Source organism: Ranitomeya imitator, chromosome 1 (assembly GCF_032444005.1).
Source record: "Ranitomeya imitator isolate aRanImi1 chromosome 1, aRanImi1.pri, whole genome shotgun sequence".
Classification (NCBI taxonomy): Eukaryota; Metazoa; Chordata; class Amphibia; order Anura; family Dendrobatidae; genus Ranitomeya; species Ranitomeya imitator.
Genome location: NC_091282.1, coordinates 912,295,791 through 912,872,506, shown reverse-complemented (window position 1 = coordinate 912,872,506; position 576,716 = coordinate 912,295,791). Strand labels below are relative to the sequence as shown.

The 576,716-nt window shown below is 43.5% G+C and overlaps 1 protein-coding gene across 1 annotated transcript; it reads left to right on the top strand.

The window, feature by feature from the left end:
• The first annotated feature begins 119,415 nt into the window (after positions 1-119,415).
• Positions 119,416-501,177, top strand: GC (GC vitamin D binding protein). Its single transcript, XM_069745727.1, has 13 exons — positions 119,416-119,579; positions 296,261-296,330; positions 308,695-308,827; positions 317,679-317,890; positions 318,680-318,812; positions 329,877-329,971; positions 330,103-330,232; positions 333,171-333,367; positions 371,052-371,184; positions 380,389-380,486; positions 413,104-413,236; positions 438,680-438,733; positions 501,016-501,177. Exons 1-12 carry the CDS (start codon positions 119,522-119,524, stop codon positions 438,731-438,733), a joined length of 1,446 nt encoding a protein of 481 aa, XP_069601828.1. The 5' UTR covers positions 119,416-119,521; the 3' UTR covers positions 501,016-501,177.
• Positions 501,178-576,716: the final 75,539 nt, after the last annotated feature.

The following is a 576,716-nucleotide window of genomic DNA, read 5'->3' as shown; positions in this document are numbered from 1 at the left end:
AAAATCTTCTCCACCACATACTCCAACTCCCCCTCGACCAACATCGGGGCAGGAGGATCAACGGAGGGAACCATAGGCGCTAGGTATCTTGGCAATAACTACCTATGGAACACATTATGGATGGCAAAAGAAGCTGGAAGGGCCAAACGAAATGACACAGGATTGAGAACTTCAGAAATCTTATACGGACCAATGAAACGAGGCTTAAACTTAGGAGAGGAAACCTTCATAGGAACAAAACGAGACGACAACCAAACGAAATCCCCAACACAAAGTCGGGACCAACACAGCGCCGGCGGTTAGCGAAACGTTGAGCCTTCTCCTGGGACAATGTCAAATTGTCCACCACATGAGTCCAAATCTGCTGCAACCTGTCCGCCACAGTATCCACACCAGGACAGTCCGAAGGCTCAACCTGCCCTGAAGAGAAATGAGGATGGAAACCAGAATTACAGAAAAAAGGCGAAACCAAAGTAGCCGAGCTGGCCCGATTATTAAGGGCGAACTCAGCCAAAGGCAAGAAGGACTCCCAATCATCCTGATCAGCAGAAACAAAGCATCTCAGATATGTTTCCAAAGTCTGATTAGTTCGTTCGGTTCGTCCATTTGTCTGAGGATGGAAAGCCGAAGAAAAAGACAAATCAATGCCGATCTTAGCACAAAAGGACCGCCAAAACCTCGAAACAAGCTGGGAACCTCTGTCCGAGACGATGTTCTCCGGAATGCCATGCAAACGAACCACATGCTGGAAAAACAATGGCACCAAATCTGAGGAGGAAGGCAATTTAGACAAGGGTACCAAATGGACCATCTTAGAAAAGCCATCACAAACCACCCAAATGACCGACATCCTTTGAGAGACAGGGAGATCTGAAATAAAATCCATGGAAATATGCGTCCAGGGCCTCTTCGGGACCGGCAAGGGCAAAAGCAACCCAATGGCACGAGAACAGCAGGGCTTAGCCCGAGCACAAGTCCCACAGGACTGCACAAAAGAACGCACATCCCGTGACAAAGAAGGCCACCAAAAGGATCTAGCCACCAAATCTCTGGTACCAAAGATTCCAGGATGACCAGCCAACACCGAACAATGAACCTCAGAGATAACTCTACTAGTCCATCTATCAGGGACAAACAGTTTCTCCGCTGGACAACGGTCAGGTCTATCAGCCTGAAACTTCTGCAGCATCCGCCGCAAATCAGGGGAGATGGCAGACAAAATTACCCCCTCTTTGAGAATACCCGCCGGCTCAGGAACACCCGGAGAGTCAGACACAAAACTCCTTGACAGGGCATCAGTCTTCACATTCTTCGAGCCAGGAAGGTACGAAACCACAAAATCAAAATGGGAGAAAAACAGCGACCATCGAGCCTGTCTAGGATTCAACCGTTTGGCAGACTCGAGATAAGTCAAATTCTTGTGATCCGTCAAGACCACCACGTGATGCTTGGCTCCTTCCAGCCAATGTCGCCACTCCACGAATGCCCACTTCATGGCCAACAACTCTCGATTGCCAACATCATAATTGCGCTCAGCAGGCGAGAACTTTCTAGAAAAGAAGGCACATGGTTTCATCACCGAGCCATCAGAACTTCTTTGCGACAAAACAGCCCCTGCTCCAATTTCAGAAGCATCAACCTCGACCTGAAACGGGAGCGAAACATCCGGCTGGCACAACACAGGGGCAGAAGAAAAACGACGCTTCAACTCCTGAAAAGCCTCTACAGCCGCAGAGGACCAATTGACCACATCAGCACCTTTCTTGGTCAAATCAGTCAACGGTTTAGCAACACTAGAAAAATTAGCGATGAAGCGACGGTAAAAATTAGCAAAGCCCAGGAACTTCTGCAGGCTCTTCACAGATGTCGGCTGAGTCCAATCATAAATGGCCTGAACTTTAACAGGGTCCATCTCGATAGTAGAAGGGGAAAAAATGAAACCCAAAAATGAAACCTTCTGAACTCCAAAGAGACATTTTGACCCCTTCACAAACAAGGAATTTGCGCGAAGGACCTGGAACACCATTCTGACCTGCTTCACATGAGACTCCAAATCATCCGAAAATACCAAAATATCATCCAAATATACAATCATGAATCTATCCAGGTACTCTCGGGAAGATGTCATGCATAAAGGACTGAAACACAGATGGAGCATTAGAAAGCCCGAATGGCATAACCAGGTACTCAAAATGGCCCTCGGGCGTATTAAATGCTGTTTTCCATTCATCGCCCTGTTTAATTCGCACAAGATTATACGCCCCTCAAAGATCTATCTTGGTGAACCAACTAGCCCCATTAATCCGAGCAAACAAATCAGACAGCAGCGGCAAAGGGTACTGAAATTTGACTGTGATCTTATTAAGAAGGCGGTAATCAATACAAGGTCTCAAAGAACCATCCTTCTTGGCCACAAAAAAGAACCCTGCTCCCAACGGTGATGACGACGGGCGAATATGACCTTTCTCCAAGGATTCCTTTATATAACTCCGCATAGCGGCGTGCTCTGGCACAGATAAATTGAACAGTCGGCCCTTAGGAAACTTACTACTAGGAATCAAATTAATAGCACAATCGCATTCCCTATGAGGAGGTAGGGCACTGGGTTTGGGCTCATCAAATACATCCTGGTAATCCGACAAAAACTCAGGGACTTCAGAAGGAGTGGAAGGCGAAATTGACAGCAATGGAACATCACCATGTACCCCTTGACAACCTCAGCTGGACACAGACATAGATTTCCAATCTAATACTGGATTATGGACCTGTAGCCATGGCAACCCCAAAACGACCACATCATGCAAATTATGCAACACCAAAAAGCGAATATCCTCCTGATGTGCAGGAGCCATGCACATGGTCAATTGAGTCCAGTACTGAGGTTTATTCTTGGCCAAAGGCGTAGCATCAATTCCTCTCAATGGAATAGGATACTGCAAGGGCTCCAAGAAAAAACAACAGTGCCTGGCAAACTCCAAGTCCATCAAATTCAGGGCAGCGCCTGAATCCACTAATGCCATAACAGAATAGGACGACAAAGAGCAAATCAGAGTAACGGACAAAAGAAATTTAGACTGTACCGTACCAATGGTGGCAGACCTAGCGAACCGCTTAGTGCGCTTAGGACAATCGGAGATAGCATGAGTGGAATCACCACAGTAAAAACACAGCCCATTCTGATGTCTGTGTTCTTGCTGTTCAGCTCTGGTCAAAGTCCTATCACATTGCATAGGCTCAGGCCTATGCTCAGAAAATACCGCCAAATGGTGCACATCTTTGCGCTCACGAAAGCGCCGATCGACCTGAATGGCTAAGGACATAGACTCATTCAGACCAGCAGGCGTGGGAAATCCCACCATGACATCCTTAAGGGCTTCAGAAAGACCCTTTCTGAAAATTGCCACCAGGGCACACTCATTCCAGTGAGTAAGCACAGACCACTTTCTAAACTTCTGACAATATACCTCCGCTTCATCCTGACCCTGACACAAAGCCAGCAAGATTTTCTCTGCCTGATCCACTGAATTTGGTTCATCATAAAGCAATCCAAGTGCCAGAAAAAACGCATCTACATCACGCAAAGCATGATCTCCTGGCGCAAGGGAAAATGCCCAGTCTTGAGGGTCGCCACGTAACAAAGAAATAATGGTTTTCACTTGTTGAACAGGGTCACCTGAGGAGCGAGGTTTCAAAGCAAGAAACAATTTACAATTATTTTTGAAATTCAGAAACTTAGATCTATCCCCAAAAAGCAAATCAGGAATTGGAATCCTAGGCTCTGACATCGGATTCTGAACCACAAAATCTTGAATGTTTTGTACCCTTGCAGTGAGATTATCCATTCAAGAGGACAGACCTTGAATGTCCATATCTACACCTGTATCCTGAACCACCCAGAGGTAAAGGGGAAAAGAGAGACAAAACACTCTGCAAAGAAAAAAAAATGGTCTCAGAACTTCTCTTATCCCCCTATTGAGATGCATTAATACTTTGGGCCACCTGTACTGTTATGACCTGGTGGAAAGGACAATAATGGACCTAGTGGTTAAGAGCACACGGAATGACCTCATAGTTACTAATAATATAGGACGAGCTTTGAGATGTGGGAACTCTGCTGACCGCAATCCCTAATCCTATCACACACACTAGAAATAGCCGTGGATTGCTCTTAACGCTCCCTATGCAACTCGACACAGCCTAAGAAACTAGCTAGCCCTAGAGATAGAAAAATAAAGCCTACCTTGCCTCAGAGAAATTCCCCAAAGGAAAAGGCAGCCCCCCACATATAATGACTGTGAGTAAAGATGAAAATTACACACACAGAGATGAAATAGATTTAGCACAGTGAGGCCCGACTTACTGAACAGACAGAGGATAGGAAAGGTAACTTTGCGGTCAGCACAAAAACCTACAAAAAGACCACGCAGCGGGCGCAAAAGACCCTCCGCACCGACTCACGGTGCGGAGGCGCTCCCTCTGCGTCCCAGAGCTTCCAGCAAGCAAGACAAAATCAAAATTGCAAGCTGGACAGAAAAATAGCAAACCAGAGAAAAACAAGCAGGAACTTAGCTTCAGTTGGGAAGACAGGTCACAAGAACAATCCAGGAGAGAACTAGACCAATACTGGAACATTGACAGGTGGCATGGAGCAAAGATCTAAGTGGAGTTAAATAGAGCAGTGTTATGAAAGGCAATTCAGAATCACAATGGACATGGAGGTCAGAGCACATACAGTGAACTGACAATAACCCAAAATAATAGAACGAGCTCTGAGACGTGGGAACTCTGCAGACCGCAATCCCTAAGCCTATCAAACCACACTAAAGGTAGCCGTGGAGCGCTCCTGACCAGAACCTAGGCGCCTCGTCACAGCCTGAGAAACTAGCTAATCCTGAAGATAGAAAAATAAGCCTACCTTGCCTCAGAGAAATTCCCCAAAGGAAAAGGCAGCCCCCCACATATAATGACTGTGAGTAAGATGAAAACACAAACATAGAGATGAAAACAGATTTAGCAAAGTGAGGCCCGACTAGCTGAACAGAACGAGGATAGGGAAGATAACTTTGCGGTCAGCACAAAAACCTATAAAAAACCACGCAGAGGGGACAAAAAGACCCTCCGCACCGACTAACGGTACGGAGGTGGTCCCTCTGCGTCTCAGAGCTTCCAGCAGGCGAGAAAAACCAATAAAGCAAGCTGGACAGCAAAATAGCAACAAAATAACATAAGCAAAACTTAGCTTTGCAGAGCAGCAGGCCACAGGAATGATCCAGGGAAAAAACAAGTCCCACACTGAAACATTGACAGGAAGCATAGATCAAAGCATCAGGTGGAGTTAAGTAGAGAAGAAGCTAACGAGCTCACCAGATCACCTGAGGGAGGAAACTCAGAAGCTGCAGTACCACTTTCCTCCACAAACGGAAGATCCCAGAGAGAATCAGCCGAAGTACCACTTGTGACCACAGGAGTGAACTCTGCCACAGAATTAACAACAGTACCCCCCCCCTTGAGGAGGGGTCACTGAACCCTCACCAGAGCCCCCAGGCCGACCAGGATGAGCCACATGAAAGGCACGAACAAGATCGGGAGCATGGACATCAGAGGCAAAAACCAAGGAATTATCCTCCTGAGCATAACCCTTCCATTTAACCAGATACTGGAGTTTCCGTCTTGTAACACGAGAATCCAAAATCTTCTCCACAATATACTCCAATTCCCCCTCCACCAAAACCGGGGCAGGAGGCTCAACAGATGGAACCATAGGTGCCACGTATCTCCGCAACAATGACCTATGGAATACATTATGTATGGAAAAAGAATCTGGAAGGGTCAGACGAAAAGACACAGGATTAAGAACCTCAGAAATCCTATACGGACCAATAAAACGAGGTTTAAACTTAGGAGAGGAAACCTTCATAGGAATATGACGAGAAGATAACCAAACCAGATCCCCAACACGAAGTCGGGGACCCACACGGCGTCTGCGATTAGCGAAAAGTTGAGCCTTCTCCTGGGACAAGGTCAAATTGTCCACTACCTGAGTCCAAATCTGCTGCAACCTGTCCACCACAGTATCCACACCAGGACAGTCCGAAGACTCAACCTGTCCAGAAGAGAAACGAGGATGGAACCCAGAATTGCAGAAAAACGGTGAAACCAAGGTAGCCGAGCTGGCCCGATTATTAAGGGCGAACTCAGCCAAAGGCAAAGAGGACACCCAGTCATCCTGATCAGCAGAAACAAAGCACCTCAGATATGTTTCCAAGGTCTGATTGGTTCGCTCGGTCTGGCCATTAGTCTGAGGATGGAAAGCCGAGGAAAAAGACAAGTCAATGCACATCCTACCACAAAAGGCTCGCCAAAATCTCGAAACAAACTGGGAACCTCTGTCAGAAACAATATTCTCTGGAATGCCATGCAAACGAACCACATGCTGGAAGAACAAAGGCACCAAATCAGAGGAGAAAGGCAATTTAGACAAGGGTACCAGATGGACCATCTTAGAAAAGCGATCACAGACCACCCAAATGACTGACATCTTTTGAGAAACGGGAAGGTCAGAAATAAAATCCATAGAGATATGTGTCCAAGGCCTCTTCGGGACCGGCAAGGGCAAAAGCAACCCACTGGCACGAGAACAGCAGGGCTTAGCCCGAGTACAAATCCCACAGGACTGAACAAGAGCACGCACATCCCGCGACAGAGAGGGCCACCAAAAGGATCTAGCCACCAACTCTCTGGTACCAAAGATTCCAGGATGACCAGCCAACACCGAACAATGAAGTTCAGAGATAACTCTATTCGTCCACCTATCAGGGACAAACAGTTTCTCCGCTGGGCAACGATCAGGTTTATTAGCCTGAAATTTTTCCAGCACCCGCCGCAAATCAGGGGAGATGGCAGACACAATTACTCCTTCCTTGAGGATACCCGCCGGCTCAGATAAACCCGGAGAGTCGGGTACAAAACTCCTAGACAGAGCATCCGCCTTCACATTTTTAGAGCCCGGAAGGTACGAAATCACAAAGTCAAAACGGGCAAAAAACAACGACCAACGAGCTTGTCTAGGATTCAAGCGCTTGGTAGACTCGAGATAAGTCAAGTTCTTATGATCAGTCAATACCACCACGCGATGCTTAGCTCCTTCAAGCCAATGACGCCACTCTTCGAATGCCCACTTCATGGCCAGCAACTCTCGGTTGCCCACATCATAATTACGCTCAGCAGGCGAAAACTTCCTGGAAAAGAAAGCGCATGGTTTCATCACTGAGCAACCAGAATCTCTCTGCGACAAAACAGCCCCTGCTCCAATCTCAGAAGCATCAACGTCGACCCGGAACGGAAGAGAAACATCTGGTTGACACAACACAGGGGCAGAAGAAAAACGACGCTTCAACTCTTGAAAAGCTTCCACAGCAGCAGAAGACCAATTGACCACATCAGCACCCTTCTTGGTCAAATCGGTCAATGGTTTAGCAATACTAGAAAAATTGCAGATGAAGCGACGATAAAAATTAGCAAAGCCCAGGAACTTTTGCAGACTTTTCAGAGATGTCGGCTGAGTCCAATCATGGATGGCTTGGACCTTAACAGGATCCATCTCGATAGTAGAAGGGGAAAAGATGAACCCCAAAAATGAAACCTTCTGCACACCAAAGAGACACTTTGATCCCTTCACAAACAAAGAATTAGCACGCAGGACCTGAAAAACCGTTCTGACCTGCTTCACATGAGACTCCCAATCATCCGAGAAGATCAAAATGTCATCCAAGTACACAATCAGGAATTTATCCAGGTACTCTCGGAAGATGTCATGCATAAAGGACTGAAACACTGATGGAGCATTGGCAAGTCCGAACGGCATCACAAGATACTCAAAATGACCCTCGGGCGTATTAAATGCAGTTTTCCATTCATCACCTTGCTTAATTCGCACCAGATTATACGCACCACGAAGATCTATCTTTGTGAACCAACTAGCCCCCTTAATCCGAGCAAACAGATCAGATAACAATGGCAAGGGGTACTGAAATTTAACCGTGATCTTATTAAGAAGGTGGTAATCTATACAAGGTCTCAGCGAACCATCCTTCTTGGCTACAAAAAAGAACCCTGTTCCTAATGGCGACGATGACGGGCGAACATGCCCCTTCTCCAGGGATTCCTTCACATAACTGCGCATAGCGGTGTGCTCAGGCACGGACAAATTAAACAATCGACCCTTTGGGAATTTACTACCAGGAATCAAATTGATAGCACAATCACAATCCCTATGCGGAGGTAGGGTACTGGACTTGGGCTCATCAAATACATCCCGGTAATCAGACAAGAACTCTGGGACCTCAGAAGGAGTGGATGACGAAATTGACAGAAATGGAACATCACCATGTACCCCCTGACAACCCCAGCTGGACACCGACATGGATTTCCAATCTAATACTGGATTATGGGCTTGTAGCCACGGCAACCCCAACACGACCACATCATGCAGATTATGCAACACCAGAAAGCGAATAACCTCCTGATGTGCAGGAGCCATGCACATGGTCAGCTGGGTCCAGTATTGAGGCTTATTCTTGGCCAAAGGCATAGCATCAATTCCTATCAATGGAATAGGACACTGCAAGGGCTCCAAGAAAAACCCACAATGCTTAGCATATTCCAAGTCCATCAAATTCAGGGCAGCGCCTGAATCCACAAATGCCATGACAGAATATGATGACAAAGAGCAGATCAAGGTAACGGACAGAAGAAATTTTGACTGTACAGTACCAATGGTGGCAGACCTAGCGAACCGCTTAGTGCGCTTAGGACAATCAGAGATAGCATGAGTGGAATCACCACAGTAGAAACACAGACCATTCAGACGTCTATGTTCTTGCCGTTCAACTCTGGTCAAGGTCCTATCACACTGCATAGGCTCAGGTTTAAGCTCAGGTAATACCGCCAAATGGTGCACAGGTTTACGCTCACGCAAGCGTCGACCGATCTGAATGGCCAAAGACATAGACTCATTCAAACCAGCAGGCATAGGAAATCCCACCATGACATCCTTAAGGGCTTCAGAGAGACCCTTTCTGAATATTGCTGCCAGCGCAGATTCATTCCATTGAGTGAGCACTGACCACTTTCTAAATTTCTGACAATATACCTCTATCTCATCCTGAGCCTGACAAAGAGCGAGCAAATTTTTTTCTGCCTGATCCACTGAATTAGGCTCATCGTACAGCAACCCAAGCGCCAGGAAAAACGCATTGATATTACTCAATGCAGGATCTCCTGACGCAAGAGAAAACGCCCAGTCCTGAGGATCGCCGCGCAAAAAAGAAATGACGATCCTAACCTGTTGAATTGGGTCACCAGAAGAGTGAGGTTTCAAAGCCAGAAATAGTTTACAATTATTTTTGAAACTCAGAAATTTAGTTCTATCTCCAAAAAACAAATCTGGAATAGGAATTCTCGGTTCAAGCAAAGAATTCTGGACCACAAAATCTTGAATATTTTGAACTCTTGCCGTGAGCTGATCCACACATGAAGACAGACCTTTAATGTCCATTGCTACACCTGTGTCCTGAACCACCCAAATGTCTAGGGAAAAAAAAAAGGCAAAACACAGTGCAAAGAAAAAAAAATGGTCTCAGAACTTCTTTTTTCCCTCTATTGAGAATCATTAGCACTTTGGGCTTCAGGCAATTCAGAATCACAATGGACATGGAGGTCAGAGCACATACAGTGAACTGACAATAACCCAAAATAATAGAACGAGCTCTGAGACGTGGGAACTCTGCAGACCGCAATCCCTAAGCCTATCAAACCACACTAAAGGTAGCCGTGGAGCGCTCCTGACCAGAACCTAGGCGCCTCGTCACAGCCTGAGAAACTAGCTAATCCTGAAGATAGAAAAATAAGCCTACCTTGCCTCAGACAAATTCCCCAAAGGAAAAGGCAGCCCCCCACATATAATGACTGTGAGTAAGATGAAAACACAAACATAGAGATGAAAACAGATTTAGCAAAGTGAGGCCCGACTAGCTGAACAGAACGAGGATAGGGAAGATAACTTTGCGGTCAGCACAAAAACCTATAAAAAACCACGCAGAGGGGACAAAAAGACCCTCCGCACCGACTAACGGTACGGAGGTGGTCCCTCTGCGTCTCAGAGCTTCGAGCAGGCGAGAAAAACCAATAAAGCAAGCTGGACAGAAAAATAGCAACAAAATAACATAAGCAAAACTTAGCTTTGCAGAGCAGCAGGCCACAGGAATGATCCAGGGAAAAAACAAGTCCCACACTGAAACATTGACAGGAAGCATAGATCAAAGCATCAGGTGGAGTTAAGTAGAGAAGAAGCTAACGAGCTCACCAGATCACCTGAGGGAGGAAACTCAGAAGCTGGAGTACCACTTTCCTCCACAAACGGAAGATCCCAGAGAGAATCAGCCGAAGTACCACTTGTGACCATAGGAGTGAACTCTGCCACAGAATTCACAACAGAGCAGCGAGCTAACGAATTAACCTCGTCACCTGTAGAAGGAAACTCAGAAGCCGCAGCTCCACTCACAACCACCAGAGGAAGCCCATGGACAGAACCAGCCGAAGTACCATTCATGACCACAGGAGGGAGCCTGACAACAGAATTCACAACAGGTTACGCTGACACCCCATTAGTGGTGTCGAGTGCAAGTAGTCTAGTCAGACTCGGATCCCAAGTCTTGGGACTGAGCTTGGTGACTCCTTGCTTGCGCTCTTGCGTGCGGTACCGCGGCCCTGTGACTTAACAGGGTTCGCTTCCTTCACACAGGGTGAAGTTAACCCGTGTGTGTATTCACATTGTACCACCATATAGTCCGTCATTACTTGGCAGCAGGTTCCATCTCTGCACGGTGAACCCCGGGCTGCGAACGCACCTTAATCTATCTTATTATTTGGTGCGTTCTGCTAGCCCTAACATTACACTAGCGCCAGGGTGTGGCTAGTAATGACGGACATACAGCAATCCTTGCGGTATATAAAGCAGCTGGAGGGTAGGTTGGTGGCTCTCGAGAGCTCAACCTCAGCTGTGGATGTTACCGCAGTTGCTGTACAGGCTGCTAGCGTGGCTGCAGCAAACTTGTCCACTGCCACCCCTGTTCCGACATTATCTCGCCTCCCGCTGCCAGAAAAATTTTCTGGAGATAGCAAATCTTGTAGGGGATTCGTGAGTCTGTGCTCTATTCACCTCGAGCTCCTGGCTGCACGTTTTCCCACAGAGCGGGCTAAGGTGGGATTTATTGTGTCTCTCTTGTCGGACAGGGCATTGGAATGGGCTATGCCACTGTTGGAGCGTGGCGATCATGTGGTGCAGAGTGCTCAGCTGTTTCTGAGCACTCTGAAACAGGTCTTCTTAGGACCTTAAGTCACCCATGATACTGTACTCCCACTGCTGGCATTAACTTAGGGTGAGTCCTCGGTCAGCCATTTAGCCGTCCACTTCCGCACTTTAGCTTCTGAGCTGGAGTGGTCGGATAAAGCCCTTATCCCCATATTTTGGAAGGGGTTGGCTGATCACGTGAAGGACGCTCTGGCCACTAGGGAGATTCCTGCCACACTGGAAGAGTTAATAACTATCTCTACTCGTATTGACCTCCGTTTTAACGAGCGGAGGTTAGAACGAGCCCAGTGTAGGCAGAGGTTTCGGCTGGCTCCTACCTTCGCCAAACCTCTGGAATCTCCGGTCCTGGTTCCTGAGTCACATGAGGCCATGAAAGTGTCACGAGCGGGATCTAAGTCCCGGATCGCTTATGCACTCAAGGTCTGTCATGTTTGCCAGCAGTCAGGACATCTTGCCACCAGATGTCCCCAGCGGTCGATGAAACGTCAGCGTCTAGTGGTAGTGGGTGGAGGTACACTAGACACGGTGACGTTTGCCTCCAAATTGTCCTTTAAGGGGACAATTATTATAGGCTCATCCTCCCACTCGGTAGAGCTCTGCGTGGATTCTGGGGCGGGGTGCAATTTTATGTCTTCTGCCTTCGCCCAACGTCACGCAATACCCCTGGTTATGCTAGCTCAACCAGTATCGGTACGAGTGGTGAATGGGTCAACACTGCCCTCACAGATAACACACCAGACCATCCCTTTTACTCTGTCCATGTCGCCATCCCATCAGGAGATTATATCTCTGCTCATCATTCCTGAGGGAATTGATGAGGTCCTGTTGGGAATACCTTGGCTACGGTACCACTCTCCTCATATCGAGTGGTCCTCAGGCAGAATTCTGGGATGGGGTGAATCTTGTGGGGGTAGGTGTCAGAGGGAGTGCATTCAGGTTGCTACTACAGAGGCACCCGCAGATCTTTCCTCTCTCCCCAAGCAATACTGGTCTTATGCAGACGTGTTCTCCAAAAAGGCGGCGGAGACCCTTCTGCCCCATCGCCCCTATGACTGTCCTATTGATCTCTTGCCTGGTGCTGAGCCTCCCCGGGGTCAAGTCTATCCATTATCTCTCCCGGAGATGAAGGCAATGTCACAGTACATCCCGGAAAATCTGGCAAGAGGATTCATTAGGAAGTCAGTGTCACCTGCTGGGGCAGGGTTCTTCTTCGTGCAGAAGAAGAATGGGGAATTGCGTCCATGCATAGACTACAGGGGTCTTAATGCCATCACCGTTAAGAATAAGTATCCTTTGCCCTTGATATCTGAGCTCTTCGATAGGCTTCGGGGAGCAAGGGTATTTACTAAATTAGATCTGCGGGGTGCTTACAACCTGATTCGCATCCGTGAGGGGGACGAATGGAAGACGGCTTTTAATACCAGGGATGGGCACTATGAATATCTGGTTATGCCCTTCGGGCTCTGTAATGCCCCAGCCGTCTTCCAAGACTTTGTGAACGACATCTTCCGGGATATGCTCTCCACCTCGGTCGTAGTCTATCTGGATGATATTCTCATCTACTCTCCAGATATTGACTCCCACCGGAGAGATGTTTGCAAATTCTTCGACCTCCTACGGGCAAACTCCCTCTATGCCAAGTTGGAGAAGTGTATGTTCGAGCAGGAGTCCTTACCTTTCCTGGGCTATATCATCTCCACCCAGGGATTGGCTATTGATCCTGCCAAACTACAGGTTGTGATGGACTGGCAGGAACCCCATTCTCTTAAAGCGGTGCAGCGCTTTATGAGGTTCATTAATTATTATCGCCAGTTCATTCTGCACTTCTCAACTTTGGTAGCTCCCTTGGTTGCCCTCACCAAGAAGGGGGCAAATCCCAAATTGTGGTCTGAGGAGGTCTCCAAGGCCTCCACGTGACTGCCGACAGCTACAGGAAGCAGGCGGCTGACAGTGTGCGCCACTGAAGAGCAATGGATACCAAGCATTAATCAGCTGCTGGCACCGGAGCAGGACATGGTGACTGCAAGGGAGCAGAGGATGGTACGATTAAAGGTTTGTTTTTTTATCTTTTCTGATAGGGCCATGAATACCAGGACTGGGATGGGACCAATCATACCAGCAAGAGGATGGGGCAAATCAATCATACCAGCAAGGGGATGGGGCCAATCAATCATACCAGGAACTGGATGGGGCCAATCAATCATACCAAGAACTGGATGGGGCCAATCAATCATACCAGGAACAGGTTGGGGTCAATCAGTCATGCCAGATAAATAATGGTACCAAGCATACCAGGACCGAGATGAGACCAATCATACCAGAATAAGGATGGGGCCATGCATACTAGAATAAGAATGGGGCCATGCACACCAGGGTGGGGATGAGGGTACCATATTTACCAGGGTGGTTGATCTTAAGTACAGAATTTACCACATGTTTTGCTTCAGTTTAAGGTGCCTCTTATGGTCCAGTGCGTCTTATAGTCCGAAAAATGCGGTAGATACATTTCTGTTGTTTGGTACTGTAAAGTCTTGAGGAAGGTCCTGGTCCAATGACGAAACAAATAGCCTGTTTTATCCTGAATAACCTATGGAAGCAAAGAGCAGAGAGAGCACACCATGTAAAGGACAGCCCAGATAAATGAAGGGAGGAGGGGGAGGTTTCACACTCTCATCCAATGGTTGCACAGACCAGGCACAACACTGTGAACACAAATAGAAGCCATCAGTCTTGCAACACCTTCTGCCCATCCCAGGTGTGTAACATAGGAGCCACATCAGAGAAGAAATAATAGGAACAGTGGGTGCAAAACTCAGATGCAGGACACCAGCGGGATCAGGAAACATGAAGATATATTAGGCACAAAGCGTTTCTGGGATGATTCCAGGTGAGTATGGAATAAACACGTATCTCAGTTCTTTAATTAAAACAGCACTGGTGTGATTGGTTGATTAATCAAATATTTAAAGGGACACTGTCACCTGAATTTGGAGGGAACAATCTTCAGCCATGGAGGCGGGGTTTTGGGGTTTTTGATTCACCCTTTCCTTACCCGCTGGCTGCATGCTGGCTGCAATATTGGATTGAAGTTCATTCTCTGTCCTCCATAGTACACACCTGCGCAAGGGAAGATTACCTTGTGTAGGCATGTACTATGGAGGACAGAGAATGAACTTCAATCCAATATTGCAGCCAGCATGCAGCCAGCGGGTAAGGAAAGGGTGAATCAAAAACCCCAAAACCCCGCCTCCATGGCTGAAGATAGTTAAAACATGCATTAAATGACATGGATCAAATAAAAGAAAAAATACAAACCTAAACATAAACAAATACCCAATGTAATCACATCCCTCTGGGGGCCCCCTTTAGCCAGAGCACAAGATATAGTATTTGTTTCTAATGTATTACTGAACAAAACCACATGTATTATTATTATTATTTATATGATTCCTAATACTTATACTAATGTGTATGTTCAATACTGATAATTAAACCTTCTGGATGTAAAGTAAGCAGTCTGAATATCCAGAAGTATTCTTTATTGTTTAGCCTCTATAAATGATTTGGACTGTTCTTATGTAAATGCTCCAGAATAGTGAGGTGCAAATCCTCTAGATTTCAAAATAAATATCTAGTTAGACTGTGGTCAGTTACCCCATTTTTTATATTATGCCTGTGGCTATTCATTCTATTGTAAATGGGATGCGTTGTCCGTCACACATGTTAGAGACCACAATCACATTTGAATAGGTTAACGACAAAGGGATTGCACAGAGGTCAGATATTGGTTGACATTAAAACCTTCCCCTGTCACACTCGATTGGAAAGTTTTACTACCATGCCTTAGCATGGTGCAACAAAGGCATAACTATTCTCGTCCATCTCCCCACTGCCATTTTTGGAGATGGTTAGATATCCAGCAATTCAATATGGTCTTCCCCAAATGTGGATGCAATTTCTTGAATCTCCCATATTGGGAAGTGTAAAGAAAACACACAAGAGGAGAGCCGAGGGATACGGATTTTCCCCCGCCGTCACCAATCTGTGACGGAGGTTACACAGTCATAGCTCTCTGGTGCCCACCTTACCTTCAGATCAATCAGGAAACTGCACTTAGGATAAGTAGTCACTGGAGAGGCTACCCTGTCACGTACTGGTTATCGGGGCACTTTGCAGTGAGGGCGGTATATATACCACCAGTTCCAGGCCGGGAATATATATATATAAATCTCCAATCCATCACTTCCAGGATCCTCCAATAACACCAGAATGGTATGCTGCAACTAGTTCCTCATTAGATGTAAGCCTGGTCCATTAACAAGCTTATATCGGGTCAGAAACCAACCCCAGGTAGCGTATAAGTTCAAGCAGGACTCATACACGTGGGAAATCGGGTTTCTAGGTAAGAGTAGCCCAAAATTAATTGATATTTTAATTGCTTAAAGGCGCACTAGATATTACAAATATATGCAGAGTAATATACAGATATTACAGCCAGAAGTACAGATAAAAGTAGGGTAAAGATTGGGGATAGCAGTTAGCTGTATGTGTCACATTGCCATTCCATATTACTCATGGATGGAGGGAAGCTCTCATATCCACAGGCACCTTCAGAGTTTCTAGTCCATCTCCACACGTGACGTGACGTGGCTTTAATGGCAGAAAAATGAAAAAGGCTAAGGGTGTGTAGCTAGCTTTTATCCCCTAGCTCACTCCCTCCCATATTTGCAACCTCCCCTCTGGGTTGGACTGAATTCTCCTCCCTTGACCTCCTAGCTGAAATAAGTCCCAATATCTAGAATGGGTCATAACTTCCTAGTGGGAGGTCCAAATGAGACTGACATATTCCCTTCCGATCCCTGTGGTGCACCCAAACAGTGATTTTCCTTCATATATGGGGTATCTGCATGATCAGGAGAAATTGCACAACAAATTGTATGGTGAAATTTCTCCAGCTAACCCTTCAAAATAAAAAAAAAAATTGGGTTAAAATAATTATTTGGTGAAAATAAGCTATGTGTTTATTTTTTCCTTACATATCCCATAAGTTCCTGTGAAGCAACTGAAGGGTTATTAAACTTCTTGTGAATGTGGTTTTGAGTACCTTCAGGGGTAAAGTTTTTAGAATGGTGTCAATTTGGGTATTTTCTGTTGTATGGGCCCACAAAGTCACTTCAAATGGGAGGTGGTCACTAAAAAAATTATTTTGTACATTTTGTTGAAAAAATGAGAAATGAATGGTCAATTTTAACTCTTATAACTTACTAATAACAAAATTATGTTTCAAAAATTGTGCTTATGTAAAGTAGACATGTGGGAAATTTTATTTATTAACTATTTTGTGTGACATGACTGATTTAAGGGCATAAAAATTACAAGTTTGAAAATTGCTAAGTTTTATACATTTTTGCCAAATTTCTGATTTTTTCAGAAACAAACGCAAGTCATAGTGTAGAAATTTTACCACTATTATGAAGTATAATATGTCACAAAAAACAGTCTCGGAATCAGTAGAATTGGCTTGGTCAGGAAGGTCAAAACTGGATGCAGGGTGAAGGGGTTAACACTATTTTTTAACCCCTTAAGGACCGCCAATACGTCTTTTAACTGACCTGAGATATAAGAGAATAGCATCCCCAGACAGGTGACAATCCAGCAGCTGTCGGCTGTCCACTATAGCTGACAACTTGCTGCATCAGCCACAATCAGTGTTTGCACCGTCCAAATTTGTTTAACCCCTTAGATGCTGCTGTCAATAGTGACTACATCATATAAATGGTTAACAGAGTGTGTCTGCTTCTTCTTTATCCAACCTGGTGCCCTCAGATCATGAATTGCCAAGGCAAACATCAGGACCACACAATCATGACCAAATAGAGGCCTTAAGGTACCTTCACACTGAGCAACTTTACAATGAGAACGGCAACGATCCGTAACGTTGCAGCGTCCTGGATAGCGATCTCGTTGTGTTTGACACGCAGCAGCGATCAGGATCCTGCTGTGACATCGCTGGTCGTAGCTGAAAGTCCAGAACTTTATTTGGTCGTCAGGTCGGCGTGATTCGTCATGTTTGACAGCAAAAGCAACGATGCCTGCAATGTTTTTTCACAGAGCTAACAACCAGCGAGAACGATAAGTACGTCACTGGATCGCTCCTGCATCGTTCTGGAGTTGCTGTGTTTGACATCTCTACAGCGACCTAACAGCGATGCTCCAGCGATCTAGTTTAGGTCGGATCGTTGTCTATATCCCTGGAGCAACGCTAAATGTGACGGTACCTTTTGAGTCTGACGGCTGTAATCTGTTCAGAAGTTCGCGGCATTTAGGTGGCAAAAATACACATTTTCATTTCTGTCATGCCACTTTGAATTGATTCCTGAAAAGCACCTTAAGGGTTAATAAACTACCTGACAGCAGTTTTCAATATATCAGGGGGTGCTGTTTTTAAAATGGTATAACGTTTGGGGTTTTTCCAAAATCTAGGACCCACAAAAGACACTTGAATCATGGATAGGCCACTAAAAAATACATTTTGTAAATTTCCTTGAAAAAAAATGAAAAATTACTGCTACATTGTTAAACCTCCTAAAATGCTAGCAAAATAAAATAACATTTTACAAATGGTGCTGATAAAGCAGACATGTGGGAATTGTTATTTATTAATGTCTTGCCCTGGTATGACTATATGGATTAAAGATATAATCATTCAAAGTTAGAAAATTGCTAATGTTTAATATTTTTCCCAAATTTTTGATATTTTTTATAAATAAACACAAAACATATCGACCTAAATTTACCATTATAATAAAGTATAATGTGTCATGAAAAAAACAGTCTCAAAATCACTGGAATTTGTTGAAGTGTGCCAGAGTTCTTACCACATAAATTGACAGTGCTCAGATTTAAAAAATTTGGCTATGTCACTAAGGGGTTAATATTGTGTTGCATTACTACTGTATACAGTACAGACCAAAAGTTTGGACACACCTTCTCATTTAAAGATTTTTCTGTATTTTCATGACTATGAAAATTGTACATTCACACTGAAGGCATCAAAACTATGAATTAACACATGTGAAATTATATACTTAACAAAAAAGTGTGAAACAACTGAAATTATGCCTTATATTCTAGGTTCTTCAAAGTAGCCACCTTTTGCTTAGATGACTGATTTGCACACTCTTGGCATTCAAAATCATTCAAAAAGGATGATAAAAATAAGAACTGACACTTAAAAAAGAGCAGCCAGGAATAAGAATAGACTACTTCTACTCAAAATTTTGGATGTCCAAAGTTTTTCATAAAATAGTTATAAAAAGTCTTTGAAGCTTGATGCTTGACAGGTATAGCCAATCGACCAAATATCAACCGAGGTCCTCATAGAACTCCCATCCAGACTGTAGACATCTTTTTGCACAAAGTAATTCACAGTAAATTTGAAGTTTCATCACAGGATCAAAGGTCACAGGTATAATCAACCGGAGGGGTCACACTAACGGGCATGAAGCAAAGATATGTAAATATGGAGAATAAAAACAGAATAAAAAATAAAAACAATCTAAAAACAAAAACATAACAAAATAAAGATGCCGAAAAGAGATCTAGAACACCAGGTCCGGGTGTCAGACGAATGGAGCAAAGCTAAGTGATTCATTGAGTCCATCTGGCTGCATAGTGCGGAGGGTCCAAATCCACTTGGCTTCTTTTTGGGCATGGAGGTAGCACAAAATGGATTCACACGTGGGTTAACTTAATCCTGTATGAAGAAAGCGAACCCTGTTGCATCACAGGGCCGCGGTACTGCACAAAAGAGCACAAGCAAGGAGTCACACAACTCAATCCTAAGACTCTGGATTAGAATCCATCTAGACCTCTTGCATTCGACACCGCAACTGAGGTGTCAGAATGAATGAAATAATTATAAATAATTAGATGCACGAGAGTGCATGCGGTGACGCTCTGGCGGATGCCACAAACCACCCAGGCTTGGGTAAGGAAAGTGCTGTGAAAGCGCACGGTGCCGCACTGGCGGTCACAGCAATTTGACGCTGTTTTGTGTGTCACGTGCTGATAGCTAAGTCGGGCGCTAGATAGCAATTATCCACCTTACACGAGCAGTCATACACAAGGGAGGGGATAATTAATGAACGACTTTCACACGTCAACACACACACTTTTACAAGTGTACACTAGCGCATAGCCGAGCGGCCATGTGAACCTTTTATAGTGGCAGTGCTACAAAACCTTCCAGATGGTCCAATAGGAGCCACAACAGGAACTGAGCATGTGACAGCCAATCTTGCGCTCAAAAAGTCAAATGGTGCTCCCTCCCTTCCGAGCTCTGCCGTGCGCCCAAACAGTGGTTTACCCCAACATATGGGGCATCAGCATACTCAGGATAAATTGGAAAACTTTTGGGGTCCAATTTCTCCTGTTACCCTTGTGAAAATAAAAACTTTGGGGCTAAAAAATCTTTTTTTGTGGAAAAAAAAAATATTTTTTATTTTAACGAAACTGCATTATAAACTTCTGTGAAGCACTTGGGCATTCAAAGTTCTCACCACACATCTAGATAAGTTTGTAGGGGGGTCTAGTTTCCAAAATAGGGTCACTTGTGATGGGTTTCTACTGTTTAGGTACATCAGGGGCTCTGCAAACGCAACATAATGCTCGCAGACCATTCTATCAAAGTCTGCATTCCAAAACGGCGCTCCTTCCCTTCCGAGCTCTGCCATGCACCCAAACAGTGGTTTACCCCCACATATCGGGTACCAGCATACTCAGGACAAATTGGACAACAATTTTTGGGATCCAATTTCTCTTGTTACCCTTGTGAAAATAAAAACTTGGGGGCTAAAAAATCTTTTTTGTGGAAAAAAAATATTTTTTATTTTCACGACTCTGCATTATAAACTTCTGTGAAGCACTTGGGCATTCAAAGTTCTCACCACACATCTAGATAAGTTCCTTGGGGGGTCTAGTTTCCAAAATGGGGTCACTTGTGGGGGGTTTCTACTGTTTAGGTACATCAGAGGCTCTGCAAACACAACATAACGCCCACAGACCATTCTATCGAAGTCTACATTCTAAAACGGCACTCCTTCCCTTCCGAGCTCTGCCATGTGCCCAAACAGTGGTCCCCTCCCACATATGGGGTATCAGCCTACTCCGCATAAATTGCACAGTAAATTTTGGGGTCCAATTTCTCCTGTTTCCCTTGTGAAAGTAAAAATTTGGGGGTGAAAATATCATTTTTGTGAAAAAATGATTTTTTTTTATTTTCATGGCTCTACATTATAAACTTCTGTGAAGCAGTTGGGGGTTCATAGTGCTCACCACACATCTAGATAAGCTCACTGGGGGTCTAGTTTCCAAAATGGGGTCATTTGAGGGGGGTTTCTACTGTTTAAGTACATCAGGAGCTCTGCAAATGCAACATGACGCCCGCAGACCATCCCATCAAAGTCTGTATTCCAAGCGGTGCTCCTTCCATTCCGAGCCCCAATGGGTGCCCAAACAGTGCCCCCCCACATATGGGGTATCAGCATACTCAGGACAAACTGGTCAACAGATTTTGGGATCCAATGTCTCCTGCTACCCTTGAGAAAATAAAAAATTGCAGGCTAAAAAAATCAATTTTGAGGGAAAAAAAAGGGATTTTTTATTTTCACGGCTCTACTTTATAAATTTCTGTGAAGCACTTGGGGGTTTAAAGTGCTCACCACACATCTAGATAAGTTCTCTAAGGGGTCTAGTTTCCAAAATGGGGTCACTTATTGGGGGTTTCTATTGTTTAGGCACATCAGGGGCTCTCCAAACGCGACATGACGTCCGATCACAATTCCAGCCAATTCTACATTGAAAAAGTAAAACGGCACTCCTTCTCTTCCAAGATCTGCGGTGCGCCCAAACAGTGGTTTACCCCCACATATTGGGTATCGACGAACTCAGAAGAAATTCCACAACAACTTTTATGGTCTAATTTGTCCTGTTACCCTTGTGAAAATAAAAATTTGGCGGCAAAAAAATCATTTTTGCAGAAAAAATGCGATTTTTTATTTTCTCGGCTCTACTTTGTAAACTTGTGTGAAGCACTTGGGGGTTTAAAGTGCTCATCACACATCTAGATAAGTTCCTTATGGGGTCTAGTTTCCAAAATGGTGTCACTTGTAGGGGGTTTCCACTGTTTAGGCACATCAGGGGCTCTCCAATTGCGACATGGCATCCGATCTTAATTCCAGCCAATTCTACATTGAAAAAGTAAAACTGCACTCCTTCTCTTCCAAGTGCTGCGGTGCGCCCAAACAGTGGTTTACCCCCACATATGGGGTATTGACGTACTCAGGAGAAATTTCACAACAACTATTGTGGTCTAATTTCTACTTTTACCCTTGTGAAAATAAAAATTTGGGGGCAAAAAGATCATTTTTGTAGACAAAAATGTGATTTTTTTATTTTCACGGCTCTACTTTATAAACTTCTGTGAAGCACTTGGGGGTTTAAAGTGCTCACCACACATCTAGATAAGTTCCTTCAGGGGTCTAGTTTCCAAAATGGTGTTACTTGTGGGGGGTTTCTACTGTTTAGGCACATCAGGGGCTCTCTAAACGTGACATGGCACTCAATCTCAATTCTAGCCAATTCTGCATTGAAAAAGTCAAACGGCGTTCCTTCTCTTCCAAGCTCTGCGGTGCGCCCAAACAGTGGTTTACCCCCACATATGGGGTATCGGTGTATTCAGTAGAAATTTCACAACAAAATTTATGGTTACATTTCTGTTTTTACACTTGTGAAAATGAAAAAAATGGTTCTGAAGTAAAATGTTTGCAAAAAAGTTAAATGTTCATTTTTTCTTCACATATGGGGTATCAGCATACTCAGGACAAACTGGTCAACAGATTTTGGGGTCCAATGTCTCCTGCTACCCTTGACAAAATAAAAAATTGCAGGCTAAGAAATCATTTTTGATGGAAAAAAAGGATTTTTTATTTTCAGGCTCTAAGTTATAAACTTGTGTGAAGCACCTGGGGGTTTAAAGTTCTCACCACACATCTAGATAAGTTCCATAAGGGGTCTAGTTTCCAAAATGGTGTCACTTGTGGGGGGTTTTCACTGTTTAGGCACATCAGGGCTCTCCAAACGTGACATGGCGTCCGATCTCAATTCCAGCCAATTCTGCATAGAAAAAGTCAAACGACGCTCCTTCCGTTCCAAGCTCTGCGGTGCGCCCAAACAGTGGTTTACCCCCACATATAGGGCATCGGCGTATTCAGGAGAAATTTCACAACAAAATTTATGGTTACATTTCTGTTTTTACACTTGTGAAAATAAAAAAAATGGTTCTGAAATAAAATGTTTGCAAAAAAAGTTAAATGTTCATTTTTTCCTTCCACATTGTTTCAGTTCCTGTGAAGCACGTAAAGGGTTAATAAACTTCTTGAATGTGGTTTTGAGCACCTTGAGGGGTGCAGTTTTTAGAATGGTGTCACACTTGGTTATTTTCTATCATATAGACCCCTCAAAATGACTTCAAATGTGATGTGGTCCCTAAAAAAATGGTGGTGTAAAAATGAGAAATTGCTGGTCAACTTTTAACCCTTATAGCTCCCTAACAAAAAAAAAAAATTGTTTCCAAAATTGTGCTGATGTAAAGTAGACGTGTGGGAAATGTTATTTATTAACTATTTTGTGTGACATATCTCTCTGATTTAAGGGCATAAAAATACAAAGTTTGAAAATTGCAAAATTTTAAAAATTTTCACCACATTTCCGTTTTTTTCATAAATAATCACAAGTAATATCGAAGAAATGTTACCACTATCATGAAGTACAATATGTCACGAAAAAACAATCTCTGAATCAGCGAGATCTGTTAAAGCGTTCCTGAGTTATAACCTCATAAATTGACAGTGGTCAGAATTGTAAAAATTGGCTTGGTCATTAAGTACCAAATTGGCTCTGTCACTAAGGGGTTAAACAATATATTTTATTTAATTGCACATTATCTTTCAGAAAGTGATTTTTATATTTTTTTTCTTAGGAAAGGGGCATTTTTGGTCATCATTCTGATAACGCTTTGATACTTTAAAATTTTTAGATAAGAGCAAAGACATCATAGTTGTCAGCAGAAGCCATAAATGTAAGGAACTGGAGTTTAATAGAAATAATCAGACTATCCAAGAAGCCAAGAAATAATTATGATTCTTTGTGCTCAAAAAGCAAATCATCAGTTAATTACTCCAAGGAAAAGGTAATATGCAATTAGGTTCACAGTAATTCCCAACACTGCATTATGAATGACTCAAACTTCATTGCTGAAGTATTAATTGAAGCTCTTGCTAAATTAAGTATGTGCAAAAAAATTGAATTTTAGGTTACTGTTATGTAGAGTATTCTTCTAAGGTTTGATACTTGATTATTTTAGGAATTTCAATGTGAAGTCATAGAGCAGACAAAGCTTACACTTCATTGAGAAAATCTGTAATAATTAATTAATTGTGCTTTGAGCATGTAAGAATGAGTGAAATAAGCATAGCTTTTCATTCAACTTGTATGCAGGCCTTTTCATTCTCATCCTACTATCAATAATCAAACTGATGTAGTGAATGGAAAAAGTTAACAATAAGCGATTGTTGTATGCACTGGAAGATAATACTAATTTTGTTTTATTTTGACAACTATATTTATATATGATTATAGCAAACTGTTATTTATTGAGTATAACCCTATGCAAAGAATATGACATAGTTTAGGGGAGAATGATTAAAACCTCTAGAGACGTTGCTAATAGAGATGAGTGAATTTGCTCGGGTTCGCTCTTGGTCAGCAAGCTATAGTTATTGCCAAATAAGCTGCAGAGGGAACCCGGCTTCCTGGATCGCGCCAGTCGATGAGCTGATCGGCGCCGCCGCTGCATGTGTCACGGCTGTGTCACAGTCTCGACACATGTATGGAGAGCCTGTTTGTTTGTCTCCATACATGTGTCATGACTGTCACACAGCCGTGACACATGCAGCTGCGGGGCCGATCAGCTAATCGGCCGGTGCCGATCAGCTGATCAACCGGCGCAATCCAGGAAGCCGGGTTCCCTCTGTAGCTTATTCGGCAAGCGCTATAGCTTGCCGAATAAGAGGGAACCCAAGCAAATTCGCTCATTTCTAGTTGCTAATAAGAATCAGCAAAGTTGCCGTTTGAAAACTGAGAGGTAAAATGTTATTGAAATTTGTCGGGAGCCAGAGCAAAGGCAAGAAATCAATGGCATTTAAAACGAGAATGCAAGAGGTAAAGTACATATCAGAATATAAGCAGAATGAGCTGCCAAGAAAAGGTACAACAATGTTATGATTGTTTCATAGCTACAGATTTAAAAAAGGCGTAGGCCCATCAAGTTCAACATTTCTTTATTAACATATATTATCTATCATAAGATTATTTTTTAACTCAAAATGCCATTTTCTATACAAAAAAAAAACATCTAGAATCTTTTAGAAATGCTGATACAGTATCTGCCATTGTTACCTCTTAAGATAGGGCATGCCACAGTCTGGCTACTCCTGAAAAGAACTCTTACTTATGTAGATAGCATAATTACTTTTCCTCTATTTATAGTGAATGCCACACTGTCCTTTGAAAGGTCCTTGGAAGGAAAAAATAATGTGCCAGCTCCTTGTATTGACCACTCTCCCCTGTTACCTGCCCAGCACAGCCTCATCCCTATTGGTTATCTGCCTCTAAGCTTTGTGACTTCATACAAAGGAGTCATCAGTCAAGCAGGAGGAGGCTGCGCTGGTAGGGGAATAGAGCTGGAATGACAGACTTAAAATCTGAGATAGCTCTTCAGCCTCATTTGCATATCAGTTCAAATGCTGATTTCCTGGTAATGGTAAAACAGACTAGCAATGTACATATATTTCTGGCCTTGTCTTTGAAAGAATTACAAGTGCATATCAATAGTTTGGGGGTGAAATCAAACTGACAAATTCCTTTTAAGTAAGTAAAAAGTTTTTTTTCATGCCATCTAAAAATTCTCTTTTTTCAGGCAGCAATAACAAGCTAGCCAGCTGTTTTAATAGTGAAAAAGCAATGGCATGTCAACAAAACTTTTAAAGATTAGTGCTCTTTCATGAGCTGGTTAATGTTTGCGTGTGGGTACCCTCAATAGATTGTGTTTCCCAGCATTAGTGTTATGAAACACTAAAACACACAGTGGGCTGTCAGGAGATTTTTGTTGCTTGGTTGTCCGGTGGATACATAGTAGAGAATTAAGATGGGGCAGGCAAAGAGATGACTGCCAAAAATGGCAGTCCCAGCAGTAGTAGTACAGTCTAGCGCTGGAAAATAAAATGTGCAGCCAGGGGATATTTGTCTATTATGACTTTCAATAGTATTGACAGATGCTGCATGGTGGAAAAAGAGGACTGAGTAGGCAAGGAGAGGTCTCATAGTCTAGAGTGCTGACAGCAGCAGTAATACAGCATAGATTACATGATTTACAAGGGGTAGATGCCCTGCTGAGCATGGGTGATCTGCACTGGTAGCAATAGAATGCTGTAGAAGACAGACAATGAACAGTCAGGCAGGCAGATGGTATCACCGAATTAATCAATCACATCAGATGTAGGTGCAAGAAAGTTGGCAATTATCCACTTTGACAAATGTAAGTTTTCCAATGCTTGCGGTGGATGACTGGGTCATCCTCCATCTAAATATAGAATGTCTTTGCAATCAGCTCAAGCACCTTTTTGATTTTTGCATCTCTGTTATGGAGTGATAGCCTTCTCCCTCTAGGACCCAACCATTACCTCCACCTTCTGCTTATAATTGCACACCTGTGCTGTTGGTTTAAATACCTTCAATTGCTGCAGTATGGTGCTAGTGTTAGCTCTTACTTGTCTCTGTCTAGTTGGAAGTACAAACAGTCATTCAGTTCCTTCTCAGAGGACTCTTGGAGGATTGCTGGCGTGACATGTCGTTTGTCTTCACTAGCTACGTGTTCCCCTCGTTCGTCTACCCTCTCTGTCTTTAGTAGTAGTGGTGACTGACTAGTGTACACGCCATCTTCTTCCAAACCAGGGCCTAATGCTAGGGTCAGGCAGGGATTTGGTTCCTGCTTGGCTATAGGTGCTGAACCTATATAGGGACAGTTAGGGCAGACAGGGTGATCAAAGATCTGCCTAGGGGTCTCCACTCCCCACTTGTCTAGTGTTTGGGCTCCCCCTCCCTCTACTTGTTGTTGTGCACTTATCTTTCACCCAGTGTGACAATAACCTTTCTGACAGTACACTAGAGGCTGAAGATAACAGCATGCCCACAGCAAACTGGGCAAATTGTTGCCATTGAATCAATCTGCCCTCCCAGAATTCCATGAGATTGGGGATCAGAGAAATGAGATAGTGTAGATGTGACTGAACCTGGATTTTAAGACAATTAAACTTAGTTTGCTGATATGCATCAGGCTTGTGCAGCAGAAGATAAACATCTGTTCATTCTTGTGGTATATACTGTAATGACTGCTATCTTGGTTATCTGTTTTAGATGTAATGCTTGCACATACAGGAAAATCCCCCCCCCCCCCCCAAAATAATAATTTTGCCCCAAATGTATAATAAAATTAAATTAAATTTGCAGAATTTCAAAAAATTTTGTTTAACAATTTACAACAATTTGTCCTCTATTTCAATGCCATGCACTTGGGCAGCACAAACAGGGAACTATTGAATAGCAAGGGAGCACAGAGGGTTTTTTTCTCCTCTGGTCAGACATGGGGCAGCAGCCATTAGCAAATATTGAGCTGAAACAGATTAACCCCTTTCTGACCTTGGACGGGATAGTGTGTCCGAGGTCAGATCCCCTGCTTTGATGTGGGCTTCGCCGGTGAGCCCACATCAAATCCGGGACATGTTAGCTGTTTTGAACAGCTGACATGTGCCCGCTAGGGTTGAGCGAAACGGGTCGAACATTTTCAAAAGTCGCCGACTTTTGACAAAGTCGGGTTTCATGAAAGCCGATCCGACCCCTGTGCGGGGTCGGCCATGCGGTACGCGACTTTCGCGCCAAAGTCGCGTTTCAATGACGCGAAAAGCGCCATTTCTCAGCCAATGAAGGTAAACGCAGAGTGTGGGCAGCGTGATGACATAGGTCCTGGTCCCCACCATCTTAGAGAAGGGCATTGCAGTGATTGGCTTGCTGTCCGCGGCGTCACAGGGGCTATAAAGGGGCGTTCCCGCCGACCGCCATGTTACTGCTGCTGATCTGAGCTTAGGGAGAGGTTGCTGCCGCTTCGTCAGAAGCAGGGATAGCGTTAGGCAGGGTCCATTAACCACCAAACCGCTTGTGCTGTAGCGATTTCCACAGCCCAACACCACCTTCGGTGTGCAGGGACAGTGGAAGCTACATTTTTTTTTTCCTCAGCGCTGTAGCTCATTGGGCTGCCCTAGAAGGCTCCCTGATAGCTGCATTGCTGTGTGTACGCCGCTGTGCAAACCAACTGCTTTTTTCAAAGCACAAATCCTCTTGTTCCTTCCTTTCTGCACAGCTATCTTGTTTGTTTGTCCACACTTTTTATTTAATTTGTACATCAGTCCACTCCTTATTGCTGCCTGCCATACCTGGCTGAGATTACTGCAGGGAGATAGTAATTGAAGGACAGTTCCTTTTTTTTTTCTTTTTGTGGGAGATTAAGATTGGCATTTCTGCTAGAGTGCCATCCCTGTCTGTGTCATCTCTCACTCATTGGGCCATAGAAAGCCTATTTATTTTTTTGCTTGATTTGGGTTATAAAATCTACCTGAAAAAATCACTACATCAATCAGTGGGAGAAAAATATTGGCCTCAGGGCTTGTGTGCCACTCCTTACTCCTGTGTGTGCCATCTCTCACTCAGTGGGCCATAGAAAGCCTATTTATTTTTTTGCTTGATTTGGGTTCCAAAATCTACCTGAAAAAATCACAACATCAATCAGTGGGAGAAAAATATTGGCCTCAGGGCTTGTGTGCCACTCCTGACTCCTGTGTGTGCCATCTCTCACTCAGTGGGCCATAGAAAGCCTATTAATTTTTTTGCTTGATTTGGGTTCTAAATTCTACCTGAAAAAATCAATAAATCAATCAGTGGGAGATTAATATTGGCCTTTGGGCTTGTGTGCCAGTCCTAAGCGTGCCATCTCTCTCTCTCAGATAGTGGGCCATAGAAAGCCTATTTATTATTTTTTTTATTGGGTTTATAAATTTTCCCTGGAAAAAAAAAAAAAAAGTGGGAGATTAATATTGGCCTCTGGGCTTGTGTGCCAGTCCTGAGCGTGCCATCTCTCTCACAAATAGTGGGCCATAGAAAGCCTATTTATTTTTTTGGTTGATTTGGGATCTAAATTCTACCTGAAAAAATCAATAAATCAATCAGTGGGAGATTACTATTGGCCTTTGGGCTTGTGTGCCAGTCCTAAGCGTGCCATCTCTCTCTCTCTCAGATAGTGGGCCATAGAAAGCCTATTTATTATTTTTTTTATTGGGTTTATAAATTTTCCCTGGAAAAAAAAAAAAAAGTGGGAGATTAATATTGGCCGCTGGGCTTGTGTGCCAGTCCTGAGCGTGCCATCTCTCTCACAAATAGTAGGCCATAGAAAGCCTATTTATTTTTTTGGTTGATTTGGGTTCTAAATTCTACCTGAAAAAATCAATAAATCAATCAGTGGGAGATAAATATTGGCATCTGGGCTTGTGTGCCACTCCTGACTCCTGTGTGCGTCCTCTCTCACTCAGTGGGCCCTACAAAGCCTATTTTTATTTTATTTGTTTTCTAAATTCTCCCTGAAACAATCATTTTATTTTATATTTGGTTTCTAAATTATTCCTGAAAAAATCATTTTTTTTTTTTTTTTCTAAAGTCTCCCTGAAAAAAAAAAAAAAAATCAAATCAGTGGGAGATTAATATTGCCCTTTCTGCTTGTGTGCCAGTCTTGACTCCTGGGTGTGCCATCTCTCTCTCTCCAATTGTGGGCCATAGAAAGCCTATTAATTTTTTTGCTTGATTTGGGTTCCAAAATCTACCTGAAAAAATCACTAAATCAATCAGTGGGAGAAAAATATTGGCCTCTGGGCTTGTGTGCCACTCCTGACTCCTGTGTGCGTCCTCTCTCACTCAGTGGGCCCTACAAAGCCTATTTTTATTTTATTTGTTTTCTAAATTCTCCCTGAAACAATCATTTTATTTTATTTGGTTTCTAAATTATTCCTGAAAAAATCATTTTTTTTTTTTTTTCTAAAGTCTCCCTGAAAAAAAAAAAAAAAATCAAATCAGTGGGAGATTAATATTGCCCTTTCTGCTTGTGTGCCAGTCTTGACTCCTGGGTGTGCCATCTCTCTCTCTCCAATTGTGGGCCATAGAAAGCCTATTAATTTTTTTGCTTGATTTGGGTTCCAAAATCTACCTGAAAAAATCACTAAATCAATCAGTGGGAGAAAAATATTGGCCTCTGGGCTTGTGTGCCACTCCTGACTCCTGTGTGCGTCCTCTCTCACTCAGTGGGCCCTACAAAGCCTATTTTTATTTTATTTGTTTTCTAAATTCTCCCTGAAACAATCATTTTATTTTATTTGGTTTCTAAATTCTTCCAGAAAAATTCATTTTTTTGTATTTTTTTTTTCTAAAGTCTCCCTGAAAAAAAAAAAAAATCAAATCAGTGGGAGATTAATATTGCCCTTTCTGCTTGTGTGCCAGTCTTGACTCCTGGGTGTGCCATCTCTCTCTCTCCAATTGTGGGCCATAGAAAGCCTATTCATTTTTTTGCTTGATTTGGGTTCCAAAATCTACCTGAAAAAATCACTAAATCAATCAGTGGGAGATAAATATTGGCCTCTGGGCTTGTGTGCCACTCCTGACTCCTGTGTGCGTCCTCTCTCACTCAGTGGGCCCTACAAAGCCTATTTTTTTTTATTTGTTTTCTAAATTCTCCCTGAAACAATCATTTTATTTTATTTGGTTTCTAAATTCTTCCTGAAAAATTCATTTTTTTGTATTTTTTTTTTCTAAAGTCTCCCTGAAAAAAAAAAAAGATCAAATCAGTGGGAGATTAATATTGCCCTTTCTGCTTGTGTGCCAGTCTTGACTCCTGGGTGTGCCATCTCTCTCTCTCCAATTGTGGGCCATAGAAAGCCTATTAATTTTTTTGCTTGATTTGGGTTCCAAAATCTACCTGAAAAAGTCACTAAATCAATCAGTGGGAGAAAAATATTGGCCTCTGGGCTTGTGTGCCACTCCTGACTCCTGTGTGCGTCCTCTCTCACTCAGTGGGCCCTACAAAGCCTATTTTTATTTTATTTGTTTTCTAAATTCTCCCTGAAACAATCATTTTATTTTATTTGGTTTCTAAATTCTTCCTGAAAAATTCATTTTTTTGTATTTTTTTTTTCTAAAGTCTCCCTGAAAAAAAAAAAAAATCAAATCAGTGGGAGATTAATATTGCCCTTTCTGCTTGTGTGCCAGTCTTGACTCCTGGGTGTGCCATCTCTCTCTCTCCAATTGTGGGCCATAGAAAGCCTATTAATTTTTTTGCTTGATTTGGGTTCCAAAATCTACCTGAAAAAAATCACTAAATCAATCAGTGGGAGATAAATATTGGCCTCTGGGCTTGTGTGCCACTCCTGACTCCTGTGTGCGTCCTCTCTCACTCAGTGGGCCATAGAAAGCCTATTTTTTTTTATTTGTTTTCTAAATTCTCCCTGAAACAATCATTTCATTTTATTTGGTTTATAAATTCTTCCTTAAAAAATCATTTTTTTTTATTATTTTTTTTTTTCTAAAGTCTCCCTTTTAAAAAAAAAAAACAAATCAGTGGGAGATTAATATTTACATTTGTGCTTCAGTGACAGTCCTGCGTGTGTGGCATCTCTCTCATTTGTTGCCACCAACAACAGAGTGTGTAACATTGTGCCTGATTTTCGTTGTGGTCTCACCCACCTGTAAAGGGGTAGCTAAATCATACTGAATTTATAGCTCACCGTGTAAGTTGTGTGACAGCAACAAATACCGTTAGTTTGGTAACGTTTTTAAAACAATGAGGAAGTCTGGTGGAAGAGGTCGTGGCCGGGGGCGTTCATTGTCAGCTGGTAATGAGGGTAGTGGTAGTGGTGGAGCATCAGGTGGTCGTGGGAAAAAAAATATTGCACCTAAGTCTGGAGCTGTGGAGCCAGGTTCGTAGTCTGGCTACACAAGGCTTCGAAAGCTCCCTTTTCTGGGAGTAGGAAAACCGCTTTTAAAGCCGGAGCAGCAAGAGCAAGTTTTGGCTTATCTTGCTGACTCAGCCTCTAGCTCTTTTGCCTCCTCTCGTGAAACTGGTAAAAGTAAAAGCAGCGTGTCGTTAGTGGATGTTCACGGTCAGGGACAAGTCGCTTCCTTGTCCTCTTCAGCAAAAACAACAACAGAGAAGAATGCAGCAGGCGACACAACGGGTTACTCCATGGAGCTCTTTACACATACCGTCCCTGGCTTAGAAAGTGAAGCAGTTAACAGTCCATGCCCATTACAAGTTGAATCTGACATGGAGTGCACTGATGCACAGCCACAGCCAGACTACTATGCTGGTCCTTTGACTCAGACCACAACATTGCCCTCGCAGGGTGCTGATCAAGAATCAGACCCTGATGAGACTATGTTGCCCCATCACGAACGCTATACCACCGACCGACATGGTGACACAGACGAAGTTGCACACGAGCTACAAGAAGAGGTAATAGATGACCCAGTTCTTGACCCCGATTGGCAGCCATTGGGGGAACAGGGTGCAGGCGGCAGCAGTTCTGAAGCGGAGGAGGAGGGGCCGCAGCAGGCATCAACATCGCAACAGGTTCCATCTGCCGGGCCCGTATCTTGCCCAAAACGCGTGGCAAAGTCAAAACCTGTTGGAGGACAGCGTGGCCATCCGGTTAAAGCTCAGTCTGCAATGCCTGAAAAGGTATCCGATGCTAGAAAGAGTGCAGTCTGGCATTTTTTTAAACAACATCCAATTGATCAGCGCAAAGTCATCTGTGAAAAATGGTCAACTACCTTAAGCAGAGGGCAGAATCTGAAAAGTCTCAATACAAGTTGCATGCATAGACATTTAACCACCATGCATTTGCAAGCTTGGACTAACTACCAAACGTCCCTTAAGGTTGTAGCACCCTCGGCCAATGAAGCTAGTCATCAACACAACATCCCTTCCGGCAGTGTAGGGCCACCATTTTCTGCACCACCTGCAGTATCTGTGCAGGTTTCTTTGCCAGGCCAAAGCAGTCAGGGTCAGGGAATCACCAGTTTCGTAGTAGGAAACACTGCATCTAGGGCACCGGCGGCAACAATACCATCTCCCACCGTCTCTCAGTCTGCCATGTCCACCGGCACCCCCGCTAGTTCCACGATCTCCAGCTCTCCAGTCCAGCTCACCCTACATGAGACTATGGTTAGAAAAAGGAAGTACTTAGCCTCGCATCCGCGTACACAGGGTTTGAACGCCCACATAGCTAGACTAATCTCGTTAGAGATGATGCCCTACCGGTTAGTTGAAAGCGAAGCTTTCAAAGCCCTGATGGACTACGCTGTACCACGCTACGAGCTACCCAGTCGACACTTTTTTTCCAGAAAAGCCATCCCAGCCCTCCACCAGCATGTTAAAGAGTGCATCGTCCATTCACTCAGGCAATCTGTGAGCACAAAGGTGCACCTGACAACAGATGCATGGACCAGTAGGCATGGCCAGGGACGTTACGTGTCCATCACGGCACACTGGGTAAATGTGGTGGATGCAGGGTCCACAGGGGACAGCAAGTTTGGGACAGTTCTGCCTAGCCCACGGTCTAGGAAACAGTTGGCTGTAGCCGTTCGCACCCCCTCCTCCTCCTCCTCGTCCTCCTGCAGAAGCGAGACCTCGTCCACAGACCGCAGTCGCACAACCACTCCATCCGCAGCTGCCACTGTTGCACACCAGGTCTCCCATTATGGGGCAGCTACTGGCAAACATCAGCAGGCTGTATTGGCTATGAAGTGTTTGGGCGACAACAGACACACCGCTGAAGTTCTGTCCGAGTTCTTGCAGAAAGAAACGCAGTCGTGGCTGGGCACTGTAGATCTTGAGGCAGGCAAGGTAGTGAGTGATAACGGAAGGAATTTCATGGCTGCCATCTCCCTTTCCCAACTGAAACACATTCCTTGCCTGGCTCACACCTTAAACCTGGTGGTGCAGTGCTTCCTGAAAAGTTATCCGGGGTTATCCGACCTGCTCCTCAAAGTGCGTGGACTTTGCTCACATATCCGCCGTTCGCCCGTACACTCCAGCCGTATGCAGACCTATCAGCGTTCTTTGAACCTTCCCCAGCATCGCCTAATCATAGACGTTGCAACAAGGTGGAACTCAACACTGCACATGCTTCAGAGACTGTGTGAACAGAGGCGGGCTGTTATGTTTTTGTGGGAGGATACACATACACGGGCAGGCAGTAGGATGGCAGACATGGAGTTGTTAGGTGTGCAGTGGTCGAAGATTCAAGACATGTGTCAAGTCCTTCAGTGTTTTGAGGAATGCACACGGCTGGTTACTGCAGACAACGCCATAATAAGCATGAGCATCCCCCTAATGCGTCTGCTGATGCAAAGTTTGACGCACATAATGGATCAGGCGTCTGCAGCTGAGGAAGAGGAAAGCCTTGATGACAGTCAGCCATTGTCTGGCCAGGGCAGTGTACAGGACGAGGTAGCGGGCGAAGAGGAGGAGGAGGGCGAGGAGGATGATGGGGATGAGTATATTTTTAATGAGGAAGCTTTTCCGGGGCCAGTGGAAATTGTTGGCGCGGCAAGGCCGGGTTCTGGTTTTTGGAGGGACACAAGTGACGTGGATTTGCCTGAAACTGCCCCTCAACCAAGCACAACCACAGATTTGAGAACTGGAACTTTGGGCCACATGGCGGATTATGCCTTACGTATCCTCAAAAGGGACACACGCATAACAAAAATGATGAACAATAACGATTACTGGTTGGCCTGCCTCCTTGATCCTCGCTATAAAGGCAAATTGCAAAATATAATGCCACATGAGAACTTGGAACTAATATTAGCAACCAAACAATCAACTCTTGTTGACCGTTTGCTTCTGGCATTCCCTGCACACAGCGCCCGTGATCGTTCTAACACGAGCTGCAGGGGCCAGCAGACCAGAGGTGTTAGAGGGGCAGAAATCAGAAGTGGCGTTGGCCAGAGGGGTTTTCTGACCAGGTTGTGGAGTGATTTTGCTATGACCGCAGACAGGACAGGTACTGCAGCATCAATTCAAAGTGACAGGAGACAACATTTGTCCAGTATGGTTACTAACTATTTTTCATCCCTTATCGACGTTCTCCCTCAACCGTCATTCCCATTTGATTACTGGGCATCAAAATTAGACACCTGGCCAGAATTGGCAGAATATGCATTGCAGGAGCTTGCTTGCCCGGCAGCTAGTGTCCTATCAGAAAGAGTATTCAGTGCTGCAGGTTCAATACTAACAGAAAAAAGGACTCGTCTGGCTACCCAAAATGTAGATGATCTAACCTTCATTAAAATGAACCACAACTGGATTTCGAAATCTTTTGCCCCACCTTGCCCGGCTGACACCTAGCTTTCCTATGTAAAGGTCTTGCCTGTGGACTATTCTGAACGACTTTTCCAATCTCGTAATTTGCAGCACCTGATTGTCCAGCATCCGACATGTTAACACCTCCCTAAATGGCCAAACTCCCCACACGGGGCCGTGGTATCGCCACTTGGCCCCAGCACCCGTGAGAGTACTGTTTGTCTGAAGAGGTGGGTGTGCCCGCTTTTGGTCGACGGCACTGCCACTAGGTCCCTCATAGTACAATAAAGTGTCTGGCGGTGGTGGTGCGCACCCAACGTCAGACACACCGTTGTAATATGAGGGGCCCTGGGCCTGTACCGCCGGCCACAAGACAGTCCCCCCCCCAGGTCAAACAGTGCTCTACCACTTGCAAAATTTTCTCTCACAGCTCCACCAATGTTTAGTCTATGCGCTGACATCCTTCAATGCCTGGCACTGTCAATACCATTGTATTGACATTTTTCTTATGTTAGGCCTTCGAAGCCTGTCTGCGGTCACTCCTTCCACTAGGCCTCCACTGACCTGTCTACTGCTGCCTGTGTTCCCCTGGAACCAATTTTAAATTGCCTACAGCCAGCCCAATTTATTATGTTAGGGCTTCGAAGCCTGTCTGCGGTCCCTCCTTCCACTAGGCCTCCACTGACCTGTCTACTGCCGCCCGTGTTCCCCTGGAACCAATTTTAAATTGCCTACAGACCAATTTTTGTTATGTTAGGCCTTCGAAGCCTGTCTGCGGCCCGTTCTTTCCACTACTACTACACTGACCTGGCTACTGCCGCCCGTGTTCCCCTGGAACCAATTTTAAATTGCCTACAGCCAGCCCAATTTATTATGTTAGGGCTTCGAAGCCTGTCTGCGGTCCCTCCTTTCACTAGGCCTCCACTGACCTGTCTACTGCTGCCCATGTTCCCCTGGAACCAATTTTAAATTGCCTACAGCCAGCCCAATTTATTATGTTAGGGCTTCGAAGCCTGTCTGCGGTCCCTCCTTCCACTAGGCCTCCACTGACCTGTCTACTGCCGCCCGTGTTCCCCTGGAACCAATTTTAAATTGCCTACAGCCAGCCCAATTTATTATGTTAGGGCTTTGAAGCCTGTCTGCGGTCCCTCCTTCCACTAGGCCTCCACTGACCTGTCTACTGCTGCCCGTGTTCCCCTGGAACCAATTTTAAATTGCCTACAGCCAGCCCAATTTATTATGTTAGGGCTTCGAAGCCTGTCTGCGGTCCCTCCTTCCACTAGGCCTCCACTGACCTGTCTACTGCTGCCCGTGTTCCCCTGGAACTAACATCAGAAAATATAAAAATAAGTATTTTGCTTATAAAAAAGAAAATACTGGAGAGATATCAAATGCAGACATTTTAACATTAAAAACAAACACATACAACAAAAATCTGGTACAGTACTAAAAATGGCCACCAGCTACAATAACTTTTTCCTGCAAGTAGTTAACTGAAAGTTTTTTTCAATTTAAAACACAGATATGGCATCCACCGAGTGTTGTCCTGTCGCGTCTTCTTTATATTATTGCCAAGAAGATGCAAAACAATGAAAATAATAAAATCATTATTTACCAAAAAAATAGAGTAAGTCAAAACCACATTGCAAATAAACATTCATTACAAATAAAGAAGCAGGGCGCGTCCGAGGGTGAGTATATACCTAATAAGAATATAATCACCCTCGGACGCGCCCTGCTTCTTTCCGACAGCCTTCCTTCCTAAGAATCAGCCCTTCCGTGGTGTAGAGAGAGGGTGTGTTACACTCCAAGGTGTTCCCCAGGTTGCCATTCCTGAGCTTCGATCTTCATGCTCTCGTTTAGTAGTTGTCGGAAAGTAGGCTGCATTAGGCCTACAAATTGGGTATGGGGTGGAGAGAGATGGTGTGTTACACTCCAAGGTGTTCCCCAGGTTTCCTTGCCATTGCTTCGGTCTTCCGACTCTCGTTTAGTAGTTGTAGAAAACTACACTGCATTAGGCCTACAACATGGGTATAGGGTGGAGAGAGATGGTGTGTTCCACTCCAAGGTGTTCTCCAGGTTGCCTTTCCAGAGTTTCGATCTTAATGCTCTCGTTTAGTAGTTGTTGGAAACTACACTGCATTAGGCCTCCAAATTGGCTATGGGGTGGAGAGAGATGGTGTGTTACACTCCAAGGTGTTCTCCAGGTTTCCTCGCCATTGCTTCGATCTTCAGACTCTCGTTTAGTAGTTGTAGAAAACTACACTGCATTAGGCCTACAAAATGGGTATCGGGTGGAGAGAGATGGTGTGTTACACTCCAAGGTGTTCCCCAGGTTTCCTTGCCATTGCTTCGGTCTTCCGACTCTCGTTTAGTAGTTGTAGAAAACTACACTGCATTAGGCCTACAAAATGGGTATAGGGTGGAGAGAGATGGTGTGTTCCACTCCAAGGTGTTCTCCAGGTTGCCTTTCCAGAGCTTCGATCTTAATGCTCTCGTTTAGTAGTTGTTGGAAACTACACTGCATTAGGCCTCCAAATTGGCTATGGGGTGGAGAGAGATGGTGTGTTACACTCCAAGGTGTTCTCCAGGTTTCCTCGCCATTGCTTCGATCTTCAGACTCTTGTTTAGTAGTTGTAGAAAACTACACTGCATTAGGCCTACAAAATGGGTATCGGGTGGAGAGAGATGGTGTGTTACACTCCAAGGTGTTCCCCAGGTTTCCTTGCCATTGCTTCGGTCTTCCGACTCTCGTTTAGTAGTTGTAGAAAACTACACTGCATTAGGCCTACAAAATGGGTATAGGGTGGAGAGAGATGGTGTGTTCCACTCCAAGGTGTTCTCCAGGTTGCCTTTCCAGAGCTTCGATCTTAATGCTCTCGTTTAGTAGTTGTTGGAAACTACACTGCATTAGGCCTCCAAATTGGCTATGGGGTGGAGAGAGATGGTGTGTTACACTCCAAGGTGTTCTCCAGGTTTCCGCGCCATTGCTTCGATCTTCAGACTTTCGTTTAGTAGTTGTAGAAAACTACACTGCATTAGGCCTACAAAATGGGTATCGGGTGGAGAGAGATGGTGTGTTACACTCCAAGGTGTTCCCCAGGTTTCCTTGCCATTGCTTCGGTCTTCCGACTCTCGTTTAGTAGTTGTAGAAAACTACACTGCATTAGGCCTACAAAATGGGTATAGGGTGGAGAGAGATGGTGTGTTCCACTCCAAGGTGTTCTCCAGGTTGCCTTTCCAGAGCTTCGATCTTAATGCTCTCGTTTAGTAGTTGTTGGAAACTACACTGCATTAGGCCTCCAAATTGGCTATGGGGTGGAGAGAGATGGTGTGTTACACTCCAAGGTGTTCTCCAGGTTTCCTCGCCATTGCTTCGATCTTCAGACTCTCGTTTAGTAGTTGTAGAAAACTACACTGCATTAGGCCTACAAAATGGGTATCGGGTGGAGAGAGATGGTGTGTTACACTCCAAGGTGTTCCCCAGGTTTCCTTGCCATTGCTTCGGTCTTCCGACTCTCGTTTAGTAGTTGTAGAAAACTACACTGCATTAGGCCTACAAAATGGGTATGGGGTGGAGAGAGATGGTGTGTTCCACTCCAAGGTGTTCTCCAGGTTGCCTTTCCTGAGCTTCTATCTTCAGGCTCTCGTTAAATTGTGGTTAAATGGAACAACTGCATTTGGCGTACTAGTTGGTTTGGGGCCTACTATCGGTGTCTGCCACTCCTTGCTGTTCTCCTGGTTTCCTGTCCTGAAATTCCGTTTTCAGGCGCTCGTTAAGTAGTTGTTAATGTTAGACTGCATTTGGCCTACTAGTTGGGTTGGGGCCTACTATCGGTGTCTGCCACTCCTTGCTGTTCTCCTCCACTGAACAAAGCTGTGCCGCCTGTTTACTACGGTTGCCAATTTTGAACTGCATTTCGACTACTTACTGATTTGGGCCTACTCTCTGTGTCAGCCTCTCATTCCAGTTGTCCTCCACTGCAATGCCCCCTGGTTATTCCTGTGTTACCAATTTTGAACTGCATTTAGCCAACTTTATTCTTTGGGCCTATATCTGTGTTTCCTCCTCATCCTGCCCATTGCCCAGCCAGTGATAGATGAGTCTGCTGGTACATTGACCCATAACGCAACATTCCCCGTGCACGCTACACAACAACATTGTGACCCTGCTGAAAGTCAGGTTGCTCTTCCCGCATACCATACCACCTTACACGGGGACAAAGAGGAAGGTGCAGATGAAAGTGCAGGTTCCTTCATCAGGTGGGGGGAGGAATACTAGTTGGCGACGTCACTGGCACAGGGCCTCTCATAGTACGCAAAAGTGTTGCTGCCGGTGGGAGGCGCCCCCGCCGTGCAAACACACCGCTGTACTTTGAGGGACCCTGTGCCAGTGCCAATGCCAACGAGTGGGCCCCCCCTGCTTGCTCAGGTTCACAGCACTTGCAAAGTTGAAATACTTACCTCTCCCTGCTCCACTGCCGTGACGTGGTCCAGATATCCTGGGCCCACTAATTACTTGAACCAGCCCTACCCACCACAACTTTAGCCAAATGACCCCCAATTTCAAATGCCTTCCAATTATTATAAGGTAAATTACGCTTGACAAGCTTCATTAAGAAGAATGGATGGTTTTGACATTAAAATGGGCACTCTAGGTGTTTTCCTGGCCCCCACTCACTGCCGACTATGCTGCCCCATTGACTTGCATTGGGTTTCGTGTTTCGGTCGATCCCGACTTTACGTCATAATCAGCCGATTTCACTCGACCCCACTTTTGAGATAGTCGGGTTTCGCGAAACCCGGCTCGACTCTAAAAAGGTCAAGGTCGCTCAACTCTAGTGCCCGCAATAGCGGTGGGTGGAATCGCGATCCGCTCGCTACTAATTAGTCAAACGCTGACATTGGCATTAACCTACCGCTTCCAGCCATTGGGCCGGAAATGAGTGCATCACTGACCCCCGTCACGTGATTAGGGGTCAGAGATGTATCGGCATGACAACCAGAGGTCTCCTTGAGACCTCTATGGTTGTTGATGCCGGATTGCTGTGAGCGCCACACTGTGGTCGGCGCTCATTACAATGCAGTAAATCTACTACATTGGAGCGATCTATGCATCGCTCCTATGTAGCAGAGCCAATCGAGTTCTGCCAGCTTCTAGCCTCCCATGGAAGCTATTGAAGCAGGGCAAAAGTAAAAAAAAAATGTTTTAAAAAATATGAAAACAATTAAAAAAATAAAAGTTTAAATCATCCCCTTTCGCCTCATTCAAAATAAAATAAAACAAAAAAACATCAAACCTACATATTTGGTATTGCCGTGTTCAGAATTGCCCGATCTATCGCTAAAAAAAAAATAGGATTAACCTGATCGCTAAACGGCGTTTTTTGGGTCACCGCGACATTGAATTAAAATGCAATAACGGGCGATCAAAAGAACGTATCTGCACCAGAATGGTATCATTAAAAACATCAGCTCGGCATGCCAAAAATAAGCCCTCAATTGACCCTAGATCATGAAAAATGGAGACGCTACAGGTATCGGAAAATGGCTCAATTTTTTTTTTAAGCAAATTTTGGAATTTTTTTTCACCACTTCGATAATAATAATCTTTATTTTTATATAGCGCTAACATATTCCGCAGCGCTTTACAGTTTGCACACATTATCATCACTGTCCCCAATGGGGCTCACAATCTAAATTCCCTATCAGTATGTCTTTGGAATGTGGGAGGAAACCGGAGTGCCCGGAGGAAACCCACGCAAACACGGGGAGAACATACAAACTCTTTACAGATGTTGTCCTTGGTGGGGTTTGAACCCAGGACTCCAGCGCTGCAAGGCTAACCACTGCGCCACCGTGCCGCCCCAAATTAACCTAGACATGTTTGGTGTCTATGCACTCGTAATGACCTGGAGAATCATAATGGCAGGTCAGTTTTAGCATTTAGTGAACCTAGCAAAAAAAAACAGACAAAAAAAAAAAAGTGTGGGATTGCACTTTTTTTGCAATTTCTCTGCACTTGGAATTTTTTTTCCCATTTTCTAGTACATTATATGCCAAAACCAATGATGTCGTTCAAAAGTACAACTCGGCCCGCAAAAATAAACCCTCACATGTCCATATTGATGGAAAAATAAAAAAGTTATGGCTCTGGGAAGGAGGGGAGCGAAAAATAAAAACAAAAATACCCCGAGTCATGAAGGGGATAATTCCCCAATGCACAAAATTGACCATGTAACAACAGAAGCCAGGAGACAAGAACATGGCCTAAAATTGCTGTTTGCTGTTACAATCCACAGTATAATTCTAACCGCATTTGGAATTTTTTTCCCGCTTTCTTGTACATGACATGTTAAAACCAATGATGTCGTTCAAAAGGACAGCTCGTCCCGCAAAAAATAAACCCTCACATGGCCATATTGATAGAAAAATAAAAAAGTTATGGCTCTGGGAAGGAGGGGAGCGAAAAACAAAAACGAAAATACCCCGGGTCATGAAGGGGTTTACCCCTTTTTGCCAGCTGAAAGGATAGTACATCAGCTGGCAGACTCCCTCGCTTTGAGGTGGGCTCTTGCGGTGAGCCCACCTCAATGCCGCGACATGTCAGCTGTTTTCAACAGCTGACATGTCCCCGCAATGGGCGTGAGCAGAATCGAGATCTGCACAAAAGTGGTATCATTAAAAAGGTCAGCTCGGTATGCAAAAAATAAGCCCTCACTCAACCCCTAGATCACGAAAAATGGAGACGCTACGGGTATCGGAAAATTGAACCATTTTTCTTTCTTTTTTTTAGCAAAGTTTAGATTTTGCTTTCACCGCCTAGATAAAAATAGAACCTAGACATGTTTGGTGTCTATGAACTCGTAATGACCTGGAGAATCATAATGGCAGGTTCAAAAGTACAACTCGTCCCACAAAAAATAGGCCCTCATATGGCCATATTGACAGAAGAATAAAAAAGTTATGGCTCTGAGAAGAAGGGGAGCGAAAAACGAAAATGAAAAAATGAAAAAAGCTCCTGAGGTTAAGGGGTTAATTCCCCATCGCACAAAATGAGGAGAGAACATGGCCTAAAATTGCTGTTTGCTGTTACAGTCCACTGTATAATTGTGCATGTACAGCGGCAAAATTAGAACATTAAAACAGGTATGAAAAAAGTAAAATGTATTTATAATGTTTTCCAATTTTTTCTTCTGTTTTTTATGTCTGTGTGTAATCCATATGTCTTTTATCCATCCCTGTCGCATCCATTTTTTATGTGTATAGCTTAATAAATAAAAGGTCAAATACTGTTTCCTATCTTTATAATTGTATTGGAACTGTGAAAAATGCTTGACATACATATGGTAACCTGCATGTAATCCATTTATACACACCCATTGACTTTTATAAGCAAGTAGTGCATGCTTCAATTTGACAAATTAGACTAGTAAACAATTGCAAAACCTTAACCTTTTTTTTTTTTGGTTACCACACTCTTGACCAAAAATGTGATGTAACTTATATAACCCTAAAATGCTATACACATAAGTTAACAAATAAAAATCCACCTGTGGCAATGGCATAAAGTATGATTATTGAATGTACGGTTGCTAAATTAGACATTGGAAAATGAATTGCAGTAGAATAAAAAGGTTTCCTAATGCTACAGTGGGGGAAATAAGTATTTGATCCCTTGCTGATTTTGTAAGTTTGCCCACTGACAAAGACATAAACAGTCTATAATTTTAAGGGTAGGTTAATTTTAACATTGAGAGATAGAATATCAAAAAAAAAATCCATAAAATCACATTGTATAAATTACATTTACTTGCATTTTGCAGTGAGAAATAAGTGTTTGATCCCCTACCAAACCAATAAGAGTTCTGGCTCCTACAGACCAGTTAGATGCTCCTAATCAACTCGTTACCTGCATTAAAGACAGCTGCCTTACATAGTCACCTTTATGAACGACTCCTGTCCACAGAATCAATTATTATCAGTCAGACTCTAACCTTTACAACATGGGCAAGACAAAGAGCTTTATAAGGATGTCAAGGACAAGATCATAGACCTGTAGAAAGCTGGAATGGACAACAAAACCATATGTAAGACGTTGGGTGAGAAGGAGACAACTGTTGGTGCAATAGTAAGAAAATGGAAGAAATACAAAATGACTGTCAATCGACATCGATCTGGGGCACCATGCAAAGTCTCACCTCGTGGGGTATCCTTGATCATGAGGAACATGAGTGATCAGCCTAAAACTACACCGGGGAAACTTGTTAATTAATTCAAGGCAGCAGTGACCACAGTCACCAAGAAAACCATTGGTAACACATTACACCCTAAAGGTTTAAAATCCTGCAGGTCCTGCAAGGTCCCCCTGCTCAAGAAGGCACATGTGCAGGCCCATCTGAAGTTTGCCAATGAACACCTGGATGATTCTGTGAGTGACTGGGAGAAGGTACTGTGGTCAGATAAGACAAAAATTGAGGTCTTTGGCATTAACTCAACACACTGTTTTTAGAGGAAGAAAATTGCTTCTTATGAACCAAAGAACACCATTTCCACTGTCAAGCATAGAGACGGAAACATTATGTTTTGTGGGTGTTTCTCTGCTATTGGCACAGGACTACTTCACTACACCAATGCTAGAATAGATGGAGCCACGTGCCCTAAAATCCTGAGTGACAACTTCCTTACCTCCGCCAGGACATTAGAAATGAGTCATGGGTGGGTCTTCCAGCAAAACAATAAACCAAAACAAACAGCAAAGGCAATAAAAGAGTGGCTCAAAAAGAAGCACATTAAGGTCATGGAGTGGCATAGCCAGTCTCCAGACCTTAATTACATAGAAAACTTAAGGAGGGAGTTGAACCTCTGAGTTGTCAAGTGACAGCCTCAAAATCTTAAGGATTTAGAGATGATCTGCAAAGAGGAGGGAACAAAAATTCCTCCTGACATGTGTGCAAACCTTATCATCAACTAAAAAAAGTGCCTGACTTCTATGCTTGTAAACAAGGGTTTTATCACCAAGTATTAAGTCTTGTTTGCCAGAGGGATCAAATAGTTATTTCTCACTGCAAAATGCAAAAAATTCTGTGTAATTTATACAATGTGATTTTCTGAATTTTATTTTTGATATTCTATTTCTCAATGTTAAAATTAACCTATCCTTAACCCCTTTCTGGCATTGGACGTATTATTCCATCCATGTGACCTAGGTCTTAAGTCCCATGGATGGAATAGTGCGTCATAGGTGATCAGCTGCGCTGACGGGGTGAGCAGGGCTGATCGTGGCCAGGTGCCAGCTGATTCTCACAGCTAACACCCGGCACTAAGTGCCAGGAGCGGTCATGGAGCCAGCAGAGGGGCTGGATCGGAGACACCGCAGCATGACACAGGGACCCGATAGCTGCCATGGAGACCCGATGTCCACCGTGATGACATCTGGGTCTCTAGACCTGAAATACTTCCTGTCATGTGCAGTGATGATCAGGAAGTCTCTCAGGTCAGTGTAATAGAAACTGCATTGCTGACAGCTTCTATAGCATGCAGCTCTGCATGCTATAGAAGTGATCAACCTGCACAAAATGATTGTCCCATAGTGGGACAAAGTGTAAAAGTAAGAATTTAAAAAAATAATAATAATGGTAAAGATATTTAAAAAATAATAAAAAATAATAATTAAAAAAACTATATTTATTCTATCATTAAATAAATATTTGAATTAAAAAAATCTAAACAGTAAAAGTACACATATTTAATATTGTCGCTTCCATAACAACTTGACCTATAAAACTGTCCCACTAGTTAACCCATTTAGTGAACACCATTAAAAGAAAAATAACAAGGCAAAAAAACAATGCTTTATCATCATACTGCCAAACAAAAAGTGGAATAACACGCGATCAAAGAGATGGATATAAATAACCGTGGTATCACTGAAAACATCATCTTGTCCTGTAAAAAACAAGCCAACATATAGCTCTATCACCACAAAAATAAAAAAAGTTATAGCTCTCAGAATAAAGCGATGCAAAAATAATTATTTTTTATAAAAAAAATTTTTTATTGTATAAAAGCGCCAAAGCATAAAAAAGATATAAGTGAGGTATCACTGTCATCGTACTGACCCGAAGAATAAAACTGCTTTATCAATTTACTACACGCAGAAGATATAAGTATAAAAGACCCCCAAAAGAAATTCATGAATTGCTATTCTTTGTTCATTCTGCCTCACAAAAATTGGAATAAAAAGCGATCAAAAAAGTCATGTGCCCGAAAATGGTACCAATGAAAACGTCAACTCATCCTGAAAAAAACAAGACCTCACATGACTCTGTGGGCCAAAATATGGAAAAATTATAGCTCTCAATATATGGTGATGCAAAAACTTTTTTTTGCAATAAAAAGCATCTTTTATTGTGTGACAGCTGCCAAACATAAAAAACAGCTTTTAAAACCCTGTGTAAGTAGTAAATCAAACCTGCCTTCATCACCTCCTTAGTGAAAAATAATAAAATAAAAAAATTGTATTTATTTTCATTTTTCCATTAGGATTAGGGTTAGGGCTAAAGATAGGGTTAGGGTTGGGGCTAAACTTAGGGTAAGGTTTGGGGTTAATCTAAATGTTAGGGTTGGGGCTAAAGTTAGGATTAGGGTTAGGGTTGGGATTAGGGTTAGGGATGTGTTAGGGTTAGGTTTGTTGTTATGGTTAAGGTTGGGATTAAGGTAAGGGCTGCGTAGAGGTTAGGGTTGGAGTTAGAATTGGGGGGTTTGCAATGTTTAAGCACATCAGGGGTTCTCCAAACGTGACATGGCATCCGATATCAATCCCAGCCACTTTTGCATTGAAAAGTCAAATGTCGCTCCTTCCCTTCTGAGCTCTGCCATGCGCCCAAACAGTGATTTACTCCCACATATGGGGTATTAGCGTACTCAGGACAAATTGCAAAACAACTGTTGTGGTCCAATTTCTCCTGTTATCCTAGGGAAAGTAAAAAATTGGGGGCGAAAAGATCATTTTTGTGAAAAAATATGATTTTTTATTTTTACGGTTCTACATTATAAACGTCTGTGAAGCACTTGGGGGTAAAAAGTGCTCACCACACATTTAGATAAGTTCCTTAGGGGGTCTACTTTCCAAAATGGTGTCACTTGTGGGGGGTTTCCACTGTTTAGGCACATCAGGGGCTCTCCAAATGCGACATGGCGTCCGATCTCAATTCCAGTCAATTTTGCATTGAAAAGTCAAACAGCGCCCAAACAGTGATTTACCTACAGATATGGGGTATCGGCATACTCAGGACAAATTGTGCAATAAATTTTGATGTCTAGTTTCTCCTGTTACCCTTGGTAAAATAAAACAAATTGGACCTGAAGTAAATTTTTTGTGAAACAAAGTTAAATGTTAATTTTTTTAAACATTTCAAAAATTCCTGGGAAGTTAATAAACTTCTTGAATGTGATTATGAGCACCTTGAGGGGTGCAGTTTTTAGAATGGTGTCACTTTTGGGTATTTTCTATCATATAGACCCCTAAAAGTGACTTCAAATGTGATGTGGTCCCTAAAAAAAAAATGGTGTTGTTAAAACGAGAAATCGCTGGTTTTAATCCTTCCTAACAAAAAAAATGTGGTTCCAAATTTGTGCTCATATAAAGTAGATATGTGGGAAATGTTACTTATTAAGTATTTTGTGACATACAGTCATGGCCAAAAGTATTGACACCCCTGCAATTCTGTCAGATAATACTCATTTTCTTCCTGAAAATGATTGCAAACACAAATTCTTTGGTATTATTATCTTCATTTAATTTGTCTTAAATGAAAAAAAACACAAAAGAGAATGAAGCAAAAAGCAAAACATTGATCATTTCACACAAAACTCCAAAAATGGGCCAGACAAAAGTATTGGCACCCTCAGCCTAATACTTGGTTGCACAACCTTTAGCCAAAATAACTGCGACCAACTGCTTCCGGTAACCATCAATGAGTTTCTTACAATGTTCTGCTGGAATATTAGACCATTATTCTTTGGCAAACAGCTCCAGGTCTCTGATATTTGAAGGGTGCCATCTCCAAACTGCCATTTTTAGATCTCTCCACAGGTGTTCTATGGGATTCAGGTCTGGACTCATTGCTGGCCACTTTAGAAGTCTCCAGTGCTTTCTCTCAAACCATTTTCTAGTGCTTTTTGAAGTGTGTTTTGGGTCATTGTCCTGCTGGAAGACCCATGACCTCTGTGGGAGACACAGCTTTCTCACACTGGGCCCTACATTATGCTGGTAGTCTTCAAACTTCATAATGCCATGCACACGGTCAAGCAGTCCAGTGCCAGAGGCAGCAAAGCAACCCCAAAACATCAGGGAACCTCTGCCATGTTTGACTGTAGGGACTGTGTTCTTTTCTTTGAATGCCTCTTTTTTTCTCCTGTAAACTCTGTGTTGATGACTTTGCCCAAAAAGCTCTACTTTTGTCTCATCTGACCAGAGAGCATTCTTCCAAAACATTTTAGGCTTTTTCAAGTAAGTTTTTGCAAACACCAGCCTTTCTTTTTCATGCTTCTGGGTAAGAAGTGGGGTCTTCCTGGGTCTCCTACCATACAGTTCCTTTTCATTCAGACGCCGACGGATAGTACGGGTTGACACTGTTGTACCCTCGGACTGCAGAGCAGCTTGAACTTGTTTGGATGTTAGTCGAGGTTCTTTATCCAACATTTGCACAATCTTGCGTTGAAATCTCTTGTCAATATTTCTTTTCCGTCCACATCTAGGGAGGTTAGCCACAGTGCCATGGGCTTTAAACTTCTTGATGACACTGCGCACGGTAGACACAGGAACATTCAGGTCTTTGGAGATAGACTTGTAGCCTTGAGATTGCTCATGCTTCCTCACAATTTGGTTTCTCAAGTCCTCAGACAGTTCTTTGGTCTTCTTTCTTTTCTCCATGCTCAATGTGGTACACACAAGGACACAGGACAGAGGTTGAGTCAACTTTAATCCATGTCAACTGGCTGCAAGTGTGATTTAGTTATTGCCAACACCTGTTAGGTGCCACAGGTAATTTACAGGTGCTGATAATTACACAAATTAGAGAACCATTACATCATTTTTTGAACAGTGCCAATACTTTTGTCCACCCCCTTTTTTATGTTTGGTGTGGAATTATATCCAATTTGGCTTTAGGACAATTCTTTTTGTCTTTTTTCATTTAAAACAAATTAAATGAAGATAATAATACCAAAGAATTTGTGTTTGCAATCATTTTCAGGAAGAAAATGAGTATTATCTGACAGAATTGCAGGGGTGTCAATACTTTTGGCCTTGACTGTATCTCTGTGATTTAAAGGCATTAAAATTCAAATTTGGAAAATTGCTAAATTTTCTAAATTTTCGCCAAATTTCCATTTTTTTCACAAATAAACACAAGTCATATGAAAGAAATTTTACCTCTATCATGAAGTACAATATTTCACGTGAAAACCTTGTCAGAATTACCGGGATCCATGGAAGCGTTCCAGAGTTATTACCTCATAAAGGGACAGAAGTCAGAATTGTAAACATTTGTGTAGTCATTAACATGCAAACCACCCTTGGGGTAGAGGGGTTAAAATTATTGACTGTTCATGTCTTTGTTAATGGGCAAACTTACAAAATCAGCAAGGGATCAACTACTTATTTCCCCCACTGTATGTGTAAATGCTCTAATGTGACAACATCTTTTACGATAATTGAAAAAATAAATAGATGGTAAAATGTTAAAAATTCTGATTGCCATTGTAATAACTGTTGCTCAAAAACCCCTTTCTGCCCTTGGACGGGATAGTACGTCTGAGGTCAGATCCCCTGCTTTGATGTGGGTTCCGGCGGTGACCCTGCATCATAGCCGTGACATGTTAGCTGTTTTGAACAGCTGACATGTGTGTAAAATAGCGGTGAGTGGAATCGCGATCCACCCACCACTATTAACTAGTTAAATGCCACTGTCAAACGCTGAGAGGAGCATTTAACTATCGCTTCCGGCTGCGCGGCTGGATATGCGCTCATCACCGACCCCCGTTACATGATCGGGGTCAGCGATGCGTCAGGATAGTACCCATAGAGGTCCTTGAGACCTCTATGGTTACTGATGCCGGCTTGCTGTGAGCGCCACCCTGTGGACGGTGCTCGTAGCAAGCCTGTAATTAAGCTACATAGGAGCGATCTGATGATCGCTGCTATGCAGCAGAGCCGATCAGGCTATGCCAGCTTCTAGCCTCCCATGGAGGCTATTGAAGCATGGCAAAAGAAAAAAAAATGTTAAAAAATATGAAATAAATGAAAAAAATTTAAAAGTTTAAATCACCCCCCTTTCGCAACATTCAAAATAAAACAATAAAAATAAAATCAAATATACACATATTTGGTGTCCCCGCGTTCAAAATCGCCTAATCTATCAATTAAAAAAAATTATTAACCTGATCGCTAAATGGCGTTTTGAGAAAAAAATTCAAAACGCCAAAATTAATTTTTTTTGGTCGCCGCGACATTGCATTAAAATGCAATAACGAGTGATCAAAAGAACTTATCCACACCAAAAGTGGTATCATTAAAAAACGTCAGCTCAGCCCGCAAAAAATAAGCCTTCACCCGACCCCAGATCATGAAAAATGGAGACGATGTGGGTATCGGAAAATGGAGCAATTTTTTTTGCAAAGTTTAGAATTTTTTTCACCACTTAGATAAAAAATAACCTAGACATGTTTGGTGTCTATGAACTCATAATGACCTGGAGAATCATAGTGGCAGGTCAGTTTTAGCATTTAGTGAACCTAGCAAAAAAACAAAAAACACGCATGGGATTGCACATTTTTTTTTTGCAATTTCACCGCACTTGGAATTTTTTTCTCATTTTCTAGTAGACGTCATGATAAAACCAATGATGTTGTGCAAAAGTACAACTCTTCCTGCAAAACACAAGCCCTCACATGGCCATATTGACGGAAAAATAAAAAAGTTATGGCTCAGGGAAGGAGGGGAGCGAAAAACGAACACGGAATAACGGAAAATCCCAAGGTCATGAAGGGGTTAAGGCTCTTTTGCACGTCAGTTTCTTTTCAAGTATGAAAAAACTGACCAAGTTTCATCAGTGATTTTGGTCAGAGTTTGGTTTGAGATTCCTTAGCTTTTATTGTATGTGAAAAACAACATCTTGATCTTTACAGCTGATGAAAAAGCCTTCGGATTGTGGTCCGATTTTTTTTCATGGATCCATAGACTTGCATTGTCAATTTTGATCTGTATTGGACAAGTTTACTAGACTTTGCGTGAACTGCTCAGTCCAATAAAAATCACAGACATGTGAACAGCCCTATTCTCTGTTGTAAGTATGAATGCTACCTGTGAAAACCACGGATAGAACTTGTACACAAAAAAATAGACATCTGAATCCAGACCACACCGCAAAAAGAAAGAAAATCGCTCTACACAGACAGATTACGTAAATTATGTAATTTTCTCTTATGAACATGTAGATCTGTCAGTGAGTTTTGCTGAAGTAAGGCAGACATTTCCCCAGCCCATGGTATTCCCTGTTCTACTTTAAGGCCGGCGTCACACTTGCGAGTTTTACGGACGTAAGAGCGCAGAATCTACGTCCGTAAAACTCGCAAAAAATACGGCACAATTATTCTCTATGCCCCTGCTCCTATTTGCCGTATTTTACTGATCAGTATTATACGGCTTTCTACGGCCGTACAAAATCGCAGCATGCTGCGTTTGTCACCGTACTGCGCAAGAAATACGCCAATGAAAGTCTATGGAAGTGTGAAAAATACGGATTACACACGGACAAGCAGTGTGACTTGCGAGAAATACGCAGCGCTGTTAGAGAGAAAAGCCGGCAATTCAGTGCGGTGTACAGTAAAATCACACTGACAGCTTACAGTCCAATAGGTAGAATAAATGTGTACACATAGAATAGGTATATATATATATATATATGTCAGTGAGACACATATATGTATATATATTAATATTTATTCCAGCGCTATACAGCTTGAAAGCCGGTAATTCCAATACCGGCTTTTTCTTTCTCCTTCCTAAAACCCGACATGATTTGAGACATGGTTTACATACAGTAAACCATGTCTTCTCTCCATTTTTTTTGCAGATTCCACACTACTAATGTCAGTAGTGTGTATCTGCAAAATTTGGCCGTTCTAGCTCTTAAAATAAAGGGTTAAATGGCGGAAAAAATTGGCGTGGGCTCCCGCGCAATTTTCTCTGCCAGAGTAGTAAAGCCAGTGACTGAGGGCAGATATTAATAGCCTGGAGAGGGTCCACGGTTATTGGCCCCCCCCTGGCTAAAAATATCTGCCCCCAGCCACCCCAGAACAGGCACATCTGGAAGATGCGCCTATTCTGGCACTTGGCCACTCTCTTCCCATTCCCGTGTAGCGGTGGGATATGGGGTAATGAAGGGTTAATGCCACCTTGCTATTGTAAGGTGACATTAAGCCTAATTAATAATGGAGAGGCGTCAATTATGACACCTATCCATTATTAATCCAATTGTAGTGAAGGGTTAAATAAAACACAAACACATTATTTAAAATTATTTTAATGAAATAAAAACAATGGTTGTTGCAGTATTTTATTCAACGCCCAATCCAGTCACTGAAGACCCTCGTTCTGTGAGTAAAAAAACATAATAAACCAACAATATACTTACCCTCCGCAGATCTGTAACGTCCAACGATGTAAATCCTTCTGAAGGGGTTAAAACATTTTGCAGCAAGGAGCTGTGCTAATGCAGGCTGCTCCTCGCTGCAAAACCCCAGGGAATGAGGCTAAAAATAGATCAATGATCTATATTTAGCTTTATTTGCGGTGAGGCGCCCTCTGCTGGCTGTTCATAGATCGTGGGAAATTACCTAGAAAGCCAGGGAGCTATATATATATATATATAGACAGTATATATATATTTTCTTTTCTTTTTGGGACACATGGATCACTTCTATAGCGGTATGTTGGTTTTGCTAGCCTGCGAGAAAACCACGCAGTACGGATGCCATACGGATTACATACGGAGGATGCCATGCGCAAAAAACGCTGACACACCCTGCCTACGGAGGAGCTACGGACCACTTTTTTCGGGACTTTTCAGCGTATTACGGCCGTAATATACGGACCGTATTGTTTTACGCTGTGTGTGACGCCGGCCTAATAATAATCGTTCTCTGGGTTTTTACATTTTAAATGAACACTTTCATACATTTGCAGGCGCTTATTGGATTTTAGAAACAGTGTTGAGGATAATGAATTTGAACTTTCCTATGAGGATTTAATGAATTTCCATTCATAACAACATGGCTTAAGGCCCCTTCACATTAAGCGACGCTGCAGCGATACCGACAACGATCCGGATCGCTGCAGCGTCGCTGTTTGGTCGCTGGAGAGCTGTCACACAGACAGCTCTCCAGCGACCAACGATCCCGAGGTCCCCAGTAACCAGGGTAAACATCGGGTTACTAAGCGCAGAGCCGCGCTTAGTAACCCGATGTTTACCCTGGTTACCAGCGTAAAAGTAAAAAAAAAAACACTACATACTTACCTACCGCTGTCTGTCCCCGGCACTCTGCTTCTCTGTACTCCTCCTGCACTGACTGAGCACAGCGGCCGGAAAGCAGAGCGGTGACGTCACCGCTCTGCTTTCCGGCTGACCGACGCTCACAGCCAGTGCAGGAGGAGTGCAGAGAAGGAGAGCGCCGGGGACAGACAGCGGTAGGTAAGTATGTAGTGTTTATTTTTTTTACTTTTACGCTGGTAACCAGGGTAAACATCGGGTTACTAAGTGCGGCCCTGCGCTTAGTAACCTGATGTTTACCCTGGTTACCAGTGAAGACATCGCTGGATCGGTGTCACACACGCCGATCCAGCGATGTCAGCGGGAAGTCCAGCGACGAAATAAAGTTCTGGACTTTCCTCAGCGACCAACGATCTCCCAGCAGGGGCCTGATCGTTGGTCGCTGTCACACAGAACGATTTCATTAACTATATCGTTGCTACGTCACAAAAAGCAACGATATCGTTAACGATATCGTTATGTGTGAAGGTACCTTTACAAGCAGGAATTGTCAAGAAATAGTTTCTTTGTTTACTTGCATTGCTGATAATTAGTGTTGAGCGATACCGTCCGATACTTGAAAGTATCGGTATCGGATAGTATCGGCCGATACCCGAAAAATATCGGATATCGCCGATACCGATATCCGATACCAATACAAGTCAATGGGACATCAAGTATCGGAATGTATCCTCATGGATCCCAGGGTCTGAAGGAGAGGAAACTCTCCTTCAGGCCCTGGGATCCATATTAAAGTGTAAAATAAAGAATTAAAATAAAAAATATTGTTATATTCACCTCTCCGGCGGCCCCTGGACATCAGCGGGAGGATCCGGCGTCCGGCACGGCTTCTTTCTTCAAAATGCGCGCCTTCAGGACCTGTGGAATGACGTCCCGGCTTCTGATTGGTCGCGTGCCGCCCATGTGACCGCCACGCGACCAATCAGAAGCCGCGACGTCATTCCTCAGGTCCTAGAAGGCGCTCATTCTAGGACTTTAGCTGAGGAATGACGTCGCGGCTTCTGATTGGTCGCGTGGCGGTCACATGGGCGGCACGCGACCAATCAGAAGCCGGGACGTCATTCCACAGGTCCTGAAGGCGCGCATTTTGAAGAAAGAAGCCGTGCCGGACGCCGGATCCTCCCGCTGATGTCCAGGGGCCGCCGGAGAGGTGAATATAACAATATTTTTTATTTTAATTCTTTATTTTACACTTCCGATACCGATACCCGATATCACAAAAATATCGGATCTCGGTATCGGAATTCCGATACCGCAAGTATCGGCCGATACCCGATACTTGCGGTATCGGAATGCTCAACACTACTGATAATCCTTCATTTTGTTTGCTGTGATAATGAAAACAAATGATCTCTACACAATGAAGGCAAGATTTGGTTATTTGCACCCTGGTAACTTAATAGGTCCTTTAGAATTACTCCTAAGGACATAAAAAGTCACCGAGAACATGATGTATAAGAACATAAGAATAATTCCCTTCACTTTTCATACTGATCAATTCAGTATCTGTAAAGAAAATAAGAAATTACACTCTGATTAATTTAAAGTAATATAATGCTTGACCTTTTCCGAAAATAGTTGTTTGATATATGTAGCTTTTATCTGTATTGTGTCCTGTCAGTACTATGAACAAAAGAAACTGAGTAGGTGATTTCATTTGTCACAAAAAAATATATGTGGAAATGAATTATCTCTTAATAAATGCAAATACAGATTGTAGAGCATTCATTAAGGAATGGGTTTCATATCAGAATTGTATACAGCTGTATACAATAGGCAGCTAGAGGGCCAGGGAGAGTTAGGAGCAATTTCTTACCCCTTTGCTCTCAATACAGAAATCAAAGAACAATCCTCTAATTTGAGAAACATTATTTTCAACAAGGACATTTCCCTGCAACTATAAAAACCCTGACCATAAATACCGACCTGCCTACAGTATTTAGTTTAGATTAACCATTCTTCATTACATCGCTTCCCTTACATGTCACTTTACTATTTTATAGATATATGGTTTTCTGTGTACAAATATGTGAATATAAGATGTTATCTTAAACCATGCCATGTTTTCTCTACTGACTAAGGCCTGTCCCACACGTCCAGATAATTCCGGTACCCGAAAAATCGGTACCGGAGTTATCCGTGTCCGTGTGTCTGTGTGCTCACATGGCACATCAGTGTGGCACACGTGCGGCAGCCGTGTGCGGTCCGTGTGCCGACTGGGTACCACATGCACCGTGCAGGAGACAGCGCTAGAGTTAAGCGCTGTCCCCTGCTTTGGGTGCTGAATCCAGAATCCATTCCTTCTTCCCAGCAGCGTTCGCTGGAACAAAGGAATGAAAAATCTTTTTTTTTTGTTGCTAAAATAAAGTTCCCGGTAATCAAACCCCCTCCCACCCCCTGTGCGCCCACCCACTGGCATTAAAATACTTACCCAGCTCCCTCGATGCTTCCTCTTAGCGTCGCAGCTCTTCCTGTATGAGCGGTCATGTGGTGCCGCACATTACAATGATGAATATGCGGCTCCATCTCCTATAGGGGTGGAGCCACATATTCATCACTGTAATAAGCGGCACCACGTGACCGCTCATACAGGAAGAGCTGCGACGCTGAGAGGAAGCATCGAGGGAGCTGGGTAAGTATTTTAATGGGAAAAAAAAGGGGGTTGAGTTCCAGCTCCTTAAATAATTCTTTTATTGATGCCTTTAAAAACATATTGTACATGGTGTACATTCTCCCTCCAGTATGTGCCGATGGACAGCAGAGACACGGCAACGGCTTTCGATCAAACGATCTTTGTCAAAGCCATACTATGATCTAACTGATCACATTAGTTATAGGAAACATTATCCAATCAGATCCCATCTACTAGTCACATGATCTTTAGACAGGTCCTTCAATAAAATCAGTGCAAACATATAAACAATGCATAAGAATTAATCTCATAATTAACAATAATGCAGCATTACTTCATTGCGCTTATTTAATCCTGTGGGGAAACGTGTATTTAAATGAAAAATCCAAAATGCTTCTCTTGTTAGGAGACGCCGCCTGATGTCTCCACCCCGCGGTGATGCATTAACATGTTCAATCCCCTGGACCTGGAGGTACATAGTACTATGGGCATGATGCATAATAAAGTGCTTCGCTGCTGCTGATATATTTCTATTTGTATTTTGATTATTTTTATATCATATAAGTGTTCTCTTATTTGTGTTTTTAGCTTTCTGGCCGTGCATGCCACGTATGATAGATTACATTTTTTGCAGTCAATTTTGTATACAATGTTGGTGGAATTACAATTAATATATTGTTTTATGTCAAATTTTACTGTTCCATCCGCATTGTAAAAACTTTTTGAGACACCAGCATGTTGACAAGTCATACAATTATTTGTTCCACATCTAAAAAAAAACAAATAATTTAACCAGGTTCTAGTACATTTGTTCCCTTCAGTGGAAAACATGCTGGGGGCTATTTTGTTTCCAATTGTTGGTGCTCTTCTTGAGACTACGTTTATTCCTGTATCCAGTATGTCACAGAGTTGTTGGTCCTCATATAGAATGGGCAGGTATTTATGTATAATATTTCTGATTTTGATAAATTGTGGGCTATATTGAAAACATATATATGTTCTTTTTTTCCATTTCTGGGTTACTATTATTTTTCTAACCAAATTCAGTGACTACTCTCTGAGGATTTAATACAGTACCTTTTGTCGGTAATACATTTTTTGCAAACCAATAATTTTTTTCTATTCAATAAGGAATATTATTTACAAAGGGCGGTGGTAGCTATGGGTGCTAAGTTCTCACCTTCCTTCGCAAATTTGGTAATGGCCTATTGGGAGATGGAATTTATTTTTTCTGTGGCCAACCCATTTTTGGAGGATGTGGTGTGGTATGGCAGATACATAGACGACACCCTCATTATATGGGGGGGGGGGGCTGTGTGTCTGCCATTCCACACTTCATCAATTATCTTAATTCCAATGAATACAATATTAGATTCAAATACAAGCATAGTTCGACTAGTGTTTCTTTTTTGGATCTAGAAATTATGGCACAGGTGGGCAAAAATATAATAACCAAGACATATCATAAACCTTTGATAGGTAACACCATCTTGCATGCTCAAAGCAGTCATTGTAAACACACTATCAAATCTATCCCAGTAGGTGAGCTCACAAGAATTAAATGAAATTGTATTCTAGAAACAGATCTAAAGGGTGAATTTGGACGAGTAACCAACAAATTAAGAGATAGAAAATATCCTCAATGGACAATAAATCGGGCCAGGGGAATTGTGGACAAAAAAAATAGAAAAGAACTAGTAATGTCTAACAAGAAAAATAATAGTAGCTCAGAAATGGGAAAAAACCCCATATATATGTTTTCAATATAGCCCACAATTTATCAAAATCAGAAATATTATACATAAATACCTCCCCATTCTATATGAGGACCAACAACTCTGTGACATACTGGATACAGGGATAAACGTAGTCTCAAGAAGAGCACCAACAATTGGAAACAAAATAGCCCCCAGCATGTTTTCCACTGAAGGGAACAAATGTACTAGAACCTGGTTAAATTATTTGGGTTTTTTTAGATGTGGAACAAATAATTGTATGACTTGTCAAAATGCTGGTGTCTCAAAAAGTTTTTACAATGCGGATGGAACAGTAAAATTTGACATAAAACAATATATTAATTGTAATTCCACCAACATTGTATACAAAATTGACTGCAAAAAATGTAATCTATCATACGTGGGATGCACGGCCAGAAAGCTAAAAACACAAATAAGAGAACACTTATATGATATAAAAAATAATCAAAATACAAATAGAAATATATCAGCAGCAGCAAAGCACTTTATTATGCATCATGCCCGTAGCACTATGTACCTCCAGGTCCAGGGGATTGAACATGTTAATGCATCACTGCGGGGTGGAGACATCAGGCGGCGTCTCCTAACAAGAGAAGCATTTTGGATTTTTCATTTAAATACACGTTTCCCCACAGGATTAAATAAGCGCAATGAAGTAATGCTGCATTATTGTTAATTATGAGATTAATTCTTATGCATTGTTTATATGTTTGCACTGATTTTATTGAAGGACCTGTCTAAAGATCATGTGACTAGTAGATGGGATCTGATTGGATAATGTTTCCTATAACTAATGTGATCAGTTAGATCATAGTATGGCTTTGACAAAGATCGTTTGATCGAAACGCGTTGCCGTGTCTCTGCTGTCCATCGGCACATACTGGAGGGAGAATGTACACCATGTACAATATGTTTTTAAAGGCATCAATAAAAGAATTATTTTAAGGAGCTGGAACTCAACCCCCTTTCTTTTTTTTCCTATGGAATACTACGCTTGTCGGCAGCGGAGTTCCGAGCATCTGTGGTGAAGACTGGTGAGCTGGCTTATGTTTTATTTTTTGTAAGTATTTTAATGCCAGCGGGCGGGCGCACAGGGGGCGGGAGGGGGGAGATTAACGGGAACTTTATTTACACCGCAAAAAAAAAACGATTTTTCATTCCTTTGCTCCAGCGAACGCTGCTGGAGAGAAGAAACAAATGGGGCTTCAGCACCACAAGCTGGGGGGACAGCACTTACTGTAGCGCTGTCTCCTGCACGGCACACGGACTGCACACAGACAGCTGTTGTGAATTCTGCTTTGGGGCTCCCTCCGGTGGTTGTAGGTGGTAATGCAGTTGTCCCAGAGCTGCAGTCATGGTCAGGTGTTTCTACTGATTGCAATTCTGACTCTGGTATTTAGGTTTGCAGGATTCATTAGTCCTTGCCAGTTGTCAATGGTTCTTGGGAGGTGTTGGACCTCTGTCTGGTTTCTCCTGCTTATCTGCCAATTCAGCAAAGATAAGTGTCTGGGTTTTTTTCTATGGCACACATGCTGTGTGCTGGATTTTTGATTGTATTTCTGCTCTGTGTGTAGGATTCTCTGGACTTGCAGATATACATTCCACGTCTTTAGTTAGATGGAGGAATTTTTTGTATAATCTGCTGTGGATATTTTTGGAAGGGTTTTAATACTGACCGCACAGAACTCTGTCCTATCCTTTCCTTTTTTAGCTAGAGTGGCCTCTTTTCCTAAATCCTGTTTTTTGCCTACGTGTGTCTTTCCTCTCCTACTCACAGTCAATATTTGTGGGGGCTGCCTATCCTTTGGGGTTCTGCTCTGAGGCAAGATAGTATTCCTATTTCCATCTATAGGGGTAATTAGTTCTCTGGCTGTGACAAGGTGTCTAGGGTTTGTTAGGCACACCCCACGGATACTTCTAGTTGCGGTGTCAGATCAGGATTTGCGGTCAGTACAGTTACCACCTACTCCAGTGAAAGTTATTCATGCGGCTCCAAGGTCACCGGATCATAACAGACAGCATGAGAACTAATTTGGCTAGGTGAGAGGCTCTGGACTGGAGTCTAAGGGGTATCATTTCTCCTTATGGAGAGTGACATACCATCTCTTGCTTGTCAAGGTAGGGAGGCTTATCCACCGTGCAATGCTCCTCTGGGAAATATAATATGCAAATTGCCTCTTACCTTGACAAACCAGAGATGGTATGTCACTCTCCATAAGGAGAAATGATACCCCTTAGACCCCAGTCCAGAGCCTCTCACCTAGCCAAATTAGTTCTCATGCTTCACACTGACGAGGGCCAACAGCCTGAAACACCGTGTCTGCGAATTGGGATACTGATTTGGCTTTTATCCTAAGTCATATTGCATAACTCGTTGAAAGGGTTGATTGTGACTTGTAGGATCGCTACTTCCAACAGGTGGCGCTATAGAGTTTAAGTCCTCTTTTTCTCAAAAGAGGCAATTTGCATATTATAGTCCAGACGAGAATGAATAAGTGAAACAGTAAGATTTTTTGCAGAGTCAAAAGTAAGAAAAGGGCAAATTCTAGAAATGTTTTTGAGATGCAGATAAGAAGAGCGAGTCAGTGATTGGATGTGGGGGGTGAATGAAAGCTCGGAATCAAGTATGACCTAAAGGCAATGGGTATGTTGCTTGGGAGTAATGGTGGAACCACACACGGAGATGGCAATGTCAGGCAAAGGTAAGTTAGTAGAGGGAGAGAGCACGAGGAGTTCAGTTTTTGACAGGTTCAGTTTCAGATAGAGGGAGGACATGATGTTAGAAACAGCGGTAAGACAATCACTGGTGTTTTCTTAAAAGGTAGGCGTGATATCAGGAGAAGAAGTGTATAATTGGGTGTCATCAGTATAGAGATGGTGCTGGAACCCAAATCTACTGATTGTTTGTCCAAATGCGGGCAGTATACAAAGAGAAGAGGAGGGGGCCTAGGACTGATCCTTGAGGGACCCCAACAGTAAGGGGAAGGTGAGAGGAAGAGGAACCAGCAACAGATACAGTAAAAAAGCGGTCAGACAGATAAGAGGAGAACCAGGAGAGAATGGTGTCCTTGAGGCCGATGGAGTATAGCATAGTGAGGAGGAGCTGATGATCCACAGTATCGAATGCTGCAGAGAGATCCAAGAGAATTAGCATGGAGTAGTGACCATTAGATTTAGCAGTTCATAGATCATTAGAGACTTTAGTGAGGGCAGTTTCAGTAGAGTGTAGAGAGCGGAACACAGATTGAAGAGGGTCGAGAAGAAGGTTATCTGATAGATAGTGGATAAGATGTGAGTGGATCAGGCATTCGAGGAGTTTAGAGATGAAGGGAAGATTAGAGACAGGTCTATAATTAGAAGCACAGTTTTGGTCGAGGGATGGTTTTTAAGTAATGGATGCTTGATGGCATGCTTAAATGAGGAGGGAAAGATACCGGAAGAGAGAGAGGTTGAATATTTTTGTTAGGTGAGAGATGATAGCAGGGGAAAGGGACTGGAGGAGATGTGATGGAATGGGGTCACTGGTGCAAGTGGTCGAGCGAGAAGATGCAAGGAGCCTGATTACTACTTCTTCTGTAACTGGTTCAAAGTCAGAGAGTGAACTAGATGCAATGGGGGAGGGAGGACAGTGCATGGTATGAAGGAATTGGGAGATAATTTCCTATCGGATGTGGTCAATTTTTTCTTTAAAGTAATTGGCCAGATCGTCAGCATGGAGATCCGTGGTTGGGGCCTGCACTCTTGGGTTGAGTAGGGAATGAAAAGTGTCAAAGAGATGTTTAGGGTTATTGGACAGTGAGGTGATGAGGGTGTTAAAATAGGTTTGTTTGGAGAAGTGAAGGGCAGAGTTGTATGTTTTAAGCATGAACTTATAATGGATGGAATCTTTGGGTAGATTAGATTTTCTCCACAGACGTTTGGCACACCTGGAGCACTGCTGCAGGAAACGTGTTTGCAGCATGTGCCACGGTTGTTGCCATCTGTGCTGAGTTGTTCTATGTATTGGAGGTGCAATTTTATCCAGGGCACTTTGCAGGGTTTCATTGTAATGCTTTAGTGCAGAATCAGGACATGAGATGGAGGAGATAGGGGCCAATGAGGACTGCAACTTCTTTATAAGTTTCTGGGTGTTAATAGCCTGTATGTTTCTATAAGTGTGGAAAGTGGGAGTGACCTGAGCGGGATGGCAGTCCTTGATAGAGAATGAAAGAAGGTTGTGGTCAGAGAGTGGGAGAGGAGAGTTTGTGAAATCATCCACTGATCAAAGCCAGGAGAAGACCAAGTCGAGGGAGTTTATGTCATCATGCATTGGAGAGTTAGTATGCTGCGAGAGGTCGAAAGAGGAAGTTAGAGATAAAAGATGAGTAGCAGATAGGGAGAGGGGAAAAGCAATGGAAAAGTCCGTGCCGATATTTTTATATTGGTAAGACAATTAGACCTTTAATTGTGCGTTTTAAAGAGCATTACAATTCTATTAAGACGGGCAAAGGTTGCTTAAGATTAATCCAACACATGACAGAAAAACATGATGCTAATCCCGATTTGCTTAGTTTTGCTGGCATAGAAATTGTGCCATACCCCCCTCAGGGAGGTGATCAGAATAGAATTCTTTTACAAAAAGAAGCCAAATGGATCTTAAAGCTAATGCACAGGGGCCGATTGGCTTAAATGACCGGCTCGACATGTCTGTATTTTTATAATACTGTCCAAAGGTTATAATACTGATGTGAATTAATTTGTCTTGTAATACTAATATAGGAAATAATACCTTGTAGAAAATAATACCTTGTGGTATATATCTAAAAATTTTGAAGTACCCTTTAGGTAGTGTCAGTCTGTATGTAGATTATTATTTTGTATGTCACATTTATGCACTAATCACAATCATTTAGTTTGTTATATTTATGTTTCCAATTGTGTGTACACGTCAGAAATCCTTTAAGAGGAAATTACGTGCTGTAATCTACTATTCGGACCCGTCGAAGCACCTGTGTGTGCGAAACGGCCGTCGTCCGTGCTCCTATACCGCACCCTCATGTCTGACCTGATGTCCTGACGGATGTATTTTTGAGTTGTTCTCCAATAAAGTCCACGATCTTCACAGCTCTATCGGGGTGACTGCCGCATATTGTTCTCCTTCTTTTTACTTTTGGACTTGTTACTGAATACTTCGTATGCAGAGCACCAATACCCGGAGCTTTCGTGACGCCTGACATATCGCTGCCCATTAAGAGTCCTGTCTTTAGAACACGTTACTACTCTAGTGCCGTCCTGCTCTTCATTTGTCGATATTGTTCATCTATTACTGTTTTTTGGACTGAGCACAGAGTGTTGATACGTGTAGAGATTATTTACTGATTTAATCTCATTAATTGAGTACTATTTCCCATTGCTATGGATGACAATATGGATGCCGCTGATTATGCAGGTTTGGAGAAGCAAAGTATTTTAGCAGGTCGAGAGGGTGCGGTGGAGTTTTTTGCAGATTGCAACCTAAAGGATGAATTGCAAGTAATCAGTACTAAAACCTTGGAAGCCAAAATATATACGCTTGCCGAAAAGGAGATGCGATTGTTTTGGACTATAAAATCACTTAAATCTTATATAGACTGCAACCGAGTCCCGAGAGGCTTATGTGTGTTTAAGGAAATTTCCCAATTTCAAAATGACATCTCGTTTCAAGAAGAGTGGGAAAAAATACATTTGGAATGCTCTCGCAACTTATTGCTCCTGGTGACTGCTCAAAACGAAAAAGAATATGCACAGCTCTGTCAAGAACTGGAAAAAGCTAAAAAAGAATTGTCATCGCGAGTAACAGACATGCAGAATAAAAGCTTTACTAATAAAATAGAAAGAAAATTAACTTTAATGCAAATAGATATTAAACAACAAAAGAAAGAAAAATTCTTAAGAGATAAAACCGATTACGATATGGGATTAGTTTTTAAGTGGAACAAGAATAAAAGACATCCTTTATTTTTTAAAAATCGTTCTTATAAAGGCAATAAAACCTATAAGAAAAAGAAACAGGATGGCTGGATCACTGATTCTGATTCCAGTGCAGCAGAGGACTCAGGTGAAAATAATCCCTCTACTTCGCGGAAAATTAGTGGATCATCCCCTTTAGAGGAAAGATCAGACGAGGGAGAGGAAAGCGCAACTGCCAAGAAAAAGCGCAAGCAAGTCTCATGGAGGAAATAGACATAACGGACACAGAATTTGGGTCAACTAAAGATGAACTACAAGTAGTGAACTTATCTAAAAGAACATTAAATGCTGATCACATTTCTTTACTATCAAAAGGATTAAATTACTGTCTTCAAGAGTCATTTGATCTTACAAACTTTAAGATAGATTTATATAAGAGTGTTAGGAAACTTCATCTTCATAAATACTTTCAGAAAGACAAAAAATCAGGCGTGAATACTTACAGTCCTCAAATGGTACCGAGCACCTCAGCGTTATTGGAAAATAACATAGGCTCACTAGGTTTCATGGTTTATCCACCAGAAGCGGATGCAGATGAAAAAGACGGCCTTATAGCTTAGTCTGAATGATCCTTTGACAACGCAGCCTACTGAAGCTACCCATTTTGTTCCAATGAACAGAAAACCATTTTTGGGGGCATTAAGTCTCGCTTTATGCCCCCTGTCTCTCCTGGTAACGTCATCGACCTTTTCCAAGATTTGGTTGTTAAGGATGTTGAAACCATTCTTTATAAAACTCCTGTTAATAATCTCAGTAATAGAGAAATGTCAGCTTTAAAAGATTTATGTAGTTGGGACGATGTCGTTATCAGGAGAGCGGATAAGGGTGGCAATATTGTTGTTTTAGATAGAGAGTACTATATAAAAGAAGCTCTTATGCAGTTAAATGATCGGAATACTTATAGTGTACTTTCTAATAATCCTACCCATAAATATATAAGTAAATTAAGATCATTATTGAGAAAATATGTGGAGAAGGGAGTTCTGCCTAAAAATCGTGCAGAAAGTCTGTTGCCTGAACACCCACAATTCCCGTACTGGTATAGTATACCTAAAATTCATAAAGACATAAAAGAACCTCCAGGGCGCCCTATAATCTCAGGGATCAATTCTGTCACCGAAGCTTTGTCCTAATATATTGATTATTATTAAAACCATTATTATATTCTATCCCTTCATATATTAAAGACTCAGGAGATTTAGTGGCAGCCCTAAAGGAAATTGAATGGCAACCTACGTTTGCGTTAACATCTATCGATGTAGTAAATTTATATACCCGCATCCCTAAAGATAAAGGTATACAGGCAATCCAGACCATCTTACAAAAAAGGGAGCTAGACCCAGAAATCATTCTATTTATAGTAGAAAGTTTAGATTTCATTTTGTCCAATAATTCCTTTAAATTTATGAATAAATGGTATACCCAATTAATCGGAACTGCAATGGGTACGCCCACTTCATGTACATATGCCAACCTCTTTTTAGCGGTCTTTGAGGAAATATATGTTAATAACATCAATAATCCGTTTATCAAGCACATTCACTTTTATACCAGATTCGTGGATGACATCATGATAATTTGGAACGGCAGTGTAACAGAATTTGATGAATTTGTTAAATATCTTAATATTTACAACAATTGCAATATGAAATTTACGTCTTGCTATGGGCATGATAGTCTTGAGTATTTAGACGTTAAAATAGAAATCGTCGAAGGTGATATAATGACAAAAATCTTTAGAAAGCAAACTGCAACAAATAACATTTTGCATTTTGAGAGCGCTCACCCACTCCACACAAAAAGAGGGCTACCTTCTAGCCAAATGATCAGATTACGTAAAATTAATAACAGTAATACAGTATTTAATGAGCAAATTAGTGAACTAAAATCTCACCTTATAAAAAGAGGTTATCCCACACAGATATTAAGGGAAGCCGAAGATCGTATTAATAAGTTCACACAGCAAGATTTTCTAAAAAGAAAAAGAACTAACGAATCTGTACTGGAAAAAACAGCAGAGAATAAGAATTTTTCGTTCTGTTTTAAGCACAGCAATTTAGATAAAGTGATCCATGCCTCCATTCGGAAGATGGCACGTGTTACAAACCGATAGAGATCTGTCATCGATCTATAAACATCCCCCAAAATTTGCATACAAACGCGCTCATAATTTGTCAGATTTACTGATACACAATAGAATGACTACCCCTAGAAATAGTTGGCTTACCAGTAACACACCAGCCGGTAATCATAGATGCGGGAATTGCAGGTTTTGCCATCTCCATATAACTAAAAATCCACTCCAAATAGGTTCCATCACCCATACCGTGAGAGATTTTATTTTTTGCAAGAGCAAATTTGTGATCTATGTGCTGTTCTGCCCGTGCCGATATTTTTATATCGGTAAGACAATTAGACCTTTAATTGTGCGTTTTAAAGAGCATTACAATTCTATTAAGACGGGCAAAGGTTGCTTAAGATTAATCCAACACATGACAGAAAAACATGATGCTAATCCCGATTTGCTTAGTTTTGCTGGCATAGAAATTGTGCCGTACCCCCCGCAGGGAGGTGATCAGAATAGAATTCTTTTACAAAAAGAAGCCAAGTGAATCTTATACGCTAATGCACAGGGTCCGATTGGCTTAAATGACCGGCTCGACATGTCTGTATTTTTATAATACTGTCCAAAGGTTATAATACTGATGTGAATTAATTTGTCTTGTAATACTAATATAGGAAATAATACCTTGTAGAAAATAATACCTTGTGGTATATATGTAAAAATGTTGAAGTACCCTTTAGGTAGTGTCAGTCTGTATGTAGATTATTATTTTATATGTCACATTTATGCACTAATAACAATCATTTAGTTTGTTATATTTATGTTTCCAATTGTGTGTACACGTCAGAAATCCTTTAACCCCTTCCCGACCCATGACGCCACGTAGGCGTCATGAAAGTCGGTGCCATTCCGACCCATGACGCCTATGCGGCGTCATGGAAAGATCGCGTCCCTGCAGATCGGGTGAAAGGGTTAACTCCCATTTCACCCGATCTGCAGGGACAGGGGGAGTGGTAGTTTAGCCCAGGGGGGGTGGCTTCACCCCCTCGTGGCTACGATCGCTCTGATTGGCTGTTGAAAGTGAAACTGCCAATCAGAGCGATTTGTAATATTTCACCCATTATAACGGGTGAAATATTACAATCCAGCCATGGCCGATGCTGCAATATCATCGGCCATGGCTGGAAATACTAGTGTGCCCCCACCCCACCCCACCGATTGCCCCCCCAGCCCCCGATCTGGCCGGTACACTGCTCCGGCTCCCCTCCGTCCAGTGCTCCGCTCCCCCCGTGCTCTTGTCCGCTCCCCCCGTGCTCCAATCACCCCCCCGTGCTCCAATCACCCCCCCTGCACTCCGATCCACCCCCCCCGGTGCTCCGTTCCACCCCCCGTGCTCCATTCCAGCCCCCCCGTGCTCCGTTCCACGCCCCCCGTGCTCCGTTCCACCCCTCCCGCACTCCGATTCCCCCCCCGTGCTCCGATCCCCCCCCCGTGGTCCCCCCCCACCCCATCATACTTACCGATCCAGCCGGGGTCCCGTCCGTCTTCTCCCTGGGCGCCACCATCTTCCAAAATGGCGGGCGCATGCGCAGTGCGCCCGCCGAATCTGCCGGCCGGCAGATTCGTTCCAAAGTGCATTTTGATCACTGAGATAGATTATATCTCAGTGATCAAAATAAAAAAAATAATAAATGACCCCCCCCCCCTTTGTCACCCCCATAGGTAGGGACAATAAAAAAATAAAGATATTTTTTTTTTTCCACTAATGTTAGAATAGGGTTAGGGTTAGGGTTAGGGGTAGGGTTAGGGGTAGGGTTAGGGTTAGGGCTAGGGGTAAGGGTAGGGTTAGGGGTAGGGTTAGGGTTAGGGTTAGGGCTAGGGGTAGGGTTAGGGTTAGGGCTAGGGTTAGGGTTTCGGTATGTGCACACGTATTCTGGTCCTCTGCGGATTTTTCCGCTGCGGATTTGATAAATCCGCAGTGCTAAACCGCTGCGGATTTATGGCGGATTTACCGCGGTTTTTCTGCGCATTTCACTGCGGTTTTACAACTGCGATTTTCTATTTGAGCAGTTGTAAAACCGCTGCGGAATCCGCACAAAGAAGTGACATGCTGCGGAATGTAAACCGCTGCGTTTCCGTGCAGTTTTTCCGCAGCATGGGCACAGCGATTTTTGTTTCCCGTAGGTTTACATTGAACTGTAAACTCATGGGAAACTGCTGCGGATCCGCAGCGTTTTCCGCAGCGTGTGCACATACCTTTAGAATTAGGCTATGTGCACACGGTGCGGATTTGGCTGCGGATCCGCAGCAGTGTTCAATCAGGTTTACAGTACCATGTAAACATATGAAAAACCAAATCCGCTGTGCCCATGGTGCGGAAAATACCGCGCGGAAACGCTGCGTTGTATTTTCCGCAGCATGTCAATTCTTTGTGCGGATTCCGCAGCGTTTTACACCTGTTCCTCAATAGGAATCCGCAGGTGAAATCCGCACAAAAAACACTGGAAATCCGCGGAAAATCCGCAGGTAAAACGCAGTGCCTTTTACCCGCGGATTTTTCAAAAATGGTGCGAAAATATCTCACACGAATCCGCAACGTGGGCACATAGCCTTAGGGTTAGGGTTGGAATTAGGGTTGTGGTTATGGTTAGGGGTGTGTTGGGGTTAGGGTTGTGGTTAGGGGTGTGTTGCGGTTAGGGTTGTGTTTAGGGTTATGGCTACAGTTGGGATTAGGGTTAGGGGTGTGTTGGGGTTAGTGTTGGAGGTAGAATTGAGGGGTTACCACTGTTTAGGCACATCAGGGGTCTCCAAACGCAACATGGCGCCACCATTGATTCCAGCCAATCTCGTATTCAAAAAGTCAAATGGTGCTCCCTCACTTCCGAGCCCTGACGTGTGCCCAAACAGTGGTTTACCCCCACATATGGGGTACCAGCATACTCAGGACAAACTGCGCAACAATTACTGGGGTCCAATTTCTCCTGTTACCCTTGCGAATCAAAAAAAATGCTTGCTAAAACATAATTTTTGAGGAAAGAAAAATGATTTTTTATTTTCACGGCTCTGCGTTGTAAACGTCTGTGAAGCACTTGGGGGTTCAAAGTGCTCACCACATATCTAGATAAGTTCCTTGGGGGGTCTAATTTCTAAAATGGGGTCACTTGTGGGGGTTTCTACTGTTTAGGCACACCAGGGGCTCTGCAAACGCAACGTGACACCCGCAGACCATTCCATCAAAGTCTGCATTTCAAAAGTCACTACTTCCCTTCTGAGCCCCGACGTGTGCCCAAACAGTGGTTTACCCCCACTCATGGGGTATCAGCGTACTCAGGAGAAACTGGACAACAACTTTTGGGGTCCAATTTCTCCTGTAACCCTTGGGAAAATAAATAATTCTGGGCTAAATAATTATTTTTGAGGAAAGAAAACGTATTTATTATTTTCACGGCTCTGCATTATAAACTTCTATGAAGCACTTGGGGGTTGAAAGTGCTCACCACACATCTAGATAAGTTCCTTTCGGGGTCTAGTTTCCAAAATGGGGTCACTTGTGGGGGGTTTCTACTGTTTAGGCACATCAGGGGCTCTGCAAACGCAACGTGACGCCCGCAGAGCATTCCATCAAAGTCTGCATTTCAAAACGTCACTACTTCAATTCCAAGCCCCGGCATGTGCCCAAACAGTAGTTTACCCCCACATATGGGGTATCACCGTACTCAGGAGAAACTGGACAACAAATATTGGGGTCAAATTTCTCCTGTTACCCTTGGGAAAATTAAAAAATTCTGGGCTAAATAATTATTTTTGAGGAAAGAAAACGTATTTATTATTTTCACGGCTCTGCATTATAAACTTCTATGAAGCGCTTGGGGGTTCAAAGTGCTCACCACACATCTAGATAAGTTCCTTTCGGGGTCTAGTTTCCAAAATGCGGTCACTTGTGGGGGGTTTCTACTGTTAAGCCACATCAGGGGCTCTGCAAACGCAACGTGACGCCCACAGAGCATTCCATCAAAGTCTGCATTTCAAAACGTCACTACTTCACTTCCGAGCCTCGGCATGTGCCCAAACAGTGGTTTACCCCCACATATGGGGTATCAGCGTACTCAGGAGAAACTGGACAACAACTTTTGGGGTCCAGTTTCTTCTGTAACCCTTGGGAAAATAAAAAATTCTGGGCTAAATAATTATTTTTGAGGAAAGAAAACGTATTTATTATTTTCACGGCTCTGCATTATAAACTTCTATGAAGCACTTGGGGGTTCAAAGTGCTCACCACACATCTAGATAAGTTCCTTTGGGGGTCTAGTTTCCAAAATGGGGTCACTTGTGGGGGGTTTCTACTGTTAAGCCACATCAGGGGCTCTGCAAACGCAACGTGACGCCCACAGAGCATTCCATCAAAGTCTGCATTTCAAAACGTCACTACTTCACTTCCGAGCCCCGGCATGTGCCCAAACAGTGATTTACCCCCACATATGGGGTATCATCGTACTCAGGAGAAACTGGACAACAACTTTTGGGGTCAAATTTCTCCTGTTACCCTTGGGAAAATAAAAAATTGCAGGCTAAAATATCATTTTTGAGAAAATATATATATATTTTTTTCATGGCTCTGCGTTATAAACTTCTGTGAAGCACTTGGGGGTTCAAAGTCCTCACCACACATCTAGATTAGTTCCTTTGGGGGTCTAGTTTCCAAAATGGTGTCATTTCTGGGGGATCTCCAATGTTTAGGCACACAGGGGCTCCCTTCCATCCCTTCCGAGCTCTGCCGTGCGCCCAAACAGTGGTTTACCCCCACATATTGGGTATCTGCGTACTCAGGACAAACAGGACAACAATATTTGGGGTCCAATTTCTCCTATTATCCTTGGCAAAATAGGAAATTCCAGGCTAAAAAATCATTTTTGAGGAAAGAAAAATTATTTTTTATTTTCATGGCTCTGCGTTATAAACTTCTGTGAAGCACCTGGGGGTTTAAAGTGCTCAATATGCATCTAGATAAGTTCCTTGGGGGGTCTAGTTTCCAAAATGGGGTCACTTGTGGGGGAGCTCCAATGTTTAGGCACACAGGGGCTCTCCAAACGCGACATGGTGTCCGCTAACAATTGGAGCTAATTTTCCATTCAAAAAGTCAAATGGCGCGCCTTCCCTTCCGAGCCCTGCCGAGTGCCCAAACAGTGGTTTACCCCCACATATGAGGTATCGACGTACTCGGGAGAAATTGCCCAACAAATTTTATGATCCATTTTACCCTACTGCCCATGTGAAAATGAAAAAATTGAGGCGAAAAGAATTTTTTTGTGAAAAAAAAGTACTTTTTCATTTTTACAGATCAATTTGTGAAGCACCTGAGGGTTTAAAGTGCTCACTAGGCATCTAAATAAGTTCCTTGGGGGGTCTAGTTTCCAAAATGGGGTCACTTGTGGGGGAGCGCCAATGTTTAGGCACACAGGAGCTCTCCAAACGCGACATGGTGTCCGCTAACGATGGAAATAATTTTTCATTCAAAAAGTCAAATGGCGCTCCTTCCCTTCCGAGCCTTACCATGTGCCCAAACAGTGGTTTACCCCCACATGTGAGGTATTGGTGTACTCAGGAGAAATTGCCCAACACATTTTAGGATCCATTTTATCCTTTTGCCCATGTGAAAATGAAAAAATTGAGGCTAAAAGAATTTTTTTGTGAAAAAAAAGTACTTTTTCATTTTTACGGATTAATTTGTGAAGCACCTGGGGGTTCAAAGTGCTCACTATGCATCTAGATAAGTTCCTTGGGGCGTCTAGTTTCCAAAATGGGGTCACTTGTGGGGGAGCTCCAATTTTTAGGCACACGGGGGCTCTCCAAACGTGACATGGTGTCCGCTAAAGAGTGGAGCCAATTTTTGATTCAAAAAGTCAAATGGCGCTCCTTCCCTTCCAAGCCCTGCCGTGCGCCCAAACAGTGGTTTACCCCCACATATGAGGTATCAGCGTACTCAGGACAAATTGGACAACAACTTTCGTGGTTCAGTTTCTCCTTTTACCATTGGGAAAATAAAAAAATTGTTGCTAAAAGATAATTTTTGTGACTAAAAAGTTAAATGTTCATTTTTTCCTTCCATGTTGCTTCTGCTGCTGTGAAGCACCTGAAGGGTTAATAAACTTCTTGAATGTGGTTTTGAGTACCTTGAGGGGTGCAGTTTTTAGAATGGTGTCACTTTTGGGTATTTTCAGCCATATAGACCCCTCAAACTGACTTCAAATGTGAGGTGGTCCCTAAAAAAAATGGTTTTGTAAATTTCGTTGTAAAAATGACAAATCGCTGGTCAAATTTTAACCCTTATAACTTCCTAACAAAAAAAAATTTTGTTTCCAAAATTGTGCTGATGTAAAGTAAACATGTGGGAAATGTTATTTATTAACTATTTTGTGTCACATATCTCTCTGGTTTAACAGAATAAAAATTCAAAATGTGAAAATTGCGAAATTTTCAAAATTTTCACCAAATTTCCGTTTTTATCACAAATAAACGCAGAATTTATTGACCTAAATTTACCACTAACATGAAGCCCAATATGTCACGAAAAAACAGTCTCAGAACCGCTAGGATCCGTTGAAGCGTTCCTGAGTTATTACCTCATAAAGGGACACTGGTCAGAATTGCAAAAAACGGCAAGGTCTTTAAGGTCAAAATAGGCTGGGTCATGAAGGGGTTAAGAGGAAATGACGTGCTGTAATCTACTATTCGGACCCGTCGAAGCACCTGTGTGTGCGAAACGGCCGTCGTCCGTGCTCCTATACCGCACCCTCATGTCTGACCTGATGTCCTGACGGATGTATTTTTGAGTTGTTCTCCAATAAAGTCCACGATCTTCACAGCTATATCGGGGTGAGTGCCGCATATTGTTCTCCTTCTTTTTACTTTTGAAAGCAATGGGGATGTTGAAATCACCTATGATGAGGGTGGGGATGTTACAGGAGAGAAAGTGTGGAAGCCTGGTTGCCATGGCAAATGTTAAATAGCCCTTCCTCACTGCCTCCCACTAGCCATTCTACTTAGCTAAAACAATTTTGTTCCCGCGTGAATTCATCAAGTTTATTGACAATGCACTGTGGTGGACCCGGACACTACTCACTCACCTGGTTATATTAGTATTACTTAATATTCTCCATAGCACTCTTTTACAGTTGATCGAAATTTTCTGACTAATCCCTGCTGGTTTAAGGTCTAATTGTACCCGTCCTCCTCAGACGAAGGACTTGTATTCAGAAATTTCTACTTCGACCACTATCTCCCCTCCGGTACCTTTCCCCCCCACCCCCATCCCTTTTTTACAGTTTTTGTTGCTCTCGGTTCACATATTTAAGTGTTTTCCATTTTCTTTTGAGCGTTTTGGGTTGCACAACCCGAACATTGTGACCTAAATTTGCCACCAGCATTTTATGCAAATAACCAAAGCTATGGTCACCTTCGACGAACAATATGCATCTGTATGGTACAACTAATCACATTAGAAGTTTGTAATACTATGGCTCAGATTCATGTGTACCACTTTGCTGTTCATGCATTTTGAAAATTTGAAAATAAACAATTTAAAAAAAAAAAAAAAAAAAAAAAAGAAAGTGTGGAAGCCAGGTGGCAAAGTGATCCAGGAACTGATGAGAGGGGCCGGGAGGATGATACACCACCGCCACTCGCATGGAGAAGGGGATGTAGAGTCTGACAGCATGGACTTCAAAAGAAGGGAAGACAAGTGAGGGTACTTGGGGGATAACTTGGAAGGTACATTTGGTTGATAGGAGCAGGCCAACGCCTCCACCTGCTCTGTGGTCCGATCTTTGGGTATGAGAAAAGAGTAGTCCACCATATGAAAGAGCAGCAGCAGCGGTGGTGTCTGGCTGCTGGATCCAGGTTTTAGTAAGAGCCAGGAGGTTATGAGAATTAGAAAGGAAAAAGTCATGGATGAAGGGGAGTTTATTACACACTGAGTGAAAATTCCAAAGGGTACAATTGAAAGAGGCAGAAGGCATGCATGGGATATTAATAAGGTTACAGGGGTTTCTGAGTGTAACAGTTGGATGGTTAGACTTGCTATAACATGGGGGCCGGGGTTGGGAGAGATGTCTCCAGTGACAAGGAGAAGGAGGATAGAAAGAGTGAGCAGATGGTTAAGTGATTTGTGAGAGCTTCTCTTGTGTTGGATGGTGTTGGATAATGGGACTGAATGGATCAGCGCTGTTAAGCAATGTGAACAGAGCGTGAGTTCTATGCATAGGAGAGGAAAGGATAGAGGGGCCGATATGAAAGGAGTGTAAAGAGTTAATGCAAGGTCGGTGAATGTGAGTGAATGCAGCAGCCAGGATATAGATTATACAAATGCATATGGTGAATATTTGCTCTGTTCCAAATGAACATGGAATAGATGTATTTAATTGACTTAACTGTCTCCTGCCCTGTCTAATTGCCATGTTGTAACTGCCAGTACTTTGACAAATGTACTTTGATTAAATGTGCACAAATTAAAGTGCACGAATGCTCCCCTTCATGAATGCTTCCCCAAACTATGTCTAAATTTATAGGAGGCTAGCTCTGAGATCTTACCTTTTTTTTCTCTCATTAGCAATCAATCAAACTAAGTTGAGACAGCAGGACACAATAAATGTAGTGAACAGATAAACAAATGTCCAGGCCTACATGGATCATAAACCACTTTGAAAACAGTTATATACCTCTCTACATAAGGGACAAGCAGAAGTAAGTTCAACAGCAATATACAAAAACAAATGCTTGCTAAGATGGCTTACAAATCTAAATACATGCAGGATTCAATGCCGGAGATAGAATGAGTTAGATACCATTCAGGTTGCTTGCTGACATTGAACGGAGTGAAAAGACATGCAAAGTAGTTCAGTTCAGAGATTGAATGATATGATTACCATTCAGGTTGCTTGCTGACATTGAATGGAGTGAAAAGACATGCAAGGTAGTTCAGTTCAGAGGTTGAAAGATATGATTACCTGTATGAAGAGAATAGAGATGTGTGTTAGATTCATCCATGTTGTAACTGCCAGTACTTTGATAAATGTACTTTGATTAAATGTGCATGAATAAAAGTGCACAAATGCTCCCCTGCAAAGATAGACCTTTTTGGTGATAATTCTAAGCGGTATGTGTGGAGAAAACCAGGCACTGCTCATCACCTGCCCAATACAATCCCAACAGTGAAACATGGTAGTGGCAGCATTATGCTATGGGGGTGTTTTTCAGCTGCAGGGACAGGATGACTAGTTGCCATTGAAGGAAACATAAATGTGGTCAAGTACAGAGAAATCCTGGATGAAAACCTCTTCCCGAGTGCTCTGGACCTCAGACTTGGCCGAAGGTTCACCTTCCAACAAGACAATGACCCTAAGCACACAGCTAAAATAACAAAGGAGTGGCTTCAGAACAACTCTGCAACCATTATTGACTGGCCCAGCCAGAGCCCTGACCTAAACCCAATTGAGGATCTCTGGAGAGACCTGAAAATGGTTGTCCACCAACGTTCACCAGTCAACTTGACGGAACTGGAGAGGATCTGCAAGGAATAATGGCAGAGGATCCCCAAATCCAGGTGTGAAAAACTTGTTGCATCATTCTCAATAAGACTCATGGCTGTACTAGCTCAAAGGGGTGTTTCTACTCAATACTGAGCAAAGGGTCTGAAAACTTATGACCATGTGATATTTCAGCTTTTCTTTTTTAATAAATTTGCAAACATTTCTACATTTCTGTTTCTTTTCAGTCAAAATGGAGTGCAGAGTGTTCGTTAGTGAGAAAAAAATGAACTTTTTTTGAATTTACCAAATGGCTCCAATGAAACAAAGAGTGAAAAATTTAAAGGGGTCTGAATACTTTCTGTATCCACTGTACACTATATAAAAAGACAAATATGTATGCTTTTCTCAATGTCTGACATGATTGTGTCAATTTGCACTGTGAAATGAGTACTCTATCCACAAGGCCACTCAGCCAGGAAGAAGCCATTACTACAAAAGAAACATTGAAAAAAAAAAACAGATTAATGTTTGCAAATGCACACAGGAACAGGACTTAGATTTTTGAAGACATGTCTTGTGGTCTGATAAAACTAAAATTGAACTTTTTCGGCATAGTGACCGTCGTTCCGATTGGAGGAAAAAGAGAGAAGCTTGGAAGCTTAAGAACACCATCTCAACTATGAAACACGGGGGTGGCAGCATCATGTTGTGGGGTGGTTTTGCTGCAGGGAAAAGTGGCACACCTCTTAAAATAGATGGCATCTTGAGAAAATAAGATTGTGTGTCAAAACTGAATCAACATCTCAAGCCATCTGCCAGGAAGTTAAAGCTTTGGGAGGAAATGGGTCTTCCAAATGGACACTGACACGACGCAGACTGCCAAAATGGTAACAAAGTGGCTTGAGGATAACAAAGTCAATATTTTGGAGTGGCCATCACAAAGCCCTGATCTCAATACTACTGAAAATATATGGGCAAAGCTGAAAAGACAGGGGCGAGCAATGTGACCTCCAAACCTGGATCAGTTACACAAGTTTTCTCAGGAGGAATTGGACCCATTTTTTTGTTATTTTGACAATTTCTCATTTTCAGAAAATAAATACAAAATTTATTGCTTGGAACTTCGGAGACATGTTGTCAGTAGTTTATAGAATAAAAGAACAATTTAGATTTTACTCAAAAATATACCTATAAAGAGAAAATTTTTTGCAGTGGTCTCTTCATTTTTGCCAGGGCTGAATACTACAACTATTTGAGGAACAAAAATAAGATCTGCATTAGAAAAGTTAAGCTCTGACTGCTTAAAAATCGTATTGTAAGTTTAGCATTAAAGAAATTGGGACTTAAAATTATTTGTTGTTTTAAAGTGGAAATTAACTTTAAAATTTGGATTATGGCTTTATGATATCTAAAATCTTAAAACAATATTCATCAGCAGTGACTATCTTTTTAATATAGGGCAGCACGGTGGCTGAGTGGTTAGCACAGCAGCCTTGCAGCGCTGGAGTCTTGGGTTCTAATCCCACCTTGGACAACATCTGGAAAGAGTTTGTATGTTCTCCCCGTATTTGCATGGATTTCCTCCGGGCACTCCAGTTTCCTCCCACACTCCAAAGACATACTGATAGGGAATTTAGATTGTGAGCACCATCGGGGACAGCGATGATAATGTGTGAAAAACTCTAAAGCGCTGTGGAATATGTTAGCGCTATATAAAAAGATTATATTATTATTTAATATGCTCATATTATCGTAAATTCTCAATTGCGTGAGAATCAGGCCAAATATGCTAATGACACTTGTGTCAAACTCCATTAGGTGTGGAGAAGACGAAAAACGTTAATTTCTCCATTGACTCTGTGCAAGTACATTGGACTGCACTCAGATAACATAAGAGTGCAGTCCGATGTTTCACACCTACCCATAGACTTGTATGAGTTCATGTGATCTACATATTAAAGTTACATGCAGCATGCTGTGATTGTTTTCTTATGCCGAATTGGCATGACAAAATGGTTGCAGGTCTGCACTGCCCCATAGTATAACATCTGATAAAACATCGCTCTCGGCCATGTTATAAGTCAGTGTGACTGTACTTTTAAAATGTGAATAGTTGAAACAGTCCAATCACACAGAACTAAGAATGAATGATAACTAAAATTACTTTTTGACTATGACATGCAACAATGTGTAAGCTATCAAAATAGTTTTCTGATGCAAAAAATAGGAATTATTAATTAAGACACGTGCACTTTATAATTAATTTGGCATATTTTACCAGACTAGACATTAATAGTATGCAATATTATATACCTCGAGCAGGTCAGATCACACTCAGTTCAAAGAGATCTGAGCTGTAGTAAATTAGAATGGCAGCTACATAGTGTGTGGAGCATGATGTTGTAGTTCTGTGCCCTGTGTCTGAGACCAGGACTGCCACTAGGAATTTCAGGGCCAATACTGGCAAAATTTTCAGGGCCCCCCCAGGCTCCACACAAGCCACGCCTCCACCCCTCAAACTGTCCACAGCCCCACCGCTCTCTTGGAAAAACTCCACTTCTCACCACACATTAACATTTCCCATCACCAGAGCACACATATAGCCAGCAGCTTTTGTTTTGGCCAAAAGATTTTTTAAGTCGCCACTATGACAAGGTAGACTCTATTGGCCGAGCTCTACTCTACTCTAACCTAATAATCATTTGTTAAAATATCCAATACAATTTAGATATATTTTTCGTTGGTTTTTTTAAAATTTTTAAAATGACCAAAAATATCATATGAAAGGGACAAATACCACCGCACCATGACCAGACACCATATTACCACCACATGGAGACCTATATTACCACATACAAGGAACAAATACTGCCAGACCATGTCCAGATGAAATATTACCACCACAGTGACCGATTAGTATCACATACAAGGGACAAATACCACCGCACCATGTCAAGATCACATATTACCACCACATAGAGACTGAATAATACCACATACAAGGAACAAATACCACCACAGCATGACTAGACCACATATTACCACCACATAGTGACCAAATAATAGCACATACAAGGAAAAAATACAGCCACACCATGGCCGGACAACATATTACCACCACATAGTGACTGGGTACTACAATACTGATCATTAATAAATAAAACACAGTACTAATATCACCATAAGTGCCATTATACACAGGAGTACTTAGTATGCAGTGTCTGTGTAGAGGTAATAATGTAATTACTGGTGACATTATACACACGAGAACTGTATATCTGTGATCCAGGTGACATTATACACAGGAGCTCTTCTATATACAGTATTAGTGTACAGGTAATACAATGATCAATAGTGACATTATACACACGAGAACTGTATACATTGCACAGGTTATACTGTGATCAATGACATTACACACAGGAGCTCTTTATATAGTGTCAGTGTAAAGGTAATACAGTGATCACTGGTGATATTATACACAGGACCGCTGTATATAGTAAACAGTATATAGTGTCAGTGTACAGTTAACACACTGACTCACCAGTGATGTCTCTAGGTGAAGTCCTTCATCTTTGCTTTTCATCTTCATCCAGCACAGACTGCCATCACTACCAGCCAGGGCTCATCTGCAGAAAATAACACAGTTAGCTAGAGCACCGCTTGCAGAACACATTACTTAATTTTTTCCTAACTTCTAAACTACACGAGATGAAGAAAAAAAGGTGACATAGTGTCGCTCCGCACAGCAACAGGACCACCTCCCGCATTTAAAACCGTATCCTCCAAAAATGAAATAAATGCATCACTGCAGTAATAATCTCCCTTAATTAGCCCTTATGGTGATAATATCCCCCATCCTGGCCCCTGTGTGTCTCATTCCTGGCTCCAGACATATGTTCTCCCATCCTGGCCCCATATATTCTTCCATCCTGCCCTCATGAGTATCCATTCTGCCCCATGTGATGTCCAATCCAGCCCAATCTGTCCCATGATCCTGCCCCAAATGTCCCATGATCGTGCCCCATCTGCCCGTGTGATCTTGCCCATCTGTCTCCATTGTTTACATCCTGCCCATGATCCTGCACCATGTGTCTCCATCCTGCCCCATGTTTCCCAATCCTGCCCCATGATCCTGCTCCATCTGTCTTCATCCTGCCCCATGATCCTGCCCCATCTGTCTCCATCTTGCCCCATCATCCTGCCCCATCTGTCTCCATCCTGCCCCATGATTGTGCCGCATCTGTCTCCATCTTGCCCCATGATCCTGCCCCATCTGCCTCCATCCTGCCCCATGATCCTGCTCCAGCTGTCTCCATCCTGCCCCATGATGCTGCCCCACTGTCTCCACCCTGCCCCATGATCCTGCTCCATTTGTCTCCATCTTGCCTCATGATCCTGCCCCATGATCCTGCTCCATTTGTCTCCATCTTGCGTCATGATCCTGCCCCATCTGTCTCCATCCTGCCCTTGATCCTGCACCATGTCTCCATCCTGCACCCTGTGTGTCCCATCCTGCCCACTGTGTGTCCCATCCTGCTCCCTGAGTCTCCCATCCTGCCCCCTGTGACTCCCATCCTGCCTCAGTGTCTCCATCCTGCCCCAGTGTCTCCATCCTGCCCCCTGTGTCTCCATTCTTCCCCCTGTGTCTCCATTCTATCCCCTGTGTCTCCATTCTTCCTTTGTATCTCCATTCTTCCTCCTGTGTCTCCATACTTCCCCCTGTGTCTCCATACTTCCCCCTGTGTCTCCATTCATCCCCTGTATCTCCATTCTTCCCCCTGTTTCTCCATACTTCTCCCTGTATCTCCATACCCCCTGTGTCTCCATTCTTCACCGTATCTCCATTCTTCCCCCCAGTGTCTCCATTCTTACCCCGGTGTCTCCATACTTCCCTCTGTGTCTCCATACTTCCCCCTGTATCTCCATTCTTCCCTGTTTCCATTCTGCCCCCTGTATCTCTATTCTGCTCCTGTGTCTCTATATTTCCCTGTGTCTCCATTCTTCCGTGTATATCTCCATCGTTCCCCCGTGTCTTCCATCCTGCCCCCGTCTCCCATCCTGCCCCGGGCTTGCCACCTTCCATTAAAAAAAAGTTCTACTTACCTGGCCATGCTCCTGCAGCGAAGTTCCATCAACACAGTCCAGGCGCGCACTCGCCGGCAAATAACATTGACCTGGGACGCAGGTTCAGTTACTGCCTCGGCAGAATCCTGCTGCTGGGGCCTGGTGAACAGAAGAGATGGGGCCCGATGCAGGCCCCCTGTGGTCATCGGTCCCTATATGCCAGTCAGGGCAAGTAATGCCCTGGCGGCTGCCCTGTCTAGAACTGGTTGTGGGTGATGGAGGAATTTTATTGACACAACAGTCTGCAGAAAAACTAATTTATCAATATGTCCTTCAATTTTATGTAACCTTGTGTCAATATTGAGGCAGCTCAGCACATTCTCCCAGTGCTTGTCTGTGCCTCCCTGTCATGTCTCTTGACATCATTGTTTTACAATCACTTGCAGAACTTTGTGCCAGCGCAACAGTCCCTCATACAAGGGGAACAGTCTCCAGCTGTATTTGGCCTAGCAGTTCTCTTCAGTCTAAGCTCACACTAGGCTTTTTTTCGGTAGCAAAACCTGCACTCTTGGCAGAAAAGCAGAGCGTCAAAACCCAAGTTTTGGTGCGTTTTTTGCTATGTTTTTTACTGTATTTTTCAGGATCCCAAAGTTCAGCTTTGCTTGTATCACAGAAGCATGAACAAAGGTCACCAATATAAGACATATGTTCATGAAAAATACACATACAAATGTAACCGTTGAGGGAGGTTAATTGGTCTCAAATAATTTACCAAAGACACCAGCAGTGCATAGAGTTATGAGGACACTGTTTAACTTTCACACTTTGATCAGCCATTGATTTGTTCAGGCATGCTCTTCAATCTCACATCTTTGTTGGCCAATGTTTACTTTTTAAAATATAAAATTGAAATGCCAGAATTATGTTTTTTTGGTTGCTGTAACTCCATGAAAAGTATAATAAGCTATGAAAATGTCTTATCTACCCCCAAAAATATGCCCTTGTACAGCTCTATCCAAAATATGAAAAAGTTACAGTTTTATGAAAATGACGATATAAGCAATTTTTTTAAATACATTTCTAAATTATTTTTTTTACCACAGAAAAGAAAGCTATACATGTCTGATATCTCCATAATTGCAGTGGTCTTGGATACTGACATGTCATTCTTACCAATCAATAAATACCATAAAAACAAAACACAAAAAGCAATTGCAGGATTGCATTTTTTCTCTATTTCACCTCACTTGGATTTTTTCCCCGTTTTTCGGTACAATGAATAGTAAAATGGATGGTGCCATTCAAAAGTACCTTTGTATGGCAATATTGAAAGAAAGGTAACAAAAAGATAAGGCTTTTAGAAGTAAGGGAGGAAAAAAGAAAATGGAAAATAGCCCAGTGGGGAAAAAAAATTCTATGCCCATCTACAAAATGTGGAGACCTCTTTGCTCTGTACAGTGGCCATTGAAGGTTTCCTAGCTTCTTCTTCTTCCTGTGAGAGGATCACGTGACCACTGCAGCCAATTACCAGCTCTGATCAGCTCCAGCCTTGACATTTTGTAGGAGCAAAAAATGTAAAAAAAATGCTGTTCTAGCTTTGACACAATGTGAAATCTGCAGTAAATCGATGCTGAAGTCATGAGAATGCCATCCATTGGGTCAAGAAGCCAGAAGACACAGTGCTGAGTATGGAGAAACAGCCTGGACTGGTAAGAGAGTTTTGTTTGGGACAACTCATTTAAAAAACATGAAAGGGTTAAAAGCAATTAAAGTTTATTGCAGTGATGAGCCATAATTTGTTCTTCATAATCTGTGCGTTCAATTATTTATGCTGTACAATGTGAGGGTGGCAATGAAACACAGGGATCCACAGTGGGATAGACTTACAATTGTAAAACAACTATTTTTTCCACCTTAGTAAATAATTAATCTAATATATAATTGCCTAGAATACTACTTCCTGCAATTTGTGCCAACTTCCGTGGCTTTGTCCGGAGCTAATGTCCGGAGCTAATGTTCGGAGCTAATGTGCGGAGATAAGTGACGTCAACAGTGTCCAGTGTCTGATTGGTTGCCGCCTGCTGCGAGCGACCAATCAGAAACGTGCCGTACTGTGACACACTCCGCCCGCCATTTTGGTGTGATTTTTGAATTTTTACCTCACAGCAGGTTACTACTGCGTGGAGGCGGGCCCAGTGACGTTGCTCTTCAAGCTCCTGCCGAATTTCGTCAAAAAAATGATAATACCATTTACCAAAACTATATATATTTAGTTGTGAAGTGGTTCAGTGACATTTTCACACCAATTTTGAACTTTTGTTTGGTGTTTTCTCCATATACTGCCTATTATTTTTGTTCTTTCTTACTATTATTTATTAATTGTATTATTCTTACATTTGAATAAATAAAGTATATATGGATTCTAGACTCCCGATTCTTTAGAATCGGGCTGCCATCTAGTTGTTATATATTTTGCTTGGAAAAACAAAAGGATTTTCTCATGAATGATATTATTATTTTACCCGTGAGGTCTTGCCTAAGCGCAATTAAGTTCATAAATGATAATCCTAGAAAATCATGGCGAAATAGCAATCTCTTTAGGTAAACTCTTGATCTCTAGTGATAAAATAGGAAACTGTGACATGTTCAGAGAGCAGTTCACTCTGAAATGTCATTAAACCATGTTGCCTCAACTTTCACCCTTTATCAGAGATCAATGTAGTAACAGTACTGGTACAGAGGCTGGACCTTACTTGTCTTAACCCTATGGCATTAGTGGTGGCCTTTTTACATTTATTGAGTTTGACAGCAAAAAAAAAGACCGGTAATGGCTTGTTAATGAGATATGGAACTAGACATTGTTATCTAAGTCTGAAGTTACTGAGATATTAACAAAGCATTGATGCAATGAAGCCCAAGAAGGTGGGGATTTGATTTACAGATATTATAGATCTGCAACAAGTGAGATCAAAATGTTCTCAGCATAATATTCCAAGTCATGTTGATTAAGTATGTCAAGACTTGTAGAAAAATTGGAGAGTTTGCATAATATAAAAGAAACGAACAATCTTTTTACTTGACGTATTGATCTATTTATAACAATGTACATGTCTTGCAGTTAGACTAAATAATTGCTAGAGTAAAAAGACACTTTTGGGTTATGGTTTTTAATGTTCTATTCTTCTGTTCTCAATCTTATAGTGTTTCATCCACATTAACCTCTATACTTAAATATTTTCTTGTTATCACTGAATAGAAACTAAAAGGTAAAATGAGGTTTCATCTGAAGTTACTGTGCCATCCATACTGCAAATGGTCTGGGTCAATCTTGGTGAACTGTTGAAGCATATCAGTTTTGTACACGTGCCATTTATAAGTTGACAATATTAACAGAATTGAGGTGTATGGATAATCCCATATTCCAGAGACTGAAAACATTCTGTTATCAATTTTCTCCAAAACTGTGGTTGCTGTTGCTACTAGAGATGTGCGAACCTTTCAAGGTTCGGTTCGGATTTGGCGAATGGACCGATGTTCGCCGAACCGTTTGCCAAATGGTTTCTTCAAACATATCCGAACCTTATTAAATTCAATGGGAGGCAGAATCAAACGCATAGACAACATCTTCAGGGTGGCAAAAAGATCCCATAAAGCTCAAATTAGGGGCAAACACCATGAAAACTGGCATCAATTTACACACAGTAGAAATTTTATAATGGCTCAGCAGTCAGGCATGGGCCATGCATGAAATACAATCTGAGCCAGCATTTACAGCTTGGAATGGAAGTTTCAATGAGGACCTTGTGGTTAAGGGAGCAGTGTAAGCCTTCTAAGCTGGGAGACCTGATACGTCATGCAACACCTCCATTTTTTTTTTATTCCAGCCACACTCAGATGGCACAAACATTGGTTTCATAAATTACCATTGGTAGAAAAATGTAAGGAAAGTAACACAGGTTGTTGACTGATCAATTGACCCACAGTACAGGTTGGGCCATGTATATGGATACACCTAAATAAAATGGGAATGGTTGGTGATATCAACTTCCTGTTTGAGGCACATTAGTATATGGGACGAGGCAAACTTTTCAGAATGGGTGGTGACCATGGCGGCTATTTTGAAGTCAGCCATTTTGGATCCAACTTTATTTTTTTTTCAATGGGAAGCGGGACATGTGACACATCAAACTTATTGAGAATTTCACAAGAAAAACAATGGTGTGCTTGGTTTTAATGTAACTTTATTCTTTCATTAGTTACTTACAAGTTTATGACCACGTATAAAATATGTTCAAAGTGCTGCCCATTGTGTTGGATTGTCAACGCAACCGTATTCTCCCACTCTTGACATGCTGATAGCAATACCGCAGAAGAAATTTTAGCACGGTGGCGCAGTGGTTAGCACTGCAGCCTTGCAGCGCTGGCGTCCTGGGTTCAAACCCCACCAAGGACAACATCTGCAAAGAGTTTGTATGTTCTCTCCGTGTTTGTATGGGTTTCCTCCGGGTTCCCTGGTTTCCTCCAACATTCCAAAGACATACTGATAGGGAATTTAGATTGTGAGCCCCAACGGGTACAGTGTTGATAATGTGTGCAAAATGTAAAGCGTTGCGGAATATCTTAGTGCTGTATAAAAATAAAGATTAATAAATAATAATAATAATATCCGTTGTTTCAGATGCTGCGCATCTCGCATCTTCACAGCATAGACAATTGCCTTCAGATGACCCCAGCATCTGAAACAATGGATACTGGAATGCCAGCTGATTTTCCCATGCCAGCAGGGAGCACAGCTTCGGTGTTTTGACTGCTAGACACTGAAGCTCTGGTCCCAACATTTCATTCATTCCCCAGTAGTTTACAACCGGGACAGTCACATTAGCACCACTCCCAGTTGTAAACTTTATATACCCCAGATATGGAGCATGGCGTGGGACTGACTGTACACTGGACTGGTATGGGTATATTGTTGATTTGTTTTTTTTTCATTTATTACAGGAGATCAAGGGATTCGTTTGGAATGTCAGAAAAATGTAGATGGCAAAACTGTGTGGTCTTTCATTTCATTAAAATACTTTATTCTGCATGTGTGTGTTTATTTAACCCTTTACAAACTTTAGGATTAGTAATTGATAGGTGTCTTATTGACACCTCTCTATTACTATGGGCTTAATGTCACCTTACAATACAAAGGTGACTTACCACGTAGGACGAGCTGGGCTAAGTGCCAGAATTGGCGCATCTTAAAGATGTGCCTTTTCTGGGTGGCTGGGGGCAGATATTTTTACAGGGGGGGCAATAACCATGGTCTCTCTCTGGGCTATTAATATCTGCCCCCAATTACTGGCTTTCCCTCTCTAGCACAGAAAATTGCACGGAAGCCCACGCCAGTTTTTTCCATGAATATATTCTTTTATTAAACACATAAAGGTCCCAATCTTTATAAACATATACTACTAACAGTATTAGACACTGACATATATAAATGTAACTGTTCTGCAATGGTTTACTGTATGTAAACCATGTCTCCTATCCTGTCAGCCTCTGCAATGATTTCACAGAAGCCGACAAATGAATGACCTTACCAGCTTTTCTGCTATCTATCGTTCTATGAAATGTAAAGATATATATATATATATATATATATATATATATATATATACAGTTATATGAAAAAGTTTAGGCACCCCTATTAATCTTAATCTTAATGTTTTATAAAAATTGTTTTTTTGGCAACAGCTATTTCACTTTCATATATCTAATAACTGTTGGACACAGTAATGTTTCTGCCTTGAAATGAGGTTTATTGTACTAACAGAAAATGTGCAATCTGCATTCAAACAAAATTTGACAGGTGCATAAGTATGGGCACCCCACCAGAAAAGTAACATTAATATTTAGTAGATCCTCCTTTTGCAAAAATAACAGCCTCTAGGCGCTTCCTGTAGCTTTTAATGAGTTCCTGGATCCTGGATGAAGGTATTTTTGACCATTCCTCTTTACAAAACAATTCCAGTTCAGTTAAGTTTGATGGTCGCCGAGCATGGACAGCCCTCTTCAAATGATCCCACAGATGTTCAGTGATATTCAGGTCTGGGGACTGGGATGGCCATTCCAGAACAGTGTAATTGTTCCACTGCATGAATGCCTGAGTAGATTTGGAGCGGTGTTTTGGATAATTGTCTTGCTGAAAGATCCATCCCCTGCGTAACTTCAACTTTGTCACTGATTCATGAACATTATTGTCAATAATTTGCTGATACTGAGAGGAATCCATGCGTCCCTCAACTTTAACAAGATTCCCGGTTCCGGCATTGGCCACACAGCCCCAAACCATGATGGAATCTCCACTAAATTTTACTGTGGGTAGCAAATGTTTTTCTTGGAATTCTGTGTTTTTTCGCCGCCATGCTTAACGCCTTTTTGTATGACCAAACAACTCAGTCTTGGTTTCATCAGTCCACAGGACCTTCTTCCAAAAAAAAAATTGGCTTCTCAAAAAGTGCTTTTGCTTACCTCAGCCGACTCTGTATGTGGTGTGCTTGCAGAAATGGCTTCTTTCGCATCACTTTCCCATACAGCTTCTCCTTGTGCAAAGTGCGTTGTATAGTTGACCGATGCACAGTGACACCATCTGCAGCAAGTTGATGCTGCAGCTCTCTGGAGGTGGTCTGAGGATTGTCCTTGACTGATCTCACTAGTCTTCTTCTCTGCCTTTCTGATGTTTTTCTTGGCCTGCCACTTCTGGCCTTAACAAGAACTGTACCTGTGTTCTTCCATTTCCTTACTATGTTCCTCACAGTGGAAATTGACAGGTTAAATCTCTGAGACAGCTTTTTGTATCCTTCCCCTGAACAACTATGTTGAATAATCTTTGTTTTCAGATCATTTGACAGTTGTTTTGAGGAGCCCATGATGCCACTCTTCAGATGAGATTCAAACAGGAGAACAACTTGCAAGTGGCCACTTTAAGTAGCTTTTCTCATGATTGCATACACCTGGCTATGAAGTTCAAAGCTCAATGAGGTTAGAAAACCAAAAAAAGTGCTTTAGTAAGTCAGTAAAAAGTAGGTAGGAGTATTTAAAACAAAAAAATTATAAGGGTGCCCATACTTATGCACCTGTCAAATTTTGTTTGGATGCAGATTGCACATTTTCTGTTAGTACAATAAACCTCATTTCAAGGCAGAAACATTACTGTATCCAACAGTTATTAGATATATGAAACTGAAATAGCTGTTGCAAAAAAAAAAATTTTTATAAAATATTAAGCTTAAGATTAATAGGGATTCCCAAACTTTTTCATATAACTGCATATATATATATATATATATATATATATAATAATTTTTTTTTTATTTATATAGCGCCAACATATTCCGCAGCGCTTTACAAATTATAGAGGGGACTTGTACAGACAATAGACATTACAGCATAACAGAAATACAGTTCAAAACAGATACCAGGAGGAATGAGGGCCCTGCTCGCAAGCTTACAAACTATGAGGAAAAGGGGAGACACGAGAGGTGGATGGTAACAATTGCTTTAGTTATTCGGACCGGCCATAGTGTAAGGCTCGGGTGTTCATGTAAAGCTGCATGAACCAGTTAACTGCCTAAGTATGTAGCAGTACAGACACAGAGGGCTATTAACTGCATAAAGTGAATTAGAACATGATGCGAGGAACCTGTTTTTTTTTTTTTTTTTTTTATATAAATAGGCCACACAGGGATCGTTAGGTTAATGCATTGAGGCGGTAGGCCAGTCTGAACAAGTGAGTTTTTAGGGTACGCTTAAAACTGTGGGGATTTAAGCGTATATATATGTGTGTCACTGCTCTGGCAAAAATTAAGAGACCACTGCAAAATGTTCAGTTTGTCTGATTCTTCTCTTTATAGGTATATTTTTGAGTAAAATGTATATTGTTCTTTTATTTTCTAAACTTCTGACAACATGTCTCTGAATTTGCAAGCAATACATTTTGTATTTCTTTCTCAGAAAGAAAAATGTTCAAAATTAAAAAAACAGTGCTTTCAGACCTCAAATAATGCAAAGAAAACAAGTTAATAATCATTTTGAAACAACAATACTAATGTTTTAACTTAGGAAGAGATCAGAAATCAATATTATGTGGAATAATCACAATTTTTAATCACAGTTTTGATGTGGTGGCCTCTTAATTTTAGAGTCATTACAAATAGAGTGATGTATTTCAAGTGTTTTTTTTCTGTTAATGTTGATGATTTTGGCTTACAGCCAATGAAAACCCAAAAGTCATTAACTCAGTAAATTAGATTACTTTATAACACCAGCTTGAAAAATGATTTTAACATCCGAAATGTTCACCTACTGGAATGTATGTTCAGTAAATGCGCTCAATACTTGGTCAGCCTCCTTTTGCATCAATTACTGCATCAATGCGGCGTGGCATGGAGGCGCTCAGCCTGTGGCACTGCTGAGGTGTTATGGAAGCCCAGGTTACTTTGATAGCAGCCTTCAGCTCGTCTGCATTGTTGGGTCTGGTGTTTCTTATCTTCCTCTTGACAATATCCCATAGATTCTCTATGGGGTTAAGGTCAGATGAGTTTGCTGTCCAATCAAGCACAGTGATATGATACTGTTGCTTTTCAACCAAGTATTGGGACTTTTGGCAGTGTGGACAGGTACAAAGTCCTGCTGGAGAATTAAATTTCCATCTCCAAAATGCTTGTTGACAGAGGGAATCATGAAGTGCTCTAAAATTTCCTGGTAGATGGCTCCACTGACTTTGGTCTTGATAAAACACAGTGCACCTACACCAGCAAATGACATGGCTGCCCAGATGACATCACCACTAGTCACTGAGGCTGAGCTCGCAGCTCTTTTGACACCATCCAGGTTGAAAATTGTTTTTCCCCAGACATGGATTAAGGCATGGGAAAAAATGACAGACAGGTAAAGGATATGACTGTTTTTTATTATCTATTTATTACAGTAGATGAGGGCTTCTATGGAATGGACTGGAGGCTGTTGGTGGTTGATATTGGAGAAGGCATTTGGTGGATTTATCTGTGACTGTTGCTTGGTTTTGTGTGTGATAATTCTTTCTTCTCCTACTTTGATTTAACCGCATCCTCCACTCCCCAGTGTTTACCTCTTGTTTATGAGGGTATATTTGTATGATTGGGGGCCTTATTCATATTTCTTTGTTAGTCTAGTTGGTGTATTACAGTACACTACTACTCCCCATAGCTGTGGAGCATTTTGGGGAAGCCAATGCAAAATGAAGTAAGACCACGCTCTAATTCATCAGGAGCTTGAGCAGTGTGGGAAATAGAGCTGTGCAATTTTTTGTTTTTTGCAGAGAATTGCATCTCAAAATGTTCGAATTTTCCTATTTCAGGAAATTAGGTTCAAACTTAGTCCTTCATGAATTGATCTTCTCATCTCTATGAGCCATCGTTATTTCAACTTATTGTGTTGATTAAAACACTTGTACAAATATTTTTCTTTGAAAAAAAGAACAAACTTTGTATAAGAAAATATTTTTATACATTTAACATATATGAAATCCGTTATTGTACTGTAAGTTTGTAATTTAGTACATACTGTAAGCAAATATAAAGGAAATAATTCACATTGTAGCATAGTAACTACTCAGAAATGTTTTTGCTGAATCTACTGTTATCTTAACCTTGACAATTTAAAAGTATTATTCATACTATACAATATCTTGAAGTCTATTTGTCTTGGTATTTCTTTGTGAAATCGCTGCTTTTATGTAAAACAACACAGTATTTACCAAGTATCCACATAATTTGGTATTTATTTCATGGAAGATTTACAGTATCTACAATATTATTTCAATGATAGGTAGTAGCCTTAATTGACCGTAAAGTTTCGGCAATGTGGATGGGATTCATAGAGATCTCATGCCCACCGTGCTTTTTATTCCTCAGAATAAATTGACTTGCGGTGAGGCTGGTTTCACACTTGCGTTTTTATCTGCAGCGTTTGTACCGCAAAAAAATGAAACAAAGCGAGTTTAGGGCGCACAGCTGTATAAAATATATAGAAAATCCTGAGGGTGCAAAAAAACAGTAATAGAAAACTGAACAAGTAGACCAAAAGAAAAAGTATTACTGTACAAAAATGCACACCATCCAATAAGTAAATACAAAAATAATAAACATAGGCTGATTTTATTGACAGATCAAAACACACAACATTGACCATAAAAACATAGTTAAAAACATGAAAACAACATCAAGAACACACAGGAAACACATATAATGACTCAGTATAATCAGCTAACCCAAAGAAAACCAATGGCTCATGGGGTGTTGCGCAAAGATATAATACCAGAGGGACAGTGCAAGGAATAGCTCGTATGGCCGCAGCTACAAAACAGAGCAAGCAAGCAATAGCAAGCGCACAAAAATGTCCAAGGCAGTAAAAAACAGCAACGTGCCAAAACGGCATATAGACGGGTTACCTATACATAATAGTATAACTGAGACACGACATATAAGCAGGAGAAACCTCCCATAGAAATACCACCTGGTGACGTGATGCATCATGTCACCAGGTGGTATTTCTATGAGAGGTTTCTCCTGCTTATATGTCGTGTCTCAGTTGTACTATTATGTATAGGTAACCCGTCTATATGCCGTTTTGGCTCGTTGCTGTTTTTTACTGCCTTGGACATTTTTGTGCGCTTGCTATTGCTTGCTTGCTCTGTTTTGTAGCTGCGTCCATACGAGCTATTCCTTGCACTGTCCCTCTGGTATTATATCTTTGCGCAACACCCCATGAGCCATTGGTTTTCTTTGGGTTAGCTGATTATACTGAGTCATTATATGTGTTTCCTGTGTGTTCTTGATGTTGTTTTCATGTTTTTAACTATGTTTTTATGGTCAATGTTGTGTGTTTTGATCTGTCAATAAAATCAGCCTATGTTTATTATTTTTGTATTTAATTATTGGATGGTGTGCATTTTTGTACAGTAATATTTTTTCTTTTGGTCTACTTGTACCGCAAAAAAACGCATGCGTTTTTTTCTTCCTATGTTTAACATTAAAAACGCATGCGTTTTTTTTATACGCGTTTGGTCGCGTTTTTGAACGCATGCGTTTTTTTGCTGCATTCGTTCTTTTGCAGAAATTCAACATGTAGTAATTTTCAGAGGCGTTTTTTTTAATGCAAAAAAACGCATGTGTTCGTTACCCAAAAGTAACACCATTCTAAAAACTGCACCCCTCAAGGTGCTCAAAACCACATTCAAGAAGTTTATTTACCCTTCAGGTGTTTCACAGCAGCAGAAGCTACATAGAATGAAAAAATGAACATTTAACATTTAGTCATAATAATCTTTTAGCAACAATTTTTTTATTTTCCCAAGGGTAAAAGGAGAAACTGGACCCCGAAAGTTGTTGTACAATTTGTCCTGAGATCGCTGATACCCCATATGTGGGGGTAATCACGGTTTGGGAACATGGCAAGGCTCGAAAGGGAAGGAGCGCCATTTGACTTTTTGAATGAAACATTAACTCCAATTGTTAGCGGACACCATGTCGCGTTTGGATAGCCACTGTGTGCCTAAACATTGGAGCTTCCCCACAAGTGACCCCATTTTGGAAACTAGACCCCCCAAGGAACTTATCTAGATACATAGTGAGCACTTTTAACCGCCAGGTGCTTTACAAATTGATCTGTAAAAATTAAAAAGTACTTTTTTCACAAAAAAATTACTTTTAGCCTAAATTTTTTTCATTTTCACATGGGCTACAGGATAAAATGGATTTTAAAATATGTTGGGCAATTATTTCTGAGTACACCGATACCTCACATGTGGGAGTAAACCACTGTTTGGGCATATGGCAAGGCTCGGAAGGCGACGGAGCGCCATTTGACTTTTTGAATGAAAAATTAACTCCAATCTTTAGCGGACGCCATGTCGCGTTTGGAGAGCCCCTGTGTGCCTAAACATTGGAGCTCCCCCACAAGTGACCCCATTTTGGAAACTAGACCCCCCAGTGGTAAGCACTTTGAACCCCCAAGTGCTGACAGAAGTTTATAACGCTGAGCTGTGAAAATAAAAAATCATTTTTCTTTTCTCAAAAATGATATTTTAGCCCACAATTTTTATTTTCACAAGGGTAACAGGAAAAATTGGACCCCAGAAGTTGTCCAGTTTGTCCTGAGTAGGCTGATACCCCATATGTGGGGGGAACCACTGTTTTGGCACATGTCGGGGCTCGGAAGGGAAGTAGTGATGTTTTGGAATGCAGACTTTGATGGCATGGTCTGCAGGCGTTATGTTACATTTGCAGAGACCATGATGTGCCTAAATAGTAGAAACCCCCCACAATTGACCCCATTTGGAAACTAGACCCCCCAAGGAACTTACCTAGATGTGTGGTGAGCACTTTAAACCCCCAAATGCTTCACAGAAGCCGTGAAAATAAAAAAATCTTTTTTTTTCCCACGAAAATAATTTTTAGCCCCCATTTTTTAATTTTTCCAAGTGTAACAAGAGAAATTAGACCCCCAAAGTTTTTGTGCCATTTTCCTGAGTACGCTTATGCCCCATTTATTTGGGTAAACCACTGTTTGGGCGCACATTGGGGCTCGGAAGGGAGGGAGCACCATTTGACTTTTTGAATGCAAGATTGGCTGGAATCAATGGTGGCGCCATGTCGCGCTTGGAGACCCCTCGATGTGCTTAAATAGTAGAAACCCCTCAATTCTAACTCCAACACTAACCCCAACAAACCCCTAACCCTAATCTCAACTCTAACCAAAACCGTAACCACAACCCTAACCCCAACACATCCCTAACCACAACCCTAACCCCAACACACCCATAACCCTAATCCCAACCCTAACCCTAACCAGAACCCTAACCCCAACACACCCCCAACCCTAATCCCAACCCTAACCATAAACCTAGCCACAAACCTAACCCCAACACACCCCTAACCCTAATCTTAACCCTAATTCCAACCCTAACTCTAGTTCCAACCCTAACCCTAAGGCTATGTGCCCACGTTGCAATATCGTGTGCAGATTTTTCTGCACCATTTTTGAAAAATCCGCAGGTAAAACGTACTGCATTTTACTTGCAGATTTACCGTGGATTTCCAGTGTTTTTTGAGCGGATTTCACCTGCGGATTCCTATTGAGGAACAGGTGTAAAACACTGCAGAATCCGCACAAAGAATTGACATGCTGCGGAAAATACAATGCAGCGTTTTCACGCTGTATTTTCCGCACCATGGGCACAGCAGATTTAGTTTTCCATAGGTTTACATGGTACTGTAAACGTGATGGAAAACTGCCACAAATCTGCAGCAGCCAATCCACATCGTGTGCACATAGCCTAATTCTAACCCTAATTCTAACCCTAATTCTAACCCTAACGCTAATTATAACCCTAACTGCAACCCTAACTCTAACCCTAATTACAACCCTAACCCTAATTGCAACCCTAACCCTAATTCTAACCCTAACTCTAATTTCAACCATAACTCTAATTGCAACTCTAACTCTAATTCTAACCCTAACCCCAATTGCAACCCTAATTCTAACTTTAACCCTATTTGCAACCCTAACCCTAACCCTAGTGGAAAAATAAAAATAAAAATATTTTCTTTATTTCATTATTTTCCCTAACTATGGGGGTGATAAAGGGGGGTGGTTTATATACTATTTTTTTTTTTATTTTGATCACTGTAATAGGTATTATCACAATGATCAAACCTGGAATGAATCTACCGGTAGGCAGATTCGGCGGGCACACTGCCCATGTCCCCGCCATTTTGGAAGATGGCGGCACCCATCGCTGAAGATGGACGGACACCTGGAGGGACACCGGGACTTGGGAGGTACGGGGGTGGGATCGGACAGCAGGGGGGCGGAGGACAGGACGGAGGGGAGAGAAGGGCAGCGGAGGACAGGACAGAGGGGAGGAAAGACTGACGGCGGCGGCAGATCACCGCTGTCAGTCGGTCACGGGGGCAGATCACAGTCTCCAGCCATGGCCGATGATCTTGCAGCATCGGCCAAGGCTGGATTGTAATATTTCACCAATTTTCATTGGTGAAATATTACAATTGCTCTGATTGGCTGTTTCACTTTCAACAGCCAATCAGAGCGATCGTAGCCATGGGGGGCAAAGCCACCCTCTCTGGACTCAAGTACAACTCCTCCTGTACCTGCAGGTCGGGTGAAATTTTAGTTAACCCTTTCACCCGATCTGCAGGAATGCGATCCTGCCATGACGTCACATAGGTGTCACAGATTGGATTGGCACCGACTTTCATGACTCCTACATGGCGTCACAGGTCGGGAAGGGGTTAAGGTTGTGAGGTTGAACCCAATCACTTATAGCTTGCACCTTACCAGGATCCATCTTAAACCATTCAGGAGATATAAAGAACCCAAGAAATTATATTTCCTGAACAAAGAATGTACATTTTTCTAATTTGGCAAACTAAAATTTTTCCTTGAGTCTTTGTAAAACATAACAAACATGCTTAGAGTGCAAATCCAGATCAGATGAAAAAATTAGAATGTCATCAAGGTATACCACAATAAACCTTCCAGTGATATCAGAAAAAAATGTCATTCATATACTTCTGAAAGACAGCAGGTGCTAGTTCAGGGCCGCCATCAGGGCATTAATGCCCTGATTGGCAAATGGGGCCCAATGATCAGAGGGGGCCCGCATCGGGTCCTGTCTCTTCTGGTCATTGGGCCCTAGCAGCAGTACTCTGCTGAGGCAGTAACTGAACCTGGGTCCCAAGTCAATGTCATTCGCAGGCGAGAGCGCGCCTGGACTGCGTTGATGGATAGTGTTGAGCATTCCGATACTGCAAGTATCGGGTATCGGACGATATTTGCGGTATCGGAATTCCGATACCGAGTTCCGATACTTTTGTGGTATCGGGAATCGGTATTGGATCCATAGTGATGTGTAAAATAAAGAATTAAAATAAAAAATATTGATATATTCACCTCTCCGGCGGCCCCTGGACATCACCGCTGGTAACAGGCAGGCTTCTTTGTTTAAAATGAGCGCGTTTAGGACCTGAGAATGACGTCGCGGCTTCTGATTGGTCGCGTGCCGCTCATGTGACCGCCACGCGACCAATCACAAGCCGCAACGTCATTCTCAGGCACTAAACTCCTCATTCTAGGAATTTAGGACCTGCGAATGACGTCGCGGCTTCTGATTGGTCGCACGGCGGTCACATGAGCGGCACGCGACCAATCAGAAGCCGCGATGTCATTCTCAGGTCCTAAACGCGCTCATTTTAAACAAAGAAGCCTGCCGGTTACCCGCGGTGATGTCCAGGGGCCGCCGGAGAGGTGAATATATCAATATTTTTTATTTTAATTCTTTATTTTACACATTAATATGGATCCCAAGGCCTGAAGGAGAGTTTCCTCTCCTTCAGACCCTGGGAACCATCAGGATACCTTCCGATACTTGGTGTCCCATTGACTTGTATTGGTATCGGATATCGGTATCGGCGATATCCGATACTTTTCGGGTATCGGCCGATACTATCCGATACCGATACTTTCAAGTATCGGACGGTATCGCTCAACACTATTGATGGAACTTCGCCGCAGGAGCATGGCCAGATAAGAAAAAAGTTTTTTTATTTTTATTGAAAGCGGCAAGCCCTGGGCAGGATGGGATACACGGGGGCAGGATGGGAGACACGGGTGGAACAATGGTGATACAGGGGGAAGAATGGAGACACGGGAAAATATGGAGACACAGGGGGCAGAATAGAGACACAGGGGGCAGAATGGAGATACAGAGGGAAGAATGGAGCAACGGGGGAAGAATGGAGATACAGTGGGAAGTATGGAGACACAGGAGGAAGAATGGAAACATGGGGAAGAATGGAGATACAGGGGGAAGAATGGAGACACGAGGAAGAATGGAGACACAGGAGGAAGGATGGAGACACAGGGGGAAGAATGGAGACACGGGGGAGAATGGAGATACAGGAGGAAGTATGGAGATACAGAGGGGGAAGAATGGAGGCACAGGGGGAAGAATGGAGAAAGCGGGGGAAGACTGGAGACCCAGGGGGGCAGGATGGAGACACTGGGGGACAGGATGGGAGACACAGGGGGCAGGATGGAGACACTGGGGGACAGGAAGGGAGACACAGGGGGCAGGATGGGAGACACGGGGCAGGATGAGAGAAACAGGGAGCAGGATAGGAGACACAGGGAGCAGGATGGGAGACACAGGGGCAGGATGGAGACACAGGGGCAGGATGGAGACACAGGGTGCAGGATGGAGACATGGTGCAGGATGGAGACAGATGGGGCAGGATTATGGGGCAGGATGGAGACAGATGGGGCAGGATCATGGGGCAGGAAGGAAATAGATGTGGCAGGACCATGGAGCAGGATGGAGACAGATAGGGCAGGATCATGGGGCAGGATGGAGACAGATGGACTGCGTTCATGGAACTTCACAGCAGGAGCACGGCCACATAAGAAGAACGTTTTTTTTTTTTTATTGAAAGCGGCAAGCCCAGGGCAGGATGGGAGACACGGGGGCAGGATGGAGACACAGGGTGCAGGATGGAGACTTGGTGCAGGATGGAGAAAGATGGGGCAGGATTATGGGGCAGGATGGAGACAATTGGGCAGGATGGAGACAGATCAGGCAGGATCATGGGGCAGGATGGAGATAGATGGGGCAGGCTCATGGGCAGGATGGAGACAGATGGGGCAGGATCATGGGGCAGGAAGGAAATAGATGTGGCAGGACCATGGAGCAGGATGGAGACAGATAGGGCAGGATCATGGGGCTGCATGGAGACAGATGGACTGCGTTCATGGAACTTCGCCACAGGAGCACGGCCAGATAAGAAGAAAGTTTTTTTATTTTTATTGAAAGCGGCAAGCCCAGGGCAGGATGGGAGATACGGGGGCAGGATGGGAGACACGGGGGCAGGATGAGAGACACAGGGGGAATAATAGAGATACAATGGGAAGAATGGAGACACTTGGAAATATGGAGACACAGGGGTCATAACAGAGATACAGGGGGCAGACTGGAGATACAGAGGGAATAATGGAGACATGGGGAAGAATGGAGATACAAGGGGAAGAATGGAGACACGGGGAAGAATGGAGATACAGTGAAAAGTATGGAGGTATGGAGACACAGGGGGAAGTATGGAGACACAGGAGGAAGAATGGAGAGATGGGGAAGAATGGAGATACAGAGGGAAGAAAGGAGACACAGGAAGAAGGATGGAGATACAGGGGGAAGAAGGGACATACGAGGAAGAATGGATACACAGGGGGAAGAATGGAGACACCGGGAGAATGGAGATACAGGGGGAAGTATGGAGATTGTTGTGAATTCTCTGGCAGAGCTCCCTCCTGTGGTCACAAGTGGTACTTCGGCTGGTTCTCTCTGTGAGCTTCCGTTGGTGTAGGAAAGTGGTACTGCGGCTTCTGAGTTTCCTTCCTCAGGTGATATGGTGAAGTTGTTAGGTGCTGCTCTATTTAACTCCACCTAGTGCTTTGATCCTGGCCTCCAGTCAATGTTCTATTACTGGACCTGTTTCCTCCTGGATCGTTCCTGTGGCCTGCTGCTCTGCATAGCTAAGTTCCTCTTTGCTATTTGTTTGCTATTTTTTTTCTGTCCAGCTTGTCAATTTGTTTTTTACTACTTGCTGGAAGCTCTGGGACGCAGAGGGTGTACCTCCGTGCCGTTAGTTCGGTACGGAGGGTCTTTTTGCCCCCTTTGCGTGGTTTTTGTAGGGTTTTGTGTTGACCGCAAAGTTACCTTTCCTATCCTCGCTCTGTTTAGAAAGTTGGGCCTCACTTTGCTAAATCTATTTCATCTCTACGTTTGTCTTTTCATCTTAACTCACAGTCATTATATGTGGGGGCTGCCTTTTCCTTTGGGGTATTTCTCTGAGGCAAGGTAGGCTTATTTTCTATCTTCAGGCTAGCTAGTTTCTCAGGCCGTGCCGAGTTGCATAGGGAGCGTTAGGCGCAATCCACGGCTGCCTTTAGTGTGGTTGGAGAGGATTAGGGATTGCGGTCAACAGAGTTCCCACGTCTCAGAGCTCGTTCTTGTTTTTTGGGTTATTGCCAGGTCACTGTATGTGCGCTGACCTCTATGTCCATTGTGGTACTGAATTACCTTTCATAACAGTACTGGAGGCCAAAAGTACTAATGATTCCCAATAGAGGGAAAAAAGAAGTTCTGAGACCATTTTTTTTTCTTTGCACTGTGTTTTGCCTTTTTTTTTTCCCCTAGACACTTGGGTGGTTCAGGACACAGGTGTAGCAATGGACATTAAAGGTCTGAATTTAAATGTGTGGATCAGCTCACGGCAAGAGTACAAAATATTCAAGACTTTGTGGTTCAGAATTCTATGTTAGAACCGAGAATTCCTATTCCTGATTTGTTTTTTGGAGATAGAACTAAATTTCTGAGTTTCAAAAATAATTGTAAACTATTTCTGGCTTTGAAACCTCGCTCCTCTGGTGACCCAGTTCAACAAGTTAGGATCGTTATTTCTTTTTTGCGTGGCGACCCTCAGGACTGGGCATTTTCTCTTGCGTCAGGAGATCCTGCATTAAGTAATATCGATGCATTTTTCCTGGCGCTCGGATTGCTGTACGATGAGCCTAATTCTGTGGATCAGGCAGAGAAGAATTTGCTGGCTCTGTGTCAGGGTCAGGATGAAATAGAGGTATATTGTCAGAAATTTAGAAAGTGGTCCGTACTCACTCAGTGGAACGAAGGTGCGTTCGCAGCTATTTTCAGAAAAGGTCTCTCTGAAGCCCTTAAGGATGTCATGGTGGGATTTCCTATGCCTGCTGGTCTGAATGAGTCTATGTCTTTGGCCATTCAGATCGGTCGACGCTTGCGCGAGCGTAAATCTGTGCACCATTTGGCGGTATTACCTGAGCTTAAACCTGGGCCTATGCAGTGCGATAGGACTTTGACCAGAGTTGAACGGCAAGAACACAGACGTCTGAATGGGCTGTGTTTCTACTGTGGTGATTCCACTCATGCTATCTCTGATTGTCCTAAGCGCACTAAGCGGTTCGCTAGGTCTGCCACCATTGGTACGGTACAGTCAAAATTTCTTCTGTCTGTTACCTTGATCTGCTCTTTGTCATCATATTCTGTCATGGCATTTGTGGACTCAGGCGCTGCTCTGAATTTGATGGACTTGGAGTATGCTAGGCGTTGTGGGTTTTTCTTGGAGCCCTTGCAGTGTCCTATTCCATTGAGAGGAATTGATGCTACGCCTTTGGCCAAGAATAAGCCTCAGTACTGGACCCAGCTGACCATGTGCATGGCTCCTGCACATCAGGAGGTTATTCGCTTTCTGGTGTTGCATAATCTGCATGATGTGGTCGTGTTGGGGTTGCCATGGCTACAAGTCCATAATCCAGTATTAGATTGGAAATCCATGTCTGTGTCCAGCTGGGGTTGTCAGGGGGTACATGGTGATGTCCCATTTCTGACTATTTCGTCATCCACCCCTTCTGAGGTTCCTGAGTTCTTGTCTGATTACCGGGATTTATTTGATGAGCCCAAGTCCGATACCCTACCTCCGCATAGGGATTGTGATTGTGCTATCGATTTGATTCCTGGTAGTAAATTCCCAAAAGGTCGACTGTTTAATTTATCTGTGCCTGAGCACGCCGCTATGCGGAGTTATGTGAAGGAGTCTTTGGAGAAGGGGCATATTCGCCCGTCATCGTCGCCATTAGGAGCAGGGTTCTTTTTTGTAGCCAAGAAGGATGGTTCACTGAGACCTTGTATAGATTACCGCCTTCTAAATAAGATCACGGTTAAATTTCAGTACCCCTTGCCATTGTTATCTGATCTGTTTGCTCGGATTAAGGGGGCTAGTTGGTTCACCAAGATAGATCTTCGTGGTGCGTATAATCTTGTGCGTAATATGCGAGGCGATGAGTGGAAAACTGCATTTAATAGACCGAGGGCCATTTTGAGTATCTAGTAATGCCATTCGGACTTGCCAATGCTCCATCAGTGTTTCAGTCCTTTATGCATGACATCTTCCGAGAGTACCTGGATAAATTCCTGTTTGTGTACTTAGATGACATTTTGATCTTCTCGGATGATTGGGAGTCTCATGTGAAGCAGGTCAGAACGGTGTTTCAGGTTCTGCGTGCTAATTCTTTGTTTGTGAAGGGATCAAAGTGTCTCTTTGGTGTTCAGAAGGTTTCATTTTTGGGGTTCATCTTTTCCCCTTCTACTATCGAGATGGACCCTGTTAAGGTCCAAGCCATCCATAATTGGACTCAGCCGACATCTCTGAAAAGTCTGCAAAAGTTCCTGGGCTTTGCTAATTTTTATCGTCGCTTCATCTGCAATTTTTCTAGTATTGCTAAACCATTGACCGATTTGACCAAGAAAGGTGCTGATTTGGTCAATTGGTCTTCTGCTGCGGTGGAAGCTTTTCAAGAGTTGAAGCGTCGTTTTTCTTCTGCCCCTGTGTTGTGTCAACCAGATGTTTCGCTTCCGTTCCAGGTCGAGGTTGATGCTTTTGAGATTGGAGCAGGGGCTGTTTTGTCGCAGAGAAGTTCTGATTGCTCGGTGATGAAACCATGCGCCTTCTTTTCCAGGAAGTTTTCGCCTGCTGAGCGAAATTATGATGTGGGCAATCGAGAGTTGCTGGCCATGAAGTGGGCATTCGAGGAGTGGCGTCATTGGCTTGAAGGAGCTTAGCATCGCGTGGTGGTCTTGACTGATCATAAGAACTTGACTTATCTCGAGTCCGCCAAGCGTTTGAATCCTAGACAAGCTCGTTGGTCGTTGTTTTTTGCCCGTTTTAACTTTGTGATTTCATACCTTCCGGGCTCTAAAAATGTGAAGGCGGATGCTCTGTCTAGGAGTTTTGTGCCCGACTCTCCGGGTGTATCTGAGCCGGCGGGTATCCTCAAAAAGGGAGTAATTGTGTCTGCCCTGATTTGCGGCGGGTGCTGCAAAAATTTCAGGCTAATAAACCTGATCGTTGCCCAGCGGAGAAACTGTTTGTCCCTGATAGGTGGACGAATAAAGTTATCTCTGAGGTTCATTGTTCGGTGTTGGCTGGTCATCCTGGAATCTTTGGTACCAGAGAGTTAGTGGCTAGATCCTTTTGGTGGCCATCTCTGTCGCGGGATGTGCGTACTTTTGTGCAGTCCTGTGGGATTTATGTTCGGGCTAAGCCCTGCTGTTCTCGTGCCAGTGGGTTGCTTTTGCCCTTGCCGGTCCCGAAGAGACCTTGGACACATATCTCTATGGATTTTATTTCAGATCTTCCCGTCTCTCAAAAGATGTCAGTCATTTGGGTGGTCTGTGATCGCTTCTCTAAGATGGTCCATTTGGTACCCTTGTCTAAATTGCCTTCCTCCTCTGATTTGGTGCCATTGTTTTTCCAGCATGTGGTTCGTTTACATGGCATTCCAGAGAATATCGTTTCTGACAGAGGTTTCCAGTTTGTTTCGAGGTTTTGGCGAGGCTTTTGTGGTAGGATGGGCATTGACTTGTCTTTTTCCTCGGCTTTCCATCCTCAGACTAATGGCCAGACAGAACGAACCAATCAGACCTTGGAAACATATCTGAGATGCTTTGTTTCTGCTGATCAGGATGACTGGGTGTCCTTTTTGCCTTTGCCTGAGTTCCCCTTAATAATCGGGCCAGCTCGGCTACCTTGGTTTCACCGTTTTTCTGCAACTCTGGGTTCCATCCTCGTTTCTCTTCAGGGCAGGTTGAGTCTTCGGACTGTCCTGGTGTGGATACTGTGGTGGACAGGTTGCAGTAGATTTGGACTCATGTAGTGGACAATTTGACTTTGTCCCAGGAGAAGGCTCAACGTTTCGCTAATCGCAGACGCCGTGTGGGTCCCCGACTTCGGGTTGGGGACTTGGTTTGGTTATCTTCTCGTCATATTCCTATGAAGGTTTCCTCTCCTAAGTCTAAACCTCGTTTTATTGGTCCGTAAAGGATTTCTGAGGTTCTTAATCCTGTGTCTTTTCGTCTGACCCTTCCAGATTCTTTTTCCATACATAATGTATTCCATAGGTCATTGTTGCGGAGATACGTGGCACCTATGGTTCCATCTGTTGATCCTCCTGCCCCGGTTTTGGTGGAGGGGGAGTTGGAGCATATTGTGGAGAAGAATTTGGATTCTCGTGTTTCAAGGCGGAAACTCCAGTATCTGGTTAAGTGGAAGGGTTATGCTCAGGAAGATAATTCCTGGGTCTTTGCCTCTGATGTCCATGCTTCCGATCTTGTTCGTGCCTTTCATATGGCTCATCCTGGTCGTCCTGGGAGCTCTGGTGAGGGTTCGGTGACCCCTCCTCAAGGGGGGGTACTGTTGTGAATTCTGTGGCAGAGCTCCCTCCTGTGGTCACAAGTGGTACTTCGGCTGGTTCTCTCTGTGAGCTTCCGTTGGTGGAGGAAAGTGGTACTGCGGCTTCTGAGTTTCCTTCCTCAGGTGATATGGTGAAGTCGTTAGGTGCTGCTCTATTTAACTCCACCTAGTGCTTTGATCCTGGCCTCCAGTCAATGTTCTATTATTGGACCTGTTTCCTCCTGGATCGTTCCTGTGGCCTGCTGCTCTGCATAGCTAAGTTCCTCTTTGCTATTTTTTTGCTGTTTTTTTTCTGTCCAGCTTGTCAATTTGTTTTATTACTACTTGCTGGAAGCTCTGGGACGCAGAGGGTGTACCTCCGTGCCGTTAGTTAGTTCGGTACGGAGGGTCTTTTTGCCCCCTTTGCGTGGTTTTTGTAGGGTTTTGTGTTGACCGCAAAGTTACCTTTCCTATCCTCGCTCTGTTTAGAAAGTTGGGCCTCACTTTGCTAAATCTATTTCATCTCTACGTTTGTCTTTTCATCTTAACTCACAGTCATTATATGTGGGGGCTGCCTTTTCCTTTGGGGTATTTCTCTGAGGCAAGGTAGGCTTATTTTCTATCTTCAGGCTAGCTAGTTTCTCAGGCCGTGCCGAGTTGCATAGGGAGCGTTAGGCGCAATCCACGGCTGCCTTTAGTGTGGTTGGAGAGGATTAGGGATTGCGGTCAACAGAGTTCCCACGTCTCAGAGCTCGTTCTTGTTTTTTGGGTTATTGCCAGGTCACTGTATGTGCGCTGACCTCTATGTCCATTGTGGTACTGAAATACCTTTCATAACAGGAGATACAAGGGGAAGAATGGAGACACAGGGGGAAGAATGGAGACAGCAGGGGAAGAATGGAGACACAGGGGGCAGGATGGAGACACTGGGGGGGCAGGTTTGGAGACACAGGGGGCAGGATGGGAGAAACGGGGCAGTATGGGAGACACAGGGAGCAGGATGGGAGACACAGGGGGAAGGATGGGAGACACATGGGCAGGATGGAGACACAGGGTGCAGGATAAAGACATGGTGCAGAATGGAGACAGATGGGGAAGAATCATGGTGCAAGATGGAGACAGATGGGGCAGGATCATGGGGCAGGATGGAGACAGATTGGGCAGGATGGAGACAGATAGGGCAGAATCATGGGGCAAGAGATAGATAGATGGGGCAGGATCATAGGGCAGGATAGAGACAGATTGGGCAGGATCATGGGGCAGGATGGAAACAGATGGGGCAGGATCATGGGGCAGGATGGAGACAGAGAGGGCAGGATCATGGGGCAGGATGAAGACAGATCTGGCAGGAACATGGGGCAGGATAGAGACAGGTGGGGCAGGATCATGGGTCAGGATTGAGATAGATGGAGCAGGATGGAGACAGATGAGGCAGGATCATTGGGCAGGATGGAGACAGATGGGGTAAGATCATGGGGCAGGATGGAGACAGATGGGGCAGGATCATGGGGCAGAATGGAGACATATGGGGCAGGATGGAGACAGATTGGGCAGGATCATGGGGCAGGATTGAGACAGATGGGGCAGGATCATGGTGCAGGATGGAGACAGATGGAGCAGGATCATGGGGCAGGATGGAGACAGATGGGGCAGGATCATGGGGCAGCATTGAGACAGACAGATGGGGCAGGATGGTGACAGATGAGGCAGGATCATGGGGCAGAATGGAGACAGATGGTAAAGGACCATGGGGCAGAATGTTAACAGATGGGATACGATCATGGGGCAGGATGGGGCATGTGGGGCAGGATCATGGGGCAGGATGGAGACAGATGGTAAAGGATCATGGGCAGGATGGAGACAAATGGGGCAGGATCATGGGACAGGATGGAGACAGATGGGGCAAGATCATGGGGCAGGATGGAAAAAAATGGGGCAGTATCATAGGGCAGGATGGAGACAGATGGGGCAGGAACATGGAGCAGTATGGAGCAGATGGGGTAGGATCATGGGGCAGGATGGAGACAGATGGGGCAGAATCATGGGGCAGGATGGAGACAGATGGGGCAGGATTATGGGGTAGGATGGAGACAGATGGGGCAGGATCATGGTGCAGGATGGAGACAGATTGGGCAGGATCATGGGACAGGATGGAGACAGATGGGGCAGGATCATGGGCAAGATGGAGAACGATGTGGCAGGATCATGGGGCAGGATTGAGACAGATGGGGCATTATCATGGTGCAGGATGGAGACAGATGGGGCAGGATCATGGGGCAGGATGGAGACAGATGGGGCAGGATCATGGGGCAGGAATGAGACAAACAGACGGGGCAGGATGGTGACAGATGAGGCAGGATCATGGGGCAGAATGGAGACAGATGGTAAAGGATCATGGGGCAGAATGTTAACAGATGGGGAAGGATCATGGGGCAGGATGGAGACACATAGGGCAGGATCATGGGGCAGGATGGAGACAGATGGTAAAGGATCATGGGGCAGGATGGAGACAGATGGGGCAGGATCATGGGACAGGATGGAGACAGATTGGGCAGGATCATGGGACAGGATGGAGACAGATGGGGCAGGATCATGGGCAAGATGGAGAACGATGGGGCAGGATCATGGGGCAGGATTGAGACAGATGGGGCATTATCATGGTGCAGGATGGAGACAGATGGGGCAGGATCATGGGGCAGGATGGAGACAGATGGGGCAGGATCATGGGGCAGGAATGAGACAAACAGACGGGGCAGGATGGTGACAGATGAGGCAGGATCATGGGGCAGAATGGAGACAGATGGTAAAGGATCATGGGGCAGAATGTTAACAGATGGGGTAGGATCATGGGGCAGGATGGAGACACATGGGGCAGGATCATGGGGCAGGATGGAGACAGATGGTAAAGGATCATGGGGCAGGATGGAGACAGATGGGGCAGGATCATGGGACAGGATGGAGACAGATGGGGCAGGATCATGGGGCAGGATGGAAACAAATGGGGAAGTATCATAGGACAGGAAGGAGACAGATGGGGCAGGAACATGGGGCAGTACGGAGACAGATGTGGCAGGATCATGGGACAGGATGGAGACAGATGGGGCAGGATCATGGGCAAGATGGAGAACGATGGGGCAGGATCATGGGGCAGGATTGAGACAGATGGGGCATTATCATGGTGCAGGATGGAGACAGATGGGGCAGGATCATGGGACAGGATGGAGACAGATGAGGCAGGATCATGGGGCAGGATGGAGACAGATGGGGAAGGATCATGGGGCAGGATGGAGACAGATAGGCAAGGATCATGGGCAGGATGGAGACAGATGGGGCGGGATCATGGGGCAGGATGGAGACAGATAGGGTAGGACCATGGGGCAGGATGTAAACACTGTATTAACTGTACACTGATACTATATACAGAGCTCCTGTGTATAATGTCATCGATTACAGCATAACCTTTGCATTATATATACAGTTCTCATGTGTACAATGTCACCCGTAAACAATGTATTACCTCTACACAGACACTACATACCAAGTACAGATCTCCTGTGTATAATGGCACTTATGGTGATATTAGTATTGTGTTTTTTTTTATTAATGATCAATATTGTAGTGCTCAGTCCCTATGTGGTGGTAATATGTTGTCCGACCATGGTGTGGCGGTGTTTGTTCCTTGTTATTGCTATTATTTGATCACTATGTGGTGGTAATATGTGGTCTAGTCATGCTGTGGTTGTATTTTTTCCTTGTATGTGGTACTATTCAGTCACTATGTGGTGGTAATATGTGATCTGGACATGGTGTGGCAGTATTTGCTCCTTGTATGTGGCAATATAGGTCTCTATGTGGTGGTAATATTGTGTCTGGTCATGGTGCAGTGGTATTTGTCCATTTGGATGTGATATTATTGGTCATTTTAAAAATTGAAAAATAAAATATACATAAATTGCATTGAATATTTTAACAAATGTTTAATAGGTTAATAGGTTAGAGTACAGTAAAGCTCAGCCAAAAGAGTCTACCTTGTCATGGTGGCGACTTAAAAATCTTTTGGCCAAAACAAAAACTACTGGCTATATGTGTGATCTGGTGATGGGAACTGTTAATGTGTGGTGAGAAGTAAAGTTTTTCCAAGAGAGAGCAGTGGGGCTGTGGACAGTTGGAGGAGTGGAGGCGGGGCCGGGGCGGAGCCTGGGAGGAGCCTCGGGCGGGCCTGAAAATTTTGCCAGTATGGGGCCCCCAAATTCTTAATGGCAGCCCTGGCATTGTTAAACCAAAAGGCATGACCAGATTCTCAAATATATCCTCAGATGTTAAAAACGTTGTCTTCCACTCATTACCTTCCCGGATCCGTATCAGATTATATGTCTCTCTAAGGTCAAGCTTAGGAAACCATTTGGCCCCAGTAAGCTGATTATATAGGTCAGGAATGAGTGGATGTGGGTACGTTTTTTTAACTGTAACTTTGTTTAGTTCACGGAAATCGAGGCAAAGGTGGAGCCTGCTATCATTCTTTTTCACAAAGAAGAATCCAGCCACAACAGGCTAGGAGGAGGGATGGATATGACCATTCCGTAAACTTTCATTGACATATAGTTAGGTCCATATATATTTGGACAGAGGCAACATTTTTCTAATTTTGGTTATAGACATTACCACAATGAATTTGAAACAAAATAATTCAGATGCAGTTGAAGTTCAGACTTTCAGCTTTCATTTGAGGGTATCCACATTAAAATTGGATGAAGGGTTTAGGAGTTTCAGCTCCTTAACATGTGCAACCCCGTTTTTAAAGGGACCAAAAGTAATTGGACAGATTAAATAATTTTAAATAAAATGTTCATTTTTAGTACTTGGTTGAAACCCCTTTGTTGGCAATGACTGCCTGAAGTCTTGAACTCATGGACATCACTAGACGCTGTGTTTCCTCCTTTTTGATGCTCTGCCAGGCCTTCACTGCAGTGTTTTTCAGATGCTGTTTGTTTGTGGGCCTTTCTGTCTGAAGTTTAGTCTTTAACAAAGTGAAATGCATGCTCAATTGGGTTGAGATCAGGTGACTGACTTGGCCATTCTAGAATATTCCACTTCTTTGCTTTAATAAACTCCTGGTTGCTTTGGCATTATGTTTTGGTCATTATCCATCTGTAGTATGAAATGACGACCAATCAGTTTTGCTGCATTTGGCTGGATCTGAGCACACAGTATGGCTCTGAATACCTCAGAATTCATGCAGCTGCTTCTGTCCTGTGTCACATCATCAATAAACACTAGTGACCCAGTGCCACTGGCAGCCATGCATGCCCAAGCCATCACACTGCCTCCACATTGTTTTACAGATGATGTGGTATGCTTTGGATCATGAGCTGTACCACGCCTTCGCCATACTTTTCTCTTTCCATCATTCTGGTAGAGGTTGATCTTGGTTTCATCTGTCCAAAGAATGTTCTTCCAAAACTGTGTTGGCTTTTTTAGATGTTTTTTAGCAAAACCAGTCTAGCCTTTTTATTCTTGATGCTTATGAGTGACTTGTAGCGTGCAGTGAACCCTCTGTATTTACTTTCATGCAGTCTTCTTTTTATGGTAGATTTGGATATTGATACGCCAACCTCCTGGGGAGTGTTGTTCACTTGGTTGGCTGTTGTGAAGGGGTTTCTCTTCACCATGGAGATTATTCTGCCATCATCCACTACTGTTGTCTTCCGTGGGCGCCCAGGTCTTTTTGCATTGATGAGTTCACCAGTGCTTTCTTTCTTTCTCAGGATGTACCAAACTGTAGATTTTGCCACTCCTAATATTGTAGCAATTTCTCGGATGGGTTTTTTCTGTTTTCGCAGCTTAAGGATGGCTTGTTTCACCTGCATGGAGAGCTCCTTTGACTGCATGTTTACTTCACAGCAAAACCTTCCAAATGCAAGCACTACACTTCAAATCAACTCCAGGCCTTTTATCTGCTTAATTGAGAATGACATAACGAAGAGATTGCCTACACCTGTCCATGAAATAGCCTTGGAGTCAATTGTCCAATTACTTTTGGTCTCTTTAAAAACAGGGTGGCACATGTTAAGGAGCTGAAACTCCTAAACCCTTCATCCAATTTTAATGTGGATACCCTCAAATGAAAGCTGAAAGTCTGATCTTCAACTGCATCTGAACTGTTTTGTTTAAAATTCATTGTGGTAATGTCTATAACCAAAATTAGAAAAATGTTGTCTCTGTCCAAATATATATGGACCTAACTGTATTCTTTCATTGCAGTCCATTTCGGTCCTGACAAGTTGTAGAGGTGAGCTTTAGGCAATTTGGCATTAGGAATAAGATCAATAATACAACCATAGGGATGATGGGGAGGTAGTATCTCTGCTTTTTTTCCAAGAACACATCTCCAAAGTCTTGCAAGTATGCCGGCAGACCCTCTAGACTAGCGGAGAACACTTTCACAGAATGTGGACACTTTTTAAGAGAGGTGGGGGCCCACTTAGCAATATGCTTTTGCCACCAATCAATTATTGGATTATGAACATGCAGCCAAGGAAACCCCTACACCAACTCAGCAGGTAAATTACCCAAGTCATAACAGGAGATGGACTCAGATGGGAGTGTTCCCACTTTTAGTGTGAATTCCACCATTATCAGCTGGACAAAGTTCTGGAGTAACAGTGTTTTGTCAATAGCATCAATCCGAATAGGTCTTTCCAATCTAACTGTCCCTAATCCTAATTTAAGAACTAGTCCAGAATCAATAAAGTTCGCTGCAGACCCACAGTCAATGAAAGCAAGAGCAGATAACCACAGGTTTTGAAAACATAGTTCCACATTTAACAACACATTATCTGAGGAGTAAAAGGGTAGCTGGATGTCTGAATGATCTCCTCGAATATCACCTAGACTTAGACGTTTTTCCGATGGCTCGTTTGCTTGACGGTGAATAGAGCAGTCCTTGAGATAATGTCCAGCATGACCACAGTAGAAGCAGAGTCCCAGATAATGGGGAATAAGGAAGGGAGTTTCCAGCACGTCCATCCAATTTGAATAAAATTTCAATTTTATTTGAGCATTTTAAAAAAACTATTTTGAAAAAGAGAGAAAGAGACTCTCTGCCTGACGTGTTTCTGTCGCACCACGGTGCCCTTATTCATAGGATCTAATACAAAATAAATGGACAGGTATATATATAGCAAGGAACCAATCACAGCATAGCAATTAATGACATTGGAAAAACAACAGCTGGACACAAATAGCATAAATGTCTCCTTTCAAAGCATATCAAAATTGCATAAATTTGTAATTTAGCTTACCACAAAGTTTTAATAGATGAATTTCAGTTTAATAGATATAAAAAAGTGTGGATGTTTAGTGTCTAAGGTCAAAATCCAAAAGGCTTCCCGCAGTGCTAATTGTTTCTTCCAGCCACCACCTCTTGGTGACTGATTAACTCCAGTCACGCGACCAATCAGAAGCCGCGACGTCATTCGCAGGTCCTAAATTCCTAGAATTAGGAATGTAGTGAATGAGAATGACGTCGCGGCTTCTGATTGGTCGCGTGGCGGTCACATGAGCGGCACGCGACCAATCAGAAGCCGCGACGTCATTCGCAGGTCCTAAACGCGCTCATTTTAAACAAAGAAGCCGGCCGGTTACCAGCGTGATGTCCAGGGGCCGCCGGAGAGGTGAGCATATCAATATTTTTTATTTTAATTCTTTATTTTACACCTCACTATGGATCCCAGGGCCTGAAGGAGAGTTTCCTCTCCTTCAGACCCTGGGAACCATCAGGATACATTCCGATACTTGATGTCCCATTGACTTGTATTGGTATCGGATATCGGTATCGGCGATATCCGATATTTTTCGGGTATCGGCCGATACTATCCGATACCGATACTTTCAAGTATCGGACGGTATCGCTCAACACTAAGTATAACCTATTTAACGAATATTGGCAATATGCCTGGCACTCTATACAATATATTACATGGTCAGAATCACAATTGATAAATGATTTTATTTTATAAGTAATGTTGTGATTGGAGAAAAAGTAGTTATTTTAATGTCTGCAAATTGGCAGACATTACATCTGTTACTGGAGCATTTGTAAAAGCCTTTTATTGATAGCCATGATGTGGGAGTTTTTTCTTTACGCACCATGCTGGGAGACAGTATATTACCCAGTGTGCAGCCTCTCCTAGCCACTACTCAGCATCCATTCTGGAGGATCGTGTATAAGGATTTGTCCTGATTGACTACAGGGAGATATTTGAGTATTATCTGCCTAATTTTATTGCACTGACTACTATAAGTGGTGGAAAACGTAACCTGTGTTTCAGAAATGTCATTTCGATTTGTGTTATCAGAATATAATAAATCAGCGCGTGGGATTTTGGAAACATTTCTGAGTGCATGTTTTATGTTAGGTTTTTTATATCCCCTGTCAAGCAGCCTGTTAGTAATAGCACTGCTCTCCTTGTGAAAACTTTCCTCCCTGGAGCAGATTCTTCTCGCTCTAGTGAGCTTGACCCTAGGAATAGCATGAATGGTGTGTCAGGGATGTGGGCTTGAAGACATCAAGATCATATTACCAGAATTGTTTTTTCTTTAAAGAGAGGTATTAACCCTGTGTGTTATGTTGCTGCTGTGAGAAGCACGTCTAGAAAGGGGACCTCATTTGATGGAATACCACAAGTAAAACACAAGTTACATTTGTTATTATTCAAGTAAGATGAAATTAGAAAATTTAATCACATCACCCTGCCAAATTAGCAAAATCTCATCCACATATCTCCCATTCCAATTAAGGTATGGAAGAAAAGGAGTATCCTCTGTAAATATGTAAATTTCTTCCCACCCGCCATGAATAAAACGGCAAGAGGTAGGGAGAATTTAGAGCCCATAGGAGCGCCTAGGGTCTGAATGAAGTATTGATTTTGAAACATGAAAAAATTGTGTTTTAATAAATAATGTAAAGACGCTGTTAGGACTGGCGGAACGCACCAAGAAAGATGTAATAGATGCGTTCGCAGTCCGGGGTCCACCGTGCAGGTGAAAACCTGCTGCTAGTAAATGGCAGTGTAATATGGCGGTGGAAGCGAACCCGGTAAAGCCACAGGTCCGCAATACCGCACTAAAGAGTGCAAGCAAGGAGTCAGCGGACACAACCCCAAGACTCAGGATTGAAGTCCGATTAGACCACTTGCTGACACAACACCGCAACAGGGTGTGTTAGGAAACTATTATGATTAGAGCACCGAAGTGCGAACTGTGCCGTGCTGGCAAACACCACTAAGCACCCAGACGTGGGTCAGGAAGCGCACTACTGGCGCGTGTCGCCGCACTGGCGGACACAGCAATAGACGCTGATACGTGTGTGACACGTTGAGTGGTTAGTCGGGTGCTAGATAGCAGCCATACTCCATACGCGAACAGTCATACAATAGGGTAGGGGTATTTAATGAACGACTTGCACTCACAACAAACACACGTATACAATTGTACACTAGCGCATGGCCGTGCGGTCATGCGCAGTTTATATAGTTGCAGCACAGGAAGTAGCTACAGAAGTTTTGCCCTTTCAGGACCTGCCAAGAGGACCAATGGGATGTGCTGCAGTGCCTGAGCATGTGACCCTCGATCTCCAATGGGAGATCCTGCCCTGGGCATGCTCAGTGTGTGCAAATAAGGACTTAGTCCCAGAGAAGCCCGCTCACTGCTGCCCAGCACTGGCTTTAATGGCAAAAGCTGGAGAAGCAACAGCAAGCCTAAGCACTGAGTGAGACTGAGCCAGACGCAAGGACCGTCGTCTCTGCTGAGCAGGTTTACCTGCGGCAGGAGAGGAATGGGAGACCGCAGCAGAAGCGGCCCGAGATTCCCCCTGTGCAGAAGCGGGAACTCGACCCCTAACAGACGCAAGAATAAATTGTTTCAATGAATCTGAATAACCGCTATATTTGTTTAGATGATATTCAATAGCTGTCATGGCCAAGGAGTGTGAAATGCACGAATATAGATTTATGACATCACAGGTGACAAAGAAATTATTGTGACACCATTGAAGTGTGTCAAAAACCTCCAAAACTGTTGAGGTATCCTTGAGATAACCAGAAATTCTTGGAATAAGAGGTTGAAGATATTCATCAATTAAAGGGACACTGTCACCTGAATTTGGAGGGAACAATCTTCAGCCATGGAGGCGGGGTTTTCGGTTGTTTGATTCACCCTTTCCTTACCTGCTGGCTGCATGCTGGCTGCAATATTGGATTGAAGTTCATTCTCTGTCCTCCGTAGTACGGTATATGCCTGCACTAGGTGCAATCTTGCCATGTGCAGGCATGCACTATGGAGGACAGAGAATGAACTTCAATCCAATATTGCAGCCAGCATGCAGCCAGTGGGTAAGGAAAGGGTGAATCAAACACCCGAAAACCCCGCCTCCATGGCTGAAGATTGTTCCCTCCAAATTCAGGTGACAGTGTCCCTTTAAGTGACTAAGTTTTTCATTGAGAGAACCTATCCCAAAAATTTTAGGTCATAAGGGTGGAAGAAAAATGTCTTTGTGCATTTTTGGAAGCCCATGAAAAATGGGGGTGATTGGATGTTCAGGCAGTAACCATTTGTAAATTTTACTGTGGATAACCCCTAATCTCTGTGGTTCAGTGAGTATTTCAGTCATGTCATGTCTAAATGATAAGGTAGGATCAAATCTTAACCATTTTACCCCCAAGGGTGGTTTGCACGTTAATGACCAGGCCAATTTTTACAATTCTGAACAGTGTCACTCTATGAGGTTATAACTCTGGAACGCTTCAACGGATCCCAATGATTCTGACAATGTTTTCTTGGAACATATTGTACTTCATTATAGTGATAAAATTTCTTTGATATTACCTGCGTTTATTTGTGAAAGAAATGGAAATTTGGCGAAAATTTTGAAAATTTCACAATTTTCCAAATTTGAATTTTTGTGCAATTAAATCACAGAGATATGTTACACAAAATACTTAAAAAGTAACATTTCCCACATGTCTACTTTACAGCAGCACAATTTTGGAACCAAAATTTTTTTTTGTTAGGGAGTTATAAGGGATAAAAGTTGACCAGCAATTTCTCATTTTTACAACACCATTTTTTTTAGGGACCACATCTCATTTGAAGTCATTTTGAGGGGTCTATATGATAGAAAATACCCAAGTGTGACACCATTCTATAACTGCACCCCTCAAGGTGCTCAAAACCACATTCAAGAAGTTTATTAACCCTTCAGGTGTTTCACAGGAATTTTTGGAATGTTTTAATAAAAATGAACATTTAAAATTTCAGCAGCTGCTCCACCTAATGTTTAAAAATGGAAATACCAAACCTTTTAAAATTATTTTTCATATTTTACTTCATTAACCCCTTAATGACATCAGACGTACTATCCCATCGAGGTGACACTGGCCCATATGACCATCGGTGGGATAGTACGTCATATGCGATCAGCCATGCTCACTGGCAGAGCACGGCCAAGTGTAAGCTGATTATCACAGCCGACATACGGCACTATGTGCCAGGAGCTGTCACGGACTACTCCCAGCACATTAACACCCGGAACACTGCGATCAAACAAGATCGCAGCATTCCGGTGGCATAGGGAAGCATCGTGCAGGGAGGGGGCTCCCTGCGTGCTTCCCTGAGACCCTCAGAATAACGTGATGTGATCGCATTGTTCGGAGGGCCTCCCCCACGCAGCCCACCAAATCCAAGATGGCCACGGGGTCCTTCTGGGTCCTGCAGGGAGGTGGCTTGTCAGTGACTGCTGAGAGCAGGCCCTGAGAAGCCTCCAGCACTGCCTGTCAGATCGCTGATCTGACACAGTACTGTGCAAAGTGTCAGATCAGCGATCTGTCAATATAAAGTGATGTCCCACCCTGGGACAAAGTAAAAAAGTTAAAAAAAAAAATTAACATGTGTAAAAATATTTTTTTAAAAATTCCTAAATAAAGAAATATATATATATATTGTTCTAATAAATAAATTTCTTTATGTAAATGAAAAATACAATAAAATAACATATTTGGTATCCCCGTGTCCGTAAAGTGAACACCGTAAAAAATAAATAAAAAATGAAGCAAAGAACACTGCTTTATCATCATACCGCCAAACAAAAAGTGGAATAACACGAGATCAAAAAGACAGATATAAATAAACATGGTACCACTGAAAACATCATCTTGTCCTGCAAAAAATGAGCTGCCATACAGCGCCATCAGTGAACAAAAAGTTATAGCTCTCAGAATAAAGCGATGAAAAAACAATTATTTTTTATATTAAATAGTTTTTATTGCATAAAAGCGCCAAAACATAAAAACTGATATAAATGAGGCATCGCTGCAATCGTACTGACCCAAAAATAAAACTGCCTTATCAATTTTTGAGCTCTGCAATCCACCTCACCTCATTAAACTTTTTCCAAGCATTCATGATGCACCACCAGAATGTTGTTAAAGTGCTGAAAATACTTTTCTGGCAATGCAAATATTTCCCCACAATTTTTACCGAATGTTAGCAACTTTTACAAATGTTATAAAATGTTGCTTGTGTTTCCAATCACGAATCCGAATGTGCCATATTCGTGCCCAATTTATGCTTGGTAATCGTTTTCCGAAAAAATTTGATCATCAATAGTGCCTACACAGTGGAAACCACTCACAAGTGACACCAATTTGGAAACTAGTCCCTTCAGGGAACTTATCTAGATGTGTAGTGAGCACCATGAACCCGCAGGTGTTTCACAGAAATGTATTAAGTTGAGCTGTAAAAATAAAAAAAAATCCAACTTTTCACACAAAATTGTTTTTTCGCCTCAAATTTTACATTTAACAGGAGAAATTGCACCATACATTTATTGTGCAATTTCTCCTAAGTTTGGCGATACCCAATATATATAGGAAAACTACTGTATGGGCATTCAGTAGTGCTCGGAATGGAAGGAGGGCCATTTGACTTTCAAAAAACAAAATTCATAGAAATTTATAACGTTGGGGGGTGAAAATAAAAAAAACACATTTTCCACACAAAAATGTTTTTTAGCCATATTTTTTTTTGTTTTAACAAAGGTAACAAGAGAAAAAGGACCCCAAAATTTGTTGTGTAATTTCTTCCGAATATGCAGATGCCCCATATGTGAGGAGAAACTACTGTTTGGGCACACGGTAAGGCTCAGAAACGACAAAGTGACATTTTGGAACACAAATTTTGATGGAATGTGCTGCAGGTGTCATGTCATGTTTGGACAGCCCCTGATCTGCCTAAACAGTGGAAACCCCCCATACACACAAGTGATCCCATTTTGTAAACTAGACACTTCAAGGAATTTATCTAGATGTGTGGTGAGCAACTTGAACCCCCAAGGTGCTTAACAAAAGTTTATAATGTTGAGACATGAAAATAAAAAAAATCATATTTTTTTCTCACAATAATGTTCTTTTGGCCCCAATTTTTTTCATTTTCATAACATTAACATGGGAAAATGGACCAGAAAAATAATTTCTCCTGAGTACACAAATAACCTATATGTGGTTAAAACTTCTTTTGAGGCACAGTTCAAAAGCTCATATTGGAATTCTGTTTTTGCTGGACTGGTTTGAAGGTGCCATTTTGCATTGGTAGAGCCCCTGAGGTGCCAGAACAGCAGAGCCCCCCATTAGTGACTCCATCTTACATTTTTCAATGATGTTATCTATGGGTGCAGTGATCATATTGACACCACAGGTGTGTCCCAGAATTGTATACCTTTGGGCAGTGGTGAAAAAAATAAAACATTTTTACCACAAGAAAAGCCAAATTTTACATTTTCACACTGTGAAATGGGTAAAAATGGCACCAAAATGTGTCCCACAATTTCTGCTGAATGTGGCTATAACCCATATATGGCTGTGCAGTACTGCTTAGCCATACGGCGAGACTTGAGGGACAGAGTGCTATTTTCCTCCTGACAGATAATGCTAAAATAGTTTGTGGACTCTATATACAGAGCCCCTAAGTGCTTTCAAAGCAGAATCCCCCCTCAAATTACCCCATTTTAGAAACTGTACCTCTTTAGTAATTTATCTACAGGTGTAGTGACGATTTTGACTCCATGAGTGCAGGATAAATGTGTGCAAAGCCATACTGCAATCTTTGGGAAACAGAAAGAACAAATCAACAGCAGGTGAAGTATTGGTTTTATTTATTTTTTACGCCATTCCTCATGCGGTATAAGTGATTAAGTGACTTTATTATTCGGGTCAGTGTGATTACAGCAATATTAGATTTATATCACGTTGTTATGTTTGGCAGCTTTCACACACTAAGGGTGGTTTCACATTTGCGTTTTTTTTTTGCGTTTTTGCGGTAAAAAGCGCAAAAAAAGCATGCGTTTTTTTCCCTATATTTAACATTAAAAACGCATGCGTTTTTTTCTATGCGTTTTGACGTGTTTTTGCAACGCATGCGTTTTTTCTCCATGCATTGTGTTGCAGAAATGCAACATGTAGTATTTTTAGCAGCGTTTTTTTTTGCCGCAATGTAAACGCATGCGTTTTTAACCACATGTGTTTGCATGCGTTAAAAACGCATGCGTTAAAAAAAAAAACCACACTGATAAACCACCCCACACCATAAAATTGATAAAGGGATCCTACCCCTAACCCTAACTCTACCCCTAACCCTAACCCTACCACTAACCCTAACCCTAACCCTAACCCTACCCCTAACCCTAACCCTAACCCTACCCCTAACCCTACCCCTACCCCTAACCCTAATCCCTTTAAGGGTAGGGTTAGGGTTAGGATCCCTTTAGGGTTAGGGTTAGGGTTAGGGGTAGGGTTAGGGTTAGGGGTAAGGTTAGGATCCCTACCTCTAACCCTACCCCTAACCCTAACACTAGCTCTTTCTGTTTATAGTGGGTTTTTTACTTTATTTTGATGATTGGCAGCTGTCACACATTTATCTGCATGCGTTTAAAAAACACAAACGCATAAAAAAATGCATGTAAACGCATCAAAACGCCGCGTTTTTTTCACCACATGCAAAAACGCATGCGTCAAAAAAACGCAGCGTTTGCACGCGTTTACATGCATTTTTTCACCATGCGTTTTTTTTTTAAAATGCATGCGTTTTGAAACGCAAGTGTGAAACCAGCCTAAAAAGTGCTTTTTTTTGCAAAACAAGTTTTTGATTTGCCATATTTTGATAGCTATAATTTTTCCAGATTTCGGCTGACAGCTTGTTTTTTGTTGACATTTTTATTGGTACACCTTTTTTGGATACGTTTCATTTTTATGGCTTTCTGATTTTTAGAAGGCAGAATGAAAAAAAAAACATCAATTCAGTAAAAAAAATTTGAGTGGAGGTTTATGCCGTTCTGCATGTGGTAAAATTGATAAGGCAGCCGTATTCTTCAGATCAGTATGATTATTGCGATACCACAATTAGGCTACGTTTACATTTGCGTTCAGGAGGGCTGCGGATGGCTATGTACTTCCTCCCTTCTTCCTCCGTGAAGCTCTGCCTATGCTCCGCCTACTTCTGTATGCATCCTGCGTTTTCCTGCGAACCTATCTTTAACATTGGGTACGCAGGGCCATGCGTTGTATGCGGATGCGTCCGCATGCAGCGATTTGACATGTGTGGCGTCCGCACAGAAACACAAAACATGTCAAGTACACAAAACATACCTACTACTTCACCCTCTCCAATGCTCACTGTCCGCTGTCTAGTCCTCAGAGCCACTTCTGTTCCTCATCGTCCGCATCTCCTGACCTGTTCACTTTTACCTGGGACCTCTGGCTGTGACCATAAATTGGAGGTCATGAGGCGTCGCATATCATAAAGTTTAATGGACATTGACCTCAAAAGCCTTGTAGGGGCATTCATTTTTGAGAGTGAATAGGCTGGGAGTTCCAGTATGAGACATGAATTTGCAAATCATACTTTAAAAATTCTGCACAATGTGCATTTAATTTCTTGCTAAAAAATAGCTGTAAGGGCTCATGCAGACGAGCGTATAAATCGTCCATGTGCTGTCCTATTTTAAATCTGGTAACACACAGACAGCACAATGACCCATGTTATTTAATATGGCTGTTCAGATTAATGATTTTTCCCTTGGTCCATATAGTTGCATATATTGGATGAAACTCACCCAGCTTAAATATATGGATGCGTTTAAAATTCAGATGCCATATGGAACATCCGACTGAAATCTTATTTTTATGGATACATTTCTATATAAGCCTGTACTTGATCATGCACATATCTTAATATAGATATACGAAAACAGATCATACAAGGACATCACTCGAATATCAAGTGAACGTAAAAAACAGACACACGGATGGCACGCGGATGAAAATCGTCCAAATGTTCTGCATGAAACTCAGATAATTTTTCACGTGTGTCTACAACTGGCCTAAAGAAATCAGCATTATAACCTGCAGTTCTTCCCTCGTGCTTTTTCAAGGCCTTCCCCTTTTGCCACTTAAAGGGAACCTATCACCAGGTTAGGCCGATATGAAATAAGGCCACCACCTTTCAGGGCTGATATACAGCATTCAAATGCTGTATATCTGCCCCCAACCTGACCTATAAGAGAAGAAAAATAACTTTTATTATACTCACCTGCGGGGCGGTCCAGTCAGAGAGGTGTCGCTCTTCTTGGTCTGGCACCTCCCATCTGCTTGTGATGTCACCCTGCTGCTTGCTTCATGCAGATGACACCTCCCTGCATCATCAACACATTCTGCTCAGCATTGCGCTCCTGCACAGCCATACTTATTTAACCTGTTGAGGGCAGAGCAAAATGCTGCAGTGCGCAGATGCTGGGCAGATCAGTACGCCTGTGCAGGAGCGCGATGCCGAGGAGACTGTGTGGAAGATGCAGGGAGGTGTCATCCATATCAACCAAGAAAGAGGACGGAATCGCAAGAAGATGGGAGACTCTGGACCAAGAAGAAACACACCCTCCAGACCAGACCACCCCGCAGGTGAGTTATTTTTCTTCTCTTACAGGTATGGTTGTGGGAAGATATACAGCATTCCTGTTTATCAGCCCTGAAAGTTGGTGGCCTTCATATCTGGCAAACCTGGTGACAAGTTCCCTTTAAGAAACCATCAAGTTTCTATGTACCACCAGAGAGGGTGGGTTCCCTGTTACAAATTTGGGATTGGGTTCCAGAAGCTTTATGCTTACCTTTTGGTTGGTTTCAGCCATTGTAATATTTAAACCAATTTGGCTTCTTATAGACATTACATTTTTTACCATTTCTTCTTTGTTAATAAGTAAATAAAGACATTAATTAGAGCATTTGTTTTCTGATAAGGTTAATGATTGATTTTGATTGCAAAATTTGACAACAGCATACCTCTGCCTGTTTGTCTTTCACTAGGCTCTTCTTGTTGATGCTAAATCTAAAGGTCAGGGCTGAACGGACCCCTCTCTGTAGCCTTAAAATTAATCATTCATCTACTTTGAGCTGTGCAAAATATATAAATCTGGAGTGAAGGTGTAAGGTGTAAAACGTGTCCTCACACTGTTTGGAAGTAAGGCAGTAAAATGAAGAGACTGATTTTTGTGATTTTCATCATATCTCTCAGCCATGGAGACCCCAGAGGTAAGGGAAGCATATTTAATTGATGGGTTTGACTGGAAATATATTCATTTAATGAACATGTCTCAAATGAATCACAGTGTGCAGTAAAGTCTGTAGATGTGGGTCACATCGCTGTGGCATGTCAGATAAGTAAAGTTGCTATTTCAAAATATAATTAATTGACATTCAAGAGAGAGAAATTATTTACCTTTTAGATTTCAACTTTTTTTTAATATATTTTATTTAAACGGTAAATAACTGTTTTAAATACAGATTAAATGCAAAATAAATCTTTATTTTTTTTTGCAAATCTTCTAAAATATATCTTTTCCTTTTTTGTTTTTAAGAATTTACACTTTTGATTAGCTGTGGTTAATTTAATCCAGGTCAGCAATGCATTTTGAACAGGGAATAGTGCGTGACATCCTGTTTCTTAAGAATTATATTTCAATAATTTAACGTATTGATCATTTTTGCACAAAGTATTATCACCCAAATACTGGAAGAAAAAGAAAAGGGATTATGGATCTAAAACAAAATTTTCTGTAACAAATCACTCCCGCCGTCTTCTGTCTGTTATGACGATGCATTATAGAAGCAGGCACAATAAAATCTTACATAGATGAACGACACATTTATCCCTTTAACAATGTGAATAAATTAATTATAGTAAAATAGTTTTGACATGGAAATTGCCCTTAATGATCTCCAAAATATTCATATTCGCATTATGAAAAAGTTTTTCTTATCTCTTGATATGCTGTAATATCAAGAGTAGGGTTGAGCGACTTTTACTTTTTTAGGGTCTAGTCGGGTTTCGCGAAACCCGACTATCTCAAAAGTCGGGTCGAGTGAAATCGGCCGATTATAGCGAAAAGTCGGGGATCGACCGAAACACGAAACCCAATGCAAAGTCAATGAGAAATCTAACTTTCTCTCTCTCTCTCTCTCTCTCTCTCTCCCCTCCGTCCCTGAACAGAAAAGCTTGTGTTACACACTGCAAATCGCTACAGCGCACAAGCGACAAGATGACAATACTCATCCACGCCCCTAAGACCTATGTCATCACTCTGCCCACGCTCCTTCATTTGCTGAAAAAATGGCGCCAAGCGCGTCATACGACATGCGACTTTGGCGCGAAAGTCGCGTACCGCATGGCCGACCCCACACAGGGATCGGGTCGGGTTTCATGAAACCCGACTTTGTCAAAAGTCGGCGACTTTTGAAAATGAACGATCCATTTCGCTCAACCCTAATCAAGAGTATGTAACATCACTTTCGGATAAGTGGAGATCTGACTTAAGCAACTTCCGTGACTCTGAGAATGATAAGAAGTCACTTAGTATTGTTTCCTCTTTAGTTAATCCATCCTGCCGCTGACCATCAACCTTGAATGAGGGTGCACTTTGCCCAGTTCGAGATACTTTCTGATTAAGTAAAGAAAGATATACAGCCGCTTGGAAATAAACCTTCACCAATTTATTACTAAAGCTTAAAAATATTGCATCAGGGCAAAACCGATCAGCTGAGGTCATCCCCACCGATGAGAAAGCATGCCATCCCTTTATATGATATGAAAACCACCATATGGACCCTTTTTTCTATTTGCTAGTATTCATGAATATCTTTTGCAATTTCCAGGAACCACTTTATTATTCAAAGCAATCATTCAATTAGCATATATTCACACTCGGCAAATACATTGGATATATCTCTGAAAATAAAAATCATCTAGATTTCACATTTATAGAATGTTAATTTATGCTGCAGATATTAGCTATATATCAACAAATAGGGACCAATAAGTCGTCAGTGTAATGAAAAAAGCCTGTGAAATTTAGTGCACATTTAGCTATTCTCTGTGTATGATCCCAAATGGAAATTCGTCACGTTTAGAAGTACCCTGCCCAATGTAATGCAATATAGAACTAGTCATCTTCTGGTATCGCTAGGCTTCACATGTCTCACTTCTGTGCTCGCTTTACCAGGCTTTGCAGCTGACGAGCGGTATGAAAAGTATTTCCGCAGCTTATCATAATTTACAAAAATAAAAAAAAAGAAATCTCATTACACCATGTAGCCATGATTTTAGTCACCGCATTTTTGTTGTTTGTGAAATCTTTATTGCTATTGCTTTGCCTCCCATTGCCGGCTGTATACTGTGTTCAGTATATTACTTTTTGTGCCAAATGTTGAAGAAAAATCTCAAGCAATGAATTGACTTTTGTGTAATGTAAAACTAGCCTTGAGAATAAATGAATAATTCTGTTTTTATACTTTTTAACAAGTTTTACTGATGATAAATTGTCTCTCTATCATATTGTGCAGAAAAGTCAGATTATGCCATGTAGCCTTAAAACCTTGCTTTTAGTTATAGCATACCTGACGTCTGTAAATTCTATATTGTAATTATTTTGCCACTTATTTCCTTCTCTGCGAAGCTGTTAACGTCTGCACTCCAAGTGCCGGTTATTACTTGTCAGTTGTCATACCGATAGTTAAGCGAAACATGGAGGGAAGAAAACTAAAGCCTCAGTGTATGCGTAATATGCAAATATAGCCTTGAGAATAAATAAATTATAGTCATTGAGTGAGCTACTTACCGAGAGACAAGTATAGTGCTATAACTTTATATCGCTCAATCTCTTTTTAAATCCACTGAGCAACAAAGAAGGCACAAGTCCTTCAGCATCCATTATGTAACATTGGAGTCTTTTGCGTTCCCCAATTTTTACTTGTTAGGAGAGTTAATTGATAATAAGCAGATCACATGGTGTTCCTGTGCTGGGACCTCCAGTGATCAGCAATTATCTGCTAGGAAACCTGAACATGAGCGCAAAGTTTCCCTTCATTATCATCACTAGGGTAAGCATTACATACTGTAGTTCAAACCGCTGGGTCAGGAGGGAACACAGACAGCAGAAGAAAACAGTATGTGGGCCCTTTTTTTGTCCAATAGCCATCATAATGCACAATTCAACCTGCTTTGGAAGTAGAAGTGGCCCCCTTACCTCCCGGGCCCCTGTGCAGCTGCCCTTGGTGCACCACTGGAATGTCCGCCCCTGCTTTTGGTTCTCTACTTAATTCCAGACAGGACAGATCTCCCAGAGCGAAAAATGCTTTTTTGCAGTCACTCTCTACTCTGCCTCTGACTTCAATCGTGATCAATGGATCTTCATTTATAAATACAGAATTCTGAAATATAGTATGTCAAAATACGTTTCCTAAGTTTAAATTACTGAACGTCTTTGTTACTTCAGAACTGCGTGTTCATCCCTTTATAATTTATGGTTAATATTTAAAGTTACGCTGAGTAAATATGTTTGAAACTAAAGTCCAGGAAAAAGTAATATGTTGCTGTAGAGTTCTCGTTATGCCCCCTAATATTATTTACTCAAATAATTTTATTTGCGTTTAAAACAGAACTAAAAATCATTATTGGGATAACGTTTCATATATAAAAAATTATTAAAATTCATTTAACAATTCATATTGTATATCAGTCAAAAGTGTAACTTAAAGGGAATCTGTCACCCTTTTGAGCTATTTTAGTTATGAATATGGGCATACAGTTTTGGTCTTTCATATTATCTAGGAGTATACAAATATTGTCCAGATTTGATTACATGGGGAAACACAAATGCTTGATGAAGCCAATATATTCCCAATTATGTATTGGTTCTCGCCACCTGCTTACATAGCCATACAGGTTGTATAGAGGCAAAATTAGTCATACCTGTATGCCTCCTAGATGTGGCTTTGTTTTGTAAAAATTATTTGAGGCCGCAATTCCAACGCCTGCACATTCTGCCGGCCTTCACTCCTCTGCACTGTGTAGAATTCACCTACTGCCGGAGATCACTGGGATCAGAAGTTAAGGTGACTCTCTGGCACCGGCGCACATCAAAATTGAAGACATTGTCCACAGAGGGGTGGAACAGAGCAGAGCAGAGTGGGCAGGCAGAATGCGCAGGAAAAGGATTTTTGGTCATGCTTATGAGATGACTGCCTCGTAGCCTGGAAATTCCAAGCTATAAAATATTATTGTCACTTAACAAGGCCATAGTTATACAGGTATGACAAATTTCACCTGTATACAACCTCTATACACATATTCATAACTAAAAAAGCTCAAAGGGGTGACAGATTCCCTTTAAGCTGTGGCTCCAATGCCTAAAGTGTATGATTGTTTAAATCAGACTAGTGCTATCCATGGTTTTGATGAATAGCACTCGTACCTATGTACGATATTCATAGAGGATCAGCGGTGAAATCATCCCTGCCAAAGAGCTGCAGTTCCCATGCTTAGCTGTGATTGGAGGTATAAATTTTACCTCTGGTCACTGGTGTCAGCTGATGGGACTACTGATCACATCATCCGACACCTGCTACCGCTAATAACAGCGAGAGCAGGAGCAGCAGATGAGGGTATTTATCTGCCGCTCCTACGCTATAAATAAATAATTTTAAAAAATAACTGACATGGGTTCCCCCTTATTTTTGATAACCAGCCAAACTCACAGTTGGGGGCTGCAATCCTCAGCTGTCACTTTCAGCAAGGTTGGTTATCAAAAATAGAGGGGTCCCCACGCTCTTTTTTAATTATTTAAATAAATAATTTTAAAAAACGGCATGGGGTCCCCCTATTTTTTACAACCAGCCTTGCTAAAGCTCACAGTTGGGGGCTGGTATTCTCAGGCTGGTAAGAGGCCATGGATATTGCCCCCCCGCCTAAATATAGCAGCCCGCAGCTGCCCAGAAAAGGCACATCTAATTATATGCACCAATTCTGGTGCTTTGCCCGACTCTTCCCACTTGCCCTGTAGTGGTGGCAAGTGGGGTAATATTTGTAGAGTAGATGTCACCTTTCAGGTGACATCAAGCCTATGGCTTAGTTATGGAGAGGCATCTATAAGACACCCATCCATTACTAATCCTATAGTTATATGTTAAATAGAGACACAGTCAGAATAAAATCCTTTATTTGAAATAAGGCTAAACACGGTTTCCCATCTTTATTTAAACACATAATCCCAGTGAAGCCCTCGATCTCCTGTAATAAAAGTAAAATAACAAACGAATAATGTACCATACCTGTCCTTCATTGTGTCTCACGCAGTAATCCATATCTCGAGGGATATACAGTTTTCAACCTGGACGGTGCTTAGATGCGAATGTCCCGGTTGAAAACCACTGGTGGTGAATGAGGTGCTGCGAGAGCAGCTTCAGTGACTAGCGGTGACTGCGCTCCCTCTCAGCCTGAACTGCATTGACCTCTGGACCGTGGGAAGAATGCACTGCATTTAATTTAATAAAGGACTTTATTCTGGCTGTGTCTTTATTCACTGTGCAAATATAGGATTAGTAATGGGGGTGTCTAATTGACACCTCTCTTACTAACCTGATGGTGACATCAACCCCCCAACTATTACCCCACTTGCCACCGCTACAGGGCAAGTGGGAAGAGCAAAGCTAAGTGCCAGAATTGGCACATCTTAATGAGATCTGATGTTTTTAGCCGGGGGGGGGGGGGGAAGGGGGCAATATCCATGGTCCTTTCCTAGGCTATTAATATCAGCTCGCAGTTGTCTGCATAGTGTTTGCTTGTTATTAATTATAGGGGGATCCCTCGTCATTTGCCACATGTCTGCTTCACATCAAGATAAGTTTTAAAACATACCGTATATACTCGAGTATAAGCCGACCCGAGTATAAGCCGACCCCCCTAATTTTGCCACAAAAAACTGGGAAAACTTATTGACTCGAGTATAAGCCTAGGGTGGAAATGCAGCATTTACCGGTGAATTTCAAAAATAAAAATAGATCATTATTTCCCCATAGCTGTGCCATATAGTGCTCTGCAACGTTCATATTTCCCCATAGCTGTGCCCCATATAGTGCTCTGCACCGTTCATTTTGTCCCATAGCTGTGTCCCGTATAGTGCTCTGCACCGTTCATTTTGTCCCATAGCTGTGCCCCATACTGTGCTCGGCACTGTTCATTATTGCCCCATATCTGTGCCCCATATACAATGCTCTGCACCGTTCATTATTGTCCCATAGCTGTGCCCCATACTGTGCTCGGCACCGTTCATTTTGTCCCATATCTGTGCCCCATACTGTGCTCGGCACCATTCATTATTGCCCCATATCTGTGCCCCATATACAATGCTCTGCACCGTTCATTTTGTCCCATAGCTGTGCCCCATACAGTGCTCTGCACCGTTCATTGTGCCCCATATCTGTGCCCCATATAGTGCTCTGCACCGTTCACTGTGCCCCATAGCTGTGCCCCATATACAGTGCTCTGCACCGTTCATTGTGCCCCATAGCTGTGCCCCATATACAGTGCTCTGCACCGTTCATTGTGCCCCATAGCTGTGCCCCATATACAGTGCTCTGCACCGTTCATTGTGCCCCATAGCTGTGCCCCATATACAGTGCTCTGCACCGTTCATTGTGCCCCATAGCTGTGCCCCATATACAGTGCTCTGCACCGTTCATTGTGCCCCATATCTGTGCCCCATATAGTGCTCTGCACCGTTCACTGTGCCCCATAGCTGTGCCCCATATACAGTGCTCTGCACCGTTCATTGTGCCCCATAGCTGTGCCCCATATACAGTGCTCTGCACCGTTCATTATGCCCCATAGCTGTGCCCCATATATAGTGCTCTGCACCGTTCATTGTGCCCCATAGCTGTGCCCCATATAGTGCTCTGCACCGTTCATATTTCCCCATAGATGCTCTGCCATTGTCGCTGCTGCTGCAATAAAAAAAAAAAAACACATACTCACCTCTCTTGCTTGCAGCTCCCAGCGTCCGGTCCCGGCGCCTCCATCTTCCCGGCGTCTCTGCTCTGACTGATCAGGCAGAGGGCGCCGCGCACACTATATGTGTCATCGCGCCCTCTGACCTGCACAGTCAGAGCGCAGACGCCGGGAAGATGGAGGCGCCGGGAAGATGGAGCGGCGCCCGGCGGCTGGAACGCGGACAGGTGAATATAAAATACTTACCTAGTCCCAGCGATCCTGACGCTCCCTCTGCCTGGTCTTCGGTGCCGCAGCCTCTTTCTCTATCAGCGGTCACTGGCACCGCTGATTAGAGAAATGAATACGCGGCTCCACCCCTATGGGAGGTGGAGCCGCCTATTCATTTTTTTAATGAGCGGTCCCACGTGACCGCTGAAGAGGGGAAGACGCTGCAGCACAGAAGACCGTGGGACTGCAGGGGGAGCGCCAGGATCGCCAGGACTAGGTAAATATGCCTCAGCACCCTCACCCCCTCACCCGCCGACCCTGCCACCCACCTTGACTCGAGTATAAGCCGAGAGGGGCACTTTCAGCCCAAAAATTTGGGCTGAAAATCTCGGCTTATACTCGAGTATATACGGTAATCTGATTTTGTTAGGAAGTTAGAAGGGTTAAAAATTTATCAGCAATTTATCAATTCTCCACCATTTTGAAAACCTTTTTTTAGAGACCACATCCCATTTGAAGTGACTTTGAGGGGTCAATATAACAGAAAGTAACCTAAAGTAACACCATTTTATAAAACGCATCCCTTAAAGTGCTCAAAACCACATGCAAGATGTTTATTAACCCTTTACATGCTTCACAGGAATTAAAGCAATATGAAGGGAAAAAATGAAATATTACATCTTTCAATAAAAATGTTGTTTTAGCCTCAATTCTTTAATTTTCCCTAGGGTAACAGGGGAAAATTGACCATTCAATTTGTTGTGAAATTTCTCCTGAGTGCGTCGATATCCCACATATAGTGGAAAACTATTATTTGGGTAAACTGCAGGGCTCACAAGGAAGGAGCACTATTTGATTTTGGAGCAAATGTCTCCTCCATTTTGCAAACTACACCCATTGTTTATGTTTTGTTTTTGCATTAAAATATGTATTTATTGGTATCATTTAAAAAAAAAAAATTGTTCTTTATTTTCTGATTTTTAAAAAAAAAATATTTTTACAATTTTTTAAAACTTTGTTTTACTTTTTTACCTTGTCTCAATATAGGACTTCAGCTTTCCATTGTCTATTTGCTGATCTGATACTCTGCAATGCTTTTGCATTGCACTGCATTAGATCAGGCAATCGTATGAGACAGAGAACCCTATAGACATGAATATGCACTTGTCATAAGTAGAAGGAACATGGCTTTGCTTTTTTACTTCTTTTTATTGTTAGTAGGCAAATAAATATTTTCCCTAGGGAAATCAACTGTATGACTAAACAGCAACACAATTGACAAATAAGGGTATGTTTCCACGTTCAGGAAACGCTGCGTGTTTGACGCTGCATAGAGACGCAGCGTCAAACACGCAGTGTCCAGATGTTACAGCATAGTGGATTTCATGAAATCTTATCTCCACTATGCGTGGTAACACGCATCCGGTGGCCCTGTGATTCCGGACATGCAGCGCGTCTTTTTAGATCGCAGCATGTCTGTTTACCTTTTGGCGACGCTGCGCCGCCGCAAGGTATAACACAGGGCCCTATGTGTGGGGTGCGATGATTCCGGATGTGTGCAATTTACACATCCGGCATCATCGCATCTCCAGAAGGGGGTGGAGCTTTGGGCGGAGCGAGTTTGCCGCTCCGTCAAAACCGCCGGCCATCCTGAACGTGGACACGTAGCCTGAATATTTATGTTACCATGACTGCATAGAGCTCCAAGGTCTAATTTCAGGACAGCTAAAAAAAATGAACATTGTCCAGCTCTTTTTTAACACGACTAGCTAGTACTGACATTGGATTGTGTTGATCTGCATTATTTGTGATTCAGAACTAGGATAAAGCTTGAATCAATTAATAAGGGAGTTTAATTCAGAAATATATATATATATAGAGAGAGAGAGAGAGAGAGAGATTCACACACAGTGGGAAAAATGAGTATTTGATTCCTTGCTGATTTATTAAGTTTGCCCACTGACAAAGACATGAACAGTCTATAATTTTAAGGTGAGGTTAATTGTAATATTGAGAGATAGAATATCAAAAATAAAATCCAGAAAATCACATTGTATAAATTATATAAATGTATTTGCACTTTGCAGTGAGAAATAAGTATGTGATCCCCTACCAAACATTAAGAGTTCTGGCTCCTACATGCTAGTTAGACGCTCCTAATCAACTCGTTACCTGCATAATTAAATACATGTACATTAAGCTGCACAAACACTGTACTAATTATATAATGTATGTGTCACTGGCATCTGTATATATGTGTTTATACTCTATGAAATCCATCTACTCTATCCTGTCAGGTCCTGGTGTACATGGCTGCTAAATTGCCGGCTTTCTATCTATCTATCTATCTATCTATCTATCTATCTATCTATCTATCTATCTATCTATCTATCTATCTATCCATCTATCTATCTATTATCTACTTTAAAATATTTTAGTGGCAATGCAATTATTTTCCCGCACTTTTACTGAATTTTACCGACTTTTTTCAATTTTAAGAAAAAATGCTCGTGTTTCCGATCGCAAATCCGAATGTGATCTATTTGTGCCAAATTTATGTTTGAGCAGTGCATGTATGTATGTATCATTGTATAAGTACCGTGTATACTATCTCTGTGTGTGTATGTGCTTGTATATATATATATATATATATATATATATATATATATATACGATATACACACTGTTAAACTAAAAAAAAACTAAAACTAAAGGGAACGCTTAAACAACAGAATGTAACTCCAAGTAAATCAAACTTCTGTGAAATCAAACTGTCCACTTTGGAAGCAACACTGATTAACAATAATCAATTTCACATGATGATGTGCAAATTAAATAGACAACAGATGGAAATTATTGGCATTATTTACACCCTCAATAAAGGAGTGGTTCTGGGGGTGGGGGCCACAGACCACATCTCAGTACCAATGCTTTCTAGCTTATGTTTTGGTCACTTTTGAATGTTGGTTGTGCTTTCACACTCATGGTAGCATGTTCAGACTCTAGAATCCACACAAGTAGCTTAGGTAGTGCAGCTCATCCAGGATGGCACATCAATGCGAGCTGTGGCAAGAAGGTTTGCTGTGTCTGTCAGTGTAGTGTCCAGAGGCTGGAGGCGCTACCAGGAGACAGGCCAGTACACCAGGAGACATGGAGGGGCAATAGGAGGGAAACAACCCGGCAACAGGACCGCTACTTCCGTCTTTTTGCATAGATGAACAGGAGGAGCACTACCAGAGCCCTGCAAAATGACTTCCAGCAGGACACAAATGTTCATGTGTCTGCACAAATGGTTAGAAACTAACTCCATGAGGATGGTCTGAGTGCCCAACGTCCACAGATGGGGGTTGTGCCCACAGCCCAGCACCGTGTAGGAGGCTTGGCATTTGCCACAGAACATCAGGATTGGCAAATTCACCACTGGCGCCCTGTGCTCTTCACAGATGAAACAGGTTCACACTGAGCACATGTGACAGACGTGACAGAGTCTGGAGATTTCGTAGAGAGCGATCTGCTGCCTGCAACATCCTTCAGTGTGACCTCTTTGGAAGTGAGTCAGTATTGGTGTGGGGTGGCATTTCTTTGGAGGGCCGCACAGCCCTCCATGTGCTCGCCAGAGATAGCCTGATTGCCATTAGGTACCCAGATGAGATTCTCAGACCCCTTGTAAGACCATATGCTTGTGCGGTTGGCCTTGGGTTCCTCCTAATGCAGGACAATGCGAGACCTCATGTGACTGGAGTGTGTCAGCAGTTCCTGCAAGATGAAGGCAGAGAAGCTATGGACTGGCCCACCCTTTCCCCAGACCTGAATCCGATTAAGCACAACTGGGATATCATGTCTCACTCCATTCACCAATGTCATGTTGCATCACAGACTGTCCAGGAGTTGGCAGATGCTTTAGTCCAGGTCTGGGGGAAGGTACCTCAGGTGACCATCCGCCATGTCATCAAGAGCATGCCCAGGCGATGTACAGTAGGGAGGTCATACAGGCACGTGGAGACCACACACAATACTGAGCATCTTTTCCTTGTCATGAGGCATTTCCACTGAAGTTGGATCAGCCTGCAGTTTGATTTTCCATTTTCATCTTGAGTATCGTTCCAAATCCAGTCCTCCAAGGGATACTCGTTTTGATTTGCATTGATAATTGTTATGTTTTATTGTTTTGAACACCTTCCACAATGCAATGAATAAAAATTTGCAACTGGAATATTTCATTCAGAGATATCAAGGATGTAGTATTTTACAACCCCTGGCAAAAATTATGGAATCACGGGCCTTGGAGGATGTTCATTCAGTTGTTTAATTTTGTAGAAAAAAAGCAGATCACAGACATGGCACAAAACTAAATTCATTTCAAATGGCAACTTTCTGGCTTTAAGAAACACTAAAACAAATCAAGAACAAAAAATGTGGTAGTCATTAATGGTTAATTTTTTAATGACTTTAGTTTTGTGCCATGTCTGTGATCTGCTTTTTCTCTACAAAATTAAACAACTGAATGAACATCCTCCAAGGCCAGTGATTACATAATTTTTGCCAGGGGTTGTAGTGTTCCTTTTTTTTCTTGAGCAGTATATATATATATATATATATATATATATACATATATATATATTTACACACAGTATATGTATATACAGTCATGGCCAAAAGTATTGACACCCCTGCAATTCTGTCAGATAATGCTCAGTTTCTTCTTGAAAATGGTTGCAAACACAAATTATTTGGCATTATTATCTTCATTTATTTTGTCTTAAATGAAAAAACAAAAAAATAATTGTCCTAAAGCCAAATTGGATATAATTCCACACCAAACATAAAAAAGGGGGTGGACAAAAGTATTGGCACTGTTCGAAAAATCATGTGATGCTTCTCTAATTTGTGTAATTAACAGCACCTGTAACTTACCTGTGGCACCTAACAGGTGTTGGCAATAACTAAATCACACTTGCATCCAGTTGACATGGATTAAAGTTGACTCAACCTCTGTCCTGTGTCCTTGTGTGTACCACATTGAGCATGGAGAAAAGAAAGAAGACCAAAGAACTGTCTGAGGACTTGAGAAACCAAATTGTGAGGAAGCATGAGCAATCTCAAGGCTACAAGTCCATCTCCAAATACCTGAATGTTCCTGTGTCTACCGTGCGCAGTGTCATCAAGTTTAAAGCCCATGGCACTGTGGCTAACCTCCCTAGATGTGGACGGAAAAGAAACATTGACAAGAGATTTCAACGCAAGATTGTGCGGATGTTGGATAAAGAACCTCGACTAACATCCAGACATGTTCAAGCTGCCCTGCAGTCCGAGGGTACAACAGTGTCAACCCGTATTATCCATTGGCGTCTGAATGAAAAGGGACTGTATGGTAGGAGACCCAGGAATACCCCACTTCTTAACCCGAGACATAAAAAGCCAGGCTGGAGTTTGCCAAAACTTACCTGATAAAGCCTGAAACGTTTTGGAAGAATGTTTTATGGTTAGATGAGACAAAAGTAGAGCTTTTTGGGCAAAGACATCAACATAGAGTTTACAGGAGAAAAAAGAGAGGAATTCAAAGAAAAGAACACGGTCCCTACAGTCAAACAATGTGGAGGTTCCCTGATGTTTTGGGGTTGCTTTGCTGCCTCTGGCACTGGACTGCTTGACAGTGTGCATGGCATTATGAAGTCTGAAGACTACCAACAAATTTTGCAGCATAATGTAGGGTCCAGTGTGAGAAAGCTGGGTGTCCCTCAGAAGTCATGGGTCTTCCAGCAGGACAATGACCCAAAACACATTTCAAAAAGCACTAGAAAATGGTTTGAGAGAAAGCACTGGAGACTTCTAAGGTGGCCAGCAATGAGTCCAGACCTGAATCCCATAGAACACCTGTGGAGAGATCTAAAAATGGCAGTTTGGAGAAGGCACTCATCAAATATCAGGGACCTGGAGCAGTTTGCCAAAGAAGAATGGTCTAAAATTCCAGCAGAGCATTGTAACAAACTCATTGATGGTTACCGGAAGCGGTTGGTTGCAGTTATTTCGGCTAAATGTTGTGCAACCAAGTATTAGGCTGAGGGTGCCAATACTTTTGTCTGGCCCATTTTTGGAGTTTTGTGTGAAATGATCAAAGTTTTTCTTTTTGCTTCATTCTCTTTTGTGTTTTTAAATAAGACAAATTAAATGAAGATAATTATAGCAAATAATTTGTGTTTGCAATCATTTTCAGGAAGAAACTGAGTATTATCTAACAGAATTGCAGGGGTGTCAATACTTTTGGCCATGACTGTATATATACAGTCATGGCCAAAAGTGAACTGAGATAAAGAATTTATTTTCTCTGATGAAGTCCCCTTCAGACTAGTCAGGAAAATTGTAAGTAGGATAGGTGAGCGCTATAAGGGTATGTGCACACGTTGCTGATTCTCTGCGGATCCGCAGTGTTTTTTGCAGTGCAGAAACACTGCAGATCCACAATTGATTTACAGTACAATGTAAATCAATGAGAAAAAAAAATGCTGTGCACACTTTGCGGAAAATCCGCTGCAGAAGCGGAGGGGGGGGGGTAAAAAACGCAGCAAATCCGCAAGAAAACCGCAGCAAAAATGCACAAACAACGCTGTGGAACCGCACAAAAAACGCGACAAATCCGCAGGTGCGTTTTCTGCCAGGAGAGGCAGAATCCGCACCAGAAATTCCTAAACCTAATCCGCAATGTGTGCACATAGCCTAATAAGTGCCATGCAAACACCAAAGCAAAGTTCTGAAATGGCCAACAATGAGTCTACATCTAAATCCCATTAAACACCTTTGAAGAGAGCGTAAAATTGGTTGTGGGAGAAGGCACTCTTCAATTATGAGAGACCTGGAGCTGTTTGCAAAAAAAGAGTGGCCTAAAATTCCAGTTGAGAGGTGTATGAACTTGTTGATGGTTATAGGAAGTGATTGATTGCAGTTATTTATTCCAAATGGTGTGAAACCAAATATTAAGTTGAGGATGCTAACAATTTTGTCTGGGACATTTTGGGGTTTTTGTGTGAAATTATGTCCAATATGTCATTTTTTTCTCCGCTTTTTATGTTGATTCAATACACACAAAGAAAATAAACATGTGTATAACAAAACATGTGTAATTGAAATAATTTTATGGAAGAAATACTGTAATTGCAATAATTTTCTGGAACAATTTCAGGGTATGTTTCCACGTTCAAGAAACGTTGCGTGTTTGACGCTGCATAGAGATGCAGCATCAAACACGCAGTGTCCAGATGTTACAGCATAGTGGAGGGGATTTCATGAAATCCCGTCTCCACTATGCGTGGTAACACGCATCCGGCGGCCCTGCAATTCCGGACATGTGGCGCGTCTTTTTAGATCGCAGCATGTTTGTTTACCTTGCGGCGATGCTGCGCCGCCGCAAGGTATAACACAGGGCCCTATGTGTGGGGTGCGATGATTCCGGATGTGTGCATTGAACACATCCGGCATCATCGCGTCTTTAAAAGGGGGAGGAGCTTTGGGCAGAGCGAGTTTTCCGCTTCGTCCTAAGCGTCGGCCATCCTGAACATGGACATGTACCCTCAAGGGTGCCAACACGTTTTGGCCATGACTGTATGTATAGTAAGTATATTATGTGTTTTTTTAGCTTGCAGATCTTTTTTGACAAATACACCTAGCTTATGCAAAGACTCAATATTTACAGTGTTGACCAATAAATTTCAAGATTTCTGCGCTTATCCCTGGCAGCTGGATATCAGCTTCTGGGAAAATTAACTCACTTGACTAATCATTGGACTTTATTAAAATCTCTGTGTTTGTATTTGTTGAGGCACTTTTTGCAATTTGATCACATCACAGGTTGAAAATAGATTGAGATCTGCCAATTTTCCTGGCTATGAACCCAAAATTTTAATATTTTGTTCACCCTGTCACTTAACCCCTTCATGACCGGGGGATTTTTTGTTTTTCCGTGTTCGTTTTTCGCTCCCCTCCTTCCCAGAGCCATAACTTTAGTTTTCTGTCAATTTGGCCATGTGAGGGCTTATTTTTTGCGGGACGAGTTGTACTTTTGAACGACGTCATTGGTTTTAGCATATCGTGTACTAGAAAACGGGAAAAAAATTCCAAGTGCGGTGAAATTGCAAAAAAAGTGCAATCCCACATTGTTTTTTTGTTTGGCTTTTTTGCTAGGTTCACTAAATGCTAAAAATGACCTGCCATTATGATTCTCCAGGTCATTACGAGTTCATAAAAAAAAAAATGCTTTAAACCGCACCTTACACCCATACGGCCTTAACAGGCTTAGTGGCGCATGTCACTGCCAGGGGGTCAGCCCAGCTACAAAGTCCAATCCATAACAAAGAAGAAGACAGCGCCACACCGGTCAGTGAAAAATGACTTACAGATTTAATCTGCCATCTGCGGCGACGTTTTGGTACAATGACCTTTATCAAGCAAGTGCTTGATAAAGGTCATTGTACCGAAACGTCGCCGCAGATGGCAGATTAAATCTGTAAGTCATTTTTCACTGACCGGTGTGGCGCTGTCTTCTTCTTTGTTATGGATTACGAGTTCATAGACACCAAACATGACTAGGTTATTTTTTATCTAAGTGGTGAAAAAAAATTCCAAACTTTGCTAAAAAAAAAAAAAAAAATTGCGCCATTTTCCGATACTCGTAGCGTCTCCATTTTTCATCATCTGGGGTCGGTTGAGGGCTTATTTTTTGCGTGCCGAGATGACGTTTTTAATGATAGCATTTCGGTGCAGATACGTTCCTTTGATCGCCCGTTATTGCATTTTAATGCAATGTCACGGCGACCAAAAAAACGTAATTCTGGCGTTTCGAATTTTTTTCCCGCTACGCTGTTTAGTGATCAGGTTAATACTTTTTTTTAATTGATAGATCTGGCGATTCTGAGCGCGGCGATACCAAATATGCGTAGATTTGATATTTTTTTATTGATTTATTTTGATTGGGGCGAAAGGGGGGTGATTTAAACTTTTATGTTTTTTTTATTTTTTTCACATTTTTTTAAACTTTTTTTTTAACTTTTGCCATGCTTCAATAGCCTCCATGAGAGGCTAGAAGCAGGCATAGCACGATCGGCTCTGCTACATAGCAGCAATCTGCTGATCGCTGCTATGTAGCAGAATTGCACGTGTGCTGTGAGCGCCGACCACAGGGTGGCGCTCACAGCGACGGGCAATCAGTAACCATAGAGGTCTCAAGGACCTCTATGGTTACCATTCACAAGCATCGCCGACCCCCGATCATGTGACGGGGGTCGGCGATGACGTCATTTCCGGCCGCCCGGCCGGAAGCGGTAGTTAAATGCCGCTGTCTACGTTTGACAGCGGCATTTAACTAGTTAATAGGTGCGGGCAGATCGCGATTCTGCCCGCGCCTATTACGGGCACATGTCAGCTGTTCAAAACAGCTGACATGTCCCGGCTTTGGTGCGGGCTCACCGCGGAGCCCTGCATCAAAGCAGGGGAGTCGGCATCGGACGGTATAGTACGTCCGATGCCGGTAAGGGGTTAATTATCACTTGTGCCCTGTGACTTGGTGTTCCATCATAATGGATTGTTCATCACCAAATTGCTCCTCGTTCATTGGAAGAAATTGCTCTTGGAAAATTTTTATTTTCCTTTCTTTATTCATGGCTAGGGTTGAGCGAAACGGGTCGGCCATTTTCAGAAGTCGCCGACTTTTGGCAAAGTCGGGTTTCATGAAACCCGACCCCTGTGTGGGGTCGGCCATGAGGTCGGCGATCTTCTGAATCTGGTATCGGAATTCCGATACCGAGTTCCGATATGTTTGCAATATCGGAAATCGGTATCGGAATCCATATTTAAGTGGAAAATAAAGAATTAAAATAAAAAATATTGCTATACTCACCCTCTGACGCGCCCTGGTACTAACCGGCAGCCTTCCTTCCTTAGAATCAGCATGTGAAGGGCCTTAGATGACGTCGCGGCTTGTGATTGGTTGCGCGACCGCCCATGTGACCGCTCGCGCGACCAATCACAAGCCGCGACGTCACCGAAGGTCCTTTAAGCGCTGATTCTTAGGAAGGAAGGCTGCCGGAAAGAAGCAGGGCGCGTCCGAGGGTGAGTATATACCTAATAGGAATTAGGTACCTAATAGGAATATACTCACCCTCGGACGCGCCCTGCTTCTTTCCGGCAGCCTTCCTTCCTAAGAATCAGCGCTTGAAGGACCTTCGGTGACGTCGCGGCTTGTGATTGGTCGCGCAAGCGGTCACATGGGCGGTCGTGCGACCAGTCACAAGCCGCGACGTCATCTAAGGCCCTTCATGTGCTGATTCTAAGGAAGGAAGGCTGCCGGTTAGCACCAGGGCGCGTCAGAGGGTGAGTATAGCAATATTTTTTATTTTAATTCTTTATTTTACACTTAAATATGGATCCCAGGGCCTGAAGGAGAGTTTCCTCTCCTTCAGACCCTGGGAACCATTGGAAACCCAATGCACTGCATTGGGTTTCGTGTTTCGGCCGACCCCGACCCCGACTTTTTATAGGATCGGCCGATTTCACTCGACCCGACTTTTGAAAACATCGGGTTTCGTGAAACCCGACCCGATCCTATAAAAGTAAAAGTCGCTCAACCCTATTCATGGCAGTGTTCTTAGGCAAAATTGTGAGTGAATCCCACTCCCTTGGATGAAAAGGTCCCAGCGTCTTGCTCAAGCTGATGCTGTACGTCTGGTTACTGCTGCCATCCCAGGTCTAGCTATTGTAACCAGCATTAATCAGCAGTGAGCAGACGCTCCTGGGAATAAGTCCTGCTTGTGTCTACTGAGCATGCCCGTGGGATGACCTCTCATTGGAAGTCGGAGGTCACATGCTCAGGTCCTCTGATTGGACCACTGGCAAGGGATACTCATTTTGATTTGCATTGATAATTGTTATTGCACTGGCAAGGTCTCAGAAGGCTGCCACTATAAAAGGTTTGCGTTAGTATAAACAGAAATCGTGTGTGGATGCGTGTATGTTATATTGTGAAAGCTCCTAATTATCCCCTTCCCTTGCGTTGTTGCATGTGGTTGGATGTTTGGAGTATGTATAGCGCCAGATAGTGCAATCCTGCACAGAGCACGAGTACAGCATCACTTGAGCAGCAGTCGTCGGTGCAGCACCGTGCGCAACCAGTGTGCTTTCCAGTCCCTAGTTAGAGTGGTTAGTGGCATTCGCCAGAGCGGCGCTGCACACACCCAGTGCACTAAATCTATTAATTAATTTTCCCCAGGCACCGCAGGTGCGGCGCCAAGCGCCAGTGGGTCTAGGGGGACTCTAACCCTGTGTCCTTGGGGCAGAGTCCTGTGACCGAACACTAGCGTTCATTCTGCGGTATTGCAGCTCGGTGACACAACAGGGTCCGTCTCTATTCATACCAGGTGACGTTATCCCGTGTGTGTTCTTATTATACTGCCATATACTATCCGTCATTATCGAGCAGCAGGTAATATCTCTGCGCGGTGGACCCGAGCCGCCAACGCACCTTATAGCTTTCTTCATATTATTTGGTGCATTCCGCCAGCCCTAACATGTGGAGGCTTCAAGTTGGGTCACCACCTTGTTGGTTGCGTGTGGTGGAGGGTGTTTCAGAGGCCCATTATACTGTCTCTACTCTGTAGAAATGGATGCCAGTTTAGTGGTGTGTGAATAATTTTTTAAAATGTGGAGAACCCAAGCTGGATCTCCTTCATGTGTTACCTGTAGCAGTAGGGATTCCAGACTTGTAGGCCTGTACTTACGTTCACTCATCTACCTGTGTTACTATCCTTACATTTTTTAACAATAATCTAATATATAAAGGTGAATGTGTGTGTATGTGTGTGTGTGTGTGTGTGTATGTATGTATGTCCGGGATTGGCATCTGCACCGTCGCAGCTACAGCCATAAAATTTTGCACAGTCACACGTCTGGACCCTGAGAGCGTCATAGGCTATGTTGTGAGGTGAAATTTTAACCCCATGCTTTCCAATTCACCAAACAATTTTGCCCCTATCAACTGTTATGGCTGGCAATCAGGCAACACAACGTGCAGTAATCAGCGCACATACAGAGATCTGGCAATAACCAAAAACAATAGGACGAGCTCTGAGACGTGGAATCTCTGTAGACTGCAGTACCTGATCTATCCTCACACAACTATAAGCAGCAGTGGATTGCGCCTAACAACTACCTATGCAACTCGGCACTGCCTGAGGAGCTGACTAGCCTGAAGATAGAAATACAAGCCTGACTTACCTCAGAGAAATACCCCAAAGGAATAGGCAGCCCCCCACATATAATGACTGTTAGCAAGATGAAAAGACAAACGTAGGAATGAAATAGATTCAGCAAAGTGAGGCCCGATATTCTAGACAGAGCGAGGATAGCAAAGAGAACTATGCAGTCTACAAAAAACCCTAAAACGAAAACCACGCAAAGGGGCAAAAAGACCCACCGTGCCGAACTAACAGCACGGCGGTGCACCCCTCTGCTTCTCAGAGCTTCCAGCAAAAGACAATAGCAAGCTGGACAGAAAAAAACAGAAAACAAACTAGAAGCACTTATCTAGCAGAGCAGCAGGCCCAAGGAAAGATGCAGTAGCTCAGATCCAACACTGGAACATTGACAAGGAGCAAGGAAGACAGACTCAGGTGGAGCTAAATAGCAAGGCAGCCAACGAGCTCACCAAAACACCTGAGGGAGGAAGCCCAGAGACTGCAATACCACTTGTGACCACAGAAGTGAACTCAGCCACAGAATTCACAACAGTACCCCCCCCTTGAGGAGGGGTCACCGAACCCTCACCAGAACCCCCAGGCCGACCAGGAAGAGCCACATGAAAGGCACGAACAAGATCTGGGGCATGGACATCAGAGGCAAAAACCCAGGAATTATCTTCCTGAGCATAACCCTTCCATTTGACCAGATACTGGAGTTTCCGTCTAGAGACACGAGAATCCAAAATCTTCTCCACAATATACTCCAATTCCCCCTCCACCAAAACAGGGGCAGGAGGCTCCACAGATGGAACCATAGGTGCCACGTATCTCCTCAACAACGACCTATGGAATACATTATGTATGGAAAAGGAGTCTGGGAGGGTCAGACGAAAAGACACCGGATTGAGAATCTCAGAAATCCTATACGGACCAATAAAACGAGGTTTAAATTTAGGAGAGGAAACCTTCATAGGAATATGACGAGAAGATAACCAAACCAAATCCCCAACACGAAGTCGGGGTCCCACACGGCGTCTGCGATTAGCGAAAAGCTGAGCCTTCTCCTGGGACAAGGTCAAATTGTCCACTACCTGAGTCCAGATCTGCTGCAACCTGTCCACCACAGAATCCACACCAGGACAGTCCAAAGACTCAACCTGTCCTGATGAGAAACGAGGATGGAACCCAGAATTGCAGAAAAATGGAGAGACCAAGGTAGCCGAGCTGGCCCGATTATTAAGGGCGAACTCAGCCAACGGCAAAAATTACACCCAATCATCCTGGTCAGCGGAAACAAAACATCTCAGATATGTTTCCAAGGTCTGATTGGTTCGTTCGGTCTGGCCATTAGTCTGAGGATGGAAGGCCGAGGAGAAAGATAGGTCAATGCCCATCCTACCACAAAAGGCTCGCCAGAACCTCGAGACAAACTGGGAACCTCTGTCAGAAACAATATTCTCAGGAATGCCATGTAAACGAACCACATGCTGGAAGAACAAAGGCACCAAATCAGAGGAGGAAGGCAATTTAACCAAGGGCACCAGATGGACCATTTTAGAAAAGCGATCACAGACCACCCAAATGACCGACATTTTTTGAGAAACGGGAAGGTCAGAAATGAAATCCATCGAAATATGTGTCCAAGGCCTCTTCGGGACCGGCAAGGGCAAAAGCAACCCACTGGCACGTGAACAGCAGGGCTTAGCCCTAGCACAAATTCCACAGGACTGCACAAAAGCACGCACATCCCGTGACAGAGATGGCCACCAGAAGGATCTAGCAACCAACTCCCTGGTACCAAAGATTCCTGGATGACCGGCCAGCACCGAACAATGAAGTTCAGAGATAACTTTACTAGTCCACCTATCAGGGACGAACAGTTTCTCGGCCGGACAACGATCAGGTTTATTAGCCTGAAATTTCTGCAACACTCTCCGCAAATCAGGGGAGATGGCAGACACAATGACTCCTTCCTTGAGGATACTCGCCGGCTCAGATAACCCCGGAGAGTCGGGCACAAAACTCCTAGACAGAGCATCCGCCTTCACATTTTTAGAGCCCGGAAGGTATGAAATCACAAAATCAAAACGAGCAAAAAAATAACGACCAACGGGCCTGTCTAGGATTCAAGCGCTTGGCAGACTCGAGATAAGTCAAGTTCTTATGATCAGTCAATACCACCACGCGATGCTTAGCACCCTCAAGCCAATGACGCCACTCCTCGAATGCCCACTTCATGGCCAGCAACTCTCGGTTGCCCACATCATAATTACGCTCAGCAGCAGAAAATTTCCTGGAAAAGAAAGCACATGGTTTGAACACTGAGCAACCAGAACCTCTCTGTGACAAAACCGCCCCTGCACCAATCTCAGAAGCATCAACCTCGACCTGGAACGGAAGAGAAACATCAGGTTGACACAACACAGGGGCACAGCAAAAACGACGCTTCAACTCCTGAAAAGCTTCCACGGCAGCAGAAGACCAATTAACCAAATCAGCACCCTTCTTGGTCAAATCGGTCAATGGTCTGGCAATGCTAGAAAAATTACAGATGAAGCGACGATAAAAATTAGCAAAGCCCAGGAATTTCTGCAGACTTTTTAGAGATGTCGGCTGAGTCCAATCCTGGATGGCCTGAACCTTAACCGGATCCATCTCGATAGTAGAAGGGGAAAAGATGAACCCCAAAAATGAAACTTTCTGCACACCGAAGAGACACTTTGATCCCTTCACGAACAAGGAATTAGCACGCAGTACCTGGAAAACCATTCTGACTTGCTTCACATGAGACTCCCAATCATCTGAGAAGATCAAAATGTCATCCAAGTAAACAATCAAGAATTTATCCAGATACTCACGGAAAATGTCATGCATAAAAGACTGAAAAACAGATGGAGCATTGGCAAGTCCGAACGGCATCACCAGATACTCAAAATGACCCTCGGGCGTATTAAATGCCGTTTTCCATTCATCTCCCTGCCTGATTCTCACCAGATTATACGCACCACGAAGATCAATCTTAGTAAACCAACTAGCCCCCTTAATCCGAGCAAACAAGTCAGAAATCAATGGCAAGGGATACTGAAACTTAACAGTGATCTTATTAAGAAGGCGGTAATCAATACACGGTCTTAGCGAACCATCCTTCTTGGCTACAAAAAAGAACCCTGCTCCCAATGGTGACGACGATGGGCGAATATGTCCCTTCTCCAGGGACTCCTTCACATAACTGCGCATAGCGGTGTGTTCAGGTACGGACAAATTAAATAAACGACCCTTAGGGAATTTACTACCAGGAATCAAATCGATAGCACAATCACAATTCCTATGCGGAGGTAGGGCATCAGACTTGGACTCTTCAAATACATCCTGAAAGTCCGACAAGAACTCTGGGATGTCAGAAGGAATGGATGACGAAATAGACAAAAATGGAACATCACCATGTACTCCCTGACAACCCCAGCTGGTTACCGACATAGAGTTCCAATCCAATACTGGATTATGGGTTTGTAGCCATGGCAACCCCAACACGACCACATCATGCAAATTATGCAGTACCAGAAAGCGAATAACTTCCTGATGTGCAGGAGCCATGCACATGGTCAGCTGGGCCCAGTACTGAGGCTTATTCTTGGCCAAAGGTGTAGCATCAATTCCTCTCAACGGAATAGGACACCGCAAAGGCTCCAAGAAAAATCCACAACGTTTAGCATAATCCAAATCCATCAGATTCAGGGCAGCGCCTGAATCCACAAACGCCATGACAGAATACGATGACAAAGAGCACATTAAGGTAATGGACAAAAGGAATTTGGACTGTACAGTACCAATAACGGCAGAGCTATCGAACCGCCTAGTGCGTTTAGGACAATTAGAAATAGCATGAGTAGAATCACCACAATAGAAACACAGTCTGTTCAGACGTCTGTGTTCTTGCCGTTCTACTTTAGTCATAGTCCTGTCGCACTGCATAGGCTCAGGTTTACTCTCAGGCAGTACCGCCAGATGGTGCACAGATTTACGCTCGCGCAAGCGACGACCGATCTGAATGGCCAAGGACATAGACTCATTCAAACCAGCAGGCATAGGAAATCCCACCATTACATCCTTAAGAGCTTCAAAGAGACCCTTTCTGAACAAAGCCGCTAGTGCAGATTCATTCCACAGAGTGAGTACTGACCATTTCCTAAATTTCTGACAATATACTTCTACATCATCCTGACCCTGGCATAAAGCCAGCAGATTTTGCTCAGCCTGATCCACTGAATTAGGCTCATCGTAAAGCAATCCCAGCGCCTGGAAAAATGCATCAACATTACTCAATGCAGAATCTCCTGGTGCAAGAGAAAACGCCCAGTCCTGTGGGTCGCCGCGCAAAAAAGAAATAATAATCAAAACCTGTTGAATAGGATTACCAGAAGAATGAGGTTTCAAGGCCAAAAATAGCTTACAATTATTTCTGAAGCTCAGGAACTTAGTTCTGTCACCAAAAAACAAATCAGGAATCGGAATTCTTGGTTCTAGCATCGATTTCTGATCAATAGTATCTTGAATCTTTTGTACATTTACAACGAGATTATCCATTGAGGAGCACAGAGCCTGAATATCCATGTCCACAGCTGTGTCCTGAAGCACTCTAATGTCTAGGGGAAAAAAAAGACTGAAGACAGAGCTAAGAAAAAAAAATGATGTCAGGATTTCTTTTTTCCCTCTATTGGAATCATTGGTGTGGCTCCTTGTACTGTTATGGCTGGCAATCAGGCAACACAGCGTGCAGTAATCAGCGCACATACAGAGATCTGGCAATAACCAAAAACAATAGGACGAGCTCTGAGACGTGGAATCTCTGTAGACTGCAGTACCTGATCTATCCTCACACAACTATAAGCAGCAGTGGATTGCGCCTAACAACTACCTATGCAACTCGGCACTGCCTGAGGAGCTGACTAGCCTGAAGATAGAAATACAAGCCTGACTTACCTCAGAGAAATACCCCAAAGGAATAGGCAGCCCCCCACATATAATGACTGTTAGCAAGATGAAAAGACAAACGTAGGAATGAAATAGATTCAGCAAAGTGAGGCCCGATATTCTAGACAGAGCGAGGATAGCAAAGAGAACTATGCAGTCTACAAAAAACCCTAAAACGAAAACCACGCAAAGGAGCAAAAAGACCCACCGTGCCGAACTAACAGCACGGCGGTGCACCCCTCTGCTTCTCAGAGCTTCCAGCAAAAGACAATAGCAAGCTGGACAGAAAAAAACAGAAAACAAACTAGAAGCACTTATCTAGCAGAGCAGCAGGCCCAAGGAAAGATGCAGTAGCTCAGATCCAACACTGGAACATTGACAAGGAGCAAGGAAGACAGACTCAGGTGGAGCTAAATAGCAAGGCAGCCAACGAGCTCACCAAAACACCTGAGGGAGGAAGCCCAGAGACTGCAATACCACTTGTGACCACAGAAGTGAACTCAGCCACAGAATTCACAACAATCAACATAATGGGGAAAAAGTGAAAGGAAAAGTGTTGGAGGCGTCGCAGCTACAGCCACAAAATTTTGCACAGTCACACATCTGGACCCCGAGAGCGTCATAGGCTATGTTGTGAGCTGAAATTTTAACCCTGCGCTTTCCAATTCACCAAACAATTTTGCCCCTATCTACATAATGGGAAAAAATGAAAGGAAAAGTGTAGGAGGCAAATTGACAGCTGCCAGATGTGAACAAGGGGGACTTAAAGAATGAGAGTGATGGCGCCAAAGAGTATATACCGTACAGTTGCTAAGGTGGGGCCCCGACATGGAATACTCACCACACACGGGGATATGAACACACACACAAAATGTGCCACACACTACCACGTGCTTGAACACATATTACCCTCAGCACACATTTCACCACAAATACACCAACCTCGCCACATAAAAGTCGAAACACAAATGTCGCCGCTCAAATCTCGCCATGTGCAGAGCTCGCCACATGCAAAAACTAGGCTCTTGCAAAACTCGCCACAAGTGCAAAACTCACCTCATGGAAAACTCGCCACACGCAAAACTTGCACACGTGGAAAAATTGCCACATGCACAAAAGTTGCAACACATGCAAAACTTGCCTCACACAAAACTTGCACATACTCAAAAGGCACCACACATAAAACTCACCACGCGCAAAACTCGCCATGCGCAAAACTTGCTGCACACAACTTGCTACACTAACCTGTCACATGTAACTCGACACACAAAAAGTTGCTACACGCATGTTGCCACACAAAACTCATCTCACAAAAGTCACTACATGCATGTCGCCACACGCAACTCAACACACACAACTTGACAAACGAAACTCGCCCTAAAACACACACAAGTCTGGTATTATCCTTCAAAAATAAAAATCTGATTAATAAGCAGACAAACTACTAGGGTTGAGTGACCTTTACTTTTATAGGATCGGGTCGTGTTTCACGAAACCCGACTTTTTCAAAAGTCGGGTCGAGTGAAATCGGCCGATCCTATAAAAAAGTCGGGGTCGGGGTCGGACGAAACTCGAAACCCAATGCAGTGCATTGGGTTTCCAAGGTTCCCAGGGTCTGAAGGAGCGGAAACTCTCCTTCAGGCCCTGCGATCCATATTTTAGTGTAAAATAAAGAATTAAAATAAAAAATATCGCAATACTTCCCCTCTGACGCGCCCTGGTACTAATCGGGAACCTTCCTTCCTTAGAATCAGCCTTCCAGGACCTTGCGGTGACGTTGCGGTGACGTCGCGGCTTGTGATTGGCCGCGCGGCCGCCCATGTGACCGCTCACGCGACCAATCACAAGCCGCGACATCACCGCTGACGTCACCGAAGGTCCTGGAAGGGCTGATTCTTAGGAAGGAAGGCTGTCGGAAAGAAGCAGGGCGCGTCCGAGGGTGAGTATATTGGTATTAGGTATATACTCACCCTCGGACGCGCCCTGCTTCTTTATTTGTAATGAATGTTTATTTGCAATGTGGTTTTGACTTACTCTATTTTTTTGGTAAATAATGATTTTATTATTTTCATTGTTTTGAAGCTTCTTGGCAATAATATAAAGAAGACGCGACAGGACAACACTCGGTGGATGCCATATCTGTGTTTTCAGTTGAAAAAAAACTTTCAGTTAACTACTTGCAGGAGAAAGTTTTTGTAGCTGGTGGCCAATTTTTGTACTGTACCAGATTTTTGTTGTATGTGTTTGTTTTTAATGTTAAAATGTCTGCATTTGATATCTCTCCAGTATTTTCTTTTTTATAAGCAAAATACTTATTTTTATATTTTCTGATGTTTTATACCGGAGTGTTCCTCGGGGCACGCTTATAAAGTGTCTTATATATGTGTTTCTAATGAGTCACATTTGTCATGTCTCACGACTTGAGAAATCATTTAATATTTGCATTGCTTGTGTTCGTTCCTTCTTTCTAGGCAGAAGTTTGCCTTTCCCTGTATTTTGTCCCAACTCTCTCACTGTAGTCTTGTGATGTATGTTTGTTCTCGCCCTTATTCTCCATTTTGTTATCATTCCTCCATCTGTATGCATCCTACTACATGTCCTCTGTTGAATATTCCTTTTTACCTGCTACTTTCATCATAATACAAGAATTTCAGTTAAAGCAACTCTCTTTTCCTGGAGTCTTCTTACATGAGATCGTGGCTGAGTTAAGCTGTCTGAATAATCGGTATGAACGTGAGTACAGGTGAATACGGAAGCGCCTAAAAAGAAGGGTCTATCCAGGCACCACTACGTTCTACATATCCATGAGTCAGAATAACATTATATTTTTTTTCTAATTGTTGCTCTAAGAGATCTCAAAGATTTCATGGTTTGGAAATGATTGTTATGCCTTTACTGTCTTATATAAAAAAAACTGAATGGACACTTGTCAGCTCTTCTCAGGTGAAATGTTAGCAAGTTCCGTCTGTTGGGCCATTATTCTAGGTCATACCCCCAGATCTGTGAACTGAGCAGTAAGGAAAATTAGCTGGTCTAAGAAGTATATCCATCTTTCCTACTTAAACACTTTCTTCATTGCTACTTAATGTTTTATATTTTAAAGCCATTGTAAGATTTTATAGAAGGAACTGATTGTAATTAGCACCATAGATATCATCAGATTTTAAGGACAGTGGGCAATCATTCAGCACTTTTTTGTAGGCATACATCCTCTCCCCAGCAACCTGTATGCATTTGACATGACATTATTTGTTCCTGTTATTGCATTACTTTCTTCATTGATTCCTTTTGCATAATTTATATGTAGTTTTAGTGCTGGTTTTGTACTCTGAGCTTGTTGCCCTGTGCACAATATTTTAAGACAGACTGAAATGTCAAGTTTGTTCTGTCAAAAGCAGTAGTGTTTCAAAATAGATAAAAAACAACATAAAGACTACATTCTAGAGCTGCTGTTATACTTATAAAGACAGTAAAATGTGATAACAACTATTAGCAGGTCATCTTTAGTATGTAGGTTTGATGAATCGGTGAGTGGTTGTATTGTATTGTGTGTGGTATTGTTATTAGTATTGTGAACTTTATTAAAATGTTTGCCTCCTGATTCAGTGTTTACTTTTCTTAATTTCCAAAATGCTTGATTTCTTTGAAGGTTGTGTCTTCTGTCTTTACACACTTCTTTCTTAACCCCTTCCCAACATGCGCCATATATGCACAGTGCTGTGGGATCACATGAGCTCACACCAAGCACCGTCACGATCAAATGTGGGTGTCAACTCAATATGAGAGGTGACGCCCTGCTAGCATTGATCGTGGGCGTTTAGCCCCTCTGATGCTGCTGTCAATAGTGACAGTGACAACAATGGGCATCGCAGAGGGTGGGAGCTCCCTCTCTGCTCCCATGATCACAATGCGTTTGCCATTGCTTTGTGCCGACGGTCTCCATGGTGACCCCGGGATGAAAGATGGCTGCAAGGTCACCCAGGGACTATGGCCTTGGCCTTTTAGCTCTTTGAGAGTAGGAGCTGAAATGCCTCCTCCATGCCTGCAAGACGCTGATCTGATGCCCTGCAATTTAAATGCATTGCAAAGTATGAGATCAGGAAACATAGATGTCCCATACTGGGACAAGGTAAAAATGTATAGGCTCGTCCAAGGTTGCCTCCCCCTGTTTGATGCGGCGATGAGCCTGCAACTTTTCTCCGATCCACCCATGGCTGTTAACATCTTAAATGCTGTTGTCAATCTCTGACAGCAGCATTTAACATACCTGTGCCGGAAGCGCATCATAAACCCCCGCCCATTGGCATACACGGGCAGCAGTGGTCTGGTCAGTGGAGGTCTAGTGGAAGGAGTGACCGCAAACAGGCCTCAAAGGCCTAACACCAAAAAATTGGCCTTGCTTTAGGCAATTAGAAATTGGTTCCAGGGGTACACGGGCAGCAGTGGTCTGGTCAGCGGAGGTCTAGTGGAAGGAGTGACCGCAGACAGGCCTCAAAGGCCTAACATAAAAAAATTGGCCTTGCTGTAGGCAATTTGAAATTGGTTCCATGGGTTACACGGGCAGCAGTGGTCTGGTCAGTGGAGGTCTAGTGGAAGGAGTGACCGCAGACAGGCCTCAAAGGCCTAACACCAAAAAATTGGCCTTGCTTTAGGCAATTAGAAATTGGTTCCAGGGGTACACGGGCAGCAGTGGTCTGGTCAGTGGAGGTCTAGTGGAAGGAGTGACCGCAGACAGGCCTCAAAGGCCTAACATAAAAAAATTGGCCTTGCTGTAGGCAATTTGAAATTGGTTCCATGGGTTACACGGGCAGCAGTGGCCTGGTCAGTGGAGGTCAAGTGGAAGGAGTGACCGCAGACAGGCCTCAAAGGCCTAACATAAAAAAATTGGCCTTGCTGTAGGCAATTTGAAATTGGTTCCATGGGTTACACGGGCAGCAGTAGTCTGGTCAGTGGAGGTCTAGTGGAAGGAGGGACCGCAGACAGGCTTCGAAGGCCCAACATAACAAAAATGTCAATACAATGGTATTGTCAGTGCCAGGCATTGAAGGATGTCAGCGCATAGACTAAACATTGGTGGAGCTGTGAGAGATAATTTTGCAAGTGGTAGAGCACTGTTTGAGCTGGGGGGGGGAACTGTCTGTGGCCGGCGGTACAGGCCCAGGGCCCCTCATATTACAACGGTGTGTCTGACGTTGGGTGCGCACCACCACCGCCAGACACACTTTATTGTACTATGAGGGACCCAGTGGCAGTGCCGTCGACCAAAAGCGGGCACACCCACCTCTTCAGACAAACAGCACTCTCACGGGTGCTGGCGCCAAGTGGCGATACCACGGCCCCGTGTGGGGAGTTTGGCCATTTAGTGAGGTGTAAACATGTCGTATGCTGGACAATCAGGTGCAGAAAATTACGAGATTGGAAAAGTCATTCAGAATAGTCCACAGGCAAGACCTTTTCATAGGAAAGCTAGGTGTCAGCCGGGCAAGGTGGGGCAAAAGATTTCGAAATCCAGTTGTGGTTCATTTTAATGAAGGTTAGATCATCTACATTTTGGGTAGCCAGACGAGTCCTTTTTTCTGTTAGTATTGAACCTGCAGCACTGAATACTCTTTCTGATAGGACACTAGCTGCCGGGCAAGCAAGCTCCTGCAATGCATATTATGCCAATTCTGGCCAGGTGTCTAATTTGGATGCCCAGTAATCAAATGGGAATGACGGTTGAGGGAGAACGTCGATAAGGGATGAAAAATAGTTTGTAACCATACTGGACAAATGTTGTCTCCTGTCACTTTGAATTGATGCTGCAGTACCTGTCCTGTCTGCGGTCATAGCAAAATCACTCCACAACCTGGTCAGAAAACCCCTCTGGCCAACGCCACTTCTGATTTCTGCCCCTCTAACACCTCTGGTCTGCTGGCCCCTGCAGCTCGTGTGAGAACGATCACGGGCGCTGTGTGCAGGGAATGCCAGAAGCAAACGGTCAACAAGAGTTGATTGTTTGGTTGCTAATATTATTTCCAAGTTGTCATGTGGCATTATATTTTGCAATTTGCCTTTATAGCGAGGATCAAGGAGGCAGGCCAACCAGTAATCGTCATCGTTCATCATTTTAGTAATGCGTGTGTCCCTTTTGAGGATACGTAAGGCATAATCCGCCATGTGGGCCAAAGTTCCAGTTGTCAAATCTGCGGTTGTGCTTGGTTGAGGGGCAGTTTCAGGCAAATCCACGTCACTTGTGTCCCTCCAAAAACCAGAACCCGGCCTTGCCGCGCCAACAATTTCCGTTGGCCCCGGAAAAGCTTCCTCATTAAAAATATAATCATCCCCATCATCCTCCTCGTCCTCCTCCTCCTCTTCACCCGCTACCTCGTCCTGTACACTGCCCTGACCAGACAATGGCTGACTGTCATCAAGGCTTTCCTCTTCCTCAGCTGCAGACGCCTGATCCTTTATGTGCGTCAAACTTTGCATCAGCAGACGCATTAGGGGGATGCTCATGCTTATTATGGCGTTGTCTGCACTAACCAGCCGTGTGCATTCCTCAAAACACTGAAGGACTTGACACATGTCTTGAATCTTCGACCACTGCACACCTGACAACTCCATGTCTGCCATCCTACTGCCTGCCCGTGTATGTGTATCCTCCCACAAAAACATAACAGCCCGCCTCTGTTCGCACAGTCTCTGAAGCATGTGCAGTGATGAGTTCCACCTTGTTGCAACGTCTATGATTAGGCGATGCTGGGGAAGGTTCAAAGAACGCTGATAGGTCTGCATACGGCTGGAGTGTACGGGCGAACGGCGGATATGTGAGCAAAGTCCACGCACTTTGAGGAGCAGGTCGGATAACCCCGGATAACTTTTCAGGAAGCACTGCACCACCAGGTTTAAGGTGTGAGCCAGGAGAGGAATGTGTTTCAGTTGGGAAAGGGAGATGGCAGCCATGCAATTCCTTCCGTTATCACTCACTACCTTGCCTGCCTCAAGATCTACAGTGCCCAGCCACGACTGCGTTTCTTTCTGCAAGAACTCGGACAGAACTTCCGCGGTGTGTCTGTTGTCGCCCAAACACTTCATAGCCAATACAGCCTGCTGACGTTTGCCAGTAGCTGCCCCATAATGGGAGACCTGGTGTGCAACAGTGGCAGCTGCGGATGGAGTGGTTGTGCGACTGCAGTCTGTGGACGAGCTCTCGCTTCTGCAGGAGGACGAGGAGGAGGAGGAGGGGGTGCGAACGGCTACAGCCAACTGTTTCCTAGACCGTGGGCTAGGCAGAACTGTCCCAAACTTGCTGTCCCCTGTGGACCCTGCATCCACAACATTCACCCAGTGTGCCGTGATGGACACGTAACGTCCCTGGCCATGCCTACTGGTCTATGCATCTGTTGTCAGGTGCACCTTTGTGCTCACAGATTGCCTGAGTGAATGGACGATGCGCTCTTTAACATGCTGGTGGAGGGCTGGGATGGCTTTTCTGGAAAAAAAGTGTCGACTGGGTAGCTCGTAGCGTGGTACAGCGTAGTCCATCAGGGCTTTGAAAGCTTCGCTTTCAACTAACCGGTAGGGCATCATCTCTAACGAGATTAGTCTAGCTATGTGGGCGTTCAAACCCTGTGTACGCGGATGCGAGGCTAAGTACTTCCTTTTTCTAACCATAGTCTCATGTAGGGTGAGCTGGACTGGAGAGCTGGAGATCGTGGAACTAGCGGGGGTGCCGGTGGACATGGCAGACTGAGAGACGGTGGGAGATGGTATTGTTGCCGCCGGTGCCCAAGATGCAGTGTTTCCTACTACGAAACTGGTGATTCCCTGACCCTGACTGCTTTGGCCTGGCAAAGAAACCTGCACAGATACTGCAGGTGGTGCGCAAAATGGTGGCCCTACACTGCCGGAAGGGATGTTGCGTTGATGACTAGCTTCATTGGCCGAGGGTGCTACAAACTTAAGGGACGTTTGGTAGTTAGTCCAAGCTTGCAAATGCATGGTGGTTAAATGTCTATGCATGCAACTTGTATTGAGACTTTTCAGATTCTGCCCTCTGCTTAAGGTAGTTGAACATTTTTGACAGATGACTTTGCGCTCATCAATTGGATGTTGTTTAAAAAAATGCCAGACTGCACTCTTTCTAGCATCGGATACCTTTTCAGGCATTGCAGACTGAGCTTTAACCGGATGGCCACGCTGTCCTCCAACAGGTTTTGGCTTTGCCACGCGTTTTGGGCAAGATACGGGCCCGGCAGATGGAACCTGTTGCGATGTTGATGCCTGCTGCGGCCCCTCCTCCTCCGCTTCAGAACTGCTGCCGCCTGCACCCTGTTCCCCCAATGGCTGCCAATCGGGGTCAAGAACTGGGTCATCTATTACCTCTTCTTGTAGCTCGTGTGCAACTTCGTCTGTGTCACCGTGTCGGTCGGTGGTATAGCGTTCGTGATGGGGCAACATAGTCTCATCAGGGTCTGATTCTTGATCATTACCCTGCGAGGGCAATGTTGTGGTCTGAGTCAAAGGACCAGCATAGTAGTCTGGCTGTGGCTGTGCATCAGTGCACTCCATGTCAGATTCAACTTGTAATGGGCATGGACTGTTAACTGCTTCACTTTCTAAGCCAGGGACGGTATGTGTAAAGAGCTCCATGGAGTAACCCGTTGTGTCGCCTGCTGCATTCTTCTCTGTTGTTGTTTTTGCTGAGGAGGACAAGGAAGCGACTTGTCCCTGACCATGAACATCCACTAACGACGCGCTGCTTTTACATTTACCAGTTTCACGAGAGGAGGCAAAAGAGCTAGAGGCTGAGTCAGCAAGATAAGCCAAAACTTGCTCTTGCAGCTCCGGCTTTAAAAGCGGTTTTCCTACTCCCAGAAAAGGGAGCGTTCGAGGCCTTGTGTAGCCAGACGACGAACCTGGCTCCACAGCTCCAGACTTAGGTGCAATATTTTTTTTCCCACGACCACCTGATGCTCCACCACTACCACTACCCTCATTACCAGCTGACAATGAACGCCCCCGGCCATGACCTCTTCCACCAGACTTCCTCATTGTTTTAAAAACGTAAACAAACTAACGGTATTTGTTGCTGTCACACAACTTACACGGTGAGCTATAACTTCAGTACGATTTAGCTACCCCTTTACAGGTGGGAGAGACCACAACGAAAATCAGGCACAATGTTACACACTCTGTTTTTGGTGGCAACAAATTATAGAGATACCACACACGCAGGACTGTCACTGAAGCACAAATGTAAATATTAATCTCCCACTGTTTTTTTTTTTTTTTTTCAGGGAGACTTTAGAAACAAAATAAAATAAAATGATTTTTTCAGGAAGAATTTAGAAACCAAATAAAATAAAATGATTTTTTCAGGGAGAATTTAGAAAACAAATAAAACAAAAAATAGGCTTTCTATGGCCCACTGAGTGAGAGATGTCGCACACAGGAGTCAGGAGTGGCACACAAGCCCAGAGGCCAATATTGTTCTCCCAATGATTGATGTAGTGATTTTTTCAGGTAGATTTTGGAACCCAAATCAAGGAAAAAAAATAATAGGCTTTCTATGGCCCACAATTGGAGAGAGAGAGAGAGATGGCACACCCAGGAGTCAAGACTGGCGCACAAGCAGAAAGGGCAATATTAATCTCCCACTGATTTTTTTTTTTTTTTTTTTTCAGGGAGACTTTAGAAAAAAAAAATAATTAAAAAAAATGATTTTTTCAGGAAGAATTTAGAAACCAAATAAAATAAAATGATTGTTTCAGGGAGAATTTAGAAAACAAATAAAACAAAAAATAGGCTTTCTATGGCCCACTGAGTGAGAGATGACGCACACAGGAGTCAGGAGTGGCACACAAGCCCAGAGGCCAATATTGTTCTCCCAATGATTGTTGTAGTGATTTTTTCAGGTAGATTTTGGAACCCAAATCAAGGAAAAAAAATAATAGGCTTTCTATGGCCCACAATTGGAGAGAGAGAGAGAGATGGCACACCCAGGAGTCAAGACTGGCACACAAGCAGAAAGGGCAATATTAATCTCCCACTGATTTTTTTTTTTTTTTTTTTCAGGGAGACTTTAGAAAAAAAAAATTATAAAAAAAAATGATTTTTTCAGGAAGAATTTAGAAACCAAATAAAATAAAATGATTTTTTCAGGGAGAATTTAGAAAACAAATAAAACAAAAAATAGGCTTTCTATGGCCCACTGAGTGAGAGATGACGCACACAGGAGTCAGGAGTGGCACACAAGCCCAGAGGCCAATATTGTTCTCCCAATGATTGATGTAGTGATTTTTTCAGGTAGATTTTGGAACCCAAATCAAGGAAAAAAAATAATAGGCTTTCTATGGCCCACAATTGGAGAGAGAGAGAGAGATGGCACACCCAGGAGTCAAGACTGGCACACAAGCAGAAAGGGCAATATTAATCTCCCACTGATTTTTTTTTTTTTTTCAGGGAGACTTTAGAAAAAAAAAATAATAAAAAAAAAATGATTTTTTCAGGAAGAATTTAGAAACCAAATAAAATAAAATGATTTTTTCAGGGAGAATTTAGAAAACAAATAAAACAAAAAATAGGCTTTCTATGGCCCACTGAGTGAGAGATGACGCACACAGGAGTCAGGAGTGGCACACAAGCCCAGAGGCCAATATTGTTCTCCCACTTTTTTTTTTTTTTTTCAGGGAAAATTTATAAACCCAATAAAAAAAATTATAAATAGGCTTTCTATGGCCCACTATCTGAGAGAGAGAGAGATGACACGCTTAGGACTGGCACACAAACCCAAAGGCCAATATTAATCTCCCTTTTTTTCAGGGAGAATTTATAAAACCAAAAAAAATAAATAAATTGGCTTTCTATGGCCCACTATTTGTGAGAGAGATGGCACGCTCAGGACTGGCACACAAGCCCAAAGGCCAATATTAATCTCCCACTTTTTTTTTTTTTTTCAGGGAAAATTTATAAACCCAATAAAAAAAATAATAAATAGGCTTTCTATGGCCCACTATCTGAGAGAGAGAGAGAGAGATGGCACGCTTAGGACTGGCACACAAGCCCAAAGGCCAATATTAATCTCCCTTTTTTTTTTCAGGGAGAATTTATAAAACAAAAAATAAAAAATAAATAGGCTTTCTATGGCCCACTATTTGTGAGAGAGATGGCACGCTCAGGACTGGCACACAAGCCCAGAGGCCAATATTAATCTCCCAATTTTTTTTTTTTTTTTTCAGGGAAAATTTATAAACCCAATAAAAAAAATAATAAATAGGCTTTCTATGTCCCACTATTTGTGAGAGAGATGGCACGCTCAGGACTGGCACACAAGCCCAGAGGCCAATATTAATCTCCCACTTTTTTTTTTTTTTTCAGGGAAAATTTATAAACCCAATAAAAAAAATAATAAATAGGCTTTCTATGGCCCACTATCTGAGAGAGAGAGATGGCACGCTTAGGACTGGCACACAAGCCCAAAGGCCAATATTAATCTCCCTTTTTTTTTCAGGGAGAATTTATAAAACCAAAAAAAAAAATAAATAGGCTTTCTATGGCCCACTATTTGTGAGAGAGATGGCACGCTCAGGACTGGCACACAAGCCCAAAGGCCAATATTAATCTCCCACTGATTGATTTATTGATTTTTCAGGTAGAATTTAGAACCCAAATAAAGCAAAAAAAAAAAAAGGCTTTCTATGGCCCACTGAGTGAGTGATGATACACACAGGAGTCAGGAGTGGCACACAAGCCCTGAGGCCAATATTTTTCTCACACTGATTGATGTAGTGATTTTTTCAGGTAGATTTTGGAACCCAAATCAAGCAAAAAAATAAATAGGCTTTCTATGGCCCACTGACTGAGAGATGGCACACACAGGAGTCAGGAGTGGCACACAAGCCCTGAGGCCAATATTTTTCTCCCACTGATTGATGTAGTGATTTTTTCAGGTAGATTTTAGAACCCAAATCAAGCAAAAAAATAAATAGGCTTTCTATGGCCCACTGAGTGAGAGATGGCACAGACAGGGATGGCACTCTAGCAGAAATGCCAATCTTAATCTCCCACAAAAAAAAAAAAAAAGGAACTGTCCTTCAATTACTATCTCCCTGCAGTAATCTCAGCCAGGTATGGCAGGCAGCAATAAGGAGTGGACTGATGCACAAATTAAATAAAAAGTGTGGACAAACAAAAAAGATAGCTGTGCAGAAAGGAAGGAACAAGAGGATTTGTGCTTTGAAAAAAGCAGTTGGTTTGCACAGCGGCGTACACACAGCAATGCAGCTATCAGGGAGCCTTCTAGGGCAGCCCAATGAGCTACAGCGCTGAGGAAAAAAAAAATGTAGCTTCCACTGTCCCTGCACACCGAAGGTGGTGTTGGACAGTGCAAATCGCTGCAGCACAAGCGGTTTGGTGGTTAATGGACCCTGCCTAACGCTATCCCTGCTTCTGACGAAGCGGCAGCAACCTCTCCCTAAGCTCAGATCAGCAGCAGTAACATGGCGGTCGGCGGGAACGCTCCTTTATAGCACCTGTGACGCCGCAGACAGCAAGCCAATCACTGCAATGCCCTTCTCTAAGATGGTGGGGACCAGGACCTATGTCATCACGCTGCCCACACTCTGCGTTTACCTTCATTGGCTGAGAAATGGCACTTTTCGCGTCATTGAAACGCGACTTTGGCGCGAAAGTCGCGTACCGCATGGCCGACCCCGCACAGGGGTCGGATCGGGTTTCATGAAACCCGACTTTGCCAAAAGTCGGCGACTTTTGAAAATGAACGACCCGTTTCGCTCAACCCTACAAACTACAAGAGCAACAAATGTACCATATAGGTAATACGGCAGCTTTCAGTCACATGACCTGTCTATTATGTGTATGTGTGAGCTAATATATACTGCCAGGGGGAGGGCTTCCAGTTGGCTGGGGATTTATCAGGCTGCCAATTTAGCTTACAAATACTGAGGTAAAAATACTGAGCAAATAACGTGTGAACAAGGTCTAATACAGGAGGAGATGACACACAGGTATATACTATATACAGGGGAGATGACATACAAGTATATATTATATAGAGGAGGAGATGACATACAGGTATATACTATATACAGGAGGAGATGACATACAGGTATATACTATATACAGGAGGAGATGACACATAGGTATATACTATATACAGGAGCAGATGACCTACAGGTATATACTATATACAGGAGGAGATGACATACAGGTATATGCTATATATAGAAGATGACATACAGGTATATACTATATACAGGAGGAGATTACACACAGATATATACTATATACAGGAGGAGATGACATACAGGTATATACTATATATAGAAGGAGATGACATACAGGCATATACTATATATAGGAGGAGATGACATACAGGTATATACTATATACAGGGGAGGTGACACACAGCAGGTATATACAATATACAGGGGAGATTACATACAGGTATATACTATATACAGGAGATGACATACAAGTGTATACTATATATATAAGGGAGATGACAAACATGTATATACTGAGGTGAAAATGAGAGGTGTGAGGTGAAAATGAAAAGGTGTGAGTGCAAAATGAGAGGAGTGAGGGAAAATAGTGGAGTGATCGGAAAATGACAGATGTGAGGTCGAAATGACAAGTGTTAGGGGGGAATGAGAGGAGTGAGGGAGAAAATGAGAGGTGTGAGGGAGAAAATGAGAGATGTGAGGGGGAAAATGAAAGATGTGATTGGGAAAATGAGAGGTGTGATGGGAAAATAAGAGAAGTGAGGTGCTATAACTAACCACAGATATTTACTATGCCCAGGCAACGCCGGGCTCTTCAGCTAGTAGTCTTTAAAATTGATGCTTATGCCACCTGAGTGTGGCTGGGAAAAAAAATAAATTGAGCAGCTGCATGAGTTATTAGGGCTCCCATCATCGAAGGCTTAAGGTACCGTCACACTCAGCAACGCTGCAGCGATATAGACAACGAGCCGATCGCTGGAGCGTCGCTGTTTAGGTTGCTGTACAGACGTCAAACACAGCAACTCCAGAACGATGCAGAAGCGATCCAGTGACATAACGGCGACTCTCTTATCGTTCTCGCCGGTTGTTAGCTCCATGTAAAACGTTGCTGGCATCGTTGCTTTTGATGCCAAACATGACGATACACGCCGACCTGACGAAATAAAGTTCTGGATTTCTAGAACCGACCAGCGATGTCACAGCGGGATCCAGATCGCTGCTGCATGTCAAACACAACGAGATCGCTATCCAGGACGCTGCAACGTTACGGATCATTGTCGTTCTCGTTGCAAAGTTGCTCAGTGTGACGGTACCTTTACACTGCTCCCTTAACTGCCATGTTTTAGTTGCAACCTTCATTTCAAAGCTCTAAATGCTGGCTTACACCCTGACATCTAATGTGCGGCCCATGGATAACTGCTTCCGTGCCATTATAAAATGTTCTACTGTGGGTCAATTGATCATTCAACTACCTGTGTTAACTTTGCTTACATTTTTCTACCAGTAGTACTCTATAAAACTGATGTTTGTGCCACCTGAGTGTGGCTGTGAAAAAAATATTTGAGCTGTTGCATGAGTTATCAGGGCTTCGAGCAAAGAATGCTTTCACCGCTCCCATAACCACCAAGTCTCAGCCGAAACTTCAATTCAGCTCTAAATGCTGAACCAGAACCTGATACCTCATGCATGACGCATGGCTGACTGCTAATTTTTATTATATGCAGCAATAATGTGGTATTGCTTTAAAAATCAAAAGCTATCGGATGAAAACAGATTTAAGTCTCATACATTGATTCTGACGTGTTTCTGTTATACATTTCCTCTGATTGTCATGCTTTTGGCTTACAAATACTAATGCAAAAACTGACCAAATGCTAAAAATGTGAACGTGGCCACCTAAACACAATACCCACACTTTACCTTGTAGCATTTGCACAAAGTGTGTGTATTTTAACCCCTTCATGACCCAGCCTATATTGACCTTAAAGACCTTGCCGTTTTTTGCAATTCTGACCAGTGTCCCTTTATGAGGTAATAACTCAGGAACGCTTCAACAGATCCTAGCGGTTCTGAGACTGTTTTTTCGTGACATATTGGGCTTCATGATAGTGGTAAATTTAGGTCAATAAATTCTGCGTTTATTTGTGATAAAAACGGAAATTTGGCGAAAATTTAGAAAATTTCGCAATTTTCACATTTTTAATTTTTATTCTGTTAAACCAGAGAGGTATGTGACACAAAATAGTGAATAAATAACATTTCCCACATGTATACTTTACATCAGCACAATTTTGGAAAGAAAATTTTTTTTTTGCTAGGAAGTTATAAGAGTTAAAATTTGACCAGCGATTTCTCATTTTTACAACGAAATTTACAAAACCATTTTTTTTAGGGACCACCTCACATTTGAAGTCAGTTTGAGGGGTCTATATGGCTGAAAATACCCAAAAGTGACACCATTCAAAAAATGCACCCCTCAAGTTACTTAAAACCACATTCAAGAAGTTTATTAACCCTTCAGGTACTTCACAGCAGCAGAAGCAACATGGAAGGAAAAAATGAACATTTAACTTTTTAGTCACAAAAATTATCTTTTAGCAACAATTTTTTTATTTTCCCAATGGTAAAAGGAGAAACTGAACCACGAAAGTTGTTGTCCAATTTGTCCTGAGTACACTGATACCTCATATGTTGGGGTAAACCACTGTTTGGGCGCACGGCAGGGCTTGGAAGGGAAGGAGCGCCATTTGACTTTTTGAATGAAAAATTGGCTCCACTCTTTAGCGGACACCATGTCACGTTTGGAGAGCCCCCGTGTACCTAAAAATTGGAGCTCCCCCACAAGTGACCCCATTTTGGAAACTAGACGCCCCAAGGAACTTATCTAGATGCATAGTGAGCACTTTGAACCCCCAGGTGCTTCACAAATTGATCCATAAAAATGAAAAAGTACTTTTTTTTCACAAAAAAATTTTTTTAGCCTCAATTTTTTCATTTTCACATGGGCAACAGGATAAAATGGATCCTAAAATTTGTTGGGCAATTTCTCCTGAGTACACCAATACCTCACATGTGGGGGTAAACCACTGTTTGGGCACATGGTAAGGCTCGGAAGGGAAGGAGCGCCATTTGACTTTTTGAATGAAAAATTATCTCCATCGTTAGCGGACACCATGTCGCGTTTGGAGAGCCCCTGTGTGCCTAAACATTGGAGCTCCCCCACAAGTGACCCCATTTTGGAAACTAGACCCCCCAAGGTACTTATCTAGATGCCTAGTGAGCACTTTAAACCCCCAGGTGCTTCACAAATTGATCTGTAAAAATGAAAAAGTACTTTTTTTTCACAAAAAAATTGTTTTCGCCTCAATTTTTTCATTTTCACATGGGCAATAGGATAAAATGGATCATAAAATTTGTTGGGCAATTTCTCCCGAGTACGCCGATACCTCATATGTGGGGGTAAACCACTGTTTGGGCACACGGCAGGGCTCGGAAGGGAAGGCGCGCCATTTGACTTTTTGAATGGAAAATTAGCTCCAATTGTTAGCGGACACCATGTCGCGTTTGGAGAGCCCCTGTGTGCCTAAACATTGGAGCTCCCCCACACGTGACCCCATTTTGGAAACTAGACCCCCCAAGGAACTTATCTAGATGCATATTGAGCACTTTAAACCCCCAGGTGCTTCACAGAAGTTTATAACGCAGAGCCATGAAAATAAAAAATAATTTTTCTTTCCTCAAAAATTATTTTTTAGCCTGGAATTTCCTATTTTGCCAAGGGTAATAGGAGAAATTGGACCCCAAATGTTCTTGTCCAGTTTATCTGAGTATGCTGATACCCCATATGTGGGGGTAAACCACTGTTTGGGCGCACGGCAGGGCTCGGAAGGGAAGGCACGCCATTTGGCTTTTTAAATGGAAAATTAGCTCCAATCATTAGCGGACACCATGTCACATTTGGAGAGCCCCTGTATGCCTAAACATTGGAGATCCCCCACAAATGACCCCATTTTGGAAACTAGACCCCCAAAGGAACTAATCTAGATGTGTGGTGAGGACTTTGAACCCCCAAGTGCTTCACAGAAGTTTATAACGCAGAGCCATGAAAAAAAATAAAAAATTATTTTCTCAAAAATGATCTTTTAGCCTGCAATTTTTTATTTTCCCAAGGGTAACAGGAGAAATTTGACCCCAAAAGTTGTTGTCCAGTTTCTCCTGAGTACGCTGATAGCCCATATGTGGGGGTAAACCACTGTTTGGGCACATGCCGGGGCTCGGAAGTGAAGTAGTGACGTTTTGAAATGCAGACTTTGATGGAATGCTCTGTGGGCGTCACGTTGCATTTGCAGAGCCCCTGATGTGGCTAAACAGTAGAAACCCCCCACAAGTGACCCCATTTTGGAAACTAGACCCCGAAAGGAACTTATCTAGATGTGTGGTGAGGACTTTGAACCCCCAAGTGCTTCACAGAAGTTTATAACGCAGAGCCATGAAAATAAAAAATAAAAATTATTTTCTCAAAAATGATTTTTTAGCCTGCAATTTTTTATTTTCCCAAGGGTAACAGGAGAAATTTCACCCCAAAAGTTGTTGTCCAGTTACTCTTGAGTACACCGATACCCCAAGTGTGGGGGTAAACCACTGTTTGGGCACACGCCGGGGCTTGGAAGTGAAGTAGTGACGTTTTGAAATGCAGACTTTGATGGAATGCTCTGCGGGCGTCACGTTGCGTTTGCAGAGCCCCTGATGTGGCTAAACAGTAGAAGCCCCCCACAAGTGACCCCATTTTGGAAACTAGACCCCGAAAGGAACTTATCTAGATGTGTGGTGAGCACTTTGAACCCCCAAGTGCTTCACAGAAGTTTGTAAGGCAGAGCCGTGAAAATAATAAATACGTTTTCTTTCCTCAAAAATAATTTTTTAGCCCAGAATTTTTTATTTTCCCAAGGGTAACAGGAGAAATTGGACCCCAGTAATTGTTGCGCAGTTTATCCTGAGTATGCTGGTACCCCATATGTGGGGGTAAACCACTGTTTACACACGTCGGGGCTCAGAATTGAGGGAGCACCATTTGACTTTTTGAATACAAGATTGGCTGGAATCAATGGTGGCGCCATGTTGCGTTTGGAGACCCCTGATGTGCCTAAACAGTGGAAACCCCTCAATTCTAACTCCAACACTAACCCCCCACACCCGTAACCCTAATCCCAACTGTAGCCATAACCCTAATCACAACCCTAACCCCAACCCTAACCCTAAGGCTATGTGCCCACGTTGCGGATTCGTGTGAGATTTTTCAGCATCATTTTTGAAAAATCCGCGGGTAAAAGGCACTTTTCCAGTGTTTTTTGTGCGGATTTCATCTGCGGATTCTGCACGGTATTTTCCGCACCATGGGCACAGCGGATTTGGTTTTCCATAGGTTTACTTGGTACTGTAAACCTGATGGAACACTGCTGCGAATCCGCAGCGGCCAATCCGCTGCGGATCCGCAGCCAAATCCGCACCCTGTGCACATGGCCTAATTCTAAAGGTATGTGCACACGCTGCGGAAAACGCTACAGATCCGCAGCAGTTTCCCATGAGTTTACAGTTCAATGTAAACCTATGGGAAACAAAAATCGCAGTGCACATGCTGCAGAAAAACTGCACGGAAACGCAGCGGTTTACATTCCGCAGCATGTCACTTCTTTCTGCGGATTCCGCAGCGGTTTTACAACTGCTCCAATAGAAAACCGCAGTTGTAAAACCGCAGTGAAATGCGCAGAAAAAGCATGGTAAATCCGCCATAAATCCGCAGCGGTTTAGCACTGCGGATTTATCAAATCCGCAGTGGAAAAATCCGCAGAGGACCAGAATACGTGTGCACATACCAAAACCCTAACCCTAGCCCTAACCCTAGCTCTAACCCTAACCCTAGCCCTAACCCTAACCCTAGCTCTAACCATAACCCTAGCCCTAACCCTAACCCTAGCCCTAACCCTAGCCCTAGCCCTAACCCTAACCCTAGCCCTAACCCTACCCCTAACCCTACCCCTAGCCCTAACCCTAACCCTAACCCTAGCCCTAACCCTAGCCCTAACCCTAGCCCTAACCCTATTCTAACATTAGTGGGAAAAAAAAATTCAATATTTTTTTATTGTCCCTACCTATGGGGGTGACAAAGGGGGGGGGTCATTTATCATTTTTTTATTTTGATCACTGGGATAGATTATATCTCAGTGATCAAAGTGCACTTTGAACGAATCTGCCGGCCGGCAGATTCGGCGGGCGCACTGCGTATGCGCCCGCCATTTTGGAAGATGGCGGCGCCCAGGGAGAAGACGGACGGACCCCGGCAGGATCGGTAAGTATGATGGGGTGGGGGGGAGCATGGGGGGGTGGATCGGAACGCGGGAGGGGTGGAACGGAGCACGGGGGGTGGAACGGAGCACGGGGGGGTGGAACGGAGTGCGGGGGTGTGATTGAAGCACGGGGGTGTGATTGGAGCACGGGGGTGAATGGACAAGAGCATGGAGGGGAGCGGAGCACAGGACGGAGGGGAGCGGGGCAGTGTACCGGGCAGATCGGAGGGCTGGGGGGGCGATCGGTGGGGTGGGGTGCGGGCACATTAGTATTTCCAGCCATGGCCGATGATATTGCAGCATCGGCCATGGCTGGATTGTAATATTTCACCCGTTATAATAGGTGAAATATTACAAATCGCTCTGATTGGCAGTTTCACTTTCAACAGCCAATCAGAGCGATCGTAGCCACGGGGGGGTGAAGCCACCCCCCCTGGGCTAAACTACCACTCCCCCTGTCCCTGCAGATCGGGTGAAATTGGAGTTAACCCTTTCACCCGATCTGCAGGGACGCGATCTTTCCATGACGCCACATAGGCGTCATGGGTCGGATTGGCACCGACTTTCATGACGCCTACGTGGCGTCATGGGTCGGGAAGGGGTTAAGTTTCTACCTATTTTTTTCTGATATATCACCAAGGAGGAAGAGTTTGAAATCATTTTTTGCTCAGGAATCCTTTGCTGTCAATGATTGCACCTGCAGCCTAATACAGTTATATTGACTTGATATAAATACTATAGTTGCTAGACTGTTTCTGCGGATAAATAAATAGATATCAGTGTATTTTGACTGGATTTAGATTGATATATTTGTTTTCCATTATAGCTTGCTGGAATGTGTCCACATTTATAATTTAGATTTTCTGTAAAGTAAAATAAAGTCATCTTTGTAAGTTTTGGTAAGTATATTTTGAAATAAGGTAGAAAACTAAACTATTTTCTGTTCTGAAACTTAAGACATTTCAAATGCAAGATAATAATACATTATCATTACATTACAAGGCCAAATCAGACAAAAGCTGTACTTTTTGAAGTGTAATTTAGTAGTTCAGTGTTGTGGGTTATTTAAGAGTGAAAAAGGGAAAGCTTTTATATGTTGCCATGTCTTCTATCTAATTATATTTTATAATACTAGGTGTACTCTTTTACTGTCATGTGAAATATATTACTATACTTAATAATCTCATCTCATCCTTACCTTCAAAAAAGATTCAGTTTTAGTTCCGTAATTTTGAAGTTTTAAATAATCACATATTTCTTCGCATCACTCTTAGTAATAAATTACCATAATACCTTCTCAGTCCAAATGTCACATGGGGTTGTTGCGTCAAGCTAGTGCTGCCTTCACTGTTTTCGCCTTCAGACAAATCGAACAGCGAAATGAAGTTGGAGAGCAGCCACACTCCTGAATTACTGCTGATGTTTCATTCATCTGAAGGAGGGGACAGTGAAGATGGTGGCAATTGGGTGCACGGCTTGTATGTCATAGTAACCTCGCGTGAGCTCTGGGAACGCGAGTGTCGACACCGCTGGAATGGAGATGACTCGGGAGATGAGTATAATTGTTCTTATTTTAACAGAGGCAAAGGTTCAGATTGAGAAGTGGTTATCCCAGTAGTGGACAACCCCTTTATGTATTTGGTGTATATAGTCATTTGATTACTATATATTGTATATCTTTCACTATAACATGTTATATACTGTATATATTATGTTGTAATGTTTTCGTTTTTCTCAGTAGATTCCCCAGTTGTAGCAAGGACTGGAGGAGATGTAAGAGGCGGCTGAACAGGAAATGGAGTCTTTTATGTGTTGTGATGCTGGGGCTGCAAAGGACACATAATATTCTGAAAGGCAGTCGCAGTGGTGGTGGGAGTGGTGGGAGTACTGGCTAGGTGGAGTCTTGTTCAAGCTGGGAGATGAAGTGTGGTGAAGACAATTTGCTACATCATGAGAGTGTTAGATGGATTAGAGAAGAGTCTGATGGAGAGTTTTGACTTTTGTGCTGATGCCTGCCACTTCTTCGATCATCGACCTATGAATGGGGACTATTCAGTAGCCATGTTTTACTCCTGAGACTTGTGGCTCTGGCCAGTCCAGAAGCTTTGTGGTAAAAAACTAGTTTGTTTTTCTTCTTACAATAAACCCTAAGTGGGGCTGCTTACTATTGAAACCACTGAAAATTAGTTCCCACTGCCAGATATAGCCTAAGTAGTTCTGGTTTTGTATGTATCACAAATCACTTATCTTAGTGAATGTTTCTGATTTTGATTTCAGCTTGTTTATTGATTTTTCTACTAACTGATGATTTTGTACCTACCTGTACATCCTGGTCATGACTCGACTCTCCGCTACCTGACTAATCTTCTTTTCAGCTTGCACCACTTATCAGAAGCCAACAGTATGAACAGTATAAGCCCAGATCCCTGTAAAGAGGTTAAAAGTGAAAGCTAGGGCAACCCTTGGGATCTGGTAATTGGAGTGGCTAGGGCCAAGCAAGATCATGGTGTTAATCTTTAGAGCTGCCAGGTAATCACAAACAGTGCCCATATGGCAGGGTAATGCTGGTTATTGTGTGAACAGGAAAGACGGATTTTGCAAGTGTAAGCAAAATGTTAGACTAGGACTTGGTCATTGGAAAACTAATTTGTGCAATTAGAAAAATAAAGAGTTGAAGCAGAAAGAAAAAAATCTCTGCCTCCTCAAGGTCAAAATAGGCAGTAGAAATTGTCAATAATCACTCATTACTAGGGTTGAGCGAAACGGGTCGAACATTTTCAAAAGTCGCCGACTTTTGGCGAAGTCGAGTTTCATGAAACCCGATCCGACCCCTGTGCGTGGTCGGCCATGCGGTACGCGACTTTCGCGCCAAAGTCGCGTTTCAATGACGCGAAAAGCGCCATTTCTCAGCCAATGAAGGTAAACGCAGAGTGTGGGCAGCGTGATGACATAGGTCCTGGTCCCCACCATCTTAGAGAAGGGCATTGCAGTGATTGGCTTGCTGTCTGCGGCGTCACAGGGGCTGTAAAGGGGAGTTCCCGCCGACCGCCATGTTACTGCTGCTGATCTGAGCTTAGGGAGAGGTTGCTGCCGCTTCGTCAGAAGCAGGGATAGCGTTAGGCAGGGTCCATTAACCACAAAACCGCTTGTGCTGTAGCGATTTCCACTGCCCAACACCACCTTCGCTGTGCAGGGACTGTGGAAGCTCCTTTTTTTTTTTTTTTCCTCAGCGCTGTAGCTCATTGGGCTGCCCTAGAAGGCTCCCTGATAGCTGCATTGCTGTGTGTACGCCGCTGTGCAAACCAACTGCTTTTTTCAAAGCACAAATCCTCTTGTTCCTTCCTTTCTGCACAGCTATCTTGTTTGTTTGTCCACACTTTTTATTTAATTTGTGCATCAGTCCACTCCTTATTGCTGCCTGCCATACCTGGCTGAGATTTTTTTTTGTGGGAGATTAAGATTGACATTTCTGCTAGAGTGCCATCTCTGTCTGTGTCATCTCTCACTCAGTGGGCCATAGAAAGCCTATTTATTTTTTTGCTTGATTTGGGTTCCAAAATCTACCAGAAAAAATCACAACATCAATCAGTGGGAGAAAAATATTGGCCTCAGGGCTTGTGTGCCACTCCTTACTCCTGTGTGTGCCATCTCTCACTCAGTGGGCCATAGAAAGCCTATTAATTTTTTTGCTTGATTTGGGTTCTAAATTCTACCTGAAAAAATCAATAAATCAATCAGTGGGAGATTAATATTGGCCTTTGGGCTTGTGTGCCAGTCCTAAGCGTGCCATCTCTGTCTCTCTCAGATAGTGGGCCATAGAAAGCCTATTTTTTTATTATTTTATTGGGTTTATAAATTTTCCCTGGAAAAAAAAAAAAAGTGGGAGATTAATATTGGCCTCTGGGCTTGTGTGCCAGTCCTGAGCGTGCCATCTCTCTCACAAATAGTGGGCCATAGAAAGCCTATTTATTTTTTTGGTTGATTTGGGTTCATAATTCTACCTGAAAAAATCAATCAATCAATTAGTGGGATATTAATATTGGCCTTTGGGCTTGTGTGCCAGTCCTAAGCGTGCCATCTCTCTCTCTCAGATAGTGGGCCATAGAAAGCCTATTTATTATTATTTTTTTTATTGGGTTTATAAATTTTCCCTGGAAAAAAAAAAAATGGGAGATTAATATTGGCCTCTGGGCTTGTGTGCCAGTCCTGAGCGTGCCATCTCTCTCACAAATAGTGGGCCATAGAAAGCCTATTAATTTTTTTGCTTGATTTGGGTTCCAAAATCTACCAAAAAAAATCACTAAATCAATCAGTGGGAGATTAATATTGGCCTCTGGGCTTGTGTGCCACTCCTGACTCCTGTGAGCGTCATCTGTCACTCAGTGGGCCCTAGAAAGCCTATTTTTTGTTTTATTTGTTTTCTAAATTCTCCCTGAAAAAATCATTTTATTTTCTTTGGTTTCTAAATTATTCCTGAAAAAAATCATTTTTTTTGTATTTTTTTTTCTCTAAAGTCTCCCTGAAAAAAAAAAAAAAAATCTGTGGGAGATTCATATTGCCCCTTCTGCTTGTGTGCCAGTCTTGACTCCTGGGTGTGCCATCTCTCTCTCTCTCCCCAATTGTGGGCCATAGAAAGCCTATTAATTTTTTTGCTTGATTTGGGTTCCAAAATCTACCAAAAAAAATCACTAAATCAATCAGTGGGAGATTAATATTGGCCTCTGGGCTTGTGTGCCACTCCTGACTCCTGTGTGCGTCATCTGTCACTCAGTGGGCCCTAGAAAGCCTATTTTTTGTTTTATTTGTTTTCTAAATTCTCCCTGAAACAATCATTTTATTTTCTTTGGTTTCTAAATTATTCCTGAAAAAAATCATTTTTTTTGTATTTTTTTTTCTCTCAAGTCTCCCTGAAAAAAAAAAAAAAAAAAAAAAAATCTGTGGGAGATTCATATTGCCCCTTCTGCTTGTGTGCCAGTCTTGACTCCTGGGTGTGCCATCTCTCTCTCTCTCCCCAATTGTGGGCCATAGAAAGCCTATTAATTTTTTTGCTTGATTTGGGTTCCAAAATCTACCAAAAAAAATAACTAAATCAATCGGTGGAAGATTAATATTGGCCTCTGGGCTTGTGTGCCACTCCTGACTCCTGTGTGCGTCCTCTCTCACTCAGTGGGCCCTACAAAGCCTTTTTTTTTTTTTTTTCCTAAATTCTCCCTGAAACAATCATTTCATTTTATTTGTTTTATAAATTCTTCTGTAAAAAATAATTTTTTTTTAATTTTTTTTTTCTGAAGTCTCCCTTTTAAAAAAAACAAACACAAATCAGTGGGAGATAAATATTTACATTTGCGCTTCAGTGACAGTCCTGCGTGTGTGCCATCTCATTTGTTGCCAACAACAACAGAGTGTGTAACATTGTGGCTGATTTTCGTTGTGGTCTCACCCACCTGTAAAGGGGTAGCTAAATCATACTGAAGTTATAGCTCACCGTGTAAGTTGTGTGACAGCAACAAATACCGTTCGTTTGGTAACGTTTTTAAAACAATGAGGAAGTCTGGTGGAAGAGGTCGTGGCCGGGGGCGTTCATTGTCAGCTGGTAATGAGGGTAGTGGTAGTGGTGGAGCATCAGGTGGTCGTGGGAAAAAAAATATTGCACCTAAGTCTGGAGCTGTGGAGCCAGGTTCGTCGTCTGGCTACACAAGGCCTCGAACCCTCCCTTTTCTGGGAGTAGGAAAACCGCTTTTAAAGCCGGAGCATCAAGAGCAAGTTTTGGCTTATCTTGCTGACTCAGCCTCTAGCTCTTTTGCCTCCTCTCGTGAAACTGGTAAAAGTAAAAGCAGCGCGTCGTTAGTGGATGTTCACGGTCAGGGACAAGTCGCTTCCTTGTCCTCTTCAGCAAAAACAACAACAGAGAAGAATGCAGCAGGCGACACAACGGGTTACTCCATGGAGCTCTTTACACATACCGTCCCTGGCTTAGAAAGTGAAGCAGTTAACAGTCCATGCCCATTACAAGTTGAATCTGACATGGAGTGCACTGATGCACAGCCACAGCCAGACTACTATGCTGGTCCTTTGACTCAGACCACAACATTGCCCTCGCAGGGTGCTGATCAAGAATCAGACCCTGATGAGACTATGTTGCCCCATCACGAACGCTATACCACCGACCGACACGGTGACACAGACGAAGTTGCACACGAGCTACAAAAAGAGGTAATAGAGGACCCAGTTCTTGACCCCGATTGGCAGCCATTGGGGGAACAGGGTGCAGGCGGCAGCAGTTCTGAAGCGGAGGAGGAGGGGCCGCAGCAGGCATCAACATCGCAACAGGTTCCATCTGCCGGGCCCGTATCTTGGCCAAAACGCGTGGCAAAGTCAAAACCTGTTGGAGGACAGCGTGGCCATCCGGTTAAAGCTCAGTCTGCAATGCCTGAAAAGGTATCCGATGTTAGAAAGAGTGCAGTCTGGCATTTTTTTAAACAACATCCAATTGATCAGCACAAAGTAATCTGTCAAAAATGTTCAACTACCTTAAGCAGAGGGCAGAATCTGAAAAGTCTCAATACAAGTTGCATGCATAGACATTTAACCACCATGCATTTGCAAGCTTGGACTAACTACCAAACGTCCCTTAAGGTTGTAGCACCCTCGGCCAATGAAGCTACTCATCAACGCAACATCCCTTCCGGCAGTGTAGGGCCACCATTTTCTGCACCACCTGCAGTATCTGTGCAGGTTTCTTTGCCAGGCCAAAGCAGTCAGGGTCAGGGAATCTCCAGTTTCGTAGTAGGAAACACTGCATCTAGGGCACCGGCGGCAACAATACCATCTCCCACCGTCTCTCAGTCTGCCATGTCCACCGGCACCCCCGCTAGTTCCACGATCTCCAGCTCTCCAGTCCAGCTCACCCTACATGAGACTATGGTTAGAAAAAGGAAGTACTTAGCCTCGCATCCGCGTACACAGGGTTTGAACGCCCACATAGCTAGACTAATCTCGTTAGAGATGATACCCTACCGGTTAGTTGAAAGCGAAGCTTTCAAAGACCTGATGGACTACGCTGTACCACGCTACGAGCTACCCAATCGACACTTTTTTTCCAGAAAAGCCATCCCAGCCCTCCACCAGCATGTTAAAGAGCGCATCGTCCATGCACTCAGGCAATCTGTGAGCACAAAGGTGCACCTGACAACAGATGCATGGACCAGTAGGCATGGCCAGGGACGTTACGTGTCCATCATGGCACACTGGGTAAATGTGGTGGATTCAGGGTCCACAGGGGACAGCAAGTTTGGGACAGTTCTGCCTAGCCCACGGTCTAGGAAACAGTTGGCCGTAGCCGTTCGCACCCCCTCCTCCTCCTCCTCCTCCTCGTCCTCCTGCAGAAGCGAGAGCTCGTCCACAGACCGCAGTCGCACAACCACTCCATCCGCAGCTGCCACTGTTGCACACCAGGTCTCCCATTATGGGGCAGCTACTGGCAAACGTCAGCAGGCTGTATTGGCTATGAAGTGTTTGGGCGACAACAGACACACCGCCTAAGTTCTGTCCGAGTTCTTGCAGCAAGAAACGCAGTCGTGGCTGGGCACTGTAGATCTTGAGGCAGGCAAGGTAGTGAGTGATAACGGAAGGAATTTCATGGCTGCCATCTCCCTTTCCCAACTGAAACACATTCCTTGCCTGGCTCACACCTTAAACCTGGTGGTGCAGTGCTTCCTGAAAAGTTATCCGGGGTTATCCGACCTGCTCCTCAAAGTGCGTGGACTTTGCGCACATATCCGCCGTTCGCCTGTACACTCCAGCCGTATGCAGACCTATCAGCGTTCTTTGAACCTTCCCCAGCATCGCCTAATCATAGATGTTGTTACAAGGTGGAACTCAACACTGCACATGCTTCAGAGACTGTGCGAACAGAGGCGGGCTGTTATGTTTTTGTGGGAGGATACACATACACGGGCAGGCAGTAGGATGGCAGACATGGAGTTGTCAGGTGTGCAGTGGTCGAAGATTCAAGACATGTGTCAAGTCCTTCAGTGTTTTGAGGAATGCACACGGCTGGTTAGTGCAGACAACGCCATAATAAGCATGAGCATCCCCCTAATGTGTCTGCTGATGCAAAGTTTGACGCACATAAAGGATCAGGCGTCTGCACCAGAGGAAGAGGAAAGCCTTGATGACAGTCAGCCATTGTCTGGTCAGGGCAGTGTACAGGACGAGGTAGCGGGCGAAGAGGAGGTGGAGGATGAGGAGGATGATGGGGATGATTATATTTTTAATGAGGAAGCTTTCCCGGGGTCATTGGAAATTGGTGGCGTGGCAAGGGCGGGTTCTGGTTTTTTGAGGGACACAAGTGACGTAGATTTGCCTGCAACTGCCCCTCAACCAAGCACAACCGCAGATTTGACAACTGGAACTTTGGCCCACATGGCGGATTATGCCTTGCGTATCCTCAAAAGGGACACACGCATTACAAAAATGATGAACGATGACGATTACTGGTTGGCCTGCCTCCTTGATCCTCGCTATAAAGGCAAATTGCAAAATATAATGCCACATGAGAACTTGGAACTAATATTAGCAACCAAACAATCAACTCTTGTTGACCGTTTGCTTCTGGCATTCCCTGCACACAGCGCCCGTGATCGTTCTCACACGAGCTCCAGGGACCAGCAGACCAGAGGTGTTAGAGGGGCAGAAATCAGAAGTGGCGTTGGCCAGAGGGGTTTTCTGACCAGGTTGTGGAGTGATTTTGCTATGACCGCAGACAGGACAGGTACTGCAGCATCAATTCAAAGTGAAAGGAGACAACATTTGTCCAGTATGGTTACAAACTATTTTTCATCCCTTATCGACGTTCTCCCTCAACCGTCATTCCCATTTGATTACTGGGCATCCAAATTAGACACCTGGCCAGAATTGGCAGAATATGCATTGCAGGAGCTTGCTTGCCCGGCAGCTAGTGTCCTATCAGAAAGAGTATTCAGTGCTGCAGGTTCAATACTAACTGAAAAAAGGACTCGTCTGGCTACCCAAAATGTAGATGATCTAACCTTCATTAAAATGAACCACAACTGGATTTCGAAATCTTTTGCCCCACCTTGCCCGGCTGACACCTAACTTTCCTATGAAAAGGTCTTGCCTGTGGACTCTTCTGAATGACTTTTCCAATCTCGTAATTTTCTGCACCTGATTGTCCAGCATACGACATGTTTACTCCTAACAAAATGGCCAAACTCCCCACACGGGGCCGTGGTATCGCCACTTTGCGCCAGCACCCGTGAGAGTGCTGTTTGTCTGAAGAGGTGGGTGTGCCCGCTTTTGGTCGACGGCACTGCCACTGGGTCCCTCATAGTACAATAAAGTGTCTCTGGCGGTGGTGGTGCGCACCCAACGTCAGACACACCATTGTAATATGAGGGGCCCTGGGCCTGTACCGCCGGCCACAAGACAGTTCCCCCCCAGCTCAAACAGTGCTCTACCACTAGCAAAATTATCTCTCACAGCTTCACCAATGTTTAGTCTATGCGCTGACATCCTTCAATGCCGGGCACTGACAATACCATTGTTTTGACATTTTTGTTATGTTAGGCCTTCGAAGCCTGTCTGCGGTCCGTTCTTTCTACAACTACTACACTGACCAGGCCACTGCTGGCCGTGTTCCCCTGGAACCAATTTAAACTTGCCTACAGCCAGCCCAATTTTGTTATGTTAGGCCTTCTTAGCCTGTCTGCCGTCACTCCTTCCACTAGACTTCCACTGACCAGACCACTGTTGCCCGTGTACCCCTGGAACCAATTTTAAATTGCCAACAGCCCAATGTTATGATGTTAGGCCTTTGATGCCTGTCTGCCGTCACTCCTTCCACTAGGCCTCCACTGACCTGTCTACTGCTGCCCGTGTTCCCATGGAACCAATTGTAAATTGCCTACAGCCAGCCCATTTTATTACGTTAGGCCTTCGAAGCCTGTCTGCGGTCCCTCCTTCCACTAGGCCTCCACTTACCTGTCTACTGCTGCCCGTGTTCCCCTGGAACCAATTTTAAATTGCCTACAGGCAGCCCAATTTATTATGTTAGGCCTTCGAAGCCTGTCTGCGGTCCCTCCTTCCACTAGGCCTCCACTTACCTGTCTACTGCTGCCCGTGTTCCCCTGGAACCAATTTTAAATTGCCTACAGCCAGCACATTTTATTATGTTAGGCCTTCGAAGCCTGTCTGCGGTCCCTCCTTCCACTAGGCCTCCACTGACCTGTCTACTGCTGCCCGTGTTCCCCTGGAACCAATTTTAAATTGCCTACAGCCAGCCCATTTTATTATGTTAGGCCTTCTAAGCCTGTCTGCGGTCCCTCCTTCCACTAGGCCTCCACTTACCTGTCTACTGCTGCCCGTGTTCCCCTGGAACCAATTTTAAATTGCCTACAGGCAGCCCAATTTATTATGTTAGGCCTTCGAAGCCAGTCTGCGGTCCCTCCTTCCACTAGGCCTCCACTTACCTGTCTACTGCTGCCCGTGTTCCCCTGGAACCAATTTTAAATTGCCTACAGCCAGCCCATTTTATTATGTTAGGCCTTCGAAGCCTGTCTGCGGTCCCTCCTTCCACTAGGCCTCCACTGACCTGTCTACTGCTGCCCGTGTTCCCCTGGAACCAATTTTAAATTGCCTACAGCCAGCCCATTTTATTATGTTAGGCCTTCGAAGCCTGTCTGCGGTCCCTCCTTCCACTAGGCCTCCACTTACCTGTCTACTGCTGCCCGTGTTCCCCTGGAACCAATTTTAAATTGCCTACAGGCAGCCCAATTTATTATGTTAGGGCTTCGAAGCCTGTCTGCGGTCCCTCCTTCCACTAGGCCTCCACTTACCTGTCTACTGCTGCCCGTGTTCCCCTGGAACCAATTTTAAATTGCCTACAGCCAGCCCATTTTATTATGTTAGGCCTTCGAAGCCTGTCTGCGGTCCCTCCTTCCACTAGGCCTCCACTGACCTGTCTACTGCTGCCCATGTTCCCCTGGAACCAATTTTAAATTGCCTACAGCCAGCCCATTTTATTATGTTAGGCCTTCGAAGCCTGTCTGCGGTCCCTCCTTCCACTAGGCCTCCACTTACCTGTCTACTGCTGCCCGTGTTCCCCTGGAACCAATTTTAAATTGCCTACAGGCAGCCCAATTTATTATGTTAGGCCTTCGAAGCCTGTCTGCGGTCCCTCCTTCCACTAGGCCTCCACTTACCTGTCTACTGCTGCCCGTGTTCCCCTGGAACCAATTTTAAATTGCCTACAGCCAGCCCATTTTATTATGTTAGGCCTTCGAAGCCTGTCTGCGGTCCCTCCTTCCACTAGGCCTCCACTGACCTGTCTACTGCTGCCCGTGTTCCCCTGGAACCAATTTTAAATTGCCTACAGCCAGCCCATTTTATTATGTTAGGCCTTCGAAGCCTGTCTGCGGTCCCTCCTTCCACTAGGCCTCCACTTACCTGTCTACTGCTGCCCGTGTTCCCCTGGAACCAATTTTAAATTGCCTACAGGCAGCCCAATTTATTATGTTAGGGCTTCGAAGCCTGTCTGCGGTCCCTCCTTCCACTAGGCCTCCACTGACCTGTCTACTGCTGCCCGTGTTCCCCTGGAACCAATTTTAAACTGCCTACAGGCAGCCCAATTTATTATGTTAGGGCTTCGAAGCCTGTCTGCGGTCCCTCCTTCCACTAGGCCTCCACTGACCTGTCTACTGCTGCCCGTGTACCCCTTGAACCAACATCATAAAATAAAAAAAAAAGTATTTTGCTTATAAAAAAGAAAATACTGGTGAGATATCAAATGCAGACATTTTAACATTAAAAACAAACACACAACTAAAATCTGGTACAGTACTAAAAATGGCCACCAGCTACAATTACTTTATCCTGCAAGTATTTAACTGAAAGGTTTTTTAAATTGAAAACACAGATATGGCATCCACCGAGTGTTGTCCTGTCGCGTCTTCTTTATATTATTGTCGAGAAGATGCAAAACAATGAAAATAATAAAATCATTAATTACCAAAATAATAGAGAAAGTCAACACCACATTGCAAATAAACATTCATTCCAAATAAAGAAGCAGGGCGCGTCCGAAGGTGAGTATATACCTAATAAGAATATAATCACCCTCGGACGCGCAATGCTTATTTCCAACAGCCTTCCTTCCTAAGAATCAGCCCTTCCGTGGTGTAGAGAGACGTTGTGTTACACTTCAAGGTGTTCCCCAGGTTGTCTTTCCTGAGCTTCGATCTTCCGGCTCTCGTTTAGTAGTTCTTGGAAACTACACTGCATTAGGCCTTCAAATTGGGTATGGGGTGTAGAGAGAGGGTGTGTTACACTCCAAGGTGTTCCCCAGGTTGCCTTTCCTGAGCTTCGATCTTCCGGCTCTCGTTTAGTAGTTGTTGGAAACTACGCTGCATTAGGCCTTCAAATTGGGTATGGGGTGTAGAGAGAGGGTGTGTTACACTCCAAGGTGTTCCCCAGGTTGCCTTTCCTGAGCTTCGATCTTCCGGCTCTCGTTTAGTAGTTCTTGGAAACTACGCTGCATTAGGCCTTCAAATTGGGTATGGGGTGTAGAGAGAGGGTGTGTTACACTCCAAGGTGTTCCCCAGGTTGCCTTTCCTGAGCTTCGATCTTCATGCTCTCGTTTAGTAGTTGTCGGAAACTACGCTGCATTAGGCCTACAAATTGGGTATGGGGTGTAGAGAGAGGGTTTGTTACACTCCAAGGTGTTCCCCAGGTTGCCTTTCCTGAGCTTCGATCTTCCGGCTCTCGTTTAGTAGTTGTTGGAAACTACGCTGCATTAGGCCTTCAAATTGGGTATGGGGTGTAGAGAGAGGGTGTGTTACACTCCAAGGTGTTCCCCAGGTTGCCTTTCCTGAGCTTCGATCTTCCGGCTCTCGTTTAGTAGTTCTTGGAAACTACACTGCATTAGGCCTTCAAATTGGGTATGGGGTGTAGAGAGAGGGTGTGTTACACTCCAAGGTGTTCCCCAGGTTGCCTTTCCTGAGCTTCGATATTCCGGCTCTCGTTTAGTAGTTGTTGGAAACTACACTGCATTAGGCCTACAAATTTGGTATGGGGGAAACATTGGCGCATCTGCGGTCCCTCCTTCCTCTAGGCCGTGTCCACTGACCTGTCTACTGCTGCCCGTGTTCCCCTGGAACCAATTTTAATTTGCCTACAGGCAGCCCAATTTATTATGTTAGGGCTTCGAAGCCTGTCTGCGTTCCCTCCTTCCACTAGGCCTCCACTGACCTGTCTACTGCTGCCCGTGTACCCCTTGAACCAACATCATAAAATAAAAAAAAAAGTATTTTGCTTATAAAAAAGAAAATACTGGTGAGATATCAAATGCAGACATTTTAACATTAAAAACAAACACACAACTAAAATCTGGTACAGTACTAAAAATGTCCACCAGCTACAATTACTTTCTCCTGCAAGTAGTTAACTGAAAGGTTTTTTAAATTGAAAACACAGATATGGCATCCACCGAGTGTTGTCCTGTCGCGTCTTCTTTATATTATTGCCGAGAAGATGCAAAACAATGAAAATAATAAAATCATTAATTACCAAAATAATAGAGAAAGTCAACACCACATTGCAAATAAACATTCATTCCAAATAAAGAAGCAGGGCGCGTCCGAGGGTGAGTATATACCTAACAAGAATATAATCACCCTCGAACGCGCAATGCTTATTTCCAACAGCCTTCCTTCCTAAGAATCAGCCCTTCCGTGGTGTAGAGAGACGTTGTGTTACACTTCAAGGTGTTCCCCAGGTTGTCTTTCCTGAGCTTCGATCTTCCGGCTCTCGTTTAGTAGTTCTTGGAAACTACACTGCATTAGGCCTTCAAACTGGGTATGGGGTGTAGAGAGAGGGTGTGTTACACTCCAAGGTGTTCCCCAAGTTGCCTTTCCTGAGCTTCGATCTTCCGGCTCTCGTTTAGTAGTTGTTGGAAACTACGCTGCATTAGGCCTTCAAATTGGGTATGGGGTGTAGAGAGAGGGTGTGTTACACTCCAAGGTGTTCCCCAGGTTGCCTTTCCTGAGCTTCGATCTTCCGGCTCTCGTTTAGTAGTTCTTGGAAACTACACTGCATTAGGCCTTCAAATTGGGTATGGGGTGTAGAGAGAGGGTGTGTTACACTCCAAGGTGTTCCCCAGGTTGCCTTTCCTGAGCTTCGATCTTCATGCTCTCGTTTAGTAGTCGTCGGAAACTACGCTGCATTAGGCCTACAAATTGGGTATGTGGTGTAGAGAGAGGGTTTGTTACACTCCAAGGTGTTCCCCAGGTTGCCTTTCCTGAGCTTCGATCTTCCGGCTCTCGTTTAGTAGTTGTTGGAAACTACGCTGCATTAGGCCTTCAAATTGGGTATGGGGTGTAGAGAGAGGGTGTGTTACACTCCAAGGTGTTCCCCAGGTTGCCTTTCCTGAGCTTCGATCTTCCGGCTCTCGTTTAGTAGTTCTTGGAAACTACACTGCATTAGGCCTTCAAATTGGGTATGGGGTGTAGAGAGAGGGTGTGTTACACTCCAAGGTGTTCCCCAGGTGGCCTTTCCTGAGCTTCGATCTTCCGGCTCTCGTTTAGTAGTTCTTGGAAACTACACTGCATTAGGCCTACAAATTGGGTATGGGGTGGAGAGAGATGGTGTGTTACACTCCAAGGTGTTCCCCAGGTTGCCTTTCCTGAGCTTCTATCTTCAGGCTCTCATTAAATTGTGGTTAAATGGAACAACTGCATTTGGCGTACTAGTTGGTTTGGGGCCTACTATCGGTGTCTGCCACTCCTTGCTGTTCTCCTGGTTTCCTGTCCTGATATTCCATTTTCAGGCTCTCGTTAAGTAGTTGTTAATGTTAGACTGCATTTGGCCTACTAGTTGGGTTGGGGCCTACTATCGGTGTCTGCCACTCCTTGCTGTTCTCCTCCACTGAACAAAGCTGTGCCGCCTGTTTACTACGGTTGCCAATTTTGAACTGCATTTCGACTACTTACTGATTTGGCCCTACTCGCTGTGTCAGCCTCTCATTCCAGTTGTCCTCCACTGCAATGCCCCCTGGTTATTCCTGTGTTACCAATTTTGAACTGCATTTAGCCCACTTTATTCTTTGGGCCTATATCTGTGTTTCCACTTCATCGTGCCCATTGCCCAGCCAGTGATAGATGAGTCTGCTGGTACATTGACCCATAACGCAACATTCCCCGTGCATGCTACACAACAACATTGTGACCCTGCTGAAAGTCAGGTTGCTCTTCCCGCATACCATACCACCTTACAAGGGGACAAAGAGAAAGGTGCAGATGAAAGTGCAGGTTCCTTCATCAGGTGGGGGGAGGAATACTAGTTGGCGACGTCACTGGCACAGGGCCTCTCATAGTACGCAAAAGTGTTGCTGCCGGTGGGAGGCGCCCCCGCCGTGCAAACACACCGCTGTACTTTGAGGGGCCCTGTGCCAGTGCCAATGCCAACTAGTGGGCCCCCCCTGCTTGTTCAGGATCACAGCACTTGCAAAGTTGAAATACTTACCTCTCCCTTCTCCACTGCCGTGACGTGGTCCAGATTTCCTGGGCCCACTAATTACTTGAACCAGCCCTACCCCACACAACTTTAGCCAAATGACCCCCAATTTCAAATGCCTTCCAATTATTATAAGGTAAATTACGCTTGACAAGCTTCATTAAGAAGAATGGATGGTTTTGACATTAAAATGGGCACTCTAGGTGTTTTCCTGGCCCCCACTCACTGCCGACTATGCTGCCCCATTGACTTGCATTGGGTTTCGTGTTTCGGTCGATCCCGACTTTTCGCCATAATCGGCCGATTTCACTCGACCCGACTTTTGAGATAGTCGGGTTTCGCGAAACCCGGCTCGACTCTAAAAAGGTCAAGGTCGCTCAACTCTACTCATTACCACTTTAAAAGCCAGACAAAAGAGGAGGCTATTGTCAAGCATATACTGTAGATATTAGGTTAGGACTATGGTAACCACAAATTGAAATGAATACACATTACATTCTCAGCTAATACAGATTTGAAGGGAACCTGTTATTTGATTAGGTTTGGGCAGCATGAATCAGAGTCTGGTTGTATGATTGCAGGCAAGTACACTATGTTCACTCTGAAATGCTACACAGTTCCAGAGAAAATATAGTTTTGATAGCTGGACGAGAACTACAGGGAAATATCTAATTAGTCCAATGACGTCCCTGGCTAACTTTTCTAAGTGCAAATGTAGTTAATTTACAAGTTCCCCCCTCTGCAAATCTCTTCACTGGCTCCCATTCCCTCAGCGTATCCAGTTCAAATTACTATTACTAACCTAATTATGCAAATTGTCTCTTCAGAGAGGAAGAGAGCTAGAACTCTAGTGCCACCTATTGGAAGGTAGCAATCCTACACGTCAATGTTGACCCTTTAACGTGCCTTGCCACATGACTTAGGATAGTAGCCAAACCAGAATCTCAATTTGTAGACATTGTGTTTCGGGGTACTACTCTTCGTCAGTGCAAAGCGGAGATCTGTTTTGGCTGTGTGAGAGGCGTCAGACCGTTATCCAAAAAGTATTGTTTCTCCTTGCAGAAATCGACATGCTAAGCATGCAGAGATGAGGAGACTTAAAGCTGCAATGCTCCTCTGGGTAATATGCTAATTCTGCAAATTGTCTCTTCAGAGAGGATGAGAGCTAGAACTCTAGTGCCACCTATTGGAAGGTAGCAATCCTGCAAGTCAATGTTGACCCTGTAACGAGCCTTGCCACATGACTTAGGATAATAGCCAAACCAGAATCTCAATTTGCAGCCACTGTGTTTCGGGGTACTGCACCTCGTCAGTGCAAAGTGGAGATCTGGTTTGGCTGTGTAAGAGGCATCAGACTGTTGTCCAAGAAGTATCGTTTCTCCTTGCGGACATCGACATGCTAAGCATGCTGAGATGAGGATGGATAACGGTCTGTTGCCTCTCACACAGCCAAACCAGATCTCTGCTTTGTACTGACGAGGGGCAGTACCCAGGAATCACAGTGTCTGCAAATTGAGATTCTGGTTTGGCTATTATCCTAAGTCATGTGACAAGGCTCGTTAAAGGGTCAACATTGACTTGTAGGATTGCTACCTTCCAATAGGTGGCACTAGAGTTCTATATAAATAAATAATAATAATAAGTCTCTCCAATGTGAGTACATAGGGAGAGACCTGTCAGTCAACTAGAAATGGGGAAGAGGAAAGCTGACCAAGGACCGCAGGAGATTAGTCAGGTCTCTCCCTTTTGTGCACGGACAATTTTCCAAACTATAGTTTCTCTGAAATGCCACAGTGTGAAACACACCTACCTAAAAGCAACCCAACAGCCAGGCTCTGATTCATGCTGCCCAATGTTCGGGCAGCATGAATCTAATGAGAGGTTCCCTTTTAGGTAACTTTATTACACTTATTTTAACAAATTTTTTTATAAAATTGATTGAATACTGATTCATGATTTCAAGGAATTTGCAGAATAGTTTTCTTTTTGCTATATGAATATTGTATTCTACATCATAAACACAGTAGAAATGTCTTTAAATATATCAAAAATTCCTCAGTACTCGCTGTTAATGCATAGAACAGTAGGCAGAGAATAACACCCCCACTTGAAGAGATTTTTTTGTAACCAATGGAAAATAATTAAGCTTTTTACTCAGTCCAATATCTTCTGATAATACGTCTTACATCTTACCGTTATTTAGCAATAATTCCTTATGTAGGTGTAATAATAAAGCAATGCCACTGTCCGGGTATTAATGTGTTACATAATGTATAGAACCAATAAAAGGAAACAATTATGCTATCAACTCACAAGTCACTATGTACAATATACACAAAAGGAAAAACAACATATTACACAACACTTTAAAATTGAGACGGTGCATGAGCAAATGTTACCAAACTTTACAGGGCAACAAACTATGAGGTAAAGTGTGCTTGTTGTGAGTGGTCAAATCACCTTTTATAATAAGTATGGTTATACACTTGTAGGGTTGAATGAGCCTGTCATTATCCAGTATCTTGTTAGTATACATATAGTACAGACCAAAAGTTTGGACACACCTTCTCATTTAAAGATTTTTCTGTATTTTCATGACTATGAAAATTGTACATTCACACTGAAGGCATCAAAACTATGAAGTAACACATATGGAATTATATACTTAACAAAAAAGTGTGAAACAACTGAAATTATATCTTATATTCTAGGTTCTTCAAAGTAGCCACCTTTTGCTTTGATGACTGCTTTGCATACTCTTGGCATTCTCTTGATGAGCTTCAAGAGGTAGTCACCGGGAATGGTCTTCCAACAATCTTGAAGGCGTTCCCAGATATGCCTAGCACTCGTTGGCCCTTTTGCCTTCACTCTGCAGTCCAGCTCACCCCAAACCATCTTGATTGGGTTCAGGTCTGGTGACTGTGGAGGCCAGGTCATCTGGCATAGCAACTCATCACTCTCCTTCTTGGTCAATAGCCCTTAGGCTACTTTCACACATCAGGTTTTTTGTTTCAGGCTAAATCCGGCTCTTTGGAGAAAAACCAGAAAATAAAAACAGGAACCTGTTTTTCCCCCATTGACTTGTATTAGTGCCGGATTGCGCCGGATGGCCCAGCGTTTCTTCCATTTTTTTCCGGATCCGCCGAACATTCAATTCCGGCATCTGGAAAAAATGTCTACTGTAACATTTTTTATCTGCGGCGAAAAAGCCGAAAGTGCCGGATCCGGCCTTTCCAGCTTTTCACAACAATGCATGTCTAGGGACGCCCGATAGCGCCTCATCCGGAAAAAGGTGGATACAGCGGCCTGATCTGCCTTTTTACACTGAGCATGCTCAGAAACAATGGGCCTACCCCCAGGACACATGGGGCGGGCGTTTTTAAAAACCAGATCCGTCAAAAAATGGATGGAAAAATGGACGAAACGGATGAAAACTGGAAGGAACGGATCCGGTTTATCACCGGATCTGGCCATCGGATCAGGCAGAAAACCGGATCCATTCCTTCCGGTCTTCACTTCGGCATGGCGCATGGCGCCAAAAGACGGATGTGTGAAAATAGCCTTACACAGCCTAGAGGTGTGTTTGGGGTCATTGTCCTGTTGAAAAATAAATGATCCAACTAAATGCAAACCGGATAAAATAGCATGCCGCTGCAAGATGCTGTAGTAGCCATGCTGGTTCAGTATGCCTTCAATTTTGTATAAATCCCCAACAGTGTCACCAGCAAAGCTCCTCCACACCATCACACCTCCTCCGCCATGCTTCACGGTGGGAACCAGGCATGTAGAATCCATCCATTCACCTTTTTCTGCATCACACAAACACACCGTGTTTGGAACCAAAGATCTCAAATTTGGACTCCTCAGACCAAAGCACAGATTTCCACTGGTCTAATGTCCATTCCTTGTGTTCTTTAGCCCAAACAAGTCTCTTCTGCTTGTTGCCTGTCCTAGCAGCTATTTTACCATGAAGGCCTGCTGTACAAAGTCTCCTCTTAACAGTTGTTGTAGAGATGTGTCTGCTGCTAGAACTCTGTGTGGCATTGACCTGGTCTCTAATCTGAGCTACTGTTAACCTGCGATTTCTGAGGCTGGTGATTTGGATAAACCTATCCTTAGAAGCAGAGGTGACTCTTGGTCTCCATTTCCTGGGGCTGTCCTCATGAGAGCCAGTTTCTTTGTAACGCTTGATGGTTTTTGCCACTGCACTTGGGGACACTTTCAAAGTTTGCCCAATTTTTTGGACTGACTGACCTTCATTTCTTAAAGTAACAATGACCACTCGTTTTTCTTTACTTAGCTGCTTTTTTCTTGCCATAATACAAATTCTAACAGTCTATTCATTAGGACTATCAGCTGGGTATCCACCAGACTTCTGCACAACACAACTGATGGTCCCAACCCCATTTATAAGGCAAGAAATCCCACTTATTAAACCTGACAGGGCACACCTGTGAAGTGAAAACCATTCCCAGTGACTACCTCTTGAAGCTCATTAAGAGAATGCCAAGAGTGTGCAAAGCAGTCATCAAAGCAAAAGGTGGCTACTTTGAAGAACCTAGAATATAAGACATATTTTCAGCTGTTTCACACATTTTTGTTAAGTATATAATTCCACATGTGTTAATTCATAGCTTTGATGCCTTCAGTGTGAATGTACAATTTTCATAGTCATGAAAGTACAGAAAAATCTTTAAATGAGAAGGTGTGTCCAATCTTTTTGTCTGTTCTGTACATATGTAGAAAAGGACAAAATCCTAATGAAAAAATTGATTAAAAAAAATCCAGAAAAATTACATTAGTTAGGTGATGCTCAGGACAAGTTCTAGCTTTTCTAGTGCCTGAGTTGAAAATTGAAATGTCCCCCCTCTTCTCAATACAATACACACCTACAGTAAATAAACTTAATTTTGGCATTTTGTTTAGATTTCTGATGTCTTGTCAACAGAGTGGTAGCCAATCTGTGAGCTCTGTCAGTATAGACAAAACACCCCATTCAGAACTGATGAGCTCAGCGATTGGCTTCTGCACTGTTTGCATAGCATCACTGTCTTCCTCACACTGCCCCATCTTCACACTGTCCACCACAAGCTTCCCCATTTCCATAGTGTCATCACAATCTGCTCCACTCCATATTGTCCCCCATATGCTGCCCCTTTCTATACCACTTCTCACAAGCTGCCCCTCCATTCTGTCCCTCAAAAGCTATACCTCTCCTTACTGTCATTTAGAAGCTGCCCAATCCATTTTCTTCACCAGACAAGCTGTCCCTCTCCATACTGTCACCCACAAGCTTCCCCCTCTTCATACCATTCACACAATACCTCCATATGTCACTCTCTTGCACATGTCTCCCCCTTCTTGCGCCTTGTTTAATACATCTCTCTCATACTAAGACCCCCATCCTCCACTATACAAAACATTCTTGTGTGCCTTCAGCTCCTAAGTGCTTACTTTACTGCTATCTTCAGCGCCTGTGGGGCGTAGTCATGTATTCATCATCACGCTTCCTGAGAAAGGTTAATCCGAAACGCACGTTGGGGTGGGCGGGAGACGGCGTGGCACACTCTGCAAATCTCACTGGGTATGTTGCTTTAATTGCAAAGTATGTATCTTGCTGATTAGTGTATATTTATACATAGGGACTTTCCTATAACAGCACAGCAATGTTTTTTGTTAGCATATAATGTGTTTCGTATACAGCATCTCAGTTGTTATTAGCATTATGTTTTGCTTGATTCCATTGGAGCATACTTTGTCGCACTGTTCTCCTGCCATGCAGTGTGCATTTGATTGATGATTTTAGCCTCTTTTTACTGCTAGAGACTCCTTGTAATTACTAATAAATTTTGCAATACTTATTTAAATTATGGACTATTGCACTGTTCTTTTCTTGTGGTTTTCTGTAGTTAAGTTCCAGTGTGTCTCACACTTCCATTTATTAAGGCTCTATAATTAAGATTCTCTATACTATCATGATTTTATATTGTCTTAGGAGCCTTTTTTGTTTTCCGTGTTTCTATCATCATCATGATATACATTACCTAATCACGCCAATGAACGGCGTGAACATCAGCATGTTGTGGCTGGGGCGAATGAGTGCTCCTCTTTCACAGTGCCAGTGCCTCTGGTATGTTTAATACACAGTACAGTAAGAGGCTTTCTCCCTGTTGCGCTTACAGTCAGTCAACTCAAAGAGCTGGCTAAGTTGCACTCCTAGGAGACGGTTAAGTCAGCAGCCTGAGGCGAAATGCTTGTCTTGCCTCATGACAGAATCACCCCTCTGCCTCATTAAAAAAAATGAGTTTTAAGGGCATGTTAATAATCAAAATCTTCCACTACCATCCCCAAGACTTTTCTTGTGCTGCATTTACTCTTTGGAATGAACTTCCGAAAACAGTCAGGTTAAAGGAATTGTCTAGTCAAATGATATTTATGAACTCCCACCAGGATATCCACAGAAGGAATTAAATAGAGCACTCCTTAGGAAGTTTCATATATAAGTTATTTATTCTTCTATATAATAACAACAGCAACATCTCGACTTGTATGGTCTTTTTCAAGCAATGAAGCATGAGGAGAGCTGTCTTCAACTGGTTCTGTGTATTTTACATCGAATGGATCCCTCGGGTATATTTGACTGTGCCTCAAGTGTGCTCCAGCCCAGGATATGTAATAAAATTCAGATTCCTGGGCACCTAACACTCAGCATGCCTACTGATCAGCTGGTATTTGCAGTCAAATATCAACATTGAATGGATCTGCCCTGCACTACACAAATCTGTATAAAATGTCAATGTGAGGCAGTCACTGCCAAGAACAGCACATACACTTACATCAGAGCTGAGCAAAGCAGCTCCGTTCAATGTTTGCATCTTGTCACCATCAGAGCCAACAGCTGAACAGTGCGTTTTCTGAGTTTTAGATTTGTAATGATCTGATATTGATAACCTATTCCAAGGATGGATCATCAATAGAGATGAGAGCATCTGTCAAGATTCAAATTCAGTAGATTTGACAGGTATTTGATGATAATTGAATGCTCTTTATTATTATTCTCTAGACACCCTAGAGAAGGGATGTCAAACTCAAATACACAGAGGGCCAAAATTAAATACTTGGAAAAAGTTGCAGGCCAACCTTGACATTTTTAAAAACAATGTCTACAATTGAGCACGTTTTTCTTATCAATAAATATAGGGGCATGTGTTATGAATGGGTTAAAGGTGTTGTTTGTTTTAAAATGACAAGTCTGTAGTCATTCTGTGTGACTACAGACTTGTGAATCCTCCCAGTGCATGCACTTAGCGCTCTGAGGATTCTCCGGTGTCAGCGCCAGAAAAACGAGTCATGTGACCGCAAGGATGTGATATGCAAATGGCCAGAACCTGACTACACTGTTTTTAGCAGGCTCAATATTAGCATTTTGCATGAGGTCTTATCTATCCTTACACAGAAGCATCTCTTGTCTGGTCACCTTCTGGGACTTCTCTTCTCCAAATGTACACAGGGCATTTGCTTGTTTCTGATGCAGCTTCTTCAGACTGCAGGATGAGGGTGGGGGGGCTGCATTTTTTGACGGCTAGATATTGTCAGCTCCAGGGACATGTTTGGCAAACGGGCCAGAGTTTGACACGTGTGCCCTAGAGCATGACTAAAGAATAACTACATTCTGTAAAAAAAAAAGTTAAAAATACTCAATTTGCTTCTCACTTGTCTTGTCACTTCTCTACCCTCTATCTGGTCCTCTGCTCATTATTGCCTCTTCTTTCTGATGCGACCATTGTGCATCATCCTCCTCAAACTTTTTCACTTGATGCCTGTGCCAACTAGGACACGGACTTCATTTTACAAGCATGAATTCACACATAATGACACGATGTGCGCCACAACATCTGAGTTAGGTTGCTGTCACACTAGCAGTATTGTTCAGTATTTTACCTCAGTATTTGAAAGCCAAAACCAGGAGTGGGTGATAAATACAGAAGTGGTGCATATGTTTCTATTATACTTTTCCTCCAATTGTTCCACTCCTGGTTTTGGCTTACAAATACTGAGGTAAAATACTGACCAAATACTCCTAGTGTGACGGCAGCCTTATAGTTGGCACAGGAAGCACAGGCATTGAGTTAGGAAGAATGAGGAGGATGACATTGATAATGTGTATCAGAAACGAGCAAGACGATGCAGAGGAATGGAAGGCAGGACAGGTGGGAGTCAAGGTTTTATTTTTCATTTTTATCAGTTTCCGGGTCCTTTATAATTTTGTTAAATTCACACAAAAATCCCCAAATTTTTGTAACATTTTATTACAATTTAGTTGTACTTGAAAAAAATATGTTGATCTCTAGCCATCAATTTTGGATAATTGGACAACACCTATACCTGATTTATCTTGGTTAGTAAATTTTAGAGAGCTGATGCAGTATGAGACAATTATTGAGGACAAGAGTTGAGGCTTCAAGTTATGGAAAATGTTAATCTTAAATCATTAGTAGTGTGATGAGCACAATTAGGGGTGCAAAGAGATTAAGGGAAGATTTACGGTCAGTGTAACGACTTATTAGAAATATAAGTCTGAATGCTGTATTCAAGATGAACTAAAAAGGTGAGTTAGGGTAAATCCTATTATTAGTGAGCTGTGGTAATCAAAAACAAGAGCAATGTCATAACAGTAAGAGTTTCTAAGATTTTTATGATTTGAATAGAGCAATTTGGAGATGTTTTGAAGTTCAGATTAAAGATTGTGCAAGTAAATGGGAAAATGGGTGAAAGAAGAATCTCAGTCAGCTATAACCAAGACAGTGGAGTTGTGGTAGTACCACTACTAAATTCAAAGGAGTGGTCCTCTTTTTTTTTTTTCTAAATTCAGACTTGTCTTGGGTTTCTTATGAGAAAGAGGAGGCAAGGAAACCAGGATAGGACCTAAGAAGCTCTACTAGTGATGAGGAGTGTGCTCGGATATTGTGTTACTTGACCATGCTCGGGTGTTATCTGAGTATCTTGGGCATGCTCAAGTAATATGTTTGGGTCCCAGCAACTGCATGCTTTGCATCTGTTAGACTGCTGCAACACATGCGGGGATTGCCTAACGAGCAAGCAATCCCTGCATGTGTTGCTGCTAACTAACAGCCGTGAATCATGCAGCTGCGGGGGACTCGAGCATATTACTCTAGCATGCCCCAGATACTCAAATAACATCTAAGCATGCTCAGATAACACTGTGTCTGAGCACGCTCGCCCCTCACTAATCTCTACAAAGGACTCAAAGTAGATCAGAGGTTAAATATATATATTTTTTAAAACCACACTGGCCCAATATTACAGAAAAAGAGCATTATTGTATTCTTTCTTGTGTCTTTTCATTTATTGAGACAATCATGTGTATTTATTTCTTTACCTTTTTTAGTGATTTACCCTAAAACACATCCTTTTAAGTGATTTTACAAATATGGTGTGAGCCTTGGACTAAAAAATATTGGAGCACAGCATGTGGAGCAGAATCCAAGGCTCTAAATGTTTCCAGCACGGATTGAATGATTCGATCTTATCGTTGTGCTTAATTAGAGATTTGCTTGCTGTGTTTTATGAAAGATTTGCTTGCTCACAAGTTTTTGGTCACAAATCTCTCCTGGACAGTGTTCAGCATCAGGAATCAATGTTTCCACTCACTGACATTAAGCAGAGGGAGACGTGCAGGCTGGATCTTATGCATACATAAGGCCAGGCACAAGATTGATAATCAGGTAAAGCAATGATTGCATTACTCTTGTTAAGGTACCGTCACACATAATGATATCGTTAACGATATCGTTGCTTTTTGTGACGTAGCAACGATATCGTTAAGGAAATCGTTATGTGTGACAGCGACGAACGATCAGGCCCCTGCTGGGAGATCGTTGGTCGCTGAGGAAAGTCCAGAACTTTATTTCGTCGCTGGACTTCCCGCTGACATCGCTGGATCGGCGTGTGTGACACCGATCCAGCGATGTCTTCACTGGTAACCAGGGTAAACATCGGGTTACTAAGCGCAGGGCCACGCTTAGTAACCCGATGTTTACCCTGGTTACCAGCGTAAACGTTAAAAAAACAAACACTACATACTTACCTTCAGCTGTCTGTCCCCGGCGCTCTGCTTCTCTGCACTCCGCCTGCATCCTGTGTCAGCGCCAGCCAGCCGGAAAGCACAGCGGTGACGTCACCGCTCTGCTTTCCGGCTGACCGGTGCTGACAGTGCAGAGGAAAGCACAGCGCCGGAGGACAGACACGGAATGTAAGTATGTAGTGTTTGTTTTTTTAACATTTACGCTGGTAACCAGGGTAAACATCGGGTTTCTAAGCGCGGCCCTGCGCTTAGTAACCCGATGTTTACCCTGGTTACCGGGGACCTCGGGATCGTTGGTCGCTGGAGAGCTGTCTGTGTGACAGCTCTCCAGCGACCAAACAGCGACGCTGCAGCGATCGACATCGTTGTCGGTATCGCTGCAGCGTCGCTTAGTGTGACGGTACCTTAAGTGTCTCAGGGGCCTCAAGCCATTATTCTTCCTGCTACTATTCCTATTATGTGGATGGAGATAGTAGAACCAGTGGAGCCATCACCACATGGGGGTCTCACATGCAGTCCCAGGTGATAGGCAGGGCATTAGGAAAATACCTCCACCAATGAACAGTTAGCTATGAGGGGAGTGTTTCCCAAAGGCCAGGCTTATTTCTGGGAGGGCTGTTTGGGGGTATTTAGGACACTGATGAGGGAATGAGGGGTGTTGCTGGCTCGAGTTGGATATATGCTACGTTCGTAGTATCTCTCGTCTGGATTTGAGGAACTATCTTAAGGATTGTTGATGCTGGCTGAAGCTGGATACATGTGCTATGGTCATGGTATCTGTCATCTGGATATATATACTAAAGTTGTGGTATCAATCATCTGTAGGAACATGGGATGTGACTGTAGACTATACTTGTTTGAGATACAAAAGCTGTAGGCCAACTAAAAGTTTGGAGACAGTGGGTAACACCTAGTACAGGGGCAGTGTAAATACTGGCCCCTGGTTGGGGTCTTGTGGAATGGGGACATTGCATTGTGGCCATCTTCCCGTGAGTTGATGTAAGACATAAGGAATAAAAAATAGTTGCATTGTAACCTACCTAGGTGATTATTGCAAGCCACAATCTCAGAACGTCACATATAATTTTATTTCCAGGGGAGAATATAACAAATTAATTTGGGATGTGGATGTAAGGATTTGCCTGTTGTGATTGGGGCATGAGCTGACCAAGTTATTGATCATAGCTCAGTCAGATATGTTCTGAAGTAACCATTAGTCGCTGATGAGGTATGTTTGTTAATATGCCTGGTAAGCAATTAAATAGAATGTACGGTCACATATTATGTTTTGTTATTGTTTAACCATGAACAAAAATTGATGTTAATAACGTGTCATAGCTATAGCATGTACAGTATAAGATGTATTGCAAAGTTTATTAAGTTTGCAGAAATTACAGTTCAATTTTAAAGTCTAAAAAAAGTAATTTTTATTAAATACTGTTCCTATAACTATTATATAAACCTACTATAAAGAAAACAGATTAATTAAAACTGTGAAAATAGCGAGAAAGAAAAAAAAATGAGACCGTTGTAACTATATATATATATATATATATATATATATATATATCATTAAAAGATTATATACTTCCTAAAGAACAAAGCTCCTGACAGTCTCTAAGATCTGTGCAACCAGGTCTTCCCAGAACTAAAAGGGCAGTGAAAGGCCAGGAGAAGAGAGACTGCATAATTGCCAGAATCACCTCATGTCATCCCCGAGGCACAAAAACCTGTCAGACAGATGGTTTTATATCCAGGTTATGTCATTTATAAAATAAAACCATTATATTATTTTCTAGGTTGAATGTTACTTGGGCAGTTGTATTATTTTTACCGCAGACTTAAGAATTATGAGGTAATTTGTGTAGCGCTTAACAGCTTGGATCAATATAAAACGAACAAACAACATGAACAAGGAAGAATTCTGATGAGCTTACTTTTCATACTGGTGCATATATGCAGACAATTTAGTTATAAATTTATTACATTTTGGTTACTCCATGTAAAGCTTATGTGCTTTTTTAACGCCTTTAATGGCTCAAGGGGAAGTGCATGGTACAGGTATTCAAAGATCATCAAGCTGTATAGAGCACGGCCACCTACATTCCTCAGGCCCTGCAATGTAATACCATGTGTCTATTTTACATGTAGTAATCGTTTATCACTAGTGTTGAGCGATACCGTCCGATACTTGAAAGTATCGGTATCGGATAGTATCGGCCGATACCCGAAAAATATCAGATATCGCCGATACCGATATCCGATACCAATACAAGTCAATGGGACATCAAGTATCGGAAGGTATTCTCATGGTTCCCAGGGTCTGAAGGAGAGGAAACTCTCCTTCAGGCCCTGGGATCCATAGGGATGTGTAAAATAAAGAATTAAAATAAAAAATATTGATATATTTACCTCTCCGGCGGCCCCTGAACTCAGCGCGGGTAACCGGCAGGCTTCTTTGTTCAAAATCAGCGCTTTTAGGACCTGAGAATCACGTCCCGGCTTCTGATTGGTCGCGGGCCACCCATGTGACCGCCACGCGACCAATCACAAGCCGTGACGTCATTCGCAGGTCCTTAACGCGCTCATTTTTTAAAAATGAGCGCGGTAATGACTTTCAAAGACGTAGCTGCTTGTGATTGGTCGCGGCCACGCGACCAATCACAAGCCGCGACGTCACCGCAAGCTATTAACGCGCTCATTTTTAAAAATGAGCGCGTTAATGACTTTCAAAGATGTAGCGGCTTGTGATTGGTCGCGTGGCCGCGACCAATCACAAGCCGCTACGTCTTTGAAAGCCATTAACGCGCTCATTTTTAAAAATGAGCGCGTTAATAGCTTGCGGTGACGTCGCGGCTTGTGATTGGTCGCGTGGCCGCGACCAATCACAAGCCGCTACGTCTTTGAAAGTCATTAACGCGCTCATTTTTAAAAATGAGCGCGTTAATAGCTTGCGGTGACGTCGCGGCTTGTGATTGGTCGCGTGGCGGTCACATGGGCGGCCCGCGACCAATCAGAAGCCGGGACGTGATTCTCAGGTCCTAAAAGCGCTGATTTTGAACAACGAAGCCTGCCGGTTACCCGCGCTGAGTCCAGGGGCCGCCGGAGAGGTAAATATATCAATATTTTTTATTTTAATTCTTTATTTTACACATCTCTATGTATCCGATACCGATACCCGATACCACAAAAGTATCGGATCTCGGTATCGGAATTCCGATACCGCAAGTATCGGCCGATACCCGATACTTGCGGTATCGGAATGCTCAACACTATTTATCACGTTTATCTCTTCAGAACATCCTATTAGGTCGTGGGAAGGTGCGGGTATTCATACTATTACAGCAGCTTCATAGTGCACTCTGACAGGGTCATATAGCTGACGTGCTGCTGCAAAAGTCAGGTATACTAGCATCGATCCTGACTATTTATCTCACTGGATGCCATGGTCAGCAGCATCTAGGTAGTTTTTCACATTAGTTGTAACACGCTCAAATATTTGATTGAGAGATTCAAGTAGAGGGGGCTATGTGAACCCTTGGGCAAAACATTGAAGAATGAACTGTAAATACTGTGATCAATTGCAAAATTGACAAACCAGTATATTCCTCCCAGTTTTTATTGTTAGGTATCTCTATGAAAGAAATATAGCAACAATAAAGAGCCGTAGAGTAGAAGACGCTAATATACATACATAAGTAAATAGTACTAGATACATACAATATATTCAAAATTACAAAGATTACATAATCACAGAGTATAAAAGTATAATACAACAATGTATTATATGCAGTTAATACAAGAGAAGATAGTATTCTGCTACAGATGGATCTGGATAAGTTGGAAACTTGGGCTGAAAGGTGGCAGATAAGGTTTAACAATGATAAATGTAAGGTTATACACATGGGAAGAAGGAATCAATATCACCATTATACACTGAACGGGAAACCACTGGGTAAATCTGACAGGGAGAAGGACTTCGGGATCCTAATTAATGATAAACTTACCTGGAGCAGCCAGTGCCAGGCAGCAGTTGCCAAGGCAAACAGGATCATGGGGTGCATTAAAAGAGGTCTGGATACACATGATGAGAGCATTATACTGCCTCTGTACAAATCCCTAGTTAGACCGCACATGGAGTACTGTGTCCAGTTTTGGGCACCGGTGCTCAGGAAGGATATAATGGAACTAGAGAGAGTACAAAGGAGGGCAACAAAATTAATAAAGGGGATGGGAGAACTACAACACCCAGATAGATTAGCGAAATTAGGATTATTTAGTCTAGAAAAAAGACGACTGAGGGGCGATCTAATAACCATGTATAAGTATATAAGGGGACAATACAAATATCTCGCTGAGGATCTGTTTATACCAAGGAAGGTGACGGGCACAAGGGGGCATTCTTTGAGTCTGGAGGAGAGAAGGTTTTTCCACCAACATAGAAGAGGATTCTTTACTGTTAGGGCAGTGAGAATCTGGAATTGCTTGCCTGAGGAGGTGGTGATGGCGAACTCAGTCGAGGGGTTCAAGAGAGGCCTGGATGTCTTCCTGGAGCAGAACAATATTGTATCATACAATTATTAGGTTCTGTAGAAGGACGTAGATCTGGGGATTTATTATGATGGAATATAGGCTGAACTGGATGGACAAATGTCTTTTTTCGGCCTTACTAACTATGTTACTATGTAATGAGAACTGTGTCTCTGGAATAGAAAAAAACAGCCAGGTGAGAGTCCATGAAAAAGAAAAAATGTTGTGGTATTATAAAGCATATATCATTAGACAAGAAGTAGAGTTTAGCAAATATATTAGAGTCTACTTAAAAAGTCTACTTCCCTTACTGCTCACATTTCCAGCCTCTCTGCTTCTCACTGCTATCAGTTCGGTCCTTGTTCCAACTTCTGATTGCAATTGCAAACACTGAATCTCTGGGCTTCTTCACACTAGGCCAGAGCTTCTGGCTCTGATAAAACCTAGGATGGTTCAGCACTATCTGACACAAGGTCACAGCACATGCCATGTCATCATGATGTTGTGACCTTCCAGATGCTTGCGCAGAACAGTTCCAGTCCTCCTCAGATCTGTAAGTGCTGGTCTATGTTGTGAATTCTGTTATCGAACTCCCTCCTGTGGTCATGAATGGTACTTCGGCGAGTTCTGTCCATGGACTCCCTCTGGTGGCTGTGAGGGGAGCTGCTGCTTCTGAGGTTCCTTCCACAGGTGACGTAGTTTATTTTTTGGCTGGCTGTTCTATTTAACTCCACTCAGATCGTTACTCCATGCCAGCTGTCAATGTTCTAGTACTGGTTCAGTTCGCTCTTGGATCTTACTGGTGACCTGTCTATTCCAGCAGAAGCTAAGTCCCTGCTAGTTATTTATTCGTTCATTGTTTCCTTGTCCAGCTGGCTATCATGATCTTGCCCTGCTAGCTGGAAGCTCTGGGATGCAGAGTGGCACCTCCGCACCGTGAGTCGGTGCGGAGGTCTTTTTGCACACTGCATGGTCTTTTTGTAGGGTTTTGTGCTGACCGCAAAGATACCTTTCCTATCCTCAGTCTGTTTAGTAAGTCTGGCCTCCCTTTGCTAAAACCTGTTTCATTTCTGTGTTTGTGACTTTCATCTTATCTCACAATCAATATATGTGGGGGGCTGCCTTTTACTTTGGGGAATTTCTCTGAGGCAAGGTAGGCTTTATTTTCTATCTTTAGGGCTAGTTAGCTCTTAGGCTGTGAAGAGGCATCTAGGTCGTGTTAGGTACGCTCCACGGCTATTTCTAGTTGTGTGATAGGATTAGGGATTGCGGTCGGCAGAGCTCCCACTTCCCAGAGCTTGTCCTGTGTGAGTTTAACCATCAGGTCGTTCCGGGTGCTCCTAACCACCAGGTCCATAACAGTACAGCTGGCCAAAAGTATTAATGCATCTCAATAGAGGGATTAGAGAAGATCTGAGACCATTTTTTTTCTCTGCAGTGTTTTTTGCCTTTCTTGTCCCCTAAGCCTCTGGGTGGTTCAGGACACAGGTGTAGATATGGACATTCAAGGTCTGTCCTCTTGTGTGGATCATCTCACTGCAAGGGTACAAAACATTCAAGATTTTGTGGTTCAGAATCCGATGTTAGAGCCTAGAATTCCAATTCCTGATTTGTTTTCTGGGGATAGATCTAAGTTCCTGAATTTCAAAAATAATTGTAAACTGTTTCTAGCTTTGAAACCCCGCTCCTCTGGTGACCCCGTTCAACAAGTAAAAATCATTATTTCTTTGTTGCGTGGTGACCCTCAAGACTGGGCATTTTCCCTTGCACCAGGAGATCCTGCATTGCGTGATGTAGATGCGTTTTTTCTGGCGCTTGGATTGCTTTATGATGAACCAAATTCAGTGGATCAGGCAGAGAAAATCTTGCTGGCTTTGTGTCAGGGTCAGGATGAAGCGGAGGTGTACTGTCGGAAGTTTAGAAAGTGGTCTGTGCTTACTCAGTGGAATGAGTGTGCCCTGGCGGCAATTTTCAGAAAGGGTCTTTCTGAAGCCCTTAAGGATGTCATGGTGGGATTTCCCACGCCTGCTGGTCTGAATGAGTCTATGTCCTTGGCCATTCAGATCGATCGGCGCTTGCGTGAGCGCAAAGCTGTGCACTATTTGGCGGTATTTTCTAAGCATAGGCCTGAGCTTATGCAGTGTGATAGGACTTTGACTAGAGCTGAACGGCAAGAACAAAGACGTCGGAATGGGCTGTGTTTTTACTGTGGTGATTCCACTCATGCTATCTCTGATTGTCCTAAGCGCACTAGCGGTCCGCTAGGTCTGCCACCATTAGTACTGTACAGTCTAAATTTCTTTTGTCCGTTACTCTGATTTGCTCTCTGTCGTCCTATTCTGTTATGGCATTTGTGGATTCAGGCGCTGCCCTGAATTTGATGGACTTGGAGTTTGCCAGGTGCTGTGGTTTTTTTCTTGGAGCCCTTGCAGTATCCTATTCCATTGAGAGGAATTGATGCTATGCCTTTGGCCAAGAATAAGCCTCAGTACTGGACTCAATTGACCATGTGCATGGCTCCTGCACATCAGGAGGATATTCGCTTTTTGGTGTTGCATAATCTGCATGATGTGGTCGTTTTGGGGTTGCCATGGCTACAGGTCCATAATCCAGTATTGGATTGGAAATCTATGTCTGTGTCCGGCTGGGGTTGTCAGGGGGTACATGGTGATGTTCCATTGCTGTCAATTTCGCCTTCCACTCCTTCTGAAGTCCCTGAGTTTTTGTCAGATTACCGGGATGTATTTGAAGAGCCCAAATCCGGTGCCTTACCTCCTCATAGGGATTGCGATTGTGCTATTAATTTGATTCCTGGTAGTAAGTTTACTAAGGGCCGACTGTTTAATTTATCTGTGCCAGAGCACGCCGCTATGCGGAGTTATATAAAGGAATCCTTGGAGAAAGGTCATATTCGCCCGTCGTCATCGCCGTTGGGAGCAGGGTTCTTTTTTGTGGCCAAGAAGGATGGCTCTTTGAGACCTTGTATTGATTACCGCCTTCTTAATAAGATCACAGTCAAATTTCAGTACCCTTTGCCGCTGCTATCTGATTTGTTTGCTCGGATTAAGGGGGCTAGTTGGTTCACCAAGATAGATCTTCGAGGGGCGTATAATCTTGTGCGAATTAAACAGGGCGATGAATGGAAAACAGCATTTAATACGCCCAAGGGCCATTTTGAGTACCTGGTTATGCCATTTGGGCTTTCTAATGCTCCATCTGTGTTTCAGTCCTTTATGCATGACATCTTCCGAGAGTACCTGGATAGATTCATGATTGTATATTTGGATGATATTTTGGTCTTTTCAGATGATTGGGAGTCTCATGTGAAGCAGGTCAGAATGGTGTTCCAGGTCCTTCGTGCGAATTCCTTGTTTGTGAAGGGGTCGAAATGTCTCTTTGGGGTTCAGAAGGTTTCATCTTTGGGTTTCATTTTTTCCCCTTCTACTATCGAGATGGACCCTGTTAAAGTTCAGGCCATTTATGATTGGACTCAGCCGACATCTGTGAAGAGCCTGCAGAAGTTCCTGGGCTTTGCTAATTTTTACCGTCGCTTCATCGCTAATTTTTCTAGTGTTGCTAAACCGTTGACTGATTTGACCAAGAAAGGTGCTGATGTGGTCAATTGGTCCTCTGCGGCTGTAGAGGCTTTTCAGGAGTTGAAGCGTCGTTTTTCTTCTGCCCCTGTGTTGTGCCAGCCAGATGTTTCGCTCCCGTTTCAGGTCGAGGTTGATGCTTCTAAGATTGGAGCAGGGGCTGTTTTGTCGCAAAGAAGTTCTGATGGCTCGGTGATGAAACCATGTGCCTTCTTTTCTAGAAAATTCTCGCCTGCTGAGCGCAATTATGATGTTGGCAATCGAGAGTTGTTGGCCATGAAATGGGCGTTCGAGGAGTGGCGACATTGGCTTGAAGGAGCCAAGCATCGCGTGGTGGTCTTGACGGATCACAAGAATTTGACTTATCTCGAGTCTGCCAAACGGTTGAATCCTAGACAGTCTCGATGGTCGCTGTTTTTCTCCCGTTTTGATTTTGTGGTTTCGTACCTTCCGGGCTCTAAGAATGTGAAGGCTGATGCCCTGTCAAGGAGTTTTGTGCCTGACTCTCCGGGTGTTCCTGAGCCGGCGGGTATTCTCAAAGAGGGGGTAATTTTGTCTGCCATCTCCCCTGATTTGCGGCGCGTGCTGCAGAAGTTTCAGGCTGATAGACCTGACCGTTGTCCAGCGGAGAAACTGTTTGTCCCTGATAGATGGACTAGTAGAGTTATCTCTGAGGTTCATTGATCGGTGTTGGCGGGTCATCCTGAAATCTTTGCTACCAGAGATTTGGTGGCTAGATCCTTTTGGTGGCCTTCTTTGTCACGGGATGTGCGTTCTTTTGTGCAGTCCTGTGGGACTTGTGCTCGGGCTAAGCCCTGCTGTTCTCATGCCAGTGGGTTGCTTTTACCCTTGCCGGTCCCGAAGAGGCCCTGGACGCATATTTCCATGGATTTTATTTCAGATCTCCCTGTCTCTCAAAGGATGTCGGTCATTTGGGTGGTTTGTGATCGCTTCTCTAAGATAGTTCATTTGGTACCCTTGTCTAAATTGCCTTCCTCCTCTGATTTGGTGCCATTGTTTTTCCAGCATGTGGTTCGTTTGCATGGCATTCTGGAGAACATCGTCTTGGAAAGAGGTTCCCAGTTTGTTTCGAGGTTTTGGCGGTCCTTTTGTGCTAAGATGGGCATTGATTTGTCTTTTTCTTCGGCTTTCCATCCTCAGACAAATGGCCAAACCGAACGAACTAATCAGACTTTGGAAACATATCTGAGATGCTTTGTTTCTGCTGATCAGGATGATTGGGTGTCCTTCTTGCCTTTGGCTGAGTTCGCCCTTAATAATCGGGCCATCTCAGCTACTTTGGTTTCTCCTTTTTTCTGTAATTCTGGTTTCCATCCTCGTCTCTCTTCAGGGCAGGTTGAGCCTTCGGACTGTCCTGGTGTTGATACGGTGGTGGACAGGTTGCAGCAGATTTAGACTCATGTGGTAGACAATTTGTCATTGTCCCAGGAGAAGGCTCAACGTTTCGCTAACCGCCGGCGCTGTGTTGGTCCCCGACTTCGTGTTGGGGATTTGGTTTGGTTGTCATCTCGTCATGTTCCTATGAAGGTTTCCTCTCCTAAGTTTAAGCCTCAATTCATTGGTCCGTATAAGATTTCTGAAGTTCTCAATCCTGTGTCATTTCGTTTGGCCCTTCCAGCTTATTTTGCCATCCATAATGTGTTCCATAGGTCGTTATTGCGGAGATACGTGGCGCCTATGGTTCCCTCCGTTGATCCTCCTGCCCCGGTGTTGGTCGAGGGGGAGTTGGAGTATGTGGTGGAGAAGATTTTGGATTCTCGTATTTCGAGACGGAAACTCCAGTACCTGGTCAAGTGGAAGGGTTATGGTCAGGAATATAATTCCTGGGTTTTTGCCTCTGATGTTCATGCTGCCGATCTAGTTCGTGCCTTTCATTTGGCTCGTCCTGATCGGCCTGGGGGCTCTGGTGAGGGTTCGGTGACCCCTCCTCAAGGGGGGGGTACTGTTGTGAATTCTGTTATCGAACTGCCTTTTCCTTTGGGTAATTTCTCTGAGGCAAGGTAGGATTTATTTTCTATCTTTAGGGCTAGTTAGCTCTTAGGCTGTGAAGAGGCGTCTAGGTCGTGTTAGGTACGCTCCACGGCTATTTCTAGTTGTGTGATAGGATTAGGGATTGCGGTCGGCAGAGCTCCCACTTCCCAGAGCTTGTCCTGTGTGAGTTTAACCATCAGGTCGTTCCGGGTGCTCCTAACCACCAGGTCCATAACAGGTCTAGCATTAAGAGGTCAGGGAATTTAGTGCTTGTGGTGGTGATAAGAAGGTGCAATGAGGATAAGATGGGTGAAGATGAGAAGAGGAGGTGTTGGAGAGATGCATGGTAAGGTGAGTATGACAATTTTTTTGTATTCAGCATCTCATGATTATTATGCTTTGGGGTCTGGAAATTGAATTTTGCATGCTCCATTCATCTCTAATAGCAACATAATATTCTTGGCATTTGTAAGATGCAAACTGGAATAGATACTTGAGAGGGCATAGTGCAATAATATAGGAAAAATAAAGGTAGTTAATAAAATCCGAGTGATACAAAACAAAGCAGAGCAAAGTAAAACATGCTATTACATAGCAATAGTATACAGGCAATAATAAAAACAGTAGAAATGAATAGGGCTTACCACATTGCTATTCTCAGATAACGTTGATAGTCCCTCACATGAGGACACCAAAACCATTGCCAACTATCGACTATTAAAACATATTTGCAAAGATGAAAGTGGTAAAACCACTTGTAAAAAAAATAAATGTAATTTCTTTATTTAAATTCCATTAAAATTATGTGAAAAGAACATCATCATTATGAGATACAGACTGATGCTTTTCTCATTTGCCAAGCGCCCTTAGTCGTAGTCTTATTTAGAAATAATCATTGGACAACATTTGGAATCCAAATTATCTAATCTCAGGGGAACAAAATTTTGACTTTTAAGTAACATAAAGTTTACATACACTATATAAAAAGACACATATGCATGTTTTTCTCAATATCTGACATGAAATCAGAATAAACCTTTTCCATTTTAGGTCAATTAGGATTACCATAATTATTAATATTTGTCAATGACAAACTAGTGAGAAAAAGAGAATGTTGTAAGGCATTTTTATTGCTTATTGCATAGTCAAAAGTTTACATACACTAAGAATACTATGCCTTTAAACAATTCTGGACTGCCCATGTGATGATGTCATGTGTTTGGAAGTTTCTGGTTTTCTGTCAATTTATGAGTTAATTAGAGACAAACCTGTGGATATATTTTAATGCACACTTGAAACACACAGCTTATTTTTGTAGCTTCATGCGAAAGTCTCAAGAAATCAGCCAAGATATAAGGAAGAAAATTGTGGACTTGCACAAGTCTGGCTCATCCTTGGGTACAATTTCAAGATACCTGAACGAAGAAGGGAATGTCCAGCCATCATACCGCTCTGGAAAGAGACAGCTTTTGTGTTCCAGAAATGAACATGCTTTGGTCCGACATGTGCATATCAACCCAGGACCAAAAGCAAAAGAGCTTGTGAAGATGATGGAGAAAGCTGATAAGATTGTGTCAATATCCACAGTGAAACACGTACTGTATCAACATGGGCTGAAAGGCCACTCTGCCCGTAAGATGCCATTACTCCAAAAGAAACATAAAAAAACATATTAATGTTTGCAAATGTGCACAGGTACAAATACCTTAATTTCTGGAGAAATGTCCTGTGGTCTGATGAAACTAAAATTTAACTTTTTTGGGCATAATGACCATCATTCCGTTTGGAGTAAAAAAGGCAATACTGAAGCAACATCTCAAGACATCAGCCATAAAGTTGGACCTTGGGCCTTCCAAATGGACAATGACCCAAAGCATACTGCCAAAATGGTAATAAATTGATGTAAGGATAACAAAGTCAAATGTTTTCGAGTGGCCATCAAAAAGCCCCGATCTCAATAGTATTGAAAACTTATGAGCAAAGCTGAAAAGGCAGGTGCGAACAAAGTGAACTACAAACCTGTGTCAATTACACCAGTTTTGTCAGGAGGAATGAGTCCAAATTCTGACCAAGTATTGAGAGAAGTTTGTGTAAGGATATGCCAAAGGTTTGACCAAAGGCATTCAGTTTAAGGGTAATGGCACCAAATACTAACGAAATGTATGTAAACTTTTGTTTTTGTAGTAAGTAATAAAAATGCCTTAAAACATTTTCTCTCTCTCTCATTATTCTGGCATTTGGCAAATATTAATAACTAGATGGAGGCAATGGTAATGTCACGATGGGGGCAGGCATGCGGCGCTGTTGTTGCCTAATGGCATCCTGTGATAATCTAATGACTTTTGCATCAGGGGACTCAAGTGCTTGATGCCTACGCTTATATGCATTCTTTTTGTCCCAGCGATGCAGTTGCTCTTCAAGACTCTCATTCGCCCTTTGATGTCTTCGATGTTGTGCCTTTGCTGCTTTCCTTTCATTGTCATTGGCGTACTTTTTAGGAGAAGCCATGTTGACGTTGATATTTGCTTTTTAAAGGGGTTTTCCCAGGCACAAAAGTTCATTTTAAAAATTGTCTGTGTCTGACCGTGTGCCGAACATACCACAGCTCCTGGACAGGGGAGGAAGCAAAACACAATACTGACATTACAGCAGGATATTGCAGAGGATACATTTTGTGAGGTAAAATATTTTTAAAAAACAGTCAGTGAAATATTTTACCTCACAAAATGAATCCTATCAGGATGTCTTTGGAATGTGGGAGGAAACCGGAGAAAAACCACGCAAACAAGGGGAGAACTCCTTGCAGATGTTGTCCATCATGGGATTAGAACCCAGGACTCCACTGCTGCAAGGCTGCAGTGCTATCCACTGCGCCACCGTGCTGATTCCCTGCACCTGCATGTAATTCACAGTGGTGTGCACCTCTGTGTCCGCCTCACCACAAATCCTATTCAGCTCTTGGTGGAACTTGGCCTCAGGAAAATGGCCGCCGCAATGTCCATCTGCGCACGCGCGGCATCCCGCGGCCATTTTCCTGAAGCCCCGGGAAGCAGGAGACTCCATCTGCGCACGCGTGGCCTCAGGAAGATGGTCGCGCCCACCGAGAAACCGCTGAATAGCGGCGAGCGCGCTCTTTTTCTACAGCTGCGCAGTGCATTCGGCACTTGCGCATGCGAGAAGCACTACGCCACCAACGGGAACATAAGCAAGATGTGGGGGAGAAACAACGCTCTGACCTGACCAGCCTGATTGACAGGCGAAAAAGGACACTTTTGTAAGGTATTTCGGCAGCATAGGTAGCGAATCACGGGACAAAAAATACCCTATTGTAAAGCACAGCTCAGGCCCTATTTAACGGTATTTTTATCTCCTACTGAAAAAACGAGGTGACAGGTTCCCTTTAAATGTTTCAGATCACCAAACAAATTTAATTCTTAGACAAAGATAACACAAGTAAATACAGAATGTACAAAAAGAAAATTTGGAAAAAGCCTCACTGTATGGTAAATGCAGTGTTGCTCCTTGTTAACACAGTGTGTGTAGGTTACGATGCACAATCCTGCTGACAGGTTCCCTTTAATAGTACAGACTTTCATTTAAAAACTGCATTTTGTGTTTGACAAAAAAAAGATCCACATGGCCGTATGAAAAAAAAAAATGTAACTTAATTTAAAAAAAGTTGTCCAGACAATAAAAAAACATTGCCCCTTCTGGTGTACTTTTCTGGCCAAAAGCCCTTATTCATAGAATGTAAGAAAAGGCTTCTGCCAGAAACGTGTGTCAGAATGGGGAATGTTTTTTAATTGTCTGAACAACAAATCCGTCATCAGGATTGTGCATAGTAACCTACACACATTGTCAAGTTGGCGCCGTTATACTGAATAAAATGATACATTGATTGATTAAATCCATCTTGTGGTTGTTTCTTAATCTTTATTTTCGGTTTTGTGTTAATGAGATTCTCGTGCCCTAAAGCAGGGTTGGTGTATGTTGTGCTCTGATTAGATATTCATAATGCAGACTGATGACAGGTTACTGATCCCTCACTGACCTGCCCCCTAGTTTGCATAATGAATATATGTACAAAGTGAAGAAAAAAAGGCTTCTGCAGGCAGGTACTCACTGTGACACCTGCTCTGTAGCATAATCGCATGTTTACTGTGCAATTAATCCCTTTTGCTTATTTAATTGAGCTTGCATGTTTCCTTCAAGGAAAAAATAAATCCAAACCTACAAGGCCCTGTGTGATACAGTGATTCTCCCCCTTAAAACATTTATTAACTGTGGTTTATCATATCTTTAGGAAGCTGAGTTCAAATTCCTTAGCCACATGCAGGCCTGATTACTGCCACACCCGTTCTTAATCAAGAAATCACTTAAATAGGACCTACCCAAAAAAGTGAAGTAGACTAATGGTTCTTCAAAAGATAGACATCATGTCATGATCCAAAGAAAACATCATGCCATGATCCAAAGACATTCTGGAACAAATGAGAAACAAAGTAATTGAGATATATCAGTCTGGAAAAGTCATTTCTCAAGCTGTGGCACACCAGACAACCACAGTGAGAGTCATTATCCACAAATGGTGAAAACATGGAACAGTGGTGAACCTTCCCAAGACTGGCTGGGCAACCAAAATTACCCCAAGAGCACAGTGACAACTCATTCAAGAGGTCACATGACCCCATCACTGTTCATGACTCCATGATAAGAAAGAGACTGTGCAAAAATGGTCTGCATGGCAGAGTTCGAAGACAAAAACCACTGCTTAGCGATAACAAAATAAAGGCTCATCTCAGATTTGACAGAAAACATCTAGACTTAGACTTTTGGGAGAATACTCTGTGGACTGATGAGTAGTGTTGAGCATTCCGATACCGCAAGTATCGGGTATCGGCCGATACTTGCGGTATCGGAATTCCGATACCGAGTTCCGATACTTTTGTGGTATCGGGAATCGGTATCGGATCCATAGTGATGTGTAAAATAAAGAATTAAAATAAAAAATATTGATATATTCACCTTTCCGGCGGCTCCTGGACATAACCGCTGGTAACCGGCAGGCTTCTTTGTTTAAAATGAGCGCGTTTAGGACCTGAGAATGACGTCGCGGCTTCTGATTGGTCACGTGCCGCTCATGTGACTGCCACGCGACCAATCACAAGCCGCGACGTCATTCTCAGGCACTAAACTCCTCATTCTAGGAATTTAGGACCTGCGAATGACGTCGCAGCTTCTGATTGGTCAAGTGGCGGTCACATGAGCGGCACGCGACCAATCAGAAGCCACGACGTCATTCTCAGGTCCTAAACGCGCTCATTTTAAACAAAGAAGCCTGCCGGTTACCCGCGGTGATGTCCAGGGGCCGCCGGAGAGGTGAATATATCAATATTTTTTATTTTAATTCTTTATTTTACACATTAATATGGATCCCAGGGCCTGAAGGAGAGTTTCCTCTCCTTCAGACCCTGGGAACCATCAGGATACCTTCCGATACTTGGTGTCCCATTGACTTGTATTGGTATCGGGTATCGGTATCGGCGATATCCGATACTTTTCGGGTATCGGCCGATACTATCCGATACCGATACTTTCAAGTATCGGACGGTATCGCTCAACACTAATCAACAGTAAAAAATGGTGGTGGTAGTTTGTTGGTCTGGGGCTGTTTTTGCTGATTCAGGACCTGGAAAACTAGATGTAGTAAATGTAACCATTAATTTTGCTGTCTACCAAAAAATCTTCTAGGACAGTGTCTGCCCATCTGTTTGTAGCCTCAAGCTTAAGTGCACTTGGGTTACGCAGCAGGACAATGATCCAAAACACACCAGCAAGTCCACCTCTGAATGGCTTAGAAAAAACTTTGGAGTGGCCTAGTCTAAGTCCTGACCTTAATCCGATTGAGATGCAGTACCATAATCTTAAAAAGGTGGTTCATGCTGGTAAATCCTAAATTTTGGCTGAATTACAACAATTCTGCATAGCAGGGCCAAAATTCCTACAGAGCAAATGCTTGATTGCATTTGTTCTTGCTCTAAGGGTGGCCCAACTGATAATTAGGTTTAGGGGGCAATCACATTTTCAAACAGGGCCCTGTAAGTTTGGATTAATTTTTTCCTTAATAATAAAAATCTTCATTAAAAAACTGCATTTTGAGTTTACTTGTGTTATCTTAGTCTAATATTTACATTTGTTTTGAGATCTGAAACATTTATAGTGGCTTGCAGAAGAATAGGAAATCAGGAAGGGGCAAACACTTTTTCACACAACTGTATATTAACGACATATTAGAAAAAATACCCATTACAAAACCGCATTCATAAATTAAATATACCGTAAATAATATCTAAAATTAGTTCCATAGTGTTTATTGTTTAATTTAAGGATCCATGCTCCCTTAACAAAAAGGTTCTGAAGAAATGTTCCCCACTAGTGGAATAATTAACCCTCTCTATTGCAAAAAATTTAAAGTCATAAGTATTTCCTTTATGCAATTCTGCAAAGTGTTAATGACATCAAAATAAGATGTGCATTTTTACTGATATAAAAGAGCTATTCCGTAATTCTATTCTTTAATTTTCTGATGGTACACTCTACATAGCACACATTAGCTGACAAGCACTCTTCACAACATGCCACATGATGCATATCATATTTGATTAAAGTTTCAATGATGTGAACGCACCATCTATATATATAATTGTCTAAGGGTTTTTCCGTCTGTCTGTCTGTCTGTCTGTCTGTCTGTCCTGGAAATCCCGGCTCTCTGATTGGTCGAAGCCGCCAGGCCTCGACCAATCAGAGACCGGCACAGCATCGACGTAGAAATCCCACGTCTCTGATTGGTCGAGGCCGCCAGGCCTCGACCAATCAGCAACGGACACAGCGACGATGATGTCATAAAGGACGTAGAAATCCCGCGTCTGATTGGTCGAGGCCGCCAGGCCTCGACCAATCAGCAACCGGCACAGCGACGATGATGTCATAAAGGACGTAGACATCTCACGTTTCTGATTCAGCGATGGGCACAGTATCGACGTAGATGTCATAATGGTTGCCATGGCGACGATGATGTCATAAAGGTTGCCTCGACCAATCAGCGACGGGCACAGTGTGCCGCGAATTCTGGAATCATCATTGTCCATATACTACGGGGACATGCATATTCTAGAATACCCGATGCGTTAGAATCGGGCCACAATCTAGTGAAGTATATAAATGTATATATACTTATTCTAATTAAATTCCTCTAATTAAATTCCAAGTGTATGTTATGCAAAAAAATCACTGAAGCAGTATCTTTTTGAGATGGACATAATTTATCCTCAATCAAAGATTTTTCTGACACTTTTATCCACTTTTTTAAAGCTGTATTTATATTTGATTTTGGATTTCTTTATTTGATTACTTCTAGACATATTTTTCTTATTTTTGCTTCCACATTATGTGAACAGAGCTCTCGTTAGTTTGCCAATTGGAATGGCTCTTTTTACGTTTCATATATGACATGAATCCGTTCTTAGAATTGTGTTTTTCAAGATTTTTGGGGGCTATATTACAGAAAAAAATAATCCTGTTGGGGCATTTCCTTCAATTTGAAAATTCATAAAATACACTTTAAAATTCAGAATTTTAAAAGTAAGCTTTAGATAAAGGGGATTGACATTTAAAGGGAACCTGTCAGCAGGTTTGTGCTGAGTAACTTACAGACAGTGTCAGGTTGGCGCTGTTATACTGATTAAAATTATATCTTGGTTGATGAAATCCATCTTGTGGTTGTTGTTTAATCTTTATTTTCAGTTTTGAGTTAATGATATGCTCATTCTCTGGGGCGGCCTGTGGGGGGTCTTCATGTGGTGCTCTGCTTAGGTATTCATGTGTATGGGAAAGAGAAGGAGATCCAGCTCAACAAAATAGTGAAAAATCCATAATTTATTTCACTCAAAATACAGTGAAAGGACAAAACATCAGCATACAGAAAGAATTATAAAAACAAGGTCAACACGTTTCCGGTGACTAAGCACCCTTAATCATGATGCTTAGTCACCGGAAACGCATTGACCTTGTTTTTATAATTTTTTCTGTATGCTGATGTTTTGTCCTTTCACTGTATTTTGAGTGAAATAAATTATGGATTTTTCACTATTTCGTTGAGGTGGATCTCCTTCTCTTTCCTGTTCGTCCACGCCCTGACACAGCGGTTCCGTGCTCCGAGCTCCTGGGAATGTCGGTATGGTGAGCTGGATTTTGTTTTTCCTGTATTCATGTGTATGGCTTCTGACAGGTCACTGATCTCTCTCTGACCTGCCCCCTATTTTACATAATGAATATTATATACACTGCTCAAAAAAATAAAGGGAACACTAAAATCCCATATCCTAGATATCAATGAAAGAAATATTCCAGTTGTAAATCTTTATTCAATAAATACTGGAATGTGTTGAGAACAATAAAACTTAAAAATGATCAATGTAAATCACAACTAATATCCCACGGAAGTCTGGAGTTGGAATTATTCTCAAAATCAAAGTGGAAAAGGAAGTTACAGGCTGATCCAACTTCAGTGAAAATGCCTTAAGACAAGGAAATGATGCTCAGTAGTGTGTGTGGCCTCCACATGCCTGTATGACCTCCCTACAACACCTGGGCATGCTCCTGATGAGGCGGTGGATGGTCTCCTGAGGGATCTCCTCCAAGACCTGGACTAAAGCTTCCGCCAACTCCTGGACACTCTGTGGTGCAACGTGACATTGGGGGATGGTGCAAGACATGATATCCCAGATGTATTTAATCAGATTCAGGTCTGGAGAATGGGCGGGCCAGTCCATAGCTTCAATGCCTTCATCTTGCAGGAACTGCTGACACACTTCAGCCACATGAGGTCTGGCATTGTCCTGCATTTGGAGTAATCAGGGCCAACTGCACCAGCATATGGTCTCACAAGGGGTCTGAGTATCTCATCTCTGTATCTAATGCAGTCAGGCTACCTCTGGCGAGCACATGGAGGGCTGTGCGACCCTCCAAAGAAATGCCGCCCCACACCATTACTGACCCACTGCCAAACCGGTCATGCTGAAGGATGTTTCAGGCAGCAGATCGCTCTCCACAGCGACTTTGTAACGTCTGTCACATGTGCTCAGTGTGAACCTGCTTTCATTTGTGAAGAGCACAGGGCACCAGTGGCAAATTTGCCAATTCTGGTGTTCTGTGGCAAATACCAATCATCCTTCATGGTGTTCGGCTGTGAGCACAACCCCATCAGTGGACATTGGGCAAGCAGACATCCTCATGGAGTTGATTTCTAACTGCAGACACTTGCACATTTGTGGCCTGCTGGAGGTCATTTTGCAGGGCTCTGGCAGTGCTCCTCCTGTTCCAACTTGTACAAGGGCTGGGGTAGCAGTCCTGCTGCTGGGTTTTTTCCCTCTTATGGCCCCCTCCACTTCTCCTGGTGTACTGGCCTGTCTCCTGGGAGCACTTCCAGTCTCTGGACACTATGCTGACCGACACAGCAAACCTTTTTGCCACAGCTCTCATTGATGTGCCATCCTGGATGAGCTGTACTACCTGAGCCACTTGTGTGGGTTGTAAAGTCTATCTCATGCTGCCATGAGTGTGGAAGCAGAACCAACATTCAAGAGTAACAAAAACATCAGCCAAAAAGCATTGGTACTGAGATGTGGTCTGTGGTCTCCACCTGCAGAACCGCTCCTTTATTGAGACTTGATAATTGCCAATAATTTCCATCCGTTGTCTATTCCATTTGCACAACAGCATGTGAAATTGATTATCAAACAGTGTTGCTTCCTAAGTGGATGGTTTGATTTCACAGAAGTTCGATTTACCTGGAGTTATATTCTGTTCTTTACGTGTTCCCTTTATTTTTTTGAGCAGTGTATATAATGAAAGAAATTAATTCCTAGCTTTGAAATGCTATTCCTACTGGTGGAGACAGACAGCGTTCAAAACCTGATGGCAGCGGCTGTCTCACAGTCCATTGTACCCAGACACTGCTACCTTCTGGGCTGGTAATCCCCTGCACACACATGTTGCGGACCAAATCAAGTGTGCACTGTGCAATGCCATCAGTGGCAGGGTCCACATAACAACTGATATGTGAACCAGTAGGCACGGCCAGGAAAGTTACATCTCCCTCACTACCCACTGAGTTAATATAGCTGGTACAGAGATGGAAGGCATACTAGCACATGTCATACCACCACCGAGGATTGCTGGACGTTTCTCTATCCAAGTTACCTCCTACTCCGCTTGCTCCACCACCTCCTCCAGTCACAGTAAGACCTGCATCACCATTTTCAGCACAGCCAGGGGCAAATAAAAGCAGACTATTATGAAACTCATCTGTTTGGGGATCTGTTTGGGGGACAAATTCCAAACCATGCAGAAGTTGTGGACTGGGATCAAACAGTAGACAGATGTGTGGTTGGTGTCGGTGAACCTCAAGCCTGGCCTGGTGGTGTGCAAAATATCATAGCAGCTCTGGGTCTACTCATGTTGTGCACTTCCCTTGCCTGGCACATGTATTGAATTAGGTGGAGCAGAGCTTCCTGGAAAATTATGCACATATGTCAGAGCTGCTGCTGAAAGTGAGGGCAGTGTATGGATGCTTTGGGCATTCTCACCCTGCTGCCACTTCCCCATCTGCGCTGCCTTCTTGCTCACTGCCTCATATGTACCAACATGGTGGAACTCCACCTTGCATATGCTGGAGAGACTGTGTGAGCAGCAGCAGACAATAGTGGAGTTTCAGCTGCAGCATGCATGGCTGAGTTGCTCTGCGGAACAACACCACTTCACCACCAATAAGTGGGCCTCCATGTGGGATGTGTGTGCTGTGTTGCGCTGCTTTGAATACTCCACCAATGTGGCCAGCACTGATGATGCCATGATGAGCGTTACTATTCCACTTCTATGCCTGCTGGAAAAAAAACACTTCAGGCGATGACGGATGAGATGGTGGCACAGGAGGAAGAGTTGCAGGAGCAACAGGAACCATTCACACTGCTATCAGACCTGTTGTCCTCACATGACTTGGTGCATGGGTTTCTGTACATACAGCAGTTTGATTATTTATTATTATTATATCACCATTTATTCCATGGCACTTTACCTGTGTGGAGGGGTATACATAATAAAAAACAAGTACAAGAATCTTGAACAATACAAGTCACAACTGGTACAAGAGGAGAGAGGACCCTGCCCGTGAGGGCTCCAGGTCTACAAGGGATGGGTGAGGATACAATAGGTGAGGATAGATCTGGTCATGCAGTGGTTTGGTCAATCGGTGGTTACTGCAGGTTGTATGCTTGTCGGTAGATGTGGATCTTCAGGTTCTTTTTGATGGTTTTGATGGTAGGTGGGAGTCTGATATTTTGTGGTAGAGAGTTCCAGAGTAGGGGTGATGCACTAGAGAAATCTTGTATGCGATTGTGGGAAGAGGAGATAAGAGGGGAGTAGAGAAGGAGATCTTGTGAGGATCGGAGGTTGCGTGCAGGAAAGTACCGGGAGATGAGTTCACAGATGTATGGAGACAGGTTGTGGATAGCTTTGTATGTCATGGTTAGGCTTTTGTACTGGAGTCTCTGGGTAATGGGGAGCCAGTGATGGGATTGTTAGAGGAGAGAGGCCAGGGAATAGCGTAGGGACAGGTGGATTAATCGGGCAGCTGAGTTTAGAATAGATTGGAGGGGTGGGATAGTGTTAGAGGGGAGGCCACAGAGCAGGAAGTAACAGTAGTCGAGGCGGGAGATGATGAGGGCATGGACTAGGGTTTTTGCAGATTCTTGCTTTAGGAATGTACAGATCCATGAAATATTTTTGAGTTGAAGGTGGCAGGAAGTGGAAGGGGCTTGGATATGTGGTTTGAAGGAGAGATCAGTGTCAAGTATTACCCCGAGACAGCGAGCTTGTGGGACTGGGGAGAGTGGGCAGCCATTTACTGTAATGGATAGGTTCGTTGGGGGGGTCGCGTGAGAAGGGGAAAGACAATGAATTCTGTTTTGTCCATGTTAAGTTTTAGAAATCTAGTAGGGTGGTGATATCTGGTCCAGAACAGTAGATCTGTGTGTCGTCAGCATAGAGATGATATTGAAAACCGTGAGATTCTATGAGCTGTCCTTGGCCAAAAGTGTAAGTGGAGAAGAGCATGGGCCCTAGAACTGAACCTTGCAGGACTCCGACAGATAGGGGGTGAGTTGAGGAGGTGGTGTGTGAGTGGGAGACGCTGAATGTCCGGTCAGTTAGGTATGACGAGGGCCAAGTCTGTGGTGCCAAGGGATGAGAGGGTCGGTAGCAACAGGGAATGGTCCACTGTGTCAAAGGCAGAGGACAGGTCCAGGAGGAGGAGGATAGAGTAGTGTCGCTTACTCTTGGCGTTCAATAGGTCATTGGTGACCTTAGTTAGGGCAGTTTCAGTGAAGTTGCGTGACCGGAAATCTGATTGTAAGCAGTCAAAGAGGAAGCAGGAAGATAGATGGGAGGACAGTTCAAGATGGACATGTTGTTCCAGTAGTTTTGAGGCATAGGGGAGAAGTGATATAGGGCGATAGCTAGATACAGAGGATGGGTCAAGAGAGGGCTTTATAAGGATAGGTATGAGGGCTCTGTGGGTTGTCGACTAAAACTGTGTCTGATGTTATCAATCTTCTGCTTGAAAATGAGGCAAAGTCTTCAGCTGAGATGAGTGGGGAGGGAGGAAGTGCTGGGTGACGGAGGAGAGAATTGAAGGTGTTGAATAACTGTTTAGGGTTGTGAGACAGGGAGGATATCAGAGATGAGAAGTAGGTTTGTTTTGCTGTGGCGAGTGTGGTCTCGAAAGTACTGAGGGACTGTTTGAATGCGATGAAGTGCTCGCTGGAGTGGGATCTTTTTCATCTCCGCTCTGCAGCCCTGGAAGCTCACCTCAGTTCTTTGGTCAGACTGGTGTGCCAGGGCTGTCTGTTGATTTTGCAAGCTTTGGTATGTGTGAAAGGGGCAAGAGATTCCAAAGCTACAGCTATTGTGGTGTTATATAGAGCAGCAGCATCATCCACATTGTGTAGGGAACTTATGTCTGTCAGAGGGAGGAGCGATTCAGAGTGAGTGTAGATCAAGGTGTTTAACATTTCTGCGAGGGTGTGCAAGTTTGTGGGGTGGGAATTGTAGACAAGGAGTGGAGAGCAAAGAAAATGTGAGTAGATTGTGGTCAGAAAGAGGAAGAGGTGAGTTTGAGAGGTTAGATAAGGAGCAGGGGAGGGTGAAGATGAGGTCCAGTGTGTGACCATCTTTGTGAGTGGCTGCAGAAGACCATTGAGTGAGGCAGAAGGAGAGAAGTTTAGTGGCAGCTGAGAGGGAAGTGTCAATGGGTATGTTGAAGTCGCCCATGATGATAGAGGGGATGTCCACAGAAAGGAAATGAAGTAGCCAGGTGGTGAAGTGGTCAAAGAAGATGGTGGCTGGCCCTGAGGGGCAGTAAATGACAGCCAGTTGGAGGTTGGAGGGGGAGTAGCTGTGCACAGAGTGCACCTCAAAGGAAGGGAGGGTAACAGAGTGTGGCAGTGGGATGTGGGTGAAGGAGCAGTTATCTGACAGGAGAAAACCAACTCCTCCACCATGCTTGCTGCAGGGGCGGGGTGTGTGAGAAAGGTGGAAGCCACCACACAAAAGTGCTGCAGGCTGTATCAGAAGGGGTGAGCCAGGTTTCGGTGATGGCGAGGAAGGAACGTTTGTTAGAAATAAAAAGATCATGGATGTAGGAAAGCTTGTTGCAGACAGAGCGAGCGTTCCATAGAGCTCCTGTTAGTGGGACTGGGGAAGTGGGATCGGGCAACTGGGTATAAGGTTAGAGAGGTTACAAAAATTTGTGATAGAGCGTGGATGGGAGGTAGAACTGACTGTGGGGATGAGGTGAGGAGGACCAGGATTTGGAGAGATATCACCAGTAGTGAGAAGGAGCAGAGAAAGTGTTAGCAAGTGGGAGCATGAGAGGGCATGAGGTGGAGGTGGCTGTCTGTGCTTTGAGACAGAGGATTGTATGTTGAGGAACAGTTCTGAGGAGGAGGTGAGATGGATGGGGAGGACTGAAGATGAGATAAACAGTTCCTTACTAGGTGTAGGGATTAGAGGAGTTAGCAGAAAGTGAGGAATTATAGGGGTGAAAGTGAATGTAAACAGAAACATTGTTTATAGTGACTGGCCAGTTTCCTTCAGTTCCCTTCTGGTTCAATTGTGGTTTAAATTCTACATTAATCTTCACACTTCTAGGACACACTTATTGGAATCACACTGCAGACTAAAGTCTTTGCAGACTTGTGCTATGCAATATATGTACTACTTAGTGCATTCGGGTGTGAAGCAGAGAGGAGTAGTCTCTGTTCATCTTGGTCAGAGAATTAAGAGTGGACCAGATGCATATAATCAAGCCAGAGTAAACAAGGTCATAAATAACACTGGTGGGGGGGTAAAGCTGGGGTTAGTTGAAAGACATACCAAGTGGAAGCTAGGAACAGAGGTAAGTCTGAGTGGAAAGTTGGATACACAACTCTTCATCAAGGGGACCGTTTAGGAGGAGGAACCATGTTTACAGCAGGGTGGCACTAAAAGCAGTATCACTGGAGCATGGCTGGGGAGTGACAGAGAACAAGGACATACACCTCTCACTGAGCACAGCTTTTCATTTCCTCTGGGCATCTTGCCACACATGAGCCAATACATTCAGTTGTGCCTGCACAACGAATTGCCAGGATTGCTACCACTGCTTATTACTGGGTGGCCACCCTGCTGGAACCTCACTACAAGAAAAACGTACCATCCTTACATTACTGGAGCGGGATGGCAATATTCTTGAATATAATCACACTATAGTAGAGGCAATTACACTTGACAGAGTGGGCTCAGTGGAAAAACAAGGCAGAGTAGAAGGAGGTCACCAACACAGCTGGGGCACTGCCACCACCTTGGAAGAGATGGACAAAATGTGGCAAAACTTTCTCAGCACACCACATTTGGCACTACCATCCGATGCGATCAGTATTAAAAGGAAGTTGGAAGTGTATGTGTCCACACATCTCTATGTACTAAGTGATGAGTTTGCACCATTTAACTTCTGGGTCTCCAAATTGGACACATGATCTGAGCTTGGCGCTTATCCCCACTAGAAAGTTTATGATCAGAAAATACACATGGGGAGAGGAAAAAGTGAGAGAGAAAACCCTGCTGACCATAAGAGCTTACATTTTGTAGGAGAGAGAGAGGAACCCGCTGTCCATAAGAGCTTATACACTACAAGAGAGAGAGACCCAAAGAGAGAACCCCACTGATCATAAGAGCTTTACACTCTAAAGGAGAGAAAGAAAGTGAAAGAGAGAGACTACAGATGACCATAAGAGCTTACACACTACAAAAGAGAGATACTTACCCAATTATGTGGAGATGGAAAATGACTCTGCCATTCAAACTGTGCCTGCTGGGAGCCGCTGATCTATGATGGCACAAGTACTGACCACTACGGTACAAGGCATGATAATCTGCTACATGTCATAGGTGCAGGGCATAAGAGGAAAGCCCACATGGCCACACAAAAATACATTTGCCCACTCTGTAAAGCTTCAGCACTGTGGGTGTTAGGTGTTGAGTTCCCACAGCTGCACAGGGGCATCTCAAACCATGTCCGCTGCGGTCTCCCAATCTCCTCCAGCCACAGTGGAGCCTGCTCAGCGGAGACGTCGGTCCCAGCATCTGGCTCAAGCTGATATTGTGCGCTTGGTTACTATTGCCTTTCCAGGTCCTGCGTTTGTATCCAGTACTAATCAACAGCAAGCAGGCGTCCTGCTTTTCCCATACTGAGCACACCCACTGGTCGACCTCACATTGGAGGTCGGGGGTCACATGCTCAGGTCCTGTTGCGACTCCTATTGGACCATCGGAAGGTCCTGGAGTGCTACTACTATAAAACGTTCGCATGGCCGCTCGGCCATGTGCTAGTATAAACTTGCAAACGTGTGTGTGTGGATGTATGCCTGTCGATGGATGGAAGCTCCGAATCATTCCCATCTCTAGAGATGTTGACTGCTCGCGAATGGTGGAAGCTACCTAGCGCCTAACAGTGCTTTCCCACACATCTAGCACATGATACTGTGCCTGTTAGCAGTGACCGCCAGTGCGCTTTCCTTGCCCTGGTTATGGTGGTTAGTGGAGTCCGCCAGAGAGGTGCTGTACGCACTCTGTGCGGTAATCTTTAATCTGTCCTGACTTCCGGTCAGTGTAGGGTGGAAACTCCCGCTTGACCTCAGTATCTGACTCAGGGCGTCCTCAGGCGTGGGCTCAAGAGCCTCCGAGGGTCAGAGTGAGATCAATCACCAGCATAGTGGGGGTGAGTTTCAAGGATCCTACTAGCGTCCATCTGCTGCACCATGATGTGATTGCTAACAGGGCACAGAATTTTCTTTGTTTCCTTGTGACTCTGACGCAAGAGAATTCGCATCAGTTCATACCGGGTGACGGAACCCATGTCTATTCTGGTGTAGTACCGCCATATAGTGCTGCCATTACCTAGCAGCAGGTTCCATCTCTGCACGGTGGACTCCGAGCTGCAAACGCACCTTATTACTATCTTTATATTTATTTGGTGCATTCCGCCAGCCCTAACAGTGGGAAATAATGAAGGGCAAGTTTGTTTTTTTTGTTTGCAAACTGCAAATCAATTCTCAAAATGTTCAAATTTGCATGAAACCTTGACCCCATTTTCCACGGATTGATCCTCACATCTTTATATACAGTAATACAGTATATTGTCATGAAATATCAATGATGAAAAACCGGAATAAAACAGAATAACATATAATATAACACATAATATAAGTTGTAGTTTTATGCTTTTTTGCATACAAGTCTTTTATTGTATTGGTAGCAAAGCAACAATTCATGTTGGAAAGAGCAGATGGGTTGTCAAAGAGACAGACATTTGCACATTAAATACATGATTTAAAATGTCAACCTGATGATTTTGTCTGTCACATTAGATGCAGAAAGAACAGCTACATTTTGGAATTATTACACATCTGTCATATCAGTATGGCAATATCTCGATGTATATTTAAATTCTAATTATTTCTTTTATTTACTAAAAAAAAAATAAAACTGCAAAGTTAAGCAATTTTGTTTGACTAAATATAAATAAGATTATACCTAAACGGGAAAAAAAATGATTTAAGAATGTGGCCTCGGTTTAGATCTGGTTTCACTGTGATGCAGCGAAAATAACAACGGCATGCAGATTTGTGTGATGTGTCACTTTCTACTTGATGGCAATTAAAAGCAGTTTGTTAGTGGGTACATGGTAAAGTGTAATTTAGTTGCAAAAACACTGCTAATAAACATCACTATGATTATAGATGTTCTGAATTTGAAAACCACACAAGCAATTTTGACTGCATAACAGAAGCAGCCAATGAAATTAATTTCTGGTGTATCATGTACCAAAAAATTACTTGGCTGTGCAGGATCAATGAGAAGGATTTGAGATAATTATCTATTAAAGGGAATCTATCACAAGCTTCTTGTTATGTAATCTAAGAGCAGCATAATATAGGAACAGAGACCCTGATTCCAGTGATGTGTCACTTATTGGTCACCTTTTTGTAAAACTGATAAAATCACTCTTTTCTATGGTGCAGATCTACCAGTTGAGCTTTGTATTACCCCGCCCAGCATTCTGTGTACATTTTGCCTAATCAGAAAACTGCTAATCAGCGGTAGGGGTGGGATTACACAGAGTAGAAGGACTACATGGCATGGGACTACTAGTCCTTTCTAAATAATCCCCCATTTTGAAAAAAAAATATTTTATTGAAACTGCAACTAATAAGTCAGTAAGTGACAATGGAATCAGGGTCTCTGCCACTGCATTATGCTGTATATACCACAGGAGCAGGGGGAGCAAAAATACACACTAGGGTCTTATCCAAATAGCAGCAGGTACATTACTGGGGAGTACTTGCTCACCTGATGTGGTTGTGTAGCTGACAAAAATTTTAAAGCTTTGGTAGAACAGCTACTGAAGAACCACGGGTCACAAAACCAAGAGAATTCTGTGGAGAAAAATTGAGTGCTTTTTCTGCTCTGCTGGTGAAGTCCCACAGGGACGATCCAGGAAACACAAAGGTTGAAAACATGCAGTTTTGTTATCGATGCATTTCAAAGTCATTAAACTTCTTCCTCAGGATCAAACCATGCAGTGCATAAGACCTACGATACAAGTATAAATTGTACATGACCCGCAGGGGAACTAAGTGAAAAGTAAAATAAATACATAAAATGTGCAAAAAAAGTTAAAAACACGCAGAAAAAGACACACACAAGGGTCTATGGATTACTGGACAAAACTCCTCATAATTTTTTCCTGGCTTTGTACTTTGATGTACTACCACACTCATAAAGGCTTTATACAAAATACAAAGCCAGGAAAAAAATATAAGGAGGGTCATCCAGTCATCCATAGACCATTGGAGGCGAAAACTTTCGGGCCTCATTTAAATATTTTGAAAGTGTAGTTGATGTGCTACCACACTCATAAAGGCATTGCACAAAGTGCAAAGCATGGAGAAAATGATTAGGAGAGTAATAGAGTAATCCATAGACTCTTGAAGGCAACAACTTGCGGGCCTCATTCAAATATTTTGAAAGTGTAGTTGATGTACTAATACACTCATAAAGGCATTGCACAACTACATTTTCAAAATATTTGAATGAAGCCCACCAGCTGTTGCCTGCAAGGGTCTATGGATGACTAAATAACCCTCCTTTTTTTTTTTTCTGGCTTTGCATGTTCTTAATATTTGAATGAGGAACTAAAGTTGGTGCCTTCAAGGGTGTATGGATGGCCCTGCTTGCATTTTTGGCAGGCATTGCATTGTGTACAGAGCTTTTATAAGAGTAGGAGTGCCACAACTACACTTTGACCACAATATTTTAATGAGGCACTAAAGTAGGTGCCTTTAAGGGTGTCTGGATGACCGTGTTTGAAATTTTTGGGAGGCTTTGCACTTACTGCATAGCCTTTATAAATCTAGGAGTACCACTACATGACAATTTGAACCTGTTGTGTTTGTGACCCTCCTTTATGTCTAATACATTATGTATTTGAGTCCCTCTTTCATTTAATTTTTGGCAGTACTTGCTTCCTTCATAAATTGCACTGAAATTTCCAATTTTTTATTAAAGTATTAAATTTTGGTGTACTTAAAGGGGGCCTGTCAGCAGTATTTTGCTCAGTAAACTACAGATACTGTCAGTTTGCCATTATACTAATTGAAAGGATACTTTGATTGATTAAATCCATCTGTGGCTGTTGTTTAATCTGTATTTGTAGTTTTCAGTTATGGAGATTCTCGTGCTTCGAGGCGGACATGTGGGTGGGGCTTTAGGTCGTGCTCTGCTTACATATTCATTTTTATTGGCATATGACAGGTCACTAATCCTTTAGTGATTTTCCCCCTATTTTACATACTACATATACTATGGTTGGTTAAGAAAAAAAAATTAATGTTGAGCAAAGTGGCGACAGATGCACTGCACAGGCACTTCCGCCGGCACGATTTTACAGCAGCCAATTTTTTTTTTCTAGCAAAATGGCACTATGTTGCTACAGAGAAAAATATTGGCTGCAGTAAAAAAGCACCGCCGGATATTTTTCTAAATCCACCATAGTTAATGCAGTGTGTAAAACAGGAGGCAAATCACTGGAGGATCAGTGACCTGTCATAAGACAACAAAGAGGAATATTTAAGCAGAGCACCACATAAAACCCTACTCAGAGGCCTGCATTGAAGCATGAAAATCTCATTAACTGAAAACTACAAATACAGATTTAACAGCCACAAGATGGATTTCATAAACCAAGGTATCATTTTAATCAGTATAACAGCACCAACCTGACAGTGTCTGTAGTTCATTGAGCAAAATCCTGCTGACAGGTTCACATGAACCCCTTAACGACCAGAGGTAGTTTTGGTTTTGCATTTTCATTTTTTGCTCCCCTTCTTCCCAGAGCCATAACTTTTTTATTTTTTTATCAAAATTTCCATGTAAGGGCTTGTTTTTCTTGCAGGACGAGTTGTACGTTTGAACAAAACCATAGTTTTTTGTCATATCATGTACTGGAAAACGGGAAAAAAATTTGAAGTGCGGTGAAATTGAAAAAAAGTGCAATTCCACAATTTTTTTTACTATGTTCTCTAAATGCTAAAACTGACCTGCTTTATGATTCTCCAGGTCGATACAAGTTCATAGTCACCAAACATGTCTAGGTTCTTTTTTATTTAAATGATGAAAAAAATTCAAAATTTTGTTAGGAAAAAGAATTGCGCCATTTTCGGATACCCATAGCGTCTCCATTTTTCATGATGTCAGGTTGAGTGAGGGCTTATTTTTTTGCAGAGTTGACGTTTTTAATTATACCATTTTGATGCAGATACGATGTTTTGATCACCCGTTATTGCATTTTAATGTAATGTTGCGGTGACCAAAAAACCTAATTCCAGTGATTTAACTTTTTTTCTTGTTACGTCGTGATCGGGTTAAATCTTTTTTTATATTGATAGATCGGGCGATCCTGAATGGGGCGATAACAAATATGTATATGTTTGTTTTTTTATTGTTTTATTTTGAATTGGGCAAAGTGGGGTAATTTGAACTTTTATATATATATATATATATATATATATATATATATACTACCATTCTAAATTTTATGGTCACCACCCAGACAATTTGTTGTTTTCCATGATAACTCATACTTGTATTAGTCAAATGAGTTGCAAAGTGAATTAAAAATGTAGTCCAGACATTGACAAGTTTTGAAAAACAGATTTTTATTTGAAATTATAATTTTCTCCTTCCAACTTTGCTGTCGTCAAAGAATGCTCCTTTGCAGCAATTACAGCATTGCAGACCTTTGGCATTCTAGCAATTAATTTGCTGAGGTAATCTGGAGTAATTTCACCCCATGCTTCCAGAAGCCCCTTCCACAAGTTGGTTTGGCTTGTTGGGCTCTTTTTGCATAACAGATGGTTAAGCTGCTCCCACAACAGCTCAATGGGGTTGAGATCTAATGGGGTTGAGATCTGGTGACTGCGCTGGCCACTCCATTACAGATAGAGTGCCAGTTACCTGCTTCTTCCCTAAATAGTTGGAGGTGCATACTTTGAAGGTGTGCTTTGGGTCATTGTCCTGTTGTAGGATGAAATTTGATCCAATCAAGCGCTGTCCACAGGGTTTGGCACGGCATTGCAAAATGGAGTGATAGCTTTTCTTATTCAAAATCCCTTTTACTTTGTACAAATCTCTCACTTTACCAGCACCAAAGTAACCCCAGACCATCACATTACCTCCACCATGCTTGACAGATGGCGTCAGGCACTCATCCAGCATCCTTTCAGTTGTTCTGCATCTCACAAATGTTCTTCTGTGTGATCCACACACCTCAAACTTGGATTTGTCTGTCCATAACACTTTTCTTCCACTGTTCAATGTCTGTGTTCTTTTTCCCATATTAATCTTTTCCTTTTATTAACCAGTCTCAGATATGGCTTTTTCTTTGCCACTCTGTCCTAAAGGCCAGCATCCCGGAGTCGCCTCTTCACTGTAGACTTTGACACTGGCGTTTTGCATGTACTATTTAATGAAGCTGCCAGTTGAGGACCTGTGAGGCGTCAATTTCTCAAATTACAGACTCTAATGTACTTGTCTTGTTGTTCAGTTGTGCAGCGGGGCCTCCCACTTCTCTTTCTACTCTGGTTAGAGCCTGTTTGTGCTCTCCTCTGAAGGAAGTAGCACACACTGTTGTAGGAAATAATCGTTTTTTTGGCAATTTCTCACATAGAATAGCCTTAATTTCTAAGAACAAGAATAGACTGTCGAGTTTCACATGAAAGTTCTTTTTTTCTGGCCATTTTGAGAGTTTAATGGAACCAACAAATGTAATGCTCCAGATTGTCAACTAGCTCAAAGGAAGGTCAGGTTTATAGGTTCTCTAATCAGAAAAACGGTTCTCAGCTGTGCTAACATACTTGCACAAGGGTTTTCAAGGGTATTCTAACCATCCATTAGCCTTCTTACACAGTTGGCAAACACAAAGTACCATAAGAACAGTGGACAGATGGTTGTTGGAAATGGACCTCTATACACCTATGAATATATATCATTAAAAACCAGACGTTTGCAGCTAGAATAGTCATTTACCACATTAACAATGAATAGAGTGTATTTCTGAATCATTTAATGCTAGCTTCATTGGAAAAAAAACTGTGCTTTTCTTTCAAAAATAAGGAAATTCCTACGTGACCCTAAATTTTTGAACTATAGTGCATATATACATTTTTTTTTATAAAACCGTCTTTATTGAACAATAAACAAAGGGTGCCCATAGATGAAGAATACTTTTGTGGGTGGCTGCCGCCCAGATCAATAGAATGCTGTGTGGCTGAACTGAAAGCCTCACCAACTGATCTTGTGGGAGAATGTTGAATATGGCCCACTCCAGAGAAAGAGAAATAGATACACCAAAAGTATTAGTGAGATATTGCAAGAGTGTATCCCAAATCTCCCATATTTTTGGACAGTCCTAGAGACAATAAAAAATATCAGCTGGAGAATGTACGCATTTAGGGCAGGGAAAATCACCTGAATGGGACATTTAGATTTAATGTAATGTAAAGAAACATACCTGCTGCCTTGGGGTCATACTTGATTCCGAGCTTTCATTCACCCCCCTGGCTCGCTCTTCTTATCTGCATCTCAAAAACATTTCTAGAATTCGCCCTTTTCTTACTTTAGACTCTGCTAAAACTCTTACTGTTTCACTCATTCATTCTCGTCTGGACAATTGTAACTCTTTACTATTCGGCCTCCCTCTTACCAAACTCTCCCCGCCCAATCTATCCTAAATGCTGCTGCCAGGATCATATTCCCCACCAACCGTTACACCGATGCCTCTATCTTGTGCCAGTCATTACACTGGTTACCCATCCACTCCAGAATTCAGTACAAAACTTTTACTCTCATCCACAAAGCACTCCATGGCTCAGCACCACCCTACATCTCCTCCCTGGTCTCAGTTTTTCCACCCTACCCATGCTCACCATTCTGCTAATGACCTGAGGTTAGCATCCTCAATAATCAGAACCTTCCACTCCCGTCTCCAAGACTTTTCACGTGCTTCGCCAATTCCCAATCCCCACAGTTTTAAGCGTGTCCTAAAAACGCATTTGTTCAGACTGGCCTACCGCCTCAACGCATTAACCTAACTATCCCTGTGTGGCCCATTCAAAAAACTTAAACCATAATCGGGTTCCTCGCATCATGTTCTCATACACTTTATACAGTTAATAGCCCTCTATGTCTGTACTGTTACATAATTGGGATGTTAACTGGTTCATGCAGATTTACATGAACACCTGAGCCTTACACTATGGCTGGTCCGAACAACGAAAGCAATTTTTATTATCCACCTCTCGTGTCTCCCCCTTTTTCCTCATAGATTGTCAGCTTGCGAGCAGGGCCCTCTCTCCTCTTGGTATCTATTTTGAACTGTGATTTTTGTTATGCTGTAATGTCTATTGTCTGTACAAATCCCCTCAAAGCGCTGCGGAATATGTTGTCGCTATATAAATAAAATTATTATTATTATTATTATTATTATTATTAATCTCTGGGTAGATATACGCTCTATGGAATATCATGAGAGTCATGGTTATGCAACGATCATACGGTAACATAGAGTTAATGCGTAATGTGGCTTTGAAGAGGTCTTTTACCTGACAGTCAGTTGGTTGAGATACCTATCTCCCGGGGCCCAATGAAGAGTCTGACGACTGTATGGAAGGTTTCAATGACTTGTATATAAAGCTCAGAGAATAATTCCCCAAGTGAGCTTTAAAGGAGATTAATTTTAGAGGGTGCGCTCTAGTGTCATCCGGTATATCCCACAGTATGGAGCCCACATAATGTCTAATTTGAGTAATAGTAAAGCTATCTCTCCCACCAGGTTTGGGTATTTAAAGCCAGTTTCTTCCAAAGTAAAAGGACACTGATTGGCCGCCAACATGTCACAAACCAGTCTACTGTAGATCCATTATTCCCAAACACACGATAGATGGGAGACGGACTGCCCTGTAGAAAGGAGGGACTGCCTCAGAAGGGAAGAAACACCAAGATATAGGGGTCAAGTCCACCAATTCGTCTAGCATGGCACTATCCCAAGATTACTGAACATAGTAGGGGGTTATCCCTAACCTCCACAGGGACCTCGACTTATCGTAGGTGAAGCAGAGCATGGAGACTAAAAGGTCTACACATCGCCTCATCTAGTGGAGTATTGGTGAAGCGGGTGAAGGCATAGATCCAGTCCAGGGAGTGGCGGAAGAAAGCTGCTATACTATATAGATGTATATTAGGGAGATTAAGGCCACCTTAGCATTCAGTTTGTTGCAGCTTAAAAATACTAATTCTAGAGCCCCAATTTGAGCCCCAAAAGGAAAGAGGATATTTAAGATATTTAAGGACAGTTTAAGAGATTTCCAGGATTGTATTTCCTGTACAACCGCAGAGAGGAGGGGTCGAACATTCAGTTTATAAATGTCATAGGTGTTTGAGGGTAAGTAGACGCCAAATATAATGCAGGGAGTCTCTCCTCCACCAAAAGAGGAAAGGGTACTACCACCGCTTCTGAGCAGCTTTGAAGATAGCTAAAGCAAAATATTTGTCATAAGTTATGTAAAATCCCAAAACTCTTTTACATTTTTAAAATATTTTTAAGCACTTTTTTTTGTACTTTTGGCATGCTTCAATAGTCTCCATGTGAGAATAGAAGCTGCCATAACTGACAGAACCAACAGAATTGCTCACTTGCTATGAGCGCTAACCACTGGGCGGTGCTCATAGGAATCCAGCAGTGACAACCATAGAGGTCTGAGGGAGTCCTCTGGTTGCCATGCCAACTCATCAGCGACCCGCAGTCATATATACAAGTCATTATATAATAAAGAATGTTTCTTAACATTTTTTTCCTATAAACTCCAATTTCTCTTCGATTTTGAATGTAATATTGTCAGTCCTTTAAGTGCAGTAAAAGTGTGACACCATTGTTCTTAGCAGCGATCAGGGAGTCAGAAATGCTTCCAGGGGTCTTCCCCATGCTATTCTCCTTCCACTCAGTACTTTTTTCCATCCATTTCATCATTTTCACTGCCCCACAGACATTTTTGTATGGTTTGCCAGAGAAATGCTTGGATTTCCCGTTGACTCCCATTTTACTCGTTATTCAAAACGAGCATCTTAGCATTAGGGATTGTTCAGCTCCAGTAATGAGTAGTGTTGAGCGATACCTTCCGATATCGGAAAGTATCGGTATCGGATAGGATCGGCCGATATTCAAAAAATATCGGATATTTGCCGATACCGATACCCGATCCCAATGCAAGTCAATGGGACCAAAATATCGGAATTAAAATAAACCCTTTCTTTCCTTGTAGGTTCATTCTACATGAAGGAAAACAACAAAGAATAATGCAGGATGTATTTGGGGAGGTGGCGGAGACATTAAAGTCATAGAGGTTTAGCGCAATCAAATAGAATAGCCTTTTTTTTTTTAAAGACGTTCGTAGTGACTAAGATATTGACTATGTAACTTTTTTTTTATTTTGTCAGATATTGATGTTTCACTATTCCACGCCCTTCCCTTTTTTTTTTTACTTTTCCCACACTTTCATCTTCATCATCATCATCAGCATCTTTGACATCAACTTCTTCACCTTATTCATCTTCTTCTTCATCTTCTACCTATTTTTTTTAATTACATTCTTCATATTCATTTTATTCAACTATTATTATTCTTCCTATTCTACATATTCATTTTCTTTAACTATTATTATTCTTCCTATTCTACTTCTTCATCATATTCTCATTTGTGACAGGCATTCCCGTAGTTGTTATCTATAAAAGTTTGAAGATTACACCTTCCGTTCTGCCAGTCACAAAAGTTACATTTGTCCGCGTTCAGTTTGGCCTGCAGCATCAGGCTTTATCCAGGGGCACGAAGAGGAGGAACGTACTCACCCCCATACACTGCTTAGTCTTCTTCTGCATATAATTTAGATGATATCTTTTGCTCTGATATTAAGTGTTATGCTTAATGTTCTTCTGCTCTTTGTTCTGCAGCCTCTTGTTCTTCTGCTTCTCGGTCTTCCATGTCGTCGTCTCCAGGGTCGTCGTCTCCAGGGTCGTCGTCTACGCCTTCGTCATCTCCGCCGTCGTCGTCGTCATCGGGGTGGTCTTCTGGGTCGTCGACTTTAGGGTCTTCAACTTGGAAATGTAGCAGAAGGTACAAGAAGGCTGAGAAAATTCCAAGAACCAGCTGATGGAACTGGAACTCGGATGGCTACCCGAAGGTTCAAGAGCCTATGGAACTACCGAGGACCAGCTGACGTTACTGGAACCCGGTTACTAAGCAGGAGGTACCCGTGCTAAAAAGCACTACCAAGGACCGCCTGACGTTGGCGGAACTCGGATACCCAGAAGGAGGCACCTAAGCCAAAGGCTCTGCCCGGAACCAGCTGACGTTACTGGAACCAGGATGGGGAGCAGAAGGTACAAGAGCAAAAGACACTGCCGAGAACCAGCTGACGGTACTGGAACCCGGATGGGTAGCCGAAGGTCCAAGAGCCAATGGAACTACCGAGGACCAGCTGACGTTACTGGAACCCGGTTACTAAGCAGGAGGTACCCATGCTAAAAAGCACTACCAAGGACCACCTGACGTTGGTGGAACTTGGATACCCAGAAGGAGGCACCTAAGCCAAAGGCTCTGCCTGGAACCAGCTGACGGTACTGGAACCAGGATGGGGAGCAGAAGGTACAAGAGCAAAAGACACTGCCGAGAACCAGCTGATGGTGCTGGAACCAGGTGGTGGACCCGAAGGTCCACAGGAGAGGAGAGAACAGCTAGGCCGCGAGGCAGCCGCAGTTACCGAACCCCAACAGTCCTACAACAGGAGCTTGGCCTACTGGCACTACAGAACCAGCCTTGACTGCCAATTCACGCAGCCCACATAGGAAGCTCCTAAACTGGAGGCACCCTGGAGTTGGCTAACCCGACCGCAACACGACGGGGCAAGCATAGGCGTCTCAGTGAGCTTGACACAACCCGGAAACAGCTGTTGGTGCTGGAACCAGGCTGGGCACGAGGGAGTACCCATGACAAAAACACTGCCGAGAACCAGCTGGCGGTGCTGGAACCCAGATGCGTTGCCCCACTGTGCAAGTGCCAATGGCACGACCGAGGACCAGCTGACGGTGCTGGAACCCGGTTACTAAGCTGTGGGTGCCTGCGCTTAAAAGCACTACCAAGGACCGCCTGACGTTGGCGGAACTCGGATACCCAGGAGGAGGCACCTAAGCCAAAGGCTCGGCCCGGAACCAGCTGACGGTGCTGGAACCAGGTGGTGGACCCGAAGGTCCACAGGAGAGGAGAGAACAGCTAGGCCGCGAGGCAGCCGCAGTTACCGAACCCCAACAGTCCTACAGGGGGAGCTTGGCCTACTGGCACTACAGAACCAGCCTTGACTACCAATTCATGCAGCCCACATAGGAAGCTCCTAAACTGGAGGCACCCTGGAGTTGGCTAACTCGACCGCAACACGACGGGGCAACGCATAGGTGTCTCAGTGAGTTTGACAGTACCCGGAAACAGCTGACGGTGCTGGAACCAGGCTGGGCACGAGGGAGTACCCGTGACAAAAACACTGCCGAGAACCAGCTGGCGGTGCTGGAACCCAGATGCGTTGCCCCACTGTGCAAGAGCCAATGGCACGACCGAGGACCAGCTGACGGTGCTGGAACCCGGTTACTAAGCTGTAGGTGCCTGCGCTTAAAAGCAGTACCAAGGACCGCCTGACGTTGGCGGAACTCGGATACCCAGGAGGAGGCACCTAAGCCAAAGGCTCGGCCCGGAACCAGCTGACGGTGCTGGAACCAGGTGGTGGACCCGAAGGTCCACAGGAGAGGAGAGAACAGCTAGGCCGCGAGGCAGCCGCAGTTACCGAACCCCAACAGTCCTACAGGGGGAGCTTGGCCTACTGGCACTACAGAACCAGCCTTGACTACCAATTCATGCAGCTCACATAGGAAGCTCCTAAACTGGAGCCACCCTGGAGTTGGCTAACCTGACCGCAACACGACGGGGCAAGCATAGGCGTCTCAGTGAGCTTGACACTACCCAGAAACAGCTGACGGTGCTGGAACCAGGCTGGGCACGAGGGAGTACCCGTGACAAAAACACTGGCGAGAACCAGCTGGCGGTGCTGGAACCTGGATGCGTTGCCTATTAAAGATTGTCTTCCTAGAGCCCCAACTAGCGGTGTTGGAGCAAAGGGTAAGCAGGGGGAGCAGAGTGTAGGCCGAAGCCTGCACTGGAGGCAGCTTTGTGTCTGCGTTGCGTTTGCAGGACACTTTGCCGGCTACACAGTGGGGGAACAGCTGGCGTTGCTGAACCCCACTGACACAATGGCGGGTGTTTTTCTCTGTGCAGCTAGCACTTCCGGGCAAAAACTAGCGGTGTTAGAGCCCGGGGGCAGCAGGAGGATGGAGAGGAGCAGAGTGTAGGCCGAAGCCTAGTTGAACCAATTTCAAAGGAAACCTTTAACCCCCCCTCAGGTGTTACAAAGTGCAAGAGACACACCTTGTGCAGTATTAATGCTGCACAAGTGAAAGGTTGCTCTATTAATTTGTCTACTTGCACACGCTGAGTGAAAGACGTACACAATTTAGCCCATTCTATAGTCAAACTGTAGTGGAGGCGTGACTTGGCTTTTTAAGGAGACGCAGCACAGGTGTCCCAAATAACGCCTTGGTGCTTGGCGCAGCTTCCTGAGCGTTGTCATTTGCTGTACAGGAGTCTGCGCTCTTGTGTTATCCCTTGGCAATGCCCTGTTAGCGCTGCCCGTCTTATGACCTCATTTCATGTTGGCCGGTGCAGTTAACGATGGCCATAAATCCCAGACCCACAGTGCCTTTTCATAAAGTCACACTGCGGTGCTGGGATTCGTGGCCTTTAGCAGTAAATATTTTCGCCGCTCACACACGTCCTTACACCTGCTTCAGACTGGGCGGCCTCTGCTGATCCCTTCTCGCATGCCGCGGCCATGAGGCTGCACAGTCTGAAGAAGGCGGAAGGAGATGAGTGACAACAGGCGAACATATGCACTGCTCGTGCCCATAAACCACACCCTCGCTGACAAAATAAATAAGAAACCGAGGGGCGTTGTTTCGAGCAGGGCGGACGCACAGGCGCAGCCAGCTAACCAATGATGTCAAGACGGGAAGCGCTACCAAGGGTGGTGCTGCGTATCATTAGAAAGGAAAGTCACACCTCAGGGACAGTGGAATGGTCTCAATGAGACACATTTTGTACGTGTTGAGTTCCACGTGGGCAAGTAGAAAAAGTCAGCCACCTTGTACAAATGCAGCAGTACTGCTGTACAAGGTGGCTGTTATACATAGAAACACCTGGGGGTGGGGGGCAGGCTTCCTTCAATTTCAGTTCATGTGCCTGCATGGCGTTTGCAGGTCACGTTGCCGGCTACACAGCAGGGGAACAGCTGGCGGTGCTGAACCCCACTAACACATTGGCTGGTGTTCTTCTCTGTGCAGCTAGCATGTCCGGGCAAAAACTGGCGGTGTTTGAGCCCAGGGTCAGCAGGAGGAGGAGAGGAGCAGAGTGTAGGCCGAAGCCTAGTTGAACCAATTTCAAAAGTTACCTTTAACCCCCCCTCAGGTGTTGCAAGGTACAAGAGCCACACCTTGTGCAGCATTAATGCTGCACAAGTAAAAGGTTGCTCTATTAATTTTGCTCCTTGCACACGCTGAATAAAACACGTACACTATTTAGCCCATTATACTGTCAAACAGTAGTGGAGGCGTGACTTGTCTTTTTAAGGAGACTCAGCACAGGTGTCAAAATTTACACCTAGGTGCTGGGCGCAGATTCCTGAGCGTTGTTATTTGCTGTACAGGAGTCTGCGCTCTTGTTATCCCTTGGCCATGCGCTGTGAGCACTGCCTGTCTTCTGACCTCATTTCATGTTGGCCGGTGCGGTTAGCGATGGCCATGAAACCCAGACCCGCAGTGTCTTTTCTTTAAGTCACACTACGGGGCTGGGATTCGTGACCTTGCGCAGTAAATATTTTCGCCTGTCACTCATGTCCTTACACCTGCATCAGACTGGGCGGCCACAGCTGATCCCTTCTCGCATGCTGCGGCCATGAGGCCGCACAGTCTGAAGAAGGCGGAAGGAGATGAGTTAAGACAGGCGAAGATATGCACTGCTCGTGCCCATCAATCACACCCTCGCAGTCAAAATAAGTAAGACAACGAGGAGCATTGTTTCAGGCAGGGCGGACGCACAGGCGCAGCCAGCCAACCAATGATGTCAGAAGACGGGAAGCGCTACCAAGGGTGGTGCTGCATATCATTAGAAAGGAAAGTCACACCTCAGGGACAGTGGAATGGTCTCAATGAGACACATTTTGTACGTGTTGAGTTCCACGTGGGCAAGTAGAAAAAGTCAGCCACCTTGTACAAATGCAGCAGTACTGCTGTACAAGGTGGCTGTTATACATAGAAACACCTGGGGGTGGGGGGCAGGCTCACTTCAATTTCAGTTCATGTGCCTGCGTGGCGTTTGCAGGTCACGTTGCCGGCTACACAGCAGGGGAACAGCTGGCGGTGCTGAACCCCACTAACACATTGGCTGGTGTACTTCTCTGTGCAGCTAGCATGTCCGGGCAAAAACTGGCGGTGTTTGAGCCCAGGGTCAGCAGGAGGAGGAGAGTGTTGTGAATTCTGTGGCAGAGTTCACTCCTGTGGTCACAAGTGGTACTTCGGCTGATTGGTCGTTGTTTTTTGCCCGTTTTGACTTTGTGATTTCGTACCTTCCGGGCTCTAAAAATGTGAAGGTGGATGCTCTGTCTAGGAGTTTTGTACCCGACTCTCCGGGTTTATCTGAGCCGGCGGGTATCCTCAAGGAAGGAGTAATTGTGTCTGCCATCTCCCCTGATTTGCGGCGGGTGCTGCAAAAATTTCAGGCTAATAAACCTGATCGTTGCCCAGCGGAGAAGCTGTTTCTCCCTGATAGGTGGACTCTATTCGAGTTATCTCTGAACTTCATTGTTCGGTGTTGGCTGGTCATCCTGGAATCTTTGGTACCAGAGATTTGGTGGCTAGATCCTTTTGGTGGCCCTCTCTGTCGCGGGATGTGCGTGCTTTTGTGCAGTCCTGTGGGATTTGTGCTCGGGCTAAGCCCTGCTGTTCTCGTGCCAGTGGGTTGCTTTTGCCCTTGCCGGTCCCGAAGAGGCCTTGGACACATATCTCTATGGATTTTATTTCTGACCTTCCCGTTTCTCAAAAGATGTCAGTCATTTGGGTGGTCTGTGATCGCTTTTCTAAGATGGTCCATCTGGTACCCTTGTCTAAATTGCCTTCCTCCTCTGATTTGGTGCCTTTGTTCTTCCAGCATGTGGTTCGTTTGCATGGCATTCCAGAGAATATTGTTTCTGACAGAGGTTCCCAGTTTGTTTCGAGGTTTTGGCGAGCCTTTTGTGGTAGGATGGGCATTGACTTGTCTTTTTCCTCGGCTTTCCATCCTCAGACTAATGGCCAGACCGAGCGAACCAATCAGACCTTGGAAACATATCTGAGGTGCTTTGTTTCTGCTGATCAGGATGACTGGGTGTCCTTTTTGCCTTTGGCTCAGTTCGCCCTTAATAATCGGGCCAGCTCGGCTACCTTGGTTTCACCGTTTTTCTGCAATTCTGGGTTCCATCCTCGTTTCTCTTCTGGACAGGTTGAGTCTTCGGACTGTCCTGGTGTGGATACTGTGGTGGACAGGTTGCAGCAGATTTGGATTCAGGTAGTGGACAATTTGACCTTGTCCCAGGAGAAGGCTCAACTTTTCGCTAATCGCAGACGCCGTGTGGGTCCCCGACTTCGTGTTGGGGATCTGGTTTGGTTATCTTCTCGTCATATTCCTATGAAGGTTTCCTCTCCTAAGTTTAAACCTCGTTTTATTGGTCCGTATAGGATTTCTGAGGTTCTTAATCCTGTGTCTTTTCGTCTGACCCTTCCTCAAGGGGGGGGTACTGTTGTGAATTCTGTGGCAGAGTTCACTCCTGTGGTCACAAGTGGTACTTCGGCTGATTCTCTCTGGGATCTTCCGTTTGTGGAGAAAAGTGGTACTGCAGCTTCTGAGTTTCCTCCCTCAGGTGATCTGGTGAGCTCGTTAGCTTCTTTTCTACTTAACTCCACCTCATGCTTTGATTTATGCTTCCTGTCAATGTTTCAGTGTGGGACTTGTTTTTTCCCTGGATCATTCCTGTGGCCTGCTGCTCTGCAAAGCTAAGTTTTGCTTATGTTATTTTGTTGCTATTTTTCTGTCCAGCTTGCTTAATTGGTTTTTCTCGCCTGCTGGAAGTTCTGAGACGCAGAGGGACCACCTCCGTACCGTTAGTCGGTGCGGAGGGTCTTTTTGTCCCCTCTGTGTGGTTTTTTATAGGTTTTTGTGCTGACCGCAAAGTTATCTTCCCTATCCTCGTTCTGTTCAGCTAGTCGGGCCTCACTTTGCTAAATCTGTTTCATCTCTATGTTTGTGTTTTCATCTTACTCACAGTCATTATATGTGGGGGGCTGCCTTTTCCTTTGGGGAATTTCTCTGAGGCAAGGTAGGCTTATTTTTCTATCTTCAGGATTAGCTAGTTTCTCAGGCTGTGACGAGGCGCCTAGGTTCTGGTCAGGAGCGCTCCACGGCTACCTTTAGTGTGGTTTGATAGGCTTAGGGATTGCGGTCTGCAGAGTTCCCACGTCTCAGAGCTCGTTCTATTATTTTGGGTTATTGTCAGTTCACTGTACAGTCATGGCCAAAATTATTAACACCCCTGCAATTCTGTCAGATAATACTCAGTTTCTTCCTGAAAATGATTGCAAACACAAATTATTTGGTATTATTATCTTCATTTAATTTGTCTTAAATGAAAAAAAACACAAAAAGAATTGTCCTAAAGCCAAATTGGATATAATTCCACACCAAGCATAATAAAGGGGGTGGACAAAAGTATTGGCACTGTGCGAAAAATCATGTGATGATTCTCTAATTTGTGTAATTAACAGCACCTGTAACTTACCTGTGGCACCTAACAGGTGTTGGCAATAACTAAATCACACTTGCAGCCAGTTGACATGGACACAAGTTGACTCAACTGCTGTCCTGTGTCCTTGTGTGTACCACATTGAGCATGGAGAAAAGAAAGAAGACCAAAGAACTGTCTGAGGACTTGAGAAACCAAATTGTGAGGAATCATGAGCAATCTCAAGGCTACAAGTCCATCTCCAAAGACCTGAATGTTCCTGTGTCTACCGTGCGCAGTGTCATCAAGAAGTTTAAAGCCCATGGCCCTGTGGCTAACCTCCTTAGATGTGGACGGAAAAGAAACATTGACAAGCGATTTCAACGCAAGATTGTGCCGATGTTGGATACAGAACGTCGACTAACATCCAAACAAGTTCAAGCTGCCCTGTAGTCCGAGGGTACAACGGTGTCAACCCATACTATCCGTCGGCGTCTGAATGAAAAGGGACTGTATGGTAGGAGACCCAGGAAGACCCCACTTCTTACCCCGAGACATAAAAAAGCCAGGCTGGAGTTTGCCAAAACTTACCTGAAAAAGCCTAAAATGTTTTGGAAGAATGTTCTCTGGTCAGATGAGACAAAAGTAGAGCTTTTTAGGCAAAGGCATCAACATAGAGTTTACAGGAGAAAAAAAAGAGGCATTCATAGAAAAGAACATGGTCCCCACAGTCAAAGATGGCGGAGGTTCCCTGATGTTTTGGGGTTGCTTTGCTGCCTCTGGCAGTGGACTGCTTGACCGTGTGCATGGCATTATGAAGTCTGAAGACTACCAACAAATTTTGCAGCATAATGTAGGGCCCAGTGTGAGAAAGCTGGGTCTCCCTCAGAAGTCATGGGTCTTCCAGCAGGACAATGACCCAAAACACACTTCAAAAAGCACTAGAAAAAGGTTTGAGAGAAAGCACTGGAGAGTGGAGACTTCTAAGGTGGCCAGCAATGAGTCCAGACCTGAATCCCATAGAACACCTGTGGAGAGATCTAAAAATGGCAGTTTGGAGAAGGCACCCTTCAAATATCAGGGACCTGGAGCCGTTTGCCAAAGAAGAATGGTCTAAAATTCCAGCAGAGCATTGTAAGAAACTCATTGATGGTTAACTGAAGCGGTTGGTCGCAGTTATTTTGGCTAAAGGTTGTGCAACCAAGTATTAGGCTGAGGGTGCCAATACTTTTGTCTGGCCCATTTTTGGAGTTTTGTGTGAAATGATCAACGTTTTGCTTTTTGCTTCATTCTCTTTTGTGTTTTTTCATTTATGACAAATTAAATGAAGATAATAATACCAAAGAATTTGTGATTGCAATCATTTTCAGGAAGAAACTGAGTATTATCTGACAGAATTGCAGGGGTGTCAATACTTTTGGCCATGACTGTATGTGCTCTGACCTCCATGTCCATTGTGATTCTGAATTGCCTTTCATAACAGTACAGGAAGCCAAAAGTGCTAATGATTCTCAATAGAGGGAAAAAAGAAGTTCTGAGACCATTTTTTTTTTCTTTACACTGTGTTTTGTCTTTTTTTTCCCCTAGACATTTGGGTGGTTCAGGACACAGGTGTAGCAATGGACATTAAAGGTCTGTCTTCATGTGTGGATCAGCTCACGGCAAGAGTTCAAAATATTCAAGATTTTGTGGTCCAGAATTCTTTGCTTGAACCGAGAATTCCTATTCCAGATTTGTTTTTTGGAGATAGAACTAAATTTCTGAGTTTCAAAAATAATTGTAAACTATTTCTGGCTTTGAAACCTCGCTCTTCTGGTGACCCAATTCAACAGGTTAGGATCGTCATTTCTTTTTTGCGCGGCGACCCTCAGGACTGGGCGTTTTCTCTTGCGTCAGGAGATCCTGCATTGAGTAATATCGATGCGTTTTTCCTGGCGCTTGGGTTGCTGTACGATGAGCCTAATTCAGTGGATCAGGCAGAAAAAAATTTGCTGGCTCTTTGTCAGGCTCAGGATGAGATAGAGGTATATTGTCAGAAATTTAGAAAGTGGTCAGTGCTCACTCAATGGAATGAATCTGCGCTGGCAGCAATATTCAGAAAGGGTCTCTCTGAAGCCCTTAAGGATGTCATGGTGGGATTTCCTATGCCTGCTGGTTTGAATGAGTCTATGTCTTTGGCCATTCAGATTGGTCGACGCTTGCGTGAGCGTAAACCTGTGCACCATTTGGCGGTATTACCTGAGCTTAAACCTGAGCCTATGCAGTGTGATAGGACCTTGACCAGAGTTGAACGGCAAGAACATAGACGTCTGAATGGTCTGTGTTTCTACTGTGGTGATTCCACTCATGCTATCTCTGATTGTCCTAAGCGCACTAAGCGGTTCGCTAGGTCTGCCACCATTGGTACTGTACAGTCAAAATTTCTTCTGTCCGTTACCTTGATCTGCTCTTTGTCATCATATTCTGTCATGGCATTTGTGGATTCAGGCGCTGCCCTGAATTTGATGGACTTGGAATATGCTAAGCGTTGTGGGTTTTTCTTGGAGCCCTTGCAGTGTCCTATTCCATTGAGAGGAATTGATGCTACGCCTTTTGCCAAGAATAAGCCTCAATACTGGACCCAGCTGACCATGTGCATGGCTCCTGCACATCAGGAGGTTATTCGCTTTCTGGTGTTGCATAATCTGCATGATGTGGTCGTGTTGGGGTTGCCATGGCTACAAGCCCATAATCCAGTATTAGATTGGAAATCCATGTCGGTGTCCATCTGGGGTTGTCAGGGGGTACATGGTGATGTTCCATTTCTGTCAATTCGTCATCCACTACTTCTGAGGTCCCAGAGTTCTTGTCTGATTACCGGGATGTATTTGATGAGCCCAAGTCCAATACCCTACCTCCGCATAGGGATTGTGATTGTGCTATCAATTTGATTCCTGGTAGTAAATTCCCAAAAGGTCGATTTTTTAATTTGTCCGTGGATGAGCACACCACTATGCGCAGTTAAGTGAAGGAATCCCTCGAGAAGGGGCATATTCGCCCGTCATCGTCGCCATTAGGAGCAGGGTTCTTTTCTGTAGCCAAGAAGGATGGTTCGCTGAGACCTTGTATAGATTACCGCCTTCTTAATAAGATCACGGTGAAATTTCAGTACCCCTTGCCATTGTTATCTGATCTGTTTGCTCGGATTAAGGGGGCTAGTTGGTTCACAAAGATAGATCTTCGTGGTGCGTATAATCTGGTGCGAATTAAGCAAGGTGATGAATGGAAAACTGCATTTAATACGCCCGAGGGTCATTTTGAGTATCTCGTGATGCCGTTCGGACTTGCCAATGCTCCATCAGTGTTTCAGTCCTTTATGCATGACATCTTACGAGAGTACCTGGATAAATTCCTGATTGTGTACTTGGATGACATTTTGATCTTCTCGGATGATTGGGAGTCTCATGTGAAGCAGGTCAGAACGGTTTTTCAGGTCCTGCGTGCTAATTCTTTGTTTGTGAAGGGATCAAAGTGTCTCTTTGGTGTGCAGAAGGTTTCATTTTTGGGGTTCATCTTTTCCCCTTCTACTATCGAGATGGATCCTGTTAAGGTCCAAGCCATCCATGATTGGACTCATCCGACATGTCTGAAAAGTCTGCAAAAGTTCCTGGGCTTTGCTAATTTTTATCGTCGCTTCATCTGCAATTTTTCTAGTGTTGCCAAACCATTGACCGATTTGACCAAGAAGGGTGCTGATGTGGTCAATTGGTCTTCTGCTGCTGTGGAAGCTTTTCAAGAGTTGAAGCATCGTTTTTCTTCTGCCCCTGTGTTGTGTCAACCAGATGTTTCTCTTCCGTTCCAGGTCGAGGTTGATGCTTCTGAGATTGGAGCAGGGGCTGTTTTGTCGCAGAGAGGTTCTGGTTGCTCAGTGATGAAACCATGCGCTTTCTTTTCCAGGAAGTTTTCGCCTGCTGAGCGTAATTATGATATGGGCAACCGAGAGTTGCTGGCCATGAAGTGGGCATTTGAGGAGTGGCGTCATTGGCTTGAAGGAGCTAAGCATCGCGTGGTGGTATTGACTGATCATAAGAACTTGACTTATCTCGAGTCTACCAAGCGCTTGAATCCTAGACAAGCTCGTTGGTCATTGTTTTTTGCCCGTTTTGACTTTGTGATTTCGTACCTTCCGGGCTCTAAAAATGTGAAGGCGGATGCTCTGTCTAGGAGTTTTGTACCCGACTCTCCGGGTTTATCTGAGCCGGCGGGTATCCTCAAGGAAGGAGTAATTGTGTCTGCCATCTGATTTGCGGCGGGTGCTGCAAAAATTTCAGGCTAATAAACCTGATCGTTGCCCAGCGGAGAAGCTGTTTCTCCCTGATAGGTGGACGAATAGAGTTATCTCTGAACTTCATTGTTCGGTGTTGGCTGGTCATCCTGGAATCTTTGGTACCAGAGATTTGGTGGCTAGATCCTTTTGGTGGCCCTCTCTGTCGCGGGATGTGCGTGCTTTTGTGCAGTCCTGTGGGATTTGTGCTCGGGCTAAGCCCTGCTGTTCTCGTGCCAGTGGGTTGCTTTTGCCCTTGCCGGTCCCGAAGAGGCCTTGGACACATATCTCTATGGATTTTATTTCTGACCTTCCCGTTTCTCAAAAGATGTCAGTCATTTGGGTGGTCTGTGATCGCTTTTCTAAGATGGTCCATCTGGTACCCTTGTCTAAATTGCCTTCCTCCTCTGATTTGGTGCCTTTGTTCTTCCAGCATGTGGTTCGTTTGCATGGCATTCCAGAGAATATTGTTTCTGACAGAGGTTCCCAGTTTGTTTCGAGGTTTTGGCGAGCCTTTTGTGGTAGGATGGGCATTGACTTGTCTTTTTCCTCGGCTTTCCATCCTCAGACTAATGGCCAGACCTTGCGAACCAATCAGACATTGGAAACATATCTGAGGTGCTTTGTTTCTGCTGATCAGGATGACTGGGTGTCCTTTTTGCCTTTGGCTGAGTTCGCCCTTTATAATCGGGCCAGCTCGGCTACCTTGGTTTCACCGTTTTTCTGCAATTCTGGGTTCCATCCTCGTTTCTCTTCTGGACAGGTTGAGTCTTCGGACTGTCCTGGTGTGGATACTGTGGTGGACAGGTTGCAGCAGATTTGGACTCAGGTAGTGGACAATTTGACCTTGTCCCAGGAGAAGGCTCAACTTTTCGCTAATCGCAGACGCCGTGTGGGTCCCCAACTTCGTGTTGGGGATCTGGTTTGGTTTTCTTCTCGTCATATTCCTATGAAGGTTTCCTCTCCTAAGTTTAACCCTCCGTCACATACAATATTCGGACTAACGAGTTCACATACAATGTGCCTGTCAGGCGCCTGCTGGAAAAATACCTATAATATCTAATGTTTGCAATTTCAATGCTCTAAAAGTGATCAGTGACCTTCATAGGGATGTAATAAAAGAGACTACACATAATCAGTTGCAAAAAAAAACATTTACTTAACATAAAACTAATAACTATGAAATACAAACTTTTCAAAACTCCCGCCAAATAGTCCCCAGTTCGACTCTCTCAAAAAAATGTACAAAGAAAATTTTTGAACACAAACTTAATTTTAAGGTACCTTAAGTACTATTAAAAACATATTCAATCAGAAGTAGATGCTGAGGTTTCCCCAGAAAAGTCACACCTGCAGAGCAAATAGCAAGAATTACACACCATTTCTGCATGTGTCCATTTAGTATTTTTATCTTTTCCAATATAATATGATCCAACTTCTTCATCCTCACCACTGTCACCATCTTGCTCTGTTTCAGAATCCAGGACACATTCTTCCACCTCATCATGAGAATCAATCTCACTTTCCTCTCCTAAATCCTCATTCAGTGTGAGGTCTCTATCATCTAACAGCATGTTTGTTACTTCCTCAACATCAAGTTGTTTGGATAAATTGTACATTTTCCTCTCCATTTCAGCAGATAATTTGAAGCAAGAGAAGGAATATGTTAGGGAACTACTGTATATGCCTGAGCAGCACACTTTCTTTTATAAAATCTCCCTTATTTCTATGAAATATCCTCACATTTTGTGCTATACATTCATAAAACAAGCTAACTAAACTATTGTGATGAATAAAAACATAAAATACCAACCTTACAGAATGTGACGTATTCACATACAATGAGCCTGAGAGATCTGTGCAGCTATACCCTCTCCCCTGAAGCTCTGAAATCCAACTGTGATATCAGGTTTCACAGACCTTCAAGAGACAGGAGACTACCTGGAGGGAGGGGGTTTCCTCACAATCTGGTGAGGAAGGAGAAATGAAAGTAAAAGAGAAGCGCCTGTCAGATCAGTTGTATGTGACGGAGGGTTAAACCTCGTTTTATTGGTCCGTATAGGATTTCTGAGGTTCTTAATCCTGTGTCTTTTCGTCTGACCCTTCCTCAAGGGAGGGGGTACTGTTGTGAATTCTGTGGCAGAGTTCACTCCTGTGGTCACAAGTGGTACTTCGGCTGATTCTCTCTGGGATCTTCCGTTTGTGGAGAAAAGTGGTACTGCAGCTTCTGAGTTTCCTCCCTCAGGTGATCTGGTGAGCTCGTTAGCTTCTTTTCTACTTAACTCCACCGGATGCTTTGATCTATGCTTCCTGTCAATGTTTCAGTGTGGGACTTGTTTTTTCCCTGGATCATTCCTGTGGCCTGCTGCTCTGCAAAGCTAAGTTTTGCTTATGTTATTTTGTTGCTATTTTTCTGTCCAGCTTGCTTAATTGGTTTTTCTCGCCTGCTGGAAGTTCTGAGACGCAGAGGGACCACCTCCGTACCGTTAGTCGGTGCGGAGGGTCTTTTTGTCCCCTCTGTGTGGTTTTTTATAGGTTTTTGTGCTGACCGCAAAGTTATCTTCCCTATCCTCGTTCTGTTCAGCTAGTCGGGCCTCACTTTGCTAAATCTGTTTCATCTCTATGTTTGTGTTTTCATCTTACTCACAGTCATTATATGTGGGGGCCTGCCTTTTCCTTTGGGGAATTTCTCTGAGGCAAGGTAGGCTTATTTTTCTATCTTCAGGATTAGCTAGTTTCTCAGGCTGTGACGAGGCGCCTAGGTTCTGGTCAGGAGCGCTCCACGGCTACCTTTAGTGTGGTTTGATAGGCTTAGGGATTGCGGTCTGCAGAGTTCCCACGTCTCAGAGCTCGTTCTATTATTTTGGGTTATTGTCAGTTCACTGTATGTGCTCTGACCTCCATGTCCATTGTGATTCTGAATTGCCTTTCATAACAGGAGAGGAGCAGAGTGTAGGCCGAAGCCTAGTTGAACCAATTTCAAAAGTTACCTTTAACCCCCCCTCAGGTGTTGCAAGGTACAAGAGCCACACCTTGTGCAGCATTAATGCTGCACAAGTAAAAGGTTGCTCTATTAATTTTGCTCCTTGCACACGCTGAATAAAACACGTACACTATTTAGCCCATTATACTGTCAAACAGTAGTGGAGGCGTGACTTGTCTTTTTAAGGAGACGCAGCACAGGTGTCAAAATTTACACCTAGGTGCTGGGCGCAGATTCCTGAGCGTTGTTATTTGCTGTACAGGAGTCTGCGCTCTTGTTATCCTTTGGCCATGCGCTGTGAGCGCTGCCTGTCTTCTGACCTCATTTCATGTTGGCCGGTGCGGTTAGCGATGGCCATGAAACCCAGACCCGCAGTGTCTTTTCTTTAAGTCACACTACGGGGCTGGGATTCGTGACCTTGCGCAGTAAATATTTTCGCCTGTCACTCATGTCCTTACACCTGCATCAGACTGGGCGGCCACAGCTGATCCCTTCTCGCATGCTGCGGCCATGAGGCCGCACAGTCTGAAGAAGGCGGAAGGAGATGAGTTAAGACAGGCGAAGATATGCACTGCTCGTGCCCATCAATCACACCCTCGCAGTCAAAATTAGTAAGACAACGAGGAGCATTGTTTCAGGCAGGGCGGACGCACAGGCGCAGCCAGCCAACCAATGATGTCAGAAGACGGGAAGCGCTACCAATGGTGGTGCTACGTATCATTAGAAAGGAAAGTCACACCTCAGGGACAGTGGAATGGTCTCAATGAGACACATTTTGTACGTGTTGAGTTCCACGTGGGCAAGTAGAAAAAGTCAGCCACCTTGTAGAAATGCAGCATTACTGCTGTACAAGGTGGCTGTTATACATAGAAACACCTGGGGGTGGGGGGCAGGCTCCCTTCAATTTCAGTTCATGTGCCTGCGTGGCATTTGCAGGTCACGTTGCCGGCTACACAGCAGGGGAACAGCTGGCGGTGCTGAACCCCACTAACACATTGGCTGGTGTTCTTCTCTGTGCAGCTAGCATGTCTGCGCAAAAACTGGCGGTGTTTGAGCCCAGGGTCAGCAGGAGGAGGAGAGTAGCAGAGTGTAGGCCGAAGCCTGCACTGGTGGCAGCTTTTGGTCAGTTGTGCCAGCGTGGCTTGTGCTGGACACGATGCCGGCTACACAGCAGGGGAACAGCTGGTGGTGCTGAACCCCACTAACACATTGGCTGGTGTTTTTCTCTGTGCAGCTAGCACTTCAGGGCAAAAACTAGCGGTGTTAGAGCCCAGGGTCAGCAGGAGGAGGAGAGGAGCAGAGTGTAGGCCGAAGCCTAGTTGAACCAATTTCAAAGGTAACCTTTAACCTCCGCCTCAGGTGTTGCAAGGTACAAGAGCCACACCTTGTGCAGCATTAATGCTGCACAAGTAAAAGGTTGCTCTATTAATTTTGCTCGTTGCACACGCTGAATAAAACACGTACACTATTTAGCCCATTATACTGTCAAACAGTAGTGGAGGCGTGACTTGTCTTTTTAAGGAGACGCAGCACAGGTGTCCAAAATAACACCTTGGTGCATGGGCGCAGCTTCCTGAGCGTTGTTATTTGCTGTACAGGAGACTGCGCTATTGTTATCCCTTGGCCATGCGCTGTGAGCGCTTCCTGTCTTCTGACCTCATTTCATGTCGGCCGTTGCGGTTAGCGATGGACATGAATCCCAGACCCACAGTGTGTTTTCAAAAAATCACACTGCGTGGCTGGGATTCGTGGCCTTGTGCAGTAAATATGTTTGCCGCTCACACATGTCCTTACACCTGCTTCAGACTGGGCGGCCTCATCTGATCCCTTATCGCATGCCGCGGCCATGAGGCCACCCAGTCTGAAGAAGGCGGAAGGAGATGAGTGAACACAGGCAAACATATGCACTGCACATGCCCATCAATCACACCCTCGCTGTCCAAAAAAAATAAGACACCGAGGGGCGTTGTTTCGAGCAGGGCAGACGCACAGGCGCAGCCAGCTAACCAATGATGTCAAAAGACGGGAAGCGCTACCAAGGGTGGTGCTGCGTATCATTAGAATGGAAAGTCACACCTCAGGGACAGTGGAATAGTCTCAATGAGACACATTTAGTACTTGTTTAATTAAACGTTGGCAAGGAGAAAAAGTCAGCCACCTTGTACAAATGCAGCAGTACTGCTGTACAAGGTGGCTGTTATACATAGAAACACCTGGGGGGGTGGGGGCTGGTTCCCTTTAATTTCAGTTCAGGTGCCTGCATGGCATTTGCAGGACACGTTGCCAGCTACACAGCAGGGGAGCAGCTGGCGGTGCTGAACCCCACTGACACATTGACTGGTGTTTTTCTCTGTGCAGCTAGCACGTCCGGGCAAAAACTGGCGGTGTTAGAGCCCAGGGTCAGCAGGAGGAGGAGAGTAGCAGAGTGTAGGCCGAAGCCTGCACTGGTGGCAGCATTTGGTCTGTTGTGCCAGCGTGGCTTGTGCTGGACACGATGCCGGCTACACAGCAGGGGAACAGCTGGCGGTGCTGAACCCCACTAACACATTGGCTGGTGTTTTTCTCTGTGCAGCTAGCACTTCAGGGCAAAAACTAGCGGTGTTAGAGCCCAGGGTCAGCAGGAGGAGGAGAGGAGCAGAGTGTAGGCCGAAGCCTAGTTGAACCAATTTCAAAAGTTACCTTTAACCCCCCCTCAGGTGTTGCAAGGTACAAGAGCCACACCTTGTGCAGCATTAATGCTGCACAAGTCAAAGGTTGCTCTATTAATTTTGCTCCTTGCACACGCTGAATAAAACACGTACACTATTTAGCCCATTATACTGTCAAACAGTAGTGGAGGCATGACTTGTCTTTTTAAGGAGACGCAGCACAGGTGTCAAAATTTACACCTAGGTGCTGGGCGCAGATTCCTGAGCATTGTTATTTGCTGCACAGGAGTCTGCGCTATTGTGATCCCTTGGCCATGCGCTGTCAGCGCTGCCTGTCTTCTCACCTCATTTCATGTTGGCCGGTGCGGTTAGCAATGGCCATGAATCCCAGGCCCGCAGTGGGTTTTCAAAAAATCACACTGCGTGGCTGGGATTCGTGGGCTTGTGCGGTAAATATGTTTGCCACTCACACATGTCCTTACACCTGCTTCAGACTGGGCGGCCTCAGCTGATGTCTTATCGCCTACCACGGCCATGAGGCCGCACAGTCTGAATAAGGCGGAAGGAGATGAGTTAAGACAGGCGAACATATGCACTGCACATGCCCATCAGTCACACCCTCGCAGCCAAAATATATGAGACAACGAGGGGGGTTGTGTCGGGCATGGCGGACGCACAGGCACAGGCAGCCAACCAATGATGTCAGAAGACGGGCAGCGCTACCAAGGGGGGTGGTGCGTGTCATTAAAAAGGAAAGTCACACCTCAGGGACATTGTAATGGTCTGTAATGAGACACATATTTTACGTGTTTAATTCAACGTGGGCAATGAGAAAAAATCATCCACCTTGTACAAATGCAGCAGTACTGCTGTACTAGGTGGCTGTTATACATAGAAAGACCTGGGGGGGTGGGGCCAGGTTCCCTTTAATTTCAGTTCAGGTGCCTGCATGGCGTTTGCAGGACACGTTGCCAGCTACACAGCAGGGGAACAGCTGGCGTTGCTGAACCCCACTAACACATTGGCTGGTGTTTTTCTCTGTGCAGCTAGCACTTCCGGGCAAAAACTAGCGGTGTTTGAGCCCAGGGGCAGCAGGAGGAGGAGAGGAGCAGCGTGTAGGCCGAAGCCTGCACTGGTGGCAGCTTTTGGTCTGTTGTGCCAGCGTGGCTTGTGCTGGACACGATGCCGGCTACACAGCAGGGGAACAGCTGGCGCTGCTGAACCCAACTAACACATTGGCGGGTGTTTTTCTCTGTGCAGCTAGCACTTCCAGGCTACAACTGGCGGTGTTATAGCCCAGGGTCAGCAGGAGGGGGAGAGGAGCAGAGTGTAGGCCGAAGCCTGCACTGGTGGCAGCTTTTGGTCTGTTGTGCCAGCGTGGCTTGTGCTGGACACGATGCCGGCTACACAGCAGGGGAACAGCTGGCGGTGCTGAACCCCACTGACACAATGGTGGGTGTTTTTCTCTGTGCAGCCAGCACTTCCGGGCCCCAACTGGCGTAGTTAGAGCCCAGGGTCTGCAGGAGGAGCAGAGTGTAGGCGGAAGGCTACTTGAACCAATTTCAAAGGTAACCTTTAACCCACCCTCAGGTGTTACAATGTTGAAGAGCCACACCTTGTGCAGCAGTAAAGCTCCACAAGTTAAAGGTTGCCCTTTAAGTTTTGCTCATTGCACACGCAGAATGAAAGACGTACACAATTTAGCCCATTGAACAGAAGTTCAGTTCTGTATTGGAGGCGTGACTTGTCTTTTTAAGGAGACGCAGCACAGGTGCACATAAATAACGCCTTGGTGCTGGGCGCAGCCTCCTGAGCGTTGTTATTTGCTGTACAGGAGTCTACGCTATTGTGATCCCTTGGCCATGCGCTGTGAGCGCTGCCTGTCTTCTGACCTCATTTCATGTTGGCCGGTGCGGTTAGCGATGGCCATGAATCCCAGACCCGCAGTGTCTTTCTTTAAGTTACACTACGGGGCTGGGATTCGTGACCTTGCGCAGTAAATTTTTTCGCCTGTCACTCATGTCCTTACACCTGCATCAGACTGGGCGGCTACAGCTGATCCCTTCTCGCATGCCGCGGCCATGAGGCCGCACAGTCTGAAGAAGGCGGAAGGAGATGAGTTAAGACAGGCGAAGATATGCACTGCTCGTGCCCATCAATCACACCCTCGCAGTCAAAATAAGTAAGACAACGAGGAGCATTGTTTCAGGCAGGGCGGACGCACAGGCGCAGGGGAACAGCTGGCGTTGCTGAACCCCACTAACACATTGGCTGGTGTTTTTCTCTGTGCAGCTAGCACTTCCGTGCAAAAACTAGCAGTGTTTGAGCCCAGGGGCAGCAGGAGGAGGAGAGGAGCAGAGTGTAGGCCGAAGCCTGCACTGGTGGCAGCTTTTGTTCTGTTGTGCCAGCGTGGCTTGTGCTGGACACGTTGCCGACTACACAGCAGGGGAACAGCTGGCGGTGCTGAACCCCACTGACACATCAGCTAGTGTTTTTTCTGTGTAGACAACACTTCCAGGTGGCAACTGACAGTGTTGAAACCCAGGGAATCAAAGAGGAGCAGAGTGTAGGCCGAAGCCTGCAGTGGAGCAAGTTGAAAGGGAACCTTTAACCCCCCCCCCCCAGGCATTTGTTGCTGAAAGAGCCATCTTGTACAGCAGTAATACTGCACATGGAAAATGGTGGCTCCGAAAATTATGCTCCTTGCAAACGCTGAAGTACACACTCATATAATGTGTCCCCTCACACCGTCAAACCGTCCCGGAAGTGGGACTTTCCTTTGTAATGTGACACAGCACAGCCGTCATTCCAACCCCCTTGGTGCCGTGCGCCACCTCCTCAACGTTGTTTGGTTCTGTCACGGAGCCCGCGCTGTAATGTTATCCCTTGGCCATGCACAGTTAGCTGTGCCCATCTTCTGACATCATTTAGGTGTCAGGCTGGCAGTGCCTGTGCGTCCAAGCTGCCCGAGATCCAACCTCGCAGTGTCATCTAATGTAATCCCACTGCAGGCCAGGGATCCATGGGCATGCGCAGTGCATATCATCGCCTCTCACTCACCTCCTTCCTGCTTCTTCAGACTGTGTGGCGTCACGGCCGTGGCATGCTATTAGGGATCAGCTGACGCCGCCTAGTCTGAAGAAGCGTGAAGAAGGGGATTGAGAGGCTAGTATATGCACTGCGCATGGCCATGGATACCAGGCCCACTGTGGGATCACATTAGACGACACTGCGAGGTGGCATTTCGGGCAGCGTGGACGCACAGGCGCAGCCAGGACGACAACAAATGATGTCAGAGGACGGGCAGCGCAAACTGTGCATGGCCAAGGGATAACATAACAGCGCAGGGTCCATGACGGAATCAAACAACGCTAAGGAGGCAGCGCACGGTGCCAAGGGGGTAGCAATGACGGCTGTGCTGCGTCACATTTCAAAGGAAAGTACCACCTCCGGGACGGTTGGACGGTGTGAGGGGACACATTACATGAGTGTGTAGTTCAGCGTTTGCAAGGAGCATAATTTCAAGAGCGACCTTTTCCTTGTTCAGTATTAGTGCTGCACAAGGTGGCTCTTTCAGTAACAAACGCCTAGGGGGGGGGGACAGGTCCCCTTACATTTTAGTTGTGCCAGCGTGGCGGTCGCATGACACGTTGCCGGATACACAGCTGGGGATCAGCTGACGTTACTGAACCCCAATAACAGAGGAACGACTGTTGACTGTGCAGACAGCACTTCCAGGCACCAACTGGCGGTGTTAGAGCCCAGGGACAGCAGGAGGAGCAGATTGGAGGTATTGCCGCACACACAGCTGGGGATCAGCTGACGTTACTGAACCCCAATAACAGAGGAGCGACTGTTGACTGTGCAGACAGCACTTCCAGGCACCAACTGGCGGTGTTAGAGCCCAGGGACAGCAGGAGGAGCAGATTGGAGGTATTGCCGCACACACAGCTGGGGATCAGCTGACGTTACTGAACCCCAATAACAGAGGAGCGACTGTTGACTGTGCAGACAGCACTTCCAGGCACCAACTGGCGGTGTTAGAGCCCAGGGACAGCAGGAGGAGCAGAGGAACATAGTGTAGGCCGAAGCCTGATTGGAGCAAGTTGAAAGGGAACCTTTAACCCCCCCCCAAGACGTTTGTAGCTGAAAGAGCCATCTTGTGCAGCACTAAGGATGCAAAAGGAAAAGGTTGCTGTTTTAATTATGCTCCTTGCAAACACAGAAGTAAACACTAAAAATGTGTCCCCTTATACCGTAAAACCGTCCCGGAGGTGCAAATTTCCTTCGTAATGGGACACAGCACAGCTGTCATTCCTATCCCCTTGGTGCCGTGCGCTGCCTCCTCAGCGTTGTTTTAAGCTGTCACGGAGCCTGCGCTGTTCTGTTATCCCTTGGCCATGCCCAATTAGCGCTGCCTGTCTTCTGACATAATTTGGTGTCAGGCTGTCAGTACCTGTGCGTCCACGCTGCTCCAGATCCCACCTCGCAGTGTCGTCTAACGTAATCCCACTGCGGGCCTTGGATCCATGGGCATGCACAGTGCATATCCTCGATTCTCACTCCCCTCCTTCCCTCTTCTTCAGACTGTGCGGTGTCACGGCCGTGGCATGCTATTAGTGATCAGCTGATGGCGCACAGTCTAAAGAAGGCGGAGGGAGATGAGCGAGAGCCCGAGGGGAAGATATGCACTGCGCATGCCCATGGATCCCAGGCCCGCAGTGTGATTCAATCAGAAGACACTGCGAGGCGGGATCTCGGGCAGCGCGGCCGCACAGGCGCAGCCAGCCTGACACCAAATTATGTCATAAGACAGGCAGCGCAAATAGGGCATGGCCAAGGGATAACAGAACAGCGCAGGCTCTGTGACAGCTTAAAACAACGCTGAGGAGGCAGCGCATGGCACCAAGGGGGTAGGAATGACGGCTGTGCTGTGTCACATTACGAAGGAAAGTCCCAGCTCCGGGACGGTAGAACGGTATCAGTGAACACATTTTATAAGTGTTAAGTTCTGCGTGTGCAAGGAGCTAAGCTAAAAGAGCTACCTTTTCCTTGTGCAGCATTACTGCTGCACAAGATGGCTCTTTCAGTAACAAACGACGGGGGGGGGGAACAGGTTCCCTTACATTTAGGTTGTTGTGCCAGCGTGGCGGTCGCAGGACACATTGCCGGCTACACAGCTGGGGATCAGCTGACGTTACTGAAACCCAATAACACTGGGTCGTATGTTCTTACTGTGCAGCCTGCACTTCTGAGCCGCAACTGGCGGTGTTGGAGCCCAGGAATAGCAGTTCAGGTGGTAGAAAGATGAACACAGCAGGAGACCTGGATGACACCCAATTACTTAATCAGGCAGAGGAGTGGCAAATTCCTGCGAGATCCAGGCCGGGTTCATTTTCGGGAAAGTAAGCCGGTCAACGTTATCGGAGGATAGTCGCATGCGACGGTCTGTTAGTACACCACCTGCAGCACTAAAGACACGGTCCGATAAGACACTAGCCGCAGGGCAAGCCAGCACCTCCAATGCATACTGGCTTAGCTCTGGCCATGTATCCAGCTTAGAGACCCAAAACTTGAACGGGGAAGAGCCGTCTGGGAGTACAGTAAGAGGGCAAGCCATGTAGTCTGTCACCATCTGACGGAACCGTTGCCTCCTGCTGACTGGAGCCGCCGGTGATGGTGTAGACATTTGGGGCGGGCACACAAAAGTGTGCCAGAGTTGTGCTATACTGGACTTTCCTTGGGCAGAGGCACTGCTTCTGCTCCCTCTTTGGGCAGAGCCTCCCCCACTGCCTCGACGCACTGAGCTGCTTTGTAAAGCACTAGCAGCACTCCTCTCAGTTGGACTGGAGAAGATGATGGAATTCACCAGTGTGTCGTGGTACTCCCGCAATTTACGCTCCCGGGTCAACGCTGGGATGAGATTTTGGACGTTGTCCCGGTAGCGAGGATCGAGGAGGGTGAACACCCAATAATCAGGCAGGTTGAGAATGTGGTCAATGCGGCGGTCGTTTCTCAGGCACTGCAGCATGAAATCCACCATGTGCTGCAGACTGCCAACTGGCCCAGAAACGCTGTCCCCTGCTTGAGACATGATCTCTGCCCGCTCGTCATCACCCCACCCTCGCTGTACACACTGACCACTGGACAATTGTGTCGCTCCCTCCTCTGGACGGAGCTCTTCCTCCTCCATTGACTCCTCCTCATCCTCCTCACAAAGTGGCCCCTGCGTACCCCTTTGTGAGGAACCACGTGGCGCTGACTCTCCAGAAGCTGATGGAAAAGGTGACTCCTCATCCTCCACCTCTTCCACAACATCATCCCTTAACCCTTGCAAAGTTTGCTGAAGCAGGCAGATAAGGGGGACAGTCATGCTGACTAGTGCATCATCTGCACTTGCCATCCGCGTTGAATAATCAAAAGGACGCAAAACCTGGCAGACGTCCTTCATAGTGGACCACTCTGTGGTTGTGAAGTCTGATCGGCGCTGACTGCGACTTCTTTGCGCCTGATGCAGCTGGTACTCCATAACTGCTTGCTGCTGCTCACACAACCGCTCCAACATATGTAACGTGGAATTCCACCGGGTAGGTAGGTCACATATGATGCGGTGTTCCGGAAGGCGGAATCGGCGCTGCAGAGCAGCAATGCGGGATCTTGCCAAGCTGGAACGCCGCAAGTGAGCACACTCTAGGCGGACCTCAGAAAACTCTGCACAACCAAATTGAGCACATGTGCCAGACATGGGATGTGAGTGAGGTTGCCAAGGGACAAAGCTGCCACCAGATTTCGGCCATTGTCACACACTACCATGCTTGGCTGGAGATTCGCTGGCAGTAACCACACATCGCTCTCCTGCTTGATGGCATTCCAGAGCTCCTGCGCTGTGTGGCTTCGATTCCCCAATGAAACTAGTTTCAAGACGGCCTGCTGACGTTTGGCCACGGCTGTGCTCATGTCGGTCGTAGGTAAACGTTCACGGGTCCATGTGGAGGTGGACTGTGACGGCTCCTGCAGAGATGATTCTGAGGAACTTGTGTAAGAGGAGGAGTCAATGTGTACTGTCATGATCCCAATGGCAAGGGATCACAAAAGGACAAGCACAAAAAACAAAACAAGCTCTAGGGTGATGGAAACTGAGCTGACCGCGATCCTGAACCTAAACACACAACTAGCTGTAGCCGGGGAACGTGCCTACGATGATTCCTAGACGTCTCGCGCCAGCCGAAGGACTAACTTCCCCTATTAGAAGAAACACAGACCTCTCTTGCCTCCAGAGAAACACCCCACAGAAATAGCAGCCCCCCACATGTAATGATGGTGAAATGAGAGGAAAGCACATACGTAGTTATGAAAACAGATTCAGCAAAATGAGGCCCCCTAAAGCTAGATAGCAGAGGATACAAAAGTGAACTGCGCGGTCAGCGAAAAACCCTACAAAAAAACCATCCTGAAATTACTTGAACTCATGTGCCAACTCATGGAACATGAGGAGTAATATCAGCCCACTAGAGCAACCAGCAAAAAGGAATCACATATCTGGAAGCTGGACTAAGACAAAAATTAAGCAAAACGTGGAACAGGAAAATCAAAAACTTAGCTTGTCCTGAAGATTACAGAAGCGGGAAGCAGAGGTAACAAGACACACTGATTACATAGATAGCCGGCGAGGAAATGACAAGAAAGCCAGGTTAAATAGGAAACTCCCATATCCTGATAGAACAGGTGGACACCAGAGACCGCAGAAAACACAAGTCACCCAGTACCATCTGTAACCACCAGAGGGAGCCCAAAAACAGAATCCACAACAGTACCCCCCCTTGAGGAGGGGTCACCGAACCCTCACGAGAACCACCAGGGCGACCAGGATGAGCCCTATGAAATGCACGGACCAAATCAGCAGCATGAACATCAGAGGCAACCACCCAAGAATTATCCTCCTGACCATAACCCTTCCACTTGACCAAATATTGGAGTTTCCGTCTGGAAACACGAGAATCCAAGATCTTCTCCACAACATACTCCAATTCTCCCTCCACCAGCACCGGAGCAGGAGGTTCAAGCGAAGGAACAACAGGTACCTCATACTTCCGCAACAACGACCGATGGAACACATTATGAATAGCAAACGATGCCGGGAGATCCAAACGAAACGACACAGGGTTAAGAATTTCCAAGATCCTATAGGGACCGATGAACCGAGGCTTGAACTTAGGAGAAGAGACCTTCATAGGAACAAAACGAGAAGACAACCACACCAAATCCCCAACACGAAGTCGAGGACCCACGCGGCGACGGCGATTAGCAAACTGCTGAGCCCTCTCCTGGGACAACTTCAAATTGTCCACCACATGACTCCAAATCTGATGCAACCTATCCACCACCATGTCCACTCCAGGACAATCAGAAGGCTCCACCTGACCAGAGGAAAAACGAGGATGAAACCCCGAATTACAAAAGAAAGGAGAAACCAAGGTAGCAGAACTAGCCCGATTATTAAGGGCAAATTCGGCAAGCGGCAAAAAGGTAACCCAGTCATCTTGATCAGCAGAAACAAAACACCTTAAATAAGTTTCCAAGGTCTGATTAGTTCGTTCCGTCTGGCCATTCGTCTGAGGATGGAATGCAGACGAAAAGGACAAATCAATGCCCATCTTAGCACAGAACGTCCGCCAAAATCTAGACACAAACTGGGATCCCCTGTCAGAAACGAAGTTCTCCGGAATCCCATGCAAACGAACCACGTTCTGAAAAAACAGAGGGACCAACTCAGAGGAGGAAGGTAACTTAGGCAAGGGTACCAGATGAACCATCTTAGAAAAGCGGTCACACACAACCCAGATGACGGACATTTTTGGAGAGACAGGGAGATCCGAAATAAAGTCCATGGAAATGTGCGTCCAAGGCCTCTTCGGGATAGGCAAAGGTGACAACAATCCACTGGCCCGAGAACAGCAAGGCTTAGCCCGAGCGCAAACTTCACAAGACTGCACAAAAGAACGCACATCCCTCGACAAGGAAGGCCACCAAAAAGACCTGGCCACCAAGTCTCTAGTACCAAATATTCCAGGATGACCTGCCAACGCAGAAGAATGGACCTCGGAGATGACTCTACTGGTCCAATTATCCGGGACAAACAGTCTTTCAGGCGGACAACGATCAGGTTTATCCGCCTGAAACTCCTGCAAAGCACGTCGCAAGTCTGGGGAGACAGCCGACAAAATCACCCCATCCCTAAGGATACCAGTGGGCTCAGAATTTCCAGGGGAGTCAGGCACAAAACTCCTAGAAAGAGCATCCGCCTTCACATTCTTTGAACCTGGCAGGTATGAAACCACAAAATCGAAACGGGCGATAAACAGTGACCAACGAGCCTGTCTAGGATTCAGACGCTTGGCAGACTCAAGGTAAATCAGATTTTTGTGATCAGTCAAGACCACCACACGACGTCTAGCACCCTCAAGCCAATGACGCCACTCCTCAAATGCCCACTTCATGGCCAAAAGCTCCCGATTACCAACATCATAATTCCGCTCAGTGGGCGAAAACTTTCTAGAAAAGAACGCACATGGCTTCATCACTGAGCAATCGGAGCTTCTCTGCGACAAAACCGCCCCCGCTCCAATCTCGGAAGCATCAACCTCAACCTGAAAAGGAAGCGAAACATCTGGCTGACGCAACACAGGAGCAGAAGAAAACCGGCGCTTAAGTTCCTGAAAGGCCTCCACAGCCGCAGGAGACCAATCAGCAACATCAGCACCCTTCTTAGTCAAATCCGTCAAAGGCTTAACAACACTAGAAAAATTAGTTATGAAACGACGATAAAAATTAGCAAAGCCCAAGAACTTCTGTAGACTCTTAAGATATGTAGGCTGCGTCCAGTCACAAATAGCCTGAACCTTGACGGGATCCATCTTAATAGTAGAAGGGGAAAAAATATACCCCAAAAAGAAATCTTCTGGACTCCAAAGAGACACTTTGAACCTTTTACAAACAAAGAATTGGCCCGCAGGACCTGAAACACCTTCCTGACCTGCTGAACATGGGACTCCCAGTCATCAGAAAAAACCAAAACATCATCCAAATACACAATCATTAATTTATCCAGATATTCACGGAAAATATCGTGCATAAAGGACTGGAAGACAGAAGGAGCATTAGAAAGTCCAAAAGGCATCACCAAATACTCAAAATGGCCCTCAGGCGTATTAAATGCGGTTTTCCACTCATCACCCTGCTTTATCCGCACAAGATTATACGCACCCCGAAGATCAATCTTAGTGAACCATTTAGCCCCCTTAATGCGAGCGAACAAATCAGTCAACAATGGCAAAGGATACTGATATTTGACTGTAATCTTATTCAAAAGACGGTAATCTATACAAGGTCTCAAGGAACCATCTTTTTTGGCCACGAAAAAAAAACCTGCTCCCAAAGGGGACGAAGATGGACGGATATGTCCCTTTTCCATGGACTCCTTAACATAATCCCGCATAGCAGTATGCTCTGGCACTGACAGATTGAACAAACGTCCTTTAGGAAATTTACTGCCAGGAATCAAATCTATAGCACAATCGCAATCCCTGTGAGGAGGAAGCGAATTGAGCTTAGACTCCTCAAAAACATCCCGATAATCAGACAAAAATACAGGAACCTCAGAAGGAGTAGATGAAGCGATAGAAATCGGAGGTGCATCATCATGAACCCCCTGACATCCCCAGCTTAACACAGACGTCGTTTTCCAGTCCAAGACTGGGATATGAGTTTGTAACCATGGCAGACCAAGCACTAAGACATCATGTAAATTATACAGTACCAGGAAGCGAATCACCTCCTGATGAACGGGAGTCATACGCATGGTCACTTGTGTCCAGTACTGAGGTTTGTTCATAGCCAAAGGTGTAGAGTCAATTCCTTTCAAAGGAATAGGGACTTCCAGAGGCTCCAGACTAAACCCACAGCGGTTGGCAAATGACCAATCCATAAGACTAAGGGCAGCGCCTGAATCCACATAGGCATCGACGGAAATGGCTGATAATGAACAAATCAGAGTCACAGACAGAATGAACTTAGACTGTAAAGTACTAATGGCAACAGACTTATCAACCTTTTTTGTGCGTTTAGAGCATGCTGATATAACATGAGCTGAATCACCACAATAAAAACACAACCCATTTTTCCTCCTATAGTTTTGCCGTTCACTTCTGGACTGAATTCTATCACATTGCATTGTCTCAGGTGCCTGTTCAGAAGACACCACCAAATGGTGCACAGGTTTGCGCTCCCGTAAACGCCGATCAATCTGAATAGCCATAGTCATAGACTCATTCAGACCTGTAGGCGCAGGGAACCCCACCATAACATCTTTCATGGCCTCAGAAAGGCCATCTCTGAATCTTGCAGCCAGGGCGCACTCATTCCACTGAGTAAGCACCGACCATTTCCAAAATTTCTGACAATATATTTCTGCTTCATCTTGCCCCTGAGAGAGAGCCAATAAAGCTTTTTCAGCCTGAATCTCTAGGTTAGGTTCCTCATAGAGCAAACCCAATGCCAGAAAAAACGCATCCACATTGAGCAACGCAGGATCCCCTGGTGCCAATGCAAATGCCCAATTCTGAGGGTCACCCCGCAGGAAAGATATAACAATTTTGACTTGCTGAGCAGGGTCTCCAGAGGAGCGAGATTTCAAAGAAAGAAACAACTTGCAATTGTTCCTAAAATTCAGAAAACTAGATCTATCTCCAGAAAAAAACTCTGGGATAGGAATTCTAGGTTCAGACATAGGAGCATGTACAACAAAATCTTGTATATTTTGAACCTTAGCAGCAAGATTATTCAGGCTGGAAGCCAAACTCTGGACGTCCATGATAAACAGCTGAGGTCAGAGCCATTCAAGGATTTAGAGGAGGTAAGACGCAGCCAGGCTGCAATTAAGGCTAGGCAGCAAACTCTGAGGGGGAAAAAAAACTTCCTCAGACTACTTTTCCTCCTACTTCAGCCAATGCGATTACCACTTTTGGGCCGGCTATACTGTCATGATCCCAATGGCAGGGGATCACAAAAGGACAAGCACAAAAAACAAAACAAGCTCTAGGGTGATGGAAACTGAGCTGACCGCGATCCTGAACCTAAACACACAACTAGCTGTAGCCGGGGAACGTGCCTACGATGATTCCTAGACGTCTCGCGCCAGCCGAAGGACTAACTTCCCCTATTAGAAGAAACACAGACCTCTCTTGCCTCCAGAGAAACACCCCACAGAAATAGCAGCCCCCCACATGTAATGATTGTGAAATGAGAGGAAAGCACATACGTAGTTATGAAAACAGATTCAGCAAAATGAGGCCCGCTAAAGCTAGATAGCAGAGGATACAAAAGTGAACTGCGCGGTCAGCGAAAAACCCTACAAAAAAACCATCCTGAAATTACTTGAACTCATGTGCCAACTCATGGAACATGAGGAGTAATATCAGCCCACTAGAGCAACCAGCAAAAAGGAATCACATATCTGCAAGCTGGACTAAGACAAAAATTAAGCAAAACGTGGAACAGGAAAATCAAAAACTTAGCTTGTCCTGAAGATTACAGAAGCGGGAAGCAGAGGTAACAAGACACACTGATTACATAGATAGCCGGCGAGGAAATGACAAGAAAGCCAGGTTAAATAGGAAACTCCCATATCCTGATAGAACAGGTGGACACCAGAGACCGCAGAAAACACAAGTCACCCAGTACCATCTGTAACCACCAGAGGGAGCCCAAAAACAGAATCCACAACAGTGTACAGACTGGATTCCTGCAATCCTTGGAGTGGGCAGGACACGTCCTGCGCCACTCGCACGATCTGTACCTGGCTCAACAACATTAACCCAATGGGCAGTGAGGGAAACGTATCGCCCCTGTCCATGCTGACTGGTCCACGCATCGGTGGTGAGGTGGACCTTGCTACTGACGGCGTTCAGTAGCGCATGTTTTATGTTTCCCTCAACATGCCTGTGCAGGGCAGGGACAGCTTGCCTGCTGAAGTAAAAGCGGCTGGGCACCTTGTACTGTGGGACTGCCAATGCCATCAAGTCACGGAAGCTGTCAGTCTCCACCAGCCTGAATGAGAGCATTTCCAGGGACAACAGTTTGGCAATGCCTGCATTCAGAGCCTGTGCTCGGGGGCGGTTGGCCGAGAATGCCCGCCTTTTCTCCCATGCCTGTACTACCGATGGCTGTAGAGTAGACTGGGAGTGTGAGGATGACTGGGAAGGTGGTGCTGTGGGTGGAATTACACAAGGTCTCTGGACAACAGTGCCAGAGGTTCTTCCATGGCGATCCTGGGAGGAAGCCAAACCAGCTGTGCGTGAGCTGGAGGAAGACGCAACACGAGCTGAAGAGGTGGTAGCTGCCGCTGTTGGTTGGCCTACATCTTCAGTGTGTTTCTGTAACTCCACCGCGTGCCTGGTCCGCACATGTTTCCACATATTTGTGGTATTGAGGTTGCTGACATTTTTCCCTCTTTTGACTTTCTGATGACACAGCTTGCATTTGACAAAACAAATGTCATCTGCAACTGTGTCAAAAAAGGACCAGGCACTGCAAGTCTTGGGAGCGCCCTTTTTGGCTTTGGAAAGAGACAGGCTCCTAACGGGTGCCAAAGTGGAGGCTACAGGCTCCGCAGTCTTCCCCCTCCCTCTCCCTCTTTGGCCCGTAAGGGGAATCTCTTCCTCAGAGCTGCTCCCACCACCTTCCTGTTCCTCACGCCACGATGGGTCAACGACCTCATCATCTCCACTACCCTCTGCCACCAACTGCTCCTCCTGGGTAGTCTCGGCAGCACAGTACGCACCAGAAAGCGGCACCTGAGTTTCATCATCAGATGCGTACTGCGCTGTGGTCACCGCAGGCACTGGCCCACCCGCCTCTTCAGAGTCAGAGAGACAAAGTTGTTGGGCATCACTGCACACTACCTCTTCTTCCATTTCTCCAATGCTGCTTGGCTGGCCCCCTGTTTCCAAGCCAAGAGATTCAGAGAACAGAAGTAGAGACGGCTCCTGTCCTGGGCTCTCTGACTGCCTGGCCAATTTGGCAGGTGGTGAAGAGACAGATGGCTGCTCTCCAGTGCTCTGTGCCTGAGAGGATGTGGCACTAACTGAAGTCGATGCCGAGGCGTTAGCTGCCATCCACCCGACAACAGCTTCAATTTGATCTTCACGCAGCAGCGGTGCACGGCGCTCTCCGACAAAGCTGCGCATGAAGGACTGTTCCCTGCTGAAACTGAGTGACGACGAGTCACCGGTGCCCTCAGCAGGCACAGAATCACCACGTCCTCTCCCTGCTCCTCTCCCTGCTCCGCGCCCACGCCCACGTGCCTTACTCCCTGCCCTCTTCATCTTGGTTGACAGATAAAGATAAGCAGAAAAGTACTAAGGCCTTAGTGTGCTTATTCCTGAAATGCTCCTCCTAACAGGTGTAAGAAACACTAATGTTGTAAAGTGTGGACTAAACTTTATTATTTTTCAAATGTGGCCTACACAAGTGTTAAGTGGTGTTTGGTGAACTTTACTTTTTTTTTTTTCTGCAGATCGGACTACAGAGCAAGTTTAAAGGGACTCTGTCACCTGAATTTGGCGGGACTGGTTTTGGGTCATATGGGCGGAGTTTTCAGGTGTTTGATTCACCCTTTCCTTATCCGCTGGCTGCAATATTGGATTGAAGTTCATTCTCTGTCCTCCATAGTACACGCCTGCGCAAAGCAATCTTGCCTTGTGCAGGCGTGTACTATGGAGGACAGAGAATGAACTTCAATCCAATATTGCAGCCAGCATGCAGCCAGCGGGTAAGGAAAGGGTGAATCAAACACCCGAAAACTCCGCCCATATGACCCAAAACCAGTCCCGCCAAATTCAGGTGACAGGTTCCCTTTAACTCACACTGGGACCGTGCAGACAGCCGTAAACGGCGCTGCAAGGCCCAAAAACCCTCCTCTAGGTTATCCTATGTAGTGTTTTTCCACTATTTAGCTGGAGACGGGTGGAAAGACACTAATAGGAAATTTTTTTAAAAATTTTAAACAGGCTGCACTATTTGAAAAAAAGGAAATTTTTTTTCAAGGTATGAGGCAGTAACGCACCCTGAGCTGAATCCAACCGGCTATGGCTGCACACAGACTACAGGGCGAGCTGTGCTCACACGGAGACCGTGCAGACAGCCGTAAACGGCACTGCAAGGCCCAAAAACCCTCCTCTAGGTTATCCTATGTAGTGTTTTTCCACTATTTAGCTGGAGACGGGTGGAAAGACACTAATAGGACATTTTTTTTTTAATTTTAAACAGGCTGCACTATTTGAAAAAAAGGAAATTTTTTTTCAAGGTATGAGGCAGTAACGAACCCTGAGCTGAATCCAACCGGCTATGGCTGCACACAGACTACAGGGCGAGCTGCGCTCACACGGAGACCGTGCAGACAGCCGTAAACGGCGCTGCAAGGCCCAAAAAAAACCCTCTAGGTTATCCTATGTAGTGTTTTTCCACAATTTAGCTGGAGACGGGTGGAAAAACACTAATAGGAAATTTTTTTTAAAATTTTAAACAGGCTGCACTATTTGAAAAAAAGGAAATTTTTTTTCAAGGTATGAGGCAGTAACGAACCCTGAGCTGAATCCAACCGGCTATGGCTGCACACAGACTACAGGGCGAGCTGCGCTCACACGGAGACCGTGCAGACAGCCGTAAACGGCGCTGCAAGGCCCAAAAAACCCCCTCTAGGTTATCCTATGTAGTGTTTTTCCACAATTTAGCTGGAGACGGGTGGAAAAACATTAATAGGAAATTTGAGAAAAAATGTGCAGCAGGCTGCACTATGAGCAAAAAAGGACAACTGTGTGAGGCAGTGTGAACCCCCCCTGAGCTGAATACAACCGGGTATATGGCTGCACACAGACTACAGAGTGAGCTGCACACACACACACACACACACACAGAGACCTTGCAGAACGCTGTTAAAACAGCGCTGCAAGGCAAGAGCAAGGTGAACAGTGAAGAACACACAGCGTTTTGCTAAATTAGCCTTGGGAAAGGAAAATAAAGCAATTAGCTATCTCAACTGGCCCTCAGTTAGAACACAGCGTCCTGTCCCTAACTGAAATCACAGCAGAGTGAGCGCAAAATGGCGGCAGCTTTTTTTATAGTGCAGAGTGACATCATTTCAGCAGCCAATCACAGCCTTGCCAGTACTTACATGCCCACCATGCTAAACAGGATGTGCCCACACTTCCAATCATTCCTCATTGGCTGCTGCGTTCAGTTTGAATTCTGGGAACTTCCGATTCCGGTATCCGATACGCGGGAAGTATCGGAATTCGGTATCGGAATTCCGATACCGCAAGTATCGGCCGATACTCGATACTTGCGGTATCGGAATGCTCAACACTAGTAATGAGCATCCGAGCATTTTAATGCTCTTTCATCCCTAAAATCGATCAAAATTACATATGTAAAAATAAATGGTACCAATGAAAATGCCAATCTATCCCACAAAACAAGCCCTAATTTTGCTCATTCTGCAAAAAAGTTAAAAAGTTACGGCTTTCAAAATATGATAATGCAAAAGATAGATTTTTGAAAATTATTGTTTTTAGTTGTATAATCTTTGATACAGTTGTTTGCCAAAACATGAAAGTTTCATCTCTGAGTATATGGCAGTGAAAAAACTATTTTCATAGAAAAGGTTACCTCGAACTTATCAAATTCTGTGTAGTACCTGTGAGTTCAAAATGCTCACTATATGTCACGCTTGGTGCAGGTAAGTCCGGCCGATGGCAGAACCTACAGTACATAAATAACGGGATGGAATAAGGAGAGGAAGGCTTTAACAGTAGGGAACGAGGGATGAGGCATCTCCTAACTCCAACCTGTGCCTATCTCTAAGCTCCCCTAACGCCCTATGCAGGTCCTTTACCCCACTGCCATCACATGCCTAGTCTCTAGCTGTCACCTCACTATACCCTGGCTAATGTACTGGCTGGCAAGGATGCTAGCCTCACCACTGCAGATGGTTTCAACACAGGGGAAGTGACAATTAGGAAACAGATAGGAAAGGGAAAATGATATTTAGCTATTGTCTCTGCTGCCTTGTTCCAAACAGCAGAGGAAATGGCACCTGAACCCAAACTCCACAGAAGCTGCAGATACACTATGTTCACCAGAGAGCAACAAACTCCAGGCTGGTCTTCATAGAAAAACTCTATTACCAAAAGTCAGCTGATGCATCATGTGATTATTTAAAGCATGTGGGAGAGGTCATCATCCACATCAGCTGACCAGCAACAAAGCAAATGCCAGCAAGGAAACTGACATTAACTCTTGCTGGCCCAAAAGGAAAAAAGCAACATTTAAATTATAGCAGAACCATAGCTGTCACGAATCCAAAAATGAATCGTGACTGTACCCCACTTTCAACGAGGAGCCTCTGGACTCTTAACACTAGACATCACCAGAACTGATGTACGGTAAGGATGCCTTAACCCACTAGGATTTACTTCCATTGTCATCTGATCCTCAGGTTTATGTCAAATGCAGCCCGATGGTGACGGAAATAACTTAGGCTCTGGAGGTGCAACAAACCTCAGGAGCGACGACCTGTGGAATATATTATGTTCCTGCATTACTGGGGGTAACTCCAACTGGAAGTTCCTTGGGCTGAGACCGGCAGACACCTGATAACCCTAGAACTCCAGATCCCACATGCATACTTCCACTTGATGTTTTTAGTGGACACCCACACGTAGTCATTCACACACAGGTCCACACCTAAAAGTTTATTTCAACACATATGTTTCCCAACAGATGGTAATCTCATCAACAGAGTCATCCCGTGTCACCAAACTCATACCTTCAGTATATTCAGAGGGAACCACCTTCTTCCATTGATCCCTCCTCCTGAGAGGACACAAAGACTCAGGGTTTACTTGTGGTGAGGGCTGAGTCTTGCCCCTACTCCCTGGTAGCACCTTAGCTGCCTCCACTGGAGAAGAAGGGATAGATTTGAAAAGGATGGCAGAGACTGTAGCTCCCAGGCAACAGTCTTTACAAGACTAGTCCCAACTAATTACTTAACTGGACTGACAATCTATGACGGGAATGTGTCTCTGCCAGAGAAGGCCTAAGACGATAGTAATTGGTATAGCCTTCAAGACATAGCACACAAGGGACTCTTCATAAATAGTCGTTATGCGCAAGTTGGGTCAAACTGGGTGAGAGCGATATAGTCAATTGCATGAATGGAAATGGGTCCTGTTAGTGTCCTATTAATCAAATCATGAGTCTGAACAAAGCAAGAACCCACCAAATTTACTCCATCTCCAATATCCACAAGAACCAGTACAGTCTCAGTTTCCCCAACAACCACCACTTCAGCAGAAAATGGTAAACTGAGATGTGAATGTTGAGGAAATGTACACACCGTTGTCATCTCCCTCCACATGATCAGGGGAATGTGGCTTTTGTGATGGAGCTTTTTTTGGCGCGAGATGGGCAGACATTGATGTAATGATCAGTCAGACCACAGAAAAAACATGCCCTTCTCCCACGGTGAACCACAGGCAACTTAGTTTGAGGGGAGACTACTCCCACCTGCATGGGTTTGTCATCTGCACCAGTGTGTCCTCCTCCCTAGAAAGAACAACAGGGGGTAGATTCAGTGTACGTCTCTCCCTGAGGGGTCTATTCAGCCAAATAGCAAGGGCTGGACACCCTAGGGGCTGTGCAAATGAGACATGGTGACTGCAATCTATTCTAGCCAAAGTTGTGTTCCAAAACTCAAATGGAGCTCCTTCACTGCCGTTTTGGACAAGCTTTCTGACCATGTTGGGTATCTGCGCAGAAGAAACTGAGTAAAAGATTGTGGGGGTCCATTTTCTTGTGCTACTTCTTGTAAAAGTGAAAAAATGGGGTTAACCCCTTTCTGCCATCAGATGTACTATCCCTTCCATTTGACCTGGGACTTAATTCTCATGGACGGAATAGTATGTCATTAGCGATCGGCCGCACACACGGGTGCTGTACGGCCGATCGCGGCTGGGTGTCAGTTGATTCTCACAGCTGACACCCGGCAATAAGTGCCAGGAGCTGTTATGGACCGCTCTTGGCACTTTAACCCCAAGAATACTGCGATCGAACATGATCGCAGCACAGCATTCCAGGAGCAGGCAGAAGGCTGACAGCCCCTCTGCCTTTGGATCGGAGACCCCGCGGAGTGACACAGGGTCCCGATCGCTGCTATGGTAACCCGATGTTATCATGACAACATCCAGGTTACCAGAGCTGAGAAACTTCCTGTCATGCGCAGAGTATGTTGGGAAGTCTCTCAGGTCAGTGCGCAGGAACTGCAGCGCTCACAGCTTCTGTAGCATGCAGATACTGTTTCATCTGCATGCTGTAGAAGCGATGATGAAATTCGGAAAACAGAAACATATAAATAAAAAGATACTTTAATAATAGGTATACAAAAGTAAATAATAAATATAGATAATAAAAACACAGGGTAAAGTGAACAAGGATAATGCTGAAGGATCACCGATGCTGTGCACCCGCAAAAGGTAAACAAGGAGTGTTTATCTATTAAGATCAATAGTAGCAGTAATCGTGACCAAATAGTCCAAAAATAGTAAAAATAGATGCGGATAAATAACGCTTACCAGTATATAAGTTGGAAGGTTAGCAGCACCGGACAGGACCCGGAAAAAACGCCAACATAGGTTTCGCTTTTTGTATAGATGCTTTCTTAAGGGATCTAATGAAAAACAATATATATATATATATCTAGAGTGGCTGGTCACATGGTCGGATCTGGCCAATAACATCAATTCAGTTGGCACATGTGCATTAGCATCAACAGGTCCTGCACTGACACAAGTATCAGGCACAACTGCACATTAGTGGTTACTTGGGTAACTGGTCACATGATTTAATCTGGCCAATACTGTCAGTTCAGTCGGCACAGTTCCCCTCATGGGCAGGGAAGAGTGATTTCCCACTAGTTAACCCCTTTAGTGAACCCCATAAAAAAATAAATAAAAAACGAGGTACAAAACAATGCTTTATCATCATACTGCCTAAAAAAACGTCGAATAACACGCGATCAAAAAGACGAGTATAAATAAACATGGTACCATGAAAACTTCATCTTGTCTCGCAAAACATTAGCGGCCATACAGCATCATCAGTGAAAAAATAAAAAGGTTATAGCTGTCAGAATAAAGAGATGCAAAAATAATTATTTTTATTTAAAATTGTTTTTATTGTATATAAGCGCCAAAACATAAAAAAAATTATATAAATGAGGTATCACTATAATTGTACTAACCCGAAGAATATAACTGCTTTATCAATTATGCCACACATGGAACAGTATAAACGCCTCCCCCCAAAAGAAATTCATGAATTGCTGGTTTTTGCTCATTTTGTCTCCCAAACATCGGAATAAAAAGAGATAAAAAAGTAATGTGCCTAAAAACGGTAGCAATAAAAACGTCAAACTCGTCCCGCAAAAACAAGACCTCACATGACTCTGTGGGCCAAAATATGGAATATCATAGCTCTCAAAACATGGTGATGCAAAAACTATAAAAGCGTCTTTTAGTTTGTCACAGCAGCCAAACATAAAAACCCGCTACAATGCCTCTTTCACGTGTTCTGATATTTCCAATTCTAGAGATGTCAGTGTCCATGTGTGTAATTCTTGTGGAACATGTGTGGCATGCGTGTGCCGCTTGGGTACCACAAGGATGGGCACCAGGGAAGAAGCGTTACAGTAAACGCTGTTCCCCGATACTGGGTGCTGAACATGGCTCTCATCATTCTCCTCTGCTCTGTCGCGATCAGCACAAGCAGGGGAGAGTGATTAGAGCCGTGTTCAGAATCTGGCGCTGGGGAACAGCGCTTACTGTAATGCTTCTTCGCCGACTCCGATGCTGGTCACATGGATGACATCATTGTGTGTTATGCGTATGCACGTGTGCTGGATGTTTTGTGGCCATGCTGACATTAAAAAACGGACATGAAAGCTTGTTTTGCCAATGGACACAAGGTCCGTGGAAACACACTGACATGTGCACAGAATCATTTACTTGAATAAGCAAATAGCGCTCCTTTCCGCATGGCTGCCCAAAAGTTTAAAATTCTGTGACACACCCATGGTGTCAATATTACCACTGCATTCCTAGATGAACTCTTTGAGAGGTGAAATTCGTAAAATGGGGTCACTTATGGGGAATTCTGCTGTTTTGGCAAATCATGGGCTCTCCCAATGGGTCATGGCACCTGCAAACCATAACAGAAAAATCTCGTACCCCTTGCCTTCTGAGCTCTACAATGTGCTTAAACAGTGGTTTACCCCCACATTTGGGGTATCAGTGTACTCAGGACAAATTGCACAATACATCTTGAGGTCCAATTTCTTCTGTTACCCTTGGGAAAATAAAATATTTGGGGGTAAAAAGATCATGTTTGTGGAAAAAATATGATTTTTATTTTCACTCCCTGGCGTTATAAACTTTAGTGAAACACCTGGGGGTTCAAAGTTCTCACCACACACCTAGATAAGTTCCTTGGGGGTCTAGTTTCCAAAATGGGTTCACCTGTGGTGGGTTTCCATGGTTTAGGCACATCAGGGGCTCTCCAAACGCAACATGATGCCAGCAGACCATTCCATCAAAGTCTGCAAACCAAAACGTCACTACTTCCCTTCCGAGCCCCGACGTGTGCCCATACAGTAGTTTTCTCCCACATGGGCTAATATACTCAAGACAAATTGGACATCAACTTTTGGGGTTCAATTTCTCCTGTTATCCTTGGGAAAATAAAAAAATGGGGACTAAAAATCATGTTTGTGGAAAAAATATGATTTTTTTATTTTCACGCCCGGGCGTTATAAACTTTAATGAAACACCTGGAGGGTCAAAGTTCTCAACACACATCTTGATACGTTCATTTGGGGGTTTAGTTTCCAAAATGGGGTCACTTGTGGGGAGTTTCAATGTTTAGGCACATCAGGGGCTCTCCAAACGCAACATGGTGTCCGATCTCAATTCCAGCCAATTTTGCCTTGCGCTCAAACAGTGGTTTACCCACACATATCGGATATCAGCGTACTCAGGACAAATTTCACAATAGCTTTTGGGGTCCTGTTACCCTTGGGAAAATAAAAATTGAGGGTGAAAAGATAATTTTTGTGGAAAAAATATGATTTAATTTTACGGCTCTATGTTATAAACTTCTGTGAAGGCCTTGGGGGTTCAAAATGCTCACCACACATCTAGATAAGTTCCTTTTGGGGTCTAGTTTCCAACGTGTTGTCTCTTGTGGGGGTTTCCACTGTTTAGGCAAATGAGGGGCTCTCCAAACGCGACATGGCGTCTGATCTCAATTCCAGCCAATTTTGCATTGATAAAGTCAAACGGCGCTCCTTCCCCTCCGAGCTCTGCCATGCGCCCAGACAGTGGTTCCCTCCTCTTATGGGGTATCAGCGTACTCAGGACAAATTGCACAATAACTTTTGGGGTCCAATTTCTCTTGTTACCCTTGGGAAATTAAAAAAAATTGGATCTGAAGTAATTTTTTTGTGAAAAAAGTTAAATGTTAATTTTTTTTAAACATTCCAAAAATTCCCGTGAAGCACTAGAAGGATTAATAAACTTCTTGAATGTGGTTTTGAGCACCTTGAGGGGTGCAGTTTTTAGAATGGTGTCAATTTTGGGTATTTTCTATCACATAGACCCCTCAAAGTGACTTCAAATGTGATGTGGTCCCTAAAAAAATGGTGTAAAAATGAGATATCGCTGTTTAGCTTTAAACCCTTATAACTTCCTAACAAAATAAAAATTTGGTTCCAAAATTGTGCTAATGTAAAGTAGATATGTGGGAAATGTTACTTATTAAGTATTTTGTGTGACATAGCTCTGTGATTTAAAGGCCTGAAAATTCAAAATTTGAAAATTGCAAAAATTTCTAAATTTTTGCCAAATTTCCATTTTTTTCACAAATAAATACAAGCCCTATCAAAGAAATTTTACCACTATTATGAAGTAAAATATGTTTTGAGAAAACATTGTCAGAATCACCGGGATTCATGGAAGCATTCCAAAGTTATTACCTCATAAAGAAACAGAAGCCAGAATTGTAAAAATTGGCCCGGTCATTAACGTGCAAACGACCCTCGGGGAAAAGGTTTAAAGCAACATTTAGGAGTAAAACTTAAAAAAAATTTCACTCAAAACTGTCCCCATTGAGGCTCACAATCTAGCTTCCCTACCAGAATGTCTTTGGCGTGTGGGAAGAAACAACACACGCAAAGAAAGGAGAAAACTCCTTGCAGATGTTGTCCTTGGTGGCATTTGAACCCAGGACCCAAGCGCTGCAATGCTAACTACTGAGCCACCATGCTTCCCACAATACAGCAATGATAACTTTTTATGCAATTTACTTCCAGACTAAAAAGCACCTAGAACCTAAAAATGCTAATGTTATAAAATTAGAAAGCGGGAATATAAACTATGATTAAACAGAATAGATAGAAATGAAATCAGTTTGAAGCATACATGGTTGATTAGCCATAATGAATGTCTTCTGTTCCTGAAGATGAGTAATGCGAGTTGTCTTGGGCCCTCTAGCATTGAATTGATGTTCTTTCATTTATTAGCTTTCTACTATAAGACATTGCATTCACATGCAGTGGTCATAATCCACTGTCTACAACTGTAGCAGCACTTTGTAGCTATGGTCTTTGCATTGTTTCCTGAATAATCACTTAATCTTGCAGGGAAAGAGCTATTTCATCTGCAAGATCTCACGGCCCACTGTAATTGCCATGAGGTTTTGCAGGTGACAGAGCTATTTCCTTGTAAGATTAAGTGGTTGGGTAGGAAAATAGTGGAAAGAAGATAGCAGCCGAAAGGTTTTAGCCGCACATAAACACAGCATGAGAGAGATGGTAACAATAGCAGAAAACATTGTTGATACCGTTACATATTACTATTTTTGTTTCTTATTGTAGAGCTTAGTATTCGGTGTATAACAACAGCTCAGTTTAAGATTACCTCTTCCTCTAACGTAAGTTAGGTGTTACATACTAAACTAGCTTTGCCTTTGCAGTCTTATGCCACTGCTCTGATAATGAGTGGTACTGATAACGGAGGAGTCAGAACTGATACCATTGCTGGGTATTGCGCCAACCACTCATCATGTTGTTTAATAATCAAAAGGTTAGTTCGCCTGCTTGACAGTATGACGGCTGTCCGGTTTTATTCCATTTTTACAGCTGATGTAAATTAAGTTGCTCTTCTGCTGATTTTGTCTTATAACACTATAATTAACTTTGGATAATCTCGTCAACCCAATTATTTAAGACTTGCCAAAAAGGAAAAAAAGGACATTAGGTAGATAAGTAAGTACACATACAGTCAAATTCTTCATGACTGTTATCCTCTGCCAAGGCAGTGAATGATATAGCAAACACTGCACTGTGCTTTCCCACGGCTCCCTACTTCTCATATATTTTGTTATTTTGAGAGAGGAGTGACAAACACTTGCTAGGTAAAATGTTCCAAATTTTAAAAATTGTCCCCAATTGAAAAAAACTGACTGAAAAAAACAAACACTAAAGTAAACTTTAGGCTTTTACATAGTTGTTCTAACCTTAACAAGATTAAGGGGTAGGATTAGATTTATGATTAGTGATAGAGTTAGCACTAGATTTACTGACTGTGGTTGAAGTTAGGACTAAGGTTAAAGTTAGCACTAGAGATAGGGTTAGTGCTTGCATTAGGTATAGGGTTAGGTGCGTGGCTAGGATAATAAAATAGCTACACTAAAAGAAAAAGTAAAACAAAAATTATGGTACCTAGGTTAGAGATTGCACAATACTTGCCTTGCCAAAGACCGATCCAATACTTCTCTACTGGTTTATGTACTAAATAAGTAGCAGCTACTGCTGTGACTTAAAGGAAACCTGTCACCAGATTTTTCCCATATGAGGTAAGGACAGTACCTGTAATCCCTCATACACAGCATTCTATTATGCTGTATACATGCCAACAATTCGGCCTGCAAGACAAAAAAAGACCTTTTATAAGTACTCATATAGGAGGCGGTCCAGTCCGATAGACTTGATCTAGGTCGGGTGCCACTTCTCTTCTTGCGATCTTTGTCCTCCTTGTCTGCTTCATGTGGATGACACATCTGTCGAGGGCAGAGCAAAAGTGCTTAGTACTACAGTGTGCCAAAGAGAGCTGGCACTTGCGGACTGCAGTGCTAGGGCAGAGAGAAGTATGCCTCTGCAAGTGCTGGACATTGTGTGCATGATGTAGGATGCGTCATCCACACGAGGCAGAAAAAGAGGATGATGATTTCAAGAAGGTAGGATGGGCCAGACATAGACATTGGACTGGACAGGTGAATATAATAAAAGGTCTTTTTCTTGTCTTGCAGGCCAGATTGGGGGTATATATTCAGCATATTATAATGTTGTATATGGGGGGCTTGCAGGTACTGGCCTTACCTGATATGGGACAATTTTGGTGACAGGTTTAACTGCAGAGGAAAAATGAAAACTACAATTCTCTTTGAGGTAGTAGTCGCTGTGATTTTGAAGAAAGTGAGGCTCTTACTCTTTAAATGTTCAACTAGTCTATTGTATGCTCCTGTGAGAGAATGAGGGCTATCATGGCTCCTGGGGAAGCAAGCATTCTATAGAATTTGTCTAGAAACCAGCACTTAGAAGGTGATGGGCTGCTTTGAGTACTAGAGAGCATTGGCACCTGCCTGGGCTACTAGGGAATACAGGAAGTACCTGCTATGACTACTGGTGAAGCAGGGGGGCAACTTTAATGACAAGCAAAGTAAAGGGTGCATACTACTAGGAATATGCCAGTCATGGTTGTAATTTCTAAGGGACTTTCTACTATGACTACTAGGGGAAGCGGTTCAAAAAGAATTTAGCACAATAATGTCAATGCATAACATAAGTAAAAAAAGGTATTTAGAAAACCTACCAATTATGAATTTGGCCCATAGTTTGAGGCTATTTCACTAGTACAGTTTTAACCCTTTTCTGACATTTGTCATAAATGTGCCTGTGCCCTGGGCCTATTTTACCAGGGATGGATTATTACAGCTGACACTAGGTGCCAGAAGCGGTCATGCACTGCTCCCGACACTGTAACCCCCTAAATTCTGCGATTGAATGAGATTGCAGCATTCTGGGAGCTGGAAGAGGGATGACAGCCCCTCTGGTCTTGGATCAGAGACCCTGTGGCATGACGAGGCATCCCGATCCTTGCCAAGGTGACCTGGCACCATGACAACATCCAGGTCACCAGAGCTAGTAAAGTTGCTTGATCATGTGCAGTGCATGATCAGCTACTTTCTATGACACTGCAGAGCATTGCTGTGTCCACAACGACCTGATTTATAAAACTGTCCCACTTGTTAACCTCTTCAGTAAACACCAAAAATAAATAAAAATGAAGTAAAAACAATGCTTTATAATCATATTGCCAAACAAAATATAGAATAAAACACAATCAAAAAGATGGATATAAGTAAACATGGTGCACTGAAAACGTCATCCTGTCCTGCAAAAAACAAGATGCCATATAGCGCCATAAGCTGTAAAATAGAAAAGTTATAGCTTTCAGAATAAAGAGATGCAAAAATATATATTTTTTCTCTAAAATAGTTTTTATTGTGTAAAAGTGGCAAAACATAAATTAAAAATATATACACGTGATACCGCTGTAATAGTACTGAACCGATGAATAAAGCTGCCTTACCAATTTTGCCGCACACGGAACGGCATAAACCTCCCCCCCAAAAAAAATCCAGAATTGCTTGTTTTTGCTCATTTTGCCTCATGTGCCCAAAAATGGTACCAATAAAAAGGTTAACTCGTCCCTCAAAAAACAAGCCCTCACTTGACTCTGTGGGCCAAAATATGGAAAAATTATAACTCTCAAAATATGGTGATGCAAAAACTATTTTTTTTTGCAAAAAATGATTAATAGCGGGTCAGGAGCCAACCCAATCAGTAGCAATGGCTTAGGTCAGAGGACTTAGGGTACAATTAGAGCAAGGAAAGCGACAATAGTAAATATTATAGCTGTTACTCCAAAAAGGCTAAGGAGTGTTTACAAAAAGTATAAAAAAGATATTACAAAAATGAGACAAATATAGTATGTACAGACAATTATAAATAAAAAGGTATTATAGTTGAAAAAATATTTACAGTTATCTCATATCATGGTTGCCATGCGGTGTGGGGTCAGGGAGTGACATCCTAATGCAACATGCTGGTTGCACAGCCTCCTGTAGCAGGCTTCCTGGGCAAAAGACCCACTCATAACTCAGCAGGTTAAAGATATACCCTCTGATCGTGACATCACTGGGTGGGCTGAGTTATGAAATGCACTCCTCTTATCTCAGAGGGACTGAAACTTACTGAAAACTCATAACCCTCGTAGCGCTGGGATGGCACCCCGCATAGCAACGATGGAACTACCATTCTTCCAAGCATGAGCTAGGTGTTAATTTGAGCCCAAACATGAAGTATCTGTATGACCCGGTTAAGTAGTAATCCATTTCTCGGATTCTGCTGGTACGGGAAATTAGAAAACGCACTGGTGTGTAGCTCTATCATTGCACATTCCAAATACGTAACTTTAACCCTTATATCACTACTTGGGGTCGAGTTATTTCATCTTGAATAACACTATCCTACAACAAAGGGACACATGTTTCCAGAACTGCTTTCAGCCAGTTTCACAGTTGCCAGGAGGGAGGAGGGATGATTGGTTTAGAATTACACAGACATGGTGAGAGGCCATGCAGCTGTTTGTCTGCCGAAGTACTTTGTGTTTAGAACAGCAACCCTAATGGATGTAGCCAAGCTCAGTGTGCGTGATAATTAAGAACTGTGAGAACTGGCAGTGTCTGTCTTTTTAGGATTGCTTGAAAGTGCCGTCAGCCACAGTTTTGTGCACTTCTGAAAAAGAAAGACAATGCTGAACAGAGGTCAGAAGGAGTCCAGAGTAACTCTGTGGCCTCATTATAGTGAATGGATCCCTCGGGGGTTTCATCTGAATCACATCACTCAGAGATTTAGATGGAAACCCCAAAGTAAGCGCTCAGCGTAAAGTGCCTGATAAATGTCATCCCAAATGTTTTGTAAAATGGTCCCAATAAAAGCTACACCTCAATCCACAAAAAAGCAATCCTTGCTCAGGTCTGTTACCTGCTAATGGAAATATAAGGGGTTTTCAAATTACTGGTAGCACAAAGGCTCTGGAAAAGTGAATTGGCTCCTCACCCATCAAAAGAATTTCAGCAAACTCTCCGCTCCCAAATCCAAATGCCCCCTTCCTTCTAAGCCTCCAAATGCCCCCTTCCACAGTGTACCTAAACCACATATAGTGTCCACTTTTGGCATTTCTGAAGCCTGCCTAACTTACGGGTGCATGCCCTCAGAAGCACAGGCTGGGCATAACATACTGGTGACTGCAACATACTGGAGACTGAAACGTACTGGTCAATACAGCATACTGGTCACTACTAGAGTTGAGCGAAACGGGTCGAAATTTTTCAAAAGTCGCCGACTTTTGGCAAGGTCGGGTTTCATGAAACCCGACCCGACCCTAGTGTGGGGTCGGCCATGAAGTCGGCGATCTTTTGAATCTAGAATCGGAATTCCGATACCGATTCCCGATATGTTTAAGATATCGGGAATTGGTATAGGAATTCAGATTTAAGTGTAAAATAAAGAATGAAAATAAAAAATATCGCAATACTTACCCTCTGACGCGCCCTGGTACTAACCGGGAACCTTCCTTCCTTAGAATCAGCCTTCCAGGACCCTGCGGTGACGTCGCGGTGACGTCGCAGCTTGTGATTGGCCGCGCGGCCGCCCATGTGACCGCTTGCGCGACCAATCACAAGCCGCGACGTCACCGAAGGTCCTGGAAGGGCTGATTCTTAGGAAGGAAGGCTGCCGGAAAGAAGCAGGGCGCGTCCGAGGGTGAGTATATTCCTATTAGGGATATACTCACCCTCGGACGCGCCCTGCTTCTTTCTGGCAGCCTTCCTTCCTAAGAATCAGCCCTTCCAGGACCTTTTGTGACGTCGCGGTGACGTCGCGGCTTGTGATTGGTCGCGTGAGCGGTCACATGGGCGGCCGCGCGGCCAATCACAAGCCGCGACGTCACCGCGACGTCACCGCAGGGTCCTGGAAGGCTGATTCTAAGGAAGGAAGGTTCCCGGTTAGTACCAGGGCGCGTCAGAGGGTAAGTATTGCGATATTTTTTATTTTAATTCTTTATTTTACACTAAAATATGGATCGCAGGGGCTGAAGGAGAGTTTATGCTCCTTCAGACCCTGGGAACCATGGAAACCCAATGCACTGCATTGGGTTTCGGGTTTCGGCCGACCCCGACCCCGACTTTTTTATAGGATCGGCCGATTTCACTCGACCCGACTTTTGAAAAAGTCGGGTTTCGTGAAACCCGACCCGATCCTATAAAAGTAAAGGTCGCTCAACCCTAGTCACTACAATGGCAGTTTGCAATTTTCATTTGGCAACATTCATTGCTGCTTGTTTCTGGAAAATACCTATGAGTCAAAATCATCACTACACCTGTAGATAAATTCAACAAGGGGTATAATTTCCAAAATGGGGTCACTTTAGGGGGGATTCTGCTCTTCTAGCAATTAGGCGCTCTGTATATAGAGCCTGCAAACTGTTCTAGGAACATCTGTGCTCCAGGAGGCAAAATGTAGAACAACAAATGGCATTTTATAGAAGAAGCGCTAGCGGCCGTCCCAATATCCACCTGAAGAAGACGGCGCACGCTGTTGAAACGCGTTGTGGTTTTACCCTAACTGGTGTCTGTGTTCTCCTACTGCACTCCTGAGACTGTCTATTCTGTTTCTGTTGCCAGGAGGCAAAATAGCACTTTGTTTCTCCCAAGTCATTCTACATATGGCTAAGTAGTACTGTACAGCCACATATGGGGTATTGCCACATTTAGTAGAAATTGTGTGACAAATTTTTGGTGCCCTTTTTACCCACTTCTTGTGTGAAAATGTAAAATCTGGGACTAAAACTAAATTTTGGTGGTAAAAATGTAGTTATTTTTTCTTCACTGCCCAATGGTATAAAATTCTTTGACACATCCGTGGTGTTACTATGATCACTGCACAACTAGATAAATTCATTCAGAGGTGTGATTTGTAAAATGGGGTCACTTATGGGGGGTTCTGCTGTGTTGGCACCTCATGGGCTCTCCCAGTGGGTTATGGCACCTGCAAACCATAACAGTAAAATCTGGTTCTCCTTGCCTTCTGAGCTTTGCCTGTGCCTGAAAAATATTTCCAGATTAAATGTAGGGTATTGGCGCACGCAGAAAAAAATGGACCTCACTTTGTTTTCCAAAAAATTCCTATTAGCCCTTAGAAAAATTAAACATTTTGGGCTGAAACAACATTTTAGTGTTAAAAATCTCATTTATTCTTTCTTCACCGCTTAATGGTATAAAATTCTGTGAGGCACATGTAGTGTCAATATGATCACTGCACCCTAGATTATTTTATTTGGAAGTGTAGTTTGTAAAATGAGTTCACATATAGGGGGGTTTCTGTTGTTCTGGCACCTCAGGGGCTCTTCCAATGTGACATGGTACCCTCAAACCATTACAGCAAAATTTGAACTCCAATATGGCTCCTTTTCCCTTCTGAGCTTTGCACTGTGCCTCAAAAGTAACATTCCCTCACAAATGGGTTACCGGCGTACTCAGAAATCTTCTTTGAAGCCCTTGGGGTCTAGTTTCCAAAATGTTGTCACTTGTAGGGGGTTTCCACTGTTTAAGTACATCAGGGGCTCTCCAAATGGGACATGACGTCCAGTAACGATTCCAGGAAATTTTACATGCAAAAAGTCAAATGACGCTCCTTCCATTCTGAGTGCTGTCATGCACCCAAACAGTAGTTTTCTTCCTCATATGGGATATTGATGTACTCAGGAGAAATTCTCCTGTTACCCTTATGAAAATGCAAAATTTGGTTCTAAAATAACATTTTTGTGAGGAAAATGTGATTTTATTAATTTCACGGCTCAACATTATAAACTTCTGTGAAGCACCTGGGAGTTCAAGGTGCTCACCAAACATCTAAATACATTCCTTGAGGGGTCTAGTTTCCAAAATTGGGTCACTTGTGGGGTGTTTCCATTTTTTAGGCACATCAGGGTCTCTACAAATGGGACACGACGTCTGCTAATGATTCCAGGAAAAGTTACATTCAAAAAGTCAAATGATGCAAACTTGAAACAGCGGAGTAAGCCGAAATCCACCAAAGGATAATTTAAATCAAGTCAGTTTTATTATAACATCACATTAAAAACGTGTCAAGCAGAAAATACATGACAATGATTAGAGAACTGTGGAGGAGACATGAAGGTTGGATAAGGAGAGGGTAGAGGTCAGAGTAAGACTTGGTGAAGCAGGACCACAAGATCACTGCAGCATAAGTATAGGTAACACCGAATGTTTAGACAATGCAATTAATTAAAGAGTGTACCTTGTATACCAATAATATACGCTGTCATAACAGATAAAGCCTTCTTGCCCACTGTGCGTCTGGACCGCTGATGCCCTCCTTGCAGCCCCGGACATGCATTTTGCATACCTGCTTTATCGAAGGGGTTCTGTTTGACATTTTTTTTAATGTGATGTTCTAATAACATTTACTTGATTTATATTATCCTTTGGTGCATTTCGTCTTACTCCAAACTATTATGAAGTACAATATGTCATGAAAAAATAGTCTCAGAATCAGTGGGATCCGTAGAAGCGTTCCAAAGTTTTTACTTCATAAATTGACAGTGGTCATAATTGTAAAAATTGGTCTGGTCAGTAACGTACAAGCCACCTTTGGGGGTAAAGAGGTTAATATACTTTATAACTTAAATTGTACAAGGCTAAGCATGGTTAATTTAAGACATGGAAAATACAGATATCAATCATTTTCTCATATTAGTCCACTCTCGCCTTTACTGACTCAACACCAATGAAAGTGGAAATTTTAAGCATCAGAAAGATGTTAGTTTAATAAACCATTTTTTTCCAGCTGCTGCTCTGTGGATCATTATGGAACTTGTTTACTGCATAACCTATAATGAAAATAATAAAGTAAGTCCTTAGAGACGTTCACACTCTTTCAAGTTCAATATTGAAGAGCATAAGAATTAATATTACTGTAATATGAAGGGATAAACACAGATCTTGTGTCCTCTGCACTATGGCTACTAACTAAACAATAAAAGAAAACCCATTTTCTCATGGATTATACAATTGCTTATTCTCCAAGTTCTTTAATGTCATATATTTTGCTTGTCTTTCTACTTTATATGTACTCTAAACATATTTGTATATGTAATAGATCCTGTAAAACTAAAATTATAGACAGTACATTAAACAAAGGATCATATAAGTCAATGCTAATGTCAGTAAGGCTACTTTCACACTTCCTTCTTTATAAAGACGTTGCAATGCGTCGTTCTGTGCAAAAAACGCATCCTGCAAAGTTGCCCGCAGGATACGTTTTTTTGCACATAGACTTGAATTACCGACGCATCGCAACGTATGGACACATGTTCCATACGTCGTGCACTGGATGCATTGGTAATTGGCAGACCGTCGTCGCAAAAAAAGTTCAATGTAACATTTTTTTGTGCGACGCATCCGCCATTTTCGACCGGGCATGCGCGGCCGAAACTCCGCCCCCTCCTCCCCAGATCTCATAATGGGCAGTGGATGCGTCTGAAAACAGCATCCGCTGCCCACATTGTGCACGATTTGCACAACGTCCGTCGGTACGTCGGGCCGACAGTTTGCGACGGCCCCATACCGACAAAGTGTGAAAGTAGCCTAACCAGTTTAAAGCTACGTTCACACATTCAATGTTTTAAATCAATATTTCTAAGCCAAAACCAGGAGTGGGTGATAAATACAAAAGTGGTGACGTGTTTCGATTATACTTTTCCTCTGATTGGTACACTCCTGTTTTTTTCTTCCAAAACTGATGTAAAATAATTACCAAATACTGAACGTGTGAATGTGGCCTAGCTTCTTCTTGCATACAGTGCGTACATACTATACTGGTCATCAAGGTCTTTCCCACACTCACCCATGCAAGGTCCTTCTCATGATCTCATAGGCAAAGCAGTTGTATCCACCTGCAAAAGATAAAGAGGTTACCTTTTTTATTAAAATACAGTGATTAGATAAAAAGGAAAGGTGAAGTTAGGGATGTGGCTTTATCCTTACGGTATTTTTACCCTGGTCAACAGTGGCCATTCAATAGCCAATTTGCTACATGCAAGCTGATCAGCAGTCATTTAGTAACCTGTGTACTCATAACAACGACACACTTCATGCACACAGAACAATTGCTGATAGTTCACATAGAGTAATATTCTTCTTGGCAGCACATGTCCTGTTTATACAAGACGATATACGCCAAGAACTATCATTTTTAAGCTAGCATAACCCCTTAATAATTAAGCCAAGTTTACCTTAATGACCAAGCCAAATTTTTGAATTCTGATAAGTTTCACTTTATGATTGTTTTTTCATGACATACTGTACTTCATGATAGTGTTAAAATTTGTCCTTTATGACTTGCATTTACTTAAAATTTTACATTAAATATTCAGCAATTTTAAAACTTTTAATTCTTATGCTCTTAAACCAAAGCGTTATATCGCATAAAATCGTTAATAACCTTTACCACATGTCTACTTTACATCTGCATCATTTTTCGAACATAGTTTATTTTTGTTAGGAAGTTAGAAGGGTTAAAAGTATTTTCTCAGTTTTCCAACAAAACCATTTTTTAGGGACCACATCAAAAAGACTTTGTGGGGCCTATATAACAGAAAATATCAGAAAGTGACAACAATCAAAAACAACACAACTCAAAGTCCTCAAAATCACATTCAAGAATGTATTTACCCTTCAGGTGCTTCACATAAATTTTAATCTAGCCCCATGTATTTTATTTTCATAAGGGTTACTGGAGAAAATGGACCCCAAAATTTGTTGTGCAATTTCTCCTGAGTACGCCAGTACAGGGATGTGGGGGAAAACTATTGTTTCTGTGCATGGCAGGGATTGGAAGGGAAGGAGCACTGTTTGACTTTTTGAACATAAAATACATGGAATTGTGATTAGAGAGCCCCTGATATTTCTAAACAGTTGAAGTGTCACCACAAGTAACCTCTTTTTGTAAACTAGACCCCTCAAGGATTGTATCTAGATGTGCGCTGAGCACCTTGTGCACCAAGGAGCTTCACAGAAGTTTATAACAGAGAGTCGCGACATTAAAAAAAATAGAAATTCTCCCACAAAAATTTAAGTTTATATTTACATTTTTGACTTTAACAAGGTTAACCCCAAAATTTGTTGAGCAATTTCTCCTGGGTATGCCGATACCCAATATATGTGGGAAAACTACTGTTTGAGCTCGTGGCTGGGCTTGGAAGGAGTACAGTTTGATTTTTAATGCAAAAATGTCTGAAAATTGAAAAAAGAAAAAAGATTCCTTTTGAATAGATTGTGGGCTTCATTAGTTGAGCCCTTGGGGTGCCAGAACAGCAGAAACCTTCCCAGTTGTCCCCATATTGGAAACTTCACTACCTAAGGAATTCATCTAGGGGTGTAGTGAGTATTTTGAACCCATAAGTGTCCCACATTGAGATGTGGAAATAGGACATTTTAGTGGTAAAAATGTAATTTTTGTATTTGCCATTTTATTGCGCATTGGCGGTCGTTAAAGGGTTAAAAATGATTTTACCTGAACAATGATTATTTTGCATGTTTACTGGGTGTCTGGCAGCCTGCTTAAACAAGCCAATTATCAGGAAACAAGCATTCCTGATAACTGGTTACTGTAAATGTACCCTTTTGCATATTTTTCACAATCTAATAATAATGATGTCTAGGCTAGTAAAAAAGTAAATATAGCATTTCTAGATAAATATGAATGTTTCAGTGATACTTTTTATTTTGAGGTTCATGAGCATTTTCAGAAGTTTGTTTCCTATGGGTCTTGGGTCAAGTAATACTGATTCACAGACATCATAGAAAAATAACTTAAAATGTACAAACACGATTTCCCATGTGAGAGCACACGGAGTGTACAAAGTGAAGTAAAATAGTATTTGCCTATGAGCAAATTTGAGGTGAAAGTTAAAAAGCAGACAAGATGAACATGATCTTTAAAATTCCCACTATAGGGACTAAGGTCATAGAATATCTAAAGATACACTAAAATATATTTTTCATGAAGAAGTAACATTGAAATAACTGTATATTTGCAAAAACATTTCTCATCATAACATATGTAGTTTTCTTGACACAAATATATTATATTAGGCATGCATTTTTCTCTGCCTTTGTATTCATATTATCTCTGTTTGGAAATATTTGATTTAAATATAGTCTTTTGATATGACTGTTTATAATAAAATCTTAATAAAAGTCCACACATTTAATGTCCAAATCGTCTGCATTTGCCAGAAATAGTTTTCTATTCAAATATGCTAGTGAGGTGTTCTTGCTGCTGAGTTGCCAGAGCCTCTCTTGCTGTCTCTCGTTTCAGCCACCCAGTGCCTTCATCTGCTACTTAAATCCATACTATCCAACAACCTGACTGTTGTTCCTGTTGTGAATTCTGCTTTTGGGTTCCCTCCAGTGGTTGTAGGTGGGAATGCAGTTGTCTCTGAGTCGCAGTCCTGGCCAGGTGTATCTGCTGATTGCAGTTCTGACTGGGATATTTAGGTGTGCAGGATTCATTAGTCCTTGCCAGTTGTCAATGTTTCTTGTGAAGTGTTGGATCTATTTCTGGCTTCTCCTGCTTAGCTGCCAATTCAGCAAAGACAAGTGTCTGTTTCTTTTTCTGTGGCACACATGCAGTGTGCTTATATTCTGTGCTATTCATTTGTTTTCTCTTGTCCAGCTTAGACTGTGTCAGTGTTTTCCCAGTCTTGTTGGATTCTCTGGAGTTGCAGATATACGCTCCACATCTTTAGTTAGATGGTGGAGTTTTTGTATTTTCTGCTGTGGATATTTCTGGAAGGATTTTAATACTGACCGCTTAGTATCCTGTCCTCTCCTTTCCTATTTTAGCTAGTGTGGCCTCTTTTGCTAAATCCTATTTCCTGCCTACGTGTGTCTTTTCCTCTACTACTCACAGTCATTATTTGTGGGGGGCTGCCTATCCTTTGGGGTTCTGCTCTGAGGCAAGGTAGAATTCCTATTTCCATCTATAGGGGTATTTAGTCCTCCGGCTGTGTCGAGGTGTCTAGGTTTTGTTAGGCACACCCCACGGCTACTTCTAGTTGCGGTGTTAAGATCAGGGTTTGCGGTCAGTATAGTTACCACCTACTCCAGTGAAAGTTTTTATGCTGCTCCAAGGTCACCTGATCATAACATGTTCCCCAATACTTTTACATTGCATTTTATAAAGTGGCATGAACAAAAGTGAAATAAAAAGGATAACAACCTTGTGTATACTGTTTACCCTGTAAAAGCAAGTCCTCTAAAGAGTTTCATTGATGGAAAAAAAAGAAAATAAGCGGTCTCAGATTTTGAAAACATTTTTTGTAAACAATTACTTAATTGTGAATACCACCCAAAGAAAATTAGGTGCATATAGTCTCTTTAAAAATATTTCTTTAAAATGTATTGAAAAATTAAACAATTTAAAATACATATAGGTTAAACAGAGAAATGCAATGGAGAACCAAATGTTGCATTCGTATAGTTATATCCGATCAATATGGAATTATACAAAGCATATAATGAAAATATGGCTTTCTTTGTATATGCAAACTTAACCTCATTAGCTATCATAAATATTTGCATAGTGCACAGGTACTACCATATCCACGCTGATGGCACTAATTGCCTTTATTGAAAACCCATTAACAGCAAGATAACTCACTTATTTTTGCAAATTAATGTGGACTGTGGCCTTGGTGCCCCGACGTACGTTTCACCCTTTGCTTCATCCGGCAGCGCAAAAGGGATTCTGGCATTTGCGCTGACATGGTCATACATCATAATGGTGCTGACAGCGTGAGCGTGAACGCTGTCGTGCACCATTTTCGGGCAAGTATGCCTACTGGAGACAGACAAATAGATGCAGTCTATACTTCTCCCTTTTTCCCAGGCATTTTGGGAAATTCAAGCATTGACTCGATTGCTTTATTTGCATTGTAAATGCGGTAAATTTTCAGCAGAAGAAGCAATAGAATAAATTCACAGCTGTTAATAGCAATGCAGATTGCATTGCATAAAGGGTATAGATATTATTCTACTTATTTTCCTCCTTGATTTGTAAGGATTTTAATACTCAAGGATATCTGGTACCAACATAAATTGACATGCAGAGGATTTCAAATCTGAAGCACTGGAGATTTCATACAGTGGGTTTTTTCTCAGTGTGGGAAGGAGATTTTGTTAAATCTTATTTACAATGCTGGTACTTTAAAACTCATATGACTTTAATCAATCATATCTTCAGTGGGCGATCTTCAGGATTTACTCTACATGGTAACTTACCCTTATGTTTCGGTCTACTAGAACACAACAGATCGAATTATCCATAGCACATTCTTATTACATCTTGGGTTCAGGCTGTTCAAATGTTAAAAGCCAGAAAGCTGAACCTGACAAGTCAGGACCTCGTCTACATGCATAACTGACCGCAGCAAATCTGACTCCATAATGCTACTTTTTGAAGTATAAAACTACTTTCTATAGTGCTGCAGTTAAGCTATGTTTGATTGTGATCTATTTGGTCTTTCTGTCTTCTGTCAGCATTTTTCTTTCATTTACTTACAATGCAAAACTTCTAAAACCCAACAGCTAAAGTTATTAGATAAAAAGGAAAAAGGAAAACATTTTTATTCTTTATCTTTTATGCTTTTGGCTTGTCCAAGCAATATGTGGGTGAGATACATCTCCGGTACAAAAGGAAGAATTTCTCTCTATTCATTGGAGTAGTAATTGTAGAAAATGTTCCAGAATTCAAGAGCATGCTTTTTAAGCAAAATTATTATCATCCAGTAAGTGATAGAATTATTTTGCACTTATTTCCTTTTTTTATTTCTACTTTTTTTACGTGAAATGCGTTGAACACTCCTAAAATTTTAGAAACTACTCTTCCATATGTAGCAATACTATTTCAATAACTGCTCATTTTTGTTGTTGCTTTTTTCATTTTTTTAGGTAAAGTAAACTAAAGCACATACAAAGTAGATAAATTCAACTAAACAAACCTAAGATGTTAAATAAGGTCCAAAAGTGCAGGTACAGAACATGAAAATGTTCATTATATTTCTGATACTGTTCATTCAGTAAATTTGTTTTATGATCGCTGTTCGGGTTTGCCCTGCACAATAATGATAGTTTCAGGGTCATGTCGAAAACTGCAAACTAATAAAAAGTGGGGACAAATAAAATGTCCTTTACTTTTATTTGTATTTTATATGTATAATGTTGATGAATGGTAGGGTCACAGCAAGAGACTTCATGGGTAAAGTACTGTAAGTGGCAAATTATTTCCATGCTTCATCATGTTGCGGATTATTTTATTATCATTATCATCATCCACCATTCCCCATTCTCCATATTCCTCCATTTCTATTTGAATCATCCAAATTTTCCAGACATTGGACGTACATGTGAAAATGTGCACCTTCAGAGCCTTTACAGAGTACAAGTGTCTTCACGGAACACAGATTTTAACTCAGAATTAAGAATTGTGGCAGAGAAAGAAGCAGGTGTCTATGATAAGATCCATCAAAAGATGCTTATTTTCATGCTTACTATTAATTTATAAAATAAATATTAAAACAACGGTTATGCTTTAAGTGCTTTTATAAACCTTTGCTGACACAATCACTAGATGCTGATGGGTTGCACTTGCCGTGTCCAGCAGGACCTAATGAATGCCCGTCATCTTTGTACAACTTTTATACCCAGCTGCAGGCCATGACCATAAAAGCTCTAAGAAAATGTAAAATCAATTACCCTTATGGTAAAGAAAAAAAATCAGACTGCAAGAAATGTTTTCAATAAGTATACCTTCTTAAAAAAATCTATAAAAGCATTTTAAAAACGCTATGTAAATTACTTCAAACAGCAAGCCCTCACACAGCTTCTTTGACAGAAACATAAGTTATGCAACATAAACCTATTTTTTTTTACAAAGCTTACAATTTTTTAACCACTAAAATAAAAAAAATTATAAGCTTAGTATCGCTGTAATCATACTAACCTGAAGAATTGTGTAGATAGGTAATTTTAACAAAAAAAACAGGGTCTCTTAGTTTACATACACTATGGAAAAAGACACATATGCATGCTTTTCTCAATATCTGAACTGAAATCAGAATAAACCTTTCCCATTTTAGATCAATTAGGATTACCTTAATTATTAATGTTTGCCAAATTCCTTCCACAAACTTCTCAATATAGTTGGTCGGAATTTGGGCCCATTCCTTCTGAGAAAACTAGAGTAACTAATCCAGGTTTGTAGGTCGCCTTGCTCGCACCTGCCGTTTCAACTTTGCCTATCCATTTCAATAGGATTGAGATCAGGGCTTTGTGATGACCACTCCAAAACATTGACTTGTTATGATTAACCCCTTAGTGATTGGGCCATTTTTTTTTTAAATCTGACCAGTCTCAATTTATGTAGTAATAACTCTGGAATGCTTCAACATATCCCATTGATTTTAAGACACATCATACTTTATGATAATAGTAAAGTTAGGTTGATATGTTTTGTGTTATTTATGTAAATATCAAAAATTTGTCAAAAATGTTAATAATTTGCAATTTTCAAACTTTTAATGATTATCCCTTTAATCCAGATACAGTTGTGCTCAAACGTTTACATACCCAGCAACTTTCGGGCACAACTGTAGTTATATCACACAAAAAGATTAGTAAATAATATTTCCCTCATGCTTTACATCAGCACAATTTGTAAAATGTTGTTTTATTTTGATAGCATTTTAGAAGTTTTAAAAATGTAGCAGTAACTTTTCATTTTTGTTATGGAAACTTACAAAACTCATTTTTTATAGGGACCTGATCAGTTTTGAAGTGACTTTGGGAGTCCTATATATTGGAAACCCCAAAAGTGATACCTTTTTAAAAACCACAACCCTCATCATATTCAAAATTGCTTTCAATTATTCCATTAACCCTTCAGGAGCTTTTCAGGAATTAATGAAAAGTGGCATAACAAGAATGAAGAATTTAATTTTTACCACCTATCTTCTGAACAGGCCACTGTAGTCAGCAGAATCTAAGGCCGTTATATGGTCATGAACTGCCATGGCAAACATCATGACCATCTGATCATGATCTTAGAGTGCTAATAGGGTTAGAGAGGGAGCTTGGACATTCTGTTAACCATTTAGATGCTGTAGTCACTATTGACAGCAGCATCTGAGGAGTTAAATGGCCATGGTCGATGCCAACACTGATCGTGACTGATGAAGCAAGTTATCAGATTTTGTGTATAGCTCTTAGCTGCAGGATTGTCACCCATTGGGGAATGCTAGTCTTTATATCGCAGGTCAGTAAAAATACATATTGGTGGTCATTAAGGGGTTAAGTGTTATGATCCAGTGACCTTGGAGCTGCATGAGAACTTTCACTGGAGAAAGTGGCCACTATACTGACCGCAACCCTGAACTTAACACCGCAACTAGAAGTAGCCGTGGAGTGTACCTAACACACCTAGACACCTCGTCACAGCCGGAGGACTAAATACCCCTAAAGATGGAAATCGGAATACTATCTTGCCTCAGAGAAAATCCCCAAAGGATAGACAGCCCCCCACAAATATTGGCAGTGAGTCGGAGAGGAAAAAACATACACAGGCAGAAAAAACAGGATTCAGCACAGGAGGCCACTCTAGCTAGATAGGACAGAATAGGACAGAGTTCTGTGCGGTCAGTATTAAAACCATTCAAAAAATCCACAGCAGAATATACAAAAAACTTCCTACATCCAACTAAAGATGTAGGAGCATATATCTGCAACTCCAGTGAAACCAACCAGACTGAGAAAACACAGACACAGTCTAATCTGGACAAAAGAAAAACAAACGAACAGTACTGAAAATAAGCACACTGCATGTGTGCCACAGGAAAAGAAACAGACACTTATCTTTGCTGAACTGGCAGATAAGCAGGAGAGGCCAGGCAGAGATCCAACACTTCCAAAGAAACATTGACAACTGGAAAGGGCTAAAGGATACTGCACACCTAAACATACCAGTCAGAATTGTAATTATCCGATACACCTGGCCAGGACTGCGAGTCAGAGACAACTGCATTCCCACCAACAACCACTGGAGGGAACCCAAAAGCAGAATTCACAACAGTTAAGCCACTTTGTTACTATTTTGGCAGTATGCTTCGGGTCATTGTCCATTTGGGAGACCCATTTCCACCCAAGCTTTAACTTCCTGGCTGATGTCTTGGGATGTTGCTTAATAATTACCACAATCTTCTTTTCTCATGATGCCACATACTTTGTGAAATGCATCAGTCCCTCCTGCAGCAAAACAACCCCACAACATGATGCTGCCACCTCCATGTTTAACAGTTGGGATGGTGTTCTTAGGCTTCTAAGCTTCTAAGCTTCTCCCTTTTCCTCTTTTCCTCCAAATGTAATGATGGCCATTATGCCCAAATAGATCAATTTTAGTTTCATCAGACCACAGGACATGTCTCCAAAGATTAAAGTCTTTATTCCTGTGTGCATTTATAGATATATCTGGCCTTTTTATGTTTCTTTTGGAGTAATGGCTTTTTCCTTGCGGAGTGGCCTTTCATCCCATGTTGATACAGTACTCGTTTCACTGTGGATATTGACACAATTTTTCTAGCTTCTGCCATCATCTTCACAAGGTCTTTTGATATGCACATGTCGGACCAAAACACTTTCATCTCTGGGACACAGAACCCATCTCCTTCCTGAGTTGCATGACCGCTGAATGTTCTCATCTAGTTTGTACTTGGTTATAATTGTTTGTACAGATCAACGAGGCACCTTCAAGTTCCTTGAAATTGTACCCAAGTATGAGCCAGACTTGTGCAAGTCCACAATTCTCTTCCTGATATCATGGCTGATTTCTTGAGACTTTCTCATCATGCTATACAAAGAAGCATTGTGTTTCAGTTGTGTATTAATATATATCCACAGGTGTGTTTTGAATTAACTCAGATGTTGCAAAAAAAAAAAAACTATCAGAATCTTCCAAACACATGACATCATCATTTGGGCAGTTCAGAATTGTTTAAAGGCATAGTAATCTTAGTGTTTAAAAACTTTTGACTTTGCAGTAAGTAATAAAAATGCCTTAAACATTCTCTCTCCCTCATCATTCTGGTATTTGGCAAATATTAATAATTATGGTAATCCTAATTGATGTAAAATAATTATGGTAATCCTAATTGATGTAAAATAGGAAAGGTTTATTGTGATTTCATGTCAGATATTGAGAAAAACATGCACATGTGTCTTTTTATTTAGTTTATGTAAACTTATGGTTTCAACTGTATGTATAGATAATTTCTTACCCTGATGCCATGGTTGCATTTTTTGTGGGGATTTGTTGATTTTGAGTCTTTTTTTATTTTAAATAGATTAATAAAACATAAGTTTAAAAGGTTTAGTTTTCTCTCTATTTCTTAGGTAATATTAACCCCTTCACGCCATGGCCATTTTCTTTTTTTTGTTTTCATTTTCTCCTTCTCTTCCTCCAAGATCCATAAGTTTTTATTTTTCCTTCAATTCAGCAATATAAAGGCTTGTTTTTTGTGGGACCAGTTGTACTTTTGAATCACACCATTTATGTGTACAGCCTACTGGAAAAGTGGAAAACAAATTTGAAGTGCGGTGCAATTAAAAAAAGTGCAATTCCAAAATAGTTTTTTGGGTTCTTTATTTACCATATTCACTATATGGTAAAGCTGACCTGCTATTATGATTATCCAGGTCAGTGCGAGTATGCAAACACCAAACATGCATAGTTTATTTTTTACTTAAGTAATGAAAAAGAAAATTACGAAATTTGAATGAAAAAAAGATTTTGCATTTGTCTACATTTTCCGAGACCCATAGTATTTGAATTTTTCTGGATTTGGGGTAAAGTGATGGTTTATTCTTTGTGTCCTAAGCTAATGTTTTAATTGATATCATTTTGGAGTAGATATGATGTTTTGATCGTCTCGTATTGCATTTTATTGCAATGCTGTGGTAGACAAAAAAAAATTGGTATTTCCATTATTTCTTCTTACGTTGTTTACTGATCTGATTCATTTATTTTATATTTTGGTAGATCTGACATTTCTGAAAGCAGCGATTTGTATTTTTTTATTTTATTTTCAATTGAACAAAATGTTTGGAGTTTTTTAATTTTTTTCAGCTTTTTAAAAATTTATTTTTCACTGTCTTCAATAATCTCCTTAAGAGACATGAAGCTGTGATCGTTCTATTGCCTGTGCTATACACAGCAGTGCTTCATCACAGCAGGTATGAAATGATTAACAGCTGCGAGTGGGTCTCTGACCCACCCACAGGGATGAAATGATTAACAGCTGCGAGTGGGTCTCTGATCCACCCGCAGGGATGAAATGAGTAAAGGTACCATTACACTTAACGATTTACCAATGATCACGACCAGCAAAACGACCTGGCCGTGATCATTGGTAAGTCGTTGTGTGGTCGCTGGAGAGCTATCACACAGACAACTCTCCAGCGACCAACGATGCCGAAGTCCCCGCGTAACCACGGTAAACATCGGGTTACTAAGCGCAGGGCCGTGCTTAGTAACCCGATGTTTACCCTGGTTACCATTGTAAAAGTAAAAAAAAAAAAACACTACATACTTACATTCCTGGCGCGTCCCCCAGCGTCAGCTTCCCTGCACTGTGGAAGCGCTGGCCGGAAAGCAGAGCGGTGACATCACCGCTGTGCTCTGCTTTACGGCCGGCCGGTGCTGACACTGGGGGATGCAGGGAAGCTGATGCTGGGGAACGTGACAGAAATGTAAGTATGTAGTGTTTTTTTTTACTTTTACAATGGTAACCAGGGTAAACATCGGGTTACTAAGCGAGGCCCTGCGCTTAGTAACCCGATGTTTACCCTGGTTACCAGTGAAGACATCGCTGAATCGGCGTCACACACGCCGATTCAGCGATGTCAGCGGTTGATCCAGCGACGAAATAAAGTCCTGATCATTCCCCAGCGACCAACGATCTCCCAGCAGGGGCCTGATCGTTGGTTGCTGTCACGCATAACAATTTCGTTAATGATATCGTTGCTACATTACAAAAAGCAACGATATCGTTTACAAAATCGTTATGTGTGACGGTACCTTAACAGCTGCGGGCGGGTCTCTGATCCACCCGCACTGATGAAATGATTAACAGTAGTGATGGGCTAGCACTAAAATGCTCGGGTGCTCGTTGCTCAGGTCAAGCAAATTGGAATACTCGGGTACTCGGCCAGAACAACGAGCCCACTGTAAGTCTATGGGAGACCCAAGTATTTTTACCGCAATCCCCCATGGGAGTCCTTTTAAGGTCTAAAAACATCTGGAAATGATGGAAACACTGCTCAAATGAGAAAGGGACATCATGGGGATCACCCTTAAAAGCATTCCCGACTCTTAGTTCACAGCTTTAATCAATTTTTTCCGAGATTCATGCCATTTATCCCAGAGCCACAAAAAACACATTAAAATGAAACCAAACCGGATTTTGCTTGGAAATATGTCAAGGTACATCCTTTGCAGGTTAATGTCTTGCCTGTAAGGCCAAATATTTAACCCCAGACCGAAAATTTCCTCCCCCACTTAGGCTTAGCTCAGACGCAGCGTTTTTGAAATGTTTTTCAACTTTAATATTGCTTTCAACCACTACAAATGAATTCACTGGGAAATGTCATTGTAACATTTAACAACCCTAGGTGGCCATGTGGTATGTGACACATAAGTAGACCCATCTTGTTTCATTTACGAAGGAGGGACTCTTAAAGTCACAGAGCCTATTTTTAATGGTGCATCAGACGGTATTAATCTTCTTAAAGGGCCGTTATGAAACAGTGGGTCTCCCAAGCTGTTGTAGCCTAGGCTGTGAGTGGATGGGCTGCCAAGAATTCCGACGCACCATAATACCCCTGTGTAAGATGTCCAGGGGGGACAACAGAAAAAGTTTTGCACTGAATTCAAGGCCTGAACTGCTACTAATTCATATGCACCCCAATAAGCCTTTGAACCCACATACTGGATGGGCCCATGATAATCCACTTTACAATATGCATTTTGTACTCCATACGCCTTTGTTTTACACATTGGCAGCAAGGCCAGCCCAGCTGCATAATCAGTCATATGCACCCCATTAGGCCTCGGAACCAACATAGTGGATGCGCTCAGGAAAATCCACTTCACAATAAGCATTGTGTGCTCCATACTCCTTTATTTTATACATTGGCAGGAAGGTGAGCCTAGCTGCATAGACAGTCATGTGCACCCCATTAGGCCTTGGAACCCGCCTACTGGATGGGCCCATGAAAATCCACTTCACAATATACATTTTGTACTCCGTACACATTTGTTTTACACATTGGCAGCAAAGCCAGCCAGCCTGCATAGTCATATGCATTCCATTAGGCCTTGGAACCCACATTGTGGATGGGCTCAGGAAAATCCACTTCACAATATTCATTTTGTACTCCCGTACTCCTTTGTTTTACACATTGGCAGCAAAGCTCATCAAGAGAATGCCAAGAGTGTGCAAAGCAGTCATCAAAGCAAAAGGTGGCTACTTTGAGGAACATAGAATATAAGACATAATTTCAGTTGTTTCACACTTTTTTGTTAAGTATATAATTCCACATGTGTTAATTCATAGTTTTGATGCCTTCAGTGTGAATGTACAATTTTGATAGTCATGAAAATACAGAAAAATCTTGAAATGAGAAGGTGTGTCCAAACTTTTGGTCTGTACTGTAGTTAAGAGGTAGGCCTAACGGAATATAATGCCCAATTCCCCAATTCATTGTCCTTTTTTTAAAAGTCAAAGAGTGCCATCACAGCCTCCTTGGCCAAAATGCACCATACAGAGCACGTTCACCCTGGTGATCTACTGGCAGGAACAGGACAGATTGCAGGAGACAGAGTTAAGAGGTTGGCCCAATGGAATGTGATGCCCAATTCCCCAATGTGGGATCCTTTCTTTTAAAAATAAAAGAGTGCCATCACAGCTCCCTTGGCCAAAATGCACCATAAAGAGAATGTTCACTCTGGTCATCTAGTGGCAGGTACAGGACAGATTGCAGAAGACTGAGTTAAGAAGTAGGCCCAAAGTTATGTCATGCCCAATTCCCCAATGTGTTGTCCTTTTTTTGAAAAATAAAAGTGTTCCATCACATCTCCTTTGCCTAAAATGCACTGTACACAGCACGTTCACCCTAGTGGCAGTTAAAGGACACATTGCAGAAGACAGAGTTAAGAATTAGAAGAAAGAACCTGGCACTCAACTTAATGCTTGTGAGATTTTAATCATAGTAGCCAAAAAACGTCTAGCAGGAACAAAATAGAAACAAGATAAGCACAGAAAATAAACAAACAGCAGTGTGTCTAAAAAAATGAAGCAAACACTTATCTTTGCTGAATTGGCAGCAAGCAGGAGAGGCCAGGCAGAGAACCAACACTTCCAAAGGAACATTGACTACTGGCAAGGACAAATGAGTCCTGCACAGCTAAATACCCCAGTCAGAATTGCAATTAGCCGAAACACCTGTCCAAGACTACTGCTCAGGAATAACTGCATTACCATCAACAACCACCGGAGGGAGCCCAAGAGCAGAATTCACAACACATGCTCTCCTCTTCCTCCTCATCCTCATCCTCCTCCTCCCTGTCCTCAGGTCATCCTCACTGAACAGAAGCTAATACAGATGTGTTTGATAAGCATGCCAGAACTAATATTATGAAAAGACCATATTCATAGGAGATACTCTTTATAGAGCAGTATAAAAATCATAAGAGAAAACAAGAGCCTAAACTCCCAAATGTAACCATATTGCACTCAAATAAACACCATTTGCCATACAAGTAATTTTAAAAAGATGTACATGCAACTATATTAGTAATATAGTACAAAAACAGGCAAACAATAGGTGCAAAAATAAATAAAATCAAAATCACTGGACAGGTCAAACTAACGATGATGCAAACAGGCCGTGACCGGCTATCCATACAACTCAGGATATTCCATAAGTTTAAAAATGAATAGCCTGAGAATAAATATTAGAGGTGGGTAAGGTAAGTATACTAGAGAACAGCTACCTTCCCAATGGGTGTGCAGTACAGTAGCGTCATCAGACCAATAAAATCAGTATATACATGCACCCATAAAGGAAGGGGCTGAAATGGAAAGCATGTGCAATCAGAATATATCTCACCCATAGGAAAACGCCGATCACCACACAGATACTTCACACGCATTTCGCTGCTGCTTCTTCGGGGGGCAGCAGACTGTCTATAGCTCATGAAAGTAGCTCCTGCTCTTCCTCCTCCTCCTACTCCTCCTCATTGCCTACCAATCCATGTTGAGAAGATATGAGGCTGGGCTGAGTGTAATCCCCCAGTATGTTCCCTTGCTCCATGTCCTTCCGCCTGCAATGCATCCTCTTTGATTGTGAGCAGAGAGGTTTTCAGAATGCTGATAAGCGGGATGGTGATGCTAATTATGGCGTCATTGCCGCTCACCATCTTGGTGTAGGCCTCAAAGTTTTGGAGGATGTTACATATGTCTGACATCCATGTCCACTCCTGAGGTCTTATGTGTGGAGTCTAACCTGAAATGCGACGGCCTTGTTGATGTTGGTAGTCAACAACGGCCCTCTTCTGCTCACAAATCCTTTCCAACATATGCAGCGTAGAGTTCCAGCACGTGGGGACATCACACAACAGTCGGTGAGCTGGAAGCTGAAAACGCTGCTGAAGCACGGCAAGGGTGGTTGAAGCTGTAGCTGACTTTCTAAAATGGGCAGACAGACGGTGTACTTTCACTAGCAGATCCGGCAGCTCCGGGTAGTTTTTCAGAAAACGTTGAACCACGAGGTTAAGCACATGGGCCAAGCAAGGTACGTGTTTGAGCTCACCTTGCCTCAGAGCCACCACCAGGTTACGGCCATTGTCACACAAGACCATGCCTGGCTGTAGGTTCAGTGGTGTCATCCAAATATCTAATGTAAATGAAGAAAAAACCAGAAGGCGCTGCTTTATCATTTGAGATTAATTGCGGCAAATATAAGGATGAAACCACCACTCTTCGTCCAAAATAATAATATATAAAGGGTAAAGTAAAAATATTTGCGCTAAAAAACCTCAATAAAATTATATAAATAAATAAGAATGTGGGTAAGAATCCAAACTTCGTTTCACATTGATATTCGCATAAATAGCAGTATATAATTACCTCAATCTACAAGACTGTATTCAGATTTTTCCTGTAGCGTCTGGAAAGGTCCTGCAGTTATGTGCAGTGAAGCGTGCGTCTGGCTCCTTATCTGTATATCCAATCCAGTAGCGTCCGATGCCAGAGAGCAGTGATCAGTAATAAATCATGGTACAGGGGATGCTGTCCCGGCCGGTGACTAGCGTGCCCCTTGAGAATATAAGATCTGCCGTGCACTGGCAGAAACGGCTTAGTTCAAAAATAATAGTGTGGTCCTGTGGGATAGTGTGGTCCTGTGTGCACCTCGTAGCTGGTCACGTGAACACATCACGTGTCTGTGACGTTACACAAGGTCCTGTACCTTGCCGGCTTTTTGTTTTGAACTAAGCCTTTACTGCCAGTGCACGGCAGATCTTATATTCTCAAGGGGCACGCTAGTCAACGGCCGGGACAGCATCCCCTGTACCATGATTTATTACTGATCACTGCTCTCTGGCATTGGACGCTACTGGATTGGATATACAAATAAGGAGCCAGACGCACGCTTCACTGCACATAACTGCAGGACCTTTCCAGATGCTACAGGAAAAATCTGAATACAGTCTTGTAGATTGAGGTAATTATATACTGATATTTATCCGAATATCAACGTTAAACAAAGTTTGGATTCTTACCCACATTCTTATTTATTTATATATTTTTATTGAGTTTTTTTAGCGCAAATATTTTTACTTTCCCCTTCATCCAAATATCTGACTGCTCTTTCAGTGCTGTCCACAACTCTTCTGCATTGTGCGGTTTGTCACCTATTCAGATTAGTTTCAGCACAGCCTGTTGCCGCTTGGCTGAGGCAGTGCTGCAGTGCTTCCAGCTTCTGACTAATGTGTCGATTTCAGAGATAGAGGATGAAGAAGAGGAGGAGGTGGTGCAGGAGCTGTAGACTGTTGGGGCAACCCTAATTGACGTAGGGCCAGCAATCCTCGGCGTGGAGAGGATGTGTTCTATCCCAAGGTCCGACTGGGTCCCGGCTTCCACTATGTTTACCAAGTGTGCCATCATTGAGATGTACAGTCGCTGCCCACAAGAACTTGTCCACATGTCGGTGGTTAGGTGGACTTTCCATGTAACAGCATTGTTGAGGGCTGTTAATGTTTTGGGACACATGCTGGTGTAATGCCGCTATGGCACACCAGGAGAAATAGTGGCGACTGGGGACCGAGTACCTTGGGACAGCTGCCGCCTTCAGGTTGCGGAAAGCTTCTGTCTCAACAAGCCTAAAAGGCAGCATTTCTAGAGCAAGCAGAAGAGAAATATTAGAATTGAAGACTGTTGCCTGTGGGGCGTTGGCTGGGTATTTCCGCTTGTGTTCCAAAGACTGGGTTATAGACAACTGAACGCTGTGCTGGGACAAGGATGTAGAAGAGCTTGCTGATGGTGCTGCTTGACTGTGGGCCACAACAGGTGCAGGGCTAGAGGCATCTTCACATGCATGGTGTACTGGGGATTGGCTTCTACTCAAAACAGTGGAAGAAGCAGTGGTGTGACCAGCAGGCAGTGGTCCTAGAGCCTGGAGTTCGGCCCACAAAGTCGGGTGCTTTGCTTGCATGTGCCTGATCATGCTGGTGGTCAGGCAGGTTGTTTTGCTACCCCTGCTGATGCGGGCATGGCAGGTGCTGCAAATGGCCTGTTTGGGGTTATCGGACAGAGTCTTTAAAAAATAACCAGTCTTGGGAAGATCTGACAGTTGGAATGGCATGTTGGTGTTACTGGGAACGGATGCACGCCTTCTGTCTGTGGCCACCACACTGCTTCTTCCTGCCTGTTGGTGGGATAAGCCTCCTTCCCCATTTGTGCTGCTGTCCTCGCTATGCATGTCCTCCTGCCAGATTGGGTCAGTCACTATGTCATCCACCACCTCGTCTTCCACATCCGCACCCTGCTCCTCCTCCTGACTTTCTGGCAATTGTTTCTCATCATCGTCCACCTCTTGTGACACTTTCCCACCATTGCCTTCTTGTGACTGGGGCTGGTCAAAGCTTTGAGCAGCTATACATGCAATCTCATCTTTCCCCACTTCAAGTTGACCGGCAGAGATTTCTGAATCTTGAAATGGAAAACTGAACAGCTCTTCAGAGTGTACAATTGTGTGATCAGTTGTCTCAGGACAATCGGCATGGTGGGAGGAAGGAGGAACAGGGTGAGGAATATCCTGGCCACACACACAACGGCAACTCAGACTTGAATGTGTGAAAGACAAGGTGGTGGTGGTGGCTAAGTGACTGGAGGCATTTTCCGCTATCTACCAACAACCATTTCACAGTGCTCTGGCTTCAATAGTGGTGTGCTGCGGTCCCCTAGAAAAACTGGGACAAGAAGGTCGAGCGAGAAGATGTGGGTCTTTGTTGTTGCCCACTTTCACCTTGGCCACGGCCTTGTCCTCTGGATGCACCATCAGCATCACGTCCACTTCCCCATCCCTTGCCCCTTGCCTTAACCATTTTTAATGGACCACTGCACTATTTCAAATGCTCAACACAAATGTCTTTATTAGTAACGAAATAATATCTGATCAGTATGTATGCAAATCTACGATTTTTCAAACCAAAACACCAGGCAGGCCTCAGCCTGACCAAACAGACTGTATTCAATTTTTTTTGTGAAGTTAATTTATGTAAAATAGTGCTGTATTGAATTTGAGTATTAGACAGCCAAAAAATAAGTACACCGGCCTGCAATGCCCAAACTTGGAGCAGAGATATATGAGGGCTCTCACAGAAATACCACTCTGGCAAATCAGTGGCCTTTGAATTTTTTTATGCTAAATAATGCTGTATAGAATTTCAGTATCAGTCCGGGATCACACACAGCGAGATACGGCCGAGTCTTGCAGGTTAAAACCAAGCTCTGGCACCAGCATTCCAGAGCGGAGCGTGCGGCCGCATAGCAATACATGGAGCTGCACGCTCTGCTCCGGAGTGCCGGCTCCAGAGCTTGTTTTTAACCTGGAGACTCGGCCGTATCTCGCTGTAGTGTGACTCCGGCCTAAGACAGCCAAAAAAAGTACACCGGCCTACAATGCCCAAACTTGGAGCACAGAGATATATAAGGGCTCTCACAGAAATACCACACTGGCAAATTTGTGGCCTTTTAATTTTTTTATGCTAAATAGCGCTGTATAGAATTTGAGTATCAGACAGCCAAAAAATAAGTACACCGGCCTACAATGCCCAAACTTGGAGCAGATATATATGAGGGCTCTCATAGAAATACCACACTGGCAAATCTGTGGTCTTTCAATTTTTTATGCTAAATAGTGCTGTATAGAATTTGAGTATAAGACAGCCAAAAAATAAGTACACGGCCTACAATGCCCAAACTTGGAGCAGATACAGTGGGGCAAAAAAGTTTTTAGTCAGTCAGCAATGGTGCAAGTTCCACCACTTAAAAAGATGAGAGGCATCTGTAATTTTCATCATAGGTAGACCTCAACTATGGGAGACAAACTGAGAAAAAAAATCCAGAAAATCACATTGTCTGTTTTTTTAATATTTTATTTGCATATTATGGTGGAAAATAAGTATTTGGTCAGAAACAAAATTTCATCTCTATACTTTGTCATTTATCCTTTGTTGGCAATGACAGAGGTCAAACGTTTTCTGTAAGTCTTCACAAGGTTGCCACACACTGTTGTTGGTATGTTGGCCCATTCCTCCATGCAGATCTCCTCTAGAGCAGTGATGTTTTAGGCTTTTCGCTTGGCAACACGGACTTTCAACTCCCTCAAAAGGTTTTCTATAGGGTTGAGATCTGGAGACTGGCTAGGCCACTCCAGGACCTTGAAATGCTTCTTACGAAGCCACTCCTTCGTTGCCCTGGCGGTGTGCTTTGGATCATTGTCATGTTGAAAGACCCAGCCACGTTTCATCTTCAATGCCCTTGCTGATGGAAGGAGGTTTGCACTCAAAATCTCACGATACATGGCCCCATTCATTCTTTCATGTACCCGGATCAGTCGTCCTGGCCCCTTTGCAGAGAAACAGCCCCAAAGCATGATGTTTCCACCACCATGCTTTACAGTAGGTATGGTGTTTGATGGATGCAACTCAGTATTCTTTTTCCTCCAAACACGACAAGTTGTGTTTCTACCAAACAGTTCCAGTTTGGTTTCATCAGACCATAGGACATTCTCCCAAAACTCCTCTGGATCATCCAAATGCTCTCTAGCAAACTTCAGACGGGCCCGGACATGTACTGGCTTAAGCAGTGGGACACGTCTGGCACTGCAGGATCTGAGTCCATGGTGGCGCAGTGTGTTACTTATGGTAGGCCTTAATACATTGGTCCCAGCTCTCTGCAGTTCATTCACTAGGTCCCCCCGCGTGGTTCTGGGATTTTTGCTCACCGTTCTTGTGATCATTCTGACCCCACGGGGTGGGATTTTGCGTGGAGCCCCAGATCGAGGGAGATTATCAGTGGTCTTGTATGTCTTCCATTTTCTAATTATTGCTCCCACTGTTGATTTCTTCACTCCAAGCTGGCTGGCTATTGCAGATTCAGTCTTCCCAGTCTGGTGCAGGGCTACAATTTTGTTTCTGGTGTCCTTTGACAGCTCTTTGGTCTTCACCATAGTGGAGTTTGGAGTCAGACTGTTTGAGGGTGTGCACAGGTGTCTTTTTATACTGATAACAAGTTTAAACAGGTGCCATTACTACAGGTAATGAGTGGAGGAAAGAGGAGACTCTTAAAGAAGAAGTTACAGGTCTGTGAGAGCCAGAAATCTTGATTGTTTGTTTCTGCCCAAATACTTATTTTCCACCATAATATGCAAATAAAATGTTAAAAAAACAGACAATGTGATTTTCAGAATTTTTTTTTCTCAGTTTGTCTCCCATAGTTGAGGTCTACCTATGATGTAAATTACAGACGCCTCTCATCTTTTTAAGTGGTGGAACTTGCACTATTGCTGACTGACTAAATACTTTTTTTCTCCACTGTATATATGAGGGCTCTCATAGAAATACCACACTGGCAAATCTGTGGCCTTTCAATTTTTTTATGCTAAATAGTGCTGTATAGAATTTGAGTATAAGACAGCCAAAAAATAAGTACAGCGGCCTACAATGCCCAAAGTTGGAGCACGCAGATATATGAGGCCTTATTTTTTAAAAACACCAAAAAAAAAAAAAAGGTACACAAGGGTAGCACACACAACCATGCTACAAATGCCTGACAAAATATGATTTTTCAACAGACCTCAGTCTGACAGAACAGATTGTATATATATATTTTTATTTTTTTTTTGGGGGGGTGAATTTTTGGAAGAAAACAAAAATTGGTATATAGTAAATAAGCTGCAGCAGCAGCAGGCAGTTATGGAGCTTTGGGAAAGATGCAGTGAGAGCAATTGTGTTTTTTTACTCCATTTTACTCCACTTTGATTTGTTTGCCCATTTTCATATATTTTATAGTATTAATAGTGTAATGCAAAAGTAAATCATTAAAATATTTAGAGACACGCATGGAGCTATGTTGATGAAAAAATTGAGAAAGATTCAATAACTTGCATTTACCAATATGTTTTTTATCTTATAAGATATTGGCCCTAAATATATTGTGTATATGTAATATATACTGTATGTTAAGTAAATTGTTGTGCGTAATTAGCAAAAAATACACATACTGTTACTGTGTCAAGGTTGTTGCAACCTACAGCTCACTGCTTTATCTTGGATTTCTAGGAAAGCTGTACCAAAGAGATAGAGTATGCCAGGAGTTTACCATGCTTGGAACAGAAAAGTTTTCTGCAGCGTAAGTTTCAAATTCAATGTACCAGTTATAATGTGCTTATGTTCCCATGTTCTGTAGAAGAAAATTAGAGAAATGTGCTTTCTAAATAAAAATGCCATGATCAATTTATTCTATCTAGCAAAATCTTTAAAAGGAACACATTCATCAGACAATATTGTCTTTTTAATTAAATATGCCCCTTTCCATGTGGCCGGCTCATAGGCTTCTCCATTAGATAACACGTGTCATGAATTAATCATTGTATGTTTGTCTCCAGTGAGAATAAGCAATTACCACATTACTGGGAAATACATTAAACAGTCAGTGATATTTAATTACATTTCTTCTAAGCTTCAAATGTGACGGTTACTATAAATGGAAGCCATGGGGCCTCACGGACTTGTGATTACATGTCATTCTTTTATATTGTACCACAAAGCCTTAAACAGAAAAATTATTATAACAAGTAATATGGTTCCTGTGCCCAAATTTAAAACTAAATGTTTAAAAAGCAATCTTTACTACAAAGGTCTAGAACATGATTACAACTATCTTCTTGTAGTTGAAGCACTTCCCTACTGATGCCCTTCACAGCCTCTTTGAATATGCACTGTATGAAAATGGTTTTGTAATATATCAGCTAATGATGAACACGCTGAACTCATACGTTAGATGCCTGCCATCACAACAGGTGCTTGGTCTGTGTAAGGTTACATGCGGTCGGTTCCTAATTTTAGAATTAGAGCCTGGCTGCAGTCATTTAAAGATCTGAACAGGAACCACAGAGATTAGACCAGTCTGACGCAGCCCCCAGCCACCTCTTTAAACTTCTGCTATAGGTGATTGACACTTCTCCCCCTATATAAACACAAGGGAGAGACCTATCAATAATCTGCTGCAGCACTTGGAAGCGCTGGCTGTGGGCCCCAGCTCGATTTTTAAACTGGGTTTTGTCTAAAATGCTTTCATAGAAAAATATAACTGGCAACAATAGTGCACCCAAGCTCTGATTCATGCCTTCAACAGTTTTGGGAAGCATGAGTCGAATGGAAGATTCCCTTAAACCCCTTAACGGCATGCGCCGTACTAGCGCATATCATGTCCATAACGTGTTTTGAACAGCTGACATGTGCCCCTAGCAGCCGCGGATGGAATCGCGATCCACCCACGGCTAATAACCCGTTAAATGCTGCTGTCAATCGATGACAGCGGCATTTAATGTGATCGCACCGGAAGTGCGTCACTAATCCCGCCCATTGATGACCACGTCACATGATCGCGGGTCACCGATGAGTTAGCATGACAACCAGAGGTTTTCAGTAGACCTTTATGGTTGTCATTTCCGGATTGCTATGAGCGCTGCCTGGTGGTCGGCGCTCATAACAAGTGAACATTTCTGCTACAAACAGGCAGAGGCGATCAGGTTATCGCAGCTTCTAGTTTCCCAAAAAGTAAAAAAAAAAGCTTTAAAAAATGTTTAAAAAATAGAAAAAATCTATAAATGTTCAAATCACCCTTCAGTCAAAATAAAATAATTAAAAAATATATATATATACACATATCTGGTATCCCCGTTTTCAGAATCGTTCGCTCTATCAAGCTATAAAAAGAATTAATCCGACTGGTAAATGGTGTAGCGAAAAAAAGACAAAATGCCAGAATTACTGTTTTTTGGTCGCTGCAACATCGCAATAAAATTCAATAACAGGCAATCAAATGATTGTATCCACACCAAAATGTCTGGAGCCGGGACAATTAGACACTGCACTGGGACAACGAAGTGGACGTGGTTGCAACAGCTGTTTGTGGGCAAAAAGCATCAGCGCCGGCTTCATGGTCATCAGATTAGAAAGGCCGAAACACGGGGGGGGCAGTGGTTTGACCCTCAGACACAGATTTAGTACTCAGGCATTCCGCCCACCTACTGAGGTGCTTGGCTGCCATGTGCTTTTGCACGCTGGGGTACTCAGGTTGGCAGTGTTCTTGCCTTTTCTTAGCTTGGTTTAGCAGATGCTGCAAATTACAGTTGTTTTACCTGAAGGACTTTCAGAAAAAAACTGCCATACAGGGGAGCAACGCACCCTTGGCCTGTTATCTAGCCAAGTGGGGGGTGACCGAGTTCTACCTCTGGTTAAACCACTACATCTTCTTGCATGTTTTTTTGCTACGGATCCTTCTCTGCACTGCTGTGCTCGCTAGGTGTGCCACCGTGCAAGGTGGGATCAGTGGCCTCATCATCAACAATGTCGTCTTCTAATTCATTAATCTGATCCTACTTCTGAGCTGTGATTTGAGTCTGATCTGATGGCATCTGTGCCTCATGATTATCCTCCACCTCTTCAGACATCAATTGACCTTCCCCAACGTGCCTTTCTCCTGGCCGTGGGTGCTCAAATGTTTGGACATCACTGCTCTCCACCTCCTCATGACCCTCTTCACTGATGCTGAGAAGCCTGACAATTTACAAGGGAACATAAACAGTTCCTCAGAGTGGCCAGCGTTGAGGTCATATGTCCCTGGGATTCTTGATCGTGGGAGGAAGAAGGACCAGGTTGAGAATACAGAGGCCCAACTTCATGGCTACTGAGACTGGACCATGTAGAAGACTTTGTGGTGCTGCTTGTCAACACACTGAAACATTTGTCTGCCGTTCAACCCTTAACATCCTCGCACTTGTCTGGGTTGGTGGTGTAGTGCAGTGACCAAATTTTGACAGGAACCTAGAACAAGAAACAGTCTCCTTCAGATCTGTCACACGTCCTTAGGGGACACTACCACATCCACATCTCTTAGATTCACCTTTCATCACCCTCTCATCATGAATGCATTCTGCTTATAAAAAAAAAATACTGGCTTTATTTTTCATAAGTACCCTTACAAAGGTCTTATGTACAAATTCACTGTTTGTAGCAATGTGTGGCTATTATTTTTTAGATCGTTTTACTGACACACTAGAAATGCTGAGTAATGAAGATTATTGCCTCTGTTAAATTGTTACATAAGATCATCTCTAACCAGTTTGCGGCAGTTGCAGAACTGCTAGAAAAAGATACGCTATTTTTTAAACAAATAGGAAATTATGTTTTTTTTTCCAATAGTCTTATAAATAATAATAATAATCTTTATTTTTATATAGCGCTAACATATTCCGCAGCACTTTACAGTTTTGCACACATTGTCATCACTGTCCCTGATGGGGCTCACAATCTAGAATCCCTATCAGTATGTCTTTGGAATGTGGGAGGAAACCCACGCAAACACAGAGAGAACATACAAACTCTTTGCAGATGTTGTCCTGGGTGGGATTAGAACCCAGGACCCCAGCGCTGCAAGGCTGCTGTGCTAACCACACTGCCACCGTGCTGCCCGTCTTGCAGCACGGAGTATGTCAGTCTTGCTGACATACTCCAAATGCGGAGTAATGAAAGTTATTGCCCCCGGTAAATTGTCACGTATGAGTATCTCTATCCAGATTGGGCCAGTCGCACAACTGCTAGACAAATATTAGGGATTTTAAGTGGAAAATGACAGAGATCTGCAGCATGTACATGCAATGATGAGAACACGCACCTGCCTGCCTTTCACAATCCCTCCTATTAAATCTCTCCCTACTTATATCCCCACCTAATAAACAAGTAATCTCTTGACAATCTTCAGTTCTTAAAAGAGCTTTTAGGACTAAATAATGCTCACTAGGGTTGAGCGACTTTTAGTTTTTCAGTGTCGAGTCGGGTTTCACGAAACCCGACTTTCTCAAAAGTCAGGTCGAGTGAAATCGGCCGATCCTACTGAAAAGTCGGGGTCGAGGATCGGCCGAAACTCGAAACCCAATGTAAGTCTATGGGTTTTTTTTTTTTTTTTTTACATTTCCTTCAGGGCGATATAGCAGAAAAGCCGGTAATTGAATTACCGGCTTTTCATTTCTCCTGCCAAAACCCGACATGATATGAGACATGGCTTACATACAGTAAACCATGTCATATCCCCCTTTTTTTGCATATTCCACACTACTAATGTTAGTAGTATGTATGTGCAAAATTTCAGCGCTCTAGCACTTAAATTTAAGGGTTAAATCACGGAAAAAAATGGCGTGGGCTCCCACGCAATTTTCTCCGCCAGAGTAGTAAAGCCAGTGACTGAGGGCAGATATTAATAGCCTGGAGAGGGTCCATGGTTATTGCCCCCCCCCTGGCTAAAAACATCTGCCCCCAGCCACCCCAGAAAAGGCACATCTGGAAGATGCGCCTATTCTGGCACTTGGCCACTCTCTTCCCATTCCCGTGTAGCGGTGGGATATGGGGTAATGAAGGGTTAATGCCACCTTGCTATTGTAAGGTGACATTAAGCCAGATTAATAATGGAGAGGCGTCAATTCTGACACCTATCCAATATTAATCCATTTGCATTAAATGGTTAAAAAAACACACACACATTATTAAAAAGTATTTTAATGAAATAAAAACACAGGTTGTTTTAATATTTTATTGTACGCTCAATCCACTCGCTGAAGACCCTCGCTCTGTAACAAATAAAAAATAATAAACCAACAATATACATACCTTCCGTAGATCTGTAATGTCCCACGTTGTAAATCCATCTGAAGGGGTTAAAATATTTTACAGCCAGGAGCTCTGCTAATGCACCTGTGCTTGTGGCTGTAAACCCCAGCGAATGAAGGTAATGTAGGTCAATGACCTATAGTTACCTTCATTCGCGGTGATGCGCCCCTTGCTGGATGTCCTCATGTGACCTCGAGCCTGGGAACTTTTCCCACACTCCAGGGACATCCAGCAGGGGGCGCATCACCGCGAATGAAGGTAACTACAGGTCATTGACCTAAATTACCTTCATTCGCTGGGGTTTACAGCTATGAGCAGCGCTGCATTAGCAGAGCTCCTGGCTGTAAAATATTTTAACCCCTTCAGATGGATTTACAACGTGGGACGTTACAGATCTGCGGAAGGTATGTATATTGTTGGTTTATTATTTTTTCTTTGTTACAGAGCGAGGGTCTTCAGCGAGTGGATTGAGCGTACAATAAAATATTACAACAAACGGTGTGTTTATTTAATTAAAATACTTTTTAATATTGTGTGTGTGTTTTTTTTAACTCTTTCATACAATTGGATTAATAATGGATAGGTGTCATAATTGACGCCTCTCCATTATTAATCTGGCTTAATGTCACCTTACAATAGCAAGGTGGCATTAACCCTTCATTACCCCATATCCCACCGCTACACGGGAATCGGAAGAGAGTGGCCAAGCGCCAGAATAGGCGAATCTTACAGATGTGCCTTTTCTGGGGTGGCTGGGGGCAGGTGTTTTTAGCCAGAGGGGGCAATAACCGTGGACCCTCTCCAGGCTATTAATACCTGTCCTTAGTCACTGGCTTTACTACTCTGGCGGAGAAAATTGCGCGGGGCCCACGCCAATTTTTTCCGCGATTTAACCCTTAAATTTAAGTGCTAGAGCGCTGAAATTTTGCACATACACACTACTAACATTAGTAGTGTGGAATATGCAAAAAAGGGGGATATGACATGGTTTACTGTATGTAAACCATGTCTCAAATCATGTCGGGTTTTGGCAGGAGAAATGAAAAGCCGGTATTTGAATTACCGGCTTTTCTGCTATATCGCGCTGAAGTTAATATAAATATATATATATATATATATATATATATATATATATATATGTGTCTGAATGACATATATATATATATATATATATAAAACGAAACCCGACTTTTAAGTAGAGATCGCCGACTGCCGACCCGATCCCAGTGTGGGATCGGGTCGGGTTTCACGAAACCCGACTTTGCTAAAAGTCGGGACTTTTGAAAAGTGCCGATCTGTTTCACTCAACCCTAATGCTCACTATAACCTCCTATCACTCTCCCTATGTTACTTTAATTCTCCCTACACTGAAACTATGCTCTGCCTGCCCTGTTTCCAACTGCAATATGTGGAATATGGTGCTGGCAGCCTTTAAATAGTCCCTATAATGCTGGAAGGCCAGCCAATTACAGTAATGCCACACCAATGAGTCGGCATTACTGTGATAGGCAAGTCAGGAAAGCATGTTCGTTGGCTGCAAATAGAGCACCAAACATGCTGGGCAGGTCACTCGAATGTGCCAAGGTGAATACCTAATTACTCGCCGAGTAATGAATAGCTGGAGTACCAAACTAATCGTGCAAGTAACTAATAGTGCTAAATGTTTTCGCTCATCACTATTTATTAGTGTTACACTGTTCTACTGTTCAGAGACACCTGCACAAATATGACCTTAATGGAAGAGTCATCAGCAGAAAACCTCTCCTTCATCTTCACCATAAAATTCAGTGTCAGAAGTATGCAAATGAACATCGAAACAAGCCCATGCATCTTGGAAACAACCCTGTAGACCTATGAGGTTAAAATAGAACTATTTGGCCGCAATTATCAAAGTTATGTGTGGAGAAAAAAGGGCACATAATTTCAGGAAAAGAACATCTCGCCAACCATTAAGCTTGGGGGTGGAGCAATCATGCTTTAGGGTTTTGCAGTCAATGACACAGGGAACATTTCACATGTGAAGGGAAGAATGCAAATTCTTGATGAAAACATAACACCATTTGTAAAAAAGGTGAAGTTGAAAAGAGGATGATTTCTACAAATATATAATGATCCTAAACACACGTCATAAACACATCAAGTAGACTACCTCTTAAAGCGTAAGATGAAGGTTTTCTAATGGTCCTCACAGTCGCCTGATCTGAACATTATTGAAAATCTGTGGCTAGACCTCAAAATGCAAGATGACCCAGAAATCTCACGGAATTGGAAGAATTTTCCAAGGAAGAATGAATGAAAATCCCTCAAACAAGAATTGAAAGACCCTTGTCTGCCAACAAAATGCATTTACAAGCTTCGATACTTGCAAAAGGGAGTGCTACTAGGCAATAACCATGCAGGGTGCCTAAACTTGGGTATTTGCTCTGATTGTTTGCCGCACTGTTTTACCCTCACCCTGTATTGTCTTAGTAATTTTCTGTCCACAGGAAGAGAAAGCGGGTGTCAAGTGATATGAGACCTGGTCCATGCAGTCTTTCTAATGACAGAGAGGCCAGTGGATGAGAGCACCCACTGACCCCGTGTCTCTACAACATACAGTATATCCCTCTAGCAAGTTAAATGATAGTAGTAATAGATACAAGAACAAAGGGTGCTTAATTGACATATTTTTTGGAAAAAACAAGCATAAAAGCCATCATACGATACGATACGATACACTTTATTGATCCCGTGGGAAATTATGGTATCACAGCAGCACAACTTAAATCATAAAAATCATAAAGGAATTACATAGTTGACATGACAGTGGAGTTGACAGAAGAACATTATACATTATACATTAGAATAGGACATACACAACAAGTGAACTGAATTGTATAGAAATAAGTAGACATTCACCTTGGTGGTTTAACCCTAATGTTATTGTTGTACATCCCCATAGCAGTTTGCACAAACGATTTCCTATATTTTTCCTTCTTACACCTCAGGAGTATAAGCCGGTTACTGAAGGTGCTCTTCTGTCTCATGAATAGCTCATATAATGGATGTGCATTATTGTTCATAATTGCCATACACTTTTTCAGAGTTCTTTTCTCCACTACCTCCCCAAAAGAGTCCAGATTACAGCCGACAGCAGAACTTGCCTTCTTAATAATCTTATTCAGCTTATTAGCATCAGAGGCCCGCACACTACTACCCCAGCACGTGATTGCAAAAAAGATGGCACTTGCCACTACAGATTGGTAGAACATCATACATTGACAAGCTGTGCACACTCAATGGTTATTTGTACATTTGGAGTGTTCCTCCACCTCTCACCCCTTTGTGCTGTGTCTTTTTAGTCAGGTCCAAATCCTTCTCTACCTCAGTCTATTTTGAGGCCTTCTGGAACATACACTGGGGAAAATAAGTATTTGATACACTACCGATTTTGCAAGTGTTCCCACCTACAAAGAATGGACAGGTCTGTAATTTTTATGACAGGTAGACTTCAACTGTGAGACGCAGAACCTAAAAATAAAATTGACATTCCAGGATTTTTAAATACTTAAATTGCAGTTATTGCATGAAATAAGTATTTAATCTCCTACCAACCAGCAAGAATTCTGACTCCCATAAAAATAAAATTGACATTCCAGGATTTTTAAATACTTAAATTGCAGTTATTGCATGAAATAAGTATTTAATCTCCTACCAACCAGCAAGAATTCTGACTCCCATAGACCTGTTAATTTTTCTTTGCGAAGCCCTTCTGCTCTGCACTCATTCCATATATAAATTGCACCTGTTTGAACTTGTCACCTGTCTAATATACACCTTTCCACACACTCAGTCACCATACTCTAACCTCTCCACCATGGCCAAGACCAAAAGGCTGTCTAAAAATACCCTTGACAAAATTCTAGATCTTTACTGGCTCGGATGGGCTACAGGACAATAGGCAAGCAGCTTAGTGAGAAGACAACAACTGTTGACTCAATTATTAGAAAATGGAAGAAACACAAGATGACTGACAATCTTCCTTGGTCTTGGGCTTCATGCAAGATGTCACCTCGTGGGGTAAGGATGATTCTGATAAAGGTCAGGAATCAGCCCAAAAGTACACAGGAGCACCTGGTCAATGACCTGAAAGAAACTGGGACCACAATCTCAAACATTACCGTTAGTAACACACTACACCATCATGGATTAAAATCCTGTAGGGCACAAAAGGTTCTCCTGCTCATGCCAGCACATGTCCAAGACCTTTTGAAATTCGCCAATGACCATCTGGATGATTCAAAGCAGGCATGGGAGAAGGTCATTTGGCTCGATGAGGCCAAAAGATGAATATGGGTCGAGGCTGGGTCTTCCAGCATGACAATGACCTGAAATACCTAGCCAGAGCATTCAGTGGTATAAACCTTGTTCCATGAAGTCTTTCTAAAGACAGCCATGCCAGCAGACGAGAGCCCCTATTTAGCCTTGTGTCTCTACAATATGTATTCCCTATAGCAAGTTAATTGATAGTAGTAATAGATACAAAAACATATGGTGCTTAATTGACATCTTTTTGGTAACAAAAAGCATAAAAGTCATCCCATCATGACAAGATATACACACTCAGTGGTTATTGTACATTTGCGGGTGTGCCGCCATCTCTCACCCCTTTGTGATGCGTCTATTTAGCTTTTTGGTCAGGTCCAAGTCCTTAAACCCTAGATACAAAAACCCTAAATACCCAGCCAGGGCAACTAAGCAGTGGCTCCGGAAGAAGAATTACAAGGTCCTGGAATGGCCTAACCAGTCTCCAGACCTTCAGCCAATGAAAAAATATTTGGTGGGAGCTGAAGCTCAATGTTGCTCATCGACAGCCACAAAACCTGAAAGATCTGGAGAATAATAATAATAATAATCTTTATTTATATAACACCAACATATTCTGCAGCGCTCTACAGTTTAACAGTTTCAAACACAACAGTCATAGGTAACAACGTTAGCAATACAATAAAGCAAAATAAGACGTCCTGTGACCTTATGCCGAAAAGAACTGTATGCGGGAGTGGGCCAAAATCCCTGCTTGCAGTGTGTGCAAACTTTGTTCAAGAATTACAGAAAATGTCTGACCTCAGTAATTGCAAACAAAGGTTTATGCACCAAATATTAAGTTCTGTTTTTCTATTACATCACTTATTTCATGCAGTAAAATGCAAATTAATGACGAAAAATCATACAAAGTGATTTTCTCATTTTTTTTAAAGATTCTATCTATCACAGCTGTAGTGTAACTACGATAAAAATTAAAGACCTCTCCATTATTTGTAAGTGGGAAACGTTGCAAAATCAGCAGTGTATCAAATACTTATTTTACCCACTGCAGCAAGGTGAGATACTAGATTTAGTAACCATCCTAATTAGGTACTCCTTGTTGCTGTGGGATGGCTTTTACACTCTTTTTATTTAAAAAAGTCAATTTAGTACCCTTTATTTTTACATGTCTCTAATTACTGCTGGGTACTCAGTCATTGTCTTTATTCTAATTTATATATATCAATATATCTTCTTGTGTGGTTTTTCATTTTCTACCTGAGTCTAGGAAAGCTGAATTGTTCTGCAATCCTCTGCAATGGAAATGCAAATCTGTGTTTGTTGGTTGCTGCTAATAGATCTCTGATGTTAATCTACATATTTCGCTGTATTAATTTAAATGACAACAGAGAATCCCTCGTCATATTCATCTATTGAGTAGTAATTCACAGTTTCTCCCAACTGGAATTTCAATAACAAGAAACAAACATAGTCCAACTGTCACGCCGTTCTGTCTGTATCTGGTTTTTGGCGTGACAATGCATGTCTTTGCTTAAACCCTTTGCTCCTTTCCCCCTAATTTGAGCTGGGATACTGTTGGCTGTTACCTGTATGGAGCCTTCTCAGTTCCCTGCTCTGCTGTGCAGCCGTACATGGGTGTTTAGGTCTTTGCCCTGCTGCATAACCATCCACATGTGCGGTCCCTGGTTGCCGCTGTGAAAGCTGTCTGCGGGTTGAGAGGTCATTTGCAGCTGGTGCATGACTTTCCACGTGTCAGTGCGTGCAGTCGCAGCCTGGTGTCCTGAGCCTCAGTTCCTGCACTGATTGTGCTGTAATGGTTTCTGTTCGTGCTTAGGGCGTGCACGACCACACCTCCCCTGCTTTTATCAGGGTTAGGGTGTGTACTTGAAATGCTGTCCCCAGCCAATTTCTGAGGGGCAGCTCCTATATAAAGTTCCCCTGCCCTATGGGCGGGGCCTGAGCTACTCACAAAGCTCCTGAACTTTGCTATGTGTGTTTGTGTTCCTGCACCTCTCCTGTCTATGTTTTGGTACCAAAGTCCTTGCTTTGATTCCTGGTTTGTCCTGTTCTGGCGCCTGTCCTGGAGGCGGTTTATCCAGGCCCAAATCCTTGATCCTGTAGCTGTTCTGTACCTGAACCTGTCTGAACTGTCTGCTGTGATTATGTTCCTGGAATCCCTTTTCATCTGGAGCCTCACACCCTGTGACTTTGAGTCTCTTGTAACCAGTGTTTCTGCTGAGCATCTACTACTTTGTGCTCTGACTACCATGCGGTGTTAACCCTGTCTGGCCCACATCCAGTACGGCGGTGCTTGCACCATCATGCTTGAGTTCTTTCCTAGGTCCGATGCCTGGAGCCTGATGACCGCAGTCTGGAACCTGATGACCGCTGCCTGCAGCTTGGAGCCTGATGACTGGTGGTGCTTGTAGGTCATGTTGGATGTCCGGAACCGAACGACTCCTGTCTGATGTCTGCTGGTGACCCGGGGTCCTGATGTCCTGATGCCCTGCCTGTGTCCTGATGTCCTGCCTGCGTCTTGATGACCTCATGTTCCCTTATGACCTGATGACCTCATGTACCCTGAGTCCTGACGTCCTCGTGTGTCCTGATGTCTTACCTGCGTCCTGATGACCTCATGTACCCTGATGTCCTGTCTGTGTCCTGATGTCCTGTCTATATGTGCCTCGGTGATCTGTTGGTGTCTGCAGTATATCTCTCCTGATAATCCCCTTCTGCAGTATATCACTCCTCTCAGTCTCTCTATACAAAGCCCCAACCTGCAGTACATAGCTCTGTTTAGTTACCAGTACACCCACATTGCTGCTACTTCCTGGTGTGTGCTCTCTGCACTCTAATAACATAGGCTCTGCCCCTTTCCATGATGCCAACCTTCACAATAGAAGCTCTGTTCTCGACACAGCACACTGTGCTGGCAGGAAGCCAGCTTAGGGAGACTGCACATGATCAACCAAGGACACTGGAACTACAGGATGGTTCCAATGGAAAATGGACGGTAAATACAGTAGAGGTTTGAGGGGAATCTTTTGTAGGGTGATATCTGCGAAACAGGACATATTTAAAAATGAGTTATATAGGCACAAATTCATCAATATATTTGTGGACATTGTGATAAAACAGCTTTTTTTTATTTTGGGAATGATCATTTAAATAAATTGGAAATTTTAGGAAATATTTTGAAGGCTGCAAGTCCTGGCTTCATGCAAATTGCCTTTTTTCATACTTTCAATTTTAATTTTAAAAAAAGGTAGTTATCCTGATTGTAAACTACACAGCACAATTAATATTATGTAGTGGTATTATATATTTTACTGTATTTTACACCATTTATTAAACGCATATTGTGTCCATAATATCCAGGTAATATACCACATTATCAAATGGGACTATGCTCTGACAGCTCTATCTGTATAAATGGATATACTTTTTTATTACCTGAGTTTTCATTAGAATTTTCTGTTTCCAAGAATACATCTACTGATATGGTTTGTTCTTTTTAGAGCGGTCATCATGAACAGCAGGAAGTACTCCAATGCTACTTTTGAAGAAATAGGTCACCTAGTGAAAGCCATAGTCTCACTGGCAGCAACATGCTGCGCCAAAGGAGCTGCTGCAGACTGCTATGACAATGGGGTAAATGTATAACATGCTTCCATTCCTAACAATAAGTCTATTTTTCTATACCTGTTTTTTTCTTCAATTTGTCAATAAACATTTTTTTTCAGAGTTAAAAAAGTATTAAAGCAGGACATGGAGAGAATGTGTTTCAGGTGATGTCCTGTTGATAACAACTAAGAATCATCTGAGAATGACACGTTCAGTATTTTCTATTTACTGTAGAAAAAGCTGCCTTTTAACTCAAAGAACAAATATTTCTGCTAGGTTTCATTGATCATTGTTTTTCATGATCTATTTCAGCTATAGGGTTGTTACATATTTAATCTTAAGGAATGCACCTCTCAAAATTTTCCCATATAACATGATGAAACAACCAATATGAAGGAATCCTCCAAAAAAATGAATACACTCCAAAATACCTTTAATTAGCAAATCACATTCATTTTGTCTTGGGCGGTAATCACTATGATACATTAAAATGGCCATCTTATTATATTGATAGAAACCTGCCTTAGAATTTTAGACCAGATCAGGTGCTTGTGGGCACGGACAGTAGAAATCTGTACTGCTATGACTTGGCGATTTGGGATGAGCAGACCCATGGATGTTCGGGTTTGTTGGGTTCAAACGAACTTTAGTCCAAAGTTCGGTTCGGGTAATAGAATCCCACCCAAACTTAAACGCAAACCCCATAGAAGTCAATGGGGACCCATATTTTGGTGCTATAAAATGGTATTACTAAGGGCTAGAGGTCTGAAAAAGTCTCTATCTCTTTCCTCAGCATCCAACTGCAGAACACAGGGAGAAGTCCCTGTTTGGAGTTTGGTATGGGACAGTAGGTGTCCGGTACAAACCCCCAACTTTCTACTTCGGGTTTGCTCATCTCTATTGGAGATAACCTATATCACATATTGTAAAGTTATCTTCATGTCCCATTAGTGCAGTCTCCTACTGCACACGCCTATTGTGAATGGTGTTATACACTATACATAGAGCTGTTATCTTTCATTTTTATTATTTTTGTGATGATAATGAGAATGCTGAAATGACTCTATAACAGGAACTATAATGCTAGTACTAGGCTTCGAGGGCAGTGTTGAAATATAATATTTCAGATTTTTTTTATATAGTGTCGCTACGTAATGTGTGACGTTCTGAGACATTGTGTGTGCTCCAAATTAAATTGTAAAATCCAAGTACGCACAGGGAGAGAACTACGCTGAAAAGCTTAGTATCAGAACAGAACTCTGTTTATTACATCATCAGTCTGTGTTTACAGTGCTTTGCGAAAGTGTCCGGCTCCCTGGAACTTTTCAGTCTTTGAATTTCAACAAAAATTTAAAATAACCAATAAATTTCGTTTAACTTCACAATTGTGTTCCACTTGTTGATTCTTCACCAAAAATTTACATTTGGTATCTTCTTGTTTGAAGCATGATATGTGGGAAAAGGTTGAAAAGTTCCAGGGAGCCGAATACTTTCGCAAGGTACTGTATACAGTTAGGTCCATATATATTTGGACAGAGACAACATTTTTCTAATTTTGGTTCTAGACATTACCACAATGAATTTTAAACAAAACAATTCAGATGCAGTTGAAGTTCAGACTTTCAGCTTTCATTTGAGGGTATCCACATTAAAATTGGATGAAGCGTTTAGGAGTTTCAGCTCCTTAACATGTGGCACCCTGTTTTTAAAGGGACCAAAAGTAATTGGACAGATTAAATAATTTTAAATGAAATGTTCATTTCTAGTACTTGATTGAAAACCCTTTGTTGGCAATGACGGCCTGAAGTCTTGAACTCATGGACATCAACAGACGCTGTGTTTTCTCCTTTTTGATGCTCTGCCAGGCCTTCACTGCGGTGGTTTTCAGTTGTTGTTTGTTTGTGGGCCTTTCTGTCTGAAGTTTAGTCTTTAACAAGTGAAATGCATGCTCAATTGGGTTGAGATCAGGTGACTGACTTGGCCATTCAAGAATATTCCACTTTTTTGCTTTAATAAACTTCGGGGTTGCATTGGCTTTATGTTTTGGGTCATTGTCCATCTGTAGTATGAAATGACGACCAATCAGTTTGGCGGCATTTGGCTGGATCTGAGCACACAGTATGGCTCTGAATACCTCAGAATTCATTCGGCTTCTTCTGTCCTGTGTCACATCATCAATAAACACTAGTGACCCAGTGCCACTGGCAGCCATGCATGCCCAAGCCATCACACTGCCTCCGCCATGTTTTACAGATGAAGTGGTATGCTTTGGATCATGAGCTGTACCACGACTTCGCCATACTTTTCTCTTTCCATCAGTCTGGTAGAGGTTGATCTTGGTTTCATCTGTCCAAAGAATGTTCTTCCAGAACTGTGCTGGCTTTTTTAAATGTTTTTTTAGCAAAGTCCAGTCTAGCCTTTTTATTCTTGATGCTTATGAGTGGCTTGCACCATGCTGTGAACCCTCTGTATTTACTTTCATGGAGTCTTCTCTTTATGGTAGATTTGGATATTGATACGCCGACCTCCTGGAGAGTGTTGGTCACTTGGTTGACTGTTGTGAAGGTGTTTCTCTTCACCATGGAGATTATTCTGCGATCATCCACCACTGTTGTCTTCCGTGGGCGCCCAAGTCTTTTTGCATTGATGAGTTCACCAGTGCTTTCTTTCTTTCTCAGGATGTACCAACTGTAGATTTTGCCACTCCTAATATTATAGCAATTTCTCAGATGGGTTTTTTCTGTTTTTGCAGCTTAAGGATGGCTTGTTTCACCTGCATGGAGAGCTCCTTTGACTGCATGTTTACTTCACAGCAAAACCTTCCAAATGCAAGCACCACACCTCAAATCAACTCCAGGCCTTTTATCTGCTTAATTGAGAATGACATAACGAAGGGATTGCCCACACCTGTCCATGAAATAGTCTTGGAGTCAATTGTCCAATTAATTTTGGTCCCTTTAAAAACAGGGTGACACATGTTAAGGAGCTGAAACTCCTAAACCATTCATTCAATTTTAATGTGGATAGCCTCAAATGAAAGCTGAAAGTCTGAACTTCAACTGCATCTGAATTGTTTTGCTTAAAATTGATTGTGGTAATATCTATAACCAAAATTAGAAAAATGTTGTCTCTGTCCAAATATATATGGACCTAACTGTATAGGTTTTCATTGGACATTCATTATAGCATTATAATTAGCTCAGTTTATCTCTTCATATATTCTGGAATTAGCATACACACATCTAATTAGCTAAAGTTAATATCATCTACACCTTAGGTGTGTCTCTCGCTTCTTTATTTCGCTTTTCTATGTGCTATCTCTATGTCCTGTTAAACAAAGAAATCCCAGAAACAACTTATCTCAAAACATACACAGACTCCTTTTTGGAAAGCAAGGAGATGTAGGTAGAACAACCAAAAAGGAGTTGGAAAGATAAATATCATACTCTCACAATAGTGATATGGGAAAGTGCTTTGAAGAAAAAATAATTGTTTAACCCCTTTACCCCCAAGGGTGGTTTGCATGTTATGGACCGGGCCAATTTTTACAATTCTGACCACTGTCCCTTTATGAGGTTATAACTCTGGAACGCTTCAACGGATCCCAGTGATTCTGACCTTGTTTTCTTGTGACATATTGTACTTCATGATAGTGGTAAAATTTCTTTGATATTACCTGCGTTTATTTGTGAAAAAAACGGAAATATGGCGACAATTTTGAAAATTTTGCAATTTTCCAACTTTTTATGCAATTAAATCACAGAGATATGTCACACAAAATACATAATAAGTAACATTTCCCAAATGTCTACTTTACATCAGCACAATTTTGGAACCCACATTTTTTTTTGTTAGGGAGTCATAAGGGTTAAAAGTTGACCAGCAATTTCTCATTTTTACAACACCATTTTATTTTAGGGACCACATCTCATTTGAAGTCATTTTGAGGAGTCTATATGATAGAAAATACCCAAGTGTGACACCATTCTAAAAACTGCACCCCTCAAGGTTCTCAAAACCACATTCAGGAAGTTTATTAACCCTTCAGGTGTTTCACAGGAATTTTTGGAATGTTTAAATAAAAATTAACATTTAACTTTTTTTCACAAAAAATTTATTTCAGCTCCAATTTGTTTTATTTTACCAAGGGTTACAGGAGAAAATGGACCCCAAACCTTGTTGTACAATTTGTCCTGAGTACGCCAATACCCCATAAGTGGAGGTAAACCACTGTTTGGGCGCACGACAGAGCTTGGAAGCAAAGGAGCGCCATTTGACTTTTTAATGCAAAATTGACTGGAATTGAGATGGGACGCCATGTTGCGTTTGGAGAGCCACTGATGTGCCTAAACATTGAAACCCCCCACAAGTGACACCATTTTGGAAAGTAGACCCCCTAAGGAACTTATCTAGAGGTGTGGTGAGCACTTTGACCACCAAGTGCTTCACAGAAGTTTATAATGCAGAACTGTAAAAGTAAAAAATCATTTTTTTTCACAAAAGTTATCTTTTCGCCCCCAATTTTTTATTTTTCCAATGGTAAGAGAAGAAATTGGAACCAAAAAGTTGTTGTACAATTTGTCCTGAGTACGTTGATACCCCATATGTGGGGGTAAACCACTGTTTGGGTGCGTGGGAGAGCTCGGAAGGGAAGGAGCGCCGTTTGACTTTTCAATGCAAAATTCACAAGAATTGAGATGAGACGCCATGTTGCGTTTGGAGAGCCACTGATGTGCCTAAACATTGAAACCCCCCACAAGTGACACCATTTTGGAAAGTAGACCCCCTAAGGAACTTATCTAGATGTGTGGTGAGCACTTTGACCCACCAAGAGCTTCACAGAAGTTTATAATGCAGAGCCGTAAAAATAAAACAAAAAGTTTTTCCCACAAAAATTATTTTTTAGTCCCCAGTTTTGTATTTTCCCAAGGGTAACAGGAGAAATTGGACCCCAAAAGTTGTTGTGCAATTTGTCCTGAGTGCGCTGATACCCCATATGTGGGGGGGGACCACCATTTGGGCGCATGGGAGGGCTCGGAAGGGATGGAGCGCCATTTGGAATACAGACTTAGATGGAATGGTCTGCAGGCGTCACATTGCGTTTGCAGAGCCCCTAATGTACCTAAACAGTAGAAACCCCCCACAAGTGACCCCATATTGGAAACTCGACCCCCCAAGGAACTTATCTAGATGTGTTGTGAGAACTTTGAGCCCCCAAGTGTTTCACTACAGTTTCTAACGCAGAGCTGTGAAAATAAAAAATAAAAAATTCCCCCCAAAATTATTTTTTAGCCCCCAGTTTTGTATTTTCTCGAGGGTAACAGGAGAAATTGGACCCCAAAAGTTGTTGTCCAATTTGTCCTGAGTGCGCTGATGCCCCATAAGTGGGGGGGATCCACCGTTTGGGCGCATGGGAGGGCTCGGAAGGGAAGGAGCGCCATTTGGAATGCAGACTTAGATGGAATGGTCTGCAGGTGTCACATTGCGTTTGCAGAGCCCCTAATGTACCTAAACAGTAGAAACCCCCCACAAGTGACCCCATATTGGAAACTAGACCCCCCACGAACTTATCTAGATGTGTTGTGAGAACTTTGAGCCACCAAGTGTTTCACTACAGTTTATAACGCAGAGCCGTGAAAATTAAAAATAATTTTTTTCCCACAAAAATTATTTTTTAGCCCCCAGTTTTGTATTTTCCCAAGGGTAACAGGAGAAATTGGACCCCAAAAGTTGTCCAATTTGTCCTGAGTACGCTGATACTCCATATGTGGGGGTAAACTCCTGTTTGGACACACGGGAGAGCTCGGAAGGGAAGGAGCACTGTTTTACTTTTTCAACGCAGAATTGGCTGGAATTGAGATAGGACGCCATGTCACGTTTGGAGAGCCCCTGATGTGTCTAAACAGTGGAAACCCCCCAATTATAACTGAAACCCTAATCCAAACACACCCCTAACCCTAATTCCAACGGTAACCCTAACCACACCTCTAACCCTGACACACCCTTAACCCTAATCCCAACCCTATTCCCAACCGCAAATGTAATCCAAACCCTAACCCTAACTTTAGCCCCAACCCTAACTGTAGCCTTAACCCTAACTATAGCCCTAACCCTAGCCCTAACCCTAGCCCTAACCCTAACCCTAGCCCTGACCCTAGCCCTAACCCTAACCCTAGCCTTAGCCCTAACCCTAGCCCTAACCCTATCCCTAACCCTAGCCCTAACCCTAACCCTAGCCCTAACCCTAGCCCTAACAATAACCCTAATGGGAAAATGGAAATAAATCCATTTTTTTTATTTTTTTTATTTTTCCCTAACTAAGGGGGTGATGAAGGGGGGTTTGATTTACTTTTATAGCGGGTTTTTTAGCGGATTTTTATGATTGGCAGCCGTCACACACTGAAAGACGCTTTTTATTGCAAAAAATATTTTTTGCGTTACCACATTTTGAGAGCTATAATTTTTCCATATTTGAGTCCACAGAATCATGTGAGGTCTTGTTTTTTGTGGGACGAGTTGTCGTTTTTATTGGTAACATTTTCGGGCACGTGACATTTTTTGATCGCTTTTTATTCTGATTTTTGTGAGGCAGAATTACCAAAAACCAGCTATTCATGAATTTCTTTTGGGGGAGGCGTTTATACCGTTCCACGTCTGGTAAAATTGATAAAGCAGTTTTATTCTTCGGGTCAGTACGTGTACAGCGATACCTCATTTATATCATTTTTTTTATGTTTTGGCGCTTTTATACGATAAAAACTATTTTATAGAAAAAATAATTATTTTTGCATCGCTTTATTCTGAGGACTATAACTTTTTTATTTTTTTGCTGATGATGCTGTATGGTGGCTCAGTTTTTGCGGGACAAGATGATGCTTTCAGCGGTACCATGGTTATTTATATCTGTTTTTTTGATCGCGTGTTATTCCACTTTTTGTTCGGCGGAATGATAATAAAGCATTGTTTTTTGTCTCGTTTTTTTTTTTTCTTACGGTGTTCACTGAAGGGGTTAACTAGTGGGACAGTTTTATAGGTCGGGTCGTTACGGACGCGGCGATACTAAATATGTGTACTTTTATTTATTTTTTTTTTTATTTAGATAAAGAAATGTATTTATGGGAATAATATTTTTTTTTTTTTTCATTATTTAGGATTTTTTTTTTTTTTACACACTTGTAAAAAATGTTTTTAACTTTTTTACTTTGTCTCGGGGGGGACAATACAGATCGGTGATCTGCCAGTTTGCATAGCACTCTGACAGATCACCGATCTGTCTGAGAGCATTGCAGCGTTACCAAGTGCCTGCTCTGAGCAAGCACTTGGTAAGCCACCTCCCTCCCTGCAGGACCCGGATCCGTGGCCATCTTGGATCCGGGACTTTCTGCAGGGAGGGAGGTGAGGAGACCCTCACAGCAACGCGATCACATCGCGTTGCTGCGGGGGGCTCAGGGAAGCACGCAGGGAGCCCCCTCCCTGCGCGATGCTTCCCTGCACCGCCGGCACATCGCGATCATGTTTGATCGCGGTGTGCGTTAATGTGTCGGGGGCGGTCCGTGACCGCTCCTGGCACATAGTGCCGGATGTCAGGTGCGATAAGCAGCTGACACCCGGCCGCGATCGGCCGCGCTCCCCCCGTGAGCGCGGCCGATCGACTATGATGTACTATTCCGTCCTTGGGAAGTAGAGCCCACCCCACATGGACGGGATAGTACGTCTAATGGCAGAAAGGGGTTAAAGTGAACCTGTCAGCAGGATTGTGCACAATAACCTACATACAGTGTCAGGTTGGCGCCGTTATACTGATTACAATTATATCTTGGTTGATGAAATCCGTCTTGTGGTTGTTGTTTAATCATTATTTTCAGTTTTGTGTTAGTGATATGCTCGTGCTTCGGGGTGGCCTGTGGGGGGTCTACATGTGGTGCTCTGATTAGGTATTGATCTGTGTGGCTTCTGACAGGTCACTAATCCCTCAGTGACCTGCCCCTAGTTTATATAATGAATACTCTATATATAGCTATCGGCAATTGCCGATAGCTACCACTGCGTAGGCACCGGCAGCGCCATCTTGGAGGAGGATTTTTTTTTCTCTAGCAAGATGCCGCCATCCATGCCTGTGTAATAGCAGCTTTTGGAGATCGCCGATAGCTGCTACTGCACTGGTGCTGGCCGCGCCATCTTGGAGGGAGATTTTTTTTTCTCTAGCAAGATGGTGCCACCGGTGCCTGCGCAGTAGCAACTATCAGATCTGTCAGCACCATTTTCAAACAGATTTTTTAATATAAATATCAGGATTATATCAGAAAGCTTAATTGCATGTACATTACATATGTGATCATGCTGCAATGCAGGCGCCACCACGGATGCCAGCATGCTGAAAAGTTTTTACTTTTCAAGCTATATGTATGTAGAATATTCATTATGTAAACTATGGTGCAGGTCAGTGAGGGATCAGTGACCAGTCAGAAGCCATACAGATGAATATTGAATCAGAGCACCACAAGAAGCCCCCCACAGGCCGCCCCAAAAGCATGAGAATATCGTTAACTGAAAACTACAAATAAAGATTAAACAACAACCACAAGACGGATTTCATCAACCAAGGTATCATTTTAATCAATATAACGGTGCCAACTGGTCTGTAGGTTACTGTGCACAATCCTGCTGACAGGTTCCCTTTAATACATTAAATATGAATGTATTAAAAATTTTATTTTTTTCATAGCACTATGTATATATAGGTCCATGTATATATTTGTTTTGTTCATATTTCGCTTTGCTATAGTTTACATACTATTTCTGTTACGTTACGTTTTCTTGCCTGTCAATTTATATTTCTCAATGTCACTTATTAACTGCACACTATTTTTGTCTTAAGGCATCTGCTTTGTCAGCTAAGTCCTGTGATCCGAAGTCTCCATTCCCTAAACACCCTGGTGTTTCAAGTTGCTGCGTTCACAAGGGTCTTGAAAGAAAACTCTGTTTGGCTGACTTAAAACAACCTCCAAAAGAATTTCCAACCTATGTGGAACAATCTAATGAAGAAGTATGTGATGCCTTTAAGACTGATGCGCAAATGTTTTCCATGAGGCAAGTCAAAATATATTACTACTTTTATGTCTTCAAAGAGAGGGTACAATAGGCTTGCTGTCAGTGTTCTCACTGAGCCAACAGGGAATGCGTTGAATGATGTATATTTTATTACAGTGACTGATACTTATCTAATCAGCTCTCAGACAAGCTTTTAAGATCTTTACAAGAATTCTGCATAAATATATTGAGCATGATTAGTTTGGATTTTTCTAAAGCTTTACATTTTTAAAATTTTAAACCTCTGTAGTTCACCTGAATTATTAGTAAGAGGATGAAATCATAACAGAGTTATGCAGCACAGTATAAATATGGCTTTACTCGAATGACTGCGCAGCCAAAAGCTAACTCTCCCGGCTCCATCATTGGCACTATCAGCTTGGCCGAGCACTCCTGTTTTCTCTGTTTTCTCTAAGAAAGTCACTGCCAGATAATTTTTCAGGAGAACAAAATGATCCGCTGTTGAAATTCAACAGGGCTCCTTTTCATCCCTTCTAAGAAATAAAAATGATCTAAAAGCACATCATTTCTTTAAAGCACAGGGCAAATTGGGCATGCAAATAAATTTGGAGGAACCTGTGCAGTGCCGTAGGCACCCAAGAGGTAAGGTGGCTCACTTCTGCTTCCAAAGCAGAAATAAAATAAACTATTAGACTGAAAAGAGCCCACATATTATTCATGCACAGGGGTCTTCTTCTTTCTGTGCCTGCAGCTGGGGAAAATAATTAAACTTTACTGAGGAAGATCAAAATAATTATTAATGTGTGTGAATTCCCTCTTTCCTTCCAGATTTTTATATGAATATTCCAGTAATTATGCACAAACGCCGCTTCCTGTTATCATCAATTCTACAGAAAACTATTTGAGCATGGTAAAGGATTGTTGCACATCTGACAAGTCTACATTATGCTTTCTGAAAAAGGTGGGCTTCTTATTAAGTTATTGATTACTGTGTTCTCTATTTTAACCATTTCAATTGTTATGATCAAACTTTTTGTTGGTAGCGGATGAATCTCTGTACTGTCCAGCCGTTCACCGGTGAACATTTATACAGGAACAACGATAACACAGCTTGCGTCTGGTATTTCTTATAGCTTAGGATCTTAGCATCTTGTCTGTTAGCTTTCAAAGTGAAAGTAAAAATGTGCTCCATCTACGCACACAGAGAGTGAACAGGAACTTCTTGGTTCTTTTTTTTTTAACACTGCTTTACTGCCAATATAACACTATTGCTGGAGACAGAAACTAATGCACAATTAGCCCCTTGTCACGTTACTGGCGATACAGGACTGAAGGTCAGTGGCCGAAGCAGATGTATACAAGTGACCAGACCCTGGAAAGACCTCGGGAGATGCAATATATGGCAGTGGCAGTTCAATATATCCGCAGATGCAGGGACCAGCCCGAGCCAGGGCCGGCCTGGATCACACACGTGCACAAAGTCCGTATGAGCAGCAGGAGTTCAGGGTAGTAGCAGCAGAAAGTCAATAAGAAGCAGAAAGATGCCAGCAAGACACCTTCCAACCAGGAGCACAGAGATTGTTTCACTCAGTTAGACTGAGCACACAAAATACTCAGCAACAGGAAGCTGCACAGGGCCAGGTATATTTAGCAGGTCCAATCAAGCTCAATCAGGGTGGGGACAAATCAGCAGGGCAGGTGATGATCTCTATCTCAGACGAAGTTCATATGGTTTCAGGCAGAAGTCAAGCAAGTTCCAAATAGCTCACCAAGCCAGGTATATATAGCAGGTCCAATCAAGCTCAATCAGGGTGGGGACAAATCAGCAGGGCAGGTGATGATCTCTATCTCAGACGAAGTTCATATGGTTTCAGACAGAAGTCAAGCAAGTTCCAAATATCTCACCAAGCAAAGGAACAGACTAGCAAACAAAGAGTCGCAGGTTCAAATCCTAACAATATTCCCCTCTTAATGGCGGCCTCTGGACGCAACTTGCCCAGGCTTTGCAGGATACCGCTGATGAAATTGTCTAATCAAACGGGGAGCATTGACATTGCCTACCGGTTCCCATGAATTTTCTTCCGTGTCGTAGCACTGCCATTTGATCAAATATTGTAAACCATTTCTATGAATTCGAGAATCCAAGATCTTCTCCACCACAAACTGCTCCTGTCCGTCCACTTCAATTGAATCGGGAGGCGGAGGGGATCGCTCTGGGAATGGATTGGCTGTGGTGGCTTTCAACAAAGACACGTGGAATACGGGATGATTCTTCATTGATTTTGGTAGCTGTAAACGAACAGCCAATGGACTCACAATCTTATTGATTTTGTATGGTCCCACAAACTTCTGTCCTAATTTAGGAGAAGGAATCTTCAGTTTCAAATTCTTAGTGGATAACGACACTCGATCTCCAATCCTAAACGTGGGAGTGGGTCTACGATACCTGTCAGCAGCTTTTTTATATTTCTCCTGAGCTTCCCTTAATGTGTCTTTCAGGACATTCAGATTTTTTTGTAGGAGAGAGATTCTTTCTGCGACTGCTGGTATTAATGGCGCCACAGGATTCTTGGGAAGGATGTTTGGATGATATCCAAGATTTGCAAAAAATGGCGTCTGTTTCGTAGAGGCATTCTGTGAATTGTTGTATGAAAACTCCGCAAATGGCAACAAATCTACCTAGTCATCTTGCAGATGGCAAATATAGCAACGAAGATACTGCTCCAGCGTCTGATTTGTACGTTCTGTTTGACCATTAGATTGCGGATGATAAGCGGTTGACAATCGTACCTTGATGTCTAGTGCTGAGCACAGACTGCTCCAAAATTTAGATGTAAATTGTACACCTCGATCTGAGACGACTTCATCTGGCACTCCGTGGAGGCGAAAAACATTGCAAATTATCAGATCAGCTGTATCTTTTGCTGAAGGCAGACCTGTACACGGGATAAAATGCGCTGCTTTCGTAAGTCAATCCACTAGAATGGAGGTCTTTCCCTTGGAATCAGGTAGATCCACTATGAAGTCCATTGAAATCGATCCCCATGGCCGTGTTGGAATGGCAAGAGGCTGCAATAGTCCCATAGGAGATACACGTGGGGTCTTATGTCTGGCACAGATGTCACAAGACTTAACGTACTTCTTCACGTCTTCTTGAAAGTTCGGCCACCAAAAGAAACATGACAAAAACTCCTGCGTTTTCTGTACCCCTTTATGCCCTGCAACTTTAGAGTCGTGCACTAGTTGTAGAACTTTTAACCGAGCTGCCTCTGGCACATATAGTCGTCGACCATCAGTCCATACTTGATTTTTGAAAAATAGGTGTACGTCCCCTGATGGACGTGATAGAAAAGAGTCTGTTTCGTATGCTGCTTTCAGATCTTCCAGCAAATCTCCATCATGTCTTACTCCCACGATTTTAGTATCGGCCACAATAGGCTTGGGTTTTGTTACGAGGTTAACATCACTTGAAAACATTCGGGATAATGCGTCTGCCTTCTTGTTGCGGGAGCCTGGTCGATATGAAATTACAAAATTAAACTGATTCAGAAACAGACTCCAATGGGTCTGCCGAGGAGAGAGGCATTGTGCAGACCTGATAAACTCTAGATTGCGATGATCAGTCAACACCAAAATTTGCTGTGCAGCCCCTTGAAGATGATGTCTCCACTGTTTGAATGCTGATATAATGGCGAGCAATTCTTTATTATCCACGTCATAGTTCTTTTCGGCTAAGGACATACGTTGTGAGAAAAATGCACATGGATGCAGCAACTTCTTTTCCCCTGTCCTCTGAGAGAGGAGAGCACCGACCGCACAATCTGAGGCATCCACCTCAATGATGAATGCCAATTCTGGGTCAGGATGGCGTAATATGGGAGCCGTCGTGAATTTCATTTTTAAACGAGAGAATGCTTCTTGCGCCTGTGGAGTCCAGATGAAATTTGCTCCTTTTTTTGTCAGTTGCGTGATGGGTGCCACAATTTCTGAAAAATTTTTAATAAAACGTCTGTAAAAGTTGGCGAACCCCACAAAACGCTGGACCTCTTTCACATTTGTAGGGATAGGCCACTCGGTGATAGCTTGCGTTTTCTTAGCATCCATCCGTAATCCTTCAGGTGAAATGATGTATCCGAGGAACTGGATCTCTTCTCGATGGAATTCACATTTTTCTAATTTAATATACAATGAATTCTCTCTTAAACGTTCTAGCACTCGTCTTACGTGCGTCTGATGTTCTTCCACAGAGTTAGAAAAAATCAGGATGTCATCTAGATAAACGACCATGAACTGGTCCAACAGGTCTCGGAAAATATCATTCACCAAGTGCTGGAAAGTAGCTGGAGCATTGCAAAGTCCGAAGGGCATCACTAGACTCTCAAAGTGTCCATATCGGGTACGGAAAGCTGTCTTCCACTCATCCCCAGGTCTTATACGTACTAAGTTATATGCCCCACGTAAATCTAACTTAGTGAAGATCTTTGCACATCGCACCTTTTCTAGGAGTTCCGGGATCAACGGTAAGGGATAACGATTTTTAATCGTCACTTTATTAAGCTCCCTGTAGTCCACTACTGGCCGAAGTGTTCCATCCTTCTTTTTAACGAAGAATATTGGAGCTCCAGCGGGAGAGGATGATGGACGAATGAATTTTTTGTTTAGATTTTCTTCAATAAATTCTTTGAGAGCCTTTAGTTCAGGAGCTGCTAGAGGGTAGATAGTTCCAAATGGTATAGCCGCCCCCGGGAGTAGCTCTATTGGGCAGTCGTATGGTCGATGCGGGGGAAGGGTATCCGCCCCCCTCTTGTCACAGACATCTAGAAAATCTTCATACACCGCTGGTAGCTGAGGTAATTCTGAATTCTGGGCTGTTTCTAATGTTGACTCACTTGGAACTTCCACCCGAACGTCCATTACGGGGAAACTGATCTTTTTCATCTCCCAGTCGATGCAAGGATTTTGCTTCTGTAACCAGGGCAGACCTAAAATAATGGGAAAATGTGGGGAAGAAATAATTAGGAATGTCAACATCTCGCGGTGCTGTGGCTCAATATAGATCTCCAAAAGTCCTGTCTCATGGTCCACTGGCCCCGAATTCAGTGGAGATCCATCTACTGTCTCCATCAGAATAGGTGAACGTCTTTTCTGCACATCTATGCCATGTTTTTGAGCAAACGCAGAATCCATGAAAGTCCCGCTGGCCCCAGAATCGATCATGGCTGATGCGGTGATCCACATGGAGTTGACCTTCAGTTTAATAGTTATAAAATAATGCGATTCTCGGTTCTTTTTCCTAACATTTGGAGCTATGGATGATATAGACTGGATCTCATCCTTAGCATAGTCAGTCTCTGAAATGTAAGACTCATCGTCGGAGGAGTCAGGGTCCATTATGGCCGCCACCATTTTTCGTGAACGGCTTGTGGGACGACTTGGACAGTTAATGAGAAAATGTCCTGCTTCCTCGCAGTACAGACATAGATTCTCTTTAAATCTTTGTTCTCTTCGTTCTGCACTCGCTTGTCTTTGGATCGCGTCTACTTGCATCGGTTCTGATTCTGTATCCCGGGGATTCCGGCTAGGCACTTCTTTGATGACCGATGGCAGGGAAGGGTTATATGAGTTTGTTGAGCGATTCATGGAATTCCACTTCTCTTGTCGTCGTTCAGACAGACGGGTATCAATCCAGACGCAATGTTTGATGAAATCATCCAAATCTGAAGGGGTCTCTCCATGGGCAAGTTCGTCCTTTACTGCACTGGAAGTCCTCTTTTAAAGAAGGTTACTTTTGCTGCATTATTCCATTCAGTGTCGACGGCCCACCTCCTATACTCCATAGCATATTCTGCGACGGGACGTTTGCCTTGTCGTAATGCCAGCAACGTTGATTCAGCTGTAGCTGCATGATTTGGGTCATCAAACGTCTGCTGCATCGCCCGAATAAACTCATTCAAATTGTCTAAACGTGCGTCCCGGGTCTCAATCAGAGGATTCGCCCAAGCGATCGCTTTGTGGGTTAACAGCATAATGATGCATAACACCTTTGACCTATCGGTCGGGAACTGATTAGGATGTGTATTGAAGAACAGATAGCATTGGTTCAAAAATCCACGAAATTTATCTCGATCACCTCCAAAACGAAACGGTGGCAATTTAGGGGGCCTGTCAGACGCTGAGACGGAAGCTTGTCCTTCTAGCTGAGTAATTCGGACAGTCAACACCTGTACCGTATTCTGCAAATCTTGGATAGTTTGTTGGAGATTCTGGACATTATGGTCGTTTTGTATAATAAATGCGTCCATCCATGCTTTTCCATTCATCTGTTCGCCGTGCAGATTGGACATTGCACCCTGCAGTTTTCTGACACGTGTCTCCATAGTTTCTGCCCCAGCGGCCTCCATTTTTGGGCTGAGTATCCTGTCACGTTACTGGCGATACAGGACTGAAGGTCAATGGCCGAAGCAGATGTATACAAGTGACTGGACCCTGGAAAGACCTCGGGAGATGCAATATATGGCAGTGGCAGTTCAATATATCCGCAGATGCAGGGACCAGCCCGAGCCAGGGCCGGCCTGGATCACACACGTGCACAAAGTCCGTATGAGCAGCAGGAGTTCAGGGTAGTAGCAGCAGAAAGTCAATAAGAAGCAGAAAGATGCCAGCAAGACACCTTCCAACCAGGAGCTCAGAGATTGTTTCACTCAGTTAGACTGAGCACACAAAATACTCAGCAACAGGAAGCTGCACAGGGCCAGGTATATATAGCAGGTCCAATCAAGCTCAATCAGGGTGGGGACAAATCAGCAGGACAGGTTATGATCTCTATCTCAGACGAAGTTCATATGGTTTCAGGCAGAAGTCAAGCAAGTTCCAAATAGCTCACCAAGCAAAGGAACAGACTAGCAAACAAAGAGTCGCAGGTTCAAATCCTAACACCCCTTCATGACCTGCGCCATACATGTACAGTGCAAGGGTCTTACCCTTTGATGTGGGCTCCAGGGCTGTGCCCACATCTTTTCTGGCACATGTCAGTTGATTTCAACAGCAGACATGTGCCCCTAACAGCCACGGGTGGAATTGCGATATGCCTCTATCAATCTCTGACAGTGGATTTTAACACTATCACTCCGTAAGCACATCACTAATCCCACCTATCGGTGCTCATGTCACTTACAGGTTGGCATGACAACCTTGGGTCTGTAGGAGACCCCTGTGGTTGTCATTGCTGGGTAGCTATGAGTGCCACCCAGCGGTTGGCTCTCATTGCAAGTGAGCATTTTTGCTACACAGAGAAGGGCTTTGGCACAAGCGATCGGATGTTCGCAGCATCTAGTATCCCATGGAAACTATTGAAGCTAGTGTAAAGTAAAAATAAATGTTTGTAAAAATGTTAAAAAAAAAAAAAAAAAATTATAGCTGAAATCACCTCCCATTTGCCCGATTCAAAATAAAACAGTCTTAAAAAAATCCGAACAATAAACGGCGCAATGAGAAAAAAGTCAAAACGCCAGAATTATGGTTTTTGGTCGCCGAAACATGGCATTAAAATGCAACAACAGGCCATAAAAACAATCTATCAACACTAAAATTGTTTCAATGAAAACGTCAGCTCAGCACGCAAAGTGCTCACCCAGCCCCAGATCCTGAAAAATGGAGACGCTACGGGTCTCGGAAAATGACTCCATTTTGTTTTTCTTTTTTAACAAACTTTAGATTTTTTTCACCACTTAGCCAAAAACAACCTATACATGTTTGGTATATACAAACTCATAATGACTTGGGAAATCATAATCGCAGGTCAGTTTTAGCATTTCGCGACCATGGTAAAAAAAAACCCCAAAGAACAATTGTGGAATTGCACTTTTTTTTGCAGTTTCACCGCATATGGATTTTTTTTCCCATTTTCCAGCACACTATATGGAAAAACAATGGTGTCGTTCAAAAGTACAACTCATCCCACAAAGAACAAGCCCTCACATGGCCATATTGATGGCAACATAAAAAAGTTATGGCTCTGGGAATAAAGGGAGCAAAAAACAGAAACACAAAAACGGAAAATGGCCTGGGGCTGAAGGGGTACATAGTAGTAAATAGCAGTTGTTGCAATTTCTGACTTACACATTCAGTCGGACCATTGGTCTTTTGGTGGTTGGCAGATGAAAAGGTCTATTCTACAGTATTTTTTCACAGAATACCCTCCAGAACATGAAAACAGACTGAGTTCCTCAATGAGAAACAATATTTCCTGGAATCCCATGTAACTGAACAATGTGTTTGATAAACAACGTACTTAAAAACAATCTGTCACCAGAAAAAAACACTATTAACCTTCATATATGGAATAAATCTGCAGGTTAATTTTATTATTAACCTGCCTGCTGCCTGCCCAGGAAGAAAATGCACTTTATTCCCCCTGACAGCTTTCCGGTTTCTGTCACGGTGGAGGCACTGGCACGGGTTCAGTCACCGCTCTGAGTATAAAGAGGATGTAACCACTCCCACGGCACTGCCTGACAGTCAACCCCAGTGCAGATCCAGTGTCAGTCAGGGCTGGGGGGTGTGGATTCAGCCGCCGCTCTGTATTCCCAGAGCAGTGACTAAACCCACCCAGGAGCTGCCCCTGTGGTTGAAAACAGAAAAGGATAAAGTTCATTTTACCCCCAGAGTGTTTGGCTAAGTGTAAGAGCCAGGCAGGTTAATAGCGCTATTAACCATTAGGTTAATCTATTAAACTAATGGTTAATTGCGTTATAACCTATAGGTTAAGCTATTGACATGTGCGTTTAATTTGTAAGCTACTAATGTACAGTACTCCGCCCCATGGTCTGTGTGTGAAATTTGTAAGCTGTTTCTTAGGGGGTACTCTGCCCCATGCTCTGTGGGGGACATTTGTAAGCTGCTTCTTAGGGGGTACTCTGCCTCATGCTCTGTGGGGGACATTTGTAAGCTGCTTCTGAGGGGGTACTCTGCCCCATGCTCTGTGGGGGACATTTGTAAGCTGCTTCTGAGGGGTACTCTGCCTCATGCTGTGTGGGGGACATTTGTAAGCTGCTTCTGAGGGGTACTCTGCCCCATGCTCTGTGGGGGACATTTGTAAGCTGCTTCTGAAGGGGTACTCTGCCCCATGCTCTATGGGGGACATTTGTAAGCTGCTTCTGAAGGGGTACTCTGCCCCATGCTCTGTGGGGGACATTTGTAAACTAATGTACAGTACTCTGCCCCATGGTCTTTGGGTGAAATTTGTAAGCTGTTTCTTAGGGGGTACTCTGAACCATGCTCTGTGGGGGACATTTACAAGCTGCTTCTGAGGGGTACTCTGCCTCATGCTCTGTGGGGGACATTTGTAAGCTGCTTCTGAAGGGGTACTCTGCCCCATGCTCTGTGGGGGACATTTGTAAACTAATGTACAGTACTCTGCCCCATGGTCTTTGGGTGAAATTTGTAAGCTGTTTCTTAGGGGGTACTCTGAACCATGCTCTGTGGGGGACATTTACAAGCTGCTTCTGAGGGGTACTCTGCCCCATGCTCTGTGGGGGACATTTACAAGCTGCTTCTGAAGGGGTACTCTGCCTCATGCTCTGTGGGGGACATTTGTAAGCTGCTTCTGAAGGGGTACTCTGCCCCATGCTCTGTGGGGGACATTTGTAAACTAATGTACAGAACTCTGCCCCATGGTCTTTGGGTGAAATTTGTAAGCTGTTTCTTAGGGGGTACTATGAACCATGCTCTGTGGGGGACATTTACAAGCTGCTTCTGAGGGGGTACTCTGCCTCATGCTCTGTGGGGGACATTTGTAAGCTGCTTCTGAGGGGGTACTCTGCCCCATGCTCTATGGGGGACATTTGTAAGCGGCTTCTGAGGGGTACTCTACCCCATGCTCTGTGGGGGACATTTGTAAGCTGCTTCTCAGGGAGTACTCTGCCCCATGCTCTGTGGGGGACATTTGTAAGCTGCTTCTCAGGGAGTACTCTGCCCCATGCTCTGTGGGGGACTTTTGTAAGCTGCGTCTGAGGGGGTACTCTGCCCCATGCTCTGTGGGGGACATTTGTAAGCTGCTTCTTAGGGGGTACTCTGCCTCATGCTCTGTGGGGGACATTTGTAAGCTGCTTCTGAGGGGGTACTCTGCCTCATGCTCTGTGGGGGACATTTGTAAGCTGCTTCTGAGGGGGTACTCTGCCCCATGCTCTGTGGGGGACATTTGTAAGCTGCTTCTGAGGGGTACTCTGCCTCATGCTCTGTGGGGGACATTTGTAAGCTGCTTCTGAAGGGGTACTCTGCCCCATGCTCTGTGGGGGACATTTGTAAACTAATGTACAGTACTCTGCCCCATGGTCTTTGGGTGAAATTTGTAAGCTGTTTCTTAGGGGGTACTCTGAACCATGCTCTGTGGGGGACATTTACAAGCTGCTTCTGAGGGGGTACTCTTCCTCATGCTCTGTGGGGGACATTTGTAAGCTGCTTCTGAGGGGGTACTCTGCCCCATGCTCTGTGGGGGACATTTGTAAGCGGCTTCTGAGGGGTACTCTACCCCATGCTCTGTGGGGGACATTTGTAAGCTGCTTCTGAGGGGGTACTCTACCCCATGCTCTGTGGGGGACATTTGTAAGCTGCTTCTGAGGGGTACTCTGCCCCATGCTCTGTGGGGGACATTTGTAAGCTGCTTCTGAGGGGGTACTCTGCCCCATGCTCTGTGGGGGACATTTGTAAGCTGCTTCTCAGGGAGTACTCTGCCCCATGCTCTGTGGGGGACATTTGTAAACTAAACTAATGTACAGTACTCTGCCCCATGGTCTTTGGGTGAAATTTGTAAGCTGTTTCTTAGGGGGTACTCTGCCCCATGCTCTGTGGGGGACATTTGTAAGCTGCTTCGGAGGGTTACTCTGCCCCATGCTCTGTGGGGGACATTTGAAAGCTGCTTCTGAGGGGGTACTCTGCCCCATGCTCTGTGGGGGACATTTGTAAGCTGCTTCTGAGGGGGTACTCTGCCTCATGCTCTGTGGGGGACATTTGTAAGCTGCTTCTGAGGGGGTATTCTGCCCCATGCTCTGTGGGGGACATTTGTAAGCTGTTTCTGAGGGGTACTCTGCCCCATGCTCTGTGAGGAACATTTGTAAGCTGCTTTTGAGGGGGTACTCTGCCCCATGCTCTGTGGGGGACATTTGTAAGCTGCTTCTGAGGGGTACTCTGCCCCAAGCTCTGTGGGGGACATTTGTAAGCTGCTTCTGAGGGGGGACTCTGCCCCATGCTCTGTGGGGGACATTTGTAAGCTGCTTCTGAGGGAGGACTCTGCCCCATGCTCTGTGGGGGACATTTGTAAGCTGCTTCTGAGGGGGTACTCTGCCCCATGCTCTGTGGGGGACATTTGTAAACTAATGTACAGTACTCTGCCCCATGGTCTTTGGGGGACATTTGTAAGCTGTTTCTTAGGGGGTACTCTGCCCCATGCTCTGTGGGGGACATTTGTAAGCTGCTTCTGAGGGGGTACTCTGCCCCATGCTCTGTGGGGGACATTTGAAAGCTGCTAACATACAGGTACTCTGCCTCATGCTATGTGGGGGTCATTTGTAAGCTGCTAATATAGGGATACAGTGCCCCATGCTCTGTGGGTGAAATATTTATCTGGACTGGAAGTAGCTAGCCTCAGTGTCTATGAGACCACATTTTTATGCTATTCATTTATTTTTATTTATTTTTACACTGGTTGCAATGGTGACAGAACCCCTTCAAGTAATTTCCTTTTTCACATTTTTGCAGGGCAATTGTCCAATTCTTACCCCCAATTATCTTCCTTTTGTAGCCAACTAGCCCTCATTATCACCATTTTACAGCCATTTTAAAGCACTGAAGTTCAGGTCCCCATTGACTTTTATTGTGTTCAGGTCTGGGGTCAGGTTTCATATCAAGTTCGGACCCGAAACTGAATTTTCAACTGCATGTTTGTTGAAATCGGCGAACCCGAAAAAGGACAATTATGAAATACTGTATATGTTAAAATTTTCAGTCTTTTCTTTCTTTATTTTTTTAGAGACTCCAAAGGCAGCCATTACATTTACTTACTGTGATGTCCAACAGGCTGTGTTCTCGCTTTGACAGTTTTGGGGTGGATAAATTGAAATTCAGGTAAAAAAGGAAGAGTTAGATGTGAAAGGTTTTTATTTTTTTTCCCAATGACTGTTTAAGGATTTTCTCCTGTATTTTCAAAAGTCATTAGTAATTTTTTTGTTAATTTGTTTTTTTTTTCATTTGCTCAGTGCTGCTATAATGTTCAGTCAAAAGGTTCCTTCTGCAGACCTCAAGGATGTGCTGACACTTGCAGAGCAGGGGACACAAGTCCTTGTTAACAGTTGTGGATTCTTCACCGATAAGAACATTGAAAGTGAGGTATGGCCTTTATCTACAGCGTTGCAGTATGTTGTATGACATATGATATTAGAATTTGAATTGCTTCACTCTACACAACAACAAAATATGCATACCCCTTGACATTTACTTGCAATTGCTGGACATATAACAAGTCTGTATTTTAAGTACTGATAAGGTCATGATGCACTTTACTGTCACAATTATAGGACAACAATATGATTCCTGAAGTATTTGAAAAGCATTTAATACGATTTGCTCATGTGTATTACAATAGTTTCAATAAGCAACCAGAATTTAAAAAAAGTTATGCTCACTACTTGGCAATATCTAGACAATGAAGAAACTTACACAATGTAATAAATAGAGAAGAACAAACAAAACCAATAATAGTTTTTAACGTATTAATCCAATAATGACCAAGCACCGTACATTTATACTACATGGTCCGGGATTTTAACCCTGCACCATTGTAAATTTACCCCGTAGATAGGGAAAAGATAGAAGTGGTTTATTACCAATTCTGTCTTCTCTTTTGCTGGCTGCACAATGCTCTGTGAGTAAATAGAAACACCTGTGCTGTTGATGCTTTTGTCACATGATCACCATATCGCTGACCAGCATAACAGATTTTCTGGGTCCTAACAGACTTTGATCAGGTTACCAAATTATACCTGTACAGCAGGGAACTGTTTTTTCCTGGTAACTGGAGCTCGTATAGATGCACCAATTAAAGCGCAAAAAATTAGCAAACAAAGAAAAATAATAGCGATTTTTTATAAACAATGCGGTACAAATTACGTAAAAAATATGTATGTTTATAAAACATCCACAGCAAAGAAAACATAAAAAGGTGATATAAAATGAAAAGACTCCACCTGAAAAAATGAAAAAAGTCTGATTTTGTTCATAGAAATACATTTTATGATACACAGATAGCAAAAAAAAAAACAAATACTAGGTATTAGCACAATTGTCGGACCCTGATGAATTCATTCAACACACAGGGTACTTAGTGGATAACTTGGACATTAAGAAATATAAACAAAAAACAGTAACAGAACATTTTGTTCACTATTTGCATGAGAAAGAAAAATTATATTTACCCCCCCTCAAAAGGCACAAAAAATATTAACATGTGCCTGCATAATACCTTAAAGCCTTATCCAACCAATATAATTCTGGCATCAATGTAATCACACTGACAAGAGAAATAAACCAATCTTATCACTTGCACCACACGGAAAATGTCGTAATGCCAGCCCCTCAAATAAAATTGAGTAAAATCTGCGCTCACAAATCCAAATACCCTCCTCCTTCTGAGATCCACTGTGCCTAAACCACTGTAAGCGACCTTGTTTGGCATTACTTTAGTATCGAGAGCCCAATTAACAATTTATATGGTGAGTGTCTCCAGAAGTACAAGCTGGGAACAAGCTGGGCATGATATATGGGCATTAAACTGGCAAATTTGCAATTCTACAGAAAAAAGCATGGCAAGGATGTTACAAAGTGAAAATACCTGTGGGTCAAAAATAGTCACTGCAGCTAAAGATGAATTCATTGAGAGGGTCTCTTCTGGGTGTTTTTCTGCTGTTTTGGTACCTTCGGGGCTCCACAAATTTACTAACTATCTAATAACAATGAGGTCTAGCGTACTAAATGGGTCCATAGTATGCTAACATCACTATAGTAATTAAAGAGTTAAAACCCATCTGTCTGTTCATCTAGAAACTCAAGGGTTCAATTCGGTTAGATTGACTGATAGATTTGGAGGCCTTGGAAATGTTGACATTTATGAGCATTTTCAGAAGTTTCTTTCTTTCCTATGGGTCTTGGGTCACGTAATACTGATTCACAGACATCATAGAAAAATAGTTCAAAATGTACAAACAAGATTTCCCATCTGAGAACACATAGAGAGTACAAAGTGAAGTAAAATAGCGTTTCTCTCTGAGCAACATCGAGGTGAATGTTAGAAGGCAGAAAAGACAAGCGCGATCATTAAAGTAGAGTACAAAGGGCACAAAGGTCCAGCGCGATCTAAAGAGGAGTGAAACTGTTCATCATGAAGCAGGAACATTAAAACTATTCTATTCTTTGCGAGCATAAAAACATTTTAAATTGTAGCATATTACAATATAATTTATGAGGCTGAAGTACTATTAACCTCTTTCGCAGTCAGTTTAACCAAAGGAGAACTTGTTTTTTTGCAGGCCGAGTTACAGTTTTGAATGGCATCATTCACTTTAACGTATAATGTGCTGGAAAACTGAAAAGTTTAAAAAATTTGATTCTGCCATTGTTTTGTGATTTTGTATTTATATGTTCGTTATGTGTTAAAAATGGCTTACTATTATTATTTCCTAAATCACTATGATTACAGCAAGAGCATACATATTTTTTTTATTCAAATAGAAAAAAAATGGTAATTTGTAAAAAAAAAAAAAATATGTGGTTTGTTTCTCAACTTTCTGAAAACTTATTGTTTTTTGATAAACTGACATTTTAATTGATACCATTTTGGGGTACATAAAGAGCTTTGATGACTTTTTATTGCCTTTTTTTATGGACGTGCGACAACCAAAAAATGACAATTCTGGTCTTCTTTATGGAGTCCACAGAATGGTTATTTAATTTTCTATTTTGATGAATCAACTTCAATCAACTGAATCAAATATGAGTGTTTGCTTTTTTCTTTATTTTCCAACTTGATAAAAGAAGTGATTAGATTTATACTTTAGATTTTTTTAAACATTTTTTTCAATTTGAATTTTTACTTCCCATAGTAATTGCATAGCAATTGCAGTACGTGGAGATAATCTCATTCTACTTTGAAGTTAGGGGGTCTCTAAATTGTCGCTGTTCGTGAGCCCGCTCAATTCAGACGCATCCGACATAGGACATCATTAATGCCCTATGTAAAGAGTTATTGGTAATGCTTTTTTCCTTTTTACAGCTATCTGAACATGTTAAGCAAGTCTGCCATAAACTTTCCAAAGATGAAAGAGTTTCTACCTGCTGCAAGAAATCATCAATAGATGCTCTCCTCTGCTTACATTCCATGCCTGCTGCTGAACCCATTAAGCTTTCAAAACTTCAGCTCCCAACCAGTGAAAAACTGTGCAAGAAAGGCAAAAACCAGGAGCTTAAAAAGTAGGTGAAAATTTCAAGATAAATTATACATTTTTAATCAAGCATATACCATGTATACTTGAGTATAAGCTGAGATTTTCAGCCCATTTTTTTAGGCTGAAAGTGCCCCTCTCGGCTTATACTCTAGTCATTCTCCCAGGCGGTCGGCAGGGGAGGGGGAGCTGCAGCCATCCATTATACTCACCTGCTCCTGGCATGATTCCTGCTTTTCCAGCGCCCGCAGCTCTTCCTGTACTCAGTGGTCACATGCTACCACTCATTAAAGTAATGAATATTGATTCAACTCCACTCCCATAGGGGTGGAGACACATATTCATTACTTTAATGAGCGGTAACAGTGACCGCTGAACACCGGAACAAGCTGCCAATGTCAGAGACCATCGTGGAGAAACAGCGACCGTGATGGGAGGGCGAGTATAACGGGGGAGGTGAGCCTTGTGATATTCACCTGTCCTCGTTCCACTGCTGTACGCCACTCTGTCGTCCACGTCCTCTGGCTGTGACATTCAGGTCAGAGGGCACGATGATGTGTTTAGTGTGCGCGCCACCCTCTGCCTGAACAGTTACTGCCAGAGGACCCGGAAGACAGAGCGGCGTGCAGCGGTGTAATGGGGACAGGTGAAAATCGCAAGTGGCGGTATCCCCGCATGCTCAGGACAAGAGGTGGGTATGTCATTTTTTTTTTATCGCAGCAGCAGCATATGAGGCAAATGTTTCTATGGAGCATCTTATGGGGCCATAATCAACCTTAATGCAGCAGCATATGAGGCAAAGGTTTCTATAGTGCATCTTAAGGGGCCATAATGAACCTTAATGCAGCACTATATGGGGCACATTTTCTATGGAGCATTTTATGGGGCCATAATCAACCTTAATGCAGCATTATATGGGGCACATTTTCTATGGAGCATCTTATGGGGCCATAATCAACCTTTATGCAGCATTATATGGGGCACATTTTCTATTGAGCATCTCATGGGGCCATAATCAACCTTTATGCAGTATTAGATGGGGCAAATGTTTCTATGGAGCATCTTATGGGGCCATAATCAACCTTTGTGCAGCATTGTATGGAGCAAATGTTTCTATGGAGCATCTTATGGGACCATAATCAATCTTTGTGCAACATTATATGGGGAAAATGTTTCTATGGAGCGTATTTTGTATGGAGCATCTTATGGGGCCCATCATGAACTTTATGGAGCATTATATGGGGCGTATTTTGTATGGAGCATCTTATGGGGCTCATCATAAACTTTATGGAGCATTATATGGGGCGTATTTTGTATGGAGCATCTTATGGGGCACATCATGAACTTTATGGAGCATTATATGGGGCTTCTGATTCAATATGGATATTCAAAAACACTTAACCTACTGATGTCTCAATTAATGTAACTTTTATTGGTATCTATTTTTATTTTTGAAATTTACCAGAAGCTGCTGCATTTCCACCCTAGGCTTACACTCGAGTCATTAAGTTTTCCCAGTTTTTTGTTGCAAAATTAGGGGCCTGGGCTTATACTCGGGTTTGCTTATACTCGAGTTTATGCGGTATATATAAAATTAGTATGCAATACAAGAAGTACATATGTCAGTCCACATGTCAGACTTTTCCACCCTTTCTCCCTGTGAATGGCGGTTTTATGCCACCCTCAGGGCCAACCCCACCATTTCCTTGTCCAAGTTTTCATGCTGCCTTCCCTATTTTCTCTCCACTAACATACCCATTCTCACTATGCGGAACTTTACCATCCTCAGTTAGTTTCATCTCCCCATCTGCTGCTTATCATCTATCTCTAACCACCTCTCACAACTTTCTAACTTACATATCCATGAAAAAAGAATCTGGCTCCACTCACCATATGACTTTTCTATCTCTTCTATCCTGCTCTGACCAAAACCTTCTTTCCTTCCCTTTTAAGATTTATCACCCTATTCAGGTTACCCCTGCATACTGTTCATTCCTCAGCACAAATGACATTGTGAGTTATAGATAATTAGTGGCAAAACATTTATAGTGAAGAAATTTGAACTTGATGGACCTAGGTCTTTTTTCTTTTTAAAATATTTTTATTGGATTTTATATTAAAACTGGGATTTGGGAAAGGCTAGGAGGAAGGGAGGGGAGGGTAACAATGGACAGAGGAAAGGATCGCTGGAGACATATCTCCAAACCCCGGCCCCCCATGTTATAGCCAGTCAAACCTCCCAATTGCTACACCCAGAAACCCCTCTAACCTTATTAATATTCCCTGCATGCCTGCTGTCTCTTTCAATTGTGCCCTTTGGAATTCTCGCTCTGTGTGTAATAAACTCTCCTTCATTCATGACTTCTTCCTTTCTAATTCTCTTAATCTCCTGGCTCTTACTGAAACCTGGATCCAGCAGTCAGACACCACCGCTGCTGCTGCTCTTTCATATGGTGGACTACACTTTTCTCATACCCCAAGATCAGACAACAGAGCAGGTGGAGGCGTTGGTCTGCTCCTTTCACCCAAATGTACTTTCCATGTTATCCCCCAAGTACCCTCACTTGTCTTCCCTTCCTTTGAGGTCCATGTGGTCAGACTCTATGTCCCCTTCTCCATGCGAGTGGCGGTGGTGTATTGTCCTCCCGGCCCCTCTCATCAGTTCCTGGATCACTTTGCCACCTGGCTTCCACACTTTCTCTCCTGTGACACCCCCACCCTTATCATGGGTGATTTCAACATCCCCATTGCCTCTCCCCTCTCCCCATCTGCTTCTCACCTTTTATCTCTATCCTCCTCTTTTGGCCTCTCGCAGCATACTAACTCTCCAACACATGAAGATGGAAACTCCCTTGACTTGGTCTTCTCCCGACTTTGCTCAGTGGATGACTTCACAAACTCCCCTCTACCGCTCTCTGACCACAACCTTCTTTCATTCTCTATCAAGAACTGCCATCCCGCTCAGGTCACCCCCACTTTCCACACCTATAGAAACATACAGGCCATTAACACCCAGAAACTTATGAAGAACTTGCAGTCCTCATTGGCCCCTATTTCCTCCATCTCATGTCCTGATTCTGCATTGAAGCATTACAATGAAACCCTGCAAAGTGCTCTGGATGAAGCTGCTCCTCCTATACATAAAACAACTCGGCACAGACGGCAACAACCGTGGCACACGCTGCAAACACGTTTCCTGCAGCGGTGCTCCAGGTGCGCAGAACGTCTGTGGAGAAAATCTAATCTACCCGAAGATTTCATCCATTATAAGTTCATGCTAAAGACATACAATTCTGCCCTTAACCTCTCCAAACAAACCTACTTCAACACCCTCATCACCTCCCTGTCCAATAACCCTAAACGTCTCTTTGACACGTTCCAGTCCCTACTCAACCCAAGAGAGCAGGCCCCAACCACGGATCTCCGTGCTGACGATCTGGCCAATTACTTCAAAGAAAAAATTGACCACATTCGACAGGAAATCATCTCCCAATCTCTTCATACCATGCACTGTCCTCCCTCCCCCACTGCATCTAGTTCACTCTCTGACTTTGAAGCAGTTACAGAAGAAGAAGTAAGCAGGCTCCTTGCATCTTCTCGCCCGACCACTTGCACCAGTAACCCCATTCCGTCACATCTCCTCCAGTCCCTTTCCCCGGCTATCACCTCTCACCTAACAAAAATATTCAACCTTTCCCTCACTTCCGGTATTTTTCCCTCCTCATTTAAGCATGCCATCATACATCCATTACTTAAAAAACCATCCCTCGATCAAAACTGTGCCGCTAATTATAGACCTGTCTCTAATCTTCCCTTCATCTCTAAACTCCTCGAACGCCTGGTCCACTCCCGTCTTACCCGCTATCTCTCAGATAACTCTCTTCTCGACCCTCTTCAATCTGGCTTCCGCTCTTTACACTCTACTGAAACTGCCCTCATTAAAGTCTCTAATGACCTACTAACAGCTAAATCTAATGGTCACTACTCCATGCTAATTCTCTTGGATCTCTCTGCAGCATTCGACACTGTGGATCATCAGCTCCTCCTCACTATGCTCCGCTCCATCGGCCTCAAGGACACCGTTCTCTCCTGGTTCTCCTCCTATCTCTCTGACCGATCCTTCACTGTATGTTTTGCTGGTTCCTCCTCCTCTCACCTTCCCCTTACTGTTGGGGTTCCTCAAGGATCAGTCCTAGGCCCCCTACTCTTCTCGTTGTATACTGCCCCTATTGGACAAACAATCAGTAGATTTGGTTTCCAGTACCATCTCTATGCTGACGACACCCAATTATACACTTCTGCTCCCGATATCACACCGACCTTTTTAGAAAACACCAGTGATTGTCTTACCGCTGTCTCTAACATCATGTCCTCCCTCTATCTGAAACTAAACCTGTCAAAAACTGAACTCCTCGTGTTCTCTCCCTCTACTAACCTACCTTTGCCTGACATTGCCATCTCCGTGTGCGGTTCCACCATTACTCCAAAGCAACATGCCCGCTGCCTTGGGGTCATCCTTGATTCTGACCTTTCATTCACCCCCTACATCCGATCACTGGCTCGCTCTTCTTACCTGCATCTCAAAAACATTTCTAGAATTCGCCCTTTTCTTACTTTCGACTCTGCAAAAACTCTGACTGTTTCACTTATTCATTCTCGTCTGGACTATTGTAACTCTCTACTAATCGGTCTCCCTCTTGCAAAACTCTCCCCGCTCCAATCTGTCCTGAATGCTGCAGCCAGGATCATATTCCTCACCAACCGTTACACCGATGCCTCTACCCTGTGCCAGTCATTACACTGGCTACCCATCCACTCCAGAATCCAGTACAAAACTACTACCCTCATCCACAAAGCACTCCATGGCTCAGCACCACCCTACATCTCCTCCCTGGTATCAGTCTACCACCCTACCCGTGCCCTCCGCTCCGCTAATGACCTCAGGTTAGCATCCTCAATAATCAGAACCTCCCACTCCCGTCTCCAAGACTTTACACGTGCTGCGCCGATTCTTTGGAATGCACTACCTAGGTTAATACGATTAATCCCCAATCCCCACAGTTTTAAGCGTGCCCTAAAAACTCATTTGTTCAGACTGGCCTACCGCCTCAATGCATTAACCTAACGATCCCTGTGTGGCCTATTTATAATAAAAAAAAAAAAAAAGGTTCCTCGCATCATGTTCTCATACACTTTATGCAGTATTAGCCCTCTGTGTCTGTACTGCTACATACTTAGGCAGGTAACTGGTTCATGCAGCTTTACATGAACACCTGAGCCTTACACTATAGCTGGTCCGAATAACTAAAGCAATTGTTACCATCCACCTCTCGTGTCTCCCCTTTTCACCATAGTTTGTAAGCTTGCGAGCAGGGCCCTCACTCCTCCTGGTATCTGTTTTGAACTGTATTTCTGTTATGCTGTAATGTCTATTGTCTGTACAAGTCCCCTCTATAATTTGTAAAGCGCTGCGGAATATGTTGGCGCTATATAAATAAAATTATTATTATTATTATTATTAATAAAATTAGAGAACCCTTATAACAGTTTCCATCATACGAATACCAATCTTCAAATTTAAATGGGTGTCATACTTAAATGTATTTAATTCAAAGGAAAGAGATATATTTTTTGAACCTATGTAAAACTGGGCAATGTGTAAAGAATTTCCAGCCATATTTGTCCACAATCTCCTCCATCTGTCCAGACTTAGCTGCTTCACATCCTATTCCTGCACATCTCCTCCATTCTCTCTCTCCAATCACTACCCACTAAAATATTGAACCTCTCTCTTCTAGTATATTTTGTTCCTATTTAAAACTTGCTGTCAGTACCCCATTACTTAAAAAAAAATCTACTGGCCAGTTCTGCTCTAATAGATCTTTCTCTAATCTCTTGGACTACTCTTGTCTAATCAACTATCTTTAAGATAATTTTCTTCTGGGCCCTTTATAATACATTTTCCACTCTTAGGCTACTTTCACACTTGCGTCGGTACGGGTCCGTCGCTAAATGTCGGGCCGACGTACCGACGCACGTTGTGAAATTTGTGCACGATGTGGGCAGCGGATGCAGTTTTTCAACATATCCGCTGCCCATTCTGAAGTCCGGGGAGGAGGGGGCGGAGTTCTGGCCGCGCATGCGTGTTAGAAAATGGCGGACATGACGTACGAAAAAACTTTCCCTTGAATGTTTTTTCGTGACAACAATCCACCAAAATACGATGGATCCATTGCACGACGGACGCAACGTGTGGCCATCCGTCGTGATTAGGGTTGAGCGAAACGGGTCGAACATTTTCAAAAGTCGCCGACTTTTGGCTAAGTCGGGGTTTCATGAAACCCGATCCGACCCCTGTGCGGGGTCGGCCATGCGGTACGCGACTTTCGCGCCAAAGTCGCGTTTCAATGACGCGAAAAGCGCCATTTCTCAGCCAATGAAGGTAAACGCAGAGTGTGGGCAGCGTGATGACATAGGTCCTGGTCCCCACCATCTTAGAGAAGGGCATTGCAGTGATTGGCTTGCTGTCTGCAACGTCACAGGGGCTATAAAGAGGCGTTCCCGCCGACCGCCATCTTACTGCTGCTGATCTGAGCTTAGGGAGAGGTTGCTGCCGCTTTGTCAGAAGCAGGGATAGCGTTAGGCAGGGTCCATTAACCACAAAACCGCTTGTGCTGCAGCGATTTGCACTGTCCAACACCACCCTCGGTGTGCAGGGACAGTGGAAGTTTTTTTTTTTTTTTTTCCCCTCAGCGCTGTAGCTCATTGGGCTGCCCTAGAAGGCTCCCTGATAGCTGCATTGCTGTGTGTACGCCGCTGTGCAAACCAACTGCTTTTTTCAAAGCACAAATCCTCTTGTTCCTTCCTTTCTGCACAGCTATCTTTTTTGTTTGTCCACACTTTTTATTTCATTTGTGCATCAGTCCACTCCTTATTGCTGCCTGCCATACCTGGCTGAGATTACTGCAGGCAGGGAGATAGTAGCTGCCTGCCATACCTGGCTGAGATTACTGCAGGCAGGGAGATAGTAGCTGCCTGCCATACCTGGCTGAGATTACTGCAGGCAGGGAGATAGTAATTGTAGGACATTCCCTGTTTTTTTTTTTTTTTTTTTTTTGGTGGGAGATTAAGATTGGCAATTTGGCATTTCTGCTAGAGTGCCATCCCTGTGTGTGCCATCTCTCTCACATAGTGGGCCATAGAAAGCCTTTTCATTTTTCTGTATTTTTTTTTGTGGGGTGTATAAATTCTCCCTGATAAAAATACAGTGGGAGATTAATATTGGCCTTTGGGCTTGTGTGCCAGTCCTGAGTGTGCCATCTCTCTCACAAATAGTGGGCCATAGAAAGCCTATTTTATTTTTTTTTGGGTTTTATAAATTCTCCCTGAAAAAAAGGGAGATTAATATTGGCCTCTGGGCTTCTGTGCCAGTCCTGAGCGTGCCATCTGTGCCAGTCCTGAGCGTCCCATCTCTCTCACAAATAGTGGGCCATAGAAAGCCTATTTAATTTTTTTTTTGGTTTTATAAATTTTCCCTGAAAAAAGGGAGATTAATATTGGCCTCTGGGCTTGTGTGCCAGTTGTGAGCGTGCCATCTGTGCCAGTCCTGAGCGTGCCATCTCTCTCACAAATAGTGGGCCATAGAAAGCCTATTTAATTTTTTTTTTGGTTTTATAAATTTTCCCTGAAAAAAGGGAGATTAATATTGGCCTCTGGGCTTGTGTGCCAGTTGTGAGCGTGCCATCTGTGCCAGTCCTGAGCGTGCCATCTCTCTCACAAATAGTGGGCCATAGAATGCCTATTTAAATATTTTTTTGGTTTTATAAATTCTCCCAGAAAAAAAGGGAGATTAATATTGGCCTCTGGGCTTCTGTGCCAGTCCTGAGCGTGCCATCTGTGCCAGTCCTGAGCGTCCCATCTCTCTCACAAATAGTGGGCCATAGAAAGCCTATTTAATTTTTTTTTTGGTTTTATAAATTTTCCCTGAAAAAAGGGAGATTAATATTGGCCTCTGGGCTTGTGTGCCAGTTGTGAGCGTGCCATCTGTGCCAGTCCTGAGCGTGCCATCTCTCTCACAAATAGTGGGCCATAGAAAGCCTATTTAAATTTTTTTTTGGTTTTATAAATTTTCCCTGAAAAAAGGGAGATTAATATTGGCCTCTGGGCTTGTGTGCCAGTTGTGAGCGTGCCATCTGTGCCAGTCCTGAGCGTGCCATCTCTCTCACAAATAGTGGGCCATAGAAAGCCTATTTAAATATTTTTTTGGTTTTATAAATTCTCCCAGAAAAAAAGGGAGATTAATATTGGCCTCTGGGCTTCTGTGCCAGTCCTGAGCGTGCCATCTGTGCCAGTCCTGAGCGTCCCATCTCTCTCACAAATAGTGGGCCATAGAAAGCCTATTTAATTTTTTTTTTGGTTTTATAAATTTTCCCTGAAAAAAGGGAGATTAATATTGGCCTCTGGGCTTGTGTGCCAGTTGTGAGCGTGCCATCTGTGCCAGTCCTGAGCGTGCCATCTCTCTCACAAATAGTGGGCCATAGAAAGCCTATTTAATTTTTTTTTTGGTTTTATAAATTTTCCCTGAAAAAAGGGAGATTAATATTGGCCTCTGGGCTTGTGTGCCAGTTGTGAGCGTGCCATCTGTGCCAGTCCTGAGCGTGCCATCTCTCTCACAAATAGTGGGCCATAGAAAGCCTATTTAAATTTTTTTTTGGTTTTATAAATTTTCCCTGAAAAAAGGGAGATTAATATTGGCCTCTGGGCTTGTGTGCCAGTTGTGAGCGTGCCATCTGTGCCAGTCCTGAGCGTGCCATCTCTCTCACAAATAGTGGGCCATAGAAAGCCTATTTAAATATTTTTTTGGTTTTATAAATTCTCCCAGAAAAAAAGGGAGATTAATATTGGCCTCTGGGCTTCTGTGCCAGTCCTGAGCGTGCCATCTGTGCCAGTCCTGAGCGTCCCATCTCTCTCACAAATAGTGGGCCATAGAAAGCCTATTTAATTTTTTTTTTGGTTTTATAAATTTTCCCTGAAAAAAGGGAGATTAATATTGGCCTCTGGGCTTGTGTGCCAGTTGTGAGCGTGCCATCTGTGCCAGTCCTGAGCGTGCCATCTCTCTCACAAATAGTGGGCCATAGAAAGCCTATTTAATTTTTTTTTTGGTTTTATAAATTTTCCCTGAAAAAAGGGAGATTAATATTGGCCTCTGGGCTTGTGTGCCAGTTGTGAGCGTGCCATCTGTGCCAGTCCTGAGCGTGCCATCTCTCTCACAAATAGTGGGCCATAGAAAGCCTATTTAAATATTTTTTTGGTTTTATAAATTCTCCCAGAAAAAAAGGGAGATTAATATTGGCCTCTGGGCTTCTGTGCCAGTCCTGAGTGTGCCATCTGTGCCAGTCCTGAGCGTCCCATCTCTCTCACAAATAGTGGGCCATAGAAAGCCTATTTTTTTTTTGGGGGGGGTTTTAGAAATTCTCCCTGGAAAAAAAAAGGGAGATTAATATTGCCCTTTGGGCTTGTGTGCCAGTACTAAGCGTTCCATCTCTCTCTCTCTCTCTTAGTCAGTGGGCCATAGAACGCCTATTTTTGGTTTTATTTGTTTTCTAAATTCTCCCTGAAAAAATCATTTTATTTTATTTGGTTTCTAAATTCTTCCTGATAAAATCATATTTTTTTTATTATTTTTTTTTCTAAAGTCTCCCTGAAAAAAAAAAAAAAAAAAAAAAAACAGTGGGAGATTAATATTGGCCTTTCTGCTTGTGTGCCAGTCTTGACTCCTGGGTGTGCCATCTCTCTCTCTCTCTCTCTCTCTCTCTCTCTCTCCAATTGTGGTCCATAGAAAGCCTATATTTTTTTTCCTTGATTTGGGTTCCAAAATCTACCAGAGAAAATAACTCCATCAATCATTGGTAGAAAAATATTGGCCTCTGGGCTTGTGTGCCACTCCTGATTCCTGTGTGCGTCATCTCTCAGTCAGTGGGCCATAGAACGCCTATTTTTGGTTTTATTTGTTTTCTAAATTCTCCCTGAAAAAATCATTTTATTTTATTTGGTTTCTAAATTCTTCCTGATAAAATCATATTTTTTTTATTTTTTTTTTTTCTAAAGTCTCCCTGAAAAAAAAAAAAAAAAAAAAAAAACAGTGGGAGATTAATATTGGCCTTTCTGCTTGTGTGCCAGTCTTGACTCCTGGGTGTGCCATCTCTCTCTCTCTCTCTCTCTCTCTCTCTCTCCAATTGTGGTCCATAGAAAGCCTATATTTTTTTTCCTTGATTTGGGTTCCAAAATCTACCAGAGAAAATAACTCCATCAATCATTGGTAGAAAAATATTGGCCTCTGGGCTTGTGTGCCACTCCTGATTCCTGTGTGCGTCATCTCTCACTCAGTGGCCCATAGAAAGCATATAGTTTGTTACATTTGTTTTCTAAATTCTCCCTGCAAAAATCAATTTTTTTTTTTTGGGGGGGTTTCTAAAGTGTTCCTGAAAAAAATAAAAATAAAAAACAAATAATAGTGTGACATTAATATTAACATTTGTGCTTCAGTGACAGTCCTGCGTGTGGGGCATCTCTCTAATTTGCAGCCACCAAAAAAAGAGTGTGTAACATTGTGCCTGATTTTCGCGGTGGTCTCACCAACCTGTAAAGGGGTAGCTAAATCATACTGAAGTTATAGCTCACCGTGTAAGTTGTGTGACTGCAACAAATAACGTTAGTTTGGTTACGTTTTTAAAACAATGAGGAAGTCTAGTGGAAGAGGTCGTGGCCGGGGGCGTTCATTGTCAGCTGGTAATGAGGGTAGTGGTAGTGGTGGAGCATCAGGTGGTCGTGGGGAAAAAAATATTGCACCTAAGTCTGGAGCTGTGGAGCCAGGTTCGTCGTCCGGCTACACAAGGCCTCGAACGCTCCCTTTTCTGGGATTAGGAAAACCGCTTTTAAAGCCGGAGCAGCAAGAGCAAGTTTTGGCTTATCTTGCTGACTCAGCCTCTAGCTCTTTTGCCTCCTCTCGTGAAACTGGTAAAAGTAAAAGCAGCGCGTCGTTAGTGGATGTTCACGGTCAGGGACAAGTCACTTCCTTGTCCTCTTCAGCAAAAACAACAACAGAGAAGAATGCAGCAGGCGACACAACGGGTTACTCCATGGAGCTCTTTACACATACCGTCCCTGGCTTAGAAAGTGAAGCAGTTAACAGTCCATGCCCATTACAAATTGAATCTGACATGGAGTGCACTGACGCACAGCCACAGCCAGACTACTATGCTGGTCCTTTGACTCAGACCACAACATTGCCCTCGCAGGGTGCTGATCAAGAATCAGACCCTGATGAGACTATGTTGCCCCATCACGAACGCTATACCACCGAACGACACGGTGACACAGACGAAGTTGCGCAGGAGGTACAAGAAGAGTTATTAGATGACCCAGTTCTTGACCCCGATTGGCAGCCATTGGGGGAAGAGGGTGCAGGCGGCAGCAGTTCTGAAGCAGAGGAGGAGGAGGGGCCGCAGCAGGCATCAACATCGCCACAGGTTCCATCTGCCGGGCCCGTATCTTGCCCAAAACGCGTGGCAAAGCCAAAACCTGGTGGAGGACAGCGTGGCCATCCGGTTAAAGCTCAGTCTGCAATGCCTGAAAAGGTATCCGATGCTAGAAAGAGTGCAGTCTGGCATTTTTTTAAACAACATCCAATTGATCAGCGCAAAGTCATCTGTCAAAAATGTTCTACTTCCTTAAGCAGAGGTCAGAATCTGAAAAGTCTCAATACTAGTTGCATGCATAGACATTTAACCACCATGCATTTGAAAGCTTGGACTAACTACCAAACGTCCCTTAAGGTTGTTGCACCCTCGGCCAATGAAGCTAGTCATCAACGCAACATCCCTTCCGGCAGTGTAGGACCACCATTTAGCGCACCACCTGCTGTATCTGTGCAGGTATCTTTGCCAGGCCAAAGCAGTCAGGGTCAGGGAATCACCAGTTTCGTAGTAGGAAACACTGCATCTAGGGCACCGGCGGCAACAATACCATCTCCCACCGTCTCTCAGTCTGCCATGTCCACCGGCACCCCCGCTAGTTCCACGATCTCCATCTCTCCAGTCCAGCTCACCCTACATGAGACTATGGTTAGAAAAAGGAAGTACTTAGCCTCGCATCCGCGTACACAGGGTTTGAACGCCCACATAGCTAGACTAATCTCGTTAGAGATGATGCCCTACCGGTTAGTTGAAAGCGAAGCTTTCAAAGACCTGATGGACTACGCTGTACCACGCTACGAGCTACCCAGTCGACACTTTTTTTCCAGAAAAGCCATACCAGCCCTCCACCAGCATGTTAAAGAGCGCATCGTCCATGCACTCAGGCAATCTGTGAGCACAAAGGTGCACCTGACAACAGATGCATGGACCAGTAGGCATGGCCAGGGACGTTACGTGTCCATCACGGCACACTGGGTAAATGTGGTGGATTCAGGGTCCACAGGGGACAGCAAGTTTGGGACAGTTCTGCCTAGCCCACGGTCTAGTAAACAGTTGTCTGTAGCCGTTCGCACCCCCTCCTCCTCCTCCTCCTCCTCGTCCTCCTGCAGAAGCAAGAGCTCGTCCACAGACCGCAGTCGCACAAACACTCCATCCGCACCTGCCACTGTTGCACACCAGGTCTCCCATTATGGGGCAGCTACTGGCATACGTCAGCAGGCTGTATTGGCTATGAAGTGTTTGGGCGACAATAGACACACCGCGGAAGTTCTGTCCGAGTTCTTGCAGCAAGAAACGCAGTCGTGGCTGGGCACTGTAGATCTTGAGGCAGGCAAGGTAGTGAGTGATAACGGAAGGAATTTCATGGCTGCCATCTCCCTTTCCCAACTGAAACACATTCCTTGCCTGGCTCACACCTTAAACCTGGTGGTGCAGTGCTTCCTGAAAAGTTATCCGGGGTTATCCGACCTGCTCCTCAAAGTGCGTGGACTTTGCGCACATATCCGCCGTTCGCCTGTACACTCCAGCCGTATGCAGACCTATCAGCGTTCTTTGAACCTTCCCCAGCATCGCCTAATCATAGACGTTGCAACAAGGTGGAACTCAACACTGCACATGCTTCAGAGACTGTGCGAACAGAGGCGGGCTGTTATGTTTTTGTGGGAGGATACACATACACGGGCAGGCAGTAGGATGGCAGACATGGAGTTGTCAGGTGTGCAGTGGTCGAAGATTCAAGACATGTGTCAAGTCCTTCAGTGTTTTGAGGAATGCACACGGCTGGTTAGTGCAGACAACGCCATAATAAGCATGAGCATCCCCCTAATGCGTCTGCTGATGCAAAGTTTGACGCACATAAAGGATCAGGCGTCTGCACCAGAGGAAGAGGAAAGCCTTGATGACAGTCAGCGATTGTCTGGTCAGGGCAGTGTACATGACGAGGTACCGGGCGAAGAGGAGGTGGAGGATGAGGAGGATGATGGGGATGAGTATATTTTTAATGAGGAAGCTTTCCCGGGGGCACGGGAAATTGGTGGCGTGGCAAGGCCGGGTTCTGGTTTTTTGAGGGACACAAGTGACGTAGATTTGCCTGCAACTGCCCCTCAACCAAGCACAACCGCAGATTTGACAATGGGAACTTTGGCCCACATGGCGGATTATGCCTTGCGTATCCTCAAAAGGGACACACGCATTACAAAAATGATGAACGATGACGATTACTGGTTGGCCTGCCTCCTTGATCCTCGCTATAAAGGCAAATTGCAAAATATTATGCCACATGAGAACTTGGAACTAATATTAGCAACAAAACAATCAACTCTTGTTGACCGTTTGCTTCTGGCATTCCCTGCACACAGCGCCCGTGATCGTTCTCACACGAGCTCCAGGGGCCAGCAGACCAGAGGTGTTAGAGGGGCAGAAATCAGAAGTGGCGTTGGCCAGAGGGGTTTTCTGACCAGGTTGTGGAGTGATTTTTCTATGACCGCAGACAGGACAGGTACTGCAGCATCAATTCAAAGTGACAGGAGACAACATTTGTCCAGTATGGTTACAAACTATTTTTCATCCCTTATCGACGTTCTCCCTCAACCGTCATTCCCATTTGATTACTGGGCATCCAAATTAGACACCTGGCCAGAATTGGCAGAATATGCATTGCAGGAGCTTGCTTGCCCGGCAGCTAGTGTCCTATCAGAAAGAGTATTCAGTGCTGCAGGTTCAATACTAACAGAAAAAAGGACTCGTCTGGCTACCCAAAATGTAGATGATCTAACCTTCATTAAAATGAACCACAACTGGATTTCAAAATCTTTTGCCCCACCCTGCCCGGCTGACACCTAGCTTTCCTATGAAAAGGTCTTGCCTGTGGACTATTCTGAATGACTTTTCCAATCTCGTAATTTTCTTCACCTGATTGTCCAGCATACGACATGTTTCCACCTCACGAAATGGCCAAACTCCCCACACGGGGTCGTGCTATCGCCACTTTGCGCTTGGACCCTTGAGAGTGCTGTTTGTCTGAAGAGGTGGGTGTGGCCGCTTTTGGTCGACGGCACTGCCACTGGGTCCCTCATAGTACAATAAAGTGTCTCTGGCGGTGGTGGTGCGCACCCAACGTCAGACTCACCGTTGTAATATGAGGGGCCCTGTGCCTGTACCGCCGGCCACAAGCCAGTTCCCCCCCCCCAGCTCAAACAGTGCTCTACCACTAGCAAAATTATCTCTCACAGCTTCACCAATGTGTAGTCTAGGCGCTGACATCCTTCAATGCCTGGCACTGACAATACCATTGTTTTGACATTTTTGTTATGTTAGGCCTTCGAAGCCTGTCTGCGGTCACTCCTTCCACTAGACTTCCACTGACCATACACTGCTGCCCATGTACCCCTGGAACCAATTTAAAGTGCCTACAGCCAGCCCAATTTTGTTATGTTAGGCCTTCGAAGACTGTCTGCCGTCACTCCTTCCACTAGACTTCCACTGACCATACACTGCTGCCCATGTACCCCTGGAACCAATTTAAAGTGCCTACAGCCAGCCCAATTTTGTTATGTTAGGCCTTGGAAGCCTGTCTGCGGTCACTCCTTCCACTAGACTTCCACTGACCAGACCACTGCTGCCCATGTACCCCTGGAACCAATTTAAAGTGCCTACAGCCAGCCCAATTTTGTTATGTTAGGCCTTGGAAGCCTGTCTGCGGTCATTCCTTCCACTAGACTTCCACTGACCAGACCACTGCTGCCCGTGTACCCCTGGAACCAATTTAAAATTGCCTACAGCCATGTGTTAATATTTTAGGCCTTCGATGCCTGTCTGTGGTCACTCCTTCCACTAGGCCTCCACTGACCACACCACTGCTGCCCGTGTACCCCTGGAACCAATTTAAAATTGCCTACAGCCATGTGTGATTATTTTAGGCCTTCGATGCCTGTCTGCGGTCACTCCTTCCACTAGGCCTCCACTGACCACACCACTGCTGCCCGTGTAACCCTGGAACCAATTTAAAATTGCCTACAGCCATGTGTTATTATTTTAGGCCTTCGATGCCTGTCTGCGGTCACTCCTTCCACTAGGCCTCCACTGACCACACCACTGCTGCCCGTGTACCCCTGGAACCAATTTAAAATTGCCTACAGCCAGCCCAATTTTTTTATTTTAGGCCTTCGATGCCTGTCTGCGGTCCATTCTTTCAACTACTACTACACTGACCAGGGCACTGCTGCCCAAGTACCCCTGGAACCAATTTAAAATTGCCTACAGCCATGTGTTAATATTTTAGGCCTTCGATGCCTGTCTGTGGTCACTCCTTCCACTAGGCCTCCACTGACCACACCACTGCTGCCCGTGTACCCCTGGAACCAATTTAAAATTGCCTACAGCCATGTGTGATTATTTTAGGCCTTCGATGCCTGTCTGCGGTCACTCCTTCCACTAGGCCTCCACTGACCACACCACTGCTGCCCGTGTAACCCTGGAACCAATTTAAAATTGCCTACAGCCATGTGTTATTATTTTAGGCCTTCGATGCCTGTCTGCGGTCACTCCTTCCACTAGGCCTCCACTGACCACACCACTGCTGCCCGTGTACCCCTGGAACCAATTTAAAATTGCCTACAGCCAGCCCAATTTTTTTATTTTAGGCCTTCGATGCCTGTCTGCGGTCCATTCTTTCAACTACTACTACACTGACCAGGGCACTGCTGCCCAAGTACCCCTGGAACCAATTTAAAATTGCCTACAGCCATGTGTTAATATTTTAGGCCTTCGATGCCTGTCTGTGGTCACTCCTTCCACTAGGCCTCCACTGACCACACCACTGCTGCCCGTGTACCCCTGGAACCAATTTAAAATTGCCTACAGCCATGTGTGATTATTTTAGGCCTTCGATGCCTGTCTGCGGTCACTCCTTCCACTAGGCCTCCACTGACCACACCACTGCTGCCCGTGTAACCCTGGAACCAATTTAAAATTGCCTACAGCCAGCCCAATTTTTTTATTTTAGGCCTTCGATGCCTGTCTGCGGTCCATTCTTTCAACTACTACTACACTGACCAGGGCACTGCTGCCCAAGTACCCCTGGAACCAATTTAAAATTGCCTACAGCCATGTGTTAATATTTTAGGCCTTCGATGCCTGTCTGTGGTCACTCCTTCCACTAGGCCTCCACTGACCACACCACTGCTGCCCGTGTACCCCTGGAACCAATTTAAAATTGCCTACAGCCATGTGTGATTATTTTAGGCCTTCGATGCCTGTCTGCGGTCCCTCCTTCCACTAGGCCTCCACTGACCTGTCTACTGCGGCCCGTGTACCCCTTGAACCAACCTAATAAAATATTTAAAAAATTAATTTGATTATAAAAAATAAGATCGTGTTGAGATCTCAAATGCAGACATTTTAACAATCAAAACAAACACACAACAAATATCTGGAACTGTACTACAAAGGTCCAACAGCTACAATTTCTTTCTCCTGCAAGAAGTTAACTGAAAGTTTTTTGGAGTTGTTAACACAGATATGGCATCCACCGAGTGTTGTCCTGTCGCGTCTCCTTTAAATTATTTCCAATAAGATGTTAAACTATTAATTTAATAAAATCAATAATTAAAAAAATAATTGAGTAAGTCAAAAGCACATTGCAAATAAACATTAATTACAAATCAAGAAGCATGGCGCGTCCGAGGGTGAGTAGATACCGAATAAGAATATAATCACCCTCGGACGCGCAATGCTTATTTACAACAGCCTTCCTTCCTAAGAATCAGCCCTTCCGTGGTGTAGAGAGAGGTTGTTGTTACACTCCAAGGTGTTCCCCAGGTTGCCTTTCCTGAGCTTCGATCTTCCGGCTCTCGTTTAGTAGCTGTTGGAAACTACGCTGCATTAGGCCTACTAATTGTGTATGGGTGAAACAGTGGCGCATCTGCGGTCCCTCCTTCCACTAGGCCTCCACTGACCTGTCTACTGCGGCCCGTGTACCCCTTGAACCAACCTAATAAAATATTTAAAAAATTAATTTGATTATAAAAAATAAGATCGTGTTGAGATCTCAAATGCAGACATTTTAACAATCAAAACAAACACACAACAAATATCTGGAACTGTACTACAAAGGTCCAACAGCTACAATTTCTTTCTCCTGCAAGAAGTTAACTGAAAGTTTTTTGGAGTTGTTAACACAGATATGGCATCCACCGAGTGTTGTCCTGTCGCGTCTCCTTTAAATTATTTCCAATAAGATGTTAAACTATTAATTTAATAAAATCAATAATTAAAAAAATAATTGAGTAAGTCAAAAGCACATTGCAAATAAACATTAATTACAAATCAAGAAGCATGGCGCGTCCGAGGGTGAGTAGATACCGAATAAGAATATAATCACCCTCGGGCGCGCAATGCTTATTTACAACAGCCTTCCTTCCTAAGAATCAGCCCTTCCGTGGTGTAGAGAGAGGTTGTTGTTACACTCCAAGGTGTTCCCCAGGTTGCCTTTCCTGAGCTTCGATCTTCCGGCTCTCGTTTAGTAGCTGTTGGAAACTACGCTGCATTAGGCCTACTAATTGTGTATGGGTGAAACAGTGGCGCATCTGCGGTCCCTCCTTCCACTAGGCCTCCACTGACCTGTCTACTGCGGCCCGTGTACCCCTTGAACCAACCTAATAAAATATTTAAAAAATTAATTTGATTATAAAAAATAAGATCGTGTTGAGATCTCAAATGCAGACATTTTAACAATCAAAACAAACACACAACAAATATCTGGAACTGTACTACAAAGGTCCAACAGCTACAATTTCTTTCTCCTGCAAGAAGTTAACTGAAAGTTTTTTGGAGTTGTTAACACAGATATGGCATCCACCGAGTGTTGTCCTGTCGCGTCTCCTTTAAATTATTTCCAATAAGATGTTAAACTATTAATTTAATAAAATCAATAATTAAAAAAATAATTGAGTAAGTCAAAAGCACATTGCAAATAAACATTAATTACAAATCAAGAAGCATGGCGCGTCCGAGGGTGAGTAGATACCGAATAAGAATATAATCACCCTCGGACGTGCAATGCTTATTTACAACAGCCTTCCTTCCTAAGAATCAGCCCTTCCGTGGTGTAGAGAGAGGTTGTTGTTACACTCCAAGGTGTTCCCCAGGTTGCCTTTCCTGAGCTTCGATCTTCCGGCTCTCGTTTAGTAGCTGTTGGAAACTACGCTGCATTAGGCCTACTAATTGTGTATGGGTGAAACAGTGGCGCATCTGCGGTCCCTCCTTCCACTAGGCCTCCACTGACCTGTCTACTGCGGCCCGTGTACCCCTTGAACCAACCTAATAAAATATTTAAAAAATTAATTTGATTATAAAAAATAAGATCGTGTTGAGATCTCAAATGCAGACATTTTAACAATCAAAACAAACACACAACAAATATCTGGAACTGTACTACAAAGGTCCAACAGCTACAATTTCTTTCTCCTGCAAGAAGTTAACTGAAAGTTTTTTGGAGTTGTTAACACAGATATGGCATCCACCGAGTGTTGTCCTGTCGCGTCTCCTTTAAATTATTTCCAATAAGATGTTAAACTATTAATTTAATAAAATCAATAATTAAAAAAATAATTGAGTAAGTCAAAAGCACATTGCAAATAAACATTAATTACAAATCAAGAAGCATGGCGCGTCCGAGGGTGAGTAGATACCGAATAAGAATATAATCACCCTCGGACGCGCAATGCTTATTTACAACAGCCTTCCTTCCTAAGAATCAGCCCTTCCGTGGTGTAGAGAGAGGTTGTTGTTACACTCCAAGGTGTTCCCCAGGTTGCCTTTCCTGAGCTTCGATCTTCCGGCTCTCGTTTAGTAGCTGTTGGAAACTACGCTGCATTAGGCCTACTAATTGTGTATGGGTGAAACAGTGGCGCATCTGCGGTCCCTCCTTCCACTAGGCCTCCACTGACCTGTCTACTGCGGCCCGTGTACCCCTTGAACCAACCTAATAAAATATTTAAAAAATTAATTTGATTATAAAAAATAAGATCGTGTTGAGATCTCAAATGCAGACATTTTAACAATCAAAACAAACACACAACAAATATCTGGAACTGTACTACAAAGGTCCAACAGCTACAATTTCTTTCTCCTGCAAGAAGTTAACTGAAAGTTTTTTGGAGTTGTTAACACAGATATGGCATCCACCGAGTGTTGTCCTGTCGCGTCTCCTTTAAATTATTTCCAATAAGATGTTAAACTATTAATTTAATAAAATCAATAATTAAAAAAATAATTGAGTAAGTCAAAAGCACATTGCAAATAAACATTAATTACAAATCAAGAAGCATGGCGCGTCCGAGGGTGAGTAGATACCGAATAAGAATATAATCACCCTCGGACGCGCAATGCTTATTTACAACAGCCTTCCTTCCTAAGAATCAGCCCTTCCGTGGTGTAGAGAGAGGTTGTTGTTACACTCCAAGGTGTTCCCCAGGTTGCCTTTCCTGAGCTTCGATCTTCATGCTCTCGTTTAGTAGGTGTCGGAAAGTAGGCTGCATTAGGCCTAAAAAATGGGGAATGGGGTGGAGAGAGATGGTGTGTTACACTCCAAGGTGTTCTCCAGGTTTCCTCGCCATTGCTTCGATCTTCCGACTCTCGTTTAGTAGTTGTAGAAAACTACACTGCATTAGGCCTACAAAATGGGTATCGGGTGGAGAGAGATGGTGTGTTACACTCCAAGGTGTTCCCCAGGTTGCCTTTCCTGAGCTTCTATCTTCAGGCTCTCATTAAATTGTGGTTAAATGGAACAACTGCATTTGGCGTACTAGTTGGTTTGGGGCCTACTATCGGTGTCTGCCACTCCTTGCTGTTCTCCTGGTTTCCTGTCCTGAAATTCCATTTTCAGCCTCTCGTTAAGTAGTTGTTAATGTTAGACTGCATTTGGCCTACTAGTTGGGTTGGGGCCTACTATCGGTGTCTGCCACTCCTTGCTGTTCTCCTCCACTGAACAAAGCTGTGCCGCCTGTTTACTACGGTTGCCAATTTTGAACTGCATTTCGACTACTTACTGATTTGGCCCTACTCTCTGTGTCAGCCTCTCATTCCAGTTGTCCTCCACTGCAATGCCCCCTGGTTATTCCTGTGTTACCAATTTTGAACTGCATTTAGCCCACTTTATTCTTTGGGCCTATATCTGTGTTTCCACTTCATCGTGCCCATTGCCCAGCCAGTGATAGATGAGTCTGCTGGTACATTGACCCATAACGCAACATTCCCCGTGCACGCTACACAACAACATTGTGACCCTGCTGAAAGTCAGGTTGCTCTTCCCGCATACCATACCACCTTACACGGGGACAAAGAGGAAGGTGCAGATGAAAGTGCAGGTTCCTTCATCAGGTGGGGGGAGGAATACTAGTTGGCGACGTCACTGGCACAGGGCCTCTCATAGTACGCAAAAGTGTTGCTGCCGGTGGGAGGCGCCCCCGCCGTGCAAACACACCGCTGTACTTTGAGGGGCCCTGTGCCAGTGCCAATGCCAACGAGTGGGCCCCCCCTGCTTGCTCAGGATCACAGCACTTGCAAAGTTGAAATACTTACCTCTCCCTGCTCCACTGCCGTGACGTGGTCCAGATTTACTGGGCCCACTAATTACTTGAACCAGCCCTACCCCCCACAACTTTAGCCAAATGACCCCCAATTTCAAATGCCTTCCAATTATTTTAAGGTAAATTACGCTTGACAAGCTTCATTAAGAAGAATGGATGGTTTTGACATTAAAATGGGCACTCTAGGTGTTTTCCTGGCCCCCACTCACTGCCGACTATGCTGCCCCATTGACTTGCATTGGGTTTCGTGTTTCGGTCGATCCCGACTTTACGTCATAATCGGCCGATTTCACTCGACCCGACTTTGGACATAGTCGGGTTTCACAAAACCCGGCTCGACTCTAAAAAGGTCAAGGTCGCTCAACTCTAGTCGTGATCCATCGCTAATACAAGTCTATGGGAAAAAAAACGCATCTTGCGGGCACATTTGCAGGATCCGTTTTTTTCCCAAAACGACGGATTGCGACGGATGCCAAACGACGCAAAAGTGAAAGAAGCCTTACACTCTACAGAAACAGCTTTTAATAAAGTCTATAATGATCTATTAACAGCTAAGCCTTATAGTCAGTACTCTATTCTGACTCTACTCTTTTCTGAATCTAACTGCAGCATTTGACCAACTGCACCAACTCCTCCTCACTTTACTCCACTCCATTGGCCTCAAGTATACCAATCTCTCTGGGTTCTTCTCATATCTCCTTGACCACTGTTTCAGTGTCTAATTTCCTGACATTTCTTAATTTCCTCTTTCCCATAAGATTTCACCCATCCCCAGCACCACCCACAAAATAAGTACAGTGGCACATGGTGCCAGAAGAAGACATGTTTACCCCTTCTACTAACCCACCTAAATATGATATTTCAATTGTCATGACTGGTACAATCATGACTTATGAGCAGAAACCAACAATGTTAGGGTTGTATTCTATTTAGATTTTTTTTACCTTTGAAACTGCAAAAAATCTCACTGTCATTTTGATTCATTCATGTGTTAACTATTGCAACTCTTTACTAATCAGTCTTACGCTTCCAAAACTAGGCTTATTTTTCTGTCCAGCTGCTACAGAGATTCATCTACCTGGTGCCAGTCTTTGCAAGCATTCCATAACACACATCTCTATAGGCAGGAAAAAATATACACAATGAACAAAGCAATAGTATATGCTGCAATGTTGTACCAGAAAGTAGATTTAGTATTGAATATACACATATATTTGCTTCTAAGGATAAATGGAAGACTATTCAGATATGAGACATGCCAACAAGAAGGTCACAAAGGATGATAAAACAATTATCAATAAAATTAAAACTTTATTTTTATTGAGACAAAAATAAGAAAGGGTAAAAAAATGGCACTAACAACATTCAGAGAGTGCCTGCAAACACAAATGTGACCACGTACACTGATCATAGCAATTGCATGAGACACGCAAGAGAGGTAATAGACCAGATAGTGAATTACCAAATAAATAAATAATATACAAATATGTAAAAGGGAAGACAATTATGTATATCCAAAAAAGAGTACAAATACCTATGTCAGGAGAAAATGCAAGGTATATAAAAGGAAAAGTGTGGTATATGCTCAAGCAAAATTACAAAAACAATAAGCTCAATAGTTAATGGAAGGTAACCGTAAAGGGATGTGCCTATACTCAGAAAGTGGTATAGAAAAAATGGCCAAGAGGTTGCACAGGGACACAGGGTGTCAAGTAAATAAAGTAGGGATGGCATAAGAAAATAGCACAGTAAAGATCAAAAATTAGGAAAAGGTGCAAGTACAACTATAAGGCCACAATGGGTATAAAAGGGGCTGCATGAAGACCTGTTAGTAGTGTTGAGCAATACCTTCCGATATTGGGAAATATCGGATCGGATTGGATCGGACCGATACCTAAAAAATATCGGGTATCGCCGATTCCGATACCGAAAACCAATGCAAGTCAATGGGACACAAATATCGGAATGAAAATAAACCCTTTCTTTCCTTCCACATCCAGTTCTGGAGGGGGGAAGAGTGTGGGCAGTGCGTGGGCGGAGACTGCATGTGTGTGTGTGGGCGGGGTCTGTGTGGGACCATAGGGGTTTTGTTTGGGCCTGCCGGGGGTCTGTACGGGCCTCTCGGGGGTCTGTGCGGGCTGCCAGGGGTTTGTGTGGGCCTGCCGCCGGGGGTCTGTATGGGCCTCTCGGGGGTCTGTGCTGGCCTGCCGGGGATCTGCACGGGCCTCTCGGGGGTCTGTGCAGGCTGCCGGGGGTCTGTGCGGGCCTGCCGGGGATCTGTGCAGGCCTCTCGGGGGTCTGTGCGGGCTGCCGGGATCTATGCGGGCCTGCCGAGGGTCTGTGTGGGCCTCTCGAGGGTCTGTGTGAGCTGCCGGGGGTCTGTGTGGGCCTGCCGGGGACTACAAGTCCCATCGGGCTATGGCTGCTACAATGACAGTGATTCATACATTAGCCAATGATGGGACAGTAGTAGTCCCATCATCTGGCTAATGTGTTGAATGTAAAAAAAAACCCACAAACATACATCATACCACATACATACAACATACATATATACTACATACATACAACATACTATATGCTACATTCATATATACACAATATAACATACATACAACCTACTACATACAACATACATACTACATACATCATTCATACTGTACAACATGCATACAACAATAATAATAATCTTTATTTTTATATAGCGCTAGCATATTCCACAGTGCTTTACAGGTTGCACACATCATCACTGTCCCCGTTGGGGCTCACAATCTAAATTCACTATCAGTATGTCTTTGGAATGTGGGAGGAAACCGGAGTACCCGGAGGAAACCCACGTCAACACGGAGAGAACATACAAACTCTTTGCAGATGTTGTCCAGGGTGGGATTAGAACCCAGGACTCCAGCGCTGCAAAGCTGCTGTGCTAACCACTGCGCCACTGTGCTGCCCATACATACATACAACATATATACTATGTACATACTACATACATACAGCATACTACATGCATACTACATACATACATACTACATACATACTACATACATACTACATACATACAACATACTACATACATACTACATACATACATACTATATACATACTACATATATACAACATACTACATACATACTACATACATACTACAGTCATCGGATTGGATCGGACCGATACCTAAAAAATATCGGGTATCGCCGATTCCGATACCGAAAACCAATGCAAGTCAATGGGACACAAATATCGGAATGAAAATAAACCCTTTCTTTCCTTCCACATCCAGTTCTGGAGGGGGGAAGAGTGTGGGCAGTGCGTGGGCGGAGACTGCATGTGTGTGTGTGGGCGGGGTCTGTGTGGGACCATAGGGGTTTTGTTTGGGCCTGCCGGGGGTCTATACGGGCCTCTCGGGGGTCTGTGCGGGCTGCCAGGGGTCTGTGTGGGCCTGCCGGGGGTCTGTATGGGCCTCTCGGGGGTCTGTGCTGGCCTGCCGGGGATCTGCACGGGCCTCTCGGGGGTCTGTGCAGGCTGCCGGGGGTCTGTGCGGGCCTGCCGGGGATCTGTGCGGGCCTCTCGGGGGTCTGTGCGGGCTGCCGGGATCTATGCGGGCCTGCCGAGGGTCTGTGCGGGCCTCTCGAGGGTCTGTGTGAGCTGCCGGGGGTCTGTGTGGGCCTGCCGGGGACTAGAAGTCCCATCGGGCTATGGCTGCTACAATGACAGTGATTCATACATTAGCCAATGATGGGACAGTAGTAGTCCCATCATCTGGCTAATGTGTTGAATGTAAAAAAAAAACCCACAAACATACATACTACATACATACATACAACATACATACAACATACATATAACATACATACATACTACATACATACAACATACTATATGCTACATTCATACTACATACATATATACACAATATAACATACATACAACATACTACATACATACTACATACAACATACATACATCATTCATACAACATAGATACAACATACATACTGTACAACATGCATACAACAATAATAATAATAATAATCTTTATTTTTATATAGCGCTAGCATATTCCGCAGTGCTTTACAGGTTGCACACATCATCACTGTCCCCGTTGGGGCTCACAATCTAAATTCACTATCAGTATTGTCTTTGGAATGTGGGAGGAAACCGGAGTACCCGGAGGAAACCCACGTCAACACGGAGAGAACATACAAACTCTTTGCAGATGTTGTCCAGGGTGGGATTAGAACCCAGGACTCCAGCGCTGCAAAGCTGCTGTGCTAACCACTGCGCCACTGTGCTGCCCATACATACATACAACATATATACTATGTACATACTACATACATACAGCATACTACATGCATACTACATACATACATACATACAACATACTACATACATACTACATACATACTACATACATACAACATACTACATACATACTACATACATACATACTATATACATACTACATATATACAACATACTACATACATACTACATACATACTACATTCATACAACTTACATACTACATGCATACAACATACGTACTGCATACATACTACATACATAATACATACATACTACATACGATACATTCATACATTACGTACAATACATACATAGAGTACATATAACATACAGTACATACTCACCATCACTTGTCACTTTGTTCCCCGAAGCCAGTGTCATCTGTAAAAGATATGAAAATAACAAACAAACAAAATACTTTCTGATCTGCAGGAATCCACGAGTGTCCCACGACGATCTCCCGTGGAGAACAGCAGCATCAGCTGATACGACCGCTCTCTAGGGGATCCAGGAATACAATGACTGGAGGAAGGTATCCTTCCGCTCTGTATTCCTCTGCTGCTGTAAAAAAAATAGTCCCTAGTCTCACTTTTGGCATTGCTGTGTGAGAAAGTTCCCACGCAGCTTTTGCCATAAAGTGAGACCAGTGAACTATAGTAACCTCTCAGTGATGCACTGCAGGAGCCATTGTCTTCTGTCAGTGTGTCACTGAAAGTCCTACAGAGCAGTGACATCACCCGATGTCACTGTTCTATAGGGGAGATCATTGTGGGACACCCGTTATTAATTGGACTATGGCGGACAGGTAGTATACGGTTTATTATTTTACATTTTTTGCAGGCGCTGAAGTACGGTAAGTATGGTTAAATTAAGAATATTAAAATACTTTTCTCTGGCTGTGTCTTTATTTTGTTTTTAACTCTTTCGCTACTCTAGAATTAATAATGGATAGGCGTCTAATTGACAAAACTGCACCAAAAACTGCATCAAAACTGCACCAAAACTGCATCAAAAATTGCATCATAACTGCACCAAAAACTGCACCAAAACTGCATAAAAAAACACACCAAAAACTGCACCAATACCGCACCAAAAACTGCATCAAAGCTACACCAGTTTTTGATGCAGGTTTTGATGCAGTTTTTGGTGCCATTTTGATGCGTTTTTTATGCAGTTTGGTGCAGTTTTGATGCAGTTTTTGTTGCATTTTTTTGTGTGGTTTGATGCAGTTTTTGGAAATAAATAAATAAACGGAAAATGTGCATGATTTCAATGAAAACATGCATGAAAAAATGGATTCGGAGGTCGGATTCATCATTTCACATCTCAGTTTCACACGTTTTTCGCCGGATCCATCGCTGTGCGGTTTTTCACCGGACAGAAAAAAAGTTCTTCTGTGTATGTGTTTTCCGTCTGGTGGAAACAGCTTTTTAGATGGATCTGGCAAAAAACGGATGAAACGTATGGTCATCAGATGCAATCCGGCGCTAATACAATTCTATGAGAAAAAAAACGGATCCGACGTAAAAAACGGATCCGTTTTTTTCAAAACTCGCTGGATTGTGCCTGACGGCAAAAACCTGATGTGTGAAAGCAGCCAGATATATGGATAGATACATCTATGTATCTATAGATGTATCTATCTATAAATATATCTATAGATAGATATATCCATAGATATATAATAGAAAGGCCGATGTTTCTAAGGCTACTTTCACATTTGCATTTTTAGCAATCCGTCGCAATCCGTCGTTTTGGGAAAAAACGGATCCTGCAAATGTGCTCGCAGGATGCGTTTTTTGCCCATAGACTTGTATTAGCGATGGATCGTGACGGATGGCCACACGTCGTATCCGTCGTGCAATGGATCTGTCGTGTTTTGGCAGACCGGTGGCATGAAAAAACATTCAAGTGAACTTTTTTGTCTGTCGCGTCCACCATTTTCTTCCGCACATGCGCGGCCGAAACTCAGCCTCCTCCTCCCCGCACTTCAGAATGGGCAGCGGATGCGTTGAAAAACTGCATCCAATGTCAACGTCGTGCACAAATTTCACAATGTGCGTCAGTACGTTGGCCCGACGCATAGCGACGGACCCGTACCGACGCAAGTGTGAAAGAGGCCTTAATGAGCGTTTAATTAAAAAAAAACGGAAAAAACGGCTTGGGCTCCCGTGCAACTTTCTGCACTAGAGAGGGAAAGCCGATGGCCGGGGGCCAATATTTGTAGCCTGTAAGGGTTAATATCCATGGCCCTTCTCTAGGCTATGAATATCAGCCCGCAGCTGTCTGTGTAGCCTGTACTGGATATTAAATAAGGGGGACCCCCCAAAAAATGACGTGGGGACCCCCATATATTTTATAGCCAGAAAGGCTACGCAGACAGCTGTGGGCTGATATTCATAGCTTAGAGAGGGGCCATGGATATTGCCCCCCCGGCTACAAATACCAGTCTGCAGCCGCCCAAGAAATGGCACATCTGTGAGATACGCCAATTCCTGCACTTAGCCCCTCTCTTCCCACTCCCATGAAGCGGTGGGATATGGGGTGATAAGGGGGTTAATGTCACCTTGCTATTGTAAGGTGACATTAAGCTGGGTTAATAATGGAGAGGCGTCAATAAGATGCCTATCGATTACTAATCATAGAGTAGTGAAAGAGTTAAAAACAAAATAAAGATACAGCCGGAAAAAAGTATTTTAATATTCTTCATTTAACCATACTTACCATACTTCAGCGCCTGCAAAAAACGTAAAATAATGAACCGTATACTACCTGTCTGCCGTAGTCCAATTAATAACGAGTGTCCCATGACGATCTCCCCTATAAAACAGTGACATCGGGAGATGTCACTGCGCTATAGGACCTTCATTGACACTCTGACAGGAGTCAATTGCTCCTGCAGTGCATTACTGAGAGGTTACTATAGTTCACTGGTCTCACTTTATGGCATTTGCTGCGTAGTAAATTTCTCACACAGCAATGCCAAAAGTGAGACTAGGGACTATTTTTCCCAGCAGCGGAGGAATACAGTGCGGAAAGATACCTTTCTCTCGTCATTGTATTCCTGGATCCCCTAGAGAGCGGTCGCATCAGCTGATGCTGCCGTTCTCCACAGGAGATCGTTGTGTGACACTCGTGGATTTCTGCGGATCAGGGAGTATATTGTTTGTTTTTTCATATTTTTTACAGATGACACTGGCTTCGGGGAACAAAGTGACAAGTGATGGTGAGTATGTACTCTTTCTTACATGTACTGTATGTCTATATGTATGTATTGTATGTAATGTATGAATATATCGTATGTAGTATGTATGTGGTATGTTGTATGTATGTAGTATGTATGTATGTACTGTATGTAGTATGTATGTAGTATGTATGTAGTATGTTGTATGTATGTTGTATGTATGTAGCAGACTTGTAGTCCCATCGGACGATGCCTGCAAACACATTCAACCGCCGAGAGGCCCGCACAGACCCCCGGCAGCCTGCACAGACCCCCGGCAGGCCCACACAGACCCCCGGCAGCCCACACAGACCTCCGGCAGGCCCGTACAGACCCCCGGCAGGCCCGCACAGACTCCCCACGGTCACGCACAGACCCCGCCCGCACACAAACATGCAGTATCCACCCACGCACCACCTACACTCGATTATAGTGTATCATTGCACTATGGGAACTTCCGATTCCGATATTCGACATCGTAAAAGTATCAGAACTCAGTATCGGAATACCCAATATTTGCAGTATCGGAATGCTCAACACTACCTATTAGTGCATACAGTGCCACTTTGTGGAAATTCCAAGTATTACATATACAAATGAAGATAGACTGTCCCAAAACCACATGGAAAGTAAGGCAGGAACATAAGAATGTGGTAGGCACAGTTGTGCACTGATAGATGAAAATAATTAAGTGAAACAGTTAGGCTACGTTCACACTAGCGTTGTGCGCCGCTGCGTCGGCGACGCGACGCACAATGCACCGAAAAACGCGTGCAAACGCTGCGTTTTTCGACGCGTGCATCGTTTTTTGACGAAAATCGGACGCAAGAAAAATGCAACTTGTTGCGTTTTCTTGGTCCGACGCTAGCGTAAAAAAAGACGCACGTGTCGGAAAACGCAACAAGCAAAAACGCATGCGTCCCCCATGTTAAACATAGGGGCGCATGACGCGTGCGTCACCGCTGCGTCGCCCGACGCTAGCGCGACGCACACTAGCCGAACGCTAGTGTGAACGTAGCCTTACCTGTGTGGTCACGTAGGTGAATGCAGGGATGCGCCCCGACGCGCGCTTCGGATCAATTCCTTGATGAGTGCTTGCAGGCACTCTCTGAATGTTGTTAGTGACATTTTTTGCCCATTCTTATTTTTGTCTCCATAAAAATAATGTTTTATTCTTCACAATCATTGTCCTATCATCCTTTGTGAGCTTATGTTCATGTTTTACTGCTCTTTGACATCTCTGTAGGCAGACATATCACATCACTTCACCAATCTAACTGTTCAGAGCTCTGCCTTCCTACAATTTTCTTAGGATCTAGTCACTCCCACCATTTGACCACCCATACTCTCAGTAGCACTTTGTATCTGACCATAGACTGATACTGGCTAATTACTGGCTCTTGCGGCTTTACATGAGCACCCTTATTCATTATAAAAATGGCTGAATTTACATTACAAAAACTTCCTTTGAGATTGTATGATCTTGTGAGCAGGAACCCTATTCTTTTTATTTGAATCGGAATCACAAATTTTAAAGCACCAGTGTATATAATAATGTTTATTACTACTATTATGATGTCTAGTGCTGCTATAGAAGGGCAGTAAGCTGTGCGACAGATGGAACAGAGTATGAGCGAAATTAGTAAATGATTGATTAATGGTAGAAATACCCTTGTCATAAAATGCCAAAGAGGATTAGTAGAGTCTGAGGGGCAGCTAAGTGACAGTCATGGTAATGCTGTGTCATACAAAGATTTGATTCAGTAAGATGCTAGCTGTATGGCTGGGTAACAGTAGATGAATGGTTTGGCAATAGAATGACTACTCATGTCCCCAGTAACAAACAAAAAAGGACAAAAGGTTACTGCCTCCCACATGTAAATGTCAGCCACATGCAGACATACAGCCTGGCAAAAAAAGAAGGTCCATTGAACTGAACAGAGAAGTGTCTATGTCATATCTAGCTAATAGTTGTCATTAGTAGTATTGAATACATATAGTTTGTTACGCGTGGGAAATAGTAAGGGTCACGGAAGAGCAAGAACTGGAAACCATCCTGTACTGCTGTTGGTGTGGTTTGTAGTTGAGGGATATCTGCTCATTTGCAACAAAGGTTATCTCTTTTGCACAGAGAATGAGCATCGCCATTACAAAGAAGAGCAGAGAAGCTTATTTCCATGGGTGACAAGAGCATCTGTCAGAAAAGTGCCCACAAGATTAGGGGATTTGCCACCCTAGAGGGAGAATAAACCACTATGCCTCTGGCAGTAATTGTTTATGTCACATATATAATGTGTGTCGGACCAGAACTCATAAAAAAAGGTCCATTGGTGACTTTTAGCGATCTTATCTAGTCAAACACAGAGTGGATCAGTTTTGAAGCCTAAAGGAGTAGCTGGCTCAGGGGTCTTCATAATTTTTCTGTAGTCAAGGCCATGTGATAGACTGTCAGGTGGCATTTGCCTCGACAGGCCTCCATGAACTATAACCTGTCCCTGGATCTATCCTCTCTATATAAAGCTAGCTATTGAACCCATTCTATTCCTGGGTGGTCTCCATACTGGTATGTGCTGCTTGAATCCTGCGCCCTAATCTTGTCATGTGCTGCTACCATCTTGCACCCCCATCCTGTCATGTGCAGCCCCCATCCTGTGCCTTCATCCTGTTTTGTGCGCCTCCATCTTGTCACATGCTACTCTCTTCCTGTGCCTTCATCCTGTCATGTGCTTCTCTCATCCTGCACCCCCATTATGTCATGTGCTGCTCTCATCCTGTGCCCCCATCATGTCATGTGCTGCTCCCATCCTGCACCCCCATTCTGTTATGTGCTCCTCCCATCCTGTGCCCCCATTCTGTCATGTGCTGCTCCCATACTGTGCCCCAATCCTGTCATGTGCTCTCATCCTGCACCCCCATCCTGCAATGTGCTGCTCCCATCCTGCACCCCAATTCTGTCACATGCTGTTCTCATCCTGCGCCCCATCCTGTCATGTGCTGCTCCCATCCTCACCCCCATTCTGTCATGTGCTGCTCCCATCCTGCATCCCCATCCTGTCATGTGCTGATCCCATCCTGTGCCCCATCCTGTAATGTGCTGTTTTCATCCTGCATCCCTGTTCTCTCGTGCTGCACCCATTCTGCGCCCCCATTCTGTCTTGTGCTGCTCCCATCCTGCACCCCCCATTCTGTCATGTGCTGCTCCCATCCTGCGCCCCCATCCTGTCATGTGCTGCTCCCATCCTGCACCCCCATTCTGTCATGTGCTGCTCCCATCCTCACCCCCATTCTGTCATGTGCTGCTCCCATCCTGCATCCCCATCCTGTCATGTGCTGATCCCATCCTGTGCCCCATCCTGTAATGTGCTGTTTTCATCCTGCATCCCTGTTCTCTCGTGCTGCACCCATTCTGCGCCCCCATTCTGTCTTGTGCTGCTCCCATCCTGCACCCCCCATTCTGTCATGTGCTGCTCCCATCCTGCGCCCCCATCCTGTCATGTGCTGCTCCCATCCTGCACCCCCATTCTGTCATGTGCTGCTCCCATCCTGCACCCCCATTCTGTCATGTGCTGCTCTCTCATCTTGCACCCCCATCCTGTCATGTGCTGCACCCATCCTGCGCCCCATCATGTCATGTGCTGCTCCCATCCTGCACCCCCATTCTGTTATGTGCTCCTCCCATCCTGTGCCCCCATTCTGTCATGTGCTGCTCCCATCCTGTGCCCTAATCCTGTCATGTGCTTTCATCCTGCACCCCCATCCTGCAATGTGCTGCTCCCATCCTGCACCCCTATTCTGTCACATGCTGTTCTCATCCTGCACCCCATCCTGTCATGTGCTGCTTTCATCCTCACCCCCATTCTGTCATGTGCTGCTCCCATCCTGCATCCCCATCCTGTCATGTGCTGATCTCATCCTGTGCCCCATCCTGTAATGTGCTGTTTTCATCCTGCATCCCCATTCTCTCATGTGCTGCATCTATTCTGTGCCCCCATTCTGTCTTGTGCTGCTCCCATCCTGCACCCCCCATTCTGTCATGTGCTGATCCCATCCTGCGCCCCCATCCTGTCATGTGCTGCTCCCATCCTGCACCCCCATTCTGTCATGTGCTGCTCCCATCCTGCACTACCATTCTGTCATGTGCTGCTCCCATCCTGCACCCCCATTCTGTCATGTGCTGCTCCCATCCTGCACTACCATTCTGTCATGTGCTGCTCCCTTCCTGCACCCCATTCTGTCATGTGCTGCACCCATTCTGTGACCCCATTCTGTCTTGTGCTGCTCCCATCTTATGCCCCCATCCTATCATGTGCTGCTCTCATCCTGTGCCCCCATCCTGTCATGTGCTGCCCCCATTCTGTGCCTCCATCCTGTCATGTGCTGCCCCTATCCTGCGCCCCATCCTGTCATGTGGTGCGCCCATCCTGCGCCCCAATCCTGTCATGTGCTCCTATCCTGTCATATGCTGCTCCCATCCTGCACCCCAATACTGTCATGTGCTCCCATCCTGCACCCCAATCCTGTCATGTGGTGCTCCTATCTTGTGCCCCCATTCTGTCATGTGCTGCACCCATCCTGCGCCCCCATTATGTCATGTGCTGCTCCTATCTTGCACCCCCATCCTGTCATGTGCTGCTCTCATCCTGTGCCCCCATCCTGTCATGTGCTGCCCCCATCCTGCGCCTCCATCCTGTCATGTGCTGCCCCTATCCTGCGCCCCAATCCTGTCATGTGCTCCCATCCTGTCATATGCTGCTGCCATCCTGCACCCCAATCCTGTTATGTGCTCCCATCCTGCACCCCAATCCTGTCATGTGTTGCTCCTATCCTGTGCCCCCATTCTGTCATGTGCTGCACCTATCTTGCACCCCCTTTATGTCATGTGCTGCTCCCATCCTGTGCCCCATTCTGTCATTTTGTGCTCCCATCCTGTGCCTTCATTCTGTCATGTGCTGCACCCATCCTGGGCCCCCATTCTGTAATGTGGTGCACCCATCCTGTGCCCCATTCTGTAATGTGCTGCGCCCATCCTGTGCCCCCATCCTGTCATATCCTGCCCCCTAACCAGTCAAATGCAGCTCCCATTCTGTGCCCCCATTCTGTCATTTTGTGCTCCCATCCTGTACACTTCTTCTCCTGATCTCACGCCTGCCTTATTAGAAAACACCAGTGATTGTCTTACCGCTGTCTCTAGCATCATGTCCTCCCTCTATCTGAAACTAAACCTGTCAAAAACTGAACTCCTCGTGTTTTCTCCCTCTACTAACCTACCTTTGCCTGACATTGCCATCTCCGTTTGCGGTTCCACCATTACTCCAAAGCAACATGCCCGCTGCCTTGGGGTCATCCTTGATTCTGACCTTTCATTCACCCCCCACATCCGATCACTGGCTCGCTCTTCTTACCTGCATCTCAAAAACATTTCTAGAATTCGCCCTTTTCTTACTTTCGACTCTGCAAAAACTCTTACTGTTTCACTTATTCATTCTCGTCTGGACTATTGTAACTCTCTACTAATCGGCCTCCCTCTTACCAAACTCTCCCCGCTCCAATCTGTCCTGAATGCTGCTGCCAGGATCATATTCCTCACCAACCGTTACACCGATGCCTCTACCTTGTGCCAGTCATTACACTGGTTACCCATCCACTCAAGAATCCAGTACAAAACTACTACCCTCATCCACAAAGCACTCCATGGCTCAGCACCACCCTACATCTCCTCTCTGGTCTCAGTCTACCACCCTACCCGTGCCCTCCGCTCCGCTGATGACCTCAGGTTAGCATCCTCAATAATCAGAACCTCCCACTCCCGTCTCCAAGACTTTACACGTGCTGCGCCGATTCTTTGGAATGCACTACCTAGGATAATACGATTAATCCCCAATCCCCACAGTTTTAAGCGTGCCCTAAAAACTCATTTGTTCAGACTGGCCTACCGCCTCAATGCATTAACCTAACGATCCCTGTGTGGCCTATATTAAAAAAAAAAAAAAAATTAATTAACTGGTTCATGCAGCTTTACATGAACACCCAAGCCTTACACTATGGCTGGTCCGAATAACTATAGCAATTGTTACCATCCACCTCTCGTGTCTCCCCTTTTCCTCATAGTTTGTAAGCTTACGAGCAGGGCCCTCACTCCTCTTGGTATCTGTTTTGAACTGTATTTCTGTTATGCTGTAATGTCTATTGTATGTACAAGTCCCCTCTATAATTTGTAAAGCACTGCGGAATATGTTGGCGCTATATAAATAAAAATTATTATTATTATTATTATTATTATTATTCATTCTGTCATGTGCTGCTGTCACATCCTTCGGCCCCATCCTGTCATGTGGTGCTCCCACCCTTCTCCACCATTCTGTAATGTGCTGCACACATCCTGCGCCCCCATTCTCTCATGTGCTGCTCTCACATCTTGCACCCCCATCCTGTCATGTGCTGCACCCATCCTGCGTCCCCATTCTGTAATGTGCTGCGCCCATCCTGTGCCCCCATCCTGTCATATCCTGCCCCCCCAACTAGTCAAATGCAGCTCCCATTCTGTGCCCCCATTCTGTTATGTGCTGCTCCCATCCTGCGCCCTCATTCTATCATGTGGTGCTCCCATCCTGTAACCCCATTCTGTAATTTACTGTACCCATCCTGCACCCCCATCCTTGCTCTCACATCCTGAACCTCCATCCTGTCATGTACTACAACACCCATCCTGTGCCCCATCCTGTCATGTGCTGCTCTTATCCCGTGCCCCCATCCTGTCATGTGCTGATCCCATCCTGCACCCTCATCCTGTAATGTGCTGTTCCCATCCTGCTTCCCCATTCTGTCATGTGCTACACCCATTCAGCCCCCCCATTCTGTCTTGTGCTGCTCCTATCCTGCGCCCCCGTTCTGTAATGTGCTGCACCCATCCTGCTCCCCCATCCTGTCATGTGCTGCACCCATCCTGCTCCCCATCCTGTAATGTGGTGCTCCTATCCTGCGCCCCTATTCTCTCATGTGCTGCACCCATCCTGTCCCCCATTTCGTCATGTGCTGCTCCCATCCTGTGCCCCCAATCTGTCATGTGCTTCTCCCATCCTGCGCCCCCATTCTGTAATTTGCTGTACCTATCCTGCGCCCCATTCTGTCATGTGATGCTCCCATCCTGAACCCCCATCCTGTTATGTGGTGCTCCCATCCTGTGCTCCCATTCAGTCATGTGTTTCTCCCATCCTGCGCCCCCATTCTGTCATGTGCTGCTCTCACATCCTGTGCCCCCATCCTGTCATGTGGTGCTCCCATCCTTCGCCCCATTCTGTAATGTGCTGCACCCATCCTGTGTCCCCATTCTGTAATGTGCTACACCCATCCTGAGCCCCCATCCTGTTATGTGCTGTTCCCATCCTGTACCCCCATGTGCTGCTCCCATTCAGCACCCCATTCTGTCATGTGCTGCTCTCACAACTTGCGCCCCCATCCTGTCATGTGCTGCACCCATACTGCATCCAAATTTTGTAATGTGCGGCACCCATCCTGCGCCTCCATCCTGTCATGTGCTGCTCTCACATCCTGCGCCCCCATCCTGTCATGTGCTGCTCCCATCCTGCGCCCCCATTCTGTCATGTGCTGCATTCATCCTGTGCCCCATCTTTTCATGTGGTGCTCCCATGCTGTGACCCCATTCTGTAATGTGCTGCACCCATCCTGCATGTCTATCCTGTCATGTATTGCTCTCACATTCTGCACCTCCATCTTGTCATGTACTACACCCATCCTGTGCCCCCATCCTGTCATGTGATTCCCCATCCTGTGCCCCTATCCTGTTATGTGGTGCTCCGATCCCGTGCCCCAATCCTGTCATGTGCTCCCATTCTGTCATGTGCTGCTCCCATCCTGCGCCCCAATCCTGTCATGAGCTCCCATCCTGTGCTCCAATTCTGTCATGTACTGCACCCATCCTTCGCCCCATTTTGTCATGTGCTCCATATGCTGTTCCATAAAGGTTGATGGGCCCATAAGATGCTCCATCGCATAATATGCCCTGTATGCTGCTCCTTAAAAGTTAATAATGGCCCCATAAGATCCTCCATAGCACAATAGGCCCCGTATGATGCTGCTGCGATAAAAAAAAATAAAAATGACATACTCACCTTTCGTCGCCGAGTGCCAGGGCCAGAGCAGGCGGGGACGCTGGCGGTGTCAGTGCTGGAGTCGCTGCTGGCTCAGGCCCCTGTCACTTGCGATATTCACCTGTCCCCGTTCCACCACCGGGCACCACTGTGTCTTCCGTGTCTCTGCTGTGACGTTCAGGCAGGGGGCACGCACTAACCACGTCATCGCGCCCTCTGACCTGTACGTCACAGCCAGAGGATGCGGAAGACGGAGCTTGGCAGTTGAACAGGGACATGTGAATATCGCATACTCACGCTCCCCGTCATACTCACCCCCTCCTGGCACGTCCCTGCTTCTCCGTCGGAGATCGCGGTGTGCGTTCAGTGCTTAAGCATACCGTGATCTCCTGGGCTGCATCACTCTGTGGGGTCCAGACTGTGCAGGCGCTTGCACTGTCTATAAAGGCTTTGGACAGAGTGACACTCCCAGCATTATATTATAGATGATTATTGCACAAAAAGTCCCATACCAGAAAACATTGAAAAACAATGTCATGAACCATGACCACAGTCTCAAGTTTGTTTGACCAAAGTCCTTTAATTATATTTTGTTTATATATTTTCATTAATTACCCATTTTACTGTCTTTTTTGTTACATTATTAAAAAAACTGTTCAGTACGGTTTATATGGTAAGTTTTATAGCATCGAACAAAATTGCATTTCATGTCAATTTTCTATCACCTGTCGTGACACCTACTGTATATGAATCAAGACTGTGAATTTCAATGTATTGTTTGAACTCTTTAAGTGAAAAGCTTTATGTCACAGTGTCTATTTGTGATACTTTAAGGATGTCAGAAGTCTTCCCCCCCCAATCATGAATACTGTGTTAGAAGATGGTTCAAAAAAAGCTAAAGAAACCAGCCATCTTCTATTACCTATTTGTTTGTCTAGAGTCTTTTGTCAACCGTAGATGAAAAGCAAGACATTTAATTTACACAAACGTTTCCTCTGTCTTATCTCCAGGTACATATATGAGATAGCACGAAGAAATACTAAGCTTCCAGAAGTGTTTGTTGACAAGCTGCATGAGTCCATGGCAGATATGGTGGAGAAATGCTGCAGTTCAGAAAATGCTAATTCTTGCTTGGAAAAGAAGGTATTTTTATAGTTTTTCATTACTAAAGCAATGCTGCTGTTGTGGAAATGTTTTATAACTTACCGTATATACTCGAGTATAAGCCGACCCAAGCATAAGCCGACCCCCCTAATTTTGCCACAAAAAACTGGGAAAACTTATAGACTCGAGTATAAGCCTAGGGTGGAAAATGCAGCAGCTACCGGTGAATTTCAAAAATAAAAATAGATGCTCCATACTGTTCATTAGGGCCCTTTAGCTGTGCCATATAGTGCTCTGCACCGTTCATTATTGCCCCATAGATGTACCATAGAAAGGTGTGCCATATAGTGCTCTGCACCATTCATTATTGCCACATAGCTGTGCCATATAGTACTCTGCACAGTTCATTATTGCCCCATAGCTGTGCCATATAGTGCTCTGCACCGTTCATTATTGCCCCATAGTTGTGCCATATAGTGCTCTGCACCGTTCATTATTGCCCCATAGCTGTGCCATGTAGTGCTCTGCACCGTTCATTCTTGCCCCATAGCTGTGCCATATAGTGCTCTGCACCGTTCATTATTGCCCCATAGCTGTGCCATGTAGTGCTCTGCACCGTTCATTCTTGCCCCATAGCTGTGCCATATAGTGCTCTGCACCATTTATTCTTGCCCCATAACTGTGCCATATAGTGCTCTGCACTGTTCATTATTGCCCCATAGCTGTGCCATATAGTGCTCTGCACCGTTCATTCTTGCCCCATAGCTGTGCCATATAGTGCTCTGCACCGTTCACTCTTGCCCCATAGCTGTGCCATATAGTGCTCTGCACCGTTCATTCTTGCCCCATAGCTGTGCCATATAGTGCTCTGCACCGTTCATTATTGCCTCATAGCTGTGCCATATAGTGCTCTGCGCCGTTCATTCTTGCCCCATAGCTGTGCCATATAGTGCTCTGCACCATTCATTCTTGCCCCATAGCTGTGCCATATAGTGCTCTGCACCGTTCATTATTGCCCCATAGCTGTGCCATATAGTGCTCTGCACTGTTTATTATTGCCCCATAGCTGTGCCATATAGTGCTCTGCACCGTTCATTCTTGCCCCATAGCTGTGCCATATAGTGCTCTGCACCGCTCATTCTTGCCCCATAGCTGTGTCATATAGGGCTCTGCACGGTTCATTCTTGCCCCATAGCTGTGCCATATAGTGCTCTGCACCGTTCATTATTGCCCCATAGCTGTGCCATATAGTGCTCCGCACCGTTCATTTTTGCCCCATAGATGCTCCATAGAAAGCTGTGCCATGTCGTGCTCTGCACCGTTCATTCTTGCCCCATAACTGTGCCATATAGTGCTCTGCACCGTTCATTCTTGCCCCATAGCTGTGTCATATAGGGCTCTGCACCGTTCATTCTTGCCCCATAGCTGTGCCATATAGTGCTCTGCACCGTTCATTATTGCCCCATAGCTGTGCCATATAGTGCTCCGCACCGTTCATTTTTGCCCCATAGATGCTCCATAGAAAGCTGTGCCATGTCATGCTCTGCACCGTTCATTCTTGCCCCATAACTGTGCCATATAGTGCTCTGCACCGTTCATTCTTGCCCCATAGCTGTGCCATATAGTGCTCTGCACCGTTCATTCTTGCCCCATAGCTGTGTCATATAGTGCTCTGCACTGTACATTATTGCCCCATAGCTGTGCCATATAGTGCTCTGCACCGTTCATTCTGGCCCCATAGCTGTGCCATATAGTGCTCTGCACCGTTCACTCTTGCCCCATAGCTGTGCCATACAGTGCTCTGCACCGTTCATTCTTGCCCCATAGCTGTGCCATATAGTGCTCTGCACCGTTCATTATTGCCTCATAGCTGTGCCATATAGTGCTCTGCGCCGTTCATTCTTGCCCCATAGCTGTGCCATATAGTGCTCTGCACCATTCATTCTTGCCCCATAGCTGTGCCATATAGTGCTCTGCACCGTTCATTATTGCCCCATAGCTGTGCCATATAGTGCTCTGCACTGTTCATTATTGCCCCATAGCTGTGCCATATAGTGCGCTGCACCGTTCATTCTTGCCCCATAGCTGTGCCATATAGTGCTCTGCACCGTTCATTCTTGCCCCATAGCTGTGTCATATAGGGCTCTGCACGGTTCATTCTTGCCCCATAGCTGTGCCATATAGTGCTCTGCACCGTTCATTATTGCCCCATAGCTGTGCCATATAGTGCTCCGCACCGTTCATTTTTGCCCCATAGATGCTCCATAGAAAGCTGTGCCATGTCGTGCTCTGCACCGTTCATTCTTGCCCCATAACTGTGCCATATAGTGCTCTGCACCGTTCATTCTTGCCCCATAGCTGTGCCATATAGTGCTCTGCACCGTTCATTCTTGCCCCATAGCTGTGTCATATAGTGCTCTGCACCGTTCATTCTTGCCCCATATCTGTGCCATATAGTGCCCTGCACCGTTCATTATTGCCCCATAGCTGTGCCATATAGTGCTCTCCACCGTTCATTTTTGCCCCATAGATGCTCCATAGAAAGCTGTGCCATATAGTGCTCTGCACCGTTCATTCTTGCCCCAAAGCTGTGCCATATAGTGCTCTGCACCGTTCATTCTTGCCCCATAGCTGTGCCATATAGTGCTCTGCACCGTTCATTTTTGCCCCATAGATGCTCCATAGAAAGCTGTGCCATATAGTGCTCTGCACCGTTCATTCTTGCCCCAAAGCTGTGCCATATAGTGCTCTGCACCGTTCATTCCTGCCCCATAGATGTACCATAGAAAGCTGTGCCATTGCTGCTGCTGCAATAATAAAAAAAATGCCATACTCACCTCTCTTGCTTGCAGCTCCCGGCGTCTCGTCCCGGTATCTCTCTGCACTGACTGTTCAGGCAGAGGGCGCCACGCACACTATATGCGTCATCGCGTCCTCTGACCTGAACAGTCAGTGCAAAAGGACAGGAAGACGGAGCGGCGCCCGGCGTGTGGAACGCAGACAGGTGAATATAAAATACTCACCTAGTCCCGGCGCTCCTGACGCTGCCCCTGCCCATCACACTGTCTTCGGGTGCCGCAGCTCTTCCTGTCAGCGGTCACTGGCACCGCTCAGAGGAATGAATATGTGGCTCCACCCCTATGGGAGTGGAGTCCATATTCATTTCTCTAATGAGCAGTCCCACATGACCGCTGAACAGGGGAAGAGCTGCGGCACCCGAAGACAGTGTGACGGGCAGGGGCAGCGTCAGGAGCGCCGGGACTAGGTGAGTATGCCTCAGCGCCCTCTCCCCCTCACCTGCCGACCCTGCCGCCCACCGTGACTCAAGTATAAGCCGAGAGGTGCACTTTCAGCCCAAAAATTTGGGCTGAAAATATCGGCTTATACTCGAGAATATATGGTAGATATTTTGGTTATAGTTCACAAGAAGAGAACAGTTTAGTTTTTAACTTTTAGATTTCTTCTATCACCCAACTTCTGAAAACGTTGGTCTTATACTTCTGAGTCAATATGTTTCCTGTATGGGATATGGATCTCAGCTTCAGGATTAAGTGCATTTTATGTTCTTGCTGGTAGGATTTGTTCCTGCTTTGATTTTTATAAAGATAGGAAAAATTGAAGAGACCAAAACTGCTGTGACCAAACTTGTAAGTTGGCTGTTAGATTGGTAGCATGGTTATGCCACAGAAAACATATTTTAATAATATGCATAAAATGCTATAAGATTTCAGAAATAAAACTAATATCTAGTTATTCACAAATTCTTTAGAGCAAAGCATCACTCCCACATTTTGCTTTTATTTTACCACCAGAATCACAGGGATAATGCATGTTCTCGGCACAAAGTAATATACTTCTTAGCCACCGTCTTCTGCTCTTCCCAATGCTGCTTCAGTCCTACGCTGTTAGGGCCGGCGGAATGCACCAAGTAAATATAATGACAGTAAAGGTGCGTTCGCAGCCCGGGGTCTTCCGTGCAAGAGTGGAACCTGCTGCTAGTTAATGGCGGCACTATATGGCGGTACTGCGCCAGAATAGACACTGGTTCTGTCACCCAGTCTGTATAGGAGCGAACTCTGTTGCTTCACAGAGTCACAGGGAATAAAGGTAACACTGTGCCCTGTTAGCAGTTACAGGGTGCAGCAAATGGATACTAGTGGGATCCCTGCAATTCACCCCTACTATGCTGGTGATTGATCCCGCTCTGACCCTCGGTGGCTTTTGAGCCCGCACCTGAGGACGCCCTGAGTCAGATGCTGAGATCAAGTGGGAGTTCCCACCCTACACTGGATTCAAAACTGGCTTAGTGACCGGACCCAAAGAGTGGTCATATGTCTATGCTTTGTGTATATGCTTTTTTTTCATTTTTCTTGCCAGATGTAAGACTGTGAATTTCTCCCTTTTAAAAATCATTGTTAGCTGCTGCCCACAATTATAGTTTGTTTAAATCTTTTTTAATCCTCTCTCCCTTCTCTAGTATTAGGTATCCCTCCTAGATTTGTGTCATCAGCAAATTAATCACTTTACTCTCAATTCCTTCATCTAAATAATTGATAAAAATGTTGAATAACACAGGGCCAAGGACAGAGCCCTGTGGTACCTTGATTCACTTGAGACATTCTTCCAACTGGATGTGCAGCCATTTATGACCACTCTTTGGGTTCGGTCACTAAGCCAGTTTTTAATCCAGTTATGAATCCACCTAACAGTTGCCTTGTTCATTCCATACTTGGTCATTTTTCAATAAGGATGGTATGAGATAGTTTGTCAAATACTTTGCTGAAGTCAAGATTTACTATATCTACTGCATTTCCCTGATCCACCCAGTCAGTGATTCTGTCATAGAAGGAAATTAAGTTAGTCTGACATTACTTATTAGTGAAAAATATATGATTGTTCTGGTTAATCACTTAATTCTTATCCAAGTACTTGCATACATGTTGTTTTATATTTTATATTTGTTTAAAGATCTTTACTGACATAGAAGCCAGGCTCACAAGGCTACAATTCCCTGGGTCCACCTTCTCACCCCTTGCTCTTTTCCAGTCTCCTGGGGCTTCTCCTGTTCTCCAAGAATTTTCAAAGATTATGAGGAGTGGCTGAGCAATTTCCTCTGCTAAAATGTAATTCATCTGGACCAGGAGACTTGCATTAATTTATATTAGCTATGTTAGCTATGTTAACTGGTGGTCCTCCACCATTTTAATTTTCAGAGTGCTAGGCTATTGGTTAGAAGAACCCATGACTACTGTTTTTTGGCACAAATTTAGAGGAGGCTGGGTTTTTATAAAGCTGGGAAATTTGTATCACCTGGCTTTTCCTAACAATGATAGTCAACAATTCATAACCCTAACAGGCTAATTAAGGTCTGAAATCTTGGTCAATGTTATCTGAGCACACAAATTGCCCAAAATATTGCATCAGCACATTTTCCTTTTTGTAATTTTTAAAATGTAATATATGGCTATATATATTTTTTTGCCTAAGATACAAAGGACATGTGTTATCTTTAACTTTAGACCGTTTAGAGATCACTCATCTTCAAATTGCTTAACTGTTCATAATAACAGTAATTTTTGACAAGAGGTGCCCAAACTTTTATATGTCAATGTAAACTCAACAATTATACAACAAATAATCCCTTCACAGGGGATCAAAATATGTTGTTCAAAATACAATATGTACATTTTTATTTTGTTGTGAGTCTTAAAACAAAAAATTAAAATATACAATATAAAATAAACTTTTCAAAAGAATAAACCAGAGAATATGAACAGTTTTAGAAAAGGGGGTTACCCACATCCAATTATTTTTAGATTAAAGTAAATTGATGAGTATGCAAAACAATCTTTCATCATAGTAATCATGGTGAAAATGTAGTTTTGGTCATGTTGGAGGCCCATGTATGATATCCATATACTTAGAATAAGCTCTAATATGTAAGTTTTAATATCATCAATTATTTCATATTACATTATCATATTGACTCTTTAACCATTTGTATTGACAAATAGACTTCCATTTTGAAGCTATTCCATTTGGTTTATCTACTATATAAAGCTGAATGTGTGTGTGTGTGTGTATGTGTGCATGTCCGGGATTGGCATCTGCACCGTTGCAGCTACAGCCACAAAATTTTGCACAGTCACACGTCTGGACCCCGAGAGCGTCATAGGCTATGTTGTGAGGTGAAATTTTAACCCCGCGCGTTCCAATTCACCAAACAATTTTGCCCCTATCTACATAATGGGGAAAAAAGTGAAAGGAAAAGTGTTGGAAGCGTCGCAGCTACAGCAACAAAATTTTGCACAGTCACACGTCTGGACCCTGAGAGCGTCATAGGCTACGTTGTGAGGTGAAATTTTAACCCCGCGCTTTCCAATTCACCAAACAATTTTGCCCCTATCTACATAATGGGGAAAAAAGTGAAAGGAAAAGTGTTGGAGGCGTCGCAGCTACAGAAACAAAATTTTGCACAGTCACACGTCTGGACCCTGAGAGCGTCATAGGCTATGTTGTGAGGTGAAATTTTAACTCCGCGCTTTCCAATTCACCAAACTATTTTTCCCCTATCTACATAATGGGGAAAAGTGAAAGGAAAAGTGTTGGAGGCAAATTGACAGCTGCCAGATGTGAACAAGGGGGACTTAAAGAATGAGAGCGATGGCACAAAAGAGTATAAACTGTACAGTTGCTAAGTTGGGGCCCCGACATGGGATACTCACCACAAATGGGGATATGAACACACACACAAAATGCGCCACACACTACCACGTGCTTGAACACATATACCACCCTCAGCACACATTTCACCACACATACACCAACCTCGCCACATAAAAGTCGAAACACAAAAGTCGCCACTCAAAACTCGCCACGCGCAAAACTCGCCACATGCAAAAACTAGGCTCACGCAAAACTCGCCACAAGTGCAAAACTCACCTCATGGAAAACTCGCCACACGCAAAACTTGCACACGCGGAAAAATTGCCACATGCACAAAATTTGCAACACTTGCAAAAGTTGCTTCACACAAAACTTGCACATACTCAAAAGGCACCAGACATAAAACTCACCACGCGCAAAACTCGCCATGCGCAAAACTTGCCGCACACAACTTGCTACACTAACCTGTCACATGCAACTCAACACACAAAAAGTTGCTACACGCATGTTGCCACAAAAAACTCATCTCACAAAAGTCGCTACATGCATGTCGCCACACACAACTCAACACACACAACTTGACAGACGAAACTCGCCCTAAAACACACACAAGTCTGGTATTAGCCTTCAAAAATAAAAATCTGATTAATAAGCAGACAAACTACAAGAGCAACAAATGTACCATATAGGAAATACAGCAGCTGTCAGTCACATGACCTGTCTATTATGTGTATGTGTGAGCTAATATATACTGCCAGGGGGAGGGCTTCCTGTTGGCTGGGGATTTATCAGGCTGCCAATTTATCTTACAAATACTGAGGTAAAAATACTGAGCAAATAACGTGTTAACGAGGTCTAATACAGGAGATCACACAGGTATATACTATATACAGGGGAGATGACACACAGATATATACTATATACAGGAGAGATGACACACAGGTATATACTATATAGAGGAGGAGATGACATACAGGTACATACTATATACAGGAGGAGATGACATACAGGTATATACTATATACAGGAGGAGATGACACACAGGTACATACTATATACAGGAGCAGATTACCTACAGGTATATACTATATACAGGAGGAGATGACATACAGGTATATGCTTTATATAGAAGATGACATACAGGTATATACTATATACAGGAGGAGATGACACACAGATATATACTATATACAGGGGAGATGACACACATGTATATACTATATACAGGAGGAGATGACATACAGGTATATACTATATATAGAAGGAGATGACATACAGGTATATACTATATATAGGAGGAGAGGACATACAGCTATATACTATATACAGGGGAGATGACACACAGCAGGTATATACTATATACAGGGGAGATGACATACAGGTATATACTATATACAGGAGATGACATACAGGTGTATACTATATATAAAGGAGATGACAAACATGTATATACTGAGGTGAAAATGAGAGGTGTGAGGTGAAAATGAAAAGGTGTGAGTGCAAAATGAGAGGAGTGAGGGAAAATAGTGTAGTGATCGGAAAATGACAGATGTGAGGTCGAAATGACAAGTGTTAGGCGGGAATGAGGAGTGAGGGAGAAAATGAGAGGTGTGAGGGAGAAAATGAGAGATGTGAGGGGGAAAATTAAAGATGTGATTGGGAAAATGAGAGGAGTGATGGGAAAATAAGAGAAGTGACGTGCTATAACTAACCACAGATATTTACTATGCCCAGGCAACACCGGGCTCTTCAGCTAGTCTCCAAATAATATGACAGTGGGACAACACTGGGTGGACCTTTCTGTGACTCTTGAAATTTAGGCTTTAACATGAATTCAAAAGGTTTTTACATGTTGACAGAGCCACCATATGTGTTTCACCTAATACATCACAACCTCTAAAACATTTAACTGAGACATTAAGGTGTATTTTATTAGTTGTACGGAGACATAACATGCCCTATGTAGGACTTTAAGTGATGTTTCTGGCAGTGAGGCTTACATTTTAACATGCAGTCCAGCGGTGAGAAAAAAAAGGCGCTGGTTTAGTGCTTTAATTGTAGACTAACCCTATATATGAAGGTAAATAACATTTCTGGAAATGACTGGATCACTTTTAACAATTAAAAAATATTACATGTATTAAGCACCTTTAGCATGGATGATAATCTGGAAACAGTTGCAATTGAAAACTAGATCCTTGGGCTCATTGACTCATAAAAAGACACAAATTATATAAGTAACACATGGTAGGTAGGGAAAGTGTTGGGCTCAGTTACAGATTTTACAATTTAAGTTTCAATTTAAATGTTTGTTAGCACTTAAGTTCAAACATAAATCTGAGAAAAACACAAAGGCAATGAAGCACATCTTGACTTTGTAAAAGTTCAGTAGTCTTATCAAGCTTTTGTCGCTCTAAGAGCCCCAAGTTAGGGATTCCTCTCTGACAAATGTTATTTTTTCAAAACTGTCTTTAAACTGCGAAAAATCTCACTAACATAAGATTTTGTCAGATAAATGGCTATATATGCAGCCCTTAAGGAATTCTTGACAAATGAAACATCTGTCCTCTATTTCAGAAAGCACAGCTGAGTGAAGAAATGAAAAAGTACATAAGTGAGGGCAATGAACTGTGCGGAGACTACAACAAATATCCGTTCTCTGAATTCAAGGAAAAGTAAGTTCCGCAAATAGCCAATGTAAATATAACAGGCAGAAAATTGTCAGAAAATCTATTTTTGTGCAAAATTAGGATACCCCTTAGATTTGCCTATATGCATTTACCTAGTAATAGTAATAAATAATTGAATTATAAGATAATATTTTTGTATTTTTTCCGTACTCGGTTTTTTTTTCCAATGGCAATTATCTTTGGGTAAATTTAGTTCACTAATATAACACTCTGACAACTGATATTCAGGTGCTTCTCACAAAATTAAAATATCATCAAAAAAGTTAATTTTTTCAGTTCTTCAATACAAAAAGTGAAACTCATATATTTTATAGAGTCATCACAAAGTGATCTATTTTAAGTGTTTATTTCTGTTAATGTTGATGATTATGGCTTATAGCCAATGAAAACCGAAAAGTCATTATCTCAGCAAATTAGAATACTTTATAACACCAGCTTGAAAAATCATTTTAAAATCTGAAATGTTGTCCTACTGAAATATACAGTTATATGAAAAAGTTTGGGCACCCCTAATAATCTTAACCCTGCTGTTCTGTTCGGTCTGGGGAGACCTATTTTGAACTTTGGTATTTTTTGGGGTGTTCAAGATGCGGTTCTGAAACTTGTGGTTGATTGACTTAAATAAGGATGGGTCGGTCGGCCACGGGTTTCAGAGCCGCATCTTGAATATTTTAAAGAATATTGAAGTTCAAAGTCGGTCATTTTTGACCAACAGAACAGCAGGGTTAAGCTTAATGTTTTAATTTTTTTTTTTTTGAAACAGCTATTTCAGTTTCATATATCTACACATTACTGTGTCCATATATCTAATGTTGGACACAGTAATGTTTCTGCCTTGAACTGAGGTTTATTGTACTAACAGAAAATGTGCAATCTGCATTCAAACAAAATTTGACAGGTGCATAATTATGGGCACCCTTATCAATTTCTTGTTTTAAATACTCCTACCTACTTTTTACTGACTTACTAAAGTACTTTTTTTGGTTTTCTAACCTCATTGAGCTTTGAACTTCATAGCCAGGTGTATGCAATCATGAGAAAAGCTACTTAAAGTGGCCACTTGCAAGTTGTTCTCCTGTTTGAATCTCCTCTGAAGAGTGGCATCATGGGCTCCTCAAAACAACGGTCTAATGATCTGAAAACAAAGATTATTCAACATAGTTGTTCAGGGGAAGGATACAAAAAGCTGTCTCAGAGATTTAACCTGTCAATTTCCACTGTGAGGAACATAGTAAGGAAATGGAAGAACACAGGTACAGTTCTTGTTAAGGCCAGAAGTGGCAGGCCAAGAAAAATATCAGAAAGGCAGAGAAGAAGAATGGTGAGATCAGTCAAGGACAATCCTCAGACCACCTCCAGAGAGCTGCAGCATCAACTTGCTGCAGATGGTGTCACTGTGCTTCGGTCAACTATACAACGCACTTTGCACAAGGAGAAGCTGTAAGGGAGAGTGATGCGATAGAAGCCATTCCTGCAAGCACACCACAAACAGAGTTGGCTGAGGTATGCAAAAGCACATTTGGAGAAGCCTTTTTTGGAAGAAGGTCCTGTGGACTGATGAAACCAAGATTGAGTTGTTTGGTCATACAAAAAGGCGTTATGCATGGCGGCCAAAAAACACAGCATTCCAAGAAAAACACTTGCTACCCACAGTAAAATATGGTGGAGGTTCCATCATGCTTTGGGGCTGTGTGGCCAATGCCAGCATCAGGAATCTTGTTAAAGTTGAGGGACGCATGGATTCCTCTCAGTATCAGCAGATTCTTGACACTAATATTCATGAATCAGTGACAAAGTTGAAGTTACGCAGGGGATGGATCTTTCAGCAAGACAATGATCCAAAACACCGCTCCAAATCTACTCAGGCATTCATGCAGAGGATCAATTACCCTGTTCTGGAATGGCCATCCCAGTCCCCAGACCTGAATATCATTGAACATCTTTGGGATCATTTGAAGAGAGCTGTTCATGCTCGGCGACCATCAAACTTAACTGAACTGGAATTGTTTTGTAAAGAGGAATGGTCAAAAATACCTTCATCCAGGATCCAGGAACTCATTAAAAGCTACAGGAAGCGACTAGAGGCTGTTATTTTTGCAAAAGGAGGATCTACTAAATATTAATGTCACTTTTCTGGTGGGGTGCCCATACTTATGCACCTGTCAAATTTTGTTTGAATGCAGATCACACATTTTCTGGTAGTACAATAAACCTCATTTCAAGGCAGAAACATTACTGTGTCCAACAGTTATTAGATATATGAAACTGAAATAGCTGTTGCAAAAAAAATTTTTTATAAAACATTAAGCTTAAGATTAATAGGGGTGCCCAAACTTTTTCATATAACTGTATGTTCAGTAAATGCGCTCAATACTTGTTCGTGCTCCTTTTGCATCAATAACTGCACCAATGCGGTGTGGCATGGAGGCGATCAGCCTGTAGAATGCTGAGGTGTTATGGAAGCCCAGGTTGCTTTGATTGCAGCCTTCAGCTCATCTGCATTGTTGGGACTGGAGTTTCTCATCTTCCTCTTGACAATACCCCATAGATTCTCTATGGTCAATACCCCATAGATTCTCTATGGTGTTAAGGTCAGGCGAATTTGCTGGTCAATCAAGCACAGTGATACTGTTATTTTTAAACCAGGTATTGATACGTTTGGCAGCGTAGACAGGTGCCAATTACTGCTGGAAAATGAAATTTCCATCTACAAAAAGCTTGTCAGCAGAGGGAAGCATGAAGTGCTCTAAAATGCACTGACTTTGGTCTTGATAAAACACAGCGGACCTACATCAGCAGATGACATGGCTCCCCAAAACATCACTTATTGTGGAAACTTCACACGACCTCAAGCAGCTTGGATTGTGTGCCTCTCCACTCTTTCTCCAGACTCTGGGACCTTGATTTTCAAATGAAATGCAAAATTTACTTTAATCTGAAAGCAACACCTTGGACCACTCAGACCAAATCTTTTTCTCCTTGGCACAGGAAAGACGCTTCTGACATTGTCTATTGGTCATGAGTGGCTTGACACTAGGAATGCAACACTTGTAGCCCATGTCCTGGATACATCTGTGTGTGGTGGCTCTTGAAGCATTGACTCCAGCACAGTCCACTCCTTGTGAATCTCTACCAAATGTTAGAATGGCCCTTTCTTAACAATCCTTTCAATGCTGCGGTTATCCCGGTTGCTTGTGCATCTTTTTCTACCACACTTTTCCCTTTCACTCAATCTTCCATTAATATGCTTGGATACAGCACTCTATGAACAACCAGCTTCTTTAGCAATGATCTTTCTTGGTTTACCCTCCTTCTGGAGTGTGTCAATGACTGCCTTCTGGACATCTATCAAGTTATCAGTCTCCCCCATGATTGTGAAACCTACTGATAGTGACTTAGGGACCTTTTTAAATGCTCAGGAAGCGTTTGCAGGTGGCTTTTGTTAATTATTATAATTTACTGAGACAATGATTTTAGGGTTTTCATTGGCTATAAGCCATAATCATCAACATTAAGAGAAATAAACACTTGAAGTAGCTCATTCCGTTTGCAATGACTATATGAGCATTCTGTACTTCTGTATGTCCTCAATCTGCTCTGCAAAGCCAAAAACTGTTTTTTATGATACTCACAAAATTTGTGGTCAAGTCCAATGGGTGTCTCTGGTCTTGATCTTTCACCTCCTCTCTTTTTGCAATCGCCAACATCCTTCCCTGCTTCGTGTGGATGATGTCTACAGTGTCTACAGGGCATAGCAAAGCACTCTAGTGTGCTGGCTTTCCTACAGGTCATAGGTGTTCTTTGGCCTTTACCTACACATGCACACAACAGTACTTGTCTATGCCTACTGCAAGGCAGAGAGAAGTATGCCTGCGCAGGAGAATAATGGGGGACACTGAATGCATGAATGAATGAATCCCTTTATAGTCTTGAGATTTCATTGTACTCTTCACAGATTCTAGACACTCTGTGCCAGATTCAACAAAGTAGCACCAGAACATAACAGGGCCTCCTCCATGTTTCACAGTAGGGACAGTGTTCTTTACTTGTTTTGCTTCATTTTTCTGTCTGTGAACAAAGAGCTGATGTGCCTTTCCAAAAAGTTCCATTTTTGTCTCACCTGTTCATAGGACATTCTCCCAGAAGCTTTGTGGCTTGTCAACATGTAGTTTGGCAAATTCCAGTCTGGCTTTTTTATGATTTTTTTTCAACAATGGTGTTCTCCTTGGTCATCTCCCATGAAGTTCACTTTGGTTCATACAATGACGGATGATGCGATCTGACACTGATGATTCTTGAGCTTAACGTTCACATTTAATCTGTTTAGAAGTTTTTCTGGGCTCTTTTGTTACCATTTGTATTATCCATCTCTTTGATTTGTCATCAATTTTCCTCCTGCAGCCACATCCAGGTTGGTTGGCTACTGTCCCATGGATCTTAAATTTCTGAATAATATGTGCAACTGGTCTTATAACTTTTACCTATAACATATACTGTCTATAATTTTCTTTCTATTCTCCTGAGACACCTCTTTCCTTTGCTTCCTCTGGTCCATGTTGAGTGTGATACACACCATATCACCAAACAGCATAGTGAATATCTGTAGCCGATCTGAGCATAGGGAGAGGTGTTGCTGCAGTTAGTCAGAAGCAGGGATAGAGTTAGGGAGGAAATATAAACCCCCAAACCGCTTGTGCTGGAGCGATTTTCACTGTCCCACACCACCTTTTTGTGCAGGGACAGTGGAGGTTGTAATTTAGTGCAGCAGCTGCATAGCTGTGTGCACGGTGCTGTGCAAACCAACTGCTTTTTTTAAAGCAAAATTCCTGTTGCTCCTTTCTGCACAGTTACCTATCTTGTTTATTTGTCCACATTTTTGTGTTAAGCAGTCCTTTTTATTGCTGCCATACTTGTCCTGAGCTCATTGTAGGGAGCTTGTTATTTTTATTTTTTTAAATAATAATTCCAGCCACTTTCTGGCACGTTCATAGTGTTGTGTTATACCACTGGGCCAGAGTTGTGGTTCTGTGTCTCCCCCCCCCCCCAAAAAAAAAGGGAGATTAAAATTCGCACACAGTGTATATTCTGCTGTACTGCTAGTGTGTCGTATATATCAGGCAGCCACTTTCTGCAACGTTCATAGTTTACTGTTATACCACTGGGCCAGAGTTGTGCTTCTGTGTCTCCCCCCCAAAAAAAGGGAGATTAAAATTTGCACATAGTGTATATTCTGCTGTACTGCTAGTGTGTCGCATATATCAGGCAGCCACTTTCTGGCACGTTCATAGTTTACTGTTATACCACTGGGCCAGAGTTGTGCTTCTGTGTCTCCCCCCCAAAAAAAGGGAGATTAAAATTCGCACACAGTGTATATTCTGCTGTACTGCTAGTGTGTCATATATATCAGGCAGTCACTTTCTGGCACGTTCATAGTTTACTGTTATACCACTGGGCCAGAGTTGTGGTTCTGTGTCTCCCCCCCAAAAAAAGGGAGATTAAAATTCGCAGTGTATATTCTGCTGTACTGCTAGTGTGTCGAATATATCAGGCAGCCACTTTCTGGCACGTTCATAGTTTACTGTTATACCACTGGGCCAGAGTTGTGCTTCTGTGTCTCCCCCCAAAAAAAGGGAGATTAAAATTCACACACAGTGTATATTCTGCTGTACTGCTAGTGTGTCGTATATATCAGGCAGCCACTTTCTGGCACGTTCATAGTTTACTGATATACCACTGGGCCAGAGTTGTGGTTCTGTGTCTCCCCCCAAAAATGAGGAAGTCTGGTGGAAGAGGCCGTGGGCGGGGGTTGTCAGCTGGTACTGATGGGGGTGCTGCATCTGGTGGTAGTGGCAAAAGCACAGTAGCACCTAAGGCTGGAGGTGTTGAGCCTGCGTCATCGTCTGGCTACACAAGGCCTCGAAGGCTCCCATACCTGGGAGTAGGAAAACACCTTTTAAAGCCGGAGCAGCAGGAAAAAGTTTTGGCTTTCCTTGCTGACTCAGCCTCTAGCTCTTTGGCCTCCTCTTCCCAAAGTTCAAAATGTCACAGCAGCCAGTCGTCAGTGGATGCTCCCGGTCAGGAACAAGACGTTTTCTTGTGTCCTTCTCCCAAACCAAAAGTGAAGGATGCGTCAGGCGACACAACAGGTTACTCCATGGAGCTCTTTACGCATACCGTGCCTGGGTTAGAAAGGGAAATTGTACCCTGCCCATTACAAGAAGAATCGGACATGGAGTGCACTGATGCACAGCCACAGCTAGATTATGATGCTGTTCCATCGAGTCAGATCACTACATTGCCCTCGCTGTTTGCTGAGCCAGAATCTGACCCTGATGAGACTATGGTGCCCTGTCCCGAACGCTATAGCACCTTACATGGTGACACTGTTGTCGAACTCCCTCCTGTGGTCGTGAATGGTACTTCGGCGAGTTCTGTCTATGGGCTCCCTCTGGTGGCTGTCAGTGAAGCTGCTGCTTCTGAGGTTCCTTACACAGGTGACGTGGTTTATCCTTTGGTTGGCTGCTCTATTTAACTCCACTCAGATCGTTACTCCATGCCAGCTGTCAATGTTCCTGCATTGGTTCAGTTCGCTCTTGGATCTTTCTGGTGACCTGTCTTCTCCAGCAGAAGCTAAGTTCCTGATAGTTATTATTTGTTCATTGTTTCCTTGTCCAGCTGGTTATCATGATTTTGTCTTGCTAGCTGGAAGCTCTGGGATGCAGAGTGGCACCTCCGCACCGTGAGTCGGTGTGGAGGTCTTTTTGCACACTCTGCGTGGTCTTTTGTAGTTGTGTGCTGACCGCAAAGATACCTTTCCTATCCTCTGTCTGTTTAGTAAGTTTGGCCTCCCTTTGCTGAAACCTGTTTCATTTCTGCATTTGTGACTTTCATCTTTACTCACAGTCAATATATGTGGGGGGCTGCCTTTTCCTTTGGGGAATTTCTCTGAGGCAAGGTAGGCTTTATTTTCTATCTCTAGGGCTAGCTAGCTCTGAGGCTGTGAAGAGGCATCTAGGGAGAGTCAGGAACACTCCACGGCTATTTCTAGTGCGTGTGATAGGATTAGGGCTTGCGGTCAGCAGAGCTCCCACATCCCAGAACTCGTCCTGTGTGAGTTTAACTATCAGGTCGTGCCGGGTGCTCCTAACCACCAGGTCATAACAGGAAGGTGCACATGACATTGAGGAGGAGGAGGTGATAGATGACCCAGTTGTTGACCCAGATTGGCAGCCATTGGGGGAAGAGGGTGGCGCTGCCACTAGCTCAGAAGCGGAGGAGGGTTTTCCGCAGCAGCACCAATCTACAATCTACATCGCAACACCTGTCATCTGGCAGGCGCGTATAAGGCAAAAAACGTTTGACAAAACCAGTTTTAGGACAGCATGGCCATCCTGTGAAAGTTGCACAGCGTGCAATGTCTGAAAAGGAATTCCATAGTAGGAAGAGTGCAGTGTGGCATTTTTTTGACCAAGATCCCAATGATCAGTCAAAAGTGATCTGTAAAAAATGCTCAAAGACCTTTAGCAGAGGGAAGATTCTTAACAATTTAAATACAACGTGCATGCGTAGACATTTAAACAGCATGCACTTGCAAGCCTGGACTAACTACCTAACATCCCGTACCGTTGGTGCACCAGGTCTGAATGAAGTTAGTCAGCACTGCAACATTGCTTCCCTCACTGTAAGCCCACTGGTTAGGACACCAGCAGCAAATGTGGAGGGATCGTCGCTAGGCCAAAGCAGTCAGGGAGTCAGAAGGTTATTGGTAGGAAACACTGTATGTAGGCCAACATCACCAACTCACTCTCAATCTGCCATGTGCACAACCACCACCACTGCTAGTTCCACCATAGGCAGCTCCCCAGTCCAGCTCACCCTAGAAGAGACTCTTGTTAGGAAACAAAAGTACTCATCCTGTCATCCGCATACAAAGGGTTTGAACGCCCACATTGCCAGACTTATCTAGTCAGAGATAATGCCCTACCGGTTGGTTGAAAGCGAAGCAGTACCACGCTATGACCTACCCAGTCGCCACTTCTTTGCGAGAAAAGCCATCCCAGCCCTCCACCAGCATGTCAAAGACCGCATTGTCCATGCACTGAGGCAGTCTGTCAGTGTGAAGGTGCACCTCACAACAGATGCATGGACCAGTAGGCATGGCCAGGGACGTTACGTGTCCATCACGGCACACTGGGTTAATGTCGTGGATGCAGGGTCCACAGGGGACAGCAATAGTGGGACAGTTCTGCCTAGCCCACGATCTAGGAAACAGTTGGCTGTAGACGTTCGCCACCCCACCTCCTCCTCCTCCTCCTCCAGAAGCGAAAGCTCATCCAAAGAGCGCTGTCGCACGACCACTCTATCCGCAGCTGCCATTGTTGCACACGAGGTGTCCCATTACGGAACAGCTAGTGGGAAGCGTCAGCAGGCCGTGTTTGAAATGAAGTGTTTGGGCGACAACAGACACACCGCGGAAGTTCTGGCCGAGTTCTTGCAGCAAGAAACTCAGTCATGGCTGGGCAGTGTACATCTTGAGGCAGGCAAGGTAGTCAGTGATAATGGAAGGAATTTTATGGCTGCCATAGCCCTTTCACAACTCAAACACATACCTTGCCTGGCTCACACTTTGAACCTGGTGGTGCAGTGCTTTCTTAAAAATTATCCAGAGTTACCAGCCCTGCTCCTGAAGGTGCGAAGACTTTGCTCGCACATCCACCGGTCGCCCGTACACTCCAGCCGTATGCTGAACCATCAGCGATCGCTCAATCTTCCACAGCACCGCCTAATTATCGACGTTGCATCAAGGTGGAACTCCACATTGCACATGGTTCAGAGGCTGTGTGAACAGAGGCGTGCTGTCATGTATTTGTGGGAGGATACGCATACACGAGCAGGCAGTTGGATGGCAGACATGGAGTTGTCTGGTGTGCAGTGGTCCAAGCTACAAGACCTCTGTCAAGTCCTTCAGTGTTTCGAGGAATGCACACGGCTGGCAAGTGCAGACGACGCCATCATAAGCATGAGCATCCCACTTATGCGTCTGCTGATGCAAAGTTTGACGGACATCAAGGAGCTAGCGTCTGCAGCCGAGGAGGAGGGAATCCTTGATGACAGTCAGCCATTGTCTGGTCAGGGAACTGTCCAGGATGAGGTGGCGGTCGAAGAGGATGAGGAGGAGGATGATGGGGATGACTATGTATGGGAGGAGGATGCTTCTCAGGGGCCACTTGAAACTGGTGGCGTTGCAAGGTCAGGTACAGGTTTCTTGCGGGACACTTGTGATGTGGATTTCCAAGAAAGTGCTCCTCAACCCAGCAGGACCAGTGAATTGACACCAGGAACATTGGCCCACATGGCTGAGTATGCCTTGCGTATTCTAAAAAGGGACACCCGCATTGTCAAAATGATGACCGATGAAGATTACTGGTTGGCCTGCCTCCTGGATCCACGCTATAAAGAGAAAATGCAAAACATCATGCCACATGAGAACCTTGAGCAAATATTGGCTACCAAACAAGCAACTCTTGTAGACCGTTTGGTTCAGGCATTCCCAGCACACAGAGGTTGTGATGGTCCTCACACTTGCCGTAGGGGGCAACATGGCAGAGGTGCTAGAGGTGCAGAAATCCGAAGTGGCGTTGGACAGAGGGGTTTTCTGACAAGGTTGTGGAGTGATTTTTCAATGACCGCTGACACAACAGGGACTGCTGCATCTATTCAAAATGACAGGAGACAGCATTTGTCCAGTATGGTTACAAACTATTTTTCATCCCTTATCGATGTTCTCCCTCACAGGTCATTCCCCTTTGATTACTGGGCATCTAAACTAGACACCTGGCCCTAATTGGCAGAATATGCATTACAGGAGCTCGCTTGCCCTGCTGCCAGTGTGCTTTCAGAAAGAGTCTTCAGTGCTGCTGGTTCAATACTGACCGAAAAGAGGACACGTCTGGCTACCCAAAATGTAGATGATCTAACCTTCATTAAAATGAGCCAATCATGGATTGCCAATTCTTTTGCCCCACCTTCCCCTGCTGACACGTAGCTTGGGTGATAAATGACTCGCTTTTGCCCTCCTCTTACTGACTTTGCCAATTCCTCCATTTGCAGCTGCTGAATGTCCACCATAGGCCATTTTTATACCTCCCTAAATGGGCTGACTCCCCCCACAGGACCGTGGTCACCACTTGGCGCAAGCACCTGTGCAAGTGCCATTTGCCTGGACAGGTGGGTGCGCCCACTCTACCGCTACTAAACAAAGCTGAGTTTCAATCTACAGGCTTTCAGCCTCTATCAACAATATGAAACTGCATTTGCCCTGGTTCTTGGTTTGGGCCTAGTGATGTCTGCTGCTGCCTCTTGGTTTCCTCAAAGAAACAAAGCTGAGTTTGAATCTACAGGCTTTCGGCCTCTATCAACAATATGAAACTGCATTTGGCCTGGTTCTTGGTTTGGGCCTAGTGACATCTGCTGCTGCCTCTTGGTTTCCTCAAAGAAACAAAGATGAGTTTCAATCTACAGGCTTTCGGCCTGTATTTAGAATTTGAAACTGTATTTGCCCTACTAGTTTGGTTGGGCCCTACTCACAGTGTCTGCTGCTGCTTGTTGTTGTCTTCCACTGAACAAAGCAATGCTGCCTGTTTACTCCTTTTACCAATTTTTTTCTGCTTTTAGCCTCCTTTTTTATTTTGGGCCTATATCTGTGTTTCCTCCTCATCCTGCCTATTACCCAGCCACTGCTTGATGGGTCTGCTGGTACATTGACCCAGACCACTACATTCCCCTTGCACTCTACACAGCCAGAATCTGACTCTGCTGAAAGTCAGGTCCCCCTTCCCGCATACTATACCACCTTACACGGGGACAAAGAGGAAGGTGCATATGAAAGTGCAGGTTCCTTCATCAGGTGGGGGGGCATACTCGTTGGCGACGTCACTGTCACAGGGCCCGTCATAGTGCGCAAAAGTGTCACTGCCGGTGGGAGGCGCCCCCGCCGTCAAACACAACGCCGTACTTTGAGGAGCCCTGTGTCAGTTCCAATGCGAACGATTGGGCCCCCCTGCTTGCTCTGGATCACAGCACTTGCAAAGTTGAAATACTTACCTCTCCCTGCTCCACCGCCGTGACATATTCCACATTTCCTGGGCCCAAGAAAAAATTGAGCTAGTCATCCCCCCCCCCCCACAACTTTAACCAAATGACCCCCAATTTTCAATACCTAACTATTATTATAAGGTTAATTAAGATTGACAAGCTTAAGTAACAAGAATTGATGTTTTTGACATTAAAATGGGCTCTGTAGGTGTTTTTCTGTCCTCCACTCACTGTCGACTTATATTCCCCATTGACTTGCATTGGGTTTCGTGTTTCAGTCAGCCCCCCGACTTTTTGCAATGATCGGCCGATTTCACCCGACCCGACTTTTGACAAAGTCGGGTTTCGCGAAACCCGACTCGATCCTGAAAAAGTAAAAGTCGCTCAACCCTATTCGGGATTGTCGGGTTCGGGAAAACTTTTTAAAAAGTCTGATTCGGGACCTGAATTTCAACCGAACTTGACCCTGGACTCCAAACCCCATTCAAGTCAAAGGGGACCCAAACTTCAGTGCTGTAAAATGGCTGTAAAATGGTTGGAGTAAGGGCTAAGGGGCTGCAAAAGGAAGCAAAATGAGGATTAGAGCAGAACAATTGTCCTGCAACCAAATGAGTATGAAAATGACTAAAAGGGGTTATTTTCTTCATAGCAATCATGGTAAAATCGTAAGTAAATGAATAACATAAAAATTTTAACAGTGTACTCACTGAGACTGAGGCTTGTTACCGCCAGTCCAATTAAGAATTACACTTGCAGAGCTTGGGGCAGAGTACCTCCATAGAAGTAGCTTACAAATTTCACCCACAGAGCGTGGGACATAGTGCCAACCTGCTCTGAGCACGGTTCTTCCATCTCCTCATCATCATCATCCTCTCAAACTGTCCCGGCTGAACAGTTGGGTACTTGGCTGCTGTTGGGATAGTAACCCACCCTCCAAGCCATGTGTGGACGACAGGCCTGATAAAGGTGTGAATTGGCCATGATCCTCCTGCTTCCCTTCCTCCAGTGCTAACACCTCATCCATCATAGCCTGGATTGTTCTCTCCAGCAGGCATATAAGGGCTCATCTCCACTTGCGAGGAAAACGGACGAGTGCAATCCGATAAAAAATCGGATTGCACTCGGACCAATGTTAATCAATAGGTGACACTCCATTTGCGATTTTTTTCCCAGCCGAAATCGGACTGAGAAAAATCTGTGTCGGCTGAGAAAAAAATCGCAGCATGCTGCGTATTGCTGAGATTCTCGGACGAGACTCGCCAATGCAAGTCAATGGGTGCGAGAAAAAAAACGCATGGAATACGGACCATCCGTATTCCATCCGTTTTTTACGGATACCTTACCATTCTGTGGCACAGAACACTGTAAATAGTCCTGTAAATGACTGTATAAAAATATTTGCAGAGAAAAAAAACGGATTGCATACGGATGTCATACGGATGTAAAAACGGATGATGCGATTAAAAATCGCATGACACTCGCATGACAATCGCACACGTTACATCAGTTTTTTCGGTCCGTAAATCGGACCGTTTTTTTCTCACACAAGTGGAGATGAGCCCTAAGTTGTATAGTAACGCCAGCATCAGACTGGAGCACCTTGGGCCCACCAGAGAAAATAATTCTTGGGGTCCAGTATGTAGCTATATAGAAATAGATACAAGACCACCAATTATGCTGTAAAAAGCACTAATATCAGGGTATAATATAAGGTAGTTTACGTCTTAATTATGTAGCAAGGGTTGGGGTATCCCCCTGACAGAATATAATGTAACCCCCTCATAAAATATAATGCAGCACCCCACAAAATATATTGCAACCCCCTCAGGTATAACACAGTCCCCACCTTAGAATATAATGTAGCACCCTCATATAGTATAATGCAGCCCACCACAGAATATAATGCAGCCCCCCATAGAGTATACTGTAGCCCCCTCATATAGTATGATGTAGCCCCACCACAGAATATAATGCAGCCCTCCATAGAGTATACTGTAGCCCCCTCATAGAGTATGATGTAGCCCCCCATAATATAATGTAGTTCCCTAAGAATGCAGTCCCCCCACGGAATATAATGTAGCCCCCTCATAAAGTATAATGCAGTCCCTCTCCACCCTCATCATTGTCCTAATCACCACCTCTATCATTGCCTTCTCCCCACCACCCTTATCATTCTCTCCCACCACCCCATCACTGCCTATTCCACCACCTGCATCATTGCCTCCTCCCCACCATCATTGTCCATTTCATCACCTCCATCATCATCTCCCCCGCCACCATCATTGCCCATCACCTCTATCATTGCCCATCACCTCCATCATTGCCTCCCCCACCACCATTGCCTATCACCTCCATCATTGCCTCCCCCCACCACCATCATTGCCCATCACCTCCATCATTGCTTCCCCCCACCACCAACATTGCCCATTTCATCACCTCCATCATTGCCTCCCACCTCCACCATCATTGCCCATCACCTCCATAATTGCCTCCCCCTCCACCATCATTGCCCATCACCTGCATAATTGCCTATCACCTCCATCATTGCCTCCCCACCATCATATTCTCCCCCACCATCATTGCCTATCACCTCCATCATTGCCCATCACCTCCATCATTGCTTCCCCCTCCATCATTGCCCATCACTTCCTTCATTGCCTCCCCTCACCTCCATCATTGCCTCCGTTGACCCTCATTGCCCATCACCTCCATCATTCCCTCTCTCACCATCATTGCCCATCACCTCCATCATTGTCTCCCCCAAAATTATTGTCCATTACTTCCATCATTGCCTCCCCTCACCTCCATAATTGCACCCCCACCACCATCATTGCCCATCACCTCCATCATTGTCTTCCCCCTCACCATCATTGTCCATCACCTCTATCATTGTCCTTCACCACACACTGCACAGCTCACCGCAGCAGCAGCTCATCACACACACACACACACATACACAGCACAGCTCACCTCCCTGCAGCAGCAGCTCATCACAAACACACAGCACAGCTCACCTCCCACAGCAACAGCTCATCACACACACACACACACGAACACACACACACACACACGCACACACAGCACAGCTCACCTCTCTGCAGCAGCAGCTCATCCCAGCAGCCTCTTCCTCGCTGGAAGCTTTCTGACTGAGACAGCGTGCTGGATGATGACATCCAGGTGGGCTGTCTCAGACAGGAAGCAGGATGCCGGGAGGTGAGCTGCTCTGCGAGTCTGTGTGCCTGCGTGCGTGTGTGTATGTGTGCGGTACTTTGTGCGTGTGTGTAGTGCGGTGGTGGGGCTTTACATGCGGGCAGTGTTAGCTGCAGCCTGCGGCTAACTCTGCCCGCTATTAAAGAGAAATGGTATTCACGCCTCTCCACGCCGATAGGGGTGTGGGGAAGCGTGAATATTCAATTTGCTTTAGCAGCGGGGACAGGATCCTGTCTCCAGCTGCTGCTACTGGCACAGGGCGGGCCCCCTTGACTCATGGGCCCCATAGCCACTGGCTGGGGGCCCCTGGAGCAGTGGGGGCCCTAGGCAGCTGCTGGCCAGTATGCCAGAAGGTGTCAGTGCCTGGGCCCACCGGAGAATCCTCCGGTTCTGCGGTGGGCCAATCCAAGCCTGAGTAACGCTGATGATGTTATCAGTGCTTGCCATATTGGTGGAATATTCAAAGCAGCACAAGATAGCACACACATCCTGCATGTAAGCCCACTCATTAGTGGTGAACTGGTGTTCTGCAGGGCGAATCAGCCATGTGTACTGCAGCTGAAACACCACTATTGCATGCAGCTGCTCGTACAGTCTCTCCAGCATATGCAACATTGGTATGTCACTTATCAGTCAGTGTGTGGGAAGACAGAAGAGACATTGCAGTGCATTCAGGCGAATAGCAGCAGGGTAAGAACTGCAAAATTGTCCACTCACTGCTTGCACTTTCAGAAGCAGCTCCGATGTGTGGGTAGATTTTCAGGATGCTCAGCACCACCAAAAAAGCACATACGCCATGCAAGGGATGTTTGTCAAACCAGCTAGTTCCAGAGTTGTTACGATATTTCACCCGTTATCGCACACCACCTGGCTGGTCTTGAGGTCTACCGACACCAACCACTCATCCGTCTACTGTTTGATCACAGTCCACAACTCCTGCGCATTGTGGGATTTGTCCCACAAACAGATGAGTTTCAGAACAGCCTTCTGTCATTTCCCCCTGGCTGTGCTGAAGTTGGTGGAGCAGGTCTTACTGTGACTGAATGAGGAGGTAGTGGAGGAAGCGGAGTAAGAGGAGGAGGCAACCTGAACAGATAAATGTCCAGCAATCTTTAGTGATTGTAGGACATGTACTACAATACCTTCCGCCTTTGTCCCAGCTGCCACTACATTTACCCAGTGGGCACTTACGGAGATGTAACATCCCTGGCCATGTTTATTGGTCCACTTATCGGTGGTTATTGACACCTTGTTACTGATTGTGTTGAGCAGTGCACCAATGATTTGTCTATAACATGATTGTTCAGAGCAGGGATGACCCACCTGTAAAGTATCGGCAGCTGGAAGCAACGTATTGCTGGACAACCACCTCTATTAGCTTTTTAAAACTGTCCATCTCCACCAATCGGAATGACAGCATTTTAAATGCCAATCATTTTGAAATGCTGTCATTCAGGACCATGGTTTATGCATGGCTAGGGGAGTATTTCCTCTTTCTCTCTAGAGTTTGAGGGATTGAAAGCTGAATACTTCTAAGGGACAATGTAGAGATGCTCGTTGACACTGGTAGTGGTGGTGGTGATGATTAAGCTGTCATATTCTGTATTTGTGGAAAGGCAGGTGGCCCTGTTGATCATGAGCAAGAGGAAAAGGCCAAGACTGCAGCAGAAGAGGGAGCAGGAGGAGGCTCTGTCATGTTTTTTAAGGGGTGTACTCCACTGCACATTGTGCTTGGAATTCAGATGCTTCATCATACAGGTGGTGCTCAGGCTCAGAATATTTATGACTTGCTTCCTTGTCTGACAGCACAGTGTGCAAACCACCAGTTGCTTATTTGCAGCACATTCCCTGACGAAAGGCCAAGGGAGCTCTTTTGAGCTGTTTTTTGTGTGCTCATTTCAGAGGGGCAGTGGGCTGTTGCATCCGACAAACAGGCTACTGGCTGCCCCCTGTGCCTTTGCACCCTGCTCCCTCTTTTGCTGTGCTGCTGTGGCATCATGACAAACTCCTCTACCTCCAAACTGCGCACCTCACTAGGATGGCCTCTGCTCCATTCGAGTTCTAGGACCTCATCCTCCCCTGAATCTTCTTCCACAAACTCTTCAACCCTAACCTCCTCGTTGATTTGAACACTGCAGAAAGACACTGCAGTTGGAAAGTGGTACTGCCGTGGTCCACTGACTATGTGCACTAGTCATCCTCCAACCTAACAAGTGGTTGTGCATCAGTGCAATGAGTCTCTTTCACTTCTGAAGCAGGGCCAGGTAGATGGGGCACGGAGCCACAACCAGCAGAGTAATCAAAAGGCAGAAAAGACTGCTGCATGAGTTGAAGCTCAGGCTGCTTGACTGATTTGCAAGGGCAGTGGTATTCAGGTCTATGAAAGAATGTATAACATCCTGTAGCTTGCGTGCACCAGAAAAAGGTGTTGTATTTGGGCACATAGAAGGTATCCCATGACGATATCCTCTCCTTGCATCAGCTACACCACCACCACCATCAGCAGCTTCAGCAGCACCACTATGGCCACTTCGATGTCTCCTTTTTTATGTTCTCCATATTTTTGGAAGTGGTTTTTCTAAACACTATTTGCAAAGAGATGGCAGAAGAGTAGATTTATTTATTGGCAACACTACTAGAAAATACATAGCGGTCCTGAAAAATTATATCATTGGCCTATAAATGTCAAAGAGATGGCTGACACCAATTATTTATTTCCCAGACTACTATAAAACACACACCTGTAAAATTATTTATTTGGCCTAGAAATGGCAACGAGACGGCTGATGTCAATTATTTATTTCCAAGATTATTCAAAAGCACAGAGCGGTCCTGAAAAATTATTTCTTTAGCCTAAATAAATGTGAACGAGATGGCTGATACCAATTATTTATTTCTCAGCCTATTAAAAAATACAAAGCAGTCCTGAAAAATTATTTCTTTGGACTATAAATGGCAACTAGATGGTTGATGCTAATTAATGGTTTACCAAACTGCTAAAAAACACACATCTGTCCTGAAAAATTATTTATTTGGCCTATAAATGGTAACGAGATGGCTAATGCCAATTTGCTTAAAGGCATAATACACCCAGGAGGGGGGGGGGGTGCGAGGTACACACAGCGGATTAAAGGTACAGTACTCCCATAACCCAGTGGGGGCTGAGTACACAGTGGGGGCATAGTCCTCCCACTGGCAAGTTGGCTTAGTACATGCAGCGGATTGAAAGCATAGTACTCCTACAGGTGAAGGTTGCATTGTATGCACAGTGGCTTAAAAGCACAGTACTCCCACAGATATTTTTTGCAGAGTAGACACAGCAGCTTTTAGACGAATAATCTCATAAATATCGGTTGCAGAGTACACACAGTGACATTTTTGTAGAGTGCGCAGTCTGAATCTGTTCCCTACTCCAGCTGCATCCTATCTCTATACTAATGAGAGCATAATGTCTAGGCACTCGTGATCCAGCCTTCAGGCTATGTGCACACGTTCAGGCTTTTTCGTGATTTTTTCACATTTTTTCGTGGTAAAAACTTTATAAAAACTCATTAAAAATGCATACATTATGCATCCTATCATTAAGAATGCATTCTGCATGTTTTGTGCACATGATGCGTTTTTCCGCGAAAAAAATGCATCGCAGTAAAAAAAAAGCAGCATGTTCATTAATTTTGCGGATTTTCTGCGTTTTTCCCGCTATTCTTTTTATTTGGGAAAAAACGCACAAAAAACACACCAAAAACGCATCAAAAACGCATGAAAAAATGCAAAAAAACACGCCTGCGGATTTCTGGCAGAAATGTCTGTTTTTTGTCAAGAAAATTTCTGCAAGAAATCCTGACGTGTGCACATACCCTCATACTGGGCATTGCGGTGATGGCTCCGGAAGTGCCCACAGTCTAAATGCTAGTTGATTGACTGCACTGCAGCCTTTCAACAAGCTTTATTAGACTGGCAAACCTAAACACGAATCTGGGTGTACAGTAAAAAGTCTGTGTTCGAGGTTCAGTAACAGACACTAGTTGTACTTTCCAGACCCTGAACTTTACCATTTAGGGTCGCTCAGCCCTAGTATTGAGTTCAAAGAGCAATCTAAGTAAGCTAAGGTTTGTATACAGTTGAAATTCAGATATTACCCAAGACTCTGGTTGGTTGGGCAGTTGTGTGATTTGATTGAGTCAATGGCTGTGCAGTAAGACTAATTACAAAATCATGATATATGGTAATACCACCACTTTAAAGGGGGTCCAAGTTGATAAGCCTACAGTCACTGTGTGTGACTACAGACTTATAAATTCCCCAGCACAATCACTGTGTGCTACTGGGATTCGCAGATTTCTGAGATAGGGACTCAGGGTATTTATGCATTAAACATACCGTATTTTTCGGACTATAAGACGCACCGGACTACAAGACGCAACTAGGTTTTAGAAGTGGAAAATAGGGAAAAATATATTTGAAGCAAAAAAATGTGGTAAAATATTTAGTAACATAAATAACATACTATTATATATAATAACATCACCTATAATAATATGTTATTATTTTGGAAGCTACGGGTAGGAGATGGTGCTGTGGGACCAGGGTAGTGTCTGTTAAGTACTATATGAAGATGCTGGAGGGTGAGTATAAGAATGGGGGCACAGGGCTTACATTTAAAGCACAACTCCAGCACTGAAAAATAACATTGGATTGCTGCTTTAAGATACCATGGGAGAACTATAACTCCCAGCATGACCTGCAGATCCTATGGCATGCTGGGAGTTATAGTTCACCACAGGAGTGGCAGAGTGCTTTTTTGTGTGTTGTAGTGACTAACCTTTAAATTAATTCTTAGTTGTTCAGGCTGTGCAGGTCCTGCAGTCAGCCAGCCATGCTGTGGTGACAGGTAATGAAGGGCTGGAGCATCCCATGACTACACAGAGCCCTCTCCATAGGTCATAAGAGAAAACTTGCAGATTCTAGTGCGATGTCTGAAGGACTTGTGATGACATCATGAAGAGAGAGGGCTTTGTGCTGTCATATGATGCTCCAGCCCACCCTCTTCATGACCTCACACAGGTGTTATGCTACAGCACTTAGCGTCCAGCACAGCCCGGCCGCGTCCTGTTAGGTATGCTCATCCCTCCCTCCTCAGGGCATCCTGCTCCTGCCCCTTCCTCTACTGGACACACGATCTTCCCAGCTTCTGCAGGAATCTGGCACTAGCAAAACCATGTCCGCTATTCAAGTAAAGGAATGTTCATTTGCTGCTCCCCACTCACTGCTAGACGCTGACAGGTGGGCTGGGGAAGTGGCTAATGAATATTCCTTCATTATAAGCATCGGGACCACGTGATTTCCTTAGCGCCGGATTCTTGCAACAAGGACATTTTCCTGCCTCCTACCAGTGGGATCCCAGTGCAATCCCACTCGCTGCTGCCCTCTCCCCACATGTTACATCCGTACCATAAGATGCACCCTACACTTTCCTCCCAAATTTGGAGGAAAAAAGTGCATCTTATGGTCCGAAAAATACGGTACTCCCGTACAGTCAGCATGGCATACAAGCGTATGGAGCAAGTGCACACCCTTTAGTCGGCCATGCCCACTGGACAACAGCATCACTAGACAGGGCGCAGCCTCGCTCTATACAAATGTATGGAAGGCTCTGGCCGTGGGTATGTATAACTCATACACTCCCTCCGGTCCCAGTTCAGAAACCAGTGAACCCTCATAGTGCACAGTGTGTGCACTGGGGGGATTCATAAGTCTGCAGTCACACTGAGTGACTGCAGACTTATTGATTTGGGCTAGACAACCCCTTTAATTTAATCCAACAAATTCTGCATATCTGCTTTATTTTTGAACACCCATGTCTTTTTCCACAACTCAAGCTAGAAGATCGTTGGGTACAGCCGGGACCAGCTGCTTCGAAAGCATCACCAAACCAGGGATTCAAGCTTCAGGAGGCTAATTTGCATATTCCAGGTGCCTTCCTGGAGAAGCGAAGTCTCCCTAAGCTAGAAGATCGTTGGGTACAGCCGGGACCAGCTGCTTCGAAAGCATCACCAAACCGCGCGCCTTACGGCACGCGAATTTTTGCCTGTAGGACATTATTGCAAGAGAGCTTGGCTGAGTAGATTACACAAGAAGGAAAACACACAGCAAGTCAGCAGGATCTAGGAGCAACATGGCAGATGTGACAACCTACATGGTGAGCTGCAGCATGTGCTACATGTTCACAGATCGACCAGAAGAAGAATCCAATTTCACCTGTCAGAAGTGTAGACTAGTGGCCCTTTTAGAAGAAAAGGTGCGGGGTCTGGAAGAAAGAATAGCAACTTTGAAAATCATCAAAGAGAATGAAGACTTTCTAGACAGAACAGAAGCATCTCTACTGGTCACAGAAGGTGCAAAAAGCGTCAGAGAACCTCCAAAAGCAGATGAGTGGAAGCATGTGACCAAAAGAAGCAAGAAGACCATGGAGAAATCACCAACCACACAACTGAAGAACCGATATCAAATCTTTGTAGAGGATGAAGATGGCACACCTAAGAATGAAGCAATACCAGCAAGCAAAAAACAAAAGGGCACACAGCAACAAGTGACAGCAAAAAGTACAGCCAAGAAGCAACGAAGAGTGGTGGTTGTGGGAGACTCACTACTGAGAGGCACCGAAGCAGCCATCTGCAGACCGGACATAACTGCAAGAGAAGTATGCTGCCTTCCAGGTGCGATGATCAAGGATGTGACCGATAGGATACCAAAGCTCTTCAGCTCCAAGGACGTCCACCCATTTCTTCTGATACATGTTGGCACCAATGACATGGCAAGGAAGGACCTACCGACAATCTGCAAGGACTTTGAAGAGTTGGGGAAGAAAGTAAAGGAACTGGATGCACAGGTAGTTTTTTCTTCTATCCTTCCAGTAGACGGGCATGGCACCAGGAGATGGAACAGGATCCTTGATGCAAACAACTGGCTAAGACGATGGTGCAGACAACAAGGATTTGGATTCCTGGACCACGGTGTGAATTACTGGTATGATGGACTCCTCGCCAGAGACGGACTACACCTCAACAAACCTGGGAAACACACATTCGCCAGAAGACTCGCTACACTCATCAGGAGGGCGTTAAACTAGAAGAAGAGGGGACGGGAAGAAAAACATTAGACTCGAACAAAGACGACCCAGGAAAACATACTCAGAAGGGAGGTAAGAACATTTCTAAAACAATCCACAGTGAGGAGATTGGAACAAAACAAAATCCTCTAAACTGCATGCTCGCAAACGCCAGAAGCCTGACAAACAAGATGGAAGAACTAGAAGCAGAAATATCTACAGGTAACTTTGACATAGTGGGAATAACCGAGACATGGTTAGATGAAAGCTATGACTGGGCAGTTAACTTACAGGGTTACAGTCTGTTTAGAAAGGATCGTAAAAATCGGAGAGGAGGAGGGGTTTGTCTCTATGTAAAGTCTTGTCTAAAGTCCACTTTAAGGGAGGATATTAGCGAAGGGAATGAGGATGTCGAGTCCATATGGGTCGAAATTCATGGAGGGAAAAATGGTAACAAAATTCTCATTGGGGTCTGTTACAAACCCCCAAATATAACAGAAACCATGGAAAGTCTACTTCTAAAGCAGATAGATGAAGCTGCAACCCATAATGAGGTCCTGGTTATGGGGGACTTTAACTACCCGGATATTAACTGGGAAACAGAAACCTGTGAAACCCATAAAGGCAACAGGTTTCTGCTAATAACCAAGAAAAATTATCTTTCACAATTGGTGCAGAATCCAACCAGAGGAGCAGCACTTTTAGACCTAATACTATCTAATAGACCTGACAGAATAACAAATCTGCAGGTGGTTGGGCATTTAGGAAATAGCGACCACAATATTGTGCAGTTTCACCTGTCTTTCACTAGGGGGACTTGTCAGGGAGTCACAAAAACATTGAACTTTAGGAAGGCAAAGTTTGAACAGCTTAGAGATGCCCTTAATCTGGTAGACTGGGACAATATCCTCAGAAATGAGAATACAGATAATAAATGGGAAATGTTTAAGAACATCCTAAATAGGCAGTGTAAGCGGTTTATACCTTGTGGGAATAAAAGGACTAGAAATAGGAAAAACCCAATGTGGCTAAACAAAGAAGTAAGACAGGCAATTAACAGTAAAAAGAAAGCATTTGCACTACTAAAGCAGGATGGCACCATTGAAGCTCTAAAAAACTATAGGGAGAAAAATACTTTATCTAAAAAACTAATTAAAGCTGCCAAAAAGGAAACAGAGAAGCACATTGCTAAGGAGAGTAAAACTAATCCCAAACTGTTCTTCAACTATATCAATAGTAAAAGAATAAAAACTGAAAATGTAGGCCCCTTAAAAAATAGTGAGGAAAGAATGGTTGTAGATGACGAGGAAAAAGCTAACATATTAAACACCTTCTTCTCCACGGTATTCACGGTGGAAAATGAAATGCTAGGTGAAATCCCAAGAAACAATGAAAACCCTATATTAAGGGTCACCAATCTAACCCAAGAAGAGGTGCGAAACCGGCTAAATAAGATTAAAATAGATAAATCTCCGGGTCCGGATGGCATACACCCACGAGTACTAAGAGAACTAAGTAATGTAATAGATAAACCATTATTTCTTATTTTTAGTGACTCTATAGCGACAGGGTCTGTTCCGCAGGACTGGCGCATAGCAAATGTGGTGCCAATATTCAAAAAGGGCTCTAAAAGTGAACCTGGAAATTATAGGCCAGTAAGTCTAACCTCTATTGTTGGTAAAATATTTGAAGGGTTTCTGAGGGATGTTATTCTGGATTATCTCAATGAGAATAACTGTTTAACTCCATATCAGCATGGGTTTATGAGAAATCGCTCCTGTCAAACCAATCTAATCAGTTTTTATGAAGAGGTAAGCTATAGACTGGACCACGGTGAGTCATTGGACGTGGTATATCTCGATTTTTCCAAAGCGTTTGATACCGTGCCACACAAGAGGTTGGTACACAAAATGAGAATGCTTGGTCTGGGGGAAAATGTGTGTAAATGGGTTAGTAACTGGCTTAGTGATAGAAAGCAGAGGGTGGTTATAAATGGTATAGTCTCTAACTGGGTCGCTGTGACCAGTGGGGTACCGCAGGGGTCAGTATTGGGACCTGTTCTCTTCAACATATTCATTAATGATCTGGTAGAAGGTTTACACAGTAAAATATCGATATTTGCAGATGATACAAAACTATGTAAAGCAGTTAATACAAGAGAAGATAGTATTCTGCTACAGATGGATCTGGATAAGTTGGAAACTTGGGCTGAAAGGTGGCAGATGAGGTTTAACAATGATAAATGTAAGGTTATACACATGGGAAGAGGGAATCAATATCACCATTACACACTGAACGGGAAACCACTGGGTAAATCTGACAGGGAGAAGGACTTGGGGATCCTAGTTAATGATAAACTTACCTGGAGCAGCCAGTGCCAGGCAGCAGCTGCCAAGGCAAACAGGATCATGGGGTGCATTAAAAGAGGTCTGGATACACATGATGAGAGCATTATACTGCCTCTGTACAAATCCCTAGTTAGACCGCACATGGAGTACTGTGTCCAGTTTTGGGCACCGGTGCTCAGGAAGGATATAATGGAACTAGAGAGAGTACAAAGGAGGGCAACAAAATTAATAAAGGGGATGGGAGAACTACAATACCCAGATAGATTAGCGAAATTAGGATTATTTAGTCTAGAAAAAAGACGACTGAGGGGCGATCTAATAACCATGTATAAGTATATAAGGGGACAATACAAATATCTCGCTGAGGATCTGTTTATACCAAGGAAGGTGACGGGCACAAGGGGGCATTCTTTGCGTCTGGAGGAGAGAAGGTTTTTCCACCAACATAGAAGAGGATTCTTTACTGTTAGGGCAGTGAGAATCTGGAATTGCTTGCCTGAGGAGGTGGTGATGGCGAACTCAGTCGAGGGGTTCAAGAGAGGCCTGGATGTCTTCCTGGAGCAGAACAATATTGTATCATACAATTATTAGGTTCTGTAGAAGGACGTAGATCTGGGTATTTATTATGATGGAATATAGGCTGAACTGGATGGACAAATGTCTTTTTTCGGCCTTACTAACTATGTTACTATGTTACTATGTTATTATGATAAAAGAAACTTGATTTAGTTAGTCAAAAATGTATTTTGGCCTGTGTGTGTAAGGATTAATCGTAATGACAACCCATGGAGGCCTACATAGTTATTAGAACATTTTCTGTTGGGTACTAATCTTCAGCTGTAACCTAATGTTGTAATGGGCATTTCTGTCTGATAGAGATCATTGTTATCCATTATTGTAAAAGAACTTAAAATGAATTTATCATCAAAGATTTTAGTACCTTTAAACACAGCCTCAAAAGCTTTGAGCTTTTATATCACATGAGTTTTATGTTTTCATTGAAGATCTGTGAGATTTGGTATTCTTGGCATCATGTTTAATCCTCAATCAAGTTGCAACCCATAGTAGGCAATAGTGGGTGTCATTATTAATGAGCATGGCGCCTGATAAGAGATTATTACGAAGAGTCACAGGATAAAAGTACAATAAAACATGTCATGAACATCAGAACGTATCTCTTCGGAACAAAACACATGAAAAGTTAAAGAGAACTGAAAAACAAAAAAAAGTTGGTCTTTGATAAGAACACTCAGTGGCAAGCTGGATCATGAAGAGTTGAAAATTGTGCTTACTGCCATCAGATCTGCTGGACATGAGTGGTCATCAGCTACGACACGGAGAGATCTATTGTGTGTTTTATGTGTAAAACTATCTTTTAATGATTTCCGTTAAAAAATAAACTTTTTGGATGGAATTACATTTTACTGCACAGCAAAGAACAGGCCACAACTTTGTAGTACAGGAAGACGACCTTTGCGCATGTTAAGGACTTGGAGTCGGAATGTGATTGCTACAAAACTCATGTTTGAATTTATATACTGTTTATTTATAGATATATGGAATAATGCAGAACTTATGACAGGGAAGGATTTTTTTTAACATGAACTCATAAATATCTGTCATATCTTCTGACATTTTCAATTTTCAAGGTGATTCTGACTCAAACAGCAAAATTATCATCATAAATCCTGCATAAATGAAAGAAAGCTGTATTTTATGTGTCTTGTGGAGGCTGCATTGTGGCTTTAGTTCTCCTCATCTCGACATGCTTAAAATGTCACTCTCCGCAAGGAGAAACAACACTTCTTGGATCCCGGTAAGACGCCTCTCACTGAGCCAAACCAGATCTCCACTTTGCACTGACGAAGGGCAGTACCCCGAAACACAGTGTCTGTAAATTGAGATCCAAACAGGAAGAAAATAGCACCACACAAGTCTTCCAGTAAAAAAAACCTTTGTCCTTTATTTTAACAATGTGCTGTGGACATGGTTACAGATGGGAGGACAATTGCAAGACGAACTGGTTAGGTTAATGGACTATGGCCATTTCGAGTGGTATATGCTTCAAAGGGTCCATATTCTGGACCCGTTGAAGCATATACCACGCGAAACGGCCGTAGTCCATTAACCCAACCAGTTCGTCTTGCAATTATCCTGCCCTCTGTAACCATGTCCACAGCACGTTGTTAAAATAAAGGACAAAGGTTTTTTTACTGGAAGACTTGTGTGATGCTGCTATTTTCTTCCTGTTTGGACTTCCACTCATGTTTTTTCAAGCAAGCATGCCTTATTCCAGTGGATTACCGTTTAGTGGGGTTGTCGACTCAGCTCATCCTACTGGACTCTGCTAAGACTGCTCAAACAGTGAGTACTCACCTGTTTCTTAGTGCCATTCAGCTTTTTTCTTGTTTTTTATGGTCTGTAAATTGAGATTCTGGTTTGGTTTTTATCCTAAGTCATGTGACAAGGCTCGTTAAAGGGTTGACATTGACTGTTACGATTGCTACTTCCAATAGGTGGCACTGGAGTTCTAGTCCTCTTCCTCTCTGAAGAGACAATCTGCATACATGGCTATAAAAAGATATTGAAAAAAGGCTTTTTTGGCATTGTGTGTTTTGCTATTTTTTTATGTTATAATAGAGGATTTGGAGATATCCTTGTTCACACACAGCAATTTCCTTCAGAGTATAGCGAGGTTCTTTAGATACTTTTTTGTGGAAGCTATGGTCATTGGCCATTGGTCATTTCCTTAGGGTACGTTCCCATGGTCAGTAAACACTGCGGACTGGACGTGGCGTACATCTGCAGTGTCCAGATGTTACAGAATAGTGGATGGGATTTCAAGAAATCCCATGTCCACTATGCGTCCACAGACACCTGCAGGTCACTTGTGGAGACGGACATGTGGCGCATTTTTCCAGACTGCAGCATTTCAATTTATCTTGCGGAGACGCTCAGTCTCCGCAAGATAAATGTCACACACACAATGTATTGGACTCGGTGATTACGCACGGTTCAATGAACACATGCGGAATCACCTGTGTTCCATAGCCGGAAGTGCTTTGGACGCAGCGGACATGTGCTGCCTTCAAAGTGCTGCTGATTCCTGGCCGTGGGCACCTACCCTTGAAGGTGCAATGTGTGGATGAGATTTGGTAAAAGTTGAATCCACTTTGCTTGTACTTTGATATGCTATGGAGATTATGTTCATAAAAACTATAAGGTTTAAAGTTGGTTTCCTCTTTCAGTCTTCAATAGAAATAGTGGGAGTCTCAATGCCCACCAATACAATCAGTCCACTATTATATTAACAGAACTTTGACCCCATGTTTTCTCCTACACCATCTAAGAGCAGCTTGATATAGAGGCAGAGACTCTGATTCCAACTCTGTATTACTTTATTGGTTGCTACAGTTTTTATTAAAAACTTTTTTATGTACTGCAGATCTATCAGTTCTCTGAATGCTGAGCTCTGTATAAACCCGCCCCCACCGCTGATTGGCACAGTTCTGTGTACACTGTGCATAGGCAGAAAGCTGTAAATCAATGGTGGAGGTTTACAGAGCTCATTAATATGGACGCCTGCATGGCAGCAGCTTTTTTAGTCCTCTAGTGCTAATCTCCTGCTAACTAAATAGTGATTATACAAGAACTGCAGCAAACAACCCAGTAATTGACATATTGCTGCAATTAAAGGTAAAGGTATTTAAAACCTGGTGACAGATTCCCTTTAATTAGGTGCAGAGGAGAGTAGGTTTATTTTGCCCTGTTGTAATTAGTATTTATAATATTGGTAAATAATGACAGAAAGGAATCAGATACTGTCTGTTCTTGCACATCTCATTATGGTAAAGGTAGAAAATGATTGAATGATCAAAAATACATATTCTTAATTACCAATAAACAATATCAAAGAAGTCTACATATTGAGTGCATTTATCTTTCCCACAACTATGAGGTAGCTAGTTACAGATATTAAATAGTATGCAAACATTCATTAGTCAATGATTATCTACAGTAAATGCATCAATATAGAAAATGCATATTCAACATCATTATGCTTCAGATAGCTTGTCACAAATAAGTAACGTATTAAATCAGAGGTAATAATTAGACATGCATCTGTTTCAGAATCAATAAATGTATATATATGCTGAACAGCGAGAACCAGATCTCATTATCACATTTCATTTCGAGTTGCAATTCTATTCACAAATCTTGAATAAGAATTAACTTGATTCTTGATGAGACTCGCAAAGTTTCAGTAGTTGAGTTCTAGGTGCACAATAAATTATGAAATATTGCTCATAAATAACATCCAGCCCATTATCAGCCACATATTATAGAACAAGCAGTTAATCTAATGAGTATCACGTAATTAGCAATATTCCAGCTCTCCATGCCGGACAAGATTAGTAGTTGCTCCCTACTTTAAAAGGAACCTGACACCTGATCTGTGAGCAGCATGTATCAGACACTGGATACATGATTTCAGCCAAGTAACTTTTACCTGAAAATCTGCGTGTTTAAGAGAAAGCCATACTTTAAAAGCTGCTGGGGACCAAGCCGCATGGGAGACTAGTTGGACAGATGGTTCCCGGTGGCTTCTTCCCACCATGCCAAGGATACACCCAAGCTTCCTCATTTTCATACATTTTAAAAGTTATTTTCCCAGGCACTGTAACAGTAACAGATACAGTGTTAGTTTGCTTAATATAGGAGCTAAGTCCCCTACAACACTCTGTAGTCCATTTAAACTGTATTTTGGGCTGACAAACTCTCTTTAAAGTAGTTCATGCACTTTAGAGCACACAGACCTCAACATCTTGTGCATCTGCCTCATGAGAATCATCTGAAATCTGTGTGTATATCCAACTTGCACTCCACAAAAGTAGTGTAAGGATTAGTGTTGAGCGATACCGTCCGATACTTGAAAGTATCGGTATCGGATAGTATCGGCCGATACCCGAAAAATATCGGATATCGCCGATACCGATATCCGATACCAATACAAGTCAATGGGACATCAAGTATCGGAATGTATCCTCATGGATCCCAGGGTCTGAAGGAGAGGAAACTCTCCTTCAGGCCCTGGGATCCATATTAAAGTGTAAAATAAAGAATTAAAATAAAAAATATTGTTATATTCACCTCTCCGGCGGCCCCTGGACATCAGCGGGAGGAACCGGCGTCCGGCACGGCTTCTTTCTTCAAAATGCGCGCCTTTAGGACCTGTGGAATGACGTCCCGGCTTCTGATTGGTCGCGTGCCGCCCATGTGACCGCCACGCGACCAATCAGAAGCCGCGACGTCATTCCTCAGGTCCTAAAAGGCGCTCATTCTAGGACTTTAGCTGAGGAATGATGTCGCGGCTTCTGATTGGTCGCGTGGCGGTCACATGGGCGGCACGCGACCAATCAGAAGCCGGGACGTCATACCACAGGTCCTAAAGGCGCGCATTTTGAAGAAAGAAGCCGTGCCGGACGCCGGTTCCTCGCGCTGATGTCCAGGGGCCGCCCGGAGAGGTGAATATAACAATATTTTTTATTTTAATTCTTTATTTTACACTTCCGATACCGATACCCGATATCACAAAAATATCGGATCTCGGTATCGGAATTCCGATACCGCAAGTATCGGCCGATACCCGATACTTGCGGTATCGGAATGCTCAACACTAGTAAGGATACATTCCAAGTGTCACCTGCTTAACCCAGCAGGAAGTACGTCGGCGTCTAAAAATCACTAAAATTGACAAATCTCTGGGCCCAGATGGGACACACCCTCGAGTACTGCAGGAATTAAGTACAGTCATTGATAGAATATTATTTTTAATCTTTAAAGACTCCATAATAACAGGGTCTGTACCACAGGACTGGCGTATAGCAAATGTGGTGCCAATATTCAAAAAGGGGACAAAAACTGAAATCGGAAATTATAGGCCAGTAAGCTTAACCTCTACTGTGGGTAAAATCCTGGAGGGCATTCTAAGGGATGCTATACTGGAGTATCTGAAGAGGAATAACCTCATGACTCAGTATCAGCACGGGTTTACTAGGGACCGTTCATGTCAGACTAATTTGATCAGTTTCTATGAAGAAGTAAGTTCCGGACTGGACCAAGGGAACCAGTGGACGTAATGTATATGGACTTTTCAAAAGCTTTTGATACGGTGCCACACAAAAGATTGATACATAAAATGAGAATAATGGGGATAGGGGAAAATATGTGTAAGTGGGTTAAGAGCTGGCTCAGGGATAGGAAACAAAGGGTGGTTATAAATGGAGGACACTCGGACTGGGTAGCGGTTAGCAGTGGGGTACCACAGGGGTCAGTATTGGGCCCTCTTCTTTTTAACATATTTATTAATGACCTTGTAGGGGGCATACAGAGCGGAATTTCAATATTTGCAGATGACACTAGACTCTGCAGGGTAATCAATACAGAGGAGGACAATTTTATATTACAGGATGAATTATGTATACTAGAAGCTTGGGCTGATAAATGGCGAATCTGCTTTAATGGGGATAAATATAAGATCATGCACTTGGGTAGAAGTAATAAGATGTATAATTATGTGCTTAATTCTAAAACTCTGGGCAAAACCTTCAATGAAAAAGACCTGGGTGTATGGGTGGATGACAAACTCATATTCAGTGGCCAGTGTCAGGCAGCTGCTACAAAGGCAAATATAATAATGGGATGTATTAAAAGAGGCATAGATGCTCATGAGGAGAACATAATTTTACCTCTATACAAGTCACTAGTTCGACCACACTTAGAATACTGTGCACAGTTCTGGTCTCCGGTGTATAAGAAAGACATAGCTGAACTAGAGCGGGTGCAGAGAAGAGCGACCAAGGTTATTAGAGGACTGGGGGGTCTGCAATACCAAGATAGGGTATTACACTTGGGGCTATTTAGTTTGGAAAAACGAAGACTAAGGGGTGATCTTATGTTAATGTATAAATATATGAGGGGACAGTACAAAGACCTTTCTGATGATCTTTTTAATCATAGACCTGAGACAGGGGCAAGGGGGCATTCTCTACGTCTAAAGGAAAGAAGGTTTAAACATAATAACAGACGTGGGTTCTTTACTGTAAGAGCAGTGAGACTATGGAACTCTCTGCCGTATGATGTTGTAATGAGTGATTCACTACTTAAATTTAAGAGGGGACTGGATGCCTTTCTTGAAAAGTATAATGTTACAGGGTATATACACTAGATTCCTTGATAGGGCGTTGATCCAGGGAACTAGTCTGATTGCCGTATGTGGAGTTGGGAAGGAATTTTTTTCCCCAATGTGGAGCTTACTCTTTGCCACATGGGTTTCTTTGCCTTCCTCTGGATCAACATGTTAGGGCATGTTAGGTTATTCTATGGGTTGAACTAGATGGACTTAAAGTCTTCCTTCAACCTTAATAACTATGTTACTATGTTACATTAATATGTGGCCACTTTTTATTCTCTTACAAAAAAGTTGTGAGGTTTTGGCTGGAGTCACAAGACCATATGTTCTCCAAGCTAGAAAAACAGTCAAATTATGCTGATCAGACTCTGATCAGAGTTTGACCATACTGGGATCCGTTTTTCCGGCTTCTCCATTCCATCAGACTCTTAAAATGGTCCAATTTTTTTCATGAACCCATAGACTTGAATGGCTGAGTGCGATCTGATTATCAGAGGCAAATCGTCCATGCTTCAATTTTCTCCTTGAACCAGTCGGTACAAGTAAAAATAGGCCGTGCTTTGAATAACGTTAGTGCTGGTATGATCCAGTATCAGTATTTTGACCTATCGAACTCGGATCGAAAGTACAGTCGTCTGCGCCAGCCCTTAATGGGATCATAAAGGTTTTCCCAGAACCCTTTAGATTTCCTATAATTTGTGCCTTAAACACAATAAATGAAATTAGATTACAGCAGTAATCTGTGCCAGCTCATAGATATTGCTACTATGCAAATTATTATTATTTTCCGAAGCCTGCACAGAAAAATACACACCAAATTTATCTTCTTATTACATTGCTGTTTATGCTTGCTGTACACACTTAAATATATCCCCCCCCCCCTCAAATTGTTCCTGAGGACCATAACTGTGGCACTTGAAGGATATTCTCACTAAATTAGAGAGGTAAAGTTGAAAATTGTTTGTAAAAGCAAGCAACTTTGCACTTTACTTGACATATTTTATTTTATTGCCTCTCTTCGCATCATTGGGGAATGCCCTGTTTAGTCTAGCGGTGCAATGATGGTCATGGTCTGATCTGTTAATAAAATCAGGTGCACACCAGCCCCCCAAGTAAGGAGGAAGCTGGAAGGCTGGGGAGTTCTACGCTCCCAAAATAAAGAATTTGTTGAATAGCGAAGTTGAACTTTTCATGCCGGTCGAGTAATTAAAATGTTTCATAATCTACTAAAACCAGAATAATAGAATTGTTCCAGTACTTTTATATTGTCGTACTCTTCAGAAAGCAGCTACATTTCATACATCATAAAAGCATTTTAAAAAGTTATTTTATAAAAATGTTAAACTGATGCATTTGTGGAGAAATATTGTAATTAAACTTTTTACCAGAAGGTTGGTTTAGAGTCAGAGAACACAAACAATAAAACATTGTGGAGCTTCCCACAGTGAGTGTTTTCATTTTTCTCTGCCAAGGTATTATATATTTTATAAGTACCGGTAAATTCATTTTGTATGATTGGCTTTGGCTCAGGGACAGATTATTGATCGTCTATGGTTTTATTCCCACAATGAATTAGCAGAATCCAACAACATTGCTGGCTCAAATCCAAGCAACTGCTCCTAATGAATGCTGGTTTGTTTTTCACCACAGGTTAATTAAGACTCTCAGCAGCAAGACTCTGAAACTCGCAGCAAAGAAGGTGGAAGAATTAGCAGAAGAGAGAGCAAATCTAGCATCTACGTGCTGCATAATAAATGCTCCTCCGGTGTACTGCAAGGAAAAGGTAAGTAGTACGCCGTCCACGAGACCGGCACAATTCACTGCTTCATGAGAGCTGGAAATGGTTAAAATAGAGAGATGTGGAGATACTGCAGCATAGATCATTAGGGCTATAGCCGTCCTTAGGTCCTTCATGACCTTGCGATTTTCCATTTTTTGCGCTTTTGTTTTTTTCTCCTTTTTTATTTTTTCGGGCACATAGCCTTATGAGGGTTTGTTCTATGTGGACCGAATTGTGCTTAAGAATTACACCATGCACTGGAAAGTGGGAATAAATGCAAGTGCATTGAAATTGCAAAAAAAAGTGCAATTCCACAATTTTTTTTTTATTAACCATTTTTACAATACGGTAAAACTGTCCTGGTAATACCGCTCTGCAGGTCAGTATGAGTACACAGATGCCAAACAAGTATAGGTTTTTATGATTATTTAAGTGTTGGGAAAAAAAGTAAAAATTTATAAGAAAATTATTTTGTTTTTGGTGCCAGTTTCCAAGACTCAGAACGTTATCATTTTTTTTGAATATGAGGCTGTGATAGGGCTTATTTTTGCACCCTTAGTTGACCTTTTTATTGACACCATTAGGGGGTAGATATGATGTTTTGATTACATGTTATTGCATTTTATTGCCGTGTTGCGGCAGCCAAAAAAAAACATTTTTTTTTTGTTACACTGTTTACCAATTGTATTAATTTATATTATATTTTGATAGATGGGACATTTCTGAATGAAGCGATACCAAATATGTGTATTTTCTTTTAATTGTTTTATTTTTAATGGGGTAAAAGGGGGAGATTTTAACTTTTGTGGGGGTTTTTTACATTTTTTTTAACTTTTTTTCAGCTTTTACTGTATTGAATAGTCCCCAGATCATATGATTGTTTGTGCTATTTATACAGTGCTTCAGTAATGGTATGTATAGCAGAAATATCGATCTCCTACGAACACAGTAGGATCGTAATGGGCGGGATGAATGACACATTTTAAATCCCACTGTCAGGGATTGACAGCACAATTTAACTGGTTAACAGCGGTGGAAGGATTAAAATTGAAAAAAAATAATTTATTTATGTTTAATAAAAAATAACCGGATTACTTACGGTAATGCTCTTTTAATGAGTCCATGACAGCACCCACTGGAGAGATAGGGATCCGCCCCAAGGAACAGGAAACCTACAGAGACATAAAAGGGGGCGGTCCCCCTCTCCTCCTCAGTTTAATTTCAGAGTACCCGGAGGACCGCCAGTGTTAGTCATATATTGCAACATATTATCAGGTTATAAACTTCATAGAAGTAATTACATTTTTCCTCTATTAGGGAGGGATGTGACTGGGTGCTGTCATGGACTCATTAAAAGAGCATTACCGTAAGTAATCCGGTTATTTACCCTTCGCCATGACAGCACCCACTGGAGAGATTTCCAGAGACCAACACCTAGGGGGGACCACCGTGCTGAGGATAGTCCTGCCAAAGTGTAGGTCAGAGTCTGATGAAAGATTAAGCCTGTAGTGATTATAGAAAGTGGAAGGAGCCAACCAGGTTGCGGCCTTACATATGTCCTCAATTGGAACGTTCCCTTTTTCGGCCCAGGAGGAAGCCATGGCTCTAGTGGAATGTGCTTTAATGCCCTCCGGAGGTTCTATATTCTTGATGGAGTAGGCCAGCCGGATAGCATCTCTTATCCACCTGGACAATGTTGCTTTCGTGACTGCATACCCTTTCTTTCTACCCTGAAAGGAAATGAACAGAGCCCTACTCTGCCTCCAACTACTAGTTTTATCAATATATTGTAAGACTATTCTCCTGACATCTAAAGTGTGAAATTTTTGTTCTTCAGGAGTAGAGGGGTCTTTAAAGAAAGTAGTAAGGTGTATTTCTTGTGACCTGTGGAATTTCCCTGCTACCTTAGGAAGGTATAAGGGGTCTGGTTTTAAAACTAGTCTGTCATGAAATGTGAGAAGGTAAGGTTGATCTATCGACAAGGCCTGAATGTCGCTGACTCTTCTAGCCGATGTTAAGGCTACTAAGAAGGCTGTCTTTAGCGATAAGTGTTTCAGGGATATTGTGTCTATAGGCTCAAATGGAGGTTCCGTTAGAGAGTCTAAAACTAGGTTTAGGTCCCAAGGAGCTATTCTAGGTATGTGGACCGGAGTAACTCGCTCACAAGCCGTGATGAATCGGGATACCCATTTATTACCCGCAATATTATGGCCATAGAGGGCTCCTAGAGCGGACACCTGTACTTTTAGTGTGTTAACTGACAGACCTAATTCTTTCCCTTTCTGTAGAAACTCTAGGATAGATTTTGTTGGAACCTCAGAGGGATTTGAACCTGTATGGAACTGAAGAAACTTTTTCCATATTTTGGTATAAATTTTAGTTGTAGATGGTTTCCTGCTGAGCAGGAGTGTATCAATGAGGCCTTTTGAGAACCCCATGGAATTTAGTATCTGCCTTTCAAATTCCAGGCCGTCAAGTGGAGGCTGTCCACTTGAGGGTGGAAGAAAGGTCCCTGAGAGAGAAGGTCTGGGATTGAGGAAAGGACCCATGGATCTGTCACCGACATTGACTGCAGGCACGAGAACCATGGTCTTTCGGGCCAGAATGGTGCGATCAATATTATCCTGGCTTGTTTTTCCCTGATCTTCCGTATTACTTGCGGAAGCAGAATTATCGGAGGGAAGGCATATGCCAGCTTGAATTGCCAGGGTGTTTGAAGAGCATCTAGAATGTCCGGGTGGTCTGCACGGAACCGAGATGCAAATTTCTGGACCTGTCTGTTCTGTTTCGTAGCAAACAGGTCTATCTGGGGCCTGCCCCACAATACTGTCACTTTGTGGAATATGTGAGGATTTAGACACCATTCTCCTTGATGTAGAGTGTGTCGACTTAGAAAGTCTGCTTGTTGATTGTTCTCTCCTTTGATGTGGACCGCAGAGAGGGACAATAGATGATTTTCGGCCAGGGTTAAGGTATTCTTTGCGGAAGACATTAGAGCGTCTGATCGTGTGCCGCCTTGTTTGTTTAAATATGCCACTGTCGTAGTGTTGTCTGAACAGACTCTGACGTGGTTTCCTCGTAGCTGTGGGAGAAATTGATGCAGTGCATAGTTTTTCTGCCTTCAACTCTTTCAAATTCGATTAATCTAAAATCTCCTTCTTATTCCATATTCCCTGGCAGAATTTATCTCCCATGTGTGCACCCCACCCGTGGGGACTAGCATCAGTGGTTACCGTGTGGGATGGTGTTATCACCCAAGGGACACCTTCCGTTAAGTTTTTGCAATCCAACCACCACGACAAGGAAGATAACACTTTTCCTGATAATGTTATTTTTGAATCGAGGTGCCCTAAAAATTTCCTCTGTTCCCGAAGTATCTGATGTTGCAATGTTCGGGTATGGAGTTGTGCCCACTGAACGGCTGGAGTACAGGAGGAAAGGGATCCTAGTAAGGACATACCTGCCCTCAAGGACATATGGGGTTTTTGAATGGCCGCTGCTACTTTCTCCTCTATTAGTGATATCTTTACTTGTGGGAGTAGACATTTTTGTTTTGTGGAGTCTAGATTGAAACCTAGGAATGTCTGGAGAGAAAGTGGGATGAGTCTGGACTTTTCGGAGTTGATGATCCAGCCCAGGTCTTTTAGGGATGAGACAGTGTTCGCTAACCGCTCAGCACACTGAAGGGATGAATTTCCAACAACTAAAAAATCATCCAAATAGGGGATGATTAAGGTGTCTTTTTGGCGGAGGTAGGCCATCACTTCTAACATAACTTTGGTGAAAATCCTTGGAGCTGTAGAGAGACCAAAGGGCATAGCCGTGTATTGGAAATGATGTATCTCCCCCTCAAGAGTTACTGCCACTCTTAAGTATTTTTGATACCTGTTATGAATAGGGAGATGGTAGTAGGCATCTTTTAAATCAATGACGCCCATTTTACAATTTGGATACAGGAGTTTAATGGCAGATCTAATAGATTCCATTTTAAACGTATAATTTTTTATAAACGTATTGAGTTTTTTTAGATTTATAATCGTTCTAAAGGAACCATCGGGTTTAGGGATTAAAAATAACGGAGAGTAGAACCCCCTACCCTCTTGTCCCTTCGGCACCCTATCTAAGACATTTTTAATTATCAGACTTTGGATTTCCATTTCAAGGGCCCTTTGTTGAACTGGTGAGGAAAGGGCTGTTAAAACAAAAGAATCATGGGGAATTTGGAGGAATTCTATTTTCATTCCTTCTTTAATAATATTCAGAACCCAGGAATTGAATGTAATCTTCTGCCATTGGGGAAAGAAAAATTTTAACCTGCCCCCTACTGGGGTAACTGGCCCTTTAATATTTATTGTCTCTACGGAAGGGGGGCCCTTTAAACATAGTGCCACTCTGTTTTCCCTCTCTTGTAGCCCACCGTGACGGTCTTTCATTTTGCGTTCTTTTCCCGAACGGTCTCCTCCTAAAGGTCTTCCTATAGAAAGGAATTGAGGGGTCAGGGAAGGCTTTTTTCCTCTCTTTTGCTTTTTTGAGGATGTCATCTAAAGCTTTTCCAAAAAGAAACTCACCCTCACACGGGATACCACAGATCTTAGCTTTCGAATGTGTATCCCCCTTCCAACTCTTCATCCACAATGCACGTCTGGCATTATTCACTAGGCCTGCTGACCTCGCTGCAAGGCGTAGAGAGTCGGCTGACGCATCGGCCATGAATGCTGCTGCTCCTCTAATTAATGGCAGTGCATCCCGCAATTTTTGTCTGGAGATCCCCTGCTCAATCTGTTGATCTAACTGATCGATCCAAACAAGCATAGATCTAGCTGTGCACGTGCTGGCAATCGTAGGCTTAAATATACCCGTGGAAGCTTCCCATGACCTTTTCAGTGACGACTCTGCTTTCCGATCTAGAGGATCAGAGAGTAGCCCTGCATCCTCGACTGGTAAGGCTGACTGTTTAGAAGTGGAGGCCACCGCAGCGTCCACTTTAGGAATTTTGGTCCATGTGTTTAATTCCTCGTCGCTAAAGGGGTACTTCCTTTTGGAGGCTGATGGGAGAAAGCCCCTCTGGTCCTGCTTTTCCCATTCCCTCCTTATTAGTGCCTTAACCGCAGGAATTACTGGGAAGGCTCTTCTCTTCCTCTCTGCCAACCCTGCAAACATGATGTCTTGTGCAGTTTGGTCGTCTTTTGCATCCTCACAACCTATGGTATTCCTGATAGATTTTACCAGGTTGTCAACCCCATCAAGGGGGAAACAAGCTCGACCTCCAATGTCAGATTGTGTCGAGGATGAGGATGATGAACGTGAGGAATCAGAGTGGATGACGCCTTCCTCATCAGACTCAGAGCTGGATACAGCCTTTTCCTTACTGGATTTTTTAGGGGGTGCACTGGCTTGTGTAATGGCCTGCAACTCTTCCCTAATTATGGCCCGTATATCCGTAACCGACATGGATTGACTCTGCATTGTTTCGGTGATACACTGGTTGCAGAGTTTTTTGGGGTGGGCGTCTGGGAGAGGCTCGTCACATAATGCACACTGTTTGTGTTTAGACTTTTGTCTCCTTTTGGCCTGGGTGAGGAAGATATTGTGGAAAAGTGTGTCAGCTTTATAGGCAGAGGGATTTTAACACTCACCCAGTGAAGCTGTACGGTACCGGATCAGGTTGTTGAAGCGTCTTCCTGGATCTGGAATCTGTGGCTTCACCTCTACGGCTGGCATCTGAGGACCTCCTGCTGGATGGCTCACCTGCTGGGTCCACTGACTTGCTTGGGGACAACATGTTGCATCACCCGTGCGTTTGCAACCATCCCCTTTTAACTGCCAGGATCCGGTCTTTTTTTTTTTTTTCCCCTCCCCTTCACACAGCGGTGTACTGCGCATGCGCGAAACCGCGCTTTCCCTCACCGCTGTGTGAGTGACCCGGAAGTAGTCCAACACCTCCCGGTCAGTAAGGGGAATCTTCCACCGCTCCCCGCATGCGCGGCCGCCATTATTCCGGCCTGCGTCTGGGAGCGGTGTGCCGGCTGCCGCTGCTGCAGAGCCACGGATCGCGGACCTCAAATAAGCCGGTCCAGCATCCGGCGCCTCCTTCGGCCGCACTCCCGCAGCGTCGTACCAGGATTCGGCCGGCCCCCATGGACACAGCCATCCCACATGCCGGCCAGACGAGGGGGGAGCCGTCTAACGGAGTCTCCCCCGACGCTGCTACTGGACCGCATCCCCTGCCGTTCCCGCAGAGACCGCACAGGCGGATGCTTATGGCCCAGGTATGATTTTCTGTAAGTCTTCTTGGAGAATCCAGAGATCCTGTCCCCTGGGAACAGGAAACCTAAACTGAGGAGCAGAGGGGGACCGCCCCCTTTTATGTCTCTGTAGGTTTCCTGTTCCTTGGGACGGATCCCTATCTCTCCAGTGGGTGCTGTCATGGCGAAGGGTAAAATATATATTTTTGTTTTACAAATTGACCGTGCCGATCTGGCATCAATCGAACATCCCTTCAGTGGATATTAGCTACTCACAAATGGCACCCTTACAAAATCCAGCTGCTGCAGCATCTCAATGAGGATGACGCAGACCGGCGCGCTGAATTTGCAGAATGGGCAAAATTGGAACAGGACCCTCAGTTTACACAGAACATTATGTTCAGTGACGAGGCAAACTTTTTTGGGTGGGCCACTTGTATCGATACACCTAAATCAAATGGGAATGGTAACATTTTTCTTGTGAAGTGTGTCTTGCATTGAAATCTGCTGCAATCACCCGGGTACTGCGTTCACCAGACATCAACACAATATCTATCCGCTCCTCGCGTGTTAACCTCTGTGACATGTCAATGGCTGTAAACAAAGAGTAACTTGAAAATAACTCATGAAAGAATAAAGTTACATTAACACCAAGCACACCATTGTTTTTCCTGTAAAATTCTCAATAGGTTTGATGTGTCACATGACCCTCTTCCCATTGGAAAAAATAAATTTGGATCAAAAAAGGCCAAGTTCAAAATGGCCACTATGGTCACCACCCATCTTGAAAAGTTTTCCCCCTCCCATATACTAAAGTGCCACAAACAGGAAGTTGATATCACCAATAGAGTTGAGCGACCTTGACCTTTTTAGAGTCGAGCCGGGTTTCGCGAAACCCGACTATCTCAAAAGTCGGGTCGAGTGAAATCGGCCGATTATGACGTAAAGTCGGAATCGACCGAAACACGAAACCCAATGCAAGTCAATGGGGCAGCATAGTCGGCAGTGAGTGGGGGCCAGGAAAACACCTAGAGTGCCCATTTTAATGTCAAAACCATCCATTCTTCTTAATGAAGCTTGTCAAGCGTAATTTACCTTATAATAATTGGAAGGCATTTGAAATTGGGGGTCATTTGGCTAAAGTTGTGGTGGGTAGGGCTGGTTCAAGTAATTAGTGGGCCCAGGAAATCTGGACCACGTCACGGCAGTGGAGCAGGGAGAGGTAAGTATTTCAACTTTGCAAGTGCTGTGAACCTGAGCAAGCAGGGGGGGCCCACTCGTTGGCATTGGCACTGGCACAGGGCCCCTCAAAGTACAGCGGTGTGTTTGCACGGCGGGGGCGCCTCCCACCAGCAGCAACACTTTTGCGTACCATGAGAGGCCCTGTGCCAGTGACGTCGCCAACTAGTATTCCTCCCCCCACCTGATGAAGGAACCTGCACTTTCATCTGCACCTTCCTGTTTGTCCCCGTGTAAGGTGGTATGGTATGCGGGAAGGGGGACCTGACTTTCAGCAGGGTCACAATCTTGCAGTGTAGCGTGCACGGGAAATGTTGCGTTATGGGTCAATGTACCAGCAGACTCATCTATCACTGGCTGGGCAATGGGCAGGATGAGGAGGAAACACAGATATAGGCCCAAAGAATAAAGTGGGCTAAATGCAGTTCAAAATTGGTAACACAGGACTAATCAGGGGGCATTGCAGTGGAGGACAACTGGAATGAGAGGCTGACACAGAGAGTAGGCTCAAATCAGTAAGTAGTCGAAATGCAGTTCAAAATTGGCAACAGTAGTAAACAGGCGGCACAGCTTTGTTCAGTGGAGGAGAACAGCAAGGAGTGGCAGACACCGATAGTAGGCCCCAACCCAACTAGTAGGACAAATGCAGTCTAACATTAACAACTACTTAACGAGCGCCTGAAAACGGAATTTCAGGACAGGAAACCAGGAGAACAGCAAGGAGCGGCAGACACCGATAGTAGGCCCCAAACCAACTAGTACGCCAAATGCAGTTGTTCCGTTTAACCACAATTTAATGAGAGCCTGAAGATAGAAGTTCAGGAAAGGCAACCTGGAGAACACCTTGGAGTGGAACACACCATCTCTCTACACCCCATACCCAATTTGTAGGTCTAATGCAGCGTAGTTTCCAACAACTACTAAACGAGAGCATGATGATCGAAGCATTGGCGAGGAAACCTGGGGAACACCTTGGAGTGGAACACACCATCTCTCTACAGTGGAACACACCATCTCTCTACACCCCATACCCAATTTGTAGGCCTAATGCAGCGTAGTTTCCAACAACTACTAAACGAGAGCCGGAAGATCGAAGCTCAGGAAAGGCAACCTGGAGAACACCTTGGAGTGGAACACACCATCTCTCTACACCCCATACCCAATTTGTAGGCCCAATGCAGCGTAGTTTCCAACAACTACTAAACGAGAGCCGGAAGATCGAAGCAATGGAGAGGAAACCTGGGGAACACCTTGGAGTGTAACACACCATCTCTCTACACCCCATACCCAATTTGTAGGCCTAATGCAGCGTAGTTTCCAACAACTACTAAACGAGAGCCGGAAGATCGAAGCTCAGGAAAGGCAACCTGGGGAACACCTTGGAGTGTAACACACCATCTCTCTCCACCCCATACCCAATTTGTAGGCCTAATGCAGCCTACTTTCCGACAACTACTAAACGAGAGCATGAAGATCGAAGCTCAGGAAAGGCAACCTGGGGAACACCTTGGAGTGTAACACACCCTCTCTCTACACCACGGAAGGGCTGATTCTTAGGAAGGAAGGCTGTCGGAAAGAAGCAGGGTGCGTCCGAGGGTGATTATATTCTTATTAGGTATATACTCACCCTCGGACGCGCCCTGCTTCTTTATTTGTAATGAATGTTTATTTGCAATGTGGTTTTGACTTACTCTATTTTTTTGGTAAATAATGATTTTATTATTTTCATTGTTTTGCATCTTCTTGGCAATAATATAAAGAAGACGCGACAGGACAACACTCGGTGGATGCCATATCTGTGTTTAAAATTGAAAAAACCTTTCAGTTAACTACTTGCAGGAGAAAGTTATTGTAGCTGGTGGCCATTTTTAGTACTGTACCAGATTTTTGTTGTATGTGTTTGTTTTTAATGTTAAAATGTCTGCATTTGATATCTCTCCAGTATTTTCTTTTTTATAAGCAAAATACTTATTTTTATATTTTCTGATGTTGGTTCCAGGGGTACACGGGCAGCAGTGGTGTGGTCAGTGGAGGCCTAGTGGAAGGAGTGACCGCAGACAGGCATCGAAGGCCTAAAATAATAACACATGGCTGTAGGCAATTTTAAATTGGTTCCAGGGGTACACGGGCAGCAGTGGTGTGGTCAGTGGAGGCCTAGTGGAAGGAGTGACCGCAGACAGGCATCGAAGGCCTAAAATAATAACACATGGCTGTAGGCAATTTTAAATTGGTTACAGGGGTACACGGGCAGCAGTGGTGTGGTCAGTGGAGGCCTAGTGGAAGGAGTCACCGCAGACAGGCATCGAAGGCCTAAAATAATAACACATGGCTGTAGGCAATTTTAAATTGGTTCCAGGGGTACACGGGCAGCAGTGGTGTGGTCAGTGGAGGCCTAGTGGAAGGAGTGACCGCAGACAGGCATCGAAGGCCTAAAATAATAACACATGGCTGTAGGCAATTTTAAATTGGTTCCAGGGGTACACGGGCAGCAGTGGTGTGGTCAGTGGAGGCCTAGTGGAAGGAGTGACCGCAGACAGGCATCGAAGGCCTAAAATAATAACACATGGCTGTAGGCAATTTTAAATTGGTTACAGGGGTACACGGGCAGCAGTGGTGTGGTCAGTGGAGGCCTAGTGGAAGGAGTGACCGCAGACAGGCATCGAAGTCCTAAAATAATAACACATGGCTGTAGGCAATTTTAAATTGGTTCCAGGGGTACACGGGCAGCAGTGGTGTGGTCAGTGGAGGCCTAGTGGAAGGAGTGACCGTAGACAGGCATCGAAGGCCTAAAATAATAACACATGGCTGTAGGCAATTTTAAATTGGTTCCAGGGGTACACGGGCAGCAGTGGTGTGGTCAGTGGAGGCCTAGTGGAAGGAGTCACCGCAGCCAGGCATCGAAGGCCTAAAATAATAACACATGGCTGTAGGCAATTTTAAATTGGTTCCAGGGGTACACGGGCAGCAGTGGTGTGGTCAGTGGAGGCCTAGTGGAAGGAGTGACCGCAGACAGGCATCAAAGGCCTAAAATAATAACACATGGCTGTAGGCAATTTTAAATTGGTTCCAGGGGTACACGGGCAGCAGTGGTGTGGTCAGTGGAGGCCTAGTGGAAGGAGTGACCGCAGACAGGCATTGAAGGCCTAAAATAATAACACATGGCTGTAGGCAATTTTAAATTGGTTACAGGGGTACACGGGCAGCAGTGGTGTGGTCAGTGGAGGCCTAGTGGAAGGAGTGACCACAGACAGGCATCGAAGGCCTAACATAACAAAAATGTCAATACAATGGTATTGTCAGTGGCAGGCATTGAAGGATGTCAGCGCATAGACTAAACATTGGTGGAGCTGTGAGATAATTTTGCAAGTGGTAGAGCACTGTTTGAGCTGGGGTGGGGGGAAACTGTCTTGTGGCCAGCGGTACAGGCCCAGGGCCCCTCATATTATAACGGTGTGTCTGACGTTGGGTGCGCACCACCACCGCCAGAGACACTTTATTGTACTAGGAGGGACCCAGTGGCAGTGCCATCGACCAAAAGCGGGCTCACCCACCTCTTCAGACAAACTGCACTCTCACGGGTGCTGTCGCCAAGTGTCGATACCACGGCCCCGTGTGGGGAGTTTGGCCATTTAGTGAAGTGTAAACATGTCGTATGCTGGACAATCAGGTGCAGAAAATTACGAGATTGGAAAAGGCATTCAGAATAGTCCACAGGCAAGACCTTTTCATAGGAAAGCTAGGTGTCAGCCGGGCAAGGTGGGGCAAAAGATTTCGAAATCCAGTTGTGGTTCATTTTAATGAAGGTTAGATCATCTACATTTTGGGTAGCCAGACGAGTCCTTTTTTCTGTTAGTATTGAACCTGCAGCACTGAATACTCTTTCTGATAGGACACTAGCTGCCGGGCAAGCAAGCTCCTGCAATGCATATTCTGCCAATTCTGGCCAGGTGTCTAATTTTGATGCCCAGTAATCAAATGGGAATGACGGTTGAGGGAGAACATCGATAAGGGATGAAAAATAGTTTGTAACCATACTGGACAAATGTTGTCTCCTGTCACTTTGAATTGATGCTGCAGTACCTGTCCTGTCTGCGGTCATAGCAAAATCACTCCACAACCTGGTCAGAAAACCCCTCTGGCCAACGCCACTTCTGATTTCTGCCCCTCTAACTCCTCTGGTCTGCTGGCTCCTGCAGCTCGTGTGAGAACGATCACGGGCGCTGTGTGCAGGGAATGCCAGAAGCAAACGGTCAACAAGAGTTGATTGTTTGGTTGCTAATATTAGTTCCAAGTTCTCATGTGGCATTATATTTTGCAATTTGCCTTTATAGCGAGGATCAAGGAGGCAGGCCAACCAGTAATCGTCATCGTTCATCATTTTAGTTATGCGTGTGTCCCTTTTGAGGATACGTAAGGCATAATCCGCCATGTGGGCCAAAGTTCCAGTTCTCAAATCTGCGGTTGTGCTTGGTTGAGGGGCAGTTTCAGGCAAATCCACGTCACTTGTGTCCCTCAAAAAACCAGAACCCGGCCTTGCCGCGCCACCAATTTCCAGTGGCCCCGAAAAAGCTTCCTAATTAAAAATATAATCATCCCCATCATCCTCCTCGTCCTCCTCCTCCTCTTCGCCCGCTACCTCGTCCTGTACACTGCCCTGGCCAGACAATGGCTGACTGTCATCAAGGCTTTCCTCTTCCTCAGCTGCAGACGCCTGATCCTTTATGTGCGTCAAACTTTGCATCAGCAGACGCATTAGGGGGATGCTCATGCTTATTATGGCGTTGTCTGCACTAACCAGCCGTGTGCATTCCTCAAAACACTGAAGGACTTGGCACAAGTCTTGAATCTTCGACCACTGCACACCTGACAACTCCATGTCTGCCATCCTACTGCCTGCCCGTGTATGTGTATCCTCCCACAAAAACATAACAGCCCGCCTCTGTTCACACAGTCTCTGAAGCATGTGCAGTGTTGAGTTCCACCTTGTTGCAACGTCTATGATTAGGCGATGCTGGGGAAGGTTCAAAGAACGCTGATAGGTCTGCATACGGCTGGAGTGTACGGGCGAACGGCGGATATGTGAGCAAAGTCCACGCACTTTGAGGAGCAGGTCGGATAACCCCGGATAACTTTTCAGGAAGCACTGCACCACCAGGTTTAAGGTGTGAGCCAGGCAAGGAATGTGTTTCAGTTGGGAAAGGGAGATGGCAGCCATGAAATTCCTTCCGTTATCACTCACTACCTTGCCTGCCTCAAGATCTACAGTGCCCAGCCACGACTGCGTTTCTTTCTGCAAGAACTCGGACAGAACTTCCGCGGTGTGTCTGTTGTCGCCCAAACACTTCATAGCCAATACAGCCTGCTGACGTTTGCCAGTAGCTGCCCCATAATGGGAGACCTGGTGTGCAACAGTGGCAGCTGCGGATGGAGTGGTTGTGCGACTGCGGTCTGTGGACGAGCTCTCGCTTCTGCAGGAGGACGAAGAGGAGGAGGAGGGGGTGCGAACGGCTACAGCCAATTGTTTCCTAGACCGTGGGCTAGGCAGAATTGTCCCAAACTTGCTGTCCCCTGTGGACCCTGCATCCACCACATTTACCCAGTGTGCCGTGATGGACACGTAACGTCACTGGCCATGCCTACTGGTCCATGCATCTGTTGTCAGGTGCACCTTTGTGCTCACAGATTGCCTGAGTGCATGGACGATGCGCTCTTTAACATGCTGGTGGAGGGCTGGGATGGCTTTTCTGGAAAAAAAAGTGTCGACTGGGTAGCTCGTAGCGTGGTACAGCGTAGTCCATCAGGGCTTTGAAAGCTTCGCTTTCAACTAACCGGTAGGGCATCATCTCTAACGAGATTAGTCTAGCTATGTGTGCGTTCAAACCCTGTGTACGCGGATGCGAGGCTAAGTACTTCCTTTTTCTAACCATAGTCTCATGTAGGGTGAGCTGGACTGGAGAGCTGGAGATCGTGGAACTAGCGGGGGTGCCGGTGGACATGGCAGACTGAGAGACGGTGGGAGATGGTATTGTTGCCACCGGTGCCCTAGATGCAGTGTTTCCTACTACGAAACTGGTGATTCCCTGACCCTGACTGCTTTGGCCTGGCAAAGAAACCTGCACAGATACTGCAGGTGGTGCGGAAAATGGTGGCCCTACACTGCCGGAAGGGATGTTGCGTTGCTGACTAGCTTCATTGGCCGAGGGTGCTACAACCTTAAGGGACGTTTGGTAGTTAGTCCAGGCTTGCAAATGCATGGTGGTTAAATGTCTATGCATGCAACTTGTATTGAGACTTTTCAGATTCTGTCCTCTGCTTAAGGTAGTTGAACATTTTTGACAGATGACTTTGCGCTGATCAATTGGATGTTGTTTAAAAAAATGCCAGACTGCACTCTTTCTAGCATCGGATACCTTTTCAGGCATTGCAGACTGAGCTTTAACCGGATGGCCACGCTGTCCTCCAACAGGTTTTGGCTTTGCCACGCGTTTTGGGCAAGATACGGGCCCGGCAGATGGAACCTGTTGCGATGTTGATGCCTGCTGCGGCCCCTCCTCCTCCGCTTCAGAACTGCTGCCGCCAGCACCCTGTTCCCCCAATGGCTGCCAATCGGGGTCAAGAACTGGGTCATCTATTACCTCTTCTTGTAGCTCGTGTGCAACTTCGTCTGTGTCACCGTGTCGGTCGGTGGTATAGCGTTCGTGATGGGGCAACATAGTCTCATCAGGGTCTGATTCTTGATCAGCACCCTGCGAGGGCAATGTTGTGGTCTGAGTCAAAGGACCAGCATAGTAGTCTGGCTGTGGCTGTGCATCAGTGCACTCCATGTCAGATTCAACTTGTAATGGGCATGGACTGTTAACTGCTTCACTTTCTAAGCCAGGGACGGTATGTGTAAAGAGCTCCATGGAGTAACCCGTTGTGTCGCCTGCTGCATTCTTCTCTGTTGTTGTTTTTGCTGAAGAGGACAAGGAAGCGACTTGTCCCTGACCGTGAACATCCACTAACGACGCGCTGCTTTGACATTTACCAGTTTCACGAGAGGAGGCAAAAGAGCTAGAGGCTGAGTCAGCAAGATAAGCCAAAACTTGCTCTTGCTGCTCCGGCTTTAAAAGCGGTTTTCCTACTCCCAGAAAAGGGAGCGTTCGAGGCCTTGTGTAGCCAGACGACGAACCTGGCTCCACAGCTCCAGACTTAGGTGCAATATTTTTTTTCCCACGACCAGCTGATGCTCCACCACTACCACTACCCTCATTACCAGCTGACAATGAACGCCCCCGGCCATGACCTCTTCCACCATACTTCCTCATTGTTTTAAAAACGTAAACAAACTAACGGTATTTGTTGCTGTCACACAAATTACACGGTGAGCTATAACTTCAGTATGATTTAGCTACCCCTTTACAGGTGAGTGAGACCACAACGAAAATCAGGCACAATGTTACACACTCTGTTGTTGGTGGCAACAAATGAGAGAGATGCCACACATGCAGGACTGTCACTGAAGCACAAATGTAAATATTAATCTCCCACTGATTTGATTTTTTTTTTTTTTAAGGGAGACTTTAGGAAAAAAAAATAATAGAATAAAATGATTTTTTCAGGAAGAATTTAGAAACCAAATAAAATAAAATGATTTTTTCAGGGAGAATTTAGAAAACAAATAAAACAAAAAAAGGCGAGTGAGAGATGACGCACACAGGAGTCAGGAGTGGCACACAAGCCCAGAGGCCAATATTTATCTCCCACTGATTGATGTAGTGATTTTTTCAGGTAGATTTTGGAACCCAAATCAAGCTAAAAAAATAATAGGCTTTCTATGGCCCACAATTGGAGAGAGAGAGAGAGAGAGAGAGATGGCACACCCAGGAGTCAAGACTGGCACACAAGCAGAAAGGGCAATATTAATCTCCCACTGATTTGTTTTTTTTGTTTTTTTTTTTTCAGGGAGACTTTAGGAAAAAAAAAATAGAATAAAATGATTTTTTCAGGAAGAATTTAGAAACCAAAGAAAATAAAATGATTTTTTCAGGGAGAATTTAGAAAACAAATAAAACAAAAAAAGGCTTTCTATGGCCCACTGAGTGAGAGATGACGCACACAGGAGTCAGGAGTGGCACACAAGCCCAGAGGCCAATATTTATCTCCCACTTTTTCTTTTTTGTTCCAGGGAAAATTTATAAACCCAATAAAAAAAAAAAAAAATAGGCTTTCTATGGCCCACTATCTGAGAGAGAGAGATGGCACGCTTAGGACTGGCACACAAGCCCAAAGGCCAATATTAATCTCCCTTTTTTTTAAGGGAGAATTTATAAAACCAAAAAAAAATAAATAAATAGGCTTTCTATGGCCCACTATTTGTGAGAGAGATGGCACGCTCAGGACTGGCACACAAGCCCAGAGGCCAATATTAATCTCCCACTTTTTTTTTTTTCCCAGGGAAAATTTATAAACCCATTAAAAAAAATAAATAAATAAATAGGCTTTCTATGGCCCACTATCTGAGAGAGAGAGATGGCACGCTTAGGACTGGCACACAAGCCCAAAGGCCAATATTAATCTCCCACTGATTGATTTATTGATTTTTTCAGGTAGAATTTAGAACCCAAATAAAGCAAAAAAAAAAAAAAATGGGCTTTCTATGGCCCACTGAGTGAGTGATGATGCACACAGGAGTCAGGAGTGGCACACAAGCCCTGAGGCCAATATTTTTCTCCCACTGATTGATGTAGTGATTTTTTCAGGTAGATTTTAGAACCAAAATCAAGCAAAAAAATAAATAGGCTTTCTATGGCCCACTGAGTGAGTGATGATGCACACAGGAGTCAAGAGTGGCACACAAGCCCTGAGGCCAATATTTTTCTCCCACTGATTGATGTAGTGATTTTTTCAGGTAGATTTTATAACCCAAATCAAGCAAAAAAATAAATAGGCTTTCTATGGCCCACTGAGTGAGAGATGACACAGACAGGGATGGCACTCTAGCAGAAATGTCAATCTTAATCTCCCACAAAAAAAAAAAAAAAAACAGGGAGTGTCCTTCAATTACTATCTCCCTGCAGTAATCTCAGCCAGGTATGGCAGGCAGCAATAAGGAGTGGACTGATGCACAAATTAAATAAAAAGTGTGGACAAACAAACAAGATAGCTGTGCAGAAAGGAAGGAACAAGAGGATTTGTGCTTTGAAAAAAGCAGTTGTTTGCACAGCGGCGTACACACAGCAATGCAGCTATCAGGGAGCCTTCTAGGGCAGCCCAATGAGCTACAGCGCTGAGGGGAAAAAAAAAAATGTAGCTTCCACTGTCCCTGCACACCGAAGGTGGTGTTGGGCAGTGGAAATCGCTACAGCACAAGCGGTTTGGTGGTTAATGGACCCTGCCTAACGCTATCCCTGCTTCTGACGAAGCGGCAGCAACCTCTCCCTAAGCTCAGATCAGCAGCAGTAACATGGCGGTCGGCGGGAACGCCCCTTTATAGCCCCTGTGACGCCGCAGACAGCAAGCCAATCACTGCAATGCCCTTCTCTAAGATGGTGGGGACCAGGACCTATGTCATCACGCTGCCCACACTCTGCGTTTACCTTCATTGGCTGAGAAATGGCGCTTTTCGCGTCATTGAAACGCGACTTTGGCGCGAAAGTCGCGTACCGCATGGCCGACCCCGCACAGGGGTCGGATCGGGTTTCATGAAGCCCGACTTTGCCAAAAGTCGGCGACTTTTGAAAATGAACGACCCGTTTCGCTCAACCCTAATCACCAACCATTCCCATTCTATTTAGGTGTATCCATGTACATGGCGCACCCTGTACTTTGTTCACAGTTTCTGAATGAGGCACTACAGTTCGTGTCTTCAAATGTGTATGGATCACCTTGCATGTAATTTTTGGCAAGATTTTCACAGTGCATAGCTTTTATGAGTCTAATATGACATGGCATCCTCCAGCCTTTGCAGCAAAACATTAACTCCAATATGGCACTTTCTTGCTTCTTAGTTTTGGTACTGAAAGCCATTGGACTTAATGAGTTGCCCCAGGCCAAGAGTATAGATGGAGAAGAGTAGGGGTCCTAGGACAGAGACTCGAGAGATGCCAACAGAGAGAGGGCAAGATGATGAGGTAATATGAGTGTAGGAAACGCATATCCCAGTAATTATGATGTTTTGGGGGTGATGTGCAATGACATTTGGCCCACAAACATGATGTGTATTATGGCATCCAAAGATTTTGCTCTAATTTGACAACACTATATTCTCCCAGTATTTTTCAGGCATGTCTAATTGTTGTTGAGCAAACTTTAAAAGCACGTGGATATGCTTTTTTGTTCACAAATAGAGTCGTGTGTGGTGAGTGTGCATACAGGCCATAGAGATTGAATGTATTACTTATGGTTCTCATTGAAACAATTGTATCTGCTAATTTAAGGTCTTTCTGTAGCTCTCCACATATGGGTCTTAGCTCTTGGCCAACTTTTCACTCTTATGCCTGAAATTTTGCAGGGAGCACCTGGTCGTGGTCAGTTTATGGTGAAATTATGATCTTTCCACTTCCAGATTATGGTCCCAACAGTGATCACTAGAACTTTCAGTAGTTTAGAAATTCTGCTATAACCAATGCTATCAGTATGTTTTGCAACATTAAGGTTTTGAAGGTCTTGAGACAGCTCACTGATTTTATACATCATTGGATTCTTCTTGTGTGGCATCTTGGTATTGAGACACATTCTTACAGGCCATCATTTGAACCAGATGATATTATTTTTCACTAAGTGTCTGGATTGCTTTCTAATTACTGATAGATTTCAGCTGATGTCAAAACTTTCCATGGCTTTTTGCACCTCCCTTCCTTCATGTGTTCAAAACTTTTTCCCTGTGTAATTTCTTATCAAAGTAGCACACTGTAGCGATATAGCATGCCAACACAAAACACAAAAATATTGAATTGCATTACTGCACTAGAAATATGAAAAATTGAAAATACTTAGCACATAAATTGGCCAATTCATGTGTACCCAGCAGCCACGATAAGGCGATTTTCATTGCCAGGACCTAATGCCAATCCTCTCTTAAACTGAAGTCTGAATCTGATGGGCATTATTCTCAATTTTACATATTTCTAGTGCAGTAATGCAATTCAATTTTCATATTTCATCTTGGCATGCTATAGCGCTACAGTGTGCTACTTTATTTGTTTGGTTGTATATGAGATGGCTACGCTTAGTAAGCACCTGTTCAGACCCAATTTCTGTTTGGATGTGGCGGTCAGTCTTTTGATATTAAGTTCTTATTATAACACATAACATAATTTATGGACATATATGGTTTCATTTATTTGCCTGTGTGGATTGGATAGGTTGAATTTCATGTCAATAGCACCTTTAGAAATATTTACTTACAAAATTGGTGATGTGGTCAATACTTTTTTCACCCGTTGTACCAGGGGTGGTAATCATCTCTAAATAATGTCAGGTTTGCATATTGATTCCATTCAGCTGAAAAACTCCATCACATAATACCACAAAAAGGAGAAAAATGAGCCATAATTCCATAAAACGTAACAAACTTTTATGTTATTAAATTAAAACACAATTATTGTGGTCCTCAGTAGTGATGAGCGAGTGTAGTCGTTGCTCGGGTTTTCCCGAGCACCCACGGGTGATCTCTCAGTATTTGTTAGTGTTCGGAGATTTAGTTTTCATCACGGTAGCTGAATGATTTACAGCTACTAGCCAGGCTGAGTACATGTGGGGGTTGCCTGGTTGTAAGGGAACCCCCACATGTAATCAAGCTGGCTAGTAACTGTAAATCATTCAGCTGCAGCGATGAAAACTAAATCTCCGAGCAGTCACAAATACTCAGAGATCACCCGTGGGTGCTCGGGAAAACCCGAGCAACGACTACACTCGCTCATCACTAGTCCTCAGACTTATCACTGGTGAAATAGTGATGACAGGGGTTGAACAATGCTATTTCTCAGTACAATAAATGTATCAGTCGAGTAGGAAAATCACATGATATTAAATGGTTTCTCTTAGTAACATCTACAACCACATAACATGAGCAGGCCTGTGTATATAGGTATAGAATTAAACTGTTTGTAATAACAAAAATTGATTATGCGGTTGTAAATGTTACTAGAAGCAACCGCTTAATATCATGTGATTTTCTACATTTATTGTACTGAGAAATAGCATTTATTAATAGCATTTATTATTTATTAATTTATTATTATTTATTATTATTATTTATTAATGTATTAATAACCTTTATTGTACTGAGAAATAGCATAGTTCAGCCCCTGTCATCACTTTTTAACTAGTGATATCCAATGAGCAATAGTTTTTTTTTTTATTATTACTTTTTGTCCTCTTTGGTAACTTTCACAAAATTCACAACTACTTTAATCGGAAAACAATCTGAACTTTTTTATTGAATATGTATTGTTTGCTTATTTTTACTGAGGTTAACTTCATTTGCACATATATAGTTCAGTTTAAAATCATCAGAAAACACATTTCCATTTGTTCCTCTAAATAATAAATCAATAGAATCCCTGTGATATTTCTAGGTGAAGAATATGTAATTTTTCAACTACTTTTAGCTTGTTTACCTGCTCATTTTGAGCAGACATACAATTCTTATGAAGGAGACGCAAGCTTCTCTTGCACAATTTATTATAAAATGAAATTGCTGATGGAAATGATCCCATTTTGTGTTTAGCGATGTGGGAATGATGAAGAGGACGGATGAACACTTTCATGAAGTTTGTTGACTTCCGCTAAGTAACAATGTTTTTTATGTACAGGGGTCAGTGATGAGGCCAAAGACACAAAGAGGATGGGGAGAAGTCATATAAATGTCGTGCATACTGCATTCCCCTGTTTGTTCATTCCGTGACACCTGTTACCTTCAGCACTTTATAGAGATTTATTAATGACATCGAATCTATCTGCCTCCGCTCCATTTCCTTGTCAAGCAAACAACTGAGCTCAGAAAGAAAATGCCCACTTAGTAGAGGAGTCTAAAGAAAGAAAAGAGCTCTGAAAGTTCTAGTTTTTTTTCTTGATATTTCATAGAAAAGGGTTTACGAAACTTTGTTACTTGTTATTCAAACAAGATAGGTGACAAGGTTGGACTTCATGCAGTGCAGAAATGTGCAGTAATGAAAACCTGCTTCTGCTTACACTCTGTACGAGCATGATCTGATCTTCATCATTGGTGCCACATTTGACTTGGTGACAGCTAATTACTTTGCTTCATCTGTCTTCATTTGTGTATATGTAAATGCTTAAAGGGAATCCACCACCAGGTTATTGCTACCACATCTGCGAGCAGCATGAGGCAGAGGCAGAGACCCTGATTCCAGCAATGTATCACTTAGTTTACTGGGTGCAGTTGGGATACAGTCAGAATTCTTAGATGTAGCATGAAGCAGAGTTTAGAAAGCTAATTCCGCCCACAACGCAGCTTTCTGAGTACATTGTCTAGTGACAGTGAGCTGCTTATCAGAGGAGGGGATGTAGTTGGACCATGTGGCACCAGCTAGTCTGGGGAATGATGTCATAGTGATGAAAGCACCAAGCCTCATTAATGACACATTGCTGAGTTTATTGCTTTAATGCCTACATCTTTTCTCACTTTCGACTCTGCAAAAACTCTCACTGTTTCTCTTATTCATTCTCGTCTGGACTATTGTAACTCTCTACTAATCGGCCTCCCTCTTACCAAACTGTCCCCACTACAATCTGTCCTGAATGCTGCAGCCAGGATCATATTCCTCACCAACTGTTACACCGATGCCTCTACCCTGGGCCAGTCATTACACTGGTTACCCATCCACTCCAGAATCCAGTACAAACTTATTACCCTCATCTACAAAGTGCTCCATGGCTCAGCACCACCCTACATCTCCTCCCTGGTCTCAGTTTTTCCACCCTACCCTTGCTCTCCGTTCTGCTAATGACCTCAGGTTAGCATCCTCAATAATCAGAACCCCCCACTCCTGTCTCCATGAATTTACACGTGCTGCGCCGATTCTTTGGAATGCACTACCCATGTTAATAAGATTAATCCCCAATCCACACAGTCTTAAGCGTGCCCTAAAAATGCATTTGTTCAGACTGGCCTACCGCCTCAATGCATTAACCTAATTATCCCTGTGTGGCCCATTCAAAAAACTTAAACCATAATCAGGTTCCTCGCATCATGTCCTCATACACTTTATGCAGTTAATAGCCCTCTGTGTCTGTACTGCTACATACTTAGGCAGTTAACTGGTTCATGCAGCTTTACATGAACACCCGAGCCTTACACTATGGCCGGTCCGAACAACGAAAGCAATTGTTACCATCCACCTCTCGTGTCTCCCCTTTTCCTCATAGTTTGTAAGCTTGCGAGCAGGGCCCTCACTCCTCCTGGTATCTGTTTTGATCGGTGTTTATTGTTATGCTGTAATGTCTATTGTCTGTGCAGGTCCCCTCTATAATGAAAAGTGCTGCGGAATATGTTTACGCTATATATAAATAAGATTATTATTAGGGTATGTTCACACGTTCAGGATTTCCATCCTTTTTTTTTCAGGACAGTTTTTTTAAAAAACTGCAGCTCTTGGCAGAAAACGCAGGTCCTTTTTTTGTCCTTTTTTGATGCGTTTTTGATGCGTTTTTTGATGCGTTTTTTTATCCTTTTTTTACTGTGTGTTTCCTAGGAAGCTTTTTAGGGCTAAAATGGCTGAAAATACCCTAACCCTACCCCTAACCCTAACCCTACCCCTACCCCTACCCCTAACCCTACCCCTAACCCTACCCCTAACCCTAACCCTAACCCTACCCCTAACCCTACCCCTACCCCTAACCCTACCCCTACCCCTAACCCTACCCCTAACCCTAACCCTAACCCTACCCCTACCCCTAACCCTACCCCTAACCCTAACCCTAACCCTACCCCTAACCCTACCCCTAACCCTAACCCTAACCCTACCCCTAACCCTACCCCTAACCCTACCCCTAACCCTACCCCTAACCCTAACCCTATTCTAACCTTAGTGAAAAAAAAAAAAAAATTCTTAATTTTTTTATTGTCCCTACCAATGGGGGTGACAAAGTGGGGGGGGTGTCATTTACTATTTTTTTATTTTGATCACTGAGATAGGTTATATCTCAGTGATCAAAATGCACTTTGGAGCGAATCTGCCGGCCGGCAGATTCGGCGGGCGCACTGCGCATGCGCCCGCCATTTTGCAAGATGGCGGCGCCCAGGGAGAAGACGGCCGGACGGACACCGGGACGCCGGGTAAGTATAAGGGGGGGAGATTAGGGCACGGGGGGGGCATCGGAGCACTGGGGGGGGGCATCGGAGCACGGGGGGGGCATCGGAGCACGGGGGGGCGGGATCGGAGCACGGGGGGGCAGCCACACTCCGCCCACGCACTTCCGCCCGCTCCCCCGCACTTCCTGCTGCAGCGGTTCTGCACATCAAATCGCAGTAAAACCCGCAGATATATTTTTGATCTGCGGGTTTTACTGCGATTTTGACCTCACAATGGAGGTCTATGGGTACAGAACCGCTGCGGTTCAGGAAAAAGAATTGACATGCTCCTTCTTTTTTACCGCGGCTATTCAGCGCGGCTTTTTACACTAAATTCCGGATCATGTGCACAGCAGTGACTGTTTTCCATAGGGTTACATTGTTATGTACCCTGCATGGAAAACAGCTGCGGAACCGCAGCGGCAATACCGCTGCGGTTCCGCAGTAAAAAACGCACTGTGTGAACATGGCCTTATTATTATTACATCATGCTCTTCCCAGATTACATAACAAAAATCTGCTCACAAATTTTACTTTAAAGGGAATATGTCAGCACAATCCTCTTCCCTGCCCCCAAATAATTTATATATTCATGTTTTGATCTACTGTTATCTTATGTTATTTCTTAAGCAATTTGTTGCTCCTTGACTAAATCATTATGCAAATAAGGCTTAAGTTCTCTAGGAGTGTCAGAGCTCTTCCCACTCTTTTACCTTCCTGAATCTATTCCCCGCTGTCACCTTCCTCTACTTAACTGACAGATCACTACTTCTGCAGTGAAGCCAGTGTGGTCTCAGTCAAGCATTAATTTTTTCATTTTTTAACCGGTGACATACATGGCTGGGCAATATACTACGTGGCTCTGTGCTGTATACTACGTGGCTGGGCAATATACTACGTGGCTGGGCAATATACTATGTGGCTGGGCAATATACTACGTGACTGGGCAATATACTACGTGACTGGGCAATATACTACGTAGCTGGGCAATATACTACGTGGCTGGGCAATATACTACATGGCTCTGCTATATACTATGTGGCTGGGCAATATACTACGTGGCCGGGCAATATACTACATGACTGGGCAATATACTACGTAGCTGGGCAATATACTACGTGGCTGGGCAATATACTACGTGGCTCTGCTATATACTATGTGGCTGGGCAATATACTACGTGACTGGGCAATATACTACGTGGCTGGGCAATATACTACGTCACTGGGCAATATGCTACGTGGCTGCGTGGACATGCATATTCTAGAATACCCGATGCGTTAGAATCGGGCAACCATCTAGTTCTAAATAAATTCCTAAATACATTTAATTATTGTCACATTTAAAATTGTTTAAATCGGGGGATTATCACTATGGAATTGAAATGGTCTCCATCTGGTTACACAGACAGAAACCTGTCCTAAAATGTTACACTAATATTTACTTTAGTTATTTATTATTTTTATTCCTAGAGACCCACTTTAAATATTCCATATATGATTGTGGGTAATAAAACATATGCAATAATGTAAATATGGCAGACACTACCCTTTATACATCCTAGTTGTCTTTGAATGTGTGAATAAGGACGGTACGGTGGCGCAGTGGTTAGCACAGCAGCCTTGCAGCGCTGGAGTCCTGGGGTCAAACCCCACCAAGGACAACATCTGCAAAAGAGTTTGTATGTTCTCTCCGTGTTTGCGTGGGTTTCCTCCGGGTTCTCCGGTTTCCTCCAACATTCCAAAGACATACTGATATGGAATTTAGATTGTGAGCCTTATTGGGGACAGAGATGATAATGTTTGTAAAGCGCTGCGGAATATGTTAGCGCTATATAAAAATAAAGATTATTATTACAAGGACTGAACTCTTAACTGTAGAATAGAGTCCCAAATTAAGATTTCATTTTTTGCTTCTATCAGACAATACCCAAGACAAGCTAAAGGGTTCCTCTGGGGACATAAAAAATGATCCTGATGCTGATATCTTCCTAAACTATTAGGATAACATTAGTATTGCTGTTTCCATCCTCACAGTAGTTGTAGTGCTGTGCGGCTGGAGCTGCTCCTTGGTGCTTCCCCTCCCTTGTAGGATATTACATCACACCTAAGGTGTTGTGGCCTGCTTCTGACTGCTAGCAGCATCCAGCCCAGTGATAATACCTCCTTCTCTGCAGTCTGTGATCATGAAGAAGGCCACGGCCACTGATCTAAAACTGGGTGCAAGCAGATATTATCAAGGACCTGGCAGCTGCTAGCAGTCTGGACTAGGCCACGCCCACTGATATCTGGAAATCATAAGGGGGAAGGTAGGGGGCAGAAGGCCATGCCCCCTAATTGACTGAATACAAGCAGATGGTATCAGGGCAGGAGCTGCTGCTAGCAGCCAGGAGCAGGCTTATGTGAAAGGTAACAAGTAAAAAGGGAGGGGGAACACTAAAGAGCAGCTCCTGCATCACAAAATTCTATGAGGATGGAAAACAGCACAATTAATGTTATCCAAATAGTTTGAGAGTATGAGCATTAGGATAATTTGCTATTTCTCCAGAGTACCCATTTAAAGGGCCATTGTTCAATTAGAATTACCCCTTCATTCTGCGTGTCAATGAATTTATGTAAATTATTTATCTATATTCAGGTCTCTCAACTATTTACCTTTATTTTCAGATACAAAAAGTTATTGGAAATTTGTGCAGACGGGAACCGTGCATTCTTCAATAGGTATGAGCCTACATGTTGTCCATTATAATATAGTTTTCATTATGTCTACTACATCATAATTAAAGGGTATCTGTCACCCTGAAATGAAATGCTATCCAATCTACAGGTAAGATATTATAGAACAAAAGATGCGGATCAAAATATATGTAGTTTTTAGGGGAAAATATCAACATAGATTACAATTTATTAAAATCAGTCGTTTCCATGCTTAGGAGTCCAGTAGGAGGGTCACACTGATTGTCAGGCAAGTTTACAAAACGTTATAACTGTGTTTAACGGGACAGAATTTTGTAAGTATCTTTCAGTTAATCAAACTCTTTGCATGGCCATGTCACTGTATAGATGCAATACTATTTTATTACATTTCAGAAGATAATTTAGGACAAACAAATGGACTGAATCAATTCAGATGATGGCTATTAAAACCACAATTACTTGCCCAGTTTCTCGTATGTTATATTGGCACGTACTACACCACTAACTATAGAAGACAAGTATCCAATCTCATTCTTACTGTTGACCTCGTTTTGACTATTAAATATAGATGTAGCAATATTCTATTACTTTCAAACTTCGCCTCAGGAGCAGACAACTAGCTACAGTTTTGCTGACACTAAAAAAGTTAAACTGGTCCGTCACTGGATATGGAATTTTATGACAAGTTAAGTCACCTCACAATTGGCACAAAATATACAAAAATAGCAAATATTAAATATTTCTGTGCCTGGCCATGCATTACTAGGACAGCTGGGAAATGTGGCTAAAAAAGTACAAAAACATCACAATATTATGTATTTATATGAGTATACAGGTGCTTCTCATAAAATTAGAATATCATCAAAAAGTTAATTTATTTCAGTTCTTCAATTCAAAAAGTGATACTCATATATTATATAGACTCATTACAAACAGAGTGATCTATTTCAAGTGTTCATTTCATTAACAGAAATAAACACTTGAAATAGATCACTCTGCTTGTAATGACTCTATATAATATATGAGTCTCACTTTTTGTATTGTTGAACTGAAATAAATTAACTTTTTGAAGGTATTCTAATTTTGCGAGAAGCACCTGTATATGTATATATATACTTTGTGTGTGTATATATACAGTATACTATACATCTATATTTATATGCACATACAGTACAGACCAAAAGTTTGGACACACCTTCTTGTTTAAAGATTTTTCTGTATTTCCTTGACTATCAAAATTGTACATTCACACTGAAGACATCAAAATTATGAATTAACACATGTGGAATTGCAGCGCCCCAGAGTCCTGGTTCGTTGCAGTAATGTTGTTCTTCCATCAGAGGGAGTGATGTAAAGTCTGAAGGCAATGAAGGAGATCTGCTGTCCAGGTATCACAGCCACACACACACTTCACACGCCAGTCCACGAGGGGGAGCTAAGGGTTCTATCTATTAGGCCACTCCTCACATAGGGTAAAACTGGAGGGTTGGTTAGGAAGTTGGTCAGTTCAGAAGGAGGAGAGGAGAGTTCCTGGCTGGGGACCAATCAGGAAAGGTCTCCCGGTCGAGCTGGCTGGGGTGATCCCTGGTCAGATCCAGACTGAAGTCTGAGGAGAAAGGAAAGAAGGACATGGAGCTGCGCCTGCAACCCATGCGGCAGCATCCTAAGAAAGGACACAAAAGGAATTGTCCTGTAGTGAGTGAGAAAAGAAGTCATAGCAACAGGAGTGAAACATCAGTGGGAGACCAGCTGGAAGCAGGCTGCCTTCATCTGAAGCGCAGATCCGGTGGCCAGAATACCGAGGGAGTAAAGAGCTCTATGCCGTTACTTCAGAGACTGGCAGGGCAGTTAATTCCAAGTTGGCTCTCTGATCTTTATACCTAAGAAGACACAGTGGCAATTTGTGGGGGTTGGGGCATCTCTAGTGTCCCTATAAACAAGCCTCAGGCCATCAGTCATACGGGTTTTGTTCTATCCGTACCATCTGGGGGGCAGAGAGAGAGAAGTAACAACAGTGAGGACCTTATGGTAGCTTATTCAAGTAGGGACCTACTACGTTACTGTGTGCAAGGGGAAGGCTATTGAATTCCTCCTGGAAAAGGGGACTCTGGATTTGCCTTCAGACCGGCCGGACTCTGCCTAACCTGTGGTCCCTACTCTGGACTGTGGATGCTGAACCTTCAGTAAAAGATAAAGAGACTGCAACCCTGTGTCCTCGTTATTCACTGCACCTTACACCACCCACCACCTACACTCTTGGAAGCCCTGGGGACATACTTCACCTGTGAGAAGGTATACCATCTAGCTGCCAGAACATAACCTTAGCGGACCCCTAAGAAGCATCGGTCACCCTGACCGAATACCACAGGTGGCGTCACTAATATTATCCCTTTAAAGACCTTTCCCCATTTCATTCAATGGACCTCCCGAGGGCCACGGACCGGGTCAGCCACCGTGACATCCCCATCGACTACAGAAGTGCCCAGTACCGAGTACCTCACGGCCCTACAGGGCGCTCCAGAATTATATATAGTACTTAACAAAAAAGTGTGAAACAACTGAAATTATGTCTTATATTCTAGGTTCTTCAAAGTAGCCACTTTTTGCACACTCTTGGCATTGTCTTGATGAGCTTCAAGAGGTAATCACTGGGAATTGTTTTCACTTCACAGGTGTGCCCTGTCAGGTTTAATAAGTGGGATTTATTGCCTTATAAATGGGGTTGGGACCATTAGTTGTGTTGTGCAGAAGTCTGGTGGATGCACAGCTGATAATACTGCTGAATAGACTGTTAGAATTTGCATTATGGCAAGAAAAAACAGCTAAGTAAAGAAAAATGAGTGGCCATCATTACTTTAAGAAATTAAGGTCAATCAGTCCGAAAAATTGGGCAAAAACCATCAAGCGCTACAAAGAAACTGGCTCACATGAAGGACCGCCCCGAGAAAGGAAGCCCAAGAGTCACCTCTGCTTCTGAAGATAAGTTTATCTGAGTCACCAGCCTCAGACATTGAAGGCTAACAGCAGCTCCGATTAGAGACCAGGTCAATGCCACACAGAATTTTAGCAGCAGACACATCTCTACAACAACTGTTAAGAGGAGACATTGTGCAGCAGGCCTTCATGGTAAAATATCTGCTAGAAAACCACTGCTATGGACAGGCAACAAGCAGAAGAGACTTGTTTGGGCTAAAGAACAAAAGGAATGGACATTAGACGAGTGGAAATCTGTGCTTTGGTCTGATGAGTCCAAATTTGAGCTCTTTGGTTCCAACCACCGTGTCTTTGTGCGACACAGAAAAGGTGAATGGATGGACTCTGCATGCCTGGTTCCCATCGTGAAGCATGGAGGAGGTGTGATGGTGTGGGGGTGCTTTGCTGGTTACACTGTTGGGGATTTATTCAAAATTGAAGACATACTGAACCAGCATGGCTACCACAGCATCTTGCAGCTGCTTGCTATTCCATCCGGTTTGCGTTTAGTTGGACCATCATTTATTTTTCAACAGGACAATGACCCCAAACACACCTCCAGGCTGTGTATGAGCTATGTGACCAAGAAGGAGAATGATGTGGTGCTACGCCAGATGACCTGGCCTCCACAGTCACCAGACCTGAACCCAATCGAGATGGTTTGTGGTGAGCTGGACCGCAGAGTGAAAGCAAAAGGGCCAACAAGTGCTAAGCATCTCTCGGAACTCCTTCAAGATTGTTGGAAGACCATTCCCGGTGACTACATCTTGAGGCTCATCAAGAGAATGCCAAGATTGTGCAAAGCAGTCATCAAATCAAAAGGTGGCTACTTTGAAGAACCTAGAATACAAGATATAATTTCTGTTGTTTCACACTTTTTTGTTAAGTATATAGTTCCACATGTGTTAATTCATAGTTTTGATACCTTCAGTGTGAATGTTCATAGTCATGAAAATACAGAAAAATTAGGTGTGTCCAAACTTTTGGTCTGTACTATATGTATATATGTGTATATATTTGTGTATATATTTTTATATACATACATACAGCAGTATGTAAAAGTTTTGCAAGTTTTAGGCCATTTTCTGAACCATAAAAGTCTATCAAAATGTTAGAGACATATGACTTCACTGCGTGCACCGCAACCTACGAAACACTTAAAACTCGGCCAATGTCAATCCAAAGATGCGATGAGGATGGGATGGGTGGCAGCGAGTAGAGGTGGGGCCAAAGAGGTCAGCAGTGAGGTGAGTATAACAATTTTTTTTTAGAGAAACCCCAGAACATAATAAGCGACACTAAATTTGTGGAGAATAACTTCTCTGTGAAAAAGAATTTCCTGGGAAAAACACACAATCAGGCAAAGTATCAATTCTTCTAGATATACTGACACACAGGTTCTGAAGAAACTCAGGAGAGACGTTGTTCTAAACATCTTGAAGAACTAACCACAGATCTTCTGTCGTTATAGCCTTCCGTAAATATTTATGCTTTTTCCTGTTATTCTGGATAGACTTAATGATGTTGAGATCAGCGCTCTGTTGTGGCCATATCATCCCTTCCAAGAATACTTGTTCTTCTATACCCTGAAGATAGTTCATAATGACATTGGCTGTACAGTTGTGCTCAAAAGTTTACATACCCCAGCAGAATTTCTGCTATCTTGGCCTTTTTTATCAGAGAATATGCATGATGACATCAAAACTTTTTCTCCACTCATGGTTAGTGGTTGGGTGGAGCCATTTATTGTCAAACTACTGTGTTTTCTCTTTTTAAATAATAATAACAACTCAAAACATCCAAATGACCTTGATCAAAAGTTCACATACCCCATTTCTTAATACAGTGTATTGCCCCCTCTACCATCAAGGACAGCTTGAATTCTTTTGTGGTAGTTGTGGATGAGGTTCTTTATTATTTGAGATAGTAAAGCTGCCCACTCTTCTTGGCAAAAAGCCTCCAGTTCCTGTAAATTCCTGGGGTCTAGCATGAACTGCATGCTTGAGATCTCCCAAGAGTGGCTCAATGATATTGAGGTCAGGAGACTGAGATAGTCACTCCAGAACCTTCACTTTGTTCTGCTATAGTCAGACTTGGTCTTGTGTTTTGGATCGTTGTCATGTTGGAACGTCCAAATATGTCCCATGCTCAGCTTCTGGGCTGATTAGTGCAAATTTGCCTCCAGTATTTGCTGATAACATGCTGCATTTACCTTTCCTTCAACTTTGACCAAGTCTCCTATGCCTTTGTAGCTCACACAACGATCCACCTCCGTGCTTTACAGCAGGATTGGTGTTCCTTTCATCAAAGGCCTTGTTGACCTCTCTTCAAATGTAGCGTTTATGGTTGTGGCCAAAAAGTTCAATTTTGGTCTCATCACTCCAAATTACCTTGTTCCTGAAGTTTTGAGGCTTGTCCCTGTTTTGCGTATTGTAGGCGAGATACTTTGTGGCATTTGCACAATAATGGCTTTCTTTTGGCGACTCGACCATGCAGCCCATTTTTCTTCAAGTGCCTCCTTATTGTGCATCTTGAAACAGTCACACTCTAAGTTTTCAGAGAGTCCTGTATTTCAGCTGATGTTATTTGTAGGTTTTTCTTTGCATCCCAAACAATTTTCCTGGCAGTTGTAGATGACATTTTTGTTGGTCTACCGGATCGTGGTTTTGTTTTTACAGAGACCCTGATTTTCCATTCGTTAATCACAGTTTGAGCGCTGCTGACTGGCATTATCAATTCCTTGCATATATTTTTATATCCCTCTCCTCGTTTATACTGTTCAACTACCTTTTACTTTTGGATGTTTTGGGTTGTCATGATTTAGAAGGAATACATTTGTAGCCAATCAAATGCCTCTCTGATGATATTGCATGATGGATAAGTATCTGCCTTTATTTCTCACCATTCAGAACACCAAAAAATGTAAACACTGAGGACAGTAGATGGCCAAGATACAAAAATGTCTGTGGGCAACAGTTTTAGGAAATAGAGTTGGGAATTCAGTCAGGATTAATGGTGTCCTCAATGTTGAATAATACAGGCAGATACTCATCCATCATGCAATACCATCAAGTGTACCTAGAAGAATTGATGCTTTCACGCTGCTTTGAAGGCAAGGAGTGGTCACACCAAGTGTTAATTTGATAAATATTTCCCATTTGTTCATTCGCTTTGCATTTTGTTAATTGATAAAAATAAATTGCTAATGCTTCTATTTTTTAAACATTGCTTCTATAGCAGTGTAAACCTATTGCACAATAGTGCATATATACTATATATATATATATTTGTACGCTTTGTAATATGCTCTGGATAACAAGGCGCACCAAAAATTTTGAGGAGAAAAATAGGAAAACAACTTTTTTTAATAAGATGGTGGTGCTTCTTATAATCCATGCGTCTTATTGCTCACCGGGGCTGGTGGCTGCAGTGAAGCGGGGTCCCAGGGTCACTGCTGGAGGAGGCAGGAGTGGAGCATTGCTGCAGGCTGGGATGAGGGGGTGTGCAGGTGTCAAGTGCTGCGGGGAGGCTCCTGTGCTGCAGGGGGCTCCTGTGCTGTTGGGGTTTCTCCAGTGATGCTGGAATCTCCGGTGCTACAGGGGGGCTGTGCCGACATTTTGTGAAAGGCCAGAGCCCTACGGCGGTTCATCCATGCTTTCCTGTGCAGTGGACTTTGGCAAAATGGCCGCCGGGAGGCGGCTCATGTGCAGATGGAGATCTCAGCGCCAAGATCTCGGGAGATGAGATTTCAGTGCTGAGATCTCATCTCTCGAGATCCTGGTTCCGAGATCTCCGTCTACTCATGCGCTGACTCCCTGCGGCCATTTTCCTGATGTTCCCCACACAGGAAAGCATGGACGAACTGCCGTGGGGCTCTGGCCTTTCACAAAATGTCGGCCGAGCCATCCTCAGCACTGGAGATGTCAGCATTACCCTGGACAGCAGTGGACACCAAGGGCAGTGGCAGCGGCGACGGACACCCCCTCATCCCAGCCGGCATCGGTACTGGTAAGCCGTATATCCGCATTGTAAGATACACCTCCATTTGGCCCTCAAATTTTGGGGAAAAAAATGCATCTTACAATGCGAAAAATACGGTATATATTCTTGGTGATTAAACCTTATGGAAGCACTCCCAACTTTTGTCCTTTTAATATTTTGCAGTCATTATATTATATTATTGTACAGCACTGTGTACTTACAATTGCTCATTTTGCCCTTCTACCTGGACAACGCTTCATTTCATGTTATATTGGTAACTTTAAAGGGAACATGTCACCCATCCAGGGCCTATTTAGGTAAAGAGCCACCTTCAGCAGCACTAAGGCTGCATGCTGTGGAGGTGGCTCTTATGTTTAGTATCTCTAGGAACGCTGAAATAATCACTTTCATAAATGTCGTGCCATACCTCTATTGATTCAGGGAGGTATGATTTCTCCCTGACTCAAGTGCCTCGCAGCTGTCCATCATACCACCGAGCACTGCCTCCTCTCTGTCTTGTGCCGTCACCGGCGCCAGCACTCTGCAATTATTTCTCGGGCATGCGCCATGCACGCTGCCCTGGAACTTACATCAAGTGATGTAAGTAGATCGCGCCAGCGCACATCGAAGTCCCCAGATCCCGCTCGGCAGTGTGTTATGATGTATTCACACTACAGGGCTGGGAATTTGGCCCTGTGTGCAGGCGCAATCTACTTACATCACTTGATGTAAGCTCCAGGGCAGCGCGCATGGTGCATGCCCGAGAAATAATTGCAGAGCACAGGCGTCGGTGACGGCACAAGACAGAGAGGAGGCAGCGCCCGGTGGGATGAAGGACGGCTGGGAGGCACTTGAGTCAAGGAGAAATCATACCTCCCTGACTCAATAGAGGTATGGCACAAAGGTTATAAAAGTGATTATTTCAGCATTCCTCGGGATACTAAAGAGTGATGGGTGAGCACTAAAATGCTCGGGTGCTCGTTGCTCGGGTCGACAAAATTGGAATACTCGGGTACTCAGCCAGAACAACGAGCTCAATGTAAATCTATGGGAGATTCAAGTATTTTTACCGCGATCCCCCCTGGGGGTCCGTTTAAGGTCTAAAAACATTTGAAAATTATGGAAACACTGCTCAAATGACACAGGGACCTCATAGGGATTGCACCTGGAAGCATTCCTGACTCCTAGTTCACAGCCTTAATCATTTTTTTCGAGATTCATGCCATTTTTCCCAAAGCCAAAAAACACATGAAAACGAAACCAAAACGGGTTTTGCTTGGAAATATATCAATGTACATCCTTTGCAGGTTAATGACTTGCCTGTAAGGCCAAATATTTCACCCCAGACTGAAAATTTCCTCTCCCACTTAGGCTTAGTTCAGATGCTGTGTTTTTTAAGCATTTTTCAAATTAACATTGCTTTCAACCACTACAAATGCATTCACTGGGAAATGTCATTGTAACATTTAAATCCCCTAGATGGCCATGTGGTGTGTGACACATAAGCAGACCCATCTTGTTTCATTTATGAAGGAGGGACTCTTAAAGTCACAGAGCCTTTTTTTACTGGTGCCTCAGGCGGCATTAATCTTCTTATAGAGCCATTATGAAACAGTGGGTCTCCTAAGCTGTTGTAGCCTATGCTGTGAGTGGATGGGCTGCCAAGAATTAAAACGCACCACAATACCCCTTTCATAAGATGTCCAGGAGGGACTCCTGAAAAAGTGTTGCATTGAATTGAAGGCCAGCCCTGCTACCAATTCATATGCACCCCAATAAGCCTTTGAACCCACATACTAAATGGACCCAGGAAAATTCACTTCACAATATGCATTTTGTACTCCATACTCCTTTGTTTTATACATTGGCAGGAAGGCGAGTCCTGCTGCATCGTCAGTCGTATGCACCCCATTAGGCCTTGAAACCCACATACTGGATGAGCCCAGGAAAATCCACTTCACAATATGCATTTTGTGCTCCATACTCCTTTGTTTTATACTATGGCAGGAATGCCAGCCCTGCTTCATAGTCAGTCATATGCACCCCATTAGGCCTTGAAACCCACATACTGGATGAGCCCAGGAAAATCCACTTCACAATATGCATTTTGTGCTCCATACTCCTTTGTTTTAAACATTGGCAGGAAGGCGAGCACTGCTGCATAGTCAGTCATATGCACCCCATTATGCCTTGGAACCCACATACTGGATGGGCCCAGGAAAATTCACTCGTATTTTTTAATGGTATGATGGTTCCCTCTTTGCACAATTATTTACAGGAGAAATTGGCAATTTTATTTGACATGTTTTTAACACTAAGGTTCAGATACGTCTTTTACCCCTTAGTGACAGAGCCAAATTTTTTAAATCTGACCAGAGTCACTTTATGTGGTAATAACTGTGGAACGCTTCAATAAATTCCAGTGATTTTGAGATTATTTTTCGTGACACATTATACTTTATGATATTGATAATTTTCGGTCGATATGTTTTGTGCTTATTTATAAAAAATATCAGAAATTTGAGAAAAATGTAAAAAATGTGCAATTTTCAAACGTTGAATGATTATCTCTTTAATCCAGATAGTCATACCACAGCAAAACATTAATAAATAACATTTCCCTCATGCCTGCTTTACATCAGCACCATTTGTAAAATGTTTTTTGATTTTGTTAGCATTTTAGGAGGTTTAAAAATGTAGCAGTAATTTTTCATTTTTTCATAGAAATTTACAAAATTTATTTTTGGGGGGACCTATCCATGTTTTAAGTGCCTTTAGGGGTCCCATGTATTGGGAAAACCCCAAAAGTTATGCCAATTTAAAACAGCACCCCCTAACACATTGAAAACTGCTGTCAGGAAGTTTATTAACCCTTCAGGTGCTTTTCAGGAATGAATGCAAAGTGGCATGACAGAAATGAAAATGTGTATTTTTACCACCTTAATGTCGCTAACTTCTGAACAGGTTACAACAGTCATCAGACTCTAAGGCCGCTATTTGGTCGTGAATTGCCATGGCAAACATCAGGACCACAAAATCATGATCTGAGGGCATCAATTGGGATAAAAAGGGAGCCCACACACTCTGTTAACCATTTATAAGGATGTAGTCACTATTGACAGCAGCATCTAAGGGGTTAAACAGATTTGGACGGTGCAAACACTGATCATGGCTGATGCAGTAAGTTGTCAGCTATAGTGTACAGCCGACAGCTGCTGGATTGTCTCCTGTATGGGGAGGCTATTCTCTTATATCTCAGGTCAGTTAAAAGACGTATTTGCGGTCATTAAGGGGTTAAAAAAGGCAAATACTTGCAATACAAGGCAATTTTATTGCAAACTACAAAATTCAAGGAATAGTATGATTAAATAGTGTGAGTGCGCACACTTTTGTATGTATTAACATACACAGGTTAATAAGTTCATGTAAGGATTAAATAAATATAGTGATTATGTATATATGAAGATTAACTACATACAGTATAGTTAGATCATCACCAAGAGGCTTTTAAACATCATCTGTCTGGAATATCAGAGAAGCAACACCAAGACAGAGAACCCCTGGGAGATTACCTACACTGTCCCCAATTATGCAGGTATCAGGACACTGTACATGTACAGGTACCCCAGTTTTGGCATCTGTCTTAGTCATGTTTCTCTGGTGTTATATAGTGAATAACTATATATATATATATATATTGTTGTGAATTCTGTGGCAGAGCTCCCTCCTGTGGTCACAAGTGGTACTTCGGCTGATTCTCTCTGTGAGCTTCCGTTGGTGGAGGAAAGTGGTACTGCGCTTCTGAGTTTCCTTCCTCAGGTGATGTGGTGAAGTCGTTAGGTGCTGCTCTATTTAACTCCACCTAGTGCTTTGATCCTGGCCTCCAGTCAATGTTCTAGTATTGGACCTGTTTCCTCCTGGATCGTTCCTGTGGCCTGCTGCTCTGCATAGCTAAGTTTTGCTTTGCTATTTTGTTTGCTGTTTTTTTCTGTCCAGCTAGTCTATTTGTTTTTTCCTGCTTGCTCTGGGAGCTCTGGGACGCAGAGGGTGTACCTCCGTGCCATTAGTTCGGTACGGAGGGTCTTTTTGCCCCCTTTGCGTGGTTTTTGTAGGGTTTTGTGTTGACCGCAAAGTTACCTTTCCTATCCTCGCTCTGTTCAGAAAGTCGGGCCTCACTTTGCTAAATCTATTTCATCTCTACGTTTGTCTTTTCATCTTAACTCACAGTCATTATATGTGGGGGCTGCCTTTTCCTTTGGGGTATTTCTCTGAGGCAAGGTAGGCTTATTTTCTATCTTCAGGCTAGCTAGTTTCTCAGGCTGTGCCGAGTTGCATAGGGAGCATTAGGCGCAATCCACGGCTGCCTCTAGTGTGGTTGGAGAGGATTAGGGATTGCGGTCAGCAGAGTTCCCACGTCTCAGAGCTCGTTCTATGTTTTTGGGTTATTGTCAGGTCACTGTATGTGCTCTGACCTCTATGTCCATTGTGGTACTGAATTACCTTATCGTAACTATATATATATATATATATATATATATATATATATATATATAGTAACTCTAGTTTCACCCACACCTTCAAGTGGCCACTTTTCAAGATTGTATGAAACTGAGATATCATGGAGTCATCAGACAGCATTGCTTTATCAAATTTATATGAAGTGTTTTGTGTCCAATGTTAGCAACCAGGCAACACAAAAAGGAACTTTTCAAGTGAGCTCTTTCAGGTTCACAAATGTTATGAAGTGTTTGCCAACAAGGATTTTTTTTCACCTATTGGGGTACCTTTTGTAAAAATAGAATAGTGCCATCACAGCCCCCCTTGACCAAACTTCACTGGCCTATAACAGTACAAAGCACGTTCACCCTGCTGATCTAGTGGCTGTTATTCAAGAGACATTGCAGGAGACAGAGTTAAAAAGTAAGCCCAATGGAATGCCATGCCCAATTCCCCAATGTGGGGTCTTTTTTTGGACTGAATAAAATAGTGCCATCACAGCCCCCTAGACCTAAATGCCCTGTACAGACCTTGTTCACCCTTGTGATCTACTGGCAGGTACAGGACAGATTGCAGGAGACCGAGTTAAGAAGTATGCCCATAGAAATGTCATGCCCAATTCCCCAATGTGTTGTCCTTTTTGGACTTAAAAATATAGTGCCATCACAGCCCACTTGCCCAAAATTCACCGGCCTATAACAGCACTGAGCACGTGCACCCTGGTCATGTCATCAGAGATAAGGAAGAGACATTGCAGGAGACAGAGTTAAGAATTATAGCCAATGTAGTGGTGTGGGTCTCTGAGACTTGTAATGCAGTGCATGATCTGCCAAACAATTCCCCAATGGGGGTTCCTTTTTTAAAATACACTAGTGCCATCGCATGCCCCTAGCCCAAACTTCAACGGCCTATAACAGTATTGAGCACTCTAGTTCACCCTGGTGATCTAATTCCAGGTACATTTTAGATTGCAGGAGACCGAGTTAAGAAGTCGGCCCAATGTAATTTCATGCCCAATTCCCCAATGTGGGGTCCATTTTTTAAAAATAAAAGAGGGCCATCACAGCCCCCTTGGCCAAAATGCACCATACAGAGCACGTTCACCCTGGTGATCTAGTGGCAGGTACATTTTGAATTCACAGAGACCGAGTTAAGAAGTAGGCCCAAAGTAATGTCATGCCCAATTCCCCAAAAGTGGGGTCCATTTTTAAAAAAATAAAATACTGCCATCACAGGCCCCTTGGCCAACATGCACCGTACAGACCACGTTCACCCTGGAGATCTACTGGCAGGTACAGGTCAGATTGCAGGGGACAGAATTACGAAGTAGGCCCAATGTAATGTCATGCCCAATTCCCCAATGTAAAATCCTTTTTTTTTTAAATAAAAGAGTGCCATTACAGGTCCATCGGCCACAATGCACCTTACAGACCACATTCACCCTGGTGATCTACTGGCAGGTACAGGTCAGACTGCAGGAGGCAGAGTTAAGAAGTTGGTCCAATGTAATGTTATTGTCACGCTCACGCCCAGACTGATTGGCGCAGGCATGCGGGGGTAGAGTGCCCCCACTGTGCCACAGACCGGACTACCCTGGAAGGGGCGTAACTAAGTAGCTTCCTTGGTATAAGCTGGAGCCTCTGATGGTGAGGTCAGACTTGTGCGACAGGAAGCTACCAGGTGCCATTCCAGGGTGGTGTCTGGCTATGACTGCTGATCCCACCGGGGAATGGAACATAGGCAGGCAAGCGGGCACAGCTGGCACTCTGGCAGACAGGCAGGCATGGCTGGGACACAGGCAGGCAGACGGGTACAACAGATACACTGGCGGGCAGGTGGGCACGGCTGGCACTCTGGTAGGCAGGCAGATACGGCGGGCTCTCTGGAAGGCCAGGCGGACAGGGCTGGTATACTGGAAGAACCGGTAGGGACCGGTCTGCAGGCAGGTATGTAAAACAGGTAAGAGCCAGTTCAGACAGGAGGACTTAAGAATAGGTAGAGAATGACCGCAAGAGCGGATGCAGAGCGAAAGCACAGGAGCTAGAGCCAAGAACAGAGACCCAGGAGGCGGAGCCAGGAGCAAGAGGCGGAGCCACATGCAGAAACACAGGAGGCAGAGCCAAGAGCAGGAGGCGTAGCCAAGTGCAGTAACACAGGAGGCAGAGCCAAGAGCAAGAGACATAGAAACGCAAAGAGCGGAGCCAGGTAGAACAGCAAGGAGCGGAGCCGCAGAGCGAGACCACAGAGTGCAGAGCAAGGGACAAAGCAAGGTCGCAGAGAGCAGAGCCGAAAGCAGAGCAAAGCAAGACACAGAGTGCAGAGCTGAAAGCAGAGCAAAACTACAGAGTAAAGAGCAAGGAGCAAGCAAGGTCGCAGAGAGCAGAGCCGAAAGCAGAGCAGTAGTAAGGGGGATGGATGTCTCATCAAAAAGAAATCTGACAGGTGCCCCGCCCACTATCAAATTGTATCAAATTGATCTTATAGGGAATTAAATAGATATCGTACGGCTATCGTAGTGTATTAAAGGCAATAAAATAGATATTTTACAGCGATCATAGTGTATGAAAGTGTATTAAATTGATCACTGGCACGATTCCTACAAATTGATAACAAAGTGCGCTGTTTTATAAGCCGATTGATACGTTAATGAGGATTGTTTCCTTGTGCCTATTATTTTTTTTTTTTTTTAAAACATAAATTTTTATTTATTTACAAATTGTGTCAAGCATTACATCTTATTGACATTAAATTCTTAATAATTAACACAACGTTATGGGGATTAGGGAAGGGAAGAGGATAGGGGATATGGTGACATTACAATAACTATTCAATCACATTCTCTATATGCGAATCTGCAAAGTTATTTAAGAACGGTATTTAAACGGAAAGATAACCAATTGTTCCATTTTTTATAAAATTGAGCTATATTATTATTAGATGTAGCGATTATTTTTTCTGATAGGCAATTTTCGTTGATCAGTGATACGACCTCGGGCAGTGAGGGGCATTTGGATTTTTTCCAGTAACTAGCAATTTTGATTCTTGTTGCTACAATAATATGTACAATCACTGTACGGAACTCATAGGGAAACGAGTCCAAATCAATAGCGAGTAACGCCTGCTGTGCATTAAGATTCACCGGTATATCACAAATCTGGAACATCAGATGATATATGGCTTCCCACAGACGTCTAATTCTGTCACAACTCCACCACATATGTAACATGTCTGCACAGGGGTCTCCACACCTCCAGCACGTGTCTGGGGAACTGCGGAACATCCTAGACAATCTACTGGGAGTGAAATACCACCGATATAACAATTTCCTGGTGTTTTCTATGTGGTTAGTACATTTAGATTGGCTTCCAATAACTAAGAAGGATGCCCTCCACTGATCCGGTGTGAATGTGCAGTTTAGGTCTTTTTCCCACTTTTGCAGGTATGTAGTTAGAGAGGGCAGGGTATTCTCCAACATACAGTCGTAGCTTGTGGACAGCGCCCTAATCTGTGATGTCGGGTTCATCAGCATAGAGTAAAGTTTAGATGGCGGTGCAGGCATGTTTTTTCCTTTCAGTTAGGAAATGCCGGATCTGCAAATATTTGTAAAAATCCCTTTGAGGAACATTGTATTTATCTCGTAATGATGTAAAAGTAATTATTTCCTCCCCATCACACAAGTTCTCAACTGAGGTGGTTTTGGGTAAATTCCAATTTTTAAGTTTGAGGTCCGGGATACAATGTTCCAGTGTCTCTATGGGAGCTTTGAGGAATGCGGTTTGTATAAGGCCTAATTTATTAGTCAACACACTCCATAGCTCCAGAGCCGCGTCTATTGTTGGGGACATTTTTAGGTTTCTATTAGGGACTTTAGTTTGATGTGCATGGTAAAAAGCTGAGACATTGGAGGTTCTCATCAGATGTTTTTCAATTGCTATCCAGTGCCGATCATCATCATTATTCCACATGAATCGTAACTGTTCGAATAATGCAGCCCTGTAGTATCGGACCACTGAGGGGCACCCTAGGCCACCCTTACTCATAGGGATGTAAAGCGTGTCCGCTTGGACTCTGGGTTTTCTCTCTTGCCAAATGTATTTTAAAATCATTGCTTGAATCTCTTTTAATATTTTCATTGGGAATATGATGGGGAGATTGCGGAACAAATACAGTATTTGTGGGAGAATGAACATTTTTACCGATGCAATCCTGCCCAGCCATGATAGTTCGTGTTTCTTCATACGTAACATGTCAGTTTGGATTTTCTTCCTCAGAGACTCATAATTCAATGATAGCATTTTATCTGCCGAGAGTGTCAGCCGAATACCTAAATACTCAATATGGTCATTTTCCCACTTAAAAGGGTACTTATTCTCAAAATTTTGGGGGTGTTTTGTGAAAGGGGTTAGGTTTAATACCTGGCATTTAGACACGTTCAGCTTATAATATGATATTTTAGTATATGAATCGATTACTTGCATTGCTGCCGGTAATGATTCTGTCGGGTTTGTTAACGCTAGAATGATGTCGTCAGCAAATAAACCTATTTTGTGTTCCGTTTTATTCACCTGAATTCCTGATATCATCGAGTGTGATCTAATTTTCTGCGCTAGAGGCTCAATCACCAAAGCGAATATAAGGGGTGATAGCGGACACCCCTGTCTCGTCCCGTTAGTAATAGTAAACCTGTCCGACATCATTCCAGAGACAGAAACCGACGCTGATGGGTGAGAATATAGCAGAGTGATTGCTTTAGCAATATTACCCACAAATCCGAATCTGGCCAGAACCTCAAACAGGTATCCCCAATGCACCCGATCGAATGCCTTCTCCGCGTCCAGGGATAGAAGCAAAGATGGCGTCCGGTCCCTCCCCACCACATGGATGAGGTCAATCATTCGTCTGGTGCCGTCCAATGTCTGTCTAGATTTGATAAATCCAACCTGGTCTCTGTGCACCAGGGAAGGGATCACATCGGAGAGTCTATTTGCTAGGATTTTTGAGTACAGCTTGAGGTCAGTATTTAGAAGGGATATTGGCCTGAAATTACTTGGATGATCGGGCGTTTTTCCTGGCTTGGGGAGGTTGACTATAGTCGCTTGTAACATTTCTTCTCGTATTTTGCCCGTTTCAAATATATTTTGGAAGACTAATAATAGATGTGGGGACAATATTTGGTTGAATAGCTTCAAGTATTCATTAGTTATACCATCCGGTCCTGGGGATTTATTATTTTTTGTTGCCTGAATGGTTTGTTGGATTTCTTTTTGGCTTATAGGTTGATTTATTGCCATCAATTTATCCTCTGGGATTTGGGGTAGGGATATGCTATTCAGGAAATTATTAATTAGCTCAGCGTTGGGTTGTGGGATAAGGTTATCGGTCTTGAGATTATAGAGTGAGGAGTAATATCTTGCGAAAGTATTCGCAATTTCGTTAGGGTTGTATATTTTGTTCTTTTGATCATCTTGTATGTGAGCTATTTTTTGCTTTGTTAATCTCGCTTTAATCTTATTGGCAAGTATCTTACTCGCCTTATTCCCCTGCCAATAATATTTTGCTTTATTCCACCTCAAATTATGCTCATATTTATATTGGAATAGCTGATATAGTTCGTATCTTGCCTTTTGTAGTTTCCTATATACCGTGGGTGATGGGCTATGTTTATGGATGTTTTCCATTGTTGCTATATTTTTATATTTAGCTCTTCTATTTGTCGCATTCTCCATTTTTTGTGTTGCGCTGCTATCTGTATTAGCCGCCCTCTTATATAGGCCTTGTGGGCGCACCACACTGTGGTCGGGGATATGTCAGGGGTACTATTGATATCAAAAAATTCCTGGAGAAGGTCGTTAAGTTGGGATTTAATATTATCTGAGGCTATTAAGAAGTTATTAATTCTCCACGGAGAATAAGTTAAATTATTGTACGTCTCTTTAATTTGGCATGTTACAGGAGCGTGGTCCGACCAGGTTATGTTCCCAATTTTTGCTGATTGTATATTTTGAAGGAGCCATTTATCCACTACTATTAGATCTATTCTTGAATATACTTTGTGTGGGTGGGAGTAATATGTATAATCCCTTTCAGAAGCATGAAGGACCCTCCACGTGTCATACAGTTCTTCTGATATAAGACACTGGGAAAACGCATGGGATTGGGACTTTTTCTTTGAGCACCAAGATTTGTCTATATTGGGGATCGGGACGATGTTAAAATCTCCACAGATTAGCAGGGATCCTTGTTTTATTTTGGATAATTTAGTTATGAGGTCTTTAATAAAAGTGATTTGACCTGTATTGGGTGCATATATAGATGCAATTGTATACACCTTGTTATTGATATTACATATCAATATTACATATCTGCCTTCATCATCCAGAACGCTATCAACAAGCTGGAACGCTACAGTGTCTTTTATTGCAATCGCTACCCCTCTCTTCTTTTTCGCCGCATATGACACACAGATATGGGGGTAATTTTTATGTTGTAGTCTATGTGTATCGTCACGATTTAAATGAGTTTCTTGGACAAATATTATGTCCGCTTTGAGTGCCTGGGCTTCCTTCCATAATAACGATCTCTTGAAAGGGCTGTTTAGGCCTTTCGCATTAATGCTAGATATTTGAAATACCATCAGTTACAAAAAAGAAAAAAAAATTCAATCAGTCACCAGATACAGGATAATAATAAGGGAAACAAAGGGGTTAAAGTAATTAACAACAACCAGAACAAGTACAACTTGTACAACTCAGAGTCCGGTTCTATGTGAACCAACTGGATAGTCGTTCCTATCCAGTATTAAAGGGGGGGAAAGAATAGAAAAAACGAAAGCAATATTCTCATACCCCTTCAACCTGCCAGCCAGGCAAAAAAAAAATAACAGTGTGGTGTCCCGGCATAGGCACACAGGGGATACATATGGTAACAGAGTACTTGCGTGAGAATCAGGTCCATTCTTCGTTCAGTGTCGGGGGTCTTTTCTTTAGTGGGGAGCTGGTATCTTCATCCACTGATGTCAGGGACCATTCCTGGAGTAGGGTCATGGCCTCTCTGGGAGACGCAAGGACGTGTGAAGTTCCGTTTTTCGTCACGATGAGCTTTACTGGATATCCCCACCTGTAGACAATACTGTTGTCCCGTAGAATCTTGGTTGCGGATGAGAATTCTCGCCTCCTGTTCAGGGTTGTCGCAGACAAGTCGGTGAACACCAGAATGTTCCGGAATCTTTCTGGAAGTTCTTGCTTTGCTGATGCTGACTTGGTCACTGCCTCCTTGAAGTGGTAGAAGTGCAGCCTGGCTATCACGTCTCGCGGTGCGGAGCTGGGAGCAGACTTTGGTTTGGGGATCCGATGTGCCCTGTCAATCAGCAGGTCCCTCTGTTCTGCTGACGGCACCAGAATTGTGAAGAAGTCCATTAGAAACTCCTTTAGTGTATCCCCTGACACACTCTCAGGGATTCCTCTGAAACGTAGGTTATTACGCCTGGATCGGTCTTCTAGGTCTGCAAGCTTCAGTTTTAGGGCCATGATTTCTTCGTCCACTTCATTATGCGCGTCTACTAGTTGGTTGTGCGCCGTAGTATATTCCTCCAGTTTCCCCTCTATGTGTGAGGTTCTGTCGCCAATCTGCGTTATTTCTTTATGTAGCTCAGTGAAAGCCGTTGTGATATCAGTGTGAATGGCTTGCTTCAGGTCTCCCAGCAGGGATCTGAGTGTAGCTACAGTGACAGGGGCAGAATTGGAGTCTGTAATAGGAGAGTCTGAGGAGACGGTCAGGGCTGTGTTTAGTGGCTGTAAATCTTCAGGCTCTGAACCTTCAGCATTCCCAACAGGAGGGAAAAGCAGGGACTGCAGCTTTGGTGAATAGCTCTGTGTGCTCAGGGACCTTGCAGTTTTGCTGGGAGTTTGGGGCTGGTGGAGTGATTCACTGTTCAGCTCTGACCTTTGCTTCGCACTGCCATTACTCCTGCTGCTGCCGGCGGCCGCATGGTGAGAGCTGCGGTCGCCATCTTGGATCCAGCTACCCACCGCTTCAAAGACCTGGACCCTGCTGGGCGCCTGCCCCCTCCTTCTCCCTCGCTTCATTCCTGGAGTGCACCACCGCCTGGCTTATCTTATCTTCAGATCTGACCTCCTCCGGTCACCTCACTGTGCTTTGGGCCGCTTATGATAGCTGGTGGTTAGGGAGCTCGAGCCTCGCACGTCCGTTCAGCTCCACATCCGGTCACGCCCCCCCGTGCCTATTATTTTATAGGGACAATAATTATATAGGTTTTTGCTGCAGCTATTATTTATATAGGTTTTATTATGTATAGCGTTGATATTATGCTTTTATTGTCAATTTGATATGCTAAAAAGGAGTAAAATAAAGAACGAGAGGCGCGATTTTCAGATAAAAGTTCTAATGTTTATTGAACAAAATCAAAGACATTTTCTAAAGACATATGAATAAATTTCATTGTTCAATTAGAATCTGATACACCACATTTCTTGAAAATGCAGAATTTTTACTAAGCAGACTGTTACAGAACCAAAATATTACATCGTGGAATGACAAAAGTGAATTTATATTCAAAGGAACTGTAACTCCTGGCTCTAACACGCTGGATTTGGTGCGTAACACAACTCAGAGTCATGCCATGTCCAGGAAGAATCTACCCCGCGGCTGGGATACATTTATGCAGGCTATGGCTGAATTAAATATGCCCTCCACCGTTGTGGGTAATTCCACTACTAGAGAACAATTTGATGAACTAAAAATTCCATTGAACGAAAGTGATGGGGCATCTAAGCCAGGATCTCTATTCACACCACGCCGCGCGATCCGTCCATTTCACTTTACCCCAATAGGTATCGCTCAAGAGCCATGATTATTCAGTGCAGTGTAATATCTCACACTGACAACATAAGCACAGTTGTAATGTATTTTTTTGCATTTTGGATAAACAAATGAATACATGGGCATTGTGCAATGTAACTAATGACTGCGTCTCACTATGTATATCACCTGCTCTGTTCAGCAACTGTAACTTATTTTTGCTCTTGAAAAAACTTTGAATAACTAAAGAACTTTGTCCTATGTAACACCTACTGCATCTAATGACTCTACAAGATGGGAAACTTCAAAATGCATGTAGTCTGTCTCGCATTGTATAGCGGCTTCCCCATAAACCAGTGTTTGCTGTGTATTGCTATAAATTATTATGTAAGAAATATTATGTTTTCATCTATATGATTGTAATAGCGAGTGTTGAGTGATAATTGATTTGATTAAAATAAAAATAACTTTTATCTGAAAAAAGATTTGTTTAATTGCTCTGTATTGTGGATTTCAAGAAATGTGGTGTAACTGATTCTAATTGAACAATGAAATTTATTCATACGTCTTTATAAAATGTCGTTGATTTTGTTCAAGAAACATTACAACTTTTATCTGAAAATCGCATCTCTCGTTCTTTATTTTACTCCTTTTTAGCGTATCAAATTGACAATAAAAGCATAATATCGACGCTACACATAGTAGAACCTATATAAATAATAGCTGCAGCAAAAACCTATATACTGTATATACTCGAGTATAAGCCGAGATTTTCAGCCCAAAATTTTGGGCTAAAAGTGCCCCTCTCGGCTTATACTCGAGTCACGGTGGGCGGCAGGGTCGGCGGGTGAGGGGGAGAGGGCGCTGAGGCATACTTACCTGCTTCCAGCGATCCTGGCGCTGTCCCTGCAGTCCCACGGTCTTCGGTGCTGCAGCTCTTCCCCTGTTCAGCGGTCACGTGGGACCGCTGATTAGAGAAATAAATATGCGGCTCCACCTCCCATAGGGGTGGAGCCGCATATTCATTTCTCTAATCAGCGGTGCCGGTGACTGCTGATAGAGGAAGAGGTTGCGGCACCGAAGACCATGTGACAGGCAGAGGGAGCGGGACGCCGGGAGCAGGTAAGTATGTCATATTCACCTGTTTCCGTTCCACACGCCGGGCGCCGCTCTGTCTTCGCGTCCTCTTGCTCAGACTGTGCAGGTCAGAGGGCGCGATGACTGCCTGATCAGTCAGTGCGGAGAGACGCCGTGACCGGACGCTGGGAGCTGCAAGCAAGAGAGGTGAGTATGGCATTTTTTTTTTTTTTATTGCAGCAGCAGCAGCAATGGCACAGCTTTATATGGCACAGCTATGGGGCAATACTGAACGGTGCAGAGCACTATATGGCAGCTATGGGGCAATACTGAACGGCGCAGAGCACTATATGGCACAGCTATGGGGCAATACTGAACGGCGCAGAGCACTATATGGCAGCTATGGGGCAATAATGAACGGCGCAGAGCACTATATGGCACAGCTATGGGGCAATAATGAACGGCGCAGAGCACTATATGGCAGCTATGGGGCAATAATGAACGGTGCAGAGCACTATATGGCACAGCTATGGTGCAATACTGAACGGCACAGGGCACTATATGGCAGCTATGGGGCAATAATGAACGGCGCAGAGCACTATATGGCAGCTATGGGCAATACTGAACGGCGCAGAGCACTATATGGCAGCTATGGGGCAATAATGAACGGCGCAGAGCGCTATATGGCACAGCTATGGGGCAATAATGAACGGTGCAGAGCACTATATGGCACATCTATGGGGCAGTAATGAACGGTGCAGAGCACTATATGGCACAGCTATGGGGCAATAATGAACGGCGCAGAGCACTATATGGCACAGCTATGGGGCAATAATGAACGGTGCAGAGCACTATATGGCACATCTATGGGGCAATAATGAACGGCGCAGATCACTATATGGCACAGCTATGGGGCAGTAATGAACGGTGCAGAGCACTATATGGCACATCTATGGGGCAATAATGAACGGTGCAGAGCCCTATATGGCACAGCTTTATATGGCACATCTATGGGGCAATAATGAACGGTGCAGAGCACTATATGGCACAGCTTTATATGGCACATCTATGGGGCAATAATGAACGGTGCAGAGCACTATATGGCACAGCTTTATATGGCACATCTATGGGGCAATAATGAACAGTATGGAGCATTATATGTGGCACAGCTTTATATGGAGCATCTTATGGGGCAATAATGAACGGTATGGAGCATCTATTTTTATTTTTGAAATTCACCGGTAGCTGCTGCATTTCCTACCCTAGGCTTATACTCAAGTCAATAAGTTTTCCCAGTTTTTTGTGGCAAAATTAGGGGGGTCGGCTTATACTCGGGTCGGCTTATACTCGAGTATATACGGTAATTATTGTCCCTATAAAATAATAGGCACAATCAAATTCTGATTATCGTATCAATCGCACTTTCTTTCACTTTGGAATAATTATGTGCCCTATAAAATAATAGGCACAAGGAAACAATTCTCATCAACGTATCAATCGGCTTATAAAACAGAGCACTTTGTTATCAATTTGTAGGAATCGTGCCAATAATCAACAATTTAATACACTTTCATATACTACGATTGCCTGTTTAATATCTATTTTATTCCCTTTAATACACTACGATAGCCATACAATATCTATTTAATTCCCTATAAGATCAATTTGATACAATTTGATATCACTTTGACATCAATTTGATATCAATTTGATAGTGGGCGGGGCACCTGTCAGATTTCTTTTTGACGAGATATCCATCCCCCTTACTATTCATAGCAAGGCAAGACACAGAGTACGCACAGCAGAGAAAGCAAACCAAGACAGGGATACAAACAAGCACAGGGACAGGACTAGATTAAGAGTCAGGAATGGGACAAGGCACAGAAACACGGACACAAGCCACTGGGTGGCGGACATAGGCCAGGATATGAAGCCCCGCTGGGTGGCTACACAAGGACACAAGCCAGGGTACGACGCCCCCCTGGGTGGCAGACACACGAGAAACAGAGACGTGGCCTGGCACCTCAGCAGCTACTGAGGGAGTAAGTTGCACAGGCCCCCACCAATGGGTGGGGAAGTCTTAAATACAGGAAGCCTCATGGCAATTGGCCGGGGACACCTTAGCAAGGTGCACACAGTCTCAATAAGACACAGGAGTTGCTAGCGCCGCCCCCATATGCACACAGACAGAGCATGCACAGAGCAAGTAGCAGATATGAGGCACACAGCATGGAGATGGCAGCAGAGAGAAGTCACAAGGCCCAGAGAAGCAAGTGAGTTTGAGTGTAATGCAGGTGGGGGATGGGAGGCCATGCAGTGATGCCAGCAGGGTTGTTACAGTCATGCCCAATTCCCCAATGTAAAATCCTTTTTTTTAAAAAATAAAAGAGTGCCATCACAGGCCCCTTGGCCACAATGCACCGTACAGACAGGTCAGATTGCAGGAGACAGAGTTAAGAAGTCTGCCCAATGTAATGTCATGCCCAATTCCCCGATGTAAAATCTTTTTTTTTTTAAATAAAAGGGTGCCATCACAGGCCCCTTGGCCAACATGCACCGTACAGAGCACGCTCACCCTGGAGATCTCTGGAGTTCTACTGGCAGGAACAGGACAGATTGCAGGAGACAGAGTTAAGAGGTTGGCCCAATGTAATGCCATGCCCAATTCCCCAATGTGTTGTCCTTTTTTTAAAAATAAGAGTGCCATCACAGCACCCTTGGCCAAAATGCACCGTACAGACCACGTTCACCCTGGTGATATAGTAGTTCTGGATGAGGAGGATGAGGATAAGAAGAAGGATAAAAACAAACAGACCAAATCTGGAAACGTATACCCATGAATGGTTGTGAAGAGGTACATGAGACTACACCTCCCCAAAAGAGAGAATGTATTTTAGGTTATGTTTTGCTGTTTTCACTTGGTGGTGTACAGAAGTCTTTCCCAATCCAGGCCTTGTTCATTTTTATAAGAGTCAGTCTGTCAGCATTTTCAGTTGACAGGCGGATGCGCTTGTCAGTGATAATTCCACCAGCGGCACTGAAAACCCTCCCTGACAGAATGCTAGCAGCAGGGCAGGCCAGGACCTCCAAGGCATAGAGAGCCAGTTCATGCCAGCTTGGATACCCAATAATTAAAAGGCACAGAGAGATCACTGAGGACGTTTATATGATCTGCAAGGTACTCCCTCACCATCTTCCCAAACATTGCACTTCTTGTGACAGCATCTCTTGCCTCTGTGCCGCCACGATGGAAGGGTCTGAGAAAAATGTCCCAGAACTTGGGCATTGTTCTCCTGCCTGACCCGGATTGTACTTCTGTCTCTCTCGCTTGGAGTCCTTGGTTGTACAACAAACTCTGATGTCTGCTGCCACCGTTCTCACATGGGAATTTTCTAACTAATTCCGCTCCAAGGACCCTGTGATACTGCAACATTTTAGTACACCTCTCTGCCTCAGGCAGAAGAGATTGAAAGTTCTCCTTGTAGCGTGGGTCTAGAAGTGTCAACAATCAGTAATGAGTGTCACCCAAAATTTTGATAATCCGAGGGTGACATGAAATGCAGCGCAACATAAAGTCAGCCATGCATGCCAGACTACTAACAGGTAAGACTTCCGTGTCCTCACCAACAGGACGACTGACCATGCTGTCCTCCTCCTCCTCATCCTCATCCTCCCTGTCCTCATGCCATCCCCACTGAACAGAAGCTAATACAGATGTGTTTGTAGTCTATAGCGCATGAAAGTACCTCCTGTTCTTCCTCCTCCTCATTGCCTACCAATCCACGTTGAGAAAACATGAGGCTGGGCTGAGTGTAATCCCCCTACATGTTTCCTTGCTCCATGTCCTCGTACTCCGCGAGCAATGCATCCCCTTTGATTGTGAGCAGAGTTTTTCAGTATGTTGAGAAGCGGGATGGTGATGCTAATTATGGCGTCATCGCCGCTCACCATCTTGGTGCAGTCCTCAAAGTTTTGGAGGATGTTACATATGTCTGACATCCATGTAAACTCCTGAGGTCTTATGTGTGGAGTCTCACCTGAAGTTCGACTGCCTTGTTGATGTTGGTAGTCAACAGCGGCCTTCTTCTGCTCACAAATCCTTTCCAACATATGCAGCATAGAGTTCCAGCATGTGGGCACAACAGTCGGTGAGCTGGAAGCTGAAACCGCTGCTGAAGCACAGCAAGTGCAGCTGAAGCTGTAGCTGACTTTTGAAATGGGCAGACAGACGGCGTACTTTCACTAGCAACCCTGATTGACGTAGGGCCAGCAATCCTCGGTGTTAGGAGGATGTGTTCCATCCCGAGGTCTGAATGGGTCCTGGCTTCCACTATGTTAACCCAGTGTGCCGTCAGTGAGATGTACTATCCCTGCCCACAAGCACTTGTCCATGCGTTCGTGGCTAGGTGGTCTTTCCTGGTAATAGCATTGTTGAGGACACAGGTAATGTTGTGGGACAAATGCTGGTGTAATACCGCTATGGCACACCGGGAGAAATAGTGGCGACTGGGGACCGAGTACCTTGGGACAGCTGCCGCCATCAGGTTGCAGAAAGCTTCCGTCTCAACTAGCCTAAAAGGCAGCATTTCTAGCGCAAGAAGAAGAGAAATATTAGAATTGAGGACTGTGGCCTGTGTGGCATTGGCTCGGTATTTCCACTTGCATTCCAAAGACTGGGTTATAGACAACTGAACACTATGCTGGAACAAGGATGTGGATGGGCTTGCTGTTGGTGCTGCTTGACTGCGGGTTACATCAGGTGCAGGGTTAGGCCGGGGTCACACTAGACCGTAATACGGACGAGTGCAAGGCGATAAAAAATCGCATAGCACTCGTCCCAATGTTAATCAATGGGGCAGCTCCCATCATCCGATATTTTCTCGGCCGTATTCAGGATCCGAGTGAAATCGCAGCATGCTGCGATTGTCAGCGTTTCTCGGCCGAGAATCGCCAATGAAAGTCTATGGGGGTGAGAAAAAATAGCACAGCACACGGACCATCAGTGTGACTTGCGAGAAATTCTCAGGCATTGGGCAGGTGACAGGAAAGGCTCAGCCATTATTTGCTCATTTTGCAAGTGTGTGAGAAAATCTCACCATACGGATGCCATACGGATGTCACACGGATGTCACACGGATCATTTAATGCGAGAAAATCGCATCCTCGCACTGCACACGGATCATTGTTTTGGTAACATTTGTGCGATTCTCGTCCGTCAAAAACGGACCGTTTTTTTGTACGTTGTGTGTGTCCCCGGCCTCAGAGGCATCTTCACATGCACGATGTACTGGGGATTGGCTTCTACGCAAAACAGTGGAAGAAGCAGTGGTGTGACCAGCAGGCAGTGGTTCTGGAGCCTTGGGTTCGGCCCACAAAATCGGGTGCTTTGCTTGCATATGCCTCATCATGCTGGTGGTGGTCAGACTGGTTGTTTTGCTACCCCTGCTGATGCGGGCATGGAAGGTGCTACAAATGGCCTGTTTGGGGTTATCGGCAGAGTCTTTTAAAAAATTGCAAAACTCAGAAAGATCTCACTGGTGGAATGGCAACTTCACTCATGTTGGTGTTACGGGGAATGGATGCACGCCTTCTGTCTGTGGCCACCACACTGCTTCTTCCTGCCTGTTGGGGAGATATGCCTCCTTCCCCATTTGTGCTGCTGTCCTCACTATGCATGTCCTCCTGCCAGGTTGGGTCAGTCACTATGTCATCCACCACCTCATCTTCCACATCCGCACCCTGCTCCTCCTCCTGACTTTCTGGCAATTGTGTATCATCATTGTGCACCTCTTGTGACACTTTCCCACCATCGCCTTTGTGTGATCGGGGCTGGTCAAAGCTTTGGGCAAAGATTTCTGAATCTTGAAATGGAAAACTGAACAGCTCTTCAGCATCCAAGTGTGGGATCAGTTGTCTCAGGGCACTCGGCATGGTGGGAGGAAGGAGGATCAGGGTGAGCAATATACTGGCCACACTCACAGCTACTCAGACTTGACCGTGTGGAAGACAAGGTGGTGGTGGTGGCTAAGTGACTGGAAGCATTATCCGCTATCCAACCACCCACCGTTTCACACTGCTCTGGCTCCAATACTGGTGTGCTGCAGTCCCCCAGAAACTGGGACAGGAAGGTCGAGCGAGATGTGCGTCTTTGTTGTTGCCCACTTTCACCTTGCCCACGGCCTCGTCCTCTGGATGCACCATCAGCATCACGTCCACTTCCCCGTCCCTTGCGCCTTGCCTTAACCATTTTTTTTTTTAATTGTTTATTTTCAAATTTTCAAAACACATAAACAAGAATAAGGGACACATGAATCTGAGTCATAAGAGGGCATAATGCAAAAAGAAACAAATTGAAACATTTCGGTAGTATCCCGCTTACAGTTTAAGTACCGGAGGTGTCCATAGCTCTGGGTATATATGCAAAAAGTTCCGGTCAAAGTTGTTAAGTTACAAATCCGAACCATGTATCCCAAGATAAACCATTAAGGTATCAGAACAGACAAAAACAACAAATGCAACAAAAAGTAATAGGGGGAGGGGGTGTCCTGGGGGGGGTTGGAGTGGCCAAGAGAATGCCTTAACCATTTTAAATGGACTACTGCACTATTTCAAATGATCAACATAAATGTCTTTATTACTAGCGAAATAATATGTGATCAGCATGCCTGCAAATCTACGATTTTTCAAACCCAAACACCAGGCAGGCCTCAGCCAGACCTAACAGACTTTATTCTATCTTTTTTTTTAAGTTAATTTATGCTAAATAGTGCTGTATAGAATTTGAGTCTTAGGGTACCATCACACAGTGACATTTTGATTGCTACGACGGCACGATCCGTGACGCTCCAGCGTCGTAACAATATCGCTCCAGCGTCGTAGACTGCTGTCACACTTTGCAAAGTACGACGCTGGAGCGATAATTTCATGACGTATTTGCGATGTAGAACCCGTTGGTTACTATGCGCACATCGTATACAATATCGTGCACACCTTTGTTACACCATGCGATCATGCTGCCACAGCGGGACACTAGACGACGAAAGAAAGTTTCAAACGATCTGCTACGACGTACGATTCTCAGCGGGGTCCCTGATCGCAGGAGCGCGTCAGACACAGCGAGATCGCTGGAACGTCACGGATATATCGCTGGAACGTCACAAATCGTGCCGTCGTAGCGATCAAAATGCCACTGTGTGACGGTACCCTTACACAGCCACAAAATAAGTACACCGGCCATCAATGACCTAACTTGGAGCACAGAGATATATGAGGCCTTTTTCAGTGAATTTAAAACACCCCCCCCAAAAAAAGGGGGACAAGGGTAGCACACACAACTATGCTAATATGCCTGACAAACTATCACTTTTCAACAGGCCTCAGTCTGACAGAGCAGACTGTATATTTTTTTTTGGGGGGGAGATTTTTTTGAAAAAAAAAAAATTGGTATATAGACAGTAAATAAGCTGCAGCAGGCAGTTATGGAGCTTTGGGAAGGACGCAGTGGGAGCAATGGACGCACACACAGTGCCTGCAGGCCTTGCACTGATGTGGATATGCCGTGCCCTGCCTACCTAGCGCTGCAATATTGGGACCCACGAATTAGCCCTAAAAAGGACTGTTGGTTTCTCAGGAGTTGTGGATTTAAGAGTTGCAGACCTACACTAACTTTAAAAACATGACTCTGACCCTATCTCGGCAGCAGCTCTCCCTAGTGTCGCTGAAACAGGAACAGAATGCGGCGAGCAGCGCGGCGCTTAGTCTCTTATACTCGGGATGATGCTGTACGGCCCTGCCAATCACTGCTCGACCACAACAAAGATGGCTGCGGCGTTTCATGGCCTGGCAAACAATACCTGCACCGTGATTGGGTCTCTAAAGTCTGCTAAAACTGCTGGGTGGAGACTGCAGTAACCCGCGAATAATACCGGAAATGCTCGCTGCTCGCCGAGTATAGCGATACTCGGGCGAGTAATGAGTAGTGGCGAGCACGTTCGTTCATCACTAATACTAAACATAAAAGCCACTTTCACAGCATGCAGCCTTAGTGCTGCTGAAGCTGGCTCTTTTTACCTTAATAGTCCCTGTGGGGGTGACAAGTTCCATTTAAAGCTTGGGTAAGAGTGAAAGTTTGCTTAGTATTAGTGTTGAGCATTCCGATACCGCAAGTATCGGGTATCGGCCGATACTTGCGGTATCGGAATTCCGATACCGAGTTCCGATATTTTTGCGATATCGGGAATCGGTATCGGATCCATATTTATGTGTAAAATAAAGAATTAAAATAAAAAATATTGATATACTCACCTCTCCGGAGGCACCTGGACATCACCGCTGGTAACCGGCAGCCTTCTTTGTTTAAAATGAGCACGTTTAGGGACTTCCATGACGTCACGGCTTCTGATTGGTCGCGTGCCACTCATGTGATCGCCACGTGACCAATCAGAAGCTGCGACGTCATTCTCAGGTCCTAAACGCCTCATTCTAGGAATTTAGGACCTGAGAATGACGTCGCGGCTTCTGATTGGTCGGGTGGCGGTCACATGAGCGGCACGCGACCAATCAGAAGCCGCAACGTCATTCTCAGGTCCTAAATGCGCTCATTTTAAGCAAAGAAGGCTGCCGGTTACCAGCGGTGATGTCCAGGGGCCTCCGGAGAGGTAATTATATCAATATTTTTTATTTTAATTCTTTATTTTACACATTAATATGGATCCCAGGGCCTGAAGGAGAGTTTCCTCTCCTTCAGACCCTGGGAACCATCGGGATACCTTCCGATACTTGGTGTCCCATTGACTTGTATTGGTATCGGGTATCGGTATCGGCGATATCCGATACTTTTCGGGTATCGGCCGATACTATCCGATACCGATACTTTCAAGTATCGGACGGTATCGCTCAACACTACTTAGTATGTTTTCTTTACTTTTCACTTTACTTTCACCATTTTCTGAGAATAATTCAAGAGTGACAGACAACATTGCTGCTTTTTCAGTTGGCTGTCATTTTTACAAAAGTGACTGCCATAAAAAAAATAAGGAAATGCTAATATGCAAGTCAGTAAGAGGTTATTACCAGACATTGACTATAACTTTTGATTTACTTTTATATAATTATTGTTACTTTCATTGATTTACGATTTTTTTGTGGCATTGTCAAATTTTTTCAGAGAAATAACAGAAAAACTATTGAGTATAGGATAAAAAATATATAAAAATAAAATATAGTCTGCTGTATATATTAGATTAGTGCAGGAGAAGCTGGGAACGAAAAAGTAAGAAAGTTGTGGAAGTGAAATGAGGATAAAATATAATGATTGATAGGTCCAGAAAGAAGAATGAAGAAAGAGAATAAGATAGAAAGCCAATATGTACAAAATCACCGTTACATGAAATGCAAATGAGAAACTGCAATACATTAACTACAATCTCTAAGTATTTTTCCACTTTTAAAGTTGAATGTCACTTTCCTGAGTTCTGTTTAACACACAGAATCTGCTACAGTAAAATCTACTGAGAACATTTATAATTTCAAACCACGACACACAATGACTTCTTCTCGCCATTATGGCATCATTAATAAATTTAAGTATGGACTATGACTTTTTTTAACCTACTGTTCAAGCATGAAATCGGGCGTCTACATTAACTTAAAAAAATATTGAATTCATTAATAATACCACAGTTTTACATTCTGTTAACATCTTGGGAAATGTGCGTACTGTGTCACATAAATGTAATAATGTGCACAATCTGTGGAGACATATGCATATATTCTTGCCAGTAATAATAACATATATCCTGACTTTTGAAAGTCAAATGAAACGTACACAAAATTAACTTGCAGTAATTTGTGTCATTGGGAAACTGATCCAAAGTTAGAAAAATATTTTTTACGTTACATCTAAGCTGCCATACATACTCTATGTATTTCAAAAACCTGACCGACACATCCAAACATAGACTAAGTGTGAACAGGTGCTCAACCTAGAGTCGCCAACCCGTATATAGCCAAGTAAATAAGGCAGCACACTGCAGCGCTAGAACATGCAAACTTGAAATACGAAATTTGAACTGCATTACTGCACTAGAAATATGAAAAATGAGAGCTTTTAGTGCATAAAAATGGCCAATTTTATGTGTACCTGGTAGCCCCTTTACGGCATCTCTCTTATACCAGGTCCTAAACTTGCCTTACCTCACTGAGAATAAACGTCTCCATCTGAATGGGTACATGTGAAACCTTTTCCTAGACTAAAATTCTCTCTCTCTGTGGAGGGGTATTGGACCTGCTGTAATTAAAACACCTGTGGCTAGGAGGCGGAGTGCACGATCAGAAGGCTAAAGAATACATTTCAAAAACCTGACCGACACATCCAAACATAGACTAAGTGTGAACAGGTGCTGAACCTAGAGTCGCCAACCCGTATATAGCCAAGTAAATAAGGCAGCACACTGCAGCGCTAGAACATGCAAACTTGAAATACAAAATTTGAACTGCATTACTGCACTAGAAATATGAAAAATGAGAGCTTTTAGTGCATAAAAATGGCCAATTTTATGTGTACCTGGTAGCCCCTTTACGGCATCTCTCTTATACCAGGTCCTAAACTTGCCTTACCTCGCTGAGAATAAACGTCTTCATCTGAATGGGTACATGTGAAACCTCTTCCTAGACTAAAATTCTCTCTCTCTGTGGAGGGGTATTGGACCTGCTGTAATTAAAACACCTGTGGCTAGCAGGTCCAATACCCCTCCACAGAGAGAGAGAATTTTAGATGCCGTAAAGGGGCTACCAGGTACACATAAAATTGGCCATTTTTATGCGCTAAAAGCTCTCATTTTTCATATTTCTAGTGCAGTAATGCAGTTCAAATTTCGTATTTCAAGTTTGCATGTTCTAGCGCTGCAGTATACATACTCTATGTGTCACAATGTGAGCCTCATTCTATCTTTCATTTGAATAAATCTGGCTGAAATATACAAATAAAAACCCCAGACCTACTGTGGCTAGCACTGTGTAAAAATTGCTGGGATCTTTTTTAACACAATTTTGTGATTTTTTCTATTATGCCAAAAGCTGGCAAAAGCAGAATAATAACTGTAAGCCATGATTCATAATATAAAACCTAAGCAAATATGTAAATAATTGTTATTATAATTAATCAAACTCTTTTGTGTATGCAGCTTTTATGCAGATTCATTTGTTTACCTGGTACCGACTATAGTCTAATCCAGCAGCAGAGCCAGTTTTAGGAAAAGTGGGTAAAAATTTAAAATAGGACCCGAAATGCTCACATATTGCACCATCACAAAGAATAAGCTACACAAGAACCATAACCAACAATACTAAAGGGCTAAACTCATTTTCACCATCAGTAACACAAAAAGGTAGGGAAAAAACAAAGAAGTATATTTGGGCATTAAAAAGATTTTTATTATTTTAGGGTTACTGATCATCACAAAGAAGCATTTTGTTTGTATTTCCATGCGCTGAGTTCAAGTCGTTAACCCCTCCAAGACCTTGCTCTTGTTCGTTTTTGCGTTTTTGTTTTTTGCTCCCCTCCTTCCCAGAGCCATAACTTTTTTATTTTTCCATCAATATGGCAGTGTGAGGGCTTGTTTTTTGTGGGGCAAGTTGTACTTTTGAACGACATCATTGGTTTTAGCATGTCATGTACTAGAAACTGGGAAAAAAATTCCAAGTGCGGTGAAATTGCAAAAAAGTGCAATCCCACACATTTTTTGTTCGCCTTTTTTGCTAGGTTCACTAAATGCTAAAACTGACCTGCAATTTTGATTCCCTAGGTCATTACAAGTTCATAGACAACAAACATGTGTAGGTTATGTTTTATCTATGTGGCAAAAAAATTCCAAACGTTGCTAAAAAAAAAAAAATTTGTGCAATTTTTTAATACCTGTAGCGTCTCCATTTTTCGTGATCTGGGGTCAGGTGAGGGCTTATTTTTTGTGTGCTGAGCTGGCCTTTTTTATGATACTATTTTGGTGCAGATACTTTCTTTTGATCGCCCGTTATTACATTTTAATGCAATGTCGTGGCGACCGAAAAAACGTAATTCTGACATTTTGAATTTTTTTCTCGCTACGCCGTTTTGTGAACAGGTTAATCCTTTTTTATTGATAGATCAGGCAATTCTGAACTCGGCGATTCCAGATATGTGTAGGTTTGATTTTTTTTTTATTGTTTTATTTTGAATGGGGCAAAAGGGGGTGATTTAAGCTTTTATATCTTTTTTATTCTCTTCATATTTTTAAAAACATTTTTTTCTTTTGCCATGCTTCAATAGCCCCCATGGGAGGCTATAAGCAGGCACAACTCGATCGGATCTGCTATATAGGAGCAATCCTCAGATCGCCTCTATGTAGTAGATTTATTGCATTGCTATGAGCGCCGACCACAGTGTGGCGCTCATAGCAATTAAGCATCAACAACCATAGAGGTCTCAAGGAGACCTCTGGTTGTTATGCAGACACATCGCTGACCCCCGATCATGTGAAGGGGGTCAGCAATGCGCACATTTCTGGCCCTATGGCTGGAAGTGGCAGTTAAATGCCACTGTCAGCATTTGGCAGAGCATTTAACTAGTTAATAGAGGCAGGTGAATTGCGATTCCACCAGCCCCTATTGTGGGCACATGTCCTGTCAAAACACGGCGGAGGTTGATAAGGTGTTAAATGAGCGTGATCAGCAATAATCAAGCCGTTTGTCGCTTATTTCTCGAACTCTTTACACCAGTTGAGGAAGAATACTGGGCACAGAACGATCACTCTAATAGATCACTCTATCCCTACACAGGATAATCTTATCAGCAGCATGTCTGCAGTTTTCACTGGGTGATATGCTGCTAAGAACAATGATATTTGTTCCTGCATAAACAATCCAATCACTCGATGAATAGGCAGCATTCTGCTTGTTTAGTAGAATATGCCCCATAGTCCTCCACATAGCATAATGCACCTCATAGTCCTCCACATAGTAAAATGCACCCCACAGTCCTCTATATAGCATCATGTGCACCACAGTCCTCCATACTTTGTAATACACTCCCCATAGTCTACATAGTATAATGCACCCCATAGTCCTACATATAGTATAATGTGCACCACAGTACTCCATATTGTGCAATACACTCCCCATAGTCCTCCGCAAAGTATAATTCACCCTACAGTCCTCCATATAGTATAATGTGCACCACAGTCCTCCATACTGTATAATACACTCCCCATAGTCCTCCACATAGTATAATGTGCCCAATAGTCCTCCATGTAGTACACGCATGGTTAAAATTGTTAATACCCATTATTTAATGACAGAAATACCAAAATGGTGACAGAAATAACTTGAATCTGACAAAAGTAATAATAAATAAAAATCTATGAAAATGAACAAATGAAAGTCAGACATTATTTTTCAGCCATGCTTCCACAGAATTAAAAAAAAAACTCATGAAATAGGACGGATCAGAAATGATGGGACCCTTAACTTAATATTTTGTTGCACAACCTTTTGAGGCAATCACTGCAATCAAACGATTCCTATAACTGTCAATGAGACTTCTGCACCTCTCGACGGGTATTTTGGCCTACTTCTCAAGAGAAAACTGCTCCAATTGTCTCATGTTTGAAGGTTGCCTTTTCCAGATGGCATGTTTCAGCTCTTTCCAGAAATGCTCAAAAGGATTTAGGTCAGGGATCAAAGAAGGCTACTTCAGAATAGTACAATGTTTCCTCTTAGCCATTCTTGGGTGTTTTTAGCTGTGTGATTTGGGTTATTATCATGTTGCAAGACCCATGACCTTAGACCAAGCTTTCTGACACTGGGTGGTACTTTTCTCTCTAGAATGCCTTGATAGGCTGGTTTCACATTTGTGTTTAAAAACGCAGTGTTTTAAACGCAAAAGCATGTGGTGAAAAAAGCGCATGTAAATGCGGTAAAATGCTGCGTTTTTTAGATGCATGCGTTTTTGCATGTTTTATTACAAACGCGGCGTTTTGACGCGTTTACATGCATTTTTTAATGCGTTTGTGTTTTTTAAACGCATGATTAGAAGTGTGTGACAGCTGTCAATCATCAAAATCAACAAGAAAACCCACTATAAACAGAAATAGCTAGGGTTTGGTTTAGGGTTAGGGTTTGGATCCCTAGTAACCCTAGGGATCCTAACCCTAACCCTTACCCTAACCCTAACCCTAAGGGATTTTAACCCTACCCCTACCCCTACCCCTAACCCTACCCCTAACCCTAACCCTAACCCTAACCCTAACCCTACCCCTAACCCTAACCCTACCCTACCCCTAACCCTAAGGGATCCTAACCCTACCCCTAACCCTAACCCTAACCCTACTCCTAACCCTAACCCTTAGGGTTAGGGTTAGGGTTAGGATCCCAAGGTTTAGGGTTAGGGTTAGGGGTATGTTGTGAATTCTGCTTTTGGGTTCCCTCCAGTAGTTGAAGGTGGGAATGCAGTTGTCTCTGAGTCACAGTCCTGGCCAGGTGTATCTGCTGATTGCAGTTCTGACTGGGATATTTAGGTGTGCAGGATTCATTAGTCCTTTCCAGTTGTCAATGTTTCTTGTGAAGTGTTGGATCACTTTCTGGCTTCTCCTGCTTAGCTGCCAATTCAGCAAAGATAAGTGTCTGTTTCTTTTTCTGTGGCACACAAGCTGTGTGATTATATTCTGTGCTATTCATTTGTTTTTTCTTGTCCAGCTTAGACTGTGTCAGTGTTTTTTCAGTCTTGTTGGATTCTCTGGAGTTGCAGATATACGCTCCACATCTTTAGTTAGATGGTGGAGTTTTAGTATTTTCTGCTGTGGATATTTTTGGAAGGATTTTAATACTGACCGCTTAGTATCCTGTCCTATACTTTCCTATTTTAGCTAGACTGGCCTCTTTTGCTAAATCCTGTTTCCTGCCTACGTGTGTCTTTTCCTCTACTGCTCACAGTCAATATTTGTGGGGGGCTGCCTATCCTTTGGGGTTCTGCTCTGAGGCAAGGTAGATTTCCTATTTCCATTTATAGGGTTATTTAGTCCTCCGGCTGTGACGAGGTGTCTAGGTTTTGTTAGGCACACCCCACGGCTACTTCTAGTTGCGGTGTTAAGATCAGGATTTGTGGTCAGTATAGTTACCACCTACTCCAGTGAAAGTTTTCATGCTGCTCCAAGGTCACCTGACCATAACAGGGGTAGGGTTAGGGTTAGGGTTAGGGGTAGGATCCCTTTATCAATTTTATGGTGTTGGGTGGCTTATCAGTGTGTTTTCTTGTTTTTTTTCTAAAAACGCATGCGTTTTTAACGCAACAAAACCCATGTGTTTTAAAATGCATGCGTTTACATAGACAGCAATATGTTTTTTTGCCGCAAAAAAGCATGCTTTTTTTGCGGCAAAAAAAACGCCGCTAAAAATTACTACATGTTGCATTTCTGCAACACAACGCATGCATACAAATGACCCATGCGGCGGCAAAACGCATGCAAAAAAAAGCATGCGTTTTAAATGTTAAGTATAGGGAAAAAACGCATGCTGTTTTGCTCTAAAACGCAGCGGCAAAAAACGCAAATGTGAAACCAGCCTAAGGCTGGTTTCACACTTGCGTTTTGATCTGCAGCATTTTAAACGCAAACGCATTTGGTGCAAAAACACGTTTAAACGCTGCGTTTTTTAGGCGCATGCGTTTTTGCATGTTTTAACGCAAACGTGGCATTTTGACGCGTTTACAAGCGTTTTTTCCTGCGTTTGCATTTTTGAAATGCATGATGAGAAGTGTGTGACAGCTGCCAATCATCAAAATCAACTAGAAAACCCACTATAAACAGAAATACCTATGGTTAGGGTTAGGATCCCTAGTAACCCTAACACAAACTCCAACGCTAACCCTAACAAAACTCTAACAAACTCTAACACAAACTCTAACCCTAACCCTAAAACACAAACTCTAACCCTAACCCTAACCCTAAATCACAAACTCTAACCCTAACCCTAACAAAAACTCTAACAAACTCTAACACAAACTCTAGCCCTAACCCTAACCCTAAAACACAAACTCTAACCCTAACCCTAAAACACAAACTCTAACCCTAACCCTAAAACACAAACTCTAACCCTAACCCTAACCCAAACTCTAACCCTAACCCTAACACAAACTCTAACACAAACTCTAACCCTGACCCTAACCCTAAAATACAAACCCTAACCCTAACCTTAAAACACAAACTCTAATTCTAACCCAAACTCTGACCCTAACACAAACTCTAACACAAACTCTAACACAAACTCTAACCCCAACCCTAACCCAAACCCTAAAACACAAACTCTAACCCTAACCCAAACTCTAACCCTAACCCTAACCCTAACACAAACTCTAACACAAACTCTAACACAAACTCTAACCCTAACCCTAACCCTAAAACACAAACTCTAACCCTAACCCTAACACAAACTCTAACCCTAACCCAAACTCTAACCCTAACCCTAGGGATCCTAACCCTAACCCTTAGGTTAAGGGTTAGGGTTAGGATCCCTTAGGGTTAGGGTTTGGGGGTGGCTTATCAATGTGTTTACATAGACATCAATACGTTTTTTTGCCGCAAAAAAAAGCATGCGTTTTTTGCCACAAAAAAACGCAGCTAAATTTACTACATGTTGCATTTCTGCAATACAACGCATGCAGAGAAAAAACGCATGCGTTGCAAAAACACGTCAAAACGCATGCATTTTTAATGTTAAGTATAGGGGGAAAAACGCATGCTTTTTTTGCGTTTTTTAGCGCAAAACGCAAAAAAAAAAAACGCAAATGTGAAACCAGCCTTAGTCTTGAGATTTCATTGTATCCTGCAAAGTTTCTAGACACTCTGTGCCAGATGCAGCAAAGCAGCCCCAGAACATAAGAAAATCGTGCCTGTGTGCGTTTAACCCATTGCCAAGCAAGTGTCCCCAAGACACGCAGTAAGCGCTATCTTACAATATAAAAAAACACCTCTCCTCCTTGTTCCCCCACTGCTCCAAGCTCTGGAGAGTGTCTCAGTAGCTGCACTGCCTGGCAGACAGCGGGTGCACGATGAAGTGACGTCATTGTGCACCCACTGTGTCAGAGGCAGTGTGAAATGATGGGGGACGGATCGGTATGGGATGCTCTCTCCTCCATATTGCTTTCAACTGTATTGGCATCTGTCATGCCGATACAGATGAATGCAGGGCATGGGAGGCCATGCTATTCACGGGTCCATAGTGGCCCTGTGGTGTGCCGCTATTAGCACCACATCACTGGCTGGGGGCCCCTGTGGGAGTGGAGGCCCTCGGTAGCTGCCTAGTCTGCCAGCCCATAATGCTGGCCCTGTCCAGCAGTAAAGTGTAAAACTATCCATATGAAATAAAAAAGCAAAGAAGTCAGCACTGCCTATGGTTAGCATGCAATACATACTAATTTCTAACTGTTCTTTAAACTGAGACATTTAGCAAACAATTGATCAATTCTTCGAGCTACCCCGCCATGTCACGGCATTCTCAGATGGGGCAGTCCTACTCTACATTTTTATATACACTGTGCCATTACGGCCTCCTAAATGTATTAAAAGTAAGACTATATTAAATGCAAACATATCTGAAGCATTTCTGAAACACCCCCATGGCACCAAAAGGGCAAGCGCAGATAAAGGCCGACCAGGTCCGGGCAAGACTTCCGAAAATTTCAGATCTGACCTCCACAATGACAAACCAGCAACCATGGATGAAAGGTGAGACAGGCCCAGACACAGATGCATAAGGAAGTAGAGCCTATTGGGGCGGGGAGGGCTGCTGCAAGTGTGTACAACAGCCTAGATCAATCACGATAAAGACAGATAAAATGGCATGCATAACCAAGCGTGCACGGCAAAAGTGGGGGTCAGCCACAAACCAATATGAAATAAAAAAGCCAATAAGCCAGTGCTGCCTATGGTTAGCACACAATACATAGTGTATATGCACATATTATTTTCTAACTGTACTTTAAACTGACTTTTTCTATCCATTCAACATTTTCATTGCCCCCCAGACCTCCTTGTATTACTCAAAACAAGCACTCAAGCATTAGAAATTGCTTGATTTGGATAACTAGCATGCGAGCATTTTAGTGCTTGCTCATCTTTACTACAAACGCAAGGCACAACTTGGATTGGCAACAGAAAACCACATGGATAATGAAATCGGACCATCTCATGTGTATGTATTTTTAAGCGGACATGTGAAGGGGACCTAAGTTTGTAATCTCTCATTAATTGTAGTCCTACACATCAATTTTAAAATCTACATGGTTTGAATTAGGAGACAATTAGTTGGTGGTAACAGAAATACAAGCCTGTCATTTTGAGACATGAGTTCACAGCTTGCGTCCAGGGACCACATGCAGCCCACAATATCATTAAAACCTCTAAATATTCTCCAAATCATGGCAACACATCCGATTTATAACTACAGGAGAATATCCTAATTATAGTGGCTTATTCTGCTGGTCAGTATAATTAAGACGATGATTAATTTAGAAATGTTTTTGATCCTTTAATAATTAAAAAAGTTGCAGCTGCGAATAAAGAAAGTATTCAGATTCAGGCTAGGGCTACATGTAGACTATGGTTATGACCGTCATTACACAGTTGAAGATCACAATGCTACATTGTAATGTAAAGAATGTGTGTGTGATCACATTGAAACCAACAAATTGGTGACACTTACAGTATGTTCCAATAATAGTCTAATAATGGAATTAGGAATTACTTTTTTAAATTTCATTTTATTTTGTATACTTACTTTCCAATCTCATGCTGCTATCCAGTTCTGCTGACCAGGACCCTCACCGATCTCCGTGCTTACTTTTCTGACAGAGATCTTTAAATAGTTTTTCAGACTATAATGGGTCTTTTCATAAACAGGACAAAGTGGTTTAAAGCCATTTTAAAGTTTTGGCAATAACAATTCATTATATGTTTCATATGGCCCCCTCCGCATATTAATGGATAAACATTTGGAGGCTAGAGATGAGCAGATCATTGGAAATTTGAATTTATCAACTTGGCAGAATTCTCCCAAAAATAAGGTTTACCACAAATTCAATATTGCAAAATTTGTAATTACCTGCAAAAGACTTGAATAACACTCAGAGGTCCCTGAGGACTGAATTGAACCCCTTTTGAAATTACAGTCGAATCTGTAAGCCTTGTGTTATATAGCAGGGTGAGCTGGACAGATTGATTTATTGTTTTGTGAGAAAAGATTTAATGTAACCTGTTTTCATTGCTTATAACATCCACTTTTTCTGGGATTTTTCATCCAGCGGGTGGTCCTTTCAGTGATTGTATAAGTGTGCATAAAGAGGTGGCTGTAAGTCACTGACAGGACTGCCCACTGGACCTAAAATCCTAGAAACAGCAGAGGATTAAAGGATTAAAACACAAGTTATACTGAATCTTTTCGCTGAAAACTATACATCGATCTCATCAGCTCCACCTGCTCTAAACCATGGTGTCTGCAAATTGGACTGTATTTTTGTGGTGACAGGTTCTCTTTAATGCAAACACAACCTTAAAAATATCCAAGTGTTTTCAACCTATCTGGCTAATGAAATAAGAATATTAACTGTTGAAAGAAATGGAAAGAGAACATGCACACAAATTGGGAACACCCGTAACTAGTAAAAGGCATAAATTTTATTATCCAAAAAATACACAATTTGAATAGGACACAGCAACAACAGTGTTAAAAACATTTAAAAACAACATGAATGCATGTACTGGTCATGCCTTAATATAGAGGCACTGACAACCCACAAACAAAAAGATAGCAAAAAGATATAATGCAGCTCACAAAGAAAAAGGATTGCAATATTTTGCTAGAAATATCGATAGCATGGTCAAAAAAGCGTATAACAAACCATGCTTGCTCACAGTACCATATCAAGAATGGAAAAGGAGAGTTAACGGTCCTTTTCTAATAATACATGAAAAAGAAAAAGGGATGGAAATCAAAATACTCAGACCAAAAGATGTGGGAATCCAAATGTCCTGGATGGAGCCATGGTAACAAAGAGGGAAGAGAGTGGGGGAGAGGGGAGGATATCGCCACACTAGATGCAGCTTCTTCAGGGAAAGTAACATGCTGCGTACCAAAATTGTGAGATCATTATATACAAAGATATCATTTAGTAAGTTAATAACCTGGAAGAGAATGCCGGCCAGCAAGAGAGCAGACAGAAAGCACATGGTTTAAGATAGGGGCTAGGGTGTTGTGAATTCTGTTTTCGGGCTCCCTCCTGTGGTCATGAATGGTACTTCGGTTGGTTCTGTCCATGGACTTTCTCTGATGCCTGTGGGTGTTTCTGAGTTTCCTTCCACAGGTGACGAGGCTAATTCGTTAGTGGGCTGCTCTATTTAACTCCTCTTAGATCTTTGCCCCATGCCAGCTGTCAATGTTGTAGCATTGGTCTAGTTAGCTCCTGGATCTTCCTGGTTACCTGTTTCCTCCGGCAGAAGCTAAGTTTCGCTTTGCTTTTTTCTTGTTTGCTATTTTTTCTGTCCAGCATGCTTATGTGAATTTTGCCTTGCTTGCTGGAAGCTCTGGGATGCAGAGGGGCGCCTCCGCTCCGTTAGTCGGTGCGGAAGGTATTTTTCCTGCACTCTCTGTGTGACTTTTGTAGGGTTTTTTGCTGACTGCAAAGTGACCTTTCCTATCTTCTGTCTGTTTAGTAAGTCGGGCCTCTCTTTGCTAAATCTATTTCATCTCTGTGTTTGTGATTTCATCTTACTCACAGTCAATATATGTGGGGGGCTGCCTTTTCCTTTGGGGAATTTTCTCTGAGGCAAGATAGGCTTATTTTTCCTATCTCTAGGGCTAGCTAGTTGAGGCTGTGACGAGGCGCCTAGGTCATGATAAGAGCGCTCCACGGCTATTTCTAGTGTGCGTGATAGGATTAGGGATTGCGGTCAGCAGAGGTTCCACTTCCCAGAGCTTGTCCTGTATTAATGTGCTATCAGGTCTTTTCTGGTGCTCTAACTACCAGGTCCACTATTTGTCCTAACCACCAGATCATAACAGTACAGCTGGCCAAAAGTATTGATGCATCTCAATAGAGGGACAAGTGAAGCTCTGAGACCATTTTTTTTTCTTTGCAGCGTGTTCTGTCTCACTTTTCCCCTTTACCTCTGGGTGGTTCAGAACACAGGTGTAGATATGGACATTCAAGGTCTGTCCTCTTGGATGGATAATCTCACTACAAGGGTACAAAACATTCAAGATTTTGTGGTTCAGAATCCAATGTCAGAGCCTAGGATTCCAATTCCTGATTTATTTTTTGGTGATAGATCTAAGTTCTTGAATTTCAAAAATAATTGTAAATTGTTTCTAGCTTTGAAACCTCGCTCCTCAGGTGATCCTGCTCAACAAGTAAGGATCATTATTTCTTTGTTATGTGGTGACCCTCAAGACTGGGCATTTTCCCTTGCGCCAGGAGATCCGGCATTGCGTGATGTGGATGCGTTTTTCCTGGCGCTCGGATTGCTTTATGACGAACCTAATTCAGTGGATCAGGCAGAGAAAATCTTGCTGGCTCTGTGTCACGGTCAGGATGAAGCAGAGATATATTGTCAGAAGTTTAGAAAGTGGTCTGTGCTCACTCAGTGGAATGAATGTGCCCTGGCAGCAATCTTCAGAAAGGGTCTCTCTGAAGCCCTTAAAGATGTCATGGTGGGATTTCCCATGCCTGCTGGTCTGAATGAGTCTATGTCTTTGGCTATTCAGATCGATCGGCGCTTGTGTGAGCGTAAAACTGTGCACCATTTGGCGGTACTATCTGAGCATGGGCCTGAGCCTATGCAGTGTGATAGGACTTTGACCAGAGCTGAACGGCAGGAACACAGACGTCGGAATGGGCTGTGTTTTTACTGTGGTGATTCCACTCATGCTATCTCCAATTGTCCTAAGCGCACTAAGCGGTTCGCTAGGTCTGCCACCATTGGTACGGTACAGTCAAAATTTCTATTGTCCGTTACTCTGATTTGTTCTTTGTCTTCCTACTCTGTTATGGCATTTGTGGATTCAGGCGCTGCCCTGAATTTGATGGACTTGGAGTATGCTAGGCGCTGTGGTTTTTTCTTGGAGCCCTTGCAGCATCCTATTCCATTGAGAGGAATTGATGCTACGCCTTTGGCAAAGAATAAGCCTCAGTACTGGACCCAATTGACCATGTGCATGGCTCCTGCACATCAGGAGGATATCCGTTTTTTGGTGTTACATAATCTGCATGATGTGGTCGTTTTAGGGTTACCATGGCTACAGGTCCATAATCCAGTATTGGACTGGAAATCTATGTCTGTGTCCAGCTGGGGTTGCCAGGGGGTACATGGTGATGTTCCAATTTTGTCAATTTCGTCTTCTACTCCTTCTGAAGTTCCGGAGTTTTTGTCGGATTATCAGGATGTATTTGATGAGCCCAAAGCCAGTGCCCTACCTCCTCATAGGGATTGCGATTGTGCAATTAATTTGATTCCTGGTAGTAAGTTTCCTAAGGGCCGATTGTTAAATTCATCTGTGCCAGAACACGCCGCTATGCGGAGTTATATAAAGGAATCCTTGGAGAAAGGCCATATTCGCCCATCGTCATCACCGTTGGGAGCAGGGTTCTTTTTTGTGGCCAAGAAGGATGGTTCTTTGAGACCTTGTATTGATTACCGCCTTCTTAATAAAATTACTGTCAAATTTCAGTATCCTTTGCCGTTGCTGTCCGACTTGTTTGCTCGTATTAAAGGGGCTAGTTGGTTTACCAAGATAGACCTTCGAGGGGCGTATAATCTTGTGCGTATTAAACGGGGCGATGAATGGAAAACAGCATTTTATACGCCCGAGGGCCATTTTGAGTACCTGGTGATGCCATTCGGGGTTTCCAATGCTCCATCAAAATTTCAGTCCTTTATGCATGACATCTTCCGAGAGTACCTGGATAAATTCCTGATTGTGTATTTGGATGATATTTTGGTCTTTTCGGATGATTGGAAGTCTCATGTGAAGCAGGTCAGAATGGTGTTCCAGGTCCTTCGTGCTAATTCCTTGTTTGTGAAGGGGTCAAAGTGTCTCTTTGGAGTTCAGAAGGTTTCATTTTTGGGGTTCATTTTTTCCCCTTCTACTGTCGAGATGGACCCTGTTAAAGTCCAGGCCATTCATGATTGGACTCAGCCGACATCTGTGAAGAGCCTGCAAAAGTTCCTGGGCTTTGCTAATTTTTATCTTCGCTTCATCGCTAATTTTTCTAGTGTTGCTAAACCGTTGACTGATTTGACCAAGAAGGGTGCTGATGTGGTCAATTGGTCTTCTGCGGCCGTGGATGCTTTTCAGGAATTGAAGCATCGTTTTTCTTCTGCACCTGTGTTGTGCCAGCCAGATGTTTCGCTCCCGTTTAAGGTTGAGGTTGATGCCTCTGAGATTGGAGCAGGGGCTGTTTTGTCGCAAAGAAGTTCTGATGGCTCTCGAATGAAGCCATGTGCTTTCTTTTCTAGAAAGTTTTCGCCTGCTGAGCGCAATTATGATGTTGGTAATTGAGAATTGTTGGCCATGAAGTGGGCATTCGAGGAGTGGCGTCAATGGCTTGAAGGAGCCAAGCATCGCGTGGTGGTCTTGACAGATCACAAAAATTTGACTTATCTTGAGTCTGCCAAACGGTTGAATCCGATACAGGCTCGATGGGCGTTATTTTTCTCCCGTTTTGATTTTGTGGTTTCGTACCTTCCGGGCTCTAAGAATGTGAAGGCTGATGCCCTGTCAAGGAGTTTTGTGCCTGACTCTCCGGGTGTTTCTGAGCCGGCAGGTATTCTCAAAGAGGGGATAATTTTGTCTGCCATCTCCCCTGATTTGCGGCGGGTGCTGCAAAAATTTCAGGCTGATAGACCTGACCGTTGCCCAGCAGAGAAACTGTTTGTCCCTGATAAATGGACTAGCAGAGTTATCTCTGAGCTTCATTGTTCGGTGTTGGCTGGGCATCCTGGAATCTTTGGTACCAGAGATTTGGTGGCTAGATCCTTTTGGTGGCCTTCTTTATCACGGGATGTGCGTTCTTTTGTGCAGTCCTGTGGGACTTGTGCTCGGGCTAAGCCCTGCTGTTCTCGTGCTAGTGGGTTGCTTTTGCCCTTGCCGGTCCCGAAGAGGCCTTGGACGCATATTTCTATGGATTTTATTTCGGATCTCCCCGTCTCTCAAAAGATGTCGGTTATTTGGGTGGTTTGTGATCGCTTTTCTAAGATGGTCCATTTGGTACCCTTGTCTAAATTGCCTTCCTCCTCTGATTTGGTGCCATTGTTTTTCCAGCATGTGGTTCATTTACATGGCATCCCGGAGAACATCGTTTCGGACAGAGGTTCTCAGTTTGTTTCGAGGTTTTGGCGATCCTTTTGTGCTAGGATGGGCATTGATTTGTCTTTTTCCTCGGCTTTCCATCCTCAGACAAATGGCCAAACCGAATGAACTAATCAGACGTTGGAAACATATCTGAGATGCTTTGTTTCTGCTGATCAGGATGATTGGGTGTCCTTTTTGCCGTTGGCTGAGTTTGCCCTTAATAATCGGGCCAGCTCGGCTACTTTGGTTTCACCGTTTTTCTGCAATTCTGGTTTCCATCCTCGTTTCTCTTCAGGGCAGGTTGAGTCTTCGGACTGTCCTGGTGTAGATACTGTGGTGAATAGGTTGCAGCAGATTTGGACTCATGTGGTGGACAATTTGACATTGTCCCAGGAGAAGGCTCAACGTTTCGCTAACCGCCGGCGCTGTGTGGGTCCCCGACTTCGTGTTGGGGATTTAGTTTGGTTGTCGTCTCGTTATGTTCCTATGAAGGTTTCCTCTCCTAAGTTTAAGCCTCGTTTCATTGGTCCGTATAAAATTTCTGGGGTTATCAATCCTGTGTCATTTCGTTTGGCCCTTCCAGATTCTTTTGCCATCCATAATGTGTTCCATAGGTCGTTATTGCGGGGATACGTGGCGCCTGTGGTTCCATCCGTTGACCCTCCTGCTCCGGTGTTGGTTGAGAGGGAGTTGGAGTATGTGGTGGAGAATATTTTGGATTCTCGTATTTCGAGACGGAAACTCCAGTACTTGGTCAAGTGGAAGGGTTATGGTCAGGAGGATAATTCCTGGGTTTTTGCCTCTGATGTTCATGCGGCCGATCTGGTTCGTGCCTTTCATTTGGCTCATCCTGGTCGGCCTGGGGGCTCTCGTGAGGGTTCGGTGACCCCTCCTCAAGGGGGGGGTACTGTTGTGAATTCTGTTTTCGGGCTCCCTCCTGTGGTCATGAATGGTGCTTCGGTTGGTTCTGTCCATGGACTTTCTCTGATGCCTGTGGGTGTTTCTGAATTTCCTTCCACAGGTGACGAGGCTAATTCATTAGTGGGCTGCTCTATTTAACTCCTCTTAGATCTTTGCCCCATGCCAGCTGTCAATGTTGTAGCATTGGTCTAGTTCGCTCCTGGATCTTCCTGGTTACCTGTTTCCTCCAGCAGAAGCTAAGTTTCGCTTTGCTTATTTCTTGTTTGCTATTTTTTCTGTCCAGCATGCTTATGTGAATTTTGCCTTGCTTGCTGGAAGCTCTGGGACGCAGAGGGGCGCATCCGCTCCGTTAGTCGGTACGGAAGGTATTTTTCCCTGCACTCTCTGTGTGGCTTTTGTAGGGTTTTTTGCTGACTGCAAAGTGACCTTTCCTATCTTCTGTCTGTTTAGTAAGTCGGGCCTCTCTTTGCTAAATCTATTTCATCTCTGTGTTTGTGATTTCATCTTACTCACAGTCAATATATGTGGGGGCTGCCTTTTCCTTTGGGGAATTTTCTCTGAGGCAAGATAGGCTTATTTTTCCTATCTCTAGGGCTAGCTAGTTGAGGCTGTGACGAGGCGCCTAGGTCATGATAGGAGCGCTCCACGGCTATTTCTAGTGTGCGTGATAGGATTAGGGATTGCGGTCAGCAGAGGTTCCACTTCAAAGAGTTTGTCCTGTATTAATGTGCTATCAGGTCTTTTCTGGTGCTCTAACTACCAGGTCCACTATTTGTCCTAACCACCAGATCATAACAGTACAGCTGGCCAAAAGTATTGATGCATCTCAATAGAGGGATAAGTGAAGCTCTGAGACCATTTTTTTTTCTTTGCAGCATGTTCTGTCTCACTTTTCCCCTTTACCTCTGGGTGGTTCAGAACACAGCTGTAGACATGGACATTCAAGGTCTGTCCTCTTGGATGGATAATCTCACTACAAGGGTACAAAAGATTCAAGAATTTGTGGTTCAGAATCCGATGTCAGAGCCTAGGATTCCAATTCCTGATTTATTTTTTGGTGATAGATCTAAGTTCTTGAATTTCAAAAATAATTCTAAATTGTTTCTAGCTTTGAAACCTCGCTCCTCAGGTGATCCTGCTCAACAAGTAAGGATCATTATTTCTTTGTTACGTGGTGACCCTCAAGACTGGGCATTTTCCCTTGCGCCAGGAGATCCGCATTGCGTGATGTGGATGCGTTTTTCCCGGCGCTCGGATTGCTTTATGACGAACCTAATTCAGTGGATCAGGCAGAGAAAATCTTGCTGGCTCTGTGTTAGGGTCAGGATGAAGCAGAGATATATTGTTAGAAGTTTAGAAAGTGGTCTGTGCTCACTCAGTGGAATGAATGTGCCCTGGCAGCAATCTTCAGAAAGGGTCTCTCTGAAGCCCTTAAAGATGTCATGGTGGGATTTCCCATGCCTGCTGGTCTGAATGAGTCTATGTCTTTGGCTATTCAGATCGATCGGCGCTTGTGTGAGCGTAAAACTGTGCACCATTTGGCGGTACTATCTGAGCATGGGCCTGAGCCTATGCAGTGTGATAGGACTTTGACCAGAGCTGAGCGGCAGGAACACAGACGTCGGAATGGGCTGTGTTTTTACTGTGGTGATTCTACTCATGCTATCTCCAATTGTCCTAAGCGCACTAAGCGGTTCGCTAGGTCTGCCACCATTGGTACGGTACAGTCAAAATTTCTATTGTCAGTTACTCTGATTTGTTCTTTGTCTTCTTACTCTGTTATGGCATTTGTGGATTCAGGCGCTGCCCTGAATTTGATGGATTTGGAGTATGCTAGGCGCTGTGGTTTTTTCTTTGAGCCCTTACAGCATCCTATTCCATTGAGAGGAATTGATGCTACACCTTTGGCCAAGAATAAGCCTCAGTACTGGACCCAATTGACCATGTGCATGGCTCCTGCACATCAGGAGGATATCCATTTTTTGGTGTTACATAATCTGCATGATGTGGTCGTTTTAGGGTTACCATGGCTACAGGTCCATAATCCAGTATTGGACTGGAAATCTATGTCTGTGTCCAGCTGGGGTTGCCAGGGGGTACATGGTGATGTTCCATTTTTGTCAATTTCGTCTTCTACTCCTTCTGAAGTTCCGGAGTTTTTGTCGGATTATCAGGATGTATTTGATGAGCCCAAAGCCAGTGCCCTACCTCCTCATAGGGATTGCGATTGTGCAATTAATTTGATTCCTGGTAGTAAGTTTCCTAAGGGCCGATTGTTCAATTTATCTGTGCCAGAACACGCCGCTATGCGGAGTTATATAAAGGAATCCTTGGAGAAAGGCCATATTCGCCCATCGTCATCACCGTTGGGAGAAGGGTTCTTTTTTGTGGCCAAGAAGGATGGTTTTTTAAGACCTTGTATTGATTACCGCCTTCTTAATAAAATTACTGTCAAATTTCAGTATCCTTTGCCGTTGCTGTCCGACTTGTTTGCTCGTATTAAAGGGGCTAGTTGGTTTACCAAGATAGACCTTTGAGGGGCGTATAATCTTGTGCGTATTAAACGGGGCGATGAATGGAAAACAGCATTTAATACGCCCGAGGGCCATTTTGAGTACCTGGTGATGCCATTCGGGCTTTCCAATGCTCCATCAGTATTTCAGTCCTTTATGCATGACATCTTCCGAGAGTACCTGGATAAATTCCTGATTGTGTATTTGGATGATATTTTGGTCTTTTCGGATGATTGGGAGTCTCATGTGAAGCAGGTCAGAATGGTGTTCCAGGTCCTTCGTGCTAATTCCTTATTTGTGAAGGGGTCAAAGTGTCTCTTTGGAGTTCAGAAGGTTTCATTTTTGGGGTTCATTTTTTCCCCTTCTACTGTCGAGATGGACCCTGTTAAAGTCCAGGCCATTCATGATTGGACTCAGCCGACATCTGTGAAGAGCCTGCAAAAGATCCTGGGCTTTGCTAATTTTTATCGTCGCTTCATCGCTAATTTTTCTAGTGTTGCTAAACCGTTGACTGATTTGACCAAGAAGGGTGCTGATGTGGTCAATTGGTCTTCTGCGGCCGTGGATGCTTTTCAGGAATTGAAGCATCGTTTTTCTTCTGCCCCTGTGTTGTGCCAGCCAGATGTTTCGCTCCCGTTTCAGGTTGAGGTTGATGCCTTTGAGATTGGAGCAGGGGCTGTTTTGTCGCAAAGAAGTTCTGATGGCTCGGGAATGAAGCCATGTGCTTTCTTTTCTAGAAAGTTTTCGCCTGCTGAGCGCAATTATGATGTTGGTAATCGAGAATTGTTGGCCATGAAGTGGGCATTCGAGGAGTGGCGTCATTGGCTTGAAGGAGCCAAGCATCGCGTGGTGGTCTTGACAGATCACAAAAATTTGACTTATCTTGAGTCTGCCAAACGGTTGAATCCGAGACAGGCTCGATGGGCGTTATTTTTCTCCCATTTTGATTTTGTGGTTTCGTATCTTCCGCGCTCTAAGAATGTGAAGGCTGATGCCCTGTCAAGGAGTTTTGTGCCTGACTCTCCGGGTGTTTCTGAGCCGGCAGGTATTCTCAAAGAGGGGATAATTTTGTCTGCCATCTCCCCTGATTTGCGGCGGGTGCTGCAAAAATTTCAGGCTGATAGACCTGACCGTTGCCCAGCAGAGAAACTGTTTGTCCCTGATAAATGGACTAGCAGAGTTATCTCTGAGCTTCATTGTTCGGTGTTGGCTGGGCATCCTGGAATCTTTGGTACCAGAGATTTGGTGGCTAGATCCTTTTGGTGGCCTTCTTTATCACGGGATGTGCGTTCTTTTGTGCAGTCCTGTGGGACTTGTGCTCGGGCTAAGCCCTGCTGTTCTCATGCTAGTGGGTTGCTTTTGCCCTTGCCGGTCCCGAAGAGTCCCTGGACGCATATTTCTATGGATTTTATTTCGGATCTCCCCGTCTCTCAAAAGATGTCGGTCATTTGGGTGGTTTGTAATCGCTTTTCTAAGATGGTCCATTTGGTACCCTTGTCTAAATTGCCTTCCTCCTCTGATTTGGTGCCATTGTTTTTCCAGCATGTGGTTCATTTACATGGCATCCTGGAGAACATTGTTTCGGACAGAGGTTCTCAGTTTGTTTCGAGGTTTTGGCGATCCTTTTGTGCTAGGATGGGCATTGATTTGTCTTTTTCCTCGGCTTTCCATCCTCAGACAAATGGCCAAACCGAACGAACTAATCAGACGTTGGAAACATATGAGATGCTTTGTTTCTGCTGATCAGGATGATTGGGTGTCCTTTTTGCCATTGGCTGAGTTTGCCCTTAATAATCGGGCCAGCTCGGCTACTTTGGTTTCGCCATTTTTCTGCAATTCTGGTTTCCATCCTCGTTTCTCTTCAGGGCAGGTTGAGTCTTCGGACTGTCCTGGTGTAGATACTGTGGTGAATAGGTTGCAGCAGATTTGGACTCATGTGGTGGACAATTTGACATTGTCCCAGGAGAAGGCTCAATGTTTCGCTAACCGCCGGCGCTGTGTGGTTCCCCGACTTCGTGTTGGGGATTTAGTTTGGTTGTCGTCTTGTTATGTTCCTATGAAGGTTTCCTCTCCTAAGTTTAAGCCTCGTTTCATTGGTCCGTATAAAATTTCTGAGGTTATCAATCCTGTGTCATTTCGTTTGGCCCTTCCAGATTCTTTTGCCATCCATAATGTGTTCCATAGGTCGGTATTGCGGAGATACGTGGCGCCTGTGGTTCCATCCATTGACCCTCCTGCTCCGGTGTTGGTTGAGGGGGAGTTGGAGTATGTGGTGGAGAAGATTTTGGATTCTCGTATTTCGAGACGGAAACTCCAGTACTTGGTCAAGTGGAAGGGTTATGGTCAGGAGGATAATTCCTGGGTTTTTGCCTCTGATGTTCATGCGGCCGATCTGGTTCGTGCCTTTCATTTGGCTCATCCTGGTCGGCCTGGGGGCTCTCGTGAGGGTTCGGTGACCCCTCCTCAAGGGGGGGTACTGTTGTGAATTCTGTTTTCGGGCTCCCTCCTGTGGTCATGAATGGTACTTCGGTTGGTTCTGTCCATGGACTTTCTCTGATGCCTGTGGGTGTTTCTGAGTTTCCTTCCACAGGTGACGAGGCTAATTCGTTAGTGGGCTGCTCTATTTAACTCCTCTTAGATCTTTGCCCCATGCCAGCTGTCAATGTTGTAGCATTGGTCTAGTTCGCTCCTGGATCTTCCTGGTTACCTGTTTCCTCCTGCAGAAGCTAAGTTTCGCTTTGCTTTGTTCTTGTTTGCTATTTTTTCTGTCCAGCATGCTTATGTGAATTTTGCCTTGCTTGCTGGAAGCTCTGGGACGCAGAGGGGCGCCTCCACTCCGTTAGTCGGTGCGGAAGGTATTTTTCCCTGCACTCTCTGTGTGGCTTTTGTAGGGTTTTTTGCTGACTGCAAAGTGACCTTTCCTATATTCTGTCTGTTTAGTAAGTCGGGCCTCTCTTTGCTAAATCTATTTCATCTCTGTGTTTGTGATTTCATCTTACTCACAGTCAATATATGTGGGGGGCTGCCTTTTCCTTTGGGGAATTTTCTCTGAGGCAAGATAGGCTTATTTTTCCTATCTCTAGGGCTAGCTAGTTGAGGCTGTGACGAGGCGCCTAGTGTTGTGGATTCTGTTTTTGGGCTCCCTCTGGTGGTTACAGATGGTACTGAGTGACTTGTGTTCTCTGCAGTCTCTGGTGTCCACCTGTTCTATCAGGATATGGGAGTTTCCTATTTAACCTGGCTTTCTTGTCATTTCCTCGCTGGCGATCAATGTAATCAGTGTTTCTTGTTTCCTCTGCTTTCCGCTTCTGTAATCTTCAGGACAAGCTAAGTTTTTGATTTTTCCTGTTCCACGTTTTGCTTTATTTGTTTGCAGTTATGTGATTCCTTGTTGCTGGTTGCTCTAGTGGGCTGATATTACTCCTCATGTTCCATGAGTTGGCACATGAGTTCAGGTAATTTCAGGATGGTTTTTTGTAGGGTTTTTCGCTGACCGAGCAGTTCACTTTTGTATCCTCTGCTATCTAGTTTTAGCGGGCCTCATTTTGCTGAATCTGTTTTCATTACTACGTATGTGCTTTCCTCTCATTTCACCGTCATTACATGTGGGGGGCTGCTATTTCTGTGGGGTGTTTCTCTGGAGGCAAGAGAGGTCTTTGTTTCTTCTAATAGGGAAAGCTAGTCTTTCGGCTGGCGCGAGACGTCTAGAATCATCACAGGCACGTTCCCCGGCTACTGCTAGTGTTGTGAATTAGGTTCAGGATCGCGGTCAGCTCAGTTTCCATCACCCTAGAGCTTGTTCTGTTTTTTGTGTGCTTGTCCTTTTGTGATCCCCTGCCATTGGGATCATGACAGTATCGCCGGCCCAAAAGTGGTAATCGTATTGGCTGAAGTAGGAGGAAAATTAGTCTGAGGAAGTTTGTTTTTTTTTTTTTTTTTTCCTTCCCTCAGAGGTTGCTGCCTAGCCTTAATTGCAGCCTGGCTGCGTCTTACCTCCTCTTAATCCTTGAATGGCTCTGTCCTCAGCTGTTTATCATGGACGTCCAGAGTTTGGCTTCCAGCCTGAATAATCGTGCTGCTAAGGTTCAAAATATACAAGATTTTGTTGTACATGCTCCTATGTCTGAACCTAGAATTCCTATCCCAGAGTTTTTTTCTGGAGATAGATCTAGTTTTCTGAATTTTAGGAACAATTGCAAGTTGTTTCTTTCTTTGAAATCTCGCTCCTCTGGAGACCCTGCTCAGCAAGTCAAAATTGTAATATCTTTCCTGCGGGGTGACCCTCAGAATTGGGCATTTGCATTGGCACCAGGGGATCCTGCGTTGCTCAATGTGGATGCGTTTTTTCTGGCATTGGGTTTGCTCTATGAGGAACCTAACCTAGAGATTCAGGCTGAAAATGCTTTATTGGCTCTCTCTCAGGGGCAAGATGAAGCAGAAATATATTGTCAGAAATTTCGGAAATGGTCGGTGCTTACTCAGTGGAATGAGTGCGCTCTGGCTGCAAAATTCAGAGATGGCCTTTCTGAGGCCATTAAAGATGTTATGGTGGGGTTCACGGCGTCTACAGGTCTGAATGAGTCTATGACTATGGCTATTCAGATTGATCGGCGTTTACGGGAGCGCAAACCTGTGCACCATTTGGCGGTGTCTTCTGAACAGGCACCTGAGACTATGCAATGTGATAGAATTCAGTCCAGAAGTGAACGGCAAAACTATAGGCGGAAAAATGGGTTGTGTTTTTATTGTGGTGATTCAGCTCATGTTATATCAGCATGCTCTAAACGCACAAAAAAGGTTGATAAGTCTGTTGCCATTAGTACTTTACAGTCTAAGTTCATTCTGTCTGTGACTCTGATTTGTTCATTATCAGCCATTTCCGTCGATGCCTATGTGGATTCAGGCGCTGCCCTGAGTCTTATGGATTGGTCATTTGCCAACCGCTGTGGGTTTAGTCTGGAGCCTCTGGAAGTCCCTATTCCTTTGAAAGGAATTGACTCTACACCTTTGGCTATGAATAAACCTCAGTACTGGACACACGTGACCATGCGTATGACTCCCGTTCATCAGGAGGTGATTCGCTTCCTGGTACTGTATAATTTACATGATGTCTTAGTGCTTGGTTTGCCATGGTTACAAACTCATAACCCAGTCTTGGACTGGAAAACGATGTCTGTGTTAAGCTGGGGATGTCGGGGGTTCATGATGATGCACCTCCGATTTCTATCGCTTCATCTACTCCTTCTGAGTTTCCTGTATTTTTGTCTGATTATCGGGATGTTTTTGAGGAGCCTAAGCTCAATTCGCTTCCTCCTCACAGGGATTGCGATTGTGCTATAGATTTGATTCCTGGCAGTAAATTTCCTAAAGGTCGTTTGTTCAATCTGTCAGTGCCAGAGCATACTGCTATGCGGGATTATGTTAAGGAGTCCTTGGAAAAGGGACATATCCGTCCATCTTCGTCTCCTTTGGGAGAAGGTTTTTTTTTCGTGGCCAAAAAAGATGGTTCCTTGAGGCCTTGTATAGATTACCGTCTTTTGAATAAGATTACGGTCAAATATCAGTATCCTTTGCCATTGTTGACTGATTTGTTCGCTCGCATTAAGGGGGCTAAATGGTTCACTAAGATTGATCTTCGGGGTGCGTATAATCTTGTGCGGATTAAGCAGGGTATGAGTGGAAAACCGCATTTAATACACCTGAGGGCCATTTTGAGTATTTGGTGATGCCTTTTGGACTTTCTAATGCTCCTTCTGTCTTCCAGTCCTTTATGCACGATATTTTCCGTGAATATCTGGATAAATTTATGATTGTGTATTTGGATGATGTTTTGGTTTTTTCTGATGACTGGGAGTCCCATGTTCAGCAGGTCAGGAAGGTGTTTCAGGTCCTGCAGGCCAATTCTTTGTTTGTAAAGGGTTCAAAGTGTCTCTTTGGAGTTCAGAAGATTTCTTTTTTGGGGTATATTTTTTCCCCTTCTACTATTGAGATGGATCCCGTCAAGGTTCAAGCTATTTGTGACTGGACGCAGCCTACATCTCTTAAGAGTCTACAGAAGTTCTTGGGCTTTGCTAATTTTTATCGTCGTTTCATTACTAATTTTTCTAGTGTTGTTAAGCCTTTGACGGATCTGACTAAGAAGGGTGCTGATGTTGCTGATTGGTCTCCTGCGGCTGTGGAGGCCTTTCAGGAACTTAAGCGCCGGCTTTCTTCTGCTCCTGTGTTGCGTCAGCCAGATGTTTCGCTTCCTTTTCAGGTTGAGGTTGATGCTTCTGAGATTGGAGCGGGGGTGGTTTTGTCACAGAGAAGCTCCGATTGCTCGGTGATGAAGCCATGTGCGTTCTTTTCTAGAAAGTTTTCGCCCACTGAGCGGAATTATGATGTTGGTAATCGGGAGCTTTTGGCCATGAAGTGGGCATTTGAGGAGTGGCGTCATTGGCTTGAGGGTGCTAGACATCGTGTGGTGGTCTTGACTGATCACAAGAATCTGATTTATCTTGAGTCTGCCAAGCGTCTGAATCCTAGACAGGCTCGTTGGTCAGTTTTTCTCCCGTTTCGATTTTGTGGTTTCATACCTGCCAGGTTCAAAGAATGTGAAGGCGGATGCTCTTTCTAGGAGTTTTGTGCCTGATTCCCCTGGAAATTCTGAGCCCACTGGTATCCTTAGGGATGGGGTGATTTTGTCGGCTGTCTTCCCAGACTTGCGACGTGCTTTGCAGGAGTTTCAGGCGGATAAACCTGATCGTTGTCCGCCTGAAAGACTGTTTGTTCCGGATAATTGGACCAGTAGAGTCATCTCCGAGGTCCATTCTTCTGCGTTGGCAGGTCATCCTGGAATATTTGGTACTAGAGACTTGGTGGCCAGGTCTTTTTGGTGGTCTTCCTTGTCGAGGGATGTGCGTTCTTTTGTGCAGTCTTGTGAAGTTTGCGCTCGGGCTAAGCCTTGCTGTTCTCGGGCCAGTGGATTGTTGTCACCTTTGCCTATCCCGAAGAGGCCTTGGACGCACATTTCCATGGACTTTATTTCGGATCTCCCTGTCTCTCAAAAAATGTCCGTCATCTGGGTTGTGTATGACCGCTTTTCTAAGATGGTTCATCTGGTACCCTTGCCTAAGTTACCTTCTTCCTCTGAGTTGGTCCCTCTGTTTTTTCAGAACGTGGTTCGTTTGCATGGGATTCTGGAGAACATTGTTTCTGACAGGGGATCCCAGTTTGTGTCTAGATTTTGGCAGACGTTCTGTGCTAAGATGGGCATTGATTTGTCCTTTTCTTCTGCATTCCATCCTCAGACGAATGGCCAGACGGAACGAACTAATCAGACCTTGGAAACTTATTTAAGGTGTTTTGTTTCTGCTGATCAAGATGACTGGGTTACCTTTTTGCCGCTTACCGAATTTGCCCTTAATAATCGGGCTAGTTCTGCTACCTTGGTTTCTCCTTTCTTTTGTAATTCGGGGTTTCATCCTCGTTTTTCCTCTGGTCAGGTGGAGCCTTCTGATTGTCCTGGAGTGGACATGGTGGTGGATAGGTTGCATCAGATTTGGAGTCATGTGGTGGACAATTTGAAGTTGTCCCAGGAGAGGGCTCAGCAGTTTGCTAATCGCCGTCGCCGCGTGGGTCCTCGACTTCGTGTTGGGGACTTGGTGTGGTTGTCTTCTCGTTTTGTTCCTATGAAGGTCTCTTCTCCTAAGTTCAAACCTCGGTTCATCGGTCCCTATAGGATCTTGGAAATTCTTAACCCTGTGTCGTTTCGTTTGGATCTTCTGGCATCGTTTGCTATTCATAATGTGTTCCATCGGTCGTTGTTGCGGAAGTATGAGGTACCTGTTGTTCCTTCGCTTGAGCCTCCTGCTCCGGTGCTGGTGGAGGGAGAATTGGAGTATGTTGTGGAGAAGATCTTGGATTCTCGTCTTTCCAGACGGAAACTTCAGTATTTGGTCAAGTGGAAGGGTTATGGTCAGGAGGATAATTCTTGGGTGGTTGCCTCTGATGTTCATGCTGCTGATTTGGTCCGTGCATTTCATAGGGCTCATCCTGGTCGCCCTGGTGGTTCTCGTGAGGGTTCGGTGACCCCTCCTCAAGGGGGGGTACTGTTGTGGATTCTGTTTTTGGGCTCCCTCTGGTGGTTACAGATGGTACTGGGTGAATTGTGTTCTCTGCAGTCTCTGGTGTCCACCTGTTCTATCAGGATATGGGAGTTTCCTATTTAACCTGGCTTTCTTGTCATTTCCTCGCCGGCGATCAATGTAATCAGTGTTTCTTGTTTCCTCTGCTTTCCGCTTCTGTAATCTTCAGGACAAGCTAAGTTTTTGATTTTTCCTGTTCCACGTTTTGCTTTATTTTTGTTTTAGTCCAGCTTGCAGTTATGTGATTCCTTGTTGCTGGTTGCTCTAGTGGGCTGATATTACTCCTCATGTTCCATGAGTTGGCACATGAGTTCAGGTAATTTCAGGATGGTTTTTTGTAGGGTTTTTCGCTGACCGCGCATTTCACTTTTGTATCCTCTGCTATCTAGTTTTAGCGGGCCTCATTTTGCTGAATCTGTTTTCATTACTACGTATGTGCTTTCCTCTCATTTCACCGTCATTACATGTGGGGGGCTGCTATTTCTGTGGGGTGTTTCTCTGGAGGCAAGAGAGGTCTTTGTTTATTCTAAAAGGGGAAGCTAGTCCTTTAGCTGGCGCGAGACGTCTAGAATCATCGTAGGCACGTTCCCTGGCTACTGCTAGTGTTGTGAATTAGGTTCAGGATCGCGGTCAGCTCAGTTTCCATCACCCTAGAGCTTGTTCTGTTTTTTGTGTGCTTGTCTTTTTGTGATCCCCTGCCATTGGGATCATGACAGCCTAGGTCATGATAGGAGCGCTCCACGGCTATTTCTAGTGTGCGTGATAGGATTAGGGATTGCGGTCAGCAGAGGTTCCACTTCCCAGAGCTTGTCCTGTATTAATGTGCTATCAGGTCTTTTCTGGTGCTCTAACTACCAGGTCCACTATTTGTCCTAACCACCAGATCATAACACTAGGGTTGGGCTAGGGTTAGGTTTGGGGTTAGAGCAAGAGTTGGGGTTAGAACTAGGGTTAGGGTTGGGGTTAGAGCTAAGGTTAGGGTTAGAGCTAGGGTTAGGGTTGAGCTAGGTTTAGGGTTGGGGTTAGGGTTGTGTTGAGGTTGTGTAGGGGTTAGGATTGTGTTGAGATATGGTGGTGTTGGAGTAATGGTTGGCGTTGTGTTGAGGTTGTCTTGTTGTTAGGGTGGTGATGGGATTAGGGTTGTGTTTGGGTTGATGTTAGAATTGGGAGGTTTCCACTGTTTAAGTACATCAGGGTGCCTCCAAACGCGACATGTCGCCCGCCATTTATTCCAGCCAATTTAAATTTTGCTGGAAAAATGAGAATCGCTGGTAAACTTTTAACCTTTATTACATCCTAACAAAAAAAAATATGTTTCAAAATTGTGCTGATGTAAATTTCACCTGTGTGATATGTTATTTATTAACTATTTTGTGTGACCTATTTCTCTGATTTAATGGTAGAAAACCTAAAAGTTTTTTCATAAATAACCGCAAGTTATTTCGAAGAAATTTTACCACTAACAGGACATATAATATGTCATGAAAAAACATTTTAAGAATCACTGGGATATGTTGAAGTGTTCCAGAGCTATAACTTCATAAAGTGACAGTGGTCAGAATTGTAAAAATGGCTTGGTCATTAAGGTCAAAATTGGCTTGGTCACTAAAGAGTTAAAAGTGAAAAAGCAATTGGCTTCTGAACAAAACTATTCTTTTTTGGGATAAACAACAGGTTTGCTATTCTTAAAATGATTAAACAACTACTGGGGATTTTTATTTAACAATCCAATTTTTTTAGGGAACAGTTGAGGAAACAATGGCTTATGAACAAGCCTTTCAAAAAATTTGCCTTATTTTTGGAGCTGTTTCATTTTTGTGCACCCTCAAGGCAATACGCTTCCCAGCAGCAGCACAATATAGCTATAAAACAGTGGTCAGCTAGGAAATGTGTGGCTGGTATGGCTGTGCAGTGGCAGGGCCAGAAGCCACACAATAGAAAAATAGGATTAGTGGAGCATGCAGAGAGATAAAAGCCACCAGCCGTACTTAATTCCCTCTGTCACTAGTGTCTGAGCTCCTGTGTATAATGTCACCAGTGTTCACTGTATTACCTGTACACTGACAATATATACAGAGCTCCTGTGTATAATGTCACTGGTGGTCACTGTATTACCTGTACACTGACACTATACACAGAGCTCCTGTGAATAATGTCACTGGTGGTCACTGTATTATCTGTACACTATTCACTATATACAGAGCTCCTGTGTATAATGTCACTGGTGGTCACAGTATTACATGTACACTGACACTATATACAGATCTCCTGTGTATAATGTCACCTTTGATCACTGTATTACCTGTACATTGACACTATATACAGAGGTACTGTGTAGATTGTCACTGGTGGTAATAACAGTGGTGTTAGTATTCTGGTTTGTATTTATAATCAATATTGTAGTATTCTGGCACTATGTGTTGGTAATTTGTGGTCTGGTCATGACGTGGCAGTATTTCTCCTTGTATGTGGTATCATTTGGTCCCTATATGCTGGTAATATTTATTTTAATTTATTTTTACTCATTTATATAGCGCTATTAATTTCAAAGTGCTTTACAGACATTATTGTCACTGTCCCTGATGGGGCTCACAATCTAGATTCCCTAGCAGTATGTCTTTGTAAATGTGGGAGGAAACCAGAGTACCTGGAGGAAACCCACGCAAACACGGGGAGAACATACAAACTCATTACAGATGTTGTCCTTGGTGTGATTTGAACCCAGGACCCCAGTGCTGCAAGGCTGCAGTGCTAACCTCTGAACCGTGCTGCCCTAATATGTCATATTATTCGGTCACTATGTGGTGGTAATATGTGATCTGGTCATGGTGTGGGGGTATTTGTCCCTTGTATGTAGTATTATTCGGTCACTATGTGGTCTGGTCATGGTGTGGTGGTATTTCTTCCTGTATGTGGTAATATTGGTCTTGATATAGTGGATTGTGTTGTGTATGGCGGTCATTTGTTCTCTCTGATATTAATTAGGAGAAGATTCTTTATTTCCATTAGAGTTTTAATGCTTTGTACACAGCGGCAGAGATGCACTTACTGGGGGTTTCCTGTGGGAAAAAAGTAATCACCTCTCCACAGGATAAGTGATAACTAGTGTTGAGCATTCCGATACCGCAAGTATCGGCCGATACTTGCGGTATCGGAATTCCGATACCGAGATCCGATATTTTTGTGATATCGGGTATCGGTATCGGAAGTGTAAAATAAAGAATTAAAATAAAAAATATTGTTATATTCACCTCTCCGGCGGCCCCTGGACATCAGCGCGAGGAACCGGCGTCCGGCACGGCTTCTTTGTTCAAAATGAGCGCCTTTAGGACCTGCGGAATGACGTCGCGGCTTCTGATTGGTCGCGTGCCGCCCATGTGACCGCCACGCGACCAATCAGAAGCCGCGACGTCATTCCTCAGATAAATTCCTAGAATGAGCGCCTTTAGGACCTGAGGAATGACGTCGCGGCTTCTGATTGGTCGCGTGGCGGTCACATGGGCGGCACGCGACCAATCAGAGGCCGCGACGTCATTCCGCAGGTCCTAAAGGCGCTCATTTTGAACAAAGAAGCCGTGCCGGACGCCGGTTCCTCGCGCTGATGTCCAGGGGCCGCCGGAGAGGTGAATATAACAATATTTTTTATTTTAATTCTTTATTTTACACTTTCATATGGATCCCAGGGCCTGAAGGAGAGTTTCCTTTCCTTCAGACCCTGGGAACCATGAGGATACCTTCCGATACTTGGTGTCCCATTGACTTGTATTGGTATCGGATATCGGTATCGGCGATATCCGATACTTTTCGGGTATCGGCCGATACTATCCGATACCGATACTTTCAAGTATCGGACGGTATCGCTCAACACTAGTGATAACGTATTGATTGGTGGGGTCTGACTGCTTTGACCCATTCAGCAAAATGTGCAACTTTTTATCCCCATTAGACTGGAGTGGTATGTTTTTTTCTGGAAGCCCCAAAGAGAATGAATGGAGCTGCGGTCAGACATCCCACCTGCCGCTGCATTTTAAAATAGGGATAAAAGTGTCCTGTCAGGGATAAAACTTCACCCATTCTTCCGATCGGTGCAGTTTCTAATGGTCAGACCTAAGCGATCACCTATCCTGTGGAGCCCATGGATGGGTGATAACTTGTTTTAACCAAGAACCCCATTAATGTAAACTATCGTGATTATATATCCCAGTTATTGGGGCACGCAGTAGTAGCAGCTACAGCTGATGCTCCGCTATAATGACAGATATTTGCATATAGCTGTAGGGTGGGCCCCAAGAGGCCATTCCCCTGGTGGGCCCCAGACACCCCAGTCCGACCCTGCCCACACTGCACCCAACTAGCTTTACCTCTGTGCTGCCTAATACTGTGCAGTACTGCGATACTCTTGATCATCACTCGACCTCCAGCACCAGGCTCTAAAAGAGGGCATTCTTAAAGAAAGGAAAAAGATCATGGATCATGGGGATCATGGGAAATAGTAGTTTTTGATGGAGTGTGTATTTATTTTTACATCATCCAATTAGAGTAAAACTGAAGGTTTTGCAATTAAAGATGTACTGCTCACCTTACTTTCATAGGTTAAAAAATGTGAAATGAAACTGTTTTCTCAAAATTTGGGAAATTGTATTCAGTGAGGTATCGATTAAAATGTTACTTTTCAAAGGGGGTGTATTCATTAATGCTGATTGATCACTGTGTATATGTATGTATACAAGTAAAAATAAATGTAATAACTGAGCAGTCCATATACAGTATGCATATATACAGTACTGTTTAAATTTTTTAAGCATGTGTGAAACAAAATGCTGCAAAGTATGCTTTCTAAAATGTATCTATGTAAAAATTACATATGTTTTTGTATACTTTTTTTTCCTTTTGCAATCTATCTGTTTATCCTCATTACAGACAGTATGGGTACTGAACAGATAACACTGTGTGTTTCTTCATTAGCCAGACTATTGGGTTATATTTAAACTTAGGAATTCTTAAAAATTCATTTTTTTCTATATTTTAGGAACGTGGTTTGCGGTCAGTTTTAAAGACTGGAGACACAAGAAGAGTTTTGGGAGCAGGAGTGATAGAGCCATGATGGATAATACATCAGTGCTCCTCTCAGAAATGTTGTTGCTGCCCAATTTATTATATAACTAATACCAAATAAAATGTGTTCAATTTCTTCTGAGTTCATTTGACTTCATTAGTTCTATGCTGTAGGAAGTTTTGATGGATGAAAAATACATCTTTCTTAGCAGAAAACCCCTCTAGTTTACAATAATAATTGCTATCATTCATTCATTGGCTGCCCTGGGAATAGTATTATCTGACATCGCTATTTATCACTTTGTCCAAAAGTACAGAGCAGTCCTTTTTCTTACTCCTCTTGGATTTATAATTAGGGAGAAAGCCTCCATAGTCTTCAAAGCAAATGGACCTGAACAAAGCTGCAGGCAACAGAGTATAGACATAAGTGAGCACATCTACCTGAATAAAAGAGCTGATGAAAAAAATCTCCGACTTTCTGCGCGATGTAATCATTCCATTAAGATCTGACCTGCATTTTAGATTATAGCATTAGAATTTTATACAAATATAATTTCAGTGAAAGAAGCCATTTACGCTGTAGAGTTGGTAAATCCATGTCAGGTAGATAAGCACAAAGTAGAAATCTTGCCCTCTAATAGCATAGGCAAAATAAGTTTTATTAGAAAACAGGAAATATGAAAACAATTACTGACCCAATACAGTGTGCGTAAGATGAAAGATAAAGGTACATCTGCCTAATTCTACATTGTACAGTTGTGTCAAAAAGTGTTTGCCCCTTCATGATTTCCTATTCTTTTACACGTTTGTCACTCTTAAATGTTTCACATCACCAAACAAATTTAAATATTAGACAAAAGATAACATAAGTAAGCGCAAAATGCAGTTTTTAAATGAAGGTCTTTATTATTAAGGGAAAAGAAATCCAAACCTACATGGCCTTGTATGAATGGTATCCTAAACAGCTAAAGAAGTAGTAAAAGACAGGGAAGAAAAAGCAGTGTTGATGTTTGGATGTAGAAAAATGTTACAGATTCGGAGAAGAGAAAAAGTGGCGGATAAGCAATAAAGGAACATCAAGAGAATATATGGTGTTGTGTGGTTGAAGAAGTGCAGCTGTACAGCCGTAAACAAATTACAATTGGTTGTATGCTGCATTGTGAATGTTTTAATGCACCAAAATCTAAAAATGCTACTTCTCCACCTCTCTATTACCAGAAACCCAGAAACCTGGAACAGACAGACAGACAGACTTGTAAACATTGTGGTCAGCAAAGCCAGAAAGGAGAGATCCTTGTGTGATGTGTGGTGCTCACTGTCTTAATACCCTGCTGTTCTGTTGGTCAAAAATGACCGACTTTGAACTTCAATATTCTTTAAAATATTCAAGATGCGGCTCTGAAACCCGTGGCCGACCGACCCATCCTCATTTAAGTCAATCAACCACAAGTTTCAGAACCGCATCTTGAACACCCCAAAAAATACCAAAGTTCAAAATAGGTCTCCCCAGACCGAACAGAACAGTAGGGTTAAGCAAATCACCTTAAATCCTATTCTGACAAGATCACATGTAGTGACAGAGGATGCAGACATAGAAGTAGTGGGAACTGTTATGGCTGGCAATCAGGCAACACAGCGTGCAGTAATCAGCGCACATACAGAGATCTGGCAATAACCCAAAACAATAGGACGAGCTCTGAGACGTGGAATCTCTGTAGACTGCAGTACCTGATCTATCCTCACACAACTGGAAGCAGCAGTGGATTGCGCCTATCAACTACCTATGCAACTCGGCACTGCCTGAGGAGCTGACTAGCCTGAAGATAGAAATACAAGCCTGACTTACCTCAGAGAAATACCCCAAAGGAATAGGCAGCCCCCACATATAATGACTGTTAGCAAGATGAAAAGACAAACGTAGGAATGAAATAGATTCAGCAAAGTGAGGCCCGATATTCTAGACAGAGCGAGGATAGCAAAGAGAACTATGCAGTCTACAAAAAACCCTAAAACGAAAACCACGCAAAGGGGCAAAAAGACCCACCGTGCCGAACTAACAGCACGGCGGTGCACCCCTTTGCTTCTCAGAGCTTCCAGCAAAAGATAATAACAAGCTGGACAGAAAAAACAGAAAACAAACTAGAAGCACTTATCTAGCAGAGCAGCAGGCCCAAGGAAAGATGCAGTAGCTCAGATCCAACACTGGAACATTGACAAGGAGCAAGGAAGACAGACTCAGGTGGAGCTAAATAGCAAGGCAGCCAACGAGCTCACCAAAACACCTGAGGGAGGAAGCCCAGAGACTGCAATACCACTTGTGACCACAGAAGTGAACTCAGCCACAGAATTCACAACAGTACCCCCCCCTTGAGGAGGGGTCACCGAACCCTCACCAGAACCCCCAGGCCGACCAGGATGAGCCACATGAAAGGCACGAACAAGATCTGGGGCATGGACATCAGAGGCAAAAACCCAGGAATTATCTTCCTGAGCATAACCCTTCCATTTGACCAGATACTGGAGTTTCCGTCTAGAGACACGAGAATCCAAAATCTTCTCCACAATATACTCCAATTCCCCCTCCACCAAAACAGGGGCAGGAGGCTCCACAGATGGAACCATAGGTGCCACGTATCTCCTCAACAACTACCTATGGAATACATTATGTATGGAAAAGGAGTCTGGGAGGGTCAGACGAAAAGACACCGGATTGAGAATCTCAGAAATCCTATACGGACCAATAAAACGAGGTTTAAATTTAGGAGAGGAAACCTTCATAGGTATATGACGAGAAGATAACCAAACCAGATCCCCAACACGAAGTCGGGGTCCCACACGGCGTCTGCGATTAGCGAAAAGCTGAGCCTTCTCCTGGGACAAGGTCAAATTGTCCACTACCTGAGTCCAGATCTGCTGCAACCTGTCCACCACATAATCCACACCAGGACAGTCCGAAGACTCAACCTGTCCTGAAGAGAAACGAGGATGGAACCCAGAATTGCAGAAAAATGGAGAGACCAAGGTAGCCGAGCTGGCCCGATTATTAAGGGCGAACTCAGCCAACGGCAAAAATGACACCCAATCATCCTGGTCAGCGGAAACAAAACATCTCAGATATGTTTCCAAGGTCTGATTGGTTCGTTCGGTCTGGCCATTAGTCTGAGGATGGAAGGCCGAGGAAAAAGATAGGTCAATGCCCATCCTACCACAAAAGGCTCGCCAGAACCTCGAGACAAACTGGGAACCTCTGTCAGAAACAATATTCTCAGGAATGCCATGTAAACGAACCACATGCTGGAAGAACAAAGGCACCAAATCAGAGGAGGAAGGCAATTTAACCAAGGGCACCAGATGGACCATTTTAGAAAAGCGATCACAGACCACCCAAATGACAGACATCTTTTGAGAAACGGGAAGGTCAGAAATGAAATCCATCGAAATATGTGTCCAAGGCCTCTTCGGGACCGGCAAGGGCAAAAGCAACCCACTGGCACGTGAACAGCAGGGCTTAGCCCTAGCACAAATTCCACAGGACTGCACAAAAGCACGCACATCCCGTGACAGAAATGGCCACCAGAAGGATCTAGCAACCAACTCCCTGGTACCAAAGATTCCTGGATGACCGGCCAGCACCGAACAATGAAGTTCAGAGATAACTTTACTAGTCCACCTATCAGGGACGAACAGTTTTTCGGCCGGACAACGATCAGGTTTATTAGCCTGAAATTTCTGCAACACTCTCCGCAAATCAGGGGAGATGGCAGACACAATGACTCCTTCCTTGAGGATACTCGCCGGCTCAGATAACCCCGGAGAGTCGGGCACAAAACTCCTAGACAGAGCATCCGCCTTCACATTTTTAGAGCCCGGAAGGTATGAAATCACAAAATCAAAACGAGCAAAAAATAACGACCAACGGGCCTGTCTAGGATTCAAGCGCTTGGCAGACTCAAGATAAGTAAGGTTCTTATGATCAGTCAAAACCACCACGCGATGCTTAGCACCCTCAAGCCAATGACGCCACTCCTCGAATGCCCACTTCATGGCCAGCAACTCTCGGTTGCCCACATCATAATTACGCTCAGCAGCAGAAAATTTCCTGGAAAAGAAAGCACATGGTTTGAACACTGAGCAACCAGAACCTCTCTGTGACAAAACCGCCCCTGCACCAATCTCAGAAGCATCAACCTCGACCTGGAACGGAAGAGAAACATCAGGTTGACACAACACAGGGGCACAGCAAAAACGACGCTTCAACTCCTGAAAAGCTTCCACGGCAGCAGAAGACCAATTAACCAAATCAGCACCCTTCTTGGTCAAATCGGTCAATGGTCTGGCAATGCTAGAAAAATTACAGATGAAGCGACGATAAAAATTAGCAAAGCCCAGGAATTTCTGCAAACTTTTTAGAGATGTCGGCTGAGTCCAATCCTGGATGGCCTGAACCTTAACCGGATCCATCTCGATAGTAGAAGGGGAAAAGATGAACCCCAAAAATGAAACTTTCTGCACACCGAAGAGACACTTTGATCCCTTCACGAACAAGGAATTAGCACGCAGTACCTGGAAAACCATTCTGACTTGCTTCACATGAGACTCCCAATCATCTGAGAAGATCAAAATGTCATCCAAGTAAACAATCAAGAATTTATCCAGATACTCACGGAAAATGTCATGCATAAAAGACTGAAAAACAGATGGAGCATTGGCAAGTCCGAACGGCATCACCAGATACTCAAAATGACCCTCGGGCGTATTAAATGCCGTTTTCCATTCATCTCCCTGCCTGATTCTCACCAGATTATACGCACCACGAAGATCAATCTTAGTAAACCAACTAGCCCCCTTAATCCGAGCAAACAAGTCAGAAATCAATGGCAAGGGATACTGAAACTTAACAGTGATCTTATTAAGAAGGCGGTAATCAATACACGGTCTTAGCGAACCATCCTTCTTGGCTACAAAAAAGAACCCTGCTCCCAATGGTGACGACGATGGGCGAATATGTCCCTTCTCCAGGGACTCCTTCACATAACTGCGCATAGCGGTGTGTTCAGGTACGGACAAATTAAATAAACGACCCTTAGGGAATTTACTACCAGGAATCAAATCGATAGCACAATCACAATTCCTATGCGGAGGAAGGGCATCAGACTTGGACTCTTCAAATACATCCTGAAAGTCCGACAAGAACTCTGGGATGTCAGAAGGAATGGATGACGAAATAGACAAAAATGGAACATCACCATGTACTCCCTGACAACCCCAGCTGGTTACCGACATAGAGTTCCAATCCAATACTGGATTATGGGTTTGTAGCCATGGCAACCCCAACACGACCACATCATGCAAATTATGCAGTACCAAAAAGCGAATAACTTCCTGATGTGCAGGAGCCATGCACATGGTCAGCTGGGCCCAGTACTGAGGCTTATTCTTGGCCAGAGGTGTAGCATCAATTCCTCTCAACGGAATAGGACACCGCAAAGGCTCCAAGAAAAATCCACAACGTTTAGCATAATCCAAATCCATCAGATTCAGGGCAGCGCCTGAATCCACAAACGCCATGACAGAATATGATGACAAAGAGCACATTAAGGTAATGGACAAAAGGAATTTGGACTGTACAGTACCAATAACGGCAGAGCTATCGAACCGCCTAGTGCGTTTAGGACAATTAGAAATAGCATGAGTAGAATCACCACAATAGAAACACAGTCTGTTCAGACGTCTGTGTTCGTGCCGTTCTACTTTAGTCATAGTCCTGTCGCACTGCATAGGCTCAGGCTTACTCTCAGACAATACCGCCAGATGGTGCACAGATTTACGCTCGCGCAAGCGACGACCGATCTGAATGGCCAAGGACATAGACTCATTCAAACCAGCAGGCATAGGAAATCCCACCATTACATCCTTAAGAGCTTCAGAGAGACCCTTTCTGAACAAAGCCGCTAGTGCAGATTCATTCCACAGAGTGAGTACTGACCATTTTCTAAATTTCTGACAATATACTTCTACATCATCCTGACCCTGGCATAAAGCCAGCAGATTTTTCTCAGCTTGATCCACTGAATTAGGCTCATCGTAAAGCAATCCCAGCGCCTGGAAAAATGCATCAACATTACTCAATGCAGAATCTCCTGGTGCAAGAGAAAACGCCCAGTCCTGTGGGTCGCCGCGCAAAAAAGAAATAATAATCAAAACCTGTTGAATAGGATTACCAGAAGAATGAGGTTTCAAGGCCAAAAATAGCTTACAATTATTTCTGAAGCTCAGGAACTTAGTTCTGTCACCAAAAAACAAATCAGGAATCGGAATTCTTGGTTCTAGCATCGATTTCTGATCAATAGTATCTTGAATCTTTTGTACATTTACAACGAGATTATCCATTGAGGAGCACAGAGCCTGAATATCCATGTCCACAGCTGTGTCCTGAAGCACTCTAATGTCTAGGGGAAAAAAAAGACTGAAGACAGAGCTAAGAAAAAAAAATGATGTCAGGATTTCTTTTTTCCCTTTATTGGAAATCATTGAATGGCTCCTTGTACTGTTATGGCTGGCAATCAGGCAACACAGCGTGCAGTAATCAGCGCACATACAGAGATCTGGCAATAACCCAAAACAATAGGACGAGCTCTGAGACGTGGAATCTCTGTAGACTGCAGTACCTGATCTATCCTCACACAACTGGAAGCAGCAGTGGATTGCGCCTATCAACTACCTATGCAACTCGGCACTGCCTGAGGAGCTGACTAGCCTGAAGATAGAAATACAAGCCTGACTTACCTCAGAGAAATACCCCAAAGGAATAGGCAGCCCCCACATATAATGACTGTTAGCAAGATGAAAAGACAAACGTAGGAATGAAATAGATTCAGCAAAGTGAGGCCCGATATTCTAGACAGAGCGAGGATAGCAAAGAGAACTATGCAGTCTACAAAAAACCCTAAAACGAAAACCACGCAAAGGGGCAAAAAGACCCACCGTGCCGAACTAACAGCACGGCGGTGCACCCCTTTGCTTCTCAGAGCTTCCAGCAAAAGATAATAACAAGCTGGACAGAAAAAACAGAAAACAAACTAGAAGCACTTATCTAGCAGAGCAGCAGGCCCAAGGAAAGATGCAGTAGCTCAGATCCAACACTGGAACATTGACAAGGAGCAAGGAAGACAGACTCAGGTGGAGCTAAATAGCAAGGCAGCCAACGAGCTCACCAAAACACATGAGGGAGGAAGCCCAGAGACTGCAATACCACTTGTGACCACAGAAGTGAACTCAGCCACAGAATTCACAACAGGGAACACTGGATTTTGAGGAGGAAATTGACTGTTAGGCTATGTGCACACGTTGCGTCACGCTGTAAAAACGCATACACAACACAGCCCATTGAATTCAATGGGATTTCACAATGCTGTGCTAATGTTCCTTTTTTTCCCGCGGCAGAATAGCATTGCGGAAAAATATGCAGCATGCTCATTCTTTGTGCGGAATCGCCCCGATTCCGCACACAGAGGAATGCATTGATCCGCTTATTTTCCGCTCCTCGCCTCGCGATGCTACCGTTCCCAGTGATGCTTTGCAACAATGACCTGTGATGACGTAGCGGTCTCGCATGATGCTACGTCATCTGGGGTCATTGTCGCGACGCATCACTGGGAACGGGAGCATCGTGAGGGGCGGGAAGGCTTCGGGGGCCGCCGGAAGGTGAGAATATCATGATTTTTTATTTTTTTTATTATTTTTAACATTAGATCTTTTTACTATTGATGCTGCATAGGCAATAGTAAAAAAGTTGGTCATACTTGTCAAACACCATGTTTGACAAGTGTGAACAACCTGTCAATCAGTTTTCCAAGCGATGCTCCAGATCGCTTGGAAAGCGCTAGCATTCTGCAAGCTAATTATGCTTGTAAAACGCTAGTGTTTACCGGGAATATGCATGCCAATTCTGCAACATGTGCACATAGCCTAACTGTGAAAGGAAGGGAAGTGTAGAATTCCCTGGGACTTCCACTACACCAGCAGACACAGCAGGACTGCTGAGGAGAGTGGCTAGAATCAGACACACACAAGATTATTACTTCGGAGCCCTGTGGCCATCTAGTTATGTTGAAACAGTTGCCTGACTGCAACAGCCAACAAAACATGCCGTCTGCTGTTCTCGATAATACTTCTTTTGTCGCTTTGGTGAATGCACACAACTAACTTTAACAAATTAAAAAAAAAATACAGTTGTGGATGGCAGAAAGAAATAACTGCTTTTTACAGACTGTAAATTTACAGATTGTTTCAAACCCATACTGTTAAATTCATGATCTAATTTCCTTATTGCAGACACTCTCCTAAAGGTCAATTACATTGAACAAAAATCTTTTCTGTGGAAAGTCAGAATAAACCTGGACTCTCCATGCAGTTCCCCCTGCTGAGTACTCATAAATAGAGTTGAGCGACCTTGACCTTTTTAGAGTCGAGCCGGGTTTTGCGAAACCCGACTATGTCCAAAGTCGGGTCGAGTGAAATCGGCCGATTATGACGTAAAGTCGGGATCGACCGAAACACGAAACCCAATGCAAGTCAATGGGGCAGCATAGTCGGCAGTGAGTGGGGGCCAGGAAAACACCTAGAGTGCCCATTTTAATGTCAAAACCATCCATTCTTCTTAATGAAGCTTGTCAAGCGTAATTTACCTTAAAATAATTGGAAGGCATTTGAAATTGGGGGTCATTTGGCTAAAGTTGTGGGGGGTAGGGCTGGTTCAAGTAATTAGTGGGCCCAGTAAATCTGGACCACGTCACGGCAGTGGAGCAGGGAGAGGTAAGTATTTCAACTTTGCAAGTGCTGTGATCCTGAGCAAGCAGGGGGGGGCCCACTCGTTGGCATTGGCACTGGCACAGGGCCCCTCAAAGTACAGCGGTGTGTTTGCACGGCGGGGGCGCCTCCCACCGGCAGCAACACTTTTGCGTACTATGAGAGGCCCTGTGCCAGTGACGTCGCCAACTAGTATTCCTCCCCCCACCTGATGAAGGAACCTGCACTTTCATCTGCACCTTCCTCTTTGTCCCCGTGTAAGGTGGTATGGTATGCGGGAAGAGCAACCTGACTTTCAGCAGGGTCACAATGTTGTTGTGTAGCGTGCACGGGGAATGTTGCGTTATGGGTCAATGTACCAGCAGACTCATCTATCACTGGCTGGGCAATGGGCACGATGAAGTGGAAACACAGATATAGGCCCAAAGAAGAAAGTGGGCTAAATGCAGTTCAAAATTGGTAACACAGGAATAACCAGGGGGCATTGCAGTGGAGGACAACTGGAATGAGAGGCTGACACAGAGAGTAGGGCCAAATCAGTAAGTAGTCGAAATGCAGTTCAAAATTGGCAACCGTAGTAAACAGGCGGCACAGCTTTGTTCAGTGGAGGAGAACAGCAAGGAGTGGCAGACACCGATAGTAGGCCCCAACCCAACTAGTAGGCCAAATGCAGTCTAACATTAACAACTACTTAACGAGAGGCTGAAAATGGAATTTCAGAACAGGAAACCAGGAGAACAGCAAGGAGTGGCAGACACCGATAGTAGGCCCCAAACCAACTAGTACGCCAAATGCAGTTGTTCCATTTAACCACAATTTAATGAGAGCCTGAAGATAGAAGCTCAGGAAAGGCAACCTGGGGAACACCTTGGAGTGTAACACAACCTCTCTCTACACCACGGAAGGGCTGATTCTTAGGAAGGAAGGCTGTTGTAAATAAGCATTGCGCGTCCGAGGGTGATTATATTCTTATTCGGTATCTACTCACCCTCGGACGCGCCATGCTTCTTGATTTGTAATTAATGTTTATTTGCAATGTGCTTTTGACTTACTCAATTATTTTTTTAATTATTGATTTTATTAAATTAATAGTTTAACATCTTATTGGAAATAATTTAAAGGAGACGCGACAGGACAACACTCGGTGGATGCCATATCTGTGTTAACAACTCCAAAAAACTTTCAGTTAACTTCTTGCAGGAGAAAGAAATTGTAGCTGTTGGACCTTTGTAGTACAGTTCCAGATATTTGTTGTGTGTTTGTTTTGATTGTTAAAATGTCTGCATTTGAGATCTCAACACGATCTTATTTTTTATAATCAAATTAATTTTTTAAATATTTTATTAGGTTGGTTCAAGGGGTACACGGGCCGCAGTAGACAGGTCAGTGGAGGCCTAGTGGAAGGAGGGACCACAGACAGGCATCGAAGGCCTAAAATAATAACACATGGCTGTAGGCAATTTTAAATTGGTTCCAGGGGTACACGGGCAGCAGTGCCCTGGTCAGTGTAGTAGTAGTTGAAAGAATGGACCGCAGACAGGCATCGAAGGCCTAAAATAAAAAAATTGGGCTGGCTGTAGGCAATTTTAAATTGGTTCCAGGGGTACACGGGCAGCAGTGGTGTGGTCAGTGGAGGCCTAGTGGAAGGAGTGACCGCAGACAGGCATCGAAGGCCTAAAATATTAACACATGGCTGTAGTCAATTTTAAATTGGTTCCAGGGGTACTTGGGCAGCAGTGCCCTGGTCAGTGTAGTAGTAGTTGAACGAATGGACCGCAGACAGGCATCGAAGGCCTAAAATAAAAAAATTGGGCTGGCTGTAGGCAATTTTAAATTGGTTCCAGGGGTACACGGGCAGCAGTGGTGTGGTCAGTGGAGGCCTAGTGGAAGGAGTGACCGCAGACAGGCATCGAAGGCCTAAAATAATAACACATGGCTGTAGGCAATTTTAAATTGGTTCCAGGGTTACACGGGCAGCAGTGGTGTGGTCAGTGGAGGCCTAGTGGAAGGAGTGACCGCAGACAGGCATCGAAGGCCTAAAATAATCACACATGGCTGTAGGCAATTTTAAATTGGTTCCAGGGGTACACGGGCAGCAGTGGTGTGGTCAGTGGAGGCCTAGTGGAAGGAGTGACCACAGACAGGCATCGAAGGCCTAAAATATTAACACATGGCTGTAGTCAATTTTAAATTGGTTCCAGGGGTACTTGGGCAGCAGTGCCCTGGTCAGTGTAGTAGTAGTTGAAAGAATGGACCGCAGACAGGCATCGAAGGCCTAAAATAAAAAAATTGGGCTGGCTGTAGGCAATTTTAAATTGGTTCCAGGGGTACACGGGCAGCAGTGGTGTGGTCAGTGGAGGCCTAGTGGAAGGAGTGACCGCAGACAGGCATCGAAGGCCTAAAATAATAACACATGGCTGTAGGCAATTTTAAATTGGTTCCAGGGTTACACGGGCAGCAGTGGTGTGGTCAGTGGAGGCCTAGTGGAAGGAGTGACCGCAGACAGGCATCGAAGGCCTAAAATAATCACACATGGCTGTAGGCAATTTTAAATTGGTTCCAGGGGTACACGGGCAGCAGTGGTGTGGTCAGTGGAGGCCTAGTGGAAGGAGTGACCACAGACAGGCATCGAAGGCCTAAAATAATAACACATGGCTGTAGGCAATTTTAAATTGGTTCCAGGGTTACACGGGCAGCAGTGGTGTGGTCAGTGGAGGCCTAGTGGAAGGAGTGACCGCAGACAGGCATCGAAGGCCTAAAATAATCACACATGGCTGTAGGCAATTTTAAATTGGTTCCAGGGGTACACGGGCAGCAGTGGTGTGGTCAGTGGAGGCCTAGTGGAAGGAGTGACCGCAGACAGGCATCGAAGGCCTAAAATATTAACACATGGCTGTAGTCAATTTTAAATTGGTTCCAGGGGTACTTGGGCAGCAGTGCCCTGGTCAGTGTAGTAGTAGTTGAACGAATGGACCGCAGACAGGCATCGAAGGCCTAAAATAAAAAAATTGGGCTGGCTGTAGGCAATTTTAAATTGGTTCCAGGGGTACACGGGCAGCAGTGGTGTGGTCAGTGGAGGCCTAGTGGAAGGAGTGACCGCAGACAGGCATCGAAGGCCTAAAATAATAACACATGGCTGTAGGCAATTTTAAATTGGTTCCAGGGTTACACGGGCAGCAGTGGTGTGGTCAGTGGAGGCCTAGTGGAAGGAGTGACCGCAGACAGGCATCGAAGGCCTAAAATAATCACACATGGCTGTAGGCAATTTTAAATTGGTTCCAGGGGTACACGGGCAGCAGTGGTGTGGTCAGTGGAGGCCTAGTGGAAGGAGTGACCACAGACAGGCATCGAAGGCCTAAAATATTAACACATGGCTGTAGTCAATTTTAAATTGGTTCCAGGGGTACTTGGGCAGCAGTGCCCTGGTCAGTGTAGTAGTAGTTGAAAGAATGGACCGCAGACAGGCATCGAAGGCCTAAAATAAAAAAATTGGGCTGGCTGTAGGCAATTTTAAATTGGTTCCAGGGGTACACGGGCAGCAGTGGTGTGGTCAGTGGAGGCCTAGTGGAAGGAGTGACCGCAGACAGGCATCGAAGGCCTAAAATAATAACACATGGCTGTAGGCAATTTTAAATTGGTTCCAGGGTTACACGGGCAGCAGTGGTGTGGTCAGTGGAGGCCTAGTGGAAGGAGTGACCGCAGACAGGCATCGAAGGCCTAAAATAATCACACATGGCTGTAGGCAATTTTAAATTGGTTCCAGGGGTACACGGGCAGCAGTGGTGTGGTCAGTGGAGGCCTAGTGGAAGGAGTGACCACAGACAGGCATCGAAGGCCTAAAATAATAACACATGGCTGTAGGCAATTTTAAATTGGTTCCAGGGTTACACGGGCAGCAGTGGTGTGGTCAGTGGAGGCCTAGTGGAAGGAGTGACCGCAGACAGGCATCGAAGGCCTAAAATAATCACACATGGCTGTAGGCAATTTTAAATTGGTTCCAGGGGTACACGGGCAGCAGTGGTGTGGTCAGTGGAGGCCTAGTGGAAGGAGTGACCGCAGACAGGCATCGAAGGCCTAAAATATTAACACATGGCTGTAGTCAATTTTAAATTGGTTCCAGGGGTACTTGGGCAGCAGTGCCCTGGTCAGTGTAGTAGTAGTTGAACGAATAGACCGCAGACAGGCATCGAAGGCCTAAAATAAAAAAATTGGGCTGGCTGTAGGCAATTTTAAATTGGTTCCAGGGGTACACGGGCAGCAGTGGTGTGGTCAGTGGAGGCCTAGTGGAAGGAGTGACCGCAGACAGGCATCGAAGGCCTAAAATAATCACACATGGCTGTAGTCAATTTTAAATTGGTTCCAGGGGTACTTGGGCAGCAGTGCCCTGGTCAGTGTAGTAGTAGTTGAACGAATGGACCGCAGACAGGCATCGAAGGCCTAAAATAAAAAAATTGGGCTGGCTGTAGGCAATTTTAAATTGGTTCCAGGGGTACACGGGCAGCAGTGGTGTGGTCAGTGGAGGCCTAGTGGAAGGAGTGACCGCAGACAGGCATCGAAGGCCTAAAATAATCACACATGGCTGTAGGCAATTTTAAATTGGTTCCAGGGGTACACGGGCAGCAGTGGTGTGGTCAGTGGAGGCCTAGTGGAAGGAGTGACCACAGACAGGCATCGAAGGCCTAAAATATTAACACATGGCTGTAGTCAATTTTAAATTGGTTCCAGGGGTACTTGGGCAGCAGTGCCCTGGTCAGTGTAGTAGTAGTTGAAAGAATGGACCGCAGACAGGCATCGAAGGCCTAAAATAAAAAAATTGGGCTGGCTGTAGGCAATTTTAAATTGGTTCCAGGGGTACACGGGCAGCAGTGGTGTGGTCAGTGGAGGCCTAGTGGAAGGAGTGACCGCAGACAGGCATCGAAGGCCTAAAATAATAACACATGGCTGTAGGCAATTTTAAATTGGTTCCAGGGTTACACGGGCAGCAGTGGTGTGGTCAGTGGAGGCCTAGTGGAAGGAGTGACCGCAGACAGGCATCGAAGGCCTAAAATAATCACACATGGCTGTAGGCAATTTTAAATTGGTTCCAGGGGTACACGGGCAGCAGTGGTGTGGTCAGTGGAGGCCTAGTGGAAGGAGTGACCACAGACAGGCATCGAAGGCCTAAAATAATAACACATGGCTGTAGGCAATTTTAAATTGGTTCCAGGGTTACACGGGCAGCAGTGGTGTGGTCAGTGGAGGCCTAGTGGAAGGAGTGACCGCAGACAGGCATCGAAGGCCTAAAATAATCACACATGGCTGTAGGCAATTTTAAATTGGTTCCAGGGGTACACGGGCAGCAGTGGTGTGGTCAGTGGAGGCCTAGTGGAAGGAGTGACCGCAGACAGGCATCGAAGGCCTAAAATATTAACACATGGCTGTAGTCAATTTTAAATTGGTTCCAGGGGTACTTGGGCAGCAGTGCCCTGGTCAGTGTAGTAGTAGTTGAACGAATGGACCGCAGACAGGCATCGAAGGCCTAAAATAAAAAAATTGGGCTGGCTGTAGGCAATTTTAAATTGGTTCCAGGGGTACACGGGCAGCAGTGGTGTGGTCAGTGGAGGCCTAGTGGAAGGAGTGACCGCAGACAGGCATCGAAGGCCTAAAATAATCACACATGGCTGTAGGCAATTTTAAATTGGTTCCAGGGGTACACGGGCAGCAGTGGTGTGGTCAGTGGAGGCCTAGTGGAAGGAGTGACCACAGACAGGCATCGAAGGCCTAAAATAATAACACATGGCTGTAGGCAATTTTAAATTGGTTCCAGGGTTACACGGGCAGCAGTGGTGTGGTCAGTGGAGGCCTAGTGGAAGGAGTGACCGCAGACAGGCATCGAAGGCCTAAAATAATCACACATGGCTGTAGGCAATTTTAAATTGGTTCCAGGGGTACACGGGCAGCAGTGGTGTGGTCAGTGGAGGCCTAGTGGAAGGAGTGACCGCAGACAGGCATCGAAGGCCTAAAATAATAACACATGGCTGTAGGCAATTTTAAATTGGTTCCAGGGGTACATGGGCAGCAGTGTATGGTCAGTGGAAGTCTAGTGGAAGGAGTGACCGCAGACAGGCTTCCAAGGCCTAACATAACAAAATTGGGCTGGCTGTAGGCACTTTAAATTGGTTCCAGGGGTACATGGGCAGCAGTGTATGGTCAGTGGAAGTCTAGTGGAAGGAGTGACGGCAGACAGTCTTCGAAGGCCTAACATAACAAAATTGGGCTGACTATAGGCACTTTTAAATTGGTTCCAGGGTAACACGGCCAGCAGTGGCCTGGTCAGTGTAGTAGTTGTAGAAAGAAGGGACCGCAGACAGGCTTCGAAGGCCTAACATAACAAAAATGTCAAAACAATGGTATTGTCAGTGCCAGGCATTGAAGGATGTCAGCGCCTAGACTACACATTGGTGAAGCTGTGAGAGATAATTTTGCTAGTGGTAGAGCACTGTTTGAGCTGGGGGGGGAACTGGCTTGTGGCCGGCGGTACAGGCACAGGGCCCCTCATATTACAACGGTGTGTCTGACGTTGGGTGCGCACCACCACCGCCAGAGACACTTTATTGTACTATGAGGGACCCAGTGGCAGTGCCGTCGACCAAAAGCGGCCACACCCACCTCTTCAGACAAACAGCACTCTCAAGGGTCCAAGCGCAAAGTGGCGATAGCACGGCCCCGTGTGGGGAGTTTGGCCATTTCGTGAGGTGGAAACATGTCGTATGCTGGACAATCAGGTGAAGAAAATTACGAGATTGGAAAAGTCATTCAGAATAGTATACAGGCAAGACCTTTTCATAAGAAAGCTAGGTGTCAGCCGGGCAGGGTGGGGCAAAAGATTTTGAAATCCAGTTGTGGTTCATTTTAATGAAGGTTAGATCATCTACATTTTGGGTAGCCAGACGAGTCCTTTTTTCTGTTAGTATTGAACCTGCAGCACTGAATACTCTTTCTGATAGGACACTAGCTGCCGGGCAAGCAAGCTCCTGCAATGCATATTCTGCCAATTCTGGCCAGGTGTCTAATTTGGATGCCCAGTAATCAAATGGGAATGACGGTTGAGGGAGAACGTCGATAAGGGATGAAAAATAGTTTGTAACCATACTGGACAAATGTTGTCTCCTGTCACTTTGAATTGATGCTGCAGTACCTGTCCTGTCTGCGGTCATAGAAAAATCACTCCACAACCTGGTCAGAAAACCCCTCTGGCCAACGCCACTTCTGATTTCTGCCCCTCTAACACCTCTGGTCTGCTGGCCCCTGGAGCTCGTGTGAGAACGATCACGGGCGCTGTGTGCAGGGAATGCCAGAAGCAAACGGTCAACAAGAGTTGATTGTTTTGTTGCTAATATTAGTTCCAAGTTCTCATGTGGCATAATATTTTGCAATTTGCCTTTATAGCGAGGATCAAGGAGGCAGGCCAACCAGTAATCGTCATCGTTCATCATTTTTGTAATGCGTGTGTCCCTTTTGAGGATACGCAAGGCATAATCCGCCATGTGGGCCAAAGTTCCCGTTGTCAAATCTGCGGTTGTGCTTGGTTGAGGGGCAGTTGCAGGCAAATCTACGTCACTTGTGTCCCTCAAAAAACCAGAACCCGGCCTTGCTACGCCACCAATTTCCCGTGCCCCCGGGAAAGCTTCCTCATTAAAAATATACTCATCCCCATCATCCTCCTCATCCTCCACCTCCTCTTCGCCCGGTACCTCGTCATGTACACTGCCCTGACCAGACAATCGCTGACTGTCATCAAGGCTTTCCTCTTCCTCTGGTGCAGACGCCTGATCCATTATGTGCGTCAAACTTTGCATCAGCAGACGCATTAGGGGGATGCTCATGCTTATTATGGCGTTGTCTGCACTAACCAGCCGTGTGCATTCCTCAAAACACTGAAGGACTTGACACATGTCTTGAATCTTCGACCACTGCACACCTGACAACTCCATGTCTGCCATCCTACTGCCTGCCCGTGTATGTGTATCCTCCCACAAAAACATAACAGCCCGCCTCTGTTCGCACAGTCTCTGAAGCATGTGCAGTGTTGAGTTCCACCTTGTTGCAACGTCTATGATTAGGCGATGCTGGGGAAGGTTCAAAGAACGCTGATAGGTCTGCATACGGCTGGAGTGTACAGGCGAACGGCGGATATGTGCGCAAAGTCCACGCACTTTGAGGAGCAGGTCGGATAACCCCGGATAACTTTTCAGGAAGCACTGCACCACCAGGTTTAAGGTGTGAGCCAGGCAAGGAATGTGTTTCAGTTGGGAAAGGGAGATGGCAGCCATGAAATTCCTTCCGTTATCACTCACTACCTTGCCTGCCTCAAGATCTACAGTGCCCAGCCATGACTGCGTTTCTTGCTGCAAGAACTCGGACAGAACTTCCGCGGTGTGTCTATTGTCGCCCAAACACTTCATAGCCAATACAGCCTGCTGACGTATGCCAGTAGCTGCCCCATAATGGGAGACCTGGTGTGCAACTGTGGCAGGTGCGGATGGAGTGTTTGTGCGACTGCGGTCTGTGGACGAGCTCTTGCTTCTGCAGGAGGACGAGGAGGAGGAGGAGGAGGAGGGGGTGCGAACGGCTACAGACAACTGTTTACTAGACCGTGGGCTAGGCAGAACTGTCCCAAACTTGCTGTCCCCTGTGGACCCTGAATCCACCACATTTACCCAGTGTGCCGTGATGGACACGTAACGTCCCTGGCCATGCCTACTGGTCCATGCATCTGTTGTCAGGTGCACCTTTGTGCTCACAGATTGCCTGAGTGCATGGACGATGCGCTCTTTAACATGCTGGTGGAGGGCTGGGATGGCTTTTCTGGAAAAAAAGTGTCGACTGGGTAGCTCGTAGCGTGGTACAGCGTAGTCCATCAGGTCTTTGAAAGCTTCGCTTTCAACTAACCGGTAGGGCATCATCTCTAACGAGATTAGTCTAGCTATGTGGGCGTTCAAACCCTGTGTACGCGGATGCGAGGCTAAGTACTTCCTTTTTCTAACCATAGTCTCATGTAGGGTGAGCTGGACTGGAGAGATGGAGATCGTGGAACTAGCGGGGGTGCCGGTGGACATGGCAGACTGAGAGACGGTGGGAGATGGTATTGTTGCCGCCGGTGCCCTAGATGCAGTGTTTCCTACTACGAAACTGGTGATTCCCTGACCCTGACTGCTTTGGCCTGGCAAAGATACCTGCACAGATACAGCAGGTGGTGCGCTAAATGGTGGTCCTACACTGCCGGAAGGGATGTTGCGTTGATGACTAGCTTCATTGGCCGAGGGTGCAACAACCTTAAGGGACGTTTGGTAGTTAGTCCAAGCTTTCAAATGCATGGTGGTTAAATGTCTATGCATGCAACTAGTATTGAGACTTTTCAGATTCTGACCTCTGCTTAAGGAAGTAGAACATTTTTGACAGATGACTTTGCGCTGATCAATTGGATGTTGTTTAAAAAAATGCCAGACTGCACTCTTTCTAGCATCGGATACCTTTTCAGGCATTGCAGACTGAGCTTTAACCGGATGGCCACGCTGTCCTCCACCAGGTTTTGGCTTTGCCACGCGTTTTGGGCAAGATACGGGCCCGGCAGATGGAACCTGTGGCGATGTTGATGCCTGCTGCGGCCCCTCCTCCTCCTCTGCTTCAGAACTGCTGCCGCCTGCACCCTGTTCCCCCAATGGCTGCCAATCGGGGTCAAGAACTGGGTCATCTAATAACTCTTCTTGTACCTCCTGCGCAACTTCGTCTGTGTCACCGTGTCGTTCGGTGGTATAGCGTTCGTGATGGGGCAACATAGTCTCATCAGGGTCTGATTCTTGATCAGCACCCTGCGAGGGCAATGTTGTGGTCTGATTCAAAGGACCAGCATAGTAGTCTGGCTGTGGCTGTGCGTCAGTGCACTCCATGTCAGATTCAATTTGTAATGGGCATGGACTGTTAACTGCTTCACTTTCTAAGCCAGGGACGGTATGTGTAAAGAGCTCCATGGAGTAACCCGTTGTGTCGCCTGCTGCATTCTTCTCTGTTGTTGTTTTTGCTGAAGAGGACAAGGAAGTGACTTGTCCCTGACCGTGAACATCCACTAACGACGCGCTGCTTTTACTTTTACCAGTTTCACGAGAGGAGGCAAAAGAGCTAGAGGCTGAGTCAGCAAGATAAGCCAAAACTTGCTCTTGCTGCTCCGGCTTTAAAAGCGGTTTTCCTAATCCCAGAAAAGGGAGCGTTCGAGGCCTTGTGTAGCCGGACGACGAACCTGGCTCCACAGCTCCAGACTTAGGTGCAATATTTTTTTCCCCACGACCACCTGATGCTCCACCACTACCACTACCCTCATTACCAGCTGACAATGAACGCCCCCGGCCACGACCTCTTCCACTAGACTTCCTCATTGTTTTAAAAACGTAACCAAACTAACGTTATTTGTTGCAGTCACACAACTTACACGGTGAGCTATAACTTCAGTATGATTTAGCTACCCCTTTACAGGTTGGTGAGACCACAGCGAAAATCAGGCCCAATGTTACACACTCTTTTTTTGGTGGCTGCAAATTAGAGAGATGCCCCACACGCAGGACTGTCACTGAAGCACAAATGTTAATATTAATGTCACACTATTATTTTTTTTTTATTTTTATTTTTTTCAGGAACACTTTAGAAACCCCCCCCCAAAAAAAAACATTGATTTTTGCAGGGAGAATTTAGAAAACAAATGTAACAAACTATATGCTTTCTATGGGCCACTGAGTGAGAGATGACGCACACAGGAATCAGGAGTGGCACACAAGCCCAGAGGCCAATATTTTTCTACCAATGATTGATGGAGTTATTTTCTCTGGTAGATTTTGGAACCCAAATCAAGGAAAAAAAATATAGGCTTTCTATGGACCACAATTGGAGAGAGAGAGAGAGAGAGAGATGGCACACCCAGGAGTCAAGACTGGCACACAAGCAGAAAGGCCAATATTAATCTCCCACTGTTTTTTTTGGTTGATTTTTTTTTTTTTTTTCAGGGAGACTTTAGAAAAAAAAATAATAAAAAAAATATGATTTTATCAGGAAGAATTTAGAAACCAAATAAAATAAAATGATTTTTTCAGGGAGAATTTATAAAACAAATAAAACCAAAAATAGGCGTTCTATGGCCCACTGACTGAGAGATGACGCACCCAGGAGTCAAGACTGGCACACAAGCAGAAAGGCCAATATTAATCTCCCACTGTTTTTTTTTTTTTTTTTTTTTTTTTTCAGGGAGACTTTAGAAAAAAAAATAATAAAAAAAATATGATTTTATCAGGAAGAATTTAGAAACCAAATAAAATAAAATGATTTTTTCAGGGAGAATTTATAAAACAAATAAAACCAAAAATAGGCGTTCTACGGCCCACTGACTGAGAGATGACGCACACAGGAATCAGGAGTGGCACACAAGCCCAGAGGCCAATATTTTTCTACCAATGATTGATGGAGTTATTTTCTCTGGTAGATTTTGGAACCCAAATCAAGGAAAAAAAATATAGGCTTTCTATGGACCACAATTGGAGAGAGAGAGAGAGAGAGAGAGAGAGAGAGAGAGATGGCACACCCAGGAGTCAAGACTGGCACACAAGCAGAAAGGCCAATATTAATCTCCCACTGTTTTTTTTGGTTGATTTTTTTTTTTTTTTTCAGGGAGACTTTAGAAAAAAAAATAATAAAAAAAATATGATTTTATCAGGAAGAATTTAGAAACCAAATAAAATAAAATGATTTTTTCAGGGAGAATTTATAAAACAAATAAAACCAAAAATAGGCGTTCTATGGCCCACTGACTGAGAGATGACGCACACAGGAATCAGGAGTGGCACACAAGCCCAGAGGCCAATATTTTTCTACCAATGATTGATGGAGTTATTTTCTCTGGTAGATTTTGGAACCCAAATCAAGGAAAAAAAATATAGGCTTTCTATGGACCACAATTGGAGAGAGAGAGAGAGAGAGAGAGAGAGAGAGATGGCACACCCAGGAGTCAAGACTGGCACACAAGCAGAAAGGCCAATATTAATCTCCCACTGTTTTTTTTGGTTGTTTTTTTTTTTTTTTTTTCAGGGAGACTTTAGAAAAAAAAATAATAAAAAAAATATGATTTTATCAGGAAGAATTTAGAAACCAAATAAAATAAAATGATTTTTTCAGGGAGAATTTATAAAACAAATAAAACCAAAAATAGGCGTTCTATGGCCCACTGACTGAGAGATGACGCACACAGGAATCAGGAGTGGCACACAAGCCCAGAGGCCAATATTTTTCTACCAATGATTGATGGAGTTATTTTCTCTGGTAGATTTTGGAACCCAAATCAAGGAAAAAAAATATAGGCTTTCTATGGACCACAATTGGAGAGAGAGAGAGAGAGAGAGATGGCACACCCAGGAGTCAAGACTGGCACACAAGCAGAAAGGCCAATATTAATCTCCCACTGTTTTTTATTTTTTTTCAGGGAGACTTTAGAAAAAAAAATAATAAAAAAAATATGATTTTATCAGGAAGAATTTAGAAACCAAATAAAATAAAATGATTTTTTCAGGGAGAATTTATAAAACAAATAAAACCAAAAATAGGCGTTCTATGGCCCACTGACTGAGAGATGACGCACACAGGAATCAGGAGTGGCACACAAGCCCAGAGGCCAATATTTTTCTACCAATGATTGATGGAGTTATTTTCTCTGGTAGATTTTGGAACCCAAATCAAGGAAAAAAAATATAGGCTTTCTATGGACCACAATTGGAGAGAGAGAGAGAGAGAGAGAGAGAGAGAGAGATGGCACACCCAGGAGTCAAGACTGGCACACAAGCAGAAAGGCCAATATTAATCTCCCACTGTTTTTTTTGGTTGTTTTTTTTTTTTTTTTTTCAGGGAGACTTTAGAAAAAAAAATAATAAAAAAAATATGATTTTATCAGGAAGAATTTAGAAACCAAATAAAATAAAATGATTTTTTCAGGGAGAATTTATAAAACAAATAAAACCAAAAATAGGCGTTCTATGGCCCACTGACTGAGAGATGACGCACACAGGAATCAGGAGTGGCACACAAGCCCAGAGGCCAATATTTTTCTACCAATGATTGATGGAGTTATTTTCTCTGGTAGATTTTGGAACCCAAATCAAGGAAAAAAAATATAGGCTTTCTATGGACCACAATTGGAGAGAGAGAGAGAGAGAGAGATGGCACACCCAGGAGTCAAGACTGGCACACAAGCAGAAAGGCCAATATTAATCTCCCACTGTTTTTTTTTTTTTTTTTTTTTTTTTTCAGGGAGACTTTAGAAAAAAAAATAATAAAAAAAATATGATTTTATCAGGAAGAATTTAGAAACCAAATAAAATAAAATGATTTTTTCAGGGAGAATTTATAAAACAAATAAAACCAAAAATAGGCGTTCTATGGCCCACTGACTGAGAGATGACGCACCCAGGAGTCAAGACTGGCACACAAGCAGAAAGGCCAATATTAATCTCCCACTGTTTTTTTTTTTTTTTTCAGGGAGACTTTAGAAAAAAAAATAATAAAAAAAATATGATTTTGTCAGGAAGAATTTAGAAACCAAATAAAATAAAATGATTTTTTCAGGGAGAATTTAGAAAACAAATAAAACCAAAAATAGGCGTTCTATGGCCCACTGACTAAGAGAGAGAGAGAGAGAGAGATGGAACGCTTAGTACTGGCACACAAGCCCAAAGGGCAATATTAATCTCCCTTTTTTTTTCCAGGGAGAATTTCTAAAACCCCCAAAAAAAAAAAAATAGGCTTTCTATGGCCCACTATTTGTGAGAGAGATGGGACGCTCAGGACTGGCACAGATGGCACGCTCAGGACTGGCACAGAAGCCCAGAGGCCAATATTAATCTCCCTTTTTTTCTGGGAGAATTTATAAAACCAAAAAAATATTTAAATAGGCTTTCTATGGCCCACTATTTGTGAGAGAGATGGCACGCTCAGGACTGGCACAGATGGCACGCTCACAACTGGCACACAAGCCCAGAGGCCAATATTAATCTCCCTTTTTTCAGGGAAAATTTATAAAACCAAAAAAAAAATTAAATAGGCTTTCTATGGCCCACTATTTGTGAGAGAGATGGCACGCTCAGGACTGGCACAGATGGCACGCTCACAACTGGCACACAAGCCCAGAGGCCAATATTAATCTCCCTTTTTTCAGGGAAAATTTATAAAACAAAAAAAAAAAATTAAATAGGCTTTCTATGGCCCACTATTTGTGAGAGAGATGGCACGCTCAGGACTGGCACAGATGGCACGCTCACAACTGGCACACAAGCCCAGAGGCCAATATTAATCTCCCTTTTTTTCAGGGAGAATTTATAAAACCAAAAAAAAAATTAAATAGGCTTTCTATGGCCCACTATTTGTGAGAGAGATGGCACGCTCAGGGCTGGCACAGATGGCACGCTCAGGACTGGCACACAAGCCCAGAGGCCAATATTAATCTCCCTTTTTTTCAGGGAGAATTTATAAAACCCCAAAAAAAATAAAATAGGCTTTCTATGGCCCACTATTTGTGAGAGAGATGGCACACTCAGGACTGGCACACAAGCCCAAAGGCCAATATTAATCTCCCACTGTATTTTTATCAGGGAGAATTTATACACCCCACAAAAAAAAATACAGAAAAATGAAAAGGCTTTCTATGGCCCACTATGTGAGAGAGATGGCACACACAGGGATGGCACTCTAGCAGAAATGCCAAATTGCCAATCTTAATCTCCCACCAAAAAAAAAAAAAAAAAAACACAGGGAATGTCCTACAATTACTATCTCCCTGCCTGCAGTAATCTCAGCCAGGTATGGCAGGCAGCTACTATCTCCCTGCCTGCAGTAATCTCAGCCAGGTATGGCAGGCAGCAATAAGGAGTGGACTGATGCACAAATGAAATAAAAAGTGTGGACAAACAAAAAAGATAGCTGTGCAGAAAGGAAGGAACAAGAGGATTTGTGCTTTGAAAAAAGCAGTTGGTTTGCACAGCGGCGTACACACAGCAATGCAGCTATCAGGGAGCCTTCTAGGGCAGCCCAATGAGCTACAGCGCTGAGGGGAAAAAAAAAAAAAAAAAACTTCCACTGTCCCTGCACACCGAGGGTGGTGTTGGACAGTGCAAATCGCTGCAGCACAAGCGGTTTTGTGGTTAATGGACCCTGCCTAACGCTATCCCTGCTTCTGACAAAGCGGCAGCAACCTCTCCCTAAGCTCAGATCAGCAGCAGTAAGATGGCGGTCGGCGGGAACGCCTCTTTATAGCCCCTGTGACGTCGCAGACAGCAAGCCAATCACTGCAATGCCCTTCTCTAAGATGGTGGGGACCAGGACCTATGTCATCACGCTGCCCACACTCTGCGTTTACCTTCATTGGCTGAGAAATGGCGCTTTTCGCGTCATTGAAACGCGACTTTGGCGCGAAAGTCGCGTACCGCATGGCCGACCACGCACAGGGGTCGGATCGGGTTTCATGAAACCCCGACTTAGCCAAAAGTCGGCGACTTTTGAAAATGTTCGACCCGTTTCGCTCAACCCTACTCATAAAGCTTTGTAGCACTCCATTTTTCCACTCAATATTAATAATCCAAAAATGTCACAATGTCTAGACACAACATGAGGCAGTTTGAAAAAACAGCAGAAAACATCTAACAAATGCACTATATAAAAACACAATGGAGCTGTCATGAGTGGGTCACCACATCCTGGGAGATCTGGGGTTAGAAGGACACTATGTATCTCAGATCTGCCGTTTTTTTTGTGTTTCATATTAAATGGATTTTTTTCCTTTGGTGCTGAAGAGGTTAATGACCCTTTCTACGCTGGTTAGAAACTTGCAGCTCCATCTCATAGCTCTTCCTAACCTGGTAATTTCCTCTCCCTATAAAATCTGGTCAGACCTTCTCTTCCCTGCCAGAGATTGTTCTCTTCCCTGCCAGTCACCTTAATCAACCCTGTAGCTTTTCATTTCAAGCTACATCTGACTCTCAAGTTCCATAGTGTTTTCCACAGGGCCTTGCTGAAAAAATTTGTTATGCTTGTAGAACCATCACCTTTACCACCACTGGTTATTATTGATGGCAATTTAGAGTTTCAGGTAGCGAAACTCATTGTTTCTCGATTGATCACCGCTCCATACAGTACCTGGTACATTTAAAGGGGTATTATCCTGAGGAGAGGATGTGGGTGCCGGCAACTGAAGTTAATGCTGGTAGGTTGATACGGTCCTTTTATTTGGCCCACCTGGATAAACCCAGTCCCGAGAGTCCTGAGGCCCCTTGTAGAAAGGGGTGGGTACTGTCACAAATGGATCAGGCCCTCCTCAGAGATCTAGAGTTAGAAGATCACTACATATTGGGAATCTCAAATATTCCCTTTAGCCAGTGTGTTTGTGTTTCATATTAAATGTATTTTGTTTCCTTTGGTGCTGAAGAGGTTAACAGCCCTTTCTATGCTGGTTAGAAACTTGCAGCTCCACCTCACAGCTGTTCCTGACCTGGACATTTCCTCTCTCTATAAAATCTGCTCAGACCTTCTCTTCCCTGCCATTGAAAGTTTTTCTTCTTACCTCCTTGGAGTCGCTGTGCTGAACTGAAGATCATTGTTGATACTAGAGATTATTGCATGCTGTTTTGGGGTGTATGCTTTCCTCAGTGTTCTATTCCCATATAGTTGGTACATTCCTATTCTTCCCAATATACCTCTCTACCTTTGGTGAGTGTTTTGTATATTTGCTGCTTTCTGTTATCCCTGTCTCTCTTACGAGTGTATGCACTAGCATATCTGTCCCAGGCCTCCTGGGACAGGGGCGCAGCTTAGGGAATAACAGGAGAGCAGTAAGGCTTGTGGCCCAATCCTCCTCTCCTTTAGAGGTACCTTTGCGAGCAGGGATAGTTAGGGCCCCACTCCTAGGGACAATACAGGGTCTTTTTCCCTAATCACATACAGCCACAGCAAGACAAGCATATAAATCAGTAAATATGCAACACAGTGGCTCAGTGGTCAGCATTGCAGCCTTGCAGTGCTGGAGTCCTTGGGTTCAAATCCAACCAATTACAACATCTGCAATGAGTGTGTATGCTCTCCCCATGTTTGAATGGGCTTCCTCTCACACTCCAAAGGCATACTAATAGGGAATTTGGATTGCGAGCCACGATGGGGATAGCGAAAATTATTTCTGTAAAGCACTGTGGAATATGAAGGCGCTATATAAGCAAGCATAATAAATAATCAAAACTGTCTACTCTTTAGGCAGTGCAAAATTAAAATGTGCCAAATTTACAACGGTGGTTCATACTGTTTTATAAAGCCTGGGTGTCTTGTCACGGGACACCGAAATCGCAGTGCAACATTGTATCTACTGATTTTCTATGTGTCACGCTGTAAGTAGCGACATTCTGTGACACAGAATCACAAATATTTCCAAATGAGTGGGATTTCCTGTCGCTGGTCACATGTCACATGCAACTCATTTGTCATAAATTGCAATGCAGGCTGCATGCATGCGACAAGTGACTTGTGTGTGACCTATCTGCAACCTGCCTGCTTTATTTGCAGCAAAATCAGAGCTGTAAAATTGTCAAGAGACAAAGTCAGAAAGACGTTGTTGTCACGAAATTGTCGCTGTCTAGCAGTAACCTAAATCTGACAATTCTTGACTCTCTAGTAAAAGTTTAAACCATATATTACTTGGCATGCTTTGTGTTAAAAATGTGAACCACAATTGTTGCAAATTTTTGATTAGCATGTGCTGCATGTCACAATAAGTGTCCAAAATAATAATAACTGTGGTGAAAATCATGAAAAACAATTTTAAATCTCCCCTAGAACTTGTGGTTTTTACAAATCCCTTTCAAATAAATATAGCATCTAGCTAATACAAGCTTTGCCTTAAACATTCATGTTTTGTTCTAGTGTTGTACGAGACAGAAGAGAACAACCACATTATTGCATGCAATGAATAAGATCTAAGATTAAAGAATGCCTAGGTGGCAGACAAAATGTTAAAAAAAAAACCTCTCGGAATTAGCATAGACTTGTCCTGCTGTGTCCTTTCTAATAATATATGCTTAGTACATTTATTAAAATTCACTCTGGAAGGAGATTTACATCAGGTTAACAAGACGTACAGCGTTACAGGAAAATACATCAGTGACTTATGACATTCCAAATGATTTACTGTTTCCTATAAAGCAGATTTATGTGATGGAGGAGTGATAGAAGAGATTTTTTAGCAGCTGCATGAGTAGTTTAGCCTTCATAAAACTAAGAATGGGGCGCTGAAGAATGAAACAGTGACTGGGCATGTCGGTCACAGCTCCATTCATTGTCTATTGGACTGCTTGAGATAACCGAGCAATATACAACAGGATAAATAGCTAGAGTCTCTATAAAGTATTTAATTTTTTCCTAATCCTTCGTTCAATTGGCACGTTTGGCACTGGACCCACAGCATCTCAGCTTCTCCCATTTGTAGCTTCACTTACTAGTTTCAGCTTTCTAGCTCAAGTGCCAAAAGAACCTCTCTTTCTAGCATTTCCATATCCCAAGTCTCTTCTGGCTACCTAACACATGGTGTAACAACCTGCTGTATAGACTTTACATCATTTCTATCTCACAACTTTCATAGACAGCATCTACATTTATGGTCTCTATCTTTTTCCCCAACCCCAAAAAATGTGATTTAAATGCGATATGCCCTCTTTCTTGCAGAATGGCAAGAACTACAGTCTTCTCCCCATTAGAAAGTTGCCTGAGGAATATTTACCTTAGTTTTGCCTTTGTGGGATGGTCACAGGAGTAAAAAAGGAGAAACCACCAAGAGGACAGCATCTTCAGAGACCAAATCTGACAGACTAGGAGCCTCGATGTCCACCGTTAAAGGCCTAGAGTATTCAGAGAATGACTTTGAGCTTTTTCCATTTTGCATTCATCACCCATATTCAGAACCTAAAGAGACTATAAAGGTAAAATTCCATTACTGTCATGCCCTCAGCCGCAGGCCCAGTCTCCGCTGCGCAGGGAGATCTGGGCCTATCACACAGCCTTACTCAGCCTGTCTGTGGCTCCAGACAATCAGCGGCTCCTTTCTCTGCTAAGAACCTGCATCCTCTTGGCAGGCCTCCTGGAAATGCTCTTAGGAGGCTCGCCCCGCTTCCTGCACATACTTAAAGTAGCAGGTCACCTTTTCTCTATTAGGGTTGTCTGTGCTGTGATGCTCTGTGCATAAAAGGCATCCTCCCCTTTAGGGAGCTGCCTAGGCAACGTGTTCATTCTCTGGGATTGTTGCCTCAGCTTCAGGCCATGCTCTGCTGTGCTCTGCACTATACTGATGTATTTTCACAGAATCCTCTACTGGTGATTCCTATCCTGGATCCCTCTGCTCACTCAGGTTCCTACTCCAACCTGATTTAGCCTCTCCTCATGGAACTACCAGCAGGATCAGCCTTTCTGGGATTTCATGGAGCTTCCGGGATTCTCTCCATCAGCAGAGCAAAGTATTCCACAGTGTTTCTAGTCTGTCAATACGAGTCGTCCTCTGGTCCTGGATTTGCGGCATTCAGGCCACCTGGTGTTGTGACGGGGGAATCCCTGCATAGGGGTACACCTTGACCGGTGATTCACTAAGTAGTACAGTGCCATGATCCAGAGGTTCCTTCCCTCTGACACCTTTTACCTTTTTGTTTAACCTTACTAATAAATATCTTTTGGTTTATGAGAGCCACTCTCATGTCTTTTGAGTATTGGGTATACAGCCACCACTGCACCATCAGTGGTCTAGTGAGTCCATTATGCTTTATCACGCCCTGTGGGCATAACTATTACCAATATTGTTTATGATTCTGCATTTTTCCCTGATGTCAGCTAACAGTAAATTTGTGTTAAAAACAAATCTAGTTCTGGTGTCATTGTCACCTATCCAACTGTATCTTAAAATCTGCATACTCAGAAGAATGGATTCAAGTATGGAGGAGCAGCATCCCCCTCTAAGACTGTGCCAAAATTGCAGTGAGAGCTCTGCTAAATCATCTGCCAAAACTCAATGGATTTATTTTGATGTTGGAAGCCTGACGAGAGAGACTGAACCAAGCAGTTCAGTTGTGCAATGTGGCTCAACATTTGGAAGTATAGTGATGTTCGTCCTTCGTAGTCGAAGATGACCATGACTTCAGGGTTAGAAGAGAATTAGTAGTTTTGGGTCCAGAGGTGGCTGATGAGTCCAATCCGGGCCCTGAAGGCTTGCCCACATACTTGACATAAGGAAGCAGATGTGGTCAGCACATCAGATTCTACTTGTGCCTTGCGTACAGCGCGCTTTCTTTTTGCGTCAAAGATTTTCCTATCTTCAGCTGCACGTGCTCCGGAGGTGATCCTGCCCCCCAACCTCGATGATCCAGGGCAAGCTCTTCCCATTTATTGGCGTTGACTTCCAGGTTTTTGAGAGACACCTTAAGGCAGTCTTTATTGTGCTTCTTCTGCCCCCCAACTGCTCGCTTTCCTTCGCACAGTTCTCCTTACAGCAGTTGTTTTGGTAGTCAGCTGTCAGGCATTCTGATCACTTGTCCAGCCCACGTGGCTTGGATTTTCAGCAGGAGAGTGTAAACACTGCAGAGCCCAGTTTGTTCCAGAATTGCCGTGTCCGGGACATTGTCTTGCCACTTGATGTGGAGGAATCTGCGGAGGCAACTCATGTGAAAATGATTACGCTGTTTAGCATGCTGGCTGTAGACTGTCAAGGTCTTGCTAGCATGGAGAAGTGTGGTGAGAACCACCGTGCAGTAGACCTTCAGCTTGGTGGTAAGGCTGAGTCCCCTTCGTTCCCAGACATTCTTATGCAGTCTCCCGAACTCAGCACTGGCTTTGGCAATTCTTTTATTAACCTCAGCCTCTATGGTTACTTCACGGGAAAGTTTGCTGAATAAGTAGGTGAAGTTATCGACTGCTTTGAGGTTTTGATCCTTCACCGTGATACATGGCTCCTTGAATAGTTTTCCTGGAACAGGTTGATACATGACTTCAGTTTTTCTAATGTTGATCTCAAGACCAAAACTGTCGCAAACTTTCAAAAAACAGTCAATTTCATGCTGCATCTGTTGTACCCTGCTAGCGTTAAGTGCACAGTCATCAGCAAATAATAATTCACGGATAACAGTCTCATGCACTTTCGTAACCGCCTTCAGGCATTTTGGGTTGAATAGCTTGCCATCAGTCCTGTACTTAACCTGGATTCCATCTTCACAGTTGTTAAAGGCATCACTTAACATTGCAGAGAATAGCATACTAAACAAGGTTGGAGCAAGCACACAGCCTTGTTTTAAGTCATTTGTTACTGGGAAAGCCTCAGATTCGTCTCCATCATTCAGAACCTTCACCATCATGCCATCATGGAACTGCCAGACGATTGAGATGAACTTGCTCGGGCAGCCAAATTTTGCCATGATCTTCCACAGGCCGTCTCTACTGACTGTGTCGAAAACCTTGGTCAAATCAACAAAAGTTACATAAAGGTCATGGTGTTGCTCCTGGCACTTTTCCTGAAGTTGACGTGCTAAAAAGACCATATCTACTGTTCCACATTTAGCACGGAAACCACACTGGCTTTTGGGTAATAGGCCTTGCTCAAGGTGATGTAAAAGGCGGTTGAGCAAGAGATGAGCCAATATCAGTATAGTACTTTGGAAAGAAAAGCAAAAACATATTTTGTTGTTACAGCAAGCCAGAGAGAAACAAACATTTGAACAGATCCTCAGGGTGTTGAAAAATGTGTTTATTGACGTATCCTCTGAGGACACACTACTCAAGAAGTTATTCACATGGCATAAAAAGGAAGATGAGACCCTGCTGTAGTTTGTTAATAATCTACAGGTATTGTTAGCCATTAATGCTCAAGTGCTCGGTATTCAAATTGAGCAGGTCAGACCAGAGGTGTAGCTAGGGTTTTGGTTCCTGGGTGGGCAAAACTTCTGAGTGGGCCCCTAACCAGGTAACCTTGATTACAACTGGGTGACGCACCCCATAATAGTGGATGTACGAGAACTTCAACACATGACCATGCTGTTGCTGAAAACCATCTCTATACAAAGACCAACATTGATATTACCACCATGTGGTCAGTAGTAGATACCAGTCCAATGGAACATATAAGAGAATATAGCACAGTTTCAGATGGTGACTTACCGCTGACGTTCTTTCTGATGGAATCATTCACTTTTCCCGTCTTTTCCATCTAGCCTAGACCGGCATGACAACCTCTCCAGCCAGAACTCGGCTGTAGAGACTATAACAAAGACACATCTGACTTCTCACATTTTCAGCACTGTCCACATCTATTCCCAACCTGCGCAAACTCATTATCCTGCTCATACCTCAATGCTGAACAGTTGCTGCCGTATGTGTCCCTATTACTGCACCTGTGTTTTGGTCGTGTGTTTCCTCTAAATTGTAAAGAATATAGTAATTCCGTGTGCAAGTGCCCTAGAAAACAGTGCCCACAATTTGCCCTCTAGAAACCTAGAAAGTAATAATGCCCTGTGTGTGTCCTTTGACAGTCACAGTAACCTGAGTTCCCCTATAACAAGTGCCCACTTTACATTTAATAATGTCCTGCGTCTTCCCCCTGTACAGCTCCCACACAATATAATGACCACTTAATAGCCCCCAAACTGTTTAAAGGGAACCTGTCAGCAGTATTGTGCACAGTAACCTACACACAGTGTCAGGTCGGCACCGTTATACTGAATAAAATGATATCTCGGGTGATGAAATCTGTCTTGTGGTTTTTTCATACTCTTTGTTTTCAGTTTTGTGTTAATGAGATTCTCGTGCCCTATGGCAGGGTTGGTGTATGTGGTGCTCTGATTAGATATTCATAATGCAGACTGCTGACAAGTCACTGATCCCTAGTTTACATAATGAATACCAGCACATACTGAATAAAAAAACACTTCTGCAGCATGTTCGCATGTGTACTGTGCACTTAATCCCTTTTGCTTATTTAATTGAGCATGCGGAAAAAAGTAAATTTAAAAATGGCGCCCGCTGACCTTGCGCAGTGGCAGCTATCAGTATGTATAGAGATCCAATACCTGCTATTGCGCAGGCGGCACCATCTTGCTGGAGAATAAAAAAATATTTTCTCCTCCAAGATGGTGCCGCTCATGCCTGTGCAATAGCCGCTATCCTGTTTAGTTCATGGAGGAGAGGCTTTATGAGTTTCAGAGTCCATGTGGACAATGCAAGAACTGCAAAAAATTCGAAGGAAGAAAGACTCCGATACACCCTGTATTAGAGTTAAAGGAGGGGCTCATACACATTCTGCTAAAATTGTTAGCTAGTGGGACTCCTAGAATCATAATAAGAGATAAATGAACCTTTGAAGGGTCAGATAAGTTCGGATTGGCAAACGTCCCGACGTTCACCGAACATATCCAAACCCTATTGAATTCAATGGGAGGCAAAAGTCAAACGCACAGACAACAATTTCTGGGTGGCCAAAAAACTGCCAAAACAGCTCAAATTCAGGACAGACACCAGGAAGAGAGGCATCAATTGACCCATAGTACAAACAGTATAATTGCGTAGCATGGATGCATGGGACAGGGCCTGGGAGAAGGCTTGGACCAGCATTTACAGCTTTAACATTGATCAGTAACAGGTAGATGAATGAAAGTGTAGCTGTGGTACTCTGAGATCCCTGCCAAATTCAGGCAACACACGAAGGATACCCTAACTGGAGTCCAAACATTTCCAAAAAATTTTGCCAGATTCCACAAAAATGGCATCAATTTCCCTAGAGTAGAAATAGTATAATTGAGCAGCATTTTGACAGCTTCTTGAGGAGGGTGACCCTCAGAGTGAGGAGTGGGAGAACAAAGAGGATGATTATGAGGTTGTAGATCCCACTGGTCCCGCAGTTGTGGTGATGTAAAAGTTTGCTTCCTCCTACACATGATAAATGCTAAGAACTTCACCATCTTCAATCTGTTGGCAACAAAAATGCTGCCCTTCCACCTGGTGCATACATATGGTTATAAAAAGCTGATGGTCGTTGCAGTCCCCCAGTGCCAGTTGACCAATTGCCATTACTTCTCTGCGAAAGCTGTGCCTTCACTACACTAGCATGTCGCAGACAACATCACCTGTTCCTTAAAAAATCTATGTCTGCCAGGGTGCATTTCACCACTGAAACCTGGATGAGCAAGCAAGGACAGTGTTGTTACATCTCGCTGACTGGGCACTTGGTGACTCTGGTGGCTATGGGGGCAGGCGGGAAGTGTCTGCTCCTCAACTTTTGGAATCTCCAAGGCTTGCAAGGCACATGGGAATGGAGAACAAAACCACTACACACGAGAGGATGGAGAAATAAACTTCTAGACAACAGCGGTTGGAGGACTAAACTACTAAACACCTAGGGTTGGATAACTAATCCACTACACACCAAGGGATGGAGAACTAATCCACCACACACCAGACAATAGAGAACTAAACTACAAACAGGGGTGTAAATAGAGCTCATAGGGTACCATAGCAAAAGTTGCATTTGGGTCTGCACACTCCTCTAAAAATATATATATATATATTTTTACTGAGATCGAGATATGTGTCTTCGTTAGGATTCTGTTCCGCTGAGCCCAATCATGTATATACAGTATTATATAAAATTGTATATCTGGTATCTATATTATTCCCCAAATAAATCAAGTTTTCCCCAATTCCGATGATAAGAACAGGACTCTGCAGCTCAGCCATGAATGGACTGGAGAGGCGCATTCTTGACTTCTGCTCTTTCATTGTCTATGGAACTGATTCAAATATCCGAGCGCAGCACTCAGCAGCTCTATAGATAATGAAGAGAGCAGAGGCCGAGCAAGCACAACTCTGCTCCATTCAGGATGAGTCTGCAGACCACTGTTCTCAGAATCTCTTAGCGGGCAGTGCTTGTATCATATGGATCGGATTAAACTTGATTATTTTGTGAATAAAACTTTAAACAGCAAGCTTGATTTTCCTATTCTTTACAATTACAGTATTATACATGAACCCAGTGCTGGCTCCAGGTTTTTGAGGGCCCCAGGTGAAAGAGTCTCAGTGGGCCCCCCCTTTAACACATACCACAATTCATGATGTACAGATACAGCAGAGAAATATAGGTATAATACAATGCCAGATTTCACTTCTTACATGAGTGATAGCTATTGTAAATTCTACAATACCATACTGCAGAGGGGCTTTATATAAGTCAACCTCTTACATGCCAATTTTTGTGACCAACTCCCTCTTACTCAGTTACCAGTAGGCATTTTATTGTTAGCTGAACTTCCTGCAAAGAAAAAACTGCATACATTGAATATGACAATTTTTTTAATGGAAAACTTTTTAAAGTAAACATTAGAAAATATTAACGTAGAACATTTGTAAAAGTGCAAAATGTGTAGCATATAGCACAGCCACGTAGTATATAACACAGCCAATGTAGTATATAACACAGCCCACGTAGTATATAACACAGCCACGTAGTACATAGCACAGCCACATAGTATATAACACAGCCACGTAGTATATAACACAGTCCACGTAGTATATAGCACAGCTCACATAGTATATAACACAGCCACATAGTATATAACACAGCCTATGTAGCCCACGTAGTATATAGCACAGCCACATAACAACCACGTATTATTTAACACAGTCCACGTAGTATATCGCACAGCCATGTAGTATAAAACACAGCCATATAGTATATAACACAGCCACATAGTATATAACACAGCCACATAGTATATAACACAGCCCACGTAGAATATAACACACCCCACGTAGTAGATAACAGTCCACGTAGTACATAGCACAGCCACATAGTATATAACACAGCCACGTAGTATATAACACAGCCCACATAGTATATAACACAGTCCACGTAGTATATAGCACAGCCCACATAGTATATAACACAGCCACGTAGTATATAACACAGCCTATGTAGCCCACGTAGTATATAGCACAGCCACGTAACAGCCACATAGTATATAACACAGTCCACGTAGTATACAACACGGTCCACATAGTATATAGCATAGCCACGTAGTATATAACACAGCCACCTATTATTTAATACAGTCCACGTAGTATATCGCACAGCCATGTAGTATAAAACACAGCCACATAGTATATAACACAGCCACATAGTATATAACACAGCCACATAGTATATAACACAGCCCACGTAGAATATAACACACCCCACGTAGTAGATAATAGTCCACATAGTATATAACACAGCCATGTAGTATATAACACAGCCCACATAGTATATAACACGGCCACGTAGTATATAGCACAGCCACTTAGTATATAACACAGCCCACATAGTATATAACACAGTCCAGGTAGTATATAGCACAACCACTTAGTATATAGCACAGCCACATAGTATATAACAGCCACATAGTATATAAAACAGCCATGTAGTATATAGCACAGCCACATAGTATATAACACAGCCAACGTAGTATATAACACAGTCCACATAGTATCTAGCACAGCCACGTAGTATATAACACAGCGACGTAGTATATAGGACAGCCACATAGTATATAACACAGCCCACGTAGAATATAGCACAGCCCACATAGTAGATAACACAGTCCACGTAGTATATAACACAACCATGTAGTATATAACACAGCCCACATAGTATATAACACAGCCACGTGGTATATAACACAGCTATGTAGTATATAACACAGCCCACATAGTATATAACACAGTCCACATAGTGTATAGCACAGCCCACATAGTATATATCACAGCCACGTAGTATATAACACAGCCTACATAGTCCACGTAGTATATAGCACAGCCACGTAACAGCACATAGTATATAACACAGCCCACATAGTATACAACACAGTCTACGTAGTATATAGTACAGCCACGTAGTATTTAACACAGCCACATATTATTTAACACAGTCCACGCAGTATATCGCACAGCCATGTAGTATAAAACACAGCCAGATAGTATATAACACAGCCACATAGTATATAACACAGCCCACATAGTATATAACACAGCCACGTAGTATATAACACAGCCTATGTAGCCCACGTAGTATATAGCACAGCCACGTAACAGCCACATAGTATATAACACAGTCCACGTAGTATACAACACGGTCCACATAGTATATAGCATAGCCACGTAGTATATAACACAGCCACCTATTATTTAATACAGTCCACGTAGTATATCGCACAGCCATGTAGTATAAAACACAGCCACATAGTATATAACACAGCCACATAGTATATAACACAGCCACATAGTATATAACACAGCCCACGTAGAATATAACACACCCCACGTAGTAGATAACAGTCCACATAGTATATAACACAGCCATGTAGTATATAACACAGCCCCCATAGTATATAACACGGCCACGTAGTATATAGCACAGCCACTTAGTATATAACACAGCCCACATAGTATATAACACAGTCCAGGTAGTATATAGCACAACCACTTAGTATATAGCACAGCCACACAGTATATAACAGCCACATAGTATATAACACAGCCATGTAGTATATAGCACAGCCACATAGTATATAACACAGCCAACGTAGTATATAACACAGTCCACATAGTATCTAGCACAGCCACGTAGTATATAACACAGCGACGTAGTATATAGGACAGCCACATAGTATATAACACAGCCCACGTAGAATATAGCACAGCCCACATAGTAGATAACACAGTCCACGTAGTATATAACACAACCATGTAGTATATAACACAGCCCACATAGTATATAACACAGCCACGTGGTATATAACACAGCTATGTAGTATATAACACAGCCCACATAGTATATAACACAGTCCACATAGTATATAGCACAGCCCACATAGTATATATCACAGCCACGTAGTATATAACACAGCCTACATAGTCCACGTAGTATATAGCACAGCCACGTAACAGCACATAGTATATAACACAGCCCACATAGTATACAACACAGTCTACGTAGTATATAGTACAGCCACGTAGTATTTAACACAGCCACATATTATTTAACACAGTCCACGCAGTATATCGCACAGCCATGTAGTATAAAACACAGCCAGATAGTATATAACACAGCCACATAGTATATAACACAGCCACATAGTATATAACACAGCCCACGTAGAATATAACACACCCCACATAGTAGATAACACAGTCCACGTAGTATATAACACAGCCATGTAGTATATAACACAGCCTACATAGTATATTACACGGCCACGTAGTATATAGCACAGTGACTTAGTATATAACACAGCCCACATAGTATATAACACAGTCCACATAGTATATAGTACAGCCACTTAGTATATAGCACAACCACATAGTATATAACAGCCCACGTAGTATATAACACAGCCATGTAGTATGTAGCACAGCCACATAGTATATAACACAGCCAACGTAGTATATAACACAGTCCACATAGTATCTAGCACAGCCACGTAGTATAAAACACAGCGATGTAGTATATAGCACAGCCACATAGTATATAACACAGCCCACGTAGAATATAGCACAGTCCACATAGTAGATAACACAGTCCACAAAGTATATAACACAACCATGTAGTATATAACACAGCCCACGTAGTATATAACACAGCCACGTAGTATATAGCACAGCCACGTAGTATATAACACAGCCCGCATAGTATATAAAACAGCCCACGTAGTATATAACACAGCCACGTAGTATATAGCACAGCCATGTAGTTTATAGCACAGCCCACATCTCCCGCCGAGAATGGCCCTACAGTCCAGTACTCACTGTTATAGTAAAAAAAAACACACTCCTCACCTCTCCTCATGTCTGCGCTGCTCCCTGCTCCTGTCTCAGCGGCTGCACTGCCTGGCACACAGTGAGTGCGCGATTACATCATCGCGCACCCGCAGTGTTAGAGGCAGAGCGGGGAATGATGGGAGAGGGATTGTCAGCTGACGTTCTCTCCTCCATCATTGCTTTGAACTGTACTGGCAGACGCAGGTATAGTTCAATGCTGTGGCGGCGGTGGGGTAATCGGTGCTGGCAGCACGGGGCCCGCAGCATGATGTGCCGCCAGCTGAGGGCCACTGGCGGAAAGGGGGCCCTAGGCAGCTGCCTGCCCCTAACACCGGCCCTGCCTGCAGGGGCCCGCCGGAGCCTCAGTGTACCGTACCTTGAATGGGCCCCCCATCTCACCAGGGCCCTGGCACTTGCCCAGGTGTGCTGGGTGCTGACGACTGCCCTACATGAACCAAAAACAAATATGTACACAAATACATACAAGCACACACACATATATACATACTTACGTACATGAGGCCCTTGCACCTAATTTTGTGAGAACCATCAGGGGGCCCTTAGTCGTACATTTTGGAGGGCCATCAGGCGGCTCTCAGTCATAAATAAAGCACTTGTCAACGTGTCAGTGGTTAAGTGGAGCTTCTCAGAAACTGCGTTGGTCAGGCACAGGTGATGTTATGGGGCACATGCTGGTGTAAGATGGGTATGGCACACTGAAAAAACATGATGGCTGTGGACCAAGTACCAAGGGATGGCCGCTGCCAAAAGATTGCAGAAACCTCTGGGTCCTCAAGCTTAAAACACAAAACTTTGGTGCAAGCAGCAATTTAGCGTAAGGACCACCTTAAGGCCTTCCAATATTTTTTCTGTGAAGGCAGCCTGATGGCCCTCCAAAATGTATGACTGAGAGCCGCAGATCTTTCTGGTCTGTTATACCTTTCCACAACTCTGCGGTGGTGTACTTTTCGTCACCTAAACAAATTAGTTTCATCAGAGCATGTTGTTGCGTCACCGAGGCAGTGCTGCAGTGATTCCAGTTTGTGGCTAATATGGACTTCAATTCGGAGATGGAAACTGTAAGAGTGAGGGCCGCCTGCTGGCCCTCCAAAATGTATGACTGAAGGCTGCCTGATGACCCTCCAAAATGTATGACTGAGGGCTGCCTGATGGTCATACTAAATTTATGAGTGAGGGCCGCCTTATGTCCCTCCAACATTAATGGCTGATGGACCTCCAAAATGTATGACTGGGGCGCTCAAAAAGTTTGGAGCAAGGGTATCATGATAACTCTGTTGACATGGTAGGAGGAGGAAGAGGACAAGAAAAGTAATAAACCATGAACTGTATACTTTATCGGGTAGGAAGGGGTGCATGGGAACACAACCGAAAAAAGGAACATTTATTATTTTGGCTTTATTTTTCTCTACTGTCATCTGCTGAGGATGAGAGGTCTAGTCCAATCCAAGGCTTGTTCATTTTGAGAACTGTCAGCATGTCAGCATTTTCAGTTGACCGGAATACTGCCAGGCATTTTGTAGCTGTTATTCTACTGCCCGTTGCTGCTCACAAAGCCTTTCCAACACATATAATGTTTAGGGATAAGCAAGTGTGATCGTCACTGCTTGTTACTCGGTGAGTATTTTTGAATGCTTTTGTAAACTCAAGACCCCGCCATGCATGTTTGCCACTTGTTAGACAGCCAATAAACATGCGGGGATTGCTTGTCAGTCACTGTAATGCCATAGTCATCTTAGTTGTTGACGTCACTGCGAGCGTGAAAAAGTTCTCATGCTCTTGGTTCCATCAGAAAGGTCCTAGGAGTTCACAGCCAGTGATCTTCAGTTTAACTCACTGACATCAGCGCGAGCGGTGTGAGAAATAATGAGAAATATTGTAAGTGAGAAAAGTTGGTGAGGAAAGTTGTAATGGCGCTCGTGCTGACATCCGTGAGTTCATTAGTTGTTATCTCCAAGGGCATTTCTGATGGCATTGTGAACGTGAGAATTTTCTAACGCTTGCAGTGACGTCAGTCAGGTCTTTGGAGTTCAAAACCATGAGACAGTAAGCAGCGCTAGCACACACTGCCCAGTGTCTCTGTTAGATGGCAGGCTGTATAGTAACATCAATGAACAATGCAGCCTGCCATTTAGATGTTGCAGAGCTAGACCCGTCGTGGGGCAAATGGATTATTATCTTCTCAGTGGACAGGTAAGGGGTATGGTTGTTTATTTTTTAAATTCTGTTACATGAGACATAGGCTTCAGTGGACTGCGCAATGCATGAGTATGGTTTAATTTAGTTTCATTAAAGGAATCTATGTCATTCTTTCAATTAAAGGACTTTATTATGGGTGTGTTTTTTATACAATATTACTATGGGGTTAGTAATGGGGGTGTCTTATCCCTCTCCATTACTTACCTGTGGGATTTATGACACCGGGCAAAAAAACCTGACATAAACCCAATATTGTTATCCCACTTGCCACCGAACCAGTGCAAGTGAGAAGAGTGAGGCTAAGCACCAGAACTGGCGCATCTAATGGATTCACCATTTCTGGGCCAGCTCAGAGCTGATGTTTTTAGTCTAGCAGGGGACCAATAACCAAGGCCTCTTCCTAGGCTATTAAAAGCAGCCTGCAGCTGTCTTTTTAGCCTTTTCTGGTTATTGAATATAGGGGGGACCCCATGTTATTTTTTGGTGGGTCTCCCCTAAAATAACTAGTATAGGCTAAGTAAACAGCTGTGAGCTCATATTAATAGCTTGGGAATCTTTATGAATGTTGGTCCATTCCCAGAATATTAACTTCAGCCCCCAGCCATTGGCTTTCCCTCAGCTGTTTATGAAAATTACGGGGGATCCCACACTGTTTTTTTTATTCATTTTTTATTTATTAACAAGTACAGTAAAATACACACCCAAGGTAACCTTTGTTCACAGCCTTCAAGTGTTCCAGCAGCTGGAAACTTCAGTAACTTTGTCCCTCAAAGTTTCATATGAGGTTTCCAGGTATCGCAGCCTCCAGGAGACATGTTAGCTGTGAACTATGGTAACCAAGGTTACCTGAGTTCAAGCCAACGTGTCTCACGGTAGTGCCAGTGCAGGACTGTTACCTGAGTTCAAGCGACCGGGTCTCAGGGTAGCTCCATTGCCGGACTGTTGATTGACAGAGTGCTGAGAGGCGGCCTCCTGGGCATTCATCAGTCCAGCACTGGCACTTGCAAAGCAAGAGAAACAGCTGGTAGAACTCAGGTGCCCTTACTGCTCTTGTTGACAATTTAAAAGTAATTGAAAAAAAACACTTAGGGGTCCCCCGTAATTTTCATAACCAGCAGAGGGAAAGCCAATGGCTGGAAGCTGATGGTAATATTCTGAAAAATAGACAATATTCATAAAGGTTCCAAGGCTATTAATATCAGCTCACAGCTGTATGCTTAGCCTTTCCTGGTTATTAAAATGGGCCTCCCCAAAAAGTATGGGTCCCCTTATATTGAATAACCAGCAAAGGTTAGGCAGATAGGAGCAGGCTGATATTAATAGCTAAGGAAAGGGTCATGGATATTTGCCCCCTCACATACTAAACCATCAGCTCTCAGCCGCCCCAGAAATGGCACATTCAAAGATGCGCTAATTGTGGCACTTAGTCTTTCTCTTCCCATTTGCCTTCGTGCGGTGGCAAGTGGGGTGGTACTTGGAGGGGTTGATGTCACCTTTGCATTATCAGGTGACATCAAGCCCAGAGGTTAGTAATGGAAAGGCGTCTTTAAGATGCCCCATTACTAACTCATAGTCATATTGTATAACAAAACACACGCCCAAAATAAAGTCCTTTAATTGAAAGAATAACACAGACTATTTTAACCCCTTTCTGACATTGGGCATAATAGTACACCCACGTTGAACTCCCCTCCTCAGTGCCGGAGCCTGCACCTTTCTGGGCACATGACAGATGATCTGTACTGGTAACAGGTGCTCACAACAGCCATGGGTAGAATATTGATTTACTCGCAGCTATTAACTAGTTAACTGCTGCTGTCAGTCCCTGAGAGCAGCATTTAACTGGAAGCGCGTTGCATCACATGATTGTGAGTCACTGATGGGTTGGCATGACAACCAGACATCTGAGGCAGACCTCTATGGTTGTCATTACCAGATTGTTATGAGCAGTGGTTGGCGCTCACAGTAAGTAAGCATTGCTGCTACACACAGGCGATCGAAGTACTGCAGCTTCTAGAATCCCACTGATACTATTGAAGCATGCAAAAAGTAAAAAACGGTTTTAACATTTTTGAAAAATAAGTAAAAGGTCAAATCACCCCCTTTCGCCCCATTAAAAAAAAAAAATAATTAAATATACACATTTTTGGCATCGACGAGTTCAGAGTTGCCTGATCTAGCAATATAAAAAAAAAAATAGCCCGATTGCTAAACTCTGTAACATAAGAAAAAATTCAAAAAGCCAGAATTACATTTTTTGGTCAACGCTACATTGTAATAAAATCCAATAAAGGGCTATCAAAAGATCATATCTAACCCAAAATGGTATCAATAAAATTATCAGCTTGGCATGCAAAAAATAAGCCCTCACCCAGCCCCAGATCATGAAAAATGGAGATGCTACAGGTCTTGGAAAATGGCACCATTTTTTTTAGCAAATTTTAGAATTTTTGTTCAGCACTTAATTAAAAAAAAATCTATACATGTTTGGTGTCTATGAACTCGTAATGACCCGGAGAATCATAATGGCAGGTCAGTTTTAGCATTTAGTGAACATGGTAAAAACATTTTTTTTGCAATTTCACCACACTTTTTTTCCCGTTTTCTAGTCCATGATATGTTAAAACCAATGGTAACATTCAAAATTACAACTTGTCCCACAAAAAGCAAGTCCTCACATGGCCATATTGACTCAAAAATAAAAAAAGTTTTGGCCCTGGAAATAAGGGCAGCAAAAAACAGAAATTCAAAAACCCCTGGTAATTAAGGGTTTGATGTATCTAAATTAAACCGTACTAACGTCATCGCCAAGTCCACTGAAGCCATGTTCCCCTGGAACAAAATTAAAATAATAAGCAAGAATACTCCTCACTTGTCCATTTTGGCCTCTATAGTTGTTGAACTATCCTAAATCAACCGTGCAGCTTCTATCTGTCATACTATTCCCTCTTAATTTAATGTCTTCCCTGACATTATTATTATTATTATTATTTATTGTTCTAGCACCATTTATTCCATGGCGCTTTACATGTGAGGAGGGGTATACATAATAAAAACAAGTCCAATAATCTTAAACAATACAAGTCATAACTGGTACAGGAGGAGAGAGGACCCTGCCCGCGAAGGCTCACAATCTACATTCGTCTTCTTTGTAGTTGGTATGACTAACCCCTAGGAGTTATTCTCCCTTAACTGTCTTTTTTGAAAAGGTGGAGAAAGTAATCAAACACTGTGTGTATGTTAAACATTCCTCATTTAGAATTCAATTTTAAAACATTAACAACAATTTTATCCTAACTAACTCTTGCTTGTGCATCTCCTTCAAGAAATAAAACAATTTAAAAAATCAGCATCTCTTCAGCTGTATCTTTTCTTCCTCCATCTTCAACCCGCTAAGGCTAACTAGTCTTAAGTACTTTTAACATTCTTTGTTATTACAAAGTGTTTTTGATTAAGTTAAGGCAAAGCGTCTATGCACTCAGGTAAAGTCTTTTGTAAAGTATATCTTTGGGAGATACCACTCAGATTGACTTTCCTGGTCCATATGCAGCAAAACCTTTTTTGCCCTGACAGGCCTTGGTACTCTACTCAGTTCACCTAATGTATCAGAGGTCAGCATCACTGGTCTTCTTCTCGAGTCAAAGTCCTCCTGCAGGGTTCTTCCTCTGATACAACCTATTCTTCCAATACAGTGGTTTATTCCTCCACATTCATTTACAGTACTTCCTCCAAAGCTCTTCAAACTACTGTAGGGGATGTAAGTGCATATTGTTCCTTCTTCTTCCTCAACCCCTATAAGATTGTAAATAATGTGTTATTGATGTGCTCGTGCATGGTGGCAGTGCTACACATAAAGTGTATTGTCACTGCTACACACTGCATGTGTATTGCTCTTTATGTTTGTATGCTTTTACATGTTTTGCACATTTAGTGGTAGGGAAAGTTTTTCCCTGGGCCTAGTGTAATGATAGGTGCGTAGTGTCCATATTTGGTCATTAGAGGGGGGCACTGTAGAATATAGTTAGAGTAGGAGGGGCACAGTGCATAAGTATAGTGCAGCTTCCTGCTTTTAGTTGGAGTCAGAGCTTGAGCACCCGTGCAGCTCATTGGGCTGCCCAGCCAGAAGTTGCTGTGCCCCGTAACGTTGAAGCAGGGGGGCCCAGAAAAGAACATTTACAGAGAAAGGACTCCTTTAGGAGGAAAAAAGAAGAGAAGTGCTGTGCATGCAGCTGAAGGAAATCTGTCCCAATAGAACCAGAAGACAGGTTAGCACGATCACTACAGGATATGTGGCAGATCTTTGCCTGGGCGGCAGTACTTAGAACTGGGGCAATACAGTATAGGACTCCCCCACATGAGGCAAGAATTCCGGACAGAATAGACTCTGCGGGACCGAGAGAAGCGGTCTGACCTGGGGCTGAGTGCAAAGAAGGAAATGATAGAAAAGAGACAGAGAAGGATGTGTTGCATGCATTACCCGAAGTGCCTGTAATTGAACAAGTTGTGTTAAGTAAAGAAGTTATCTTTGAAGTTAACCTGGAGCGTGTCTCTTTTATTCTGGAGCCATCTGTGATGAAACTATCCCCGCAGCGGGCAAGTCCAGATGATGCAGAGAGCCAACACAGAGGTAACGCAGCGAAAAATTGTGAACTTTTAGAGAGAAGGGACCAGGGAGTCATACAAGGATTACTGTCGGCCATGACTACCACTCTAGCAGCCCCTGGTCCTTCCTTCACTACATCCGTAGGTTCTTGTCCTGTTGCCAGGATCATCTGTTTCTGTATGGTCTGGTGATTCCTCAAACCTTAGGTTTCTATCGATATCTTGGCAACTGGCATTTGATCATCAGATCTGAAATGAAACTCAGTTGTGTTTTTTGGTACAAACTCTCAAGCTTCAGGGCTAAGTTCACTTTTATGATGATGGTAAGTTTCACTTCTTGTTGGTATGCGAAGTACAAACATCTGGTCTTCTTCATCTGGACTCTCAAGGTCACTGTACACCTCAGAAGCTTCAGTCTGTTGTAGTCTCTCAGTTGGTTTGGGTCGAAGTTGATCCACTTCTGGAATGTCTTGTTGTGGTGGGAGGTAATTACAGGGTAGTAGCAAGTTCAGATGTACTATTTTTGTTCTGTTGACTCCCGTTTCCAGTCTGATTTCATAAACTGGGCTGTGGTCAGACTTCCTCTTGATGACCAAATGCACCTTGTCTTCCCAATACGAACAAAGTTTTCCTGGACCAACTTTCTCATGTACGTTTTTGACCAGCACACAACTTCCAGGTATCAGTTCCGCTCCATGAGATTTCCAATCATAGTACTCTTTGCTCTTGTTTTGCCCTTCCATGACCACTTTTGATATGTTGTATGCTTCTGCTGATGGCTGATGGGTTGACATTGCAACTTTGCTGTCTTTGTCAATTTTGAAGTACCAATCTTAGGCTGGGTTTCTTAAGAGATCATAATTTTTTTCTATATGTTGCAACAGTAGTAACATATTGTACAAGTGATCAAACAATAACAGGTGACAGATTCAAGGGAATATAAAAAATATTAAATTTTTTCAAATATTAAATACAAAAAAATACTAAAGATTTAACTATCCTCTTTGCCCGTGAAAAAAAGATTTAAGTAAACAACATATTTTGTGCTGGGTGTCCATAACAGTCAAATTTATTAAAAAAAATAACATTTATTAACCTTACAATATATGCTGTAACAAGAAAAAAAAACTGCAATTTCAGAATTGCTGTTTTTGTACCTCAACTCAAAAATTAAATCATAACATTGTATGAAATCAAAATGTTGCACAGTACACCTCTTTCCAAGCCATTATGCAGACTGAATTAAAATGTCATAAAGATGTAATTTTTTGTTTTTCAAAAAAACTCATGGATATTGTTATGTTTCAGTGCTCTTTGGCTCACTGAAATAAACAACTGTGATAATTAATTTTGCCAGGTGAGCCCAATTAAAGGAAAATAGTTAAAAAGATGCTTTACATTATTAACAATATGGGTTTCAAGTAATATGGGAAAGAAAAAGGATCTCTGTTGATGAAAAGCGTCAAATATTGTAATGCCTTGAACATTAAGGACAATAGATATTTCATGAAAACATAAGCGTGATCATTATACTGGCTGATACAGACCACAAAAGTGTTTGTGCAGATAAAAGCATCATGAGGAAGATTTCTGCCAGACAAATTCATTGGATTAAGAGAGCATTTTCTAAAATATCACAACAAAGCAGAAAATAAGTATTTGCAGCTGCTGGTGCCTTTAGAGCCCTGGCAACCTCAATATGTAGGATCCTCCAGAAGATTGCAGTTGTAAATAAACCTATCATTCAGCCACCCTTAAACAGTGCTCACAAGTAGAAATGGTTGCAGTGGGCCCAGAAATACATAAAGACTAATTTTTAAAAAGTCTTATTAACTGATGATTGATGTGCAACCCTGGATAGTCTAGATGGATGGAGTAGTGGAGGGTTGGTCGATAGCCATCTTACCCCAACCATCTACGATGTCAGAAAGGAGGTGCTCAGTCATGTTATGGACTGGAATCAATGGGAGAGAGCTGGTAGGGCCGTTTGAGGTTCCCAAAGGTGCGAAAATGACCTCAGTAAAGTAATAGAGTTTATTTCTAACCACTTTCTTCCATGGTGCAAAAAGAAGAACCGTTTCATCAGTAGAAAAATCATCTCTATACATGACAATGCATCATCTCATGCTGCAAAGAATACCTCTGAGTCATTGACTACTATGGACATAAAAGGAGAGAAACTAGTGGTGTAGCCACCTTTTCCCTGATATCAGCCCTATTGAGTACCTTTGGTGCATTTCAAGTATAAAATATCCAACAAATCACAAGATCAATGAATGCAAGATTTGTGAAGGTGATATCAAAGAAGGGGTCCTAGGTTAACATGTAACTTGGCCTGTTAAGATGTTTTGGATTAAAAAAAAAACTTTTGATTTCAGTAGATACGACTTCTAAATACAGTAAACTCTACATATGACAATTTTTTGCTCTTTACAGCCTATACAATTTTTGGAAACTCTGTTGTGCCTAATGATTTGGCATAGTGCATTGTGAGTTTTTTTAGTTATGAAAAAAATAGTGTTATCATTGGGAGGTTTGTCCAATAAAATCTGATTCACGGTTGATGATTTGAACATTATTCCTACTCATTTGCAGCGGCCATTTAGAAAAATCTAAGAATAGAATTTGCATAATAATTTGCAACACAGTGTACGTACAATACATTCGTATCAATAAAAACGTCAGCTTGCCTCGCAAACATCAAGACCTCCTACAGGTGCATCAATGAAAAAACTTATGCTACAGATATCAGAAAATGGCAGCAAAGACCAAAAATATTTTTAACGATGCTCTGATTTTTTTTAATTACTAAAACAAAAAAAAAATACTATTCAGGTTTGCATTGCAATAGCTGTACTGGCCTGAAGAATCACATTGCAAAGATCATTTTTACTGCACAATGAATCCTGTAAATATAAAACTCAAAACACAATGGCAGAATAAGTCATTTGGTAAAGTGAATGGGCCGTTCAAAATCTTAACTCATCCTGCAAAAAGAAGCTCTCATATATGGTTATATTAAAGGAAAAAAAAAAACTAGAAAAAGGAGAGGAAAAAAACAAAAGCACGACTTGCCCATTCATTAAATGGTTAAAGCCCCATTTTACATAACATCTGAAACGTCTTACTGTATTTATGTTTAGGGCGCCAATATATTTTTAAAGCTTTGTTGATTCATAATTAAAAAAAAAACTCACTCCAATGTAATCATCTTAGGCTACGTTCACATTAGCGTCGCGTCGCTGTTGCGTCGGCGACGCAGCGGCGACGCAGCGGCGACGCGCCCCTATGTTTAACATAGGGGACGCGTGCGTCTTTTTGTACGCGTTTTCCGACACGTGCGTTGTTTTAGACGCTAGCGTCGGACGCAAGAAAACGCTACAAGTTGCATTTTTCTTGCGTCCGATTTCGTCAAAAAACGACGCACGCGTCGCAAAACGCGCGCGTTTTTGCGCGCGTTTTTCAGTGCGTCGCGCGTTGCATCGCCGACGCAGGGCGGCGCAACGCTAGTGTGAACGTAGCCTTAGATTTGACTAAGCACCACAAACAAAATAGAAACCAATCAGCTAGTTTCCACATTGGTGTGAAATATATATCACAGTATAATAAAACTGCAAACCTGGTCCTAATAATTTTCCTCTGTCAGTGATCCTGCTGAATTAACAAACATAAAACTGCACCGTAAGCTGCCAGAGAATATTACATTATGCCATAACTATCTAAAGTGTTGACAAATGTCAGGTTACAGAATACCACTCATAAATAGAAGATATTTATACCAAACATTCTATTCCTTAGAGGGCAGTTCACATAGCTCTTCATCTTGTAAAAAAAAAGTTCCTGAGCTCAAGGACCTCCAATGTAATCTCACAAAGAGCCACATGGTGGCAGTAAGTCGCTATTGCAAATATTATCAGTGCACTCAACCTTTTTATTGGTTAGAATGCAATTTGGGTTATTCACTTGAATAATCAGATCAGTCTGCATGTAGCCTCAATCAAGTTAAATAAAATGTTCTAGAATATATCTGTATCTTAACAAATTAGACAAACTAATAACGAGGATGTTCTTAAAAGTGTTTTTAGATTTAAATTAACCCCTTTACCCCCAAGGGTGGTTTGCACGTTAATGACCGGGCCAATTTTTACAATTCTGACCACTGTCCCTTTATGAGGTTATAACTCTGGAACGCTTCAATGGATCCTGGTGATTCTGACATTGTTTTCTCGTGACATATTGTACTTCATGACAATGGTAAAAATTCTTTGATAGTACCTGCGTTTATTTGTGAAAAAAAAGGAAATTTGGCGAAAATTATGAAAATTTCGCAATTTTCCAACTTTTAATTTTTATGCAATTAAATCACAGAGATATGTCACACAAAATACTTAATAACAGGAAACAGGAACACATGGGCTACTTGCACAGTGAACAAGTCTGTATGATCATGTTCACACACCACCAAGAAACCTGAAGACACAAAAGAGAATAGTAAAACCAAAAACACTCAGTTTGAAAAAATGTTGCAGTAATCCGCAAGTGCTAGTAAAAGATGTAAAAAACAGGGTATTTGGTTGATACATTTTTTGCAAAAAATGTATACTAAGCTGCTCTACCAATCTTCACGGTATACCCTTATCAGAGCAGTCCTAACTAATGTACGCAATCCCTATCTGATGTATTTAAAAACCTGATCATCTGTATATAACCTGTGTGAACAGGGTTCAGAGAGGAAAAATCCATGTGTGCATACAGGGTAGAACAGCTTTTGTGCAGATAGCCCAAGAGGAGTGGTGGAACTCCCCAGTCTTGTAGAGAATAGTAAAACCAAAAACACTCAGTTTGAAAACCCTGTTCACACAGGTTATATACAGATGATCAGGTTTTTAAATACATCAGATAGGGATTGCATACATTAGTTAGGACTGCTCTGATAAGGGTATACCGTGAAGATTGGTAGAGCAGCTTAGTATACATTTTTTGCAAAAAACGTATCAACCAAATACCCTGTTTTTTACATCTTTTACTAGCACTTGCGGATTACTGCAACATTTTTTCAAACTGAGTGTTTTTGGTTTTACTATTCTCTTTTGTGTCTTCAGGTTTCTTGGTGGTGTGTGAACATGATCATACAGACTTGTTCACTGTGCAAGTAGCCCATGTGTTCCTGTTTCCATAATTGTTCTCTTGTGTCTACAAGACTGGGGAGTTCCACCACTCCTCTTGGGCTATCTGCACAAAAGCTGTTCTACCCTGTATGCACACATGGATTTTTCCTCTCTGAACCCTGTTCACACAGGTTATATACAGATGATCAGGTTTTTAAATACATCAGATAGGGATTGCATACATTAGTTAGGACTGCTCTGATAAGGGTATACCGTGAAGATTGGTAGAGCAGCTTAGTATACATTTTTTGCAAAAAACGTATCAACCAAATACCCTGTTTTTTACATCTTTTACTAGCACTTGCGGATTACTGCAACATTTTTTCAAACTGAGTGTTTTTGGTTTTACTATTCTCTTTTGTGTCTTCAGGTTTCTTGGTGGTGTGTGAACATGATCATACAGACTTGTTCACTGTGCAAGTAGCCCATGTGTTCCTGTTTCCATAATTGTTCTCTTGTGTCTACAAGACTGGGGAGTTCCACCACTCCTCTTGGGCTATCTGCACAAAAGCTGTTCTACCCTGTATGCACACATGGATTTTTCCTCTCTGAACCCTGTTCACACAGGTTATATACAGATGATCAGGTTTTTAAATACATCAGATAGGGATTGCATACATTAGTTAGGACTGCTCTGATAAGGGTATACCGTGAAGATTGGTAGAGCAGCTTAGTATACATTTTTTGCAAAAAACGTATCAACCAAATACCCTGTTTTTTACATCTTTTACTAGCACTTGCGGATTACTGCAACATTTTTTCAAACTGAGTGTTTTTGGTTTTACTATTCTCTTTTGTGTCTTCAGGTTTCTTGGTGGTGTGTGAACATGATCATACAGACTTGTTCACTGTGCAAGTAGCCCATGTGTTCCTGTTTCCATAATTGTTCTCTTGTGTCTACAAGACTGGGGAGTTCCACCACTCCTCTTGGGCTATCTGCACAAAAGCTGTTCTACCCTGTATGCACACATGGATTTTTCCTCTCTGAACCCTGTTCACACAGGTTATATACAGATGATCAGGTTTTTAAATACATCAGATAGGGATTGCATACATTAGTTAGGACTGCTCTGATAAGGGTATACCGTGAAGATTGGTAGAGCAGCTTAGTATACATTTTTTGCAAAAAACTTATCAACCAAATACCCTGTTTTTTACATCTTTTACTAGAACTTGTGGATTACTGCAACATTTTTTCAAACTGAGTGTTTTTGGTTTTACTATTCTCTTTTGTGTCTTCAGGTTTCTTGGTGGTGTGTGAACATGATCATACAGACTTGTTCACTGTGCAAGTAGCCCATGTGTTCCTGTTTCCATAATTGTTCTCTTGTGTCTACAAGACTGGGAGTTCCACCACTCCTCTTGGGCTATCTGCACAAAAGCTGTTCTACCCTGTATGCACACATGGATTTTTCCTCTCTGAACCCTGTTCACACAGGTTATATACAGATGATCAGGTTTTTAAATACATCAGATAGGGATTGCATACATTAGTTAGGACTGCTCTGATAAGGGTATACCGTGAAGATTGGTAGAGCAGCTTAGTATACATTTTTTGCAAAAAACGTATCAACCAAATACCCTGTTTTTTACATCTTTTACTAGCACTTGCGGATTACTGCAACATTTTTTCAAACTGAGTGTTTTTGGTTTTACTATTCTCTTTTGTGTCTTCAGGTTTCTTGGTGGTGTGTGAACATGATCATACAGACTTGTTCACTGTGCAAGTAGCCCATGTGTTCCTGTTTCCATAATTGTTCTCTTGTGTCTACAAGACTGGGGAGTTCCACCACTCCTCTTGGGCTATCTGCACAAAAGCTGTTCTACCCTGTATGCACACATGGATTTTTCCTCTCTGAACCCTGTTCACACAGGTTATATACAGATGATCAGGTTTTTAAATACATCAGATAGGGATTGCATACATTAGTTAGGACTGCTCTGATAAGGGTATACCGTGAAGATTGGTAGAGCAGCTTAGTATACATTTTTTGCAAAAAACGTATCAACCAAATACCCTGTTTATTTCATTTTTTACTAGCACTTGCGGATTACTGCAACATTTTTTCAAACTGAGTGTTTTTGGTTTTACTATTCTCTTTTGTGTCTTCAGGTTTCTTGGTGGTGTGTGAACATGATCATACAGACTTGTTCACTGTGCAAGTAGCCCATGTGTTCCTGTTTCCATAATTGTTCTCTTGTGTCTACAAGACTGGGGAGTTCCACCACTCCTCTTGGGCTATCTGCACAAAAGCTGTTCTACCCTGTATGCACACATGGATTATTCCTCTCTGAACCCTGTTCACACAGGTTATATACAGATGATCAGGTTTTTAAATACATCAGATAGGGATTGCATACATTAGTTAGGACTGCTCTGATAAGGGTATACCGTGAAGATTGGTAGAGCAGCTTAGTATACATTTTTTGCAAAAAACGTATCAACCAAATACCCTGTTTTTTACATCTTTTACTAGCACTTGCGGATTACTGCAACATTTTTTCAAACTGAGTGTTTTTGGTTTTACTATTCTCTTTTGTGTCTTCAGGTTTCTTGGTGGTGTGTGAACATGATCATACAGACTTGTTCACTGTGCAAGTAGCCCATGTGTTCCTGTTTCCATAATTGTTCTCTTGTGTCTACAAGACTGGAGAGTTCCACCACTCCTCTTGGGCTATCTGCACAAAAGCTGTTCTACCCTGTATGCACACATGGATTTTTCCTCTCTGAACCCTGTTCACACAGGTTATATACAGATGATCAGGTTTTTAAATACATCAGATAGGGATTGCATACATTAGTTAGGACTGCTCTGATAAGGGTATACCGTGAAGATTGGTAGAGCAGCTTAGTATACATTTTTTGCAAAAAACGTATCAACCAAATACCCTGTTTTTTACATCTTTTACTAGCACTTGCGGATTACTGCAACATTTTTTCAAACTGAGTGTTTTTGGTTTTACTATTCTCTTATGTGTCTTCAGGTTTCTTGGTGGTGTGTGAACATGATCATACAGACTTGTTCACTGTGCAAGTAGCCCATGTGTTCCTGTTTCCATAATTGTTCTCTTGTGTCTACAAGACTGGGGAGTTCCACCACTCCTCTTGGGCTATCTGCACAAAAGCTGTTCTACCCTGTATGCACACATGGATTTTTCCTCTCTGAACCCTGTTCACACAGGTTATATACAGATGATCAGGTTTTTAAATACATCAGATAGGGATTGCATACATTAGTTAGCACTGCTCTGATATGGGTATACCGTGAAGATTGGTAGAGCAGCTTAGTATACATTTTTTGCAAAAAACGTATCAACCAAATACCCTGTTTTTTACATCTTTTACTAGCACTTGCGGATTACTGCAACATTTTTTCAAACTGAGTGTTTTTGGTTTTACTATTCTCTTTTGTGTCTTCAGGTTTCTTGGTGGTGTGTGAACATGATCATACAGACTTGTTCACTGTGCAAGTAGCCCATGTGTTCCTGTTTCCATAATTGTTCTCTTGTGTCTACAAGACTGGGGAGTTCCACCACTCCTCTTGGGCTATCTGCACAAAAGCTGTTCTACCCTGTATGCACACATGGATTTTTCCTCTCTGAACCCTGTTCACACAGGTTATATACAGATGATCAGGTTTTTAAATACATCAGATAGGGATTGCATACATTAGTTAGGACTGCTCTGATAAGGGTATACCGTGAAGATTGGTAGAGCGGCTTAGTATACATTTTTTGCAAAAAACGTATCAACCAAATACCCTGTTTTTTACATCTTTTACTAGCACTTGCGGATTACTGCAACATTTTTTCAAACTGAGTGTTTTTGGTTTTACTATTCTCTTTTGTGTCTTCAGGTTTCTTGGTGGTGTGTGAACATGATCATACAGACTTGTTCACTGTGCAAGTAGCCCATGTGTTCCTGTTTCCATAATTGTTCTCTTGTGTCTACAAGACTGGGGAGTTCCACCACTCCTCTTGGGCTATCTGCACAAAAGCTGTTCTACCCTGTATGCACACATGGATTTTTCCTCTCTGAACCCTGTTCACACAGGTTATATACAGATGATCAGGTTTTTAAATACATCAGATAGGGATTGCATACATTAGTTAGGACTGCTCTGATAAGGGTATACCGTGAAGATTGGTAGAGCAGCTTAGTATACATTTTTTGCAAAAAACGTATCAACCAAATACCCTGTTTTTTACATCTTTTACTAGCACTTGCGGATTACTGCAACATTTTTTCAAACTGAGTGTTTTTGGTTTTACTATTCTCTTTTGTGTCTTCAGGTTTCTTGGTGGTGTGTGAACATGATCATACAGACTTGTTCACTGTGCAAGTAGCCCATGTGTTCCTGTTTCCATAATTGTTCTCTTATGTCTACAAGACTGGGGAGTTCCACCACTCCTCTTGGGCTATCTGCACAAAAGCTGTTCTACCCTGTATGCACACATGGATTTTTCCTCTCTGAACCCTGTTCACACAGGTTATATACAGATGATCAGGTTTTTAAATACATCAGATAGGGATTGCATACATTAGTTAGGACTGCTCTGATAAGGGTATACCGTGAAGATTGGTAGAGCAGCTTAGTATACATTTTTTGCAAAAAACGTATCAACCAAATACCCTGTTTTTTACATCTTTTACTAGCACTTGCGGATTACTGCAACATTTTTTCAAACTGAGTGTTTTTGGTTTTACTATTCTCTTTTGTGTCTTCAGGTTTCTTGGTGGTGTGTGAACATGATCATACAGACTTGTTCACTGTGCAAGTAGCCCATGTGTTCCTGTTTCCATAATTGTTCTCTTGTGTCTACAAGACTGGGGAGTTCCACCACTCCTCTTGGGCTATCTGCACAAAAGCTGTTCTACCCTGTATGCACACATGGATTTTTCCTCTCTGAACCCTGTTCACACAGGTTATATACAGATGATCAGGTTTTTAAATACATCAGATAGGGATTGCATACATTAGTTAGGACTGCTCTGATAAGGGTATACCGTGAAGATTGGTAGAGCAGCTTAGTATACATTTTTTGCAAAAAACGTATCAACCAAATACTCTGTTTTTTACATCTTTTACTAGCACTTGCAGATTACTGCAACATTTTTTCAAACTGAGTGTTTTTGGTTTTACTATTCTCTTTTGTGTCTTCAGGTTTCTTGGTGGTGTGTGAACATGATCATACAGACTTGTTCACTGTGCAAGTAGCCCATGTGTTCCTGTTTCCATAATTGTTCTCTTGTGTCTACAAGACTGGGGAGTTCCACCACTCCTCTTGGGCTATCTGCACAAAAGCTGTTCTACCCTGTATGCACACATGGATTTTTCCTCTCTGAACCCTGTTCACACAGGTTATATACAGATGATCAGGTTTTTAAATACATCAGATAGGGATTGCATACATTAGTTAGGACTGCTCTGATAAGGGTATACCGTGAAGATTGGTAGAGCAGCTTAGTATACATTTTTTGCAAAAAACGTATCAACCAAATACCCTGTTTTTTACATCTTTTACTAGCACTTGCGGATTACTGCAACATTTTTTCAAACTGAGTGTTTTTGGTTTTACTATTCTCTTTTGTGTCTTCAGGTTTCTTGGTGGTGTGTGAACATGATCATACAGACTTGTTCACTGTGCAAGTAGCCCATGTGTTCCTGTTTCCATAATTGTTCTCTTGTGTCTACAAGACTGGGGAGTTCCACCACTCCTCTTGGGCTATCTGCACAAAAGCTGTTCTACCCTGTATGCACACATGGATTTTTCCTCTCTGAACCCTGTTCACACAGGTTATATACAGATGATCAGGTTTTTAAATACATCAGATAGGGATTGCATACATTAGTTAGGACTGCTCTGATAAGGGTATACCGTGAAGATTGGTAGAGCAGCTTAGTATACATTTTTTGCAAAAAACGTATCAACCAAATACCCTGTTTTTTACATCTTTTACTAGCACTTGCGGATTACTGCAACATTTTTTCAAACTGAGTGTTTTTGGTTTTACTATTCTCTTTTGTGTCTTCAGGTTTCTTGGTGGTGTGTGAACATGATCATACAGACTTGTTCACTGTGCAAGTAGCCCATGTGTTCCTGTTTCCATAATTGTTCTCTTGTGTCTACAAGACTGGGGAGTTCCACCACTCCTCTTGGGCTATCTGCACAAAAGCTGTTCTACCCTGTATGCACACATGGATTTTTCCTCTCTGAACCCTGTTCACACAGGTTATATACAGATGATCAGGTTTTTAAATACATCAGATAGGGATTGCATACATTAGTTAGGACTGCTCTGATAAGGGTATACCGTGAAGATTGGTAGAGCAGCTTAGTATACATTTTTTGCAAAAAACGTATCAACCAAATACCCTGTTTTTTACATCTTTTACTAGCACTTGTGGATTACTGCAACATTTTTTCAAACTGAGTGTTTTTGGTTTTACTATTCTCTTTTGTGTCTTCAGGTTTCTTGGTGGTGTGTGAACATGATCATACAGACTTGTTCACTGTGCAAGTAGCCCATGTGTTCCTGTTTCCATAATTGTTCTCTTGTGTCTACAAGACTGGGGAGTTCCACCACTCCTCTTGGGCTATCTGCACAAAAGCTGTTCTACCCTGTATGCACACATGGATTTTTCCTCTCTGAACCCTGTTCACACAGGTTATATACAGATGATCAGGTTTTTAAATACATCAGATAGGGATTGCATACATTAGTTAGGACTGCTCTGATAAGGGTATACCGTGAAGATTGGTAGAGCAGCTTAGTATACATTTTTTGCAAAAAACGTGTCAACCAAATACCCTGTTTTTTACATCTTTTACTAGCACTTGCGGATTACTGCAACATTTTTTCAAACTGAGTGTTTTTGGTTTTACTATTCTCTTTTGTGTCTTCAGGTTTCTTGGTGGTGTGTGAACATGATCATACAGACTTGTTCACTGTGCAAGTAGCCCATGTGTTCCTGTTTCCATAATTGTTCTCTTGTGTCTACAAGACTGGGGAGTTCCACCACTCCTCTTGGGCTATCTGCACAAAAGCTGTTCTACCCTGTATGCACACATGGATTTTTCCTCTCTGAACCCTGTTCACACAGGTTATATACAGATGATCAGGTTTTTAAATACATCAGATAGGGATTGCATACATTAGTTAGGACTGCTCTGATAAGGGTATACCGTGAAGATTGGTAGAGCAGCTTAGTATACATTTTTTGCAAAAAACGTATCAACCAAATACCCTGTTTTTTACATCTTTTACTAGCACTTGCGGATTACTGCAACATTTTTTCAAACTGAGTGTTTTTGGTTTTACTATTCTCTTTTGTGTCTTCAGGTTTCTTGGTGGTGTGTGAACATGATCATACAGACTTGTTCACTGTGCAAGTAGCCCATGTGTTCCTGTTTCCATAATTGTTCTCTTGTGTCTACAAGACTAGGGAGTTCCACCACTCCTCTTGGGCTATCTGCACAAAAGCTGTTCTACCCTGTATGCACACATGGATATTTCCTCTCTGAACCCTGTTCACACAGGTTATATACAGATGATCAGGTTTTTAAATACATCAGATAGGGATTGCATACATTAGTTAGGACTGCTCTGATAAGGGTATACCGTGAAGATTGGTAGAGCAGCTTAGTATACATTTTTTGCAAAAAACGTATCAACCAAATACCCTGTTTTTTACATCTTTTACTAGCACTTGCGGATTACTGCAACATTTTTTCAAACTGAGTGTTTTTGGTTTTGCTATTCTCTTTTGTGTCTTCAGGTTTCTTGGTGGTGTGTGAACATGATCATACAGACTTGTTCACTGTGCAAGTAGCTCATGTGTTCCTGTTTCCATAATTGTTCTCTTGTGTCTACAAGACTGGGGAGTTCCACCACTCCTCTTGGGCTATCTGCACAAAAGCTGTTCTACCCTGTATGCACACATGGATTTTTCCTCTCTGAACCCTGTTCACACAGGTTATATACAGATGATCAGGTTTTTAAATACATCAGATAGGGATTGCATACATTAGTTATGACTGCTCTGATAAGGGTATACCGTGAAGATTGGTAGAGCAGCTTAGTATACATTTTTTGCAAAAAATGTATCAACCAAATACCCTGTTTTTTACATCTTTTACTAGCACTTGCGGATTACTGCAACATTTTTTCAAGCTGAGTGTTTTTGGTTTTACTATTCTCTTTTGTGTCTTCAGGTTTCTTGGTGGTGTGTGAACATGATCATACAGACTTGTTCACTGTGCAAGTAGCCCATGTGTTCCTGTTTCCACAATTGTTCTCTTGTGTCTACAAGACTGGGGAGTTCCACCACTCCTCTTGGGCTATCTGCACAAAAGCTGTTCTACCCTGTATGCACACATGGATTTTTCCTCTCTGAACCCTGTTCACACAGGTTATATACAGATGATCAGGTTTTTAAATACATCAGATAGGGATTGCATACATTAGTTAGGACTGCTCTGATAAGGGTATACCGTGAAGATTGGTAGAGCAACTTAGTATACATTTTTTGCAAAAAACGTATCAACCAAATACCCTGTTTTTTACATCTTTTACTAGCACTTGCGGATTACTGCAACATTTTTTCAAACTGAGTGTTTTTGGTTTTACTATTCTCTTTTGTGTCTTCAGGTTTCTTGGTGGTGTGTGAACATGATCATACAGACTTGTTCACTGTGCAAGTAGCCCATGTGTTCCTGTTTCCATAATTGTTCTCTTGTGTCTACAAGACTGGGGAGTTCCACCACTCCTCTTGGGCTATCTGCACAAAAGCTGTTCTACCCTGTATGCACACATGGATTTTTCCTCTCTGAACCCTGTTCACACAGGTTATATACAGATGATCAGGTTTTTAAATACATCAGATAGGGATTGCATACATTAGTTAGGACTGCTCTGATAAGGGTATACCGTGAAGATTGGTAGAGCAGCTTAGTATACCTTTTTTGCAAAAAACGTATCAACCAAATACCCTGTTTTTTACATCTTTTACTAGCACTTGCGGATTACTGCAACATTTTTTCAAACTGAGTGTTTTTGGTTTTACTATTCTCTTTTGTGTCTTCAGGTTTCTTGGTGGTGTGTGAACATGATCATACAGAGTTGTTCACTGAGCAAGTAGCCCATGTGTTCCTGTTTCCATAATTGTTCTCTTGTGTCTACAAGACTGGGGAGTTCCACCACTCCTCTTGGGCTATCTGCACAAAAGCTGTTCTACCCTGTATGCACACATGGATTTTTCCTCTCTGAACCCTGTTCACACAGGTTATATACAGATGATCAGGTTTTTAAATACACCAGATAGGGATTGCATACATTAGTTAGGACTGCTCTGATAAGGGTATACCGTGAAGATTGGTAGAGCAGCTTAGTATACATTTTTTGCAAAAAACGTATCAACCAAATACCCTGTTTTTTACATCTTTTACTAGCACTTGCGGATTACTGCAACATCTTTTCAAACTGAGTGTTTTTGGTTTTACTATTCTCTTTTGTGTCTTCAGGTTTCTTGGTGGTGTGTGAACATGATCATACAGACTTGTTCACTGTGCAAGTAGCCCATGTGTTCCTGTTTCCATAATTGTTCTCTTGTGTCTACAAGACTGGGGAGTTCCACCACTCCTCTTGGGCTATCTGCACAAAAGCTGTTCTACCCTGTATGCACACATGGATTTTTCCTCTCTGAACCCTGTTCACACAGGTTATATACAGATGATCAGGTTTTTAAATACATCAGATAGGGATTGCATACATTAGTTAGGACTGCTCTGATAAGGGTATACCGTGAAGATTGGTAGAGCAACTTAGTATACATTTTTTGCAAAAAACGTATCAACCAAATACCCTGTTTTTTACATCTTTTACTAGCACTTGCGGATTACTGCAACATTTTTTCAAACTGAGTGTTTTTGGTTTTACTATTCTCTTTTGTGTCTTCAGGTTTCTTGGTGGTGTGTGAACATGATCATACAGACTTGTTCACTGTGCAAGTAGCCCATGTGTTCCTGTTTCCATAATTGTTCTCTTGTGTCTACAAGACTGGGGAGTTCCACCACTCCTCTTGGGCTATCTGCACAAAAGCTGTTCTACCCTGTATGCACACATGGATTTTTCCTCTCTGAACCCTGTTCACACAGGTTATATACAGATGATCAGGTTTTTAAATACATCAGATAGGGATTGCATACATTAGTTAGGACTGCTCTGATAAGGGTATACCGTGAAGATTGGTAGAGCAGCTTAGTATACATTTTTTGCAAAAAACGTATCAACCAAATACCCTGTTTTTTACATCTTTTACTAGCACTTGCGGATTACTGCAACATTTTTTCAAACTGAGTGTTTTTGGTTTTACTATTCTCTTTTGTGTCTTCAGGTTTCTTGGTGGTGTGTGAACATGATCATACAGAGTTGTTCACTGAGCAAGTAGCCCATGTGTTCCTGTTTCCATAATTGTTCTCTTGTGTCTACAAGACTGGGGAGTTCCACCACTCCTCTTGGGCTATCTGCACAAAAGCTGTTCTACCCTGTATGCACACATGGATTTTTCCTCTCTGAACCCTGTTCACACAGGTTATATACAGATGATCAGGTTTTTAAATACACCAGATAGGGATTGCATACATTAGTTAGGACTGCTCTGATAAGGGTATACCGTGAAGATTGGTAGAGCAGCTTAGTATACATTTTTTGCAAAAAACGTATCAACCAAATACCCTGTTTTTTACATCTTTTACTAGCACTTGCGGATTACTGCAACATCTTTTCAAACTGAGTGTTTTTGGTTTTACTATTCTCTTTTGTGTCTTCAGGTTTCTTGGTGGTGTGTGAACATGATCATACAGACTTGTTCACTGTGCAAGTAGCCCATGTGTTCCTGTTTCCATAATTGTTCTCTTATGTCTACAAGACTGGGGAGTTCCACCACTCCTCTTGGGCTATCTGCACAAAAGCTGTTCTACCCTGTATGCACACATGGATTTTTCCTCTCTGAACCCTGTTCACACAGGTTATATACAGATGATCAGGTTTTTAAATACATCAGATAGGGATTGCATACATTAGTTAGGACTGCTCTGATAAGGGTATACCGTGAAGATTGGTAGAGCAGCTTAGTATACATTTTTTGCAAAAAACGTATCAACCAAATACCCTGTTTTTTACATCTTTTACTAGCACTTGCGGATTACTGCAACATTTTTTCAAACTGAGTGTTTTTGGTTTTACTATTCTCTTTTGTGTCTTCAGGTTTCTTGGTGGTGTGTGAACATGATCATACAGACTTGTTCACTGTGCAAGTAGCCCATGTGTTCCTGTTTCCATAATTGTTCTCTTGTGTCTACAAGACTGGGGAGTTCCACCACTCCTCTTGGGCTATCTGCACAAAAGCTGTTCTACCCTGTATGCACACATGGATTTTTCCTCTCTGAACCCTGTTCACACAGGTTATATACAGATGATCAGGTTTTTAAATACATCAGATAGGGATTGCATACATTAGTTAGGACTGCTCTGATAAGGGTATACCGTGAAGATTGGTAGAGCAGCTTAGTATACATTTTTTGCAAAAAACGTATCAACCAAATACCCTGTTTTTTACATCTTTTACTAGCACTTGCGGATTACTGCAACATTTTTTCAAACTGAGTGTTTTTGGTTTTACTATTCTCTTTTGTGTCTTCAGGTTTCTTGGTGGTGTGTGAACATGATCATACAGACTTGTTCACTGTGCAAGTAGCCCATGTGTTCCTGTTTCCATAATTGTTCTCTTGTGTCTACAAGACTGGGGAGTTCCACCACTCCTCTTGGGCTATCTGCACAAAAGCTGTTCTACCCTGTATGCACACATGGATTTTTCCTCTCTGAACCCTGTTCACACAGGTTATATACAGATGATCAGGTTTTTAAATACATCAGATAGGGATTGCATACATTAGTTAGGACTGCTCTGATAAGGGTATACCATGAAGATTGGTAGAGCAGCTTAGTATACATTTTTTGCAAAAAACGTATCAACCAAATACCCTGTTTTTTACATCTTTTACTAGCACTTGCGGATTACTGCAACATTTTTTCAAACTGAGTGTTTTTGGTTTTACTATTCTCTTTTGTGTCTTCAGGTTTCTTGGTGGTGTGTGAACATGATCATACAGACTTGTTCACTGTGCAAGTAGCCCATGTGTTCCTGTTTCCATAATTGTTCTCTTGTGTCTACAAGACTGGGGAGTTCCACCACTCCTCTTGGGCTATCTGCACAAAAGCTGTTCTACCCTGTATGCACACATGGATTTTTCCTCTCTGAACCCTGTTCACACAGGTTATATACAGATGATCAGGTTTTTAAATACATCAGATAGGGATTGCATACATTAGTTAGGACTGCTCTGATAAGGGTATACCGTGAAGATTGGTAGAGCAGCTTAGTATACATTTTTTGCAAAAAACGTATCAACCAAATACCCTGTTTTTTACATCTTTTACTAGCACTTGCGGATTACTGCAACATTTTTTCAAACTGAGTGTTTTTGGTTTTACTATTCTCTTTTGTGTCTTCAGGTTTCTTGGTGGTGTGTGAACATGATCATACAGACTTGTTCACTGTGCAAGTAGCCCATGTGTTCCTGTTTCCATAATTGTTCTCTTGTGTCTACAAGACTGGGGAGTTCCACCACTCCTCTTGGGCTATCTGCACAAAAGCTGTTCTACCCTGTATGCACACATGGATTTTTCCTCTCTGAACTCTGTTCACACAGGTTATATACAGATGATCAGGTTTTTAAATACATCAGATAGGGATTGCATACATTAGTTAGGACTGCTCTGATAAGGGTATACCGTGAAGATTGGTAGAGCAGCTTAGTATACATTTTTTGCAAAAAACGTATCAACCAAATACCCTGTTTTTTACATCTTTTACTAGCACTTGCGGATTACTGCAACATTTTTTCAAACTGAGTGTTTTTGGTTTTACTATTCTCTTTTGTGTCTTCAGGTTTCTTGGTGGTGTGTGAACATGATCATACAGAGTTGTTCACTGAGCAAGTAGCCCATGTGTTCCTGTTTCCATAATTGTTCTCTTGTGTCTACAAGACTGGGGAGTTCCACCACTCCTCTTGGGCTATCTGCACAAAAGCTGTTCTACCCTGTATGCACACATGGATTTTTCCTCTCTGAACCCTGTTCACACAGGTTATATACAGATGATCAGGTTTTTAAATACATCAGATAGGGATTGAATACATTAGTTTTGGACTGCTCTGATAAGGGTATACCGTGAAGATTGGTAGAGCAGCTTAGTATACATTTTTTGCAAAAAACGTATCAACCAAATACCCTGTTTTTTACATCTTTTACTAGCACTTGCGGATTACTGCAACATTTTTTCAAACTGAGTGTTTTTGGTTTTACTATTCTCTTTTGTGTCTTCAGGTTTCTTGGTGGTGTGTGAACATGATCATACAGTCTTGTTCACTGTGCAAGTAGCCCATGTGTTCCTGTTTCCATAATTGTTCTCTTGTGTCTACAAGACTGGGGAGTTCCACCACTCCTCTTGGGCTATCTGCACAAAAGCTGTTCTACCCTGTATGCACACATGGATTTTTCCTCTCTGAACCCTGTTCACACAGGTTATATACAGATGATCAGGTTTTTAAATACATCAGATAGGGATTGCATACATTAGTTAGGACTGCTCTGATAAGGGTATACCGTGAAGATTGGTAGAGCAGCTTAGTATACATTTTTTGCAAAAAACGTATCAACCAAATACCCTGTTTTTTACATCTTTTACTAGCACTTGCGGATTACTGCAACATTTTTTCAAACTGAGTGTTTTTGGTTTTACTATTCTCTTTTGTGTCTTCAGGTTTCTTGGTGGTGTGTGAACATGATTATACAGACTTGTTCACTGTGCAAGTAGCCCATGTGTTCCTGTTTCCATAATTGTTCTCTTGTGTCTACAAGACTGGGAAGTTCCACCACTCCTCTTGGGCTATCTGCACAAAAGCTGTTCTACCCTGTATGCACACATGGATTTTTCCTCTCTGAACCCTGTTCACACAGGTTATATACAGATGATCAGGTTTTTAAATACATCAGATAGGGATTGCATACATTAGTTAGGACTGCTCTGATAAGGGTATACCGTGAAGATTGGTAGAGCAGCTTAGTATACATTTTTTGCAAAAAACGTATCAACCAAATACCCTGTTTTTTACATCTTTTACTAGCACTTGCGGATTACTGCAACATTTTTTCAAACTGAGTGTTTTTGGTTTTACTATTCTCTTTTGTGTCTTCAGGTTTCTTGGTGGTGTGTGAACATGATCATACAGACTTGTTCACTGTGCAAGTAGCCCATGTGTTCCTGTTTCCATAATTGTTCTCTTGTGTCTACAAGACTGGGGAGTTCCACCACTCCTCTTGGGCTATCTGCACAAAAGCTGTTCTACCCTGTATGCACACATGGATTTTTCCTCTCTGAACCCTGTTCACACAGGTTATATACAGATGATCAGGTTTTTAAATACATCAGATAGGGATTGCATACATTAGTTAGGACTGCTCTGATAAGGGTATACCGTGAAGATTGGTAGAGCAGCTTAGTATACATTTTTTGCAAAAAACGTATCAACCAAATACCCTGTTTTTTACATCTTTTACTAGCACTTGCGGATTACTGCAACATTTTTTCAAACTGAGTGTTTTTGGTTTTACTATTCTCTTTTGTGTCTTCAAAATACTTAATAAGTAACATTTCCCACATGTCTACTTTACATCAGCACAATTTTGGAACCAAAATTTTTTTTTTGTTAGGGAGTTATAAGGGTTAAAAGTTGACCAGCAATTTCTCATTTCTACAACACCATTTTATTTTAGGGACCACATCTCATTTGAAGTCATTTTGAGGGGTCTATATGATAGAAAATACTCAAGTGTGACACCATTCTAAAAACTACACCCCTCAAGTTGCTCAAAACCATATTCAAGAAGTTTATTAACCCTTCTGGTGCTTCACAGGAATTTTTTGAATGTTTAAATAAAAATGAACATTTAACTTTTTTTCACAAAAAATTTAATTCAGCTCCAATTTGTTTTATTTTACCAAGGGTAACAGGAGAAAATGGACCCCAAACATTGTTGTACAATTTGTCCTGAGTATGCCAATACCCCACATGTGGGGGTAAACCACTGTTTGGGCGCATGGCAGAGCTCGGAAGCGAAGGAGTGCCATTTGACTTTTCAATGCAAAATTGACTGGAATTGAGATGGGACGCCATGTTTCGTTTGGAGGGCCCCTGATGTGGCTAAACATTGAAACCCCCCACAAGTGACACCATTTTGGAAAGTAGACCCCCTAAGGAACTTATCTAGAGGTGTGGTGAGCACTTTGACCCACCAAGTGCTTCACAGAAGTTTATAATGTAGAACCGTAAAAATAAAAAATCATATTTTTTCACAAAAATTATCTTTTCGCCCCCAATTTTTTATTTTCCCAAGGGTAAGAGAAGAAATTGGACCCCAAAAGTTGTTGTACAATTTGTCCTGAGTACGCTGATAGCCCATATGTGGGGGTAAACCACTGTTTGGGCGGATGGGAGAGCTCGGAAGGGAAGGAGCGCCGTTTGACTTTTCAATGCAAAATTGACAGGAATTGAGATGGGACGCCATGTTGCGTTTGAAGAGCCACTGATGTGCCTAAACATTAAAACCCCCCACAAGTGACACCATTTTGAAAAGTAGACCCCCTAAGGAACTTATCTAGAGGTGTGGTGAGCACTTTGACCCACCAAGTGCTTCACAGAAGTTTATAATGTAGAACCGTAAAAATAAAAAATCATATTTTTTCACAAAAATTATTTTTCGCCCCCAATTTTTTATTTTCCCAAGGGTAAGAGAAGAAATTGGACCCCAAAGTTGTTGTACAATTTGTCCTGAGTACGCTGATACCCCATATGTGGGGGTAAACCACTGTTTGGGCGGATGGGAGAGCTCGGAAGGGAAGGAGCGCCGTTTGACTTTTCAATGCAAAATTGACAGGAATTGAGATGGGACGCCATGTTGCGTTTGAAGAGCCACTGATGTGCCTAAACATTGAAACCCCCCACAAGTGACACCATTTTGGAAAGTAGACCCCCTAAGGAACTTATCTAGAGGTGTGGTGAGCACTTTGACCCACCAAGTGCTTCACAGAAGTTTATAATGCAGAGCTGTAAAAATAAAACAAAATTTTTTTCCCACAAAAATTATTTTTTTAGCCCCCAGTTTTGTATTTTCCTGAGGGTAACAGGAGAAATTGGACCCCAAAATTTGTTGCCCAATTTGTCCTGAGTGCGATGATACACCATATGTGGGGGGAACGACTGTTTGGGCACATGGGAGGGCTCAGAAGGGAAGGAATGCCATTTGAATGCAGACTTAGATGGAATGGTCTGCAGGTGTCACATTGCGTTTGCAGAGCCCCAAATGTACCTAAACAGTAGAAACCCCCCACAATTGACCCCATATTGGAAACTAGACCCCCCAGGGAACTAATCTAGATGTGTTGTGAGAACTTTGAACCCCCAAGTGTTTCACTACAGTTTATAACGCAGAGCCGTGAAAATAAAAAATCTTTTTTTTTCCCACAAAAAATATGTTTTAGCCCCGAGTTTTGTATTTTCCCAAGGGTAACAGGAGAAATTGGACCACAAAAGTTGTTGTCCTATTTGTCCTGAGTACGCTGATACCCCATATGTTGGGGTAAACCCCTGTTTGGGCACACGGGAGAGCTCGGAAGGGAAGAAGCACTGTTTTACTTTTTCAACGCAGAATTGGCTGGAATTGAGATCGGACGCCATGTCGCGTTTGGAGAGCCCCTGATGTGCCTAAACAGTGGAAACCCCACAATTATAACTGAAACCCTAATCCAAACACATCCCTAACCCTAATCCCAACAGTAACCCTAACCACACCTCTAACCCTGACACACCCCTAACCCTAATCCCAACCCTATTCCCAACCGTAAATGTAATCTAAACCCTAACTGTAACTTTAGCCCCAACCCAAACTGTAGCTCTAGCCCTAACCCTAGCCCTAACCCTAGCCCTAACCCTAGCCCTAACCCTAGCCCTAACCCTAGCCCTATCCCTAGCCCTAACCCTAGCCCTAACCCTAACCCTAGCCCTAATCCTAGCCCTAACCCTAGCCCTAACCCTAGCCCTAACCCTAGCCCTAACCCTAGCCCTAACTCTAACCCTAGCCCTAATGGGAAAATGGAAATAAATACATTTTTTTAATTTTTCCCTAACTAAGGGGGTGATGAAGGGGGGTTTGATTTACTTTTATAGCGGGTTTTTTAGCGGATTTTTATGATTGGCAGCCGTCACACACTGAAAGACGCTTTTTATTGCAAAAAATTTTTTTTGCGTTACCACATTTTGAGAGCTATAATTTTTCTATATTTTGGTCCACAGAGTCATGTGAGGTCTTGTTTTTTGCGAGACGAGTTGACGTTTTTATTGGTAACATTTTCGGGCACGTGACATTTTTTGATCGCTTTTTATTCCGATTTTTGTGAGGCAGAATGACCAAAAACCAGCTATTCATGAATTTCTTTTGGGGGAGGCGTTTATACCGTTCCGCGTTTGGTAAAATTGATTAAGCAGTTTTATTCTTCGGGTCATTACGATTACAGCAACACCTCATTTATATCATTTTTTTATGTTTTGGCGCTTTTATACGATAAAAACTATTTTATAGAAAAAATAATTATTTTGGCATCGCTTTATTCTCAGGACTATAACTTTTTTATTTTTTTGCTGATGATGCTGTATGGCGGCTCGTTTTTTGCGGGACAAGATGACGTTTTCAGCGGTGCCATGGTTATTTATGTCTGTGTTTTTGATCGCGTGTTATTCCACTTTTTGTTCGGCGGTATGATAATAAAGCGTTGTTTTTTGCCTCGTTTTTTTTTTTTTTTCTTACGGTGTTTACTGAAGGGGTTAACTAGTGGGCCAGTTTTATAGGTCGGGCCGTTACGGACGCGGCGATACTAAATATGTGTACTTTTATTGTTTTTTTTTTTTATTTAGATAAAGAAATGTATTTATGGGAATAATATTTTTTTTTTTTTTCATTATTTTGGAATATTTTTTTTTTTTTTTTTTACACATTTGAAAATTTTTTTTTTTACTTGTTTACTTCGTCCCAGGGGGGGACATCACAGATCAGTGATCTGACAGTTTGCACAGCACTCACATGATCACTGATCTGACATGCAGCGCTGCAGCCTTCACAGTGCCTGCTCTGAGCAGGCTCTGTGAAGCCACCTCCCTCCCTGCAGGACCCGGATCCGCGGCCATCTTGGATCCGGGGCTCGAGCAGGGAGGGAGGGAGGTAAGACCCTCGCAGCAACGCGATCACATCGCGTTGCTGCGGGGGGCTCAGGGAAGCCCGCAGGGAGCCCCCTCCCTGCGCGGTGCTTCCCTGCACCGCCGGCACATCGCGATCATCTTTGATCGCGGTGTGCCAGGGGTTAATGTGCCTGGGGCGGTCCGTGACCGCTCCTGGCACATAGTGCCGGATGTCAGCTGCGATAGGCAGCTGACACCCGGCCGCGATCAGCCGCGCTCCCCCCGTGAGCGCCGCCGATCGCGCTGGACGTACTATCCCGTCCATGGTCATAGGGGCCCACCCCACATGGACGGGATAGTACGTCCGATGTCAGAAAGGGGTTAATTTTAATAAAATAATTGCATGTTAAACTTAATGTATGATAAATTGTAGTGCTGAGAGCTAATCTTGCTAAAAATTGCATTATTTGCATATCCTCATCCAAAAAACATATGTACATATTTTAATTTGTATATATATATATATACAGTGGGGCAAAAAAGTATTTAGTCAGTCAGCAATAGTGCAAGTTCCACCACTTAAAAAGATGAGAGGCGTCTGTAATTTACATCATAGGTAGACCTCAACTATGGGAGACAAACTGAGAAAAAAAAATCCAGAAAATCACATTGTCTGTTTTTTTATCATTTTTTTTGCATTTTATGGTGGAAAATAAGTATTTGGTCAGAAACAAACAATCAAGATTTCTGGCTCTCACAGACCTGTAACTTCTTCTTTAAGAGTCTCCTCTTTCCTCCACTCATTACCTGTAGTAATGGCACCTGTTTAAACTTGTTATCAGTATAAAAAGACACCTGTGCACACCCTCAAACAGTCTGACTCCAAACTCCACTATGGTGAAGACCAAAGAGCTGTCAAAGGACACCAGAAACAAAATTGTAGCCCTGCACCAGGCTGGGAAGACTGAATCTGCAATAGCCAACCAACTTAGAGTGAAGAAATCAACAGTGGGAGCAATAATTAGAAAATGGAAGACATACAAGACCACTGATAATCTCCCTCGATCTGGGGCTCCACGCAAAATCCCACCCCGTGGGGTCAGAATGATCACAAGAACAGTGAGCAAAAATCCCAGAACCACGCGGGGGGACCTAGTGAATGAACTGCAGAGAGCTGGGACCAATGTAACAAGGCCTACCATAAGTAACACACTACGCCACCATGGACTCAGATCCTGCAGTGCCAGACGTGTCCCACTGCTTAAGCCAGTACATGTCCGGGCCCGTCTGAAGTTTGCTAGAGAGCATTTGGATGATTTGGGAGAATGTCCTATGGTCTGATGAAACCAAACTGGAACTGTTTGGTAGAAACACAACTTGTCGTGTTTGGAGGAAAAAGAATACTGAGTTGTATCCATCAAACACCATACCTACTGTAAAGCATGGTGGTGGAAACATCATGCTTTGGGGCTGTTTCTCTGCAAAGGGGCCAGGACGACTGATCCGGGTACATGAAAGAATGAATGGGGCCATGTATCGTGAGATTTTGAGTGCAAACCTCCTTCCATCAGCAAGGGCATTGAAGATGAAACGTGGCTGGGTCTTTCAACATGACAATGATCCAAAGCACACCGCCAGGGCAACGCAGGAGTGGCTTCGTAATAAGCATTTCAAGGTTCTGGAGTGGCCTAGCCAGTCTCCAGATCTCAACCCTATAGAAAACCTTTGGAGGGAGTTGAAAGTCCGTGTTGCCAAGCGAAAAGCCAAAAACATCACTGCTCTAGAGGAGATCTGCATGGAGGAATGGGCCAACATACCAACAACAGTGTGTGGCAACCTTGTGAAGACTTACAGAAAACGTTTGACCTCTGTCATTGCCAACAAAGGATATATTACAAAGTATTGAGATGAAATTTTGTTTCTGACCAAATACTTATTTTCCACCATAATATGCAAATAAAATGTTAAAAAAACAGACAATGTGATTTTCTGGATTTTTTTTTCTCAGTTTGTCTCCCATAGTTGAGGTCTACCTATGATGTAAATTACAGACGCCTCTCATCTTTTTAAGTGGTGGAACTTGCACTATTGCTGACTGACTAAATACTTTTTTGCCCCACTGTATATACCGTGTGTATATATATATATATATATATATATATGTATAAAAAAAAATATATATATATATATATATATATATATAATATATATAGTGGAAATTGGAACAGCACTATGAAACGGGACCAATGAAGGTGCAGAGTCTCCAAAACAAAAATATCCAGCTTTGGCAAAATTATAATAAAACTAGATGGCAGCCCGATTCTAAAGAATCGGGAGTCTAGAATCCATATATACTTTATTTATTCAAATGTAAGAATAATACAATTAATAAATAATAGTAAGAAAGAACAAAAATAATAGGCAGTATATGGAGAAAACACCAAACAAAAGTTCAAAATTGGTGTGAAAATGTCACTGAACCACTTCACAACTAAATATATATAGTTTTGGTAAATGGTATTATCATTTTTTTGACGAAATTCGGCAGGAGCTTGAAGAGCAACGTCACTGGGCCCGCCTCCACGCAGTAGAAACTTGCTGTGAGGTAAAAATTCAAAAATCACACCAAAATGGCGGGCGGAGTGTGTCACAGTACGGCACGTTTCTGATTGGTCGCTCGCAGCAGGCGGCAACCAATCAGACACTGGACACTGTTGACGTCACTTATCTCCGTACATTAGCTCCGGACATTAGCTCCGGACATTAGCTCCGGACAAAGCCACGGAAGTTGGCACAAATTGCAGGAAGTAGTATTCTAGGCAATTATATATTAGATGGCAGCCCGATTCTAAAGAATCGGGAGTCTAGAATCCATATATACTTTATTTATTCAAATGTAAGAATAATACAATTAATAAATAATAGTAAGAAAGAACAAAAATAATAGGCAGTATATGGAGAAAACACCAAACAAAAGTTCAAAATTGGTGTGAAAATGTCACTGAACCACTTCACAACTAAATATATATAGTTTTGGTAAATGGTATTATCATTTTTTTGACGAAATTCGGCAGGAGCTTGAAGAGCAACGTCACTGGGCCCGCCTCCACGCAGTAGAAACTTGCTGTGAGGTAAAAATTCAAAAATCACACCAAAATGGCGGGCGGAGTGTGTCACAGTACGGCACATTTCTGATTGGTCGCTCGCAGCAGGCGGCAACCAATCAGACACTGGACACTGTTGACGTCACTTATCTCCGGACATTAGCTCCGGACATTAGCTCCGGACATTAGCTCCGGACATTAGCTCCGGACAAAGCCACGGAAGTTGGCACAAATTGCAGGAAGTAGTATTCTAGGCAATTATATATTAGATAGAATAAGTAGGCAGCACTCCAATGGTTACCAATTCCAGTGGACTTTATTTAGCCATGTGGCATGGCAATGTTTCGGCTCAAATGAATCTTTCTGAAGCAGTGAAACAGGTGTACATTAGAAGTACATATACAGATATTTCATTATTGTGCAATTTGATAATTGTTTACAAAATAAACTTAAAAATAACACATCCTGATTTGTGCAAAACATGCATAAAGTCAATTAATCTAATATATAGTGTTAGTATCATAAAGTAAATCATACACATTCTCACAATTATGTGGGAAAGCAGAAGTGTTTTGAACACAGAAATGTAAAATTATACATCTTTACTGAAACCATTTAAAACACACATACCCTAAAAGGTGCTTCAAACCAAACAAGAGAAGGAGGCAGCTGCAGTCATAAGAATATCTAGTATGACCTCATAAATTTCTAGTAAATACGTCAAAATTTTCAACCAGAATACGTGCACACAAAAGATGCTGAAATCATGGTGGGAACAGAGTAAATAGCATTTAATGCATATAAAATATTAATCAAATATTTGAAAAAAGATTATCCGCAAAAAAATAGCTCTTTGTCTACAGGGAATATCTATCAAATGTACTTATAGGCAATCATGGGTTGAAAAGTCTGTATGTTTCCACCCGTACTTTTACTATTTAAACCCCACCATAATACACATTTATTTAGAGTTGACGACATAGATCATACGCCATATTATACAGGTGGCCAGCATTGTAAGGATTTAAAAAGGTACAGTGGGTACAGCAAGTATTCATTCTTCACTCTTTGTTTCATTGCAGCCATTTGGTAAATTCAAAAAAGTTCATTTTTTTCTCATTAATGTACGCTCTGAAAAAAAAAACAGAAATATAGTAACTTTTGCAAATTTATTAAAAAAGAAAAACTGAAATATCGCATGGCCAAAGAGGAATTCAGATACAGTTATATGAAAAAGTTTGGGCACCCCTATTAATCTTAAGCTTAATGTTTTATAAAAATTGTTTTTTTACAACAGCTATTTCAGTTTCATATATCTAATAACTGTTGGACACAGTAATGTTTCTGCCTTGAAATGAGGTTTATTGTACTAACAGAAAATGTGCAATCTGCATTCAAACAAAATTTGACAGGTGCATAAGTATGGGCACCCCACCAGAAAAGTGACATTAATATTTAGTAGATCCTCCTTTTGCAAAAATAACAGCCTCTAGTCGCTTCCTGTAGCTTTTAATGAGTTCCTGGATCCTGGATGAAGGTATCTTTGACCATTCCTCTTTACAAAACAATTCCAGTTCAGTTAAGTTTGATGGTCGCCGAGCATGGACAGCCCTCTTCAAATGATCCCACAGATGTTCAATGATATTCCGGTCTGGGGACTGGGATGGCTATTCCAGAACAGTGTAATTGTTCCTCTGCATGAATGCCTGAGTAGATTTGGAGCAGTGTTTTGGATCATTGTCTTGCTGAAAGATCCATCCCCTACGTAACTTCAAGTTTGTCACTAATTCATGAACTTATTGTCAAGAATCTGGTGATACTGAGAGGAATCCATGCGTCCCTCAACTTTAACAAGATTCCCGGTGCCGGCATTGGCCACACAGCCCCAAAGCATGATGGAACCTCCACCAAATTTTACTGTGGCTAGCAAGTGTTTTTCTTGGAATGCTGTATTTTTTGGCCGCCATGCATAACGCCTTTTTGTATGACCAAAAAACTCAATCTTGGTTTCATCAGTCCACAGGACCTTCTTCCAAAAAGAAATTGGCTTCTCCAAATGTGCTTTTGCATACCTCAGCCGACTCTGTATGTGGTGTGCTTGCAGAAACGGCTTCTTTCGCATCACTCTCCCATACAGCTTCTCCTTGTGCAAAGTGCGTTGTATAGTTGACTGATGCACAGTGACACCATCTGCAGCAAGTTGATGCTGCAGCTCTATGGAGGTGGTCTGAGGATTGTCCTTGACTGATCTCACCATTCTTCTTCTCTGCCTTTCTGATGTTTTTCTTGGCCTGCCACTTCTGGCCTTAACAAGAACTGTACCTGTGTTCTTCCATTTCCTTACTATGTTCCTCACAGTGGAAATTGACAGGTTAAATCTCTGAGACAGCTTTTTGTATCCTTCCCCTGAACAACTATGTTGAATAATCTTTGTTTTCAGATCATTAGACAGTTGTTTTGAGGAGCCCATGATGCCACTCTTCAGAGGAGATTCAAACAGGAGAACAACTTACAAGTGGCCACTTTAAGTAGCTTTTCTCATGATTGCATACATCTGGCTATGAAGTTCAAAGCTCAATAAGGTTAGAAAACCAAAAAAGTGCTTTAGTAAGTAAGTAAAAAGTAGGTAGGAGTATTTAAAACAAGAAAATGATAAGGGTGCCCACACTTATGCACCTGTCAAATTTTGTTTGGATGCAGATTGCACATTTTATGTTAGTACAATAAACCTCATTTCAAGGCAGAAGCATTACTGTATCCAACAGTTATTAGATATAGGAAACTGAAATAGCTGTTGCAAGAAAACAATTTTTATAAAACATTAAGCTTAAGATTAATAGGGGTGCCCAAACTTTTTCATATAACTGTACACCCTTTATTAGACATACAGGAGGGCCTCATATACATTTTGCTCAAATTGTTATGTAGTGGTACTCCTATACTAATAAAGGCTATGCACTAAGTGCAAAGCCTGCCAAAAATTACAAGCAGGATCATCCATGTACCCTTGAAGGCACCAACTGTAGTACCTCATTCAAATATTGTGAGCAAAGTGTACTTGTGGCCCTCCTACACCCATAAATGTTCTGCACAGTGCAAAGCCTGAAAAAAATTATAAGCAGGGTCATTCATATACCCTTGAAGGCGCCAACTGTAGTACTTCATTCAAATATTGCGAACAAAGTGTACTTGTGGTACCCCAACACTCATAAAGGCCCTACACACTGTGCAAAGCCAGGAAAAAATTATAAGCAGTTTCATCCATAGACCCTTAAAGGACAAAATGTGAGTGCCTCATTAAAATATTAAGAAAGTATAGCTGATGTGCTTCTACACTTATAAAACCTCTAAACAAAGTGGAAAGCCTTGTAAAAATGATAAGGAGGATAATACAGTGATCCTTAAACCCTTGAAGGCAACAACTTGAGGGCCTTATTAAAATATTTTGAAAGTGTAATTGATGTACTCCTAAACTCATAAAGGCTTTGCAAAAAGTTCAAAGCCAGGAAAAAAATAAAAGCAGGCTCGTTCAGTCATCCATAGATCTTTCAAGGCAACAACTGGCAGGCCTCATTCAAATATTGAAGATTAAAAAGACTTTACGTGATGCTGTCATCTGGTGGTATGGAAAAGCTGGGGCTAATCCAAGTTTTGTTCATTTTTTATCAGAGTTAGCCTGTCAGCACTTTCTGTGACAGGTTCAGCAGTGCTAAAAACCCACTCAGACATGACGCTAGAATGAGGGCAGCACAACACTTCCAAGGCATAGCGGAACAGCTCATGCCAGGTGGCTGACTTTGAGACCCAGTAGCTGAAGGTAACAGAGGAATTAGGGAATACGCTTGTTTTGTCTGCCAGATTTTTCTTGACCATCTTTAAAAATGTTTCCCTCCTTGTCAAAAATGCACTATCATCAGGGCAGAATGCTGAAATGGTGTCATGAAATTGGCCCAGACCTTTGACAGTGTACCCCTACCTCTGTTGTGTGTCTCCCTTGCCTCACCTCCTTGATTTTCCTTATTTTAGCGGACCTCTCTGCCTCAGGAAGGAGAGATGCAATGTTCTTCTTGTGGCATGGGTTAGCAGAGGGAACAACCAGGGAACAATCTTGTTTGGCCAAGATGAAGGTAACGCAAGGGTTACGGCAAAGGCAGCAGTACATAAAGTCTGCCATATGTGCCAAGGTCTCTACAGACTGCACTTTCCTGTCTCCATTATGATGACTACTCTCCATCTCCTCCTCTCCTCCCTCTCTTCCTCCTCTTTCCCCTCCTCAGCACATCAACGTAGGAGAGTCATCTCCTATACATATTCCTCCTTCTCAGCCATCACGCCCTCATTCTTACCCATTTCATGCTGAGCAGATGAGATGAGGCTGGACTGGGTAGTATCTCCCTGTCTCATGTATTTCTCCATCTCCACCTAGTCCACAAGCAAAGCTTCATGTTTAATTGTCAGCAGCGACTGTTTATGTGGCACAGAAGTAACATTATTGTGCTAATTATGTT

What these genes read in the sequence shown, in the direction of transcription:
- GC (XM_069745727.1), top strand. Translation starts at nt 119,522, where the DNA reads ATGAAGAGACTGATTTTTGTGATTTTCATCATATCTCTCAGCCATGGA. An exon ending in CAGCCATGGAGACCCCAGAG is followed by an intron (nt 119,580 to 296,260) that starts GTAAGGGAAGCA and finishes TTGGATTTCTAG; the next exon opens with GAAAGCTGTACCAAAGAGAT. An exon ending in ACAGAAAAGTTTTCTGCAGC is followed by an intron (nt 296,331 to 308,694) that starts GTAAGTTTCAAA and finishes TGTTCTTTTTAG; the next exon opens with AGCGGTCATCATGAACAGCA.